This window comes from Staurois parvus, unplaced genomic scaffold (assembly GCF_062004578.1).
Source record: "Staurois parvus isolate SC_StPar_1 unplaced genomic scaffold, SC_StPar_1.0 ptg000445l, whole genome shotgun sequence".
In the NCBI taxonomy this organism is placed as follows: domain Eukaryota; kingdom Metazoa; phylum Chordata; class Amphibia; order Anura; family Ranidae; genus Staurois; species Staurois parvus.
The window spans coordinates 3,680,197-4,256,912 of record NW_028318241.1 but is presented as its reverse complement, the minus strand read 5'-3'; the positions used below and the strand labels follow the sequence as shown (position 1 = coordinate 4,256,912).

General features: G+C 43.7%; 3 protein-coding genes across 5 annotated transcripts; 1 reads left to right on the top strand and 2 right to left on the bottom strand.

The window, feature by feature from the left end:
* Positions 1-20,696: 20,696 nt before the first annotated feature.
* PLK2 (polo like kinase 2) lies at positions 20,697-28,501 on the bottom strand. The gene is made up of 14 exons (XM_089688064.1): positions 28,206-28,501; positions 26,441-26,548; positions 26,068-26,184; positions 25,809-25,938; positions 25,561-25,648; positions 25,173-25,268; positions 24,367-24,565; positions 24,127-24,274; positions 23,940-24,037; positions 23,694-23,811; positions 23,154-23,394; positions 22,933-23,062; positions 21,572-21,682; positions 20,697-21,474 (listed from the first exon to the last, which is right to left on the bottom strand). Exons 1-14 carry the CDS (start codon positions 28,431-28,433, stop codon positions 21,283-21,285), a joined length of 2,004 nt encoding a protein of 667 aa, XP_089544190.1. The 5' UTR covers positions 28,434-28,501; the 3' UTR covers positions 20,697-21,282.
* Positions 28,502-61,716: 33,215 nt separating this feature from the next.
* Positions 61,717-111,676, bottom strand: LOC149453634 (adenine nucleotide translocase lysine N-methyltransferase-like). Of its 2 annotated transcripts, XM_089688062.1 has the most exons (6): positions 111,551-111,676; positions 104,364-104,544; positions 84,675-84,779; positions 79,950-80,090; positions 68,685-68,735; positions 61,717-65,283 (listed from the first exon to the last, which is right to left on the bottom strand). In XM_089688062.1, exons 2-6 carry the CDS (start codon positions 104,532-104,534, stop codon positions 65,116-65,118), a joined length of 636 nt encoding a protein of 211 aa, XP_089544188.1. In that variant the 5' UTR covers positions 104,535-104,544; positions 111,551-111,676; the 3' UTR covers positions 61,717-65,115. The 2 variants fall into 2 exon arrangements, with proteins under 2 accessions (XP_089544188.1, XP_089544189.1); XM_089688063.1 differs by lacking the exon at positions 79,950-80,090.
* Positions 111,677-258,658: 146,982 nt separating this feature from the next.
* Positions 258,659-529,278, top strand: RAB3C (RAB3C, member RAS oncogene family). Of its 2 annotated transcripts, none has more exons than XM_089688061.1 (5): positions 258,659-258,822; positions 307,678-307,905; positions 460,058-460,176; positions 512,829-512,953; positions 513,539-529,278. In XM_089688061.1, the coding sequence occupies exons 1-5, from the start codon at positions 258,805-258,807 to the stop codon at positions 513,724-513,726; spliced, it is 678 nt and encodes a 225-aa protein (XP_089544187.1). In that variant the 5' UTR covers positions 258,659-258,804; the 3' UTR covers positions 513,727-529,278. The 2 variants fall into 2 exon arrangements, with proteins under 2 accessions (XP_089544187.1, XP_089544186.1); XM_089688060.1 differs by lacking the exon at positions 258,659-258,822 and adding an exon at positions 259,405-259,567.
* The last annotated feature ends 47,438 nt before the right edge of the window (positions 529,279-576,716 follow it).

Here is a 576,716-nt window from a genome sequence, read left to right as displayed (position 1 = left end):
CCACAAGAGAAATGGCACTATTTCATTTTTGATGCATGTGATCTTTTATGAGAGGGTAATGGTATTTAGTACATTTGGATGGTGACACTGGTTGTGGAGTGTTGCACTAAATCACATTTTTGGAGTGTTGATGTGTCACGGGTGGGAGTTTAGGAGGAATCACTTTTAGTTTCACGAGTGTTTTTTTTTGTTGTAATGATAATGCACTATATTGAGTTTATATTTTTTTGAGGTATCCTGATTTGAGGGTCCGGGATTGAAAATCAGCAAAGTGGATTAGTCCCCAACGTTTTAAAAAGCACTTTATATTGAAAAGCACTGTATTTGGACTCTTATGTGGACATTTGCTGATATATGTTGTTGCACTGTTGGGGATGTGGTAGAGGGAGCATCGAAAAGATATTATTTATATCCCATATGAAAGAAACCTTAGAGCTCATTCACACTATCTCTGTTGAGCTACATTGAACTGTATTGATCAACACAGGTTCTATGCAAGGGCACATAGAAAATAATTGTAGTGTTAACTTAGCCTGAGAAAGTGCTTCTTCCTACTTGCAGCAGACTTATGACATTTATCTTGGGCAGCAGAGTGGGTATATGGTTAGCACTTCCATCTGGCAGTACTCGGGTCGTTAGTTCAAATCCCAACCACAGCACCACCTGCCTGGAGTTTGCATGTTCTCCCTGTGCCTGTGTGGATTTCCTCTGGTTTCCTCCCACACTCCAAAGACATGCTGGTAGGTAATTGGCTCCTGTCTAAATTGACCCTCGTATGTATGAATCTAAGTTAGGGACTTTAAATTGTATGCCCCTTGAGGGTTAGGGACTGATCTGAATATACAATATATATATATGTAAATTCATGACACTATATAAGTACATGAAATAAATAAATCTTATCCTAAGTAAAGTTACAGGTCTGGAGATCAAGGACTGCTTTTTGAGCCAGCTGTCGATGGATTGAATCTCGGCTGGTTCAGCAGGGACCGGCTGAGATTTGATGCATCTATGGGCAGGCTGGCTGTACTGAAGTCGATCCATCAATTGACTTCAATACAACCAGCCTGTCGGATTTTTTCAGATGCGATTACTGGCGGCGGCTACAGCCACTAGCAGTAATCATTGTGTTTTTCTAGTCGAGAAGGCTCCCTGCCGGCATAACATAATAGCTCTGCAAGAGGGATTACGCCATCAACACTGACTGTGTTCCTGGAGGAATCAAGCAATTTTCTTTCCTGCAACCCGTGGTTGCAGGAAAGACAGTTGAATAATCTATGGCCTGCCTTAGGCTAGGTTTACACTATTGTGACTTTATTTATTTGAATGGGCTGCTGTAGCTGTGGGAAATACGTGGAAAATGTCCTCAAAGCTATTTCCAAAATGCACTTGTAGGGTAGCCGCAGGGTACCGGATGGTGCTGTGGCACCATGTGCAGGGCCAGATCTAGCCTGTCTGATGTGGGGGTGCAGTAAAAAATGTTGGGGGGGGGGCAGAGGATCAGAGGTTAGCAGGGCAGAGGACAGGGGTCACTGCTGGCAGGGCAGAGGACAGGGGTCACTGCTGGTGGGACAAAGGACAGGGGCACAGCTCCTTGTCCCATCCTCCCCACACAAAGCATAACTAAGATCAGTATAGTGTCAGTCAAGGACAGTATAGTGTCAGGCTTGGGCATTATTGTATAGTGTCAAACTAAGGCTGGAAAGTATCAGATTAGGGAGGTATAGTGTCAGAATAGGGCAGCATAGTGTCAGAATAGGGCAGTATAGTGTCAGAATAGGGCAGCATAGTGGCAGAATAGGGAAGCATAGTGGCAGAATAGGACAGTATAGTGGCAGAATAGGGCAGCATAGTGGCAGAATAGGGCAGCATAGTGGCAGAATAGGGCAGCATAGTGGCAGGTAAGGGCAGTAGAGTGGCAGTATAGTGGCAGGTTAGGGTTGGCTTTGGGGGGCAAAACTAAAATCTGGGGAGGCTTAGTCCACCTCAGTATCCCCCTAGATTTGGCCATGACCATGTGGTTTCCTGCACCGAAAATTCTCTGTGGTTTCAGATGCATAGGGGTGCCATTAAGAATTAATGGAACCCCTGTGTGTCTGCTTATGAGCAGCACATTCTGGCTACGTGTGCCTGTGTGTGGGGAAAGGCAAGCTATTTACACGCATTCCCGTACCCGCAATAGTGTAAACCTAGGTTTTAAAGGGTGGCTTATTTTTAGAAATAATACAATTGCTGTATATTGTGACGTACCATGAAGATAATCATTCAATCATTTAACAATAATGAACGGTTCACTTTAAAGTATTTAGCAACTAGGACATCTAGAGAGAGAACCTGGTGCACTAACTTGCAGAGAATGAGGGTAGCCTATGGGCGGCCATAGTAAGCCAGTACATGTACGGTGTTAAATCCATGACTCTATAATTTCACACATCAATGAGTGCCATATTTTCAGCCAGCACATCTCATCAACTCAATGCATGCACATGAATGGGCTCTGAAGTATCTTTAAATGGAGAAATTCTACCGTCCTTTCATGAGAAGAGCCGGAATATTCCCCTTCTTCTCCGGCCGTCTATTTTAGGAGAGTCATCATTTATGGATCGCCTAATGCATTCCTGTGAAGGTTACTCGATTAACAGAGGCACATTTCCTTTCTGGTTATGGGTATTGATTGGAGGACACAGGAGTTGAATTTCCAGCTCTGCATTGTTCAGAAAACTCTTTCAACAAAGTATCAACAAGGAGAAGGACTTTGGGACCTATTTATTGAGGTCAGAAGTGTTCTTTTGCCTTTGTTCACAGGGCAGTTTGGTCTATTTATAAAGCTGCCATGGCCATTTCTAGGCTTTCAGCCATTGTGCTAGTACTTTTGGCAACTGTAATGTCATTCTGTTTTTTTTCTTCTATGTCCCTTTTGTTGGAAAATCTCAATTAAAATAAAATATTTAAAAAATAGCTGCCATGGCCATTTCCATCTCCACTCTGTCCAAAACTAAAAAAGTCATGCATTTAGTTATACTGAATCAAAGACTCTCACGCTACCACTCAGTATTTATGTGAATCACACCAAACTCAGGAGAAATCAAAGAAAAATAAATCAAAACACAAATAAATAGACAAATATATATATATAAATGTATTGCAGCAGCTGTTGTCATGTGTTCCCACACCAAAAACGTGTCTAAATATTTTTACAACTGTGAACTCGTAATTATATAAAAATCTCATATATATACAACTCCTATGCATAAATTAAATTTAATACACATAACTAAAAAAAATTCCCAGTAAATACCCAGCATTGTATAAACTATTCACATCATATGGAAAAATATATAATAACAAAAACAGTGATAATATCCACACACAATTTATATATTCAAGTGCATAAAGTCCACTACAATCTTCTTCCACCTTGAGTGTAGTCCATATAGTTATTGAAATTCCACCAGTGCAAATACAGTGAGGAACAGAAGTATTTGAACACCCTGCGATTTTGTTCTCCCTCTTAGAAATCATGGAGGGGTCTGAAATGCACATTGTAGGTGCTTTCCCACTCTGAGTGACAGAATTTAAAAAGAAAATTCAGGAAATCACATTGTATGGTTTTTAAAGAATGTATTTGTCTTGCACTGCTGAACATAAGTATTTGAACACCCGAGAAAATCAGTGTTATTATTTGGTACAGAAGCCTTTGTTTGCAATTACAGAGGTCAAACGTTTCCTGTAGTTCTTGACCAGGTTTGCACACACTGCAACAGGGATTTTGGCCGACTCCTCCACACAGATCTCCTCTAGATCTGTCAGGTTTCGGGGCTGTCGCTGAGCAACACAGAGTTTCAGCTCCCTCCAAAGATGTTCTATTGGATTTAGGTCTGGAGACTGGCTAGGCTACTCCAGAACCTTGATATGCTTCTTACGGAGTCACTCCTTGGTTATCCTGGCTGTGTGCTTCGGGTTGTTGTCATGTTGGAATACCCAGCCACGACCCATCTTCAATGCTCTGACTGAGGGAAGGAGGTTGTTGCTCAAAATCTCACAATAAATGGCCCCATTCATCCTCTCCTTAATACAGTGCAGTTGTCCTGTCCCCTTCGCAGAAAAGCACCCCCAAAGCATGATGTTACCTCCCCCATGCTTCACAGTAGGGATGGTGTTCTTGGGATGCAACTCATCCTTCTTTTTCCTCCAAACACGACAAGTGAAGTTTAGACCAAAAAGTTCTACTTTGGTCTCATCTGACCACATGACTTTCTCCCATGCCTCCTCTGGATCATCCAGATGGTCATTGGCAAACTTCAGACGGGCCTGGACATGTGATGATTTGAGCAGGGGAACCTTCTGTGCAGTGCATGATTTGAAACCATGACAGCGTAGTGTTCTACCGACAGTGACCTTTGAAACTGTGGTCCCAGCTCTCTTCATGTCATTGACCAGCTCCTCCCTTGTAGTTCTGGGCTGATTCCTCACCTTTCTTATCATCAGTGAAACCCCACAAGGTGAGATCTTGCATGGAGCCCCAGTACGAAGGAGACTGACAGTCGTCTTTAGCCTCTTCCATTTTCTAACAATTGCTCCAACAGTTGATCTATTTTTACCAAACTGCTTGGCAATTTCCCTGTAGCCCTTTCCAGCCTTGTGGAGGTCCACAATTTTGTCTCTGGTGTCTTTTGACAGCTCTCTGGTCTTGCCCATGGTAGTAGTTGGCGTCTGACTGATTGTGGGGTGGGCAGGTGTCTTTAAAGAGCTCAGACAGGTGCTACTAAGTTAGATTAATGAATGGAGTAGAGGTGGACTTTTTAAAGGCACAGTAACAGGTCTTTGAGAGCCAGAATTCTTGCTGTTTCTTAGGTGTTCAAATACTTATGTTCAGCAGTGCAAGACAAATAAATTCTTTAAAAATCATACAATGTGATTTCCTGAATTTTCTTTTTAAATTCTGTCACTCAGAGTGGGAAAGCACCTACAATGTGCATTTCAGACCCCTCCATGATTTCTAAGAGGGAGAACAAAATCGCAGGGTGTTCAAATACTTCTGTTCCTCACTGTATTTGCACTGGTGGAATTTCAATAACTATATGGACTACACTCAAGGTGGAAGAAGATTGTAGTGGACTTTATGCACTTGAATATATAAATTGTGTGTGGATATTATCACTGTTTTTGTTATTATATATTTTTCCATATGATGTGAATAGTTTATACAATGCTGGGTATTTACTGGGAATTTTTTTTAGTTATGTGTATTAAATTTAATTTATGCATAGGAGTTGTATATATATGAGATTTTTATATAATTACGAGTTCACAGTTGTAAAAATATTTAGACACGTTTTTGGTGTGGGAACACATGACAACAGCTGCTGCAATACATTTATATATATATATTTGTCTATTTATTTGTGTTTTGATTTATTTTTCTTTGATTTCTCCTGAGTTTGGTGTGATTCACATAAATACTGAGTGGTAGCGTGAGAGTCTTTGATTCAGTATAACTAAATGCATGACTTTTTTAGTTTTGGACAGAGTGGAGATGGAAATGGCCATGGCAGCTATTTTTTAAATATTTTATTTTAATTGAGATTTTCCAACAAAAGGGACTCAGAGTGGGAATGCACCTACAATGTGAATTTCAGACTCCTCCATGATTTCAAAGTGGGAGAACTTGCAAAATCGCAGGGTTACAGTTACCAGTCAGATATAAACAATTGGGCGGAGCTAGTGGTGACACCACCGCTAGCCATGCCTATAAATTCTGACCACTGTAAGCGTCCCTGTCAGTGCTAAATGGTTTGTCTTATCCCTCTGCAACTGCAACTTTGTCTGGACAGCTTGGTCTGTTAAAGGAGAATAACTGGTTGGATCACCAGGAGAAACTAAAGGCAAAAATATACCAAAAATACGAATGTAGCCACCACATCTAAGCATTGGTAAGATGCAATATGTTACATTTTTGTTTTTGTGCTTAGATAAGCTTTACATTAGCCTATAAAGGTTATCACTTACATTCCAAATTTTCTTAAATGATTACAAATCAATGTCATTATTCTATAATTATTATGATCTTGCCTGAGCTCATGCTGATCACAGACACTTCCTAACAGCTCCAAAGTAACCATAACAGTATAAGAGACCTGTAGATTTATCTCTAAATTACAAAGCTCTGTAATGTGATGCTCATGGGACATTTTCTGGAATTCATAAAGCATTTCATATAATTGTATTGTGGTATTACTACAAATGGTAGAACATGTGACAGCTTCACGTACAGTATGTGTTGGTAGGGTGAGTAGGAATCTGTCACAGAACTGTCACAAGCATACTTCCTATGGAGTTTTACAAGCAGAAAGGTTATTTAGTAGAGTTGGGAAAGTAATGAAAATATATCAAAAATTAGTTCCAGAGAAGCCTACAGACAAATTTTGTTGCACAATTGTCTCAAAGCTGTAGCACAATCTACAATTTACTCCAGCATGGAAGGGATCTTCTTTACCTCCACTTTCCTAATGGCGGTATTTTTTTAATAAAACAGTAACACCATAAAATAAAATTGTTGCATACAACTACTTGAATTTGTTGTACGTGTCGGTACTAACAATGAAAAAGTTTTCATGAATTTGGGGCAAGGCTTCCCACTACATCCGCACCACCAGAAATGTGTCATGAATGTGTCATCAAATCGCTCCTTTTGTGTGTTCTGTACATCAGGTCAAGCAGATGACCTGTCTTCTCTAAAGCTGGCCAGACATGGATTGTTTTTTGTTTTTGTTGATCAACCAGTAGACTGATCAAACAAAAACCCCAAAAGGATTCCCCCATCCACACAAACACGGTGGATGTCGCATTCCTCCCTGCCACGCTAAAGTATTATGACAACGGGGCCCCTCCAGTGTCAGAGTACACAGATTACTGCACCAGCCGAAAATAAAAATTTACCAACAGTTTTGTTCATTAGATCAGCTGCTCTTGGAAAAGAACAACTATAGATGGATCAAATTATGGCCAGTCCCTGCTGAACCAGCTGAATTTCAATCCATCTATGACCAGCTTAAATTCCAACTGCTACAGCTATCTTCAAAGTACTAACTCTAAATAAGGGGACAAGCATACACCTATTAAAGGAAATTTTGCACACTCATAATTTAAAGCAACCCTGACAAGATTTTCTTTTCCCTGTAGAAGGCAATAAAAACTCCCCTTGCCATGGCTCATGCCACCAAAGTCCACTCCAATCACTATCACTGGTATCAAAGTCAACAGGGAAACCAATCCTTCATGGAGTGCTGCTCTTGATGGTCCCCTGCAGCTCCCACTGGTTTCTCCTGCTGACCTTACATCACCACCATCTTCTGCAATAACATGAGGTCAGAGGGAGGAAGTAGACTGTTGTGTCCTTCAAAACATTGTTTTCTATGGCAATGTCCACATGCTACTTTATTTGAAGTGCTGGCATTATTTATTTATTAGTAATACCCTTTTGTTGTACAACCTGCCTCCTTTTTTTGCACCCAAAAAGCGACATGTAGCATGGTATTGTGACTACTTGCACCTTTCCACACAAGGCACATGAAACTGAGTTATAAAAAGTACACTGTGTCTGTATGCCAACATATGGCTGGAGTGAGCCAGCCCTTATTGCAAGCATAGCAAACTTAAAGTGGTTGTACAGGCTTAAGGTTTTTTTTTACCTCAATGCATTCTCTGCATTAAGGTAAAAAGCCTTCCATGGTCAACTCCCCCCTACATACTTCCCTGAGCCCAATCTCGATCTAGTGTTGTGCCCCAGAGCAAAAGTGCTGCTCTCTCTGCTTGGACACGGAGGGAGCAGTGGGAGCCATTTGTTCCTGCTGTTGTCAATCAAATCTTAAGGGGGGGGGGGGTCAAGCCGTGCTGTGTGTCAATAGATGCACATAGCTGGGATCGAGCCTGCACGAATGACCCCATTGCAAATGGATTTCTATGGGGGCACTCAGAAGGAAGCTGCTGAGATGTTGACTTGAGTGCTTCCGCTATTAACTTTGAGAATGGATTGTTCCACAGTACCTACAACTACCAATATCAGTAAGGGCTTTATAGTTATATAGTTAGTCTGGCTGAAAAAGTCCATCCAGTTCAACCATTAAAAAAAAAATAGTTATAATCCTATACCCACAGTTGATCCAGAGGAAGGCAAAAAAAAACAAGCAAAGCATGATTGAATTTGCTCCTGCAGGGAAAAAAATGTCTTCCTGATCCCTTGAGAAGCAACTGGATATTCACTGGATCAACTTTACCTATAAATGTTAGTAACCAGTTATATTCTGTGTATCTAAGAGAATCCAGGACTTTTTTAAAGCAATCCACTAAGCTGGCCAGAACCAACTCATGAGGGAGTCTATTCCACATTTTCACAGCTCTCACTTTGAAGAAACCTTTCCGTGTTTGGAGAATAAATTTATTTTCCTCCAGATGTAAAGAGTGCCCCCTTGTCCTCTGTGATGACCTCAGGGTGAATAGTAGAGATGAGCGAATTGAACATGACGAAGTGGAATTCGTTCCGAAGATTTGGAAAAATTCTATTCGCGACGAATCCGAAGATTAGCAAACTTCGGATGCACGAATCGAATTTTCCCAAAAATGGCAGCGACATGTGTGGCGACGGAGAAAATGGACAGAGAAGATGGGGCGGGGATCTCTGGGAAGGCGCGCAGACAAGGCGCGCTGACCCATAATGCATTCATGACATGTGATCGCATTAGCCAATCAGCAGCCAGCCAGCACTGTGTAATGGTGGAGCTATAAACCGCGGCCATCTTAGAATTCTCCATTAGCCTCCGGTCATTCAAGAGAGACAGACCTGTGTGTATTAAGGGACAGAGTTAGGGCCACAGAGACTTTAGGGCCACAGAATCGTTACTCAGGGACACAGAATCGTTACTCAGGGACACAGAATCGTTACTCAGGGACACAGAATCGTTACTTAGGGCCACAGCTATCAAAGAATCGAAAATTTAAAGTGACATACACCCTTTTTTTTTTTGGTGGCTGTCGTGCACAGTTGGTGCTGCAGTTTGCCGATTGTGCAAAATAAACTGACTTTCTGCTTCACAACCACTATTGTACGTTCAAAGAGTTAAATCCATTTACACGCCGGCTGGCGGTAATATTTTTTGGGTGATTAGTGCATTCCAGTGACACAAACGTACAGTTTCCAGCCAACGGCAAGCTGCAATTGACCGATTGTGTACAATAAACTGACTTTCTGCTTCACAACCACTATTGTACGTTCAAAGAGTTAGATCCATTTACACGCCGGGTGGCGGTAATATTTTTTGGGTGATTAGTGCATTCCAGTGACATAAACGTACAGTTTCCAGCCAACGGCAAGCTGCAATTGACCGATTGTGCTAAATAAACTGACTTTCTGCTTCACAACCACTATTGTACGTTCAAAGAGTTAAATCCATTTACACGCCGGCTGGCGGTAATATTTTTTGGGTGATTAGTGCATTCCAGTGACACAAACGTACAGTTTCCAGCCAACGGCAAGCTGCAATTGACCGATTGTGTACAATAAACTGTCTTTCTGCTTCACAACCACTATTGTACGTTCAAAGAGTTAGATCCATTTACACGCCGGGTGGCGGTAATATTTTTTGGGTGATTAGTGCATTCCAGTGACATAAACGTACAGTTTCCAGCCAACGGCAAGCTGCAATTGACCGATTGTGCTAAATAAACTGACTTTCTGCTTCACAACCACTATTGTACGTTCAAAGAGTTAAATCCATATACACGCCGGGTGGCGGTAATATTTTTTGGGTGATTAGTGCATTCCAGTGACCTAAACGTACAGTTTCCAGCCAACGGCAAGCTGCAATTGACCGATTGTGCTAAATAAACTGACTTTCTGCTTCACAACCACTATTGTACGTTCAAAGAGTTAGATCCATTTACACGCCGGGTGGCGGTAATATTTTTTGGGTGATTAGTGCATTCCAGTGACATAAACATACAGTTTCCAGCCAACGGCAAGCTGCAATTGACCGATTGTGCTAAATAAACTGACTTTCTGCTTCACAACCACTATTGTACGTTCAAAGAGTTAAATCCATTTACACGCCGGCTGGCGGTAATATTTTTTGGGTGATTAGTGCATTCCAGTGACAGAAACGTACAGTTTCAGGCCAACGGCAAGCTGCAATTGACCGATTGTGTACAATAAACTGACTTTCTGCTTCACAACCACTATTGTACGTTCAAAGAGTTAAATCCATTTACACGCCGGCTGGCGGTAATATTTTTTGGGTGATTAGTGCATTCCAGTGACATAAACGTACAGTTTCCAGCCAACGGCAAGCTGCAATTGACCGATTGTGCTAAATAAACTGACTTTCTGCTTCACAACCACTATTGTACGTTCAAAGAGTTAAATCCATTTACACGCCGGCTGGCGGTAATATTTTTTGGGTGATTAGTGCATTCCAGTGACACAAACGTACAGTTTCCAGCCAACGGCAAGCTGCAATTGACCGATTGTGTACAATAAACTGACTTTCTGCTTCACAACCACTATTGTACGTTCAAAGAGTTAAATCCATTTACACGCCGGCTGGCGGTAATATTTTTTGGGTGATTAGTGCATTCCAGTGACATAAACGTACAGTTTACAGCCAACGGCAAGCTGCAATTGACCGATTGTGTACAATAAACTGACTTTCTGCTTCACAACCACTATTGTACGTTCAAAGAGTTAAATCCATATACACGCCGGGTGGCGGTAATATTTTTTGGGTGATTAGTGCATTCCAGTGACCTAAACGTACAGTTTCCAGCCAACGGCAAGCTGCAATTGACCGATTGTGCTAAATAAACTGACTTTCTGCTTCACAACCACTATTGTACGTTCAAAGAGTTAGATCCATTTACACGCCGGGTGGCGGTAATATTTTTTGGGTGATTAGTGCATTCCAGTGACATAAACATACAGTTTCCAGCCAACGGCAAGCTGCAATTGACCGATTGTGCTAAATAAACTGACTTTCTGCTTCACAACCACTATTGTACGTTCAAAGAGTTAAATCCATTTACACGCCGGCTGGCGGTAATATTTTTTGGGTGATTAGTGCATTCCAGTGACATAAACGTACAGTTTCCAGCCAACGGCAAGCTGCAATTGACCGATTGTGCTAAATAAACTGACTTTCTGCTTCACAACCACTATTGTACGTTCAAAGAGTTAAATCCATTTACACGCCGGCTGGCGGTAATATTTTTTGGGTGATTAGTGCATTCCAGTGACACAAACGTACAGTTTCCAGCCAACGGCAAGCTGCAATTGACCGATTGTGTACAATAAACTGACTTTCTGCTTCACAACCACTATTGTACGTTCAAAGAGTTAAATCCATTTACACGCCGGCTGGCGGTAATATTTTTTGGGTGATTAGTGCATTCCAGTGACATAAACGTACAGTTTACAGCCAACGGCAAGCTGCAATTGACCGATTGTGTACAATAAACTGACTTTCTGCTTCACAACCACTATTGTACGTTCAAAGAGTTAAATCCATTTACACGCCGGCTGGCGGTAATATTTTTTGGGTGATTAGTGCATTCCAGTGACCTAAACGTACAGTTTCCAGCCAACGGCAAGCTGCAATTGACCGATTGTGTACAATAAACTGACTTTCTGCTTCACAACCACTATTGTACGTTCAAAGAGTTAAATCCGGTTTTATTTTTGGGGTGCTTATTGAATTAAAGAGTATGTCAGACAACACGCAGAGGAGTGGCAGAGGAGGCAATGTTTCAGAAGCGAGCAGACGTGGCAGCAGAGGAAGGGGTCGAGGCAGCACTAGTCGCAGCCAGAGGCCAGTGCTCCCGGTGTCATCCAGCGGTCGTGTCTCCACCGACAACCCTGCCGTCATCGATTGGTTGACTCGGTCGTCTTCCTCTTCCCAGGTCACCTCTGACACCTACAGCCAACGGTCGGTGGGTACGTCAGACACAACCGTTAGTTGGCATGGCCCGGGAGCAAGCCCACTGAAATCACGTGTCCTCGACCTGCCCCTGTCCTTTGGTGTTCCCTCACCAAGCGAAGTATCGCATGCTGTGGGCTCAACCCCACTGTACAGTGAGGAAGAGCTAACAGAGGGCGGTCAGGAACGGGGGGAGACATCCGCCTCTTCAGCAGCCAGGCGAAGAAGTACTGGCGAGGAGAGTGGCTCGGTAGCCGGTCTAGAGACAGGTCTGTCTCCTGACCCACACGCAGCCGAGGGGGCTAGTAGTGACGCGGAGACCCTAATTGATGATGATGAGGCTGATCGCACTTGGCAGCCTCGTCGTCATCAGGCTATTGCTTCCGCATCATCAGGAGAAGAGGGTGCCAGCTTGGCAGCGAGCAAAACAGTCGGTGGGTTGCCCAGGAGGCAGCAGGGTCGCAGCAGTGTCAGTGGAGCCAAACGGCCACGGAGTAGAGCACCAGCTCCACTGCAACCTACCACCACGGTCAGTAGTGGGGGCGGTGTGCACGGAGGAAGTAGCAGTCAGCCAGTGAGGAGTAGCGGGGGCAAAGTTTCCTACTCGGCGGTGTGGCAATTTTTCGTCAAGCCGCCCGAGGAAGTAAACGTAGCCGTATGTCGACTATGTGGCCAGAAAGTCAAGCGTGGCCAGGGGGCCAATGTTGGGACTACAGCATTGCGTCAGCATATGCAGCGTCGCCATTCGGTGGCCTGGGAAAACCGTGATAAAGATACGGCGGTTCCGCCTGCCCCAGCCCCCGCTCCATCACCCGCTCCGTTACTTGCTCCGTCACCCGATGTCAATCGCCCTCTATCAGCCAGTCAAGGCTCCAACACCTCTGCTGAGGGGAGTTGTCGCTCGTTGGCATCTTCCGCTCGTTCAGATGCTCCTTCTGCTACTCCTCTTCACGGATTCCGTCAGCAGTCTTTCTTGGAATCCGTTTCCAAGAGACAACAGTTTGCGAGCACGCACCCGACAGTGCAGAAGCTGAACGTCCTCCTGTCCAAGTTGCTGGTGCTGCAGTCCCTCCCTTTCCAAGTGGTGGACTCAGCACCTTTCCGAGAAATGATGGCTTGTGCCGAGCCGCGGTGGAGAGTGCCAAGCCGGCATTTCTTCGCCAAAAAGGCAGTGCCAGCCCTGCATTCACATGTAGAAGAGATGGTGGGCCAGTCTTTGAGCATGTCGGTCTCTGCCAAAGTGCACGGCAGCGCCGACGTGTGGAGCTGTAACTACGGTTAGGGACAGTACATGTCATTTACGGCCCACTGGGTGAACGTGGTGCCGGCACAGCCGCACCAGCAACTTGGACAGGTCACGCCGCTTTTGCCTCCACGTTTGCACGTCCTTGGTCCAGCAAAGATGTCCGCCTCTACCACCTCTTCTTCCGCCGTGTCCTCAGCCGCCACCCCCGTGCCAAGTCCCATTACCCGACCGGCATATCACATGTGCAGGGCGCAACGGTGTCACGCTGTGCTGCACCTGGTATGCCTTGGCGAACGTAGTCACACAGGGGAGGAACTTCTGAGTGTAATGAACAGAGAAATCGACAGATGGCTGTCTCCGCGCAAACTGAAAATCGGAACCATGTTGACCGCCAATGGAAAGGTTGTGCCATGCGCCATTCGCAGGTTGTTCCATCTTATGGATGGAAGTACGACGGTATATGATCTTCTTCGCACCCACGGCATTACCTCATAAAATTTCTGCATTGCATCTGCAATCACAACGCTGACTTCCCGGATCGCCACTCAGCCATTGGACTCTTGATAGTCGTCTCCCCACGCTGCTGCTGGGGGGACTTTTTAACATAGGCCTCTGTATGGCCTTTAATTGAAGCTGCTTACGCTCCGCCACTCTGCCATGGGCCTCTTGGGTATCCCAGAAGCTGCTCAGCGAGCCAGGGCAATAAAGCTCCCGGTTCGCAGGTTGTTCCGTCTTATGGATGGAAGTACGACGGTATATGATCTTCTTCGCACCCACGGCATCACCTCATAGAATCTCTGCATTGCATCTGCAATCACAACGCTGACTTCCCGGATCGCCACTCAGCCATTGGACTCTTGATAGTCGTCTCCCCACACTGCTGCTGGGGGGACTTTTTAACCTAGGCCTGTGTATGGCCTTCAATTGAAGCTGCTTCCGCTCCGCCACTCTGCCATTGGACTCTTGATAGTCGTCTCCCCACACTGCTGCTGGGGGGACTTTTTAACATAGGCCTCTGTATGGCCTTTAATTGAAGCTGCTTACGCTCCGCCACTCTGCCATGGGCCTCTTGGGTATCCCAGAAGCTGCTCAGCGGGTCAGGGCAATAAAGCTCCCGGTTCGCAGGTTGTTCCGTCTTATGGATGGAAGTACGACGGTATATGATCTTCTTCGCACCCACGGCGTCACCTCATAGAATCTCTGCATTGCATCTGCAATCACAACGCTGACTTCCCGGATCGCCACTCAGCCATTGGACTCTTGATAGTCGTCTCCCCACACTGCTGCTGGGGGGACTTTTTAACCTAGGCCTGTGTATGGCCTTCAATTGAAGCTGCTTCTGCTCCGCCACTCTGCCATTGGACTCTTGATAGTCGTCTCCCCACACTGCTGCTGGGGGGACTTTTTAACATAGGCCTCTGTATGGCCTTCAATTTAAGCTGCTTACGCTTCGCCACTCTGCCATGGGCCCCTGTACCGCCTCCTCTTGCTGCTGCCAGGTCCAGAGTGTGTCATGGGTCCCTGTACGGCCTCCCATTGCTGCTGACTGCATCGCCAGACTCTGCCATGTACCACTTTCAGGTCTCCTTACACTGTTGGTGGGTTCCATTTTGTGATAGGGTGCTGTATGCCTTCCATTGCTGCTGCCTCCACCGCCACCCTGCGCCATGTGCCTCTGTCGTCTGCTCACGCTGCTGACGGCTTCCGCTTTTTAACCGAGGCCTGTGTTTGGCTTCCGAATACTGCTGCATCCACCGCCACCCTGCGCCATGTGTCTCTGTCGTCTGCTCACGCTGCTGACGGCTTCCGCTTTTTAACCTAGGCCTGTGTATGGCTTCAGAATAATGCTGCCTACACCGCCACCCTGCGCCATGTGCCTCTGTCGTCTGCTCACGCTGCTGCCAGGTCCATACTGATTCATGCCCCCTTTACCGGCTCCTCATGAACGTGGTTCAGCGGGATTGCATCACTTAACGGCAAATCGTTGACAAACGCTGGGACGTTCAGTGTTGTGCGCATTAAGCCAGACACCAAAGGGCAGCACAGACCTGTTATTACTCGCTCAAGCATGGCTGAACAAAACCAGTCTCTACCACAAATTGGACCCAGACCTGCCCAGGGTCTCGTAACTAGATTGCACGGAGGAGTAGAGTTCGTTATTGGAATTAACTGTGAGGGACTTTTAAACCTAGGCCTGTGTATGGCCTTCAATTGAAGCTGCTTCTGCTCCGCCACTCTGCCATTGGACTCTTGATAGTCGTCTCCCCACGCTGCTGCTGGGGGGACTTTTTAACATAGGCCTCTGTATGGCCTTCAATTTTAGCTGCTTACGCTCCGCCACTCTGCCATGGGCCCCTGTACCGCCTCCTCATGCTGCTGCCAGGCCCGTAATCTGCCATGGGCCCCCGTACCGACTCCTCATGCTGCTGCCAGGCCCGTAATCTGTCATGGGCCCCTGTACCGCCTCCTCATGCTGCTGCCAGGTCCAGAGTGTGTCATGGGTCCCTGTACGGCCTCCCATTGCTGCTGTCTCCATCGCCACACTCTGCCATGTGCCACTTTCAGGTCTCCTCACACTGCTGGTGGGTTCCATTTTGTCATAGGGTGCTGTATGGCCTCCCATTGCTGCTGCCTCCACCGCCACACTGTGGCTCCACACTCTGGTTTTGGCCCCCGTGACTGCCCAAATGAGTGAAGTGTGCGGTGATTCTAAGATTGACGGCACTCATCTGCATGTCATACTGACTGACAGTATTAGTTCTCTTCCCCAGCAGACTCCAAGGGCATTTAAATTAAAGGTACAGTGTTCTGCACTAATATAAAGGCTCTCTGAAGCCTAGAAACACCCTTTTTATAAGTTAAATTCGCAGCGAATATATTCGGCTCGAAGCGAATTTATTCGGCGAATTCGGCGAATCAGCCGAACCGAATTTTTGAATAATTCGCTCATCTCTAGTGAATAGCTCTACACCGAGTTCACTATATGAACCACTGATGTATTTATACATGTTGATCATATCCCCCCTTAATCTCCTCTTCTCAAGAGAGAATAAATTCAGTTCCTCTAATCTTTCCTCATAGCTGAGCTCATCCATGCCTCTTATCAGTTTGGTTGCCCTTCTCTGTACTTTCTCCAGTTCCCCAATGTTCTTTTTGTGAATTGGTGCCCAAAACTGAACTGCATATTCCAGATGAGGTGTTACTATTGATTTGTACCGGGGTAATATGATATCTCTCTCTCTGGAGTCTATACCTCTTTTATTACAAGAGAGGATTTTGCTCGCTTTAGAAACCACAGTTTGGCATTGCATGCCATTATTAAGCTTGTGATCTACCAGAACCCCCAGATCCTTCTCTACCATTGTTTCCCCTAGTTGTACCCCCCCCCCCCAGTATGTATGATGCATGCATATTCTTAGCGCCCAAGTGCAGAACCTTACATGTATCATTTATAATTTGTTAAGAATATATAAATACTTAAATGTTCATAGGTTGGCTGCAGGTTCACTTTAGAACAACAAAGAATATTTAAAGAAAAAATATATTTTCGAACATATCCTTCTATGCACAATGTCAGCTTGGATTCTGTCCACAGAATGCTTTTCCAAACAATATTTTAATCTGTTTTATATATTCTTTATATATAAGTACAGTTTATGATTGGTTCATTGAGGGATCAGACATGGGTGATGTATGAAGAAGGGACTAACTAGGACCCTTAATCCAATGTGTTGCCATAAGCAAACTTGACTTCCATGGTAACAAAATAAGAGATAGAGAGTAGAGACACTGATGGATGTATGATCATTTTCAACGAATCCCTCAAATTTTGACATCTTTCATTGTCATGATAAAACTGCTCACAAAGATGAACGTTTTCCTAAAAGAGTAATAATGCTGGAAGGCAGATCATCTAGACTCCAGCTGTCAATGTTCAAGTACAGCTAGGACAAAGCATACATCAAAGTGGGTGACACTGTGTCCTTGCACTGGGGGCCATAATTCAGTCCCACTCTGGCTCTCATCTACGTATCTGCAGGTTTTGTGTTTGTCTCACCCAAATGCTCTGTTTACCTGCGACTGCCCTTAAAGATTGTTTAGTATTAAAATAAAAAACAGCAAAAGGGAAGTTACCTGTCAGTGTGATGTGTCCCTTGTGCTTCTGTATCCTGTTTAGTAGAAATGTTCCTGACTATGGCTGCCTCCTCCATTCATAGAAGATGCGTTATTGCTTCTGTGAATTAAAAATCATCTATGAATGGAAGCAGCCAACCTTTCAATCCCCTCTCAATGATCTACCCGTCTTCATTCATAGAATCGATAGTGTGGTTTCTATGAATGGCACAAGGGGGCGGAAATGGTGGACACGGTTAGGCATTCTTGATGAATAGTGGGGGAGCAGAGGAAGATTTCTACCAAACTAGAAGACAGCAGCACATGGGACACACTTATAATAACGACCCTTGTGCGGTTTTATTTCTTTTTTACTAAGCCTATGATCTAAAGGTTGTACTGTATTATGGAAGAATGTTCATGGAAAGCCTCACCTCCTCAACTATTTAGTAGAGGTGAAATATCAGTTTGGATGGAGAGATCCTTTGCTGCATTCCAAGCCACAACTAAAGAATGGCTTCTTTGATATACAGAAGAGCTGTTTAAACAGAGGCCATTTAGTTATACTTTCTAGCTACATCTGTATATACAGATCACAAAAATATAATTCAATACAACCAGCACCAGTTGTTCCTGAATATAGAAACATAGAAAAGTGACAGCAGAAAAAGACCGAGTGGTCCATCGAGTCTGCTCATTTTTTTTTTTTTAAAGAAATAAAAAAAAAAAAGCCTGTACACATACCTGTATTTAGAATCTTACAAAATCCCTTAATGACAAAAAGTTTTATTTGTGAGCATTTATAAGTATTCCACCCCTTGGTATAGACACCAACTTCTCCATTTTAAAGTGCATTTCTAGCTTTGCAATCAGTATGAGATAGCACCTACTTTATATTGGTTACGTGTTCCCATCCACATAATGCACCTCTTACAAAAAAAAAGAAAAAAAAAAAAAAAAAAAAGTACTGCTCACCTTATTTGATGAAAAATCATAAATGTTTAGTTTTCCTTCACCTATGTAATGTTAAGGGGAGGTATGTTTACTATAATTTCCCAGAGTCTTGGAACCTGCATTGCTGGTCCGAGTGGCTAGTCCACTATGCTAGACTCGTATATATACCCTTTAATAATGCTCATTTAAGGACAGAAGGTAGTATTAAGTTACATTCAGAGTATGTGTGGCCCCAGGCCATTTAAAGTGATAATGTTATCCATTTTATTGATGTGAATGGACGATCCTTTGACCTAATAAGTCTATTACCAATTTTTGTGAAATATAATAAAGCTATTGGTTTTATTTACACCGCTGTCGGTTTTCTTTCAAACTACTGTTCTTTGGGGGAAATTCTATGCCCTTTGTTAGTTGTTTACTAGAATTAACCCTGTCCATACTGTGGTGGTAGATCTCACTGTCAATTGTAAACCTGATACGAAACCTCTGTCCTAACAAAGGGTTAAAGCTGTCAAAGCTTTGGTGTACATTGTAAATTGTTTTTTTGCTTAAAGTGTCCTTAGAGTTATTCTGAAGAATTTAAGCTCTTAAATCCTGTGTATAATCTTGCTCCAAAGAAACTACAAAGATAAGTATTATTAATTTTTAGGAACACAAGACATTGGTGTTTCTCAAATTTGACTGCAAAAGGGGATACTTTAGGGGCAAGCTCAAGGTCAGCTCCATCCTATAAAAATTATTACACAGGATTTATATAGTGCCAACACTTTATGCAGTGATTTACAATATAAAAAAGGTGGACAGTACAATTCCAGTATGATTCAATACAGAAGGAATAGGAGGCCCAACTCATGGAGCTTACAATCAAAAGGGGGGGGGGGGGGGGGGCGGGGGGCAGAAGTATAAAAAGGTAATCGCTGCAGGGGATGATCTGGTGGAGGTGACTCATGTACAGTTCTTAGGTGGAGGTGGGGTAGGCTTCCCTGAAAAAAATGTTTAAAAAGGATCGCCTAAAGGTAGACAGGGTAGGAGCTGACCAGACATGCTGGGGCAGGGAGTTCCAGAGGATGGTTGGAAGATTTGTGGTCTTCCACAATATATCCTAATTTTGTGTGGTGTCATATTCAGTGGGCAGTACCATCTGCCAAATGTAAACTAAACTGAATAGAGACACCCCCCACAACTGCATGCAATGCCATATGGTTGCAATGTAGAGCATAAAGGGTTAAAAAGGCAGTGAGAAAGCAGTATAACACCTTCAACACCTGCCAAGTGCCCTCTGAAGATTATTCTAATTGTGGCTCACTCTTTGAAGGGCACCACATGTATAAACTAAGCTCAACTCTTTGAATTACTAGTCTAGATCAGATCAGGTATACATCAAAGTGAAGTTGGGACGCCTTATCCCATACTTGTTCCAGATCAGTGACTCAACCCAGAGCTAGCATTTTTCAAAATGAAGCCAGAAATGTACCCAAGTTAAAATAGGGAAACCTAAATCAGAGTAATCCCAGCCTTAAGTCTGATTTTGCAGCAGGCTACTGAAAAAACTTACAGGTTATATTGCATTCCAACAGCACTGAATACAGGATGTAAACTCTTCAACTCCCAAGATAAGAAAGATACTTCTGACTTTTGCAGTCATCCAGTGTATGGATGTATGTAGTTCATTTCCCATGGCAAGAATTGTTTTCAAATTTAAAAAACACATAACCTTTTCATCCCTATACAACCAGTTTATACCAACTCTTGTGCAGCCAGAAGCAGCAAATATCGAACATTCCTGAACATGTCTTGCCACTGTAGTCCTAAAACGGTTGGAATGTGGTCTATTTCTCTTAATATTAACTTTCTTCTATGTCAGCTATTTGGACCTTCACTTCTCCCATCCCAGGCAGCTTCTGCCTGCCTCCCCCCCCCCCGCATCCCAGACAGCTTCTGTCTGCCTCCCCCCCCGCATCCCAGACAGCTTCTGTCTGCCTCCCCCCCCCCGCATCCCAGACAGCTTCTGCCTCCCCCCCCCCATCCCAGACAGCTTCTGCCTCCCCCCCCCCATCCCAGACAGCTTCTGCCTCCCCCCCCCCCATCCCAGACAGCTTCTGCCTCCCCCCCCCCCCCCCATCCCAGACAGCTTCTGCCTCCCCCCCCCCCCATCCCAGACAGCTTCTGCCTCCCCCCCCCCCCATCCCAGACAGCTTCTGCCTCCCCCCCCCCCCCCCATCCCAGACAGCTTCTGCCTCCCCCCCCCATCCCAGACAGCTTCTGCCTCCCTCCCCCCCCCCCCCCCCCCCCCCCATCCCAGACAGCTTCTGCCTCCCTCCCCCCCCCCCCCATCCAAGACAGCTTCTGCCTCCCTCCCCCCTCTTCCTGTACCACACTGCCCAAGAGCAGCTTTGTGACAAAAGCAAACAGAACAAGGGTTGTTTCATATTTCTTTATTGCCAACAACGTATACAATGTATACTTAAAATAGTTAAGTCCAAAAAAAAAAAAAAAAAGTCAAATACTTCACTTTTGGGCTGTAATAAATTATGTTAGTAACTAGGAATGCACTTGTCCAGCCACAAAATGTGGGTATTAAAATATATATGGCCATAGTTCACAGTTTGGCAGCAGTAAGCTGCATTGATCACAGCGATTCCACAACTTAACATTCCACTTGTCCATTCAAGCCAACATATCAGTCCCGGAATCATAAGTGTTCACAGTTCAATTCCGTGTCCACCAAGTGCTCTCTACGGAGCAAAACTTTCTCACCCCACTTTGTCGGATGCTTTCTCCTCGAGCCATTGTAGTTCCTTTCCACAGAGTATCCAATCAGACAAAACAATGGATCCAACAAAGCAGGATGAATTTATGTACAGTCTGGTTCCAGCCCAGCGTGCTACGTAGGAAGTTTGTTTTTCGTACCACCTCCTCTTTCCAAACGTGCTAGGGTTCCAGCGCTTGTCAGTTCTCACAGTGAAGGACTTTATCCTCAACATTTCCAACAGCCCTCTGACACCTTTAATTACACCTCTGCAACAACATGTTCAATGCATATTCCATTCTGTTTCTCAAGTCATTCGAGCCACCTGACATTAATAATGTGCTCAGACGGAAAGTCGTAGACATCCGGTCTTCATTGATATAAGTCAACAGGTATTCATCGTTTTGGTTGGCGATTATGATCTTCGTGTGATCATGATAGAAATTTACCTGTTTATAAAAATTGGACATATTGTAACCAAACCTTTCAACATTGTGTTAGCGATAAGACTTAAGAGACATGGCAAATAGTGAGAAAAATACACACCTGAAAAGTGCCATCATTGAAGAGCATCATTAGGGCCTTGTCAGACTTCAGCCACTGCAGCAGGTACAATCTCGGTCTACATATGTCTGTTACACTGGGCAAGTCACCTCCCTTTAGAAGGAATATAAAAGAACCGATTAGTTGCACTGTATCTACTGTACAATTAAACATATGCTCCTTTATTATTAGATACCTTATCCTCACAAAATACAAAAAAAAATAAAAAATATGAAGATGTCATTGTGAACCTTCTGAAAAAGCTACACAAGTGGCCATCTCCAACTTCAATAGTGCAAGGCAGACTCAAAAATCATGCAGTGTGGTAAGACCACCGTATCGGAGTACCATCTATGCCAGTGATCTCCAAACTGTGGCCCAATGGACAGATGATGCCCTTTGCTTGCATTTATCTGGCCCTTGGGGCACTTTTTTATCCATCGATACCACCAATGGGGCATAATTCCCTCCACTGACACCAATGGAGGAGCACAAGTCCTCCCAATGACATCAATTATGGGGCACAATTCCACAGAATGACACCAACAATCAGGCCCAATGACACAAATGGAGCACAATTCCTCCCAATGACACCAAAGATGGGGTGCCATTGCTCCCACTAAAACCAAAGGGGCATGGTTTATTCCTACTGACATCAGGACCTTTCTTCTCCCAATGGCCACAGTCCTGCCAACCTAAAGTCTGAAGAATAGCAAACTGGCACTTTGTTCATCCCCCCCTAAATACCTACGGTACCCGAGCCGAATCTCAACACAGTGATGTACACAAGAGCAGCTTTCCTCACTGGACAGAGGTCACGGGGGGGGGGTGGACCACTGGCTTGTGCCTAACAGCGGGGGTGGGGCCAAGCCACACTGTCATTGGACACAGAGCTGGCTTGGGAGTATGCTTGAGTCCTCCCATAACAAGTGGCTTGCTATGGGGGTACTCTGCAGGGGGAAGGACCCACGAGTACCTGTAGGAGACCCACAAATGGGATGATTGGGGCTGCCCTGTGTAAAACCATTGCACAGAGCACCAAGTATGAATGTTTTTTTTATTTGCATTTAGAATCAGTTTAAACACTGAAACCACAGAACCAGCATAGGAGCCAGGCAATTTGTATTTTCATAAGGAGAAACTATGTATTTGGCAGCACAAAATTTTCTTGAACTTGCTATACATTTCAAACTGAGATCTAACTTGCCCTTAGGTGTATTATCAAATAAGATTCCAAGTATCATGCAGGCCAGATTTGGCAATGAGCAAGTTGTTGGGCAGCCTGATGTTTGCATGTATGTCCACCATAAGAATAGCATTACAGATATCAAATCACTACTTTTAAACAATCACAAGACACTTACATCCATAAGATTCTCTTCCATGTAATGAGAGAAGTATTTTAACACAGTGACTTGGCTGATGAACTGCTCTGGGGCTTCTGCAGCTGCGAAGATGGAACACTGCCCAAGCTCAGCATAGTAGTGCACAGTCCTGAAAAGTAAATACCACAACTGTAAGTCACTGACAGACACAATGACAAGGTACAGAAACATTACTAGAGCAGGCAATGTTTAATTCTTACTTTTTGTCAGGCAGTAGGCTCATGTGTGCTCCATTATTGAACAACACTCCAACCGTGTGGTCTGATAGCTGGTAACCAAAGCCGTACTTATTGGAGTAGTCCACCCACTTTGTCACCCAGTGGAATGAGGTGCTTATGTGTTCTTTTGGGATACAGTCTGAATCTGGCATGTTTTCTAAGCAGCCCCTGAGGACTCTTGCAACAGTGTCTGCCACACTGCCCATTGTGCTGTCTTCCAGGCCTGAAAAAGGTAAGGAACAGACAAATTACTACCAAGTACATGCAAGTCTATCAAGCCTAAACCTTTTGGCGTGCGTTCAGAAATCTAGACTAGCAGTGCTCACATTCTGAGGCATTTGCAATTATCGCTGTTTTCTGGTTTACTCCGGGCACTCAGCACAACGCTGTAATTGTACTGTCAATGTTCTGACTAGTGACAGTGCCAAAGCAGCTGGGAGCTTAATTGTGCACACTGATCTTTCCCCCCACAGTAATCACTGAGGCCTAGGATTGCCAATCCACCGATATTTCTATACTTACACTCACTGCTGCTGCTGCAGCTACCCAGGGTCCCTCGAACAATGAGTCGTATCGTGTCCCCCATCTGCTGCTTGTCAGGCTTGTCATGGATGTTGGACTTGGATACTGTTTTACTCTCCTACAAGAACAAAGAACGCAAGAGCAACACTCATTAGAAAGCCAAAAAAATGCCTCTAAAAATAAAAAAAAAAAAAAAATCTATTTCTGTACACTATAGGCTGTCAGCCAAACGCAAATTCAACCAACCTCATCCGTTCTGGGATTCTGAGCCTGATGAGATATGGCTGTTTTCTTTAAGTCCTGCCTTAGCTTGTAGATCTCTTCATCTTCCTTTGCAGGTTTATCTGCAGGGAAATCAGGCATGATCAGTAAAACAAGGACAGGAAGGAGAAAAGCAAACATCCAAAAGATGCCACTCTTGAAGTCTACTTACTGTGGTTATCTAGGTATTTGGCCTTTTCTTTCTTCCCACCAAACAAGGCTGCAGCAGCCTTCTTGAAGAAGCTTTTTGCTGGACTTGATAAGTGGAAGTCTGGTGCAGTGTGACAGCAGCTTGATGGAAGTCTGTCTGGTGTGAAGCCCTAATGTACAGAAAAGGAATTGGAATTGTAAGTCTGAACTGAAGATCAGACAGAAGTGACAAAGACAACTCCAGAGATAGAACGTGTCTAACCTGTGTGATGAAGTCATGTTGAATAATTTCCTCTAGGCTGGGTCTGTCTTCTGGGTTTCTGGATAGCATGCTGGCGATAAGATGCTTGGCAGAAGACATTAGAGAGGATGGCAAAGAGTATTTAGCCTCCCTGATACACCTATAGGTTTCTTTAAGATTTGTGGTTTCAAATGGAGGTCTTCCAAGCAGCATTGTATACCTAGAAAAGAAAATGGATTTGTAAATAATGTATCTGCACAGTAATAAAGACAAAAAAAATGCCAACAGCACTGTCATAATAGCCATTACCAATTAACCATTCTAAACCATCTATTCCCAACCATGGTTCCAGGGAGCCCTAGGATTCCTCCAGAGGTTGCGGAGGGTTCCTTGAACTGTGGCTGATGACCTCCAATCTAATAGTGCTTGCATAGTTCCAGGGCCAATGCCAATTAACTTGAAACCATGGATTTTATTTCTAAGGGTGGCATTCTGACCACCAATGTAACAGATATTCTTAAAGAGCCCCAATAAAATGCATTTAAGCAGGGATTCTTTGATACTTATATCAAAAAGTCTCCCTGGGGTAAAATAGTTGAGAAATGCTGTTCTAAACTTAAGGCATACAAACCCATTATGTTAAAATATAGGTTAAAAAAAAAAAAATGAAATTAAACAGGTCAAAGCAATAAAGTTAAGCTGCATACTTCTGCACTGAGGTCTTCTCTGTACTATCAAACATTTAACAAGCTCAAACATTCGAGCAATTGACAGCCTATAGCTATGATTGGCAATTCATCACTAGGAAAACCAAAAGGCATACTTACATGACACATCCTAAAGCCCAGATGTCAGATTCACAGCCATGTCCTTGTTTGTTAAGCACTTCAGGCGAGAGGTAATTTGGTGTACCACAAATTGTTCTAAGTAGAGAAAAAAAAAATAGGAAGAAAATTAGATTACATTTAACAATTGACTTTAAATAGAAAAGACCAATGTAGAGTAAACCATAGCAAGAAACAACATCTGCTTTCACCAAGATCAGCATAATCAAGACTAATTAAAGCTTGCCACTGACTACAAGGCATTCATTTCCCTTCACTGCTGTCACTAAATTCTGAAGGGGTTTCACACCAAAACAGTATGTGGATGTGTGTATCTAACTACAAGGCGTAGGTGGAATTCATTACAACAGTGAGCTCCTCTGAGACCTACCTTCTTCTTTGTTCCATTGGCTCCAATCTTGCTGCGAGGCCAAAGTCGCCCACTTTCAACTCCATATTTTCATTTATGAAAAAATTTCCTACAATGGAACAGTAAACACACAAGCCATGTTATTCATGTAAATTAGATCATCAAGCGGCTATATCATCTAAAGCACCAATGCTACATTCATCTCCTGCATGAATCAACAGTAAACATCAGCTAAGGCAGAGCTACCCAAGAAAAAAAATGAAACCTACCTAATTTTAGGTCCCTGTGCAGGATTTCTTGCTCATGTAGATATTTCAAGCCAGACACAATTTGTTTGAGGTAGTATCTCACTTCTGGATCTGTCAGTACTTTCCTGGTCTTTAATATGTGTGCCATAGACTGTGGAGACAATAGGAGCTGTCAGCTTGTGTCAGGGAGCGATCGGGCATAGAACACAGACCCACATTGAAAGGATTAGGAGGAGAGGGACAAGAGGGTCGGTAGAGCGTTGCAGGAATGAATGCTCACCCTTCGACTGCAGTACTCCAGTAATATGTAGATGTTCTCCTTATCCTCAAAATAGTGATAAAACTGCACAACGTGCCTGTGGTTTAGGGTCCTGTGCAACTCGATTTCTTTGTCAATCTGCATAAAAAAAAAAATCCACAGGCTTTAGCATCGTAATCCAAGAACGAGATGTAATGTTATAAACACACAAGGTAATAATATTAATCTATGGATATTGCATTAATACTGAATAATAAATATACTAACATTAATAATCTATTGATATAACATAATATAATAATAATAATACTAAATAATAAATAATTGATGTAACATTTAATAGAAACATAATAAATACAAAACAAAAATAAAAGGAAAAGGGGAAAGGTACTACCTTCTCTCTCTGATGAGGTTTGGACACCCTGCTGTGCGGGATAATTTTTGCAGCATAGATTTTGTTCGTGGTCAAGTCTGTCATTTCATAGCACTTTGCAAAACCACCCTACAAGAGAACAGGAAAGGAGAATTTTAGCTGCTGTGCAACACTGGACCTGCCATGCATGGTAGTAAAGGCATGCAAGTGTTAAAATATTAATCTGCATGGATTAAATCCAACATAGGAACCATCATTAACCAGAAGTCAAGGGCACTGACGGCATGAGCTCTCATTAATGATCAATGCAGGGAATTCAGCGCTGTGTTTGTAAATAAAAGGCTCTGTATACACATGATGTGCATCAAAACTGCAACACAACCAGATACAAACATTGCTCTGGTCACAGACATTGACATCCACAAAGATACACATTTACAAGAGATAGTGTTCTATATACAGAGACATGGACACACACACAAAGCAAAGAAAGGAGAGAGGAAAGGGGAAAGCAAAGAAAGGAGAGAGGAAAGGGGAAAGCAAAGAAAGGAGAGAGGAAAGGGGAAAGCAAAGAAAGGAGAGAGGAAAGGGGAAAGCAAAGAAAGGAGAGAGGAAAGGGGAAAGCAAAGAAAGGAGAGAGGAAAGGGGAAAGCAAAGAAAGGAGAGAGGAAAGGGGAAAGCAAAGAAAGGAGAGAGGAAAGGGGAAAGCAAAGAAAGGAGAGAGGAAAGGGGAAAGCAAAGAAAGGAGAGAGGAAAGGGGAAAGCAAAGAAAGGAGAGAGGAAAGGGGAAAGCAAAGAAAGGAGAGAGGAAAGGGGAAAGCAAAGAAAGGAGAGAGGAAAGGGGAAAGCAAAGAAAGGAGAGAGGAAAGGGGAAAGCAAAGAAAGGAGAGAGGAAAGGGGAAAGCAAAGAAAGGAGAGAGGAAAGGGGAAAGCAAAGAAAGGAGAGAGGAAAGGGGAAAGCAAAGAAAGGAGAGAGGAAAGGGGAAAGCAAAGAAAGGAGAGAGGAAAGGGGAAAGCAAAGAAAGGAGAGAGGAAAGGGGAAAGCAAAGAAAGGAGAGAGGAAAGGGGAAAGCAAAGAAAGGAGAGATTATCTATCTACACACACCTAAATGAATAATAAACACACACACACACACACACACACACACACACACACACACACACACACACATAGAACATGAAAAATATATTATATATAAATATATCCATAGATTATAGACACACACATAACCAATCCATAGATTATATTATAGAGACAGACACACACCTAAACCGACCTAGAGATTATAGGCACACACACAATCGACCTACAGATTATAGGCACACACACAATCGATCTACAGATTATAGGCACACACACAATCGATCTACAGATTATAGGCACACACACAATCGATCTATAGATTATAGGCACACACACAATCGATCTATAGATTATAGGCACACACACAATCGACCTAGAGATTATAGGCACACACACAATCGATCTATAGATTATAGGCACACACACAATCGATCTACAGATTATAGGCACACACACAATCGATCTATAGATTATAGGCACACACTCTCCCGGTGTTTGTATGAGGTTCTCCTGCAGACTTGTTGCTTTGTCACATACAGTAGACAGTAACATTGGGTTATTGATGGTAGGACTGCTGGTGAATGGATCCATGATCCGATATCAGTTGAGAATGATGAGCCAGTAGATCCAGTGTGGGGGGCGGTAATATTGCGGCGATCAAACAGACAATACAATCCAGAGCTGCCCTCTACGTGCGATTACCTTGCCCAGCACTTTCCCCCGGCAGTATCGTCTCCCGGTGCCGGGGTCGGTGATGATCCTGGACAGCTCTCCGGAGGGGTTGGGACAGGTATGGTGGAGGGCTTGTGTGTCTCCTTCTCCTCCCGGGACCTTCCACCTCCGCCCGGGGTCACACACCCTGCCCACGGCCGGATCGCACATCTTGTTCCCGCTGTTCGGCTGGTAGGTGATTGTTCTCAGTATTTCCATCACTTCTGTCCGCTCCTCCTGTCACCTCCAACAACCACCAACGATCAGCGCTCACTGCTGCCAGAATTCGCCGAGCCTCCCTTATATCATCTGCCGCGGCCCGCCCCCTCTGATGTCACCCCGGTGTGCCCCGCCCTCGTGGTCATTGCCTGGGCTTATCCCTGCAGAGCTGTCATCGGAGAATGGAGGAGGATGACGGGACAGGCATGAATGGAGCGACACCATGAATGAGCGCTCTGCATACTACTCCACGAGGAGACCATTTCTATGTACTGGCTGCATCCATCTGGTGTTCTGTATACTGCGAGGGGGGTGCATAGTGCGGGCACTGATCTGTTATACACAGTGTACATCTATACAGACACACACATATATATATATATGTATGTATACAGCGACAGATCAGCGCACTCACCGCGCAATACGCCGTATAAGAGCAACAGATTGGCGCACTCACCGCGCAATACGCCCAATACAGCGACAGATCGTCACACTCACCGCGCAATACGCCCAATACAGCGACAGATCGTCACACTCACCGCGCAATATGCCCAATACAGCGACAGATCGTCGCACTCACCGCGCAAAGTGCCGTATAGAGCGACAGATTGGCGCACTCACTGTACAATACGCCCAATACAGTGAGAGATCGGCACACTCACCGCGCAATACGCCGTATAGAGCAACAGATCGGCGCACTCACCACGCAAAATGCCGTATAGAGCGACAGATCGGCACACTCACTGTGCAATACTCCCAATACAGCGACAGATCGGCACACTCACCGCGCAATACGCCATATAGAGTGACAGGTCGGCGCACTCACCCCGCAATACGCCGCATAGAGCGACAGATCCGAGCACTCCGCGCAATACGCCGCATAGAGCGACAGATCGGCGCACTCACCGCGCAATACGCCGCAAAGAGCGACAGATCCGAGCACTCACCGCGCAATACGCCGCATAGAGCGACAGATCCGAGCACTCACCGCGCAATACGCCGCATAGAGCGACAGATCGGCGCACTCACCGCGCAATACGCCGCATAGAGCGACAGATCCGAGCACTCACCGCGCAATACGCCGCATAGAGCGACAGATCCGAGCACTCACCGCGCAATACGCCGCATAGAGCGACAGATCCGAGCACTCACCGCGCAATACGCCGCATAGAGCGACAGATCGGCGCACTCACCGCGCAATACGCCGCATAGAGCGACAGGCGCACTCACCGCGCAATACGCCGCATAGAGCGACAGGCGCACTCACCGCGCAATACGCCGCATAGAGCAACAGGCGCACTCACCGCGCAATACGCCGCATAGAGCGACAGATCGGTGCACTCGCCGCATAGAGCAACAGGCGCACTCACCACACAATACGCCGTATAGAGCGACAGGTCGGCGCACTCACCGCGCAATACGCCGTATAGAGCGACAGGTCGGCGCACTCACCGCGCAATACGCCGTATAGAGCGACAGGTCGGCGCACTCACCGCGCAATACGCCGTATAGAGCGACAGATCGACGCTCCCACCGAGCAATACACCGTATAGAGCGACAGATCAGCGCTCCCACCGCGCAATACGCTGTATAGAGCGACAGATCGGCGCTCCCACCGTGCAATACGCCGTATAGAGCGACAGATCAGTGCACCGCCCACGCAATATACTGTATATAACAGACCAGAGCACCGCCCATGCAATGTACTGTATATAACAGACCAGAGCACCGCCCACGCAATATACTGTATATAACAGACCAGTGCACCGCCCACGCAATATACTGTATATAACAGACCAGTGCACCGCCCACGCAATATACTGTATATAACAGATCAGTACACTCAACCGGCATATACATATAACAACAAATCAGGGCACCCACCATGCAATCCTCCTGCAAAATATGTAAGGACAGATCGGTATTGGTGTGTGTATGTGATTTCTATATTGCCAACAGTTTGTGCAGTGCTGTACACAATACAAAAGGGAGAGAGTACAGTTGCAATACAAGAGGGTTCAGATGGCTCTGGTTGTGAGAGCTTACACTCTAAAAATGCCAAACAAACTCCTCTACCAAGTGTTCCATGTTTTGTAGGGGTACAGTCTGTGTTCAAAGTGGCCTCAACAAAGGTGGACTTTGCCCCCCAAAACACTGGACACACAGTAAAGAATATTGTTTCACATTTTGCGGCTTCTCTTTAAAGCTGCCCATACACTGAGCACATTTTGGCCAGATACTGATAAACCAGACAGAATTCTCTTCATGGAATGCCATGTTGGTCCCCTCCGACCTGACATCCTTTGACTGTAAAATGAAAGAAGCCAGAAGCAAAACAATGCCTTCATCCAATCAGATGCAGCCACTGGTTGAGTATTCTGACAGCCACTTGCATCAGCTGTCAGCGTACAATAGACAGGACTGCAGATTCATCCATCCATGCTGTATAGTGTAGGTCAGGCATGTCCAAAGTCCGGCCCGGGGGTCGGTTTAATACGGCCCTCCAACAGCCCTCCCTGCTCTGTGTAATGTGGCCCTCCCACGGCCCTCCCTTCTATAGCAGACAGTCTTCTGCTTGAGAGCAGAGGGCAGTGCGCATGCCTGACTGCGGCGCGTTCTCCCTGGTCTGTGTAAATGCGGCTGTCGCACGGCCCTCCCTTCTGTGGCAGACAGTCTTCTGCTTGAGAGCAGTGCGCATGCGTGACTGCGCCGCGCTGGGAGCGACAGAGGGCGGTGACGTCAGGGCCGGGCTTCCAGCTGAAGTGTGTTTCTCTTCCCCTCCCGGCTGCTGAGCAGAGACTTCAGCTCCAGCTACCTTTTTCACCCTTCACATTAGTGCAGGTAAGTTTTTTTAAAATTTATTTTCAATACATTGTGAAAACTCAGCTGTCAGTTGATCTTAATGTTATGAAATGAAAAGTATGTCGTTTGCAATTAACTTGGCATAAAATAATTTATTTGCATTTAATTGTAATGGTTCAAAGAATGTTCGGAAAAATGTTCGGCCCTCCACCATGTTCACTTCATTCAATCTGGCCCTCTTTGAAAAAGTTTGGACACCCCTGGTGTAGGTAGATGGACGGATCTGTCAGATTTTATTTCTGTGTATGTCCAGTTTAAGTCCTACATTCTCTTCTCTCCTCCGATGTGTATTTCATTCTGTATTTTGCTTCATATTTACATACAGACCAAGTTGTCCATCAAAAGCAACTGTCCAGAGAAACTAGAACATTCACTTTTTATTCACTTTATATTCCTATACAGTTATCAAAGGATTGTTTCTTTTGTGATAGTCTCTCTGAGGCCTTGTTTGGATGGTCATGTTATGGTAACTAATGCACAGCAATGTGTGCCGTGGTGCAGTGTGTTTGGGTGTCATTCACAATGACTGCACAGTACAAGGCAAGGTACAAGGCATCACCACACACATTACAAAATTCTGCCTGTCCCATTTTAGGGGCATTAACATGCTCTGCCAGACAAGTGACAAAGAATGGACTACTGTGTTAAAGCAGGTGCATTGACGCAACACACAGTCACACCACTCTGTTCAGCTGAAGGAATGTCCTGTGCAAAGTATAGGTTGTCGGAGTTGTAGCTTACATAGACTCTTCATATGACAGCGATAACTGGCCCAGTGCTGTCATATAGAATGAGCTATGTGCACCTCTGTACCTGAAAATAGAGGGTAGCTCCTTAATTTCAGACATGAAATATGAACAAAACATATCCCTCTATAGTGTCTACTTGTCACAATTCAGGGCACTGAGAGTCATTTCTGTCTGCTGCTTCATTCCTCTGCTATCAGCATTAGTCACTTATGACAAGTTTTCCTGACACCAAGAGAAAAATGGTGACAGGAGAGGGATTTCCAGCAGATGGACAACCTGAGCTCTGTTCCTGTGTGCTGTGTGGAGGGAGTGTGTCTTTTCCCTCCAATCAGCTCTCAGAGCTCTCCTCACTGAGCTCTGCAGAGTATAACTTCAACTCTCCGCCCCTTTTCCTCTACAGATCTATAAACTTTAAAAATTCAGCATATTTAATGGATGTAGAGAAGAGAAGACTGCAGGTAAACAGGTACAACTTATGTAGGAGGATTTGTTTCATCTCTCTGTATTACCTGATGCCAGTCACTTCAGTGGGTATATGTAAGGGTTTACAATTATTTTAACGGTGAACAGAGCAGAAAAAGTGAGTTTATGCTGCTGAGGATTGGGGGGGGGGGGTAGATTAAGGGTCCATTTACATCTTTGCACATTGGTAATACAGCAACCTGCTTCAATGCTCACTGTATGTGCTGTGATGCCATTCATTGTGAATAGCACCCCAACACACCCCACAATGCATGATAATGTGTGATAGAGTGTGGTGGTGCATTCGAAACAAATCCATCATTATTGACGTGTTTTAGGGACATTGCCCACCCATTATGTTCAATTGCCTGCCTTAACGCACTGCACAATAACACACAACGTAACGCACTGCAGAATAACACGCAACGTAAAGAACTGCACAATAATGCAACGTAACGCACAATAACACGCAACGTAACGCACTGCACAATAACACACAACGTAAAGAACTGCACAATAACGCAACATAACGCACAATAACACGCAACGTAACGCACTGCACAATAACACACAACGTAACGCACTGCAGAATAACACACAACGTAACGCACTGCACAATAACACACAACGTAACGCACTGCAGAATAACACGCAACGTAAAGAACTGCACAATAACGCAACGTAACGCACAATAACACGCAACATAACGCACTGCACAATAACACACAACGTAACGCACTGCAGAATAACACACAACGTAACGCACTGCAGAATAACACGCAACGTAAAGAACTGCACAATAACGCAACGTAACGCACAATAACACGCAACGTAACGCACTGCACAATAACACGCAACGTAAAGAACTGCACAATAACATGCAACGTAACGCACTGCACAATAACACGCAACGTAAAGAACTGCACAACATGCAACGTAACGCACTGCACAATAACACGCAACGTAAAGAACTGCACAACATGCAACGTAACGCACTGCACAATAACGCAACATAAACGCACAATAACACGCAACGTAATGCACAATAACAAGCAACATAACGCACTGCACAATAACACGCAACGTAACGCACTGCACAATAACACACAACGTAACGCACTGCACAATAACACGCAACGTAACACACAATAACACGCAACGTAACGCACCGCACAATAACACGCAACGTAACGCACTGCACAATAACACGCAACGTAACGCACTGCACAATAACACGCAACGTAACGCACTGCACAATAACATGTAACGCACTGCACAACATAACACACTGCACAACACACAACATAACGCACTGCACAACACACAACGTAATGCACTGCACAATAACACGCAACGTAATGCACTGCACAACACACAACATAACGCACTGCACAATAACACGCAACGTAACGCACTGCACAATAACATGCAACGTAACGCACTGCACAATAACACGCAACGTAACGCACTGCACAACACACAACGTAACACACTGCACAATAACACGCAACATAACACACTGCACAATAACACGCAACGTAACGCACTGCACAATAACACACAACGTAACGCACTGCACAACACACAATGTAACGCACTGCACAATACCACGCAACATAACACACTGCACAATAACACGTAACGCACTGCACAATACACAATGTAACGCACTGCACAATACCACGCAACATAACACACTGCACAATAACACGTAACGCACTGCACAATACCACACAACGTAACGCACTGCACAATAACGCGAAACATAACGCACTGCACAATAACGCGAAACATAACGCACTGCACAATAACACGTAACGCACTGCACAATAACACGCAACGTAACGCCCTGCAAAAATGTAAATAGGCCCTCAACCAAACCTATCGCTTTTCTCTGAATGGATAGTATTTTACTAAATACGGTTGTTCATGTCAACATTGGCCATATGTCCATATACAATTATGATCACAAACATGATCTCTCCCTCTCTACATGCTGCATCATGTTAAAAATGAATTCTTTGCCATCACAATGTTGGATTATGTGCATTGCTGGCCCTCTATTAATAACAGAGGTATCACTTTCAAACCACTCTATCATTCCAATGTGAGCTAAACTCCCCCACCCTGGCCAAGCTGTCCGGACATATGACCTGGAGGGGGCTCTATTACTACCAGTATGCAGGTATGGGGGACAGGAGGGGGCTTGTGGATGGCATGAATTGTCACTGATGTCAGATCTCCCACAGAGCAGGCCAGACGGATTGTATAGTCGCAGTGACAAGCTCAGGCATGTCCACACCTCTTGGCTGTCAAACCAGAAGCATGTGAAGCAAAGGTGATCTCTTTGATCTGCTGATCAGAGCCGGGCTCAGTGTGAGAATGCAGCCAAGGAACCATTATCTGCCCTGATTGTAAAACACTTCTCAGGGTTCACCAAATTGTTATTTGTTACCTGTCAGGTAGGGCAGAAAACAGGAAATGTGACATATCCCAGTGTCAGCAAGCAGAAAGCTCCCTGGGACCAGCTGTCAAACCTATACAATCCCCGTCATAACAGCTGCCATCCATCCGGCCATGTGGAAGACAACAACATTCACCACATTGTATAACCACGTTAAATGGTTTCTCAAACATTCCAGCAGCCTACGCTGCTATAAACATTACGCTGGACTTTTGAATTTCCTGAAATCGTTTCCGAAAGAGCATGCGAACATTTGTGTGTGCTCCCGGCCGTTTGTTCTATGCCTTAGTAACTCATCAAAGTTCCTTTGTCATTGTCTTACATTACAGAAATGTCATGGTTTACTATAGGCAGATGTCCTTTGTCATCATTGCCCTTTATAGTGTCTATAGTGTTGAATACATCTGATCGTCCTGTTTCCTCGGTTCCCATGATTCGGAAGTGCATTTGTGTAAGGTATGCAAACCTGCTAAACCCAAAGATGGCTTCCTCACGTAGGGCAGGCATTGTGTCATAAGTCTGTGCTTCATAGATGGCAAGGGAGAATGTCACCAGCACACCGAGGATCACCAATATGGGTCCGAAGGTTTTAATGAACGATCACGTAGTTACAGCAAGGCAGCGTTTCGGAGTCTCGCAGGACCCCTTCATCAGGCATGTGACCATATAGATGGCAAAGACTTTTTTTTGTGTGTCTGCATGCCTAGAGCAGTGAGTCAAACAAATTAATTAAAGCAAAGTATGATCTGCTCAATACAGTAAGTCACATCAACCAATCAGAACATACCTTCACATATCATAGGTTAAAGTGGTTGTAAACCCTTACATATACCCAGTGAAGTGACTAGCCTCAGGTGATACACATCGATGAAACAAATCCTTATATATAGATTGTACCTGTAGCCCTCTCTCCTCTACATCTATTCAAAGTGCTGAATTTATAAAGTTTGTCTTAGAGTTCAGAAAACAGAGGGCGTAGAGCTGAAAATACACTCTGCAGATCTTAGTGAGAAGAGCTCTGATTGGAGGGAAGAGACACACCCCCTTCACAGAACACACAGGAACAGAGCTAAGTCTGTTGATCACAGGCTGTGGCCTCCCCTGTCATCTTTTTCTCTTGGTGACAGGAAAAGTTGTCAGAAGTAAAACATGCCAATAGCACAGGAATGAGGCAGAAGATAGAAATCACACTTAGTACTCTGGATTGAGACAAGTACACACTATATGGGGATATGCTTTGTTCATATTTCATGTCTGAGGTTTACAAGTACTTTAACTCTGATAACCACAGACCAGGGCTGCTAAACCTTTGAAAGAGCAAGGACCACTTAAGTGATTTGGTAACTGCTCAGGGGCCACAATGAAATGAAATTTAAATTTTTTTTCTTTGAATAGCATAATGAACATTTTCCTCCTTCAGCCGAAGAATGGCAGCGGGAGAAAGAGGAGGAGAAGCCAGTTTTCAGCAGTTCCCGGAGGAAAATGGAGAGTATCAGCTCTGGTATATGCTGCCCCTCCTGTCCAAGTATGAAACAGAATGTGACAAGGAGGCCGCACGGGCCCGTTGGAGAAAGGGGCGAGGTCACTTTTGTTATTCAACTCTGGAATTGTACTGCCCTCCCAAACCCCTAATGTAAAGTAGCCTTTGTTGTCCTGAGCCCGTATAAGGCTGCGTTTACACTGATGCGCTGCCGTTTACCTGCACGGTGCGTACAGTGCAGAGCACCTGTGGCTTTCCTGCGGGTTAGCTACACTTTGCCGAAGACTTCTATTATTTCTTGCAGGTGTGGTGCACCAAAACTAGCAGTGTGCTTCCCTTTTTTGAGGTCAACGACTATATCAGAGGGTGAATCTGTGAGCCATAGGTTGAACCCCCCTGCCATAGACCATCAACAATTGTTGATACTCTTTGAATTACTGTACTAAATAAGTCCAAAACACTGATAACCATAGATCACTGACAATAGTGAACCTATAAAGCCTAACATATGAAGGCTTGTTGATAGTCTTTGCACTACTGCAGGGGTGTCTAAACAATGGCCCTTCAGGTGTTGAGGAACTGCACGTTCTGAGGCCTTGCAAGACTCTGACATCCACAGGCAAGACACCCAGAGGCATGATGGGACTTGTAGTACTTCAACAGGTGGATAGCCATAGTTTGGACACCCCTGCACTACTGTATAAAACAAGTCCAATGGAGTGATAACCATCAACTACTGGCAATAGTGAACATTCAAAGCCTAGCATATGAAAGTCGGTTGATGTTCAGCTAAACATGTCCAATACCCTAAGTGTAGACCATTGACAGTAGTGAAGATGTCAGGCCTAGCATATGACAGCTGGTTGATACTTTTTGCACTGGTGTACTAAACAGGTCCAATAGACTGATAACTGAAGACCACTGAGCATGTGAAGCCTAGCATGAGAAAGGATGGGTCTTTCATGTCTCATAACTGGAAATGACTACCAACTACTTATGCCCATGGGTAGTAGTCATATTTTCCAGGAAAGATCAGGGTGAGGTACTTTCAGGACAGAAAACTAAGAGACAGCAGCACTGATACACAATTAGACCCATGTCACACAATGATCGTTCAACTGATGACAACACATTGCTAGACAGGGGAAAATACCCATTGATAGCAGAACTCCATAGCTCAAATATGCATTCATCTTCTTTGTCTGCAGCCTCTTGATTGGTGGACTGCTCAGTCCAATGGTAGCTATGCCCAATAGCATGCTTTCTAATGCACACTATGGTTTGGTTTATGACTGGGGAGTGGATCCTTAAGAACACATCTGTCATACACAAGGTCTGTGGATCAAATCCAGCCCCCCAGGCCAGTTCATATTGCCCTCGGACCTCTCCTGCAGCTGCGGCACCCCCCTCTTCTCCACCCCCACCTTGTTTCAGCAGTCATCAGCTTAGAGGAGGACAGAACTCCGACAGCTGACTCCAGCCCTCTTCTGGTCCTCCTTCAGATCCTGCACTTTCTGATTCCCAGCTCCACACCTAACTTTTTCCCAGCAGCAGCACAAGGTAAGGGGGTGCACTGTGATATAAGGGAGGGTGGGGGGCTCTTAACCTCTGATAGTGGGGGGGAGCTCTTGACATCTGATGTAAGGGGGTTCACTGGACATCTAGTCTTACAGATACACCTGGCTCTTTGAGGACAACCATATTGCTGATGCAGCCCGTAGTGAAATTGAGTTTGACACCCCTGCTTTAGAAGTATGAAGCCTCGTTCCTAAATATAGCCGTATCTAATTTTCCTTTTGGTGCAACAAAATTGAAGCTGTGATATACGGTATATCCTATTCACCTTTCATCCTGTGGTTTCCTTTGTATCCGTGTGGCCCCTTAGGGTCACCATACACCAGGGGTGGACTGACAACTCATGGGGCCCCCGGGCCCTAGGAAATCATGGGGCCCCTGTGTCCTTGCCCACACTCAAACCACACCCACAAAAGCCTATAAAAAGGTTCCAGGGGCATCTCATGGGGCCCCCTACTGACCCTGGACCCTCGGACAGTGCCCGAGTGGCTAAATTGTCAGTCCGTCCCTGCCATAAACATTATAATTTGACGGTAATATGAGCACCTCCCTAAACTATTCATTCAGTTTGTAATTAATCAGCTGCTACACCCTTATACTACACAGCTGTAGAGCTAAATGAGGTTGTACTGTGTGTGGTGTATTTTATGTCATGAAGTGACAAAGTACACATCATACCATAAAATATGATGCATCTGGGGTATGGAGTCCCTAGTATGGACTGCTCCAGCCCCAGGCTTGTGTGGCAATAGAAGAGCAAATCCACATAAGGGACTACTCCACGATTCATTTATTTTAGTTTATGGTATAAAAAAGGTGCTTGCATTCATTTCCTAAATGACAATCTCATTGGACACCGAACAGCTTTTTTGTTTTCAATAAACGAGCCATCAAGCCTCTCTCTGTTATTAAATATCTTGTATTCAAAGGCAGACCTGATCACCTTTCATTACTTATAAAGAGTCCGATTGCCTGAACCTTTCCAAATAATAACATTTGTGTGCAATTTGAGATGTAATCAGTAAATAATAATAAGTGCAACATTATGATTACTTTAAGGTCAAGTAAACAACAATTGCGAATGGAGAAGTCTGGGCCAAGATTTTCTGCACATTTTGTAAACAGTCAAAAATCAATGACAGTTATGTTCTTATTAGAAGGAATAAAACACAATAGCAGTAGTACAGCCAGCCTTTGCCCTCGACCTACCCTTGTTAGGCTAGACATCTAATGATATACATAAAACATTCTTCAATTCTCAATCTATACAATTGCTCCCCCTAATGGTAAAACAGTGTATAACAGCTTTTAAAGCATGCTTTTATTTTATAGTGGGATTCCTTTGTCATGTATAAAGAACTGCAGTACCTGCACATCACTTACTGTCAAATCAATCCTCCTGACCCCTCCAAGTTAAATATAACTAATTCAACCCAGCTACGTACTTCCAGAGCCACAGCTTTCTCTGGTATTCACAGTTTGTCCAAAACAAAATCTCATCAGCCATTGCTCCACTGAGTTGAATGGAGTGGTTGACCAAAAATCTCCATAATATAGCTTTATTCAAGTCCATAGGGGCACAGTGTGCAGGCGTGGTCAACTCCAATGATATTTTTGTGTATATATATATATATAATATTTTACACCTGCTCTTAACACACAGATCAGACAATAATGCCAAAGTGGAGACCTCCCTTTTCTCTAATATTAAAGGAATTATATGGTCATTTAAATGTTTTTATTTTTATAAAAAGATGTGCTCATTCTGCTTTTTGTTTAATCGGTACAACATGGTCACTGACCCTATAAAAAAATGAGTGTGCTGTACACAAAATAATCATAATCAATCATCAATCAAATAAATGCTGCTACATAAAGCATGTGCATACATTAATTTCAATAAGGCCACATTCATATATTAAATAATTAAAAGTCTCAAAACCCAGTAACAGTGCTGTGTGCTAAAGAAATCCTCCAACGGAAAGTGCATAGGTGTCCACAAATGCTTGACACAAAAGATAAAATCAGCCTCTTACCAGACACTTTGATCTCCAATCAAGAGATCAAATGAGCAGATGGTGTTCAGATCCCACACTGACACCCTAGTTAGCCGTATCATGGAGATGAATAGGAGATGAATGGACAACTGCAGGTTCACTTGAACGAATCCACCACATCAGACAGCTCTCCACATCATGCAAGGAAAGGTTTAAAACAGAAGAAGAAAACTTCATAGTGCAACCCGATAAACCAGCAAAGAATTTATTAAAGTGTCGCACTTACATAGATAAGGTGCATAAAGGCAGTGTAAACATTAAAAATTCCTGCGGTGTCAGACCACCGGCCGGAACGAGGTGACGTCACAGAAAGCTCCACCCGACGTGCATTTCTCCAAAAATGGCGTCCTCTGGGAGAACTGAGCCACTTCAAACCTACTGACTGGCCAGTGAGAGAGTAGAAGCACACAAGGTCAACTCTCTGCTCATTTTAATCTCCCCTTCAGTAAACAAACTCCCTTTTTTTAGATTGTTACAGAAAATCCTGACTGGTTCCAGTGTGACCCCTCCTTCTCCCAGTCTGAGCTAAGCTATGTAGGGGAAAACAGGAAAATCACAAAAACACAGAATCGCATATCTAAAATGTTTGTATTTAAAATGGTTGTAAACCCTTACACATACCCAATGAAGTGACTGGCTTCAGGTGATACGCAGAGATGAAACAAGAACAGAGATGAAACCTGATTATCTGCAATCTTCCCTTCAGAGTGCAAAATTTATTCAGCTTGTCTGAGCTGTTAGAAAACGGGGCGGGGAGCTGAAATTACACTCTGCAGAGCTCAGTGAGGAGAGTTCTGACAGATGATTGGAGGGAAGGGAGACACTGCCCTCTACACACTGCATACAGAACATAGCTGAGGCTGTCAATTACAGGCTGTGTGCTGGAGATCCCTCCCCTGTCACCTTTTTGATCTTGGTGTCAGGAAAACTTGTCAGAAGTGATTCATGCTGATAGCAGAGAAATCAGACAAGTACACACTAGGCATATGCTTTGTTCAAAGTTGCACATCTGAGGTTTACAACCACTTTCAAAATATACAATATGATTTTATTTATTGATACATGAATAAAAAGTTGTCTTTTTTATAACTGCCTGGAGTTCAGCTTTAACACTTTGCATGCGTTATATCTTGTTATCTCTGATTCTGGTATCGTAAAGGTTGGATTTAAAGGAAACCTGTTCTAAGAGAAATACCAAGGCTGCCATTGCTGCCCTCTCCTTCTAAAAATAAGATCCTGATCCTCAAGTATGTTTCCTTGATCTGGAGCAAGTATGCAGATATGGAGTTCTGCCCATGCTTTCACTGCCTGCATGCTTGGTGTTGGTCTCACCAAGACAACCAGGCAACTAACATGTCAGAAATGGCAGTAGTCCTTTAATATAAAAAGAGATCTTCTAAAGCTTCTGTGAGCTGCACTGTGCAGAGGCTTCCATTATGCTGCTGTTTGCACTGTTATGTTCATTGTGTGTTGAAGTAAAGATGACAGAACAACTCCAGTTGATTTTAGGAAGACTTGCTTTTATAATCGAATAGGATGGGGTAGTCACAAGCGTGCAGCCATGACAGGGATGTGACAACAGTATTTGATGTGCAGGAAAAACACAGAAAGTAAACCTCCAGAATTTCATGTCACTTTATCTTCTGCTGATATAGTGACATCTAGTGGCTACACTAGGCAAAACAACATTCTTATGAGGATTTACTTGGGAATTGAATTATTCATTACAGGTAGTGTATTTACACTTAGCAGCCACTTTATTAGGTACACCTGTCCAATAGCTTGGTAACACAAACTGCTGATCAGCCAATCACATGGCAGAAACTCGACGCATTTAGACATGGTGAAGACAACTTGCTGAAGCTCAAACTGAGCATCAGAATGGGGAAGAAAGGGGATTTAAGTGACTTTCAACGTGGCATGGTTGTTGGTGCCAGACGGGCTGGTCTGAGTATTAAAAAAATTAGGATATATAAATAAAAAATAGGATTTTCACGCACAACCATCTCTAGAGTTTACAGTGAATAGTCAAAAAAAGAGAAAATATTATTATTATTATTATTATACAGTATTTATAAAGTGCCAATAGTTCGCTCAGCGCTGTACATTACAAAGGGGGACAGAACATGTGACAGAACAATACCAATACAATGCAAAACATGAGGGGATCGAGGGCCCTGCTCTTTCGAGCTTACAATCTAGGAGGGAGGGGGTGGTGGCACAGGAGGAGATAGCTGTGGGGGATGGAGTGGTAGGAAGAGTGGAGGAGGTCAGCAAGTTAGCAGAGGGTGGGGTAGGCTTCCCTGAAGAGGTGGGTTTTCAGGGTGCGCCTAAAGGAGAGGAGAGTAGGTGATAATCTGATGGGTTGGGGCAAGGAGTTCCAGAGGATGGGTGACACCCTGGAGAAGTCCTGGAGGCGGGCATGGGAGGAGGAGACCAGGGAACTAGAGAGAAGGAGGTCTTGTGAGGAGCGGAGTGTGCGTGCTGGGCGGTACTTGGATATTAGGTCAGTGATGTAGTTCGGGGCAGTATGGTGGACAGCTTTGTACGTCAGCGTTAGGATTTTGAATTTGATCCGTTGCGCAATCGGAAGCCAGTGGAGGGATTGGCAGAGGGGGGTGGCGGAGACAGAGCGGTTGGAAAGGTGAATGAGTCTGGCAGCCGTATTCAGGATCGACTGAAGCGGGGATAGCCAGCGGCGAGGCAGGCCAGTGAGGAGGGAGTTGCAGTAGTCGAGTCGTGATATGATGAGGGAGTGGATGAGCTGTTTAGTGGTTTCTGGGGTTAGGAACGTGCGGATTTTGGCGATGTTGCGGAGGTGGAGTCTGCAATATAAAGAAAGTAAGTTGGCCGCCGGGACCCCAGTGGTGCCGGCGGCAATAGAACGTCACTGTGCCGCAGTTCCTCGCTGACATGTTTCGTGCAACCGCACTTACCTTGCTTCAGATGAGTCCTGGAGTCATACCTTAAGAGGGGTTATCTCTTAAATGCGCATATTGATTGTGCATCTGGTGAGTGCACAATCTTATACTAATTTTGGATATCGCCACATATCGTTTTTCTTGGTCATCACCGTGTGTCAACAGGGATCCATTTGATCCCCCACCTCACCCCACCTACTGGGAGATTGTGAACTGAGCACTTATACCATATCAATTCACCCTATAAGGGACAGCATAAGAACTATATCTTGCCTCCGTTTTGCAGTTATACACCCTTGCACTTTGATATATAATTTTGTGTGTCAGATTTTAAATGTTTCATTTGTTTTCATAAGCACTGCACTCTTATCTGTATGTGAGTTTTTGTAGCTGTTGACTTTTTTTTTTCAGAGGAGACTGGACAACCACTTTAAATACCCTGGACATATCAAAGCCTGAATGAAGCCTAAAAAAGAATCAAGAGACACTTTTCACAGTGTGCAAAAAGTTACAATGTAGTTTTTTTGTAATAGGGCTCTCTTCAGCAGGCCAAAACAACCTTGGCGCAGTCAAAGCTACAGCTCCTCAGCCAGCAAAGCTCCGTTCTGATCAGATCCCTCTTGCTGTGATTGGACTGCTTCAGAGAGACTACTGCTCTCACACAGAGCACAGTGGTTCCACTTTACAGCCTGCTGCTCGGGCCTTATATTCTGAACTGTAGTTGGGGAACAGTTTGACTACTAAATACGGAACCCTCCCCCCAAAAAAAACAGAACCCTAAGATTTAACCCTTTATTACACTGTGGAATGTATCGGATTGTGGTTAAGCTTTACATTGAGTTTAAAAGAGCTAATTTCCTTTAAATGCACAATTATCTATTAAATACAGTTTAATAAGGTAATGTATAGCCCTCTTAAAAAATAAAAAGCCTTCCATTAACATTCTCATACATTTATAATGGGGAGTTACAGCTATACCAGTGAAGAAGTATATAACATTGCTATACGTTATTGTTATGTACTGTATTATTTTAGTTTTCAGTAAGATATATAGTTCCCTTTTTCCTGATGGCACAAGTATTGCTCTGTGAAATGCATGGAATAAAAGTGAGCAGGATACTATATGCATACATACTTGGATTTGTAAATTTCAGCTTCCTTGAATTCATAATTGTCATATTTTCAGGGACTTTATGAAGATTCACTAAATAAATGTGAATAGTTTTATTGGATTTTCATCATCAGGCTTGCCTCACTGCTATTTCTAAAAAAACAAAAAACAAATAGCTATAGCAAAACGCATTCTTTTCTTTTTTTACAAAACCAGAACTATCCAAAAGTATAAGATAATATTGTATTTTGTTCCCTTTAGCTGACAGTGACATTCCATTGAAGAAATGTCATAGACTAAACTGCTTTAGCACGAACCTGTTCTCATTTTTTTTTACAAGCATTTAAATGATTTTAATCTTTTGTATTTTCCAATAAAACAAAACCACTTTGTCACTGCTGAAGCTTTTTGATCAGTGTGCTGGGTGGTAAATCACATTTAAAGGTAGATCTAAACCCAGTCAATAAAATTTAAAGTATTTCTAAACCCAAAAAACTTTTTTGCACATCTTTTTTGCACATTTTCTTCTGTTGAACTTTATATATTTATATATATTTTTTAAAATTTTATTTTTTATTTCAATTCATTGTTTTATATATAATTATTTTTTGTTTTGCACAATTTGCACATTGGACTTTATGAATTTATTTATTTTTAATGAGATATTTATATTGTAAAATTATCACAATTGGATTTATTCACACATTTTTTTATTTATATTTACTTTTTGGTAAAACACTGTGGGAATATAATTTGATTAATTTTGGTAATGCAGTTTATAAATTGATATTTTCACAGTATATATTAATAATCAGTTATATTTTTAAGCATATAGTATTGGCACGGTAGTATTAGAGCGCGGTAATTATTAATTGTTATTATATATAGTACACATTACTAAACCCATGCCCTTGCATTCACTATATCTGATCTCCCACAGTTCACAAAACATGGAAATGCAATTATTTTAGTAAATATAATCTGCTAAATACCTTTTTTCTTTAGCAGTATATAGACTTCTAACAGTGTCCAGCAGAGCCCCGGTTAAAGCTTGTAGGAGTTTTGGTTCTCCCCTGATTATCCTATGAGGCTGAATAACCCTTGACCCTCTGTCTGGACAGCTGATTGGCCCTGTGATGATCATATGCACTTTCCCAAGGAAAAAAAAACCTCTCTAGCGATACACACCAAACTAAGCATGTGCAGCTTGCCCCCAAGGCTCTGTTCTATCAGCAGATGGATTGGGGACAGTAGAAGAAGGGGAGGATCAGAGTAGACAGGATCAAACATCCTTTTTACACAATGTGGAGGATTAACCCCTTAGGTTTCACACTGAGTATAACAAGCATGCTTTACTGCATAGAATGATTTTACTGTTGTGAGTTTAGTAACACTTTAATATAATCCTTAACATGCTACTATGATATCAAAATTAATTTTCAATTATTTTAAAACTGTAGTTTTCAATGAATACCTGGAGATCCTGCCGCAAAGGTCCTTTGTCTTTGTGTTACAATTGCTTTCCCGTGTTGTTTTCATACAGTGTAGGTAGCTGTGCCAACACTCAATATGCAGACATGGTCCACCAATGTAACCATAGTTTATGTCTGTGCAATGTGCCCTGCAGTGTATTGGCGTGCTATTCAAAATGAATTGCACCACAATGCACCACACTTCAGTACATCTATTACCATATATTTGCAGTAACATCATAAAACCGCAGCACTCCATACAACTTAGGGTTTAGATCTGCTTTAAATCAAAACCCCAGAAAAAAAAATCATAATCTCAGTAATCTGGCCCACATCTGTGTCCTACCTTCATCTTACTGTTCAAAAATCTTTTTCCCATGAAATAATGGTAATAGTATCCATGTGATAATGACCGATTCCTAAAGGAACCATTTGAAATTCGATCAGTGGTGACTCTGTTGGCCATCTCATTCTTCAATTTAAAAATCAAAGGAGCCGGAGAAGAAATAGTTGGCTGAACAGCAGCTGCATCCAATCAGATGTCACTACTTTGAGAAATGGCGGGAATGGATGAATCTACCGCTATTGCTGTTATATTTCAAAATGGATGCGGGCAACAATTCTCCATCAACTCCTTTGATTTTTCATTGGAAGGGTGGGCAAGAGGCGGCCAACAGGGTCACCCACTGAGCAAATCTCGGCCAGATCCTTAGGAACTGTTTTTTCATACATATGACCTTTAGACACTGATCCTCCCCCAGTCTGCTGATTGGACAATGGAAATGACACAGCAGCACAGTCAGGGGTGTATTCACCACAAGGCAAACAAGGCATTTGCCTAGGGCAACATTTTTCAAGGGGGTGGCAGAAAAAGGGACACACATGGCATGGGGACCAGGTGGGATCCGTGAGAGACTGTGGGCTGCTTGACTGTGTATGCAGAGCCCGACTCTCATTCCCGAGGATGTCCTGAACTGTGAAGGTGAGTGCTTGTCTCTCTCTCTCACTGGGAAGGGTGTGGGGGATGGTTGGTGTATGGGGGGAGTGTTGGAAGGCTCTCTCAGTCTGTGGGGGTTGGTTGGTGTTGGTTGTTGTCAGGCTGTCTCCTTGGGGGGTGCGGGATGATGTGGTGTTGGTCATGCCAGGCTCCCTCTTTGGGGGGGCTGCTGATTTTTTTTGTTGCCTGGAGCAGCACAAAATCTAAATACGCCACTGAGCACAGTGATGACACCATTTCTGCCCTTTCTGCTCTTATAATCATGTCCAGAATGCTTTTATATGTTTTAGTGAATATATAACTTGAATAAACAATGCTTTTTAGAAGATATACCTGCATGTGGCTTAGGAATGATATCATTCAGTGTTATATTTAATGTGTGGCCATGTAACTTTCATGTTATCAAGTCTAAGTAGATTAAAAAAATCAGCATGTCTGCATTTTTCCATACCACATATCATACCAGCATTGTGGTATGAACGGGGCACATAGAAAACATTTGAAAAGCGAATTGCTGTACATAGTATGAAGGGCTCTAAGGCCCCATTCACACTTGCATGTTCCCACTTGCTTTTTTTGTACATTTTTCATGTGTTTCACTTGAACGGGCTGCTCTACATGCAACAAAGAAGCTCTAGAACCTTTTCAGGTGTGGCAAAATGTGCATCTACTAACTGCATTTGATGTGCCATTAACAATCAGTGCGCTTCTGAAACATATGGCAAATGCATGTTTTCTTCAGATGATTGCAAAATGAGCAAACAGTGTTGCCAGGTAGTGGGGAAAGCAAATATAATTCTAGGATGCATAACTAGAGGGGTCACCAACAGGAGGAAGGAGGTCCTGATACCCCTATATAGATCTTTAGTTATCATTAGAGGGGTCACCAGCAGGAGGAAGGAGGTCCTGATTCCTCTATATAGATCTTTAGTTATCACTAGAGGGGACACCAGCAGGAGGAAGGAGGTCCCAAATCCCCTATATAGATCTTTAGTTATCACTAGTGGGGTCACCAGCAGGAAGAAGGAGGTCCGATTCCCCTATATAGATCTTTACTTATCACTAGTTGGGTCACCAGCAGGAGGGAGGTCCAGATTCCCCTATATAGATCTTTAGTTATCACTAGAGGGGTCACCAGCAGGAGGAGGGAGGTCCAGATTCTCCTATATAGATCTTTAGTTATCACTAGAGGGGTCACCAGCAGGAGGAAGGAGGTCCTGATTCCCCTATATAGATCTTTAGTTATCACTAGAGGGGTCACCAGCAGGAGGAAGGAGGTCCCGATTCTCCTATATAGATCTTTAGTTATCACTAGAGGGGTCACCAGCAGGAGGAAGGAGGTCCTGAATCCCCTATATAGATCTTTAGTTATCACTAGATGGGTCACCAGCAGCAGGAAAGAGGTATTGATTTCCCTATATAGATCTTTAGTTAGACCTCATTCAGAATATTGTGTCCAGTTCTGGAGACTTCATTTACAAAAATATATTGATAAGATAGAACAAGGCCAGAGACGGGTAACAAAAATGGTGAAAGGTCTGGGGGGGATAAATCATATCAAAAACAACTTCAGGAACTGAACATATACAGTCTGGAGGAAAGAAGGGAAAGGGGAGACATGATTGAAACCTTTAAATACATCAAGGGGGTGAATAAGGTTCAGGAGAGTAGTACTTTCATCACGAAACCAAAATCAAGAACACTGAGACATGACCTTAAACTAACTGGGGGAAAGTGCAAAACTAATCTCTGAAAGTACTATTTTACTGAAAGAGTAGTTGATGCTTGGAATAAACTTCCAGCAGAGGTAGTGAGCCAGTGAACAGTAAATAACTTCAAGCATGGTGGGACAAGCATAGATCTATACTCAAGACAAAAAAGCAAAAAAAAAAAACAAAACAAAAAAAAACAACAACCCCCCCCCCCCCCCCAAAAAAAAAAAAACACGGGCAGACTCGAACTACTTGGTCTTTTTCTGCCATCACTTTTCCATGTTTCTAAAATACAGTCAGAGGCAGAAAAGTTGCACATTTAGAGGGTTATGACAGACAGTGCTCCCCTGAACCCCCAGGTATGGCTAGAGCTGGGACCTGAAGATGGAGGGAGCCTGGCACAGACATACGGTATTTAGGTACGGCATGGGTTTGTAAAAAGCACATGGTTATGGCACATGGTTATGGCTCCTTTTTTATAAGTCTGTCCACTAGTTCTTCAGTAACTTATGCCCCTAAATTTTATTCTACTATTTACGTTTTTTTAATTTTCCATCTACTTTATGTACCTTACCCATGAATCTATCTACTATACCTTATGCTTCTATCTAATATTATCTGTTTCTTTTTTTTTTCTAATCTCTGTACCTTATCAAAAAAATCTATCCTGTATGTCCAAAGATGGCCATAGATGGATCAAATCTGACCTGTTCAGCAGGGATTTGTCGGATTTTGATCAGTGTGTGGCTGTTTCTGATTGACAGAAGTCAATCGTTTGAGTGTCAGAGCTCAGATGCATTTTGGGTAATTTACTAAAGCTGGAGAGTGCAAAATTTGGTGAAGCTCTGCACAAAAACCAATCAGCTTCCAGGTTTTGTCAAAGCTTAATTGAACAAGCTGAAGTTAGAAGCTGATTGGCTACCATGCACAGCTGCACCAGATTCTGAGTGTTAGTAAATCTCCCCCATTGTTTGGTTTGCCCTTTCATGACTTTCCGAGAGCCCATACTTTTTAAAGTAAAATCCTGGCAATTGGCTGAACATCCCAGAGTCAACTCAAAGTTGAATGATCCGGTTCTGGGACACATAATTTTACATTTCAATTACTTTTTTTCCCAGATTTAATCAGCTAAATACGATGAATGTTGCACTATAGTAAAAGGTGTACAAGAGTTCATTGTCTTTACAAAGCAGTCACAGCCTGAGTAGAAAGCCTGTCTGTTGCCAGCTCTGTGTCTCTGTGTATTATTATTATATTATACAGTATTTATAAAGCGCTGATAGTTCACTCAGTGCTGTACAGAGGCAGTGGTTTCTCTGTAGAGATTGGACACGCCTCCTAATGAGTCAGAGTTAGTGCTCCCCAATCAGTGAGGAGCATGAGCTTTGTTGGTTGCTGAGCTATAGATGTAGCGCTAAACAAAAACTCATATAATGATACTACCAAAAATCAAATAAATTGCAAAAAACACAAAATATATATATATAAGTGATAAGCATAAGTAAAAGTGCACAACACGCAATCCCCCCTACAATCCACACTTGAGGGATCCAATCCCAAATGAATAATATGTGCAACACGTGAATTCCCTCTATGGGAACATAAATAGTGCAAACAGTGCTACGTGTCATCCATCACACAACAGAAATGTGAATAGCACTAAACAATAATCAAATCCGTCAGCAAACAAATCATGTATTCAAGTCCCAGAACAGCCACAACATATATGATGGTACTCCAACTTCACTCGCATGCAAGTGATGATGTGTAGGTGATCAATACGTGGCAATCCTTCAGTGGCCAAAATGCCCCCTCACCTCCTCACATAGACCCCAAAGGGCCAGCTCGCTTAAGGGATCACACCGATCCTAATAAGGACAGACTCCTCACAGGCTTCCCCTCAGTGGTGGTATGCGCTCCTCAATCCAAGCCTCCTCCACACACCTACCAGCAAACCTCTCCCAGGATCATAGTAAAACAAAAAGATCCTCCATAGTGCAATCTGTTTATTCCAGGATATGCATATATGTACATAAAATGCCCACTCACATTTTTCTCATTCACATGTCCGCTTGTCTACCTTATGCTAAGGATGTACTGCATGGGTATCTGAAAAAGGTGTTCCAATATGGCCCCCACACCGGAAATGACATCACGGTGTAACTGGAAGTTCCTCCCCGCGTACCTCAGGCCCGAGGAAGTCACGTGCTAAGCATGACGCAACGCGTCGGTACACGGGGAGGAACTTCCGGTAACGCAGTGACGTCATTTCCGGTGTGGGGGTGTCAGGGCTCCCAGGTATGACCAGAGGTGTGTGACTGATGCAGGGAAACGCAGACTTCAGATATGTGATAAACAATACAATTTATTAACACTAACCATACAAACATAAACGCAGTGCAATACTAAACATAATACAGTGCAAACAAACCAAACCAAACCACCCACAGATAACAGTACATACAAGCAAGCGTCGTCAGGCAGGCCGGGTCAATATCAATTGGGCAGGTAGGTACAGGGGGAGCAAGCAGAGAATGGTCGGGGTCACAGGCCAGGTTCAGCAGGTAGCAAGCAGCGTAGTACAGAGGGTCAGGCAGAGGGATGGTCAGGGTCACAAGCCAGAGATCAAAACAGGTAACAAGCAGCGTAGTACAGAGGGTCAGGCAGAGGGACAGAAACAGGATGCAGGACAGATACAGGGCCCAGGACAAACACAACACCAAGGCAGAGTCTGCAAGTCTGGCCATCCCTTAAATACACCAGTATCATCAGTTCCAGGTGTTAGCTGGCTGAAAGGTTGAGTCTCTGATTGCTGGGAGCACCCGCTGGCCAGCCCTGGTACTGCAGATCAAAAGGCAGGTGAGTCCCACCATTGCTGGCCAGTCCATTCCTAACAGTACCCCCCCCTCAAGGAGCGGCCTCAGGACGCTCCAAACAGTCCTAGCTGGGCAAAATGTCCCACCGCCCGGGTCTGGCAACTGGCGGGATATCAAAGACTGGCACACCGGGCAGGACTCCGGGCAGCGGCACACCGGGCTGGACTCCGGGCAGCGGCACATCGAGCAGAGGCACACCGGGCAGAGGCACACCGGGCAGAGGCACATCGGGCAGGACTCCGGGCAGAGGCACATCGGGCAGAGGCACATCGGGCAGGACTCCGGGCAGAGGCACATCGGGCAGGACTCCGGGCAGAGGCACACCGGGCAGAGGCACATCAGGCAGGACTCCAGGCAGAGGCACATCGGGCAGGACTCCGGGCAGAGGCACATTGGGCAGGACTCCGGGCAGAGGCACATCGGATTACCAGGCGAAGCAGCAGGCAGCGGGCCACCAGGCGGAGCGGCAGGCACCGGGCGGATCGGCAGGCACCGGGCCCCCGGGCGGGGCGGCAGGCACCGGGCCCCCGGGCGGGGCGACAGGCACCGGGCCCCCGGGCGGAGCAGCAGGCACCGGGCCCCCGGGCGGAGCAGCAGGCACCGGGCCCCCGGGCGGAGCAGCAGGCACCGGGCCCCCGGGCGGAGCAGCAGGCACCGGGCCCCCAGGCGGGGCGACAGGCATCGTGCCCCCAGGCGGGGCGACAGGCATCGTGCCCGCAGGCGGGGCGACAGGCATCGTGCCCAGGGGCGGAGCGGCGGGCGCCGGACCCCCAGGCGGAGCGACAGGTCTCGGGCCCTCAGGCGGAGCGGCGGGCGCCGGACCCCCAGATGGAGCGACAGGTCTCGGGCCCTCAGGCGGAGCGGCGGGCGCCGGACCCCCAGATGGAGCGACAGGTCTCGGCCCCTCAGGCGGAGCGGCGGGCGCCGGACCCCCAGGCGGAGCGACAGGTCTCGGGCCCTCAGGCGGAGCGGCGGGCGCCGGACCCCCAGGAGGAGCGACAGGTCTCGGGCCCTCAGGCGGAGCGGCGGGCGCCGGACCCCCAGATGGAGCGGCAGGTCTCGGGCCCTCAGGCGGAGCGGCGGGCGCCGGACCCCCAGGCGGAGCGACAGGTCTCGGGCCCTCAGGCGGAGCGGCGGGCGCCGGACCCCCAGGCGGAGCGACAGGTCTCGGGCCCTCAGGCGGAGCGGCGGGCGCCGGACCCCCAGGCGGAGCGACAGGTCTCGGGCCCTCAGGCGGAGCGGCGGGCGCCGGACCCCCAGGAGGAGCGACAGGTCTCGGGCCCTCAGGCGGAGCGGCGGGCGCCGGACCCCCAGATGGAGCGACAGGTCTCGGGCCCTCAGGCGGAGCGGCGGGCGCCGGACCCCTAGGTGGAGCGACAGGTCTCGGGCCCTCAGGCGGAGCGGCGGGCGCCGGACCCCCAGGCGGAGCGACAGGTCTCGGGCCCTCAAGCGGAGCGGCGGGCGCCGGACCACCAGGCGCAACCGTGGGCTCCGAGTCAACTGGGATGACTGCTGGCACTGGGTCAGACATTGGATCGTCTGGCTGGACAGCGGGCATCGGGTCACCAGGCATCAGGTCATTTGGCTCGACAGCGGGCACCGCGTCATCTGGCAAGGCAGTGGGCTCCGAGTCAACAGGCACGACAGTGAGCACCGGGTCATCAGGTACCGGATTGTCTGGCTCGACAGCGGGCATCGGGTCACCAGGTATGACAGCGGGCACTGGGTCATTTGGCATCAGGTCATTTGGCTCGACAGCGGGCACCGGATCAGGTACCGGATCATCTGGATCAACAGCGGGCATCGAGTCAACTGGCCTAATAGGATCGTCAGGCTGGATCAGTTCATCATGCTGGGTAGAGGCATCAGGCTGAATGCCGGCGTCCGGCTGAGTAGAGGCTTCAGGCCGAGTAGAGGCATCAGGCCGAGTAGAGGCTTCAGGCCGAGTAGAGGCTTCAGGCCGAGTAGAGGCATCAGGCCGAGTAGAGGCTTCAGGCCGAGTAGAGGCATCAGGCCGAGTAGAGGCATCAGGCCGAGTAGAGGCATCAGGCCGAGTAGAGGCTTCAGGCTGAACCACGGAAGGCAGGCTCACCGGTTTGGATACTGGCAGGATGGTATTGGTTGGAAAGAATTTTCGCTTTTTTCTGGTTTTAACTACTGGAGCACTGCAAGTAAACGCAGGTCTGCAAACGAATGGAGCAGCTGGAGACAGAGAAGAACTGGAGGATGGAACAGGGGAGGGAGCAGTTGCTACAGAGGGCTCTTTTACAGGGTTAAAGGCAGGATAGGTGCAGCGAGTGGGAACAGGGTACTGACATGCGGTAGATAGCAGGGCAGGAGGAGCTGTTGGGAATGCAGGAATAGAGTTTTGAGGAAATAGATTAGAAGCAGGACTGGGTCTTTGTAAGCTGACTGAGGCTGGGTGCAACAAATCTGTCCATGTCTGCAGTATGGGTTGAACAAAGCTGAGCTTACACAAAGCCTGTCTGGTCAATGACTGCACTGCGTTTATACAATCTCTTAGTGTCTGTGGTGAACATGTGGAATAACGCTCCAGAAAGTAACCCACATCATCCTCTAATAACCACACCAGGGACTCTACCTGGTCTGCACTAAATGGTGGCAAAAATTCATCCCTGCATTCGGGGGAACCAGATGAAACCAACTCAGCACAAACCTCAATCAAAGGCTGCACCTCAGAGAACTCTGTGCCCTGATCTACTAGAACATGAGCGAGCCGTATACATTCTAGCAGTTCATCCCGGGTATACTCCTTCAGAGTTTGATAAGCATACTCCCTGTCATCAAACACTAGCAGATATAAATATTCAACCTCATCAAGATCCATCCTTCCCATCAACAAGCCAAGATGACTTCCCTGTGCAGCCACTTCTGGTCAGGATTGGCCTTGGTGTAATGTCAGGGCTCCCAGGTATGACCAGAGGTGTGTGACTGATGCAGGGAAACGCAGACTTCAGATATGTGATAAACAATACAATTTATTAACACTAACCATACAAACATAAACGCAGTGCAATACTAAACATAATACAGTGCAAACAAACCAAACCAACCACCCACAGATAACAGTACATACAAGCAAGCGTCGTCAGGCAGGCCGGGTCAATATCAATTGGGCAGGTAGGTACAGGGGGAGCAAGCAGAGAATGGTCGGGGTCACAGGCCAGGTTCAGCAGGTAGCAAGCAGCGTAGTACAGAGGGTCAGGCAGAGGGATGGTCAGGGTCACAAGCCAGAGATCAAAACAGGTAACAAGCAGCGTAGTACAGAGGGTCAGGCAGAGGGACAGAAACAGGATGCAGGACAGATACAGGGCCCAGGACAAACACAACACCAAGGCAGAGTCTGCAAGTCTGGCCATCCCTTAAATACACCAGTATCATCAGTTCCAGGTGTTAGCTGGCTGAAAGGTTGAGTCTCTGATTGCTGGGAGCACCCGCTGGCCAGCCCTGGTACTGCAGATCAAAAGGCAGGTGAGTCCCACCATTGCTGGCCAGTCCATTCCTAACAGGGGGCCACCACGTCATGAATGATCCTTCAGCTGAGGGAAGGAGCAGCAGAGGGGAGGAAGAAAGAACAGAGAAAGATGCTGAGTATCTGGGGCCAGTCTAGCTGCTGAGCTGCTGCTCCTCCTTCCAGTGTTCCTCTCAGACCCAGTCCCTTACTACAAGCTGGCTGGTGGCTGCTGTTCACTGTGAAGTTCCAGCCCTTCTCTTCCCATTCATCAGCAGAGGTGAAGCTGCGCCTGCGAAGGAAGGTAATGTCTGACTCTCGTAAATGAGAACCTCCTGCGCTCCTAACTAGACCAATAAATAAATGAACTAATAAAGCTGCCAACATCCAATCATATACCTAATGATGTATGGACAAATTGCACAGTAAATGATGTAGCGCTATCTATATTACATAATAAATGCATACATGAATATCATAACCAGATTAGCCAAAGATAAATATAAGTGAAAAAAATATTAGTGAAAAAATAAATAAATAAAAAAAACAAAATACACAAACAATGTGTTAACTATGTGACTTATTCTCATAAACTAACAATACTACTGTGATGTCCGAACGTGACTTGATCCTCCAGGGATCTTTGTGGTGAGAAAAGTGAATATCAATCCACAGAGTGACAAAAAAAGTGTCTATATTGATAATCACACAATAATGTGCGTGTGAATTGATCCTAATTAGGATCTGAAAGTGATGGTGAACAAATAGTCCAAAAGGGACTAGTGCATAAACTGTGTCCGAAATGGGACTGAAGATGAACGAACAACGCACGTAAATCAAAATGAAGCAGAAAACCTCCCAAATAACAATAATCCCCAAAAACATTCCCCAATACAAATATTAACTCCAACACAAAATGTTAGTAAACAAAACACACACGTGACCACAAGCGTGATAGTATAAATAACTGTCACAGAAAAATAAACATAAAAATTATGATAAACGCATGACAAAAAATGTGTATAAAATGAAAATACGTCAACAAATTTCCAAATTGGTGTTGAAACACCACGTAGTCCAATGTATCAAACACCTGTAAATGTGGGTGGTGGATGTGCGTGACCACAAAAAAGGTATCCACAAATAGCTGTAATACCCGCTCACATCCTTGCTTCGACCCACAAAGGGTCAAAACACATGTAGGCAGGGGTGGACTGACCATTTGGAAACTCGGGCACTGCCCGAGGGCCCAGGGTCAGTAGGGGGCCCCATGAAATGCCCCTGGTACCTTTTTCATAGGCTTTTTTGAGTTTGGGCAAGGACACAGGGGCCCCATGATCCCCTATTGCACGGGGGCCCCATGAGTTGTCAGTCCGCCCCTGCATGTAGGATCACCAAACTGGATCCTCCATGAATAAGACTCCTCTTTAACTGCGTCCCTTTCCCTGTAGCGATTTAACGTATGAAAAATAAAGACAAAAACTCTCCAAAATTTGCACTCACATTTCATTACATCTCTGTTTAGGCATTTGCATTGGTAACCTCATGTTCTGGTGTAGTTGACGTACAAAGCTGTTCATAACACTGCCCCAAACTACATACCGACCTGATATTCATCTACCACCCAAAACGCACTCTCCGCTCCTCACAAGACCTCCTACTCTCCAGTTCCCTGGTCTCCTCCTCCCATGCCCGTCTCCAGGACTTCTCCAGGGCTTCCCCCATCCTCTGGAACTCACTACCCCATACCATCAGACTGTCACCTTCCCTCCTCACCTTTAGGTGCACCCTGGAAACCCATCTCTTCAGAGAAGCCTACCCCGCCCTCAGCTAATTGCTGATCTCCTCCTCTCTTCCCACCACTCCATCCCCCACTGCTATTTCCTCCTTTACCACTCTCCCCTCCCTCCTAGATTGTAAGCTCCGAGGAGCAGGGCCCTCGAACCCCTCGTGTATTGTATTGTTACTGTACTGTCTTGTGTACGGTCTCCCATTATAATGTACAGCGCTGAGCAAACCGTTTGCGCTATATAAATACTGTATAATAATAATAGTTGCATGAGTGTAGTAAGATGGTGTCCGGACTGGAAGTGCGTCACAGTGTGCCTACGCGTTGTGTCACGTTAGTCGCATGACTTCCTCAGGGCCCTGAAAGACCACTGCTTTAATATTGAGAGTAAGGGTCCTTCTCTACAGCATGCTGAAAGAGGACAGGCTTTTCTACTTAGGATATTGCTGATTTACAGTATATTGACTCCAGATGGGTTTGGCATTGTCAAACAAGTCTATGGGAATGCAAATCCTAGTTGAAGAAGGTCAACCGCAGGACAAATGTACCTGTAAATGAATCGTGAATGATCTCAGAAGCATTTAAGACTGTCAAATGATGCCATCAACACATGTCCAAAGCCGGTGGACACAGATCCTTTTTTGTGCATCAACATTTTATTCTGTGTGGTTACATAGTTAGTTGGGTTGAAAAAAAGACAGAAGTCCATCTAATTCAATCAATAGAAAAAAATAAATACATAGCATAAATAAATGGAAAACATGCATATGCAGACTCCTATACAAACAGTTGATCCAGAAGTAGGCAAAAAATTCCCTGTAAAGCATGGTGCAATGTGCTCAATTAGGGGAAACATAAATTCCCTCCTGATTTCCCAAAAGGCAATTGGATGTTGCCGGATCAACAATATCTGGTCTATGCAGTCTGGCAATCTCATGGACTGGAATGCCAGCTGCCCTCACCTCTGCTTGTTAATGGATAACACTTTTCATTTTGGTACTTTGCTTTGGTTGCCTAATGTGAAGGCTATTAAATTCAACTATTGCACTCTAAATGCTAGCTACTGATAATTATTAACTGTAAATGCTCTTATTGTACAGCTAGCCAGGGCTGAATGTTAGATATATATTCAGGGCAAACCTTAAAACCCAGGGATCAGCATTGTCCATGGACATTGGGGACGGTTTTCTGCTACAAGTTTGATGCTGAAGTATGTGGCAGCTTCCCAGATTCAATACCATAAAAATGATATTCATGTGCCTTTTTTTATAATAGGCATTGGGATCATAATTATGGCTCACAACTATACATAAATCGCATATATATTTTTTTATATATATACACACACACATATACACAAACACACATAGTATATATTAATATATATTATAAAATGACTTTTTTCTCTTGACAACCCTAAAACTAATATCAGCCACCAGAGAGTAAGGCTGACTATTCTTCCTCTGGAATAGCAATTTGTAGTCTGCATGACTATGCCATCTAGTGGTTATCTTACAATACTGCATATTTTAACAAAACTGCCGCAGATTATGAGACACATAAGGGTCTGTATAAAAATATTCAAAATAACTTGTTACAGCAGGTTTAGGGTACATTAAATGCTGTGTGGAATTTTCTGTATAAATCTGTCTCCAGTGCAGTCATATCCACCTGTTATTTGCAGTATTGTACATGACAGAGCTGTCCCAATATCTGGCTCTTTTTTCCCTTGTCCCAGGCCACTGGCAATAATACCAGATTCAGAAAATGAAACAAACTTGCAATGCTTGAACATAATTAAATACATTAGTGTTTGGGCTGCTTCTGGTTTAATATAAGACTGTGAGGTTGATTTACTTAAAAAAAAAAAAAAAACGAACAGGAAGCGGATTGGTTTCTATGCAGAGCTGCACCAGATTTTGCACTCTCCAGTTATAGTAAATCATTGTCCTCAACTCAGCAGCAGGACTGGTATCTGCTCCTTTGTGCAAGGAGGGACAGGATGAGCACTGCCAGAGCCCGAGAAAATGACCTCCAGCAGACCACTGGTGTGAATGTCTCTGACCAAACAATAAGAAACAGACTTCATGAGGGTGGCCTGAGGCCCCAACGTCCTCTAGTAGGCCCTGTGCTCACTGCCTGGCACCATAGAGTTCGATTGGCATTTGCCATTAAACACCAGAATTGGCAGGTCTGCTACTGAGCACATGTGACAGACATGAAAGGGTCTGGAGAAGCCGTGGAGAACATTATACTGCCTGTAACATTGTTCACCATGACCATTTTGGTGGTGGGTCAGTGATGGTCTGGGGAGGCATATCCATGGAGGGACACACAGACCTCTATAGGCTAGACAATGGTACTCTGACTGCCATTAGGTATCGGGATGAAATCCTTGGACCCATTGTCAGACCCTACGCTGGTGCAGTGGGTCCTGGGTTCCTCCTGGTGCAGGACAATGCCCGGCCTCATGTGGCGAGAGTATACAGGCAGTTCCTGGAGGATGAAGAAATTGATACCATTGAATGGCCCTCACGCTCGCTTGGCCTAAATCCAATAGCACACCTCTGGGATATCATGTTTCGGTCCATCCGACGCCACCAGGTTGCACCTCAGACTGTCCAGGAGCTCAGTGATGCCCTGGTCCACATCTGGGAGGAAATACCCCAGGACACCATTCATTGTCTCTTTAGGAGCATGTCCCGACGTTGTCAGGCATGCATACAAGCACGTGGGGGCCATACAAACTACCGAGTACCATTCTGAGTTTCTGCAATGAAATTTCTGCAATATGGACTCGCCTGCGGCATCATTTTTTCACTTTGATTTTCGGGGTGTCTTTGAACTCAGTCCTCTGTAGGTTGATAATTTACATTTCCATCAAACGATGGGGCATCCTTACATTCCCAACACATTACCCAGTCCATATCAGTATAGATATCCAGCATGAGATTCTTCCCCATTGAGATCTGATGTGTTTTCAAAGTGTTCCTTTCATTTGTATGAGCAGTGTACATTCTCAACATTCCTCCTGTTGTCTTTATAGCGAACGTCCGACCATAAAAAAAGGATTGGGGTTGTTTTGCTAAAAGACCAGAAGCTGTTCACTCTATAAAGTGAATGTTAACAAGCTTTGTTATTAAAGAATACGTAAACCCAACACTTCATATTCCTGATATGTGCCTGATGTACCAAGTACTTGTATGAAAAAGTATCCTGTTCTCTTTGTATTGCTTCCTCCGTGTGAAATCTCTGGTGTTCCTGCCAGTCCCTCTGCTTTCCTATTAAAAACTGACCATACTAGGCACAAGAGCACAGCATGGTCAGTTTTCTGGCTGTGCAAGGAACTCAGTCTGCTCTCTCCAATGATTAGTCTTCTGCTGACATGCCCCTTCCCCTGCACAACCTTTCACTGGGAAGATCAGTGTCTGCTGTTTTTCTTCCCCCAGCTCTCTGAGTTTCTTATGCAGCTGAGAACAGAGGGAATATGATCACTTATAAAAAGGGGAAAAAAGATATTTTAATGTTTTTTGTTTCTATACATAAATGTTTTCCTTTCATTTCTTTTTTTAAACTGAATGTGTTGTTGTACAAGGTGAGGGTTTGCATATACTATAAGGTCAAGTGGTGTTCACTGTGAATAATCAATCTTCTGCAAAGGGAAAACTGAATTTTTTTCTTGCATGTGATTTCATAGATTGAAGTGAATGGCCTCTGCTCTTTTATTCAATGTCGTTCCTAAATTTTGAATATCTTTGGCATTCTCATAATTATCACTGGAAGTAGCTGACTGTTGCTATTGCCGGAAATCTAATGAGCTGATCACTTCCTCGGTACCAAGATCTTAAGGAGTGTTATCAGTACTGCCCAGTTCACTTCTGTTATGTTATGGGGGCAAGGAAAGAGGGAGGTGTTCTGTAGCTCAAATTAAGAGCAAGAATTCTAGAGAGACAATGCTGCCTTTCATAGACAGAATAACTTAAGTGATCAATCTCATTTTAGAGCTTGACATTTTTTCACTCATGAGCTTACCAGGTTAAAAAAAAAAGGAATCCAAAAAAAGAAAACTAATGCAACCACCACATCTAAGGACTGATAAGCTGCAATATATTACATGCTGGTTTTAAAGCTGAACACCAGGAATTTTATTTTTCATATAGTTACATTGGGCCAACTTGTAAGTATCCATATCTGATAGCCGGAGGGCTGCTGAGGATGCGGTCACTGTAACAGTCCTTGTTACATACAGCGAGAGCCACTATCTTCCGGGTTCTGTATGAGAGGCTTCCTTTCTGCACATCAGGCATTACAACAGTGCAAAGGAAAATATTCTTGTTTTTTGTGAACAATGTAATCATTGTGAACAGACCTTACTCTTCATGTACACCAGGGGTCTTCAGATTTTCTAAACAAAGGGCCAGTTTACTGTCCTTCAAATGTTAGGAGGGCTGGACTGTAGAAATGTCTTGGTGTCATTGAGAGTAACCAGTGTCACATCATTGGTGTCAGTGGGAGGAATAGTGCCCCATCATTGGTGTCAGTGGGAAGAATAGTGCCCCATCATTGGTGTCAGTGAGAAGAATAGTGCCCCATCATTGGTGTCAATGGAAGTAATAGTGCCCCATCCTTGGTGTCAATGGGAGTAATAGTGCCCCATCATTGGTGTCAATGGGAGTAATAGTGCCCCATCATTGGTGTCAATGGGAGTAATAGTGCCCCATCATTGGTGTCAATGGGAGTAATAGTGCCCCATCATTGGTGTCAATGGGAGTAATAGTGCCCCATCATTGGTGTCAATGGGAGTAATAGTGCCCCATCATTGGTGTCAATGGGAGTAATAGTGCCCCATCATTGGTGTCAATGGGAGTAATAGAGACCCATCCTTGGTGTCAATGGGAGTAATAGTGCCCCATCCTTGGTGTCAATGGGAGTAATAGAGACCCATCATTGGTGTCAATGGGAGTAATAGAGACCCATCATTGGTGTCAATGGGAGTAATAGTGCCCCATCATTGATGTAAGTGGGAGAAATAGTGCCCCATCATTGGTGCCAGTAGAAGGGATAGTGCTTCACCACTGGTGTCAGTGGGAGGAATAGTGTCTTGTTGGTGTCAGTGGCAGGAACTATGCATCACTGTTGCTGACAATGGGAGGAATAATGGCCCAAGGGCTTGATAAAAGCAAGCAGAGGGCCGCATCTGGCCCCAGGGCCACAGTTTGGAGACCACTGATTTACACAAAGGCTTCCATGCTCACTGGATGCTGAAGGAATTGTACAAGACAAATTAGGTATACTAATCCTGTTTATTCAGAAATTTTAATTTGTGCAAACAGTATTTAATCTCCAAACACAAAGTACATAGTAAATTACATCTCATAGGGGTTGACATACTAAAGCTGGAGCGTGAAAAATCCGGTGCAACTCTGCATAGTAACCAATCGGCTTCCAGGTTTTTTTGGCAAAGCTTAATTGAACAAGCTGAAGTTAGAAGCTGATTGGCTACCATGCACAACTGCACCAGATTTTGCACTCTCCAGTTTTAGTACATCACCCCCTCAAGTATAGGGTTTGACATTGGAGACAGATGAGGTATTTCAGGATTATTTCACAGTACAAATATGTAGAGTAATTGAATGCATTTAAGGCAAAATTTTATCAATATAAATGAAAGAGATTCCTTTAAAATTAAATCCCTTCCCTAGAAGCCTCAGACGGAAGCTGCCATTCTATAACTCCCAGGCTGATCACTAGTTTCAGGACAATAATGGAGCTTATAAAAAGCCGCATAGTTTCAGTGTGACTGCCTAAACGTCAGAGAATAGTGATTTCTATGTACACATGTAGTTGGCTGTAAATGGATGGAGATCCATGTCTAATCAACAATCACATTCCAAATGATACCAAAATAAAGATTTTGACTTTAATACTGCACATCTCTAGCTTTTCACATTATTTGTTCAGCATGAAATTAATTACAAAGTAATCTAAAATCTCTTGTATAATGGCCACAGTTAGAACAATTCTGCTCTTGCTGAGACCTTTTCCTTCAATAGTCCTCTGAACTATAGGACTATGGGCTTTATGGCTTTAGGGGAGAGCAGAAGAGGTCTGATGCAGCAGCCACAACTCCCATTATGTATATTGTACCATAACCTTTAATTACACATTTTTAAAGATTGCAAGGGCTTAAAAAAAAAAAAAAAAAACATGATTTAACCAAGAATTCTACACAATAAAATCCCAATTTATTTCAAAGAAACATGTCCTGTTCCAAGGCAGCCCATATTACATGTTTAAATGACAACTGTCCAAGTTGCTGAAGTTAAAGCGGAACTCAACTTCCAAAAGAAAATTAAAACATAAAATAAAATTTAAAAAAAAAAACCCCACAGAAGACGACCTTTTATTCCCACCTGTCTGGCCAGAAATCTCTCAGATCTTCGCTCTGTTTGAGAACAAATTTCCACATCGGACATATCCAGGAGTGTTGAATGCCTGTGTTATTGTTGGGTGCTCTAGCGATGTAGGGGCTAGCAGTCCCAACTGTAGCAGAGATGAAAGACATCTGACACACCAGGAACAGTGAGAAATGTGAACTCAACTCCCCAAAGAGAGTACGTTTTGTTTTACCACTCCTCCCCTCTTGTTGTTTTCTCTTTTCTTTCTATTTTTTTAATTTTTTTTTTTTATTTCAGCCCCATCCCTCACAGAAATTTGAGGCTAGACCAGAATGACATGTACCTTGTCCTTCAGCCTCCTGGGATACTTACATCACGTCTCCCAGGAAGCTACAGGATCTCAAACAAATGGTGGGACCTGATGTTTGGCACCCAAGTAGCTGATCACACCGAAACAACTCTGGATTCACTGTGTGGGCATGTATGTACTTTGAGGAGCACTACAGGTAAGTGGAGAAAAAAACATGGTGGGGGAGTTGAGTACCACTCTAACCTTAACGTGATCCTGGTACTAATTTAAATTTTAAAGAATTAAAAAAAAAAGACAAAAAAAAAAACACAGAAGAGCTTTACACGCACATGTCTGCCCACCAATTTCTCAGATTTTTGCTCTGAACAACAACATTTCCACATCTGACACGTCCAGGAGTGTTGAATGCCTGCATCACCTGCCATGCGCGTTCTTTCTTAATGTCCCCTGGCCCTTTTGTCACTGTTGTGTTCTAGAGGCTAGCACTGCGAACCATAACACAGACAAGGCATCTGACACACCTGGAACAGTGTCAGATGTGACATTTTTGCCACAAGCCTTTCCTCCTGAACAGAGTTAAGATCTGAGGAATGGCCTATGGGGTAGATTAATACATTAATGGCCAGAATGAGGTTCAGGGAGGAATCATTTTGCATATGAAGGTATGATCAAGAACATGGGGACATTTGCACAAACTAGAAGGAAGAAAGCTCATAATCATAGCAAGTATTATTTTTCTGAAAAAGGTAGTTGATATTCGGAACAGAACTCCCAGCAGAGGTAGCGAGTCAATGAATAGTAAGTGAATTCAAATATGTGTGGAACAAAAACAGATCTATAAAAAACTAAAAATCAAAAAGAAGCAGACTCTATGGACCAATTTTTCTGCCATCACTCTTCTAGGTTTCTAAAAAAGTTGTGTGTTTTTTTTTTGCAGGCTTTTTTTTTTTAATTTTTAAAATGGCAGCAAGATTAATTTAAATTGAGCAAGACAGTAAAAGAAAACACACAAGCTGCCAGTGCAAACCTATCCTTCTGTAAATCTTCAGTTCCGGTCTATTATTCTAAGCCATTGGTTTAGTAACGTCTAAGTTACTGACCAAGAACATAAAGGTCAGGAGTCAAGGCTTCACTGGCTGCTTGCTTGTTCCAGCTAGAGCAAAGCAACTAATATTTTCAGGAGAAGGTAAAGCTATATTTCTCTCTTTAAAGATTTTCAACAACCACAGAAAGTAGGCAAGATCTGAAATAGTTTTGTCTGTAAATGACTAGAACAATTGTTCTATAAACATGGTAGTATACAGTCATTTCCAGAAAAAACAAATATAATTTTTTATTATTGTCTAATATTGTCATATTAGAGGGCAGATTGTTCTGTGTGGGTATAGTGCAAGTCATGCCCACCACATGTTACAATCTAATTGTACATCTCCTCTAAATCAACCAACAGCTGTGTAGTGCAGGGGGTGCCTAATTGGATACAGACTGATTTAGGAAGGTCACAGACTTTTGATACATCTAAAGTTGATTGTATAATTAGATTGTAACGTGTATTGTGATCCTTAGCCTAGGTTTACACTACAGCGGTGCAGTAAATCCCATGTGATTCACACAGGAACCGCACCGCATTCCTGTACAAATCACATGCAATTTGTGTGCGGTGCGATTGGAGCCATACATTTTGTATGTCTCTATTCGCGCCGCACCCAAAATGTGCAAGACCCTTTTCTGGTCCGCACTAGAATTGGATCACATAGGTATTCACACCTATGTGATCCGATTCTGCACATCGCACCATGTTTTGCAGATCAATGTCAGGGTGTTGTTAACTTAACATACACACCCGCATCGGTTCGTATGAACGGGGTGAGATTGTGATGCGGTGCAGAACTCACACTGAAAAAGCTGTAAATTCCACACCGCATCAGTGTGAACCAGGGCTTAAAGAAGAAGACAATCACTGCACCTTCCGACTTCATTTGTGATCTGGATTCTTCCTAACATTGACCATATCATATGCCCAAACTTGATCTAACCCAGCACCTTCTGTGCATGTTGGCTGCCAATCCAATGGGAATCTGCAGACAATCACTCGGGCATCTTCAGGAAGTTCAGCAGATAACTTCTTCTCCAGCTCTTGCACCTTCAGAGACCAGGAACAGATCGCACAATGTCACAGGAACAAGATCATGTCAGAGAAAAGAATCATTGATACATTATAGTAAGAGGAAATGTATAAGGTACATGTATAAGGTGAAAAATGTGACATCAGAGACAACATTCTTAACTTATGTCACACCATGTAATACATAGAGGGTGGGCTTTAATGGCCACACACTGCAGATATGTGTCCATGGGTGTCTGAAGTTTCTGTGCTGAGAGAACCCACCGTTCATGCTCCAAGCACAGCAACCAAGCTGTCATAGACAGTTCCTGATCTCAGCTAACAATTGGTAGCTTGCGGGACTGACTTACAATCATGTGACCATTGTGACAGCCAGTCACAGTGGTCACATGATTGGGCAGTCTTTCCCACTCCTTAGATGTAAAGACCCTGTTAAACAGTTGGGCGGGAAGGGGTTAAAGGAAAACCAAAAACTTGCACAGCTAAGTTTACTTTTCAGCATGGCGTCTGTCAACGAAGACTGTCCCAGCCCAACACACAAATGAAGCCGGAGAGAACATGCTGGTGCCAGCAAGGGACCTTAGACTTTTGAAGGAGAGGTAAGTATTGCAGATTTTATTTCTGCATTAATGGGAATTTGCTAAACTACAATTATTTTTCAATTAAATTCTTCATTTCTGACTGGCAGAGTGCATGACATTTCTCTGCTGATATGCATAAGGCCACTTTTCTGTTTCATAGTGTGTTACGAAGTATAATTTCAGCAACGGTCTGTTGTCAATAAAATACCCTAAAAAAGTTTTCATTTAGCTTTTGTTTAGTTTTCGTCACTGAAAACATGCCTCTAATGAAACTTATGAAAAAATATCTTTTTGTCAATGAAATTAACACTGGTGTACAGGGAGTGAGCAGAGGGCGCCTGGAGAGACTGTTGCAGTTTGACTTTTTTTGGAAGAAACTGTTCTAGATTTGCTGGCTCAGGGCTGTTTTTAGTTGTATGTCCACATCCCTTTTCTTCTAAAGTCCTACCTGGAAGAGTGTAGATTCTATGAGAGAGTGTCATCAGTTAAAGTTGCACAGCTTCTGGAGTATCCCAAGACTCCCTCCAATCTCCATCCAAGTTTTTCAAATAAACCCCAAAAAAAAAGAACCTTCAAACTGTCCCCACAAAGTTGGGAGCATGAAATTGTCCAAAATGTCTTGGTATGCTGATGCCTTAAGAGTTCCCTTCACTGGAATTAAGGAGCCAACCCAACCCCTGGAAAACAACCTCACACTATAATCCCCCCTCCACCAAACTTTACACTTAGCACAATGCAGTCAGGCAAGTACTGTTCTCCTGCCAACCGCCAAACCCAGACATGTCCATCGGATTGCCAGACAGTGAAGTGTGATTCATCACTCCAGAGAACATGTCTCCACTGCTCTAGAGTCCAGTGGCGGTTTGCTTTACACCCCTGCATCTGACGCTTTGCATTGCACTTGGTGATGTAAGGCTTCCATGCAGCTGCTCGGCCATGGAAACCCAATCCATGAAACTCTCTACACACTTTTGTGCTAATCTGAAGGCCACATGAAGTTTGGACGTCTTTAGCTATTGACTCTGCAGACATTGTGCACTGTGCACTTCAGCATGCACTGACCCCGGCCTACCACTTGCTGTTTGCAGTTGCGTCCACTTTGTTATAATTCCACTAACAGTTGACCGTGGAATATTTAGTAGCAAGGAAATGTCACAGATGGACTTATTGCACAGGTGGCAACCTATCACAGTACCACGCTTGAATTCACTGAGCTCCTGAGAGCGACCCATTCTCTCACAAATGTTTGTAGAAGCAGTCTGCATACCTAGGTGATTGATTTTATACACCTGTGGCCATAGAGGTGATTGGAACACCTGAATCCAATGATTTGGAGGGGCGACCCAATACTTTTGGCAATATAGTGTGCGTGTATGTATATTTTATATATATATATATATATATATATATATATATATATATATATATATTACATACACACACGTTATACATAATGTGGTGCGCTTCTGCTGAGTTATCCTTTACAAATTGTTAGGAAAACAAACACGCATATTACCGCTACAAAAGCAATGGATTGTGGGTAACTGTTCCAAGCATTCTCTATTGCTTTGCAGGTACATTAATCTGTGCAGAGTAATATATTTCGAGAATGAACAACATGCTGGATACGACACAACAATGTAATTGCATTTCCAAAGTTAAGTGGAGGGTTCATTTTGTGCTTGTAAATGACCTGTTATACACATTAAAACACAATTAGACTATTCGGTGCAGGACATAAAGTTAACGAACAACAGAAATGAACTTTTCATGCACATACCAATGTTGATGGAATAGACTGAAGGTAATATTGAAAAATAAAGTAAATCTAGCTCGGACCACAGCTGACTCTGTAATCAGAACACGGGTTTGTATAGGCCAGTGGTCGGCAAGCCGCGGCTCGCGAGCCACATGCGGCTCTTTACACATTTTAATGCGGCTCTTCTGTGTGCCGGGCGCTCGCTCCCCTCCTCTCGGGCGGCCGCTCCCCTCCCCTCCCTCCTCTCGGGTGGCCGAGGACTCTGCAGCTAGCCCAGCAATGATTGGCCAGTCTCGCTGCCACTCACATCCTGATAGCTAGTGATTGGCTGTCAGGATGTGTGTAGGCGGGGCAGCGTGACGAACATGAGGGGAGCTAGGCTCCTCTCACAGTCCGCCCTGAAGACCGGAACGGCGCGGGAAGCACGGCGAGAGGAACGCGCGGAGCAAAGGTAAGTGAATTGACACAGGGGGGACTTGACTTACTACTTGCTACTTACTTACTACTACTATATGAGGGATGAATTAATATGGGGGATGAATTACTATGGGGGATGAATTACTATATGGGGGATGCATTACTATATGGGGGATGAATTACTATATGGGGGATGAATTACTATATGGGGGAGGAATTACTATATGGGGGAGGAATTACTATGGGGGATGAATTACTATGGGGGATGAATTACTATATGGGGGATGAATTACTATATGGGGGATGAATTACTATAGGGGGGATGAATTACTATAGGGGGGATGAATTACTATATGGGGGATGAATTACTATAGGGGGGATGAATTACTATATGGGGATGAATTACTATGGGGGATGAATTACTATAAAAACTTATTGAAACTAAAAACAGTGTACCATCCTATGTATTTTCAGTTTTAAAAATGTGGCTCTCAAAATAAATTTCAATCGTGGTTTTGGCGAGATTTGGCTCAGTTGAAAAAAAAGGTTGCCCACCACTGGTATAGGCTGTGCTTACAGTTTGTTATTTTCCTTCTGGAAGGGTTAATTGAGGACACGCTTTCTTTCTTTTTTTTTTTTCAAAACAAAAAGGTGGTACTTACCACTTTTGGGGCCAGGAACACCATCACATTATTGTACTTTGAAAGGTCAGCCTACAAAAGAAATGTTTCACATATATTAACTTATGAAGAGGACCAGTAACCTCTTTTTGTAGTCCTAAATCTTCAAAGAAGGATCAGGAAGGGTAGACTAGACAATGATATTTATTGTAAAGGTTTTAAGTTTGTAAACAGTATAGTTAGGACTGCCCAAACCTATGGACTCACTTCCTGTATGTAAATGACTACGAGAGCGCTACAAAGTTGTGGGACAAAAAGCAATAAGCATAATTAACTGGTGATCTGCTGAAAACACAAAAGTCATATTTATTGAGGTTTTGATTTTCTTTGGCACGGGTTTATTTTATTTCTCAGATATAAAAAGATACATATTAATAGGGAACTGTATTTATCAAGACATGAAAATGGACACAAAATGGAAGCGGTGTAAGTACCCGTGTTCGATTTAGTTACAACAGGGCTTAGAGTGGAAAAGGGAGAAGCAACACAAGGATCCAAACAGTTAAAATGCAATACTTAAGTGCCAACAAGGAACATGCTGATAGGAGGAAGGAGCAGAGATAAGCTCATCAGTGTTATGCTTCTCCTTTTAATGTCCAATTACAGGCTGGGGGAGGGGCAAGACCTATAAGTGTTACTTATCTGCAGCAGAGAAAAAAAAATGGTCTTCTTCCTTTCCAGAGAGCTGTGCTGTGTGGCAGGGCTATATAGATCTCGAATGGATGGACAGAAATACAAATCTTTATCATATGTATATTTCATGTATTTACACACATACAGTATGTACAGTATTTTGTCAATGTATTTAGCAGTTTCTTTAAGATCAGCTTTAAAGTGATTCTAAAGGAAATATTGTTTTTTGAAATGACAAACCTGTAATACTTAGCTGCTGTGTGTAATGATTTTCTTTTTGGCTCCTCCCCCCTGCCAAGTGCTCCCAACAACAAGCCTTTTGCGATGGGGGCACTCAATCAGGCTGGGTCTTGAGCCGCGCTTTGTGTGTCCATTTACACAGAGAGCACGGCTCAGTCCCTGGCCCCACTCTCTCCTCATTGGCTCACTGGCTGTGATTGCTGTCACAGCAGGAGCCAATGGCTACTCTGTGAGCCAGTGAGAGGAGAGAGACCCAGGAGAGCTGCCGCTCTCATGCACATTGCTGTATCTAGATCAGGCTCAGGTAAATGGGGGGGGGGGGGGGGGGGGAGTCTGAGAGGGAAGCTGCACGCAGAAGGTTTCTTAATTTAATACATAGAATGCATTAAGGTAAAAAAAAAAACCCTTGAGCCTTAAGATCCACTTTAAGCTAACACAGCCACCTTTTTTAATGATAATAAAATATAACATATGAACTCAGACTCTACTGTATATCTTCCCCTTACCGGCATCTCTGAATGTGATATACGGGTTTCATCATCAGGGAGGGGCACACCTTGTGCATGAGTGCTAATGTAATATTTGTATAGGAGGCATTCCTGGGTTTGGGCTCCTGGGCTGAGTAAGAGAACGTTTCTCAGGAACCAAAGTTATATTCAGAAATCTTGTAATGTCAACTATTACAGGCAATGATGTCAGGGTAATAGGAATGGCAAAGTGGCAGGTTAAAGTGGATTTAAAGGGTGAAGGTTTTTTTATCATGATGAATTGTGTGCAAAAGGGTAAAAAAAACCTCCAGTGTGCAGTCCCCCCAGAGCCCCCCCCTCTAATACTTACCCAAGCTTGATCTTCATCCAGCACTGTGCACAGGAGCCTCGGTTCTCCCAGGTCTCTCTCCCCTCACTGGCTGAGACATAGCAACTGCTGTGAATTACAGCCAGTGAGGAAGGAGCAGGGGGGCGGGACTGAGCCATGCTCTGTGTGTCCCATAGACACACAGGCAGCTCCAGAGTGAGCATGCAAAGGAGAGGGGCCACAAGCGCAAGTGGGGGTCCTGAGAAGAGGAGGATTGGGGTTGGTCTGTGCAAAACCATTGCACCCTTTATTATATTGGACATCCCTTGAGGTATTTAAGTTACAGCTCTAGCCTGTTGAGTTCCTTTATATAAAAGTCAATTATTCCTATGGGCACCATAAGCGTGGGAGGGAGTAAACACTGGCACAACTATAGAAAGACAAGGTCATCAGTACAAAAGAGAACTGCAGGCAACACACACAATATGGCAGAAAAGTGAGTAGCTAATTACCTGTGGCTGGGTTTCATTTTTGAATAGAATGGTTTGGAAAAGAAATGAAATGATCCATAGCACCCTAGTATCCTCCGCAGTAAGAGGGACATGAATGCACATATTCCCTATGTCATTACTAGCCCAATTGTTTTTCATCAGGCAATTGCATTATTTTGACCATATTTCTAGGGCATAGTACCATTTAACCACTTCAGCTCCAGAAGATTTTACCCCATTTTTTGCTATTTAGCACTGCTCTACTTTAACTGGTAACTGTGAAGTCATGCAACACTGCACTCAAACAAAATTGATAGAATTTTCTTCACACAAATAGAGCTTTTTTTGGTAGTATTTTACCACCACTAGATTTATTAGTTTCGTGATATAAACACAAAAAAAGCCAAAACACATTTTTTACTTTCTTCTATAAAAACCTATCCAATAAAAAAAAAAAAATTTCAGGTAAATCTGACCCTTTATCAGCTGACCATGCTAGCTTCAGAAACCCTGTCACAAAGCATTTTAATCTAGGATAAACTAAAGACAACCTATGAACTTCAGTCCATGCATAATCCACTTCTATTGTTTCTCAGAAACCCAGCCTTCTACCCAGCCTGGGAGTCTCCCGTGTCATTCTGGGTGTGGACCACATCAGGCCTCAGCCGCTTACACAACCTGACCACCGCTATGTCCTTTCAATCCTTCCCAGCCCTATGCGAGACATATGGTCTTCCACGGTCGGAATGTACCGCTACCTACAAAATTAAAAATTTTACTTGCCATTCACACATGCTGGAAATTTACTAAACCAACTTACTAGGTTCAAACATAGCTGCAAAAGCGACCCACACACAAGAGGTCTCATCAACCCTCTACAATCAATTAATAACTAAACCAGACGCTGCCTCCCATACCTTCGTAGCTAAGTGGTAAAGAGACCTCGGCCACACTTTGGACACTAGTCCGAAATATGGTCAACAACCCAGTCTTCCTCGCCTAACATGGTGGCAGTCAAGGCCAAACTACAGAGTGCTAACAGATGGTATCTGGTCCCAACTAGAATGTGCATACATACACATCTGGTGGGATTGTCCCATGGTCGAAGACTTATGGAAAGCTGTCTTTACACTTGCCTCCACGGTGCTTGATCTACCCCTCTAGCTGGACCCTACAATTGCCGTCCTCAACCTGCGTCCAGCATTTGTAATGTTTATGCAATTAAAGCTCTCGATCCTTCTTCTAACAGCAGCAAAACAGACGATAGTTAGAGTCTGGAAGTCCTCCTTGGTTGTGGCTGAAACCAAACACAGAATGAACCGCACTCTGATCCATGAAAAAATGGAAGCCCTGGAAGAAGACCAGGTGGTCAAATTTGATAAAACCTGGCAGCAATGGATTAAGATATGTCTACCGCCCAATTTTGAAGCAATAGTGCTTATGCCTTGGTAATCTGACCTAATTCATGGGCCATATGTACCTATTACCAGCGCCAACAGTTTGCTCAGCGCTTTACAATATAAAAGGGAGACAATACAGTAATGATACAGTTCAATACAAGAGGGTTAAGGAGGGCCTTGCTCCTTGGAGTTTACAATCTAAGAGGGAGGGGCTGGTGGTACAAAAAGGTAATAACTGTGGGGGATGGACTGGTAGGAGGAATAGAAGATTCTGTTATTAGCTGAAGGTGGGATAGGTTTCCCTGAAGAGATAAGTTTTCAGAGATAGCCTAAAAGTGGGCAGAGTAGGCGATGGATAGATTGGGGTAGAGAGATCCAGAGGATGGGGGAGGCTCTGGAGAAGTTCTGGAGACGAGCATGGGAGGAGGAGACAAGGGAGCTAGAGAGCAGGAGGTCATGCGAGGAGTGGAGAGGACAGTTTGGGTGATATTTGGAGACAAGATTGGTGATGTAGTTTGGGGCAGAGTTATAAATGGCTTTATGTGTTATTGTTAATGTTTTTAATTTTATTTGTTGGGCAATGGGAAGCCAGTGGAGGGATTGGCAGAGAGGGGTGGCAGATACAGAATGGTTAGTAAGGTGGATGAGTCTGGCACCAGCATTCATAATAGACTGAAGAGGGGATAGCCTGCGATGAGGTAAGCCAATGAGGAGGGAGTTACAATAGTCAAGGTGAGAGATAACAAGGGAGTGAATAAGTTGCTTAGTGGTTTCAGAGGTTAAGAAAGGGCGTATCTTGGAGATGTTGCGGCGGTGAAGTCTACAAGATTTGGACAGCAATTGGATTTGGGGCTGAAAGGACAGATGGAAGTCTAGGATTACACCTAGCACCCTGGCATGAGGGGAGGGACTGATGGTTGTATTATTGATCTTGATGGAGAAGTCAGGGGAGGTAGCACGGGCTGGGGAAAATAGTATAAGCTTTGTTTCGGCAAGAGTTAGTTTGAGGAAGTGGAGTCAATGCTGAGATGATACGTAAAGCCATGGGAGTTTAGCAAGTAACCAAAGGAAGAACTGTAGATGGAGAAGAGAAGGGGTCCAAGGACAGAACCTTGAGGAACCCCTATAGAATGAGGAAGTGGAGAGAGGTTTTTTTGAGGAGGGGATGGTCAACAGTATCAAAAGCCTCAGAGAGGTCAAGTAGTAAGAGTATAGAGTAGTGGCCATTGGTTTTAGTAGTTAGTAGAACATTAGTGAGTTTTAGTAGGGCGGTTTCAGTGGAGTGATCGAAAGCCAGACTGTAAAGGGTTGTTGTCAAGAAGGTTGTTGTCAGTGAAATAGGAGCTCAGGCAATTGTAGACTAAGAGTTCTAAGAGTTTAGAGGTAAACAGAAGCAGGGAGATGGGTCTTAAGTTGTTCAGGTTGGTGGGGTCCAGCATGGTTTTTTTAAGTATGGGAGTGATCTGTGCATGCTTTAGAGGGGTGGGGAAGGTACCATTAGAGAGGGAGAGATTGAAGATGTTAGTGAGGGAGCATAAGACAGAAGAAGAGGGTGACCGTAGTTGTTGTGAGGGGACAGGATCCAGGGGGCACATGGTGAGACGGGCTTCTGAGAAAACTTTAGTGACCTTTTCAGTAGTAGCAAGGTCAAAAGAGGAAAGTGTTGATGGAGGTTTAGTATAAGGTATGCTAAGTGGGATGGATGTCTGTGTAGCAGAGATGCCCCTAGGAATTGCATCAATCTTGTTTTTGAAATTATTTGCAATCTCGTAAGCAGCGAGCGAGTTACTGGGTGGAGGTGGAGAAAGTAGAGAGTTAAAAGTAGAGAAGAGACGACGAGGACTGGATGACAAGGTATTAATAAGAGTGACAAAGTAGGCTTGTTTGGCAGCATGAAGGAAGGAATTGTATGTTAAGAAAGCAGATTTATATAGGGTGAATGCTTGCTAAGATTTGGTTTTATGCCACAATTGCTCCAGTCCACGACTATGTCGCTTAAGATTTAAGGTCTTGAGAGACAACAAGGAGACAGTTTTAGGTGGAGATCACATAACAGCATTTACCCTAAGTTTAGTTCTACTTTCCAGTATGTGTATATTTTGTTGCTCCTGACATCCTCTCATAGAATAAGCCCAAAAACTTAATAGCAGGCTGCCCTTGGACCTAGCATCCATAAGGAAACTCTCGCTATGACCCTCCAACAGCATGGCCTAGCAATTTCTTATGTACACTGCAATTTGGGCCCAACCTCTAGTGCGACTATCATGCAGCAACACTAACCAGTGGAGAGTGCCAGGAGAAATCTTCCTTGGTTTACTTGGCAGGCCCTTGAGGCCACTATTAAAATATTCTTCATTGTACCATTGGTATCCTATCAATGCAAGGATGTACAATATCCCTGTTGTAACCTAGGATTATGCCCATCTATGCAAACATTGTACAACTGATTTACTATGATGGTCTGCATTGCTTCTGATACATACTTTGTTACCTGTTAAACTAATAAAAAATTTCAACAAGAAAAAAAAAATTAAAAATCAAATTTCTTCGTAAATTTTGGCCAAAATCTATTCTGTTACATGTCTTTGGTGAAACCAAAATTGTAACAAGTGTATATTGATTGGTTTGCATGAAAGTTTTAGCATCTACAAACTATGGCATATATTGGAATTTTTTTTTTAAACAACTAAAGGTGGTAATCAGTGAATTATAATGAGACTGCAATAATGTGGCACGCAATCTGACACTAACTGGCACTGGGGGCAATGGAATAACTTCCACTGACATCACCAGTGACACGAATACAGTGATCAGTGATAATACTTAAGTGGTTAAAATAAAGCTTTGTTTGGTATTTTTTTTTAGAGTATGTAAACCCAACTTTTGTGCCTGCTGTACCATGTACTTGTATGAAAAAGTGTCCTGTTTCCTTTGAGTGAAATCCCTGCTGTTCCTGCCAGTCCCTCTGCTTTCCTATTAAAAACTAGCCACACTAAGCAGGAGAATGCAGTGTAGTCAGTTCTCTAGCTGTGCTGGGAATGCTGTGTTCTCTCCTCCAATGATCAGACCTCTGCTGACACACCCCCCCTCCCTCTGCACAGCCATTCACTGGAAAGATCAGTGTACTGCTGTTTCTCATCCCTGTGCTCCTTTTGCAGCTGAGAACAGAAGGTATGCGATCACTTATATAAAAGGGGGGAAAAAAAGGTACCGTATTTTCCGGCGTATAAGACGACTGGGCGTATAAGACGACCCCCTACTTTTCCTGTTAAAATATAGGGTTTGAGCTATACTCGCCGTATAAGACTACCCCTCTTCCAACGCACACCAAATAAAAATGAAAAAACATCAGATTTGATTTCAATATGGTATGCTATTTCAGTATGGTATTCCAATGATGGGGTGCTATTCCTCCCACTGACACCAATGATGGGGCACTATTTCATCCACTGATACCAATGATGGGACACTATTCCTCCCACTGACACCAATGATGGTGCCCCATCATTAGTGTCAGTGTGTGAGGAATAGTGCCCCATCATTAGTCAGTGGGAGGAATAGTGCCCCATCATTAGTCAGTGGGAGGAATAGTGCCCCATCATTAGTCAGTGGATGAAATAGTGCCCCATCATTAGTCAGTGGATGAAATAGTGCCCCATCATTAGTCAGTGGATGAAATAGTGCCCCATCATTAGTCAGTGGATGAAATAGTGCCCCATCATTAGTCAGTGGATGAAATAGTGCCCCATCATTAGTCAGTGGATGAAATAGTGCCCCATCATTGGTGTCAGTGGGAGGAGTAGTGCCTCATCATTGGTGTCAGTGGGAGGAATAGTGCCCCATCATTGGTGTCAGTGGGAGGAATAGTGCCCCATCATTGGTATCAGTGGGAGGAATGGTGCCCCATCATTAGTGTCAGTGAGAGGAATAGTGCCCCATCATTGGTATCAGTGGGAGGAATAGTGCCCCATCATTGGTGTCAGTGGGAGGAGTAGTGCCTCATCATTGGTGTCAGTGGGAGGAATAGTGCCCCATCATTAGTCAGAGGGAGGAATAGTGCCCCATCATTGGTGTCAGTGGGAAGAATCGTGCCCCATCATTAGTGTCAGTGGGAGGAATTGCGGCCCATCATTGGTATCAGTGGGAGGAATAGCACCCCATCATTCGTGTCAGTGGGAGGAATAGCACCCCATCATTGGTGTCAGTGGCAGGAATTGCGCCCCATCATTGGTGTCAGTGGCAGGAAGTGCGCCCCATCATTGGTATCAGTGGGGAGAATAGTGCCCCATCATTGGTGTCAGTGGGGAGAATAGTGCCCCATCATTGGTGTCAGTGGGGAGGAGGAATAGTGCCCCACCATTGGTATCAGTGGGAGGAATAGTACCCCATCATTGGTATCAGTGGGGAGAACAGTGCCCCATCATTGGTATCAGTGGGGAGAACAGTGCCACAGTGGTCGCTTAGTCCTGTGTCTCAACCTTTTCTCCTCACTTGCACATAGGGTACACAAAAAGACACCTCCTGCATTCCCACACTGGCGATGGTCTTGGGTACCAATGTTGTAAAGCATCTGTGTAATGCTAAAGGCGACATTGGGCTAGCATGGCATAGCTGAGGGCCCACATGTTTGTGCATCCTAGTACACTTGGCTGTTTTTTTTTTTTACAGGAGGTTGACATGATTTTAGCAAAAAAAGAAATAAAAAGCTAAGAAAAAGATGCAAACTTTGTGAAGATTCACTTATCCATGTCTTGGTAAATCTAATAGTAGTTATTGTTCTGTAATGCTGACAAAGTTTCATAGCTTATTCAAGCCTATTCAAGTTAGAACTGAAGAAGTGGCTTGGATGAGCTATGAAATGTCTTTATAGAAAAAGTCCAGTGGAATGCGACTAACTACTACTAGGTAAAAACACCAAATGCAAATGGAGGGACAAGGATCACTAAATGTTGATTATTTACTCACCTATATTAATTTACTGTTCATTGCAGGTAATGCTGCAGTTCATGACCAGATAGAAGAAGCAGTAAATACATACAGCATGATATGATACATATATTATGATTTGTATCCTGGCAGTAGTGTTCCATGAACACATCAAAACCGAACTGTAATGACCTAACTATGTGCCATTCTAATGATTAATGGGATCATTTTTAGTCTACATAGACATCTGCATTTGTGGGATGCTAGAGTGGAGGAGTGCCGAGATGGTGTAGACCAGCCTTTCTCAACCCTTTCAACATGGAGGAATCCTTGAAATAACTTTCAGGTCTCATGGAACTTACTATTTCTAGGGCTCATGGTTACAGATCCTGTAGCTAAAAAGATCGTTGCTGTCAGTGCTGGAGAGACAGTAATTGCTCAAGGAACCCCTAGCAACCTCTGGAAGAAACCAAGGGTTCCACTGAATCCTCATTGAGAAAGATTGGTGTAGACAATCACTTCAACAGCACATCAGTGATGCCACAATACATCCTTGGTGAATGGATACACAAATGCCTAAAGTCCATAGTGTCACCATTAGATGATATTGCCAATGATTAACTGGATCATGGTGAAGGACAGGCAGTGTGAACTATATATATAGCCACTGGTTAGTGCATCTATTCACAGTAAGGGCTGATTTACATATTCTTCAAAATGTGGCATTGGACACACTTTTTTGAGGTACTCTTAATGCCAGCCAAAGCCCGTCACTAAATCATATGATTACCTTACAGTCCTGTTTACACGTTGTGCTTGCTTTGCCTCTGTTCAAAAATTATATCTATTATATATATTACAGCGCTGAGCGAACTATTGGCGCTTTATAAATGCTGTATAATAATAATAATAATAATATCCCATGTTGCTTTCTTGGTGCTTCAAAGCATCTTAAAAGCCTCCATAGACGTCTATGACAAAGCTTGCTTACAGCACCTGTAGCTTTTGAGAGGCTTTTTTTGAGCTTTAGCTTCGCTTTGTTTTGTAGGCATTGCAGGTATGAGATATCCCAGGATGTACTGGGAAACCAACAAGTGAACCAGAAAGATGTTGCCAGCAGTCACCTCCTTTTCATGTGTATACATTGTGGAAGTGCCTGGTGCAGACATCACATCTGGTGGGCAGGGTGGACCAGCAGGAAGGTGAGCGGGGTTTGGACTGGAGTGGAGCAAGTAGCAGACGGCACATGTGATGTGCAACATGGGAACACTATAGCAGAAGGTGAGCAGGGACCGGAGAGAGGACTGAGTGTTAGAAAATCAGCAGAGCTGGGGGCCAGAGCAGGAGAAACTAGTAGTTGTCACACATGGTGCGCAGCATGGGAGCATTATAGTGTGAGGTGTGCGGGGACTGGAGAGAGAGCATGATCAGCAAACCAAAAGGACCAGCAAAGCCGGGGGTTACTACGGAGTAGGAGAGCAGCAGAGCTGGGGGTACTACTGAGCAGGGGATCTGCTGAACGAGGGTACTCATAAGCTGGTGATCTGCTGAAAAAGGGTATAACATGAGCTAGGGATCTGCTGGACAGGGATACTAATGAGCTGGGGATCAGCTGAGTGCAGGTACTACCAAGCTGTGGTTCTACTGAGCCCCTTTAAAAAAACAAAAATCAACACACACACACACACACACACACACACACACACACACACACACACCATTTGCCAAGCTTTATTAAAGCTTGAAAAAAAGCACCACCAATGCATCATCAAAGCACCACCAATGCATCATTGAAGCATCACAGAAGCATCAAAAACATATAAAGCATATTGAAGCGGTAGACACTTTAATGTGTGTTAAAGTTGAAGCAAGTACAGTGTAAGCCCTCATGCACACAGGACGTTTAGATAACACTGGTAATGTTAGCTGTGTAAACTCACGTTAAAAACGTGAGATTTTCAGCTTTTTTTAGCCAGTTTGCGGCATTTTACCGCATTTTGCCGCATTTTTTAGCATTAAGAGCGTTTTTACAACTAGAAAACTCCTCCAGAAACCCACTAGTCCTGGGTTTTTTCCAGCCAAAAAACGTCCCAGCCATGCACACATAGATTACAGTCTATGTGCGCATGGACGCATAGGATAACATGCTGGGGGGTTTACTAGCTGTAGAAAAATACATCAAATTCCCAAAACAGCCGCTGTAAAAATGTCCAGTGTGCAGGACTAAATGAGCCCTAAGGCCTGCTTCACTTCAGCTGTATAAGAGCAGTGTGAACAGTAAGCTTTGACAAAGCATCCACAGAGCTTTCAGCAAATTTTGTTGACGCTTTTAAAAAGTACCATTCAGCTCAAGTTTGTAAATGATCACAGATCCTAATGGGAGTTTTAATTGCCACTTTAAGCAAGCTTCTAGCAGGCTTTCATCAATCTTCAAGACATGCTGAAGCTTGCTAGCAGCATTGTTTTTTATTTAGTGGCAATCAGCACCCCTATTAGGATCAGTGTTTAACATTTACAAACTGGAGCTAAATGGTATTTTAAAAGTCTCAACAAAGCTTGCTAATCGCTCTGCAAATGCTTTGTCAGAGCTTTCTGTTCACACTGCTTTTACACAAGCTAAAGCATGTTTGAGAGAGACTTAACATTTTTAAACCATTGCTTTCATGGGTGCAATGCAGTCCTGCTTTGACAAGTATGAACAGTTATTCGTCTGTATACAGTCCCCCAAAAGCACTGCATACAGGACAAAGAGCTTTTCTTACCAACCAAAAATCCTCCCTGAGGAAACTGGCCTGGTCTTTAGAGATGCCTTTCCACCAAGCCTTAGCTGTGGCCCAATTTGTCAAGAAGGGATTTAACTCATAGCCTGTACCTTGAAATCCCAGAGATGCAGCTGCAAGAACCTGTAATAATAAATACTACTTAAGAAGTGGCCCCCTGCATTGGGCTACTTAGTAATAGTATAGTTTTACTGTAACAACATAAGTTGACAATCTCATCTAATACACTGATGGTGTGCAAAGAGTGGTATTATACTTACAATACATAAAGGGCCCAACAACCCACAGAGCTGTACAAAGAGGACGGCAGAGGTATTGCTGACTGCAGATGAACCAGTGGGAACTCCAGACCAGGCTGCACATTTCCTTAGAGGGACCTCCAGCTGACTATTGAGAGTTTATATCTCTAAATGTGTGATTTGATTGCACATCTGGTGAGTGCGCAATTCTTACATTACCTGGCACATCACCATATCATTGGATAGATGATATCGATCTCCAGCGTTTGAGATCATAATTGGATTCCATTTATCACTTGTTGGACATTTATCTGTCATTATTGCCACTTTATTCAGCACCAGCGGTCACTTTATAGTGACAATATGTATTGTAGTGTCATCACTTGATCATTTTATGGACTTATAAGTATAATACCACTATTTGCACACCATCAGTCACTTTGAATTTAATTTGACACTGTGATTTATTTATTTTATTCATTGCATTTGCACTTTTCATATTTATTTACAATCATCATATGTGTGATATTCATATGTTAAGCGCTGCACCCTTATTTATATTGTTACTTTGGAAGGTTTTTTGGTACCTTTTTGGTGTTTCAGCGGCTAGCCATTTTAGCGCTCACTTACCTCCCTGTGTTATATTTATTTATATATATATATATATATATATATATATATATACACACACACACACACACACACACACACACACACACACACACACAGTGGGGATCGAAAGTTTGGGCACCCCAGCTACAAATTTGTATTAATGTGCATAAAGAAGCCAAGGAAAGATGGAAAAATCTCCAAAAGGCATCAAATTACAGATTAGACATTCTTATAATATGTCAACAAAAGTTAGATTTTATTTCCATCATTTACACTTTCAAAAAAACAGAAAACAAAAAAATGGCATCTGCAAAAGTTTGGGCACCCTGCAGAGTTAATATCTTGTACTGCCCCCTTTGGCAAGTATCACAGCTTGTAAACGCTTTTTGTAGCCAGCCAAGAGTCTTTCAATTCTTGTTTGAGGTATCTTTGCCCATTCTTCCTTACAAAAGTCTTCCAGTTCTTTGAGATTTCTGGGCTGTCTGTCACGCACTGCTCTTTTAAGGTCTATCCATAGATTTTCAATTATGTTGATGTCAGGAGATTGTGAAGGCCATGGCAAAACCTTCAGTTTACGCCTCTTGATGTAATCCCCCGTGGATTTCGAGGTGTGTTTAGGATCATTATCCATTTGTAGAAGCCATCCTCTCTTTAACTTCAGCTTTTTCACAGATGGCATCAAGTTACCATCCAAAACTTGCTGAAATTTTATTGAATCCATTTTTCCTTCTACTCATGAGATGTTCCCTGTGCCACTGGCTGCAACACAACCCCAAAGCATGATTGATCCAACCCCATGCTTAACAGTTGGACAGAGGTTCTTTTCATTAAATTCTGTGCCCCTTCTTCTCCAAACGTACCTTTGCTCATTCCGGCCAAAAAGTTCAATTTTAACCTCATCGGTCCACAGAACTTGTTTCCAAAATGCATCAGGCTTGTCTATATGTTCATTTGCAAAGTTCAAACGATGATTTTTGTGGTGAGGACATAGAAGAGGTTTTCTTCTGATGACTCTTCCATGAAGACCATATTTGTACAAGTATCTCTTTATAGTGGAATAGTGTACCACAACTCCAGTGTCTGCCAGATCTTTCTGGAGGGATCGTGCAGTCAAACGTGGGTTTTGAATTGTTTTTCTCACAATCCTGCGAGCTGTTCTGTCTGATATTTTTCTTGGTCTTCCAGATCTTGCTTTAACTTCCACTGTTCCTGATGACTGCCATTTCTTAATTACATTCTGAATAGAGGATATTGACATCTGAAAACGCTTTGCTATCTTCTTATAGCCTTCTCCAGCTTTGTGAGCGTCAACTATTTTCAGTTTCAGTTTTCTAGACAACTGCTTAGAAGAACCCATGGTGCTGATTGTTGGGGCAAGGTCAGATGAGTCTGGGCATTTAAAACCTTTGAGATTGACATCACCTGGACTTCCCAGACGATGATTGAGAACAATCCATGACACGCAGGTCTCAGCTTGGCAAAGGGGGCAGTGCATGCTATAAATTCTGCAGGGTGCCCAAACTTTTGCAGACGCCATTTTTTTGTTTTCTGTTATTTTGAAAGTGTAAATGATGGAAATAAAATCTAACTTTTGTTGACATATTATAAGAATGTCTAATCTGTAATTTGATGCCTTTTGGAGATTTTTCCATCTTTCCTTGGCTTCTTTATGCACATTAATACAAATTTGTAGCTGGGGTGCCCAAACTTTCGATCCCCACTGTATATATATATATATATATATATATATATATATATATATATATATATATATATATATATATATATATATATATATATATATCTTCTGCCTTACAAAATGAAGGATGGTTCTTCTTACTTCACATTTGGTAGGCAGTACCATCCGCCAAACACAATCAATTCAAGCACATGGGACTGTGCTGCAACTGCGTGCAATGCACACAGTTGCATTGCAGTCTTTTAGGGGTTAAAACAGGCAGGGAGGAGGCAACATATGGCTTCATCATCACCTGGCAAATGCCTTCTGAAAAGTGATCCACTGGGGATTGCTCTTCAGAACACATGAAAATGAGCTCTATTTACTCTTGGTATAAAACCATATAAAACAACTTTTTTCATGAATCTTCAGTGCAAGGCCCATACAGATGTAGTGAGTAAACCCTAATGGACAAAATGTTCGTGTTCCTTTCAGTAAGATCTGCACAGCTTCTGATTAAGTACTACACATTATTTTACAATGGAACGATTAACTTTAAAAATATGCACCATTGTCTAGCTCGGCGGTTGGCGTGCATTAACAATTTTGGGTTGACTCACTCTTAAAAATAATTTTTCTTCTAAACCATTTTACCGTCTTCAAATTCTAAACCATACAATACAGTTTAGCTAAAATGGGGAAGGAGGCAAGCGGGGCTAGCAAAGTCATATGTTTTCATACGAAAAAAGCTTGTTTTTTGCTGAAAAGGTTATCAATCATTCCAAAATCAGTGCAAACTGCAAAGAGCTACTGAAGGCTTTGGGATCCCACAAAGATAAAACTACATAATGTCATTGTAAGTTCACAGAAAGGACCAACTATGGTTTCTTTTATTATATTTATGGTATGTATTGTATCTAATTTCAGCTATATAGTTTCTGTTCTAATAAATATTAACCACTTGCCGTCCTGAGGATTCCCCCCCCCCCCCTTCCTGACCAGGCCATTTTTTGCATTATGGCACTGAGTTACTTTAACTGACAATTGCGCGGTCATGCAACGCTGCACCCAAATGAAATTTGTGTCCTTTTTCCCCCACAAATTGAGCTTTCTTTCAGTGGTATTTGATCGCCTGTACGTTTATTTTTTGCGCTTTAAAGAAAAAAAAAGAAAAGGACCAACAATTTTGAAAAAAAAAAAAATATTTTTGACTTTTTTCCATTAAACATGTTCTGTAAAAAATTTTAAAAAAATCAAAACTTCAGCATAAATTTAGGCCAAAATGTATTCTGGTACATATCTTTGCTATTAAAAATAAAATCACAATACGTGTAAATGAATTGGTTTATGTGAAAGTTACAGCGTTTACAAATGGTGGTATATATACTGGAAATTTTACTAGTAATGGCAGCAATCAGTGGGCAGTCTGACACTGGGGGGGAGCTGACTTGGTGTCACTGACATCCCCAGTGACACCAATACAGTGATCAGTGCTAAAAAAAAAAAAAAAAAAGCACTGACACTGTAGTAATGGCACTGGGCTGGAAGGGGATAACATGAGGCTGCTCAAAGGGTTAACTGTGTGTAGGGAGTGTTTTTATTACTGGGGGGCGGTGTGTTGGGGCTTCACTGTAAGCACACAGCTCTGGATGGCTGTGCACAGCCGAGCCGACAGGGAGGACAACTGTTAGTAAACAAAGCAGCCTTCCTCCCCGTCGAAGATCCTCAGTAATCACCGGCCAGGACCCGGTGATTGACAGCCGTGGCCAGAAATACTGGAAATACCCTACCTGGAAATGCAAATCATGTATATATGTGATTTTGCACACCCCTGCCGCCCTGTAGTAGTATTTCTGCTATAGGGCTGCTGGGAAGCCGTTGAAGTAGAACTAAAGGCATAACTTTTTTTATTCATTCTGGACAGCATATGGGAGGGTTATAACCTGGTATTTTTTTTTTTTTTTTTTTTAAATTGTGCCATTTGTGTCCCCTTTGGGGAGATTTCTTTTCACTTCCTGTCCCATAGCAAAAACAGGAAATGAGGGGAAACCCCTCAGCCCATTTTCAAGAAGACTGTATAATCTCACAGCCCCATCTTGCATCTCAGGCGGTTTGTCCCTATTCCACCAATGTGAAACAAGATTAACTAGTTCTATAAAATAAATAAGCATACTTTACCAATCTTCCATCTCCTGATCCCAGATCAACCAATAGGCCTTTCCGACCTTGCAAAAGTTTCAGCACGTTAGCTGTCTGAGCTTTTCCAGAAGGTAGATAAGGAACCTGTGCAAGAAAACATGCAAATTACAAACCGGGATTAATGTCTATCCCTAAATGCAAAAATGATATTCTGTAAAACGTAAAAAAAAAAAAAACAGAATTTGCAATAAGCTCTGTAGTGCTAAGCAGCTCCAATGTTCCCATGATTTTGGGAACTGTGCATGGTATAGACCAGTGGTCTCCAAACTGCGGCCCTTTGCATGAATTTATATGGCCCTTGGGGCACTGTTCCTCCCACTCATACAAGCCACTATGCCACCTACTGACACCAACTATGGGGCACTATTCATCCCATAGACATAGGAGGATTGGGCACTGTTCCTCCCACTGACACCAAGGATGGTGCACAATTAATTCCATTGATACCAATGATGGGGCACTATTTGTCCGACTGACACCATCAATAGGGCAATAATCCTCCCACTGATACCAACAATGAGGCACGATTCCTCCTGCTGATACCAATGATGGGCCACTATTCCTTCCATTATGATTATTATTATACAGGATGTACCGGTATATAGCGCCAACGGTTTGCTCAGCGCTTTACACTATAATGGGAGACAATACAGCAACAATACAGTTCAATACAAGAGGGATAGGAGGGCCCTGCTCCTTGGAGCTTACAATCTAGGAGGGAGGGTTAAATAGTACAGTAATTTGCATCATTACAATTTTTTTCGATTTATTTAAATTTGTTACTATTGCGATTTGGAAATTCTGATATATCCAAATAATGAAAATTTTTACAGAATTTAGATTTGTAACTAAACTAATTACACATCTCCAACTTCAACCCCTAGCTTTATACTCCCAGTTGATTAGCCAAATGCTGGATTCTGACTGGTAATGATAAGATGCTCAAATATGCTTAATCTCTTAATATCTTGTATGACGCTCAATATATTATATATATATATATATATATATATATATATATATATATATATATATATATATATATATACACACACACACACAGTTAGGCCACAGGTGTCAAACACAAGGACTGTGGGCCCAATCCGGCCCTCCAGGTCATCTCATGTGGCCCTTGCACCCTCTTGTCTCAGCAGTCGGCAGCAGAGAGGAGAATAGAACTCCTCTGCCAAATCCTGCACCTATCAGTGCAGCTGCAGCACCCCCTCATCTGCGCCTCCCCTGGTCTTAGCATTCAGCAGACTCTGGTAACTGACTCCACTCCTCCTCTAGACCCTACACTTTCTGCTTTCCAGCTCTGCAAATGCCCTGGGATTCTATGTGATAACTACTTCAGTTCTGTAGTAATTTCTGTACGTGTTAACACCAATTCTAATTTATTGAATTTATTAGATGTACAACACAGTGACGGAAATAGATATCTTATCAAATTAGATGTAGCGCCTCTGCCCTGGGCTGGCAAAATTTAGTATATTGCTCTGCTATACTCAACTGAACTGCAATTTACTATTTAGGTCTGACCAGGTTTACCCCTAAACTTGGCAGGCGATTGCTTCTGCCTGCCTCTGGAAGAATATTCCACAAATGGTGTGGGAGGATCAGTCACAGGATTGTAAATAGTTATCTGATTTTAGCCAATCCCTGCGTGGCTGACCCAGAAGGTGTGGATGGGGAGACACTATATTTCCAATAGTACTGGGACACCCTTCCAAATCACTGGATTCAGGTGTTCCAATTACCTCCATGGCCACAGGTGTATAAAATCAAGCACCTAGGCATGCAGACTGCTTCTACAAACATTTGTGAGAGAATGGGTCGCTCTCAGCTCAGTGAATTCAAGCGTGGTACCGTGATTGTTTGCCACTTTAGCAATATGTCCATCTGTGAAATTTCCTTGCTACTAAATATTCCACGCTCAACTGTTAGTCGTGTTATAACAAAGTGGAAGCAACTGGGAACAACAGCAAGTGGTAGGCCATGTAAAATGACAGAGCAGGGTCAGTGCATGCTGAAGCGCACAATGTCTGCAGAGTCAATAGCTAAAGACCTCCAAACTTCATGTGACCTTCAGATTAGCACAACAACAGTGTGTAGAGAGCTTCATGGAATGGGTTTCCATGGCCAAGCAGCTGCATCCAAGCCTTACATCACCAAAGTGGCGGATGCAGTGGTGTAAAGCATGCCACCACTAGACTCTAGAGCAGTAGAGATGTGTTCTCTGGAGTGACCAATCACGCTTCTCTGTCTGGCAATCTGATGGAAGTGTCTGGGTTTGGTGGTTGCCAGAGGACAGTACTTGCCTGACTGCATTGTGCCCAGTGTAAAGTTTGGTGGAGGGGGGATTATGGTGTGGGGGTGTTTTTCAGGAATGGGCTTGGTCCCTTCGTTCCAGTGAAGGGAACTCTTAGGGTGTCAGCATACCAAGACATGTTTGACAATTTCATGCTCCCAACTTTGTGGGAACAGTTTGGGGATGGCCCCTTCCTGTTCCAACATGACTGTGCACCAGTGCACAAAGCAAAGTGCATAAAGACATGGATAAGTGAGTTTGGGGTGGAGGAACTTGACTGGATTGCACAGAGTTCTGACCTCAACACCTTTGGGATGATTTAGAGCAAAGACTGTGGGCCAGACCTTCTCATCTGAGATAAGTGCCTGACCTCACAAATTTGCTTCTGGAAGAATGGTCAGACATTCCCATAGACACTCCTGAACCTTGTGGACAGCCTTCCCAGAAGAGTTGAAGCTGTTATAGCTACAAAGGGTGAGCCAACTCAATACTGAACCCTACAGACTAACATTGGGATGCCATTTATATGTGTGTAAAGCAGGCATCCCAATACTTTTGGCAATATAGTGCATATTTGGGAGCATCTGATCAGAGCTCTTCTTCCCTGGTGCTCTCTCTCAGAGATTTTCAGAGATGTTTCAGAGATGTTGCTACTGCTGGGCATCAGCAGGAGTTATGGCTGAGGGCCTGAAGGCAGCTGGACTTAAAGTGTTACTAAACCCATAACAGTAAAATCAGTCTGTATATGCAGTAAAGCATGCTTGTTATACTCACTGTGGAAACTAAGCGGTTAAACCTCCGCATTGAGTAAAAAGGCTGTCTTCTCTGATCCTCCCCAGCTTCTACTGCCCCCAATCCATCTGCTGATAGTACAGAGCTCTAAGAATCACTCTGTACATGCTCGGCCTGGCATGTATTGCTAGACAGGTTTTATTTTTTTCTTGGGAGGGTGCATGGGCCAATCAGCACTGTCCAGACAGAGGGTCAGGGGTTATGCAGCCTCATAGGATAATCAGGGGAGAATGAAAACTCCTCCTACAAGCTTTAACAGTGCTCACCTGGATGCTGATAGAAGTCACACAACTGCTATATATTGCCTATGAGAAAAGGTGTTTAGCAGTTTATATTTACTAAAATAATTGCATTTCCATGTTGTGTGTACTGTGGGAGACCAGATATAGTGAATGCAGGGTCCGGGGAGACCAGATATAGTGAATGCAGGGTCCTGGGTTAAGTACCACTTTAAGGAAACATGCCTATGGAAGAGGTGGGTGCCTTTCATATGAAGGCCCAACAGAACTATGCTAAAAGTGAAAAACCAGCACTAAGTGCCCATACAGCAAAAAGAAAGTCAAAGTACAGCCAAACAGCAGCACTTACTGACATCCGGATACAAAATATATATATAAAAAAACAAACAAATGTGTTGCGCTGTTAATTTAACCACTTGCCCTCCAGAGGATTTACCCCCCTTCCTGGCCAGGCCATTTTTTGCGTTACGGCGCTGCAGTACTTTAACTGGCAATTGCGCGGTCATGCAACGCTGCACCGAAATTTAATTTAAGTCCTTTTTTTCCACAAATTGAGCTTTTTTTTGGTGGTATTTGATTGTATGTGCAGTTTTTATTTTTGCACTATAAAAAACAAAACAAAATTTTTGACTTTTTGCTATTAAACATGTCCAGTAAAAAAATCAAATTTCATCATAAATTTAGGCCAAAATGTATTCTGCTACATGTCTTTACTTAAAAAAAAAAAACAATACGTGTAAATAACTTGGTTTACGTGAAAGTTATAGTGTTTACAATTGGAGGTGTATTTATACTGGGATTTTTTTATTTTAATTTTTACTAGTAATGGCGGAGATCAGCGACTTATAGTGGGACTGCGGCGGGCATTCTGACATTGAGGGGAACTGACTTGGTGTCACTGACATCCCCAGTGACACCAATACAGTGATCACTGCTAATAAAAAGCACTGACCCTGTACTAATGGCACTGGGCAGGAAGGGGCGATCAAAAGGTTAACTGTGTGCTGGGTGTGTTTTACTATGGGGCTGTGTCTGTGTGCTTCACTGTAAGCACACTGCTTTGCATGGCTGTTTTGTTTACTAACAATTCTCCCCCTCATCGAAGATCCTCAGCAATCACAGGGCGCCGGCGAGTAATCAGCTGCGGCTGTGAATAGTGGTGCTGGTAGGTCGCGTGCAGCCCCTACTTGGAAATGCAAAATCACGTATATATACACGTGATTTTGCGCACCCGTGCCACCCTGTAGCAGTATTTCTGCTATAGGGCGGACGGGAAGCAGTTAAAGCTAGGTTCACACCCGTGCAGCCATGCGGACCGCAGTTTGTGCAGGCACAAGAGCCCAGGACACGCAGGAAACAAGTCCCTGCACTATTTGTAAATTGCAGCCCTCATGCGAACAGAGGATCCCACTACGGTTGCGATGTCTAGTGTGGGCGGCATGCCATTAGAACTACTGGCACCCACCTGCAGGTCCCACATTGTTCTGTGTGGGTGGTTGTGGTTGACAGTATTTATGCAGGCCCCACAGTGGCACCGTCTGCACAGATGTGAACCGAGCTTAAATCTCAAATATTAAAAAATAATAATCCAATTGAAAACCACATCATATAAATATTCACAAATTTGCTAAATAATAAACAAATTATTCACTTCTAGGGATTAAAATAAGTACAAACCAAAAAGGTGATACAGGTGAATAAATAAAAAAACAGATAATGTGAAAAAATAAAAAAATCATAAAACAACAAAGTGCTACCAATTTGCTTCAGTGCTCCACCACCTTCACACACAACTGCTTACCAGAAGCGTAGTCCCATAACATAAAAGATCTAACAAACCCACAGGGATCCCTGATGGATGGATCTCTTCCTCCTGAGGTCTCACAGTAATAATGCCCAGCATAAGGAACTCCACAGTATAGTACATTGGCAAGAAAGACAGGTATTTACAAAAGTACAAGTAAGATTGTAGCACATCGCAGTCGCACCGCTCATCCGAGTGGCTGCAATGAGATCACACCTGTGCCCCTGCATGTGTCCAATGTGACAAAACAAGTTGGGTTAGCAGGACTCCTGTGCCCCTGTACAGCGTCTATTGTGACTGAATGCATCGTGTGGAGCTTAGAATGCTCTTGTGCTCCTAGATGGTCATTGTGACGAAATGCGTCAGTAGGAGCTTAGATGAGTGGTGCAATGTGCTACAATCTTAGATTTTGTAAGAACCCCTCTTGCTTTTAGTAAAGGGTGTGCTGATTTACTACACTATGGGGCTCCTCTTGTATTTCCTCAATGCAGGACACTAATTAATGCTGGGCATTATTCATGTGATCAGGGATCCACATGATTTCATAGAAGCGCTGTTAGACCTCTCATGTTAATGGGTCTAAGCTCCAGGTACAGAATTTCTCACTGAGGAAGAGACAGCAGAGGTTGCTGCTTAACACGTTCCCACTATAGCAGATTGATGGACTGGTGGCCCTCTCATCCCTCTGACTGGGTGTCATATGACGTCCTTCACATTGCACCGCCCATGTGCGCCACCCTCAGTGCAGCCCATCAGTGGACCTGTCAGTGCAGCCCATCAGTGCATCCATCAATGTACCGGTCATTGCCTTCAACAGTGCAGCCCATCAGTGTACCTGTCACCACAGCCATCAGTGCAGGCTAATCAGTGTACCCATCACAGAGTCAACATCACTGCCGAGCATCAGCAGTGTACCCATCACAGCCACCCATCAGCAGTTTACCCGTCATACAGCTGCAATCATCAGAGCCGCAATGTCCAAAAAATATTTTACTAGTGAGGAGGCTTAAAATACTCTCAGTATGATGGATGAGAGCGGCGGGGAGCTCTCACCAACCGATTCCAATTTGAAATACCAACCAGTAGAAAGCATTGTAGTGGATCAGTGACCAAATCAGAGGAGGAAACAGTCCTCCTAAAAGGATACGGAGGAATAAAATTCACAGAAGACTAGATCCCATCCAAAAACCTGAATGTAGCCACGATTATAAACAATCAGATGCTACAGCCCTATTTATCAACAAGAAATTCCCTCTACTGGTATAAAAAAAAAAAAAAAGTTTCAATTAATTTTTTCCATTTGGCCATTTACAATGGGTTTGCCGTCTATCAAAAGTCAGTGGAAAGACCCACCCACCTTCCTCAGCTCTAAAAAAAGAAATCATCACTGTCCTGATCTACCAGCAAGGATCCCCCCCAGAAAACATTTGCATTGATTGTATGAGCAGACTTCATGAACAACATTTTTCAGAAAACATTCCACCCATAGAAGCAGGAAGAAGACGCCAAAAAATAAACGCCGAGTGTGCAGCAGAGGAGGCGTTAGGAGTGACACCAGTTTTCACTGTCCTCAATGTCCCTCCCAAGCGGGCCTATGCATCAGAGACTGCTTAGGACATTATCACACGTCACTAAAATATTGGTTCCTCTTATTTTTAACAGCCTGCCATTTCTCGGTTTCTAAAATCTGTACTGATCATTTGCCTGCTGCCTTGATTGACCATGCCTCTGCCTTCCACATTAACTGACCCTGGCCTGCTTACTGACCATGCCTCTGCCTGCCGTCTGGATTATTTCTAAGCCACGTTTCTGTCTTCTACCTGCGCTGACCTTGGCCTGTTAATCGACCATATTTTTTGCCTGCTGCTTGAACTAAACTTTTGCCCTGCTACTATAGTAGTGGAATGCAAGATAACACAGGGGTCTCACATACGTGAGGGGCTTCAGAGCAGAGAAAAACTGTTTTTTGCTTTCACTGGGTTTTGTAATTCCCAGATCAGGGTCTGTTAGTCTGGAGGCTTTGAAGAGGTTGGGTGGGACAAAGCCTCTACTCCTGTGGCCAGGTCTTACCTGACCAAGGCCCTAAGCCTGATGTTTCTTCCTGCTGCCTGGACCACCAGTTTGACTGTGCTGACCATATCTCTGCCTGCTGCCTGTAATGATCCAGGACTTTTTTGGACTATGTTCCTACATGCTGCCTGAACTATTCATCTGGCTGTTGCTGACCCCATCTCTGCCTGCTTCCTGGACCAGTGCTCTCCTCTGTGGACAACTGCTCCATTATAACCACAGGTATTCTTTTGTTTACCCTTTGTTTAGCTAGGCTGTGAAAAATTCTCACGTATGTGGAATCGCCATACTTAGGAGAAGTAGCAGAATGTATTTTGGGGTGTAATTCTTGCTATGTCCATGCTGTGTTTTAGCAATATCTTATAAATTGACACCTTTGTGTAAAAAAATATGTTTTCATTTTCTTTCCACATTTTTTCAAAAATGTGTGGAAAAAAAAAATGACACATTCAAAAGACTCATTATGCCTCATAGTATATACACTGGGGTGTTTGCATAACAAAATGGGGCCATTTTGTGGGTAATTCCATTGTCCTGGTGCTCCAAAAATGTGATAGTCAGGAAATGAAATGTGTGCCTCTAGAACGCCTGAAGGTGCTACTTGGATTTTGGGCCTCTGTATGTCTCCAGGCTGTGAAAGTCTCACACATGTGGTATTGCCATACTCAGGATGAGTAGCAGAATGTATTTTGGCATGTAATTATTGATATGTAAATGCTATGTGTTATCTTATAAATAGACAACTTTGTGTAAAAAGTTCTTCTCTGGGTAACTGCATCTATCTCCTACCTCCACTCTTAACCAGAAAAACGCATTGACTCCTGTTAAATTCTGAACAAATGGTGTATTTATATTTGTGTATATGTTGACCAGTCCTCACCTCTAGGTGCACTCAGGTTTATGACTGTAGCCTGGTTCCTAAGAAACATCCCCCACTATTCATGTGAGCCTTATCAGCTTCTAATTGGGGCGGAGTTGAATGCTCATTTGAGCATCTCCCTATAAATTTAGATCAGCTCATGGGGGGAGATCTCTGATGGGGGGGCACAGTCTCTGATGGGGGTGCTGCTTCTGATTGAGTGTGGCTTTGAACGAGTGCGATGCAATTAAACACAGCAGTTGAACTAAAGCAGGAGAACTTAAGCAGCAGGAAGACACAACAACAGCAAGAAACTCTACTGCACACTGGACAGACTGCAAGCAAACACCCTCAGAAACATCTCTTACATGCCTGAGTCCCACTCTGTGTACCTTTATATAATACGTCCCCTCTTCTCCTTTCCATATTACTATCCTCTGTTCCCAAATCTCATTTCTTTACCCCTCTGCTCCACCCCAAAACTTGTACATCTCCCCCTCATTGCTATCATCTCCCTACTATTGCTCTCATCACCTCCCCAAAATGCCTCTTCCACTCCTCCTCATTTTCCTCTCCTCCATTCCCAAAATCCATTCACTATATCCCTCTGCTCCTCCCAAACAATTGTATATTGTGTCCTCACTGCTTCCTTCACCCCTCTACGGCACCCACCACCTCCTCCTATTACTCCACTCTCCCACTGACCCCAACACCTCCACTAATAGTTTCTCACGCTCCTGCACATCCCGCTCCCATGCCACCTTTCTCACCCTTCTCCTCCTCATAACCGCGGGGGACATCTCCCCGAATCCTGGCCCTCCACCACCTCCCTCACCCGCACAACACCCTCCCGCCTCCACGTCCTGTCGCAACCCCCGCAACTTAGTATCTGTCCCCCTGCTCCCTAAAATCTCCCCCCGTTTTCATGTGCACTCCTGAACGCCCGATCGGTGTGCAACAAGCTTACCCCCATCCACGACCTCTTTGTTTCCCGCTCCCTCAACCTCCTAGCAATCACAGAAACCTGGATCCAGCCCACTGACTCTACCTCCCCTGCTGCACTCTCCTACGGAGGTCTCACCTGGACCCACTCACCCAGGCCCAACGGTCGTAAAGGTGGTGGGGTTGGTCTGCTCCTGTCACCGCAGAGCACCTTCCGAGTCCTCCCAAACCCCCCCTCCCTATCCTTCTCCTCCTTCGAGGCCCACTGCGTCAGACTATTCTCCCCAACCCCCCTGAAGATTGCTGTGATATACTGGCCTCCTGGATCCATACCCCGCTTCCTAGAGGACTTCTCCTCCTGGCTACCCTTCTTCCTCTCCTCTGAGCTACCCACCATCATCCTTGGGGATTTCAACATCCCTGTCAACCTCGACAAGCCGGACACAGCCCGTCTCCTCCACTTAACCTCCTCCTTTGCACTTGCACAGTGCATACAATCCACCACCCACTCTGACGGTAATATCCTTGATCTTGTCTTCTCCAACCGCTGCATTCCCCACAACCTCACTAACACCCCCTTCCCTCTCTCTGACCACAACCTGATCACCTTCTCTATCTCCTCGTCCTCCAACGCCTACCCCTCCAAATGTCACACTACTACCAGCCGTAACCTCCGCAACCTTAACCCTGCCCCCCTTCACTCTGCAGCTGATCAACTCCACGACAGCATCCTCCCCCTGTCCTGCCCCGACTTGGCTATGACCGCCTACAACAACGCGCTCCCAACAGCCCTTGACTCACTAGCGCCTTTAACCACACGCAACATCAGACCCCGACCGCTCCAGCCCTGGCAGACTGATCACACCAAAACCCTCAAACGACACAGTCGTGCCCTGGAGCGACAATGGCGCAAAACAAAATCCCAACAAGCCTTCACCCGCTACAAATCTGCCTTCCACACCTACACCTCCTCCCTCCATGCTGCCAAACAAGCCTACTTCCTGACCCTCATCAAGGCCCTCTCCTCCAATCCTCGCCGACTCTTCTCCACCTTCAACTCTCTACTCTCGCCACCCCCACCTCCACCCAGCACCTCACTCACTGCCCTTGAGATTGCCAATCACTTCAAAAACAAGATTGACACAATTCGCAAGGACATTGCCGCAACTCACACGCCCTCTCAACCCGTCCCCTCTCACACAGCTACCCCCTCATCCCCCCTCCCCCTCAACATAACCCGCAGGTACTTCGCCGCTGCTCAAACTCCCTCCAACCCCCTTCCACTTCACTCAGCTACCCCCTCATCACCCCTCCCCAATGGCCCCACCACTGCTCTGACCTCCTCTTCCACCCCACCCTACATTCCTCATACTGAAGCTCCCCTAACACTCCGCACCTTTAACCTTACTACCATCGAGGAAGTCTCCAAGATCCTCTCTGATGCCCACCTCACCACCTGCCCCCTCGACCCTATCCCCTCACAACTCCTACGACCTCCCTCCCCCTCCATCCTACGCTCCCTCACCCATATCTTCAATCTCTCCCTCTCCTCAGGCACTTTCCCCTCCCCTCTGAAACATGCACACATCACCCCCATACTTAAAAAGCCCTCCCTGGACCCCAATGACCCGAACGACCTCAGACCCATCTCCCTGCTCCCATTTACATCTAAACTCCTCGAGCACCTAGTCTACACCCGCCTATGCTCTCACCTCAATGACAACAACCTCCTCGATCCCCTACACTCCACCGAAACTGCCTTACTCAAACTCTCCAACGACCTGCTAACCGCCAAAGCTAATGGCCACTATTCAGTGCTCCTACTCCTTGACCTCTCTGCGGCCTTTGACACAGTCGACCACCCCCTCCTCCTCAAAAAACTACACTCCCTCGGCCTCAGATATTCTGCTCTCTCCTGGCTCTCATCCTACCTGTCACAACGCTCTTTCAGCGTTACCTATAATGCTACCACCTCCCCCTCACTCCCCCTCTCTGTTGGGGTTCCTCAAGGCTCTGTCCTCGGGCCCCTTCTCTTCTCCATCTACACCTCCTCCCTTGGCCAACTCTTACACTCTCACGGCTTCAACTACCACCTCTATGCCGACGACACACAAATCTATCTCTCAACCCCCCACCTCACCCCCTCAGTCTCCGCCCGAATCACACACCTGCTGAGCGACATATCAGACTGGATGTCGCTCCACTTCCTTAAACTGAACCTCTCCAAAACCGAGTTTCCTGTCTTCCCCCCAGCCCGGACACCACCCCCCATTGACTTCTCTATCACATCGAATAACGCTACCATCAAACCCGCCCCACAGGCCAGAGTACTTGGTGTCATTTTGGACTCCAACCTATCCTTCCAGCCCCAAGTCCAATCTTAAACTCGTGCAGACTCCACCTCCGCAACATTGCCAAAATCCGCACGTTCCTAACTCCAGAAACCACTAAACAGCTCATCCACTCCCTCATCATATCACGACTCGACTACTGCAACTCCCTCCTTACTGGCCTGCCTCACCGCTGGCTATCCCCGCTTCAGTGGATCCTGAATACAGCTGCCAGACTCATTCACCTTTCCAACCGCTCTGTCTCTGCCACCCCCCTCTGCCAATCCCTCCCTCCACTGGCTTCCGATTGCGCAACTGATCAAATTCAAAATCCTAACGCTGACGTACAAAGCTGTCCACCATACTGCCCCGAACTACATCACTGACCTAATATCCAAGTACCGCCCAGCACGCACACTCCGCTCCTCGCAAGACCTCCTTCTCTCTAGTTCCCTGGTCTCCTCCTCCCATGCCCGCCTCCAGGACTTCTCCAGGGTGTCACCCATCCTCGAACTCCCTGCCCCAACCCATCATATTATCACCTACTCTCCCTGAAAACCCATCTCTTCAGGGAAGCCTACCCCACCCCCCTGCTAACTTGCCGACCTCCTCCACTCTTCCTACCACTCCATCCCCCACAGCTATCTCCTCCTGTGCCACCATCCCCTCCCTCCTAGATTGTAAGCTCGAAAGAGCAGGGCCCTCAATCCCCTCATGTTTTGCATTGTATTGGTATTGTTCTGTCACATGTTCTGTCCCCCTCTGTAATGTACAGCGCTGAGCGAACTATTGGCGCTTTATAAATACTGTATAATAATAATAATAATAATAATAATAATAATAATAATAATAAAAAAAAAAAGTTTTAATTTTCTTTTCAAATTTTTAAAAAACTTGTGGAAAAAAATGACATGTTCAAAAAGACTCATTATGCCTCATATAATATGTTAGGTTGTTTGCTTTCCAAAATGGGGTCATTTGTGGGTAAATTGCCCTGGTGCTCCAGGGCCTTCAAATTGTGATAGGTAGTCAAAAAATTAAATGTGTAATTTATGCCCCTAGGACGTCTGAAGGTGCTACTTGGATTTTGGGTCCCTGTATGTGGCCAGGCTGTGAAAAAGTCTCACACATGTGATATTGCTATACTGAGGACGAGTAGCAAGATGTGTTTTGGGGTGTAATAGCAAGTATGCATATGCCATGTGTGAGAAATAACTTGTTCATATGACAATTAAAAAACAAAAATCATTTCTTCATATTCCCAAGAATTGTGGGAAAAAAATGACAACCTCAAAAAACTCACCATGCCTCTTATTAAATACCTTGCACTATCTACTTTCCAAAAAGGGATTATTTTGGGGGGTCTTTTTACTTTCCTGGCATGTTAGGGTCTCAAGAAATGCTGTCAGTACATCAGGTGTGATCAATTTTCAGTGATTGATACCATAGTTTACAAGCTCTATAACTTGCACACAGACTAAATAATATACCCTGATCTGGGTTATTAAATAAATGTAGCAGTATAAATTTTGGCCTATATTTATGAAGCAAAATTACTTATTTGCAAAATGTCATTAATAGAAACTAGAACAATTTGCTTTTTGTAAAAAACGTCGCTTTTTTTTGCTTATATCGCAAAAAATAAAAAGCCCAGTAGTGATTAAATACCATCAAAAGAAAGCTCTGTGTGAAAAAATGCTAAATGTTTTGTTGGGGTACAGTGTAGCATGACGTGTCAACTGAGTAATTGTTGTTCAAAGTGTGAGAACACTGAAAGCTGAAAATTGGTCTGTGCAGGAAGGGGGTAAAAGTGCCTTGTATTGAAGTGGTCAAGGACTGTGATTGCTCACATAGGGTCTCAGATTGACTGGCTGTCCCCTTCACCATTAGCTTTATGTTGAGTCTGATACTATAGGGCCCAATACTGCTGAAATGGGCTTTTAGTTACTTCCACTCTATTTTCACCCCACCCCACTGACACCGGCATTGCAGGTAAGATGATGGACACCAGGGCTTGTACTGTGCCTACACTTGTCAGGAACATGCAGCCTGTGATAAAGCTGTGGCAATCCATTTTTTGACTAGGCAAGGGTAGATAGGGACAGAGGCAAGACGATGGTAACAATCTCAAACCCTCATTTCTTGAATAGATGTCAGAGGGAAAGAATGTGAAAAAAAAAATTCCCCCAATGAGAAAAATGACAAAAAAAAAATGACAGAATATGTCTCCTGACTCCTCCTTTCCTAGTGCCCCCATAAATAAGAGGTTTGTCTGTATAACCGGTTGGTGTACTCTAATTAGCCCCAATTACCTGCTCGGTTCTCACTGCCGCGACTTGGGAACCGACTTGTGAGACCAAGTCGCATGACATGTGAAATCCCATGTTAGTCAATGACAGCTGTCTTATTTAGCACTACTGAAGTCGCTCCAACTTTAGAAAAGGTTCCTGTACTACTTCAGGGCGACTTCTATCTGAGTTGTGTCCATAGACTTTAATGGAAGTCACCTCCAAGTTGGATCCTCATCTATATTGATGTGATTTGGATCTGACACACACCTTTTTTACCAATCAGAAATAGCATTATTTTTTTCATTAAATTACATTTATTTTATTAAATTTCTAACGCAATCCTAATGTTCTGAACAAATGGAATTCGAATCGGTCGAAAACTGATCATCTGAACCGAATTCTGTGTAAAGAATAGCTGGTTGCTAAGTAGCAGGTTTCCCACTGACAGCTGAATGTAAATAAAAAAAATGCCAGCAATTAAAAATGAAAAAAAGAAAAAAAAAAAAAAGAAACTGCATGGGGGGGTTGTCTCCCTATCCATAACAGGCCCTTCAGGTCTGGTATAGATTTTAAGGGAAATCCCATGCTAAAATAAAAAAAAAAAAAAACAAACCGGTGTGGGCTCCCCCCAAAATCCATACCAGACACTTATCTGAACATGCAGCCCCACAGGTCAGGAAAAAGGGGGGGGGGGGGGGGAGACAAGCGAGCACCCCCCTGCCTCCTGAACTGTACCAGGCCACATGCCCTCAACATGGGAGGTGCTTTTGGGTGGGGGGGCTCCCCCCCAAAGCACCTTGTCCTCATATCGATGGGGACAAGGGCCATTTCCCAACAAAACTGGGCTGTGGTTGTGGGGGTCTGCGAGGGGTGACTTATCAAAATCTGACCCCCAGCATGCCCGGTCGGTGATGTTACAAGGGGGTGGGGTCACCTCGTGAAGTATTTGGGTGGCCCCACCCTTTAGCTATTTAAGAACTGTCAGATGGCAGGTGGTCTCAGACAGTGGGAGCAGTCTTTGTGATTGGCGTTGGATCTACTTCGGGGGCCAATTTTTCTTTAACCACTTGCCCTCCTGAGGATTTACCTCCTTCATGACCAGGCCATTTTTTTCATTACGGCGCTGCGTTACTGTAACGGAATATACCCAAGTGCGGTCGGGTACCGGTTCCGTTACATTGGTGGCAAGCGGTGGGATTGTGCTTCCAGCTGTAAACACATCCAAACCACCACCGGGATTCAAGATTAGGAAAGGAGACGTCAGTCACCCCAGTGGAGATATGGACCTGGCATCAGAGTTCCCAGGGCTGCTGCAGATCATCCTTGCAACATACCCCAGGACTGTGTCTACAGATCAGTACCTGGAGCTCAGGCAGCGGATTTGGGAGGTGCTTTGGAGAGGAGCAGTCCAGGCTGCTGGTATGGACAAATGCAAGTGCTACCCAACCGCAGGGGAATGGGCCAGGGACCATCGGAAGTCACGGATGCCATTCCTGGGAGAATAACCCCAGGAGCAATGGGTGGCTGAGTTGGACAGACTGGTCCAGCAGGAGATAGAACTGGACAATAGATATCGGGCTCTGCGGTGGCACGCAGAGCAGGAATATTTAGGGGTGTCCACAGAGTGCTCTCCTGAGGGACTTGACTTTGGTGGGCCTGGATTGCTGTGGGAGAGCCATACAGACCTTTTTGTGTTTGGCGATAAAGGAGAACCTACTCTGAAGGAGTTGCGAGAAGGCAGAGAGGCTATGTTCGGTCTCAGAGGGGTCTCAGAGCTTGAGCCAGATTTGCAATACCTGCTGATGAAAGAACTGCATCTGGAAAGGGCATACAGGCAGCTGCTAGGACATGTTCGGCAGCATGCCCAAGAGTCATCAGTGGAAATTCCAGAGACTGGGGATCTGATAGACCTCTCAGCTGAGGAGGAACCAGCAGTAGACCTGGCAACAGGGCCAAACAGTACTGAACTCTGCCCAGCACTGGTAATGTCTCCTGAGTTCCACGGACAGGAGATGGTGAGCCCCGATCCCCAAACACCAGTTCCAGAGGTTGGGAATTTGATTAACTTTTTTACTGATGAGGAACCAGCCGGGGAGCCGCCAGCTGAAGCGCTGACAACCGGACAGAGGGTCCAGGACCTCTGCCCCATGCCTGTGGTAGTTTCAGAGGCCCAGGGTGAGAAGGGAGAGGAGATTGTTGTCCTCCCTCCCCCAGAGTCAGCCAGAGTGGAGGAAACTGTTCTCCCTCCCAAGCCAGGATCTGTGCACCAGGGCACCCAGCAGCAGATCCACAGTCTGGGAGGGGAGGAAGTCGGCCTCCCTCCCCACGGTTAGCCGGAGCAGATGTGGGGTCCCCAGCAGAAGCGCTGGCACCAGGGCAGAGTGCCGCTGGCCTCTGCCTAGCAACTACAGTCACCACTTGGATACCCCAGGGATGCTGGGTAGTCGGCCCAGATCCCCTACAGAAGGATGGAGTCGGCCCAGCCACCCTGTCTTCTCTCCAGCGGCTGAGAGGATTTCCAGGAGAAGGACCAGTCCGTACTTCTCCCCAGCGGCAGGTATGTTCTACGGGAGAGGCAGAGGTTGGCTGGGTGAGTAGCGCTTGGTGTGGGACAATTTGCTTGGGGTACTGTTTGGGTGCTGGCATTGAGAGACTGGAGGTGCAGAGTAACTTCAGAGTACATCCGTCTGGGATCTACTCCTGCGTTACTCTCCTGCCGAAAGGGGAGATATGTGACAGGAGTGACTTTTGGGGGTGGGGGGACCGCTTGGTCAGCTCATGTCCCCCTCATTATGTTTAACCCACCCTGTGCCTGTTAAGGGGTACAGGGTGTGTATGTGAATGTCTGAGTCTTGTGTATAGTGTGTGTTCCTTTGTCTAGGCCACATGGCTGTCCATTGTCTGTTTGCCATGTGCTACCCCCCATTGTGCTGTGTCTTCCTGTCCAGCCAACTATTATGGGATGTACTGTTTGTGTATTGGTGTGGGGGTTGGTCATTGTCCTTTACCATGTGTTTCATCCCATTGTTCTGTGTCTGGTTGGATGGGGAGGGGTGATGAGGTGTTTCCTGCCTATACTGTAGCCCTTCCCACTGATAGGGTGGGCTGATGATGTGTTTCCTGTCCCTGGTTGTCTTTCCCCATCCTCTGTATAAAACATGTTGTTTTGTGTACAATAAAAGTAGTTGGCTTCCTGTTTTAAGAGCTGGGTGCTGTCTTTTTCTGAGGGATTTCAGGGTGTGGTCCGTGGATGGCGTTCGGACTGGGGAAGCTGCAGGATAACGGAATATACCCAAGTGCGGTCGGGTACCGGTTCCGTTACAGTTACTTTGATTGACAATTGCAACGCTGCACCCAAATTAAATTTACATCCTTTTTCTACCACAAATTGAGCTTTCTTTTGGTGGTATTTTATCGCCTGTGCATTTTTTTAAATTTTTAGGTCATAACCAACAATTTTGAGAAAAAAAAACAATATTTGACTTTTTGCTATTAAACATGTCCAGTAAAAAAAATAAAAAAAAAATAAAATTTTATCGTAAATTTAGGCCAAAATGTATTCTGCGACCTGTCTTTGCTAAAAAAAAAAAAAAATGCAATACGTGTAAATGAATTGGTATACATGAAAATTATAGCGTTTACAAATGGCGGTATAGATAATGGGATTTTTTTTATTTCCTACAAATAAAAGTGACTTTTAGCGGGACTGCGGCAGATATTCTGATACTGGGGGGAACTAACTTGGTGTCACTGACATCTCCAGTGACACCAATACAGTGATCAATGATAAATAAAAAGCACTGACACTGTACTAATGGCACTACCCGAAAATGCGAAATCACGTATATATATGTATAATTTTGCGCACAGGTGCCGCCCTGTAGCAGTATATTTACTATAGGGCGGTCCTTAAGCATTTAAAGAACTTGTCAAAAACTGTCCTTCTGTTTTTAGTCACGTTTTACACTTTTTTGGTGAATGAGTAGGAGTACCATGTACCCCATACTCCTTCACAAAGTCAAATGGCAAAGTTGTGTATCATGTCATATTTAAGAAATTCTGAAGGACCCTCTGCACACTGGTATATACCCTTTCAAGCAAACTATGCAACAAATAGGGATATTTGGTTCACACATATTGCAATACATGTTTAAGCTGGCCAACTGCGTCAAAGTAATCCCTCTATGGCCAGTCCTACTCTGCCCTGCCTACGCAAATGCTACTGCGGACACAATGCTAGCATAGGGGAAAAGACACAATGGGGAGAGCTACAAGGTTCAGGTCTGGCTACTGACCCAACAATACAACAAACGAGATCCCTGTGCTCAAATCCATACAGCTTCTGCATGCACTAGCTGTATGGATTTGAGCACAGGGATCTCTTGTTTCATGTCATACTTAAGTCGCATCGAGTCGCCAGGAAGTCGCCTGGCAAGGTCACACTGTAAGTCATGAGACATTTAGGTCACAGTAGTGGGAACCGAGCCTTAGTCTCCTTCACTCCTCAACTGTTATTTTCCTCCTGATATTTGTTGTTATTGTTGTTTGTTTCTAATTATTAACTATTAATACTTAAACTTTTTTTTTTGTTTTTGTTTAGTTCATTAAATATGTTTACACATTTAACATATATTTACACATTTCCCATTTAGGGCCAGTTCACACCAGCAATGTGCTGTTAATTTCTGTGTGATTCACATGTAGTTCTGTTTGGTGTGATATCACATTGGAACCAGATCACATGGTACTTCTGTTTGATCCAGTACGGACAAACACACTGCATTTGTGACCTGTGTTTATGGCATCATTAACCTTTTTTTTTACGCCTGCTGCTGATCGCAATTGCAGTGTGTTTTGAATATGGTGTGGGAAATGCGCACAGAACAAGAGTTTACAGCACTGCATTCTTGTGTGAAAGAGAAAAACTGAACAAATATAGATATATTTCATTTGTGAATACTGTAACTTTGTAATGCTTTGTACCAGAATCCATATTTTAGTGTCATTTTAAACAGGCATTTTATGTGCAGTAACACTATTTATTTTTAAATGAACACTTCTCAAAAAAGCAAAGTACAATTTGTTTATTCTTCTTGCGAACAAAAAAAAAATTGCATGACAATATTGTGAAAAGAAAGCCTTGTTTGTCCTTACATTGTTATCTTTTGTGATGACAATGTAATTTCTGAATAAACAGGTCCATAGTAGAAATGTAATAGGTGCTCTGGTCCATAAGGGGTGAACAAGTGTGAAAGGCACAGTGGTTAAAGTGTACCCCTGTAAAAAAGGATTTAAAGGATAAGTTCACCTTTTGGTAAAAAATAATAAATGCAGGCAAAATAAAATGTGCATTTATTATTTTTTTGCTGCAGGAGTCTGTAAAGCAATGCACCAGCCATCAGTAGATTGCTGGTGTCATGCAGGTCTCCTGCAGACCCATCAGTATATCTTCTTGCCTGTATGGGATGTACGAGCAAGCAGATACACTGCCAGGAAGATTCAATGAACTACCACGGTGCTCCACAGTGCCGTGGCAGTACTTTGAGAACTACAAGCCGACAGCTGCTAAGACTGAATTCACACTTGAGTGTTTTGTAGCTTGAAGCTCCAAAAACGCTCAAAACTTAAAAAATCAATTGTTCTTTATGGTGATTGTTCGTGCGATCAGATGTGAACAAGCACCATACAGAACAATTGATTTTTTTAGGTTTGAGCTTTTTTAGAGCTTCAAGCTACAAAACTCTCAAGTGTGAATGCAGCCTGGGGCTGTCGGGACTTGTCATTTCTTATTCACAGAGGAGTGATGCGGTCAGGCATGCAGAACCTCGCACAACCACATTTAAAAACAATTTGACAGCTAGCAGGGAGGGGAGAAGATCCCCTGCTAGCTGTCAAAGTGGGGCGGATTGGTGGGTAGCAGGGGCCGGTGCTTTCATAACATGTTACACCCTGCATATGGATATAACATGTAACATGTTATGAAAAGTGAACTATCCTTTAAGCAAAGAGAATCTCCAAGTAAATAGCACATACCTTTAGTTTCCAGGGAACTTTTCGGAAGCCTGGTAAGACAAACAAAGTCCATACTGCATACACTGCAGCCGTCATACCCGCTGCACACCACGGCAAGTTGGAGTTATACTTGTCACTGAACACAAACTTTGTTGACTTGTGGAATAAAATGGTGTCAATGTTATCTTCCATTTTAAAAATGCTGTCAGGGGGAAAAAAAGAAAATATACTTAAACTGTGTCTAAAGCTAATTTTTTTTGGAGAAAGTAGGCAAGGACTAGAACCTCTGTCAGGTTTTTATTGCTTTGTGTCTCCTCAATGGAGAAATTGAAAATGGTGAGTTGTCTCTGGAACAAGAACAGAGGGGAAATCACCTAATCAGAATAAATCAAAGTGTATCTTCCATGCTGTTTCCCCACTCACAAAAATATGTATTAAAAAAAAAAAAAAAGAATGAAATAACCACACAATGTAAAAACAACTAAAACGAGGGCCATTCAAGTGAAACTGGGACTTTTGAGTTTATATCATAAAAGAACAAATTGCAAGGAGTAGAAACTGCATTTAATTTTCAACATACTCCTCTGCTACATTTATACACTTCTCCAAGCATTTAACTAATGTCTGGAAAGCTTTGGCATAGGAAGGTTTGTCAGTATGCCTGAACCATCCTTGGACAGCCTAGTACAGTGCTGAAATGCTGACCACAGAAAGATTTGTCTCTTGTGCAATTTCACGACATGTATGTGTCAATTATCCAGGTGTGGCCATCTTTGAAATGTGTACACCATTCAAATGTCTTACTGCAGCTGAGCATCTCATCACTGTACTGTGCTTGACGTCTTCTGTAGATATCTGTGGGTTTTACACCTTTGTTCACAAGAAACTTCATCACCACACTCTACTCCTTGCACGCACTGACACTATTGGCTGCCATTTTAATTAATGGTCTCTGGACTGGTCCTTGATAAGTGCGCCGCCCATCGGTAATAGGTCACGCGTGCCACCTTCTATTGCGTGCAGTACCACCACAGATAGCATCCCTTTTAGACCTGTAAAATTAAAAGTCCCAGTTTGACTTGAACACCCCATTTTATATATATATATATATATATATATATACACATATACATACATATATACATATACACACACACACACACACACACACATATACATACATACATACACACACACACATTGCTCAAAAAAATTAAAGGAATACTTTTTGATAAGGGTATAACACCAAGTCAATTAAGCTCCTGGGACACTGCCTTGTCAGTTAAGTAGCAGAGGGGGTTGTTAATCAGTTTCAGCTGTTTTGGTGTTAATGAACAACAATGAGACGACCCCCAAAACAGGAATAATTTTACAGATGGAGGCCAGTGAAATTTTTTTCCTTACTTATCTTTTCTGACTGTTTTTCACTAGTTTTGCATTTGGCTAGGGTCAGGGTCACTACTGGTAGCATGAGGCAATACCTGGACCCTACAAAGGTTGCACAGGAGTCCAACTCCTCCAGGATGGCACATCAACACAGACCATTGCTAAAGGTTTGCTGTGTCTCCCAGCACAGTCTCAAGAGCATGGAGGAGATTCCCGGAGACAGGCAGTTAATCTATGATAGCTGGACAGGGCTGTAGAAGGTATTTAATCCATCAGCAGGATCGGTATCTGCTCCTCTGTGCAAGGAGGAACAGGATGAGCACTGCCAGAGCTCTACAGAATGACCTCCAACGTCCACTGGTGTGAATGTCTCTGACCAAACAATCAGAAACAGACTTCATGAGGGTGGCTTGAGGGCCTGACATCCTCTAATGGGCCCTGTGATCACTGCCTGGCACCATAGAGCTCGATTGGCATTTGCCATTAAACACCAGAATTGTCAGGTCCACCACCGGCGCCCTGTGCTTTTTACAGCTGAGGGCAGGTTCACCCTGAGCGCATGTGACAGACACGAAAGGGTCTGGAGAAGCCGTGGAGAACATTATGCTTCCTGTAACATCGTTCAGCATGACAGTTTTGGAGTGGGTCAGTGATGGTCTGCAGAGGCATATCCATGGAGAAACGCACAGACCTCTACAGGCTAGACAGTCGCAACGACTGTCATTAGGTATCGGGATGAAATTCGTGGACCCATTGTTAGACCCTATTCTGGTGCAGTGGGTCCTGGATTCCTCCTGGCCCACATGGCATATATATATATATATATATATATATATATATATATATATATATATATGCAGTCAGGTCCATAAATATTGGGACAGCGACACAATTCTAACATTTATGGCTTTATACACCACCACAATGGATTTGAAATGAAACGAACAAGATGTGCTTTAACTGCATACTGTCAGCTTTAATTTGAGGGTATTTACATCCAAATCAGGTGAACGGTGTAGGAATTACAATAGTTTGCGTATGTGCCTCCCACTTGATAAGGGACCAAAAGTAATGGGACAATTGGCTTCTCAGCTGTTCCATGGCCAGGTGTGTGTTATTCCCTCATTATCCCAATTACAATGAGCAGATAAAAGGTCCAGAGTTCATTTCAAGTGTGCTATTTGCATTTGGAATCTGTTGCTGTCAACTCTCAAGATGAGATCCAAAGAGCTGTCACTATCAATGAAGCAAGCCATCTTTAGCTGAAAAAAACAAAACAAATCCATCAGAGAGAAAGCAAAAACATTAGGCGTGGCCAAAACAACTCTTTGGAACATTCTTAAAAAGAAGGAATGCACCGGTGAGCTCAGCAACACCAAAAGACCCGGAAGACCACAGAAAACAGCTGTGGTGGATGACCGAAGAATTCTTTCCCTGGTGAAGAAAACACCCTTCAGAACAGTTGGCCAGATCAAGAACACTCTCCAGAAGGTAGGTGTATGTGTGTCAAAGTCAACAATCAAGAGAAGACTTCACCAGAGTGAATACAGAGGGTTCACCACAAGATGTAAACCACTGGTGAGCCTCAAAAACAGGAAGGCCAGATTAGAGTTTGCCAAACGACATCTAAAAAAGCCTTCACAGCTCTGGAACAACATCCTATGGACAGATGAGACCAAGATCAACTTGTACCAGAGTGATGGGAAGAGGAGAGTATGGAGAAGGAAGGAACTGCTCATGAACCTAAGCATACCACCTCATCAGTGAAGCATGGTGGTGGTAGTGTCATGGCGTGGGCATGTATGGCTGCCAATGGAACTGGTTCTCTTGTATTTATTGATGATGTGACTGCTGACAAAAGCAGCAGGATGAATTCTGAAGTGTTTTGGGCAATATTATCTGCTCATATTCAGCCAAATGCTTCAGAACTCATTAGACGCCGTTTCACAGTGCAGATGGACAATGACCCAAAGCATACTGCAAAAGCAACCAAAGAGTTTTTTAAGGGAAAGAAGTGGAATGTTATGCAATGGCCAAGTCAATCACCTGACCTGAATCCGATTGAGCATGCTTTTCACTTGCTGAAAACAAAACTGAAGGGAAAATGGCCCAAGAACAAGCAGGAACTGAAGACAGTTGCAGTAGAGGCCTGGCAGAGCATCACCAGGGATGAAACCCAGCGTCTGGTGATGTCTATGCGTTCCAGACTTCAGGCTGTAATTGACTGCAAAGGATTTGCAACCAAGTATTAAAAAGTGAAAGTTTGATTTATGATTATTATTCTGTCCCATTACTTTTGGTCCCTTAACAAGTGAGAGGCACATATGCAAACTGTTGTAATTCCTACACCGTTCACCTGATTTGGATGTAAATACCTTCAAATTAAAGCTGGCAGTCTGCAGTTAAAGCACATCTTGTTCGTTTCATTTCAAATCCTTTGTGGTGGTGTATAGAGCCAAAAATGTTAGAATTGTGTCAATGTCCCAATATTTATGGACCTGACTGTATATACATTTTTGGAATGCATTTACAAATATATGTAAAAATATATGTTAAAAAAAAATCTGAAGAATATATTTTAAAAAAATATATTTTTAAAAATATAAAAATATATTCCACTGCCAACTGATAGTGGTATTACTACAAAGTGGAAGCAACTGGGAACAACAGCCACTCAGCCAGTGGTAGGCCACGTAAATGACAGAGCGGGGTCAGCACATGCTGAAGCGCACAGTGTGCAGAAGTCACCAACTGTCTGCAGAGTTAATAGCGAAGGACATACAAACTTCATGTGGCCTTTATATTAGCACAACAGTGTGTAGGGAGTTTCATGGAATAGGTTTCCATGGCCTAGCAGCTGCATCAAAGCCTTACATCACCAAGTGCAATGCAAAGCATCAGATGCAGTGGTGTAAAGCACGACGCCACTGGACTCTAGAGCAGTGTTCTCTGGAGTGATGAATCATGCTTCCCTGTCAATATGATGGATGTGTCTGGGTTGGCGGTTGCCAGGAGAACTGTACTTGCCTGACTGCATTGTGCCAAGTGTAAAGTTTGGTGGAGGGGGGATTATGGTGTGGGGTTATTTTTCAGGGGTTGGGCTTGGCCCCTTAGTTCCAGTGAAGGGAACTCTTAATGCATCAGCATATCAAGACATTTTGGACAATTTCACGCTCCCAACTTTGTGGGATCATTTTGGGATGGCCCCTTCCTCTTCCAACATGACTACACCAGTCCTGACCTCAACCCAACAGAACACCTTTGGAATGAATTAGAGCAGAGACTGCAAGTCAGGCAACTTTTGAGCACTTTTATATTTTATTTTTTGGAAGGGGGGCAGGAACAAGTACCTACTTTTGACAGTTACCCGCTCTCAATTCCACCCAGATCAGCTAGGAGATCTGAGCGGAAGTTCATCCCCACCCCTTTGGCCGTAGGTTTCTGGGACATGTCACAGGTTCCAGGAGGCTGAGGGGCTATTCACAAAGAGCGATGCAGCTCGCACATGCACAGTGTGAAGCCACAAGGAGTCACAGCTGGCTTCCCATAGTAAATGTTAGAACCAGGGTCTAGAAGACCAGTGACGTGGCCCAGGTGAGGACAGTGCTGGATCACTGCACAGGCGAGTGTCCTTTTATTAAAAGCTAGCAACTACAGTATTTAAGTTGCATAGTTGTAAGTCGTGTAACTCCTAATGGCAGCTTTCTGCCCTCCACTGGCCTGTTTTTAGGATGTTACAGCCGCTGGGCATTCGTACCTCAGCATCACAGCAGGGAGCACTGTTCCTATTCAGGCCATCCATGTGCAGTGCATGTTCTCTCTCTTCCTGTAGCAGAAACACGGAGCTCAGCCGCCGCTGCTACACAGGGATAGGGCACACACTGCACATGCGTGGCCTTGGACTAGGAATGGCGCTCGCTACTGTGATGCCGAGGGGTGAGTATCCAATGGCTGCTGAGTCCTGGAAACAGAACAGGGGAGAAGCTGCCATTAGGAGATTTTTAACACATTTAAAAGGGGGACCAACAGGACTTGCAGCTGTACAACGTAAATAAATCAAGCAATTTACACCTCTTGTGGACAGTTCATTTACATCTATTGGGATCCCTTGACTGCACAGCTAAAAAGCGAACTAACCCTTTAAGCCATTCGTTCACACCTTAAATTGTAGCCAATTTTTATAAAATTCAGTCCATCAGTGGCCCTGCTGACACCACATATCTTCAAAAACCTCCACTGAGGAATTGAAGATTAATGCAAGCCATACATGGGTCGAATTCTGAAAGATTGTTTATTCGAAAATCGAAAACATTGTTCGCTTGGTAATCCAATGGTGCCATCAATGATTTCGAAAATCGGCCGACCAAGTCATAAAGTTCCCCCCTCATATAACAGGTGAAACTTCTGTTCCTTCCAGGTCACAGCTCATGTGCATATTCTTTTCAGAAAAAGGATCGTACGATTTGACCATCATTAAGTCAAAAATCGGCCGCTTTTTCACAAATTTTCCAACACGCCCGATCACCAAAAAGGTGAGGAACTAAAAAAAAAGTCGGCTGGTGTCATTGACCCACTAACAGAGTGAAAATCGGCCGATTATTCTTAGGTCCAATTTTCAGACAAAAAGAAAAAAAAAAAATTTCAACCCATGTAAGTTGATTAAACAATGACTGCAGCCAATCAGCTGCAGTACTGTTCAAGTATTCTGACAGCCGCAGGTGTTAGCTGTAAGAATACAATAGCCAGCTGCAAGAGATCTGTCCATCCATGCGGTTTTGCACTGATCAGGGAAATTGTAGATCAGATAACTCTTTACATGTATGGCTAGCCTAAAGGGCTAGTTCACCTTTACCAAAAAAAAAAAAAGCTTATGGTAAGAGGTGTCTGTAGATAAAAACAAGCCATGCGGTTCTGACCAAAGTTGAATATTGGCCTTGCTATATACATAGCTCATGAAGCTCGACTGAAACCCCCCCAGATATATCATCATCCTATCCTGGCTGGTAGAACATTGCTAAGAGACTCCCAACTCTTACTGTCCTCCACCATCACAGGAGTGAGCTCTTCCTCTGATTCATTGCAAAAACTACTATTATTATTATTACAAATACTTATATAGGACTGTCAATTTACGCAGTGCTTTACATATATATTGTACATTCACATAAGTCCCTAACCCTCAAGGGGCGTACAATCTAAGGGCCCAAACTCACATTCATACATACACATACTAGGGACAATTTAGACAGGAGCCAATTAACCTACCAGCATGTCTTTGGACTATATAATGCACTTTCAAAATTTGCGCGACCCCGATGGAGTTGGAATTGCATCGCTATGCCCGCTTTCATTGCGGACAATAGGGTGCGCATTGTCATGCGATTTGAAACTATCAAATCGCATTACAAGTTACACCGGTGTGAGTGGGGACAAATGTATTCCAATGTGCCTGGTTTACACCACTACAGTGCTTTTGTGTACATTTAAAAAAAATAAAAAAAAATAAAAATAATACAGCTTGCTGGCTTTTTCCACACTGGAACACATTGCAAATGTGTGCATGCATACCACAAAAAGTGCATAATTACACTCTTAACACACTGCAACCCTCTAACTGCTATGTCTGCAGAACAGCTTATTCTTTAAAAAAAAAAATAACCAATTTACAATTCACCAGCCTAACAAGAAAGATGGTAATAAAAGAAAACAAATGCAGCTACCACATGTAATTAATAGTAAGCCGCAATATAATAAATGTTTGCTTTTGGGTTTAATACTGATTTAGAGAAGATAAAATCGCAGTGCCATAGAAATAAAAGTACCTCTGAAAATATTACTCCTTAGTTCACACTGCCATTCACAGCAGCCCCCCTGTGCTCCACGGAATCTCGCCTATCCCTATCCAAGCCTCACTCCCAGTTCAGTCCATTCCCAGGCCTCGATCTGACGCCTGTCCTCCACTCCCTCCCTGCAGATCCACACGCACTCATGGATTGTTCTATTAACCGTCTCCTCTCTGAAGCAATGTTTCCTTTTTGTTTTTACACGCGTTAAAATCTGCCTCCTTGGCCATAAAATGACCTGACCTCCCCCAGAAAATAATATATTTCTGAATGTAGAAGCATTGACGAATACAAAGATGGTAGTTGCAGTTTTTTTGGGTTGCACAATATTTGCACAATTTTTATCAGCTGTAGATTCCCGTGGAAAAAAAATGCACTAAAAAAATTAGAGTGCACACAAACACAATTCATCGCCAATGTTCCTGTACAAAAATAAAAAATGAAGATTTGTTAAGTAAGTATGTCAAGTCTCAAAGCTGCATGCACCCACGAAATGGCAAAAAATGACAGTACCCAAAATATTGAATCAGGAAATATTATTAGGTATTGCACACAAACACATTTTAATCTCCAATTCTGGTACAAAATAAAAGATAAAGTAGAGACCAAAAAAGTCAAGATTCACCCATGAAATTATTATTATTATACAAGATTTATACACTCACCAACCACTTTATTAGGTACACCTGTTCAATTGCTTGGTAACACAAATTGCTAATTAGACAATCACATGGCAGCAACTCAATGCATTTAGGCATCTAGACCTGGTGAAGACGACTTGCTGAAGTTCAGACCGAACATCAGAATGGGGAAGAAAGGGGATTTAAGTGGATTTGAATGTGGCGTGGTTGTTGGTGCCAGACGGGCTGGTCTGAGTATTTAAAAAACTGCTGATCTACTGGGATTTTCACACACAGCCATCTCTAGGGTTTACAGAGAATGACATCTTCCCAGACCACGCTCCCCCGGGGGTGCGCACCTGGCGATCTCCCGGACACAGCTGATCACGTGATGTGGTAAAAGGCCAATCACAGCGTCCTTTTACCACGTGATCAGCTGTATCCAATGAAACAGCAGATCACCGGTAAATGCAGTTGCTGGTTATTGGCTGCACTTTCCTCACGCTGTCACAGCATGAGGAAAGTACTGCCAATAACCGGCAATTGTGAGAGGACGGATCAGCACTGATCATCAGGGCACTGATGTTCAGTGCCCTGATGATCAGCGCCCAGCAGTGCCACCCTCCAGTGCCACCCACCTGTGCCCAGCAGTGCCTAGTAGTGCCACCCACCAGTGCCCATCAGTGCCACCCATCAGTGCTGCCCAGCAGTGCCACCCAGCAGTGCCATCAGTCAGTGCCACCCAGCAGTGCTGCCCATCAGTGCCACCTATCAATGCCCATCATTGTTGCATATCAGTGCCAGCTCATAAGTGCTGCCTATCAGTGCCCATCAGTGCTGCCTATCTGTGCCACCTCATCAGTGCCGCCTATCAATGCCCAACAGTGCTCATCAGTGCTGCCTATCAGTGCTGGGAGCCTGACTAAGGACAGGAGAGAAACAGATAATGTCTATGATGAACTACCAAAGTTCACTCTGCCACATGAGGTCCTGGGTGGGGAACTTGGAAAAGCGTCAAGATGGGATAATTGAGACTACTGCCGCTGCTACTGGGGACGCTTTGGTTGCTAAAGGAGCAGGGGCGGACTGACAACTCATGGAGCCCCCGAGCAATAGGGGATCATGGGGCCCCTGTGTCCTTGTCGACACTCAAACCACACCCAAAAAGCCTATAAAAAAGGTGCCAGGGGCATTTCATGGGGCCCCCTTCTGACCCCGGGCCCTCGGGCAGTGCCCGAGTGCTCGAATGGTCAGTCCGCCCCTGTTAATGAGACAGCTGCTATTAAGAAAGTACAGATTGCTGGAATCAGCTTGTGTCATTCAGTGTGTTTTCAGTTTTCAGAAACGCACTGCAGTCCATTTAAAGTGTTACTAAACCCACAGCAGTAAAATCAGTCTGTATATGTAGTAAAGCATGCTTGTTATACTCACTGTGGAACCTAAGGGGTTGATCCTCCACATTGTGTAAAAAGGCTGTTTGATCCTGTCTTCTCTGATCCTCCCCTTCTTCTACTGTCCCTAATCCATCTGCTGATAGAACAGAGCAATGGGGGCACGCTGCACTTGCTCAGTTTGGTGTGTATTCCTAGAGAGGTTTTTTTTTTTTCTTGGGGGAGTGCATGTGATCAGCACAGGGCCAGTTAGCGCTGTCCATACAGAGGGTCAGGGGTTATGCAGCCTCATAGGACAATCAGGGGAGGATGAAAACTTCTCATACAAGCTTTAACCAGTGCTCTGCTGGACACTGATAGAAGTCACAAGACTGCTCTAACTGCTGATGAGAAAAGGTATTTAGCATTTTATATTTATTAAAATAATTGCACTTCCATGTTCTGTGTACTGTGAGAGACCAGATATAGTGAATGCAGGGCCCTGGGTTTAGTAACATGGTTTGCTATGGGTTTACGTACACTTTTCTGTGTTTTCCACGGTGTGTTTTTTGGAAAGGGTCAGGGACTTTTTTTTTTTATTCCACAATGGAAATGCACCAAAAACGCAAGCACTTGACGTGTTTGCTCTGCATTTTTCATTTTTACCTGCATGACAATAATCACCTCCCCCTAACAACAAACTTCAAAACCGCATTTAAAAAAATGCAATGCAAAATGTGCTGGAAAAATGCATCAATCGCAACGTGCATAAGTTGAACCTGGCATAAAGGCTCTTCTCTGTAATGGTGTCTCTTCTTTTTATGCTATTGAGTCTGCAGGCCTGTAATGAGTTTTCTGAACTCCCTCTTTCCTCTATTCCAGGGGTTTTGAGGCAAAGTCAATAAGCTCCTTCTTTTTGCTTCTTAAAGTGACTGGCACCCATCTGTTCACATCTCACTATTGCTTAGGTAATCTACGCCCAGAAGTGAAATGTTAGCCCATCCTGTCTCTTGAGGTTACCTCCATGCTTCAAGGGTCGGGAGATGCTACAAGTCTATAGGCACCTGCCACACCGCCCAAACATAAAAAAAGGAGTATGTCTTGCCACCCTTTGGACCGTGTTGTTAAAGTCCCATATTGTGACCAAAGATTACTGTGCCTTTGTTCCACAGTGTTCAGCTGGGTTTGGTTGCAGTGCTCACATGCACCATTCCATTGTGGATGGTATGGAGCAGTGTGTGAAATCCCACTCAGCCGACATAACTCTATAAAGACTTGTGACTCAAAATTAGGGCCTTAATCAGATAGAATCCACTTTGGGCACCCATATGGTTGAACAACATGCAGCCAGAAAAGTTTGGCTGTAGTTTGATTGCGGGTGGGGTCCACAATAGCAAACTTTGAAAAGTGGTTCATGAATACCAGAGCGTATTGACACCCTAAGGTTGACTCCTCCACTGTCAAAAAATGGTCAGCCATGGTCAGCAACTATAATTGCTCTGCTGTAGAAATTTCCAAATTTAAATTACTTCAGTGGTGGGTTGCCTTAGGTCTCATTGATTCTTTGTTTCTGGGATATTCCACTCTTCCAGTGCCTGAGATGCCTGATCCATCCATGTTTCAAATCCTCTTCTCCAGATGGAGCAGGCACTCTACCTGAAAAGAACTGAAATTTCCTGTACCCATGGTTGATGGGGACGGATGCATTCCTCACAAAGTTCTCCACCAGCCTTCCCACATCTGTAAAAGAGGAGGCCGAGGGAAACCCAGAATTTGAGGTGGGGGCTGTAGCAACTGCTTCTAGTCCTGATGCATTCTGACTGGAACTTTCTGGACTGCTGTCTGGTACTTGCAGCAGGATTAGGTTTGCCTCAACTTCATTAGTCATGTGAAGGCTAGACCCTTGGAAACATGCTGGAATGTCTCTCCTCCACTCCAACAGTACATATGTGTGGGGGGTAGCTTAATTTACTTTCAAGTCCAATACAACCACTCACTGATCAAGGGTCAATGTCATCACTGTTCGCTGGACCTCTTCCTCAGTCCAATTGTCACCAGGGATCTTGGCCACCACAATTAACCCCAGTCGTCCATTTTGCTCTCAGCACCACTCAACTGGCTGTTCTAAATCTCTTGCTCGTTGTTTAGGTTACTTACAGTCAGAAGAGATATATCTTGGACAAATCCCACATGTAGCCTTAACCCCTATGGAGCCTCTTGGTAACTTGAATTCTCTGTTCAACTCCAACAACACCCTCAGCCTCACTGGCACAGCTGGTTGAATGGAAATCTCTGCAGACTCTCAAAGAGTCACAAGCACAGATACCTTTGGTTTGGTGGTGAGCTAACACTGGAAAGTGAACATGAGACTGTTTAGTGATGAAAGAACTCAATGTATTAGTATGAGTTGAAGTAAATGGTAGTCTGAGCATAAATAAATGTACAGGAGATGAGTATAGATACAGACTGCTAGGCAGTGGAATTACTATGGCCAAAGTAGCTTAGATTAGAGTTCTGTAACACTAGACTGGAATTACCGCATAAATCAGCAAAATCAGCATCAAACAGTACTTTACTGTGTTGTTAATAAGGATATTGCAACTGCTTAGGGTGCACCCAAAGAGAAAGTCCTGTGTGGTATCCCTTGAAAGGTACCCCTCAATTTAGCACTAGCAAAGATCTCTGTGTTGCAACAGTAACTGGGCAGTCTTTAGTCCTGAATCTTCAGCTGGCTAATGTTGGAGCCTAATTATACCATAGGTGCACATGAGAACAGTCACAGTAAGGCCTGCTGGCAGTAAAGGGCTATAGAGCAGCTATGTAGTCAGTTCCTAAAAGCTCAGACTCTCTCTAGTGGCAATAGACCATGGCCGCAAGGCTCTCTCACCAGAACCAGTGGCTGGAAGTCTCACTGCATGTAGGGAATCATCTGTTTTGGTTCTGTGTGGCTTTGCACCATGGTTCACCCAGCAGTACTGCTGTAATATGGAAGCAGCGCAAGGCTTCCAGTGATATTGACCCAATTCCAGTTCCCACGCTCTCTGGCTCCCTCTCTTTTTCTCTTGCCAGTCTTCCAATTGTTCGCCTGAAACATTGGCTCTAGCTATAAGCAGATTTGACGGGAAAATATGCTCACTTCAGCCTCCCGCTGCAAAAAAAACTCCCATCTGCCACTGTGATCAGTTTCAGTCCATTGGGTGTTGCTGGAACTCCCACTCCCCCTTCTGATGGAAGTCAATAGGGTATTGAAGTATAGCTTGTCTGTTCACTCTCAATACACAGAAAACTGCAGATAATGTCACTGCTTTTTTTTTTTACCTCCTTCAAGAAGCAGGAGGCTGATCCCCCGTTACCCTAGCTGAAACAGCATTGAAGACCCAAAGATAAAGGTGGCACCTCCCCTGGGACCTGATTAAAGAGGAACTTCACTCTCTTAATCAACACTATTTTAAATCCTTATCCTCTTTCTACATTTCTTCTGGTTTCCATGCCTAGGCAGATGATGTCATACACCCCAGGAGTCTTTAGGAGGGAAGGAGGGGCTTTATCAGCTGCCTGAGTTGAAGGCAGGTGGTTTCAAAATTCCAAGAAGTAAATTCAACTGTCCTTACTTAAGGTAGTGGCCAGAAATGCTAGAAGGGTGTTTTTCAAAGTGATTTCTCAGCAAAATAAAACATGGAGATATGGATGGATGGGGGAGTTTGGTTTGAATATTAAAAATGAATTAAATGGTGTTTTTGGTTTGTGCTGCTCAGATGCAGTGTAGTTCCATTTTAACAACTGTGGCTCAGCAGAGAAATCTCCAAAGTCGTGTTGAGGCCTGCAAGATATCTCCTTCACACACTGGATACACATTTCCAACTGCAGCCCAGAGAACATCTACCTCCTTGCTGGACAGATTTCCCAAGTTCCACCTGGTTTGTCTCAGCTCTCTGTCACTTTGGCTGCTTGGCCAGGTCTTGTGAATGAAGCTGAAAAATACCAGACTTACTGGCAGGATCACAAGACAATAAAACTTTATAAGGCCCCTTGTACATGGAGCCATATAGAAGCATTGAGTTCGTCCCAGCATTTTCATGCACTCAGGATGGACAGGTGTAGAGCCCGGTCCCACAGCTTGTCCAGGTCTATGGCAGGTTGTGACTGGACAGGGCCAAACATTGTACTCAGTTGTACTCACATTTAGTGCCCTGTATGTTCAGGGATGCTATGACCTGTCCCTCCTGACAGGTCGCAGCATCCTTTAAAAACAACTGGGAGGGATGCACTGCATCTAGATGGCCCGGAGTGAAAAGGGGAATTATAGGGGGGATTCTGTGTTCTTGTTACTGATAGGATGCATCATATATTTATTTATTACAAGTACAATTTACACAGAGCTTTACACATTGTACATTCACAGCAGCCCTGCCCTGGAGGAACTCACACTCTAAGGTCCCCATCTTTTTTTTTTTTATTAATCCAAACTTTTTTTTATTGAAAAGAAGTACATGAGCAAATAATAGGACATGGAGCAATCTTGTAGATGAGTACAGGTAGTGGTATACATTGCATATATAGATCACACACAGTCAAAGTGCACATATAAGAGCCCATTGCTATGGATAACCAATGTCGTAATAATCAACATCTTACAAAATAGAAGGAAAATAGGAAAAGAAAAGCGAAAAGAAGAATTGTCTTTTTTTATAAGAAAAAGAGAAGAGAAAAAGAGAAAAAAAATAGGAAGGAAAAAAAAGGGGGAAAAACAACATACAAAAAGGAAGGAAAAAGACAACAACAACTGCAAGTGAGTACCCAGGCCTTATCTTAGCAATAAAGTAGCCATTATGTCTCATATTTGCAAACGTCTATTCATTATCAACCTTGAAGGGGCCAGTCCTCACGTATCTAACCAACTTTACCAAATAAGCTCATATTTACACAAAGCATTACGATGACGGTAAGTAGGTTGTTCCCGTAAAGGGAGAGATTTAACATATTCCACCCAACGTTTCTTAGTAGGTATCGTACTAGACAGTCAATATCTAGCTATTCGTTTTCTCACCAAATACAAGATACGAATAACCATGATATAGATACCGGGGGGGTATAACTCCGGATCCAGCGCACCCAGTAAACACACCAATGGATCCGATGGGATGGGAGTCTGGGCGAGGGAAAACTCATGGGGACTGCTTCCTCTAGGTAGAGCCTGCCTCCTCCCTGCTTTCTCCTGCTTTCTCCCCCATCCGACCAGTTTGAGTTGGTGGGATGGGGGGGAAATCGTGCCGGGCATGGAAGGATGACATTGTCCCAAAGAAAGGGATGTGGGCTGAGTGGATGTTTGGAAACTTGTTTGAGGAGGAAAGCTGCTGGTGGCGGTTCATGTCAGGAGGGTTTACTTTGCAGGGAGTTGAGGAAAGATATAAAGGTGTCAAGGCATGTCAGGAGAGGGGAGAGTGTGCAGGGGAGCTGTCTAAGACTGCAGGCAGTAGGCACTGTGCGCCCTGTGTGCTGCTGCTAGCATCATCTGTTACCTTTGTGCATTCCTCTGCTTAGTGGCTGAGGCAGTGCTGGAGCTAAGAGCAGGGGTCATTGTATAAGGCTACATTCCCACAGGTGCATAGTGACTGTGTGAATGACAGCACCTCGGAGCGGCTATCCATGGCCATCTGCTCAGCCAGCGCTTACTTACAGAGCATGACCATCTCTTGTATCATGTCTGCAATCTCTGACCATCTCCTGTATCATGCCTGAAGTCTCTGACCATCTCCTGTATCATGCCTGAAGTCTCTGACCATCTCCTCTAGTATGCCTGCAGTCTCTGACCATCTCCTGTACCTTGCCCGCAGAGTCTGAACATCTCCTGCATCATCTCTGCAGTCTCTGACCATCTCCTGTAGTATGCCTGTAGTCTTTGACCATCTCCTGTATCATATCTGCAGTCTCTGACCATCTCTTGTATCATGTCTGCAGTCTCTGACCATCTCCTGTAGTATGCCTGCAGTCTCTGACCATCTCCTGTATCATGTCTGCAGTCTCTGACCATCATCATGCCTGCAGTCTCTGACCATCTCCTGTAGTATGTCTGCAGTCTCCTGTGGCATGTCTGAAGTCTCTGAAATTCTACTGTAGCATGTCTGAAGTCTCTGACCATCTACTGTAGTATGTCGGAAGTTTCTGACCATCTCCTGTAGTATGTTGCAGTTTATGATCATCTCCTGTTGTATGTATGCAGTCTCTGACCATCTACTGTTGTATGTCTACAGTCTCTGACCATCTCCTGTTGTATGTCAGCAGTCTCTGGTCATTTCCTGTTGTATGTCTGCAGTCACTGATCATCTCCTCTATCATGTCTGTAGTCTCTGACTATCTCCTGTAGTATGTCTGCAGTCTCTGAACATCTCGTGTATTATGTCTGCAGTCTCTGAACATCTCCTGTATCATGTCCGCAGTCTGTGACCATCTCCTTTAGTATACCCACAGTCTCTGACCATCTCTGTAGTATGTCTGCAGTCCCTCAAAATCTCAGCAGTTAATCATCACTGGTGGAAATGTTAGGTTAGTACAATAAAAAGGTAACATTGCACACCGCATTACTCTTGTATTTTGTAATCTTATTTATATATACTTATTTCATTTTTTTTGTGGTATGATCTAGTGGCAAAATCAATAGTGCCCCCCTAGTTTTCACTGTGGTATCCTATGTGCCCCCCCATATACAGTATCGTTCCTAGAGTCACCATTGGTTGTCATACGGTTACCATAGGATGTGTTGTACAATTCTAAGTCTCATTTAAATCATTTTTTTTCTGAAAAGAAGCTATTCTACACACTGATTATACTAATTATGGAGGATAAAATCGGTTGTATTAGAGGGAATTGTTTTACCTCCGAGGTCACTAATCCCTGCATCTGACCTTCAGCTACATGTGGACCAAAGGACTTTGGACTTTCAGAATTTGTAAACTTTCTTACTTAACTGATTTTCCTGATGCCAACATGGCAGCATGCATGTGATTCACATGTATGCTGCCATGGATTGGCATCAGGAAAGAAAAATTGCAGTGAGTATTTGATACAATTTTGCATTTTCCTGACCCCAACATGGCAGCATATATGTGAATCACATGTATTCTGCCATGGATTGGCACCAGGAAAGGAAAATTATGGTAAGTATTTGATACAATTTTCCATTTTTCCTGGTCAGTTGGGTCACAAACTACTAAAACTACAAGGCCAGCATATCTAGGCAACTAGCTTTTTCAGAAAAAAGTTAAAGCGATACTAAAGCTTGTTTGTTTGTTTTTTAAATAACAAACATGTTATAGTTACCTGCTCTGTGCAGCCCCGATTCTCTTCTTTTCGGGTCTCCTCCTGCACTCCTGGCTCCTTCTCCTCGAGCAGTGCCCCCATAGAAAGCCACCTGCCCTGTGGGCACCACTGTGTGCTCGCCCCTGAGACATTGCTCTATGCATCCATAAGACACATAGAGCCGTGGCATGCCCCCCCCCGCTCTCTCCTCATTGGCTCACTGGCTGTGATTGACAGCAGCGGGAGCTAATGGGCTCCCGCTTCTGTCTCAGCCAATGAGGAGGGAGAGTCCCCTTACAGCAGAGGCTCTTGTAAACATCGCTGGATTGGAGGGGGCTCAGGTAAGGATTCGTGGGGGGGGGGGCTGGGGGGTAGCTGCACACAGAAGGTTTTTTTACCTTCATGCATAGAATGCATGAAGGTACAGAACCTTGAGCCTTTACAACCGCTTTAACAATAGAAACACCCAATGAGAGGTTATGTTTAAAACAATATGTTTTCACCTTAAGATGATTTTTAATATGAATTCTATCATTTTCTTCAACACTAGTGGGAGCTTTTAAAGTGTTACTAAACCCAGGACCCTGCATTCACTATATCTGGTCTCCCACATTACACAGAACATGGAAATGCAATTACTTTAGTAAATATAAACTGCTAAATACCTTCATCAGCAGTTAGAGCAGTCTTGTGACTTCTATCAATGTCCAGCAGAGCACTGGTCATCCGATTTTCTCATCGTGTGTACTAGGCATTACATTGTGAGAAGAAGCAGTAAAGTACAACTATAGTGTAGACAGCACAATATGTAATGGGCATTTATGGCTGCCCACTTTTTATTCTGAATAAAAATGATACAGTGAGGCTGATTTATTAAAGGAGTATAGAATCTTCACTCAAAAATGCTGTGAATATTAATTTCAATTATCCAGCCATGTGCCAAGCAAATTCCTGTCTGCTATGAATGCCACAATTTATGGAGTGAATTGTCTTAACTCCCTTATGCCTCATTATTATTATTATTATTATTATACAGTATTTATATAGTGCCAAAAAGTTTACTCAGCGCTGTACATTATAGTGGGGGACAGAACATGAGACAATACAGTAACAATACAATACAATACTAGAGGGGTTCGAGGGCCCTGCTCCTTGAAGCTTACAATCTAGGAGGGAGGGGATAGTGGTACAGGAGGAAATGGCTGTGGGTGATGGAGTGGTACGAGGAGATCGGCTGTTAGGTGAGGGCGGGGTAGGCTTCCCTGAAGAGATGAGTTTTCAGGGTGCTCCTAAAGTTGAGGAGGGTAGATGACAGTCTGATGGATTGGGGTAGTGAGTTCCAGAGGATGGGGGGAGACCTGGAGAAGTCCTGGAGTCGGGCATGGGAGGAGGAGACCAAGGAACTGGAGAGTAGGAGGTCTTGTGAGGAGCAAAGAGTACGTGTTGGGTGGTTTTTGGATATCAGGTCGGTGAGGTAGTTTGGGGAAATGTTATGAATAGATTTGTACGTCAGTGTTAGTAGTTTGAATTTAATGCATTGGGCAATCGTAAGCCAGTGGAGGGAATGACAGAGGGGGGTGGCGGATACGGAGCGGTTGGTAAGGTGGATGAGTCTGGCCGCTGAGTTCAGGATAGACTGAAGTGGGGATAGTCTGTGTTAAGGTAGGCCGGTGAGGAGGGAGTTGCAGTAGTCGAATCGTGAGATAATAAGGGAGTGAATGAGTTGTTTAGTAGTGTCTGGGGTTAGGAACGAGCATATTTTGGAGATGTTGCGGAGGTGGAGCCTGCATGAATTTGCCAGCGATTGGACATGGGGTTGGAAGGATAGGTTGGAGTCTAGAGTGACACCTAGAACTTTGGCTTGCGGGGTGGGACTGATGGTGGCGTTATTGGTCGTGATGGCGAGGTGGGAGGGGGGGGCATGGGCTGGGGGGAAAACTAGGAGCTCGGTTTTGGAAAGGTTCAATTTGAGGAAGCGGAGTGACATCCAGTCTGATATGGCGTTTAGTAGGCAGGTGATTCGGGCAGAGACTGAAGGGGTGAGGTGAGCGGTAGAGAGGTAGATTTACGTGTCATCGGCATAGTGGTGGTAGTTGAAGCAGTGGGAGTGTATCAGTTGGCCAAGGGAGGAGGTGTAGATGGAGAAGAGAAAGGGCCCGAGAACAGAGCCTTGGGGGACCCCAACAGAGAGGGGGAGGGAGAGAGGGGGAGGTGGTAGCGTTATAGGTAACGCTGAAGGAGTGCTGGGATAGATAGGAGGAGAGCCAGGAGAGAGCGGTGTCTCTGATGCTGAGGGAATGTAGTTTTTATTTGTTTACAAACGGTTTTATTTTGCAAAAGTAGACTGTAAACCAACAGTACAGTTTCAAGTGATACTTACAACAAAAACAAGGCACTTTTGAAAAGTACAATACAGAAAAGTATATTAATATAAGAAAGAGAGGAAATAGAAAAGAGTAGATTGCAAGTACATGAAAAATGTAGACGGTAAAGTAAGGTGAATGATACATCTGTCAACAGTATATGTCAGTCAACCTTCACATGGAATGTCGTTAAGGAAGTGTAGTTTTTTTAAGGAGGAGGGGGTGGTCAACTGTGTTGAAGGCCGTGGAAAGGCCGAGGAGTAGGAGCACTGAGTAGTGGCCATTAGTTTTGGCGGTTAGCAGGTCGTTGGTGAGTTTGAGTAAGGAGGTTTTGGTGGAGTGTAGGGGATGGAAGCCAGACTGTAGTGGATCAAGGAGGTTGTTGTCGTTGAGGTGGGAGCTTAGGCGATTATAGACCAAGCGCTCGAGGAGTTTGGATGTAAATGGCAGCAGGGAGATGGGTCTAAGGTTGTTCAGGTCAGTGGGGTCCATGGAGGGTTTTTTGAGTATGAGGGTGATGTGCGCGTGCTTTAGGGGGGAGGGGAATGCGCCAGTAAAGAGGGAGAGATTGAAGATGTGGGTGAGGGAGCGTAGGATGGAGGAGGAGGGTGACCTCAGTTCAGCTTTGTGGCTCTGGAGTTGTGTGGGGACAGGGTCAAGGGGGCAGGTGGTGAGGTGGGCTTCGGAGAAGACCTTAGTGACCTCTTCAGTGGTAGCAAGATCGAAGGAGTGGAATGTTGGGGGGGTTTTAGTGTGCGGGATGTTGGGTGGGGTGGAGTCTGGGCAGTTGCGAGGTCAGAGGAGGGGAGTGTTGAGGGGGTTATCATGGGAGGGAGGCTAGGTGGGGTGGACGTTTGAGCATTGGCGATGTCCCTACAGATTGCGTCGATCTTGTTTTGGAAGTGGTTAGCAATCTCGTGGGCGGTGAGTGAGGTACTGGGTGGAGGAGGGGGGGAGAGAGTAGGGAGTTAAAAGTAGAGGAGAGCCGGCGAGGACTGGAGGAGAGGGTATTGATGAGGGTTACGAAGTAGGCTTGTTTGGCAGCATGGAGGGAGGAGGTGTAGGTGAGGAAGGCAGTTTTGTATAGGGTGAATGCTTCATTTACACTTGTGTTGCTCTTTAAAGAGTGATTCACATTTGGATCACTGGACATTTGGTCTGGACAGGTAGTAAGGAGGTGATTCAACCCCTAATATCAGACTAGCGCAGTGCAACCTTGTGAATTGTACGTAACTGCGGGGCGGTTGGTATGGCCCTATTTAAATTCAATGGGCTGTAGTGTCCACTGAACGCAACAGGGGGTGCAATTCCTGCGGTGGCTGAAAAGTGAAATGTCACGGCTGTTGCATGTGTATATCGCCGGCCACTGAGTCCTCATGCACACTGGACATTTTTACAGGGGCTGTTTTTGGCTTTTGATTTTTTTTTTCTACAGCCAGTAAACCCCCCCCCCCCCCCCCAGTATGTTATCCTATGTTTCCATGCACACATAGACTGTAATCAACATTTTTTGGCAGGGACGTTTTTTGGCTGGGAAGAAAACCCCAGGACTAGTGGGTTTCTAGAGGAGTTTTGTAGCTGTAAAACCGCTCTAACGCTGAAAAACTTGGTAAAATGCTGCAAAACTGCATTTTTGGACTTTTTTGACCAAAAATACATTTTTTTTGGTAACAAAAACACTAATAAATGTAAATGCAGAAAAACGCGGGAAAACGCTGCTAAACATTAATGCAAAAACGCTAAAATAAGCTGAAAAACTTGTTTTTAACATGACTTTACACAGCTAACGTTACCAGTGTGCATGAGGCCAAAGGGGAGCAGTTAAAGGGCAGTGAAAACATGGCTCTGTCATGTAGTTTTACCGCCTCCTAACTGCTAATGTAAATGAACTCTTAGACCTCATTCACACAGGCATTAGGAATAGGTGGTTGGGTCATGATTTTACCACTTCCCAACTGTCTATCAAGACAACTCACAAATGCTAAGACAAGGAGTGGCTGGAGGTGTGCACATGGCAGCATTAGCATTGCTTTGCAACAAGACTAGCCACATTTAATGCTGCCTTAATGTTGCCTGCAGAGATTGGCAGGCGTTGACACTTTGCAATACGTCCATTCACTTCCATAGAAAAGCACCACAAATGTGCTGTAAACGCACTCACTTTTTGACATAACTTGAAAGCCTGTGCAACATGTTCAAAATGTATATTTCTATTGCATATGTAATCATATATTTACTACTTCTGTTTATAGTATATTTATTTATACAAAAAATCACCAGCGCCAAAAATTATATTGTGAAATAATTCCCAAATAAATGCTACTGCTCCTTAGTCAACACTAATAAAATAACAAAAAACATCAAAACAGCACAAATAAATAAACACTCAAAAGAATATATAATAAAAAATACAAATAGATATCATACAAAAAAATATTAATTAAATAGTCCCACTCCAAAAAATAGAATATGGTGAGTAGAATAAAATTGAAAGTCCTTATTCCAAGACCCTTGGCTAGTGTTCACACCTGTTTGTGCTAAGATCACATACCGCACTCACCAGATATTGGTGAAAAAACCACCTTAATTATGGGCTCAGTAATCCTATAGTATATTTATAGCTAATTCTTTTTTTTAAGTTTGAATAGAACATTAAGGAGTTAATCCTCTTTTTTTTTTTTTTTTTTTGCAGCCTGTGTCCTGTTGGGAAAATTTTCCTTCAGTTCCTGTAGCAGAGATGCAACAGGAAGTGGGGGGGAAATCACTACAAAGGGCGAGAAATTCCCCTCTTAGAGTGTACCCATTGCTTTCTGGATCAGTAACAATGGTCACCAGGACAAATAGAGAGGGCAAAAAAACTTGTGGGGATACAAACAGCAATATTGATTTTAAAGTGGTTCTAATTCTTCTTTAACTTATTCAAAATTAAAAAAAAAATAAGTTTTGACTACACAGTAAATTGTCTGCTGTTTAAGTACTCACCAGCAGAGGGCTCCTTATCCTCAATTTTCCAGTTTCAGCACAAAGGACAGCTCTGCAATGATTAGATCAGCTGATATGTAGTTGAGTTTGTATTGTAACTTGCACAGCTGGAGGAATACCAACATTGCCTACATTGTTAGTTATATCACCAGTGCTGTCCAACTTTTTGGAATGTTGAATCCCAATTAAATATTACATGCAGTGCTAGTCCAGTTTGCAGTAAACCCTCCCTTTCCCTGAATTGGCATTTTGTCACAATTCAAAGAGGACTGACCTGTAATCTTTACCTACTGCTCAATCCAACAAATACACAGCGGAAATACTTTATTCTTTAGGTTTTCCAATCATTTATGTCCTTTAAAAGAAAGCTCTGGGCAGATGGTCAATTCAAAAATGAAAGGCCCTGCATTTGGAGGTATTTTTTATTGCATTTAAAAAAAATATAATTACATTTTTGGCCAGTAAAAAATGCTTAGGACACTGGTAGTGGGGGCTTAGGACCCTGCTACTAGGGTTGCCACTTCATTCCTTTAAACCGAACACATATTAATTACACAGGTTCTGTGGCTGCTTAAGGTGGTAATTAAACTCACTTAGTACCTTATTTAGAATAACTTAGCCTCAGAACCTGTGTAATTAATATGTGTTTGAGTTTAAAGGGATGAGGTGGCAACCGTACCCTCTACTAAGGCTTCTGTGAGTATACATAGGACACTGCTAATGGGGAGTCAAGACCCTCAAGACCCTTCTGCTGAGGCTTCTCTGAGTATGCACAGGACTCTGCATCTTCCAACTCTTGTGAGACTAGTAGACACAGGCAGCAGTGCTTTAGATTGGGGTTTCTCAACCAGCGTGCCATTTGGGTTTCCGTGTGGTACCACAAACACAGAACATAGTTTGCCTGGCCATCAGCACCATAACAACCAATGAAGCACTTGGGCCAGGACGCTCAGTGTCATTCATTCCTATAGTGCTGGCCCATCCGAACCATGGCAACTCCTGGTACTGATCCAGTCATCAGGCATGCAGGGTCACGCCCAGCATTCAGGAGAGGATGGAAGTACACCTCTGTGCAGACCTCCTCTTCTCCCCTGTCCTCTGTCATGCTGCTGAGAGCTATAAAGTTAAGCTCTGATGGGAAGTGGGGACTCTGAAATGTGGGAGCTCTGTGACAGGGGACTGTAATGTATAGGGGGGTGCTCTGATGAATGGAGGGGGGGGTCTTACATAATAGGAGAATTCTGTGATGAGGGGATCATGATGTGATGAGAGGATTCTGTATTGAGGGGACTTGAAAGTAATGAAGAGACACTGTGAAAGGAGGTATCTGATGTGATGGCGAGCTCTCATGTATTGAAGGGAACTGTGATTTGATGAGCGGACTTTGATGTGATGGGGGTTTCTGATATGCACTTCATTTTATCAAGGCCGTTGTGTGCATTGTCATCGCAATGGTGAGAAGTAACATTTCTTTACATTTTAGATTGGTTGCCTCGAGATTTTGCATACTATTAAAAGGTGCTGTGACTGAAGAAAGGTTGAGAAACACTGCCTTAGATGATATCACAGCGGATGCACAGCTATGAGGCTTAAGGCAAAGGAATGCCTGGGTATCATCACATATCAGAAAAAGAAAAAAAGTGCCTCTAAGTGCAGCAGAACCACTTTTAAATAGTACCAAATGTAGAACAACTCACATATATTCATTGTAAAACAAGCTTATAAGGTGCAGTCTCATGGAAGTAGAGGAACGTCTGTGTCCCGGCTTTGAGAGCCGTGTCTGTGCCCAGGAAATTGTGGTGGCAGGAGGAAGAAGCCAGCCGGCATATGTAAACCCCTGAAGATGGCGTCTTGAACGCACGTTGAGGCTCGACGTCGGCGTGATGGCGTCAAAGACCAGCTTGCATAGCGACGCGTTTCGGATCATCACAGCTTGACAAAGGAGCACGCTTCCGCCCTTAGAGGTTAGCGCATGCTCTGAAATGCGTCACTATGCATGCCTCAACAGCCGTTCCTCTACTTCCAAGAGACTGCACCTTATAAGCTTGTTTTACTATGAATATATGTGAGTTGTTCTACATTTGGTACTAATTAAAAGTGGTTCTGCTGCACTTAGAGGCGCTTCTTTTCTTTTATATTTACACAAGAGTTCTCCTACAATACTATAGAAAGCTTGCCCAAAGTGTCCCATCGACCTTTATGCAGCTCTAATTATTGGACTTCATGGACTTTTATTATGAATTTTCAATTGGTGGTAGTTTTTGCGCTGACAGTGTTTCTCTTTTTTCTTGCTTGTTTTTATCATCACATATCAGGAAGTGCACTGCTAATTTTCTGGAGGAATTCAAGGCAAAAAATACATTTCTCAGATGTCTGCTTAAGTCTTCAGGTCCAGTTTAAAGTTAAATTCTAGAAATTCTGTTCCTTTGTAAAAAGTGAAGGCACACTTTTAGTTAAATCCAAAGAGGTGCATCACATCTCCTGGACTTATCTCTATTATTTTTTTATCTGACAGGTTTGCAATACTCCTGGAAGACAGCTATTGCTGTATTTCTGAGAGCCCGATGCTGATCACTCTGATCTCAGCATCGTCAACAGTAGATTCACTGCAGCTGCTATGCCTGCCCCTCCCCTTTCCACCCCTCCTCTTGCCAAGTCACAGAAACCTTGGTATTATGTGAACACAATCACAAAATACAAAGGCTTCTGTGAATGGGCAGCAGAGGGGAGGGGCAGGCATAGCTGCTCTGTGTGAATCTATCATCTCAGATATAAATAATAGAGAGAAGTCCCAGAGATGTCATGCACCTCCTTGTACTTAACTCATAGTGTGCCTTCACATTTTACAAAGTGGCTGAATTCCTGGAATTTAGCTTTAATGCCTACAGGCAAAAAATGGTCTTATGTAGTAAGTCACTGTATTGAGCAGTCTTCATTAGTCTGACAACCAGATGATATTGAGTTGTACTCATTTGTTATTTAACTATGTCACTAAAAGAAATGTGATATTGCATTCATCATGTTTGATTTTGACCACATGGGATTGTTTTCCATGACTGCACATGTACAGTGTGTTGTTACATGATTTATAAGCTATATGGGATACATATTTTGCATCGTGTATATATCAGATTGTATGAATATATTTCAGTTGACAGCTGCACTGGGAATGTCTGAAGCCTGGGGCCCAGAGCAATTGTCTTGACCTTTTCTTGCTGACTTTTCCTCTGTCCTCCTCATAGCTGTCCAGACATTGACAGCAAATGGATGGATTGTGATTACTATGCTAAGGTGGAAGTGAACTTTGGCTTTTGGCTGTCTTGTTAGAAGATGCAACAACGCTGCAAAGTCTACATGATGTACTATGTACTTTAATATACATGCTAATTTAGATTTTGCAACATAAGAAAAAAAACTTGTTATATTCAAAAAGGATAAAAAAATAAAGGGTCATGCTATAGAATAGCGTTTATACTCACCTCTCAAGCAGCCCTCATCTCCAACCTTCTCTCAAGGACACAGCACTGATGTAGGGGTCAAAGGATGGAACCACGGTGCTCAGTGGGGAACACAGGCATCCAAAATTTCTGGAAGAGTTGAATGGTGACAATTTTTTTTGGAGGCTGAAGCAACAGAATGTACCAATACATTGTTAATGTACCTCTGTTATTCTAGGACAGACCCTACCTCAGCCTCCAGTGTCACCTATAGAAAACTACTTCATCACTTCCTGGTATTCGTCCATGAAAACCATTAGAAGGTAGTACTTCAGCAGCTGACCTCAGAAAAACACACCCTGATATGGAATAAGAGCTCCCACCTGAACAATCTATTTAATTTGTATCAAATCAGACAGGTCCTTCACTGCAAAGCTGATGGTAGATCTAAAGGAGATTGTACAATCAGACCGTATAGTGCACAGCTACCTTAAAGTAAGAAGTAGGAAAGTGGTGGTATAGTAATGAGGGAGGTGTGGTCCAGAGAGGTAACACACACCCTATTCTGCAATGCAGTAAGGCAGTGCATGATGGGATATGAAGTTTTTTGTATGGACACATGATACGACAGGAAGTGATGGAATAAGAAAGCATTTTTTTTTAATTTTGAACAGAGAGGTGCAGATTCAAAGCTGCCATGGACTAGGTAAATGAGAGATATGCACATTGGGATGGCTTGGGTAGAACAGACATTACAAAATTTATGAAAAATTTAATTCTGCCTAAAAAGGTGAACTTAGCCTTTAAAACCATGAGGGCCACTTTGAAGAAAGACTCCACTAAGCAGTAATTTCATCCAAACTGTCCAAATAACATTACTTAGAAATGACAGCAACCCCACCTTGAAAAATACTAAATATAGCCATGGACAGTATATTGTGGTCAGACATGTGGGCCTAGCAAGACAGTATTAGAGCATTATTTTTAATAATCATTCTGTTAAAAAGTACATTCAGTTTCCTCAAACACGCATTGCAATTTCTGCGAAGAGGGAAAAGCAACCAAACAAACTCAGCGTGTTCCAATCTAATGGCAAACACCAGAAGCTACCTTAAAGCTCCATTCACACTCGTGCAACTTGAAAATCGTGCAATTTTCATTGTGACTTGACAGTGCAACTTTATGCATCTTTGCGAGTTTGATGCGACTTTGGATGAGTGTGACTTTGGTGAGACTTTGGCCAAGGATGATTGTTTGTGCTGTACAAAGTTGTACTCAAGTCTCATGTATATCATTCAGGTGGAACTTTCATGCAACTTTGGAGGGTTTACATTGAAGTCTATGGGCCTCATATTGCATGAAAGTCGGACAAACGTAGTGCAGGAACTACTTTTAAGTCGCTGTGACTTGAAGTCGCACAGATATGAATGGTACTAATTGGGAAACATGGGATACGACTTTGGACCCCAAAGTCGCATGGCAAGTTGCACAAGTGTGAATGGGCTCTAAAAATCCGAACTAGACATTAGTTCCACCAGGAACCATCAGCTGGAGAGAGTTGCCAAAATAAACCGCATGATTACCTTTACATGTTATGAGGACCCTAGACCTCTAACAGGAGGGCAGTTCATTCTGCACTTCTGTGACCTGTTTTTAGCTGACAGTGGGCTGAAGCTGACGTCCCTCAGTCGGCCCAAGCTGGTAGAAGATCCTGACGTTAAAGTCTGGATCCACCCCAGAGTCTGGAGCGGCACCTGGCTCAGCCTCTCAGTGAGCCGCTGAGAACCTGAGCCAGCCACTCCCCCCTCCACAGCCCAGCACTCCAGAGAGCGGGGGGGTCAAAGCAGACAGTGGTGACTGACAGTCACCGCTCTCTGCTCAGAGCGGCTGTGAGAACTCAGCGATCAGCAGTCATGTAATCACTGAATTCTCAAACTTAAGGTGGGAATACACAATTAGAAAATCGACCGATCACTCATCCGACGACCGAGAGGCGTTCGTCGGTCGAACTCGTGGCCCACATTAACCAATCTAAAAAAATTGTTTGTCGGGCAATACATAGTGTTGACATCTTCCGTACAAGTGGAAGTGATGGGGCAGCACAGTGGCTAAATGGTTAGCACTTCCGCCTGGCAGTACTCGGGTCGTCAGTTTGAATCCCAGCCACGGCACCACCTGCCTGGAGTTTGCATGTTCTCCCTGTGACTGCGTGGGTTTCCTCCGGGTACTCCGGTTTCCTCCCACATTCCAAAGACATGCTGGTAGGTGAATTGACTCCTGTCTAAATTGACCCTTGTATGTGTATGTATGAATGTAAGTTAGGGACCTTAGATTGTACACCCCTTGAGGGTTAGGGACTGATGTGAATGTACAATATATATGTAAAGCGCTGCGTACATTGACGGTGCTATATAAGTACCTGAAATAAATAAAATAAGTGATGCAGTGTGCATGTGACCTTGTAGCCACGCCCTTCCAGCCAGAATGAGTGATATACACATCAATGACCAGCAATGAGTATAATATAGTTTATTACATTACCTATATACATAAATAGTGATACATAAATATAATATGCAGAATTCTGGTTTCATTATCTCATTAGGCCAATCTACTTTTAACATTTGGATTTTTCGTTCATGTTTATGAAGATTCCTTGGACATAAACATCCGAGTCATCTTCTGTTTCCCCTCATGCGTGATAGCGCTTGATAGATTTAGTTTCGTACGACCGTCATACCACCGCATAGAAAAACGTCCGTTTGTATGCGAAACGACATTTTTCACTGTTGTTGAACCATATTTTTTCGTTCAGAATATCGTTATCGGCTAAAACATCCTGCTCATCAATGAAGAGAAAACCATTCGATCAGTGGTTCCGCAAAATTTTTCGTATGATTTTCTTATCGCGTGAACGGGGCATTAGAGCCGGTGGGGAACGGATGCAGCATCCACCTAGGTAAGTATGATTTTTAATTTCAATATCTTTTTATTGTTATTTTCACATAAACAAAGAACAGGGTCACATATGGTTATACAATAACCAACTAAGACATCAGTGCGTGATTATAAGACATTTTCAGAAATAATTTGCCATACCGTAAGCAGCCTGTATCATTTCGATGGCAGTTATACCACATACAATTGTGAGTCACAGTTATTTGTAGAAAAAAAAATAAAAAAATAAGAGCAAACAAATTAAATTAAGCAAAATAATTGAGCAGTTTATGGGCCAAGACTCTAGGCATGCTCCAGTTTACAGATATTACAGGCAGTATGTTTACCCTTGTGAATTCCTTTGAGATGTGCACCACTGATTCCGGTCATATGATTTTTAAATAAAAAATATTCCCATACTTCTCTTTTAAAACCTCTCTGATTTTTACACAGCTGAGATAAGTATGGAAGTTCAGTTAAGAAAGAAAAGGGGAAACTATTAGAGCTCTCTGTATTTATTCAAATCCAAGTAAAATGATAAAAACACTTACAAAAGGAAAGCACCACATGTGCTTAAAACAGCAATTTCACATTAAGTAGTGGCAATGGTAATGTACCGGTCTCACCACTCGGCAATCCCAATATGGCTGCATGATGATGTCATCAGCTCATAAGCTAGGCTCCGCCCCTGTACGCATTATGTCTGGAGCTCCTGACTTCATCAATAGGATTTTCTTTTTTCTGCTCTGAAGAAAAGGGCATTACCCTCAAAACGTGTCGGAAGTAGTCTGATTCATGCAAGGACCCTGCGAGTGCCATCCTCTGGATCACTATTGTGGCTTCATACTATACTTTCATTCATTGGTTTTTGTGAGTATGCACTCACTTGTTTTTACATTCAATAAATTATAATGGTCATTCACTAGGCCTTTGCACCCTTTGTTTTTTTATGTTTTTAAGATTCCTCAATGTCAGGAGGGCAACATTGGTGGACCATTCCTGTTGTGACATCAATATGATGGGCTTGAATTCACCACCTGGTCAGCTTCCCAAGTATCCCGGAGCGTTATGATATAATGATGTTGGTCCTGTCATGCATCTAATCACACTTGCCTGTCAGCTTTTCAGGTACAGTAGATCTGAACAGGAGATCAATGTCTCATCGTTAAGATTTAGCGGGGGAACTGTTGATGGATCCCCTACTGATTAGAACAGATGTTTCCCATGGGAAAGGGCCCTAAAGAAAGTTCTGCTTCTATGCAATCAGAGTTTCCTCGGTTTGATCTATGTAAACTGAGCTCAACGTAACACAGTAGTGGGTGTAAGCACAGACACAACATTTCCAATGTGTCAGATGGTGGGCTGCGTATCAACTGCAATCCTTCTGGGAAGACAGAAAAATGTAAATCGGTCATATTTAATGATTTCAACAACTCATTTTAAAAACAATATTCTTCTTATTCATTACCCTGGAGTTCTAATATGTATAATGCCTTCAACATTGCTGGATGTCTCGCAGCTGTGGTGTATGTGCATTCATCATCTGGTCCTGGATGTGATGACCTCTAAATGTTGGCATATTCTGTTTCCATATCTTCCTGATGGCTGGTGGGAAAACACATTCTAGGCTGCTTTTAATGACAAGTAATTCAGTAGTAGCTGTTTTTATGCTTTGTCAATCAAACACAGAAGCAGGCTTTTAATGATCCAAGATTTAATGATTAAAGTTGATCCAGGGAATGTCCGATTGCCTCTCGGGGGATCAGGAAGGATTTTTTTTTCCTGCAGGAGCAAATTGAATCATACTTTGCTGGGGTTTTTTTGCCTTTCTCTGGATCAACTGTGGGTATAGGATTATAACTTTTTTTTTTAATGGTTTAACTGGATGGACTTTTGTCTTTTTTCATCCAGACTAACTATGTAACTATGTAATGAGTAATATAGAAATCACCTGTAATTTAGTCAGCTCAGTTTATATTCAGGCAAAACTTCTGGCAGAAACTCCTAATCTGCCTGCATTGTTTTTTTCTTGTGTTGGATAGTGCAGTATCTGACTTCCAACCTGCGATAATATGGTCTGCTCATTGACTGGTGAGTGTGCTGAGCTGCCTGTACCAATCACTGACTTGTATACTCACCTTAAGCAGAACTTCTCTCTGTCAATCAACATTGAATATTTGTAATCCTTATGATGGTAGCTTTAGTAAGTAGATAGGAAAGTATATCATATTTATTTGTTTTAGACTTTTTCTTTACATTTTGGCAGTCACTTCCTGCCTTCTGGCCTAGGCAAATGATGTCATACATCCCAGAAGTCTTTAGGAGGGGTTTTCTCAGCTATCCACACCCTCCTGTCTGCATGCCCTTGCTAAGGGCAGATGGATTCCAGAAAATAAATGCTACATGAATACTCAAGTGGCCATAAATGCTAGGAGGGTGTTTTTCAAAGTGATTTCTCAGCAAAATAAAGAATGGAAACATGGATGGGTGGATGAGTTTGCTTTGAATATTAAAAATAAATTAAATAGTGTTTTTGGTTTGTGCTGCTCAGATGCCGTGTAGTTCCATTTTAATACTTTGAGGAGCCTGCTCTGCTTGAATGGTAACAAAACCTTTGGAGTCTCTGAACCAGCACCTGTAGTCAAACCTACACCCCCACTTTCCCCATGTCTTATCATTGATCTGTAGCAGGGGTTCTTAAGCTTTTTTAATCTCAGGACCCAAATATCAAAATGATTACCATACTTGGACTCAAGAAGAGAATTATTACCAAAATGTCAGAATATCCATACTTGGAAAATAGCTGTATATACATGTACAAAAACAAAGCAGAACTCCAGGCAGGAATTAAAGAATTAATATAATGCAGCTTTTTATTCATAATACATGAGAGAATGCATAAGCAATGCAAGTACCTGCACTTGACTTGGTATCAAGCCTCTTGTTGTCCACTATATAACAGAGTTCAGAATTTGTCTGTAATTCCCTCTAACCCCCCTCTTTGTACACTCCAGTTCTGCATATGTGTCAGTCATAGTTGGTGTGCTATGTCACTCATCACTGATCCACCAATTTCCCACTTGGACAAACTACATTACACAGTCCAGTGGTGTGTTGGGTAGGTGCAGTGAGGCGCGGTGGCAGAAAACACACACAGGCCGGAATGTAGTAACCAATGTATTGAAGAACTTGCAAACAGTACAACAGCCCGGCAGAGGAGCTCACCTGACTGGGAACTTAAAGTCATTGTAGCGGAGAGTCAGCACTAGTAGGCCCGAACTGAATAAAGCACTTGCCAAGGAGGGTGAAATGTGGTCTGGCCTGTCCGACCCAATGGGGAGCTTGCTGAAGTGCAGATGTAGGCCCTTAGCTTTCCCTATCCCCCGAAGCCTATCCCTACTGCTAGTGCTGTCCCTGACAGATGGGTATGCTCTCCATACACTAGTCACTTTGTGAGTGCACATGGGGGCAGGGACCTAAAAAGACTCTGCGTGACCAAAGATGGCCACCAAGGTTACCTAGATGCAGTGTAACAAAACTGGAATGCTGCTCCATAAAACTAGGGGAACCATAGAGAAACCAAGTTTTCCCTAACTTCCCATGGAGCTGCAGTACTGCTTCAGACAAGCACCACCTAGTGTGGAGAAAATAGACCACCTGCCTACAGGTGACCCACCACAAACACATCCCCGAACTAATTTGGGTCCTGACCCATATTTTAAAGAGAAACTTCACTTTCCCTTCCAATTCCCGTTGTGTGTCTCATACAGCGAAGGTATCCTGATATGTAGGCTATATTCCCAGGGCCATGGGGTGCAGATAAGTTTTCCAAATACTACCTCTGGATGCAGCTGTATTCAGCTATGCTATGGCCAAATACATACAGGCCAAATAAAAGCTTCACTCAGTTTGTATGCGGCCAGAAATGCAGCAGAGTTGCTATCCATGGATGCACACAGTCTGTGTCCACAGTCCTTCAGAGGCTCTATTCACATGTAACCTGTAAGATGAGTTTTTAAATGCAAACAGGGGTGGCACTGGCCATTGATTTGTACATAGTAGAAATCTGACAGCCACCGTTGACAGCTGCTGCTGTTGCTCGCACATGGCGTGTGGTTACAGTATTCAGAATCACTGACAAGGATCTGCTAGTTCTCGACAAGAGCCATCTCTAGTGATCCATGGGCATGCAGCATTACTCTCTCCACAAGGTGTGAGGAGGGGTGGGATCTCCTCTTGTCCATTCACAGAACTCCTTGTACCTTGTATTCTGTAAACAGAGTACAAAGTGTGTTGTGAGTGTGCAAGGAGAGAGGAAAGGGAGGGTGAACAACAGGAACCCTTCAATGTATGAGAGCCGTAGCATTAGAAGTTAAGCACTGACAGTAGTATCAGGACTCTATGTTTTTTAACCTACGTAGCAATGATCCAGACCTACGGTTATCATCAATAGAGGTAACTTATATCTATAGAGTACAAAACAAAAAATGCAGTAGTATGCTGCCATGGATTGGCTCCAGGAAAGGAAAATGACAGTAAGTATTTCATACAATATTCTGCTTTCCTGGCACCAACATGGCAGAATACTACCACATGTATGCTGCCATGAATTGGCACCAGGAAAGGAAAATTACAGTAAGTATTTGATACAATTTTCCATTTACCTGCAGTCCTGCTTTAAATGTTTCATTAGCTATAGGTTGCTGAACAGATGGAACAAATGACTCCACAAGGAATAATGCAGTAGCACCTTTTAGCACTTGAATAGAGATTTGTGTGACCATGCAAGCCATTGCTACTACATACAACTAATGTAACTTACTCCACAGGGAGCCTTTTTTTTCCATCTGCTTAGTTTTTTCCATCCACTTAGTGATTTATTTGCCATTAGGCTAGACATTAATTAGTAGTGATTTTTGAACTACTAAAAATCGTCTGTGTAGCTCTCACCTAATTAGGCCAGCAAATGTGTCAGTCTCTCAGTAACAAGACGACGTTAAAGCCACCTATGTAACTTGAGGTGGGAATACACGATTTGAAAATCGTCCGATCGGTCATTTGACGACCGAGAGATGTTTGTTCGTTGATCGAAATCGTGGCCCACATTAACCAATCTAAAAAATCGTTCGTCGGGCAATACGTAGTGTTAACATCTTCCGTACAGTGGAAGTGATGCAGTGTGCGTGTGACCTTGTAGCCACGCCCTTCCGGCCAGAACAAGTGATATACACAACAATTACCAGCAATGAGTATAATATAGTTTATTACATTACCTATATACATAAATAGTGATACATAAAATACAATATGCAGAATTCTGGTTTCATTATCTCATTAGGCCATTATGCTTATCAAAGAAGAGAAAATCATTCGATCAGTGGTTCCGTGAACTTTTTCGGATGATTTTCTTATCATGTGTACGGGGCATTAGTCCTCAAAGGTAGCCAAAAGGGTTATGTCCTTCTTGTGTAAAGAACAGACTGCTGCTGTGTTAATGCTTTCTCTCCGATGTAAGTGTCTTCGTAACATTAAACCCTTCTATCCTTTTCAGCCAAGGAAGCTTCCATCTTAGCCTCTGTTTGATCCACAATTGCCATGGTGCTGCTCGTGTGATCAGCCATGGCTCTAGCCATTTGATGGCTTGACAGTTCCATTGAGATTGATTACCCTAGAATGTTACTGCTTTGGAAAATGGTTACATTGATGATTCAGTTCCATTTTAAATAAACCTCCCTGTACAGTTCTTTTGTTCTTGTGCCAACTATCCAATAGATATTTGAATGCTGGCCAAAGGGGCCACAGAATAATTTATGAAAGGAACCCATTTGTTAAACAACTATAACGCCCTCTAGCTTAGTTGGATAACAGTTTATTGTTTTATTTTTCTAGGCAGAGGCTGAGTAGCAGCCTGGGATGAGTCAGTTTGTGAGTGAGGCAGGAGTTCACCTCACAACAGGCTAGGGAGGTTCTGAAGGTCAGAGCTTCTGGAGCCCTCCCACCTCTGCAGAAACCTTTCTGGAGGAGGAATGGAGGGAAGGAAGCTCGGATTTGCATGCTTAAGGGGTCTTTGCCAATCCCCTGGCAGGAGGTTGGGCATGGGAACCAAGGCAACACTTAAGAATCACAGAGCCTAAGAGAGTCAAAGCAGTGTCTGGTGGAAGATGGAGTGAGAGGCTGGAAGGTGGAGCCTGGGAGGGGGCCCAGGTAAGGGGCCTACCTACAGGCAAGTGTTGGAGAAGAGGATCTCCACTGTACACAATCTTCCGGGGAGGATATCCTGAGCAGCAGGGAAGGTACCAGCCCAGCAAAAGGCCTGAAGGCAGCCACCAACCCATTAAGATATCAGAATGGACAGTGTGTGTACTCTTACACACCCTGGGCCGCATAGGGGGAGAGGGCAGTCAGGTGGAAAACCCAACTAGCTTCTCATCCCGCGCTGCTGTGCTACATTTGCAGTTTCTGGGCCCCCTTGCCCAGGGAATACCCTCAGTGTAGCTGGGTGAAGAGGAAGATTCATCTGAGGCCTAAGGAGGTACACAAGAGAGCTGGAAGGCTCCTAAAGGAGAGACTAGTTTTGTCCACATCTGTACATAGTTGCTAAGGAGTTTGTCCTCAAGTTCGCAGTTTCCTTGGGCATCCCATACACCCCTCAACCCCATCCAAGTTTTAAACCCCTTAATAAAACAACAAAACCAAGCTCAAGGAGTGTTTGCTGTCTCCAGTGTACAGAGTGTGGAAGAAAATGCGTGTTGCCTGGCTGTGTAGAGTGTAGGGGGACCCAAAACTCAGCGACTCCTAAAGGGGTAGTGCTACACAACCAATCAGTTTCCTTGTTTCATTTAATAACACCAGGTTGTCTGCAAAGGCAATGGCTCTCCTTTTATTCTATGCTTCCTATAGGTCAGTCCTCATATATTTCAGACCTAACATAATACAATGTTCATTGACTCTCATTTTTCTTCACAATCTTGTTCCTTGGGTAATTGTATGCTAACCGCCTACTAAAGTTCAATCTATTTTATGCTTAGTTTCCCATTTAGTGCAGTGTACAATACTGCCATGGCCAAGTGATCAACAATTAGAATACATAAGAGTGTTTCCTGCTTTGCTCTGAATAGGAGAAGTGCACTTTGTAATGCAATGTATCAAAGAAAATGCATTGCATTGAAAGCAGAGTAAGAAAAATCCATTCTCTTGCATTTTTATCCCTACCATTTCAGATAAGGTATCATCGCCTGTCAAATAAATCCTTTTTATGTCTTTTTCCTGTAGAGGGTTTCCCTCATATCGCTCACACTGCTGATGCAGGTATCCAATTGTCTGCTTCTCAGAAATTATTTAATATGCATTCCTGTAATGTCCTTTTCAGGTAGATTTGTAAGAGCCAATTCTCTTGCTTTAAATAACTTGGTATATGCATTAGGAATGAGGTGTCTGCATGCAAGACAAGATAAACCACTTCAAGTGCAGACACTTTCACCCCCTTCCAGTCCAGGCCAATTTTCAGCTTTCAGCGCTATCACACTTTGAATGACAATTGTGCGGTCATGCAACACTGTACCCATATTAATTTTTTAGCATTTTTTGAGACAGATAAAACTTTATTTTGGTGGTATTTATTCACTACTGGGATTTTTTTATATATATATATATAAATGAAAAAGTAAAAACATTTTGAAAAAAAAAGTGTTTTTTTTTTTTTTTATAAAATTTTGCACATAAATAATCTTTCTTCATAAATCTTGGCCAAAATGTATTCATCTATCTTTTTAGTAAAAAAAAAACCCAAATTAGTTTATAACCAAAAACTATAATTTTTCTAAATTTATTTTTACATTTTTATTTTATTTTTTATATTATTATTTATGGGGTTTTTTTAAACATACTGTCACCCTAGAAGTACAGTGTCACCATAGTGACACTGTACTACTTGTGGGAGGTGATGAAGATTTTTTTTTCTTTTTTTACACTGATTGCTTTTACATCCATAAAGGCTGTAAAAGCAATAATTTCTCCTTCTCTCTGGCTGCATTCCTGCAGCCATTGAGAAATACTGTGCAAGCCGGGATTGGTCACAGCTTGTCACATGGTTAAAGGCTGTTATGAATAGCCTTGTACCATGTGACCTCTGTGACCATTCACAGATTTCACAAGTAGTAAGCAATGATGTCAGGAAGTGACAACTTGTTTACTACTATTCATGTGATCACTGATTGGCCAATCAGTGATCACATGAATCGGGACCTCACACAGAGGTCCCGTACAGCGATCGCTGTTCCGCAGGACACAGCAGGCACCGATCGCTGTGCCACACGCTCCCAGGGAACGCCCACAGGCAATGGATGTGGGGGGACGTTAAGAAATGTCCACCCGCATCAGCAGCACTCCCATCCGGCCGTTTATTGGAAAGGAAGAGGTTAAATGGAGACCTAAAGGCAACATTTTTTATTTTAATTTTTTAACTAGTAAGGGAGGGTTATAAGGGTTTTTTTTGCATTTGTGACCCATTGGGGATATTTCCCTTTCACTTCCTGTCCCATAATAAAAACAGGAAGTGGGAGGAAATCCCTCCAAACTGAGGGTATCCTTGGTGGACCAGAACTAGTGTGCCCATTGGAAAATTTCCTCTCTATTCCTGTTCTGGTGACATCTCAGAATTTTGGATTTTCTTTCACTTTCACTCTTAAGTGGAAGCAGTAAACTGTAAAGGGCCTAAGTGGAGAAGTCAACGGTCAGGTAGCATTTGGTAACCATATATCCAAGCCAAGTTCTTAATAAACTGTGATGCATAGATTCTGTTCCTGAGGTGCAGGAGATTGATTCTCCTTGTCCTCATTTTCACTGTTTAAACTATGTATGATTATTTATGCACTTATAGTGCTGTACTGTTGACCGTTTGCTCTGTGTGGGCTACCGTGACAAGTGTAGGTCTTCTGCTACTATACCATGTAAGTGTATAGATAAAGACTGGATGAAAAAAAAAGCTTTCTTATGGTGTTTCTCAGATGTTGACTCAGGAACAATTTTTTTCTTCCAGTGACACCACCAACTGAGGGACTTCTTTTCTTTTCAGTGACACCACCGACTCAAGGCCATTTGTTCCTTTCAGTGACACCACTGAGTAAGGGACATTTTTTCATTCCAGTGATATCACCATCTTAGGGGCATTTTTTCCTTCCAGTAATACCAGTAACTCAGGGCCATTTTTTAATTTCTATGATACCACTGACACAGGACCTTTTACTCTTTCAGTGACACCACCAACCCAGGGACATTTTTCCTTCGCCCAGCACTTGGGCACCAATCTTAAACTTTTAATTTTCCTGTAGTGTACCACAATTATTGGTACTCTTTCATTGCATGACACAAACATTACAAACATATTGGTGCTATTAGCTCCTTCCCCTTCTCCACCCAACGGGGGGAGTTTAGGGTGTCGTGGGGAGCTGGTGGGGGGTGGGCACAGTTTCCCATTTTTGCCTGGGCACTGCATGACCTTGTCCCAGGACTGCTTGTACCACTCTCTGAAAAGCGATCCGTCAGACTTCCACAAGTGTTTTGTGGGTACTAGGACAGCAACAAATCTGTACAGTGTTTATTGTAAGTAGGCTCATTACAGACTCTATTTAACCGCAGCTCTTTAAGGTATAGCCAATATTTAGAGCAATGTGGCCACACCAATTTTCCCCATGCTGCCCCTTATATCTCCATGGGAAAATTGTATGCTGGGCAAGGTGTACCTCGTTTCCTCCTTGAAATGTTGAAAGGTATGTATGCCACACTAGTCACACTAGTACGTTGGGAGTGTCATGCGAAAAAAATTGCCTATCATACATTAACATGCTGTTTTCCATGCATTACATTTTGCCCTTAAAAAGGTTAACATACACGTGTCTAAGATACATATATACTCCCTCCTCACTGGCCTGCCTCACTACAGGCTATCCCTGCTTTAGTCGATCCCGAATACGGCAGCCAGACTCATCCACCTTACCCAATGCTCCATTTCCGCCACCCCCCTCTGCCAATCCCTCCACTGGCTTCCGATTGCCCAACAGATCAAATTCAAAATGCTAACACTGACGTACAAAGCTGTCCATAACTCTGCCCCAAACTACATCACCGACCTGATATCCAAATACCACCCAAAACGCACTCTCCACTCCTCACAAGATCTCCTTCTCTCTAGTTCCCTGGTCTCCTCCTCCCATGCCGGCCTCCAGGACTTCTCCAGGGCATCACCCATCCTCTGGAACTCCCTACCCCAATCCATCAGACTATCACCTACTCTCCTCTCCTTTAGGCGTACCCTGAAAACCCACCTCTTCAGGGAAGCCTACCCCACCCTCTGCTAATTGCCGGTCTTCTCCACTCTTCCTACCACTCCATCCCCCACAGCTTTTCCTCCTGTACCACTATCCCCTCCCTCCTAGATTGTAAGCTCCAAGGAGCAGGGCCCTCGAACCACTCGTGTATCGCATTGTATTGTTATTGTACTGTCTCATGTATTGTCACCCATTGTAATGTACAGCGCAGAGCGAACTGTTGGCACTATATAAATACTGTATAATAATAATATCTGATTTATGATGAGAGGCCCATTATTTTTGTTGTTGCCCCCTACCCCCTTTTGTCTTAATGTGGCTTTGCTGAATCCCCCCTCCTTTTTAAAACTTCCTCTATGCCAATAGCTGTGCAAAGCTACTGCTTGGGGTTCCAACAATCAGTAAAATTAATTCAAAATTATATATGCATGTTCTGCTGTCTCAGTAATATACGTGATCATTTGCAATAAGTGTTCCAATGCTATGCAGTAGATTAAAATAAAAAAGGAACTGCATGACCAAGAACCTCCATCTCCCCAGTGATAAATAGACCTGCAGGTCTGAACTCCTTTAACCAGCTTCACTCATATATATTAAGCCTTACTCAAGTGTTGTTAGCTGATTAGATTGAAGTCTGCGTAATTTGAAATCACTTGGCAAAGCACAATTTAATATTAGCAATGTCAATACTGCAGATAATTCATAGTTAGTACCCAGAAGAACATCATTAGGCCAGTGTGCAAACCACTGAAATATAACTTCAGTCTATACAGCAGAATTTAATGATACTCTGTATTAACAGAACATGTGAGAACTGTTCAGGATTAACCCTTAATCCTGGTGTGACACCCAAACCTTTACTGAGACAATAATGGATCGTTCCAAATGGGGGGGTTTACAAATAGGTGGTTGAGCCTACCCCCTTGAACTGCAATGGTGGCCAGACAGGGTTGTACATAGGCCAAAGCAAAAATCATGCCTTATGATGCAGCCTCCCTGCAACTATGTGTAATGCTCACAGTTCCCACATGGTAGTTTGGGGTTTTCAGGGTGAAAACAGCTGGTGAAGACCACCATTGATTGATTTCTGGGGTGTGAACAATCACTTACAGAGAACATTTGTGCAGCAGACTCAATGCAGAAAAGGAACAGTAGTTTGCACTGTCATGGAATGCAAAAGCCTCGGGCTCAGCTTCAGGCAAGGCACCATCTTCATGGAGTATGTATACATCAGATAGGAGACAGAAGGGCCTTCTGTCTCCAGTAGAGTCAACCAGCAACTACATAGGAGGTTCCAGCGTAAAGGCACTGCAGACATCTCCAGTAGGTCCCTCCTCAGGGATTCTGTTCCCAATCTTCTGCAGGAGAATCAAACAATCATACAGCCAACAGCATCAGGCATAAGCTCCAGGCCTAAACACATTCAGGTCTCCTCAGGCAGGCAGGCCTAAGGAAGCAGCTCCATCACATTCACCCTCCCCAGGCCATAGTTTGCATCAGTGAGTCCCAAATAGTTTTTCATTCCAGTAACACCACCAACTTGGGGACATTTTTTTCATTTTAGTGACATAACCAACCCAGAGACATTTTTTTCTTCCCCCAATATTTGTGCATGCTACAGTGTATCACAAGTATTGGTATTATTTTATTGCATGCCACAAACATTACAATCATTTTGAGTGCGCTGCTATTAGACCCGTCTCCTTCTCCACCTAACGGGGGAGTTTGGGGTGTCTGATAGGAAGGAGACTGTGGAATGCCGATAGGGGGGTGGTTACATTTTCCCATTTTTCCTGCCTGAGGAGACTTGGATGTGTTTAGGCCAGGAGCTTAGGCCTGTTTATACCATTTCTTATAATGCACCACTGGCAAAGAAACTCCTAGTGCAGGCATCACTAAATGGCGGATCGCGGTCCAAATACAGACCGGGTGACAGTCCTGTCCAGACCATGGCCACACCACTTAGCAGCCTGAGTGGACTCCTCTCCTCCCGCCACTGCAGCTGTTTGAAATCGGGAGGAATGGCAGGGTGAACTCCTATTCTGTGTGCACTTGCCTGCCACTGCTGTAGTCACCGCTGCTGTTGAAGTCATAGCAGGGAAGAGGGAGGGAGGAATGGAAGGAAGGACTCCTCTGCTGAATGTACTGGCTTGCTGCCATCACCGCTGAACTCAGAGCAGGGAGGAGAGCAGGAGGCACTGCAGTTCTACAGGGGGGAGCGGGGGAGGGGAGCCAACCTTTCATATTAACAAGCGGTTCACTCCCCTTTTAACAAGAAGAGTTGGGCAGCTCACGTGCTCAGTAGAGACCTTCTGTGCCTCCTGCCCTCTTCCCTGCTCTGAGTTCAGCAGCGGCAAGTTGGTACATTCAGAAGAGGAGTCCTTCTTTCCATTCCTCCCCCCATCTTCCCTGCTGTGACTTCAACAGCAGTGGCGATGATGGTGGAGCCTGTGAGTACATACAGAACAGGAGTCCACTCTGCCATTCCTCCCGCCCTCCACAATGCTGAGTTAATGTAGGGGGAAGAATATGGGGGGAGGGGGTTGTGATGTCAGAGGGGGGATCTGTGATATGGGAGGGGGCTGTGAGAGGAGGAACTATGATATGGGGGGCTGTGATGTAGGCGAGCTGTGATATGGGAGGCTGTTAGAAGGGAGGAGCTGTGATATGGGGGGCTGTGAAGTGAAAGGGGGGAGCTGTGATATGGGGGGCTGTTAGAAGGGAGGAGCTGTGATATGGGGGGCTGTTAGAAGGGAGGAGCTGTGATATGGGGGGCTGTGAAGTGAAAGGGGGGAGCTGTGATATGGGTGGCTGTGAAATGGGGGGGGTTGAGAGTGGAGCTATGATATGCGGGCCTGTGAAGTGAGAGGGAGGAGCTGTAATATGGGGGGCTGTGGAGCGAGGGTGGGGGGAGCTGTGAAATGGGGGGCTGTGATACGGGGGAGTTGTGATGTCAAAGGAGGGAGCTGTAATACTGGGGGGGGGGGCTGTGATGTGAGAAGGAGAGCTGTAATATGAGGGAACTGTGATGTTAGAGGGGGAGCTGTAATATGGGGGGCTGTGATGTGAGAGGGGGGAGCTGTGATATGAAGGGTCTGTGATGTCAGCAGGCGGGAAACTGTGATGTGGGGGGTTATGATTGCAAGGGGGACTGTGATATCAAGGAGGGACTGTGATGTGAAGGGGGGCTGTGATGTAAGCAGGGCTATAATGTTGGGGGGCTATGACGTGAAAGGGAGTTGTGATGTATGAGGGTTTGTGATGAGAAAGGGGCAACTGAGGACATTAATTAGAGGCTGTGATGTGAAAGAGTAATAAAAGAAAAATGAGATTCGGACCTCTGCTGGAAGAAAATGTTACCAACCGGACCTCCATGAATTTTAATTCAGTACCCCTTGTATACAGACTAAATGTAAAAGACATTCCTGCTTATGGCAGGGTGGCTACATGTATGCATTTTTTGCCATCCTGACCTTGTTTTGCATGAATTGCTTATAACTTTTTTGTAAACTGCAAGTTCCAGATACTCTTTGTCTGATCATTACCTATTCTGTTAAATACATACCTGGCAATAATCTTGTTTTATTACTGGCAGAGGGCTATTCCTAAAATTTGTAGCCAAATATTCTTTTTTCCAAAATGATACATTTACTTGAAGAACATTAAAATAACATTAGCCCAGTCCACTCTATTAAACAAGACTTTTCCTGTGTATTTACTGTACTGGAAAGTGAAAGTATGAGTTTAAATTGCTTTTAAAGCACGTTAAAATTAAAAACACCGCCTTGCATGAACATTAATGGGCTATAGTGTAGTGCACTTTGAATTAGAGGAAATAATTACTTTTTGCTGGGAGAAGTGTAATGGGATTTCTAATAAACAAGACCATTACAGTATGTGGTATCACTCTTCATGAAAAACATCTGTCCTCATTATCACATGTATTCAGTTGGAAGCTTTTTAAACAATGCTCTAGTGTGTGTGTGTAGTGCGTTTATTGAGTGGGTGAATTGGATAAAGAAAAAAAAAACCCCAGCAGAATGAGCAGTTGAAATTTATGATACTGAAATCTGAGATCTTACAGAGCGGTCAGGTATAATTAGTTCTCGCTCTTTGCAGTGAGACTACAAGGCGATAGTACACCTGTAGAATAATGATTTCATTGCATAGCATATTGCCCGATCTCCTCGGTGAACTGGGAATTGGCACTGGAAAAGTACAAGGTTTTGAAAAAAAATGTCCTCCTTGCGGCTTCTTCCAGCTTCCTGGGATAATAATAGAGACTGAAATAGCTGATTGCAGCTTCATTTTCTTTCTTTAGACGACTTGTGAAAATAAACTTCTTACTGTTGAGCAAGCTGCTTCTTGGCCAGGATTATGAATTGCAAAGGTTTAAACCAAAACAGTCAGGGTTCTTCCAAAGTGCACCTGTCATTTTGTAGCAGATTTTATTCTATAAAAGGGGAATGGAATATGTTGTTATGTATTTTGGACCACTCTTCTTTTGTCAACTGCTCCAGGTCTCTCAGATTGGAAGGGTTCCTTTTCCCAAATGCTGTTTTGAGATCTCTACACAGGTGCTCTATGGGATTGAGATCTGGACTCATTGCTGACCAGTTCAGTACTCTCCAGTGCTTTGCCTGAAACCATTTCTGGGTGCTTTTTTGATGTGTGTTTTGAGTCATTGTCCTGCTGTAAGACTCATGACCTCTGACAGAGACCCAACTTTCTGACACTGGGCCTTACATTGCACCCCAGAATTCTTTGGTAGTCTTCAGATTTCATAATGACATGCACATGGTTAAGACATCCAGTGCCTGAAGCAGCAAAGCAACCAGCAAACATCAGTGAACCTCCATCATGTTTGACTATAGGAACTGCATTCTTTTCTTTAACCACTTGCCTACTGGGCACTTCTACCCCCTTCCTGCCCAGGCCAATTTTTCAGCTTTCAGCACTTGCGCATTGAATAGCACGGTTATGCTACATTGAACCCTTATGAAATTTTTATCATTTTTTTCACACAAATAGAGATTTCTTTTGGTGGTATTTAATCACCACTGCGTGTTTTATTTTTTGCAATATAAATGGAAAAAGTGCAAAACATTTGAAAAAAAACAGGTTTTCTTTGTTTCTATTATAACATTTTTCTCCTTCACTGATGTGCGTTGATGAGGCTGCACTGATAGGCAGCACTGCTGGGTGCCACTGCTGGGCGGCACTGACAGGTGGTACTGCTGGGCAGCACTAATGGGTGGCTGTCACGTACCTGGTTGGGGAGCCTGACGAGGAGAGGAAACATCCTCTTACTACTCCCGCTCAGAGCCCCTGATAGTGGGGACAGAGGGCGCCGAGCCAGGAGTGGCACGAGTGCCTGGGGGGTCTTGAGATGACTGTAGGCAGGTGATGACCTGGAAGATCCGGATGCAGTCCAGGTGCGGATACAGGAGCGTAGGTGCAGCAGCAGGTATGTATGGCGGTAACCAGGATACAGGCTAGGTGCGGATCCAGGAACGTAGGTGCAGCAGGTAGGTATCGCGGTAACCAGGATACAGGCCAGGTGCGGATGCAGAAACGTAGGTGCAGCAGCAGATAGGTATGGCGGTAACCAGGATACAGGCCAGGTACGGATGCAGGAACGTAAGTGCAGCAGCAGGTAGGTATGGAGGCAACGAGGATACAGGCCAGGTGTAGATACAGGAACATAGGTGCAGCAGTGTCAGACAAGCCGGGTGAGGATCAATCGGGCAGATCAGGTACAAGGGAGCAGGCAAGCGGACAGTCAGGGATAAGCCGGGTCGGTGCAGGCGAAGTTCTTTCTTAGTTAGGGTCAGATCAGATACAGGCAACAGAATCAGGTTATGAAGTACAGGACATTGTAGACCAGAAGGCATAGGCTAAACTGTATTGGTAATTTAAATAGCCCGCCTTGCGATATTGTGCACGCCAGTGCACATGCGCGTAACCGCATGCTCCCACGCATGCGCACTCACACCGCCACAGCTGACAGGAATCCGGCGCATAGATGTGCGTCAGCGAGGGAACGATCCCTGACTGTGACACTGCTGGGCACTGATGGGTGGCACTGCTGGGCGGCACTGATTATTAATGCAGATCTCCCCTGTCACATCTGCCAGTATCGGCAGTACTTTCTTCACGCTTTGACAGTGTGAAGAAATTGCAGCCAATAACTGGCAACTCTATTTACATTGTGATCAGCTGTGTCATTGGACACAGCTGATCACATGGTAAAAGGCCGCTGTGATTGGCCTTTTATCTTATCACGTGATCATCTGTGTCCGTAGGACACAGCGATCACCAACAGAGCCGGAGGCGCGCAGGGGGCGTGTTCTGGGAGGACGTCCATGGACACCCTCCCAGAACTAGACAACTGCGCTGTAGCCATCTTTCATCTATAGCACAGTTGGCAAGCAGTTAAAGGCCTTATTTCTTTTTCTGAAAACAGCAAAATGATGGGCTTTACCAAAATGCTGTAATAGTGTTTCATCTGTCCACAGCACATTCTCCCAAAAGGATTTTGGTTTCCTCATGTAAGTTTTTTTAAACTCCAATCTGGCTTTTTTATGTTTGTGTGTCAGTAGTGGGGTCCTCCGGGGTCTCCTACCATAGCGTTCCTTTTCATTCAGATGGTGACGTATGACGCAAGATGACACAGTTGTACCCTGTGCCTAAAGGTCAGTTTGAATTTCTCTGGAAGTTGATCGAGGTTCTTTATTCACCAAACAATCCTTTGTTGCAGTCAATGATTGATCAATTTTTCTCTTTCTTCCACATCCAGGGTGATTAGCTACAGTGCCATGGGCTGTAAACTTGATAATGTTGCGCACAGTGGACACAGGAACATTAAGATCTCTGGAAATGTACTTGTAACCTTGAGATTGTCCATGCTTTTTACAATTTTTGTTCTCAAATCCTCAGACAATTCTTTGCTGCTCCTTCTCTTCTCCATGCTCCCTGTGGCACACAGAAACAAACAAAACAAAGGTTGAGTCGATTTTTCACCATTTTAACTGATTGCCAGTGTGATTAGTATATTGTCAGCACCTGTTAATTGATACAGGTGAGTTTAATTACAAAGGCATCACAAACTTGGAATGCAAGTTTTTCTTACATTTTTAAACCGGCACCAATAATTTTGTCCAGTCCATTTTTGGAATGTGTCAGATTTTGCTTGCTGTTTCTCCACTTTTTTGTGTCATACCAATACAAACAAACAAAATAAATATGAGAATGCCTAAACATTTGTAATTACAACAATTTCCTTGGGCGAAGTGGTGCATTATCTGACAGAAATGCAGGGGTGCCAGCGGGGGCGGACTGACCATTTGGAAACTCGAGCACTGCCTGAGGGCCCGGGGTCAATAGGGGGCCCCATGAGATGCCCCTGGTACCTTTTTCATAGGGTTTTTTGAGTTTGGGCAAGGACACGGGCCCCATGATCCCCTATTGCCCGGTGGCCCCATGAGTTGTCAGTCCGCCCCTGGGTGCCAGTATTTTTGGCCATGATTGTATATAAAGGTCTGTGAACATCTGAGATTAATAATGAGGTCTGCTAAGATCTGGACCGAGGAATGGAGGCCTTATAGCAACCAGATCAGAACAGAACTTATTAAGATTTTGAGAACCCAAAAAAGTTTGTTTTCTCCACATTAGCTATAATTGCTAAAGCCCCTTACCATGTATATATAGGAAACCTTAGTGAAATACATCTCATCCACAACCAGTCAGTACATCCCAATACAGTACATCTCTGCAACATTTCCCCATGGATGAGTACACTACAGACTTAAGTTACAGTGTCTTTAAAGTGTCACCCACATCATAAAAAACTATCATTAAATGCTGTGTTACATGCTGGTCATCTCAGTCACTATGGGATTTGTTTTCTGTATTCTACAAAAAATCTGTTTGATCCTCCTGCTCTCTATCTCCATTTTGCATCCATGTCCCCAATTCAGCTGGGGATTTGGCAGCTGTAGTGGCATCTCTGCACATGCTCATTTTTCAGTGAGTTTCTATGCTGAGCATTTCCTTCCTATCACATCTGAGCAGGCCATGTTACTATAGAGTCGCACATGTGGGTGTATACACAGTGGTAAATGAAAGCCCACTCCCTCCCTCCTCCTCCATGCCCAATAACTAGCTAAACACAATAGGGGGTGGGATATTACATGTAGATAAATGGTGGCTTCACCTCCCTCTTATTCTAAGAAACAGGCTGGAGGGGTGTGACACAGCCTGTGACCAGCAGAAATTCACCACACCATGTTATTTCCACAAAATAACAAAGATTTGATTTGAAATATATACAGTATATTTTAAATACTAATTTAAAGAAGTTTATTGATAGTGGAAGATTGCTGAGGAGATCTCAGGAGATTGACACTCCTGGAAGTGTCAGTTTCTCTGCAGACTTGGAAGGACAAGTTCTGGTGATCAGAGTGGTGTTCAGCAATGCAAGCAGTGGGGAGGGGGTGGTTTAAGGAAAGCAGCAGCTCTGAGATGGAATAAAAAAGATGAAAAAGATCAAAATTATATTTCATGGGCAAAAACACTGCAGTTTTTTGCAATTGGTACAAAATTATTTAGCAAACAAAATATCATCCAATTTACAACATTAATAGCAAGGTTTTCCTTAAATACTTTTTTTCCAAAACCGGTTTTAGTAATTTTTTCCTTTTTTCCGTTATCAGAGCAAATCATTTGGTTCCAAAATACTTCAAACACTTCTTGGCTCTGCTGTTTCTTTTGATTTAATTATGATGTGATAGATCTGTTATAGGGCACTCGTATACTCTGCAGCCTAGCTAAATCTGTACAATTATTTCCAAAATTTTGTCTTCTTCATTGTCACCAGCTCCCTTCAAGAAGCTGATGGTGTCAGTGCCACTAAATAACTGAAAAGTAGAACAATAGAACTCACCCCAACATTCTTAGCACAACCTTTCTCTCCAATTGCAGGCAAAGTTGTGTGTGTGTAGATAATAGCATTTTTTTGCTAATCCAGAAGAAAAAAAAATAAAAGAATCTGTCAAATTCTATACTGAGATTTAAAAAAGGTGAAAAAATCTTGGCACAACTGGATCACAGCAAAATGGGCAAATCATTGGAATCTGAAAAATGTTCTTATTTCTACGTAGCTATTACCACTGGAAGGGCTGCTGAGAATGTACCCAGGTCTCCCATAATAGTACAGAGGCTGTCAGTCACACAAGCACAGTCCCACATACGCAGAAAATTCAGGCTCTGTCTATGGGATGTCGTTTTAGTATTTATTGCTGAACAACTTTTACAGGAGAGGGGTTGAGGATCATAGTATACTCCAAACCGATCAACAGCAATAAGAGGGGTAAAAATCTTTTCACTAATCTAATAGCAGCTTTCCCTGGAGACAGCAAATGGCCAGTATATATAGGACCCTACAGCAGTTGTCCATATAGCCACTTCTGGTACTTCTGGCATTTGCTCAACAAAACATTCCCAGCAAGGTCTTTATTCACAGTGCCGCAGGAGCTGTCTCCCACCCAGCATCCACAGGTAGGTCCTCAGACCAGGACTTCAATATGTAGCATTACCTCCTTAGGAGTTGCTGTAGATTTTGGTCCCCCCTATAGTCCTGTACAGCCAGGCAACATGCATTTCCTTTACTCAGACTTGCATCAGGAGAAAGTCCGTGAGCTTTGTTTTGAAGTTTTATTAGGGGGATTTAGAACTTGGATGGGGTAAGGGGTGTATGGGATGCCCATGGGTATGGCAACAGAGGATAATCTTACTGAACTATATGTCTCTTTTGGAGAGCTAGCCAGCATCTACCATCCCAAACTCTAGATGACTCCTCTCCTCATCCAGCTGTACTGGGTGAATCCATGGGCAGGGATCCAGTGTCTGCTACTACAGTGTGAACAGTCCAAGTAAAAGGCTAATCCAATTTCCCACCAGAGTGCTCCTTTCCCCTTACTGGCCCAGGGGGTGTAGGTTTACTCACTTGGTCCCTCTCCTGTGCTGCCAGTGAGTCGGACGCTGCTACCAGGCCTTCTAGTTGAGCAGCTGCTTCCCTGCCAGTGAAGTCCCAAGTTTTCAGCCTTCCAAGGTCCTCAGCCTGCAGGTGAGCCCCTCTCCATCTGGCCTCCCCTCACAGGCTTTTGTTCTCCAGCCTCTCACTTCCTCTCCATCTTCCACCCAAACTTTCTTCCACCTCTCCTGCTGCTGAGCAGGCTCAATCACTTTTGAGGGTTGCCCTGGCCCCTTGCCAAGCCTCCTGTTGGGGATTGTCCATGCTCTCTCAAAAGTGTAGATCAGCCACTCCTCAGATCCACCAACTGCTTCTAGACCTTTATTCAAAGCTCTAGAGCAGGGGGAAATTCCAGAGAGCTGGTCTGCAGAGCCTCTCAGCTCTGGCCAAAGTTTGACCCCTGCTAGCTATTACTCCTAGACTGCTACTCAGCCCTAGCTAACAATTGGAGTCTAGCTCCCCCTGGCTGCCTAGAAAGCTGTTGCAAGTACAATGCCCTCCAGCAAAAATCCATCAGCAATCTTCTGCAGGCCCTCAGCCCAACAGCTGCTGAGGCTCAGACTGCAATTTCTTGTCTCAGTTACCTCCAAGGGAACTGGAACCATTCCTGGAGGAAAAGAACACTCTGACAAGGCATCTTAAACATTTTTCACTTCCCCAACCAACTTCTAGGTGCCTTTTTTCAGGGATTGGCTGGGGCATGATAAATATTCACACTGTTCATTTTCACCTCCCCATCCACCTTCTGAATGCCTCCTTCCAGGGATTGGCTGGGGCATGGTAAATATTCACACTAATTATTTGAATCTAATGCAGTTGAATCTAAACTTCTTTCAAAGGCAGGTGGCAGGAATCAAATTCTCAGCTCAGGAGACCCTGAGCAGATCATCACAATCAATTTTGCTCCACTCACTACAGTGTGGCAAAAAAATAAATTTTACCTAGCAGCCTAACTAGAGGAGGTGATATATCTACTTTCAAATTTAATGTTTATTTGCGGGGGCATGGCTTGGCCAGCCATGTGAGCAGACACACTGTTCCACAGCTCCAACAGAATCCTGCCTATGATCCTGTAGTGCGATTTAGAAATTGGCGGTACCATTACGGAATACTACTACAGCTATGTGGTGATCCATCCTGCCTCCCTTTCCACTGCTCCGGAGCTCTGTGACTATGACCAGGAGGAAGGTTCTTCTTCTGTGCGGCCTACACAACATGGCGGGACGCTGCTCCCACAGCGTGCTGCAAAAGACTGTCAAGTGGATGCAGCTGTAAAGCTGCGAAAATATGCACACACACCACATAAGGTACATTCACCTCCAGAACATCCTCTTCTCCCCCACATCTCTCTGGTGCAGACCAGCTGGCTCTGGTGCCTCTGATGCCTTCCTTCTCTCGGGAAGTGGTGAGTGCATTGCGGCCTTCCTCACCAAGACTGATGACCCTTATCGATACATTTGGATCTTTTTATGGTTTTAGGATTAATTGGGATAAATCCACCTTGCTACCCTTGGACCTGATGCCAACTCCCCTACCGCAGGTTGCATTCCAAATTCAGGTGGTAGATTCCTTCCATTATTTGGGCATACATGTACATCCTACCCTGTCTAAATATGTCCAGCTAAACCTCCACCCTCTATTTCTTAGGTTCAGACAGAAAACAGTTAGTTGGTACAAATTACTGCTCTCGGTGGTTGGAAGGTGTAACCTAATAATAATGATCTGGGCCCCTCAGCTGCTATATGCCCTGCATAATGCACCAATTTGGATTCCCATGTATGTTTTCAAGCAATTTGATACTGTGTTTCGCTCTTTGATTTGGAAAAAGCGATCCCCTCGTATAAATTAGAAACTCTACAGGAATCTAGGGAGGTTGGGGGGTTGGCGGTTCCTAATCCATTTTATTATTATATGGCTGCGTAGTTTCAACAACTTACTGCCTGGCAAGACGGAAGCATTGCTGACACCATTAGGCCACTCCTGGTGAGTGTTCTCTCCAATGATAATTTGATAGAATGTCTGGAGGCGGGTGACTTTGGAGCTTTGTCTCAATACCCTACCCTAGCACTGATTGATAAAATTTGGTCTAAAGCTAAACCTCATTTTAATTATTCTGGCTATACCTCATTCACTCACATCTTCTATAATACTAACTACTATGAGTTGCAGAAGTTGCAGGGTTTTTCTGGCTGGATAGTGTTGGGAATCAGATATATACCACAACTGTATCATGGTCAACTACTGAAGGACTTTCGAACCTTGCAGCTCGAATATGACTTACCTAATCACTTTTTTTTTCAGTACCTGCAGCTTAGACATGCTATGTCTGCATCTAAAATCTCTATATGGTTATTGGTCGAGCCAGTGGTACTTAATCTAACTGTGTCCTCAACCTCTAGAAAGGGTCAAATATCCTTGTTGTACCAATCCCTTGTGCACAGGGTCTCTAAGGCGATGTCCCTTAATTGTAGGGCACAATGGTCAGTTGATTTAGACACTATCGCAGATGAGGAACATTCCACGGTACTAGAAAATATAATTAAAGTCTCTTTATCTCCAACCCAGAAGCTTTTTATCATTCACCATACTTACCACACTCCTCAAAGATTGTACGACTGGAATAGGAGGGATTCCCCCTGTGTCCAAGGTGTGAAATTAATAATGGTACGCTTATTCATATGCTATGGAGATGCCCTAAATTGGTAAGATACTGGACCTACATTATAATGATGATCAATAGTATTTGGATTCTTAATCTTCCCCTGGATCCTAAGATTAGTCTGCTGGGAGCTATAGAAGAGTAGCTATATACTCCCCATACCTATACTGCGATCCTTCGAGTGCTGTTTATTGCTCGGAAACTCATAGCCCAGAAATGGTTATATCCTACCTCCCCTTCTCATGCCCAATGGATTAAAGCTGTTAACGATACCCTAATCAGAGAGAAATTAATCTATCAACATAGAGGATGTGCCCAGAAATTCACAACTATGTGGGATGCTTGGTTGGGTACACCGGGATTAGTGCCAATCCAACTAGTCAGGGACAGAGTATTGAGTGGAGGAATCTCTTCAGGTTTGCTGTGATATAGCTGGTGTCTCATCAGCTCTGAGACAGGTATTGGAGCTATATGTGTACCAAATGTTTATTTCTTGCGGACATTGGACTTTTATCTATTGTATTAATCATGGATAGGTTGAGGAAGCTTGGTTCAGAATGGTTTGTTTTGACTGTTCTGGTTTTGTATTTTTATTTTTTTTGGTATTTTGTATTCCTACGTAAATTTTTCTTTTTCTAAAAAACATGGAAAACATTGTGGTTTGGGATTTGTACTTATGTCTTCTGTATGCTTTGATATTTACTCCATATGTACTGCATTGTTGAAAATTGTTATTACTAAAGCTATCCCCTGATGGAGGTTGGGATTGTATAACTTTGTATGTACATGAATCCAAACTTCAATAAAAAAAGACCTGATTTAAAAAAAAATTGTTTTTAGGTTAGCTTTCTCAGCTGCAGTGTTCCTGATACTCCTTAGAACTGAAAAAGCTGCTTGGATGGATGAGTGGCAAAGTGTTTCCAAAGTTATGGAACAAGCCCAGCTGAATGTGACACCTATGAGTTACATCATGACCTGTATGAGTGGGAACCTTCCCAGGCACAAGGCCATTATTTGGATACATTTAAGGAGGATTCAGTCTCCGGTTGACTTCTTAAAAGTATCAAGAACATCAATACATCTTCTCTTACAAAAATACCACCAACGTATGTGACTTATGAGTGGAAGCAGGGCTGTAAGGACTTTTGTCTAAAGAGATCACTTGCAAGCCTTGCTTTGTAAGATGCTTTGAAGGATTCACTGTACAGGAGAAGAAAATATCCATTTTTGTTCACGAAAACAAAGTTTCCATCACATTTGCTGTAAAAGTAGTTTAGATAAAAATATGTGTAATTGGAGCATAAGATCAGTGGCTAATTAATTTATATCCAATAAGGTACATCCCTAAAATGCATAGTTTTTTGCAAATATAAAGGGCATTTGAGCAATCAGATTGTAACTTGTAAGCAGCTTTAAGAAAGCTACCAGCATTGTCCCACATCAACTGGTTAAACTCCAAATTTATCTCCAGTCACTATTTTCAAGGTTGGTTTGATTATGACCATTAGAGATGAGCGAAGAAATGAAAAATTCGATTCGACTGATTCGGCGAATTCGTGGACAATATTCGATTCGAGTCGAATAAATTCGCTGTGAATTTAACTTAAAAAAGGGTGTTTCTAGGCTTCAGAGAGACTTAATATTAGTGCAGAACACTGTACCTTTAATTTAAATGCCCTTGGAGTCTGCTGGGGAAGAGAAATAATACTGTCTGTCAGTATGACATGCAGATGAGTGCCGTCGATCTTAGAATCACTGCACACTTCACTCCTTTGGCCAGTCACGGGGCCAAAACCAGTGTTTGGAGCCACAGTGTGGCGGTGGAGGCAGCAGCAATGGGAGGCCATACAGCAACCTATGACAAAATGGAAACCAGCAGGAGCGTGAGGAGACCTGAAAGTGGCACATGGCAGAGTGGGAGCAATGGGAGGCGGTACAGGGACCCAGGTCACACTGTGGGCCCAGCAGCAGCGTGACCAGGCGGTACGGGGGCCCATGGCCGATATGGGGCTTGGTGGCACCTATGGAAGGCCTGTAATCTGCCAGCAACCTATGACAAAATGGACAACCGCAGGAGTGTGAGGAGATTTCAAAGTGGCACATGGCAGAGTGGAAGCAATGGGAGGCCGTACAGGGACCCAGGTCACACTGTGGGACCAGCATCAGCGTGAACAGGCGGTACGGGGGCCCATGGCCGATTTGACCTCATTCATCCCATAGTCCTGCCGACTCACGAATAGCGTGGCCTCCTCAAAGGGCCTGAGCAAGCGCAGGTGTCACACATGAGCTGACAATGGCTGACATCTAAGTTACACAGGGAGTACCTTTATCCGCTTTTAACATCAGGAAATCTGTGATGGCCTTTAGCTGTTCGTAAAGGCGGTCTAACATATGTAGGGTTGAATTACACCTTGTTGCAACGTCACAGCATGAGGAGTCGGTACGGGGGCCCATGGCAGATTACATGTCTGGCAGCAGCAATGGGAGGCCCGTAATCTGCCAGCACCCTATGTCAAAAAATTTAACACACCAGCAGTGTGAAGAGACCTGAAAGTGGCACATGGCAGCAGAGTGTGGCGATGGAGACAGCAGCAATGGGAGGCCGTACAGGGACCCATGAGAGACTCTGGACTTGGCAGCAGCATGAGGAGGCGGTATATAGGGGCCCATGGCAGATTAGGGGCCTGGCAGCAGCTATGTGAGGCCCGTAATCTGCCTGCACCCTATGTCAAAAAATTTAACACACCAGCAGTGTGAAGAGACCTGAAAGTGGCACATGGCAGCAGAGTGTGGCGATGGAGACAGCAGCAATGGGAGGCCGTACAGGGACCCATGACAGACTCTAGACTTGGCAGCAGCATGAGGAGGCGGTATATAGGGGCCCATGGCAGATTAGGGGCCTGGCAGCAGCTATGTGAGGCCCGTAATCTGCCTGCACCCTATGTCAAAAAATTTAACACACCAGCAGTGTGAAGAGACCTGAAAGTGGCACATGGCAGCAGAGTGTGGCGATGGAGACAGCAGCAATGGGAGGCCGTACAGGGACCCATGAGAGACTCTGGACTTGGCAGCAGCATGAGGAGGCGGTATATAGGGGCCTATGGCAGATTAGGGGCCTGGCAGCAGCTATGTGAGGCCCGTAATCTGCCTGCACCCTATGTCAAAAAATTTAACACACCAGCAGTGTGAAGAGACCTGAAAGTGGCACATGGCAGAGTGTGGCGATGGAGACAGCAGCAATGGGAGGCCGTACAGGGACCCATGACAGACTCTAGACTTGGCAGCAGCATGAGGAGGCGGTATATAGGGGCCCATGGCAGATTAGGGGCCTGGCAGCAGCTATGTGAGGCCCGTAATCTGCCTGCACCCTATGTCAAAAAATTTAACACACCAGCAGTGTGAAGAGACCTGAAAGTGGCACATGGCAGCAGAGTGTGGCGATGGAGACAGCAGCAATGGGAGGCCGTACAGGGACCCATGAGAGACTCTGGACTTGGCAGCAGCATGAGGAGGCGGTATATAGGGGCCCATGGCAGATTAGGGGCCTGGCAGCAGCTATGTGAGGCCCGTAATCTGCCTGCACCCTATGTCAAAAAATTTAACACACCAGCAGTGTGAAGAGACCTGAAAGTGGCACATGGCAGCAGAGTGTGGCGATGGAGACAGCAGCAATGGGAGGCCGTACAGGGACCCATGACAGACTCTAGACTTGGCAGCAGCATGAGGAGGCGGTATATAGGGGCCCATGGCAGATTAGGGGCCTGGCAGCAGCTATGTGAGGCCCGTAATCTGCCTGCACCCTATGTCAAAAAATTTAACACACCAGCAGTGTGAAGAGACCTGAAAGTGGCACATGGCAGCAGAGTGTGGCGATGGAGACAGCAGCAATGGGAGGCCGTACAGGGACCCATGACAGACTCTAGACTTGGCAGCAGCATGAGGAGGCGGTATATAGGGGCCCATGGCAGATTAGGGGCCTGGCAGCAGCTATGTGAGGCCCGTAATCTGCCTGCACCCTATGTCAAAAAATTAAACACACCAGCAGTGTGAAGAGACCTGAAAGTGGCACATGGCAGCAGAGTGTGGCGATGGAGACAGCAGCAATGGGAGGCCGTACAGGGACCCATGAGAGACTCTAGACTTGGCAGCAGCATGAGGAGGCGGTATATAGGGGCCCATGGCAGATTAGGGGCCTGGCAGCAGCTATGTGAGGCCCGTAATCTGCCTGCACCCTATGTCAAAAAATTTAACACACCAGCAGTGTGAAGAGACCTGAAAGTGGCACATGGCAGCAGAGTGTGGCGATGGAGACAGCAGCAATGGGAGGCCGTACAGGGACCCATGACAGACTCTAGACTTGGCAGCAGCATGAGGAGGCGGTATATAGGGGCCCATGGCAGATTAGGGGCCTGGCAGCAGCTATGTGAGGCCCGTAATCTGCCTGCACCCTATGTCAAAAAATTTAACACACCAGCAGTGTGAAGAGACCTGAAAGTGGCACATGGCAGCAGAGTGTGGCGATGGAGACAGCAGCAATGGGAGGCCGTACAGGGACCCATGACAGACTCTAGACTTGGCAGCAGCATGAGGAGGCGGTATATAGGGGCCCATGGCAGATTAGGGGCCTGGCAGCAGCTATGTGAGGCCCGTAATCTGCCTGCACCCTATGTCAAAAAATTTAACACACCAGCAGTGTGAAGAGACCTGAAAGTGGCACATGGCAGCAGAGTGTGGCGATGGAGACAGCAGCAATGGGAGGCCGTACAGGGACCCATGAGAGACTCTAGACTTGGCAGCAGCATGAGGAGGCGGTATATAGGGGCCCATGGCAGATTAGGGGCCTGGCAGCAGCTATGTGAGGCCCGTAATCTGCCTGCACCCTATGTCAAAAAATTTAACACACCAGCAGTGTGAAGAGACCTGAAAGTGGCACATGGCAGCAGAGTGTGGCGATGGAGACAGCAGCAATGGGAGGCCGTACAGGGACCCATGAGAGACTCTGGACTTGGCAGCAGCATGAGGAGGCGGTATATAGGGGCCTATGGCAGATTAGGGGCCTGGCAGCAGCTATGTGAGGCCCGTAATCTGCCTGCACCCTATGTCAAAAAATTTAACACACCAGCAGTGTGAAGAGACCTGAAAGTGGCACATGGCAGAGTGTGGCGATGGAGACAGCAGCAATGGGAGGCCGTACAGGGACCCATGACAGACTCTAGACTTGGCAGCAGCATGAGGAGGCGGTATATAGGGGCCCATGGCAGATTAGGGGCCTGGCAGCAGCTATGTGAGGCCCGTAATCTGCCTGCACCCTATGTCAAAAAATTTAACACACCAGCAGTGTGAAGAGACCTGAAAGTGGCACATGGCAGCAGAGTGTGGCGATGGAGACAGCAGCAATGGGAGGCCGTACAGGGACCCATGAGAGACTCTAGACTTGGCAGCAGCATGAGGAGGCGGTATATAGGGGCCCATGGCAGATTAGGGGCCTGGCAGCAGCTATGTGAGGCCCGTAATCTGCCTGCACCCTATGTCAAAAAATTTAACACACCAGCAGTGTGAAGAGACCTGAAAGTGGCACATGGCAGCAGAGTGTGGCGATGGAGACAGCAGCAATGGGAGGCCGTACAGGGACCCATGAGAGACTCTGGACTTGGCAGCAGCATGAGGAGGCGGTATATAGGGGCCCATGGCAGATTAGGGGCCTGGCAGCAGCTATGTGAGGCCCGTAATCTGCCTGCACCCTATGTCAAAAAATTAAACACACCAGCAGTGTGAAGAGACCTGAAAGTGGCACATGGCAGCAGAGTGTGGCGATGGAGACAGCAGCAATGGGAGGCCGTACAGGGACCCATGAGAGACTCTGGACTTGGCAGCAGCATGAGGAGGCGGTATATAGGGGCCCATGGCAGATTAGGGGCCTGGCAGCAGCTATGTGAGGCCCGTAATCTGCCTGCACCCTATGTCAAAAAATTTAACACACCAGCAGTGTGAAGAGACCTGAAAGTGGCACATGGCAGCAGAGTGTGGCGATGGAGACAGCAGCAATGGGAGGCCGTACAGGGACCCATGAGAGACTCTGGACTTGGCAGCAGCATGAGGAGGCGGTATATAGGGGCCTATGGCAGATTAGGGGCCTGGCAGCAGCTATGTGAGGCCCGTAATCTGCCTGCACCCTATGTCAAAAAATTTAACACACCAGCAGTGTGAAGAGACCTGAAAGTGGCACATGGCAGAGTGTGGCGATGGAGACAGCAGCAATGGGAGGCCGTACAGGGACCCATGACAGACTCTAGACTTGGCAGCAGCATGAGGAGGCGGTATATAGGGGCCCATGGCAGATTAGGGGCCTGGCAGCAGCTATGTGAGGCCCGTAATCTGCCTGCACCCTATGTCAAAAAATTTAACACACCAGCAGTGTGAAGAGACCTGAAAGTGGCACATGGCAGCAGAGTGTGGCGATGGAGACAGCAGCAATGGGAGGCCGTACAGGGACCCATGAGAGACTCTGGACTTGGCAGCAGCATGAGGAGGCGGTATATAGGGGCCTATGGCAGATTAGGGGCCTGGCAGCAGCTATGTGAGGCCCGTAATCTGCCTGCACCCTATGTCAAAAAATTTAACACACCAGCAGTGTGAAGAGACCTGAAAGTGGCACATGGCAGAGTGTGGCGATGGAGACAGCAGCAATGGGAGGCCGTACAGGGACCCATGACAGACTCTAGACTTGGCAGCAGCATGAGGAGGCGGTATATAGGGGCCCATGGCAGATTAGGGGCCTGGCAGCAGCTATGTGAGGCCCGTAATCTGCCTGCACCCTATGTCAAAAAATTTAACACACCAGCAGTGTGAAGAGACCTGAAAGTGGCACATGGCAGCAGAGTGTGGCGATGGAGACAGCAGCAATGGGAGGCCGTACAGGGACCCATGAGAGACTCTGGACTTGGCAGCAGCATGAGGAGGCGGTATATAGGGGCCCATGGCAGATTAGGGGCCTGGCAGCAGCTATGTGAGGCCCGTAATCTGCCTGCACCCTATGTCAAAAAATTTAACACACCAGCAGTGTGAAGAGACCTGAAAGTGGCACATGGCAGCAGAGTGTGGCGATGGAGACAGCAGCAATGGGAGGCCGTACAGGGACCCATGACAGACTCTAGACTTGGCAGCAGCATGAGGAGGCGGTATATAGGGGCCCATGGCAGATTAGGGGCCTGGCAGCAGCTATGTGAGGCCCGTAATCTGCCTGCACCCTATGTCAAAAAATTTAACACACCAGCAGTGTGAAGAGACCTGAAAGTGGCACATGGCAGAGTGTGGCGATGGAGACAGCAGCAATGGGAGGCCGTACAGGGACCCATGACAGACTCTAGACTTGGCAGCAGCATGAGGAGGCGGTATATAGGGGCCCATGGCAGATTAGGGGCCTGGCAGCAGCTATGTGAGGCCCGTAATCTGCCTGCACCCTATGTCAAAAAATTTAACACACCAGCAGTGTGAAGAGACCTGAAAGTGGCACATGGCAGAGTGTGGCGATGGAGACAGCAGCAATGGGAGGCCGTACAGGGACCCATGACAGACTCTAGACTTGGCAGCAGCATGAGGAGGCGGTATATAGGGGCCCATGGCAGATTAGGGGCCTGGCAGCAGCTATGTGAGGCCCGTAATCTGCCTGCACCCTATGTCAAAAAATTTAACACACCAGCAGTGTGAAGAGACCTGAAAGTGGCACATGGCAGCAGAGTGTGGCGATGGAGACAGCAGCAATGGGAGGCCGTACAGGGACCCATGAGAGACTCTGGACTTGGCAGCAGCATGAGGAGGCGGTATATAGGGGCCCATGGCAGATTAGGGGCCTGGCAGCAGCTATGTGAGGCCCGTAATCTGCCTGCACCCTATGTCAAAAAATTAAACACACCAGCAGTGTGAAGAGACCTGAAAGTGGCACATGGCAGCAGAGTGTGGCGATGGAGACAGCAGCAATGGGAGGCCGTACAGGGACCCATGAGAGACTCTGGACTTGGCAGCAGCATGAGGAGGCGGTATATAGGGGCCCATGGCAGATTAGGGGCCTGGCAGCAGCTATGTGAGGCCCGTAATCTGCCTGCACCCTATGTCAAAAAATTTAACACACCAGCAGTGTGAAGAGACCTGAAAGTGGCACATGGCAGCAGAGTGTGGCGATGGAGACAGCAGCAATGGGAGGCCGTACAGGGACCCATGAGAGACTCTGGACTTGGCAGCAGCATGAGGAGGCGGTATATAGGGGCCTATGGCAGATTAGGGGCCTGGCAGCAGCTATGTGAGGCCCGTAATCTGCCTGCACCCTATGTCAAAAAATTTAACACACCAGCAGTGTGAAGAGACCTGAAAGTGGCACATGGCAGAGTGTGGCGATGGAGACAGCAGCAATGGGAGGCCGTACAGGGACCCATGACAGACTCTAGACTTGGCAGCAGCATGAGGAGGCGGTATATAGGGGCCCATGGCAGATTAGGGGCCTGGCAGCAGCTATGTGAGGCCCGTAATCTGCCTGCACCCTATGTCAAAAAATTTAACACACCAGCAGTGTGAAGAGACCTGAAAGTGGCACATGGCAGCAGAGTGTGGCGATGGAGACAGCAGCAATGGGAGGCCGTACAGGGACCCATGAGAGACTCTGGACTTGGCAGCAGCATGAGGAGGCGGTATATAGGGGCCTATGGCAGATTAGGGGCCTGGCAGCAGCTATGTGAGGCCCGTAATCTGCCTGCACCCTATGTCAAAAAATTTAACACACCAGCAGTGTGAAGAGACCTGAAAGTGGCACATGGCAGAGTGTGGCGATGGAGACAGCAGCAATGGGAGGCCGTACAGGGACCCATGACAGACTCTAGACTTGGCAGCAGCATGAGGAGGCGGTATATAGGGGCCCATGGCAGATTAGGGGCCTGGCAGCAGCTATGTGAGGCCCGTAATCTGCCTGCACCCTATGTCAAAAAATTTAACACACCAGCAGTGTGAAGAGACCTGAAAGTGGCACATGGCAGCAGAGTGTGGCGATGGAGACAGCAGCAATGGGAGGCCGTACAGGGACCCATGAGAGACTCTGGACTTGGCAGCAGCATGAGGAGGCGGTATATAGGGGCCCATGGCAGATTAGGGGCCTGGCAGCAGCTATGTGAGGCCCGTAATCTGCCTGCACCCTATGTCAAAAAATTTAACACACCAGCAGTGTGAAGAGACCTGAAAGTGGCACATGGCAGCAGAGTGTGGCGATGGAGACAGCAGCAATGGGAGGCCGTACAGGGACCCATGACAGACTCTAGACTTGGCAGCAGCATGAGGAGGCGGTATATAGGGGCCCATGGCAGATTAGGGGCCTGGCAGCAGCTATGTGAGGCCCGTAATCTGCCTGCACCCTATGTCAAAAAATTTAACACACCAGCAGTGTGAAGAGACCTGAAAGTGGCACATGGCAGAGTGTGGCGATGGAGACAGCAGCAATGGGAGGCCGTACAGGGACCCATGACAGACTCTAGACTTGGCAGCAGCATGAGGAGGCGGTATATAGGGGCCCATGGCAGATTAGGGGCCTGGCAGCAGCTATGTGAGGCCCGTAATCTGCCTGCACCCTATGTCAAAAAATTTAACACACCAGCAGTGTGAAGAGACCTGAAAGTGGCACATGGCAGAGTGTGGCGATGGAGACAGCAGCAATGGGAGGCCGTACAGGGACCCATGACAGACTCTAGACTTGGCAGAAGCATGAGGAGGCGGTATATAGGGGCCCATGGCAGATTAGGGGCCTGGCAGCAGCTATGTGAGGCCCGTAATCTGCCTGCACCCTATGTCAAAAAATTTAACACACCAGCAGTGTGAAGAGACCTGAAAGTGGCACATGGCAGCAGAGTGTGGCGATGGAGACAGCAGCAATGGGAGGCCGTACAGGGACCCATGAGAGACTCTGGACTTGGCAGCAGCATGAGGAGGCGGTATATAGGGGCCCATGGCAGATTAGGGGCCTGGCAGCAGCTATGTGAGGCCCGTAATCTGCCTGCACCCTATGTCAAAAAATTTAACACACCAGCAGTGTGAAGAGACCTGAAAGTGGCACATGGCAGCAGAGTGTGGCGATGGAGACAGCAGCAATGGGAGGCCGTACAGGGACCCATGACAGACTCTAGACTTGGCAGCAGCATGAGGAGGCGGTATATAGGGGCCCATGGCAGATTAGGGGCCTGGCAGCAGCTATGTGAGGCCCGTAATCTGCCTGCACCCTATGTCAAAAAATTTAACACACCAGCAGTGTGAAGAGACCTGAAAGTGGCACATGGCAGCAGAGTGTGGCGATGGAGACAGCAGCAATGGGAGGCCGTACAGGGACCCATGAGAGACTCTGGACTTGGCAGCAGCATGAGGAGGCGGTATATAGGGGCCTATGGCAGATTAGGGGCCTGGCAGCAGCTATGTGAGGCCCGTAATCTGCCTGCACCCTATGTCAAAAAATTTAACACACCAGCAGTGTGAAGAGACCTGAAAGTGGCACATGGCAGAGTGTGGCGATGGAGACAGCAGCAATGGGAGGCCGTACAGGGACCCATGACAGACTCTAGACTTGGCAGCAGCATGAGGAGGCGGTATATAGGGGCCCATGGCAGATTAGGGGCCTGGCAGCAGCTATGTGAGGCCCGTAATCTGCCTGCACCCTATGTCAAAAAATTTAACACACCAGCAGTGTGAAGAGACCTGAAAGTGGCACATGGCAGCAGAGTGTGGCGATGGAGACAGCAGCAATGGGAGGCCGTACAGGGACCCATGAGAGACTCTGGACTTGGCAGCAGCATGAGGAGGCGGTATATAGGGGCCCATGGCAGATTAGGGGCCTGGCAGCAGCTATGTGAGGCCCGTAATCTGCCTGCACCCTATGTCAAAAAATTAAACACACCAGCAGTGTGAAGAGACCTGAAAGTGGCACATGGCAGAGTGTGGCGATGGAGACAGCAGCAATGGGAGGCCGTACAGGGACCCATGACAGACTCTAGACTTGGCAGCAGCATGAGGAGGCGGTATATAGGGGCCCATGGCAGATTAGGGGCCTGGCAGCAGCTATGTGAGGCCCGTAATCTGCCTGCACCCTATGTCAAAAAATTTAACACACCAGCAGTGTGAAGAGACCTGAAAGTGGCACATGGCAGCAGAGTGTGGCGATGGAGACAGCAGCAATGGGAGGCCGTACAGGGACCCATGAGAGACTCTGGACTTGGCAGCAGCATGAGGAGGCGGTATATAGGGGCCCATGGCAGATTAGGGGCCTGGCAGCAGCTATGTGAGGCCCGTAATCTGCCTGCACCCTATGTCAAAAAATTTAACACACCAGCAGTGTGAAGAGACCTGAAAGTGGCACATGGCAGCAGAGTGTGGCGATGGAGACAGCAGCAATGGGAGGCCGTACAGGGACCCATGACAGACTCTAGACTTGGCAGCAGCATGAGGAGGCAGTATATAGGGGCCCATGGCAGATTAGGGGCCTGGCAGCAGCTATGTGAGGCCCGTAATCTGCCTGCACCCTATGTCAAAAAATTTAACACACCAGCAGTGTGAAGAGACCTGAAAGTGGCACATGGCAGCAGAGTGTGGCGATGGAGACAGCAGCAATGGGAGGCCGTACAGGGACCCATGAGAGACTCTGGACTTGGCAGCAGCATGAGGAGGCGGTATATAGGGGCCTATGGCAGATTAGGGGCCTGGCAGCAGCTATGTGAGGCCCGTAATCTGCCTGCACCCTATGTCAAAAAATTTAACACACCAGCAGTGTGAAGAGACCTGAAAGTGGCACATGGCAGAGTGTGGCGATGGAGACAGCAGCAATGGGAGGCCGTACAGGGACCCATGACAGACTCTAGACTTGGCAGCAGCATGAGGAGGCGGTATATAGGGGCCCATGGCAGATTAGGGGCCTGGCAGCAGCTATGTGAGGCCCGTAATCTGCCTGCACCCTATGTCAAAAAATTTAACACACCAGCAGTGTGAAGAGACCTGAAAGTGGCACATGGCAGCAGAGTGTGGCGATGGAGACAGCAGCAATGGGAGGCCGTACAGGGACCCATGACAGACTCTAGACTTGGCAGCAGCATGAGGAGGCGGTATATAGGGGCCCATGGCAGATTAGGGGCCTGGCAGCAGCTATGTGAGGCCCGTAATCTGCCTGCACCCTATGTCAAAAAATTAAACACACCAGCAGTGTGAAGAGACCTGAAAGTGGCACATGGCAGCAGAGTGTGGCGATGGAGACAGCAGCAATGGGAGGCCGTACAGGGACCCATGAGAGACTCTAGACTTGGCAGCAGCATGAGGAGGCGGTATATAGGGGCCCATGGCAGATTAGGGGCCTGGCAGCAGCTATGTGAGGCCCGTAATCTGCCTGCACCCTATGTCAAAAAATTTAACACACCAGCAGTGTGAAGAGACCTGAAAGTGGCACATGGCAGCAGAGTGTGGCGATGGAGACAGCAGCAATGGGAGGCCGTACAGGGACCCATGACAGACTCTAGACTTGGCAGCAGCATGAGGAGGCGGTATATAGGGGCCCATGGCAGATTAGGGGCCTGGCAGCAGCTATGTGAGGCCCGTAATCTGCCTGCACCCTATGTCAAAAAATTTAACACACCAGCAGTGTGAAGAGACCTGAAAGTGGCACATGGCAGCAGAGTGTGGCGATGGAGACAGCAGCAATGGGAGGCCGTACAGGGACCCATGAGAGACTCTGGACTTGGCAGCAGCATGAGGAGGCGGTATATAGGGGCCTATGGCAGATTAGGGGCCTGGCAGCAGCTATGTGAGGCCCGTAATCTGCCTGCACCCTATGTCAAAAAATTTAACACACCAGCAGTGTGAAGAGACCTGAAAGTGGCACATGGCAGAGTGTGGCGATGGAGACAGCAGCAATGGGAGGCCGTACAGGGACCCATGACAGACTCTAGACTTGGCAGCAGCATGAGGAGGCGGTATATAGGGGCCCATGGCAGATTAGGGGCCTGGCAGCAGCTATGTGAGGCCCGTAATCTGCCTGCACCCTATGTCAAAAAATTTAACACACCAGCAGTGTGAAGAGACCTGAAAGTGGCACATGGCAGCAGAGTGTGGCGATGGAGACAGCAGCAATGGGAGGCCGTACAGGGACCCATGAGAGACTCTGGACTTGGCAGCAGCATGAGGAGGCGGTATATAGGGGCCCATGGCAGATTAGGGGCCTGGCAGCAGCTATGTGAGGCCCGTAATCTGCCTGCACCCTATGTCAAAAAATTTAACACACCAGCAGTGTGAAGAGACCTGAAAGTGGCACATGGCAGCAGAGTGTGGCGATGGAGACAGCAGCAATGGGAGGCCGTACAGGGACCCATGACAGACTCTAGACTTGGCAGCAGCATGAGGAGGCGGTATATAGGGGCCCATGGCAGATTAGGGGCCTGGCAGCAGCTATGTGAGGCCCGTAATCTGCCTGCACCCTATGTCAAAAAATTTAACACACCAGCAGTGTGAAGAGACCTGAAAGTGGCACATGGCAGCAGAGTGTGGCGATGGAGACAGCAGCAATGGGAGGCCGTACAGGGACCCATGAGAGACTCTAGACTTGGCAGCAGCATGAGGAGGCGGTATATAGGGGCCCATGGCAGATTAGGGGCCTGGCAGCAGCTATGTGAGGCCCGTAATCTGCCTGCACCCTATGTCAAAAAATTTAACACACCAGCAGTGTGAAGAGACCTGAAAGTGGCACATGGCAGCAGAGTGTGGCGATGGAGACAGCAGCAATGGGAGGCCGTACAGGGACCCATGACAGACTCTAGACTTGGCAGCAGCATGAGGAGGCGGTATATAGGGGCCCATGGCAGATTAGGGGCCTGGCAGCAGCTATGTGAGGCCCGTAATCTGCCTGCACCCTATGTCAAAAAATTTAACACACCAGCAGTGTGAAGAGACCTGAAAGTGGCACATGGCAGCAGAGTGTGGCGATGGAGACAGCAGCAATGGGAGGCCGTACAGGGACCCATGACAGACTCTAGACTTGGCAGCAGCATGAGGAGGCGGTATATAGGGGCCCATGGCAGATTAGGGGCCTGGCAGCAGCTATGTGAGGCCCGTAATCTGCCTGCACCCTATGTCAAAAAATTAAACACACCAGCAGTGTGAAGAGACCTGAAAGTGGCACATGGCAGCAGAGTGTGGCGATGGAGACAGCAGCAATGGGAGGCCGTACAGGGACCCATGAGAGACTCTAGACTTGGCAGCAGCATGAGGAGGCGGTATATAGGGGCCCATGGCAGATTAGGGGCCTGGCAGCAGCTATGTGAGGCCCGTAATCTGCCTGCACCCTATGTCAAAAAATTTAACACACCAGCAGTGTGAAGAGACCTGAAAGTGGCACATGGCAGCAGAGTGTGGCGATGGAGACAGCAGCAATGGGAGGCCGTACAGGGACCCATGAGAGACTCTGGACTTGGCAGCAGCATGAGGAGGCGGTATATAGGGGCCTATGGCAGATTAGGGGCCTGGCAGCAGCTATGTGAGGCCCGTAATCTGCCTGCACCCTATGTCAAAAAATTTAACACACCAGCAGTGTGAAGAGACCTGAAAGTGGCACATGGCAGAGTGTGGCGATGGAGACAGCAGCAATGGGAGGCCGTACAGGGACCCATGACAGACTCTAGACTTGGCAGCAGCATGAGGAGGCGGTATATAGGGGCCCATGGCAGATTAGGGGCCTGGCAGCAGCTATGTGAGGCCCGTAATCTGCCTGCACCCTATGTCAAAAAATTTAACACACCAGCAGTGTGAAGAGACCTGAAAGTGGCACATGGCAGCAGAGTGTGGCGATGGAGACAGCAGCAATGGGAGGCCGTACAGGGACCCATGACAGACTCTAGACTTGGCAGCAGCATGAGGAGGCGGTATATAGGGGCCCCATGGCAGATTAGGGGCCTGGCAGCAGCTATGTGAGGCCCGTAATCTGCCTGCACCCTATGTCAAAAAATTTAACACACCAGCAGTGTGAAGAGACCTGAAAGTGGCACATGGCAGCAGAGTGTGGCGATGGAGACAGCAGCAATGGGAGGCCGTACAGGGACCCATGAGAGACTCTGGACTTGGCAGCAGCATGAGGAGGCGGTATATAGGGGCCCATGGCAGATTAGGGGCCTGGCAGCAGCTATGTGAGGCCCGTAATCTGCCTGCACCCTATGTCAAAAAATTAAACACACCAGCAGTGTGAAGAGACCTGAAAGTGGCACATGGCAGCAGAGTGTGGCGATGGAGACAGCAGCAATGGGAGGCCGTACAGGGACCCATGAGAGACTCTGGACTTGGCAGCAGCATGAGGAGGCGGTATATAGGGGCCCATGGCAGATTAGGGGCCTGGCAGCAGCTATGTGAGGCCCGTAATCTGCCTGCACCCTATGTCAAAAAATTTAACACACCAGCAGTGTGAAGAGACCTGAAAGTGGCACATGGCAGCAGAGTGTGGCGATGGAGACAGCAGCAATGGGAGGCCGTACAGGGACCCATGAGAGACTCTGGACTTGGCAGCAGCATGAGGAGGCGGTATATAGGGGCCTATGGCAGATTAGGGGCCTGGCAGCAGCTATGTGAGGCCCGTAATCTGCCTGCACCCTATGTCAAAAAATTTAACACACCAGCAGTGTGAGGAGACCTGAAAGTGGCACATGTTTGAGGCATGATTCATGGCGGATTTAGTCAGTTGTGTCAGGAACTGGTGGTTTGAAATCCAGACTAATCCACGCCTGATTCATTTTCACAAACGTGAGTCTCTCCACACTTTGGGTGAACAGTCGTGTCCTCCGCGGAGTTACAATACCTCCTGCCGCACTAAACACGCGCTCCGATGCCACGCTACTGGCCGGGCATGACAGCCTTTCAAGGGCAAATTCAGCTAGTTGGGGCCAAAGGTCAAGTTTCGTTGCCCAGTAGTCAAGGGGATTGTCTACCTCGGTTGGCAGGGTGCTGTCCAAGTAGGCCCAAGCCTGTTGTTTGAGCTCCTGCTCCAGGTCCACCTGATGCTGCTGCTGCTGCTGCGGCTGGTTAGTAGTTTCCTCACTGCGCTGGTGAAGAAAGCTACTCATCATCGACTGCAGACTGAGGCAGCCACTGCTGGTGGAGCTGCCACTGCTCCTACCACCCCACCCCTCCCCTGCTGCCATGCCAGCGGAACGCGAGCGCACAGGGCCCACAGTGTCTGAGGATGGACGTTGGCGCACAAAGGCAGAGACCAACTGACTACATAGGTGGTTTTTATAGTACGTAATTTTGGCCTCCCTCTCAGCAGGTGTGAAAAAGGCCACCATTTTGGACCGGTAGCGAGGGTCCAACAAGGTGGACAGCCAAAAGTCATCCCTCTGTCTGATGGTTATTATTCGGCTGTCGCTACGCAAGCAACCGAGCATGCTATGGGCCATTTGTGCCAAGGAATGCGAGGGACTCCCTGCCTCCATCTCCACAGCATACTGCCACGGTGCGTCTGGGTCCTCTGTCTCCTCCTCCTCTACCAGATGCTCCTGCTCCTCCACTCCTGTCCGCTGAGTGGAAAAACCACCCATTTCACTCAATAATTCCTGAGCACAAATGTCCTCCTCTACCTCCTCCTCTTCTTCCTGTCCTGCCCCCACAGGGGTCATGTGGCGTTGAGATCTGTGCGCCACGTCTACCGCACCCTGACCAGCCATTGTTAACAGCATTTGTTCCAGGACGTGCAACAGAGGAATGACGTCGTTCATCCCATAGTCCTGCCGACTCACGAATAGCGTGGCCTCCTCAAAGGGCCTGAGCAAGCGGCAGGTGTCACGCATGAGCTGCCAATGGCTGACATCTAAGTTACACAGGGGAGTACCTTTATCCGCTTGTAACATCAGGAAATCGGTGATGGCCTTTCGCTGCTCGTAAAGGCGGTCTAACATGTGTAGGGTTGAATTCCACCTTGTTGCAACGTCGCAGATCAGGCGATGCTGTGGAATTCCGTTCTGCCGCTGCAGCTCAATGAGGGTGTTCTTTGCGGTGTAGGAATGGCTGAAATGCATGCACAGTTTACGTGACATTTTAAGGATGTCTTGCAGTGGGATGGTGGATTTTAGGAACCGCTTGACAACCAGATTGAACACGTGAGCCATGCATGGCGCATGGCACAACCTTCCTTGACGCAGAGCAGACACCATGTTCTTTCCGTTGTCAGTCAACATGGTTCCGATTTTTAGTTTGCGCGGAGACAGCCATCTGTCGATTTCTCTGTTCATTACACTCAGCAGTTCCTCCCCTGTGTGACTACGTTCGCCAAGGCATACCAGGTGCAGCACAGCGTGACACCGTTGCGCCCTGCACATGTGATATGCCGGTCGGGTAATGGGACTTGGCACGGGGGTGGCGGCTGAGGACACGGCGGAAAAAGAGGTGGTAGAGGCGGACATGCTTGCTGGACCAAGGACGTGCAAACGTGGAGGCAAAAGCGTCGTGACCTGTCCAAGTTGCTGGTGCGGCTGTGCCGGCACCACGTTCACCCAGTGGGCCGTAAATGACATGTACTGTCCCTGACCGTAGTTACAGCTCCACACGTCGGCGCTGCCGTGCACTTTGGCAGAGACCGACATGCTCAAAGACTGGCCCACCATCTCTTCTACATGTGAATGCAGGGCTGGCACTGCCTTTTGGGCAAAGAAATGACGGCTTGGCACTCTCCACCGCGGCGCGGCACAAGCCATCATTTCTCGGAAAGGTGCTGAGTCCACCAGTTGGAAAGGGAGGGACTGCAGCACCAGCAACTTGGACAGGAGGACGTTCAGCTTTTGCACCGTCGGGTGCGTGCTCGCAAACTGTTGTCTCTTGGATACGGATTCCAAGAAAGACTGTTGACGGAATCCGAGAAGAGGAGTAGCAGGAGAAGGAGCATCTGAACGAGCGGAAGATGCCAATGAGCGACAACTCCCCTCAGCAGAGGTGTTGGAGCCTTGACTGGCTGATAGAGGGCGATTGACGACGTCGGGTGACGGAGCAAGTAACGGAGCGGGTGATGGAGCGGGGGCTGGGGCAGGCAGAACCGCCGTATGTTTATCACGGTTTTCCCAGGCCACCGAATGGTGACGCTGCATATGCTGACGCAACGCTGTAGTCCCAACATGGGCCCCCTGGCCACGCTTGCATTTCTGGCCACATAGTCGACATACGGCTACGTTTACTTCCTCGGGCGGCTTGAGGAAAAATTGCCACACCACCGAGTAGGAAACTTTGCCCCCGCTACTCTTCACTGGCTGACTGCTACTTCCTCCGTGCGCACCGGCACCACTACTGGCCGTGGTGGTAGGCTGCAGTGGAGCTGGTGCTCTACTCCGTGGACGTTTGGCTCCACTGACACTGATGCGACCCTGCTGCTGTCTCCTGGGCAACCCACCGACTGTTTTGCTCGCTGCCAAGCTGCCACCCTCTTCTCCTGATGATGCGGAAGAAATTGCCTGATGACGACGAGGCTGCCAAGTGCGATCAACCTCCTCATCATCAAGTAGGGTCTCCGCCTCACTACTAGCCCCCTCGGCTGCGTCTGGGTCAGGAGACAGACCTGTCTCTAGACCGGCTACCGAGCCACTCTCCTCGCCAGTACTTGTTCGCTTGGCTGCTGAAAAGGCCGATGTCTCCCCCCGTTCCTGACCGCCCTCTGTTAGCTCTTCCTCACTGTACAGTGGGGCTGAGCCCACAGCATGCGATACTTCGCTTGGTGAGGGAACAGCAAAGGACAGGGGCAGGTAGAGGACACGTGATTTCAGTGGGCTTGGTCCCGGGCCATGCCAACTAACGGTTGTGTCTGACGTACCCACCGACCGTTGGCTGTAGGTGTCAGAGGTGACCTGGGAAGAGGAAGACGACCGAGCCAACCAATCAATGACGGCAGGGTTGTCGGTGGAGACACGACCGCTGGATGACACCGGGAGCACTGGCCTCTGGCTGCGAATACTGCTGCCTCGACCCCTTCCTCTGCTGCCACGTCTGCTCGCTCCTAAAACATTGCCTCCTCTGCCACTCCTCTGCATGTTGTCTGACATACTATTTAATTCAACGATTAGGTATCCCTGAGTAACAATTCTCTGGCACTCAGTAACAATTCTGTCTGTCCCTGAGTATGAATTCTGTGGCCCTGAGTAACAATTCTGTGTCTGTGCGAGTAACAATTCTGTGTCTGTGCGAGTAACAATTCTGTGTCTGTGCAAGTAACAATTTTGTGTCTGTGCGAGTAACAATTCTCTGGCACTCAGTAACAATTCTGTCTGTCCCTGAGTAACAATTCTCTGGCACTCAGTAACAATTCTGTCTGTCCCTGAGTAACAATTCTCTGGCACTCAGTAACAATTCTGTCTGTCCCTGAGTATGAATTCTGTGGCCCTGAGTAACAATTCTGTGTCTGTGCGAGTAACAATTCTGTGTCTGTGCAAGTAACAATTTTGTGTCTGTGCGAGTAACAATTCTCTGGCACTCAGTAACAATTCTGTCTGTCCCTGAGTAACAATTCTCTGGCACTCAGTAACAATTCTGTCTGTCCCTGAGTATGAATTCTGTGGCCCTGAGTAACAATTCTGTGTCTGTGCGAGTAACAATTCTGTGTCTGTGCAAGTAACAATTTTGTGTCTGTGCGAGTAACAATTCTCTGGCACTCAGTAACAATTCTGTCTGTCCCTGAGTAACAATTCTCTGGCACTCAGTAACAATTCTGTCTGTCCCTGAGTAACAATTCTCTGGCACTCAGTAACAATTCTGTCTGTCCCTGAGTAACAATTCTCTGGCACTCAGTAACAATTCTGTGTCTGTGCGAGTAACAATTCTGTGTCTGTGCAAGTAACAATTTTGTGTCTGTGCGAGTAACAATTCTCTGGCACTCAGTAACAATTCTGTCTGTCCCTGAGTAACAATTCTCTGGCACTCAGTAACAATTCTGTCTGTCCCTGAGTAACAATTCTCTGGCACTCAGTAACAATTCTGTCTGTCCCTGAGTAACAATTCTCTGGCACTCAGTAACAATTCTGTCTGTCCCTGAGTAACAATTCTCTGGCACTCAGTAACAATTCTGTCTGTCCCTAAGTAACAATTCTCTGGCACTCAGTAACAATTCTGTCTGTCCCTGAGTATGAATTCTGTGGCCCTGAGTAACAATTCTGTGTCTGTGCGAGTAACAATTCTGTGTCTGTGCAAGTAACAATTTTGTGTCTGTGCGAGTAACAATTCTCTGGCACTCAGTAACAATTCTGTCTGTCCCTGAGTAACAATTCTCTGGCACTCAGTAACAATTCTGTCTGTCCCTAAGTAACAATTCTCTGGCACTCAGTAACAATTCTGTCTGTCCCTGAGTATGAATTCTGTGGCCCTGAGTAACAATTCTGTGTCTGTGCGAGTAACAATTCTGTGTCTGTGCAAGTAACAATTTTGTGTCTGTGCAAGTAACAATTCTCTGGCACTCAGTAACAATTCTGTCTGTCCCTGAGTAACAATTCTCTGGCACTCAGTAACAATTCTGTCTGTCCCTGAGTAACAATTCTCTGGCACTCAGTAACAATTCTGTCTGTCCCTGAGTATGAATTCTGTGGCCCTGAGTAACAATTCTGTGTCTGTGCGAGTAACAATTCTGTGTCTGTGCAAGTAACAATTTTGTGTCTGTGCGAGTAACAATTCTCTGGCACTCAGTAACAATTCTGTCTGTCCCTGAGTAACAATTCTCTGGCACTCAGTAACAATTCTGTCTGTCCCTGAGTAACAATTCTCTGGCACTCAGTAACAATTCTGTCTGTCCCTGAGTATGAATTCTGTGGCCCTGAGTAACAATTCTGTGTCTGTGCGAGTAACAATTCTGTGTCTGTGCAAGTAACAATTTTGTGTCTGTGCGAGTAACAATTCTCTGGCACTCAGTAACAATTCTGTCTGTCCCTGAGTAACAATTCTCTGGCACTCAGTAACAATTCTGTCTGTCCCTGAGTAACAATTCTCTGGCACTCAGTAACAATTCTGTCTGTCCCTGAGTATGAATTCTGTGGCCCTGAGTAACAATTCTGTGTCTGTGCGAGTAACAATTCTGTGTCTGTGCAAGTAACAATTTTGTGTCTGTGCGAGTAACAATTCTCTGGCACTCAGTAACAATTCTGTCTGTCCCTGAGTAACAATTCTCTGGCACTCAGTAACAATTCTGTCTGTCCCTGAGTAACAATTCTCTGGCACTCAGTAACAATTCTGTCTGTCCCTGAGTAACAATTCTCTGGCACTCAGTAACAATTCTGTCTGTCCCTGAGTATGAATTCTGTGGCCCTGAGTAACAATTCTGTCTGTGCGAGTAACAATTCTGTGTCTGTGCAAGTAACAATTTTGTGTCTGTGCGAGTAACAATTCTCTGGCACTCAGTAACAATTCTGTCTGTCCCTGAGTAACAATTCTCTGGCACTCAGTAACAATTCTGTCTGTCCCTGAGTAACAATTCTCTGGCACTCAGTAACAATTCTGTCTGTCCCTGAGTAACAATTCTCTGGCACTCAGTAACAATTCTGTCTGTCCCTGAGTATGAATTCTGTGGCCCTGAGTAACAATTCTGTGTCTGTGCGAGTAACAATTCTGTGTCTGTGCAAGTAACAATTTTGTGTCTGTGCGAGTAACAATTCTCTGGCACTCAGTAACAATTCTGTCTGTCCCTGAGTAACAATTCTCTGGCACTCAGTAACAATTCTGTCTGTCCCTGAGTAACAATTCTCTGGCACTCAGTAACAATTCTGTCTGTCCCTGAGTATGAATTCTGTGGCCCTGAGTAACAATTCTGTGTCTGTGCGAGTAACAATTCTGTGTCTGTGCAAGTAACAATTTTGTGTCTGTGCGAGTAACAATTCTCTGGCACTCAGTAACAATTCTGTCTGTCCCTGAGTAACAATTCTCTGGCACTCAGTAACAATTCTGTCTGTCCCTGAGTAACAATTCTCTGGCACTCAGTAACAATTCTGTCTGTCCCTGAGTAACAATTCTCTGGCACTCAGTAACAATTCTGTCTGTCCCTGAGTATGAATTCTGTGGCCCTGAGTAACAATTCTGTCTGTGCGAGTAACAATTCTGTGTCTGTGCAAGTAACAATTTTGTGTCTGTGCGAGTAACAATTCTCTGGCACTCAGTAACAATTCTGTCTGTCCCTGAGTAACAATTCTCTGGCACTCAGTAACAATTCTGTCTGTCCCTGAGTAACAATTCTCTGGCACTCAGTAACAATTCTGTCTGTCCCTGAGTAACAATTCTCTGGCACTCAGTAACAATTCTGTCTGTCCCTGAGTAACAATTCTGTCTGTCCCTGAGTATGAATTCTGTGGCCCTGAGTAAGAATTCTCTGGCACTCAGTAACAATTCTGTCTGTCCCTGAGTAACAATTCTCTGGCACTCAGTAACAATTCTGTCTGTCCCTGAGTAAAAATTCTGTGGCCCTAATAACGTTTCTGTGGCCCTAAGTAACAATTCTCTGGCACTGAGTGAAAATTCTGTCTGTCCCTGAGTATGAATTCTGTGGCCCTAACTAGCGTTTCTTTGTCCCTAAATAACGATTCTGTGGCCCTCATTAACAAGTCTGTGTCCCTGAGTAATGGTTCTCTGTCCCTAAGTAACTTCTCTCTGTCCCCAATTCTCGTTTCTGTGGCCCTAACTCTGTCCCTGTCCCTAGTACAGAGCGGTCTGCCTCTGTTCAATGACTGCAGGCAAATGAAGATTTCCAAAATGGCCGCTATATATACCTCGACCATTACACAGTGCTGGCTGGCTGGCTGCTGATTGGCTGATGCGATCACATGTCGTTGAGGAATGCATTATGGGGCAGCGCGCCTTGTCTGCGCGCCTTCCCCGACATCCCCGCTCCGTCGCCGCACATGTCAGCCGCCATTTTCGGAAAAATTTTGATTCGCGCGTCCGAATTAGGCTGTTTTTCGGATTCGGCACGAATCGAAATTTTTCCGATATTCGACTCGAATTCCACTTCGGATACTTCGATTCGCTCATCTCTAATGACCATAAATACCATATTGAAGATCTGCACTCAGCAGGTATTTTTATTTTAAGTGTAAATTAATCTTTTTAGTAGCACAAGTCATAGTAGTCATGTTGTATAAAAAAAAAAACGTGAAATTTTACAAAAATGTCAACATGTATTGCAATTTTTTGGCTCACCTATTTCATAACTGTCTATAGAAAGAAAATAAAAAATAATTGGATTTAATCTAATAGAGACTTGCCATTCCATCTGCTCCTTCATGTAAAATGTGTTCTGATTATGGCTGGGTCACACGATAATTAGGATCACCAAGCCCAGATTTTCATTTACTTGCAAAAAAACTGGCAAAAAAACCCTGCAGGGAACTAATTAGATCACGACTAGCCAATGCTGCCTTCATGGCATTATGATTTCACTGTCAGGAGCCGGGAGCTGGTTTGCCAACCTAAATGGCATTCTTCTGAATAATATTGCTGGGTTTTAATTACAAAGGAGGGGCTTAATTTTATTGAGATATTAAAAATATTAACAAACATTTGTACACATTTGTAAAGCTAATTTATCTTATGTTTTAGGCATATATGAAATTCAGTAGTAAACATAATGCAGTGAAGTTGGAAGTTACATAAGTAAACTCTGCACTTGCTATTTTAAATGAGGACTTTTTATTAATTTCAACATGTAAAAATACAACTGGCTCAGCCAGCAAAAACACAATACAAAAATAACCCATCCCCCTCCCACTCCCCTTCCCAACAATAGTACAATGCCTTAATATAAAAAGAGACAAAGTGCAAGTGCCACAATCATACACAATGTAAACTGTACATATGATGTACCCACCAGACCACAAACAGGGTAATAGTATACATGTATATGAGCTAATTTCCAACCAAATTAAAGAACCTATATAATAGCAGGTGCATCTGTAAACCCTCGCAAAAATCAGGCTAATGTAGATACCAGAACTATGCCAGACCTTATCAAACTTTCTGTGTGAACCTCTGTTCAAGTAGGTCACCTTCTATAATGGTAGCATCTTATTAATCAAGGATTTCCAAAAATAAGGTAGTGGGAGCTACAGGCTTCTTCCAATGGAGCACAATAGCCTTACGAGCATAGAACAGGGTCACAGAGAGGAGGGCTTGCTGTGCAAGTAAAGGCACCAACCCCTCCACCAGACCAAGAAGACACACCAATCCAGTCTATGGAATTTGCAATGTTGTAATAACGACCAGAGACGGAACCACCCCACTCCAAAAATCTTGAATCTGCAGACTGGACCAAAAAATATGATCAAAGTCCGCCAAGAAAGATGTGCAGCGCCAGCATTCGGCCGAAGCTGGAGCATACATACGTGCCAGCCTAGCAGGCATGTAATATAATCTATGCACCAATTTAAATTGTATGAGACGATCCCTGGCTGATGCAAAAGCATGATGGAGTTGAAGATATCTAAAAAAAATACCAATTGGAGAGTTGAAACCTGAGTTTAAGTCCATCAAAGGGAAGAAGCCTATCTGTCTCCAGTATATCTCCCAGCCGCCTAATCCCCCTAGTAGCCCAAACTGCAGGATCAGGAATAGTATTGAAGTGAAGCAGGCAGAGATTAAACCAGAGCGGGGAGGCAGGGGAGCATCCTGTCCCCTCTGGTTGAACAATATGATTAACCTTATCCCACTCACGTAAGGTAACTTTCATAGTGCCTGTTATGGGGGCCGAAACCTGGGAACCCCTCAAGAGCAGATTATATAGCCTCTCGTATGAACCCATTAATGCTGCCTCCAGGACAGTAGCTGCATCCTCCTTATCCCTCAAAAGCCAACGACGGGCAAACACTATCTCACCAGCCAGAAAATATTTATATAAGTCAGGTAATGCAAGGCCACCCTGTCCCAGAGACACCGTATAAATGTACTGAAAATACCCTCAATCTTCCTAAAGTAGGAGCGAGGGACCCATACTGGAGCATTACGTAAAAGATAAAGGAAAACCGGCAAAATGTTAATTTTAAGCAGATCGATCCTGCCAATCAACGACAGGGGCAGATGTTTCCAAGCCTCTAGCCTCCTCCTCACTGTTGCAAGTAAGGGCAGCAGATTAAGTTAAAAAAAAATCACTCACCTTTGGGGAAATAAGTATTCCAAGATAAGTATTCCAAGATAAGTTATCTTAGACACCTAGGGAATAGGAATCCGGGGGTCCATCCCAGCATGGGCAGCATCGTCTAAGGGCAGCACACTAGACTTTACCCAATTAAATTTAAGACCGGAATACATGCTAAAGGTATTCAGAATTCTGAAGACAGCTTGCAAGGAGGGCCCAGTGTCATTTAAAAAGAGTAAGAGATCATCTGCATACACACATCTGCCGTAAAATCCTGAATACCCCCCCACTTCCAGTGCATTCACTTCCGCTGATGTTCGCAAGGCAATAACTATTGGTTCCATCATCAGTGCAAAAAGGGATGGGGACAGCGGACATCGCTGCCTAGTGCCCCATTCACCGGGAAAAAAGGGGAAATCCCATTACCAATCTTACACGCAGCCATGGGACTCCTATATAACGGTGAAATCCACGTTTTTAGGAATTTAGGCCCAAAACCCATATGGCGTAGGACAGAAAGCATGTCATTCCAATCAACAGAATTAAAGGCCTTCTCCATATCCAATGACACCACCACCCTGGCACCCCGATTAGCATGGTCAATCTGCAAATGTGTAAACAACCATCTCAGATTGGTATCCGTGGATTTAATAGGAATAAATCCAGTTTGATCTATATCCACCAAATCAATTATGACCCGAGAAAGCCTCGTGGCTAATATTTTGGTCAATATTTTAAGATCCATATTAAGTACAGCAATCAGTCTGTAAGAGGAGCATTCCATAGGACCTTTACCCGGCTTAGGCAAGAGAACCACATGAGCCTCAGACATGGAGGCAGGCAAAACAGAGTGATCCAGACAATAAACATACAAAGAGTGCAGCCGAGGTCCCATCCGCTCAATATGATGTCTTTACCATTCATAGTTGGGAAGGAGTGGATAGCCATTTCAATCTCCTCCAATGTAATGTCCCCATCCAGGAGTTTGGCTGTAGCAGCCTCCAACACATCCAACACCGCCTACACATCCAACCACCATGGACTCAACCTCCATGCATCTCCCGGTGTCCACGAGGGAAAGCCCACGACTACCAAAAATGGAGTATGGTCAGACAAGCCCCAAGAAAGATAATCAGTGGATCTTACCATCTGAAGTAAAAATGCATTTGCAAAAGCCAGGTCAATTCTGGAAGAGAACTTATGTGTTTTAGAAAGATATGAAAAACTAATCAAGTCAGGGTGTTTCCATCGCCACAGTTCCATAAGGAATAAAGTGGCAGGCCATGCTGACAGGTCCTGTGAGGGTGTTCACAGGGGGTTGGACGTGTCCTGCAGGGCATCCAAAATACCATTAAAATCACCAGCTAGGAGCAATGGCAGGTGCTTGAACGGAGTCAATCTACCCATGAGGTCGTATAGGATCTGGACATTGAACGGAGGAGGTACATACTGTATACATTTACCAAAACAATTTTAAAGGTGAAAAGGTCAGCAACTACCACTAAATATCTACCTCCCAGATCAGAAATCACTTGATGGATGGTGCAGGGCACAGATTTGCTAATCAGAATGGACAGCCCTCTGAAGTAAGTAGAGTAAGTGGCATGGAACGTCCTCTGCACCCATGGACGTTGCAAGGCGAGTATCCTGCTACCATCTAAGTGTGTTTCCTGAAAAAACACTACATGTGGTCTATGAGGTTTCCAATATGGGAACACCATGGCTCTCCGGAACTTATCGTTCAGGCCTCGGACATTCTAAGAGACTAAATTTCAGAGATGTTATCGACATGTATTAAATATAATGAAACATACATTACGGATAAGGTAGATGTGTGAGGCAACATATAACAAACAAAGAAGAGCAGAACCATATATGGAAAAAATATACAGATGGCAGTGCACAAAGAAAATAAAACAACAAAACCAGTCCCTGTACCAAAAAAGAGGAAAAAAGGTACAACTCCCTGCCCCTGTGGAACAAACAACTGGCCCATAGACAATGAGTCCACGCAGCTTATACCCAAAAACCTGAAAAATAATTAGAGGTGTGGCTCCACCCAATTAAGTTAATGTAGTTTCACTTCATGTGACAGTCAACCTGAGCTCCGGCGTCAGGATATAGTGCATGAACTGGTAACCAGGGGCGGCTAAAAGAACGTAACATCCCCCGACGCTGCCAGCATTTGTCCCCCAGAGCAGGAGCAAAATCTGACAAAGTATAAGCAACACAGGTACACTCCAAGGGCATGGAACAGAACAGGTGAGGGCCATACCGCAGCAAAAACCAGTTGCCCATGTCAGGAACAAAAGGCCAGTTCCCACTCAGATGGTATCAGATGGTATCCAGTCACTCGCTGGCCTCCAGGACAGTATCAAAGAATTTCCCTCCTCCACAGTGTGAGACTTGGAGCCTGCTGGGATAGAACATACTGTAGTAAATCCTTTTTTCTCTTAAGCGTCTACAGACATCAATAAAGGATCTGCGCCTCTTTTGAGTTTCAACGGAGAAATCTGGAAACAGCATCACTCTGGTATTCTCAAAGGGCAGTTCTGGTCTCTTCCTGGCTTCTGCAAAAGTCATATCCCAATCCCTGAAGTTTAGAAATCTTACCAAAAATGGTCGAAGAGGTGTTCCAGCTGGCCGGTTACCCGTAGGTACCCTGTGAGCTTGCTTGACCACATATGTAGGAGGCATATCAGGGATATTGAATAGCTGTTTGAAGAATGATTCTGCAAAGGTAGCTGAATTAGAACCCTCCACTCCTTCAGGTAGGCCCACCACCCTGACATTGTTGCGCCTCTGCCTGTTTTCAGCATCTTCTACCTTGTTAGTCAGGGTAGTAACCTGAGCTTGCAGAGAAATAATCTGTGCAGCGTGTGCATGCTGTGTGTCCTTCACCGAGCCAAGTCTATCCTCTGCCTCAGTGAGCCTCCCCCTAATTTTGTCAAGATCATGGCGGATCAACGTGCATTCAGTAGCTAGGTGTTCTATTCTGAGCACCAGTGTCGGATTCGGATTAATTCATTTTTATTCAGATGAGATCAGCATAGCCAATCTTCCGAAATTACAAAAGTAGAACAGAACTTCTGAAAATATGATTCGATTCAGAACAATGAATATACACTGTCCCAAAATAACGAATCATTACGAAACGAATCATTCTAACATAAAAAATTATTTACTTAACTAATGAAACTGAAAGAAAACAAATTTTCCCTTCGTGCACATCTCTAATTCCCATAATTTTGTATAGCAATGCAAAACCCATCAAACACAAACAAAGGCTCTTTAATACAAGCCATACAGCAAGTCATCTAGAACCAATTCTAGATTTTCACAGAGATTACAGTAAATGGCCCTGTCAAGTACATGCCTGAGTGTAGCCTCCAATAGTGGTCAAGTCCAAACACCTCTGGGTAGGAGGACAGGGAATGTAAGGAAGAAGGAATGGCATGAGTGGTTGTGTGATGTTGGCATCACTGGAATTTGAGGTTGCTGTCATCAAGTGAATCGGAGTGATGGGGAAATGTCAATCAGTACCTTGTGGACAGCAAGGTATCAGAGCATAAAGCAGACAGTGTAGTTGGTGAAACAAACTGGAGTCAATACAGAAACAGATGAGCAAACAGGTGTATGCCCATGCCTGATCCTATGCACAATAACATACACAGGTGCTCATGATGAAATCCGACTATGAAGGCAGGCACAATATTCTTGCAAACCGTTTATGCAGGTGGAAATTAAACCTCCAATCAGGTGCCCTTGTTTCTTTTTCACTGCTGCTAGTACTTCACATACAGGTTTGCAAACGTTGGTAACTCTTTCATATGGTACATGTTATGAATTTATGTTTGAGTGGAGGTGTATAGTAGTCTTTTTGTAGACTTTAACTTCTACATTAATAGTCTTTATAGAATAAATATGAAAAAAGAGAATGGACAAATTCACATTTCCTGGAGAAAATGGTGTTCTTGGCTTCTGCTAACTGCTAACATAATTAAAAGCCTAAGCATGTGGTTGTGTGATCTCGGTTAAAAGGGATGCACATACCCTACAGCAGCTTTCAATCCTCATTGCCTAGCCCAGATGTTAGGCCATTCTGAGAGATATAACCCTTACACTACACGTGTAATGTCAGAGATTCCCTGCCCTTCTCCAACACACATTTTCCTATTAACTCATCACTATGATCAGCTGCCATACTAGCCTATAGGAATGTCTGGGACGCAGGTAGGGGTGCAAAAACTTCAGCACAATCAGGAAGTGCGAAAGTGTTGTATATTTGAATAGCTCAAGATTTCAGCAAGGGAGTTCTGAAAGCTGCTGCTGGTATGTGTACCCCAGGGTGCCTGAAATTCATAAATGTCAGCAATTTTTTTGTTTTCATTTTGAGTATAGGGAACTTGACAGAGTTGGAGTAAGGGAGCTGATATTGCAAATTGGTTATTGGAAGTTCATGCTATGGGAGCCCCTGATGAAGCCAAGTGAAACAAACATGTTAGTTTTCCCAGGAGACGCTAGGATTTTGAGTCTCAATATGTATGATTTTAATTTGAGCTGGGCACTTGACCCTTGATCCTTGGTCATATCTGTTTTATTGCTCTGCTGTCCCGTATCAGCCTTACAGGGAAAGTATTCTCCCTCAATTTTTGAATGCCGTTAAAACCAACACAGCACAGCATTGGAAACTAATAAAACTATTGGGCAGCACAGTAGATAAATGGTTAGCACTTCTGCCTGGCAGTACTAGGGTCGTTGGTTTGAATCCCAGCCACGGCACCACGTGCCTGGAGTTTCTGCCTGTCCCTGCATGGGTTTCCTCCAGGGTACTCCGGTTTCCTCTCACCTCCAAAGACATGCTGGTAGGTGAATTGGTTCCTGTCTAAATTGGCCCTAGTATATGAATGTAAGTTAGGGACCTTAGATTGTACGCCCCTTGAGGGTCAGGGACTGATGTGAATGTACAATATATATGTAAGGTGCTGCATAAATTGACAGCGTTATATAAGTAATAAATAATAAAGCTGCTTCCATTAGAATCTGATGTAACTATGTAGACCACACTCTTGGAAGAACTTTTCCACAACCTGTGTAACTCTTCTACCCTTCACGCTACCATATGGTCTTGCTGGACAAAGTTTAACACATCTGAGGACTATCTTCTACTTATATTGGCTCCCCGACTGAATTATTATGTCTAGCCTATACAGTATTACATTATTGTACACGGTCATGTTTATTGTGCCATGAGACATAAGTGCATGGCTTCATCCCCAACCTAACTGTTAGGCAGGGACAAATTGGTTGTTTTGCAGACTGGTTGGTAAGTGCTGCTGGGAAATCCTTTGTTTGTGATGTGCATTACTCTTCAATATTAACCTTACTGCTAAGGCTGGTTATAGGTTGGGACAATTGTCATTTTGTTGTGCAGATGGCTGAATTGAACGCATAGATGCCTTTGCTGTCATTTTTCTATAGCTGGGCGTCACGTGCATCCCTGTACCTTTAATGAGGGATGGGCTCCTACAGGCACACCTGCCCTTAACCTATCCATTGATATATGTGCTTCTACTATGGAGGCTCTGGAAATTTTAGAGTTAGGTCCAAAGTAGCCAGAGGACCCTTGACGCGGGACTGCGGATTACACATGTATTTGCAAATATGTCAAAACAAAACCCTGTTTTTAATGCAAACTGTTAGGGCCGAATTGGTTGTTTTGCAGGCCCCTTTTTTTTGAGCAGTTCACCCCCAACCTACCCACCACCCATCTCCATCATCCCCTCCTTGTTTCTTCTTCACTCCTCTCTTTTCTCCTTCCATCTCCTTACCCCCTTCCCCTTTCACCTTATATGTCTAGCTGTGTCTCATGCACTCTTCTTGATTTTACCCTTTGTCTTTTCATCCTTTTCGACATACATTTGTTCAAATGCATGTTCTGTATTTGTTTGCTACAACAAACCTGGCTGTACACATGTATATCTATTAATACACATTTTAATGAACAAACAAAATGAATCATTCTATCTGGTATTTTTACCTCATCCTTACTCATACTGCAGATATTGAGAGCGGGTGTAGTCCATTGGAGAGTTCCGCTGTGCTGAACCCTAATACTGGAAAGAGAACACTTAGACAAGCAATGACCAGAGGGTCAAAGCAGAAATACAATCAGATACATAAATGCACAATGACCTATTGTACATACTGAACAGGACACCAGGAATGTGTCCTGGATGGCAGGTACATTTCCCTGATATTTGGGTTACCTCCCAGGCAGGAGAGGCTTGAAAGGCAGCAGGGGGAATATAGGCATCTGTGTCAAGGAAGTAGAGTGGAGAGAGAGGCTCACAAGCTGTGAGTAGAGCGTGAGCTCCCATATAAGCTGAGACCCTGGTTGCTGTCCCCCTTTTGGTCTGTCTGTCACCCTTGCCAAGGAGGAACCCTACCCTGGAATCCAAGTATTGGCGGTGAGACTCCTGTTGAGTTTCTTATACCAGGACTTTGGACGATTAACCTGTTTTTGCTGAAGAAAGCTGTTTTTGTTTTTCCAAAAGTAATTGAATTGGTTGCTTTTACCAAACTTGGCTGGCTCTCATTCCCAAGCTACCTCAGATCACATTTGGTGGAGAATGCAGGCAAAGAACTGTAGTCATTAAAGCCATTTGGAAGCAGAGTTGACATTTAAAGGGCCAGCACCCGCTCTTGCATGTCCTGGGTTAAGGCAGCACAAGCACTGCAAACCTCAGAAGGCAGTATTGAGGAGGTCATAAAAGCCCTGGTTCAGAGCATAGCTGCAGAAGCCAACTGTTAACCGGATTGTGAGGTTTGCAGTGCTTGTACTGCCTTAAAACAGGACATGCAAGCGTGGGTGCTGGCTCTTTAAATGTCAATTCTGCTTCTAAACAGCTTTAGAGGCTTCAGTTTTTTGCCTGCATCCTTCACCAAATGTAATCTAAGGTAAATTGGGAATGACAGCCAGTTGGTTTGGTAAAAGCAACCAGTTCATTTACAGTTGCAAGCCCCCTGGGATTACGTGGAGTTTTGCATGAATTGGGCATAAAATGTGCTCTGAACGTCATCTAAGTCACAACAATAGAAGAACACAGTCTGCTGAACATAATACTACACAAACATTAGATGTTGCCATTGTTTAATTGCACATAACATGTAAACATTCACAGTGCAGGGAGGAAAAAGTATGTGAGGCCCTAGCTTAATGACTTATCCGAGAGCTAATTGGAGCCAGGAGTGAGCCAACCTTGACTCCAATCTGTGTGATGATATTGGATGTGTTGCTGACAGCTGTCCTGCCCTTAAAAAACACACACCTGTTTTGGGTTTACTGTTTTCAAGAAGCACTGTCTGATGTGAACCATGCCTTGCAGAAAAGAGCTCTCAGAAGACCTACGATCAAGAATTGTTGACTTGTATGAAGCTGGAAAGGGTTACAAAAGTATCTCCAAAAGCCTTGATGTTCATGTGTCCACGGTAAGACAGACTGTCTACAAATGGAGAAAGTTTAGCACTGTTGCTACTCTCCCTAGGCGTGGTTGTCCTGTAAAAATGACTGCAAGAGCACAGCGCAGAATGCTGCATGAGGTAAAGAAGAATCACAGAGTGTCAGCTAAAGACCTACAGAAATCTCTGGCACATGCTAACATTTTTGTTGACACATCTACAATAAGGAAAACATTAAACAAGAATGGAGTACATGAGAGGACACCACGGAGTTGAAGTTTGCAAAAGAGCACCTGGATGTTCCACAGCACTACTGGCAAAATATACTGTGGACAGATGAAACCAAGATTGAGTTGTTTGGGAAGAACACACAACACTATGTGTGGAGAAAAAAGGCACAGCACACCAACATCAAAACCTCATCCCCACTGTAGAACATGGCGGAGGAAGCATCATGGTTTGGGGCTGCTTTGCTACCTCAGGGCCTGGACGGATTGTTGTCATTGATGGGAAAATGAATTCAAGAGTTTATCAAGACATTTTGCAGGAAAACGTACGACCATCTGTCCGCCAACTGAAGCTCCGCAGAGGATGGGTGATGCAACATGACAATGACCCAAAGTGTTATGGACCACCTGGTGTACTCTAGCAGTCCACAGGACAGGATTCCCCAGGGTGCGGAGTCTAAGCCCCAGTCCGTTTGTTCACCAGAGCCCCTGATGGTGGGGATGGGCTTGGAACGGACAGTGACCAGGTCGCGGCCCCTGAGTACACCCACCTGAGGTAGAGGAATCACCAGAGGTAGTGACAGGTAGAGAGCCTGACGTGAAGAGGCAGACAGGTCTGGAGAGTAGCAGCTAATCCGTGCGGGTCAGATGGATGGCTGAGCAATAGCGTGGTCAAACGGGCCAGTTCGGTAACAGAGGGGTCAGCATAGTACAAGGCAGCAGGCAGAAGAATAGTCAGGTCACTCGCCGGGGTCGGTACCAGTAGTTCAGATCAGGTAGGGATATCCAAAAGAGAGGTCGAACTTAGCCAGGGGTCAGAGCAGGAGAAGTCAGCAGGGGTCAGGTCCAGGCAGGTCGGCAACGAATCTCAAACAACGGCAATACAGGAACAAGATCAGACCATATGGCAACTTGTGTCTGTGCAGGGCTGGCTTAAGTAGCCCGCCCTGCACCTGACAGGTGCAGCCTAGGTCCTAGTGCCTGCCCAGCACCGTCACAGGTGACGGGTGCACCTGGGTCCTAGTGCCCTGCTGCCTGCATATCTTGACAGACACCTATGCATGTGCAGACCCATGCGTCGCGATGGTCCCTGACACAAAGCATACAAGTAATTCAACAAAACAATGGATGCAACAGCACAGAATACGCCTTCTGGAGTGGCCCAGTCAGAGTCCTGACCTCAACCCGATTGAAATGCTGTGGCATGACCTTAAGAGAGCGATTCACACCAGACATCCCAAGAATACTGCTACACTGAAACAGTTTTGTGAAGAGGAGTGGTCCAAAATTACTCCAGATCATTGTGCAAGTCTGATCTGCAACTACAGGAAACATTTGGTTGAGGTTATTGCTGCCAAAGGAGGGTCAACCAGTTATTAAGTCCAAAGGTTCACATATTTTTTCCTCCCTGCACTGTGAATGTTTACATGTTATGTGCAATTAAACCATGGCAACATCTAATGTTTGTGTAGTATTATGTTCAGCAGACTGTGTTTTTCTATTGTTGTGACTTAGATGATGTTCAGAGCACATTTTATGCCCAATTCATGCAAAACTCCACGTAATCCCAAGGGGTTCACATACTTTTTCTTACAACTGTATTTTGGAAAAATAGATAAAGAAAACAGCTTTTTTCAGCCAGAATAATTAAATAGACCAAAATCCTGGTATAACAAACTCAACAGAAGTCTCACCGCCAATCCTTTGATCCCGCACTGATGTAGGGTTCTTCCATGGCAAGGGTGACAGACAGGCTACATGGGGGTCAGCAACCAGGGTCTCAGCTTATATGAGAGTTCATGCTTTACTCACAGCTTGTGAGCCTCTCTCTCCACTCTACTTCCCTGACACAGATGCTGATTTCTCTCTGCTGCCTTTCAAGCCTCTCCTGCCTGGGACTTAACCCAAATAAAATGTACCTGCCATCCAGGACACATTCCCGGTGTCCTGTACAAAGTGTCCTTAGTATCAGGTATATAGATGGAAGAAATTGAAGGTGGCTTAGTATATGAATCTATACAAATATACATTTGTTGATACTAAACCTTTGGTAACTAGCTAAAAGACTTTGAGAGACAGAAAGGAGGAGCACATTGTTACTAGCAATTATTGGAACGCAGTTGTCAAGCATTTTCACAGGCTTTCATTTAGGGGCCATTCAAAGAGAATAACAGTGACAGCATGGGTCTAAATAGTGAAGCAGCCAGGTGCAGAAAGACACTCAGAAAGTAGACTGCATCCCCTAAATCAGTCTGAAGCCAAATTGCACCATCTGTATATAATACTGTAATTCAGTTACACTGCATATACAGTAAAAACAGAAATAAAAAAAGCTGCTCTTTTAGGGTTTTTTTTAGCTCCAAATTTCTGCATCAAGGGATAAAATACCCTTTGCTGGCAGCATCTTGGAGAGTCTGACCGCTGTTCTTATACACAAACAGTAGTCCTGGTCTCCAGTTGTCTGCCATGCCCTTCTGAACATTGTTATAAGCAATAGCACTGCTTAGGGAGCTAGTACAGTGTTTGTGAACCAGGGTGCCATTTTGGTTCACCCAGGGTGCTGTGGGCAAGAGAAGGATGAGAGGACTGAGATGTGATAGGCAGACTCTGTGACTCTTTGATACTGGTTTCAGTGTGGAGATAGGAGGCATTTGATGTATTGGGGAGACTTTGATGTTATCGTGGGATGTGAAGGTGGGAACCTCTGATTTGATGGGGGCCTCTGAAATGAAGGGGGGACTCTGATGTAAAGAGGTGGACTCTAACATGATAGAGGGACCTCCAATGGGAAGAGGGGCTTCTGATGTGAATTTCATCAGGATGGTTGTGTGTATCGCCCCAAGTGTTTAGGTGATCCATTGATAAGTAACATTCACATTTTTTACATTTTAGATTGGGGTGCCCCAAAACTGTGTATACTTTTAAAGGGTGAAATGCAGAGCTAGAATTGAAGGTGGCTTAGTATATGAATCTATAAAATATATATTTGTTGATACTAAAACTTTGCTAGCTTAACTAGCTAAAAAGACTTTGAGAGACAGAAGGAGCAGCACATTGTTACTAGAAATTATTGGAACACATTTTTTACATTTTAGATAGAGGTGCCCCAAGATTGCGCATACTTTTAAAGGGTGAAATGCAGAGCTAGAACACTTGTTTTGAGCAATGTGCAGGCGTGGCGTCCGATGCCTGGAGACCTGGGCCAACCCTTATTGCAGCCCTTAGGAACTATAGAAAACTAAAAGAGCAGTGTATTAATTACTGCGTGTGCAACAGAGTGATAAATAGAGAGGTTTCAGTTGGGCTGTAAATGCAAAATGTCTGTGCTTGACTGGAGTGAATCTTTAATTTTTCATTGAGTTCCCTTGTGACTGGTTGCACCAGACAAATTCAGCTTTGCTTAAAGGTCTGCAAATGGTACGTGTTCCATATGTATAATTAAATATGTGAGACACAAGAAACCAGGCAAGACACCCTGCCAATTATATCGCTTTTGTGTTCTGAACAAACAAACTAATGGATATTTGGATGAAATGTCCCAGTTTGCAGGTGGATTGGGCATCAGGGACACAATTTCCAGTAAAAGCCAGTGTTGACGTCACATACTAGTTGTTGTGTTTCCATGACGCACTCCCTGTAACCTCACAGCTGCATATGAAATTGCTCACCATGTGCGATATGGTGCTAAATCCAGAGCCCCGCTATTTGAGTCACTCGTTCCCTGGTGTCTTGTTTGCTGGGCTGCAGCTTCATAACAACATTTTATTTATTATCATTTATGGAGTCTTGTAGGCTTCTTCTCACTGGCTCACTTATTTTTCTGCATTTGGTGACTTTATGCAGGCGCTGACCTTATTGACCTGTTCATCTGCTCATTTTCTGATTACCGCTACGGATCCCACTGTGCTGCTTCTGTATCATTGTCAGCTATGTATTAACTCACTCATATCATATCATATCATTCTTCGTGACAATTGATTGGAAGTTGGATATCCGCAGAAAGAGCTTTACAGTACAAGCAGTTGTTTACTTTATCTTCCTTGCCACCATGGAGCCATCACTGCTACAGGCACATACGGCACCGCTGTGTGCACCCGCTATCACATCCATGTGACAAGATATTTCTGAGGATTCATTAAGAGTTCTTCCTGCAAACTGATATATGTTTTTAAATGTATTCCCATAATTTACAAATATCTTTTAGACAGTCATAAATCAAACTTTCACTTTTTAATACTTGGTTGCAACTCCTTTTCAGTCTATTACAGCCTGAAGTCTGGAATGCATAGACATCACCAGACGCTGGGTTTCATCCCTGGTGATGCTCTGCCAGGCCTCTACTGCAACTGTCTTCAGTTCCTGCTTGCTCTTGGGGCATTTTCCCTTCAGTTTGTCTTCAGCAAGTGAAATGCATGCTCAATCGGAATCAGGTCAGGTGATTGACTTGGCCATTGCATAACATTCCACTTCTTTCCCTTAAAAAACTCTTTGGTTGCTTTTGCAGTATGCTTTGGGTCATTGTCCATCTGCACTGTGAAGCGTCCAATGAGTTCTGAAGCGTTTGGCTGAATATGAGCAAATAATATTGCCCGAAACACTTCAGAATTCATCCTGCTGCTTTTGTTAGTAGTCACATCATCAATAAATACAAGAGAACCAGTTCCATTGGCATCTATACATGCCCACGCCATGACACTACCACCACCATGCTTCACTGATGAGGTGGTATTCTTAGGATCATGAGCAGTTCCTTTCCTTCTCCATACTCTTCTCCTCCCATCACTCTGGTACAAGTTGATCTTGGTCTCATCTGTCCATAGGATGTTGTTCCAGAACTGTGAAGGCTTTTTTAGATGTCGTTTGGCAAACTCTAATCTGGCCTTCCTGTTTTTGAGGCTCACCAATGGTTTACATCTTGTGGTGAACCCTCTGTATTCACTCTGGTGAAGTCTTCTCTTGATTGTTGACTTTGACACACATACACCTACCTCCTGGAGGGTGTTCTTGATCTGGCCAACTGTTGTGAAGGGTGTTTTCTTCACCAGGGAAATAATTCTTTGGTCATCCACCACAGTTGTTTTCCGTGGTCTTCTGGGTCTTTTGGTGTTGCTGATTCTTTTTAAGAATGTTCCAAACAGTTGTTTTGGCCACGCCTAATGTTTTTGCTATCTCTCTGATGGGTTTGTTTTTTTTTTCAGCCTAATGATGGCTTGCTTCACTGATAGTGACAGCTCTTTGGATCTCATCTTGAGAGTTGACAACAACAGATTCCAAATGCAAATAGCACACTTGAAATGAACTCTGGACCTTTTATCTGCTAATTGTAATTGGGATAATGAGGGAATAACACACACCTGGCCATGGAACAGCTGAGAAGCCAATTGTTCCATTACTTTTGGTCCCTTAACAAGTGGGAGGCACATATGCAAACTGTTGTAATTCCTACACCATTCACCTGATTTGGATGTAAATACCCACAAATTAAAGCTGACAGTCTGCAGTTAAAGCACATCTTGTTTGTTTCATTTCAAATCCATTGTGGTGGTGTATAAAGCCAAAAATGTTAGAATTGTGTCGATGTCCCAATATTTATGGACCTGACTGTATGTCCTTAACTCTATTCTTTGATAGTAAATATATTCCACAGACATAAAGACAAACACAGCATAAGTCCCCATACAAACCCTGTACAGTCCTCAGTGACTGCCAACTTAGCTTCGAGCCAAGCTGCAGTTTATATATCCAACTAGCTTTAAAGGGAAGCTGCAGAGGTAATTACTGGTGCCTCTACAATAAACATTTCAATAATTCATGCTTCACTGTGAACAATCCATTGTAATATTAGTTAAGGATAAATAATGTATCTAGTCTGTCACTGTCATGCTCAACTCCCTTGTAGACGATCACCAGCATGCTAAAGTTATGGCCTATTCCTTTACAAACCATTGTTTTGTAGTCATCGTTAAAAATAAACTCCATACAGACATAAGACTCAAATTATTACAACTTTGAAATCATTCTATTTTTTCAAATGCAAGCAACGTAAGTGCCTGATTTATCAGCTTCTTGCAGCCAATGTACAGCAGAATGTGAGAAGGGAGAGGGGGAGCAGCACAATAGGCCAATCAGGTGTGTTGCATCACAAGCAGCATACTGGTAGGAGCAGATAGCAGGGTGACAGAAAAATCAGCTCATCAGTGTGCTGTTTTCTATTTACCTGTCCATGCACAGGGTGGGAGTGCAGAGGATACTTGTAAGTGAAAGGGAAACTGCAGCAGACAAGATTAGGTCTTCATTCCTGCCAGACAAGACTGGGCTGTGTGATAGAGGTGGTGTGTAAATCCGGGAACTGGAGGGACATGAAATACAAATCTTTTTGGCGTTCAAAACAGCTTTCATATATGTATTTGATCTGGGTATTTAGCCATTTGTGAAGAGTTCAGTCTTAACCTGTGACTCTAGAAGTTTGCTTTTTGGGCCTTCAAGGAAATATTTACAGCATTTCTTATGTCTCAGCATTATTCATAAGGTTACCAAATTTTTTTAAATTAGTATGAATACTCTGCTGCCCTACTAAGGACTACAGATTCCAACACCCACTGCACGCCACTATTTCTAAGACATCTTGAGATTTGTAGTTCCCCATTTTCTGGAAGGCTACAGATTGTCAAGTTCTATGTCAGGCTATGCCTTTGATATATGAAGCCAAATAAATACCCAGAAATGTCAAATGATACAACATTTTGGACCTAATGCACATTATTATTATTATTATTATTATTACTACGAGTTTATATAGCGCCAAAGGGTTTGCTCAGCGCTGTACAATAGGGGGGGACAATACATGGCACAGTACAACAAAGACAGACAGCGTACGAGGGGTAAGAGGGCCCTACTCTTACGAGCTTACAATCTAGGAGGGAGGGGGTAAAGGTACAGTAGGAAGTGGCTGGGGGGGATGAAGTGGTAGGAGGAATGAGGGAGGATGGCCGTTAGGTGAGGGTGGGGTAGGCTTCCCTGAAGAGATGGGTTTTGAGGGAGCGCCTGAATGTGAATAGAGAAGGCGACAGTCTGATGGATTGGGGCAGTGAGTTCCAGAGGATGGGGGAGGACCTGGAGAAGTCCTGCAGTCGTGCATGGGAGGAGGAGACCAGGGAGCAGGATAGAAGGAGGTCCTGTGAGGAGCGAAGGGTACGGGTAGGGTGGTACCTGGTGATCAGATTGGTGAGGTAGTCAGGGGCAGTGTTGTGAACGGCTTTGTAGGTCAGGGTAAGGAGTTTAAATTTGATGCGTTGGGCAATCGGGAGCCAGTGGAGGGAGAGGCAGAGGGGGGTGGCAGAGGTGGAGCGGGTGGTAAGGTGGATGAGTCTGGCAGCTGAGTTCAGGATGGTCTGGAGCGGGGAGAGCCTGCACTTGGGTAGGCCAGTGAGGAGGGAGTTGCAGTAGTCAAGGCGTGAGATGATGAGGGAGTGTACTAGAAGTTTGGTGGTGTCTGGGGTGAGGAAGGAGCGGATCTTGACAATGTTGCGAAGATGGAGCCTGCATGTGTTTGTGAGTGATTTGACATGCGGTTGGAGGGAGAGGTTCGCGTCAAGAATGACGCCAAGGACTTTGGCTTGCGGGGCGGAAGTGATAGTGGAGTTGTTGGTGATGATGGATAGGATGGGGGGGGGGTGTGGGCAGGGGGAAAGACGAGAAGCTCGGTTTTGGAGAGGTTAATCTTGAGGAAATGTAGCGACATCCAGTCTGAGATGTCATTTAGGAGGTGAGTGATGCGGGCGGAGATAGTGGGGGTGAGGTGAGGGGTGGAGAGGTAGATTTGGGTGTCGTCAGCATAGAGGTGATAGTTGAAGCCGTGAGATTGTATGAGTTTGCCCAGGGAGGAGGTGTAGATGGAGAAGAGAAGGGGTCCAAGGACAGAGCCTTGGGGGACCCCAACAGAGAGGGGGAGGGAGGGGGAGGTGGCACCATTGTAGGTGACACTGAAGGAGCGTCGGGATAGGTAGGATGAGAACCAAGAGAGAGCAGCATCTCCGATGCCAAGGGAGAGTAGTTTATTAAGAAGGAGGGGGTGGTCAACTGTGTCGAAGGCCGCAGAGAGGTCCAGGAGAAGGAGGACAGAGTAGTCGCCCTTGGCTTTGGCGTTGAGTAGGTCGTTAGTGATTTTGAGGAGGGCGGTTTCAGTGGAGTGTAGGGGACGGAAGCCGGACTGTAGAGGGTCAAGGAGGTTATTGTCAGTAAGGTGGGAGCTTAGGCGATCGTAGACTAAGTGTTCAAGGAGCTTGGAGGTGAGTGGCAGCAGGGAGATGGGTCTGAGGTTGTTGGGGTCCGCGGGATCCAGGGAGGGCTTTTTGAGGATGGGGGTGATATGCGCGTGCTTTAGGGGGGAGGGGAATACGCCAGTAGAGAGGGAGAGATTGAAGATGTGGGTGAGGGAGCGGATGAGGGAAGAGGGGGGTGACCGGAGGAGTTGAGAGGGGATAGGGTCCAGGGGGCAGGTAGTGAGGCGGGCTTTTGAGAGGACTTTGGCGACTTCCTCAGTAGTGACAGGGCTGAGGGAGTGCAGTGCGGGGGGGGTTATGGTGGGCGGGGCATTGGGAGAGGAGGGGGGCAGTGCGGTTGTGAGGGCAGAGGAGGGGGGAGATGAAGGGGTGACGGGGGCGAGGAGGCTAGGTGGGGAGGTAGATTGCAAGTTGACGATGTCCTTACGGATAGCGTCAATCTTGTTGTGGAAATGGGTGGCAATTTCGTGGGCGGTGAGAGAGGTACTGAGTGGAGGAGGGGGGGGGGAGAGCAGGGAGTTGAAGGTGGAGAAGAGTCGGCGGGGGCAGGAGGAGAGGGTGTTTATTAGGTTAACAAAGTAGGCCTGCTTGGCGGCGTGGAGGGAGGAGGTGTAGATAAGAAATGCAGATTTGTAGAGGGAGAAAGTATGAGGGGACCTGGTTTTGCGCCACAGTCTCTCCAGTGCGCGACTGCGACGTTTGAGGCGTTTAGTGCTGTCGGTCTGCCAGGGTTGAAGCGGTCTGGGTTTGATGATGCGTGTGGTAAGGGGTGCCAGAGAGTCTAGGGCAGCTGACAGTGAGTCATTGTACAAGGTGGTGGCTATGTCAGGACATGACAGTGAGAGGATGCTGTCGTGTAGGCAGTCGGCGGCAGAGTGGAGGGGGGCCGGGTTCAGGTTGCGGAGGTTGCGGCTGGTGATGGTTTGGCGTTTTTGAGGGGGGGAGTTGGGGGAAGGGGAGATGGAGAAGGTGATGAGGTGGTGGTCGGAGAGAGGGAAGGGGGTGTTCGCGAACTGGTTGAGGGTACAGAGGTGGGAAAAGACGAGGTCCAGGGTGTTCCCTCCGAGGTGGGTGGAGGATTGAGTGTGCTGTGTGAGCGCGAAAGAGGAGGTTAGGTGGAGGAATTGGGAAGTAGCCGGGGTGTTGTCGTTGATGGGGATGTTGAAGTCCCCGAGGATGATGGTGGGGAGCTCAGAGGAGAGGAAGAAGGGAAGCCAGGCGGCGAAGTCATCCAGGAAGCGGGCTATGGGTCCGGGAGGCCTGTAGATCACTGCGATCCTTAGGGGGGTGGGTGAGAAGAGTCGGATGCAGTGCGCCTCAAAGGAGGGGAAGGAAAAAGATGCATGTATAAAGGGCTGAAAAGGGGATTTCAAGCGACTGTGTCCTGTAGTGTTGTAAGGGTCTACAGAAGGTACCACTGAGTGCAGCAGAAGATCGACATTCTCAGAACTATCAGTTTCTGAAAAACTTCACCCAAGGATTTCTCATCAGCATTCAGCAGTGTGGCCATTAGGAGAGGTAAGTAGTTACATTTTCTTCCACAGGCAGAGCTTTAACTAGGCCTTCCACTTTGGTGACATAGTCACTTTAAAGTGGAGTTCCAGCCGTTTTTGTGTTTATTAAAAGTCAGCAGCTGCTGACTTTTAATAAACACACACTTACCTGTCCCGGAGTCCAGCGATATTCTCACTCACGCCATCCTTTCTCTCCTTCTCTCCTCCACGGCATCTCAACTGTGGACACCAGGCTGTGACAGCTTGCGGCTTCACAGCCGGATGCCCACTGCGTATGCTCGAGTCGTGCTGCACCTCCTGGTTGGTTTGGCAGTCTTCTGGGACCTGTGAAAGGTCCCAGGAGACTCCGAGAGGAAGGAGGGGGCCAAACTTCCGGTTCACTTCGCCACAGCGAACTGGGCTAGAAGTGGGACCGGGTACCTGTCAAAACCACGTACTCGCTCCCCTCCCCCAAAAAAGGTGCCAAATATGGCAGTTGAGGGGGGAAGGAGGCAAACAAGTGGAGCTTCCACTTTTGGGTGGAACTCCACTTAAAAGTGTTTGTAAACCTCAGACATGAAATCTGAACACAGCACATGTTTCTATAGAGCTTACTTACCTCTCTCCAAAGCACTGGGTATCATTTCTCTCTGCTGTCTAGTTCACCTGCTATTATTATATTATTTATATAGCGCCAACAGTTTGCTTAGCACTTTACAATATAACGGGAGACAATACAGCAACAATACAGTTCAATATAAGAGAGTTAGGAGGGCCCTGCTCCTTGGAGCTTACAATCTAGCAGGGAGGAGTTAGTGGTACAAAAGGTAGTAACTGTGGGGGATGGACCGGTTGGAAGAGTAGAAGATTCCATTATTAGCTGGGGGCAGGATAGGCTTCCCTGAAGAGATAGGTTTTCAGAGATTGTCTAAAAGTGAGCAGAGTAGGCGATAGTTTGATAAATTGGGGTAAAGCGTTCCAGAGGATGGGGGACGCTCTGGAGAAATCCTGGAGAGGAGCATGGGAGGAGGAGACAAGGGAGCTAGAGAACAGGAGGTTGTGCGAGGAGTGGAGAGTACGGTTTGGGTGACAAGAATTGGTGACAAGATCGGTGATGTAATTTGGGGCAGAGTTATAAATGGCTTTATATGTTATTGTTAATGTTTTGAATTTTATCTGTTGGGCAATGAGAAGCCAGTGGAGGGATTGGCAGAGAGGAGTGGCAGATACGGAAAAGTTAGTAAGGTGGATGAGTCTGGCAGCAGCATTTATGATAGACTGAAGAGGGGATAGCCTGCGATGAGGTAGGCCAATGAGGAGGGAGTTACAATAGTCAAGGCGAGAGATAACAAGGGAGTGAATAAGTTGCTTAGTGGTTTCCGAGGTTAGGAACGGGCCTATCTTGGAGATGTTGCGGAGGTGAAGTCTACAAGATTTGGACAGTGATTGGATTTGGGACTGGGAGGACAGATGGGAGTCTAGGATTACACCTAGTACCCTGGCATGAGGGGAGGAACTGATGGTTGTATTATTGGTCTTGATGGAGAAGTCAGGGGAGGGGGCACGGGCTGGAGGGAATACTAAGAGCTCAGTTTTGGAAAGATTGAGTTTGAGGAAGTGGAGTGACATCCATGCCGATATGTCACTTAGTAGGTTAGTAATGTGAGAGGAGACTGAAGGGGTGAGTTGAGGGGTAGAAAGATAGATTTGTGTGTCATCAGCATAGAGATGGTACTTAAAGCCATGGGAGTTTATCAAGTGACCAAAGGAGGAGGTGTAGATGGAGAAGAGTAGGGGTCCAAAGACAGAACCTTGAGGGACCCCTACAGAAAGAGGAAGTGGAGAGGAGGAGACAGAGTTATAGGTAACGCTGAAGGAGCGCTGCGATACGTAGGAGGAGAACCAGGAGAGAGCAGAGTCTCGGAGGCCAAGAGACTGGAGTTTTTTGAGGAGGGGATGGTCAACAGTATCAAAAGCTGCAGAGAGGTCAAGTAGTAAGAGTATGGAGTAGAGGCCATTGGTTTTAGCAGTTAGTAGATCATTAGTGATCAGCATGAGTCATTTCTGACAAGTTTTCCTGACATCAAGAGCTAAAAGGTGATGGGGGAGGGATCGTCAGCTGATTGACAGCCTGAGCTCTGCTCCTGTGTGCAGTGTGAAGGGGGTGTGTCCCTTCCCTCCAATCAGAGCAGTTCCCCACCCCCTGCTTTGTGAGTCTGTGAAAAATCCTTTTCATCTCTGAGTTTTACAAGGATCTACAGGACAAATGGCAGTAAATAAACAGGTACAACTTATGTAGGAGGATTTGTTTCATCTCTGTGTATCACCGGAAGCTAGTCACCCCACTGGGTATATGTAAGGGTTTTCAACCACTTTAAGGCTAGGGCTTAAGTTCATTTAGGTATATTTGCTACTTATAAATGTATCTATTCATGTAGTGGTATCTCATTATCAGCACATTGATTTCTGTGTGTTTCAGATGAAGTGAATGCCAACAAGTGTTTAATATCTCCGTAGCAAAACAATTTAATCAGCAGTACAGCCTTGGGCTTCCTCTTGCAGTAGAAGATTTCCAAGGTAGGAATAATGAGAGAATTATAATCCAGATGTGTCTTTACTCTGCAGTGTACATTACAAGAATAAGAGGAGGACTCAGGACGCTGCCACATCTAGTTGTTGATTGATCATGGTAGAAAAATGGGTGCATCATGGTGGGCTACAGGAGGGCAGTTTGTAGGAAGGGGGAGCCAGTGTTGACAGAAGCTCATAGTATTAGAACTGACTAGATGACATTGCAAAGTTTCTAGGTCTGAAAGAAGAGTTAACCGAGGGCAACTGCCAAAGGTTCAAAGGTACTACTGTAATGACCTGATAGGCCTTTGCCATCATTCTGAAAAGCGATCTGTAGCTGATCACATTTCAGAGGGCTGTTAACAAATGACCAGGAGGCAATATGTCACCTCCTTCTATCCTATTTTAACTCTGAAAAGGCTAAACCACCACACCACAACCACCTTGATTGCACGCAGTTGTAGGGTATTTGCATCGCAGCCCCATTTCCTTGAATGGGTCACGTTCATCAGTGGTACTGCACAGTGATGCAACAATGGGTTTAATTTTTGCCACGCAAAGTATCATGACCACAAGATGTTCCCTGAGATGCTGCATATCCTTGTATAAGTGAGCAGTGGGGGGTGGTAAATCTGTGGTTCACTTGCTTGCTTTGACTGCCCCCTGGCCATTCGTTTGAACAAGTTCATAAACAGTAATTAGGAGAGGAGATTGTGTGGTTTTGGATGTATGGTGAGCTGTGTGAAGTCCCCATCCATAAAACAAGAAAACAGACAAAAACTTCACTATGCCATTTTTATTACATGGATGAAGAACCAAATGCAAGATTATAACTAGAGATGAGCGAATTATTCAAAAATTCGATTCGGCTGATTCGCCGAATTCGCGGAATAAATTTGATTCGAGGCGAATATATTCGCTGCGAATTTAACTTATAAAAAGGGTGTTTCTAGGCTTCAGAGAGCCTTTATATTAGTGCAGAACACTGTACCTTTAATTTAAATGCCCTTGGAGTCTGCTGGGGAAGAGAACTAATACTGTCAGTCAGTATGACATGCAGATGAGTGCCGTCGATCTTAGAATCACCGCACACTTCACTCATTTGGGCAGTCACGGGGCCAAAACCAGAGTGTGGAGCCACAGTGTGGCGGTGGAGGCAGCAGCAATGGGAGGCCATACAGCACCCTATGACAAAATGGAACCCACCAGCAGTGTGAGGAGACCTGAAAGTGGCACATGGCAGAGTGTGGCGATGGAGACAGCAGCAATGGGAGGCCGTACAGGGACCCATGACACACTCTGGACCTGGCAGCAGCATGAGGAGGCGGTACAGGGGCCCATGACAGATTACGGGCCTGGCAGCAGCAGTGGGCGGGTGGTGGATGCAGCAGTATTCGGAAGCCAAACACAGGCCTCGGTTAAAAAGCGGAAGCCGTCAGCAGCGTGAGCAGACGACAGAGGCACATGGCGCAGGGTGGCGGTGGAGGCAGCAGTATTCGGAAGCCATACACAGGCCTAGGTTAAAAAGCGGAAGCCGTCAGCAGCGTGAGCAGACGACAGAGACACATGGCGCAGGGTGGCGGTGGATGCAGCAGTATTCGGAAGCCAAACACAGGCCTCGGTTAAAAAGCGGAAGCCGTCAGCAGCGTGAGCAGACGACAGAGGCACATGGCGCAGGGTGGCGGTGGAGGCAGCAGCAATGGAAGGCCATACAGCACCCTATCACAAAATGGAACCCACCAACAGTGTAAGGAGACCTGAAAGTGGCACATGGCGCAGGGTGGCGGTGGAGGCAGCAGTATTCGGAAGACATACACAGGACTAGGTTAAAAAGCGGAAGCCGTCAGCAGCGTGAGCAGATGACAGAGGCACATGGCGCAGGGTGGCGGTGGATGCAGCAGTATTCGGAAGCCAAACACAGGCCTCGGTTAAAAAGCGGAAGCCGTCAGCAGCGTGAGCAGACGACAGGCACATGGCGCAGGGTGGCGGTGGAGGCAGCAGCAATGGGAGGCCATACAGCACCCTATGACAAAATGGAACCCACCAGCAGTGTGAGGAGACCTGAAAGTGGCACATGGCAGAGTGTGGCGATGGAGACAGCAGCAATGGGAGGCCGTACAGGGACCCATGACACACTCTGGACCTGGCAGCAGCATGAGGAGGCGGTACAGGGGCCCATGACAGATTACGGGCCTGGCAGCAGCATGAGGAGTCGGTACGGGGGCCCATGGCAGATTACGGGCCTGGCAGCAGCATGAGGAGGCGGTACAGGGGCCCATGGCAGAGTGGCGGAGCGTAAGCAGCTAAAATTGAAGGCCATACAGAGGCCTATGTTAAAAAGTCCCCCCAGCAGCAGCGTGGGGAGACGACTAATAGTTGTCTCCCCACGCTGCTGCTGGGGGGACTTTTTAACATAGGCCTCTGTATGGCCTTCAATTTAAGATGCTTACGCTTCGCCACTCTGCCATGGGCCCCTGTACCGCCTCCTCTTGCTGCTGCCAGGTCCAGAGTGTGTCATGGGTCCCTGTACGGCCTCCCATTGCTGCTGATAGTCGTCGACTATCAAGAGTCCAATGGCAGAGTGGCGGAGCAGAAGCAGCTTCAATTGAAGGCCATACACAGGCCTAGGTTTAAAAGTCCCTCACAGTTAATTCCAATAACGAACTCTACTCCTCCGTGCAATCTACTTACGAGACCCTGGGCAGGTCTGGGTCCAATTTGTGGTAGAGACTGGTTTTGTTCAGCCATGCTTGAGTGAGTAATAACAGGTCTGTGCTGCCCTTTGGTGTCTGGCTTAATGCGCACAACACTGAACGTCCCAGTGTTTGTCAACGATTTGCCGTTAAGTGATGCAAACCCGCTGAACCACGTTCATGAGGAGCCGGTACAGGGGGCCATGAATCAGTATGGACCTGGTAGCAGCGTGAGCAGACGACAGAGGCACATGGCGCAGGGTGGCGGTGTAGGCAGCATTATTCTGAAGCCATACACAGGCCTCGGTTAAAAAGCGGAAGCCGTCAGCAGCGTGAGCAGACGACAGAGGCACATGGCGCAGGGTGGTGGTGGAGGCAGCAGCAATGGAAGGCCATACAGCACCCTATCACAAAATGGAACCCACCAACAGTGTAAGGAGACCTGAAAGTGGCACATGGCAGAGTCTGGCGATGAAGTCAGCAGCAATGGGAGGCCGTACAGGGACCCATGACACACTCTGGACCTGGCAGCAGCATGAGGAGGTGGTACAGGGGCCCATGGCAGAGTGGCGAAGCGTAAGCAGCTTAAATTGAAGGCCATACAGAGGCCTATGTTAAAAATAATAACATGTTTGGGGCATGATTCATGGCGGATTTAGTCAGTTGTGTCAGGAACTGGTGGTTTGAAATCCAGACTAATCCACGCCTGATTCATTTTCACAAACGTGAGTCTCTCCACACTTTGGGTGGACAGTCGTGTCCTCCGCGGAGTTACAATACCTCCTGCCGCACTAAACACGCGCTCCGATGCCGCGCTACTGGCCGGGCATGACAGCCTTTCAAGGGCAAATTCAGCTAGTTGGGGCCAAAGGTCAAGTTTCGTTGCCCAGTAGTCAAGGGGATTGTCTACCTCGGTTGGCAGGGTGCTGTCCAAGTAGGCCCGAGCCTGTTGTTTGAGGTCCTGCTCCAGGTCCACCTGATGCTGCTGCTGCTGTGGCTGGTTAGTAGTTTCCTCACTGCGCTGGTGAAGAAAGCTACTCATCATCGACTGCAGACTGAGGCAGCCGCTGCTGGTGGAGCTGCCACTGCTCCTACCACCCCACCCCTCCCCTGCTGCCATGGCAGCGGAACGCGAGCGCACAGGGCCCACAGTGTCTGAGGATGGACGTTGGCGCAGAAAGGCAGAGACCAACTGACTACATAGGTGGTTTTTATAGTACTTTATTTTGGCCTCCCTCTCAGCAGGTGTGAAAAAGGCCACCATTTTTGAACGGTAGCGAGGGTCCAACAAGGTGGACAGCCAAAAGTCATCCCTCTGTCTGATGGTTATTATTCGGCTGTCGCTACGCAAGCAACCGAGCATGCTATGGGCCATTTGTGCCAAGGAATGCGAGGGACTCCCTGCCTCCATCTCCACAGCATACTGCCACGGTGCGTCTGGGTCCTCTGTCTCCTCCTCCTCTACAAGATGCTCCTGCTCCTCCACTCCTGTCCGCTGAGTGGAAAAACCACCCATTTCACCCAATAAATCCTGAGCACCAATGTCCTCCTCTACCTCCTCCTCTTCTTCCTGTCCTGCCCCCACAGGGGTCATGTGGCGTTGAGATCTGTGCGCCACGTCTACCGCACCCTGACCAGCCATTGTTAACAGCATTTGTTCCAGGACGTGCAACAGAGGAATGACGTCGTTCATCCCATAGTCCTGCCGACTCACGAATAGCGTGGCCTTCTCAAAGGGCCTGAGCAAGCGGCAGGTGTCACGCATGAGCTGCCAATGGCTGACATCTAAGTTACACAGGGGAGTACCTTTATCCGCTTGTAACATCAGGAAATCGGTGATGGCCTTTCGCTGTTCGTAAAGGCGGTCTAACATATGTAGGGTTGAATTCCACCTTGTTGCAACGTCGCAGATCAGGCGATGCTGTGGAATTCCGTTCTGCCGCTGCAGCTCAAGGAGGGTGTGCTTTGCGGTGTAGGAATGGCTGAAATGCATGCAAAGTTTACGTGACATTTTAAGGATGTCTTGCAGTGGGATGGTGGATTTTAGGAACCGCTTGACAACCAGATTGAACACGTGAGCCATGCATGGCGCATGGCACAACCTTCCTTGACGCAGAGCAGACACCATGTTCTTTCCGTTGTCGGTCAACATGGTTCCGATTTTCAGTTTGCGCGGAGACAGCCATCTGTCGATTTCTCTGTTCATTACACTCAGAAGTTCCTCCCCTGTGTGACTACGTTCGCCAAGGCATACCAGGTGCAGCACAACGTGACACCGTTGCGCCCTGCACATGTGATATGCCGGTCGGGTAATGGGACTTGGCACGGGGGTGGCGGCTGAGGACACGGCGGAAGAAGAGGTGGTAGAGGCGGACATCTTTGCTGGACCAAGGACGTGCAAACGTGGAGGCAAAAGCGGCGTGACCTGTCCAAGTTGCTGGTGCAGCTGTGCCGGCACCACGTTCACCCAGTGGGCCGTAAATGACATGTACTGTCCCTGACCGTAGTTACAGCTCCACACGTCGGCGCTGCCGTGCACTTTGGCAGAGACTGACATGCTCAAAGACTGGCCCACCATCTCTTCTACATGTGAATGCAGGGCTGGCACTGCCTTTTTGGCGAAGAAATGCCGGCTTGGCACTCTCCACCGCGGCTCGGCACAAGCCATCATTTCTCAGAAAGGTGCTGAGTCCACCACTTGGAAAGGGAGGGACTGCAGCACCAGCAACTTGGACAGGAGGACGTTCAGCTTCTGCACCGTCGGGTGCGTGCTCGCAAACTGTTGTCTCTTGGAAACGGATTCCAAGAAAGACTGCTGACGGAATCCGTGAAGAGGAGTAGCAGGAGAAGGAGCATCTGAACGAGCGGAAGATGCCAACGAGCGACAACTCCCCTCAGCAGAGGTGTTGGAGCCTTGACTGGCTGATAGAGGGCGATTGACGTCGGGTGACGGAGCAAGTAACGGAGAGGGTGATGGAGCGGGGGCTGGGGCAGGCAGAACCGCCGTATCTTTATCACGGTTTTCCCAGGCCACCGAATGGCGACGCTGCATATGCTGACGCAACGCTGTAGTCCCAACATGGGCCCCCTGGCCACGCTTGACTTTCTGGCCACATAGTCGACATACAGCTACGTTTACTTCCTCGGGCAGCTTGACGAAAAATTGCCACACCGCCGAGTAGGAAACTTTGCCCCCGCTACTCCTCACTGGCTGACTGCTACTTCCTCCGTGCACACCGGCACCACTACTGGCCGTGGTGGTAGGCTGCAGTGGAGCTGGTGCTCTACTCCGTGGCCCTTTGCCTCCACTGACACTGCTGTGACCCTGCTGCCTCCTGGGCAACCCACCGACTGTTTTGCTCGCTGGCAAGCTGGCACCCTCTTCTCCTGATGATGCGGAAGCAATAGCCTGATGACGACGAGGCTGCCAAGTGCGATCAGCCTCATCATCATCAATTAGGGTCTCCGCGTCACTACTAGCCCCCTCGGCTGCGTGTGGGTCAGGAGACAGACCTGTCTCTAGACCGGCTACCGAGCCACTCTCCTCGCCAGTACTTCTTCGCCTGGCTGCTGAAGAGGCGGATGTCTCCCCCCGTTCCTGACCGCCCTCTGTTAGCTCTTCCTCACTGTACAGTGGGGCTGAGCCCACAGCATGCGATACTTCGCTTGGTGAGGGAACACCAAAGGACAGGGGCAGGTAGAGGACACGTGATTTCAGTGGGCTTGCTCCCGGGCCATGCCAACTAACAGTTGTGTCTGACGTACCCACCGACCGTTGGCTGTAGGTGTCAGAGGTGACCTGGGAAGAGGAAGACGACCGAGTCAACCAATCGATGACGGCAGGGTTGTCGGTGGAGACACGACCGCTGGATGACACCGGGAGCACTGGCCTCTGGCTGCGACTAGTGCTGCCTCGACCCCTTCCTCTGCTGCCACGTCTGCTCGCTCCTGAAAATTGCCTCCTCTGCCATTCCTCTGCGTGTTGTCTGACATACTCTTTAATTCAATAAGCACCCCAAACATAAAACAGGATTTAACTCTTTGAACGTACAATAGTGGTTGTGAAGCAGAAAGTAACGATTCTGTGTCCCTGAGTAACAATTCTGTGTCCCTGAGTAACGATTCTGTGTCCCTGAGTAACGATTCTGTGTCCCTCAGTAACGATTCTGTGTCCCTCAGTAACAATTCTGTGTCCCTGAGTAACGATTCTGTGTCCCTGAGTAACGATTCTGTGTCCCTGAGTAACAATTCTGTGTCTGTCCCTGAGTAACGATTCTGTGTCCCTGAGTAACAATTCTGTGTCCCTGAGTAACGATTCTGTGTCCCTGAGTAACGATTCTGTGTCCCTGAGTAACGATTCTGTGTCCCTGAGTAACGATTCTGTGTCCCTGAGTAACAATTCTGTGTCCCTGAGTAACAATTCTGTGTCCCTCAGTAACGATTCTGTGTCCCTCAGTAACAATTCTGTGTCCCTGAGTAACAATTCTGTGTCCCTAAGTAACAATTCTGTGTCCCTGAGTAATGATTCTGTGTCCCTGAGTAATGATTCTGTGTCCCTGAGTAACGATTCTGTGTCCCTGAGTAACGATTCTGTGTCCCTCAGTAACGATTCTGTGTCCCTGAGTAACAATTCTGTGTCCCTGAGTAACAATTCTGTGTCCCTGAGTAACGATTCTGTGTCCCTGAGTAACGATTCTGTGTCCCTGAGTAACAATTCTGTGTCTGTCCCTGAGTAACGATTCTGTGTCCCTGAGTAACAATTCTGTGTCCCTGAGTAACGATTCTGTGTCCCTGAGTAACGATTCTGTGTCCCTGAGTAACGATTCTGTGGCCCTAAAGTCTCTGTGGCCCTAACTCTGTCCCTAATACAGACAGGTCTGTCTCTCTTGAATGACCGGAGGCTAATGGAGAATTCTAAGATGGCCGCGATTTATAGCTCCACCATTACACAGTGCTGGCTGGCTGGCTGGCTGCTGATTGGCTAATGCGATCACATGTTATGAATGAATGCATTATGGGTCAGCGCGCCTTGTCTGCGCGCCTTCCCAGAGATCCCCGCTCCGTCGCCACACATGTCGCCGCCATTTTTGGGAAAATTCGATTCGTACATCCGAAGTTTGCTAATTTTCGGATTCGGCGCGAATCGAATTTTTCCTAATCTTCGAAACGAATTCCACTTCGTCATGTTCGATTCGCTCATCTCTAATTATAACCAAGTGAATGCAGTAGTGTGATCCAATGAGTGTCAGCTCTAATGCCAAGCAGTGCCAAGCTTGTTTCTTTCCTGTCCCAAACTGTTTCTGAACCTGCTCCTATAAGAGATACTCAGATCTATTTGTCTGTAGCATCTGAAAAATTTAAATCTGCCGTTTCACGTGGTATCCTGCAGCTTTATATAAGAAACTGCACTTCGCACTTGTGTACTCAACTCTAAGCCCCGGTTCACATATCTGCATTCCTGCGGGCCGTGTTTTGCATGTGAATGAGAGCCCATTCATTTGAATGGACTCCCGTGCCCCGGGACACGCAGGGAAACTGCAGCCCACGTGGGAACCTCGGTTTCCAGTGCGGTTGCGATTTCCAGTGCAGGAGGCATGCCATTAGAATTAATGGCACCCACCCGCGGGTCCGCATTCTTTTGTGTGGGTGGTGCGGCTGCACGGATTTTTGTGCGGATCCGTAGTGGCACCACCTGCACAGATGTGAACCTAGCCTAAGTGTTTGTGCTTGGATTGTGCTGTGCCTACAATGATGTTAATTTGTATAGAAACTAGTGGGATGAATTCTTCCTAAAGCTGGCCATAGAAAATTGTTTTTTTTTTCATTATCCAGCAGGCTGAAAAATTAACAATTTGCATCCTCCACACAAATAAGGTTTTCCAACTTGTTCATTTGTCCGAAGTCAATCTAACAAACAACTTCTGTTGAACAGAGATGGCCACAGATTGATCAAACTTCAGTTAGTCCCTGCTGAACTGGTTGAATTTTGATACATCTATGGTCACCTTTAGGGCCAGTTCACACTACGTGTGTTTCAGTTGCTTTTTTTCTGCATCCAAAACACACAGGAAGTTGGTTATATAGTTGTCAATGTCATAGTTCACATCAGTGCTTGCAGTTCCAGTTGCAGAAAAAAAATGTAGAACATGCTGCATTTTTTCTGCACAGAACTGTACTGGAACATGGTAAAATGCATCGAACACGCACCAGAAATGCACATGTCCCTATTTAAATTGGAGAAAAAGAGAAGGGAAAAAATGTTCTGGAATGCATAAAAAACGCATGGGAACACATCAAAACGCGCATGCGGAAATGCGTCAGTGACGCATCTGGACTGCGTTTCTATAGTGTGAACCAGCCCTTAGACTTTGTGATTTCTGCAATCACATTGCAAAACACAGGAGTTCCACTTCGGGCTCATTTACACTTGCTTCAGTTTTTTAAAGCACTCCTAATGCCAGTCAAAGCCTGTCACTAAATAAAATGACTAGCTTACAGTCTTGTTCACAAGTTGTGTTTGCTTTGCTTTGTTTCAAAAATCATACCCCATCTTGCATTCATGGTGCTTCAAAGCGTCTTCAAAGCCTCCATAGAAGACGATGACAAAGCTGGTTTACAGCACCTGCAGCTTTTGAGAGGCTTTTGTTCAGCTTCAGCTTTGCTTTGTTTTGGAGGTATTGCAGGTTAAAGATATCCCAGGATGCAATGGGAAACCAACAAGTGAACCAGAAAGACATCATCAGCAGTCACTTCCAGTTCCTGTGTATATATTCTGGAAGTGTCTGGTGTAGACGTCACATCTGGTGTGCAGGGAGGAGCAGCAGGAAGGTGAGCGGGTTCTGGGCTGAAGCGGAGCAACTGGCAGATGGCACACATGGTATGCAACATGGGAATGCTTTAAGGTGAGCAGGGACTGGGGAGAGAGAACTAAGCGGTGAAGCATCAATAGAGCTGGCAGACCACAACAGGACGAGACTTCAAAAGGCTCTGTGTGACCCAAGATGGCTGCCAGGGTCACCGTGATCCAATGCTGCTCCAAGGGACTGCAGAAACCATGGAGAAACCCAGTTTCTACCGACTTCCTCCTCCAGTTGCAATGCGGTTTGGACAAGTGCCACATGCAGTAGAGAATATAGACTGCACCTGCCTACACACCTAAACTATTTAGTTCATATGAGATCAAAGCTGAACTCTAGACAGGTATAACAGGCACACAATACTGCAGCTCTGCATATCATTAAATATATACTTTGAAATGCAAGACCTGTAAATGTCTGGATTTTATTTGCTATCAACCTCTTACAATCCACTGTACAGCAGAGCTCAGAAAGTACAGGAAAAACCCCAATTTTGGGTTGACACCAGAACAGGAATAGCGGGAAAATCTGATGGGGACACAGATTCTGGTGAGAACCAGGGATTCCCTTCACTTTAGCAGGGATTTCCTCTTAATTCCTGTTATGGCTATGGGACAGGTTGTGAAGGGAAATTTCCCTAATGGGACACAGATGACACACAAAAAAAACACACAACAGAGGTTATAACCCTACTCTATCCAAAATGAAAAAAAAAACAAGTTCTACTTGGAAGCTGTCTACTACAGACTTCTCGTGTTCTCCAAGTGATTAAGGCTTCCTATGCCATGTAAATTGCTTTACATATTGCTAACCATGAAAAACTTTCCTTTAAAACACTTTTTTTTTTAAATATACCCAACAAGTATAAAGTAGTAAAGTATGTGTTTAAGTCCTTCAAAGATCCTGTTATATTGCTTACAGTAGAGCATTAGTGTGGTCATTTGACTTCCCGTTCTAGCAATGAGAGAAGAAGATGCTAAGTGTAGTAAAGTTTACCTTCAAGCTAAAAGACACGGCCAATGCTGTCACTTCAATTTAACACGCCACATTACAGTCCACGCATGTGCCATGTCAGGAGAGTCCACAGGCTAATGCTGTGACCTACATTTTTCCTTTTTTTTTTTAAATATTCATATTTTACTGACAAAGAGGCTGTGGAGTTTTTAATTTGATGATCAGAAAAAGAACAAACATTATTTACGCTTGCCATCCGGAATATAAGCGAAGCACAGCTTTGCTCAATTCATTGTATACATGATACTGTTTTGGTAATTATATCACACACTGAGAGCATTTTTCAGTTTATGCCATTGCATGCAATAAAAATAATAGAAACAAAGAAAGAAAACAGTATATACCAAGCTCAAAGCTAGCTTTCTTTTCACATAAGCCATATCAGATTGTACGCCCCTTGAGTGTTAGGGACTGATGTGAATGTACAATATATATGTGTAAAGCACTGTGTAAATTGGTGGCGCTATATAAGTACCTGAAATAAATACATATAAGTAATTTCCTCAGAGGAGGGGGTATCTGGGGCTCTTAATAACCACAATACACAATGGAAAGAAATGTTTATAGATATGTGAAGATTGCAAAGTTTTATGTCTCTAAAACATTGCTGTTGTCCACCCATATAAGTCCTCGTGTACATTGGACGTTTTTACAGCTACTGTTTTTAGCTTTTCACGTTTTATCTACAGCCAGTAAACTCCCCATCATGTTATCCTATGTGTCCATGCATACAGTGCATCCAGAAAGTATTCACAGCACTTAACTTTTGCCACATTTTGTTCTGTTAAAGCCTTATTCCAAAATGGATTAAATTAATTGTTTTCCTCAACATTCTACAAACCTCACGTGAAAGGACTTCGTTTTGAAATCTTTGCACTTTATTAAAAATAAAAAACAAAAAAAAAACACATGTACATAAGTATTCACAGCCTTTGCCATGACACTCAAAATTGAGCTCTGGTGCATGCTGTTCCCACTGATCATCCTTGAGATGTTTCCACAACTTGGAGTCCACCTGTGGGAAATTCAGTTGACTGGACATGATTAGGAAGGCATAAACCTGTCTATATAAGGTCCCATAGTTAACAGTGCATGTCAGAGCACAAACCAAGCCATGAAGTCCAAGTAATTGTCCGTAGACCTCCGAGACAGGATTGTTTCAAAGCACAGATCTGGGGAAGGGTACAGAAACATTTCTGCAGCATTGAAGGTCCCAATGAGCACAGTGGCCTCCATCACCCGTAAATGGAAGAAGTTTGGAACCACCAGGATTCTTCCTAGAGTGGGCCGCCTGGCCAAAATGAGCAATCGAGGGAGAAGGGCCTTAGCCAGGGAAGTAACCAAGCACCTGATGGTCACTCTGAAAGAGTTTCATCATTTCTCTGTGGAGAGAGGAGAACCTTCCAGAAGAACAGCCATCTCTGCAACACTCCACCAATCAGGCCTGTATGGTAGAGTGGCCAGACGGAAGCCGCTCCTCAATTAAAGGCAAATGGCAGCCCACCTGGAGTTTGCCAAAAAGCATCAGAGGGACTCTCAGGCCATGAGAAACAAAACTCTCTGTCTGATGAAACAATGAATGAACTCTTTAGCCTGAATGTCAAGCGCCACGTCTGGCGGAAACCAGGCACCAATCACCACCCGGCCAATACCATCCCTACAGTGAAGCATGGTGGTGGCAGTATCATGCTGTGGGGATGTTTTTCAGTGGCAGGAATTGGGAGACTAGTCAGGATTGAAGGAAAGATGAATGCAGCAATGTACAGAGACATCCTTGATGAAAACCTGTTCCAGAGCGATCTGGACCTTAACCTGGGTCAACAGTTCATCTTTTAACAGGACAAGGACCCTAAGCACACAGCCCACATAACAAAGGAGTGGCTATGGGCCAACTCAGTGAATGTCCTGGAGTTGCCCAGCCAGAGCCCAGACTTGAACCCGATTGAACATCTCTGCAGAGATCTGAAAATGGCTGGCTATGCAACTATGCTCCCCATCCACCCTGATGGAGCTTAAGAGTTACTGCAAAGAAGAATGGAAGAAATTGCCCAAAAATAGGTGTGCCAAGTTTGTAGCATCATACTCAAACGACTTGAGGCTGTAATTGGTACTAAAGGTGCTTCAACAAAGTATTGAGCAAAGGCTGTGAATACTTAAGTGCATGTGTTTTTTTTTTTTTATAAATTTCAAAGATTTAAAAATAAACTTCTTTCACAATGTCATTATGGGGTATTGTTTGTAGAATGTTGAGGAAAAAAATTAAATTTAATCCATTTTGGAATAAGGCTATAACAAAACAAAATTTGTCAAAAGCGCTGTGAATACTTTGTGGATGCACTGTACATAGGCTGCAATCAGCGTGTTTTGGCAGGGGCATTTTCTGGCTGGGAAAAAAACCCCAGAACTGGTGGGTTTCCAGAGGAGTTTTTTAGCTGTAAAAATGCTCTAACGCTGAAAAACGCGGCAAACCGGCGTTTTTGGACTATTTTTAAGCAAAAATGTTTTTTTTTTTAAAAAGCGTAAGCGCAGAAAAACATGACTAAATGCTAATGCAAAACGCTAAAAAACGCAGAAAAACTCATGTTTTTAACATGACTTTACAGCGCTAACGCTACCAGCATTATTAAAACACCCCGTGTGCATGGAGCCTGAAAGGTAAGCTATAGCTTTTCCATGAATGCAGATTTTAAGTTCTTATTGTAGGGTTTAATTAAGAGGTTGTAAATCCTTATATATACCCAATGAAGTGACTGGTCTCAGGTGATACACAGAGATGAAACACATCCTCTATATAAGTTGTACTTGTCTATCTGCAGTCTTCTCTTCTCTACATAAGTTCAAAATGCTGAATTTATAAAGCTTGTCTGAAAGTTCATAAAAAAGGGGGAAGAAAGCTGAAATGACACACTTCAGAACTCAGTGAGGAGAGATGATTGAAGGGAAGGGACACACCCCCTCCACACAGCTCACAGGGACAGAGCTGAGGCTGTCAATCTGCTGGAGATCCCTCCCCTGTCACCATTTTTCTTTTGGTGTCAGGAAAACGTGTCTGAAGTGATTCATGCTGATAGCAGAGAAACAAAGCACCAGACAGAAATGACACTTAGTGCTCTTAATTGAGACAAATACACACTGTAGAGGCTTTGTTCATATTTCATGTCTGAGGTTTACAACCACTTTAAAGTGAATCTGTGGCTAGGCTATAGACATTCTTGTATTTTCATATTCTGTACAAGCATGAGCTTTAAAAGAAGCCTTCACTGACTGCTGTAGCTGCAGCCACTGAAGAGCAATTCATCCTCAAATTCACAGCAGAAACACTGATGTAGTTCAAGTCATTCTCTTGGCAGTTCGGCTCCCCATGTTCCCCCTCCCAGAGCTCCTGCTCTGTTTACATTAGAAATAAGAAGGATGGAAGCTGCTGAGTCTGCTAGGAGAGATGCTATGTGAGTTGAGCTACTTTGAACAACTTTAGCTCTTCTGCAGAACTATGAGTATAAATTGCACCACAGTGCCTGCAGCTATAGAGGTCAGTAAGGGCTTGTTTTAAAGCTTATTTACAGCTTGGATGATCATGGCCTGGCCATGGGTTCTTTTTAAAGTAAATTGTTATGTGACTTTAATGTTGTAAAATGATTTCTCTTTCATATTTTTCTTGGAGACACTCCAACTGTAGCGATTTACCTGGTTCAGTACCAGATTTCAAACATGCACACTATTTCTGTCCTATACCAGGTATCCTTTCTTGTACCTGTTCTGTAATGTCCTGGCTTTTTAATCGCTTTTGTGCCACTCTATAGCAGAAATACTGCTAAAGGGTGGCACATGTGCGCAAAATCACGTATATATATATATATATATCCGTGATTTTGCAGTTCCAGGTAGGGGGTGCACCTGTGCCGCCATTCGCGGCCTCGGCTGTCAATCGCCGGGTCCTGGCACCCGGTCCCAGCACCCCGGTGGGTGCTGAGTATCTCTGATGGGGGAGAGACTTATGTATAAACAACACAGATCTCTCCCGTCAGCTCCTGCACACTGCATAGCAGAGCCATACAAAGCAGTGTGCTTATGGTGTAAAGCACTCACACAGCACACAGTAAAACAGCACACAGTTAACCCTTTGATCGCCCCAGATGTTAACCCCTTCCTGCCCAGTGCCATTAGTACAGTGCCAGTGCTTTTTATTACCACCGATCACTGTATTGGTGTCACTGGGGATGTCAGTGACACCAAGTCAGTTCCCCTAGTGTCAGAATGCCCGCTGAAGTTCCGCTATAAGTCGCTGATTGCTTCCATTACTAGTAAAAAAAAAAAGGAAATTCCAGTATATACAGTATACTGCCATTTGTAAGCACTATAACTTTCATGTACACCAATTAATTTACACATATAGAATATGAACAGACAAGCGAGCGCTAAAACACAAACTGCTAAAGCACCAGAAAGGTAACCAAAAAACATCCAAAGCAGTAAAAAAGAATAACAAAAAGGAGCTAACAAACCCGCAGAGCCCATCACGGAGGATGGCTGAGGTACTGCAGATGACCCAGAGGAAGGGGATTCTTCTGACCAGACCAGGCAGTGTGCATCCTTAAAGGGACCTCCGGCTGACCACATTACATATATATGCGTATTATTATTACGCATCTGGTGAGTGTGTAATCTTACCACATTCCTGGCACATCACCGAATATTCATTTTAGCACGTGAAGTACCGATTTGAGATCATACTCATCTGGATCTCCACATTATCACTTTTATGGACATTGAATTGTTATTTTGATATTATTTATTGTCACTAATTCACAACTGTCACTTTATCATTATAAGCATTTAATTCCGATATTTATTTATGAATGATTCATTATCAGCACTTTATTTTTTGCACTTTGTCACTTTTATTGGACATTGAATGGTTATTTTTGTGAAATTTTACAGTCATTTATTATTGTCACTTTATCACAACAGCTATAATAGTATTATAATAGCATTTCATTTGATTATTTTGTTTATGAATGATCCATCAATAACACTTGTCTTGCACTTTAGATTGCACATTTTTTGATGGTTACTAGTTGTTTAGTACTGCACCTTTCATATATCTTACTAATTAATTTACACGTACTGGGATTTTCTTTTAACAAAGACATGGAGCAGAATACATTTTGGCCTAAATTTATGACAAAATTTGTTTTTTGTAAATTTGTGGACAAAAACAGGGCGTAAATTTCATTTGGGTCCAGTGCTGCATGACCGCGCAATTGTCAGTTAAAGTAACGCAGTGCCGTATCACAAAAAATGGCCTGGTCAGGAAGGGGGGTAAATCCTCTGGAGGGTAAATGGGTAAAGTGGTACTCCTCCTGCCTGTTTTTCCCACTTTTAAAAATTACATGACTGGTCTTCAACTTTTGAAATCCATTTATTTATTTGAATTTGGCTGTACTTACTTTGCAGCCCTGAAGCAAATATATTACTAGCTGCCTACATAAAACATATCTCTGTACTACTACTTTATAAATGGGCCTCCTATAATGTGGTTTCTTCACCCAGTGCAGAATGCATTGAGAGGAGTGGGAACATCTCAAGATGGAGCAGAACACATAGGACTGGGTGAGGACTGTGCAGGAACTTTGGCAACAAGATCTTGCTGCTGGAGTTCCCAAGAAATACTGTACAAGAAGCCAGTGAATTTAAGAAGTCTGCAAGACTCTATTTCTAACTGAAATATCACATCTCGGTGCGCCAACCTTTTCAAGCCCTCTAAACCTTCCTAACCACATCATTAATAGATGCACCATGAAAATGGGCAAATACGTAGTGTGAGCCAAAATAGAAGATGACTGTGTTGTGGATGATGAATATTTAGTTCTGCTGCATTTACAGCTGAGGTTGCTGCTTCAGCAGTGAATGGCCAGAAATTGAAGAGGAGATACTGCGTGCATGATGGAAATGGTGAATAATCATTCTGTGCTGATTCCCTGCTGTCTGCGCGAGATTAGCGAGCTGGCGGCAGCTTTCCTTCTTAAGCTGTTAGGCTGCTTTGTTTGAACGACACACTATAAACTACAGATGGTGCATGTTTTCTAATAATGTGACTAATGAATAATGTGGCAGAGCATAACACGCACAATGGTTCCATGACTGTACATGAGTACATGTCAGATACACCCTAAGAAATGTGCAAAAAATGTAAAAAGAAACAAGACACCTGTGACTACCTGTATTCTAAAGTGCCATTTACTCCAAACGTTAAAGCTGAACTCCAGGCAGATATGAAATTCACAAATTAATGTAACTCTGTATTCATTTATACATTGTTAGATGTACTTTTCATATTTAACAACTTCAATACCGGGCACTTTCACCCCTTCCTGCCCAGGCCAATTTTCAGCCTTCAGCACTGTCACACTTTGAATGACATTTGCACAGTCATGCAACACTGTACCCATATGTAATTTTTTTTTTCTTTTTTTTTTGAGACAGATAGAGCTTTCTTTTGGTGGTATTTAATCACCACTGGGTTTTATAATTTTTGCTAAACAAACGAAAAAAAAAAAAAATTAGTTTTTCTCAGTTACTGTCATACACAGCAGTCACAGAGTGCACCTGATGCACAACATGGGGTTCTGAGAGGATGTCTATAGATGCCCTCCTTGAACTAGATGACTGTGCTGTAGCTGTTTTTTGGCTATAGTGTGGTCGGCAAATGGTTAATGCAGGTAATGTAAGTATCTGAATTTGACTTACTATTTGCCTGTACAGCAGCATTTAGACAGGGAAAAGCAGTACAAAGATGCAATCTGTTGCAGTGCAAAGAGTATAAGTGTGGATGGCTACAGGGTGGTGTGGCGGGGCAATCACACAGTCTGGTTGCAGGAACAAGAACTTATATTAAAGGAAAGGCTCAACTTAACAGACAGCCCAGCAAGAAAGTGCCACTCCAGGAAACACTCACAGCTCCATGTGATTTGAAAACACAGTTCAGATGCACCAACAGTGTCTGTCTCAGAGAGCAGAATGTGGCCTGGCCATTCCGGACCCAAAGGAGAGACTTCTGAAATAGGATGATGTGTTCTTAGCCTGTTCCTCCATGTCAGGAACCTCTTGCTGCCGCTATCACTTTCCCTGACAAACGGATGATCTTTCCCTCTCCTATCCACATCACAAAACGTGCACCACAACCGGGGGGGGGGGGGGCAGGCACTTTAAAAAGGCTCTGCTGATCAAAGATGGCCACCAAGGGTTATCTAAATGCAGCACAGTCAACTGGGATGCTGCCACAGAGGACCAGGAAACCATAGAGAAATCGGGCTTCTCTTGACTTCCTCGCCAGCTGCAGTACCTCTATGTTGAACGCCACCTACAGTGGAGGAAGCAGACTGTACCTTCCTCCATGACCATAGAAGGAGGTTTATTGTTGCTGGTGGGCTTATATTGTTGGGGGGGTCAGTTGATGCTCAAAGCGATCTGCTGTTGAGGGAGGGGTCTATTGTTGCTGGCTGCTGGGAAATATGTTGTTGTTGCCAGGGGTCTATTGTTGCTGGGGAGGGCCTTTTGTTGCTGGCTGCGGGGATCTATTTTACTGCTTTTCTTGTTGTTAACTAACAAATTCCATACAAATTACTTAGCACCACAAAATGATACTTGGCTCTATATTTTTTAACAGAATTACCACCGCCCTGTATTGCCGAGTAGGGGGCTGCCCGCACCACCATTGGCCGCCTCATCTGTCAATCACCAGGTCCTGGCCAGTGATTCCCTGCCGGCACACGGCGATCGCCGAGTATCACTGACGGGGGTGAGGTCTGTCTGTAAACAATACATGTCTCTCCCTGTCAGCTCCTGCACGCTACTTTGTATTGCTCTGCATAGCAAAGCAATACAAAGCAATATGCTGACAGTAAAACAGCACACAGTTAACCCTTTGATAGCCCCAAATGTTAACCCCTTCCTGCCCATTGTATTAGTATCACTGGGGATGTCAGTGACAGTCAGTTCCCACCCAGTGTCAGAAAGCCCTCCGCAGTCCTGCAATAAGTTGCTGATTGCCGCCATTACTAGTATAAAAATAAAATCCAGTATATATACCTCCATTTGTAGACACTATAACTTTCACGTAAACTGAAAGGAATGATTTTCTTTTCCCCTCAGAGACCCCCGGTCTGTGGAGAGATTCCTGGTTTATCAGCAGAATTCTGGGAACACCCCTTCAACACGGAAATAACGGCAGCTTATGTTCAGAGATGTTCAAAGTTTATTAGACATTAGTAAGATTATATAGACTACAGATAATAATAAGGGAGGGGGGAGCGAGTTTCAAAACTGTAACTTGTAAATTTCCATCATGAGCTAACTACATGAAACATAACATATACATTTCTTGGTACAAATTGTTTTGGCTAACTTTCTGAGAAACAACCAGACAAAGACATTGTCAGGGTCATGTTAGCTTCTGTTGATACATCCTTGAACAACTAAAACAGTTTCATTAAACTTCTAATATATCTGCAAAAAGCTAACTTAATACTTAAAATGGCGTACATAAAACAAAATAGAGGTTATCTAGATCCTTTCAATCCCCTCTGAGATCATGAACATGATCTCAATTCTTTACCTCATTCATCTTTTTGTACATAGCCAGATAACCTTCATTTGTATTTTGTGGCTTGGTAGCTCTAGCAATGCAATATAATAAACATTTAAAACATAGATATAAATTAAAACAAAAAACAATATCATGACTATGCTTACAGTCTGGTTGCAATACCTTTCATCCATGAAAAGACAGAACCAAATCCTGATCCTAACCAATCAAAAGGAGTCCATCCATCTTTTCCTATAGCTCTAGCTTCTTCCATCAAACCATCTACCCGTTCCCTGTGTTGCTTTATTATTTCATAATAATCTGGAACAGTCATTGTGGTATTATATATCCAAGTACAACATTCATAATCCTCTGTCATCTCACACAAACCTGTCAGAGCAGCACTCATGCTTTCAATAGCTAATTCTTGCATCTCCAGCTGTTTTTTAATAGCTCTGGTCTCAGTATTTAGCAACCCTATGTCCTTAGAGTTCCTCTCCAGTATATCATCAATAATGTTTGTGTAATTATTTATTTTGTTCATGAGTGTTTTTCCCCATCCCGTGTACGTAGGGAACCATGACCAAACCTTATCACCTGTAGAAAATAGATCTACCTTTTCTTGTTTGGTTTCCCTTCTCTGTCTCAGAGTTAGTTGGTATTTTGGGTATGTACTGGCTTTTACCTGGTGTTCCTTTTGGTCTATAGCTGCCATGATTGGCACTAATTGGGCTACATAGCACCAGCCCTGGACATTACTCTGTATCCAAGGGTAACAGATCTTACCACAACAGATATAGGTATTGTTTCCCAAGGAAATTGGCCATTTTTGTGTTGCAGAATGAAATTCAGGGGTGACAACAAGTGTAAAATAAAAAAGAAGTTTTCCAAACATAGTTTTCCCCACATTATCTTGTATCCCTTCTAAACTTTCATTCAGAGTTTTACCATTTACTTGTCAGAGTTTCACAGAAGAAGTTCCATCCCTCCTTCCAGGATCAGATATATTTAATATGGACTGAGAGCACATTCCCTTTCCCTTGTGGGAAGTATTCCCCAGTCTAAAACACCAATCGGGGAGTTGAGTGACTCCCAAAGTTGGAAAAGATATGGTGGCATTAGCAGTAATATTGGTCAAACCAATACTTACATTCCCTTTTATTAACACAAATATTTTGACTGGAGCGGCCAGAAGAGGAATTTCATATGTGCTAGGATGTAACTTACTACATATCCAACATTTATCATAACCTGACTTTTGAGCATAAGCATATTTAAACTGCATCATCAACATTTTTCCTGAAAAAGGATTGTTCTCTTCAAAACTTCTTTTTGACTTTCTTTCACTTTTGGTTATCTGGGTCTCATTTAAAACTAGTCCTTGACCACAGATACCTTTTATTAGACCCAAGTCCTCAGGGTGATAAATACAGTTAGTTAGGATCCATACTGGCAGGAAAAAGAGCACAGTCAGTGTGCCCAATAGGACCCAGAGCTTCAAAGCACCATGAGGGGCAGTAAGGAATGTCATCTTCAGGGTCTTTCTCACCGACTTCACCCGCTCTTCGAGGATTTTCTACTTGTCCTTCACCTCCTTTTTCCGTTTTTCGTATTTCTCAGGTGTTTGGTTCACCTTCTTCACTCGACTAGCATGGATCCAGGACTGGGAATTCTCCACCAGAACAGCCATTCTGGTAACTGCTATCACCGTAGTAGGTGGTCCAAAGGGGTAGCCTTGCTTCTTGTCTTTAGCGAGTAGGCGGACCACTACGACATCTCCCACTTGGAAAAGGTGTGTTGGTTCCTGAAAAAATAAAAGAAAAGTGCGAGCAACATTTCTTTCAACCTTATCTAAAATCTGAATCAATTTTCTCACATATTCTTGTTGTACCAGGTCAAGGTCCCCTCTTTCTAACATAAGTGGCTGTCTAGCCCAAGGAGTGGGGAACGGTCTTCCCATTAATATTTCAAAAGGGGATAACCCTGTAGTCTTATTAGGTGTCATTCTTACCTCTGCTAGAATTGCAGGTAACATCTTCTTCCAGTGGGTATAGGTTCCTCCAGTGGCCTTCCTCAACTTATCCTTAATTGTCCTGTTCATCCTTTCTACTATACCCGAACTTTGAGGATGATAGGGAATATGAAATTTCCAATCTATCTTAAGTACTTTTACCAAGTCTTGACATACCTTGGCCACAAAAGCTGGTCCGTTATCAGAATTTATCTGCAGCGGACATCCCCATCTGGGTATTATCTCCTGTGTAAGAATTCTAACTACAGTCTGCGCGTCTTCTTTATTAGTGACAAATGCTTCCACCCATCTGCTAAACATATCCACCATTACCAACAAAAACTCTTGCCTCTGTCCTGTTTTTGGCATGTGGGTAAAATCTATTTGTAAATGGGTGAAAGGTGTAGTTGGGTACACTAGATGCTGGTGTTGTGATTTCTTTGGGTTCTGTGGATTGTTCCTTATACATGTAATGAACCTAGAAACATATTCTTTCATCAACCTAGATAAGCCTGTAATGTAAAAATACTGCAATAATGTTTCACATGTCGTTTTCCATCCTCTATGTCCTAGACCATGGTACTGTGCAATGAACAATGGGGCACTTGACATGGGAATGCATGGTTTCCCCTCTAAGCACACTAGACCAGAAGCTGGATCTAGTTGTGCTCCAGAACCATTCCAGTCTGCTAAATCGACTTTTGTAGCAAATTTTTGTAAATCTGCATACATCTGGTCATGTGGGGTAGTTGTGACGCCTGAAGTGAGCAAAGGCATCTGCTCACTGGCCACCTGTTGTAATGCAGCTTCCTTTGCTACCTTATCTGCTAATGCATTTCCTTTGGCAATATGATCTCTGCGATTTGTATGTGCCCTGCAATGAAGAATGGCTGATGTTTTTGGTAACTGTATGGCTTTGAGTAGATCAGATATCAAGGAAGAGTGAGATATGGTTTTGCCATCAGCAGCAATGAATCCTCTTCTCTCCCAAATGACCCCAAAATCATGTACAGCACCATGGGTGTACTTGGAGTCTGTGTAAATGTTGACATCCTGTCCTGCAAATAATTGACATGCTCTTGTAAGGGCAATCAGTTCGGCTGCTTGGGCTGACTGATATGGGATTGGCTTTGCCTCGAGTATTTTGTCAGGAAGTTGCACAATGGCATCTCCTGCATGGTAAATGCTGAGGGGGTGGTAAGTATTATCATTTGGCCTAGAGTATGAGCCATCTACAAACACATCTGGGGCCCCATCAAGAACCACAGCTGACATGTCGGACCTAGGGGAAGTGTCTTGCTGTATGTGGGTTATACAATTGTGTTCTGGTGCCACTTCATCCTGTTCCCCCTTTAGCCCCAGTAGGGCATTCAATATATTTAATAATCAAGTTGGGATCAGATGGAAGAATTACTTCATATCCGCTCAACCTTTGTGCTGACATGTGTTGAGTGTGTATGTTTTTCAGTAGTAAGGACACTTGATGTGTGGTGTGTAGGGTAGTTTCATGTCCCAATGTGAAAGAAATTGCCATCTCCACCACCATCACACAGGATGCAACAGCTCTCAGACAAGCAGGCATGCCCTGAACCTGAGTTGGCACTACTTTGGAAAAAAAAAACTACAGGGCGGAGCTTGCCTCCATGTTCCTGAGCCAGGACCCCCGCCATGGTTGTACAATTTTCCCTAGCATACAGATGAAACATTTTCTTATAATCAGGTAGTCCAAGACCAGGGGCCGTTACCATAGCATTCTTCAGGTACACAAGGCATCAACCATTTCATTTGACCATATGAGAATGTCAGGTGATTCTGAAAGTGTGGCAGACCTCAGAGTGTGATCATAGAATGAACAATCAGGTATCCATTGGCGGCAGTAACCAATCATACCAAGAAAAGTTAGCATGTCCTTTTTTGTGGGCAGGGCAGACCCACCAGAGTCGCAGCTCTTTGGTGAATGACATTCCTCTCACCATGACTTAGAATAAAACCAAGGTACTCAACCTGTTTTTGGCACCATTGCACCATTTCTTTTTAGATGCTTTGTGACCATTCCCTGACAACCATTCTAACAGAGACCAACTATCCTCCTGACTGGCCGCCTGACTTGAACTACAAATCAATAGGTCATCTACATATATAATGAGGACCCAACCATTGGGAGGGGTCCAGGACCTCAGTGTGGTCTGGAGGGCAAATGAGTAGACTGCAGGCAAATCTACATAGCCCTGGGGCATTCTACACCAGCTCATCTGGCAATTTTCATAATATAAATACAAATAGCGCCCTCGTCTGGTGGTCCACAGGAACCGAAAAAAAATACATTTGTTAAATCAATCACTGTAAAATATTCTGCATCGGACGGAATGGAGGTGAGGAGTGATGGCACATCAGGCACTATTGGGGCTAATGGAACCACCAAATTATTTATGGCCCTCAGATCTTGTACAAACCTGTAAGAGCCATCGGGCTTCTTAACAGGATTGATAGGTGTGTTGTAAGGAGAAACAGTTTCTTCTAAAATACCTGTTTCTAAAAATCTTTCCACTAAAGGAGCAATCCCTTCCTCCTTCTCTGGTGACAATTTGTATTGCCTCTGTTTGTAGGGCAATGCCCCTTCCTTGAGTGTGACTGTGTACGGTGTACATGAAATTAATCCTACATCCATAGAATTTGTGGCCCAAACTGGATGTGTATCAGGAGGGGGTGTAATGTGTGAGGGATGACTCTCATCATTGAAATAGGTGGGTATAATGGGTACTTTGGAGGTATCTGGCAAAAATACCTCCTTCTGATGTTACTCTCAGAGAAATCCCTAAAATTCCCATAAAATCTCTCCCTCTCTCTCTGGAATGGGTCTGTACTTCCCATGGCTTCTGTCCAACCTGCCATACAATGCACCCAGGGATTTATTAAATAATAGTCTGTCCCACATACTCTGACCACATAATCCTTACAATTTTCTCTCTTTTCTGGGGGACCTGGTGGGTAACTACCTCCTTGACCCATATTTAAACAGTGGATAAGACAATTTTACCTTAAAATCTTTTTTTGTTCCACACAACAAATTATCTTATACTTCTACGCAACAGAAAGAAAAAGCAAAAGACAGATAAACCAGAATCTGCTCCACAGACTTATTAACCTTTTGATAACTTCCCAAAAGTTATCTCTTCACTGTTTTACCAAAAAACAGTGTGTTCTACCAGAGAACAATCTGTGTTTACCAAAAACACCTTTTTTTTTATAGTGCACTATTTTGTAACTCTGCCAAAGAGTTAAGTCTGCTTACCAAAAGCAGCTACAGGTTATCACGGGTCTATATAGACAATACAGAATGATTCAAGACCTTCCCTCAACACAGGGCAAGAAAGAGCTTTTAGTCATAAAAAGACAAAAGGTTTACTTACCAAGTGAGGTGGGTGGTCATCCCGGGCTGAGCCCCCAGCTGAAAGGAATGATTTTCTTTTCCCCTCAGAGACCCCCGGTCTGTGGAGAGATTCCTGGTTTATCAGCAGAATTCTGGGAACACCCCTTCAACACGGAAATAACGGCAGCTTATGTTCAGAGATGTTCAAAGTTTATTAGACATTAGTAAGATTATATAGACTACAGATAATAATAAGGGAGGGGGGAGCAAGTTTCAAAACTGTGACTTGTAAATTTCCATCATGAGCTAACTACATGAAACATAACATATACATTTCTTGGTACAAATTGTTTTGGCTAACTTTCTGAGAAACAACCAGACAAAGACATTGTCAGGGTCATGTTAGCTTCTGTTGATACATCCTTGAACAACTAAAACAGTTTAATTAAACTTCTAATATATCTGCAAAAAGCTAACTTAATACTTAAAATGGCGTACATAAAACAAAATGGAGGTTATCTAGATACTTTCACATAATTTACACATATTGGGATTTTTTTTTTACGAAAGACACATAGCAGAATATATTTTGGCCTAAATTTATGACGAAATTTGATTTTTTAATTTTTTTACTGGACATGTTTAATAGCGCAAAAAAAATAAAAAAAAAATGGCCTGGTCAGGAAAAAGGGGAAATCCTCTGGAGGGCAAGTGCTTAAAAGGCGTGGTTCTGGGAGGAGGCTAGGGGGCAGAGACAAGAAGTGACTCAGAAGGGGAGTTCCTGCATCTATTCTCTGAGGAAAAAAATCCCTGCTTGGTCCAAGATTGAGCATTGTATGCAATAAAGCCCATACATAGAGTTCAGCTTTAATCAGTGGTTAACCAACGTTGCAGAGTTTGTAATGTCTATGATGTGAAAACATAAAATGTGCCATCCACCTACACTGCAATGACACTCTCAGCTGTACAGAAACTACACATCACACCAGGCTTTGCCGCAATCTAGATGGGGCGTAAACTGTGAAATTCCTTCGCGAGAATAATTGCTACTTATTCTAGGATATAAAACGGGTTTGAAAGCCATCTTCTAAGGGCTCATGTACACTGCAGCTGCTATACTGACGATCAGGAGCAGTTCAGCGGGTTTTTTTAGCAGCCCCTGAACTCTCCCTAATGTTTTCCTATGTGTCCATGTACACATAGTCGTTTACAGTCATTTATAGGTAGTTGAGTTTACGGTTGTTTTTTTTTTATTGCACCAAACTTGCGTTCAGGAGTCGATTTTACCGGCGTTTAAAACCGCGTTACCAGTTAACCGCGTTTAGAAGCGTTTTTTTAACTGTACCATGTCCAGATGCTGTTCAGAGCCTTTTTTCATCATCAGAAATGCATGCAAAGCGTTTTCCATGTATTCAAATGGACCTGGTACACCAGCGCAGTCAGTTCCAGGTTTCGCGTGAAGGAAAAAATGGTAGAACGTGCTGCATTATGCTCATGATGGGATCCATAGTGAATACAACCAGAAAAGTCAGGTAATCTCAACACATACTGCCCTCTCTGCTTCTGCTCTCTCTATTCCTCTCAACATTTCTGAAATAGTTAATTCTTTACTATTTTTCAGTGCATTCTGGGCATTTGGGAAGGTCTCCTGAGGTTATTTTTTAAAAACGCTTCTAAATGCAAACGCACATAAACGTGGTATGCAAATGCAGCTAAACAGATGTTTTTTAACCTATGTTTTCCAGCAGTCAGTTTCCATTATTCAGAAGAGTTTTCCAAATGCCCCGTGTACATGCGCCCTAAAATTGTTGCATTTTCTCAAATGCTTCTTTTGTTGAACATTTAACAACATTATCTGATCTGACTCGCACCAGCAAAGTCTGCTTCGCGTTTGGCTCATGAATGATTTGGGAGAGTTGAAAATCTTAGCAAAACATCTGATTAGCAATAATTTGTGTAAAAAAAATGAAACTGGCACTTATGGATTCACTTAGTGAAATGAGAACTTCTTCTCTTAACTAATGCACTGTCCTCTTTACTGTGGAACCAGCAAAATGATGGAGCCGTATAATAGCAGCAGAAAGTAACATTAGGAGCCACCAAAACAGATTTTTCTATTTTTATGTTAGGCTGCTTTCACACTGATCAGTTTTTGTTCAGCTGTTCAGTTAAAAAAGGCAGAAGAAAAATGCACCCCTTTAAATTCTATAGAATTCTTCACCATAGTCCATTGTATTTCAGTTGCCTTTTTAAAAATCATTCTTGCTGCATTTTTGGTGCATACTTGGTCAGGTAAAAAAATGCACCAAAAATGCACCTCTCCATTGAAATGAATGGAAAATGTGGCAAAAACGCATCAAAAACACAATGCACCTGTGTGAAGTGCCTTGTCCAGTCCAGAGACAATGGGGGAAAAAAACGCAATGCACTGCCGCAGAAACGCATATGCATTTTTGATACAGAGTAGTGTGAAAGTAGAGTTAGCTGCACTTGGAAGCACAGTTTACCATGCTTCAGTTATGAATGGACAGTGTCAGTGATCAGTACCATTCACTGACTCTGTTCATTCAGACACAGAAGGGGTCAGTAAATGACACATTCCCCGCAGCATCTAGCGGGAGAGGGGATGGGGGAATGTGGAGCTGCGGGGGATGAGGTTAGCCAGGAGAGAGCACAGGGGAGATGGTAGAGAGCAAAAGGGGGACCGGGAAACAGCACAGGGGCCCAGGAACAGCAGAAAGAAGCTGAATAGGAGGGGAGGTGGGGGCAGCATATAGAGGAACCAATTCTCTTCATTTTCCTCCTGCAGCAGCTGAATGCCTGCAGGAGGGAGGATAGGAGAAGTGGACATTCAGCAGACGCAGGAGGAAAATGGAGAGCATTGATTCCTCTATATGCCGCCCACACCGCCACTCCTATCCAGGTGTACAGGGGAGCCACATAGGCCCTCTGCAACATGGTCAAAATTGCAACCCCTTTATTTACTCCTCTGTCCTGTCAAAAAAGACACAGATCCTCTGTGTTTTTTTTTTTCTAGACCTAGATCAGGGGTGTCAAACTGGCGGCCCTCCTGCTGTTGTGAAACTACAAGTCCTGTCATGCCTCTGTCTTTGGGAGTCATGCTTGTAACTGTCAATCTTGCAATGCCACGTGGGACGTAGTTTGGCAACAGCTGGAGGGCCGCCAGTTTGACACCCGTGACCTAGATGGATGGGCTCGGAGGCATTCAGATATAATGGAAGCACATTTGTTTAAATCTACCTGCCCATGGACTTATAGGTGCTTCCATTCAGATCTGCCTGAAAAACTGAAAGGAGGATCTGGACAGAAATGTGCAAGAACCCCAACTGCACTTCCAGCAGGTTTGAAGCTAAGTTACAGATATCCCCTGCAACCATTATTCAATTTTTATTTGCAGAGCAATGGCCCGTACACACGATAAGAAAATCTTATGGAAATTTCCAGATGAGGAACTAATCGGTCGATTATCTGATCATTAGTATAGTTCTTCTGATAGCTGATTCCAACTTTTCTGATGACAAACACCAAGGGTGCAAGCTAGAAATGTTTTTGATCATATGTGAATACAATGTCACATTTTTGGTTAATGTTTACAGTAATCGTACGCAAATAATTGAAAAAGAACGACCCTACACTTCCTCTTCTACTATGTAGCTACATTTGCTTTGTCACAGGAGAATTTTCTTACAAGTCAATACCATTCCAACTACACCATGATATGCACATTTGCAGTAAATTGGACGTCCAGTTTTCTCATAGTTTGTACTAGGCTTGAGGATCAGGTTCATTGGGCCAGTCCAGAAAAAACTTTTCAGGGCTTTCTGCAAATGTTTATTCATCAACACAGCAGCAAACACAAAGGTCTACCCTTGTAGGAGTTGTTTCCATGATACAAAGTTTTTTGTCACAGCACATACTATTCTCAGCCATTATGTCCTACATGTCAGACTTTGGTTGGATCATGGTGCCTGTCTATAAAGTCAGACAGGCCTGTACACATGTCCCATTACATCCTCACACATGCTGCCACTGGTCTCACAGGAGCCCTGTCTGCCTGCAGGCTCTTCCCTTGGACCCCCGGTTCACATATATGCGGCCGTGCGGGCCACGAGAGCCCATTCATATGAACACGCAGGGAAGAAGTCCCTGCACTTCTTTTGAAAATGCAGCACGCACGGGAACCTCGGTTCCCAGTACGGTTGCGTTTTCCAGTGAGGGTGGCGTGCCATTAGAACTAATGGCACCCACGGGTCCGAATTCTCTGTGCGGGTGGTGCGGCTGCACAGATTTTCATGCAGATCCGCAGCAGCACCACCAGCACAATGTGAACCTAGGGTTAAACCCACCTGTTTCTAATTAAGATCCTCTTGATTCCCACAACTGCCTCTCTGTTATTTACCATATAGTACAGAGACAGATGCAGAAGTGACTGCTCTAATCTGAACATGGATCACGTGTCTATAATGAAGCTAAAGCTCTCCGACTTAGAAGTTAAGCAGACCATACATGGGTCGAATTCCGAACCATTTTTCAATCGAAACTCAAAAATATCGTTCATTCTGTAATCCGGTGGTGCCACCAATGATTTTGAAAATTGGTTGTTTTTCACAGATTTTCCAGCATTCCCAATAAACGAAATGGGGTGGAACCACGAAAATCGTCCAGTGCCGTTGCCCCACTAACAGAGCGAAAATCAGCCGATTATTCTTAAGTCCGATTTTCGAATGAAAAATTGTTAAAAAAACGACCCATGTATGGCCAGCCTAAGTTTAATAAATGCGCTGAAAAGATTTACAACAAAATTCCCCCCCCCCCCCAAAAAAAATGGGTAAGAATTTGCAATAGAACTTGCTAAAGCCTTGTAGTTTTTGGCAGACACTAAAACTTGGTTGCAAAGTTGGTAGGAGCATAGACGTTAAAGAGCATGTGTTCCATTTGTCAAAATGACTATATGTTGCTTGAAGTACTCCTTATCACTCCTTATCACTTACTGTCAGCTGAACTAGAAGGCATTGTCATCTTTCATCTGTTAACAACTAATCTAACCACCCCCATGTAAAGGAGCTGAACAAAGACAGAGATGTGTGAAGTCCAATCTGGATGGTCATCATGGCTCCCTCTATAGCAGGGGTGCTTAACCTCTTAAAGAGTGAGGGCCACATGAGTGATTTGGTAACTGTTCGCGGGCCACAATGAAATGATTTCTAATTTTTCAGAATTTCTCATTTTTAATTTTGAATAGTATATTGAACATTTTTCTTCCTGCAGCTGCAGAATGCTGGTGGGGGAGAGAGGAGAAGCCGGTTGCAGAAGGAAAATGGAGAGGATCAGTTCCTGTATATGCCACCCCCACCACCCCTCCTGTCCAAGCATAAACAAGAATGTGGCAGCGAGGCTGCACGGGCACCCTGAAGCATGGGACAGGGTTACTGTTGCGACCTCTGACGCTACACCAGTGGTTGAGGTGTGTTTTAAAAACACGTCACAACTATGAGGTTTTACCGTCCCCCAAATTACAAATGTAAATGAGCCCATACTGTCCTGAGTTCCCTAGTTGTGCTTTGCCATATGCTTTTGTTATATCCTGTGGGTTTTTGAAAGCACACCAAAACTCCTGCATTCAAGAGTTTTGGTGCGCTTTCAGAAAGTGCACCAAACCCGCAGGATATAATAGAAGTGCACTTCCCTGGTGTGAGATTGATGGCCATATCAGAGGTCTCCAAGGGCTACATGTGGTCAATGGGCCACAGGTTTAGGGCCTGCTCTATAGATTCAGTGGAGGAGTGATTGTAATCAAGAAGGTAATGGAAGGAAACAAGAAAAATAAAGGAAAAAAATGCTAAAAATGAATACACTATATATACATACTATACTACTAAATACACTACTCAAAAAATTTAAAGGAACACTTTGAAAACACATCAGATCTCAATGGGGAAAAATATTATGCTGGATATCTATACTGATATGGACTGGGTAATGTGTTAGGAATGTAAGGATGCCCCATTGTTTGATGGAAATTAAAATTATCAACCTGCAGAGGACTGAATTCAAAGACACCCCGAAAATCAAAGTGAAAAAATAATGCATCAGGGATTTTGCTGAAATGTCATTGCAGCAACTGAAAATGGTACTCAGTAGTTTGTATGGCCTCCCATATGCTTGTATGCATGCCTGTCAATGTTGGGGCATGCTCCTAATGAGATGATGGATGGTGTCCTGGGGTATTTCCTCCCAGATCTGGACCAAGGCATCACTGAGCTCCTGGACAGTCTGAGGTGCAACCTGGTGTCTTTGGATGGATCAAAACATGATATCCCAGAGGTGTTCTACTGGATTTAGGTCAGGCGAGCATGGGGGCCATACAATGGTATCAATTCCTTCATCCTCCAGGAACTGCATGCATACTCTCTCCACATAAGGCCAGGCATTGTCGTGCACCAGGAGGAATCCAGGGCCCAGTTTGACAATGGGTCCAAGGATTTCATCCCGATACCTGGCAGTCAGTGTACCATTGTCTAGCCTGTAGAGGTCTGTGCATTCCTCTATGGATATGCCTCTGCAGACCATCACTGACCCACCACCAAAATGGTCATGCTGAATGATGTTACAGGCAGCATAATGTTCTCCACGGCTTCTCCAGACCCTTTCACGTCTGTCACATGTGCTCAGGGTGAACTTGCTCTCATCTGTGAAAAGCACAGGGTGCCAGTGGTGGTCCTGACAATTCTGGTGTTCAATGGCAAATGCCAATCGAGCTCTATGGTGGCAGGCACTGAGCACAGAGCCCACTAGAGGACATTGGGCCCTCACACCACCCTCATGAAGTCTGTTTTTGGTCAGAAACGTTCACACTAATGGCCTGCTGGAGGTCTTTGTGTAGGGCTGTGGCAGTGATCATTCTGTTCCTCCTTGCACAAAGGAGCAGATACCGGTCCTGCAGACGGGTTAAGGACCTTCTACGGCCCTGTCCAGCTCTCCTAGAATAACTACCTGTCTCCTGGAATCTCCTCCATGCTCTTGAGACTGTGCTGGGAGACACAGCAAACCTTCTGGCAATGGCATGTAATTTCATTAACACTAAAGCAGCTAAAACTGATTAAAACCTTCCTCAGCTACATATATATATATATATATATATATATATATATATATATCAGGCACCTCATCTGGAAACTGGTAGACTGCCACATATTACATTTTTGGTTTGCGGTTTAGATACCACACACCAAATCACTAGCATAGGGAAAAAAACACCTACATTTCCCTGTTCTCACCTAACTCCAGATTCACATGACCTTCCAGGACCAAGTTATTTCTCTTCTGTTACAGGAAGCAATGTCCTGCTTTCATTGCATGTTTGTTACGGATACTTCCTATTGGCTGTCCAGCCATGGAGTCCTTCCAGGATCCAGAGGAGGAGAACCATTGAGGACTGCCCAGTGCGGGCATATGTACAGTGCTGGATTACATCTCCTGCTCCCAGAAACAGTGACTGTGAGGGACACTGACAGCAAATTTAGGTGAGACTTGGTAAAAAAGATAAAAAAGGTGCTGGATGGGTAAGTAGGGGGTGGTAGGATGTGGTGAGAGAGAAGGGTTCATTTTTGCCCAAAGATGGGCTAAACAGAATATACTGTATTGTGTTTTGTATGTATTTTCATTGTTATTTTTAGGACCAAAAAATGTTTTCTTGTTGTTTTTATTTTTTGTTTTTTTTTAAGCAGAAGTAAAGTCCATTTGTTGGGAGCCATTTTCACATGGAGCTCACATGCATCCAGTGTCAGCCCCCTAAGTGCAGGATGAAGGGTTTCAGGTTGTTCAGCCCAAACCAATACTGTCCCATGCACGGGTAGTAGCTTAAGGCCTAGTCTTCCCACCCTTCCCAGGCTCTTCCCCAGAAATACACAAACATCTGATCCACAGGTTAACTTGCAGGACCCAGACGTCTAGATTTGCCCCAGTAAACACACCTCTTGCTCCACACCCTAGGTATTGGCGTATAACACTTCCTTCCAATAAATACTACACAGGCTTCTAGATGAAGTCAAACTTCTTTTATTTGGATAACTTTGTAACAGTCCAGATACTGGCATTAAGATATCCCAAATATTGACCTAATATCAGAAGTACTTGGGGGATGCATAGCCGCTTGTGTATTATCCTGGATTTAGTTCTCTCTTGGTCTCCTTACACAGTACTGACTACTATACCCAGATGGGTGGACAATGGAAATACCAACCTCTATCTTTCTGCAGGACACATTCCCAGTCCCACCCATTGCAGACCTTTCTTCCATTCTCCCTCTTTTAAAAGATGTTAAAGATGGTGGAAATAATAGAGAAAATCTTCCATCAGCCCCTCCCCAGAAGGGGAGCCACCCTTAAAGTATCTAGCCAAGCAATGGTTAATCTTGTAGGAGGAGTTTTCATTCTGCTCTGACTGTCCTATGAGGCTTCATAGCCCATGACCCTCTGTCTGGACAGTGCTGATTGGCCTTGTGCCGATCACATGCACCCCCACAAAGAAAGAGAAAAACTCTCTAGTAATACACACAAAACTGGATATGTGCAGAGTTTAGAGCTGTGTACTATCAGCAGATGGATTGGGGACATGTAGAAAAAGGGGAGGATCAGAGAAGACAGGATCAAACAGCATTTTTATACAATGCGGAGGATTAACCCCTTAGGTTCCACAGTAAGTATAACAAGCATGCTTTACTGCATATACAGACTGATTTTACTGTTGTGGGTTTAGTAATACTTTAAAGTAGTTGTAAACCTCAGACATGAAATATGAACAAAGCATATCCCTCTATGGTGTGTAGTTATCTCAATTAAGAGCATCAAGTGTAATTTCTGTCAGCTGTCTCCTTCCTCTGTTATCAGTATGAGTCACGTCTGACAAGTTTTATTGACACCAAGAGAAAAATGGTGACAGGGAGGGACTTCAGCAAAATGACAGCCTCAGCTGTGTAAAGGGGGTGTGTCTCTTTCCTCCAATCAGCTCTCAGAGCTCTTCTCACCGATCTCTATAGAGTTTAATTTCAGCTTTCCGTCCCCTCTTTTCTGGACTTTGACAAGCTTTATAAATTCAGCACTTTGAACGGATGCAGAGAAGAGTAGACTGCAGATAGACGGGTACAGCTATAGGAGGGTTTCTGTCATCTATGTGCATTACATGAGGTCATTCACGTCACTGGGTATATGTAATTGTTTAGAATCACTTTAAGATGGGCCTTTATCTGCCAACACGCTGTGGAGAGTGGGCACTTGCTATAATGTTAAAAATGTACTTTTAACCACCCACCTAATATTGAGTAGGTCCCAGTTTTGCCGCCTAAACAGCCCTGACCCCTCAAGGCATGGACACCAGTTGACCTCTGAAGGTATGCTGTGGTGTCAGGCACCAAGCTGTCAGTAGCAGATCCTTTAAGTCCTATAAGCTGTGAGGTGGGGTCTCCATGGATCAGACTTGTTTTTTCAGCACATTCCATAGATGCTCAATGGATTGAGAGTTGGAGAATTTTGAGGCCAAGTTAACATCTTGAACTTATTGTTGTATTGCTTAAACCATTCTTGAACCATTTTTGCAGTGTGGCAGGGAGCATTAACCTGAAAGAGGTCACTTCCATCAGGGAATATGGATTTCCATCAAGGGGTGTACTTGGGCAGCAACAATATTTAGGTAGGTGGTATTTGTCAAAATAACATCCACATGAATGGCAGGACCCATAAAAACATTGCCCAAAGCATCACAATGCCTCAGCTGGCTTGCCTTTTTCCAATACTGCATCCTGGTACCATCTCTTCCCCAGGTAAGTGGCGCACACACACCCAGCCATGTACATGGTGTAAAAGAAAATGTGATTCATCAGACCAGGCCACCTTCTTCCGTTGTGTCATGGTCCAGTTCTGATGCTGTCATGTTCATTGTAGGCAGTTTTGGCTGTGGACATGGTTCAGCATGGGCACCTTGATTGGTCTTTAAGCTACACAGCCCTTACACAACCCACTGCGATGCACTGTGTGTTCTGACACCTATCTACTGCAACCAGCATTAACTTTTTCAGCAATTTGAGCTACAGTAGGTGTTCTCTTGGATCGGACTAGATGGGCCTGCATTCGCTCTCGACGTTCATTAATGAGCCTTGGCCGCCCATGACCCGGTGGCCATTTCACTGGTTTTCCCTCTTTGGACCATTTGTGGTAGGTCCTGGCAACTGCAGACCAGGAACATCCCACAAGAGCTGCAGTTGTGGAGTTGCTCCGACTCTATCGTCTAGCCATTACAATTTAGTTCTTGTCAAAGTCACTCAAATCCTTACTCTTTCCCATTTTTTTCTGCTTTCAACAAATCAACTTCTGGGAAAACATGTTTACTTGCTGCTTAATTTATCCTACCCACTAAATGCCATTATAACAAGATAATCATTGTTATTCACTTTACCTTTCAATGGTCATAAAGTTATGGCTAATTTGTGTGCATTTACAGCATAATTGTGCCATTTGTTTTGCACAACCTATCTAGGTTCTCTTTTGCTATCATTTCAGGTCCTCTGTCATCCTCTTTGGCAACTCCTGCACATGTGCACAGGAGTTTCATCTTCCCTTACACCTGGCTCAATTTGCCAGGAATGAGCCACAGGGTTTTTTTTACATTTATATATTTAATATACAGTATATTTATTCAGCCAACAGGTGGCAAATATACGAAAATATTTTAGTATTTTTTTTGCATATTTAAAATGAGTGTTTCCTTAACAAGAGGTGCCTGTTATAGATTAGGGGTTGATTTACTAAAGGCAAATATTCTGTTCACTTTTCAAGCAAATTTTCCTTTAGCTTAGTAAAGGGGAAGCTCTGCTGACATCTATCATCCAATCATGTGCAAGCAAAAATACAGGTTTTTTTCATTTTCCTTGCTCCTAATTGGGTATACTTTGCAACGTGAATTGCTGCCACATTCACTAGCCAATTATTCTCCCTGCCCGCATCTGATTCACCCAGCTGCCTGGGCCCCCCCTGCTGGCCTGGGCCCCATGCAGGAGGACTGGTGGTACCCCCTTATCCACGGCCTTGTATATCAATATATCTAGCTCTGACTACCACAGTGATTGTCATCTTCCACAACAGTCCCAAAGGTTCAAGCTGGACCAATGTAAGTATACAATAAAGATCATACCTGAGCTTTAAGGGGAACATAATCACCTTGAATAAATATGTATATGATCCACATTGTAAACTCAGTAGAAAGCTGGAGAACACCTCAAAAGACATGAAGGCTCTCTTTGCACCTGTAAAGAAAAAAAGTTTAACCTTCATACACTGGAAGGGTTCTTTACTGTAAGAGTTGTAGAAATTTGAAATAATCTTAAATAGAAACTAGTTTTGGCCAGCTCTTTAAAGTTTTAAAAAGGGCAGGATATGCATTTAATCACACAGAATTTTAACAGCTACTAATATTTATAAAAGATAACATTGTAAAATGTTGATCGTGGAAGTATTCACATTCAATTGCCTTTGGGATCAGGAAATGATTTTTTCCCCCTTACTACATATTAAGGCTTTTTTTTTTTTACCTTCCTGTAGATCAATTGATCTTTTTGGGTTTTGAAAAAGTAATGTTTTTGACTTGATGGATATATATGTCTTTTTTCAGGCTGAGTAACATACCAATGTATTTATGTGAGTCCGCTGCCAGATGGATTCTGATTGGTTGCTATGGCTACTGCAATTCATACTTATTCAACGTATCCTCTAAGTGATTCAGTAGCGCAAAATATCACAAACATAAATTTCAAAGTGAAAACTCATATAAGTGAAAAGAGTCCAAAGGAAAGTCCTTTTTTATATACGTTGATCGTCTTTTGGATAACAACTCTAAAGCGATTAAGCCAACCATGAGAATGGGAGGCATATCCATGTAGTGAGTGCACACCCGAGAGGGGGACACTATATATTTTACTCACGTGGTGATTGTATTTGAAGAATCTAAATCGTCTTGGGATAAAAAAGGACTTTCCTTTGGACTCTTTTCACTTGTATGAGTTCTCACATTGAAATTTATGTTTATGATATTTTGTGCTACTGAATCACTTAGAGGATTTGTTGTTTACTTAATATTTTAGAGGTGGCAGCAATAGATTTTTTTATTTCATTCATTTAAATATTCTATCACGCATTTTAGCACAGTTATTTTTTTTGTTATTGCTTATAACTTATACTTATTGCTTTGTTCTTTGCACTATTTCATTGAAAAATGGACTATATAGAATGTGTAATGTCAAGTTTTATTATGACTCTTGTTGCTTACCTTCTTGTTTACCATTACGTTAGTAATGGAGATCATTTTTGTTTTTTTAATAATAAAACCTAAGCCAATACAGTATGTGCATTAGGACATTTGCTTTTGGGTTATTGCCATTATTATATTTTACTTACTGTTTTAGGCTGAAGTTCTACTTTTAGGCCTCATGGACACAGGGCTTTAAAAAACGCCTCTTTGAAAGGTGTTTGGCGGGTTTTTTTTTTCCAGCCTGTACAAGCACCTCTTTATTAACCTACTGTATGTGTCCATGCATACACAGGTGTTCACAAACGTATTAGAGGAGCGTTTTCAAGCTGAAAAAACCCACATCACCACCGTGTTCAGGACAGGAGCTTTTCAGTTTGACATGCCAAAACATGTCTCAATGAGCGCTAATTCTAGATACGTTTAGCGCTTGAGCATTCATTCATTCCAATGGCCAGAATAAATTTATATTCTAGCCAATGGAGTCCAATAACACACTGAAATGCATGTGCAGTTGTATCCCCGTCCCCATATAGCTGTTGGCTGGGAGATTCCACGGCTGAAAGCTAAATGTAAATGGGGATACAGGTGATGTCATTACGCAAATATGGCAACGGCCATAATGGAAAAATGACTTGTAATGGATGGGCTGGATAGGGAACTGAGAACCTAGTTCCCAATCAGGTCTGCTTCACTTTGGAATGACAGTGTACAATAGTGAGTAGATTTGAAATAGATCCGCCCACTTCAATGCGCTGTCAATCAAAAGTAAAGTGAACTTGATTTCTGTGAATCGGCCCAAATTCAAGCTGCAGATTGCCTTGTCTGCTCATCAAACATCATCTGACAATTCGATGGAGTCAGATTGAAAAAAGTCCTCAAACAATGACTCCATTAAATCAGCTGCAATCACTGTTCAAGATATTTGTCCACCCGTGCTGTTTAGCATGGATGGGGCAATCTATGGATTTTCATCATTCCGAAATCGTTACATGTATGGCCAACTTTTCTCAACAACTGTTACACAGTCTTTCCCACTTTCGCTCGCTCAGCACAAGGATCATTATGGGAACACTTTGCATTTTCTCAGAGAATGTATAGAATTCTCTGACTGGACCAGGTGGAAAAGTAGGGTGGTAACATTACAATCTCCTTCTCATCCAATCAGGGAATGCTTTGTATGCATTGAGAAAATGCAGTGTTCTCTGAATGGTGCCCGTGCCGAGCAAGCAATCTCATATGTTCACTAAGCAACAGGACAGCCACTTGACATAGGACCCAGAAGCTAGCAGCCATCACTGTAGTAGCAGTGATTTCCAACTTTCACATTGGTCCAATAGGTATGGCACATGCATACTTATTTTTGTTCAAGCTGTACCAATGTAACTATTCAAAAAAATTATAGAGAAGGGGAAACATCTGCACCAGTTGTAACTAGACTACAATGTAGCAGCTAGCACAATATCTTGACAGATATTCTCAAACCTATTCACAAATAGTGCAGTGCATGAAAAAAAAACACTTATATGCAACATTTATAGTATATCCTGTGCTAATATAAATATCAGAATATTAAAAAAAACAAACTAAAAACTTTTTGCATGCAAGTGCAAAGCCAGATATTAGTTCTTCCAAATAAACATGTCACATCAAAAAACATAAATTTCATTTACAATGTTACTAAACCCACAGCAGTAAAATCAGTCTGTATATGCATTAAAGCATGCTTGTTATACTCACTGTGGAACCTAAGGGGTTAATCCTCATGGGCAGCACAGTGGCTTATTGGTTAGCACTTCCGCCTGGCAGTAGTAGGGTCGCTGATCGAATCCCAACCACGGCACCACCTGCCTGGAGTTTGCATATTCTCCCTGTGATTGTGTGGGTTTCTTCCAGGTACTCCGCTTTCCTCCCACGCTTCAAAGACATGCTGTTAGGTTATTTGGCTCCTGTCTAAATTGGCCCTAGTATGTGTATGTATGAATGTGAGTTAGGGACCTTAGATTGTACGCCCCTTGAGGGTTAGAGACTGATGTGAATGTACAATATATATGTAAAGCGCTGCGTAAATTGACGGCGCTATATAAGTACCTGAAATAAATAATTGTGTAAAAAGGCTGTTTGATCCTTTCTTCTCTGATCCTCCCCTTCTTCCAGTGTCCCCCTCTTATCTCCTGATAAGACATATCATGTGGAGTTACTCTGAATATGCTCAGATTGGTGTGTATTGCTAGAGAGTTATTTTTTTTTGGGGGGGGGGGTGTATGTGATCAGCACAGGGCCAATCAGCTCTGTCCAGACAGAGGTTGGGGGTTCTGCATCCTCCGAGAGCAGAATTAAAACTATTCCTACAAGTTTTAACCAGTGCTCTACTGGACACTGATATAAGTCACAAGACTGCTCTAACTGCTGATGAGAAAAGGTATTTAGCGGTTTATATTTACTAAAATAATTGCATTTCCATGTTCTGTGTACTGTGGGAGACCAGATATAGTGAATGCAGGGACATGGGTTTAGTAACACTTTAAAGAGTGAAAATAAACATATGTAAAGAAGTTCATACAAAAGAAGTCCAAGATCCAAGTGAATAAAAAAGAAATCCAGCTTCAATATTCTTCTTAAATGTCAGCAATAAGTGATATTAACTCTTATTCATGCAGGTGCTTCACCACACACTGTGCTCACTGAGTGCTTAAAAGATTAGCTTGACCCTCAAATTATAAAGCATAATGTTGAATATCCCTCTGATTGCTGCAACCATCCAGGCTTGCCATGATAAGTCACCCCCCCGGTCTCCAACTCTAACCATCCAGGTTTATCACAATGGGTAATCCTCTCACTCTCCAGTATCAATCTCAGACTCAAAATAGGTTCCAACCAGACACACTCTCCACGTAAATAACGAAGATTAAAAATCGAATTTATTAAAATTGCACCTACAGGATCTAGAAGTTAAAAACAGCATTGTATACAGAGATCTCTGCACATGCCCACCTCCAAAATGGCCACAGTCAGGCATGCATGAGTGGCGATGTACATACCTAAACTTCAGCTGGAAAGCCCAACTCAGAGAAACTTGCTCATTTAGCATTGCTTTTAAAAAGGCTTGGATTGTTTCCTAGATACACAGAATATAACTGGATATAACATTTATAGGTAAAGTTGATCCAGGGAATATCCGGTTGCCTCTCGGGGGATCAGAAAGGAATTTTTTCCCTGCAGGAGCAAATTGGATTTTCTGGGTTTTTTTGCCTTCTTCTGGGTCACTATGTAACTATGAATCGGCATCTTTGTGACAAAGATGGAGGCCATGATTGATAATGGGTTACAACGATGGACACATTTTTTTTACTTTTTTTTAATAAAGGACTTGTCAAAAACTGTTGTGTTTTTATTCCATTTTGGTGAATGGGTGGGGGTTATATGTACCCCATACTCATTCACAAGCGGGGGGTGGGATTTGGGGGCCCCTTGTTAAAGGGGGATTCCAGATTCTGATTAGTCACCCCCCCACAGACCCCCACAACCTCAGCCCAGGGTTGTTGGGAAGAGGCCTTTGTCCCCATCAACATGGGGACAAGGTTCTTTGGGGGGGAGCCCCCCTACCCCCCCATGTTGAGGGCATGTGGCCTGGTACAGTTTAGGAGGGGGAGGGCACTCGTTTATCCCCCTCCTGGCCTGCCAGGCCTGTGCTCAGATCAAGGGTCTGGTAGGAATTTAGGGGGGACCCCACGCTTTTTTCCCCATTGTTTGGAGTGGGGTTCCCCTTAAAAGTCCTACCAGGCTTAAAGGGCCTGGTAGAGCTTTTAGGGGAAACCCCACGCACTTTTCCCCCCATTTTTGGGAGGTGGTGGGAAAAGTCCTACCAGGCCTATGCATGAAAGTGAAAAACCTTCTGTGTGCAGCAACCCCCCCCCCGGCCCCCCTGATACTTACCTGACCCCCTCTCAGTCCAGCAATGTGCATGTCATTGGCTGAAACAGCAGCGGGAGCAATAAGCAGAGAATGAGGGGCGGGGGCCCAGCCGCCCTCTGTGTGAATGGAAACACAGAGCAGCAGCTCAGGAGCTATGCTGCTTGGGTACCCCCATAGCAAGCTGCTTACTATGGAGGATCACTCAGGAGGAGGGAGGGGCCAGGAGTGTATTCTGTAACCTTTTCTGGGCATTGCACGTCCCACGATTTTGTTTGCGCAATCATGGCACATTGGTCGAGCAGAAAAACGTGCTGCAATCGCAGCAAAGACGCATTGTGTTTTCAGGCGCCATTGAAATGAATGGCACCTGAACACGTGATTGCGTGTTTCCACATTTTCACAGCGCGATTTCAAATCACTGGCAAAACCACAATGATCATGCCCATGTTTTGAAATGCCCAAGTGAGAATGGAACCTAAAAAGTTTGTCCTTTATCTTATTTTCGCCAGAGAAGTATTCTTGTGCCAGCCCCTGGCTGCAGAAGTTTGCAAAAGTTTCAGGAACTTGATCATTAATATTTTTTGATTTAACTCAACCTAGAAAAAAAAGTATTGTTTGGATCATTGACATATCACTGTTTTTATATGTAGAATTTCCTTCTTCAAAGCTCAGCTACAGCCAAAACATTATATTACATTGATGACAGAGCAACGAAGGGTTAGAGCTTCTCTTTTTATTGCCAGCTGTGTTCCTGTTAAGCTGGCCATACACGTATAGATTTCCATATGGGAATTTTTGTTTCAAGAATATTTATTTGATTTTCTAACCGTTAGAGGAGTCAAATCGATGTTTGTTTTTCGACCGCAGTGACGGGAAAATTCGAAGGGGCAGGAAGGAAAACTTTTCTCGATCAAACAAATTTTCGGCCAGTGTATGTACAGTAGCTATCATTCAGAAATTACATTCATTTTAAACTCGAATGTTAAAAGCAAAAGACATTTTTCAAACGACATTCATCCCTTCACAGAATGTTCAAAGAATTTTCATACGACTTTTCTAATGAATATTCTCGGCTGAAAATCTACATTTGCATGGCCAGCTTTAGCTAGTTGCAGACACTGGACGTGTTAGACATGTCCAAAAAAATGTCATTGTGTGTGTGTGTAGAACTTCCAGTCTTTTTGCCCTGCTTGCTCAAAAAAAAAAACAGTTTAATTTTGTATCCGTTTATTCATCTACAAATCAAAGAGACAAACTTTGATCTGCATACCAAGTCCGTTAAAGCAACCTGACAAATTAAAAAAAAGTTTGTTGTTTTTTTTTTTAATTAACTGTTCCCTTGTTTAACCCCTTATTAACCATTAGTTTACTCTAATCAGCCTTAATTAAAGCAGAGTTCCACTCACTCTGTAAAAAAATAAAAGTCAGCAGCTACAAAAACTGTAGCTGCTGACTTTTAAAAAACAGCCACTCAGCTGTCCCACGATCCCGCGTTGCCCCCACTTCCGTTTCCTGTCAACTAGCAATCGCAGTGGAAGTGGGAGTGGGTACCTGTCAAATTCGGGTACCCTTTCCCCCCCACACTCCCCAAAAGTGCCAATCCTTAATGGGGAGTGGGGGACAAATCTTTAAAGCGGAATTTCCCCTTTTGGGTGGAACTCCGCTTTAACTCCTTATTCTGTTCTATTTTATTAACTAATAATATTTAAACATTTTTTGTTTTTGTTAATGTTTTTACACCTTTAACATATATTTACAAATTTCACATTTAAAAAAGCGCAAAATTGAAAAAAAAACAACTTTATTTCATTTGCAAATAACTTTGCAATGCTTTGCACCAGAATCATAATTTTAGTGTCATTTTAAAAGAGGACAAATTACAGAATAAAATCTGCACTTTTTATGTGCAGTAACACTCATTTTTAAACTAACACTGCTCAAAAATAGAAAGTGTGTTTTGTTACATTTAATTGTTTAAGGATTGCAAAAAAAATCATTGTTGCAAGACAATATTCACAAAAAGAAAATCTTATTTGTCCTTAAAAAACCTATTAATGTTTTACGTGTTTATCTTAAATTGGAAGTAAACTTTTTTTTTATATTTTACCTACAGTTAAGCCTATAATAAGGCTTACCTGTAGGTACTGTAAATATCTCCTAAACATGCACTGTTTAGGAGATATTTACCTGTGTAGAGCACCAGCACATGCACTCTGAAGGAACGGAATGCCTGTGCCATTCTTTTAGAGCTGTGTGCCATAAAACGTGACTCCCATGAGCATGCGCAGGAGTGACGTCATCGTGGCTCAGCCATTCAAGCCGCCGGAGCCCGTGAACCCAGAAGAAGGGCCGAGTGAAGATGAAAGCACTGTCAGCGGTGACAGCGTGCCGCTTGAGGACTTTGTTTTAAGGTAAGTTTCACATAATGTGCTAGTATGTGATGCATATTAACACCTAGCACAGTATGCCTTTGTCTCACAGGGGAAAACTTTTTTTTTTTTTTTCAGTAGAGTTTACTACCGCTTTAAGTAATGACAAAGTAAAACTTGCTCTGGTCCATAGGGGTGAATAGGTGTGAGAGGCGAAGTGGTTAGAATAATTTCCCTTCATTTGCTGCCACAACAGGAAGATATTGAAAATTTCTACCCACAGGGACATACAGTAGATACAACAAAAATGCATTTTGTTTGTAAACTGAGAAAAAGTTGGAACTTCCAAGAATGTTTTCATTGCTCTCTGTGCCTTCCAAATCAAGTATGATAGTTACCTTTTATTGATAGTGAGTATCACAGGCACAGGTTCTAAGGTAACATCTAGAGAGGAGAAAAAAAAAATGATAGAAATATTGACTTTTCTGCAGTTTATCCAAAAAAAAAATATATTTTTTTGGTTTGACTCAAGTCAGCCATACATGGATCAAAATTAAGCTAGTTCAGCATGGAGCGGCCTCATTTCAATCCATGGATGGGCACATTGGTTGTACAGAAGTTGATCTACTGATCTTCTGGACAATCAGCCTGTCGGGTTTTTCATGATCTTTTCATGAGCTATAGCCAGCAGTGGCAATAATTGTGTTCTGATGCCTGGTTAAACGAAAAAAATTAGGTATGTATGGGCTGGCTTAGCCTTTAAAATGTTCCTATCATCATCGGTATTCTGTACGGTATACTACTTTTTATTGTGGCACCTAATTCAGTCAGTACTGTATGATAAGCAAAAGAAAAGAGCAGGGCGCCAGATGAATGTGTGATAAAAACAGCAATACTTTAATGTAGCACACCATTTGCAGTATTTCCCAGAAGTGAGTACACCCCTCACCAGGGGCGGACTGACCATTTGGAAACTCGGGCACTGCCCCAAGGGCCAGGGGTCATTAGGGGGCCCCATGAGATGCCCCCGGTACCTTTTTCATAGGCTTTTTTGAGTTTGGGCAAGGACACAGGGGCCCCATGATCCCCTATTGCCCGGGGCCCCATGAGTTGTCCGCCCCTGCCCCTCACATTTTTGTAAATAGTTTATTCTATCTTTTCATGTGACAAAAGAAATGATGAAACTTTTGCTACAATGTGACGTAGTGAGTGTACAGCTTGTATAACAGTGTAAATTTGCTGTCCCCTCAAAATAACACAGCCATTAATGTCTAAACCGCTGGTAAAAAAAAGTGAGTACACCCCTAAGTGAAAATGTCCAAATTGGGCCCAATTAGCCATTTTCCCTCCCAGGTGTCATGTGACTCATTCATTCACTCTCTCATACTGGTCACTGGAAGTCCAACATGGCACCTCATGGCAAAGAACTTTGAGGATCTGAAAAAAAGAATTGTTGCTCTACATAAAGAAGGCCTAGGCTATAAGAAGATTGCCAAGACCCTAAAACTGAGCTGCGGCACGGTGGCCAAGACCATACAGTGGTGTAACAGAACAGGTTCCACTCAGAACAGGCCTTGCCATGGTCAACCAAAAAAGTTGAGTGCACGTGCTCAGCGTCATATTCAGAGGCCTCTCATAGTGTATACTTTCCCTGATGATCCCGTTCTATCATTGCATGGCTCAGCCTTCTCAGCTGTTCACTTTATTTGGCTAGCCCCGCCCACTGTTCCATTTTTGATTGGTTCCTTTGGCCGAGTACATGGCCTATAAATTCTCCTTCTTCCCCCTGGGAGGATCAGCTTGATAAAGGAGGCAGGGCCTTGGATACACGTCGCAATAAGTTGCAATCTTAAATGTGTTCAAATATAAAAGAAAAGAAAAATAAACTAGAAACAAAATATCCATGTGTACCTATTCAAATATCCACGTGTAGCTCTTTAAGGGTGAAAGTGTACAACTACAATGACAGTAGCAATATAAATTGTGCTCATATATACAAAATGGGGAATGACACAAAAAATCTTTAAAACATATCCATGTATCCAAATGGTATTTATCTGTGTGTACCACTTTAGGTGACCAATACCCCTCTAAAAGTGTACCAATGATCCGTATCTTCACAGTGTGTAGGTAAATACTCTATACTTTAAATAGATATATATATATAGAATACATTCTAAACATATGATCAATACTATCAGGTAAATGTCCGTGTGTACTAATATGTAACTTGCAAACTATTGCCCATGTGCAAGTTGAAAACGAACAGAACTGTTTCTGGGCTAGATTCTTATCTTGCTTGACTTTTTCTTGCAGAATAATCATACAAATATGCTGTCCACCTATATTAAACTCGTCCACATGTACCACAACGTGTATAAGTATCCAATCTTTTCCACTTATCACCGGTGCTTTAAATTATATATCTCAGTCAAAGTGCTTGTCACCTCAGAAGGTAATGCTTTCACCTTGCTCATAGACCTAACATATAGTAGGTCATATGCGCTTGCCCCTTTCAGTGGGGTTCCTATAAGCCACAGCACCGATCTCCATTCCAGCTTCCAGGTCCTTTACAATCCAGCACAATCCAGCACTGTCCTCCATAATTCTCCAGACCAGGACAAAGATAAACTCAGAAAAGAGAAGAGAATATACTGCTCCCTGCTTGTCAATTGCTATTGTTATTAAAAACGTACTTAACTTAAAAAGTGCGCTCCAAATCAGTGCACTGAAGAAACCTCCAAGAAAATGGCTGCTCACACACTTCCTGGTAGAGGCGTGATGTCACCGACACCACCCTAAAAGTGTCAACAATCATGTGACTTCCTCAGGGCATAGCCCACTGAGAGGAAGTCTGACAACATGCGTAGGGTGGAGTCGGTGATAGTGTGACAAAACAAGGACTGTCATAGCAAGTTAGAACTGTCTTTGTATACTGTTGCCAGCGGTCCTGGCTCTTTCCTCCCTGTCGACTGCCCCCAATAGCAAGCCTTTTGCTATAGAGGCACTCGAGCAGGCTCGATCCTGAGCCACGCTCCTGTGAACACAGACTGTGGCTCACTCTCACCTCCCGCTCTCTCCTCATTGGCTCACTGGCTGTGATTGATAGCAATGAGAGCCAATGACACCCACTGCTGCGTGAGCCAATAGGGAAAGAGAAACCCGGGAGAGCCGCTGCTCTCATGCACATCAGTGGATCGAGATGGGATTCAGGCAGGTATAAGGGAGGGCTGAGGAGGACCCATAGAATGCATTGATGTAAAAAACCTTCTGCCTTTAGAACCACTTTCAGTTAGTGAATCAGAATACTGCATGTGTTTAACCATATCTCTCAGAGTAACCCTATTGTCTTATTGATTGTTTGTAGAAGTACATTTGCTAATACTTTTTTCTTTTGGGTTACGTTTGGCCTAATAAATTCTCTGAAATACCTCACTGAGTAGGTAAGTGCTGGGCAAGCGAGGTGTGCCATCTTCAGGTATTCAGAGAAATTCAAGACAATTCTGCGGATCCTCCAAGAAGTAGAAATACATTAGGATTTCTGTATGTAAGATACAGTAAGATACCTACAGTGGGTTGTTTGCATTACATACAGGAAAGAAGAAGGGGTTCCCAATGGCAGCAATGTTTACTGGCAGCAATGTCTGATGAAAAGAAGAGCTACTGAGCAGGTAGGTGCAGCTCAAAACTTTCATTAACTTCAATGTTAATGGAATTATACCTTTAAAGTATAAGTAAACCCAATCACTACATTTTCATGTAGGCTTTAACATGTTGTCACTCAAAAACTAATTTTCAATATTTAGATTTGTAGCTTTCATTCAAATAATACCTGGTGCTCCTTGTTCAGGCACTTCTTGTTATAGGATGACAACAATCCTAATTATGCTCCTGTATTTCCCCACTTGTCGTCTTCCAATGGATTTTACAAATGGCCATTTCAACGCACATTATACATACATGGTCCACGATCAAGAAACCTGCCTGATAATTGCAATGCTTGTACACAGGAAAGTGTGTGCAAAGAGGCTACAGGAGACCAGCAGTACTGGGATGCAAAAAAGACTGAAAAATGGTGAAAACAGTCATGTATCTGAAAAAATGGCAATAGTTTATGCTACACCATGCTTGAGAAAGTGAAATGTCATTCAATTCAGGTTTACATCTACCTGAAGGGTTTAAGAGGCTTTTGCAATGACCGTTTCCTTCTAACAGGCTGTCTCATAAAATGCTGAGAAATGATATCAGACATTTTGTAAAATGAGTAAGAACACATTTATTCTGATCTTTTACATAAAGTAATTAAAATAAATTAGCTTACAGTTAGAACTGATACAGAAGGCATTCAAAAGAATTACAGTAGAACTGTTATTTATTGAAATGGGCAATCACAATGTCTTTTCCTTGATTAATGCTCATGGTGAAGACTGAAGCCTTGATTTAAGTACCTTATTGATGGGTAATAAATTTTACATGAATTGTATCAGGAACACCAAGCCTCTGCTGCTGACATTTGCTCTTTTAGTCTCTGAATGAGACTTGGTGAAGCAGTACACATGGCCATGTATGTGCATGTGTGTCTTGTTATATAGCTGCCTAGGCTGAGATAAAGACACATGTCCATCATGTTCTGCCTTTCACAGAACCCCAGTATTGAATTCATTTAAAATACATCAGAGAACTGGGCAATATGGAGTTATAAGAACTCCCTCCCCCAATGCTGATCAATCTCAAAGGAAAGCATAGACCAGCTGGACTGCATTTTGTTAGCCAGTCTTCATTGTCTTCCCAATCTAATGCCAACAATGGAAGTGTCTGCACAGTACATAAATGTTAGAGGGGACCTAACCACTTCATCTCTCGCACCTGACTACTCTGTATGGATCAGAGCAAATTGTGCATTTCTTCTATTCTGCAAATATTGTCTTGCAAAATTTATTTTACTATTTGTTTTACTATGCAGATCACAAATAAAATAAAGAATGTTTTCAATTTTGCACTTTCTTTTAATGTGACACTAAAAAGAATTAATGAAAAAGGAATAAATGTGAAGAAAAATATAAATAATCATGAAACAAAAAAGCCAAGGGGAGAAGAGGGGAGCTAATTAGAGTTTATTTGGGTTGAATGGGGGTTATTAATGGGTTAAATAGGAACACATTTAGGGCAGCTTCACACTGCCCCAATGCAGTCTCACTACTAAGGCTGGCCATAGACGGGTCGTTTATTGGCTGAATTGTCAGCTGATTAACGAAAAATCGGTTGTTGCTGCCATGGATGCTGCCACTAATGCTTACGAAAAACGACCGTTTTTTGTGGATTTTCGAGCATGACTGATAAAAAGAAACGAGAAGATCTGCAAAAAACGGCCGACGGCATTGCCCCACTAACGGTGTGAATATCGGCCGATTTTTCATTCGGACGAACATTCGGCCAATAAACGACCCGTTTATGGCCTGCATTAGGCTGGCTATACATTATACAATTTTCTTGATAATTTTGCTTTAGATTTACCAAAACCATATAATATGAGGTCAAACCTATACAAGACTTTCGATTGTATCCAATTAGGCAGGCCCTTGCACTACATAGTTGAAGGTAAATCTAAAGGAAATTGGGCAGAAATTGGACAGAAAATTGTATAATGTATGGCCAGCCTAAGCTGCGGGTTACTTGTGGGTTAGCTGAACTTTCCTATAGATGTCTATGAGGTCCCACAGTTTTGGTGTAGTTTCAGAAAGATGCTGCCTTGCAGGAGCTTTGGCGTGCTGTCTGAAACCACACCAAATCGCAGAACCTCATAGGAGTCTATGGGAAAGTGCAGCTAATCTGCAGGAAAACCACTGAGTAGCTGCATGAAAGGGCGTGGGGAGTGTGAGGCTGCCTAAATATAAACATTTTTTTTATGGTTTTTTTTCTAATGTTGTTTTTAACTAACATCATAGGCTGATCAAAAGTCCCCCCCCCCCCCCCCCCGATCTTCATGTGAAAGGAACAGAGTGAATACAAGTAAACAATAATGCTACATCGCATTTGCAACATGGTATTCCTATTGGTAAGTCTGTTTGGATGTCAGACATTCAGGAGGTGGCAATATTGCCTCCACAATGCTTGTCAGCTGTGCCTACACCACTGCACCTTATCTCCACTGACTGTGTTGATGGGGGAAACAAGCAAATTTCTTTTCTGCAAGTAAGCAAATCACTCCATCTATGGCTAGCTTAAGAGCAGAGGAGGGAGTGGAAATATCAGGAGAGAGATAGGGCTTGCTCTGTATGCCCTTTGTATTTCAATTAACGTTTTAGGGTGTACATAGCATGCCTAAAGTTCAAAACTTGAAGATGAAATATGAGAGTAGTGGTGACATAAAGAGCGAGAAGTTGTCTCCCCTAGGAAATACAAGTTATTCCTATGTAGACAGTGTTCATGTTTCCTCATCCAAGTGGACTATGTGATATAGATATATATATACTGCGTGTATGTGTGTATATATGTATATATATATACACATACACACAGTATCTTACAGAAGTGAGTCCACCCATCACATCTTTGTATATATTTTATTCTATCTTTTCATGTGACAACACTGAAGAAATGACACTTTGCTACAATATAAAGTAGTCAGTGTACAGCTTGTATAACAGTGTAAATTTTCTGTCCCCTCAAAATAACTCAACACACAGCCATTAATGTCTAAACCACTGGCAACAAAAATGAGTACATGAAAAGATATAATAAAATATTTACAAAAATGTGAGGGGTGTACTCACTTTTGTGAGATACTGTGTGTATATATATATATATATATATATATATATATATATACCCTCAGCATAAAATTAGTACACCCTTTTGAAAAGTAAGATTTTAATCAATATCTCAAAGAACACAAGAACAGTTTCCAACATTTTTACAAACTGAGTTTTATAGAACATTTGTTTAGCTCATTACATGGAAGTAAGGTTAATAATATAACTTAGATTACAAAATCTTCAGTTTTACTCAAATTAGTTGATGCAAAAATGAATACACCCCACAACAAAAACTACTACATCCAGTATTTTGTATGACCTCCATGATTTGTAAGGACAGCACCAAGTCTTCTAAGCATGGAATGAACAAGTTGGTGACATATTGCAACATCTATATTTTCCATTCTTCAAGAACGACCTCTTTTAGAGCCTGGATCCTGGATGGAGAGTGATGCTCAACTTGTCTGTTCAGAATTCCCCATAAGTGTTGAATTGGGTTCAGATCAGGAGACATAATTGGCCACTGAATTACTTTCACCCTGTTCTTCTTCAGAAATGCAACAGTGACCTTAGATGTATGTGTCGGATCATTGTCATGCTGGAAAAGCGCACGGCAACCAAGGGCACAGAATGATGGCAGAATCTTTTCTTTCAATATAGAGCAGTACATCTGTGAATTCATGATACCATCAATGAAATGCAGCTCCCTGACACCAGCAGCACTCATGCAGCCCCAGAGAAGGACACTGCGACCACCATGTTTTCACCTTTGCAATGCCATAAGTTTTGAAGCCATCAGTTTCAAAAACATTTATCTTGGTCTTATAACTCCGGAGTACAGAGTTCCAGTAGTCTTCTTCTTTTTCAGCATGGGCCCTGGCAAATTCTTGGTGGGCTTTTTTGTGCATGGGCTTTAGGAGAGGCTTCCTTCGTGAATGACACACTTGCATGCCATACCTCTGCAGTGTACTCCATATTGTGCCCCGGGAAACAATAACCCCAGTTTGGCTTTCTACCTCTTTAGCTAACTGCAGGGAACTTGCATAGCAATTTTCTTCAACACTTCTCATCAGAAGACACTCCTGTCGAGGTGTTAACTTCCATGGATGGCCTGGACATCTCTGTGTGATGGTCGCAGTTCCATTTTGTTAAATGTTTGTATCCCTTTTGCTACAGTATTCTAACTGATAAGTAAAGCTTTGCTGATCTTCTTGTAGCCTTCACCTTTTTTGTGTAAAGAAATTATTTTCTTTCTCAGGCCTTGTGACATTTCTCTTCCACATGGAGCCATTGTTGACAGCATAAAATGGGAATGGGTTTTCTTTGTTAAGTAACGCCCTTTTATAATCAATTGTCTGCTGGACACCTGTTTAATGAATAATTAGACTCACCTGTAGTTGAATTCTTCGCTTTGCTCCTAAGGCTGGCCATACATTATACAATTATCTGCCAATTTTCTGCCCAATTTCCTTTAGATTTACCTTCAACTGTGTAGTGCAAGGGCCTGCCTAATTGGATACAACTGAAAGTGTTCTTTAGGTTTGTCCTCCTATTATATGGTTTTTGGTAAATCTAAACCAAAAATCTCCAGATAATTGTATAATGTATGGCCAGTGTTAGACTTTCATTGGGGTATATTCATTCATGAAAGTTCAAGAGTCAAGGGATTCAAGGTTCATGACAAACAAGATTAAGGCTGGATCATTCAAATAATTGTCAAGGGAGCTGCCCAGCATTCCAGGTGGCTCAGCAAGAAGAAACATTGCCACTCTCCGCAGAAGGCCCAAGCTCTGACAGTACTCCTCTCCTCACAGGACGTCCCCTGAACATCTTAAGACCAGGCTTGTGGCGAAACCTCTTGTGGAATTCTCATGTTAAACTAGGAGCATGAACATTTTCCTCAGGCTCCCAAGAATTCTCTTCTTGCCCATATCCTTCCCATTGAACAAAAAATTGCAATTTATATCTAAACATCCTAGAGTCAAGAATTTTCTCCACCACATTATTATTATTATACAGTATTTATAAAGCGCCAATAGTTCGCTCAGCACTGTACATTACAAAGGGGGACAGAACATGTGACAGAACAATACCAATACAATGCAAAAAATGAGGGGAATGAGGGCCCTGCTCTTTTGAGCTTACAATCTAGGAGGGAACCACATGGAAGAATTCTTCCAGAGAAAGGATTTTCATGAAATGGTTTGAATAGTGAAATGTGGAAAACAGGGAGACTCTTCATACTGTCACGAAGTTTTAAGGAAAGGTGACTGGGTTGATCTGAGCAGAAATCTAGAAAGGTCCCACAAACTTTTTGCCCAACTTTGCAGATGGAGCCTGAACCTTCAGATTTTTGGTTGATAGCCAAACCTTGTAGCCCACATGAAAGGTAGGAAGTGATTGTGCAATGTCTGTCAGCAGCGTTTTGAAAACATTCCTGAGCCTCCCCCAAAGTCTCGATCAACTTTGCCTGAATCTCCTGCAATGTAGTTAATCTGTTGGCAACAGCAGAAATTTGAGTTGCGATAGGGAGATCAGGAATAAAAACTGGATGATACCCAGTATTGAGTAAAAAAGTGTTTTGGGAGGTAGAGCTATTTTTAGAATTGTTATAGGAAAACTCTGCCATAGGAAGATAGTCCACCCAGTCCTCCTGAAGATAACTGACAAAACACCGAAGGTACTGCTCCAAAGTTTGATTGGTTCTTTCAGTCTGACCATTAGACTGAGGATGAAAAGCAGAGGACAGGGTAATTGTTACACCTAAAGCTGAACAAAAGCTTTTCCAAAATTTTGAAGTAAACTGTACTCCTCTGTCAGATACCACATCATCAGGAATTCCATGTAGTTAAAAAACATATCGAACCATTAGCTCCACAGTTTGTTCAGCAGAAGGTACCCCCTTAAACGGTATAAAATGAGCCATCTTAGTACAACGGTCGACGACTACCAAGATAGTGGTAATTTCTTTTGAGGGAGGTAAATCGACCACAAAGTCCATAGAAATTGACCCCTGAGGTCTTGATGGAACAGGAAGTGGCTGGAGCAAGCCCAAAGGAGAGGCTCGGGGTGTCTTATGGCGTGCGCATGTCAGACAGGAGGCCACATAGCATTAGACATCTTTCTTAAAACTAGGCCACCAGAAGGATCATAACAAAAGTTCATCTGTCTTAGAAATCCCAAAATGTCCCACAAGTTTAGAGTCACGCACTGATTTGAGGGCTTCAATCCGAGCAGATTTAGATACATAGAGATGATGTGCTTGAGTCCAAAAGCCATTCTTGTATTCAAGGTTAATGTCCTTAGGAGGATGATTGAGAAGTGGGTCATTCTCATACCCCTCTTTCAGAAGACTCAAGAATGTCTTGGTACTTGTGGCCCCTAAGAAGTTATTTTGAGTGAGGACTGAACATTCAGAGTTGTCTTCCTAGGAAGGCTCAGACAACATCCTTGATAAGGCATTGGTCTTACCATCCCTCGATCCAGGTAGATACAAGATAATAAAATTGAATCTGGAAAAAGAATAAAGACCAACGTGCTTGTCTAGAAGACAATCTCTTGGCAGAGCAAATTAATTCCAGATTTTTATAATCAGTAATAACGGTTACAGGATGATTAGCCCCTTCCAGCAGATGCCTCCATTCAGAAAAGGCTTCCTTAATTTCCAGTAACTCTTTATTCCCAATGTCATAATTCCTTTCGGCTGAAGACATAAAAAAAGAGAAGTAAGCACAAGGATGAAGCTGCATCTTTTTCATCACTTCGCTGAGACAGGATAGCTCCCACGGCAGAGTCAGAAGCATCCACTTCCACTATAAAGGGTAGTTCAGGATCAGGATGTACCAAAATTGGTGCAGAAGTGAAGCGTTTTTAGCTTTCCAAAAGCAGCCTGTGCCTCAGGGGTCCACACGAAGAGTACCCCTTTCTTTGTCAGCTGTTTAATTGGAGCTATCACCTTTTAGAGAAGATTCTTATGAAATTTCTGTAGAAGCTGGCAAACCCAATGAAGTGTTGAGTTTCCTTAACATTTCCAGGGGCTGGCCAATCTACTACTGACAATCATATGAGCAATAAGGGGGGAATTGATCTGCATTTTTCCTATTACAGACATCCTGGAATTCATAGCATTGTGGAGGCAAGTTGTCATATGACTGGATAGCTACCACATCAACTTGCGATTCCTTGGCTGGTGAAGAACGTGCTTGACAAAGTTCCCTACAGTATTTCTCACAGTGGGGGGAAGTAAAATCTAGTCCGTGCTCCCCAGTTGATGGAGGAATTGTGAGTGGAGAACCAAGGAATGCCCAGGATGATAGTAAACTTGGGTGACATAATCAGCTGAAAGCTGATGGTCTCACAATGGTCAGCCTCAAACTGGAGTACCAGAGGAACTGTTTTATGGGTAACAGGTCCTGAAGATAAGGGTGAACCATCAACTGTCTCCATATCAATAGGGGCAAATGCATTTCTTGCTTGAATATTATTGCTGTGGGCAAATTCTATATCAATAAAATTCCCCCCAGCCCCAGAGTCCAGCATAGCTGAGCAGGAGATTTCACGGCCCTCAGACACAAGTTTAATGGGGATGACAAAATGAGAGAGTAGAGAGTTCACTTTATTTTCTTTAGGAATCAGTGGGGAGATAGACTGGCTAATAGAGTTTATTTGTTCAGGCACAATCACATCAGCCATAGCAATTGTTCTTCTAACTTTGTCTGGGCGATTAACTGCATAATGACCAGAGTCCCCACAATATAGACATAAGGATTCTGAACATCTCTCTCTCTCCTGAATGGATCGCTTGATAGCATCAACCTGCATAGGCTCGGGAGTGTTAGAACCTGGAGAGACTTTTGAATCCTGCTGAACAAATGGACTAGCAGAGAGATGCATGACACCACTATTTTCAAACATTCCCAGCCTCTCCTTCCTCCTTTCTGTAAGTCTTTAATCAATTCAGATACATAATTGGATGAAGGCCTCAAGATAATTAGGAGTATCTAATCTGGAAAGCTAATCCTTTACCTGTTCAGAAAGACCTTGGCGGAACTGGCCTTTTTGTGCTGCAGGGTTCCAAGTGGTATCTGCAATCCAACATCTGAATTCAGCTGTGTATTCAGCGACAGAGCGTTTACCCTGCTGTAGACTATGCAACTTTGCTACGGCAGTAGCACAGCGGTTGGGATCATCAAAAATCTGATTCATTGCGGTCAAAAAGGTCTCAAAATTATTCAGAGTGCCATTGTCTTTTTCTATATAAGGGGAAACCCAAGCTAGAGCTTCCCCAGTCAGAAGTCCAATAATAAACATTACCTTCTTTTTCTCTGAAGGAAATGCAGCAGGGTGCATTTGGAAATATATACAACACTGATTAAGGAAACCCCTGTAATGGCAGCAGTCTCCATTAAACTTAGATGGTTGGGGCTGGGGCATATGTGTGTTAGTATCATCTCAGTCCACCAGTTGTCTTTGCAGAGTATGAATCTCTCCCTGTTGTCTATCCACTATACTTTCTAGTTTGGCAACGTTTTCTTGATAGGTAACCCCAAATTCTGGGGTTATCTATCAAGAGGAGCCACAACATTTGCTATAGCGACCTCCATATTTGGGCCAGATTATTCTATCACGATCAGGGGTCAGACTCGAAGACCAGTTGCTATAGCAGTGGAAAGGCTCACACCGAAACCAGCAGGATAGGTACACAGGCAGGTCACTGTGGCGGAGGAGTGGGTTCACCTGAGGTGCAGAGTCTAAGTACTAACAACTGTTCACCAGAGCTTCTTATGGTGGAGATGGGAAGACAAAACATTACACCATTTTACCCATATTTGTCTCTATTCTATGGGCCAACTTTCTGAGTACCTTGAGCGTCTTTTCCATTGAATTTTGCTGTAAATCTTTTACAAGGATGGTCATCAGGTCTTTCATTTGCATTGGGCCATGCAGAATGTAAAACTGCATATGCAAAGCCAATTTATATAAACATACAGTACTAGGACCAATCTAGATATGAGCCAATTAACCTACTATCATGTCTTTGGAGTGTGGGAGGAGCACCCAGAGGAAATCCACCCAAGCACAGGAAGAACATGCAAACTCCAGTGCTGCAAGGCAACAGTGCTAACTACTATGGCAATGTGCTGCTCTTTTTTGGAATAGTCACCTTCATTTTTTTGCATTTTTTGTTACTCCTAAAACATGTTGCTAAATTCATAATATAGTTGTTGCAAAAAATGAACAATTGTGTGTGTGTGTTTTTATATCCTATGTCTAGAGCAGCCTTTTCAATCAGGGTTCCGTGGAATGTCAGGGTTCCTCCAGAGATTGCTAGAGTTTCTTGAGCAGTGAGTAGTAAGGAACAATCTTATGCTTGGTTATATTTGTTTAGTTCTGACACCAATGTCAGTATGAAGAGACATTGACATGGGACTAATATAAGGGGCACAACACTAACTAGCAGTCTAACAGGGCATGAGGGTATCCTTTCCACTGCCAATTAATGTAACAGAGCATACTTTCCACCTGTCACTAATGTAAGTGGGTCATTCTCCTACTGACCACTGACATAAAGGGGGTCATTCATCCATTAACCCCCAGTGTAAGGGGCACTTTTCCTCTGAACACTAATATACAAGGGTCCTTCACCCTTTTATTGGCAGTGTAAGGCTCTGTTCACACCTTGTTTTAATATGTGCATTGTATAGCAAAACAATGCATACTTCTTAGGAAGCAATGTTATTCAACAAGGCTGTTCACATCTCTGTTGCACATGGCACTGCAGTTTAAAAAATTAAGCATTTCCATTTTTCTGTGCATTTTCATGTGCTGTGTGGCCAATAAAATAATGAAAACTGCTGCAAATGTAGTACAACGCGTGAGAAAAATGTACTTACCCTCAATCCACTGCAGGACTCAGCTTCTAGTGGTCAAGCCAGTGCTCTGGCTGAAGTGTCCCCACACTCGGTCCACAAGGAATATAATTAAAGCACTATAAAATACAAATCTCCTGCAAGGCAATGTCATAATGTGCTAGTATGCAATGCATGCTAGCACATTATAATATACTCACCTTAGAACGAAGCCCTCCAGTGGCATGCTGTCATCCCTGTCTTCAACCAATCTTCTTTCTGGGTTTGTGGGCTACTGCTGTTTGAATGGTCGAGCAGCCATGGTGTCACTCCTGCGAATGCGTACGGGAGTCACAGTCACAGCACAGAGCTCTGAAAGCATGGCATGAGTATGTCGATCCTTCAGAGCGCATGCGCTGGTGATGTCACTGCCTGCAGAAACAGAGAATATCTCCTAAATGGTGCACCCTATAATTTTCATTGACTGAACGTTTTTTCTGGCCATTATTATTAATTTCTTGATTATTACCAAAAAGTGTACACTACATTCTTTTATTTGTTCCTATATTTATTAATTAATAATTATGCTAACGCACCATGAGTCGTAGATATAAACATTTTTAGTAGGGGTTCCTGGAGACCTGAACATTATTTCAAGGGTTCCTAGATGCCAAAAAGGCCCATACACATGATGAGAATATCAGACAAATAATCAAATGTTTTTTTTTTTGCACGCTAGTCTCATATCAAAAATGAAGAGGTTACTAAAGTTATAGAAATTCTTGTATGACAGAATAAAAATTACAAAGTGATGTAATGTATCGTATTATATTTATATTGTATTTTCGGCCGAAAACTGTACTGATGAAATGAAAATCGTACTATCTGGTATCGTACGAGAAAAATGTTTGCGCTTTTTTCCTTCGACTAATTTTGGACGAAAGCTGTGTACGAACGATCAGATCATACGACTGTTTTGAAAGCGGTATTTTTTGTCCGATTTTCTGATCCTGTGCTACTAGGCTTAAGGCTGGTCTAGAGGGAACTCATTTCCATCTCTTTATGATAAGCCTAGAGCTAATTTTCTAGTCCTGTATTTACTCTGTAACTAGACACTTCCTGTGGCTTGCTGCTGTGAGCTGTGCTGCTTTGTCCTCCCAGCCCTGGTGTGTGATGTACCGTGCACGCTGACTACTCTCCTGCAGCTGCTGGATGAGCTGATATTCAACAGACGCCACCTTGCATCACCAGCCCAACAAACCACAACAACAGGACATCAAATCCAACCCAACTTGGACACATAGATCAGCAGGGAGCCATTGTATGGACTTATACGGGAAGGTAAGTCATCTGCCCTTATTATTGTATCTGAACATGCATACAGGAAAAAAAACCGCGACTAATGAGTTATTTTTAGCTGAGATGTAAAACAATTACCATCAGATGGCTAAAATAAAGATCCTTATCCTTGTGTTAAAGCATTGTGAATTGTATAATGGGTATGTCAACAACAGCTGTAGCATTTGTCCTTCTTAGTAGCATCTTGGGGATCCCTTTCTCGGGACTAATGATTTATTTTTATCTCAGATTTAAAATAAATTACCGTCAGATGGCTAAAATAAAGATCCTTATCCTTGTGTTAAAGCTTTGTGATTCGAGCCTAATGTATAATAAAGGGTTAATAAGCAACAGATGTGGCATTTGCCCATCTCAGTAGCATCTTGGGGATCCCTTTCACTTTTCTACTTTAGGTTATACTATTGTAGAAAAAAAAGCTGGCAGATGGAAGCTATGGGCTGCTGCATTGTGGGAGTTGTAGTTTGTACACGCCATATGCTATAGCTATAGGTATGGATGGATCAGCTCCTACAGGACTACAAGATCCAAGGAGGCGAGCCAGACAGGCAGTACATGAAAGGAGTGGACAGCTCCAGTGCTGATCTAAGAGCCGGCCAGGAAGCAGAGAGAGTGCTGCTGTGAGATCCATCAGCTGGCAGACACAGCCAGAGCCTTCAGCTGTCATCCAGCCTTAGAGCAAGGCAGAGGGAGAGCCACAGGCAGCATGAGACACGAGGCTCCCATGCAGGTCAGTAAAACAATGCAATTGAACCAAGCGAAGCCCATCGCCTTTCCATGTGTGCAGCACACTGGACCGTATTATGTGTCGGGCAGATGAACAGGCTAGCCATAGACAAGCCTCATTGAGAGTAACAGGCAGTAGAAAATCAGGATGGCCATGCATTGGCAGGATATGCTTTGACTTTATTCTCTAATTTAAATTGCAGTACAAAAGGGTTCATTGTTTCTCTAAGGTGGAAAAAAAAAATTGCAATTATTCAAGGGTATACGATATTCTCCAATGTGTCAGAAAATCTGTACATGCAATTTCCAGGCCATCAGAAGATTGTACATTAATCCACACATTGGAGTTCATCTAAATATTCTCCCCAGAGAGATTCAAGGATTTTACCCCCTAAATCATCTGATGATCGTAGGCTTCAATCATTTGCATTTCTGGCTAAATTCATGACAAGTACGACTGCTCTTAGAAGGGCCATACATTACATCTAACTTTACACCAGGGAGCACTTTTAGCGTCACTACTGATAATTATACACTATAAGGAACATGGAATAGCAGACTATGAGTATTGGATAATATAAGTCGACCATTTCATCATTCCCATCCCCATAAGTGTTATATACAATGTGCATGATTCAAGAGGGCACGACTGGTAGGCATTGAATATCCCATCTTATAAAATCTCAGGATATCTTTATTTTTGCTAACATTGCAATCTTTGCATTCCACAGTTACGTGGTGTGAGAATACATTACAGGATATAGCACTATTTATATACTTTATATACACCCATATATAGAGATCGCAAATATTACTGAAAGTGGAGCCTAGAATCTAGCATTGGCTTGAAGACAATGTATGCAGTAGGACATAACAATGGTTGTATGTGCATTGCACTGTGTACAGTGCAAGGCTTTCCTTGTAAACTATTTGAATGTATATAATGGTATTGATTAACCCCTTCATTGAATAGCATTTAATTGCAACCAAGAATTGCAAGGGCCAATCCTCTAATGATGATTGGATGCCCATTCTCTGCAGCCTGTCTGCTTATAGTACATGCACAAGCCAAGGTTCACATTGCACCTCACATCTTTGTACTGCTTGAATGGATTTTGCTCTCTAACACTTATATTTTGCACTTAGGATGTTATATGAATGCTTGAATGGATTTTGCTATAACATGTAAGCCATGTATCACAATTTACACTCATCTCACTAAAACAGGTTCTGCTTTGAAGTATATCAAGATGTATGTCAAATGATGTGTATATATACAGTATGTGTGAGTATATTAAAAATAAATAAATAAATAAATAAAACATTATATATATATATATATATATATATAAATAAAGTATATATACCTGTGAGTATATATACACACATACACATTATTTTATTTTATTTTTTTTAGACTTAATTTTCCATTTATGTAGTTCCATATGATTCCTGAACAACTGTTCTAGTTATATACTATATAAAGCTAAAATGATCTGTACAGTAAAACCAACACACGTATAGCGATTATCTATGTTTACAGGCATGCTATAAATAGTATGTGGTTTGTGGTAGATACACTTACTTCCACAACAGATGCTAATTACCAGTGTCATAGGAATCAGCAATCCTTTTTTTTTTTAGTCTTCTCACGTCAGCAAACTGAAATTTGATTGGTTGCTATGAGATCCTATATTTTGTGTATTAGCATTGCTCTTTGACCCACCTTTTGTAAGAAACTCATGCTGAGTAATCAGACCATCAAAAATGATATTTTAGTTTTGAGTGGATTCTGGTCATTTAATTTACACGTTGACTTCTCAGGGACCTTGAGAGTAAGATTTCCTCTTCAGAGTACTTAAATCTATTTCACTTATAACTGTTAAAATGCGAAGTAAGGGTATCTCACTGCAGCAAAAACTCTGCTATAATGACCACAGCAGGTGGGTGGAGTTGGGGACTTTCAACTCATGGCTGGGGATATAAGGAGCTTTTGAGTAATTCAGCCTGTCATTATTTCTCAAAATCCACAATATTGGTTTTGGGTGGATAAACCAACCTATTATAGGCCTAACTGATGGAGATTATTATTACGTTTCTACCTTTTATACATATCAACTAACATACGTATGTAAAAGAAACTTTAACCATTTTCCAGTATATTGTATTAAATTTAGATTGTAATTTGTAATTCACTGCAGGATTCTGCCTTCAGTTCTGAATTTAGTTGAACAGAACATGCTTTACCAGATAGATTCCCAACTCCCACACACACATTGTATTTCCCTATTTCCTGCCGCTAAAACACACACAATGGATTTCTCCTTTAACTTACTGGCAGCACACACATTGGTCTTTCCCTGTATCCTGCCCCCAGTGCACACACATTGGTCTTTCCCAGAATCCTGCCCCCAGCGCACACACTGTTTTTTCCCCTGGATCCTGCCCGAAGCACACACATTGATCTTTCCCTGTATCCTGCCCCAAGCACACACATTGATCTTTCCCTAGATCTTGCCCCCAACACACACACTGGTCTTTCCCTAGATCCTGCACCCAGCACACACTAGTCTTTCCCTGTATCCTGCCCCTAACACACTGGTCTTTCCCTAGATCCTGCCCCCAGCACACACACTGGTCTTTCCCTGTATTCTACCCCCAGCACACACACTGACCTTTTCCTGGATCCTGCTCCCCAGCACACACATTGGTCTTTCCCTTATATCCTGCCCCCAGCACACACGTTGGTCTTTCTCTTATATCCTGCCTCCAGCACACACGTTGGTCTTTCCCTTATATCCTGCCCCCAGCACACACATTGGTCTATTCCTATATCCTGCCCCCCAGCACACACATTGGTCTTTCCCTGGATCCTGCCCCCAGCACACACACTGGTCTTTTCCTGTGTATCCTGCCCCCAACACACACATTGGTTTTTCCCTTACAGCCTTCCCCCAGCACACATATTATTCTTTCTTTGGATCCTGCCCCCAGCACAAACATTGGTCTTTCCCTTGTATTTTGCCCCCAGCACAAACATTGGTCTTCCCCCTATATTCTGCCCCCAGCACACATTCATCTTTTCCAGGTATCCTGCCCCAAGGACAAACATTGGTCTTCTTTTGTATCCTGCCCTCAGCACACATATTGGTCTTTCTCTTATATCCTGCCCCCCAGCACACACATTGGTCTATTCCTATATCCTGCCCCCCAGCACACACATTAGTCTATTCCTATATCCTGCCCCCCAGCACACACATTGGTCTTTCCCTGGTTCCTGCCCCCAGCACACACATTGGTTTTCTCCTGTGTATCCTGCCCCCAAAACACACATTGGTCTTTTCCTGTGTATCCTGCCCCCAGCACACACATTGGTTTTCTCCTGTGTATCCTGCCCCCAACACACACATTGGTCTTTCCCTTACAGCCTTCCCCCAGCACACATATTATTCTTTCTTTGGATCCTGCCCCCAGCACAAAGATTGGTCTTCCCCCTGTATTCTGCCCCCAGCACACACATTCATCTTTTCCAGGTATCCTGCCCCCAAGACAAACATTGGTCTTTTGTATCCTGCCCTCAGCACACACATTGACCTTTCCCATGTATTCTGCCCCCAGCACACACATTGGTCTTTTCTTTGTATCCTGCCCCCAGCACACACCTTGGTATTTTCTGTGTATCCTGACCACAGCACACACATTGGTATTTTCCTTGTATCCTGCACCCAGCACACACATTGGTATTTTCCTTATATCCTGCCCCCAGCACACACCTTGGTCTTTCCTGTGTATCCTGCCCCCAGCACACACATTGGTATTTCCCTTGTATCCTGCCCCCAACACACACATTGGTATTTCCCTTGTATCCTGCCCCCAGCACACACATTGGTCTTTCTCTTGTATCCTGCCCCCACATACACATTGGTCTTTCCTCTGTATCCTGCCTCCACATACACCTTGGTATTTCCCTTGTATTGTGCCTCCAGCACACAACTCGGTCTTTCTCTTGTATCCCCCCCCCCAGCACACACATTTGTCTTTCCCCAGTATCCTGCCCCCAAGCACACACATTTGTCTTTCCCCAGTATCCTGCCCCCAAGCATACACATTTGTCTTTCCCCAGTATCCTGCCCCCAGCACACATATTGGTCTTTCCTATGTATCCTGCCCCCACATACACCTTCGTTTTACCCTTGTATCATGCCTCCAGCACACAACTCGGTCTTTCTCTTGTATCCTCCCCCTAGCACACACATTTGTCTTTCCCCAGTATCCTGCCCCCAGCACAAACATTTTTTTTATCCCATTATCTTACCCCTGTAGTTCATTAGTCCCAATATCCACGCCAGTGGTGGGATGTCCTTTCAGTAGACAATTTTCACACCAGCAGTGTATATTCATTTAGCCATTACTGACAAGTCTCCTGTGTATGTGCATTTCACTGTTAGTGACGTTTCTTCACATTACAGTATGGCCAGTACATCTCTGTGACCAGTCTCCAGTTTATGATCATTTACCCTTCAGTGACCACTTCCCGGTGTGCAAACATTAAGCGTTCAGTGATTAGTCCCAAGAGTATCTGCATTAACTCCTCATTGACCAGTGAGCAGACTTTGTTCATTAATGTGGCCTCTAAGCCAGCATCTAGATAAACAGTTTTTATGTAAATGTTTTCACGGTTTTCACCTGCCGATGGCTTTATAATTTCTTTTAGCTATTATTACAATCCTTACACCCCTGCCACACAGCTCAGCCAAGTAGACCACTCTATTATTTTCTGGATCACCTTATTGCTTATTGGACAGAGATGACAAGACAATAAATTGTATTGCCCAGTGAGCAGGATGCAGTGGAAATGTGATGTGAAAAGCTGTATTGCTGAAACGGGAACTAAGTACCATCTTCCTGACTGCGGAGTTTGGCAGATACTGTATGTGTAAATCTCAAGACTGGCAGTATAGCTGTATAAATTCTTTGGACTTCCAGTGTGTGCATTTAGCTGTTTTTGGTTAGAGTTCCACTTTAACCCTGTGATGATATGTACTTATAAGTACAATTCACACCCTATGGACTAATAATGATCTCTTTTAACCCACTCTCCAGATTAATAGTCCTGTTCATGGATCACGCAGCATTCATTAATGGCTACAATATACAGTAAACATACTTATTATAGCCCTCCTCTTTGGGGGAGGGGCGTTATAGTAAAGGCCTTTCCTAAACAGGATATTGCACTAAACCTGTAGATAGAGTAAATAAAAGGAACAGAAAACCCTCGCTGAGTGGATGAGTAGAAGACTAGCACACCAGTATAGAAATAGTATAAACTTTATTTATATATATATATATATATACATATATCAGAAGGTACAAAGAGGTATTATTACCAAGGGGCCCAATAGGAATCCTGGTGGAATTCCTGGTGCACATAATATACCTGGGTATATATATTTATTATTAGAGATACTTCCAGATGAATGTTGCTGAAAAGTCCAGTTGCAGGGTCATAGTGTTGTAGATCTGAAGACAAAATCACCAGTCATGGCGATATCCTCTAACTATTGTCCTACCAGCCTCGAATGGTACTTCTCACATGCAGAAACTGTGGTGTGGCAATGGAACTCAGTCAGCTACTTCCTTAGTAGTTTATAACAGTCTCTTCTAGTCCAGGATTTAGCAGCACGGACAGGACATGTGGCTGAGACTCTTTTTCTCTCCACTGTCTACTTCTGGAGTTTCAAAGTCAACAAACAGGGACAGGAAGTGCATACATCATATATTTACAGACATTTACAAATTCAGACAGTAGAGAGCAGCATATCCATACACATTTAAACAGTTTACTCTCTTTTCCACTTACAGTGATGTCTATCTTCTTTTTTTACAAGTCCAACCTAAACTGTCTATGCACCAACAGGGCCACTAATTCTAGCTACATTAGACTCAGCATGAAATATTCTACTACAGAGAATGTTCCATGCATTCTTTCAATGTGACCAGACCTGTCTGTGTATCTAATCATCTAATTATAGCCCATAGCAACCAAACAGAAGTGAAAATCAGTAAGTTGAAATCAAGTTTGTATAGGTTATTATACGATGCATATCATCATTGTACTGTAGTAGTCAAACTCCAAGCAGCAGTCAAGCAAAAATGAGCTTCCATTATACTAAAAGCTTACATTTCAGATGATTGGGTTAGGTGCCCCTGTTGTTGACTGAATAATCAACTTTTGTTGATGGAGTTGGAAGGACAATTGTCAACCAACCAGACCAACCAGATGCAGGCATTGTTCAGATATCCCAAAGCAGGCAGCAGTAGGTTTGTCCATTTATGCTTTTCAGCCTGGATGAAGGATCTATTTATGAAGGATCTATTTAATTTCCTTCATTCAGCCCTCAGACTGAACAAAAAATATCATAAACCTCTATACGTTTATGGTCAGCTTTATTGTGCTAAACTGGTTTACACTGACACATGATTGTGCTTTTGGATTAGCTCAGATCATTTCCTATTATACTGTGGATAAACAGAGCTTTCTGGTATTATAATGGGCCTCATATATGAAAACATCACAAGTGAAGGATGCCTCTGTTGTCTCAAGGCAAGTAATCCAATTCAAACAAAGACTAGATAATATTAAACAGAATTTAAATGTTTGAATTTATTTGGTTTGTGTTCATGAAAATTCTAATTTCAGACACCCAGATGAATGTTGGCCATTTAGTTTATTCTGAGAAAACTGAGGCTAATTTATGAAAAGTGAAGCAAATGTAGACCTGATATGTGGAGGTTCATTATTTGTTTTACGGTGAAATGTCATGGACTGCTATGGACAGGGGATCCTCTATGTCTCAAATGCCTCATTTTTCACTTGGTCTGAAATGCAGATTGACTGCATTGCCTCCTAGCAATCAATGAGGTTGCTCCCTTCACTGGAAAATAATCCATGGGAAAAGAAAGGAGGGGAACTGCTGTTGTAGGACAATAGAGATGTTGCCAGTTAGGGTCTACTTAGAGACTCCTTCTTGAATGTAGCTATATATTCACCAGGCTCAGACATTCTGGCCAATCTGGCAAATATCAGAGGTCCTTCTGTGTCTAAGTATAAATGTAGGCTATTGTCAATCTGTGGGAGATGCTTAGCATGCAGTAGATATATTTATTTAGAAACTATAAATTCCTAGCAGCCCATACAAATTCTAAACTCTATGTTTCTATGAATTATTGCAAAAATGCAGCAGAGGCATTGGTGCATTGAAAGTTTAAATTAAAATTTCCCACTCTTGACCTAGATTTATTTTTAACTCCAGTCCAGGACTGGCACAGCCATTTCTATACATATAAATATGCTATATATGCACAGTATAGACACAGGAGCCATTATTTGATTGGAAACCAATTGGAGGACACATCTATGAACTCAAGAGGAACATATACACTCTGGTCAATTTGTGGGTGGGTGGAGTGTGATGCGGCTGTAATAATACGCACAGTCTGGGTGCAATCTGTATAACTTGTATTACAGAAAACAGTTCAGAACAAACAGGACCTAACTGGGAGCAGTCAAGAGTACGAACAGCATGTAGCGGAGCAGGTATCAGCCAACTGACAGCATCAGGAAGCTCTAAGCTTTCCCTTCTTATCAGGAACCTCTACCTGCCGCTAATACTGTCCCTGACAGACAAGGAATCTGTCCTTACATTACCCACACGCAAATGCGTGCTAAAACCTGGGGAGCGGGGACTTAAAAAGAGTCTGCTGACCCAAGATAGCCATCAAGGATCTCCTGGATGCGGTGTAGCCAACCTGAATGCTGCTCCCCAGAACCCAAAAAACTATGGAGAAATCAAGTTTCCCTTCACTTCCTATGCTGGCTGTGGTGCTACTTATGTGCGCCACCTATAGTGGAAGAAGCGGACTGCACCTGACTACACATTTGTATCCCAATATATCCTTTCTCAACCTTTTTAACATGGAGGAACCATTAAAATAACTTTGATTACACAAGGAACCCCTTTTAATAATTACTTAAACCACAGATTTCAGTACATTAGTGTGATGGTCAGTGGGAAGAATGCTCTTTCAATGTGTTTAGTTGGAAGAATCCCACTCTTACAAATAGCTAAAAAGATTGTTGCTGTCAGTGGGAACTTATTTGAGAGACAAAAATTGCTCATTACTCAAGGAACCTCTAGAAACCTCTGAAGGAACACAACGTTTCCACAGAACCCTGATTGAGAAAGGCTGTGTGAGTAAGACCTGAACACAGGGCACCAGCACTGCAAAGCTACAGTGCTAATGACAAAAGCACAGATTTGTACAGTACATTTAGATGGTTTTAATTTGAAACATTTCTGTGCTTATTATTATTATTATACAGTATTTATAAAGCGCCAATAGTTCGCTCAGCGCTGTACATTACAAAGGGGGACAGAACATGTGACAGAACAATACCAATACAATGCAAAACATGAGCTTATAAAACATATTCAACATCTTGTTTTGCTCAGGCATTGATTGAGAGAAACAAATCTGCTGCCATTGATTCCGACCACAATGCCTGCAGATACCCACTGGAAGTCCACATTTGCCCGAGGTTTGAAGCCTGCACCCAACACTGCAGTGTTGTTACGCCTGAAAATATTGCAAACGAATGCCATCAAATCCAGTCAAATCTAGTTACGAGATTGAGAGCCAGTTCACACATAGAAATGCAGTCCGGATGCATTCCAGATGCGTTTCTGCATGCGTTTTTATATGTTCTGGGGGGGTTTTATGCGTTCTGCTGCATTTTTTACCCTCTTTTTTTTCTTCACCTTAAATAAGGACATTGTTATATTATATTATTATACAGGATTTATATAGCGCCAACAGTTTTTGCAGCGCTTTACAGTATAAGGGAGACAGTACAATTACAACAAATTTTAAGTACAGAAGGAATATGAGGGCCCTGCTTGTGAAGCTTCCAATCTAAAGGGTGTGTTTTTGGTGCGTTTAGGAGCGTTCCGGTGCATTATTGATATGTTTTACCGCGTTCCAGTACAGTTCATTGCAGAAAAAATGCAGCATGTTCTGCTTTTTTTCTCTGGATCTGGAATGCACTGGAACCTACTGCACTGGAGTGAACTATGCCACTGCAAACCATATAACCTACTAACCATGCGTTTTTGATGAAGAAAAAAAAACACACTGGACAGCATGTGGTGTAAACCGGCCCCTAAGCATTTGCTAAAAAAAAAAAAAAAGCAATGCCTTGTGGCAAGGCACTATACTAATGTGCGGGTTTCTTTTCCCAATTACAGTGGAAGAATTCTGTAGAATTGTATTATGTTATATTATGACAATGTGCTATAAATGTATTAGACTGTCTGTCTATCTTTCTATGACGCAGTTGCAGTTCTATTCCTAGTTGTAGTTTCTTTATCTTTTGTGTCAAGCTGTCGGAGGAATCAAATCAGTGGTTGCCTGTAATGGAAGCACAGTAATCTCTTCTACAGCTTCCGTCTTTTTGCTGCTCTTGCGCTCTCCACTGCCAAAGTCACTGAGCCCTATGGGAGGCTGTGTTATTAAAGCAAGATGTGTTCTGTTATCATTGGGAACAATGTGGCTAGATACAGCTGTGCGCTGCAGAGCATATTTGATTTCAGGCTTACCATTAACCTTCCTTATTGTGTTTGGCACACCAACTGGTACATGCTGGACAGGAGAATAAAAGAAGACAGCACAGTGAATAAATTAATTCACTACCTAAGCATGTGTTCTCTATTAATAGAAGTGATCTGTTCTCATTGTTATAGATGTATTCATTCACACACACATACACACATCTGAGTTTAAAGATTTAAAGTCCTCCGAAACCATCATAGCTGACACCTTCTATATACACAGGCAGGCAAGTTTTAGCATGTACTATGTTTACCAAGGGTCCTACTTTTTTAAACTTCCTTCTTATTTTTTTCTGAAGTCATCTGCCAGCACAGGGTTTATGTGGCATTGTATCAAAGGAAATATTTCCAGCATCCCTATAGCTGTGCCTATTCCCTAGGCTGGTCCACTATTGGCTGGAAAAGCAGACTGAGAAGTGTGCATAGTTAACTACTTGAGCTCTGGAAGATGTTACCCCCGTCATGACTAGAACATTTTTTTTCTATTCAGCACGGTGCTATCTTAACTTGCAATTGCACAGTCATGCAATACTGTAAAGACATGTGCAAAGCAAAAAAAAATCATTTTGTTTCTAATTGGATTTGGTAAATTTGTTCAATTCATTTTCGGGATTCGTTTCGCTAATTCATATTCAAATTCAATTCGAAAACATTTCAACCAAATTTGAAAAGTCGTTCGTATTTGAAATTGGTTCAACCAAATTCAAAATTGATTAAACAAAGTTCGAAAAGTCATTCAAAATCGAAAAGATTTCAACCGAATTTGAATAAAATTTCAAATACAACAAGGAGCGGGGGACTAGTCCTTAAAGTGGAACTTTCCCTTTTGGGAGGAGCTTCGCATTAAATTTGTTTTCGAATGTTTATTTGATTTAGTTCTTGCATTTGTTTTCGATTTTGTTTTCGAATTTGAATTTGTTTTTGATTTTATTTTGTTTTCAAATTGGTTTTCGAATCAAATTTTGGCTGAATTTCGCTTTGTTATTTTCGGATTCATTTAACAGGTTCCCGCTCGGCCTATATCCAGATGGCGGCCTGCAAAACCCCTCGTCCTTCCGGGTGGACGCCATATGGCGTCCTTTCAGGCACGCGCAGTTTGCATGCCCGCAGAGCCGTGCAGTGGCGTGATCTGTCATCGGCCGTGTACCTCGAACACGGCCAATGATAGATCTGAGTACCGGCCCCATTGCTGGTACCATGTGACCTGCTGTGACCAATCACAGCATGTCACATGACAGTTGTATACAATGGATGGCTTCCTTTCATGCCATCCATTGTATACTAGTGTGTCTAGCTGTGAATGGTCACAGCGATCACATGCACAAGCTGGGCCAATCACAGCCCAGCTGTGTCATGTGATTAGCCATGGCCAAATCACAGCTAAGCACAAAAAAAACCCCTGAATGAATCAATATCATTCAGGTAAATGCTTGCTTATAGCGAAGTAATTCTTTGCTATAAGCAAATTGTGTAAAAAAAAAAAAATACTGATCACTTCCCCAAAGTAGTACAATGTTACTATGGTAACATTGTACTACTTTGGTCATAGTGAAATATGAAAAAAAAATCTTAAAAAAAAAAACAATTTAATAAAAAATTAAAACTAATAAAAAAATAAAAAACAATTAAAAAATTATTTTTTTTTCATACTGTCACCAGTCAGTGTCCCTGATCACCAATCATATAGTGCAGCGCTGCTATAGTATTACCCCAACCTCAAATTATAAAAAATTCAACTAAATATCACATGTGACTAATTACATTTTAACACACTAAATATAATTAATAAATGAATACACAAAGTGCCACAATGTGCTCCAACATACAAGTGTTCAATTAATAAGTGATCAGCGGTCCTGATATATACAGTTGCAAGAAAAAGTATGTGAACCCCTTGGGATTACGTGGAGTTTTGCATGAATTGAGCATAAAATGTGCTCTGAACGTCATCTAAGTCACAACAATAAAGAACACAGTCTGCTGAACATAATACTACACAAACATTAGATGTTGCCATGGTTTAATTGCACGTAACATGTAAACATTCACAGTGCAGGGAGGAAAAAGTATGTGAGGCCCTAGCTTAATGACTTCTCCCAGAGCTAAATGGAGCCAGGTGTCAGGGATCTCCTCGATCCCCGCCGCGATGGTCCCGGCGCAGGCGCAGTGCACCACCCTGTGCAGGGACACGGGCACTAGGTCCGGGCCGGCCGCGGCGTTCGAGTTCGCGCATGCGCAGTAGAAGCCGCGGCCGCCCGCTGGGCACCAATGGCAGCGCAGGGCGGGATATTTAAATGGCCCTGAGCTGTCATTCAGTGCCTTCTGGTCTTCCCTGCATCCTGTGAACCTGTGAACCTGTACCTTGTAAGTTTTGACCCGGATTGTACCTGACCTTGCTGCTTTCTCCTATTCTGACCCTTGCTTTGCCTGACCTCTCTCCTGAATGCCCACTATTGGATTTGACCTGCTGTTGCTGACCTGGCGTGTGACCCGACCATTCTATGCCCGCTGCCTTGTACCTTGCCGTCCTCTCTGTTACCGACCTGGCCCGTCTGACCTTGCTCATCCATCCATCCCTTGCAGTGGGGTCTTCTGACCTCCTCACATCAGACTCTTCCCCGTGGGAGCCCTTGGCGCATACCACTACCACTGACGGACGCACCCAGTAGCCACGACCTGGTCTCGGGGGGCTCCAAGTCCATCCCCACCATCAGGGGCCCTGGTGAACAAGCACCCTGGGACTTAGATTCCGTGCGCTGGGGACGCCTATTCAGTGGAGTGCTAGTGGTACCGCCAGGCGGTCCCTTACAGTACCAGAAGGCCATGACTGAGTCTAGAGGAGGGCCCTCGCCGCTTGAGGAGATCTGCAGGCACCTGTCTAATTTGACACAGGCCGTATCGGCCCTGCAGGATAGATGTCAGCAGATTGAAACCCAATTCCAGACCTGCACTATATCCGTTCCTGCCCCACAGGCCGCGGTCCCCGCACCCCCAGCCATAGCAGCCCCTGTGCCGGTTTCTGGGGCATCCGCACCACTCCCGGCGGCCGAACCCCGAGTACCCTTACCGGAACGTTTTCACGGGGACCGCACACGCTTCAGGTCATTCCGTGAGTCCTGTCTTCTCTATTTTGAGTTACAACCCCGGACCTTCGTGACTGAATCCCTGAAGGTGGGGTTTGTCATCTCCCTCCCGCTGGGTGAACCCCAAGACTGGGCCCACCAATTACGGGGAAAAAATGACCCTCACCTTAGTTCGGTTGACAATTTTTTTGACGCAATGGCCATCCTTTATGATGACCCACAGCAGGCAGCTTCTGCTGAAGCTACTTTGTACACGCTCCGGCAAGGCCGCCAAGCGGCGGAGGAGTACGCATCTGAGTTTAGGCGCTGGATGGGGGACACACGCTGGAACGAGTTCGCACTCCTGCATCAGTTCCGTATAGGCCTATCAGAAGGCCTGAAAGATGAGCTCGCCCAGGTGGAGGTGCCTGAGACTTTAGAGGACTTAATAGCACTGACCATTAAAATTGACCGTAGACTGCGGGAACGCAGGTTTGAGAGGTCCGGCCAGGGTCATGGAAATCCCTGGGGGTCATTTCAAGGTCCCAGTCAAGCACCTAGGCCAAACATCCAGAACTGGCCACCTGGAGATATCCCTGAACCCATGCAACTCGGCCTGGCACGGCCTAAACTATCTCCAGAGGAACATCAGCGCAGACGATCCCAGAACCTGTGCCTCTACTGTGGTGAAGCTGGTCATATGGTACGATCCTGCCCGCAGAAACTGAGTAAGTGCACCTCTTCTTCCTTATCCATTGGCAATGTTGGTCCATCCCAATACTTAGTGGTGCCCCTTTCCTTTCAGCTTCCAGAAAGGACCGTGGAAGTATCGGCCATAGTTGATTCGGGGGCATGCAGCTGCTTCTTGGACATTAATTTTGCTCACCAGCAGGGTATTCCTCTCCAATTTAAACAGAAGGGGTTCAATATTTATTTGGCCGACGGTTCCCGAATAAAATCGGGGGTAGTGAACCAGGAAACCCCCTCCATCACCACTGTCATTTCCGGCCAGCACCAGGAACTCCTCCGCCTGCATGCTATAGCTTCACCCCTCTTCCCAGTCATTCTGGGGCTCCCATGGTTACGGGCCCATAACCCCCAGATTGACTGGGAGACCGGAGTAATCTTGTTCCCTTCCCCATACTGTCGAGTATACTGCCGCACTTCGGGCCCGGGGGTCCCCCAAATCCTCCTGTGCTCTGAGGGGGAAGCTGAATTAAAATAAGTAATCCCTGCAGCCTACCATGAGTTTCTAGATGTGTTCAGCAAACGGGGAGCCGATACTCTACCCCCCCACCGCCCTTATGACTGTCCCGTTGACCTGTTACCCGGTTCAGAAATTCCTTTTGGGCGAATCTTCTCCCTTTCAGAGCTCGAATTGGGGGCCCTAAAGGAATATATCGAGGACAGCCTCCAGAAGGGGTTCATCCGCCCCTCCACTTCACCGGCGGGGGCGGGAATTTTCTTTGTTGAAAAGAAAGACAAAACCTTAAGGCCGTGTATCGATTACAGGGAATTGAACAGGGTCACGATAAAGAACCGTTACCCACTGCCGTTAGTACCGGAGTTGTTCCAAAGTTTAAAAACAGCAGTGGTTTTTACAAAGCTGGATTTGAGGGGGGCGTACAACTTGATTCGCATAAGGGAGGGGGACGAGTGGAAGACGGCCTTCCGCACCCGCTTCGGCCATTTTGAATATTTGGTCATGCCGTTCGGGTTGTGTAATACTCCGGCCACGTTTCAACACTTTGTGAATGATATTTTTAGGGACTTTCTGGATGTCTTTGTTATCGTTTATTTAGACGACATTCTGATTTTCTCCCCTTCTTTGGGGGAACACAGAATACATGTAGCAAAGGTATTGGGGCGATTGCGGCAGCATGGGTTGTACGCCAAGGCAGAGAAATGTTGTTTTGAACAATCCAGCATTGCCTTCTTGGGCCTGATTATCTCCACCGCGGGGGTCGCGATGGATCCCCAGAAAGTCGCTGCAATACTGGATTGGCCTGAACCCACGGACAGGAAAGGCGTCCAACGATTTATCGGTTTTGCAAATTTTTACCGGAAGTTCATCAAGAACTTCTCGGGTCTGGTCTCCCCCATTACTCAGCTAACCAAGCTGGGAACCCGGTTCAGATGGACACCAGAGGCGCAGGAAGCTTTTGCAGCCTTGAAGAAGCTGTTCACCTCGGCACCCATTTTGGGTCACCCAGACGCCGCCCTGCCCTATATCTTGGAAGTAGATGCATCGGAGAATGCGGTAGGTTCCATCCTCTCCCAGCGGAAAGGCAGCAAGGAACTGCTCCATCCTGTAGCATTCTTCTCACGGAAGCTTACCCCAGCGGAGAAGAATTATGATATCGGTGATCGAGAGCTACTGGCGATCAAAACGGCGTTAGAGGAATGGAGGTACCTGCTGGAAGGTGCGGTGCACCCCATGTTAATATTTACTGACCACAAAAACTTGGAATATCTGAGAACCGCCAAGCGTCTACGCCCGCGACAGGCAAGATGGGCACTATTCTTTTCAAGATTCAACTTCCACATTACGTACCGGCCTGGATCAAAGAACACTAAGCCAGATGCGTTATCACGTATGTACGAGGACGCCAAGGAGATCCCAGTACCCGACACCATTCTGTCCTCGGGTAACTTCTTGGCCCTTCAGTCGGACCTTCGTTCCAAGCTAATGGAGGCATCCACAACCATCTCTACCCCAGGCAGAGGGCCGCTCCAGAACAAGGGGGGACTCCTATGGAGGGAAGATCGAATTGTGGTGCCGGAGGAAGCCCGAACCCTGGTCTTGGGGCATTGCCATGACCACCCGATGGCGGGGCACTTTGGCCCAGAAAAGACCCTGGAACTTCTCCGACGCTCATTCTGGTGGCCAGACATGGCTAAAGATTGTAAGGGCTATGTAAGGTCCTGTATCACCTGCCAAAAGAACAAGCCAGCAAGAAACAAAGTTTGGGGTCTGCTGCGACCCTTACCGATTCCTGAACGGCCTTGGCAAAAGATCTCGTTAGATTTTATAGTCGAGCTTCCGCCATCACTAGACCACACGGCAATCCTGGTGGTCGTGGACCGCTTGTCCAAGATGGCCCACTTCATCCCGTTGAAGAAAACCCCCGAGACTGCGCGAGTCTTCATTCGTGAGGTAGTAAGGCTGCATGGGGTCCCCGAAGACATTGTCTCGGACCGGGGGGTCCAGTTCACGTCAAGATTTTGGAGAGCACTGTGCAAAGCCCTGGACATCAAATTGTCTCTCTCCTCTGCGTTCCACCCTCAAACTAACGGTCAAACCGAAAGGACCAATCAGACCCTAGAGCAATACTTAAGATGCTACACTTCGTTTACTCAAGATGACTGGATGACACTTCTACCCCTAGCGGAATTTGCGTACAACAACGCCCGCCACTCAGCGACGGGACAGTCCCCGTTCTTTGCCAACTATGGCTTTCACCCAGTCTTCCTCCCGGATTTGGTCTTGGAATGCCCATTACCAGCAACGCAAGATGTGGTAACGTTTTTCTCCGCGAACAATAAGAAGCTTCAAGAGGCCATCAGTCGGGCCCAGGAAGACTACAGGAAGGCATTCAACAGGAAACGGAGGGGAGATCTGGTGTTGCGGCCTGGGGAGAAGGTTTGGCTAGCGACGTCCAATTTAAAGATGCTTTGCACGTCAAAGAAATTGGGACCCAAATTTATAGGCCCCTTCTGCATTAAACGGATGGTTAACGAAGTGGCCTACGAACTCGTCCTTCCTGACACGCTCAAGATCCACCCAGTCTTCCATGTGTCCCTGCTGAAGCCAGTAGTCCCAGATGCCTTCCCTGACCGGGAATCTAGACCCCCGGAAGCCATAACGGTCGAGGGAGAAGAATAATTTGAGGTAGAAACAATCCTGAAGTGTCGAAGGAGGGGAGGCCAGACCCAATTCCTTATCAAATGGAAGGGCTATGGCCCTGAGGACAATTCTTGGGAGCCAGCCCATAATGTCCATGCACCCAGACTTGTCCGGAGGTTTTTTCGCGATCACCCGTGGTGGAGAGATCGGGTGGGCATCCGGAGGTTGCCCGTAGGGGGGGGGGCAATGTCAGGGATCTCCTCGATCCCCGCCGCGATGGTCCCGGCGCAGGCGCAGTGCACCACCCTGTGCAGGGACACGGGCACTAGGTCCGGGCCGGCCGCGGCGTTCGAGTTCGCGCATGCGCAGTAGAAGCCGCGGCCGCCCGCTGGGCACCAATGGCAGCGCAGGGCGGGATATTTAAATGGCCCAGAGCTGTCATTCAGTGCCTTCTGGTCTTCCCTGCATCCTGTGAACCTGTGAACCTGTACCTTGTAAGTTTTGACCCGGATTGTACCTGACCTTGCTGCTTTCTCCTATTCTGACCCTTGCTTTGCCTGACCTCTCTCCTGAATGCCCACTATTGGATTTGACCTGCTGTTGCTGACCTGGCGTGTGACCCGACCATTCTATGCCCGCTGCCTTGTACCTTGCCGTCCTCTCTGTTACCGACCCGGCCCGTCTGACCTTGCTCATCCATCCATCCCTTGCAGTGGGGTCTTCTGACCTCCTCACATCAGACTCTTCCCCGTGGGAGCCCTTGGCGCATACCACTACCACTGACGGACGCACCCAGTAGCCACGACCTGGTCTCGGGGGGCTCCAAGTCCATCCCCACCATCAGGGGCCCTGGTGAACAAGCACCCTGGGACTTAGATTCCGTGCGCTGGGGACGCCTATTCAGTGGAGTGCTAGTGGTACCGCCAGGCGGTCCCTTACACCAGGAGTGAGCCAACCTTGACTCCAATCAGTGTGATGATATTGGATGTGTTGCTGACAGCTGTCCTGCCCTTAAAAAACACACACCTGTTTTGGGTTTACTGGTTTCAAGAAGCACTGTCTGATGTGAACCATGCCTCGCAGAAAAGAGCTCTCAGAAGACCTACGATCAAGAATTGTTGACTTGCATGAAGCTGGAAAGGGTTACAAAAGTATCTCCAAAAGCCTTGATGTTCATGTGTCCATGGTAAGACAGACTGTCTACAAATGGAGAAAGTTTAGCACTGTTGCTACTCTCCCTAGGCATGGTCGTCTTGTAAAAATGACTGCAAGAGCACAGCGCAGAATGCTGCATGAGGTAAAGAAGAATCCCAGAGTGTCAGCTAAAGACCTACAGAAATCTCTGGCACATGCTAACATTTTTGTTGACACATCTACAATAAGGAAAACATTAAACAAGAATGAAGTACATGGGAGGACACTACGGAGGAAGCCATTGCTGTCCAAAAAGAATATTGCAGCACATTTGAAGTTTGCAAAAGAGCACCTGAATGTTCCACAGCACTACTGGCAAAATATACTGTGGACAGATGAAACCAAGATTGAGTTGTTTGGGAAGAACACACAACACTATGTGTGGAGAAAAAAAGGCACAGCACACCAACATCAAAACCTCATCCCCACTGTAAAACATGGCGGAGGGAGCATCATGGTTTGGGGCTGCTTTGCTGCCTCAGGGCCTGGACGGATTGTTGTCATTGATGGAAAAATGAATTCCAGAGTTTATCAAGACATTTTGCAGGAAAACGTACGACCATCTGTCCACCAACTGAAGCTCCGCAGAGGATGGGTGATGCAACAGGACAATGACCCAAAGCATACAAGTAATTCAACAAAACAATGGCTGCAACAGCACAGAATACGCCTTCTGGAGTGGCCCAGTCAGAGTCCTGACCTCAACCCGATTGAAATGCTGTGGCATGACCTTAAGAGAGCAATTCACACCAGACATCTCAAGAATATTGCTACACTGAAACAGTTTTGTGAAGAAGAGTGGTCCAAAATTACTCCAGATCGTTGTGCAGGTCTGATCTGCAACTACAGGAAACGTTTGGTTGAGGTTATTGCTGCCAAAGGAGGGTCAACCAGTTATTAAGTCTAAAGGTTCACATACTTTTTCCTCCCTGTACTGTGAATGATTACATGTTATGTGCAATTAAACCATGGCAACATCTAATGTTTGTGTAGTATTATGTTCAGCAGACTGTGTTCTTCTATTGTGACTTAGATGACGTTCAGAGCACATTTTATGCCCAATTCATGCAAACCTCCACGTAATCCCAAGAGGTTCACATACGTTTTCTTGCAACTGTACTTCAGGACCTGTGCCTTAATAATTAGAGATGAGCGAATCGAAGTATCCGAAGTGGAATTCGAGTCGAATATCGGAAAAATTTCGATTCGTGCCGAATCCGAAAAACAGCCTAATTCGGACGCGCGAATCGAAATTTTTCCGAAAATGGCGGCTGACATGTGCGGCGACGGAGCGGGGATGTCGGGGAAGGCGCGCAGACAAGGCGCGCTGCCCCATAATGCATTCCTCAACGACATGTGATCGCATCAGCCAATCAGCAGCCAGCCAGCCAGCACTGTGTAATGGTCGAGGTATATATAGCGGCCATTTTGGAAATCTTCATTTGCCTGCAGTCATTGAACAGAGGCAGACCGCTCTGTACTAGGGACAGGGACAGAGTTAGGGCCACAGAAACGAGAATTGGGGACAGAGAGAAGTTACTTAGGGACAGAGAACCATTACTCAGGGACACAGACTTGTTAATGAGGGCCACAGAATCGTTATTTAGGGACAAAGAAACGCTAGTTAGGGCCACAGAATTCATACTCAGGGACAGACAGAATTTTCACTCAGTGCCAGAGAATTGTTACTTAGGGCCACAGAAACGTTATTAGGGCCACAGAATTTTTACTCAGGGACAGACAGAATTGTTACTGAGTGCCAGAGAATTGTTACTCAGGGACAGACAGAATTGTTACTGAGTGCCAGAGAATTCTTACTCAGGGCCACAGAATTCATACTCAGGGACAGACAGAATTGTTACTCAGGGACAGACAGAATTGTTACTGAGTGCCAGAGAATTGTTACTCAGGGACAGACAGAATTGTTACTGAGTGCCAGAGAATTGTTACTCAGGGACAGACAGAATTGTTACTGAGTGCCAGAGAATTGTTACTCAGGGACAGACAGAATTGTTACTGAGTGCCAGAGAATTGTTACTCGCACAGACACAAAATTGTTACTTGCACAGACACAGAATTGTTACTCGCACAGACAGAATTGTTACTCAGGGCCACAGAATTCATACTCAGGGACAGACAGAATTGTTACTGAGTGCCAGAGAATTGTTACTCAGGGACAGACAGAATTGTTACTGAGTGCCAGAGAATTGTTACTCAGGGACAGACAGAATTGTTACTGAGTGCCAGAGAATTGTTACTCAGGGACAGACAGAATTGTTACTGAGTGCCAGAGAATTGTTACTCGCACAGACACAAAATTGTTACTTGCACAGACACAGAATTGTTACTCGCACAGACACAGAATTGTTACTCAGGGCCACAGAATTCATACTCAGGGACAGACAGAATTGTTACTGAGTGCCAGAGAATTGTTACTCAGGGACAGACAGAATTGTTACTGAGTGCCAGAGAATTGTTACTCAGGGACAGACAGAATTGTTACTGAGTGCCAGAGAATTGTTACTCGCACAGACACAAAATTGTTACTTGCACAGACACAGAATTGTTACTCGCACAGACACAGAATTGTTACTCAGGGCCACAGAATTCATACTCAGGGACAGACAGAATTGTTACTGAGTGCCAGAGAATTGTTACTCAGGGACAGACAGAATTGTTACTGAGTGCCAGAGAATTGTTACTCAGGGACAGACAGAATTGTTACTGAGTGCCAGAGAATTGTTACTCGCACAGACACAAAATTGTTACTTGCACAGACACAGAATTGTTACTCGCACAGACACAGAATTGTTACTCAGGGCCACAGAATTCATACTCAGGGACAGACAGAATTGTTACTGTGTGCCAGAGAATTGTTACTCAGGGACAGACAGAATTGTTACTGAGTGCCAGAGAATTCTTACTCAGGGACAGACAGAATTGTTACTGAGTGCCAGAGAATTGTTACTCGCACAGACACAAAATTGTTACTTGCACAGACACAGAATTGTTACTCGCACAGACACAGAATTGTTACTCAGGGCCACAGAATTCATACTCAGGGACAGACAGAATTGTTACTGAGTGCCAGAGAATTGTTACTCAGGGACAGACAGAATTGTTACTGAGTGCCAGAGAATTGTTACTCAGGGACAGACAGAATTGTTACTGAGTGCCAGAGAATTGTTACTTGCACAGACACAAAATTGTTACTTGCACAGACACAGAATTGTTACTCGCACAGACACAGAATTGTTACTCAGGGCCACAGAATTCATACTCAGGGACAGACAGAATTGTTACTGAGTGCCAGAGAATTGTTACTCAGGGACAGACAGAATTGTTACTGAGTGCCAGAGAATTGTTACTCGCACAGACACAAAATTGTTACTTGCACAGACACAGAATTGTTACTCGCACAGACACAGAATTGTTACTCAGGGCCACAGAATTCATACTCAGGGACAGACAGAATTGTTACTGAGTGCCAGAGAATTGTTACTTAGGGACAGACAGAATTGTTACTGAGTGCCAGAGAATTGTTACTCAGGGACAGACAGAATTGTTACTGAGTGCCAGAGAATTGTTACTCGCACAGACACAAAATTGTTACTTGCACAGACACAGAATTGTTACTCGCACAGACACAGAATTGTTACTCAGGGCCACAGAATTCATACTCAGGGACAGACAGAATTGTTACTGAGTGCCAGAGAATTGTTACTCAGGGACAGACAGAATTGTTACTGAGTGCCAGAGAATTGTTACTCAGGGACAGACAGAATTGTTACTGAGTGCCAGAGAATTGTTACTCAGGGACAGACAGAATTGTTACTGAGTGCCAGAGAATTGTTACTCAGGGACAGACAGAATTGTTACTGAGTGCCAGAGAATTGTTACTCGCACAGACACAAAATTGTTACTTGCACAGACACAGAATTGTTACTCGCACAGACACAGAATTGTTACTGAGTGCCAGAGAATTGTTACTCAGGGACAGACAGAATTGTTACTGAGTGCCAGAGAATTGTTACTCAGGGACAGACAGAATTGTTACTGAGTGCCAGAGAATTGTTACTCAGGGACAGACAGAATTGTTACTGAGTGCCAGAGAATTGTTACTCGCACAGACACAAAATTGTTACTTGCACAGACACAGAATTGTTACTCGCACAGACACAGAATTGTTACTCAGGGCCACAGAATTCATACTCAGGGACAGACAGAATTGTTACTGAGTGCCAGAGAATTGTTACTCAGGGACAGACAGAATTGTTACTGAGTGCCAGAGAATTGTTACTCGCACAGACACAAAATTGTTACTTGCACAGACACAGAATTGTTACTCGCACAGACACAGAATTGTTACTCAGGGCCACAGAATTCATACTCAGGGACAGACAGAATTGTTACTGAGTGCCAGAGAATTGTTACTCAGGGACAGACAGAATTGTTACTGAGTGCCAGAGAATTGTTACTCAGGGACAGACAGAATTGTTACTGAGTGCCAGAGAATTGTTACTCGCACAGACACAAAATTGTTACTTGCACAGACACAGAATTGTTACTCGCACAGACACAGAATTGTTACTCGCACAGACACAGAATTGTTACTCAGGGCCACAGAATTCATACTCAGGGACAGACAGAATTGTTACTGAGTGCCAGAGAATTGTTACTCAGGGACACCTAATCGTTGAATTAAATAGTATGTCAGACAACATGCAGAGGAGTGGCAGAGGAGGCAATGTTTTAGGAGCGAGCAGACGTGGCAGCAGAGGAAGGGGTCGAGGCAGCAGTATTCGCAGCCAGAGGCCAGTGCTCCCGGTGTCATCCAGCGGTCGTGTCTCCACCGACAACCCTGCCGTCATTGATTGGTTGGCTCGGTCGTCTTCCTCTTCCCAGGTCACCTCTGACACCTACAGCCAACGGTCGGTGGGTACGTCAGACACAACCGTTAGTTGGCATGGCCCGGGACCAAGCCCACTGAAATCACGTGTCCTCTACCTGCCCCTGTCCTTTGCTGTTCCCTCACCAAGCGAAGTATCGCATGCTGTGGGCTCAGCCCCACTGTACAGTGAGGAAGAGCTAACAGAGGGCGGTCAGGAACGGGGGGAGACATCGGCCTTTTCAGCAGCCAAGCGAACAAGTACTGGCGAGGAGAGTGGCTCGGTAGCCGGTCTAGAGACAGGTCTGTCTCCTGACCCAGACGCAGCCGAGGGGGCTAGTAGTGAGGCGGAGACCCTACTTGATGATGAGGAGGTTGATCGCACTTGGCAGCCTCGTCGTCATCAGGCAATTTCTTCCGCATCATCAGGAGAAGAGGGTGGCAGCTTGGCAGCGAGCAAAACAGTCGGTGGGTTGCCCAGGAGACAGCAGCAGGGTCGCATCAGTGTCAGTGGAGCCAAACGTCCACGGAGTAGAGCACCAGCTCCACTGCAGCCTACCACCACGGCCAGTAGTGGTGCCGGTGCGCACGGAGGAAGTAGCAGTCAGCCAGTGAAGAGTAGCGGGGGCAAAGTTTCCTACTCGGTGGTGTGGCAATTTTTCCTCAAGCCGCCCGAGGAAGTAAACGTAGCCGTATGTCGACTATGTGGCCAGAAATGCAAGCGTGGCCAGGGGGCCCATGTTGGGACTACAGCGTTGCGTCAGCATATGCAGCGTCACCATTCGGTGGCCTGGGAAAACCGTGATAAACATACGGCGGTTCTGCCTGCCCCAGCCCCCGCTCCATCACCCGCTCCGTTACTTGCTCCGTCACCCGACGTCGTCAATCGCCCTCTATCAGCCAGTCAAGGCTCCAACACCTCTGCTGAGGGGAGTTGTCGCTCATTGGCATCTTCCGCTCGTTCAGATGCTCCTTCTCCTGCTACTCCTCTTCTCGGATTCCGTCAACAGTCTTTCTTGGAATCCGTATCCAAGAGACAACAGTTTGCGAGCACGCACCCGACGGTGCAAAAGCTGAACGTCCTCCTGTCCAAGTTGCTGGTGCTGCAGTCCCTCCCTTTCCAACTGGTGGACTCAGCACCTTTCCGAGAAATGATGGCTTGTGCCGCGCCGCGGTGGAGAGTGCCAAGCCGTCATTTCTTTGCCCAAAAGGCAGTGCCAGCCCTGCATTCACATGTAGAAGAGATGGTGGGCCAGTCTTTGAGCATGTCGGTCTCTGCCAAAGTGCACGGCAGCGCCGACGTGTGGAGCTGTAACTACGGTCAGGGACAGTACATGTCATTTACGGCCCACTGGGTGAACGTGGTGCCGGCACAGCCGCACCAGCAACTTGGACAGGTCACGACGCTTTTGCCTCCACGTTTGCACGTCCTTGGTCCAGCAAGCATGTCCGCCTCTACCACCTCTTTTTCCGCCGTGTCCTCAGCCGCCACCCCCGTGCCAAGTCCCATTACCCGACCGGCATATCACATGTGCAGGGCGCAACGGTGTCACGCTGTGCTGCACCTGGTATGCCTTGGCGAACGTAGTCACACAGGGGAGGAACTGCTGAGTGTAATGAACAGAGAAATCGACAGATGGCTGTCTCCGCGCAAACTAAAAATCGGAACCATGTTGACTGACAACGGAAAGAACATGGTGTCTGCTCTGCGTCAAGGAAGGTTGTGCCATGCGCCATGCATGGCTCACGTGTTCAATCTGGTTGTCAAGCGGTTCCTAAAATCCACCATCCCACTGCAAGACATCCTTAAAATGTCACGTAAACTGTGCATGCATTTCAGCCATTCCTACACCGCAAAGAACACCCTCATTGAGCTGCAGCGGCAGAACGGAATTCCACAGCATCGCCTGATCTGCGACGTTGCAACAAGGTGGAATTCAACCCTACACATGTTAGACCGCCTTTACGAGCAGCGAAAGGCCATCACCGATTTCCTGATGTTACAAGCGGATAAAGGTACTCCCCTGTGTAACTTAGATGTCAGCCATTGGCAGCTCATGCGTGACACCTGCCGCTTGCTCAGGCCCTTTGAGGAGGCCACGCTATTCGTGAGTCGGCAGGACTATGGGATGAACGACGTCATTCCTCTGTTGCACGTCCTGGAACAAATGCTGTTAACAATGGCTGGTCAGGGTGCGGTAGACGTGGCGCACAGATCTCAACGCCACATGACCCCTGTGGGGGCAGGACAGGAAGAAGAGGAGGAGGTAGAGGAGGACATTTGTGCTCAGGAATTATTGAGTGAAATGGGTGGTTTTTCCACTCAGCGGACAGGAGTGGAGGAGCAGGAGCATCTGGTAGAGGAGGAGGAGGAGGAGACAGAGGACCCAGACGCACCGTGGCAGTATGCTGTGGAGATGGAGGCAGGGAGTCCCTCGCATTCCTTGGCACAAATGGCCCATAGCATGCTCGGTTGCTTGCGTAGCGACAGCCGAATAATAACCATCAGACAGAGGGATGACTTTTGGCTGTCCACCTTGTTGGACCCTCGCTACCGGTCCAAAATGGTGGCCTTTTTCACACCTGCTGAGAGGGAGGCCAAAATTACGTACTATAAAAACCACCTATGTAGTCAGTTGGTCTCTGCCTTTGTGCGCCAACGTCCATCCTCAGACACTGTGGGCCCTGTGCGCTCGCGTTCCGCTGGCATGGCAGCAGGGGAGGGGTGGGGTGGTAGGAGCAGTGGCAGCTCCACCAGCAGCGGCTGCCTCAGTCTGCAGTCGATGATGAGTAGCTTTCTTCACCAGCGCAGTGAGGAAACTACTAACCAGCCGCAGCAGCAGCAGCAGCATCAGGTGGACCTGGAGCAGGAGCTCAAACAACAGGCTTGGGCCTACTTGGACAGCACCCTGCCAACCGAGGTAGACAATCCCCTTGACTACTGGGCAACGAAACTTGACCTTTGGCCCCAACTAGCTGAATTTGCCCTTGAAAGGCTGTCATGCCCGGCCAGTAGCGTGGCATCGGAGCGCGTGTTTAGTGCGGCAGGAGGTATTGTAACTCCGCGGAGGACACGACTGTCCACCCAAAGTGTGGAGAGACTCACGTTTGTGAAAATGAATCAGGCGTGGATTAGTCTGGATTTCAAACCACCAGTTCCTGACACAACTGACTAAATCCGCCATGAATCATGCCTCAAACATGTGCCACTTTCAGGTCTCCTCACACTGCTGGTGTGTTAAATTTTTTGACATAGGGTGCAGGCAGATTACGGGCCTCACATAGCTGCTGCCAGGCCCCTAATCTGCCATGGGCCCCTATATACTGCCTCCTCATGCTGCTGCCAAGTCCAGAGTCTCTCATGGGTCCCTGTACGGCCTCCCATTGCTGCTGTCTCCATCGCCACACTCTGCCATGTGCCACTTTCAGGTCTCTTCACACTGCTGGTGTGTTAAATTTTTTGACATAGGGTGCAGGCAGATTACGGGCCTCACATAGCTGCTGCCAGGCCCCTAATCTGCCATAGGCCCCTATATACCGCCTCCTCATGCTGCTGCCAAGTCCAGAGTCTCTCATGGGTCCCTGTACGGCCTCCCATTGCTGCTGTCTCCATCGCCACACTCTGCTGCCATGTGCCACTTTCAGGTCTCTTCACACTGCTGGTGTGTTTAATTTTTTGACATAGGGTGCAGGCAGATTACGGGCCTCACATAGCTGCTGCCAGGCCCCTAATCTGCCATGGGCCCCTATATACCGCCTCCTCATGCTGCTGCCAAGTCCAGAGTCTCTCATGGGTCCCTGTACGGCCTCCCATTGCTGCTGTCTCCATCGCCACACTCTGCTGCCATGTGCCACTTTCAGGTCTCTTCACACTGCTGGTGTGTTTAATTTTTTGACATAGGGTGCAGGCAGATTACGGGCCTCACATAGCTGCTGCCAGGCCCCTAATCTGCCATGGGCCCCTATATACCGCCTCCTCATGCTGCTGCCAAGTCCAGAGTCTCTCATGGGTCCCTGTACGGCCTCCCATTGCTGCTGTCTCCATCGCCACACTCTGCTGCCATGTGCCACTTTCAGGTCTCCTCACACTGCTGGTGTGTTAAATTTTTTGACATAGGGTGCAGGCAGATTACGGGCCTCACATAGCTGCTGCCAGGCCCCTAATCTGCCATGGGCCCCTATATACCGCCTCCTCATGCTGCTGCCAAGTCTAGAGTCTCTCATGGGTCCCTGTACGGCCTCCCATTGCTGCTGTCTCCATCGCCACACTCTGCTGCCATGTGCCACTTTCAGGTCTCTTCACACTGCTGGTGTGTTAAATTTTTTGACATAGGGTGCAGGCAGATTACGGGCCTCACATAGCTGCTGCCAGGCCCCTAATCTGCCATGGGCCCCTATATACCGCCTCCTCATGCTGCTGCCAAGTCTAGAGTCTGTCATGGGTCCCTGTACGGCCTCCCATTGCTGCTGTCTCCATCGCCACACTCTGCCATGTGCCACTTTCAGGTCTCTTCACACTGCTGGTGTGTTAAATTTTTTGACATAGGGTGCAGGCAGATTACGGGCCTCACATAGCTGCTGCCAGGCCCCTAATCTGCCATGGGCCCCTATATACCGCCTCCTCATGCTGCTGCCAAGTCTAGAGTCTGTCATGGGTCCCTGTACGGCCTCCCATTGCTGCTGTCTCCATCGCCACACTCTGCTGCCATGTGCCACTTTCAGGTCTCTTCACACTGCTGGTGTGTTAAATTTTTTGACATAGGGTGCAGGCAGATTACGGGCCTCACATAGCTGCTGCCAGGCCCCTAATCTGCCATGGGCCCCTATATACCGCCTCCTCATGCTGCTGCCAAGTCCAGAGTCTCTCATGGGTCCCTGTACGGCCTCCCATTGCTGCTATCTCCATCGCCACACTCTGCTGCCATGTGCCACTTTCAGGTCTCTTCACACTGCTGGTGTGTTAAATTTTTTGACATAGGGTGCAGGCAGATTACGGGCCTCACATAGCTGCTGCCAGGCCCCTAATCTGCCATGGGCCCCTATATACCGCCTCCTCATGCTGCTGCCAAGTCTAGAGTCTGTCATGGGTCCCTGTACGGCCTCCCATTGCTGCTGTCTCCATCGCCACACTCTGCCATGTGCCACTTTCAGGTCTCTTCACACTGCTGGTGTGTTAAATTTTTTGACATAGGGTGCAGGCAGATTACGGGCCTCACATAGCTGCTGCCAGGCCCCTAATCTGCCATAGGCCCCTATATACCGCCTCCTCATGCTGCTGCCAAGTCCAGAGTCTCTCATGGGTCCCTGTACGGCCTCCCATTGCTGCTGTCTCCATCGCCACACTCTGCTGCCATGTGCCACTTTCAGGTCTCTTCACACTGCTGGTGTGTTAAATTTTTTGACATAGGGTGCAGGCAGATTACGGGCCTCACATAGCTGCTGCCAGGCCCCTAATCTGCCATGGGCCCCTATATACCGCCTCCTCATGCTGCTGCCAAGTCTAGAGTCTGTCATGGGTCCCTGTACGGCCTCCCATTGCTGCTGTCTCCATCGCCACACTCTGCTGCCATGTGCCACTTTCAGGTCTCTTCACACTGCTGGTGTGTTAAATTTTTTGACATAGGGTGCAGGCAGATTACGGGCCTCACATAGCTGCTGCCAGGCCCCTAATCTGCCATGGGCCCCTATATACCGCCTCCTCATGCTGCTGCCAAGTCCAGAGTCTCTCATGGGTCCCTGTACGGCCTCCCATTGCTGCTATCTCCATCGCCACACTCTGCTGCCATGTGCCACTTTCAGGTCTCTTCACACTGCTGGTGTGTTAAATTTTTTGACATAGGGTGCAGGCAGATTACGGGCCTCACATAGCTGCTGCCAGGCCCCTAATCTGCCATAGGCCCCTATATACCGCCTCCTCATGCTGCTGCCAAGTCCAGAGTCTCTCATGGGTCCCTGTACGGCCTCCCATTGCTGCTGTCTCCATCGCCACACTCTGCTGCCATGTGCCACTTTCAGGTCTCTTCACACTGCTGGTGTGTTTAATTTTTTGACATAGGGTGCAGGCAGATTACGGGCCTCACATAGCTGCTGCCAGGCCCCTAATCTGCCATGGGCCCCTATATACCGCCTCCTCATGCTGCTGCCAAGTCTAGAGTCTGTCATGGGTCCCTGTACGGCCTCCCATTGCTGCTGTCTCCATCGCCACACTCTGCTGCCATGTGCCACTTTCAGGTCTCTTCACACTGCTGGTGTGTTAAATTTTTTGACATAGGGTGCAGGCAGATTACGGGCCTCACATAGCTGCTGCCAGGCCCCTAATCTGCCATGGGCCCCTATATACCGCCTCCTCATGCTGCTGCCAAGTCCAGAGTCTCTCATGGGTCCCTGTACGGCCTCCCATTGCTGCTATCTCCATCGCCACACTCTGCTGCCATGTGCCACTTTCAGGTCTCTTCACACTGCTGGTGTGTTAAATTTTTTGACATAGGGTGCAGGCAGATTACGGGCCTCACATAGCTGCTGCCAGGCCCCTAATCTGCCATGGGCCCCTATATACCGCCTCCTCATGCTGCTGCCAAGTCTAGAGTCTGTCATGGGTCCCTGTACGGCCTCCCATTGCTGCTGTCTCCATCGCCACACTCTGCCATGTGCCACTTTCAGGTCTCTTCACACTGCTGGTGTGTTAAATTTTTTGACATAGGGTGCAGGCAGATTACGGGCCTCACATAGCTGCTGCCAGGCCCCTAATCTGCCATAGGCCCCTATATACCGCCTCCTCATGCTGCTGCCAAGTCCAGAGTCTCTCATGGGTCCCTGTACGGCCTCCCATTGCTGCTGTCTCCATCGCCACACTCTGCTGCCATGTGCCACTTTCAGGTCTCTTCACACTGCTGGTGTGTTAAATTTTTTGACATAGGGTGCAGGCAGATTACGGGCCTCACATAGCTGCTGCCAGGTCCCTAATCTGCCATGGGCCCCTATATACCGCCTCCTCATGCTGCTGCCAAGTCTAGAGTCTGTCATGGGTCCCTGTACGGCCTCCCATTGCTGCTGTCTCCATCGCCACACTCTGCTGCCATGTGCCACTTTCAGGTCTCTTCACACTGCTGGTGTGTTAAATTTTTTGACATAGGGTGCAGGCAGATTACGGGCCTCACATAGCTGCTGCCAGGCCCCTAATCTGCCATGGGCCCCTATATACCGCCTCCTCATGCTGCTGCCAAGTCCAGAGTCTCTCATGGGTCCCTGTACGGCCTCCCATTGCTGCTGTCTCCATCGCCACACTCTGCTGCCATGTGCCACTTTCAGGTCTCTTCACACTGCTGGTGTGTTTAATTTTTTGACATAGGGTGCAGGCAGATTACGGGCCTCACATAGCTGCTGCCAGGCCCCTAATCTGCCATGGGCCCCTATATACCGCCTCCTCATGCTGCTGCCAAGTCTAGAGTCTGTCATGGGTCCCTGTACGGCCTCCCATTGCTGCTGTCTCCATCGCCACACTCTGCTGCCATGTGCCACTTTCAGGTCTCTTCACACTGCTGGTGTGTTAAATTTTTTGACATAGGGTGCAGGCAGATTACGGGCCTCACATAGCTGCTGCCAGGCCCCTAATCTGCCATAGGCCCCTATATACCGCCTCCTCATGCTGCTGCCAAGTCCAGAGTCTCTCATGGGTCCCTGTACGGCCTCCCATTGCTGCTGTCTCCATCGCCACACTCTGCTGCCATGTGCCACTTTCAGGTCTCTTCACACTGCTGGTGTGTTTAATTTTTTGACATAGGGTGCAGGCAGATTACGGGCCTCACATAGCTGCTGCCAGGCCCCTAATCTGCCATGGGCCCCTATATACCGCCTCCTCATGCTGCTGCCAAGTCTAGAGTCTGTCATGGGTCCCTGTACGGCCTCCCATTGCTGCTGTCTCCATCGCCACACTCTGCTGCCATGTGCCACTTTCAGGTCTCTTCACACTGCTGGTGTGTTAAATTTTTTGACATAGGGTGCAGGCAGATTACGGGCCTCACATAGCTGCTGCCAGGCCCCTAATCTGCCATGGGCCCCTATATACCGCCTCCTCATGCTGCTGCCAAGTCCAGAGTCTCTCATGGGTCCCTGTACGGCCTCCCATTGCTGCTATCTCCATCGCCACACTCTGCTGCCATGTGCCACTTTCAGGTCTCTTCACACTGCTGGTGTGTTAAATTTTTTGACATAGGGTGCAGGCAGATTACGGGCCTCACATAGCTGCTGCCAGGCCCCTAATCTGCCATGGGCCCCTATATACCGCCTCCTCATGCTGCTGCCAAGTCTAGAGTCTGTCATGGGTCCCTGTACGGCCTCCCATTGCTGCTGTCTCCATCGCCACACTCTGCCATGTGCCACTTTCAGGTCTCTTCACACTGCTGGTGTGTTAAATTTTTTGACATAGGGTGCAGGCAGATTACGGGCCTCACATAGCTGCTGCCAGGCCCCTAATCTGCCATAGGCCCCTATATACCGCCTCCTCATGCTGCTGCCAAGTCCAGAGTCTCTCATGGGTCCCTGTACGGCCTCCCATTGCTGCTGTCTCCATCGCCACACTCTGCTGCCATGTGCCACTTTCAGGTCTCTTCACACTGCTGGTGTGTTAAATTTTTTGACATAGGGTGCAGGCAGATTACGGGCCTCACATAGCTGCTGCCAGGCCCCTAATCTGCCATGGGCCCCTATATACCGCCTCCTCATGCTGCTGCCAAGTCTAGAGTCTGTCATGGGTCCCTGTACGGCCTCCCATTGCTGCTGTCTCCATCGCCACACTCTGCTGCCATGTGCCACTTTCAGGTCTCTTCACACTGCTGGTGTGTTAAATTTTTTGACATAGGGTGCAGGCAGATTACGGGCCTCACATAGCTGCTGCCAGGCCCCTAATCTGCCATGGGCCCCTATATACCGCCTCCTCATGCTGCTGCCAAGTCCAGAGTCTCTCATGGGTCCCTGTACGGCCTCCCATTGCTGCTGTCTCCATCGCCACACTCTGCTGCCATGTGCCACTTTCAGGTCTCTTCACACTGCTGGTGTGTTAAATTTTTTGACATAGGGTGCAGGCAGATTACGGGCCTCACATAGCTGCTGCCAGGCCCCTAATCTGCCATGGGCCCCTATATACCGCCTCCTCATGCTGCTGCCAAGTCTAGAGTCTGTCATGGGTCCCTGTACGGCCTCCCATTGCTGCTGTCTCCATCGCCACACTCTGCTGCCATGTGCCACTTTCAGGTCTCTTCACACTGCTGGTGTGTTAAATTTTTTGACATAGGGTGCAGGCAGATTACGGGCCTCACATAGCTGCTGCCAGGCCCCTAATCTGCCATAGGCCCCTATATACCGCCTCCTCATGCTGCTGCCAAGTCCAGAGTCTCTCATGGGTCCCTGTACGGCCTCCCATTGCTGCTGTCTCCATCGCCACACTCTGCTGCCATGTGCCACTTTCAGGTCTCTTCACACTGCTGGTGTGTTTAATTTTTTGACATAGGGTGCAGGCAGATTACGGGCCTCACATAGCTGCTGCCAGGCCCCTAATCTGCCATGGGCCCCTATATACCGCCTCCTCATGCTGCTGCCAAGTCCAGAGTCTCTCATGGGTCCCTGTACGGCCTCCCATTGCTGCTGTCTCCATCGCCACACTCTGCTGCCATGTGCCACTTTCAGGTCTCTTCACACTGCTGGTGTGTTTAATTTTTTGACATAGGGTGCAGGCAGATTACGGGCCTCACATAGCTGCTGCCAGGCCCCTAATCTGCCATGGGCCCCTATATACCGCCTCCTCATGCTGCTGCCAAGTCCAGAGTCTCTCATGGGTCCCTGTACGGCCTCCCATTGCTGCTGTCTCCATCGCCACACTCTGCTGCCATGTGCCACTTTCAGGTCTCCTCACACTGCTGGTGTGTTAAATTTTTTGACATAGGGTGCAGGCAGATTACGGGCCTCACATAGCTGCTGCCAGGCCCCTAATCTGCCATGGGCCCCTATATACCGCCTCCTCATGCTGCTGCCAAGTCTAGAGTCTCTCATGGGTCCCTGTACGGCCTCCCATTGCTGCTGTCTCCATCGCCACACTCTGCTGCCATGTGCCACTTTCAGGTCTCTTCACACTGCTGGTGTGTTAAATTTTTTGACATAGGGTGCAGGCAGATTACGGGCCTCACATAGCTGCTGCCAGGCCCCTAATCTGCCATGGGCCCCTATATACCGCCTCCTCATGCTGCTGCCAAGTCTAGAGTCTGTCATGGGTCCCTGTACGGCCTCCCATTGCTGCTGTCTCCATCGCCACACTCTGCCATGTGCCACTTTCAGGTCTCTTCACACTGCTGGTGTGTTAAATTTTTTGACATAGGGTGCAGGCAGATTACGGGCCTCACATAGCTGCTGCCAGGCCCCTAATCTGCCATGGGCCCCTATATACCGCCTCCTCATGCTGCTGCCAAGTCTAGAGTCTGTCATGGGTCCCTGTACGGCCTCCCATTGCTGCTGTCTCCATCGCCACACTCTGCTGCCATGTGCCACTTTCAGGTCTCTTCACACTGCTGGTGTGTTAAATTTTTTGACATAGGGTGCAGGCAGATTACGGGCCTCACATAGCTGCTGCCAGGCCCCTAATCTGCCATAGGCCCCTATATACCGCCTCCTCATGCTGCTGCCAAGTCCAGAGTCTCTCATGGGTCCCTGTACGGCCTCCCATTGCTGCTGTCTCCATCGCCACACTCTGCTGCCATGTGCCACTTTCAGGTCTCTTCACACTGCTGGTGTGTTAAATTTTTTGACATAGGGTGCAGGCAGCTTACGGGCCTCACATAGCTGCTGCCAGGCCCCTAATCTGCCATGGGCCCCTATATACCGCCTCCTCATGCTGCTGCCAAGTCTAGAGTCTGTCATGGGTCCCTGTACGGCCTCCCATTGCTGCTGTCTCCATCGCCACACTCTGCTGCCATGTGCCACTTTCAGGTCTCTTCACACTGCTGGTGTGTTAAATTTTTTGACATAGGGTGCAGGCAGATTACGGGCCTCACATAGCTGCTGCCAGGCCCCTAATCTGCCATGGGCCCCTATATACCGCCTCCTCATGCTGCTGCCAAGTCCAGAGTCTCTCATGGGTCCCTGTACGGCCTCCCATTGCTGCTGTCTCCATCGCCACACTCTGCTGCCATGTGCCACTTTCAGGTCTCTTCACACTGCTGGTGTGTTAAATTTTTTGACATAGGGTGCAGGCAGATTACGGGCCTCACATAGCTGCTGCCAGGCCCCTAATCTGCCATGGGCCCCTATATACCGCCTCCTCATGCTGCTGCCAAGTCTAGAGTCTGTCATGGGTCCCTGTACGGCCTCCCATTGCTGCTGTCTCCATCGCCACACTCTGCCATGTGCCACTTTCAGGTCTCTTCACACTGCTGGTGTGTTTAATTTTTTGACATAGGGTGCAGGCAGATTACGGGCCTCACATAGCTGCTGCCAGGCCCCTAATCTGCCATGGGCCCCTATATACCGCCTCCTCATGCTGCTGCCAAGTCCAGAGTCTCTCATGGGTCCCTGTACGGCCTCCCATTGCTGCTGTCTCCATCGCCACACTCTGCTGCCATGTGCCACTTTCAGGTCTCTTCACACTGCTGGTGTGTTAAATTTTTTGACATAGGGTGCTGGCAGATTACGGGCCTCCCATTGCTGCTGCCAGACATGTAATCTGCCATGGGCCCCCGTACCGACTCCTCATGCTGTGACGTTGCAACAAGGTGTAATTCAACCCTACATATGTTAGACCGCCTTTACGAACAGCTAAAGGCCATCACAGATTTCCTGATGTTAAAAGCGGATAAAGGTACTCCCTGTGTAACTTAGATGTCAGCCATTGTCAGCTCATGTGTGACACCTGCGCTTGCTCAGGCCCTTTGAGGAGGCCACGCTATTCGTGAGTCGGCAGGACTATGGGATGAATGAGGTCAAATCGGCCATGGGCCCCCGTACCGCCTGTTCACGCTGATGCTGGTCCCACAGTGTGACCTGGGTCCCTGTACGGCCTCCCATTGCTTCCACTCTGCCATGTGCCACTTTGAAATCTCCTCACACTCCTGCGGTTGTCCATTTTGTCATAGGTTGCTGGCAGATTACAGGCCTTCCATAGGTGCCACCAAGCCCCATATCGGCCATGGGCCCCCGTACCGCCTGGTCACGCTGCTGCTGGGCCCACAGTGTGACCTGGGTCCCTGTACCGCCTCCCATTGCTCCCACTCTGCCATGTGCCACTTTCAGGTCTCCTCACGCTCCTGCTGGTTTCCATTTTGTCATAGGTTGCTGTATGGCCTCCCATTGCTGCTGCCTCCACCGCCACACTGTGGCTCCAAACACTGGTTTTGGCCCCGTGACTGGCCAAAGGAGTGAAGTGTGCAGTGATTCTAAGATCGACGGCACTCATCTGCATGTCATACTGACAGACAGTATTATTTCTCTTCCCCAGCAGACTCCAAGGGCATTTAAATTAAAGGTACAGTGTTCTGCACTAATATTAAGTCTCTCTGAAGCCTAGAAACACCCTTTTTTAAGTTAAATTCACAGCGAATTTATTCGACTCGAATCAAATATTGTCCACGAATTCGCCGAATCAGTCGAATCGAATTTTTCATTTCTTCGCTCATCTCTATTAATAATCTTTCAACATGTGCATAAATATAAACTAATCACCCCCATAAATAGCATGTACTAAACGTGATCAGTGAACACAATATAGTGACCAACTTAAATTCAAATGTATGATTTCATATAGCTTTCCAAAATAAAAGTTCCTAAATCCTCCGCACTCATGCGCCACTCCAAAATAGCTCATACAAAGTGATACAAAGTGACGATTTTCTGTGATGGTGTCAACACACTCCTCTTGTTGCTAAAATGCCCCCTCACCTTCAATCTGTGACCCAAAGGGCCACTAAGCCTCCAAGATCACTCCTAGGTCTTTCTTCAATAATGGTAAGTATCCTCAGTACTCCTTCCGTGGGTCTCAGGTTAGTAATCAATACTCAAGACCTCTCAGGACAGTTTCTCAAGCTAAATATATCACTCACCATGACCCATGATGAGTGAAAAAAAGATCCTTCATAGTGCAGTATATTAGATCAATCAGCCTCTTTAATATATAAAAAATGCCCACTCACTTGTAACAAGCTCAATTATTAGCAATGTACAGCAATCAAAACCACATGCATGGGTGTACTGCATGGGTTAGGACTCATCTGGGTGTGCCAAGATGGTGCCCGTGTCGGATGTGCGTCACCGTGGACCGGAAGCTGCGTCACGGCGTATCTATGCATTGCGTCACTAATAATGGCTGATATCAAGCACCAAGTGACAATTATATTATTACCCATAAACCTAACCTAGGCAATGTGGGTGAAAAATAGTAAATACATTTATAAGGATGCGGATACGTCTACATTAACCAGATGAGGTATTACAATAATTATGATTTAAGGCAAGAGTGGGTGGTGAAATATAAAATTGTAGTAGATATGTCCATATTGTATGGATAAAAAGTCAGTAATAAAGGATCACCGTGGATTTCCTCAATACAATGGAGGTAGCAGGGCCCTGCTCCAAGGGGTTTCTTCACCGCAGCATGCGGGCTGTTAACCACCTTAGTATTGATGTGATTGTATAAATAAACTCTGAAGTAGTATCACCTATGGCTTGGGTGGTGAGTGAATTGTTGTACAGCAAAAAGGAATAAGGCGTATGTCCGCCATTTAATACGTTTACTACAAGGAATATACATTGATTGACTGTCCATATGTTACCTACTTGTTACAGGATGGGGACAGTATGTTTCACTATACAGGTGCAAGGCACCCTACATTTATTACAAGATACGGAGGACCCAGCAATTTATACAATCACATCAATACTAAGGTGGTTAACAGCCCGCATGCTGCGGTGAAGAAACCCCTTGGAGCAGGGCCCTGCTACCTCCATTGTATTGAGGAAATCCACGGTGATCCTTTATTACTGACTCTTTATCCATACAATATGGACATATCTACTACAATTTTATATTTCACCACCCACTCTTGCCTTAAATCATAATTATTGCAATACCTCATCTGGTTAATATAGACGTATCCGCATCCCTATAAATGTATTTACTATTTTTCACCCACATTACCTAGGTTAGGTTTATGGGTAATAATATCATTGTCACTTGGTGCTTGATATCAGCCATTATTGCTAAGCATGTCATGCCTATATGGTATAAGTTTTTGATACACTCCCTACATGGTGGTGTAACCAGTGTGCTGGTGCTGCAAATGTATTAGACAGTATTCTGTCACTATATCTGCAGCATATTATTACAAAGACCAGTCTTGCCACTGTTTTTATGTGATTTTAGGTCTGTTTTTGTACTATCTCATACTGAGGTGATGGTGAATCAGGGTATTTACCCTCATTGTCTACATGTGTATTGTGTAATAAAGCATAATTTTTGGAACTACTTTTTGTATCACATTCTGTCCATAATGTAACCACTTTTTTGGGAATCTCTTTTCACGCCCCCCCCTTTTTTGTATGCTTGTTTTTTGGTTACTGGGCAGAAAATATACGTCTGGCGATATATTATATTATATTATATTATATTAATGAGCCTCTGATCCTTTTCTTTACCAGATTAAAAAAGCAGACTTTTTTCATTTACCTTTTCACTGCACCCTTCCGCCATGCCTCCATTCAGGCCTATACATCAGCCGTGCTCCTGGAGCCTCCTGGAACATGTACATCACATATCCCAGGAGGCATCAGCTGAGGCTTCACACACTACAGGAGGACCTGGTGCCACATCATCAGTAGGCTGGCTGCAGGAACCGGAAACAGAAACCCGGCTCCTGATGACATAGAAAATCCAGATGGTGCATTGTAGCAGAGTTGAAGCCCAGAAGCACTATGATGAATACATTGCGTGTTTAAATATGTTAATTGCAGCTCCTACTACATACAGTCAGTGAGGAGGGAGCAGGGGGCAGGGCTGATCCATGCTCTCTGTATCTATGGACACACAAAGTGGAGCTCGGGAGCAAGCATGCAAGAGTGGCCCCATAGCAAGCTGCTTGCTAGGAGTGGCATTCAGCAGGAGGGAGGAGCAAGGAGTGCCAGCGCGAGAGCCAAAAGGAGGAAGATCCAGGCTGCTCTGTGCAAAACCATTGCACAGATCAGGTAAGTATGTTTGTTATTTTAAAAAAAATGTACCTTTAGTATCACTTTAAATTTCTCTTTAACTGAATTTAACATATTAAAAATCAACATAAAGTAGGTGAAATTTTATCCAAATATCCCCTCTTCCTGTTAAAGTTTGCTCTGATGCCACTGGGATAGGAAGTGAATGAATACTTCCCACAAGGAACACACAATAATAAAAACCTATAAACAATCAAGCAAAAAATTCAAGCAAAACATGCTAGTTAGGAAGTTTTTGTCCACTTCTACATTGAAGCTCAGATTCATCCTCTGGGCCCCAACAAGCAAGGACATAAACAATATAAAAAGATTATAACATTGTCACATCTAAGGTCCAGAAATAGTCTTTTGTTGGTGTAAAACCATACTCAAATACGTACATACTGAATATGCTGCAATGCTCTCATGGCCCATCTTAATATTAATTTGTGAAGGTGGAAGTAAACTCTGGAAGCCATGGCCACAAAAAAGGCTGGCAGATGGCAAGGAACTAGTCACCAGTATTTCCTGTGGTTTTCCAGCAGCTGATTTTTCCCTATTACTGCCTTACCATACTCTGTTCTTCACTGTGTCTCTGTATGGAGGCGGCCAACTTGGCAGATGGAGTGGTTTGCTTCCTTGTGTCAGCTCTTCCAGCAAGAACAGTGAGTAGTGACATCACAAAATCTCAACCCAAATCTCCTAGCAGTTTGGGGCAGCAGTGCCTTACATCTCACACTGCAGATATACAGCTATGAGACTGTAGGCACAGAAGAGCCTAGGCACACTCATATACCAGAAAGTGTACTGTTACTGTTCAGGAGGAATTCAAGAGAAAAGGTTTTCAGGGTACAGCTTAGACACAAGCAACTCTTCTAGATGTTCCCTGTAACTAGCAAATTTCAGTTATTTTAGTTCAGTTTCATTGCAAGCCCCAGTTCACACTGGTGCGACTTGTCAAGCGATTCAACAGTTCCAAATCGCATGACAAGTCACACTCCATTGCAGGAAATGGAACCGTTCATATCACCGTGACTCATGTTGCAGCAATTATTAAAAAGGTTCCTGCACTAGTTTTTGACAATTTTATTACAATTTGCATAGACTCCTGTTATATGAAGTTGCAAACGCAATGAAATCGGCAGTGCAAATTGCACTGATATGGTGTTTTAAAATCTCACAGAAGTAGCATAAATTCACAGCCTCACCAGTGTGAACTGGAGCTAAGGCAAATTTTCCTTTCATTTTAGCAAAAACAAACACAATGGGCCCTAATCACAATGCATTCCCACACTGTGTCTCCTCACTCAATTCCAAGTTTCAATGTCAGTGGTCATTACCTTGTCTAAACCAATCAAGGCTCACGCCTGCCAGTCTAGTCCTCTGTGTGATGTACTGTTTTCCATTTTTGTACTGATATTAATCACGGACTTCCTGTATTAATATGACAACTAACCAATGCGGCATATGGTCAATCCTGTGCCATTTGCAGGCTGGAAGAAGACCTGTTTTACCATATTCTATTTTTAAAACCCAATTCTAATGAAACTATCCCCTTCTGGTTTGGAACATTTTCTGTGCCTTGGCCCACATATATTTCAGCACTGGCATGGGGGATAACTTCAGAATGATAACCCTTCAAAACTACAGCTGCCCAATAGGGGATAAGAAGGTTGCTACCCTCCCCTGGTGAGCCACTAAAGGGGAATTTCAGACCCCTTGAAAGTTCACAAACCCTCTTGCTGATAGGTGAGGTTAATTCTGGCACTAATACAATTAATAGGGACAGCTATTTTCCATCAAGTCCAATGAGGTCTGAAAAGTAGAGTCAGTCACTTGGCTAAAATAAAGATTCTTATCCTGGTTTTAAAACTTTGTGAATTGAAATATTAGTGAATATGGAGGACACTGTAAGGCCCCTTTCACACAGGGTGGACTCCATCCTGATCAGCAGTGGATCTGCTCACAGATTCCCTGCTGATCAGAGCAGAGTGGGTGCATGACACATGGACAGAATGGACATGGGCAAAAGTGGATCCCCGTTTTTTTAGCGGACCAGATCGAACCTAGAGGTAGGTGGGTGTAAATGGTCGCAAGTCTGTTTACATGTGCATATCCATAGGGGTGCATGGACCATCTGATCAGGTCTGACAGGAGGACCTGATCGGGTCTGCCACGTGAAAGGGGCCTAATAATTACATCAGTTACAATATTTGATATTATATCAAATGTGGCATTAGTGTGGTGAACACACAGGGCTTTCCAGAATCCTCTCTAATGTTCCCTGTGATCCTAAAGTGAACAGGATACCTACCCAGCATTTTCCTCGACCTTAAAGTAAACCTGTGTATTGCCAATGCAGGACACCTTGGTAGACTCTCAGAGACCTCAACCTAAATTTTCTCGTGCAGGACACCTCCACCTTGTAGTCTTAAAGTCAACCTGTGCATTGTCCATGCAGGATAGTTCCCTAGAGTTCCCTGACACCTCAAAGTCAACCTGTACTTTTCCTACACAAGACATCTCCCCAGAGTTCTCTGTGCCCTAAATGTCAGCCTCTAGAGCTGCTTAAGCCAGCCATACGTGGATTGAAATTTGGCCGGTTCAGCAGGGATATTGCACAGAAGTAAGTCTACTGATCGGCTTCTGTACAACTGCCTTGTTGGATTTTTCCCTCTTGATCAGTGCTGCAGGCTATAGTCAACAGTGCTGAGCAGTGTATTTTGACAGCAGGGAAATCTCCCTGCTGTCAGAATACATTCACTCGGCAGGGAGGATTCCCCCATCCACGTCAAGTGTGTGGATTGGCCAATTGGGTTCGTTTTTTTTGTTCATTCTGCTGGTTGAACAAAAAACCCTGACTAATCTATGGGATGCTCTATACTTACCTATTTGTTTGTTCCTCTTTCACTTCCCAATACCTGTCACAGAGCTTTCCTGGACAAATAGAACAATGGAGTGCAAAGGAAAAACTAATATAGGCTGATGTGCGAGCCAGCATTAAAGTGTACCTGTTGCTTTACTATACTTTATATCTATTATTCCCCTGATATCCAACACAGCTGAGAATTGTGGAAGAACTTTTTCTGAAGGCGGACTGCAGACAACATTGGCAACTTGGCTTGGCTGACTTGGCTGCAATAGCTGATGAAAATAATCTCACAATAAATGTAAAAATACTGGACAGCACTGCAGAACATACTCTTTGAGAGAGAACGAGAACTTTATATGGTTATATGAGATAAGCAGCCTACGATAATGAAAATGGAATCAAATGACTTTTAAAAATATGAAAGAATAAACATTAATAAGAGGAATAAATCTTTTTGGCATAAGACAGTATTGATCTTCTGGCTGGTAGTTAAGCCTCAGCAGACTATACAATACGCTAATTGTTTGAGGGCCTGTGTTGATGGGCTTTTGTTGGCTTCAAACAGGTTTTGTATTCCCATACAAGTCTATGGCAATGCAAAACCCACCTAAAATAGATCAAATGCAGGTTAGGAGGAGGTCAGCTGAAGGCCAGATGCACCTGTTAGTTAATTCTTAGACCTCATGTACACAAGGCATTTTTGCAGCCACTTTTAGGGGTGCCGGGCTTTTTTTTTTACTACTTCCAAATGCCCCTCTATATGTCCATGCACACATAGACATTTAAAAGCTTTTAGTGGCAGAGGCTTTTAGGAGCTGTACAAAAACCCACTGCCAGTGCATCCAGGAGCAGCAGCGTTTTGGCAGGAAAAACGCTGGACACGTCTAGACGTGTCTAAACACACCTAAACGCATGTAAATGCCTAAACGTGTTTAGCACTTGAGCATCAATTCATTTCAATGGCTAGAATAACGCTCAAGCGCTTGATGCCTGTAAACATGCCTAAATGCTTGTAAAAGATTACCCCCAAAAAATTACCAATTTTGTTTTTAAAACAAAATCTCCACTGTACTGTTTGTATCACATTTGAAAACTTTGGGGGAAATTTCTCAAACTATCAAAACTGGAGCAGACAAAATCTGTAGCAGTTGTGCACGGCAACCAATTAGCTTCTATCTTCAGCTTGTGCAGTTAAGATTTGAAAACAAAAGATAGAAGCTGATTGGTTGCCATGCACAGCTGCTCCAAATTATGTTTGCTCCATTTCCGCTTATTATGTTACAACAAAGTAGTTTAAAGAAAAACTTCAACCCTCTTTATTAAATCTTACATTTTGGGGGGCCATGTCTCTGTAGCACTACCCCCTTAGGGGGCACTAGAGATTTGTCCTATAGTCCTGCACAACTAGGCAACACGCATTTACTTCCAGACTTGCACTCCAGAGACATTCCAAAACAGTCCTTGAACTTGGTTTTTTGGATTAAATTAGGGGATTTAAACTTTGAGGGAGATGAGGGATAAATGGGATGTCACAGAAACTGTAAAACTCAGGACAGTGTCCTGGAACTATGTATAAGTCATCAAGAGTTTTCTCTTCTTGGAGAGCTATCCAACCTCTCCTTGTGTACAACCTCAGGCCCCAGATGAAATCTCCTCTTCACCCAGCTGCCTGAGGGAATCCCTGGCCAAGAGGCCCAGAAGCTGCCACTTTAGATGAAAGCAGTACCAGATGGGAGCTAGTCAGGTTTCCCACCTAAATGACCTTTCCCCTTATCCAGCCAAGGGGGTGTGGGGTTACTCACTCAGTCTCTCCTGCAAGCTTGTGGGTTGTTGGATGCCTTCAGGCCTTACACTGGGCTGGCTCCTTCCCTGCTTCCCAGGCTGTCCTCTTAGGGGATGGTGAAGCTGAGAGTCCATCTTCCACCCATCTCCACCTTCATCTTCCACCCGAACTCTCCTGCCACCGAACAGGCTCAGTCAATCTTAAGGGCTGTCCTGACCCATGCCAAGCCTCCTGCTTGGGGATTGGCCAGGATCCCTTGAGAGTGCAGACCAGCTCCTCCTCACCCCCACCCACTGAATTCTAGAGAGTTCTCCAAGTCTCTAGATCAGGGGAAAGTTCAAGTGAGCTGATCTGCAGAGCCTCTAAGCCCTCACCAATATCTGACCCTCTTACTATTTTTCCCAGCTGCTATTCAGCCTCCTACTAAAAAAGAATTACCTTAGCACCCCCTAGTGACCTAGGAGAGTGCTACATTTCTATCAGTAAAAATCACATAGGACATTGCTTGGCAGTCCTTTAATGCTCTATGCAATGTTGTTCAAAGCTCCAGAGAACTGGTGTTTTTTGAAGAACTGTATGCCTAGCAGGACTCTAAATGTGTCTTGAGCTGTAAGGGGTGTAATCGTTATGTCTCCTCAGGTACACCTATACTGTATATATCCAATGCACATGCAGACTGCCATTTTTACATCTTTGACAGCTCATATAGCATCTGATATATACAGAGGTGTTAAAACTGAGCTCCAGGCAAGCAGCTAAGTATAAGACTGAAATAGATAAATAGGAGCTGTCTTACCTGCAAAATGATTTGGATTTATGCCCATTCAGTCCTGAGAATTGACCTACTTTGTATGTAAATTGTTTTTGTACATGGGCATCATCACTTCAAGCGGTATTAAACCCTAAATCAAAAATGTAATATTTTGCAGCTTTCGAATGTTTAGACATGGTGGCTAGATTAGTCTTCTTTTCTTAGACATTTTCCCTCTGTTTTCACCTGGTGATCTGGCCAGTAACACACCTCCTGTATTAGAGTGTCCCTACTCTGTATGAAGCACAAGGGATGCCTTTGGACAACAGCATTGTCTGTCTGGGGGGAGGTGAGTGTTTGATTTATTAGCAGATTTAAACACACTAACACATTGAAGCCAAACTACAGCTAATACTTTGTAAGCAGTTACAGTAACAGTTTTTTCCTTTTGGAATAAAGATTTTATATAGAATATAAATAGCCACTATCTCAAGTCCAAATCTATGTGCCAGTAAAGTCTGTCATGATAATACCTTTTGGTTTTAAGTCGTTTGCTACTGGGATAAAGATTTTATATAAATAAAATGAAAGCTGACCATTGTAAGCACCCCTGCTAGTGTTTAATGGATTGTCTCATCCCTGTAAGTGATACATTCTGCTGGAGAGCTTGTGCTTTTGAAAAAAAAACATACAGTGCCTAAAATAAGTATTCACGCCCCTTGAAATTTTCCACATTTTGTCATGTTACAACCAAAAACCTAAATGTATTTTATTGGGATTTTATGTGATAGACCAACACAAAGTGGCACATAATAGTGAAGTGGAAAATGATAAATGGTTTTCAAAATTTTTTTACAAATAAATATCTGAAAAGTGTGGTGTGCATTTGTATTCAGCCCTCATGAGTCAATACTTTGCAGAACCACCTTTCACTGCAATTACAGCTGAAAGACTTTTTGGGGACGTCTCTACCAGTTTTACACATCTAGAGAGGGACATTTTTGACCATTCTTTGCAAAATTCTGTCAGATTGGATGAAGAGCGTCTATGAACAGCAATTTTCAAGTCTTGCCACAGATTCACACAGTAAATCCACAATCACAGTTGGATTTAGGTCTGGACTTTGACTAAGCCATCCTAACACATAAACAAGCTTTGATGGAAACCATTCCATTGTAGCTCTGGCTGTATGTTTAGGGTCATTGTCCTGCTGGAAGGTGAACCTTTGCCCCAGTCTCAAGTCTTTTGCAGACTCTAACAGGCTTTCTGCTATAACTGCCCTGTATTTGGCTCCATCCATCTTCCCATCAACTCTGACCAGCTTCCCTGTCCCTGCTAAAGAAAAGCATCCCCACATCATGATGCTGCCACCACCATGTTTCATAGTGGGGATGGAGTGTTCAGGGTGATGTACAGTGTTAGTTTTCCACCACACATTTTGCTTTTTAGGCCAAAAAGTTCAATTTTGGTCTCATCTGACCAGATCACCTTCTTTACCGTTTTCTGTTTCCCCCACTTGGCTTCTCGCAAACAGCAAACGGAACTTCTTATGACTTTCTTTCAAGAATGTCTTTCTTCTTTCCACTCTTCCATAAAGGCCAGATTTGTGGAGTGCATGACTAATAGTTGTCCTGTGGACAGATTCTCCCACCTGAGCTGTGGATCTCTGTACCTCCTCCAGAGTTACCATGGGCTTCCTGGCTGCTTCTCTGATTAATGCTCTCCTTGCCCGGCCTGTCAGTTTAAGTGGACGGCCATGTCTTGGTAGGTTTGCAGTTGCGCTATACTCTTTCCATTTTAAGATCATGGATTGTCACTTTCCTTCCACTTCACATATATGTGCCACTTAGTGTTGGTCTATCACAGGGGTCCTCAAACTACAGCCCACGGGCCACATGCGGCCCGCCGAGGACATTTATCGAGGCCTCGTTGCCGTGAGGACGGGGACACCAAGTACAGGGGTGGGCAGGGGGCTGCTGTATCTTACCCGGCTCCGGTCCCAGTCCCACGATGATCCAGTCCAGGAAGCTCTGCTCCTTCATTCACTCCGGCCACTCCCTCACCCGATGTTCGCGCTGCCGCTCGGCTCCGCGTCTTCACCAGTGATTGGGCACCAGAACTGTAGCCCAGGAAAGGTACACAGGCGGCCAATCACCTGCGAGGAGGCGGAGCCGAGCGGCCCCGCGAACATCGAGTGAGGGAGAGGCCAGAGAGAAGAAGGACAGCTGCCAGGTAAGTGTGCCGTGCAGATGGTGCTGCTGCAATCAGGTATGCTGGCTGCAGCAGCACCATGCTGGAACAGGGGTCAGCAAGTTAAGTGTCATTGGTGTCAGTGGGAGGAATAGTGCCCCATCATTGGTGTCACTGATACTAATGATGGGGCACTATTCCTCCCCCCACTGACACCAACGATGGGGCACTATTCCTCCCCCCCACTGACATCGATGGGGCACTATTCCAGCCCCCACTGACAATAAACGATGGAACACTATTCCTTCCCCCACTGACACTAATGATGGGGTACTATTCCTCCCACTGACACCAATGTTGGGACACTATCCCCCCCCCCCCACTGACACCAATGACAGGTTACTATTCCCCCCCACTGACACCAATGATGTACTATTCATTCCACTGACACCAAAGATGGGGCACTATTCTTCCCACTGACACCAATGATGGGACACTATTCCTCCCACTGACACCAATCTTGGGACACTATCCCCTTCCCCCACTCACACCAATGACGGGGCACTATTCCCCCCCCCCCCCACACTGACACTAACGATGGGGCACTATTCCTCCCCCCACTGACACCAACAATGGGGCACTATTCCTCCCCCCACTGACACTAATGATGGGGCACTATTCCTCCCACTGACACCAATGATGGGACACGATTCTTCCCACTGACAATAATGATGGGGCACTATTCCTCCCACTGACACCAATGATGGGGCACATTTCTTCCCACTGACACCAATGATGGGGCATGTTTCTTCCCACTGACACCAATGATGGGCCATTATTCCTCCCACTGACACTGATGGGGCACGATTCTTCCCACTGACACCAATGATGGGGCACTATTCCTCCCACTGACACCAATGATGGGGCACTATTTCGCTCCATAAGACATACTTGGGGTGAAATGTCTGTGCGTCTTATGGAGCGGCCAGCCCAGTATTCCCGCCACCGTTGTATGTCCGCAGTTTTTGCTCATCTACTGTAATGTGTCCACATTTGTTCATAGTTTTTTTTTTTTTTTAACTATAGTCCGGCCCTCCAATGGTCTGAGGGACAGTGAACTGGCCCCCTGTTTAAAAAGTTTGAGGACCCCTGGTCTATCACATAAAATCCCAATAAAACACATTTACATTTTTGGTTGTAACATGACAAAATGTGGAAAACTTCAAGAAGTATGAATACTTTTTCAAGGCATTGTACTTAGTGGCTGGATCATCAAATGAAAATAAAAGAAAGAAAGCCTAAAGAAAAACTAATGCAGCCATCACATGTAAAAAATAGTAAGCTGCAATTTAATAAATGCTTTTTTTATTAGTTTAATACTACTTTCACTTGTGGAGTGATTTTGATTAAAGACGATCTTCATCCTGTAAAGAAAAATGTAAAAGTCAGCAGCTACAAACACTGTTGCTGCTGACTTTTAAAAAACACACACTTACAGGATCCAGCGATGTCCTCACCCAACCTGGCTCTTTGCCCTGTCTTCGGGTCCAGGCACTGGCATTTTAACTGTGGGCAGCTGACTGAATCCTTGTGGCTTCACAGCCATCTACCCACTGCGCATGTGCAGACTGCACTGCGCCCCCTGAATACTCTGACATGTCCCAAGAGGCTGCTGGGGAAGGAACCTACGCAGTCAGAGTGGGAATGGGTACCTATCAATAGCAGGTATCCACTCCTCCCTCTCCCAAAAAACATTCCAAATATAGGAGAGGAGTGGGGGAGGAGGGAGAAAAGCGGAACTTCCCTTTTTGGATGGATTTCCAGTTTAAATCTATTTCACCAAAATGTCACCAAAAAACTCTGTGTGTGTGTGTAATTAAGGTAATTTAGTTTTTTTCATTTAGTGTTCATTATATTTGTGTTGTCTCCTTTTGTGCATCTTTTTGTTATTTGTGCAATTTTTCTTTATTTTTTTTCAATTTCCCAAAAAAAGTAATTTTTGCGTAAAATCTGAATTTTACCAAAATCTCTGGCTTATGGAAATTCTAATTTCACTCATCCCTCTTCATCACACACATGCCATTGTGTGCTGTAGTTTGTCCATGGGAATTGCTGCAATCCAACCCCAAAAGAGTGAATAGGGTTTATTTGGGTGGCAATGTTTTTAACCCTTTGAGGAAGTGCAGGGGTTTTTACTGGTGGAGGTGTTGGATGCAAATGGGGTATGGAAGAGAGAAATGCAGAGAGACATCAGAGGTGGGTTTGCTAGATGGTGCGGTAATGTCAGCTCATGTAGGAAGCCCAGCATCCTCAGGCTACACCTTTCATCATTATATTATTGACAAAGTTCTAATCATATATAAGATGCAGGGATTTATAGGTGGGAAGGGGATGGATTCAGATGAGGTTATGGAAAGGAGATTGTTGGGGGGGTTAGATGGTGGGGTAATGCAGTGTCATTAACTGGGTCCAGGATCAACCAACACCTGGGTTCTCAATCAATACCGATTTTAATGATATCTGTGACAAAGTTCTAAACACATGTATGCAGACATTGGTAATGTTTGTGTCCATATGTCCAATGATCACTGCAAAATAGGAAACTACAAATAATTTATGTGTCTATATCTTTGGTTCTTCCAGATGGCCTCTGTACAGGATTCCAGATATGGACAGAAAGAGACTTCCGATCAGAACTTTGATTACATGTTCAAGCTGCTCATTATCGGAAACAGCAGCGTCGGCAAAACATCATTCTTGTTTCGCTATGCTGATGACTCGTTCACATCTGCATTCGTGAGCACGGTTGGAATTGATTTCAAGGTTAAGACAGTCTTCAAAAATGAAAAAAGAATTAAACTGCAAATCTGGGTGAGTTATTGGATTTATCTTCTATAAAATGTTGGTTGGTTTATCCACCAGTTGTTATGAGGACACAAAAACTCATCACAAAGAGCACATGAACATGAATGTTTAGTGTTAAACAAAGCAGCGACATCCATAAATCATCTTCTCAGATTAGACTCAATAGTGTCTTTCAATAAGAATAAATAATGCATGTGGCTATTGCTCATATTTCATCAGGTAATGCAGGTCTCATAAAGTGTAGGGATGATAAGAATCACAATTACTACTGAGGACACTCAGACAGATAGATTTTGTTAAACAACAAATAGCCATAAAGACGTTCAGCTATTTCAGTGTCTGAATTATAAATTGCATGGCTAGTTATGATGTCTGGATTTATGGAAAGTCGCTCTACATTATAGTGGCTTGGAGAGAGGATTTCAATGTCATAGCACTCTGACTCATGTCCTAAATGTCTTACTAAAATAATTGTTGCATATTAATGGCAAATGAAGGTGGACCTGTCACCCGTGGTGAGGTAGCCATAGATGTAGGATGGCAGTCACTGCATCCAACCATTTTTTATTGGAAGGGCTGATGATTCCATATCTATCTCACTTGTAGACGCCCACCATCTATCTTTTTCCCAGAGCTGATGACCTTTCAGGGAGAAAACCTACATGGAGTCAGTAACATCCTTCTTTCTTTTGCCCCCTTCCTTGTCTATAAATGTGTATTCTCTGCCAAGACAGGCATACATGTTTAGGAAGAACTGTGCAACACCCAGGGGCGGACTGACCATTTGGAAACTCGGGCACTGCCCAAGGGCCCGGGGTCAGTAGGGGGCCCCATGAGATGCCCCTGGTACCTTTTTCATAGTTTGGGCAAGGACACAGGGGCCCCATGATCCCCTATTGCCCAGGGGCCCCAGGAGTTGTCAGTCCGCCCCTGGCAACACCCTACAGAGAGTTCAAGCTTAGAGAGGTCAGATCATGCCTACATGTCCAAATAACCTCTAAAGTCTGTGTACTCTACGGACTAATTTACACTTGCTTCGACTTCAACACACATTAAAGTGCCTACCTCTTCAACATGGTTTTTTTAACGTGTTTTTGATGCTTTGGTGATGCTTCATTGATGCTTTTTTGAAGCTTTAATGAAGCTTGGCAAATGCCCTGTGTGTGTGTTGATTTTCTATTTGTATTAAAGGGGACCAGTAGACCCCCAGCTCAGTAGTGCCCCCACTCAGCGGATCCCCAGCTCATTAGTACTGCTGTTCAGAAGATCCTCAGCTCATTGGTACCCTCATTCAGCAGATATCTAGCTTATTAGTATCCTTGTTCAGTAGATTCCTTGCTCAGTAGTAACCCCCAGCTCTGCTGATCCTCCACTCAGTAGTAACCCCCAGAAATGCTGATCCACCACTCAGTAGTAAACCCCAACTCTGCTTGTCTCCCACCCAGTAGTAACCCCCAGCTCTGCTCATCCCCTGCTCAATAGTAATCCTCTGGTTTGCTGATCCTCCTATCTCCCTGGTCTCCATTCACCTCTTGCTATATTGTTCCCACGCTGCGCACCACATATGACATTGCTAGTCTGCTAGCTCTGCTGATCCTCCACCGTTCAATCCTCTCTCTCCGGTCCCGCTAAAGCATTCCCATGTTGCACATAATGTTTGCTGTCTGCTAGTTGCACCGCTCCAGTCCAGAACCTGCTCACCTTTCTGCTGCTCCTCCCTGCACACCAGATGTGACATCTACATCAGGCACTTTCAGAATATATACACATAAACCGGAAGAGACTGCTGATGACATCTTTCAGGTTCGCTCGTTGGTTTCCCATTGCATCCTGGGACATCTCATACCTGCAATACCTCCAAAACAAAGCAAAGCTAACTCTGAATAAAAGCTCCTCAAAAGCTGCAGGTGCTGTTAGCTAGCTTTGTTATAGACTTCAATGGAGGCTTTGGAGATGCTTTGAAGCACCAAGCGAACGACAATTTTTAAAGTGAAGCAAAGCAAAGCAAACAACATGTGAACAGGGCTGTAAACTTACCATTTTATTTGGTGAGAAGTGCTTTGATTGGCATTAGCAGTGCTTTAAAAAAAAGTGTATCAAATGCCACATTTTGAAGCATGTGTAAACTAGCCCTCATTATCTAAAGTAGTGGAGAGTGCACACGATGATGGTATCCAATCAGTTACTATCAATCCAATTTACTGTTATAGAGGTAAATTTGAGGCATCAAGTAAAATTAATCAGAGCACTGAGAATGCTATGTAGAAAACACTGCAACTGTACCACAGTCAGAAAGTCCAACGATGGAAGGTACCTCCAGTAAGGAACAAATGTAATATTCACTTCTGCTGCCTTTACTGCCTGTCGCTGAAAAGGTCCCTTGAAAATTCTTTGGAATCCATTACTTCCTTCTGGGAATTCCCTTACACATGTTGTTGTCCCTTTCTGGCGGCTGCCAGGTATTCCGGAGATGATACTGTAGCTCCTAAATGCCTGTTTTTGTTTGTTTTTTTTGCTGCCTACAAGGGAATATGAATGGTAATACCATGCCACAGCTGTGAGCCAACATTTGGCTCACATTTGCACCATTGTCCATTCGCTTCAATGGGTCATGTTTGTATCTGCTGTACTTGATATATACTGTAAGCTTTATATTGTATCACTGTGAAACGAAATACTTGTCTGGTGCATTGTTCAATATGCTTAATAAACATTTATTGAAACAGGCTGGGGGAGGTTTGGCAGTGGTACTGCCTGCTAAATGCAACCTGTTGTATATAATTTTCCATGCCGCACTGCAACCGCTGTAGTGTGTACTAATGTGTCCACTGACCATATTAACTTGGAGGTCAGAGAGGTAGTAAAACCCCAGCTTAACCACCTATTTTTACTGCCTACACCGCCTGTGTAAACAAGGGCTTAATCTGAGTTTTTTTGATAATTCCATACAGCCACATTACCCTTTTCACAGTGATTTCTGCTACAACTGCAGTCCCATAATGTATGATCTAGTGCTGTGCATGGATGGTCACGTTTGTAGTGGGATCAGTCACAAAATGGAGTATAACCTAATGCAGTATTTGTGTTATTGAGCATAATTCTCTATTCTTTTTCATGATTGAAAAGTATTTTTCCAATTCACTAAAGGTTTTAACATATGATTCAGCTCAATTTACAGCATGCACATTATAGTATTGATTTTTGTGTTATTTTTTATGTAAAAGTCAATTTTAAAAAATGATCCCTGGGGTTTTTGCTTATTAATTATCACTAGCTGCATTTGCTGTGAAGCTAAACATAAGGTTCTGTGGAGTGTCTATAATGGAAAAACACTAAACGTGCACAGAATAATTTAAAGGAGTCATGTGGGATTACAAAAAAACAAACACACGTACTCACCTCCCTGCTGCAGCATCAGTCTGGTGTTGCAGCTGTCACTCTCCAGCTCTGAGACCAAGAACTGAGCAATCACATGACCCCTGATCACTCAGAGGAGCATACTCTTGTAACTGCCAATGCTTCTTTGCATTCTGTGTCTACCCATGCATGCGCATCCATAATTTGTAAGTTTCATTTTCGGAAAAGGCGCGTGTAGGTAAACGCCAAGTTGAATGAAGTGACTCGGAGCCTATCCAAGGCTTCTTTCTTTGTTCCTGATGGCTGAAAGGGGAGGTATGGCAGGAAAGGAATTTTGAGTGTGTGCTGCCAGGGAGGGCAGAAATAAATTGAACCAGTTTCTTTACTCTGCTTGAGTAACAAATACAGATTCAGTTTTATAATTAAGTCATTTTTTTTAATTTTGGGAAGAGAAGAGTTAAAACCCCTCTGCTCTCTGTGTCCCATTGGGGAAAATAATGTTCCCTTTTTTTCCTATAAACACAAAAGGAAATCTCTACAATTTAAGAGGATTCTCTTCTTTCCGCCCTAGTGACAATTGTCCTGGGCAGTGGTGTATTTAGGTTTTGTGCTGCCCTAGGCAACACATAAATCATCTGCCCCCACAGACACCAAACAAAACAACCCCCCCTTTCCCCCCCTGCCCCCACAGAGGAGAGCCTTCCACTACCCCCTCCCCCCCCAACAATAGAGAGACACTCATCTTCACAACTCTGGACATCCCCAGGAATGAGAGTCAGGCTCTACATACACCATCAAGAAGCCCACAGCCTCTCTTGGATCCCACCTGGTTCCCATGGTGTGCATATCCCTTCTTTCATCCCTTCTTCTGGGGGGAGGTGCTGCCCCCCCTGAAAAACGCCACCCTAGGCAAGTGCCTTGTTTGCCTTGTGGTAAATACGCCCCTGGTCCTGGGGACATATAAAGAGAGCAGCTCTCTCCAGTGATGACATAGCTAGCAATAAAAACCTAACAGAGGTTCCTCCTCTCTGCCGTTCAGAAGTTCAAATGTCAATCAAACAGATCAAATGTGCTCCTCTAATTAAGTTTCTAAGAACAATAGTGAAATAAGGCATTGCGGGTGCTGGGTCAGTAAGTTAACATAAAGTAACCAAGTATCAAAACATGTCCTGACATGCAAATAAAATGGGCAGTAATTCTGGTGGGGAGAACTTTCTAGACTAAATTTGAACTGAATCCAAAATCTTTAACTAGCTATGAATAGAGTGGGTAAGAGTTTGATACAGGCACACAGACATCAAGAAGTAGTTGAAGGGGAGGAATGGATCCAGATTAGAAGTTCTGTCGGGTGTTTATAACTCTGTCTTTGTTTGAGAGATTGTCTCTGTCTATCCTGGTGACCATTGTCACTGGGTTGGAAAGTGAATAGAGGCATACAATGTTACAATTTTACAGTTGACTCCACAGCAGAATGTACGGGGGGGAGGATATCTGTCTACAGGTAAGAACACTCTACCCGAAAGTAGGAAAATATTAAAGGCCACCAAAAGGTGCATTCCATGTGTGTTTTCTGCACCACAGGTGAATGTGCTGCCCTTGTGAGTTGCATGTGGTTGCCAATTAACACCCCAAACGCATCTTGCAAGTGCAGAACATTCTGGTGTTCTGAAAAAATAGTGCTTTCTGTGCTTTTTCCACTTTACAGTGCATTTTACAGGGCATTCATATGAATGGACTATCAAAACCAGAACACATGGCAACACATTTATTCCAATGCACGAAAACATATGTGCTGTGGGTTTACAATAGGAAAGACAGTGGGGGTTATTACCGAAAACTGGAGAGTGCAGCATCTGGAGCAACTCTTCATAGAAACCAATCAACTTCTGGGTTTTATTGCCAAAGCTTAATTAAACAAGTCAGAAGCTGATTGGCTACCATGCACAGCGGCACCAGATTCTGAGTGCTCTAGTCTTATTAAATTTACCCCACTGTCTGTTCAGTGCATTTTTTAAAACACGACATATGTGATGGTGGTGGTGGGTCTGCTTTATTATTGCATTGAGAGGCTCATGGTAGTTAATGCAGTACATCAAAATATATGTATTGACAGCACAGCACAGTGGCTAAATGGTTAGCACTTCCACCTGGCAGTACTAGGGTCGTTGGTTCAAATCCCAGCCACGGCACCAACTGCATGGAGTTTGCATGTTCTCCTTGTGCCTGCGTGGGTTTCCTCCGGTTTCCTTCCACACTCCAAAGACATGCTGGTAGGTTAATTAGATCCTGTCTAAATTGGCCCTAATATGTGTATGTATGAATGTAAGTTAGGGACCTTAGATTGTACACCCCTTGAGGATTATGGATACAATATATATGTGTGTAAAAAGTGCTGCGTAAATTGACAGCGCTATATAAGTGCCTGAAAATAAAAAAAATAAATAACATGCCTTAGGCAATGGCTGAAAATGGCTGTTAGCCCTGTACATTCCAAATTCTACATTCAAAAATACATTGACAATGTGAGTTAATGCGTGTTAAAACAATTCTCAAAGCACAAGGAAAACACACATTGGCACATGACAACACAACTACTTAATGCCACAAAAAACACACCTCTACACACATATAAATCTAAATGGGCTCTAACATTAAGCCAGGCATGGACAACTTGGGAACATGCTTTCCATTGTATAAAATGCATAGCCTTATGTTTTTAATTTATTAGCAAGTGACATTTCAAAGGCAAAATTAATTCAGGAATAAATCTAAACATTTTATTATGCTATTAATGTAAATTCACTAATTAGTTTCACCGTATCTTAAATATTAAATGGCATATTGCTGCCCTTTGTTATGATGTCATTACCTCTGTGTTTGTAACCCCTGGTCTCTGGTGACAGAGAGATCACAGCTTCATAGTATTTCACAGCTAATATTCTGTGCACCGCTGACAGTTGTAGCTTCCAACCTCGGTGCAGAATAACTGATCATCGGCTTTCAAGGCCTTTATAATTTTATTTTCCACCTGCAATCATAGCATTCTTGATTATTCAAATTATGGGCACAGAAGAAAAAAAATATAATCATGTTTTTATGAGATGTTCCTTTTTGAGTTCCAGTAAGCAGGTAGTAATCTAAAAAAAATTACAGCTGGAACCTAACTTGAGCCTTTCCTGTTTTTAGTGGTAGCAAATGTTTCCCAACTCCTTTGCTAATATTAATTTCTTTAGGATACTTCTTTCAACAAGTAAACTGATATTTTGCAAAACATATCAACCAATAGTAAATCAGTTTTAATTGTTCTTACTTATCTAGGTCAGTGGTCTCCAAACTATGGCTCAAGGGCCAGATGTGGCCCTTTGCTTGCCTTTATTCAGCCCTTGGAGTGCTAATCCTCCAACTGACACCAATGATGGGACACTATTCCTCCCACTGGTACCAATGACGGGGCACTATTCCTCCAAATGACACCAATGATGGGGCACTATTCCTCTCACTGACACCAACAATGGGGCACTATTTCTCCCAGTAACACCAAAGATGGAGCATTGATTACTCCAGCCAATGGTTATAGTCTGAAGTTAAAGTTTGAAGAACAATAAACTGGCCCTTTGTTTAAAAATTATGGGTACTCCTGAGCTAGGTTGATTAAAAACTATACATTCTCATTCTTCATCAATTGTCTGATGCTGCCATAGACAATATATTACGATACTTTTATGTTAAAGTATATACATAAAAATATATGGTCTGCTTATCTGGTTGACCCCTATATGATAGATAATAGATAGTCAGCTTATACCCTGACTTCTGCCTACTGCAAGGATGACATTACTCAGCTTTCTGGCTAGATCCTAGGAGAGCTGATGATCCTAGATCAGTGCAAATGTGCTCCAGCATAATGTAAGGGTGTCTTCTCTTTATATTTGGGATTTTCAGGTTCTCAGGGTCCAACCAACAAGTCAAGTAATGTTTCACCCAGATCCAGTAGCCAGTAGCTGGGGGGGTGAATTAAGGTTATTTTCTTTTTTTTTTCAACATTTGCATTTTTACATTTTTACAGAGTAGGCGGGGTTTTAAAAGATAAACAGACCTTGCATTTTTATGCATGTCACATCATGTTTATAAATGCAAGAGCGTTTTGTTGGTCTTGGCCGCAAGCTGCTACATTGCAGAAACCGCGGTTCAGAAATAATTTATAATTTCTTACAGAAATATTGTGGAATTTGGAAACATTCCTATAATTTGTGAAATTGCCAAATGCTCTGTTAACTTCTATAATTGCCATAGGGGAAACAATGGAACAAATTGGCGGGATATATGTCCTGTGTTGATGAGCTGTTGGCCATGTCAGAACTATTTCTCCCCCTGTACAGGTCATTGGAATTGCAAAAGCAGCTTGAAGAAGATTAGAATCAGGACAAATTCTGGTCAGAAGGATCTCGAATGTGCTTCAAACTGATATCAAATTCTCCTGAAATCAAGCTGCATTTGCCCATCAACACAAGCCCCTATAGAGTATCTGTTGGGACTTTTTTAAGCCATTCATACAAACCGCTCCCTAATCTCCCCATACCTGAGGGCCACCACTCACACTCATACTAAGCCACTTGGATCAATATGGGAATAGGGAAGGGTTAATCCTTTGAGAGGGAATGTTTGTCCCAGATGGTCAATGACTGCTCAGAAGTGAGTCTTCTGCATAAGCTAATGATTATGTTTTAAAAACCAGTGTGGCTTTTATTCACAGGCCTTCCACATAAATATATTTATACAAATATTACTTGTCTTGGAGAGCTTCATTTGCAGACATTATGAGACAAATGTTCCTTTCTTACTATCAAAAATAAAACCTAGTATCACACTGTATACAAAGTACTGTATACAAGGAATATTTATTTTTATAGCTTTAGGCCGCACGCACACAGAACGTTTTTAAAAAGCTACTCCTCTTGGCAGCAGCGTTTTGGCAGAAAAAATGCCTGACGCTTGTCAAAGTGTCTAACGCTTTCACAGGCCTTAAGGCACATTTACAAGAGTCAAGGCGATTGGGCATTAATTAATTTAATTGGCCAGAATAATAATTTATTCTGAAAAAGATAGGAAAGCGCCTCTAAGTGCAGTATAGACAATCTATTAGTGAACAATAGATAAATTGCACTTACAAGATAAATATTTAAAAAGACTCATCGTGTGGTGTATTAAGATCCAGGTGAGACATCCAGCCGTCCAGCAGCAGCTCTGTCTGTAGGAGGTGAATGGGGTGGTAATGCGTTTCGGAGCATGCTCAGTAGGCTTCTTCTTCAGACCTGGACCTTCCCCTCTTTTTTCATGTTTACTGCATTAGAACCTTGCTTCCACTCTAAGAAGAGCTGCCTCAGTGTAACTGCTCCCATCCATCCATCCCTGATATCCATCTGGCACCTTTATCCTACAGCTACAGAGGTTGGGCTCTAACAAGCGCACCCTATATAATATACTTTTTCTAATAATTTATTCTGGACATTGAAATTAATTAACACTCAAGCTAAATGCTCCTAGTGTTAACACATGTTTAGCCTGTGTTTACACGGGTCAAGAGTTTTTTTTCTGCGAAAACGCTGGTGCTCCTGGATGCACTGGCCCTGGGTTTTTTTCCTGCTGGTAAACGCTACTGCTGCAAAAAGTCTCTAAAAGTCTATGTGTGCATGGAGACATACGATAACACGGAGGGCCGTTTGGAAGCAGTAAAAAAAAACCCCACCTGATGCTTTTAAAAGGCTGCAAAAATGCCCTGTGTGCATCAGTCTTAAAAGTGACTCTAAACTCAGGTTAAAAAAAATTCTATTCAAATATGGTATCATTATTCAAAAAAACATTTTCCATTGTTCTCCTCCAAATCTCCAAATTCGTTTCTTTATTTCTGCAATCCAACTCCCTTTTACAGTTTGGCTATGTTTGTTCTTCATGGTTCTACTGTATCTAGGAACATAGCCATCCTAATGTACGCACCTGAGAAGGACTAGGGATTATGGACTATGTAGCATTCATATCAGTACACATCACCAACTAACATGAGCTACTTGTTAAAAAAAAAAAGAAGAAAAAAAGGAGAAAAGGAGAGGTTTGGAAAATGATTTAATGAAATCACATGAGTTAGTGACGTAACGCGTAGGGTGGAGCCAAGTGGCATGACTTCTGGTCTGGAGCTGAAACCAGTCTATATATTCTTATGTTGATAATGAGCGTGTGACTCATATATAATATTTGACTGTGTTTTTTTTGCGGTTTACTAATTTAAATAATAATAAAAGGTACTACACTATTGGGGGCCTCCTCCTTTTTCTTCTTTGAGCTATTTGTAGACGATTGAAATGATGCGTAACATTTAAAGGGAACCATTCTCAATATCTCCTATTGGAGCCTTTCCTTTCAACCTCATGTCAAATCACTTACAAACACATGCAGGCTCCACCTCCGGAACATCGCCAAGATACGCTCCTTCCTTACCCCAGACACCACTAAACTACTCGTACACTCCCTGATTATCTCACGCCTTGACTACTGCAACTCCCTCCTCTCCGGCCTACCTCAGTGCAAACTCTCCCCGCTTCAGACCATCCTGAACTCAGCGGCCAGACTCATCCACCTCACCAGCCGCTCCACCTCTGCCACCCCCCTCTGCCTCTCCCTCCACTGGCTCCCCATTGCCCAACGCATTAAATTCAAACTGCTCACTCTGACCTATAAGGCCATTCACAACACTGCCCCTAACTACCTCACCGACCTGATTCCCAGGTACCACCCTACCCGTACCCTTCGCTCTTTACAGGACCTCCTTCTATCTTGCTCCCTGGTCTCCTCCTCCCACGCACGACTGCAAGACTTCTCCAGGTCCTCCCCCATCCTCTGGAACTCACTACCCCAATCCATCAGACTGTCACCTTCCCTCCTCACCTTCAGGCGCTCCCTGAAAACCCACCTCTTCAGGGAAGCCTACCCCACCCTCACCTAACAGCCGCTGCCCTTCCCTCCTCCTACCACTCCATCCCCCACAGCCATTTCCTCCTGTACCTCTACCCCCTCCCTCCTAGATTGTAAGCTCGACAGAGTAGGGCCCTCTTACCCTTTGTGTGCTGTTTGTTGTTACTGTACTGTTTCATGTATTGTCCCCCCCTCTATTGTACAGCGCTGAGCAAACCCTTTGGCGCTATATAAACTCGATAAAATAAATAAATAAATAAATTGGAGCCTGCGATGAATGGAGATGTCACTATATGATTTGAAAAACCCTTTTGTGACCTGTATATCCGTACAGGTCTACGAGCCAGATGAGCAGGCATTTCTATTGATGGTGGAGCACTTCAGTTTCGTGGTGGAGCATGGATCTGAGTATTATTTACGCAAGGATTATTAATGAACTTTCACATGTATTTGATAATATTGAGGTTTTTTTCATTTTAATTGAATTTATTGGTATGATTTCATGTGTTTATGAGAAGGTAATTTGTTTATGTGCTTTATGAGTAGTGCCACCCTTTTTTAGATATTCTATGGTTTTCGGTGTGAGAACATATTTGTTGTTTGCTGCAGCTGTAGTTAATTTTTATTTTATTTATTGATTTAAGTCTTGGTAGCATACAGATTTTCTTACTGAGTATGCAGGAACATAGCCACCCTCTAATGTTAGCTCCTGAGAAGGCTTAGGGACTATGGGATGTATAGCATTCATAGCAGTGCAAATCATCATAACCAATGTGAGCTGCTTGTTCCAAACAAACAGAAGTGAAGGGGAAAGGAGAAGTTTAGGAAAATATTTCATGAAAAATAGATTACAGGACCTTTAAGTAGTGGATGTGTATGAATGATGTTTGGGGAAGCTGGAGAGTGCAAAATCAGACTCACTTCTGCATAGAAACCAATCAGCTTCCAGGTTTCATTGCCAAAGCTTCATTGAACAAGCTGAGGTTAGAAGCTGATTGGTTTCTATGCAGAAGGGAGTCTGATTTTGGACTCTCCGGCTTTAGTAAATAAACCCCTTAGTGTCACTTTAAGTGTTGCTTACAATCTATTTGAATTATGATTATTCAGGTGACAGGTCCTCTTTCACATTCTTTCCTCACCAAGAATCCTAGTTGTCATTATTCATTTTTGATTAAGAGGTGGGATGGGTGACAGTGTATAAGGATTATGAAAGGTTATAAAGCAAGACTAGGGAAATCATGTTGCTCCAGCCTGTGCTGGGTCAAGGCAGGCTCGAATAGTACAATCAGAATAAAGTGTTTGGGACAGATTCCAGGCTTGTTGTAAGAGGGAGATTCAATTACACAGTGACAAACAATCTGCTTAATAAATCTCTATACAACAGAATGTAAAGAGATTGATGGTGCTTCTGTACAAAGGTCAGACTGATGGAGCCTATTTCATAGAGTGACTCATTGCAGCACTTGATTGGGAATTAAAGTTTTATGATGGGCATAGTATGATGAAAGCGGGGCTGGAGTATGTTTGTATCTAGTACACTGGGCTATGTTCTCAGATCAGGAGGTATATCTATCACAAAGGTGACATTGTTGTAGGTAGAATAATGCCTTAAAAAATTGCTTTCAGTTAATATTTTTGTTTATTATTAGTTTATTTCTCTGTTTGTAAAAAAGAGATGCCTGGCTATTTTTATTCCACCAATGAGCAGAGAAGGGGTTGTTAATCAGGGGCTTGTCACAATGGCCGCTCTAACTCCCTCTGTAAATCAGACTGGTAATAATCACCATCTGCCAACATAGTATAAATGCACCAGCCAGGAAATAAAAAATATATGTATGTGTATGTATGTGTGTGTATATATATATATATATATATATATATATATATATATATCGGGTAAAATAAGTATTGAATACGTCACCATTTTTCTCAATAAGTATATTTCTAAAGGTGCTATGGACATGAGATTTTCACCATATGTCGGTAACAACCTATGTAATCCATACATACAAAGAAACCAAAGCAAGTTCAGAAATTAAGTTATGTGTAATAAAATGGAGTAACACAGGGAAAAAGTATTGAACAAGCTAACTGAAATGTATTTTATACTTCATATAAAATCCTTTGTTGGTAATGACAGCTTCAAGACGCCTCCTGTGTGGAGAAACTAGTCGCATGCAATGCTCAGGTGTGATTTTGGCCTGTTCTTTCACACAGTCTTCAAATCTTAAAGGTTCAGTGGGCCTCTTCTATGAGCTCTGATCTTTAGTTCTTTCCATATATTTTTAAGTCAGGTGATTGGCTAGGCCACTCTTGCAACTTTATTTTCTTTTTTTGAAGCCATTTGAGAGTTTCCATGGCTTTGTGTTTGGGATCATTGTCTTGCTGAAATGTCCACCTTCATTTCATCTTCATCATCCTGGTAGATGGCAGCAGATTTTTATCAAGAATGTCTTGGTACATTTTTCCATTCATCCTTCCTTCAATGATATGAAGTTTGCCAGTACCATATACTGAAAAACAGCCCTACACCATGATGTTCTCACCTCCCAACTTCACTGTTGGTGTGGGTGTTTTTGGGGTGATGTGCAGTGCCATTTGACCTCCAAATATAGTGTGTATTATGGCATCCAAAGAGTTCAATTTCATCTTATCAGACTATATTCTCCGAGTATTCCACAGGCTTGTCTAAATGTTGTGCAGCAAACTTTAAACGAGCTTCAATTAGCTTTTTCTTCAGCAATGGAGTCTTGCATGGTGAGCGTGCATGCAAGCCATGGTGGTTGCATGCATTATTTATTGTTTTCTTTAAAACGATTGTACCTGCTAATTCCAGGTTTTTCTGAAGCTCTTCACAAGTGGTCCTTGGCTCTTTGACAATTCTGATAATTCTTTTCACTCCTGTGTCAGAAATCTGTCAGAAATCTCGAGGAGCACCTGGTCGTGGCTGGCTTATGGTGAAATGATGTTTTTTCTACTTCCGGATTATAGCCCCAACAGTGCTCACTGGAACATTCAGAAGCTTTGAAATCCTTCTGTAACCAATGCCATCAATATGTTTTGCAAAAATAAGGTTGTGAAGGTCTTGAAAGAGCTCTTTACTTCTACCCATCATGAGATATTTCTTGTGTGACACCTTGGTAATGAGACACCTTTTTTTTAGGCCATCAGTTAAGACTGAACAAGCTGACATCAATTTGCACTAATTACTAATAGATTTTGGCTGGTGTTTTGGTTATCCATGCCTTTTTGTACCTCCCTTTCTTCATGTGTTCAATACTTTTTCCCTATGTCATTCCATTTTATTACACATAACTTAATTTCTGAACTTATTTGATTTGGTTTCCTTGTGTGTATGGATTGCATGGGCTGTTACTGACATGTGGTGAAAATTTCATGTCAATAGCACCTTTACAAATATATTTACCTAGAAAAATGGTGACATATTCAATACTTATATTACCCACTGTGTGTATGTGTGTATATATATATATATATATATATATATAAAAAGCTGAATACCTGGGAAAACAAGAATACTTCCCTGCTTGTTCATTTAGGTATAAGGGACTAGATAAAGTAGTTTTTCTTACCCAGTCATCTGCTCCGCATGAGCTAGACATGTTCCCACAGCCTGTTCTCACCTACACTTTGGCAGTCACAGGTCATCAAGTACAATGCAATGCCCACAGTCCTGCATTAGACAGAACAACACTGAGGAGAAGTTCACTGCCAAAGTGTAGGGAAATGGCGGCTGCCGGGTGGAGGAAGATCAGGTAAGTGTAGCACCCTCCTACATAGCTAGGGGGAGCTAGATTCTGATTGATAGAGAGGGGGGCTGAATAGCAGCCTGGGTGTGATAGCCAGAAAGTCATTGCAGTCAGGAGCTGAGAGGCTCTGCAGGCCAGCCCCTCTTGAATTTCCCCCTGCTCTAGAGCTTTGGAGGAAGGCCTATAAGCAGTGGGAGGATCTGGGGAGTGTCTGGCTTGTACTCTTGAGGGAACCTGGCCAATCCCCAACAGGAAGTTGAAAGGGGCCAGGACAACTTTTAAAAGTAAGAGAGCCAGCTCAGCAGGAGGAGAGTTTGGGTGGAAGATGGAGAAGTGAGGTTGAGGTGCTGGAGCCTGGGAGAGAGCCTAATCTGGAAGGGGCTCACCTCCAGGCACAGGAACCTTGACAGGGGGAAATCTGTGGACTTCACTGGCCCCCTGAGAGAGGATCACCTGGCGGCAGGGAAGCATCGACCCAGCTAATAGGCCTGGTAGCAGCCATCGATCCAACAGCAGTCCAGGAGAAGGAGTGAGTACATCTACACCCCCTGGGCCAGAAAAGGTAGAGAGCATTTTGGTAGGAAACCTAACTCGTTCTGCAGCTGGGACTATTTCCCTTCTAGTAGTTACTACTAGATCCCCTGTCCAGGGATTTCTTCATACAGTCGGATTGAGGAACATCTGAGTTGGAGAAGCACATTGGGTGATATTGCCTGGCTCTCCAGAAGAGGATTTCTGTGTAAAGACCTGTAATATAGATCAGGAAGTTTGCCTCTGTTGCCATTTGCCTTGGGCATCCCATATACCCCTTACTCTATCTAAGTTCTAAACCCTTTAATAAAAGTTCAAAACAAAGCTTAAGGACTGATTTCTCCTGGTGCAAGTCTAAGTGAATGAAAAATCCGCATTACCTGGATGTGCAGGACCCAAATCTCTAGCGACTCCTAAGTAAAATTGCTTTTCCAATCACCTAGACATAAACAAGCATTTAACCTTTGGAGTGTAGGGGCAACCCCACAGCAACGGAGAATTTATGTTTTCCTTGGAGATTGGGCTTTAAGAAACTGGTTAGAAATTCAGCATCAATCCAGTAATGAAATATCATAAAATAAAGGTGTCACCTCTTAATGAACCAAGATCTTTGTATTAAAGGGGAGACATGCTTCAATTCAATCTGCTGCTACATGTTTCTCCTCCTGCTGTCCTGAACATGTGCTAACATCCCTTATAGAGCATACTATAGAGCTAGCTGATTATTCATACTGGCACATGCAGATGGCAGTGGGAAAAAAATGAGGAGTACATAAACATTGAGTATGTAACCATGCTAGTGCAGGTTTCAAGGAGTTAAAGCAGGCCGTAAGGACATAATACAATGTTCCTCATCGCTAGTCAAAAGCTCTCTGAAGAGTGATCTGAAAAACACTGGCCTCTGCAATGCACATAAGTGACACAGTTGACAGAAGAAAAAAAAGCAGATAAAATGCACGTTAGTGTAAAAGTATTCAAAGTGGAAACTGTCTGCCTATAAAGCATTTTGATAAATGTTAAAATAAGATGAAAAATCAACTGCACATACAGGTTGCACATAGCTAAGGCAGACTGTGTTGGGAACTTACAACTATGAGAATTTGTGGTCATAGTAAGGGCAATTTTAACATAGCCTGGGGGAGCATAATTAAAATGCAGCTCTCTTTATAGGCGATGTACAGCTGCATTATATTGTTCCCAATTGAATAATACATTTTAGAGTAATAAAACTTTCCAGGAGCTTGCAAATCAAGAAGGATAATTCAGCAAAAATGTAAAGAAGGTCTTCTAGTCATATATCACTGATAACCTAATGATCTCTGTCACCCAGACTGTCTTTACAGGGGCAAAAATCCTTATCTGTCTCTGTGCTAGTCCCAGACCATCAGCAGTCCTTCAGACCCTCTTGACTTAGGACCTCATTGTGCTGTCCTTGTACTAAAAGCATTGAATTTTTCCAAGGGACAACCTCAGATTTTTCAGGCATGAAACAATGAACAAGAAAAATCTAAATCATAACAATATTTGGTGTGACTACCCTTTGGTTTTAAACCAGCGCCAATTCTTACACTTGCACACTTTGTACACTTCCACAAAGTCAAGGATTTTGTAGGATTTTACTCAGGTTTATGATTAATCAGTTATACCAAGCAGATGATAATGATCATCAATTTTATATGTAGGTTGAAACACAATCATTAACTGAAACAGAAACAGATGTGTAGGAGGCTTAAAACCGAGTGAGGAACAGCCAAACTCTGCTACTAAGATGAGGTTGTGGAAGACAGTATCATGTCACAGGTCATACACCATACAAGACTGAGCACAGCAACAAGACGCAAGGTAGATATATTAATAATGGTGTGACCCTCCTGCGCTCCAAAATGTGTGTTAAAACAAATTAAAATAATAAATGAACCCCAAACAGCTGCTAACATTAAATCATATACCAATGATCAAGTGAATATAAACCATAAAAATGCTGCGCTACATTCAAACTAATTAAAGTGAATGTGGAATTCAATATCTCAAATAAATAGCAATAATGATAAATATAATAAGAAATGTGCTTAGTGATAACACAAAAATGATGGCAAAACACAAACTTAAATCAATACGCATGTGCAAGAAAAATGCACATACATATATTACATCACACGTGCAAAAATGTGAAGTGAAGTTACATCTAAATAATACACACAAAAACAAAGTCCAATAATGGAATATTAAAGGTGAAAAAAAGTCCAATAATGGAATATTAAAGGTGAAAAAAAAAAAATTTTTTGTTTTGGTAAACTGTGTTTCCAATAGGCTGTAAAGTGACCACAGGTGAAACAAAAACGTGCAGGTATCTGGGTGTAGATAGCTTGTGAATCCAACCACCTTCTGGATTAGCCTCTCACCTCATCTCTTCGACCCTTGCGGGTCAAAGAGCAGTATGGATCCCTCTCACAGATCCTCCAGGCACCAAAGCACTCCAAAACCACTTCTCAGGATATAATATTCCCACTCAGCTCTTCTCCAGGTATAGATGAAATATCACTTTCCCAGAACAAAACAAAGGGATCCTCCCATAGTGTAGTATGTTTATTATACCATAGGAACATCAAATCTTTAATGAAAATACACTTACGTAGCAGCCAGTCCACATTAAACCCTCATGCTCTCAAATGAGGATATGTGTATGTAAGTTGGGTGTACAGCTGAGTCCACAGGTGTACCAAGATGGCCGCCACGCCGGAAATACGTCACCGCGCTACGCCGACGCGTTACGTCACAATATCACGTGACCTCATGAGCCCTGATGAAGTCACGTGATATTGTGACGTAACGCGTCGGCGTAGCGCGGTGACGTATTTCCGGCGTGGTGGCCATCTTGGTACACCTGTGGACTCAGCTGTACACCCAACTTACATACACATATCCTCATTTGAGAGCATGAGGGTTTTATGTGGACTGGCTGCTACGTAAGTGTATTTTCATTAAAGATTTGATGTTCCTATGGTATAATAAACATACTACACTATGGGAGGATCCCTTTGTTTTGTTCTGGGAAAGTGATATTTCATCTATACCTGGAGAAGAGCTGAGTGGGAATATTATATCCTGAGAAGTGGTTTTGGAGTGCTTTGGTGCCTGGAGGATCTGTGAGAGGGATCCATACTGCTCTTTGACCCGCAAGGGTCGAAGAGATGAGGTGAGAGGCTAATCCAGAAGGTGGTTGGATTCACAAGCTATCTACACCCAGATACCTGCACGTTTTTGTTTCACCTGTGGTCACTTTACAGCCTATTGGAAACACAGTTTACCAAAACAAAAAATTTTTTTTTTCACCTTTAATATTCCATTATTGGACTTTTTTTCACCTTTAATATTCCATTATTGGACTTTGTTTTTGTGTGTATTATTTAGATGTAACTTCACTTCACATTTTTGCACGTGTGATGTAATATATGTATGTGCATTTTTCTTGCACATGCGTATTGATTTAAGTTTGTGTTTTGCCATCATTTTTGTGTTATCACTAAGCACATTTCTTATTATATTTATCATTATTGCTATTTATTTGAGATATTGAATTCCACATTCACTTTAATTAGTTTGAATGTAGCGCAGCATTTTTATGGTTTATAAGGTAGATATATTGTTTCAGCACGGTCTCTCCCAAGCAAAGGTTTCAAAGCAGACTAGGGTTTCAAGATGTGCTGTTCAAGCTCTTTTGAAGAAGCACAAAGAAACGGCAACATTGAGGACCGACTGTAGACGCAGTGGTCATCCAAGAGAACTTAATGGAGCAGATGAAAGACACATCATGCTTACTTCCCCTCAACATCAGAAGATATCCAGCAGTGTCATCAGCACAGAACTAAACCAGTGGGACACAGGTATACCCATCTACTGTCCAGAGAAGTCTGGCCAGAAGTGGACTTCATGGAAGAATTGCAGGCAAAATGCCACACCTCCGATGAGGAAACAAGGCTAAGCGACTCATCTATGTAAAAAACATAGGAACTGCAGAAAAGGTGCAGAAAAATGGCAGCAGATGCTCTGGACTGATGAGTCAAAGCAGGAGGCAGTTTTTTTGTGAAGGGCTGGAGAGCAGTACAATAATGAGTGTCTGCTGGCAACAGTGAAGCATGGTGGAGGCTCCTTGCAAGTTTGGGGCTACATTTCTGCAAAAAAGAGTTGAAGATTTGGTCAGGATCAATGGTATCCTCAAAACTGATAAATACAGGCAGACACTTATCCATCATTCCATACCATCAGAGGTTGCAGAAGGATAATGACCCCAAACATGCAGACAATGTCATTAAGAACTGGGCAGGGCAGACATTAAAGGAGAGGGGCAGGAGGTGGAGGAACACGTAGAGCTCTCGGTCTCCTCTTCAGTCCTGTGAAAGGGGGAGAGGGAGGGGGGGGGACTGTCAATGCTGGCTCTGGGCTGTGCGAGAGCTTTAGGGTTGCCATCTTATCCCTTTAAAACCAAACACATATTAATTACACAGGTTCTGAGGCTAATTTAATGAAGATATGGCAAGTGAGTTTAATTACCACCTTAATCAGCCACATGTAACCTGTGTAATTAATATGTTTCAGTTTTAAAGGAACAGTATATGTTATGTGAATGTATAAATCGGACACAGCTTCATAAAATAACACTTCATAGACATTGATGTCCAAAACATACAAATACTAAGGCCTACTGTACACTATTGCAGGTCCGCAAACGTGCAAACTACAGCGAAAAACCCGTAAGTGATCACAAAAAATGTGCAAGTGCGAACACCACACGAAAAAGTGCACTTAGGGGTGTGTTTGTCCTACCCCCGGAAGGGTTGGACCGTTCACCTGATCCCCCGGGGCACGAAGCTCCTGACAGGGACAAGGTTCCCATTTGGTCCTCCTGGCCAAAAGGCCTGGTGGACCACCGTTCCTTATGTCCAGCCGAAGCCGGACATCCAGTACTAGGCAAGGGGGTTCTCCCGAAGAGAAAACCCCCTAGGGATCAGGGGAGGAAGGAACCAAAAGGCCACACATCCTCCCCCTAGACTTCAGGTTAGGCCCGAGGACCCACACCCTCCATCCGTGAAAAACAGATACTACACTTGATCTTAGCCAAAAGCAACTATTGCAGGTGCAGGAATCGCAACCACCCACAGCCAAAATGAATGGGGCTGCCATTCATTCCAAATGGCACCGCCATGCATTGAAAAATGCAGCATGCTTACAGATGGCAGGAACCACAGGGAAATCAGTGGGGCAAAAGTACCAAAGCAATTTACCAGCCCCTGCATTTCAAGAATGGTGCAGGAACCTTTTTCTTGCATGAAACGCAGGCACTGTGCCCCCACAAATGCAGCTCGTAGAATTGCAATAGTGCAAACCAGACCAAAATCAATCTCGTTTTGGCTGATCTATGATTTCACAAGGCAAACATTGCTTGTTTCTACCAAAACCACAAAAAATTTTTATGCCTAAAGCCAATACTGCCCCCAACCACTTATTCTGGTTTGAAAGCTTACCATGGCTTCAGCTTTTCCAAAAACTTGCAATATACTGTATGTTAAAACATAACACAAGAACATTAAACAATATATATTTTCTGAAAGCAGTGACCCTGGAAAAGAATATAGTGGTAGTTACAATTTTTTTTTTATGTCATACAATATTAATGAAAATGATTATTAACCCCATATTTTCAATAAAAAATAAACTAAAATTAATATTGGTGAAACACAATATATCACTCAATTGAGGTTGAACATGAGGTTGTGTCGAGCAAATAGATACCAAACATGTCAAGCCTAAACATTGTGCATACCCGTGAAACTGCAACAAACCATGGAATAATATTGTCCATAGGTGACCCTTTAAAGGGATTTACAGGTCATCATTTTAGAGTTAACCAGGAATGATGGCCATATAATTATTGTTCTCCCTCCAGCATGCATGACCATGTCAAATATGTGTAGGTGCAATTGTTGTTTTCATACATGTGTACGTGGTGGTGGGGGGGTTAACATTATTCTCTTCTTTGCTGATTTAGTGTAGCTTTAACTTTTTTTACTTTATTTTTAATTTTTTTACTGTGTCACTGTCAGAAAGGGGTTTGACAAGCCCCATATGTGATAGCACAATTGAAGTGATAGGTTCTCTTTAATGAGACTTCAGCAGTCTATTAGTTTTAACAATACAACTTGTATTGTTAATTGGAGATCAGTGAAGAATTAAAGTGTATCTTTTAGGTAAGACTTTTTTAGTTTTGGAAGGAGTGGGGGGAAGGTCAAAGTATAACTATAGGCAAAACTTGTTTTAGCTTGAGACAGATTGCAGAGGGATTAGAACATCTATTAGGTTTTTATTGTTGTCTGTGTCCCCATTAGGGAAATTCACCCTCTAAATTTGTTCTGTTTACCTTTATCACTGAAAGTGAAAGTAAAATAAAATCCTAAATTATGAGTTGTCAGGGGAAATCTTCCAATGGGGACACTGGTTCTGGTGACCCTGTTGACGACCAGAGGTTCCCTACATTGGAGAGATTTACTGTTATTTCTTGATTTGACTATAGGACAGGAAATGAAGCAAAATCTCCCCAATGGGACACAGATGGCAAACAAATTTCGAGGAGTTATAATCCTCCCATACTCTTCCCACAATGAAAACAAAAATTGCCTATAGTTCTACTTTAATTCCTCTGTCAAGTTTTTATTGCTGTCTGTGTTCCCATCAGGGAGATTCATCAGTCTATTTCAACTAATGATCAATTTCACTGAGAAAGAGAGTGAAGGGAATTCCATATAAAGAGACACACTAAACAATATCCTTAACCCCTTCACGCCTAAGGGTAAAACAAATCTAAATGCCTAAGCACAATTCTGCACCGTTGACATGTGATAGCAAAACCGTACATATCATCACAACTACTTTGCACATCCAGGTGGATTATACCTTGATTTTTTCAGGACAAATTGGGCTTTCATTTGGTGGTAAATGGTAATGGATATCTCCTGATTTTTTTTTATTATCAAAGGAAAACTGGCCAAAAATAGTAAAAAAAATCCTTTTTTTTTATTTAGCTATGTGTTTCTTGTTATGACCATAACCTACCACCAAAGAGCAACCCAAAATAAATTCTCCAGCTCTTGACGATCGCAGCGATACCATATATGTGTATGTTATTTGTTGTTTGTACCCATAGTACAGCCCAGAAACCATAGTGCGCATTTTGTTTTTGTCTTTTTTTTTTTTTTTTTACCTAAAACACACTAACACTAACTGACACTGACATTAACACTAACTGACACTGATACCAATTTTTTTTTTAAATCCTGACCTTGACCTTTGACCCTGACCTTTGACCTTGACCCTGACCTTTGACCTTGACCCTGACCTAAACACTAACCCTGGCACTGAACTAGATCCAACCTTGATCTAGGTATTTTTTTTTATTTTTTATTTTATTTTTTTAATATTTATTTATTTATCTTTTTTTTTTTTTTACAAACTTTTTTTTTTCTTCTCTCTGACAGGAGTTCGAGAGATACAATGTATCTCTCTTCTCCATTCATAGAGAGAGAGAGAAAGAAAAACAAGGGGGCCGGGCTGCACAGTGACTGATCACTGTGATAGCCAATCAGAGGCTATCACAGCGATCATGTGACCCGGGAGCGGGAGTCCCGGGTCCCGATCGTTAGAACGGGACTCGGTGCTCTCAGTGACACCGCGGTCTCGGTGCTGGGAGCGCGCTGAGGGGCGCGCTCCCAACACAAAGACAGGTACGCAAATATGCGGCCCCACGGAAAAAAGCCCAGGTCCGTGAAGCCGCATATTTGTGTTACGTCGGCGTCAAGGGGTTAATCTTCAAAAATGATCCATACACATCCACTGCTTAATGGCCCTGTGATCTTTTTTTTTTTTTTTGTACTGTGTTCTTTTGCCTCCTTGTAACATCATCTACGAGCTCCTGGAACTCTTCTTTTTCCACTCACATCCGTTTGTTTGGAATGAGCAGTGAACATTAGTTATGGTCATATGCACTGCTCTGTGCACACTACATATTCTGTAGTCCATCTTGGACAAGCAAGCAAAGCAAGGGTGGACACGTTCCTACATACAGTGTGATCATGGAGAATGAACGTAGCCACCCACTAACAGGAAGTTGGATCACAGCACAAAAAAAAAAGGAATTTGGACATTTATGGGAGGCTGTGATCAATAGAAGGAACTTTATTGGACTTAAAGCAGAGCTATACTTACCTTCACCACAGCTTTGTGCTGTCTTGGCTTCCGGTTACCGATTTCCGGCCATGGCTTCTGGCCATTTAATTGACCGGCAGAGGTGACGTCATGTCCATACATTCAGTTAGCTTGGCATTTCTGAAACTGGGCACTGAGCTTCTCATTTTGATCCAAGTATGTCTACCTTAAAGGATAAGTTCATCTTTTGTAACATTATTATTATTCAGGTTTTATACAGTGCCAACAGTTTGCGCAGCGCTTTACAAAATGAAGGTAGACATTACAGTTACAGTACAATTTGGTACAAGAGGAAACAGATTGCCCTGCTTGTTAGAGCTTACAATCTAGGAACATGTTATATGTTACACTCATATTCAAGGTGTAACATGTTACAAATGCACCGGCTCCCGCACCCCTCCCCCTCCCCATTGTGACAGCTAACAGGGGATTTTCTCCCTGCAGTCTGTCACAATCTGAAAAAAACGTTCAGTTAATGGAAAACCTACACGTCCTGACAGCCTTTGCGGCTGTCAGCTTGTAGTTCTTACTGAACTACCAGAGTGCTGTTGAGCTCTCTAGGTAGTTCATTGAGCTTCCCATCATATGGGAGGTACGGACAGACAGATACACAGACAGTCTGCCGGACCATGGCATTACACCCACAAATTGCTGATTGTGGCTGCAATGCTTTACAGGCTCCTAACAAAGAAAATATTGAATGCATATTTTTACCTGCTAAAAAAAATGTGCATTTATTTATTTTTTAGTAAAAGTGAACTTACCCTTTAACCACTTCAAGTCCGGACACATTTACCCCCTTCCTGTCCAGGCCAATTTTCAGCTTTCAGCGCCATCACACTTTGAATGACAATTGCACAGTGTCATGTTTCACATGACTGTCATATTGACTGTCATATGCCTTTAAGTGTTTCTATATTTTGTTTATGCTCCTCCCTTTCCTTTGGTTTAGTTAATGCTGTATAGATAGCCCTCCCCCTTTCCCCAAGATGCATTGCAGCTTTAGCCTCATGTCATGAAGCAGGAAACATTATGATCTTTTGACCTATCGAATGTTCATTGTTGTAAGATTCTCTCAGTTTATGGAATAAACTTCACAAGATCTACAAGATCTTATTGATTGAGTCACTGACTGTGGTATCCAACTGAGGTTGAAGTTATCACTATCTCATCACAACTGTAAGTTACAGAGATCACACTATCAGTGCTTAGATTGGAGAGACAGAACATGTGGTCATGCAACACTACCCATATGAATTTTTTAGCATTTTTTTGAGACAGATAAAACTTTATTTTGGTGGTATTTATTCACCACTGGGATTTTTTTTTTTTTTTTTTGCTATATAAATGAAAAAGTCCAAAAATTTTGAAAAAAAAGTTTTTCTTATAAAAGTTTGCAAATAAATAATCTTTCTTCATAAATCTTGGCCAAAATGTATTCAGCTATCTCTTTAGTTAAAAAAATAATAACCCAAATGAGTTTGTAACCAAAAATTATAATTTTTCAACATTTTTGTTTACATTTTTATTGTATTTTTTTATATTATTTATGGGGGGGGGGGGGGTTACATACTGTTACCCTAGCAGTACAGTGGCACTGTACTACTTGTGGGGGGTGATGAAGATTTTTTTTTTTTTACACTGATTGCTTTTACACCCATAAAAGTTGTAAAAGCAATCATTTCTCATTCTCTCCATTGAGAAATACTGTGAGAGCTGTGATTGGTCACAGCTTGTCACATGGTACAAGGCTGTTGTGAATAGCCTTGTACCATGTGACCTCTGTGACCATTCACAGATTTCACAATTAGTAAGCAATGATGCCAGGAAGTGACATCTTGCTTATTACTATTCATATGATCACTGATTGGCCAATCAGTGATCACAAGATTGGGACCTTACAGAGAAGTCCCGTACAGCAATCGGTGTTCCACTGTGTCCGGAGGATACAGCGGGCACCAGATCACCATGCCACGCACTCCCAGGGAGTGCACACAGGCTGAAAATGCGGGTGCCATTTATGTACGGCAACACACTCGTGCACTGCTCCCGTCCAGCCGTTTATGTACATGGGCCGGACAGGAAGTGGTTAAGAGGGGAATCCCCACCAACGTCTAAGAAAGTGAAAGAATGGTACACAAACAGAAAAAACAAAACTGGCAGGGGTTTTACCCTTCCTTACTCTATCCAAAACCAGCAAAACAGGTTATACATAGGCATTCATTTCAGGGGGTTCAGTTAAGATCAAGGGTGTCAAATTTGCTACACCTCCTTTTTATAGACTGTACAGCCTTCTCCTAATATCCCTTTTCCACCTTCTGTCTGGTGCTGGAGCTTATAGAAGGCTTATTCTGCTAATAAAAAAAACACAGTTACCAGTTAAAAAAGCAAAACAAAAAACAAAAAACAGCAGCCTGCGTCAATGGGAAAGTTCAGCACATGGCCCTGTAACTTTTATTTATGCTTCTAAACAAAACTGTTTACTACTGCTTATGGTAGAAGAAAGTATGCGCTTTGATCCTGTCCATTGATGCAGAAGGGTAGTGGATGATAATTTGTGCGCAATTGACAAAGCCGACATTTAATTAGTATGGTAAACGCCAATTATTTTGAGACAATATTACAGAAAGAACTTTTCTTGGTTAGTTGATGACATGTCCACACTGGTTGCTAAGCTGTTGCCTAGCAACCTGTAATCTCTAAGGGAACAATGATAATAGGAAGTAATTGTTTACTTACTGTACTGGCTTTTTCTCTAAGATTTTCAGCTTATGTAGTGGAATGGAATTAGATTGCTGGGCTCATCATACTAAACCTTTGGAAGAATCTTAAAGTAATATTAAAGGCAATTTGTTTAAAATAACACACATGTCTATACTTACCTGCTGTATGCAGTGATTTTGCATAGAACAGCCCCGATCCTTGTCTTCTTGGGTCCCCTGCTGGTGCTCCTGGCCCCTCCCTCCTGCCAAGTGCCCCTATAGCAAGCAGCTTGCTATGGAGGCACCCAAGCAGGCTCGCTACCGAGCCTCTGTTCTGTGTGTCCATTCACACACAGAGCAGCAGCTGGGCCCTGCCCCCTCTCTCTCCTTATTGGCTCCCTAGCTGTGATTAACAGCAGTGGTCTCCTGCTGCTGTCTCGGCCAATGAGGAGGGAGAGTCCCTGGAGAGCCGAGCCTCTTGTGCACATTGCTGGATCACGAAGGGTCTCAGGCAGGGGCGGACTGACCATTTGAAAACTCGGGCACTGCCCGAGGGCCCGGGGTCAGTAGGGGGCCCCATGAGATGCTCCTTGTACCTTTTTCATAGGCTTTTTTGAGCTTGGGTAAGGACACAGGGGCCCCATGATCCCCTATTGCCCGAGGGCCCCACGAGTTGTCAGTCTGCCCTGGTCTCAGGTAAGTATTAGGGGGGCTCTGCTGCACACAGAATATTTTTTTTACCTTCACACATAGAATGTATGAAGGTAAAAAACCTTGAGTCTTTACAACCACTTTAGGCCAGCTATACATGGATCGAAATTCGGCCGGTTCAGCATGGAACAACTGAATTTCCATCCATGTATGGGCAGAGAGGTTATACAGAAGTTGATCTACTGATCAACCTCTGTATAACCACTCTATCGGGTTTTCCCCCTCAATCAGTGCCACAGGCCATGTGTGACAATGCTGATTAGTGCATTCTGATGGCGGGGAAATTTCCCCACTGTCACAATTTAGCACTTTCAGGAGAGCTGGACTCTCGGTCCCCGGCTGCACTTGTTGATTCCTTCCAATGACCCTTGGTTACCCAGCCAGCTGTAGGAACCACTGAGCTCTGTGGCAGACAAGGAAATCGATACTCCCAGAAATGTCAGCTTCAGGCATCAGTTTGTCTGCATTACATCAGTGCTCCATGGTGTGGCCGGACATCAAGGGAGGGGAGTATTTACTTTCTTCTTTGCAGGAGGACATTTATTGGCCATTTTATTTAAGTGACAGATTTGGTTTAAATCGTGTAGTTTTTCAGGAAAAAAATGAGGTCTGTAAGAATAAATCTCCACTTTAGATTTTGTGGTGATAGGTGAAGGTGGATACATTGTACTGAGATTTGGGCTTGGCCTGAAAAGGCATACTTAACCACTTCCCGACTGCGCTATAGCCAAAAGATGGCTGCAGCACAGAGGTCCTCCCAGAACCACACCCCAAGGGGGGAGGGGGGGCACATCAGGGGCACTCTGTGACTGCTGTGTCCTTTGGACACACCTGTTCACAGAATGAGGTGAAGGGCCAATCACAGTGGCCCTTTGCCATGATCACATGTACAAAAACTTGCAAGTTATTGGCTTTTCCTTTCCGCAACGCTGTCACTGTGTGAAAAAAGGAAATCCGATAACCGGCAATCCTGACAGCACACATTTTCCACTGATAATCAGGGCACTGATCATTTGTGCCCATCAGTGCAGCATATAAGTGCCCATCAGTGCCACCTATCAATGAACATCAGTGCAGTCTTATCAGTGCAGCCTCTTCACTGCCCATCAGTGCAGCTTATCAGTGCCCATTAGTGCCACCTCATCAGTACCCATCAGTGCAGCCTCGTCAGTACCAATCAGTGCAGCCTCGTCAGTACTCATCAGTGCAGCCTCGTCAGTACTAATCAGTGAAGCCTCATCAGTGCCTATCAGTGCAGCCTCATCATTGCCCATCAATGCAGCCTCATCAGCATCCGTGAAGAAGAAAAATTACTTATTTACAAAACGTTATAACAGAAACTAAGAAAAACATTTTTTTAAACATTTTTCGTTTATTTAGCTAAAAAAAACCCAGTGGTGATTACATACCACTAAAATAAAGTTATACCTGTCTCTATAAATGTCATATGGGTACAGTGTTCCATGACCACGCAATTGTTATTCAAAGTGCGACAGTGGTGAAAGCTGAACATTGGCCTGGGCAGGAAGGGGGTGAAAGTGTCCAGTATTGAAGTGGTTAAATAAAGACCCACAGTATACTCCGTACACATGCCTCAGTCCGAGGAGGGAAAAATGCCCTGGCTGGTGCTCAGTGGGAGGAAAGGCCCCAATGTCTGTGGTCAATGGACTTTATAATAACCCAGCCTTAGTGGTCAGTAGGTTAAGAATGAGCCAGAGTCAGTGGTCAGTGAGAGAAAAAAATGCGTTGCTGGTCGGAGGAAGGCTCTGCAAGAACTGCCAACGACGTGGTCCAGCAGACATCCATGTTTTTTCTTTGATGAGACATGTTGTGTAATACACAGTGGCTGTACTTGTGTTTAAGTCCATATGCATTCAGGGACATATGCAAAACATGGAATTTGTGCATTTGGGGTATAAATCACTAAACACACATGGCCCTAATCATCTGCTTGAAACAGTACAGCCGCCATGTATTCCAGCCTGTCATTAATTTTGACAAGGCTGCTGGCACTGGGCTGTATGCTGCAACTGTGCCTTCCTTTCACCCAAAAAAAGTGCTGTGCACTGTACAGGCAAAATAGCCAGGTGGATGAGCCTGTACCTGATGCAAGCATTTAAAGGTTTATAAAGTAATGTCTCATACACACATGCACTGCCCTCTTTTGAACAATCTGCGTTTGGACCACTTTTCAGAGGGCATTTGACAGGTGGTGAGGAAGGGTTATATCACCTCTAAGCACAGAAAGTCCATGGACACCTATGTGTGGTGTGTGGTCAGCAAAGCCCACCCTCTTTGATGTCACACATATGCAATACATGGGCGGAAAGAGGTTTATAAAGCATTTTACTCAAACTTAAGTTTATAGTAAGGCAACCCATAGATTAATATTTTATCCAGAGGGTTGAACGTAAAAACATGACTGGATTTTCATCCGAGTTATTGTATTCTGAAGATTTTTTAGGTTGGGATTTCTCTTTATTGCAGCTGCATATGTGTGTGTGTTATGAGAAGCGTTTTCACATAAAGTGACTGTTTTACACTAGAGTTACTGGTCCATGAGACAACAAAGATGGAAAAAAATGCACTTACAGCAAGTACAATTTAGGGAAATTCGCTTAACCGCCTCTGAATTATTAAGATCCTTATTGCAAAATCTCATTAAGCTGTGATGGTGCATTGAGGATTTCCCTGACTTTACCCGGCCATGTGTCAGAAGTCTCCATTAAAGTGACGTGTGAGTCAGACTTCTTGGGAGCCTCATTCATTTTTAACAGCATTGACTGCAGTGGGGGAGAGTACAGAAGATCCTTGTGGATTATAGTCGTGTATCTGCCATACTGTACGCGGGAGATTGATGCTACATTTCACTACACATGTGACAGATACGTTGACACTTTGAAAATGGAAGCCTGGATAACATTGATTCTTACATGAGTCCTTCAATGCCAGAGACAAGTAGTACTACATCAAAGATGGTGATTTATATACTTCTGGATTATCACCATCCCCAAAACTCAGCTATATCTTCAGCTTGTATCATGTTAGGACTGCCTTAGTCTTGGTCTGGAAGGCCATTTGTCAGCATAACAAATAATAAAAGCCTTTTATCTAAAAGGATCTGATAATTGGAGAAAACACAATGATTAATTAAATGAGTTTTTGCCTATTGCCACTAGGCTGTGTTCAGCTATTTTGGATAATAGTCCCATCATTGCTTCAGTTTTTTCCAGTTTTCATAGCTCAGATATAAGGTGAAATCTATAGCTAACTCTGGGTGTACACTAGTTCCCAGCAACTATACATAGGTGTACACTAGTTCCCAGCAACTATACATAGGTGTACACTAGTTCCCAGCAACTATACATAGGTGTACACTTATTACTAGGAACTGAACATAGGTGTAAACGTATTGCAGGAACTGAACATAGGTGTACACTTATTGCCAGGAACTGAACATAGGTGTACACTTATTGCCAGGAACTGAACATAGGTGTACACTTATTGCTAGGAACTGAACATAGGTGTATACATGTTCCCAGGAACTGAATAATATAATTTACAGTACATTACATTGCCAAAAGTATTGGGACACCCCTCCAAATCATGGATTTATGTGTTCCAATCACCTCCATGGCCACATGAGTATAAAATCAAGCACCTAGGCATGCAGACTGCTTCTACAGACATTTGTGAACGAATGGGTTGCTCTCAGGAGCTCGGTGAATTCAAGCATGGTACCATGATAGGTTGCTATCTATGCAATAAGTCCATCCATGACATTTCCTTGATAACAAAGTGGAAGCAACTGGGTATAACAGCAACTCAGCTATGAAGAGGTAGGCCATGTAAAATGACAGAGCGGGGTCAACCCCCAAACATCATGTGACATTCATATTAGCACAAGAACCGTGCGTAGAGAGCTTCATAGAATGGGTTTCCATGGTCGAGCGGCTGCATCCAAGCCTTATATCACAAATGTGCTTCTGGAAGAATGGTCAAACATTCCCATAGACACACTCCTAAACCTTGTGGACAGCCTTCCCAGAAGAGTTGAAGCTGTTATAGCTGCAAAGGGTGGGCCAACTCAATAATGAACCCTACGTACTAAGACTGGGATGCCATTAAAGTTCACGTGCTTGTAAAGGCAGGTGTCCCAATACTTTTGGCAATATAATGTATGTAGATGAAATAAAATATGTATAAAGAAATTAGGGTTTTTTATGTAGTGAAATGTTCTTCCTAAAACCTAAACAAAAGCTTAACCCTCTAGCAATCTGAGGATAACTGGCTGTACTGTTAACACTAAGCACTCTAGACACCACTGCAGTTAGAGAATACCAACTCCTAGGTATGCAGCACTTACAAACTAGTGACATGTCCAGCTGTTGCTACTGCATACAGAAAACAAACTTCACTGCAACTACATCCCCTTCCATCCCTGGAGGACGTTGAGTGACGAAATGCATAGAGTGGGGTTTGGAACGACGTCACCATGCATGGCTACGGTCCCCCTCGCAGCGTGGGGATAGCGGCCGAAGACAACCGAGTGTTTTGCATGTGCCTTTTTAACTAGTGTTGGTGGCAACACTTGTAAATGTGTTTTAACATTCTTATGCAATAAAAGGAATATAAATGGTTGTATGCTATGGAAGCTTCCCTTTGTCTTCTTCTTCGTCTATGTGACTGATTGAGTAAAGTGAATGATCTTTTCTGAGAGACCCTGTGTGATAAGGATCGTGAGGCTGCAGACCATTATTCTCAGAGCATCATACATTTTTTGCTGGTTTATGATTTTACCAGCATGGGGCTCTGGTGAGTTTATTTAGTTTATTTGGTGATTGCGCACAACATCGGTGCATCACTTAAAAGCTTTGATCTGCCCATGGATTAATATATGTTTTTGGTGGACGTTTTAGTTTCTATGGTTTTGGTGGGCTATATAGACATGCAGGGGATATAGAGACATACTGTTTATGCCATTAGATATCACATATTATTGGCTTATTACTATATGATAGTTATATATTGCACATTGCATATGGCACTTTATTGTTGTATTTGTGTTGCATGATGTATCTTTTGATAATTTTTTTAATATATTGTTTTTGCCTACACTATTTGCACATAGCACCATGATATTTGCATGGTTATATGAATTGTTACCATAGGGATTTTTAATGTTATTTTTAGTGGTATTTTTTGGGTAGCACTGTTCTTTTTATACACAACTACATACCTGTTTTTCCCAGGGACCCCCTCTCTACATTACTCTCTCTCCTGACTCCCAGACTAAATCCTTAGGTACACTGCACTGTCTGGTTCCAGTTTGTGGGGAATTGGCTGCAAGTAACGGGGGGGGGGGGGGGGGGGGTCAGGCAAAAAAACTCTTCACTACCAGAGTAACTGTGACCCTATGCCAAGTCGACCATATCCTGGCTGGTTGGCTGCCTTAAGCAATGATCCATGTATGGTTGTCTCTAGCCTACACTAGACAGCAAACTACATGCTAGACTAAAATATACTGTGTCTCCTCTAATCTACAGTTCCCTTGTTACATGCCCTGTTCTTTAGATACGCCATGCAATGCACCCCTTTGTGAAACTTCAGACCAGACATTTATAGGAACAACAGTCTTTACTGAAGTAATACAAAACATATAGGAACTGTTCTTCTTGAAACAGCTTCACATACATTCCAGTACAAAGATTCTCTAGTTCCCATACTGTAATAACGGCAAGCACATACTCCTTTAGAGGCAAGAGTCCATTAAGGTAAATAATCCACAGAGGTAGCAAGTATCCTTAATGGGACAGTTCACTTTCTCCAAAGAACTGCCTATGCGGATAAGGGGCATCTGTAGATAAAAACAAACTGTGTGTCTCTGACTAAAGTTGAATAATTTCCTTGCTATAGGTGTAGGCCATTTACGTACCTCATGAAACCTGACTGGAATACTCCCAGGACCTTGTTAGGATGTTGCTAAATGAGGCCTAGTCATTACTGCTCATTCCTCCATCACAGGAGTGAGCTCTTTCTCTGATTCAGATCCCCTCACATGCTCTTTCTTTCCCGATACAGTAGCTCTGAGCTCAGCATCTGAGAAGTCACTCCTGCGATGGAAGAGGTGAGCAGTGATGACTAGGCTGCATTTAGCAATGTCCTGGGATTATTCCAGTCAGGCTTTATGAAGTACATTAATGTCCTACACCTATAGCAAGGATGTTATTCAACTTTACTGAGAGCTGCACAGTTTGTTTTTATCTACAGTCACCCTCTATCTTCATAGGCAGTTTTTTTGTAAAAGTGAACTAACCCTTTCAGTCCACGATTGGCAATAATCTATAAAGGCAATTAGTCGATAGCTGGCAGCTTAGAGTCCATAAAATCTTCAGGTTCCTAGCCCCACAGGGAACCCTGACTTCCCCACTCCTTCCCCCAAAGGGGACACCATCAGCCTACATCATGGCAGTGTTTTCAGCAGCTCCCTGGCCACAGAAGAGCCCCTTCTTGTGTAGATCTCTAGAACGTTGGTGGGAAAATCTAGCCAATAAATTCCACAGATCCACCACACATCAACATTGTAACATTTTCAGTGGAGAGACAGCAGACTTGACCCAGATAACTGCAGGACATGAGTCAACATAGAAAAAGACATTAACCCTTGTTGGCACAAGCCTACAACATGGTCCCAAAGGTTGACTTAGCCTTTAAAAATGATACTGTTGCTGTATTTTGTGACATTCTGGGAATTATTATGCAGCCTTGAAAGGTTTAAAAGCATTTTTTAATAGGATAAAGATATAAAAAAACAGCATTCAACAGTACTATGTCCAAAGCCTCAGTAACTTATCATCAGACCCAAACACTGGCATATACTGGGCAGGAGCAGATCCCTGCCTATGCAAATAGTAACTGCAGGAAAGTTGTTATTTGCATAGTTTGCATATCTTTGAGAGGGTCCCTGGCAGCTCTGCGTTGACATACCATACAAAAATTATGTGCTGACAACTATGTGCCACCACATGCTTGTATATTATGGATGTGTGCCATGGGTTTACATTATGTTGCATAGTATAGGGCCAGATGTAGGGCACCGAAAATCTAGAAGGAAATCACAGTCTTGTAAAAGGGGTCTCACTTTATTCCGAATTACTGAAAAAAATGTACAGCTCAGCATTCGCTATCATAATTGCTTGAAAAGTGTTTTTCCTTTTAGGCCCAGGGTCCCTCTTTAACTTTTCCACTTGCAGATCTGTGTGATGTTGAATAGTCATGTTATGATAAAATAGAAAACAAACTGCAGGCAAAAGCACCCACTCACTAATTCACATACCGTGCCGAGTATTCTCTAATGCTGTTTACTCTTTGGTGTCTAACCATGATGAATCTGAAATTGCAGAATCTAAGCTGCTTATCCCTAATTCACTTCAAAAACAAAATGTTGGAAAATCCCCTGGTAAGCACATTGTCAATTCCTTGCTGCAGAATTCAGTAGCTTTGCACTCAGATACACTGTGTAATGTCAAAATTGACATTAATCTGTTCAAGTGCTGGCCTGAGCCATAAAAATATTCCCTTAAAGCTGAATTTCATGCAAACAACTAAATACAAAGATGAAACACATATAAAGGAGCCATTTTACCTGGCAAAGGATTTGTATTCTGTTCATCCATTCCCTAGATTTACACAGCCCGATCACGCAGAACAACCTGGTGGATGACACCACTTGCAGTAAAGAAATATAGTGGTGTCATCTCTCCACCCCCAGCCTGCTGAGTGGACATGGAGATGCAGCAAGACACAGATGAGCTTATCCCTCTACTCACTCTGCTTTATCCTCCTATCAGCCTGTTCATTGTCAGTACATTTGCATAAAGCACCTGATTGGCTCCCATCTTGTCCCACCCTTTCTCAGTCTAAGCTTCACTTATTGGAAGATGCTGTGACCATGTTAAAATGTCGAAGTGTGTTTTACCATAATACATTCCCTTCATTAAGGCGAAAAAACACCCCACTAACTACCCAACCCCCCCCCCCCCCCAAAAAAAAAAACTCTCCTTTTTTCCCACTCTCACAGGCTACATTGAGAGCATCAGGAGCCATTGACTCCTACTGCTGTCACTCAAATTCTGTGAAGAGGGAGAAGGAGGCATGTCCAAGCCATGCTGCATCTATCTATGAATGCGCACAGCCTAGCTATGGGGACACTCATAAGAAGAAGGAGGAGAAAGTACCAGTGGGGATCCAGAAAGGATTTAAGGGACTGCTCTGTGCAATATCATTATTAATACTATTATTATACAGGATTTATATAGCGCCAACAGTTTTCTCAGCTCTTTACAATATAAAGGGAGACAATACAGCAACGATACAGTTCAATACAAGAGGGTTAGGAGGGCCATTCTCCTTGGAGCTTACAATCTAAGAGGGAGGGGCTGGTAGAACAAAAGGTAATAGCTGCTGGGGATGAACTGATAGGAGGAATAGAAGATTCAGTTATTAGCTGAAGGCAGGATAGGCTTCCCTGAAGAGATAGGTTTTCAGAGATCGCCTAAAAGTGGGCAGAGTAGGCGATAATCTGATAAATTGGGGTAGATAGTTCCAGAGGATGGGGGAGGTTCTGGAGAAGTCCTCGAGATGAGCATGGGAGGAGGAGACAAGGGAGATAGAGAGCAGGAGGTCGTGGGAGGAGCGGACAGGACTGTTTGGGTGATATTTAGGGACAAGATTGGTGATGTAATTTGGGGCAGAGTTATAAATGGTTTTATGTCATTGTTAATGTCTTTAATTTTATTTGTTGGGCAATGGGAAGCCAGTGGAGGGATTGGCAGAGAGGGGTGGCAGATATGGAATGGTTATATATATCATAGCACAGAGCAGGTAAATATAATTAATTTGAAAAATTGCCATTAGAACCACTTTAAATTCTGATACTTACACTAGTTACAATAAAAAAATAAATGATAAAAGAATATAGAGCTGCATTAATGTGTACCTTGTATATTTGCCTGGAGTTCAGGACTGCATGGAGTTGGTGCTATTACGTTTAGTACTCATGAGGTTAGTACTTTTTTTTTTTTGCTTTACAACTGAAGGTATGCATATTTTATACTTCAGAGGCTGCTGTAGAAGGTGACATTCATTGTAGTAGTCAGTGATGCCACAGTGATTGCCACAGTTTAAACACCTTTTATTTTTTTTAATAAATACTGGTGTAGCACTGCCCCCTTAGGAGTCGCTGATGTTTTGGGTCCTCCTTTAGCCCTGCACAGCCAGGCAACATGCATTTTCCACAGACTTGCATTCCAGAGACAGTAAACATCAAGCTTGTTTTTTTTAGTTTTACTAGGGGTGTTAAACTTGGATGGGGTGGAGACGTGTATGGGATGCACAAGGAGCAGTAAACTGAGGACAAATTCCTGGCAACTACATACAAGTCTCTTATTATTATTATTATTATTATACAGGATTTATATAGCGCCAACAGTTTGCTCAGCGCTTTACAATATAAAGGGAGACAATACAGCAACAATACAGTTCCATACAAGAAGGATAGGAGGGCCCTGCTCCTTGGAGCTTACAATCTAGTCTCTTCTTGGAGAACTCTCCGGCCTCTTCTGGTGTACCACCCCAGACCCCAAGATAAATCATCTTCTTTACCCAGCTGTCTGGAGGAATCCCTGGGCAGGGACCAAGTGCCTGCCACTTTAAGATGAACAGTCTCAGGTAAGGAGCTAGTCAGGTTTCCCACCAGAGTGCTATTTTCCTCTTAGCTGGCCCAGAGGTGTAGGATGACTCCTTCAGTCTCTTTCCTGTGAGCTGGTTCATGTAGGTGGCTGCCTTCAGGCCTTCTGCTGGGTTGGCTCCTGTCCTGGTTCCACACGTAGTCCTCCCTCCAGGGACTGGTGAGACTGAGTGATCCTCCTGCCCAGGTCCCAGCCTGTAGGTCGCATCCCACTAACCCCCTCACAGGCTGCTGCATCTCTTCCTCTCTCACATCATCCACCCAAACTCTCCTGCTGCTGAGCAGGCTCAGCCATACTTAAGGGCTGTCCTGAGCCCATGCCAAGCCTCCAGCCTGGGGATTTGTCAGGATTCCCTAAGTATGCAGATCAGCCCCTCATCACCCCTGTCCACTGCTTCTAGAAACTTCTCAAGTCTCTAGAGCAGGGGTAGGTATCATGGAACTGATCTGCAGAGCCTCTCGACCCTGACACAAATTTGACCCTGCTGACTATTCCCAGGCTGCTGCTTAGCCTTTCTAACTAACAATCAGCAACTAGCTCCCCTGGCTATCTAGAGGGGCGTTACACTAGGGATTCTCTGATTGGGCAAGGTGGAGAGGAGGGGCGGAGATGTCAAGATCTCCACCTTGCCTGATCAGAGAATGTGTTGTATTCATTGAAAAAAGTACAAAGCATTCTGTGAATGGTGACAATGCAGATCGAGCAACCCTATTGTGGTCAGTATGCAGAAGGGAAGCCAGTGGCAAAAGACCTGAAAGATTGCAGTGATCGCTGTAGTAGTGACAAGTACTACAGTTATTGTCTCCTTTACCAGCGGTGCCTCGGGTATGAGAGATGAATACTTACATTGTACCAAGCTGAAGCAATCTAAGTATGCACAAATCATACCTGGTGTTCAGTTCTAATGTAGTGTTTGGTTAAAATTAGGGTTACACTAAAGCTGGGTACACACGGCCCGAAATTCGTCAGGGTTCAGCAGGAATCAGCTGAATTTTGATCAGTATGTAGTTCTGTTTGTTCAACATTAAAAAATTAAACGTGTACGGAATGTGTGGAACAAGCTTTACACTTTTCATCCAAACCCTTAAACTGTTACACTTGTTATTTAAAGTGCTTTAACTTTAGCTAAAAAAATTAAAATTGGCAGATAGACCATAATTTTAATGCAGAAGAGACCTGCTTTCTCTCTTCTATACTAAGGTTATTTACCTGCCTGTCCGCTCCTATACAATGAGTCTCGCATGTGCAGCTCACTGTGCAAATTCGGCAATGCTGAATCTGACGGAACTCTCGTTCATGTTCAGGAGTGACGATTTCCCCGCCCCGGCCAATGACTAGGGTTGCCACCTCATCCCTTTAAACCCAAACACATATTAATTACACAGGTTCTGATTAAGGTAGTAATTAAACTCATTTAGTGCCTTCCAATGACAGTGGCTGGTGATCAAGACCCGAAAGCCGGATGCTCGAAGATGTCAGCGGCCGGGCAGATAGCAGAGGGACGCTGCATCACTGGAACTGAGGTGAGTATAGTTCTGCTTTAAAAAAGTAAAACATTAAGTTAAAGAAAAATGAAAAAGAAAAAGCTCTTGTTGGCATATCCATTCGTTCTTTGCATATTGATTCTACGAAATCTGTATAAACACGGACTGACGCTAAAACACACACACAGAAAAGTGCACTAGGGTGTGTCAAATGACCCCTCCAAAAGAGGAAGGACCCCTCCCTGACCTCCCAGGGTGCAAGACTCCAGACAGGCACACTCAGGTCCACGTAACCACAGCTCCTCATGGTCAGCCGAAGCTCACCAATTATTGGATGGACTGGATGGGCTTTTGTCTTTTTTCAGCCAGACTAACTATGTAACTATGTATTGGGTGGGAGGTTGTACCAAAGATAGACCCCTCCCAAGTTAGAAGGAACCTGAGGACCCCGCATCCTCCCCCTAGCCATCAGGGTAGGTCCACACACCCTAAAATTCACCCTGAGTGAACTGTGACACATAAAAAACTAACTTGACAGACACGTGGAGAACAGTAAATTAAAAGTGGCAAAATGCAAAACAACGGCTAGGCCTTACGGCGATTTGTACTAAACGGTGTCCCTCATTCTCATCTCAGAAAGCTGGGAAGTATGAAGGTACAATGGTGACATGGGCAGACCCGAGAGCTCTAATATGGTGACCTCATTAGCGGAATCCCTATATAAAATAAAGAACCAGTGAGAAAAAAAACATAAACCACAATTAATACACATGCTAAAACAACCGGCAGATTTCTTTTCCAATATTGTGCTCAACCATTGCAGTTACGTTTCGTTTTTTTCACCCCGTGTACTCCATCTGTGCCAGAGCCCCAAGCGGGTTATTCACTTTGCTCATCGTAATCAAGTCACTCTTCTCCTTCCAGCTTTGAGGGGGTATTTTTCATTAAGTCACCCCTCACAGGCAGAACAAGAAATCGTGACTGCGCGCTCATTTTCTCCTCCTACATTGTAACAGAGTTTGCCTAAGGACATCTAATAAAATATTAAATCATAAACACTTTATTTTTTGGAAAACAACAGGTCTGGTGAAAGAGCTTAAAAAAGTAGTGACAAAGCTGCAGTTTGGTTGTCACTGTTCTGGTTGAATTTTTCATGTACCATTAGATGATGGCTGACATTTTATTCTAGAGCGTGACAACCAGAGAGGCTGCATTATGTCTCCTGAGCTGCCATTTAATGTACTAAGTGGTAACAGTTTGCTGCTATGCTTTTAACTGTTTTTTCAGTTCTGTGTAATTAATTATTTATTATAAATATGATCATTATTAAGTTCAATGGTTTATAAAAAACAATTAAAGAACAGCTGTACTTTCTAAAAAAACAAAAAAAAACTGCTGAATACAGGTGAAGAAGGTGTCAGATACCTTTGGCGCTTAAAGCGGTAGTAAATTGCAGGAAAAAAAACCAAAAAAAAGTCCCCTGCAAGGAAATGTCATAATGTGCTAGTATGCATCATTATGTAAAACGTTCCTTAAAATGAAGCCCTCCAACGACGAGGTGTCACCGCTGTGGAGGCTTCCATCTGCACCCAGTCTTCCTTCTGGGTCCACAAGCTCCGGCCGTCTAACAGGCCAGACCGCTATGACATGCATATGGAAGTCCCGGGCCATGGCACAGTACTCTGAAGAAATGGCATGTGTATGCCGTTCCTTCAGAGAGCATGCGGCGGCTCTAAAAAAGAGCTAATATCCCAAAAACGGTGCATGTTTAGATATTCATTTTACCTACAGGTAAGCTTTATTATAAAATGAGTTTACTACCACTTTAAAGTGACACTAAATTATATCCTTATACCCTAAAAAAAAGTATCTATACACATCTATTACCTAATGGCCTTGTAATCCATGTTTCATGAAATCATTGTTTACTATGGTTTTCTGCCTCCTTGTTATGTCCTCCCAAAACCTCTCCTTTTCCCGCTCACTTCTGTTTGTTTGAAAAAAACAGTGCATGTTAGTTGTGGTCATGTGCACTGCTCTATGCATATTACACCTCCCATATTCCCTTGTGCATCTCAGGAGTGAGCAAAAGAGCGTAGCTATGTTCCTACATACAGCGGAACAATAGTGTTTCTCACAGTGTGCATTAGAAGCTGCAGAATTACAGATTGATCCCACTGCATTTCCTAGCTGAAGGGCGTCCAGCATCACCTAATCCTTTCCTTCCCAAACTGACTGTCCTTGGCCTGCCCCTTTTATTCTTTGGATATCAGTTATTTCAATCATGGAAGATTCAAGCATCATATGCGGATGTTATCTAGGGTGGTCTGCATGTAAATGTAGCCTGCCTAGGTGTAGCACCCTCCTAGATAGGTAGGGGAGCTTGATTCTAAATCGTTAGACTGAGATTGAGTATCAGTCTGTGGTAATAGTCAGAGAGTGATCAAATTCTTGTCAGAGCTGAGAGGCTTTGTAGACCAGATCTCTGGGACTTCCCCCTGCTCTAGAGTTTTGGAGAAAATTCTAGAAGCAGTGGGAGGGCATGAGGAGTGTCTGGTCTGCACTCTTGAGGGATCCTGAGCAATCCCCAACAGGAGGCTTGGCATGGGGCCAGGATAACCCTTAAGAGTGACTGTGCCTGCTCAGTAGCAGGAGAGTTCAGGTGGAAGATGGAGAAGTGAGAGGCTCCCCTACAGGCAGAGGAACTGGAGAGGAGGAAAGCTCAGAACCTCATCAGCCCCCAGAGCGAGGACCACCTATGCAGCAGGGAAGGTGGGGCCCAGCAGATGGTATTGCACAGAGCAGCTCTGATTTTCCTCTTCTCGGGTCCCCTAATGGAACTCCTGGCTCCTCCTCTTCATCCAGTGTCCCCATAAGAAGATGCTTCCAATGGGGGCACTCATGCAGGCTTACTCTCGAGCCCTGCTGCGGCCATAGACACAGACAGCGGGGCATGGCCCCGCCCTTTGCTCCCTCGTCACAGAGTTTGATTGACAGAAGAGGGAGCCAATGGCTCCTGCTGCTATTGGTCTACCCAGTGGGGAGGGACAAAGCCAAGAGAGCCGATGCTCTCATACACAGTGCTGGATCACAATTGATCATATAGGGGGCTGGGGGGAATCACACACGGAAGGTTTTTTACCTTAATGTATAGAATGCATTAAGGTAGAACAAAAAAACGTAAGGCTTTACAATCACTTTCAGTGACGGGACTGATTGCCAGTAGATGGGTGAGACACCAGTTCTGGGTGGACTGACTCTTCAGTCATGGCTATTTCAATGCATCATAGAAGCAAGGTTGCGGGCAAGATATCAAACTTCTAGATCTTTACGTTCCACCTTCTGTGTAATTTTTAGGTTCAGAACTATAAACTAAGCTGCCATCAGTAGTCATTGATGTTCTTGCTTTTATCCCAGTGGATTTATTGGATTAGGAAACTTCAAATGATGATGTTAAACCTTTATATAACCTCTGCAAAGCTTGGCAGCCCTTGTTCTTTCCTGCTATAGAACTCTATTGCTCATGTAAGTTAAAAGCTTATTTAATTAATGCATTAGGTTCAATATCTCAGGTCCTCATAGTACGCATGAGTAACAACTTATCCTATATATATATTAGAAAAACAGGCTGAAGCTATTGGTAATGGATAGTTATAATATTGTGCTGTTAGCATTTCATTAAAAATAGCCAATCATTTCTCTCAGGGAATCATCTATAGGTGACATTAATTCTGTTTTAGTATCGCAATGCAGTCACCAAATAGTGCTTATTTATAACTTTTAATTAACTTTTTTGTAGCCAGGTTGCTGCTTTTGTAGCCAGGTTTCTAGTAGTGTTAACAGTGCAAAGGCTACAGTGGTGTCCTCCCTTCACACATCCAGAAAGCAAACTGGGCAGTAAAGGAAAAGCAGCAGACTGATGAGGTTATGCCGCTGCTCTATCTTCCTATCAGCATTTTCCTTGTCAATGCATTTTCATGCAAGTGCACCTGATTGGCTGCTAGTCCTGCCCCTGCCTCTGCCTACAGTGCTGCTGTACATGGAGGTTGATGTCATGTCAAATTCAGGAAATTCTACCAGCTGAATAAATGTATTGACTTAATACTGAATACATTTGTATCTTTTATATCTGCCTGAAATTCAGCTTTAAAGTGTATCTAAAGCCCCAAACAAAGATATAATATATTGCAGCTTAGCAGTTCTTAGATGTGTAGAATAATTTCCTTTGTTTAGGCTTTTTTCCATTATTTCTCTTGGTGATCCAACCAGTAAAACACTTCCTGTCTTAAGCTGGATATGCTTGTACGATCATTCAGGAAAATTCTCCGAAAGTTCAAAAGATTTTCCTAGCTTTTAAAGTGTTACTAAACCCCGGACCCTGCATTCACTATATCTGGTCTCCCACATTACACAGAACATGGAAATGCAATTATGTCAGTTAATATAAACTGCTTAATACCTTTTCTCATCAGCAGTTAGAGCAGTCATGTGCATTCAATCAGTGTCCAGCAGAGCACTGGTTAAAGCCTGAAGAGTTTTAATTCTCCCCTGATTGTCCTATGAGGTTGTATAACCCCTGACCCTCTGTCTGGACAGTGCTGATTGGCCCTATGTTGATCATGAACACTCTCCCAAGATAAAAAAAAACTCTGTAGCAATAAGCACCAAACTGAGCCTGTACAGCTTGCCCCCAATGCTCTGTTCTATCAGCAGATGGGTTGGGGACAGTAGAAGAAGGGGAGTATTACTCAATGCAAAGGATTAACCCCTTAGGTTCCACAGTAAGTATAACAAGCATGCTTTACTGCATATACAGGCTGATTTTACTGTTGTGGGTCTAGTAACACTTTAACATTTGATTTTGGAATGAATGGACTATACCAAATGAAAACCACATTCACTGTTAGAAATTTGTACATTTGAGAAAATATTTCATGCCTGCTCCCTGGAATTTTCTCGTCACTGCAGTCGAAGAACGAACATTAATTTGACCCCCGCTAATGATTAGAAAAAAAGAACAAACATTCTTACAAGGTTCCCACAATAAAAAATATCGAACAAAATTCTACTAGTGTATACCCAGCTTTAGTCCTCATGCACACTGGATGCACACATTTTTTCACAGCCAGTAAACTCCCCAGCATGTTATCCTATGTGCCCATGCACACATAGGCTTTAATCAGCATTTTTTGGCAGGGGCCTTTTGGATGGGAAAAAAACAGAACTAGTAGGCTTCTAGAGGAGTTTTTAGCTGTAAAAATGCTCTAACGCTGGTAAACGTGGCAAAACGCGGCAAACTGGCGTTTTTGGGCTTTTTTTGAGCCAAAATGGTTTGTGTGGAAAACCATGGAAAAACGCAGCTAAATGCTAATGTAAAAACTCTAAAAAGTGCGGAAAAGACTAAAATTTTTAATGTGACTTTATACAGCTAATGCTACTGGCATTTTTAAAACACCTAGTGTGCATGAGAACTTAGGATGTCTGCATTCTGGATGGAGTGGTAGAGTAGACATCTTTGGGCAGCAGCATTGTCAGTCTGGGGAAGGGGTAGTGTTAGACTAGCAGATTTAGATGGACTTAAAGCGGAGTTCCACTCAAAAGTGGAAGCTCCACTTATTTGCCTCCTCCCCCCTTCCACTGTCATATTTGGCACCTTTTGGGAGAAGAGGGGAGTGGGTATCTGGTTTTGACAAGTACCCGCTCCCACTTCCGGCTCAGTTCGTCACGGCAAAGTGAGCTGGAAGTTCGGCCCCCTCCGCCCTCCCGTAGTCTCCTGGGAACTTTCACAGGTCCTAGGAGACTGTCGGACCAATTAGGAAGCACAACGCGTCTTGCGCATGTGCAGTTGGCACCAGGCTGTGAAGCTGCAATCTGTTGTAGCCTGGTGCCCACAGTTGAGATGCCAGCACCGAGGAGGAAAGAAGGGGAGAAGGGCCCACACGGGTGAGAACATCGCTGGACTCCAGGACACGTAAGTGTGTGTTTAATAAAAGTCATCAGCTACAGTTTTTGTTTTTTTAATAAACACAAAAACGGCTGGAACTCTGCTTTAACTAACAAATTTGACTAACAACTTCAGCAAACACTTACAGTAGTTACAGCAACATTTGTATCCCTAGTTTTACATACCTAAATAAAATCTGACCACAATCAGTGGTAAATGGTTTGTCTCAGTCCTCTAACTCTACATATTCTGGACAGCTTGTTCTGCTAAAGGAACTTGAAAAATACCAGACTTAGTAGCAGGATCGCCTGGTGGAAATTTAGGGAAAAAAGACTAAAAAAAATAAACTAACACAGCCAACATATCTAAAAATTGGTAAGCTGCTATATGTTATATTTTTGTTTTGGGGTTTAATTACACTTTAAGGTGTTTTTAACACAGGCAGCCGGGAAGGGGGGGTAAAGACTGGCATTTGTTTTGACACCTCCCAACTGCCAACCTAAAACAGCCAGAGGGGGCTGTGCACATGCCATGGCTTGCTGAGATGACAGTCTGCATTGTTTGTCAAACTTACCCATAAGATGACAGGGCCACACCATATTAGTTCTATTTAAAATCTCCATTTGGCAAAGAAAAACAGGCACTTGGAATCTACTGCTTTGCTGCCCCTCCACCACGGGTCACTTTTCAGAGACTGCTGCTCTGTGAACTTAGCCCCAACAGTCCCACTTGTTGCGAGTCTCAGATCATTATTTGTCCGTGGTTGGCTATACTTCAGATAATTAGTCGGCCCAACAGTATAACTAGATCTGTATCTATTTCTCTGTTTTAAGTGCTGTTTAAATCTAATTAAATGCATCTGTGAAATCTCAGCGTTTTTAATTAAATTTCGTCTGTTGCCTTCCCAGCTAATCTTTGTTAAACATGACTTGTTAATGCAGAGAGCACACCTGTTCCCTGACACGTTTAAGAGGAGAACGTTAAAAAACAAAACAGCAGATAAGGATGGTGGGTGCTGTTGCTGTCACTTTTATGATGTTGAGGACGTGCGGTCAAACGACTGAAGACAAATTTAAATAAAAGTACCAGTCATACGCTGGCCATACATGGATCAAAGCTATTGTTCTCTGAGCCAATCGTTTCAATATTTTAATTAGACCAAGAAAATATGGATTACTTTCATCAATATTTCAGTCCTTTAAAAAGCACACTTATGGTGCTGAATCAAAGATGGAAAAAATTGTTTTTCCTAGTATCATGATACTTAAATTCATTTCAGAGGAAGCATCATTTTGGCAATTCTTGGTTGAACAAATCAAACAAAGAAAGCAAAATGACGGTACACTGCCTTAGCATATAGTGAGCTCCTCTTAGTAAAAAATGGCTTCAGCTTGGTCTTCTACCCATGGGAGAACCTCCTCAAACATGTTTCACTTATTAGGGGCCTAATTGTAGAAGCCTCTACTGGGAAAAGCATACTGCGCAAGCAGTGTGAAGACAGGTGCCATATTGTTGTAGTCCTTGATGTGTCTGACGAGCCAGTATTCAACCTGACCAGCATCTGCAAACACTGTGGCCATTCTGCTGGGATAATAGATTGGGACATTCAAGCTTTATCAATTTTATTTGGTTTTTGGTCTACTAACTCAGGAGTCTCCAAACTTGAGGTCACTTTACTGTCCTACGAGGGGAGGGGGGGCAGACAATGGTCAGTGGAAACAGAACATTCCCTGAAAACAATTACTCATCTTGGTTTTAGTGGAAGGAATAGTGCCCCATTGTTGGTGTCTGTAGGAGAAATAGTGCCCCATCCTTGGTGTCTGGAGGAGGAATAGTGCCCCATCCTTGGTGTCTGTAGGAGGAATAGTGCCCCATCCTTGGTGTCTGTAGGAGGAATAGTGCCCCATCCTTGGTGTCTGTAAGAGGAATAGTGCCCCATCCTTGGTGTCTGTAGGAGGAACAGTGCCCTATCATTGGTGTCTGTAGGAGGAATAGTGCCCCATCCTTGGTGTCTGTAAGAGGAATAGTGCTCTATAGTTGGTGTCTGTAGGAGGAATAGTGCCCCATCCTTGGTGTCTGTAGGAGGAATAGTGCCCCATCTTTGGTGTCTGTAGGAGGAATAGTGCATATCCTTGGTGTCTGTAGGAGGAATAGTGCCCCATCCTTGGTGTCTGTAGGAGTAATAGTGCCTTATCCTTGGTGTCTGTAGGAGGAATAGTGCCTTATCGTTGGTGTCTGTAGGAGGAATAGTGCCCCATCCTTGGCGTCTGTAGGAGGAACAGTGCCCTATCGTTGCTGTGTATTGGAGGAATAATGCTCCATCGTTGGTGGCTGTAGGAGGAATAGTGCCCCAAGATTGGTGTCAATGGATAAAATGGTACCTCTGGGTTCAGATATAAGCGAGCAAAGGACCACAGTTTGAAGGCCACTTTGCTAACTAATTAAAACAGTTTTGTCATTGAACATAATTGGTCAATATGCAGATCTTTATCATGGGTGCTGTATTGAATGATTGAATAATTCTATGGTTCGAACTGCCAATTAGATTGTTGCATGTATGGTAGCAATAAAGAGACTGCAGGATTGCATTTACTTTTATGGTCCTGGTAGATCTTAAAATGTGATCCTTGTTTTCTTATTCTGTTTGCTGTGTTTGCACACTTAGAACGTATTTAAGTTAGTAATAGACTTGTTCACGCTGGAAAGTTTTGTTTTGTTTCATTTTGGATGCATTCGTTCGTTGAAGAATTTATTTTCGTAATATGCATTATGTTAAACCGATTCATTTTCAAAATTTTTTTCGTATCTTCAGCATTCCTTTCGTATATTCATTGTGGAAGCCTTCCTATGGTAAAAAAAAGCTCCTGTTGCCCTGAAGAGGTGCTGACTGTAGCTGCAGTCATCCTGATACACCCGGAAGCTGCAGCTGCCTATGTTCCAGCTTGAAGCCTGACAGCTGTGCTTCCACTATCAGCTTCCCCACCAAACTCTGCTTCAGCCAGCCGCTTGCCTGCTGAGCTCTGCAGACTCACGGTTTTCCTATGGAGTTTAGACAAGCCTTGATCTTCTTTTAATTAGAGAGTGCATTTTTATGACTTTTTATTAAATTTCTACACCTCGATGAAGACTCCCTCTTGTGTTTGTTTTATTATTCTTTTGCTTAACCTGCTGGTTGTATGAAAAAAAAATTACTCATGTATAGTCAGTATAACTGGATGAAATTTACACTAGCCATACACGGCTCAATTTTCTGTTGTTGGTTGAAAAATAAAAAATCCCACATTCGTGCTGAAACTGCGGGACTATCCACTGGTGGATATTGTATGTAGCAGCTGCAACACCCATGGCTACATGATTACAAAGGCATTGCCAAACAGTGGTGGCATTAGATAGGATGCAGTCACTGTTTGTCCAATAATTTTTCCACCTGGTATTTCATAAACAATTGCTGGGTTGAGTATTTTTTTTCATCTCTTGTTTCTACTAGGTTTAGCTCATTTCCTCCATGGGAAGAAGATAAGCCATCTTCATGCTCTCATTCCAGCACAACATTGCTCTGGTCCTGATAGTAGTCAATGGAGGACCATGTCTGTACAATGTGTACTGTAGTCCACTTTATATTCTCCATCATGCGACATGGTGACAAAGAAGAAGCAAAACTGGAAGACAGATGTCATCCCATAACAGAAAATATCTGAACAAGGACCTTCCCCAGAACCCATTGAAACTTTCCTCTCTGATGCAGATACGTTGACTTCCAATTATCTGAAAGAGAGGTAGACACAAACAACCAGTTATTTTTATTGGTATCTGGTCTACATAGGTATCTGGTCAAGTAGAGTAGCTAATTGACGTATTTGTGGCCCTCCCATCTTCAAAAACTGTATTTGTTATTAGGTTGTATTTAAACCAGGTTGCTAACCACGAACATGGGATGCAGTTTGCCCTGAATCAGCGTCATGTTTTTCCACAGAGAGGGCAGGCCAGCTGCCAGCACTGTACCAATCAATGAAGCTCTAGGGTCAGGACACTCAATGTCATTCATTGCTATGGTGCTGGTGGCTCCCCTGCCCGCACCATGGCATTTCATGATGCTGATACAGGGCATGTAGCATGCAGGGCTTCCCCCACTCATTCAGAAGAGGTTGGGAGTGTTCCTCCTTTCAGATCTGCTATGCCCCCCCCCCCCTCTGCCATGCAGCTGGAGACTTAAATTAAGGCCCTTACGGGAAGGGGGGACTCTCTAATGAGGGGACTTTGTGAATGGGGGGGAGGTAAAATCTTCTGGAGCTCAAGTGGCTAACCCCTTCTTGCTTGCAAACCCTATATTAACATTTATCAGCATAATGCTCCCTAATGAGGGCATGGTATTAAACATTCATCCAGCTGCCAGGTTTGTGACAGTATTGTGTCTGTCAGTGGCGGCACTGTCCTGGTCACATAATCACTATCATTCATAGGAACCTGAAGCAAGCTTCTGTGTGGATCTATGGTAAATGTTTGTGTCACATACCATGCAAAACATATAATACTACTTTAACTGACAAATACACTCATCAGCCACTTTATTGGGTGCACCTGTTCAATTGCTCGGTAACACAAATTGCTAATCAGTCAATCACATGGCAGCAACTTAATGCATTTAGGCATCTAGATGTGGTGGAGATGACTCACCAGCCACTTTTTAGGTACACCTTGCTAGTGCCAAGAAAATATCCCCCACACCAATATACCACCAGCCTGAATACAAGGCAGGATGGATCCATGCTTTCATGTTGTTTACGCCAAATTCAAACCCCACCATCTGAATGTCGCAGCTGAAATTAAGACTCATCAGACTAGGCAACGTTTTTCCAGTCTTCTGTTGTTTCATTTTGGTGAGCCTGTGCAAATTATAGCCTCCAATTCCTGTTCTTAGCTGACAGGAGTGGCACTTGGTGTGGTATTCTGCTGCTGTAGCCCATCTGCTTCAAGGTTCAACGTGTTCAGAGATGGTATTCTGCATACCTTGGTGGTTATTTGAGTTACTGTTGCCTTTCCATCATCTCGAACCAGTCTGTCCATTCTCTTCTGATATCAACAAGGCATTTTCGGCCACAAAACTGTCACTCATTGGATATTTTCTCTTTTTTGGACCATTCTCTATAAACCCTAGAGATGGTTGTGGGTGAAAATGCCAGTAGATCAGCAGCTTTTGAAATACTGAGACCAGCCCGTCTGACACAAACAACCATGCCACCTTCAAAGTCACTTAAATCACCTTTCTTCCCTATTATGATGCGTGGTTTGAACTTCAGCAAGTCATCTTCACCAAGTCTAGATGCCTAAATACTTTGAGTTACTGCCGTGTGATTGGCTGATTAGCAATTTGTGTTACCAAGCAATTGAACAGGTGTACTTAATAAAGTTGTCAGTGAATGTATGTATGCTGCTGATTATGGCCTGGGCATCTAGGCATCGATGAAGCCTGGTCACAAAAGGGTTAAACACTACTCTAAAAAGCCACTAAAACTTTCATAATTGAAGAATTCCAGTACAGTAAGTACACCATTACCTTATCAACAGGACAGGTCCATTTTGGCATTTTTCCCTGAACAGTGAGGGGAGTGTAATGATAAGGCTGACGCTTCCAATACCAAACCATCTGACCAAGAAATATCCGTTTATCTTGTCTAAACCCACAACTTTCAGAGGTTTCCCCGACACTTGTGCATGGCAGCCCAGATGTGCACAGTTAATCCGAGAGAATGTGCTGGAGCAAAAGTAGGTCAAGAAATAAATAGATAACAAATTTGTCTTCTCTCCTAATTAACACCTTTTGTCTTGACACCAGCAATCTGCCTCATGCCTTCTAGATTGGCTTCTCATTCACAGGTTTTAAGTGAATAATTTGCCAAACTTGTGCAAAATGTACCCAAAGAATTGAAGATTCCTCTAACACATTTTTTTACTTTGTCACATTTTTCCCATGATATTTTCATCCAGATTGCTGTAAATACAGTGCAAACTCTTCAAAACAATGTGAAATACTTGATGGGTCTAGTGAAGTATATATTGTACAATACTTGTATTGTTGCCTTTAATGTGCACCTACCATTTTCATACATGACAATATTTCATTCTTTAGTTATTTATGTGCACATATGTTTAGGCATCCTGTTTAGTAGTATAGCACATTAACTTTACTTTACTGCTTATATCTCAGTGCAGGTCTTTGGATGAGCTATGCTAATACTTTATCTATAATAAATACAATACACAGGTGCAGGGGCGGACTGACAACTCATGGGGCCCCCGGGCAATAGGGGATCATGGGGCCCCTGTGTCCTTGCCCAAACTCAAAAAAGCCTATGAAAAAGGTACCAGGGGCATCTCATGGGGCCCCCTAATGACCCCGGGCCCTCGACCAGTGCCTGGGTTTCCAACTGGTCAGTCCGCCCCTGCACAGGTGTAGCGGCAAATGCTGGGTGCAATAACTAAAAGCAAGTCATATACACGCACACAATCAACATGGAATTTTACAGGTACTTTTAATTAGCATTTACACCATCACATATTCTACGCATGTGAAAGACCCTCTACCCAATGAATACCTGCCCTGGCACATCATAGCATTCATTCGGCACTCCAAGAAATAACAGAATCCAACTGCAATATTCTTGCACTGTCAAAACCTCCACTTTTATTATCACACGACACACACAGGAGGATATATCTTATAGTCATCACAATCTGCATAATAACTCACACAAATAATAATGTGAGCATTACAGCATGAAATAGACACATCATTTGACAGCGTCACAGCATAGAATTAATACATTACCAAAGCTATGTGGAAGCTGGGAGGAACAAATCCCATCGGAACCAAACTGCCCAGGGGACACGGGGAAGCCATAAGCGCGACCAATTGATGAGCCCATATAGCCTTGGCAAGAATCCCAGTGTCAGAGCATCCTCTGGCCACTAGGGGGCTTCCTATTGGTCTCGCTTGGACTCCCGGCTTTTAAACCATTTTTCTGGAAGCTTTCCAATAGTGGGTGGGTGCCACACCCAGCATAGGAGGAGCTAGCAGAAAGGTTTCGTGAGGATAACAGAGTCATGCTCAGCAGCCATATTGATTCCACATCGTTATCTGAAAAGTCACACTTTTGCTTCAGTTCAGCTTCTTATCTACCCCAAACTTCTTCTCATCTACCCTAAACTTAAAGATTTCTAACTTCTCAAGCAAGTAGACATCTTTAAACAGGTTCTTATCTTCTAATGTGACATTATTAGATGTCATAAACATGTTCAATTCCATAAACATGTTTTTATCTTACTCTAAGCAAAATATCTTGTGACTGTTCCTTTGGCTTAGAGAAATGACACCAGTCACCTCTCATGCTCCTGGCATTTGGGCAACAGTGCTTTATTGTAAAAATGACCCAAGAAACAAAGGGTCCAAGGCCAACACATTTCATAGGCATTACAGCAGGTATAGGGGAATAGTGAAGAAACTGAAAATTAACCACTTGATTTTCAGAAGATTTTCCCCTCTGCATGGCCAGGCCATTTTTTGCTATTTAGCTCTGTGCTACTTTAAGGCTTGGTTCACACTACTGCGACCAGAAAGCTGTGCAACTTTGCCAAGCAACTTCGTGGCGATTTGCTGGCGACTTGATGCAACTTGAGTACAACTTTGATGCAACTTGATGCACAACTTTCATACCATGCAACTTTGCCTGGCTAATCTTCCTGTAATGTCGGATCCAAATCACATCAATATAGATGAGCATCTGACTTGGAGGCGACTTCCATTAAAGTCTATGGGCACAAGTTGGATAGAAGTCGCCCTGAAGTAATACAGAAACCTTTTCTAAAGTCGGAGTGACTTCAGTAGTGCTAATTAAGATAGCTTTCCTTGACTCAATGGGATTTCACATGTCATGCAACTTGGGGTTTCACAAGTCGGATCCCAAGTCACGGCAGTGTAAACTAAGCCTAACTGGTAATTGCGTGGTTATGCAACACTGCATCCAAATGAAATTTATATAATTTGTTTTACACAAATAAATCTTTCTCTTTATGGTATTTAATCACCACTGGGTTTTTTTTAATTTTTCTTTATATAAACTAAAAAAAACACTGAAAATTTTGAAAAGAAAATAATAATTTTTACTTTTTAGCTATAAAACATATCCAACAATTCTGCAATTATCAGCACAAGGGACACACTGCCTGACTGCATGTAATGTCCCATGTGCTGATTTGTTAAAAAAACTTTTTTTTTTAAATTCAAATGCATGAGTTATGTACTTTTTATTGACATTAGTAATCACATTAGGGTCAATTTACTAAAACTGGAGATTTTTTGGTCAAAGCCTATTTAAACAAGCTGAAGTTAAAAGCTAATTGGCTACCATGCAGAGTTGCACACGATTTTGCATTCTCCAGTTTTAGTAAATCAACCCCCCTATCCTCTATGGTGCCTGCTCGCAGCAATGCAAAACAGCAAGGTGCAATTTTGAAAAAAGGTCCTGACTCCTGTGCTACTTAAACCACTTTCACCCTGGAAGGCTTTACCCCTGTCCTGCCCAGGGTATTTTTTGCTATTTGGCACTGTGCTATTTCAACTGGTAACTGTGTGGTCATGCAACGCTGTACCCAAACAAAATATATATCTTTTTTTCACACAAATAGAGCTTTCTTATGGTGGTATTTGATCACCACTGAGTTTTTTATTTTTTGCGATATAAATGAAAAAATACAGAACATTTTGAAGAAAAAAATATTTTCTACTTTCTGTTATACAAAATATCCAATAAACTCCAATTTCTTTTTAAATACAGGCCGAAAAGTAATCTGCTACATGTCTTTGGTAAAAAAAATCCCAATAAGTGTATTTTGATTGGTTTGCGTGAAAATTATAGCGACTACAAATGATGGTATATATACTGGAATTTACACAGCTTTTACTTTCTGACTCACATTTCTTAAGGTGCTGCCAGGGCAGTACAAAAACCCCACAAATTACCCCTTTTTGGAAAGTAAACACCCAAAGGAATTTGCTGAGAGGCATGTTGAGCCCATGAAAGATTTTATTTTTTGTCAAAAGTTTTTAAAAAATGAAAAAAAAAAAAAGTTTTCTTTTTTTTTGCACGTTTTCTCTTAAATGATATATTGCTCACGCTTGCCATGGGTATATGGAATTACACCCCAAAACACATTCTGCTGTGTCTCCTGAGCATGGGGATACCACATGTATGAGACTTTTTGGGAGCCTCTGCATACAGGGCTCGAAAAGCAATAATCACCTTCAGGCTTTCACCATGGTCCATTCAGCATTCATCTGGTCATTATTAATCTCCCAGGAATTGATATAATAAAAGGAAGCAAAAAAACATCCAATAGTACAGACCACTAGTTTATTTCCATAAGAAAGTTAAAATTCTACTCACATGTTAAAAAGTTCATAGAGGCATGAAACAAGCTATTAGTATACTCAACTTTCCAAATATGATATGCTTTAAAGTACGCCCATGCAATGGCGACAAACTACTTACATTTTTAATATCCATAGGCAATGATTTAAAAGCCTTTACAGGTTACCACTTTAGGTTTACACAGGAGGTATAGTGCTAGAATTACTGCCCTTGATCTGATGTTCACAGTGATACCTCACATCCATGGTACAATCACTGTATATATACCAATAATAAACGTGATTCTTGTGAGCTACTATGGTGTGTACTATGGGTGAGAAATTATTAAGTAAATGTGTGTATAAAGAAACCAAGAGGTTATTGAAATATCACCATGTGTTTGGTAATTATTGCAGTAAAATAAATCAATTAAGCTGGTGTGCAAGATATTAAATAAATAAATAGTTAAATAAATGAGTGGGTTGCCTACACTATACACATACTCATATCAGTGTGTCAAAACAAATCAAAAATCCAATGGTGTCACGCTCCACTATCAGTAATATAATCTAAACATATATATATATATATATGTATATATATATATGTAAATTAATTCATTAAATTAGGACAAATTAAAACAAGTGAATAAGTCCAGTATTGGTCTATATTGCATTTATTTTTTTATTATTATTATTTATTTTGCTTTTTTAAATATTTTTACACTGCCCCTTTTTTTTTAATCACTTTTATTGTTATCACTGTTAAATGTAATTATTAGAGATGAGCGAATCGAACCAGGCGAACCGGAATTCGATACGAATTTCAGGAAAAATTTGATTCGCGGCGAATCCGAATATTTGCCTACTTCGGGTGCGCGAATCGGATTTTTCCCGATCAGCCGGCAAAAGTGTCCCTGCAGAGAGCTCCGCTATTTCTGACAGTTCTCTGACAGAAGGAACACATGTACAGCGGTTGAAACATTGTATCTATTAGTTTCCATTTAGGATACAGATGTTTCAACCGCTGTACATGTGAAGAAGCTGTGAGAGAACTGTCAGAAATAGAGGAACTCTGCACATACACTTTTTGCCGATTTGGAATTCTTATTTTCATCCTACTTCTTCTTCTTCTTCTTCTTCTTCTTCTTCATCCTCATCCTCATCCTCAGAAGAAGAAGAGGATGAGGATGAGGATGAAGAAGAAGAAGAAGTAGGATGAAAATAAGAATAATTCCAAGCCGGCAAAAAGTGTATGTGCAGAGTTCCTCTATTCTGCAGATACACTTAGAGGAGCTCTGCAGATACACTTAGAGGAGCTCTGCAGATACACTTTTTGCCGGCTTGGAATTAATCTTATTTTCATCCTACTTCTTCTTCTTCTTCATCCTCATCCTCATCCTCAGAAGAAGAAGAAGAGGATGAGGATGAAGAAGAAGAAGTAGGATGAAAATAAGAATAATTCCAAGCCGGCAAAAAGTGTATGTGCAGAGTTCCTCTATTCTGCAGATACACTTAGAGGAGCTCTGCAGATACACTTAGAGGAGCTCTGCAGATACACTTTTTGCCGGCTTGGAATTAATCTTATTTTCATCCTACTTCTTCTTCTTCCTCTTCATCCTCATCTTCATCCTCTTCTTCTTCTTCTGAGGATGAGGATGAAGAAGAAGAAGAAGAAGTAGGATGAAAATAAGATTAATTCCAAGCCGGCAAAAAGTGTATCTGCAGAGCTCCTCTAAGTGTATCTGCAGAGCTCCTCTAAGTGTATCTGCAGAATAGAGGAACTCTGCACATACACTTTTTGCCGGCTTGGAATTATTCTTATTTTCATCCTACTTCTTCTTCTTCTTCTTCTTCTTCATCCTCATCCTCTTCTTCTTCTTCTGAGGATGAGGATGAGGATGAAGAAGAAGAAGAAGTAGGATGAAAATAAGATTAATTCCAAGCCGGCAAAAAGTGTATCTGCAGAGCTCCTCTAAGTGTATCTGCAGAGCTCCTCTAAGTGTATCTGCAGAATAGAGGAACTCTGCACATACACTTTTTGCCGGCTTGGAATTATTCTTATTTTCATCCTACTTCTTCTTCTTCTTCTTCTTCTTCATCCTCATCCTCTTCTTCTTCTTCTGAGGATGAGGATGAGGATGAAGAAGAAGAAGAAGTAGGATGAAAATAAGATTAATTCCAAGCCGGCAAAAAGTGTATCTGCAGAGCTCCTCTAAGTGTATCTGCAGAGCTCCTCTAAGTGTATCTGCAGAATAGAGGAACTCTGCACATACACTTTTTGCCGGCTTGGAATTATTCTTATTTTCATCCTACTTCTTCTTCTTCTTCTTCATCCTCATCCTCTTCTTCTTCTTCTGAGGATGAGGATGAGGATGAAGAAGAAGAAGAAGAAGTAGGATGAAAATAAGATTAATTCCAAGCCGGCAAAAAGTGTATCTGCAGAGCTCCTCTAAGTGTATCTGCAGAAAGTCATTTATGGAAACAAATAGATACAATGTTTCAACCGCTGTATGGAGGGAATGTCCCAGAACTGTCAGAAATAGACTATTTCTGACAGTTCTGGGACATTCCCTCCATACAGCGGTTGAAACCGCTGTATGGAGTGAATGTCACAGAACTGTCAGAAATAGACAGAAACTGTCACAGAACTGTCCTTCTTCTCATCCTTCTCCTTCTTCTCATCCTTCTTCTCATCCTTCTCCTTCTTCTCATCCTTCTCCTTCTTCTCATCCTTCTCCTTCTCCTTCTTCTCATCCTTCTCCTTCTTCTCATCCTTCTTCTCATCCGTCTCCTTCTTCTCATCCTATTTCTCATCCTTCTACTTCTTCTCATCCTTCTTCTCATCCTTCTTCTCATCCTTCTCCTTCTTCTCATCCTTCTCCTTCTCCTTCTTCTCATCCTTCTCCTTCTTCTCATCCTTCTCCTTCTCCTTCTTCTCATCCTTCTCCTTCTCCTTCTTCTCATCCTTCTCCTTCTATTTCTTCTCATCCTTCTCCTTCTCCTCCTTCTCCTTCTCCTTCTCCTTCTTCTCATCCTTCTCCTTCTTCTCATCCTTCTCCTTCTCCTTCTTCTCATCCTTCTCCTTCTTCTCATCCTTCTCCTTCTCCTTCTTCTCATCCTTCTCCTTCTCCTTCTCCTTCCTCATCTCCAAGGGCATTTAAATTAAAGGTACAGTGTTCTGCACTAATTTAAAGGCTCTCTGAAGCCTAGAAACCCTTTTTATAAGTTAACTTCGTAGCGAATTAATTCGCATCGAATCGAATTTCTTCCTGGAATTCGCCGAATCAGCCGAATCGAATTTTTGAAAAATTCGCTCATCTCTAGTAATTATCTCCTGTGGTAGCAATAGGCAGTGACAGGTATCTGAGGTCTATTGGACTCTAGATCTCTCTTCTGCCCTTAAAGCATCTGATTACACCAAGATTGTGTGATAAGATGCTTTCCCAATTTAAAAAAGGCGTTTATCTCTGGCAAAACCGAAGTGATGAAATGCTTGTAGCTTCTGATTTCTTTGACTATGACACTGCGGTTGCGGGGGGGGGGGGGGGTGCGTGCTGTGTCCAATTGGTGCTGGCCAATTAAAAGCCGTCTAACCCGTACTGTCATCCCTGCACGGAGAGGAGAGAAAGCCGCAGGGATTTCAAATCCCCAGACCTGTGAAGTGGCTTTTCCTTCAGTGCATGGTCCTTCCACTCTCACATAGAGTACCGTTCATTCTTTCTGCAACACCATTTTGTTCTGGGTTGTATGGTACAGTAATTTGAAATATTGTGCCGTGCTTTCTGATAATCACCTGTGTATTATCACCTGAATATTCAGTCCCATCTTCTGTGTGCAATACACTCGGCATTTTGTGCTTACAGCCAAATACTGTTCAAGTTTCTCTGCTACTTCACTTTTGTCGTGTAAGAGATATAGAGTAGTATGCCTGGAGTAATCATCCATAAAAGTGAGAAAATACCTCTTCTTTCCTGCAGTCAATTTTTCCGTTGGACCACAAAGATTTGAATGATTTAAGTCCAGAGGTTTTTTAGCTGTGTGTTACTCTGCTTTGGAAAAGCTTTTCTTGTATATTTTTCCTTTTATATAGCTGGTACATCTCATTGTTTGATCACATGGACTAATTTTTATTCCACTTGCATGTGTGGACGCAGTATGAATATTTTTTCTACTTGGCAGTATTAAGCACCTCATTGCAGTTCAGCTGACTCAGTTCATCTGTAATTTTTGCCTTTGCAAGTAAGATATCCCCTTTTGTGATGGCACAACTGTCACTTTTGGACAGTCACTTTATTGCATTGTTTTGTGAGCTTCTTCACTGAGAAGGTTAGTTTCAAGAGCATGGACATACAGGGCATTTTTCACAGGTATCGTTTGGTGACACTTTAGGAAATAGAACAGTATTCCTTCTGATTTCATTATTTTTCTATTAGCTCTGGTGATTTTTTTGTTTTAACCTGGTCAAGATGAATAAAGAAATTTTCGTAATTTGGCATGTGACTCGAAGCTCCTGAATCAACACACCATGCTTTCAAAGATGAGGTGCAATTCTGGGCTTGAAAAACATATTCATTATCTGAAGAAAAATCAGTTTCTTTCTTTCCACTTTTGGCCTTTTTTAGTTTAGTTTGTGTTTTGAATTCTAGCTTTCCAGATTCTGCAATCTGTTTTAAATGGCCTTGTTTCTTGTACACAAAGCATTCAAGTGTCTCTTGTTGTATATGCCTTTTTTTATTTCCATTTTTTGTTTTTAAAGCAGATTCTTTGACAGAAGCATCTATTCATGCTTTCTGTTTTACACTTATATTTATCCATATGCTTGCCTTATGGACATATTTCAATGTCAGTTCACCTTCTGGAAATGCATCAAGTGCTGGGACAAGCATTTCATAACTTTCTGGTAAACCACTAAGTAATAATGCTGCCACATGAAAATCTTTTATTTCTTCTCCTATACCTCTCAGTCGTTCAACCATTTCAAAGGTGTGCCTAATGTAATCCTGCATATCATGGCCTTTCATCAGCTTGGTTTGGTATAACTTTCTAATCAAATGTAGTTTATTGATGATTAGCTATTTCATGCACCCTTTGTAATCGTTCTCACATTTCTTTAGCAGTTTTGACACTTACATATATGTATGATTTGAACATCCTCTATTCTCAGACAGATTGTTCTCTGAGATTTCTGATCTTCCTCTATCCACTCATCTGAAGGGTGTTCTGGTATGACTTTAGATATACATTTTCATGTACCTTCTCTAGCTGGCTCTTGTGAAAAGAATTCAAACCAGTATGGAGAAAAGTATTGAGAAAAGAAAAGAATATTTGCAAATATGAGTACATATCAATTAACAAAGAGAGATTTTACAAGGAAAAGGAAAGATCAGTTAAGGTATAGAAATCACTATTGAGATATTATTTTAATAAAATAATTTATTTTTTTAAATGTTTAAAAACATTAACAGGGACAGCCGTACAAAGTATTGGGACACCAGTCCAAATCATTGGATTCAGGTGTTCCAATCACCTCCATGGTAACAGGGTTATATAATATCAAGCACCTAGGCATGCAGACTGCTTCTACAAACATTTGTGAAAGAATGGGTTGCTCTACAAAGCTCAGTGAATTCAAGTGTGGTACCGTGATATGTTGCCACCTATGTAATAAGTTCATCCGTGAAATTTCTTTGCTACTAAATATTCCACGGTAAACTGTTAGTGGTATTATAACAAAGTGGAAGCAACTGGGAACAACAGCAACTCAACCACCAAGTGGAAGCCAAAGCGGGCTGAGAGCATGCTGAAGCACATAGTTGCCGACTGTCTGCAGAGTCAATAGCTAAAGACCTCCAAACTTCATGTGGCCTTCAGATTAGCACAACAACAGTGCATAGAGAGCTTCATGAAATGGGTTTCCTTGACCGAGCAGCTGCATCCAAGCCTTACATCACCAAGTGCAATGCAAAGCGTCGGATGCATAGTGCCAAGTGCAAAGTTTGGTGAATGGGGGATTATGGTGTGGGGTTGCTTTTCATGGGTTGAACTTGGCTCCTTAGTTCCAGTGAAGGGAACTCTTAAGGCATCAGCAAACCAAGACATTTTGGACAATTTTATGCTCCCAACTTTGTGGGAACAGTTTGGGGATGGCCCCTTTCTGTTCCAACATGACTGCGCACCAGTGTACAAAGCAAAGTCCATAAGGACATGGATGAGCAAGTTTGGGGTGGAGGAACAGAGTGCTGACCTCAACCCAACAGAGCACCTTTGGGGTGAATTAGAGTGGAGACTGTGAGCCAGGCCTTCTCATTCGACATGAGTGCCTGACCTCGCAAATGCGCTTCTGGAGGAATGGTCAAACATTCCCATAGACACACTCCTAAACCTTGTGGACAGCCTTCCCAGAAGAGTTGAATCTGTTATAGCTCAATATAGAACCGTATGGACTAACACTGGGATGCCAATAAAGTTCATGTGCGTGTAGAGGCAGGCGTCCCAATACTTTTGGCAATATAGTGTATGTCATATCCATTAGAAAATAACATTTATTTAAATCCCTGGAAACAATGGCAGAATGGTATTAGAAAACAAAGACCTGTTTTAGATGGAAATCCTTGTTAACACATGCTGGAATTTGCCCCTACACCCAGTGCAGTAAAATTAGGGATAACAATTGATGGAAAATGTATCCCTAACTGGGATACAAACACAGTGAGAAAGAATTACAATGTAGAATGTTTTAATGTTGCTTGTACCTTCCTGTCATGCTGACAACAGCTGATCATATTTTTTGTCCTGGAGTCACAGGGACAGGAAGTGAGGGATAATCTCCCCAATGGGATCACAGATCAAACTGAATACTTGACAGAAATTTTAGCTCTCCCCCATTCTGTTCAAAGGTAAAAAAAAATTAGCTGGACTTGAACTATCCATATTGTAAATGGCTTGAATGTTGTCCAATTCTTGCTGAAGCAGCCATAATTGGAGCCATGGGTGGCAAAAGCACCTCCTGGCTTGGCAAAAGCCAGAAAAAAAAGTCAGCTGAGTTAGGTGGAAAATTATCAGCTAACCAGTGATTGCATCCTGTCAAAAAGAGTTGCTAAACTTCTGAAATCCTAAAATAAATTTATTGGTGTTATACAATACAGGGAAAATCCACCTGCTCCCTTAGGGCTCGTTCACACTTGACTGTTTTTCCAACTCTTGTCAAACGCCCCTATAGCGTTTGACAAGCGTTGGTCCGGCGTTTGCAGAGCGTTTTTTAACGCATGCGTGGTTGCTAGGCATTTGCAAAGCGTTAAAAACGCCCCACAAATGCCTATAATAAAGTTTGAATGGTGTTACCGCTCCGCAAACGCCCTGCAACCGCACCGCAAACGCTGGCCGGGTGTTTGCGGAGTGGCACCATAGACTTGAATAGGAGGCTTCAACTCCTCCTGACTCGACCAGAGGTGTCCGTTTTGCCGCGATGCGATGCTAATGCTCCCGTGTGAACAGCACCATGTGCTGCAATGTGCAGAATTTTCCCAAGCATTTGGGAAGCGGTAAAAACGCTTCCCAAACGCCTGTCTGCCGCTTGCAAACAAGGCTAGTGTGAACGTAGCCTTACATGTTTCACTCTATTAGGCGCTTAATCATAGAGGAGCAGATGAATTTTCCCTCTATTGGATAACATCAATTTATTTTTTAGAACTTGAGCAGCTCCACTTTTGCTTTGTGCTACAATTATTAGCGGCTCATGGACCGCCCAGAGCCAGCGTCATTTGATTGGTGGAGCAAAGGTGGAAAGCTTGAAGCGGAGTAGATGGGATTGTTGGCATCACTGTTCAAGTAGTCACTGTTTAGCCGGCAGAATGAATGAGAACAATGCTAGCTGTATGTGATTAGCAGGAAGTTTTTTTTTTCCTTTCATGTTGGGGACGCCATGCCAAATGGGTTTGGATAGGCTGAATACAAAATTAAAATTGAGACTTTATGTGGCAGTGAGTGCCAGCACTAGCAGAGCCAGGCCTTTCTACACATTGCTAACATACTGTGAACATGTGCTATGCTCCAATACTAAGCTCACTGTGCCTCTCTGTTTAAGGTGCTGGTAGGGCCACCCTCCATGAGCTGTAATGTTTCTGCAGCCTCCACTTTCTGTCTTGTTGATTGTGATGCCTTGAGTCTGATTTACTAAAGTGTGAAGCTTCAATGACACCTCATTTCACACCATAGTAAATCAGGCCATTATTTTATTGCCAGTAGCAGGATTGGCAGAAAAACACATTGGTGATTGATAGGTGTGTAAACAATGAGAAAAAGGGAAATTTTACTTCTGTTAAAGCAGATCTTCATGCTCCCCCCTTTTTAACCCCTACTTACCTGGTTGCAAATTTGAAAGAAAATTTTCGTAAAATATTCAGAGTGTAACATGTTACAAAGGGACCAGCCCCTGCTCTCCCCCCAATCCCCCATTTTGACAGCTAGCAGGGGATCTCACCCCAGGCTGGCACAATTTAAAAATAACATGACCACGCAGGGCTCCGCCCACCTGGTGGCATCACTGATCGACAATATTTGTTGCTTGAGAACACTACAAGTCTTTGTGGCTGTCAGCTTGTAGTTCTCAATGAACTAGTACAGTGCTGTGGAGCGCTGTGGTAGTTCATTGAGCCTTCCTGTCAGTAAGTATCTTCTTGCGAGAACAAAGGACATCCAATCAATCCACTTTATTGAACCAAGATAAAACCAATACAGACAGTGGAAATACCTTATTCATTATCCCATTCAATGAGGTAATGAATAAGCGATGTCTTTAGTGTGAAACGCATTTACCTGCCAGTCCCCCACTGTATTTCCACTGTCTGTGTTGGTTATATCTTGGTCCAATAAAGTGGATTGTGTGGAGTGCTGCCGATCGGACAGCCTTTGTTCTCATCTATGCAGCACACGAGCTGGGCTAGCACCTATAGGAGGAGTTGTGCTTGGAGATTAGGAGTCTCTCTACCTTGAGCAGCAGTAAACATATAAGTATCTCCTTGCAGGTACAGGATATATGGGAAAGCAGATACACTGACAGGTCTGTAGAAGACCTGCATGGCACCAGCGATCTGCTGGTCACTGGTGCAATGCTTTAGAGGCTCCAGCAACAAAAAATAATAAATGTAATTTTTACCTGCAAAAAAATGTGCATTTATTATTGTTTGTTAAAAGGTGAATATATCCTTTAAGGTACTCACCTGCCCAGCAGATCCATTGTTGTCCTGCTGAGATTTACTTCTTTTCTGCACCCCCCCCTTCATCTTCTGTGACATCATCGGTAAGCTGCCAGGTCCTCGAGGTTAGGCTGGTGACTTCCCGATGATGCACTGCCGGGCCCCACCTCCTCCTCCTTTCCCAATGAAGGACTATGCCTCCTAGGATATCCCAGGAGGCAGAGCGGGCAAAGTACACGTCATTTACCTAGGCAAATGGCATTCCTGGCAAGGAAGGGAGATATGGTGAGGGGGCTTTAGTAAAAAAGTAAATAAAGGGAAAAATGCCCAATTCGTGCAGCAGAGAGGAGGAGGGGTGGATGGGAGGCAACATATCATGAAGGGTGGAGATCATTTTTTAAAAGATACTAATCCTCTCTGGGTCAGTTTTATGCCTTATAAAAATTTGAAGCAGTACCCCCCCCCCCCCCAATATTTTTTCAAGTTCCTTTTTTCAGGATCCCTCCCAGCACTTTTGGGATTCTTACCTAGGCAAGTCGTCCTAGTCAATCATTCCCCCTTCTGGGATGCTGACATCACATATCCCAGGAGGCCTCGGGTAGTCTACAGCATGCATGCTATCAAGGGGCGGCTGTCTGTTCCTGGTTCTTGCAGTCGGCCCCCTGATGGAGCACAGCAGCATAGAAGTATCATCAGGGGGCCAGCTACAGGAACCCAGTAGAGACACCCACCCCCTAATGATGTAAGATGGCAATTTGGGACATGGTGTGAGGAGGAGGATCTGCGGGTTTCAACAGGACAATGCTGAATATGCTGGACGTGTGAACATATATTTTGATGATAACTCAGCGAACAAGGTCAGAGGGAATTTAAAAAAAAAAAAACATGGGGGTAAAGTTCCTCTTTACGCAAACTCTATGGAAGACTCTCACCTTTTCCTGTTCTGTTCAAACTGGTGCATACAATCTGGTCAGTTCCTTCTTCCTATGCGTTGACAGCTCCTTTCTGCTGTAGTCACATTATGTATACCAGTGTTTAAAGGCTAAGCTCACTTTTAGGAACATGCTACACGTTCAACCTTATTTAGGGTGTAACATGTAACATGTTCCTAAGCACGCTCCAAGTCCATTCACTCTTCCTCCAGCTTCCTGAAAGCTTCTACAGAGATACTGGCAGAAAGCTGGGTGGAGAGTGTTCAGGAGCCTGACACTGCACCTGCAATCAATTGGTGACTCCTGTAAAAATAAATAAATAAATGTACATTTTTTTTTTTTTGTGCAAAACCATGTGCTTTTATTTTTTTTAAGGTGAACTCACCCTTTAAATAGGACAACAAATGCAGTGAGCTAACCTTATGAGCAAATGACCATTCTGTAGATGTTCTGTACACAAAATGCCCCACTTGCCATAGAAGAGACTTATTAAATCTAGTCAGTATTAGAAAATCTTATAGTATCTGGTTGTAGACTGAAATGGAAAGCCATTCCTGTCATTGCTATTAACATTAAAACTAAGCTCCAAACACAAAGCTTTTATGTAAATCCATGATCAGTAGCCACAAATTATATATTGCAAACCCAGTTAGAAGCTTGTAAAAGTAGTGGTGACATCATCACTGTGCTGTACATAGCCTGTGCAGAGAGCAGAACTGTGGGAGGGACCCAGCTGGCTTCAGCCACCACAGGCTGCCTGCAGAAAACGACAGGAGGGGGTGGAGGCAAGACCAGTCAGCCTGCACAAGTACCAAGAGCAGCACTGGATTACTGAACAGATCTGGAAGAAATACACAAAGCACACCAAGAATCAAGTAATGCACATAAGTCTTCTTTTTTTTTGTCAGTAGAGTTTTCCTTGTAAGGATGAAACCTACACTATATTGCCACAAGTATTGGGCCACATGTCTTTACACACACGTGAACTTTAATGGCATCCCAGTCCTACTCTGTAGGGTTCAATATTGAGTTGGCCCACCCTGTGCAGCTATAACAGCTTCAACTCTTCTGGGAAGGCTGTCCACAAGATTTAGGAGTGTCTATGGGAATGTTTGACCATTCTTCCAGAAGCACATTTGTGAGGTCAGGCACTGATGTCGGACGAGAAGGCCTGGCTCACAGTCTCCACTCTAATTCATTACAAAGGTGTTCTGTTAGGTTGAGGTCAGGACTCTGTGCAGGCCAGTCAAGTTCCTCCCACCAAACTCACTCATCCATGTCCCTGCTTTGTGCACTGGTGCACAGTCATGTTGGAACTGGAAGGGTCCATCCTCAAACTGTTCCCACAAAGTTGGGAGCATGAAATTGTCCAAAATGTCTTGGTATGCTGACGCCTTAAGAATTCCCTTCACTGGAACTAAGGGAGCCAAGTCCAACCCCTGAAAAACAACCCCACACCATAATCCCCCTCCCCTTCACTAAACTTTACTCTTGGTACAATGCAGTCAGGCAAGTACCGTTCTCCTGGCAAACACCACACCCAGAAACGTCCATCGGATTGCCAGAGAGAGAAGCATAATTGGTCACTCCAGAGAACACGTCTCCACTGCTCTAGAATCCAGTGGCGGCATGCTTTACATTACTGCATCTGACGCTTTGCATTGCACTTGGTGATGTAAGGCTTGGATGCAACTGCTCGGTCATGGAAACCCATTCCATGAAGCTCCCTATGCACTGTTGTGCTAATCTGAAGGCCACATGAAGTTTGGAGGTCTTTAGCTATTGACTCCGCAGACAGTTGGCGACTTCTGCGCACTGTGAGCTTCAGCATGTGCTGACCCCGCTCTGTCATTTTACGTGGCCTACCTTTAGTGGCTGAGTTGCTGTTGTTCCCAGTTGCTTCCATTTTCTTATAATACCACTAACAGTTGATCGTGGAATATTTAGTAGCAAGGAAATTTCATGGATGAACTTATTGCACAGGTGGCAACCTATCAAAGTACCACGCTTGGATTCACTGAGTTTTTGAGAGCGACCCACACTTTTACAAATGTTTGTAGAAGCAGTCTGCATGCCTAGGTGCTTGATTTTATACATCTGTGGCCATGGAGGTGATTGGAGCACCTGAATCCAATGATTTGGAGGGGTGTCCCATTACTTTTGGCAATGTAGTGTATATAGCAGGCCATATTGTTAACCCTTAGCAATTCTATGGTGATATTTTATATTAGGCATTCACAACCCATTCAATTTTCCACAGAGGCAGAATAGCATTTACATGATATGACTTTATATCTACCGGTTTATCACTCTCCATCAAGAGCTCACATTTATTATTCCAGTTACAGCTAAAGATTCAAATTACTGCTTTGTGTGGCATCAATATTTCATGATTGTCTTTGAGCCATTTTTCTATGTTAAATTACAAACCACTATATGATTACATTTCCATGAGATAATGTCATAGTCTCATGATATATTGCATTTCTCCAGCACTGGGGTTTGTGTCACACAGCCTTCACTACACATACATATACTGTAGATGGTATATTGCTTTCCTTTACTGTCTATAAAAAGTGATTTTTTTCATGTGTGCAGCTTGTAAACCATCCCTGACAGTACTCCAACACTTAACCCTTCCTAGTCTGAGCTCCAGGCAGATGTAAAAAACACACCAACGAATGCAGTAATCTATTTATTACCAAACATAAAATAAATTTTATATGCTACTAGTGTAAATACATGTAATATCCTGTACAGCACTCAGAGTACAGGGGCACAATGGAAGATGGTGGGCAGAGAGATGGCCTCATAAATCTGTTACTGCTCTTTCACTATCCATTCACAGGCTGGGGAGGCTATGACCTAGCCGTATGACTTATCTGCAGCAGGCAAAATCAGCTCACCATCCTGGCTTTGCTCTGTAGCAGAGTGTAAATCTCTGGACTTTATTGACAGAAAAACTATTGCTTAAGCCAGCCATAGATGGATCGCAATTTAGCTGGTACAGCAGGGACCGGGTAAAGATTTGATCCATCTATGGGTAGGCTGGTTGTACAGAAGTCAAATCTCTTGATCATCTTGTGTACAATCAGCCTGTTGGAAAATATTTGATTAAGCAGTGCTGATGAGTGTATTCTGGCAGTGGGGAAGCCTCCCTGCTGTCAGAATACAATAGTTCCGTGGGACGGATTCCCCCGTCCACCTCAAATATGTGATGGGAAAATCAATTAATTTTCTTTCATTCAACCCGTTGGTTCAACTAAAGAAAATTAATGATGTATGACCTGCCTTAGAAAGGCAAAAGAAAAGAAAAAAAAATATTGGTATACCATATGTGTATGTAGCTGTTTGACTTCAAAAGTCGAAATACACTTTAAAGTTGAATTCCAGGCAAAGAAAAAAACTGACCACACTGGGATGGATGTGCTTCCATGCCAGGTGTAATTGGTTTGAAATAGGAAAAAATCAGGATTGGAAGGATCACCAGGTATTTCACACAAATGCAAAGAGAGCAGAATACTTTTACATACAACTACATGGTTTGACAGACATATATCAGAAATATTAAATTTTGGGGTAACATACACTTTAATACACAAAGTATCACCCGAGCCTTGAGATCTTTAACCTTTTGTTAGGACAGACAGCGTGCACACCTAGTTTAGAAATGATAATAAGATCTGCGATCAGAATGCAAACAGGTTAATTGTTATTAACATAACACCTTAGCCCCCTCTTTATTTTTTATGAGAAAGTAGGTGTTATCCAAATTTGGCTGCAAAAGTAGAAATACACTTTAACCTAAGCTTTGAAAATAATCCTTTAATTTATACCTCCCATACCCAACCACCCTCATCCACTGCAAGGTTGTCTGAGATTCCTGCAGACGTTTTAGCTTTCCGAGCACAGGACTATACATGGTTCCCCCTGTATGACAGCACATATTCCCTACAAACTTACGTATAGCTGTTCCCAGTTAGAAAAAGGACACAGCCTAAAGACGGCCATAGATGGTGCAATTTTATTTCCTGCAATTGCTTGATTCCATCATCAACACAGTCAGCGTTGGTGGGGGAATCCTTCCTGCGTAGGCTCTGTATCCCTCTCATAAATGGCTACTCGCAAGATTATAGATCAACACCAGAAAACACACATAAATCTTAGTGGACACAGGGGACCCAGATACCTGAGGTTAGAGAGCAAAGCAGTATGAGGAGGAAGCTCAGAGGAGAAAAATTACAAAAACAACACAAAAGCAACTAAAAAATGCACTAAAGAATGCACAGGTGTGAACCAGGCCTAAATGAACTATCTAACAGACAGAATACTTACCTGCCTATTATTGATAGTATCAGCTAACCTATACTCCATTAACCTACATGAAGGAGTTTATGTCCCATTTTTTTTTCTTTACAATACTTTCTAGGCATGTGAATGTCCTTTATTCCTTTTTGTATTTCTTTTTCCAAAATCAGTAAAAATTTAAAAAGAGAAATAATCAGCTAACATTGCCATATCAAGATCTTTATGCTGATAATTCTAGTTGCATAGATCTCACTGTGTCTCCCTGTTGTATCCCAGAGTGCACAGTATGCGCTAATGATATTTCTCACATTGGCTCTAGATCATTAGCTGATGAAGGTTCTGATGCTAAAAATAATGAAAAGCACTGATGTATAAGGAAGAGGTAATTAATGCAAAGCTTAATTTCAGCGTTAAAAAGGTTGCAAGTGTCCAGATAAAAGCACAAAACTGACCCAAAAACATTTTTGTAAAAAAGAAAAATGCTTTTTTCTTACACACAGCACTCAACTAATAAATAAATAGTAAAAAACACTATAACTTTTGGAAGCCTTTTGGGAATAATAAACAAAAAGATATTTTGTTCCTAATGCTTGAAAAAAGAACCTAATCCCCCCCCCCCCCATCCCATATCCCATATACACATTTTCACTATCCCATCTTGCCTGGTTTGGTGGGCTATGCTCAGTAAGTATACCCACTTACCCAGCAAATCCCACGGCATCCTGTAGTAATCCACCATTCCACTTCTGTCATCCTGGTTATTGCAGAAAATGTACTCTCTGGCATCATTAGGAGCCGACTTTCTCTTCCTGGTTCTTGCAAGCGGTCTCCTGTTGAGGCACATGCTTCATTTTTGATTGCTGATCGGAAGCCTCCTGGGATACCTGACATGAGTATTTTAAAAAGCTGCCGAGAAGCTTGAGAGCTACATCATTCTTTCTTAGAAATCAATCTCTAAGTGGTGGACCGCGTGCAGAAAAGTGTATTCATAGTTACATATCTGGTAAGGGTGAATAAAGACACCAGTCTATCCAGCTCAACCTGTGAGAGTGTGGGTGTGTGTATGTATTATACCCTGATACCCTGAGGAAGTCACGTGCTAGCGTGACGCAATGCGTCGGTATGCGAGGAGGTATTTCCGGGTGTGCGTTGACGTCACTTCCGGCGTGGGGGCCATATTGGAACACCTTTGGATACCCATGGAGTACACCTCTAGCATGAGGTGATACAGAGCAGTGTACAAGAAGTAATTACATGTGAGTGGGCAATTTATATTTATATATAGTTATAATAAAAACAGATTACACTATGGAAGCTCCGGGGAGAGTGTTGCTATACTGTATGGAGGCTTGGAATGAGGAGCGTTCATTACCTTGAGGGGAGCCTGTGAGATACCTGTCCTTATCAGGATTGGTGTCATCCTTTGAGTGAGCTGACCCTGTGGGGTCGAGGCAAGGAGGTGAGGGGGCACTCAGGTCACTGAAGGATTGATCACAAATTATACACAGTCACTTGCATGACAGTTGGATTGGAGCACCTTCATTGGATTATATATAGTGTATATATTTATATGTACTGTGTGCAGACTGTTTTGAGGTTTATATTAATTTTTGTGAGAGTCACTATTGTAGTATTTATCACTTACACTTGCTATATTCCCTTAGTGGGAAGCCACGTGTTGCACAATTTGTGTGTTATCCCTGTTTTGTGTGTTTTTAAGGGGATTGAGTGCGTCACATTATTTAGTATTTGTTTAGTATTTATTTAGCGCTACACTTTTTTGTATGTATGTATTATGTCTCTACCACTTCCCATATCCCTGTATATTGTGGCCGCTAAGATGCCTACCTGAAAGTTAAATCATTGACACTTCCTGCTGACACCACCCATTGTTGAAGGTAGTTCCACATCCTTCACTTTAACCATAAAGAACCCCTTACACAGTCTAAGGTTAAACTGCTTCTCATCCAGCTTCATTGATTGGCCATGTGTCTTCTCAAACAGTATGAGACTGAATAGTTTTCTCCTATAATAGAATCACCATTTACATATTTGCACATTGGATCATGTCTCCTCTCAAGCATCTCTTCTCCACCTGAGATCTTAACTGAGATCCTTCAGCCCACTTATTAGATTTGTTGCCCTTCTCTGGACTTTCCAGTTCCAGCACATCCTTCCTGAGGACTGGTGACTAGAACTGGGTGGAATACTCAAGATGCGGCTGAACCTGAGTTTTATAAAATGATAGAATTATAGTTTTATCTTTTGAGTAAATACTATAATGCATGCTAATACTCTACTGGCCTTGCATGCTGCAGCTTGGCATTGCATGCTATTCCTGAGTCTGTCACCTACTAGGACCTCCAAAACTCCAGAAGTTCTCCCCCTTTCGTGTAACTTGCATTCGTATTTTTAGCCACCAAGTGCATTACGTTACATTTTCTTACATTGAACCTTAATTGCCTTGTAGTTGCCCACCCCTCTGTTTTATCAAGGTCCTCTTGTAAAGTTTAAATATCCTGTTGTGAGGTTATTACCCTGATGATGAGATTGAACTATTTATACCAACCTCTATGTCACTTATGAACAAATTAAACAGAATTGGTCCTAGGACAGAACCTTGGGGTACCCCACTTACAACTCCAGACCATTGAGAAGATACGCTATTTATCACCACACTTTTTTACACGCTCCTGTAACCACTTTTCTATCCAGCTTGTGACAGTGTGGTGATCTATCATGATGTAAAAAGGATATTTCACCCCGGATTCTCAACAGGGCAATTCGAGGGGCTCCATGGTGGTTATTTATGTTGGAGGAAACTGTGCTTTCAGTTTCCTTGCTTTTTTGCAAAACTCTGTTTGGGACCTGGAGCCCGGAGATTTCACAGTGATCTGGGTGGGAGGACATCTCCAATCCTGGGACCAGGTATTGGGAATGGCCAAGAGACTGATTGTGCAGGTGTGTGTGGGTCTCTTCTAGAGTCAGAACCAGGGTTCTGGGTTCCACCCTCCCGAGGAGTCCATGTGGGTGCAAGGGAGCAGCCACAAGTGTGCATGGTGGCACAGTGTAGTTTGACAGAGCAGACAGGGCCCAAGCCTGTGGGCTGGAGAAGGAGGAATGCTGTGACAGAACGCTAACCAAGGTACAGTGTTTATATATGAATGGTCAAGAGGACTGAGGCATAAAGCCTGAGCAGTGGTGCTGCTAAAGAGTGCCAGGAGGCTGAATCTATTTCTTTTGCATTAATGGTGGATACCCCTGCTTGGGAAACCTATGTTGTATGGACTTTTCTTGTTTTCTTTAATAAAAGTGGGCCAGAAAGCCTTTAAACAGTCATTTCTGGCGTGGACTCTACTCAGTGGTAAGTGCTACCCTGAGCTAAATAACCCCCAAATATTACAAGCTATATACACAATAGTCAATGCCAACAGACCTCAATTTGTAAATTAGGCATTTATGGGGTACCATATCAAATGCTTTGGTGAATTCTAGCAACACTACCACAGGCTTTCCTCTTTCCATATTACTGATCACTTCCTCATAAAATGTTATCAGGTTGATCTGACAAGAATGATCCATCATAAATTTGTACTGGTTACTGAAACATGTACTAATGATACTATTTTCATCAGCAAATTTATGGATATGGTCCCCTATCATCCCCTCTAATAGTTTACATACTATTGATGTTAGGCTGACTGGCCTGTAGTTTCCAGATATGTATCTCGGCCCTTTTTTGAATATTGGTACCACGTTAGCTTTTCACATCAACTTTTACCATTCCAGTCATTAAGCTATCCTAAAAGAATTATGGTCTAGTAATGACCTGGTTAAGTTCCTTGAGAACTCCCAGGTGTATACCATCTGGTCCTGGCCATTTGTTCATATTGAGTTTTTCAAGTCCTTTTAGAACGCTGGCTTTTGTTAGCCACAAGGGTACAATCTGTGCTGTTTTGCTAACAATACCATCTTGTCCATTATAAATGTCAGGGTCCGCCGCGGCTCCGTCCCCGGCGCATGCGCGATAGCGGCGGCTCACGCCGGGACACAGGCACCAGATCCCGGCGGGCCGCGGCTGACAGGAGGCCGCGCATGCGCAGTAGGAGCCGCGGGCGCGCCTCGGGCAACCAATGACAGCCCGGGGGCGCGTCCTGGGCGGCCAATGGCAGTGCAGGGCGCGATATTTAAAGATGCCCTGCACTGTCATAAATCGCCGCAAGGTCTGATCTGATACCTGTGTTTCCTGTGATTGTGACCCGGATTGTTTGACGTTCTGCCTGCTCCTGCCCTGACCCGGATTATCTGACTACGCTGCCTTCCCCTGTGATTGACCCGGATTGTCCCTGACTACGCTGCCTTCTCCTGTCCCGACCCCCGGCTTGTTTGACCATTCTGCGGACTGACCCCGGAACTGACCCAGCGTGCGACCTGACCACTCTCTGCCTACTGTCTCGGTACCACGCCATTTCCCACGGTGACAACCGCCGGTTTATCCTGCCAGGTCCTGCCGGCCTCCTCACATCTGACTCTACTCTGTCCTACTTCTACCCACGGAGGCTCCCTCTGCCACGGGTGGTATTGCTCGGAGGTCGTGACCTGGTCCCGGTTCTGCTCCAAGTCCATCCCCACCATCAGGGGCCCTGGTGAAAACGCAGACCGGGACTTAGACCCCACGCTCCGGGTGATTCCGCCTAGTGGGCTGCCAGAGGTGCCACCTGGCGGATCCGTAACAATACCCCTCATTTTCCATAGTAAAAACTGAGGAGAAGAATGTATTTAACACGGTTGCCTTCTCCTTGTCACTTGTAACCAACTTCCCCTGATTATCCTTTATGGGGCCAGTATGTTCTGACTTTGCCTTTTTTACTATGAATATACAGTTGTGTTCAAAATAATAGCAGTGTGTTGAAAAAAGTGAATAAAGCTCAAACTCCTTCTAATAGCTTTTATTTCCATACACACAAATGCATTGGGAACACTACACATTCTATTCCAAGTCAAAACATGAAGAAAAATATATCAAATTTGTGTTGCTCCTCTAAAAAAATTGAAGAAAAGTGAAAAGTGTTCAAAAAAATAGCAGTGTTTGTATTCTTCTTTGCAAACTCAAACATTCACTAAATAAACTGAAAAATGTTTGAAGATTTTGCTTTCCTTTGAATCACTTAATGAATATTTAGTTGTATAAGCACTGTTTCTGGGAACTGCTGTACATCTGTGTTGCATGGAGTCAACCAACTTCTGGCACCTGTGAACAGGTATTCCAGCCCAGGATGATCGGACTACATTCCACGGTTCTTCTCTATTTCTTGGTTTTGCCCCAGAAACTGCATTTTTGATGTCACCCCACAAGTTTTCTATTGGATTAAGATCCAGGGATTGGGCTGGCCACTCCATAACGTCAATCTTGTTGGTCTGGAACCAAGATGTTGTACGTTTACTGGTGTGTTTGGGGTCGTTGTCTTGTTGGAACACCCATTTCAAGGGCATTTCCTCTTCAGCATAAGGCAGCATGACCTCTTCAGCATGGGCAGCATGACCTCTTCAAGTATTCTGATGTATTCAAACTGAGCCATGATCCCTGGTATGCGATAAATAGGCCCAACACCGTAGTATGAAAAACATCCCCATATCATGATGCTTGCGCCACCATGCTTCACTGTCTTCACAGTGTACTGTGGCTTGAATTCAGTGTTTGGGGGTCGTCTGACAAACTTAACAAAAAGAACAATCTTACGTTCATCAGTCCACAAAACTGTTGCGCCATTTCTCTTTAGGCCAGTCAATGTGCTCTTTGGCAAATTGTAACCTCTTCAGCATGTCTTTTTTTTCAACAGTGGGACTTTGCGGGGGCTTCTTGCAGATAGCTTGGCTTCACACAGGTGTCTTCTAATTGTAACAGTACTCACAGGTAACTTTAGACCTTCTTTGATCTTCCTGGAGCTGATTGTTGGCTGAGTCCTTGCCATTTTGGCTATTCTTCTATCCATTCGAATGGTAGTTTTTCGCTTTCTTCCACGTCTTTCAGGTTTTGGTTGCCATTTTAAAGCATTTGCAATCATTTTAGCTGAGCAGCCTATCATTTTCTGCACTTCTTTATATGTTTTCCCCTCTCCAATCAACTTTTTAATCAAAGGTACGCTGTTCTTCTGAACAATGTCTGGAACAACCCATTTTCCTCAGGATATCAGAGAGAAATGCACTGTAACCAGCATGTACAACATTTGCTGCTTTCCTTCCCTAAATAAGGGCAATAATTGCCACCTGTTTTTCAAAGAATGAATGACCTCACTAATAGAACTCCACACTGCTATTATTTTGAACATGCCCCTTTCAATTAGTGATTCAATTACACAGAATCAGCAGCATGCATGTCATGACTGTTGGGTCTGTTGGATTTCTATTACTCTACTACACCTGCTAGTAAATTATTTGCCATGTAGAAATATAATTTCTACCAAAAACAGTGATTGATCAGGTTAGTGATGTCTGACTGCTATTATTTTGAACACAACTGTATTTAAAAATATTTTTGGGGATTCTTTTTACTCTCTTCTGCTTTGTGTCTCTCGCTATTTATTTACACTGTCCTGATCGCACTTACATTTCCTATTGCATTCTTTGTAGTGTTGGAATACTGACAACATCCCCTTGTCCTCGTTTTTTTAAAGCACAGCTTTTTTTTCTTTATTATGCTTCTTTATGCTTGAATTTAGCCACCCAGGTTCTTTTATATTTGTTGCTTATTTATAATATACTGGCTGATGCCATTAATTAAGATGTTCTTAAGGCACTCCCACTTTTCCTCTGCTTTTTTTGTGGGTAGTACAGTGGCTAAGTGGTTAGTACTTCTGGAGTCTGCAGTTTCCCTCTGTGCCTGCATGGGTTTTCTCCAGGTACTCTGGTTTCCTCCAATGCTGCAAAGACACGTTGGTAGAATAATTGGATCCTGTCTAAATTGGCCCTAGTATGTGCATATATAAATGTGAGTAAGGAGCATTAGATTGTAGGCTCCTTGAGGGTTAGGTGCTGATTTGAATGTACAATATATGTAAAGTGCTGCGTAAACTGACAAAGTTATATAAGTACCTGTAATGAATAAATAAATGAAGTAGCAATGACTGTTTTTGAGCTTTTTAGGTTAAATGAATATAGTGGAGTCCATATGCTATATATAGCCAGGGGCCCTGAAGTGTTTCCAGTCCCTATTCTTCCTTGGAGGGACTTTTTGTATGCATGAATCTGATTGATTGCTCTTCCTGTCAACAGATCTCTCACACACAAATGTGATTTTGACTAGCAAAAGCAGATGCTAGCTTTTATCAGTGTGCTGTAAATGTATGTACCTAGTGGTGTTAGTGAAAGCAGATGGGTGATAAGGCTAAGCATGTTTATTTTATGTGTGCAGTACATTTGCCTGTGGTGCTTTTATTGCTGTCTAGGGATTGAGTTAATGATTAATAGGGCAGTACAGACAGCACAGCAACAATAAAACAATCTAATTTAGGGATACAGATTACATTGAGTGATTGTATCTTATGGCTAAAGGTGGCCTTTGACATTAGAGAATGGTCAGATGTGTAAGCACAATGCAACCACCTTTGTTTTTTGCATAAGCATGCACATTCTGATCACAGAATGGTCCCCAGGGGTGTCTCTAAGGTGATGATTCCCATAGACATGAGGATTGTCTCCCAAACCCACCATGGTAGAATCAGGAAAAGATTGTCTAGGATACCCCCCAGTAACTGACAGTTTTCCTTTTGACAGATATACCTTGGAGAAGGGAAAAATATTAAAGATTAATTTGTCATGTTATACATAGTTACAGCTTGAATCAATGTAACTACAGTATGTTTATAGTATACCTGACCAATGTCCCTGGAAGATGAAAATCACTGAAGTGGAAATGCTGCTCCGGAGCTCTCCACTTGCTTCCGGGTCTTGTGCTGAGAAGCCGGCCTGATGCATTCTGAGTACACAAAGTTGATCATCATGGGTGCCATTTAGAGAATGCTTTGTATTTCTCTTATCCACCTCATGCAGTCAGAGAATGCTTTGCATTAATTCAGAAAATGCTAAATATTCTCTGAATGGTGACCATGCTGAGCGGACAGCCTCCTGGGTTTACAATATAGGAGAGCTGGAAGGAAGGGGAGATCCCTGGAGTAGGGATGTCTACTTTTGTGATTTCCAGCTTCCAGGGACATTGGCCAGGTATGTCATATACATAGTTACATTGGTCTAAGCTGAAACAATGTAACTATGCATAACATGCTGATGCCTGGACTTATTCTTTAGGACAAAAATATAAGTGACATCTTGTCTTGACTGTTTCCTATAGCTGAATTATGAAGACCTTCTGGCATTTTATATTAAAGTGTTAATACACCCAGGACCCTGCATTCACTATATCTGATCTCCCACAGTACACAGAACATGGAAGTACAATTATTTTTGTAAATATAAACTGCTAAATACCTTCTCTCATCGGCAGTTAGAGCAGTCTTGTGACTTATATCAGTGTTCAACAGAGCACTGGTTAAAGCTTGTAGGAGGAGTTTTCTTTTTGCTCTAGGAGGATGCAGAACCCCTGACCTCTGTCTGGACAGTGCTGATTGGCCCTGTGCTGATCACATGCAGTCTCCCAAGAACAAAATAAAAACTTCTCTAGCAATACACGCTAAACTTAGCAGGTTATAAGGTTATCAGGAGATAAGACATGGACATTTGAACAAGCAGAGAAGTCAGGATCAAATGGCCTTTTTACACAATGCAGAGGATTAACCCCTTAGATTCCACAGTGAGTATAGCATGCATGCTATACTGCATATACAGACTGATTTAACTGTTGTGGGTTTAGTAACACTTTAACTTTCCTAACCTGCATTGCCAGATATACTGTATATGCTGTCCAGGGTTTATTTAGAGTGCCTCTTTAACCTTCAGGTGTGAGGGGATAATCACTAATGTCATGGGGTTAATGTGTTGTTAACTGACTGGTCTGCTTTGTCCTTGAGTGGGGCTACAGCTGGTTGTAGATGCAGTCTGGTCAGACGGTACTGCACAGACAGTTAAAAATACATTGAGCCTGGGTTCACACTGATGCCGTACGGTATATCGCACGTGATTAGCACAGGAACCCCAACGCAACTGTGTGGTGCAATTTAAGCCATACATTTTGTATGGCTCAAATCTCACCGCATCCACACCAAAAGGGTGCAGGGCCCTTATTTTGGTCACACCTATGCGATCCGATTCTGTGCATCACACCGCGTTTTGCGAACCGATTTCGGGGTGTTGTTAACTTAACATACACACCCGCAGCGGTTCGCATGAACAGGGTGCAATTGTGATTCGGTGCGGAATTCTCACAGAAACCGCTGCAAATTCCACACCACATCGGTGTAAGCCCAGGCTAAATTTTGTTTTTATTAGTGCATAACTTGATATGTTGTTTCATTAAACAGCTGCTCAGAGTTTAGATTTAAAGGCTCCATACACACATGCGTTTTTTTCAGCTCCTAGAAGCTATTATCAGCATATTTTTTTCTGTTCTTAGAAGCTAAATAGTGTTATCCTATGTGTCCATCACACTACTTTAGGCTATTAGCATTTTTTTAGCTTCAGTGTCTAGGAGCAAAAAAAACATTATTTTTGTAGAGTCTTTTTGAGTGTTTTTCCAGCAGAAAAAATGGTAAATGCTCCTAAACACTACTAAATGCTACTAAAATGATCCTAACAGCTTTTTTTCCCCTCCACATGTACTGTAAAAATGCTGATAAAACACTAATACTCCTAAACGCTTCTGAATACTACTAAAGCACTGCTAAAAACACTATTACCAACGTTTTTTATTCAGCATTTTTCCCAGCATTTTCTTTTAGCTTAAAAAAATCACTAGTGTGCATGGAGCCAAAGTGTAAATTCTAACCAAAAAAATTATCTTTGGTCTGTTAAATATACCATTGAAAGTATTTTTTTTATATCTGGCAACAAGCCAGAAATGTCATGAGCTGATAACTTCCTATACTCCTCTTCTGGACTGTTATCAGTTATCATTATTCCAAGCTATCTCTGTGGACTATAAATCACCTCCCCCAACCCCTAACACAGTGTTATGTAGTCCCAACACATTCCTTGTCCTAGGGTGACAGCACTGCTCAGTTTGCTTGTCACCCTAGAATAAGAAGTGATGGCAGGATTATAAGCATAAAAAAGGAACAAAAAATAAAGTTAAAAACTTAAAAAAGTGTAAAAAAAAACTAATCCATCTACCACTTCTAAGGACCAGTAAACTGCAATGCCATCAGTTTTTGTTCTTTGGTTTAGGTATACTTTGAGTCTGTATCAGTAATAATTGACAGCTTTACTATTGATTATTATTTTTATTATGCAGGATTTATATAGCGCCAACAGTTTGCTCAGCGCTTTACAATATAACGGGAGACAATACAGCAACAATACAGTTCAATACAAGAGGGTTAGGAGGGCCCTGCTCCTTGGAGCTTACAAACTAAGAGGGAGTGGGCTGGTCATACAAAAGGTAATAACTGTGGGGGATGGACTGGTAGGAGGAGTAAAAGATTCCATTATTACCTGAGGGCAGGATAGGCTTCCCTGAAGAGATAGGTTTTCAGAGATTGCCTAAAAGTGAGCAGAGTAGGCGATAGTCAGATAGATTCCGGAAGAGAGTTCCAGAGGATAGGGGAAGGCTCTGGAGAAGTCCTGGAGACAAGCATGCGAGGAGGAGACAAGGGAGCTAGAGAGCAGGAGGTCGTGGGAGGAGCAGAGAGGATGGTTTGGGTTATATTTGAGACAAGATCGGTGATGTAATTTGGGGCAGAGTTATAAATGGCTTTATATGTTATTGTTAATGTTTTGAATGTTATTAGTTGGGCAATGGGAAGCCAGCGGAGGGATTGGCAGAGAGAGGTGGCAGATACGGAACGATTGTAAGGTGGATTAGTCTGGCAGCAGAATTCATGATGGACTGAAGAGGGGATAGCCTGCGATGAGGTAGGCCATTGAGGAGGGAGTTACAATAATCAAGATGAGAGATAACAAGGGAGTGAATAAGTTGCTTAGTGGATTCCGAGGTTAAGAACGGGTGTATCTTGGAGATGTTGTGGAGGTGAAGTCTACAAGATTTGGACAGTGATTGGATTTGAGGCTGAAAGGACAGATGGGAGTCTAGGATTACACCTAGTACCCTGGCATGAGGGGAGGGACTAATGGTTGTATTATTGATCTTGAATTCAATGGAGGGGGCACAGGCTGGAGGGAATAGTATGAGCTCAGTTTTGGAAAGATTTCGTTTGAGGAAGAGGAGTGACATCCATGCTGATATGTCACATAGTAGGTTAGTAGTGTGAGAGGAGAATGAAGGGGTGCGGTGTGGCGTAGAAAGATAGATTTGTGTGTCAGCAGCATAGATATGTTACTGAAAGTCATGGGAGTTTATCAAGTGACCAAGGGAGGAGGTGTAAATGGAGAAGAGAAGGGGTCCAAGGACAGAACCTTGAGGGACCCCTACAGAAAGAGGAAGTGGAGAGGAGGAGACAGAGTTATAGGTAACGCTGAAGGAGCGCTGCGATAGGTAGGAGGAGAACCAGGAATAGAGCAGAGTCTCGGAGGCCAAGACAGTGGAGTTTTTTTGAGGAGGAGGGGATGGTCAACAGTATCAAAAGATGCAGCGAGGTCAAGTAGTAAGAGTATGGAGTAGTGGCCATTGGTTTTAGCAGTTAGTAAATCATTAGTGAGTTTTAGTAAGGCAGTTTCAGTGGAGTGGAGTGAGTGAAAGCCAGACTTGTAAAGGGTCAAGAAGGTTGTTGTCAGTGAGGTAGGAGCTCACGCGATTGTAGTCTACGAGTTTAGAGGTAAACAGGAGCAGGGAGATGGGTCTTAAGTTGTTCAAGTTGGTGGGGTCTAGCAAGGGCTTTTTAAGTATGTTAGTGATCTGTGCATGCTTTAGAGGGGTGGGGAAGGCACCGTTAGAGAGGGAGGAATTGAAGATGTGAGTGAGGGAACATAGGACAGAAGAAGAGGGTGACCATAGTAGTTGAGAGGGGACAGGATCCAGGGGGCAGGTAGTGAGACAGGCTTTTGAGAAAACTTTAGTGACCTCTTCGGTAGTATCAAGGTCAAAAGAGGAAAGTGTTGATGGAGGTTTAGTACAAGGTATGCTAAGTGGGATAGATGTCTGTGTAGTGGAGATGCCCCTACGAATTGCATCAATCTTATTTTTGAAATTATTTGCAATCTCGTAAGCAGTGAGTGAGTTACTGGGTGGAAGTGGAGGTGAAGAATGTAGAAAGTTAAAAGTAGAGAAGAGACGACGAGGATTGGATGACAAGGTATTAATAAGAGTGACAAAGTAGGCTTGTTTGACAACATGAAGGGAGGAATTGTATGTTAAGAAAGCAGATTTATATAGGGTGAATGCTTGCTGAGATTTGGTTTTACACCACAATCGCTCCAGTGCACGACGCTTAAGATTTCTGGTGTCGTCAGTCTGCCACAGTTGTAATGGTCAGGGCCTGATACTTTTTGTAGTTAGGAGCAAGTGAGTCTAGTGTGGATGAAAGCGAACTGTTGTAGACAGCAGTGGCCAGGTCAGGGCAGGACAGGGGAGATATTCTGTCATAGAGGTGGTCAGTTGCAGAGTGGAAAAGAGAAGGGTTTAAGTTGTGAAAGTTTCTGCGGGTAATTGTTTGCTGCTTGAAGGGATAGGTGTTTGAAGATGAGAAGACTGTGAAGGTGATGAGAATGTGATCAGAGAGAGGAAAGGGGGTGTTTGTGAGGTTGTAGGGGTGAAAAGATGGGAGAAAGCAAGGTCTAATGTATTCCCATCAGAATGAGTGGAGGACTGTATACATTGTGCTAATGCAAAAGATGAGGTTAGGTTGAAGAGTTGGTAGATAGCTGGGTTGTTCACATTAATGGGGATTTTAAAATCTCCAAGAATGATAGTGGGTATTTCAGGGGAGAGAAAGTAGTGTAGCCAGGCAGAGAAGTAATCAAGAAAGCGTGACACTGGTCCAGGAGGCCGATAGATCACTGCAATCCTCAGCGAAATGGGAGAAAATAGCCGAATGCAGTGAGTCTCAAAAAAGGAGAAGGATAGAGATGGAGGGTTAGGGAGGACTTGAAAGGTGCTCAGTGGGGATAGAAGCAAACCAACTCCACCTCCTTTTCGACCACTGGGTCTTGGTGAGTGAGTCGAGAGGAGGCCTCCATAGGAAAGTGCTGCGGGAGAAGCAGAATCTGCTGCTTGAAGCCAGGTTTCTGTAATTGCTAGTAGGTTAAGGGAGTGGAAGACAAAAAGGTCATGGACAGAGGTGAGCTTATTGCAGACAGAGCGGGAATTCCAGAGTGCACATGAAAAAGGGAGGGTGGTTTTTAGGAGCATAGGTATTGAGATTAAATTGAGTGGATTGTGGCTATTCCTGGAGGAAGGAGGGTGCCTGGTGTGGGGGTGAGATACTGGAGGACCAGGGTTTGGGGAGATATCCCCAGAGGTTAGCAGAAGGAGGAGGAGGAGGATGAGGAAAGTAAGATGGGAGCAGGATGTGAATGAGTGCCTTCCTGTCCTGGTGTTTGGGTCAACAGGTGTGTTAAGTATTAGCAGCAGGTGATAAAAGCAGTAGTAGGGAGATGGCAGACGTGAGGGTGAGATATATAAGCTTTGGTGTGGAGCAGAGGGGTAAAGAAAGGAGATTTTGAGAACAGAGGATAGTAATATGAAAAGGAGGCATATTAAAAGATGCATGGAGTGGGAATCAAACTTGTAAGAGATGTTTCCCAGGGTGTTTGCTTGCAGTCCATCCAGCATGCAGTAGAGTTCTTTGTTGTATCTTCCTGCTACTTGAGTTATCCTGCTTTAGTTAAACTGCTATGTTCAACTGCTGTTTTGCACTCCAGCAGAAAATGCACTCAACTGCTGTGTTCAACTGCTGTTTTGCACTCCAGCAGAAAATGCACTCACGCAGAACAATGCCCCCTGTCTGCGACTGTACCCTCTGTCCGTGACCTCCCCCATAAGCTGGTCTAAATTTATAGGGAAAAGATCAAATGAGCAACTATTCTCCACCCCAATTTGGAACTGATAAGGATCACATGAATTTGGGGGGAGATTGGTCAAAACCAGATCAGTCGAGCACAAACAGGCCAGGGTCATAAAAGATGAGTGACTCTCTGATTACAGAAAGGCAGAGGTGAGAATCAATCACCACAAACAGACAAAAAGATATAGGACTAATTATCCTGAGTTTTGCAGAGGAGACAGTTTAAGGTGGAGATCACAGAACAGCATTTACCATAAGTTTGCAGAAAGTCAGTGCTTCGCAAGGAGACAGTTTAAGGTGGAGATCACAGAACAGCATTTACCTGTGAAAAAGCAGAGAGGACGCGATCAGTGGGCTGTTTTCAACTGCTGTTTTGCACTCCAGCAGAAAATGCACTCACGCAGGACAATGCCCCCCGTCTGTGACTGTATCCCCTGTCTGTAGATCACTGAAACAGGAAATAGTATGGCAGCTCTGCAATGGGTGAAGCTGCCAGCACTTCACATAAGTAATCTCGAATATACTGCAGCATTGAAAACTGTAAGCAAGCAAGTTTGTCGCAGCTAATTGCCAATCTTTCTTTCTGGTGATAACAGCCTTCAGTTTTGTTTTAGTTACAGAACAATCCAACACTGTTCCTCTGATGGGGGTAACTGGTAGGTGGCCACGCAGGAAAATCTCATGATCCTCTTAATCATATGATCCCCCTCTAGCACCAATTGTACTCTGTCCCGTCAAAGAGGCGGGCACAGAGAACTGGATCATCCACAAGACAACATAGGGAGCAGCCTAAGGCCCAGCCACAACCTCCATGCTCCAAACTGGTGTCTGATGGAGTCATTCCAGTACAGTTAATGGGTGGCTTCTCTGGTCTTATGGCATTTCTTATCAATGTCAATTAAAGGGATGGAGCCAAAGCTGCTACCCTACCCAGGACCCCTCTCTGCCTTAATTTCTAGAACGCATCCTTCTGTTCTCGCCTTTGGGTTCTTGACCCTTTTCGAAGGATACTTTCTTCTCTGTGTACTCCTCCCTTAGATTTTGCACTTTATAGAGAAATAGTCATCCCTTAAATTCTGCAAAAACTAGAATATTCAAGATCAAATTATTATAATTTTGCAGGCTTTGGTATATAAGACCCCCTAGCCAGACCATTAGTTTCAACAATTGTCCCATAGGAATATGTGTATGTAATGTATTGTATTATTATTTTACAGAATTTATATAGTGCCAACAGTTTACGCAGCACTTTACAACTTAAGGTCAGACAGTACAATTACAATACAAATACAGGAGGATTCATAGGACTCTGCTTGTTAGAGCTTACAATCTAAGAGACTGTATGCATGTTATTTACCTATAAAAGCATCTATTATGCGAACATCCAAAAAGAAGCTTGAGATTCTACTGGGCGCTGCCATCTTGAACGTGATGTCAGCAGCCCCAGCAAATTCAGAATTTTCACTCTAGTGGCACATTATAATATTCTCCCTTGCTCCTTCTCTGGCAGCTACATTAAGCTGAGGGAGGGTGGTGAGGAGAAGGGAGGAGGAACAGGGCCAGTATAGACAGTAATTATACACTCCTTGAAGAACATCAAAGGGATATGATGTAGCACTAGGAAGGAGGAACTGTGGCAATGCTAGGGAATTGACTTTTGCTGGACTGGTCAAATGCGCTAGCAAGATCAAAGTTTACATTGTTTATGGAAATGGAAAACGCTGAAAATAAGCATATAATAACTTGATTTGTTTGTGGTTTTGCCTGCATGTTTTACGTTTTTGACAGGGTCTTTTTAAGCTTTAGTTAGAGTCTGAGCTGAGAGCCCCCATAACGTATAATAGCTGCTGGCATATCAACCGCTTGATCTCATGCTGATAAATCATGCTGTGTCCCAGCTCTTGAGTGCTTGTAACATTATTAATCAGCCACATAGTTGTTTACATACCTTTTACAGTAGCAATGATGAAATATTAACCATTTTGTTAAGGACAGCATATGACCAGAACACCAGATTCAAAACAGAAAAAGTCATGCTGGCAAGATGAAGGTTTCTTCTACTTTCCATGTGGCTTCTTCCGTCACCAACAGGTAGAGATCTAAATTACATTTCAGCCAGCTTAGTCACACAGTGTTGGGATTCTGATGCGCTGAGGCCAGCTGTGACAGATTGAAAATGACAGAGATAAAAAGGATGGTAAAGGGTTTAGTAAAATGATTTGAAGAGTGCTCATTCTACCATTGAAGGTTATGCGGATCCCAATATATTTTTCCTGATGTGTGATGGGATTCGTATAGTATTATTGACACAATACCAGGAATTAAAAAACATAGGTAGCACTACCCCCATAGCAGCCACTAGAAATATGCCCGGGGTTCTTTTCCCAGTAGTTGCCCCTCGGCCAGGTATATAGGCTCAGTCACTTTTGGCTCAATTAACAGTCCAGGGGTATTCTCTTTTTAGTGTTTTTATTTTTGGGTAACTTGGCTGGGGATATGGAATTGAGTAGGATACTCCAAAATTATGTACAAATAGGAGGACACTTTCTCTTCTGTAGAACTATGAGCCAAGTCCTTGCACAAGAAAAGGGATGGTCTAAGTCTTGTAGCAGCAACTTAAGTAGATTAATCTTCCTCTCTTGAAAGTCCTTTCGCTAATTAAATAAACTGAGCTCTTCAGGACAATGGACACTTTGTCCCCTGATTCTTTAATACACTTTAGGGGTGGCAACAATACACAGTCTCTAGGATCTCTCAAATTTGTCTGTACTCATAATTTCTTCAGATGATTGACTGCCTCCTTCCAAAGCCTTCCATACACTCTCCCTGTGATACCAGACCAAATCCACAAACGACAGGCCCTTCAGTCAGTTCCAGTAACTTCCAGCAAACAAACCAGCCCCCCAGCTGGCACCACGATGAACCACAAGAACATGGCAGAATCACCTAGGGGGCAATTGGCCCTCCTAGGCTGTGATATCCTCTTTAGGGACAAGACACTTCTATTACAGGTCTCAAACTATTTATACAATTTCCCAGCAACCACCTGTGCAGTCTCCCACAAGGATTGGCTGAGACAGTATAAATATTCATGCTGCCCATTTGCCTTACTCCACACCTATGTTCCAGAATCACCCAGAGAATTCTGGATTGCAGGAGGAGTAATCAATCCTGCAGTCTGTGAAACACTGAACAGATCTAAACGATCACAAGCAGCCACACTGATTACAGTGAGCCAGAACTAAATTTGCCTAATCCTAGCACCTATCTAGGCGGGTGCTGCACATAATTCTTTGCACAAACAAAAAGTTTACAAATTACTTTTGCTACTCTTCCACGCACTTAGATATGCGACCATTCAATCTAAATTATGATTTGATTTCCTATAGAGTTTAAATTAAGTTAAAGAAACTCTGATCAAACCCTAATCAGATTCTTTTCAATCAGCCACTATTCAATCACAGTTATTCTTTTTGTGTATTATATCTATTTCAGTCCATAAAATTGGTTGAAGTTTCCTGTTTAATAAAATGAATGTATGGAAGGTTGCCTTAAACTTTCAATCTTTTCCAACTGTATTCAGGAATAAAAGCAGGTTGAAGGTGGTTTTAATTACCTGAAAAACACTACATTTTAGGCCAACATGCTGTGCTACTAAAGTGGACTTTTAGTGCATTGTTAGTAACTATATATTTTATGTCATTGAGTATACTGTAATTATCTTTATGTGAGATAATTTTTTTTGTAACTTTCACCTTTTTATGTTTGCAGACTCATATCTGGATTACTGCATTTCATTGACTCAAATTTGTAATGGTTCTCTATAAAGGTTATGGTATATCAGGGTATAAAATTATGAATCTCTGCTTTAAGCGTATCTAAATCCACAAACAAAAATGTACTCGCTTTTGTTCCCTTAAATATTTTATTGAAAGTGTTTTTTATAGCTAGGACTTAGAGGGTGTTACTAGCAGAATTGCCAGGTGAAAATAAAGAAAGAATAAAGCTTTAAAATGGTAAACCAAGTGAGCACCTCATGTAAAGACTGGTAAGCTGCAATATATTACATTTTGATTGTGGGTTTAAATATACCTAAAAGTGCTTCTGCAGGCAGTTTGGGGTGTACGGGCAGATTTGTTGTGTGATTTTGCTCAGGTTTCTAACCTGTGTGACGGAAGGAGCTGTTTTTAAAATGTCTCGGAGGGTTCAGGGAGAGGATCCCCTCCTGCTGTCACAGAGGGGATGCAGGGGTGCGGGCAGGTGCTCTTGAGTAGCCTGTTACATCCTAAATACAGATGTAATGTGACATGTTACTAAAGGTGGACTTATCATTTAACCACTTGGCCTCCACAGCCTTTACCCCCTTCATGACCAGGGCATTTTTTTGTTATTTAGCACTGCGCTGCTTTAACTGGCAATTGCTCAGTCATGCAGCACTCTACCCAAATAAAATTGTTATTATTTTCACACATTCCTCACACAAATAGAGCTTTCTTTTGGTGGTATTTGATTATCACTGGGTTTTTTATTATATATACTAAAAAAAATTAGAAAAAAAAACAATATTTTCTGCTGTTATAAAACATATCCAATAAAAATCAAAATCAAATATCTTCATAAATGTAGGCCAAAATGTATTCCGCTACATGTCTTTGGTAAGAAAAATCCCAATAAGTGTATATTGGTTTGTGCAAGAGTTATACCATGATTGTGTGGTGGGCAATCTGTTGCTAGCTGATGCTGGCTGGGATTTACACTAACTGACATTGACATCAAGACACTGACATCAATTATTATTATTATTATACAGGACTTATATAGCACCGACAGTTTGCTCAGCGCTTTACATTATGGAGGGAGACAGTACAGTAACAATACAGTTCAATACAAGAGGGATTAGAGGGCCCTGCTCCTTGGAGCTTACAATCTAGGAGGGAGGGGATAGTGGTACAAGAGGTAATTAGCTGTGGGGGATGGAGTGGTTGGAGGAGTAGGGGATTCCAGTAGTTAGCCAGGGTTGGGGTAGGCTTCCCTGAAGAGATGAGTTTTCAGAGTGCGCCTAAAAGTGAGCAGAGTAGGCGATAGCCTGATAGCTTGGGGTAGGGAGTTCCAGAGGATGGGTGAAGCCCGTGAGAAATCCTGGAGACGAGCATGGGAGGAGGAGACAAGGGAGCTAGAGAGTAGGAAGTCTTGCGAGAAGCGAGGAAAACGGTTTGGGTGGTATTTAGAGACAAGGTCGGTGATGTAATTAGGGGCAGTGTTATGAACGGCTTTATACGTCAGTGTTAGTGTTTTGAATTTTATCCGTTGGGCAATTGGAAGCCAGTGGAGGGATTGGCAGAGAGGGGTGGATGATACAGAACGGTTAGTAAGGTGGATGAGTCTGGCAGCAGCATTCATGATGGACTGGAGTGGGGATAGCCTGCGATGAGGTAGGCCAGTGAGGAGGGAGTTACAGTAGTCAAGGCGAGATATAATAAGGGAGTGAATGAGTTGCTTAGTGGTTTCCGAGGTTAGGAACGGTCGTATCTTTAAGATGTTGCAGAGGTGAAGTCTACATGAGTTTGGACCTGGGGCTGAAAGGATCATTCAATAATAATCAATAATCATCAATAATGACATTAAGTGCTGGTTCACATATATGCAGATTGGATGCAGTTTGAACATGTGAAATAACATTGCTTCCTATGGTGCCTGTTCACATATGTCCGGTGCACTATCACTGTACTAATGACACTGGGTGGGAAGGGGTTAACATTAAGGGGCAATCAAGGGGTTAACTGTGTGCCTAACAATGTGTGTAATCAGTAGGCCTCAAATCATTGGCCAGGACCTGCTGACAAAGTCCCACTGTGTCTACTGTGATGTACTGATTTGTACATATTTTATATTTGTGGTATACTTTAAGGTCTTCTGTCTGGCTGCATTGGGTTAAAATGTACATTGATCGCATAGGTGGAAAGACACCAATTTATGTGATTCTTTAAGTGTTCGCAATGCCATTACATTGACAGAATTTCATTTTTTGTCAGTGTCAGTCTTTTGTTAATTGCTGACTCATAGAGCATTTGTAAAGTTGCCATTAAACTATTTAGGAACAAATCTTCATTGTGCAAAAACCCAAATTGCTGAACATACAGTACCTGTTTACATTTATTTTAATTACTTAATTGGCTTTTGCCTGTCCTAAATTGATAACTGTTTCAATACATCAGAGTGACTGAGTATAATTCTTACACTGTATTAATTGCTGATACTGTGTTAACCCTTTCTAACAAGGAAAGCCTAGACAGTGTTGGGTGTACAGTAAAGGTGAACTATGCATTTAAGCCTACATTTTATTTACTTTATGCAGTTTTTTTTATCATATCATTGTAAAGTGAATTGACATATTCATTGATGTTAAAAAGAAAGCTGCAGTATAATAAAATTGCAAGATATTTTAAAATTAGGAGGTAAAAAAATGACTAAATCTAAGAAATTGACAGTTTCATTTCATTCCTTAATATGACACTTCATTCATGTCACTGCACAGCAGCAGCGTGGTGACATGCAAGACCTTGCAGAGCGGAGCCATATTTTGCAAGTATATTGCTTAATTTGCACTGCTCTGGAATGCAGTGTAACATTACATTCTGGTCTGAACATGACATAGAACCAGGGGTGGACTGACCATTTGGAAACTCGGGCACTGCCCGAGGGCCCGAGGTCAGTAGGGGGCCCCATGAGATGCCCCTGGTACCTTTTTCATCCGCTTTTTTGAGTTTGGGCAAGGACACAGGGGCCCCTTGATCCTCTATTGCCCGGGGGCCCCATGAGTTGTCAGTCCGCCCCTGCATAGAACAAACTGTTGTTTTCTTTGTTTCATTGCCACAAGGAAAAACGCAGGTAACTGCACATAGTGTGAACTGGCCCTAAGGCCTCATCAACCCTTAATATAGCAAACTTCAACTTTATTGTGATTTTGAGAGACATACAAACAGATTTATGACTGTTGAAATCTGAGGAAGAGGGCTTGTCCCTCAAAACGCATCAGCCACACCTTACCTGATGGTGATGCATCTGGTGGCGATTGGTCTATGATACACTTACTTGTGTTTTTTCTCCCTTTGTGAGTATTTTGATTACATTTTTTTATTCATTAAACAGTTTTATAGTAATGCACTCGGTTGGCGCACCTTCTTCTTATGTTTGCTTTTAGATTTATGACTGTGTTAATGTGAATGAAGTATTTAGATTACATTTAAAAAAATAATATATACAGAATGTTTTAAGAGAAAATTTCATTATTGGTTCTAACAATACATAATAATAAATACCTAAAGCGGAGCTCCACCCAAAAGCGGAAGTTCTGCTTTAAGGGCTGCTCCCCCGCTCCCCATTAAGGATTGGTACCTTTGGGGGACGGGGGGAGGGAGCGGGTACCCAAATTTGACAGGTACCCGCTCCCACTTCCGGTCCAATTGCCTAGGCAAATGGGAAGGTGTCCTCCCTCCCTCCCTCCCTGTAGTCTTTTGGGACACATGACAGGTCCCAGAAGACTACAGGACCATTCATAAAGCACAGTGCTACTCGCGCATGCACAGTGGGTACCCGGCTGTGACACCGCAAGCTGTCACAGCCGGATGCCCACACTGAAGATGCCGGCCTCCTGGAATACAGGACGGCCGGTGAAACAGGCTGAGGGGGACACACCACGGGACCGAAGGACAGTTGAGTGGCTGTTTTTTAAAAGTCAGCAGCAAAAGTTTTTGTAGCTGCTGCCTTTTATTTTTTGACAGCGTGAGTGGAACTCCACTTTAATAGTACTAAATCCAGTAACAATAATGTAATATATTGCAACTTACCTGACCTTAGATATGGTGGCTGCATCACTTTTCTTTTATTAGGCTAAGAATATTTTCAGCAAAGGCAGAACATTTGTGTCGGTCTTGTCAGAAATCCAGTGTCCTTGTCACTTCCTGTGAGATGAAGAAATAGTTTTATAGTGTAAACTACTAACCTCCTCACTCCAGCATGAAACACAAGTTGTAAGTCCAGCCTGGATGGCCAGCAAGGCTTCTTCCATTGATACAGTGGAGGAGTGAGCGTAACCAACCAGGAACGTGAAGTGTGTTATTCACAGGAGCACCAGGTGAACATAAACTGAAAAACTAATACAATCACTACATCTGGACTGGTAAACTGCAATTGATTACATTTTTGTTTTTTGTGTCTGGATACTCTTCAACTGATTCTGTAGTACAATCTAAGGGCTCATGTACACTGCAGCTGATAAACTCACGTTTAGGAGCTGTTCAGCATTTTTTTTCAGCAGCCCCTGAACTCGTTTACAGGCAGTTGAGTCTACAGTTGTTGTTTTTTTAACGCAGAAAACTTGCGTTCAGCAGTAGATTTTATCAGCATTTTAAACGCAAAACGCTTGTAAACGTGTGTAAATGCGACTAACCGCATTTATAGGCTTTTGCTAATTTTTTTTAACTCTTACATTTCCAGATGATGTCCAGAGCCTTTTTTCATCATGAAAAATGCATGCAAAGCGTTTTCCCGATGCTCAAATGGACCTGGTACACCATACTGAGGTTTTGCATGAAAAAAATATGTTACACTGCTGCAATAATTTCCGCACAGAAATGAGCTGGAACACATCTAACACCACAAAAAAAAAAATACAGCTAATCTCAACAAATACTGCTCTCTCTCTGCTTCTGCTCTTTCTATTTCTCTCAAAATGTCTAAAATAGTTTATGTTTACTGTTTTTCAGTGCTTTGCATTTTGGAAGGTCTCCTGAGGTAATCTTAAAAAAACGCTTCTAGACCCAAACGCTCATAAACGCGGTATGCAAACGCAGCTAAAAAGACGTTTTTTAATCTACGTTTTCCAGCAGTCAGTTTCCATCATTCAGAAGTGTCCTGAGTACATGGAGCCTTAAGTTGTTTAGTAACTGCTTGTAAAATAGAATCTATTAGAACATCACTAATGACCGCTATCAGCAAGGACTGAACAGTATTCCACTTGTCCTGGAGTTAGAGATGGAGTCTAACTACTCCATAGAATTAAATATCAGACGTCCATTGCCCAAAGATTATTTATCAGCATTAGAGGCCAGTCTTAAAGCCCAATTGTAGTTCTAGAAAATCTGCTAAGAACCAGGGTGCTTTAAAACATTTAGCTTTTAATATCTTACTGTTTTTTTGTATCAAAGTTCTCTTATCCCCCAAAAAATTTGTGTCCACGGGATTGCTGCAGCAAATGATTGCTGAGCTCTATGTGAGAGCAGTTTTTTTCTATACAGTGATCTAACACCCTCCTCCTCCTCCCTGCTGACTACACACTATGGCAGGGGTGGGCAAACATTTTGACTTGAGGGCCGCAATGGGTTCATATACTGGACCCAGGGGCCGGACCAAGAGATGAATGATGTGTATGTGTCATCCATAGTAAGTATAGTAATATTCCCCCATAGTAAGCATAGTAATTCATCCCCCATAGTAATTCATCCCCCATAGTAATTCATCCCCCATATAGTAATTCATCCCCCATAGTAATTCATCCCTCCCATAGTAATTCATCCCCCATAGTAATTCATCCCCCATATAGTAATTCATCCCCCATATAGTAATTCATCCCCCATAGTACTATTCCCCCCCAAGTAGTAAGCCAAGTCCCCCCTGTGTCAATTCACTTACCTTTGCCCCGCGCGTTCCTCTCGCCGTGTTCCCGCGCCGTTCCGTTCTTCAGGGCGGACTGTGAGAGGAGCCTAGCTCCCCTCACGTTCGTCACGCTGCCTCGCCTACACACATCCTGACAGCCATCCTGACAGTATCACGCTCCGCGGGCCGGATTAAAAGGTCCGCCGGGCCGTAGTTTGCCCATTGCTGCACTATGGCATTGCAAGGGGGGTGTCAGCAGGGTGTGTACAGGGAAAGCTGCTCTCACATACAGCGCGACAGTCATTAGCTGCAACCTCCAGAGCATGCAGATTTTTTTCACTTGGACAATTCAAAGAGCAGTAAGATATTTAAAACTAAATGTTTTAAAGACCTATAACTACATTTGCACTTTAGCTGTACTTATTTTTATGATTCCAGTGCAACTATCTCCCCCCCTTTATTTATTTCAGGTACTTATATAGCGCCGTCAATTTACGCAGCGCTTTACATATATATTGTACATTCCCATCAGTCCCTAACCGTCAAGGGGTGTACAATCTAAGGTCCCTAACTCACATTCATACATACACATACTAGGGCCAATTTAGACAGGAGCCAATTAACCTACCAGCATGTCTTTAGAGTGTGGGAGGAAACTGGACTACCCGGAGGAAACCCACGCAGGCACAGGGAGAACATGCAAACTCCAGGCAGGAGGTGCCGTGGTTGGGATTTGAACCAACAACCGTAGTACTGGCAGGCGGAAGTGATAACCATTTAGCCACTGTGCTGCCTAGACTGTGCTTCCTACCCCATATACTTACTTAAGCCCGATCTGGCTTGAACCTTCTCCTCTTTACAAATGCTTTTATATTTGAATACATATTATTAACACTATATTAAAAGTTTACCCTTTTAGGCCAGTGTATCTACTTGAAACTCAATATATAATGTCAGCATATAAATGAGCAAAACGGAAAAAGTAACGATTATACTGCTGTATAAATCATGGCGCCAAAATGCGATTATTTTAAAGATGCTATGTAATACATTGATTGCTGGTTTTGTTTCTTCTGGTTGGAGAGTTTGGTGTATTTGTGGTGCTTGCAGGCCAGCATCAAGCAGAAAAAAAAACTTTTGTAGGGAGAGAGTCTGAAAGAAAACAGCACCTGCTGTAATGGTCTGTGTGGTTGGTAAACCCTGTATTCAGTGTGTATTTGTAAATTAAAGATTTTATTGAAAAAAAATTATAAGGGATCAGTTTAAAAATGTATAAATCAATTTAAAAAAGTGAAACTGACCGCAAACTATTATAATATCCTGATATTTAAAGACCTGCTGAAGCTTTACTCTGTCCCTGGGGCTATTTATTATCAGGCTAAAATAAGCTGACCTGCAGATACCACCTTAAGGTGGAAATTCATCCCATGTGCTATTTTGTTTTCTCTCCTCTTTTACATGGTTTCTTGGGTTACCCTTGAAACACATACTCACACATCCAGTGAATCCAGTGTTGTTTTGCCACTCTACCATTGGACAATGGGTTCAGCACCACCAACTTCTTTGCTTACATCATATGAAGCTGGCTGCCTCTTCCTAGTTCATGTAGCAAGTCCAAGACAATACACTGTGGCATATGAGCAGTGTTGTAGATGGCCACAAAGACTTCTAAGCTTTGGGCAGCTGGAATCATCATTCTTGTCTATGCCAGTAAGGCAAGTACAGACTGGACTCCATAAAAAATGTATATAAATAAATAAAAATGCATCTGCAATCTCAGGAAAGGCGGAGGGGAAGGAGCAACAAATTTAGAAGAAAAAGGGAGTGAGAGTTCATTTTATTGAACTCTAGAAACAGTGCCCAAAAAGGCAAGCAGAGGACAAAGGACTAGTTACCTATGCCATTGGTCTCTCTGTCAGAGCTGACCCACTGATGACTATTGATTTGATGACTGGTGGAATAATGATCAGTAGAATAGGGCTCGGGATGCTCAGATTCACAGTGAACAGGGGCGGACTGACAACTCATGGGGCACTCGGGCAATAGGGGATCATGGGGCCCCTGTGTCCTTGCCCAAACTCAAAAAAGCCTATGAAAAAGGTACCAGGGGCATCTCATGGGGCCCCCTACTGACCCCAGGCCCTTGGGCACTGCCCGAGTTTCCAAATGGTCAGTCTGCCCCTGACAGTGAATGAATGAAGGTGGAAGAAAGGAAATCCATGCACTGCAGGTCGTCAAGTACAGTTTTTTTTAAAGTAAGGAGAAGAAAAAAGTTGGCTCTACAGTGTTCGAATTTTGACTGTTTTCTGAGGGGCCAGTCAAAATTCCCTCTATGGCTGGCCCTGTAAGCTGGCTCGCACCTGACATTGCTTGAAAAAGTTGAAGGAGACAGACAGAAAATTGTCTGGAAGGGCAGGCTGTCAGAATACACAAGGCACAGTGGGAGGTTCGTCGATCCATGCTGTAAACCAAGGGTTCCCAAACTTTCTAAACAAAGAGCCAGTTTACTGTCCTTCAGATATCAGTGGGGTGGACTGTGGCCATTGGGGTAGATATTGTACTGGTGTCTGTGAGAGTAAATAGTCCATCTTTGGCATTAGGGGGAGGAATAGTGCACCATCGTTGGTGTCAGGGAAAGGAATAGTACCCTATTGTTGGTGTCAGTGGGAGGAATAGTGCCTCCTCTTTGGTGTCAGTGGGAGAAATACTGTCCCGTTGTTGATGTTAGTAACAGGAACTATACCCCTGTGTTGGTGTCAGTGGGAGGAATAGTGTATTGCGTTAGTGGCAGGAAAAGTGCCCTAAGGGAAGGGTAAAAGCAAGCAAAGAGCCGCATCTGGCCCTTGGGCCACAGTTTGGAGACCATTGCTGTTACCATGGATGGAGAAATCTGTTAGACTGAATGAAAAAAATCAGTGCATGGCCAGCTTAAGCAGCATATTTATGACATCATCATATCTCACACCAAATCTCATGTTTTAGACCATCTCATACTACAGATATACAAAGGACTCAAGGAAACAGAGTGACTCCACACTAGAATTGCACAGCTGTATTTCAAGGAGAATCCAAGATGAAAATTAGTTTTTTAGGGTACTGTTTAGGCACATTTTAGCCAGCAGTATATATGGACCATAATCTCCTACTGGATGAAAAGTACATTATAAGTGTTTGCCGTAGTTGCCATTTTAAGCTGATTCCAAATTTTACCAAGTGAAATATTAACTAAAATCTGACAGTAAGTGGTGGGGGAATTGGTTCAATTCATTGCTAATCTAATAAAGCATTTTTTTTGCTTTGGACAACACATCACATCTGACATTAGCTCATATCAGCTACTTACACTTTTATCACTAGCAATTAATTAGAATTCTTTAAGACTCCATCAGACATGAGATAACCATCTGTCTCCAGCTGGCCACTGCTGTGGGGTGGAATTGATCAGACTGGCTAAACACATGTTTTAATTAGTGTTATTCACCCCTGACATAATCTGGAGTGGCAGCACTCATCTCCCTTAAATTTAAAACTAAAGAATAACTCTGGATGAAGTTAAACACTTGATTTTTGTGACCCTCCGGGAGGCTGGAAGACCTGAGAGTGGTCTTATCATGCCTGCAGGACCAACTGCCCTATGATATTCTATGAGAGGGCAAATAATTGTGGCTGTGGCATGCGTGTATAATCCCTTCCAGCTACCTTGTTAGGCTTTTGGGCGTGGGAAAAACACAGCCCAGCCGTCTGTTTTAACTACCCATGTGAATGAGGACTTTTTTTGTAACAGGCAGCCATAACTTCATCTTGTATCTTAGGTATATATAGTAATTTTTTACTTTATTGTGTAGCATCCCCCAACACCCCACATGGTGGCACCTCCAGAAGCAGGGGACAGGCCAGCATTTCACGGTTATAATAGGGGATCGAGAATGAACATTGGGCGCCAGTCACTTTTTAAAAACTTATTGAAGACCGGTCAAGGAGGTGAGGGTTAGGTGTCCCAGATACCATAGCAGATCACTTTCAGACTCTCTAGATTCAGCTGCAAAGTGCCAGAAGCCTTAACCAGACCCACTAACAGTATAGGCACTAGCTTGTTCACAGACTTTGCTCCCTCTGTTTCTTAGGCTCAGTGCATCCCCTTCCAAGAAGCCAGCCTTCTTACTTGCTCTCTCCAGCAGGTGTCCTCCTTGGGTCTGCTCATTGGCACAACTTTCTCCATCACCAGGCAGGACAGCTTCAGGACCACTTGAAGCCCAAGTCCATATTCAGCACATGTGGCCTAACAACAGGCTCCATCCAGAAGCACTTCCCCAGGCTAAGGCAAGCACATGGCCTGTTCCAAATATTTATATCCCCCCCTCCCCCAGCATGCACTAGTGGACTGAGCCTCCTTCTGGGTTGGCTGATGGAAATATAAAGAATTCATAACTCAGTCTGTTTGTGAAATCTAATTTTTATTGCCAGTAATGCTAGTGACAGCTTCTGGCAGCAGTAAGAAATCACAACTGAGCTTAGGGATGGGCTACCACCGAGCCAAAAACTAAATCTAACTAGTAGCCCTATTTAGGCCAAGGGGGCTAAAATTATGATCATGATAATAATACAGTATATTATTAAAGTGGCTGTAAAGGCTCAATGTTTATTCTATGCATGAATGTAAAAAAACCTTCTGTGTGCAGCAGCCCCTCCTAAAACTTATCTGAGTCCCATCGCGATCCAGCAGTGTGCACAAGAGCCTCAGTTCTCCGTGGACTCTCCCTCCTCATTGGTTGAGTCATTGGCTCCTGTTTCTGTCAATCACAGTTAGTGAGTCAATGAGGAAAGAGAGGGGGTGGGACCGAGTCGCAGCTCTGTGTCTGAATGGACACACAGAGCAGCAGCTCAAGAGAAAACTTGCCTCGGTGCCCCCATAGTAAGCTGCTTGCTGTGGGTGCACTTGGCAGGAGGAAGGGGCCAGGAGTACTGGTAGGGGACCGTGCACAGAGTAGGTAAGTATAACACATTAGGTTTTTTTTTTTTTTTATTCTCTTTCAATTCCCTTTAATATCACTTTAAGCATTGCCTTTTTCAGCCAGTAGGTGGAATTTCAGGATCCTTTCTACATGTAATTTTCTATGTTGAAAAAAAGTCTACTATTCATAGCCTCTGTAGCTCACCCTGCGATTCACACAAAGACTTATCAGCAGTAACTCAAAACAAAACAGCATTTATCCTTTGAGTCCTACTGAGCTTTTTTTTTCACTGCCAATTAGGGTGTTTTACATTTTGTAATTAAACAGGCACACACAGGTACACAGGATTAAACTAGTAAAAAATTTTACAAGTTAAATCGGAAAGAAGCAGTAACATTCTTGCCCACTACAGGAGGAAGTACAACAGCATTGCATCTGGCATGACAAGTCAGCACCAGGGGCGGACTGACCATTTGAGCACTCGGGCACTGCCCGAGGGCCCCGGGGTCAGTAGGGGCCCCCATGAAATGCCCCTGGTACCTTTTTTATAGGCTTTTTTGGGTGTGCTTTGAGTGTGGGCAAGGACACAGGGGCCCCATGATCCCCTATTGCCCGGGGGCCCCGTGAGTTGTCAGTCCACCCCTGGTCAGCACATTATGGGAACATCGAATGTTTAAAGGAAACCTTTCCTAACTGAAAATGGATGTTTCCTTTGCCAACTTCTCATTTTGGAATTCTAGTTGGCTGGCTGCCATGCTCACCTTTTGGGTTGAATACTTACACAGTTGTCAATCCAGAATAAGCATACAGACTTCTGACTTTACTCAGAAATTTATGATATGCATACTTATTCAGGATCAGGGATTCAAAGCACGAGAAACGAGAAAGAGAGAGAGACAGACAGGCAGGCAACTAGCATTTTTAGGAGATCAGCAATAGCAGCTGTTACCTTAAAAAGCCTTTGAACGCCACACACAATCACAAAGGAACAGAATTAACTGGGGTATGTAGCCAGACTGCGATGTACTTGGATGGTGTAGAAACTGTGTTTTTTTTTTTGCTTGTTTTGGAAGAATTTAGGGGTAAGAATCCCTCTCTATATGGTCAGCAGGACAGGAGACTATTGTCTCTGGAGGAAAAAAGTAATGAGAAATCCAGCATCCTTGAGCTGTCACAGGAACAGGTGAGGGAAAATCCTGCAATGGAGAAACTGTCTGAGGAAGGCCATAGATGATGCAATTTTCTTTCCTACAACCATGGCTCAATTCAGTCAGTGTTGATGGGGGAATCCCTCCTGTGGAGCTATTCTCCTGGTAGTTTGCGTGGAGATCCATCTCTACTGGGAGTTATTATTGCTAGCAGCTATAGACGCTGGCAATAATCACATCCTAAAAATCCAACATGCTGGTTGTACCTAAGTCAATCAATGGATAGACTTGCCCACACATGGATCGAATCTCGGCCAATTCCTTCTGAACTGGTCAACATTCAAACCTATGGCCAGCTAAAGAAGATATCTCCTCACTTAGGATGCTCCTTCTTCCAATTCCGTCACTGGGACAGGGAGTGAGGGGAAATTTCCTCAAAGAAACATAGACGACAGAAAAAAACCCACAATCCATACTCTATTCAAAACGAATAAACACAGTTTTGGCATTATATATACTGTAGGTGAAGCTTTGAAACCTGGTAATGATTTTTCACTGAACCTGTCAAAAGACCGCGAACATAGTGCTGAACCCTATTGAAGTCTATGTGAGAAAAATCTTGTAAACTCTTTTTAAGGCCTTTGTAGCACCACCCCCGAAGGAGCCGCTTGGTAATTTTGGGTCCTCTGTTCTGCGCCTCGACTTCAAGAGCCTCAGCCCCTCTGACATACCTGGTTGAATGACAATCAATGCAAGCACGAATAAAGACATGAGTGGAAAATACCCTGGCTGTGGGTTATTACCAGTAAATAGACATGCATCCGTTTAGTGGTAAATACAATTAAAGTGTTCCTAAACCCAGGACTCTGCATTCACTATATCTGGTCTTCCACAGTACACACAACATGGAAATGCAATTATTTTAGTAAATATAAACATTTAATACCTTTTCTCATAAGCAGTTAGAGAAGTCTTGTGACTTCTGTCAGTGTCCAGCAGAGCACTGGTTAAAGCTTGTGGGAGGAGTTTTCTTTCTGCTCTAGGAGGATTCAGAATCCCTGACCTCTGTCTGGACAGTGCTGATTGGCCCTGTGCTGATCACATGCACTCTCCCAAGAAAAAAAACTCTAGCAATACACACCAAACTGAGTATGTGCAGAGTGATTCCACATATGTCCTAGCAGGAGATAAGAGGAGGACACTGGAAGAAGGGGAGGACACTGGAAGATAGGATCAAACAGCATTTTTACACATTACAGACTGCCTTTACCGTAGCTGGCTTAGTAACACTTTAATCTATTGATATGGATTAGAATACTGTAAATGGCAGTTTGAAAATGAATAAACACACAGCAAGCAAATTAGAACAGAGTCTGCTAAACAGAGTAATAACTAAGCCCAAGTAGAAAAAAAAATAAGGTCCTATACCACTAACCAGGATCAATATATACATTTGCAAATCAGTAATAAACAATATAAATGAACTGTAAATGCAGTAAGAGTGATAATAACTTTATTCTGGTTTTGAGTACAGTCTAAGGTAGGGGTGGGCAACTGTGGCCCTCCGGCTGTTGGCGAACTACAAGTCCCATCATGCCTCTGCCTTTGGGAGTCATGCTTGTAACTGTCAGTTTTGCAAGGCCTCATGGGACTTGTGGTTCTACAACAGCTGGAGGGCCACAGTTGCCCACCCCTGGTCTAAGGGTATGGGCCAGGGTGTAGCGCAGCGTCTCCTAAGAGGTACCTTTTTAACTAGCAAAAGGGCAAAGACTTTGGGGCAACAAAGGTTAGGGGCATTCTTTAGTCCTCGTTCTTCAACCAGCTAAAATGTTGGAGCTCTTTGACCATTAGTGCGCTTGGAGGCAGTCAATAGGGCCTGCATGCAGGAAAACTATACTAGAACAATGGAGTAGCTGATTAGGTGATTCCTAATGTCTCAGTTTCAAGGTATGGTAGTAGATAATGGCCAACAGGCCTTCTAACCAGACCCCATGATACCACAGCAATGATCCCTCCGGTTGGACGTTTGCTCACTTTGAGCATACTCAATACATTACATGTGTATTCAGGCAGTGGCTCAGTCTCTCTCTCTCTGGGATAGTGCTGGGCAGTGTGGATTCCTTTCCTTCTTATGGTGTCCTCCAGCACAGTCCTCTCCCGCTTCTCATTCTGGGTAGCACGCTGCCTTGAGAGAGCTTTTTCCCGGGCTTGTGGCTCTCTCCTTCCTCAGCAGAGCATGCTGGGGGCTGTAGTTTGCTGCCTTTCAGTGTAAAATGGGTCCGTCTGTCTTCTGGGACTACATGTCCCATGATGTGCCTCTTCTGATTGGTCCTCCATAATGGCCAATGTGGAGGGAGTAGGAGAAATAGAGTGGACAGCAAGCAGCAGCGGCCTGGGCAGGAGGAGGAGGGAGGGGAGCGGTACAATGGTTCCTCCCTGAGTCCGCTCCCGCCACCTTCAAATGCAGTCAAAGCAGCCATTCCAATCCCCAGTATGGCAGCCACAAGGGGGATGAGGGGGGCGAGTGGGAGGAGTCGGGGTCCAGAGAGAGCACCCAGGTACACCTTTTTTCAAGGCTAATTTGCAATCTGTTGTTTAAAAAGGGCATGGGTAGCTTAGCACTGCCATGGGAAAATGTACCAATCCAAAAAAAAGTTTTTAAAGCGGAGTTCCAGTAGATTAAAAAAAATAAATAAAAGTCAGCAGCTACAAAAACTGTAGCTGCTGACTTTTAAAATACAGACACTTACCTGTCCCTCGGTCCCGTGGTGTCCTCACCATGGCTGGTTTCACCAGCCGTCTTCTTTCCCCGGCATCTTTGCAGCCAGGTGCCCACTGTGCATGTGCGAGCAGCGTTGGGCTTTGTGAATGGTCCCGTAGTCTTCTAGGACCTGTCACGTGTCCCTGACGACTACGGGGAGGAAGGGGGGGAGGACAACATCCCCTTCCGATCGCCTTATGCGCTCGCAGCAGAAGTGGGAGCTGGTACCTCTCAAATTCGGGTATCCGCTCCCCTCCCCTGCGGTGCACTTTGTGAATGGCCCTGTAGTCTTGTGGGACCTGTCCCACAAGACTACGGGGAGGGGGGGGGACAACTCCGCGGAAGTGGGAGCGGGTACCTGTCAAATTCGGGTACCCGTTCCCCTCTCCCCGCTCCCCAGAGGTGCCAATCCTTAACAAGGAGCGGGGGACAATGCATTAAAGCAGAACTTCCCCCGTTTGGATGGAGCTCCGCTCTAAAGGCAGTAGAAAATAATGAGGTCAGCAACCTGGCTGAGCTGTCTGGTAGGACTGAGTAAATCTCACTACTGGGTGAGCAGAAATAAATGCTCTGCCAGGCAAAACAGCTCTGACATGTATTTGAAATGTGCAAGTAGCACATTATTTTCATGCACCCAACAGTCTCACAAAGAGCATCTGTCAGCTAGGAAAATCCAATCAAACCAACTGACAATCACCCTGCAAGTTTAGTTGTCAAAAGTGATCTGCCCAAATGGTAGTGTCCTCCAGGCAAAATTCTGATGCTCATAGAATCTCTATGGGTATATTTCTTTTCTAAGAAGTGCAGCGCTCGATAATAGAAACAAATATATATATATATATTGGATTGAAGGTTAATCCCAAACAAATGTATACAAAGCAAAAGAACAGTCCTGGAAATTAGTATGAATAATTAAAGTGCTCAGGTGACATGAGAGTCCGGTATCCGTGTGATAGTGATAAAGTAATGTGCACTCACCGGACGCGCACATTTAATGCGCTTTTGTATATAAAAGACTCAGATGTCATCTGATGGTGGATGGTCCTCCTCCTATTTGGTATGGGGCTGGTAGTCCACTTCTACTAGGGGTCCCCCTGTGTGTTCCTGGTAGGTGGTATCCCTCTGGGTGAGCTGCGTTCCACTGTGAAGTAAAAATCCGTCCCGGGAACGTATCTGTGAACTAAAGCACTCCCCCAGGGGATGACAAGGACACTTCCATAGTGTAGTAATGGAAAAAGGCTTTATTGTGATGCATCCAGGTAAAACAATAACATAGTAGGTAGTTGCAGACAGTGATCTGTGAAACTGACCGTCTGGTGTAGTAAGATGGCCGCCGGAGCTCCACATTGCTCCGGCGGCGTGACGTCACGGCGTGGTGTGGCTCCTCCTGATGCGTATCGTGCTCAAGCACGTCCTCAGAGGGGGGATCGCCAATGATGTGGAACGTGGAGCTCCGGCAGCCATCTTACTACACCAGGCGGTCAGTTTCACAGATCAGGCGTCAGTTTTGCCGCAACACGTCACAACGCTAATGCTTCCGTGTGAACAGCACTATGTGCTGTCATGTGCAGAATTTGATGTTTGAGAAACATTAAAAACGCTTCCCAAAGGCCTGTCTGATGCCTGCTGACAAAGCTAGTGTGAATGTAGCCTTAAGCAGCTGCCACATCTAATGATTGGTATGATGCAATTTATTACATTTTGGTTTTGAGTTTATTACCGCTTTAATATCAAATAAACGGATATCTCCTATGCCTGGTGTTTAAAATCAGCAATATAGTGACTGCAGTATTCTGTTGTTCCCTCATTAACATACATTATATTTCACATAACCCTGCTTGATTAAACTAGCCAGGTGTACAGTACGATCAGCATCCCTCTGTATAATTACTATGTTCCCTGGCCTGCTCCCTGAAGTTTGATGCTGTTGTATGTGCTCTTATCTCTCTAATTGGTTCAGAAGTTTTTAAGGCCATTCACTTCCAGCAGAGTACTCCACTACCTGCTGCCCATGTCTGATAACAAACTAGCACATCCTTAACATTTATCTCTCACACTGCATGCTGTGGCCAGTGAATACATGACTCTGTACATGATGTTTGAGGTATTTTATAGTATTAACAAGGGGAATATTAAGCAATATAAAAATCATTGGATTTCCAATACATTTGCTAAAGCTGCAAGAAAGGTGGGGGAATCAGCAAAATAATAGCTTCCCTTAAAGAGACCTGGTCACCTCAATACAAAAAAAGAAACCACGGTTCTTTGGAAATAATTTTCTTATGACTTACTTGTCCCACTACCAGCTTCACCCTTCTTCTGAAGATTCCTGAGATATCTCTGACGGAAGTGTTTTTTTGCATCCAACATTTCCAGAAGTATTAGGCTGCTGGTACCTTTGTGGTTCCTCCCATCAACCCCCTTCATCATTCTAGGATACAGTAGTGATGTAGATCTGACAGGAGGAACCACAGAGTACAACAGGGGAAAAGTCATCTGGCACCATTGGAAGTATGCTGGCTCCTGAAGAGTTTTAAGAAAGACGGGGTAACTTGGGAATACAGAAGAGAAGGATGGCATTAAAAGCGGAGCCCATATTCATCTTTCTTTTAATCTCTTACTTCTACTTCAGCTATAAGACTGGAGTGACGAAAGAGGCCTCAGAGTTAAAGTCAGAGTTTGCACAGGGCTGTGAGCTCTCTCTCCACCATTTAACAGCCCTATGTCAATCTCTAAGCACCAGTACTCACATATCAGAGGACGGGAAGACTCCTCCATACCTAGAATTGACATTTTGTTTTCATTTTTTATAGAGTTTAGGGAGGCTTATAAGCCCTGTTGGGTTTTTTCTTATTTGCCATGAGTGTCCCATTGGGGAAATTTCCCAGTGTGCTTAGAGCAGTGCAGACATCATTATGTTGATGCCACTTCATGCATCAATAAGGACCACTTAGCCCAGAAGAGTTGAGAAAGAAAACCATGATCTTCCTGAAGACTGTGGAAATTGTAAAATAAAACACTACCAATGGGGGCAGCAAGGGAGGGAGCATGGAGCCTGAATTTGGACTTTAAGATAAAAGCAGGGTAACAAAGAAAATATGAGTATAGATAGGGGAGATGTAACCAAACCTGTAGAATAGGAAACCATAGCAAGTATTTCAAGTTATTGGTGATATACCATTGTCTTTGAATTGTTATATTAAGGCAACAAGAGCACTGTTTCATGATCTTTTGGTCCCATTACATCTCAAAGGGCACAATTGATCGCACTAAAGTCCATACACTACAAAGTTCCACCCCTACTGAACGTTGTGGCAGATCCAAAACCCTGCCCATAAGACCACGGCAGATGTACATTTAGGAAATGTAAACATTTCTGCAATTATGTTCAGCTTGTTTATGGCTGCATTGTATAATCAAGTGGACATATGTTCCACATAGCTGTTTTCTAAAATGTTGTTACAGCCAGGAGCCATAAAGGTTGATTTTTTGTGCAGTGGTGCACTTATGTAGTCACTGGAGATCACGAAATGCTATAAAAAGACATGCCCAGCATTAGAAAATAAATCATCATTTATTGTATCTGGCAATGAAGACACTAAATCAAACACGTATATAAAAAAGATGGCTTTCTTGTTCTTCTTGTTGGCCATAGCAAGACAGACACCGACAAGATGAATGTAAGCAAAATTGTGTAGATTGATTTTGGCCCTGTAGCAACAGCTCTCAAGAAATGCCCGTAGCGAAAGAAAGAAGAAATAGCGCAGGGCATACATGACTAGGCCCAGAGTGGGGGAAGGAAGAGCAGAAAGGGTTGAGGTAGCTCCAGGAGGATTTTGTTATTGTTAGTGGGGGGTAGCTGATTGGTAGAGGTTGGTGTAGGTGGGGTTTTGCTGCACCTTAGGATGGGAGGTTCTGTGAGGGGGAGTCAGTTAGCTGGACGGCAAGAGTGTGAGCTTGGTGTCTGTTTAGCACACCTTGCTTCAGGCCACCTTTAGCCCTGCCATGGACAGCCTTTTGGCTCAGCTGCAGGAGGCAGCAGAGGACAGGGGGATGGACTGGCTGCAGAGCCGTGTCTCGGATCTCTTGCAGGATCCGGGCTCATCTCCTGCAGCAGGGGGGCGGGAGGGCCCACGTGCTCGGAGGTCTAGGCCTCCGGAACGCTTTAGCCCGGGCTCCCCCCCCCCCCTCCCAGAGCTCAGCACCACCATGGGAGCCCCGCTCGGGCCCCTCCGGCTCCGCTTGCAGGGCGCTCCCTTGCCTCTGCTAGCGGGGAAGCCGGGAGGAATCCCCGCCATCGGCGGAGCTCAGTGGGCGGGGCCTCGTGCGGGGGAAGCCCCTCCCCCCCCGCCCACACGGCATGGAGGCAGAAGCAGAATCTGCGGCTCCTCCACTGACAAGGTGCCGGTCAGGGAGGGAGCCCTGCGTGGGAGGCGCACAGCTGCGGCTGCCGGGCTGTCTCCTGTTGCGGCCGGCGGGCCCCCTGAGAAGTCTGGGGCTCCGGCTCCAGTGAGGCAGCAGCGTGGGATCGGCACTGGACGGAGTGCAGCAGGGAGTTCTGCGGCTGCTGGGCTGTCTACTGCTGCGGCCGGCGGGCCCCCTGGACGGTCTGGTGCTCTTGCTCCACAGCAGCATCAGCGGAAGACTGGAGCTGGGCGGAGGGCAGCTGGCAGTGCTGCAGGTCGGAGCCCAGGGACGGCGGTGAGCGTGTCTGGTGCCGGGAGGCGGAGTCGTGAGCGGCACAGACCAGCAGGACCCGTGGCTCCTGGGACCGGGAGGCCATCTGAACAGCGTGCGGAGGACGAGAGGTCGGAGGGCGAGCTGTCGGAACCCGATGCGGGGGCGACGGCTGGCCGCTCTACAACGGTGGATCGTGAGCACGCGGCTGAAGGGGCATCTCCTGGGCAGCCTGGTGAGTTACCTGTTCTGGGGTCTATCTCTTTTTCTTCTGCGTTACGGGACCTGCTGGGGGGTGGTAGGGCCGCTACGGTGGGCGCGGCCTCTGCGGCGTGCACTGTCGGCGTTCCCCCGTCGGGTATGGGTGGGGGTCTCGGTGATGTGATTTCCGGTTTGCGGGACCTGTTGCGGCGTCTTGAGTGGGGCGCCTGGGCCTGCTTCTGCGTGGCTCCCGCCGGATGGTGGGGAAGGTTTCGGGGTTCTTGTACAGGACAGCGGGGACGTGCGGCATCCGGGGGTCTCTTCTCCTCCGGGGTCTGGGCTAGGGGTTGTTCCGGCCACGACAGGTGATCGGGGTTCTGCGGCCCCCTCCGCGGTGTTGGGTGCAGATTCGAGGGTGTCCGGGCCTGTCGGCTTGGCGGACTCGGCCAGGGGCGAAGTGTACGTGTGTTTTGAGGGCCCTTTGGGTGCGCATTTACAGTCGGAGGTACGGGAGTAGCTTTGGAGTGGGGAGTACGTTGATATATTCTCACTCTTGCCTTTGGAGCGTTTTCCTTTTGAAGGGTCCCGGGTTGACGAGAGTAGGCAGGTGGAAGCGGAGCAGCGGCGTTTTCGTTTTATCCCGCGTACCTTTGCAAATTGGTTGCAGGCGTTCGCGATCATGGCTAGTGATTAGGGAGGAGGCTCCTGAACATTGCTCGGCACTGTTCTGTTACCTTGATGCCATTGGTGAGGCTCACGGGGTTTCTGGGGGTACTGCGTGGCTTCGGTACGTTGAGCAGTTTAGGCAGCGGAGGGCGGTTCGCCAGTCGTTGCGTTGGGATCATAAGGACGTTGGCCTCTGGATGCGACTCATGACACCGGCGAGGGCCCCTGGTTTGTTTTTTCAGAGCGGGGCCGGCGGTTCGTTCTTCCCGGGACAATCGGCCTCCAGGCGTCAGGGGTTCTTCTGGCAGTTCCAAGAGGGGACGTGTTGATTTGGTGGGTCTTGCCGTTTTAGGCACAAATGTTCCGGGTGCGGGGGCTCCCATCCCTTGTCGCGCTGTTTCCAGCGGGGTCGAGGCCTTTCCGGAGAGCATGCTGGTAAGAGGGACGACTCCGGTGCGAGTGGAAAGGATGGGGCTTTTCTTAAAGAGGTATCCTGATCGCGCAGCTGCAGTGTTGCTGACGGCGGGTTTTTCGGAGGGTTTTCGCATCCCGTGTACTTTGACTTTGATTCCTCCCTTAGCTCGGAATTTGCGGTCGGCCTTGCGGCATGAGGAGGGGGTTTCGGCTAAGTTGCGTAAGGAAGTGGGGTTGGGACGCATGGGGGGGTCCGTTTGCTTGCGCTCCGTTTTCGGATTTGGTTGTTTCTCCCTTGGGGGTTGTGCCCAAGAAGGAGCCGAATGCGTTTAGGTTAATTCACCACCTGTCCTTCCCTAAGGGGGGGTCGGTGAATGATGCTATTGATTCGGAGTCGTGTTCGGTGTCTTACACGTCTTTTGATGTTGAGTCGGCTTTTCGGCTGTTGCCAGTCCATCCGGACAGTTTTCGTTTTTTGGGTTGTCATTGGCAGGGCTATTTTTACGTTGATAAGTGCCTTCCTATGGGGTGTTCTATATCTTGCGCTTTGTTCGAGAGGTTCAGTTCATTCGTGGAGTGGGTGGTGCGGGATGTCTCAGGGGTGAATTCGATCATCCAATATTTGGATGATTTTCTTTGCGTGGGTCCGCCAGATTCCGGAGTATGTGCAGTTTTGCTGGCCACTTTGCAACACTTTGCTGAACGTTTCGGGGTTCCTCTGGCGGTGGATAAGACTGTGGGCCCGGCTATGGAGATGACTTTCTTGGGCATTGTTTTGGATTCCGGCACGATGGAGTGCCGCTTGCCTGAGGTTAAGCTGGTGGCTCTACCAGGGGAACTACGTGGGGTGCTGGGGCAAGCGAAAAATTCAGCTGCGGGCCTTACAGTCGTTGTTGGGCAAAACTTCACTTCGCTTGTCGGATTCTGCCCATGGGTCGGGTGTTCTGCCGCCGGTTGGCGGCGGCGACGGCAGGGATTACCTCCCCTTTACATTTTATTCGGTTGACTCGGGATCATCGGGAGGACTTGCATTTGTGGCACACCTTTTTGGATTCGTTTAATGGGCGGGCTCTCTGGATGTCTGGCCCTGTTAGCAATTTTGACTTGGAATGGTTCAGGGACGCGGCGGCGTCGGCGGGCTATGGGGCTTTTTCCAGGGTTGATGGAGTACGGCCTCGTGGCCAGCTTCCTGGCGGGAGGCGGGTTTTCTTCGCAACTTGGTGTTGTTGGAACTTTTTCCGGTGTTGGCGGTTGAGGTTTGGGGAGAGGATTTTCGAAATCTAAACGTGCGTTGTCACTGTGACAATTTGGGGGTGGTTCAGGTCATCAATCGGGTCTCAGCTTCTTCACGACCGGTGGTGGCCTTGCTTCGCCATTTAGTGTTGCGTTGTCTGCGTCTGAATGTTTTTCTCCATGCGGTGCGTCTCCCTGGGGTTGATAACACCGTGGCTGACGCTTTGTCTCGCTTTCAGTGGGACAAATTCCGAGAGGTGGCGCCGGCGGCGGAGCAACACGGGGTTCCTTGTCCCGACGGGCTGTGGGAGATTGCCTTGGAGTCCTTGCGGGCTGGATCCGGCGTTCGGTGAGTGAGGCGACTTGGTCTGCATACTCTAGGGTCTGGTGGGAGTGGCTGGATCTGCTACAGCGGGTTGAGATTGATCCCTGGGGGCCGGAGGTGTTTTTGGCGGTATTGTACTTTGTGGCGCGGAATTTTGAGCGGGGGGTGTCGGCTGCTGCGGTGGATCGCCGACTGGCGGGTTTGGCATTCTTCTTTAAGTTGCAAGGGTGTCAGGATTTCACTGAAGATTTTTTGGGTTCGGCAGGCTCTCCGGGGTTACCGGAGCGCTCATCGATGTAAGGATTCTCGTCGTCCGGTGTCTTTTGAGTTGTTGGGGTCTTTGTTTGTGCATTGGTGGTCTGTGTGTTCTTCGGACTTTGAGGTGTGCTTATTTCGGGCGGCTTTTGCGGTAGCCTTTTTTGGGGCGTTGCGTATTGGGGAGCTCGTTAGCCCGTCCAAATCGGTTCTTGGGGGGTTATTGGTGGATGAAGTCAGGTGCTTCGGTGAATGGGTGGAGGTGCTGGTACGTCGGTCTAAGACGGACCAATTGGGACGTGGTGGTCGGGTGCGTTTTTTCGTTCTTCCGGCTTCGCTGGTGTGCCCAGTGCGGGCGGTTCGGGAATTTTTGTCCCGTCGTCCAGTGGGGCATGGGTGTTTTTTTTTTTCAGGCACGCTGAGCGGGAGCTGGTGTGAGATGTCAAGCTGGACTTTCTTCAGTTGCGGCGGGCTTATCCGGGGATGGTGGTGGTGTGGTCCGACATTGTCGCCCGTGCCTCTTGGCGTTGGGCGCGGTCGGTAGAGAGGCTCAACAAGGCTCGGATTAAGGCTAACAGAGAGGTGGGGCGTTTCTTTAGTCACCATGGGGGGTTGGTGGTCTGGCGCTTGGAGTTGGAGGTGGATACTTGGCGGTATCTCAGGTGCGATGGGGTACATTTGAATGCGGTTGGGACGGATTTATGGTCCCTGGATCTGCAGGATGGCATGCAGCGGGCTGTTCGTTTGTGGCGTGGCACGCATGGGTAAGGGCTTACCCAGCGTGCTGTGGCGGTTGTTGGTCTTTGGAGGCGGTTCTTATTTGGAAGGTAAACAACAATGGTGTGGGACCCATCCGTGGTATGGGATGCCCGGGGACATTCCCAGTTAACCAAGGTTTAACTGGAAGGTGGTGGTGCTGCACTGCGGACGGTATGGTTGTCTCTGAGCTGGTTGGTTGCGGCTGGAGGCCTAGTGTATATGGTTGTCCGCAGGTGCATTTCGGATCGTTTTGGGGTGCCTTCGAAGACCAACAACAATTCTGTGGGTTTCTGTTATAAGGAATGGTTGGTGGCGGTTGTTGGTCTTTGGAGGCGGTTCTTATTTGGAAGGCAAACAACAATGGTGTGGGACCCATCCGTGGTATGGGATGCCCGGGGACATTCCCAGTTAACCAAGGTTTAACTGGAAGGTGGTGGTGCTGCACTGCGGACGGTATGGTTGTCTCCGAGCTGGTTGGTTGCGGCTGGAGGCCTAGTGTATATGGTTGTCCGCAGGTGCATTTCGGATCGTTTTGGGGTGCCTTCGAAGACCAACAACAATTATGTGGGTTTCTGTTATAAGGAATGGTTGGTGTATTGTAACTTGAGTTGTTAATAAAAGGCCATGTTGGCCATTTACTCCAAAATTGGTGTTATGTCTTTTGTTAGTATAATTGGTTAAGGGGAAGGGGGTTGGTGCGGAACGGTAATGGTGGTAATGGGGAAGTGGACGAGCCTATCTCTGGTGCAATAGTCAAGGAAAAAGAGAAAAAAGGCAGAAGTAAGAGGTTTTCACTTACAAATTTGCCTGCTATCCCTGTATGTGAAGATCTAATGTGTTTTAAAATTGGTTATCCTTTAACAAGATGAGCTGCACGAAGATACAAGTGGGTTACTCATGGAATATGCTTGTTTTTCTTTTCTGCATCCTTGTTTAATCCACTCCATCCTTTGACACAGTGGTGAGAAGTGTTCTTCATGTATGTATGTACTGCTCTTTTACAGTGCAGCTATACTGCTTCCATTCAGATGGTAATTGTATTACAAGCTCATACCCTCTAACCACTGTAAGTTTAGGACTGTGTATAAGCTTTATTAAAGACATTAAAGGTTATTACGCCATCAGTGACTCACAAATGACTACATTGAAATCATTAATAAAAGTTTCAGCCAAAGTAATACAGTACCTTTCAGAAAAGGAACAGAATAGTTGAATAATACAGTATATCTATTTCTAGTAAAACACCTTTAGTGGCAATTTTACACCTTTTATGACAAAATTAGATTTGCTATATAACTTGGTCTGCTGAATAGTGTAGCTTGTGTATAAAATTGTTTTGAGTTATAAAGAAAACATATAATAAGAAATGTATGAAAGTTTCCAGTCCTGGTCTCCTTTTGAAAATACTAGCTGCCTGGCAGTCTCTTAGGCACTGACCTGAAACAAGTACAGAGGAGAAAAGTTAAATCGTCTCTATCACGTTTTGTGTACTCTTTCATCCGAAGTACCTGGTTGATCCTGCCAGTCACCATTCTTCATTGTTCTAAAATGACCACACAACACACAGAAGCTAATCTGTGTTAGCGTGCTCGGTTTTCTTCCTTTGGCTGGTCTTTCAGAGGCACAGGACACTGTGTGGTGCAGCCACCACATCCCCTGACCAATCGCAGCCTGCCTCTGGCACACACCTCCTTCCAATCACAGCCTGACTCTTGAACATGCCCCCTGCACAAGCACAGCTTTCATCTTGCCTCAGGCTAAAAAGACTATGGAAACAGGCACACCATGTGTCCTCAGTAAAGTGGACACTGGCCTGTAACAGGATGAACTAGCCTGTAACAGGATGAACCGTGGTAGTGTCAAATTGAGTTATAACTAAAATAACTAATAAAGAGCAAGATCAGATCCAGTCAATGCAAAGTAATGTTCCTAAGTGCGCTCTAAATTGATACCCTAGTTGCGTGTATGCTTAAGTGTTCCAAAGAGGGGTACCGATGCAGATAGATGGTGGTAGCACAAGTACATGGCGTCTTAGTGTTAGGGTTGGCTGGTTTGTGGTGGGGCCCTTCTGCTCGTGGTGCACAAGAGTCTACACACAGACACTCAGCCCGTAGCCATCCACTTTGTATAGTATACAGCATTGGGGGAGAAGACCGCAGAAATGAAGCAAGCCGACTCATGCAACACATGTACTTGGGGTTGGGGGGGGGCAGCTACAACAGTTTACAGTGTACATCAGTTTAAGTTACAGAATACTGTATACGCTTTAATTCTAGGAACATATAAAAGTCCAACTCTAGCCAAAAGTGGGGAAAATACAGAACCCCTGTCTGGTTTTAACTTCAGTCTGTTACCCCATGAAAGAGATTTCCCTTCATTTCCTATCAGATCAAGAACCAATGGGATATCTGTCTACTGCAGTTGTTGTCAACTTATAAGCTAAAGTGGGTCTCATATGCGGCCTCTGACATCACCCAAGGGCTGCAAATAATGTTCAATATATGTAATGCTTGAGAGCAGTTTCAGAAACTGCAGACCTAATAAAGGAAATGAGGGTTGAAGAGTTGGACATGCCACATTTTTGGTTGTGGATATGCTGCAAAAAACAATATGACACTGGGAACATGTTACATGAGGCTAGTAGAGATCAAAGCTGTTACCCTAAATAATGTTCGCACTACAGACTGCACATCATATACCAAATGGCCGCATGCAGCCCTCAGGCTGAAGGTTGGGCTCCAGGGGTCTAGTGAATGAACATAAAGCAACAAAACACTTTGAGATTGATTTACTAAAAGTAAATAGACTGTTGCATAGATTAGTTGCACAGGAATTATCCCCAGAGATTGTTGGTGGAAGAAAGCAGCCCAAAGTGCGGTTAGAAGGCTTATAGCCACTAAATCACTAGCCAGATAAGAACTACCAGTAGTGAGGTGGAAGACTGCCAAATTTAAACATTCTACAATAATGTTACCTATAAGGCCAAATAAAATGAAACAATAAAAGCTAGCAAACAAGAAAAAACTCAAAGTGCAGATTACCCTATAACCAATACTTTCAAATCCACTTGTGTGCTTAGCAATGCGATGTGGTTTGTAGGGTAAAAGGATACTGAACATGCTAATGTAAGAGTGATCCCGTGTCATCTGCTTTATAGAGGATGGCTCCACTGATAGGAGAGGAGAGTACAGCCCGCACCTTCTGGCTCTCTACTGTCATTTCTCCTTTTGTGGGCTTCACTGCTCCCAGCTGCTCTCCCCTTTTTCCAGCTGTGGGTGCAGGGATGGGGGAAGGCACTTTGAGGTCAGGCACAGTGTCCATGGAAAGAATGACCTGGAGAAGAGGGGGGCACAACTTAAATCTGGGGGGGGGGCAGAGCCCTCCCCAGCACCCCCCTAATTCCGGCCATGGTGAAGAGTAAGGAAACCAGCAGCCATGACTGTGCCTCGTTTGCCTAGTGGTAGCGCTGGCCCTGCCAACACACTCCACTGCCCTGTGCTCCAGTCAACAGAAATTTCACTAATTGAGTAGCGGGATTGGTTGGATCAGTAGGGAGGTGGGGAGTGACAGACCAGTGGAGACCCAGGCCACTGTATTATGTGGGAGAGCAGCGGAACAACTCTCCAAGATGCTTCAATAACCTTTTATTGCAATCCTTGAAAGTGATAAGAAGCTATAAGAGCAGAGTATTTGCTACTGTATATGCAGCCTGATTGCAGTATAATAATAAATAGACAGAGTTCACTGTGCTTTCAAAAATTTGTACAAAAATTGGGCAGGATTTGTGCTTTAAAGTTATAGCTTGAGTTATTATGATAATGTTTACCTTCTAAATGTTATTGTAGGCTTTGCATTTGTAGCACCTTCTTCAGGAGCAAGGATTTGGGATTTGTTTAGTTAGGTTAACCTCTTGGCGCCGGCCAAACGCAAATGTGCGGCCTCCCGGCGCCTAGGCCTAGACGCTGAGCGGCCGCACATTTGCGTTCTATTTAAAAAAATATGTGCTGAGAGCACACGCCCTGCGCGCTCCCAGCACACATGTCAGGTACTCACGGAAAGGTCCCAATCTCCTCTTTCTATCGGGACCTTTCCTGATCATGTGACCGCCGTGACGGCGTGTCACGACAGTCACATGACCCTAGACCCGCCCCGCCTCCCGGCTTCTGAAACCCTTAAAGGGCCGGGAGGCATAGCTGTGTTTCTCTGCTCACCAGAGAGGCTGTCAGGTAAATTCAGTGTGGTATTCTGCTTAACAGAGTGCTGTGATTGATTAGTCAGGTCTTCTCATGATGCTCTGGTGCTGTATGAGTTTGAGTTCTGCCTGCCTTCAGGAAGCTATGAGAGCCTTCCAGAACATGGGTAGGGGCTAGGCAAATGAACAGCATGAATATAGATACAGCCTTGGCCATGTGAAGGTGAGGGTGACCCCATTGCATGCTGGGAGTGGTATTTATGTTCTGTGAGCACATGGGTTCAGCGTCTTTCCCTAGAGTGGATTGCACCAAGCCAGGCTGGAGGCAGGCTGCCTTGCCTGGCATTTGCTGGCATGAGGCCTCAGGTGGGTCGACCTGAGGTCTTAAAGTTAGAGAGAGTGACCCTGGTCCTACAGTAAGTTGACTGAGGGGAGCTGTCTGTCAAAGACCTGTCTGGTATCACTGGAGAGAGAGTCGCTTAGAAGATTGGAAGGAGGCAACCATTCTGTCCTTGGACTTGTGAGTACAGACACTTGGGGATTCTGTGTGCTTACTTCCCCTCTGGTGCTTGATAGTCCACATGGGTCTGAGAAAGGGAACACTGGCTAGTGTTCTGAAGAGCTTGTCCAATTCATGCTACTGCAAAGGACTTTGCTCATTTGCTATGATTTGTAGACTGTCACAATCGGCCGTAATGGGCCTTTACCTGAGGAGCTCAGCCCTGTAAGTACTGCTACTGTAAAAATGGACTTTGCTCACTCCTAAACTACCTACCTATTGCTACACCTCCCACCCGCCATATAAGGTAATGACGGGCGCAAGGCGGTTCTCTTGTACTGGGAGGACATCATATGACGTCCTCCTATTCTAACCGCACATGCGCGGCTCTGGGGGAGCGCAGCAATCGGTTGTGTGCTGTGTTCCTCGGACACAGCGGATCACTGATCAACAGAAAGAGCCGAAGATGTCGGCTCGTTCATGTGATCAGCTGTGTCCAATCACAGCTGATCTCATGTAAATAGGGAAATGCCGGTCATCGACATTTCTCTCCTCACAAGCTGTCACGTTGACAGCTCGAGAGGAGAGGAAAGCCGGTAATCAGCATTCCACAGAGAGGACATGTACACTGATCATCCGGGCACTGATGATCAGTGTGCCCTGATGATCAGTGTAGCCCCAGCAGTGCCACCTGTCAGTGTCCATCAGTGCCAGCTGTCAGTGCTCATCAATGCCAGCTGTCAGTGCCCATCAGTGCCACATATCAGTGCCTACCAGTGCACATCAGTGCCACATATCAGTGCCCATCTGCGCTGCCTTTCAGTGTCACCTATCGGTGCCAGTCAGTGCCACCTATCAATGCCAGTCAGTGCCACCTATCAGTGCTGCCAATCAGTGCTGCCCATCAGTGCCAATCAGTGCCAGTCAATGCCGCCTATCAATGCCCATCAGTGCTGCCTATCAGTGCTGCCTAACAGTGCCAGTCAGTGCCACCTAACAGTGCCAGTCAGTGCCTCCTATCAGTGCCAGTCAGTGCCGCCTATTAGTGCCATATATGAGTGCTGCCTTTCAGTGCCCATCAATGCCACCTACCAGTGCCTCCTCATCAGTGCCCATCAGTGCCACCTATCAGTGTCCATCAGTGCAGCCTATCAGTGCTCATCACTGCAGCCTCATTAGCGCACATCAGTGAAGGAGAAAAAATGTTATATGGGGGAGACATTCCCCATATCCAGTAAAGAGGCAGCCCCATCCAGCAAAGAGACAGCCTGTACCAGAAAAGAGACATCACTCATATCCAGCAAAGAGACAGCCCCATCTAGCAAAGAGACAGTCACAGCAGGTACAGCACAGCCCCAATCAGCAGCATTGTCAATTAACTTGCAATAAAACTAAAAACTTGTCTCTACAACACAGTCAGATCACATTGAACACTACCCTACAACAAGCACAGTTAACAGTCAGGAGGCTGAGGAGGAGGACAGGCTAGCTACCCACATTATCGATCATCTGCCTGCTGGCCTGCACCTCTTACACAGGGAGTTGACTGGCAGCAAAATGAGATTCCGGTAGTCTGCAGGGAGATGCAGAGCAGAGTGCAGATCCCTCCTCCTTGCACTCTCTCAAGCTGCAGCTGCATGATCACTCCACGCCCGCCCTGAGAGTACACAGTGACCCAGAGTGCCTGGCTCCCAATTGGCTCCCACACTGTCTCTGGCGGAGGTGTCAGAAAAAAAGCCCTGCATATACATTTCCTAAACCTTGTTGGTGCTGCATTTAAGAATTTTAAATCTAAAATCCTCTTTTGAATTTATTGGCATTTGCCCCATTTTCCGCAGACTAATGTTATCTGCACTAGGCCCAGAATGGCCATAGGGCACACCATACATTTGCCCAGTGGGCCGGGGCCACTGGGCTTTAGAAGAGTGGCCAGTTGATGACCGGCCACACAGCAGGAGGTAAGCGGCAACCATGGCCTGGACAGAACTAACACAGACCGCGGCCACCGCTCATCTCCTGCTTTGTGACTATGCCTAAAGCAGGGCCAACAGGAGGAGCAGCAGTGATGGCTCCAGTGAAAAGCAGGAAGCAGCCGTCAAGGACATACAGACACTTCCTCAGCCGGCCGCTTCACACAGCTGCACTGAAGGGGCAAAGGTAGCCTCTGTCCTTCACTGGTGGGCACACTGTGACAGGTCTGTAGCAGCGGTAAAGGGCACATCTAAGCGGGGTGGACTGACAACTCATGAGGCCCCTGGGCAATAGGGGATCATGGGGCCCCTGTGTCCTTGCCCAAACTCAAAAAAGCCTATGAAAAAAGTACCAGGGGCATCTCATGGGGCCCCCTACTGACCCCGGGCCCTCGGGCAGCGCCCGAGTTTCCAAATGGTCAGTCCGCCCCTGCATCTAAGCAACGTGCTCTCACTTGCTGGTTCAAAGAAGTACAAGGAGCCTCTTTAGGGCAGGCCTTTGCAGTATTGGCACCATAGACTTTAGTAGGAGCACCTGAAAAATGTGCAGTTTTTATGCCTAACAGCTAGTTTATTTCTCCTAGTAACCTGCTTGCCTGAAAACACACATAAGAAATGCTTCAAAAATGCATGAAGCTAACGTTCATATGTGAACCTATTCTTAAGCAAATCAATCCCTAACTAGGGGACTGAGTGTAGCTGGAAATATAATTAGATTCCTTCTCTGGCTACCACATAGACCACAACTGTTTCATAGATGAAAAAAACAAATATAAAACATTATCAACATTTTAAGTACTTGTATTTCCAGATAACTATATCCGTTGTGGAAAGTGAGAAAAAGCTTTCTGTGGATTGCATGACATAGGTATCTGTTTCACAGTCACAATGTCAATATTTTTACATTTTTAATCAAGGGCATTGACATATAATATTGTAACCAGATGACTGGTCTTGTGTTGTCATTGTGTCATGAAATACAACAGTAGAAGAGACTCCATATCATTCCCATATGTTTGAATGTGAACATACAAGGGAAAAATGGTTACACAATAAAAATGATCGTGGAACATTCTGACTGTGTTCAGATGCCGTCTTCTGTGCTTCAGTAAATGGGATGGAATGTTTTACACAATTTGCATCCTTATTGAAAGAACATCTCCAGCCAAAATGTTTGATTTTTGTTTGGATGGAGCATGGAATGGTTAGAGCAGGTTTTCTTAACCAGGGCTCCGTGGAGCTGTAGGATTCCTTCAGAGGTTACTATGGGTGAGCAATTGTAGACTTATCTCCTCACCGTCTGCTGTATTGTGCAGATGGTTTCAGCTCAGGTGGGTGGTGGAGCTCCTCACGAGCCTGGGGCAGCCTGGAGCAGGTGAGATTCCTGCACAATGTACCCAGAGTCCGCTCTTACCAGTAATGGAGCGTGGACTGTTGTATATCATGTGTTGCCATGGCTGTAGTTACAAAGTAGAATTGGGCACCTCAGCCACTGCACCCCCTCTCACCCTCCATCTGTTATCCCTGACATAAACAGGGGCAATACACCAATCAGTCATAAAATTATGACCTACCACCATTACCTGTGAGGCATGGACTCCACTAGACCTCTGAAGGTATGCTGTGGTATCTGGCTCCAAGGAGTTAGTAGCAGATTCTTGAACTACTGAAATTTGCGAGGTGGAGCCTCCATGGATCTGACTTGTTTTTTAAGGACAATCCAGAGAAGCTTGACTGGATTGAGATCTGGAGACTTGGAGGCCAAATAAACACCTCAAACTCATTGTTGTGCTTCTTAAACTGTTCTTGAATTCATCAACCATGCCCCTTCTTTCATTGCTCCATGGTCCAAATCTGATGCTCACATCCCCATCGTAGGCACTTTTGGCTGTAAACCTGGGTCAGTATGTACACCCTGACCAGTCTGAGCCTATGCCACCCCATACACAATAAACTGGGATGTGTGTTCTGACATGTTTCTGTCAGAACCATTATTAACTTTTTCTGTAATCTGAGCTACAGTAGCTCTTCTATTGGATCAGATCCCATGGGCCTTTGCTCCCCATATGCATGAGTGATCCTTGGCTGCCCATGAAAATAAGTGGGTCACTGGCTGTACAGCGTGCAAGAACTGCATAAATCCCAATAATGCCTGACCACAATTATAAATTCCATGGCAGATAAAACATTAAATACTGTATACTGTGTATTTAGTATTTTGCCTGGACATCTACTTTAAAAGACTATAATAATTCCTACAGTAGCAATCAGAAACCCTTCTGTACGGGAACCATTAGAGACATGCTCTTGGTTCCTAAACTGACTCTGTGTCATATCATGTGTTGAAATTGATACTTAGTTCTTTGTATGGTAATTCTGATAGCACTGGTAAGATTTAAAAAAAAATACAGTATTTTACAATTTACTGGAAATAGAAAACTGGGAAGGGAATCATTCACTATTTTCTTACTTTTTTTCCGTGGTTACTTCAGAGATATTATTAGGGCTAATCAATCAGCATAATGGGCACTTTCATGTAAAGCTGAATGAATAATCTGTATTGCATACTTACATTGGTCCAACTTGGTACAATGTTACTATGTATATGTCATATCTGACGGGAAGCTGGAGAAGCTGTAAATCACTGATAGCTGTGATCCTCTGGGTCCTGCTAGAGTTCTATACAAGTAGCTTTGCCTATGCACACTTGAGCACAGGGGGTCGCTAGCTCTATGCCACCACCATTCATAGAGCAGGTTGTAATTTTCTCAGTGAATACAAGGCCTTCTCTGATTGGACAAGGTGGATATAGTGACATCACCATCTCTCCTCACCACCTTGTCCAGTCAGGGAACACCTTGTATTTATAGAAATTAATTGTGGCAGTGCCAAGCAAGCAACCTCTCGTGGCTAGTGTAGGGGAAACTCCTCACACATAACCCAAGCAGGACCCAAAAAAAAATCAGATTTATCACTGTAATAGTGTTGACTACTGCAGTGATTTACAGATTCCTCAGCAGTTTATCAGGTATAAGATTTGCATACTTATATTGTGGCGAGCTGGACCAATGTACTGTAAGTATGCACTAAAGATCATACCTTGAACCCAGCTCTAATCTCTCCAAGAAAAATGGATGGGTTACATTCTGCTTTAAAAGATGTAAAGCTAGATTTTGCATTCTAATCTTTAAAGTGTTACTAAACTCACAACAGTAAAATCAGTCTGTAGTAAAGCATGCTTATTGTACTCTCTGTGGAACCTAAGGGGTTAAACCTCAGCATTGTGTAAAAAGGCTGTTTGATCCTGTCTTCTCTGCTCCTCTTGTTGAAATGACCACCTGATACAGACTGAACCTGTGGTCACATGCACGTGCTCAGTTTGGAGTGTATTGATAGAGAGGGTTTTTTTCTTGGGAGAGTGCATGTGATCAGCACAGGGCCAATCAGCACTGCCCAGACAGAGGGTCAGGAGATTTCCATCCTCCTAGAGCAGAAAGAAAACTCCTAGAAGCTTTAGCTAGTGGTGGGCTGGACACTGATAGAAGTCACAAGACTGATCTAACTTCTGATGAGTAAAAGTATTTAGCAGTTTATATTTACTAAAATAATTGCACTTCCATGTTCTGTGTACTGTGGGAGAGCAGATATAGTCAATGCAGGCTCCTGGGTTTAGTAACACTTTAAAACAGAGCTCCACTCAAAAGACTGGTCCCCGCTCCCCATTAAGGATTGGCACCTTTGGGGAGCGGGGGAGGGAGCGGGTAGGTGAAATTGACAGGTACACGCTCCTACTTCCGCTGCAATCACCTAGGTGAAGTTGTCCTCCCTCCCCATAGTCTTCTGGGACACGACAGGTCCCAGAAGACTACGGGGCCATTCAGAAAGCGCAGTATTACTCGCGCATGCGCAGTGGGCACCCAACTTTGAAGACGCCGGCGCCTGGAACACCAGACGGCTGCGGGGTGGACACCGTGGGATCGTGGGACAGGTAAGTGGCTGTTTTTTTAAATGTCAGCAGCTACAGTTTTTGTAGCTGCTGACTTTTATTTTTTTACAGTGTGAGTGGAACTCCGCTTTAATGTAAACACAGAGCAGGGAGAGCTAAACTGCTGAGAAAAAAATGTGAACCACTTCAGTCCATCTGCTGTGAACTTCAAGGATGAATTTCTCCACAGTAGCTGCAGCTAGAAATGTAATTGAGGGCTCATTTATTAAGGTATTGTATGGGTTGGAACCTTTGTCAGGTTTTATTGCCATCAATGTACTACTAAAACAGGAAGTAAAAGTAAATTTCCCCAGTGGGGAATTTGACTGGTTTTAACCCTTTCCAACTTTACCCAAAACTAAGGAAAACAGTTTTGACTGCCGTTTAATTTATAATTAAATTAAAAGGTGAATATTTTCTACACAGGTCTTCCATTACCGCTTTTAATCCGTCTAATAGAAGCGAGGCACATTACATTTATAGTATCATTACTACCGTGGAGCTTAGCGGTTGGGGGAACTTTCCAGATCAGTTGCCATAGAAACATTCCTATTCCTCCTGGTAAAGGTCAGACTCAAAGTTTATCCTTTTGTTGCTGATGTCTCTTCAAAACACTTGGCTGAAAATTACAGCCTATGTTCCTAGAATAGAATGAAGCAACTAAACAATTACAATGACCTTTCTCTAGCTGAACACATCTGCTATAAAACCATTATAGTTTTCATCACCATACACTATACGTTAAACAACCTTTCTGGAAAAAAATGAGGCTAACTGTATCAAATGGAGCATTAACATACCATGTTCACACAAAAACGTGCACTTCAACATTGGTGCGCTTTTTTAATAAAGCAGCCCAAAGTTCAGGACCCATGGCAACCAATCAGAATGTTCTCCTATAAACTTTTGTATTTTGATCCTGTTATAGGCAAGGTACATATTTTACAGTAGATCCACTTTACTTTAAAAGTTTAGTGTTATGTTTAGGAATACAAGGAGGGCTGTGTTAGGGTTAAAGGTAAGGTCAGTCTCCAGGTTTGTGTTAGGATTGCACAGAGGTTCAGTGTCAAGCTTAAAGGATAAGTTCACCTTTCATAACATGTTACACCAATATTCAGGGTGTAACATCCCATGTGGAAGAAAAATATATTTTAAAGAATATATTTTAAAGAATATATTTAAAAAAAAAAAAAAAATTAATTTTTTTTTTAATATATTCTTCAGATTTTTTTTAACATATAAAAAAGTCATTTTAATATATATTTTTACATATATTTGTAAATGCACTCCAAAAATTTAGATTTGTATTTTTAAAGACATACAGTATATTTGAAATGTATTTTTAAAAATATTTTTCAGCTATTTTGTAATAAAAACGCATTTCAACATGCATTGTAATTATATATATTTATTGAAATATATTTTGAAATATATTGAATATGGCAACATTGTAGTATTTCAAATATATGTCAATATATTTGGGAAGTATATTTTTAAAATATATTTCAAATATATTTTTCTTCCATGTGGGATGTAACATGTTATTCAGACTGGGCCCTGCTCCCCCGCACTGACATCAGGCTGTCAAATTTTTAAAAAACGTGGCTTTGCGTGGCTCCGACTGCCTGGCTGCATCACTCATTCACTGTGTTCTGTGAATGAGAACCTACAAGTCCCGACATCTTTAGCAGCTGTCGGCTTGTATTTCTCAATGAACTACCATGGCGCTTGGAGCACTGTGGTAGTTCATTGAGTCTTCCCGTCAGTATATCAGCTTGTCCGTACATCCCGTACAGCAAGCAGATATATGGACAGATCTGCAGGAGACCTGCATGGCACCAGCAATCTGGTGATCGCTGGTGCAATGGTTTACAGGCTCCCAAAACAAAAGTTCCTCCCTCTTAACACCTCCCCCCCAATCTTCTGAGTCCCAGCCCAGTTGTCTAGCTTACTATGCAGGCGGGTCGGGATGGCATGTATTTTAATACCAAAGAAGACAGTGGCAACCCATACATCCTTCCTGCCGGCACCCCCCGCACACGTTATGGGACCCGAGTTCAGGCAGGAAGGGGGGACTGATGGCTTTGGAGGGCACAACTAAAATCTGGGGGGGCGCAGCCCATCCCAGCACCCCCCTAGATCTGGCCATGGTTACAGGGAAGTTGGTGTCAAGTGTAGTGTTAGGGAAGGTTGGTGTTAGAGTTGCAGGAAACATTAGTGTTAGAGCAGGAGTGCATTTAGAATTTGTTCTGCCCAAAAAATCTTCTGCCGTCCCCGGTGCCCCGCCCTTGATACCCAGCACCCACAACCCCCCCTCCACCATTTTGTATTTTACAGCCCACCCCAACCCCCACCCCAGCCTGGCCCTGCATACCAGTATAGAAGAAATCTAGGGTGGGGTATGAGTAATCCCAGTCCTTGCATAAATCAGTATAGAAGCTTGGGGCTGCCCCAGTGTGTTGTAGACCATTGAAGGTCCCCATTCTTTAATATCTCTATAGTAGAGTATGAGTAATTCAAGTCCTCCTGGTACATACCAGTATAGATTGCAGCAGCAGCCAGTTGCTCAGAACTAGCTCTGGTGTATTGCAACCAGTTGCTGAAGGTCCCCATCCTATACTCTCTATGGTGGGCTATAGTAATCCCAGTTCCCCCAGTACATTACCAGTAAAGAGGAAGCCAGCAGCAGCCAGTTGCTCAGGGCTGGCCCCATGTGTCGCAGCCAGTTGGATACAATATTACAATCCTCTAATTGCTCTATGGTGGAGTATGAGTAATCCCAGTTCTCTCAGTACATACCAGTATAGAAGAATCCCCCTATGGTGAGGTATATGTGATCCCATTACTCCCAGTACATACTAGTATAGAAGATTTCCCCTATTGTGGAGTATATGTGATCCCAGTTCCTCCCAGTTCCCCCAGTACATACCAGTATAGAAGAAGCCAGCAGTGGCCAGTTGCTCAGGGCAGAGCCCAGTGTGTTGCAGCAACTTGTGGAAGGTCCCCAGAAGTTCAGGGTAAACTGCATCGTCATCCTGCTGCTCCCCGTTCAGTCAGTGGATCTGGATGATGATGTGGTTGTCTATTGTGTCGGGTATCCCAGTGAGGGGGACATTGCTGGGCTCGGTGCCCCAGAGGAAGGGAGAGGTCAGGAAGTATTTTCGGTGTCTGGTCGGTCCCCAGGCTCCCAGCTCCAGAGGATCCCCTTGCAGGAGAAGCTCTGCACCTGGTGCCTAGGTAGAAGAAGCCAGGCCAAGCCAGGTGATGGGGGGACATCGAGCCCAACCAGTCCCGAAATGTCAGCAGGTGGCCTGTTTTTCTCACCATTACGGACTTCACCCCACTGGGGGGGGCCCCAGGAGCCTAACACCTCCTGAGTCCTTGGCGGAGCCCTGACTGCTAACACTACCCAGAGCCACCCGGGGGGAGAAGGTTCTGCAAGAGACCGGGACACAGTCAGCATTACACTGGGGGAGAGGAGAGAGCAAAATAGTAGAACCGGGAATGGTGGGGGTGAATTGAGTCCGGTACATGGAGCCCTGGGGTGCATTTGACCCCCCCCAGCCTGGCACCCTAAGGCAGTTCTGCAAATCGAAACAAAAACGAGAAGCCCACCAACCTTGCGCATTACCTCAGTAACCAAAGTTTATTAATCGTAAAATAATACTCAGAAACAGCTAATAAAATCAGGCATATAGGTCCTCAAAGGGACCTGAAAAGTAGAAAGCCAGCGCGGATCCCATCGTGGGGGTAGATACTCAGTACGGCTGACGCGTTTCGAAGGGCATCCCTTCTTCATCAGCACTGATGAAGAAGGGATGCCCTTCGAAACGCGTCAGTGGTACTGAGTATCTACCCCCAAGATTGGATCAGCGCTGGCTTTCTACTTTTCAGGTCCCTTTGAGGACCTATATGCCTGATTTTATTTGCTGTTTGTGAGTATTATTTTACAATTAATAAACTTTGGTTACTGAGGTAATGCGCAAGGTTGGTGCGCTTCTCGTTTTTGTTTCGATTTGCAGTATTGGTCGGGCTTCCCCAGCCTTATTTGGAGCTGCACAACTCTACATGCAGTGGTGGTCGATCTTTCCAGGTCTGGTTCCATCTATTCGCCACCCGCCTGAGTCCTTGAGCGCAGGAGATTTTGCTTATGACCCTAAGGCAGTTGCCTATGCTGCCTTATGGTGTTGCCGGCCCTGCACATCTCCCATCATCTGCCACTTAGCCCGGTGCTCAGGAGAATCCGTGTCCTTTCTTCCAGGGGGCGGCAACACCCCCCTCAAAAATGCCGCCTAAGGCAAACGCTTTGTTTGCCTCTCGGCAAATACACCCCTGTGTTAGAGTTGCAGGAAAGGTTAGGGTTACATGGAAGTTAGTGAAAAGCTTAGAGTTAGGGTTATGCAGAAGGTTACTGTTGGGATTACTCAGAAGTTTAATGTTAGAGTTTTAATGAATGTTAATGTTAGGGTTACAAGGAATGTTAGCATTAAGTTGCATAGAAGCCTAGTTGATATAGTTGCAAAGAAGGTTAGTGTTAGAGTTACAATGAAGGATAGTGCTAGGGTTGCAAGTAAAGTAATGTTAAGGTTACACAAAAGCTTAGTTGCTAGGGTTACAAAGAAGGTTAGTGTTAGGGTTGCAGGAAACAATAGTGTTAGAGTTTCAGGAAAGGTTAGGGTTACAGGGAAGTTAGTGACAAGCCTATTGTTAGTGTTTCAGCAAAGGTTAGTGTTGGGGTTACACAGAAGGTTACATTGGAATTATGTGGAAGGTTAGTGTTGGAGCTGGAAGAAATGTTAGGATTTTATAGAAGGATTGTGTTAGAGTTACAAGGACGATTAGTGTTAGGGTTACAAGGAAGATTAGTGTTAGGGTTACAAGGAATGCTAGCGTTAGATTACACAGAAGCTTAGTTGTTAGGGTTGCAAAGAGGGTTAGTGTTAGGGTTACAAGGAATGCTAGCGTTAGATTACACAGAAGCTTAGTTGTTAGGGTTGCAAAGAGGGTTAGTGTTAGGGTTACAAGGAAGGTTAGTGTTAGAGTTGCAAGGTATGTTAATGTTAAGGTTACACAGAAGCTTACTGTTAGGGTTACAATGAAGGTTAGTGTAAGGATTATAGGAAAGCTTAGTAAAAGGATAGGGCAGTGGCGTCCATAGGCAGGTGCGGGGGGTGCGCGCCGCACCGGGTGACACCTTTTGCACGGGGTGACACCGGACCTGCTCCACCAGGTGCGGACTGACCGAGGGCCCAGGGTCACTACAGGGCCCCATGAGAGGCTCAGTTCATCCCTGTATGTGCCACTGCTGAAATAAGCAAGCATTGAGGGGACGGACAGTGAGGCAGGCATTTCGGACACCTCCCCTCCTCTGAGTTTCAGCAGAGGGGTGGGTCCACATTCCTGCCACGGGTGCTGAAGTCAGAGAGCTGGAGGGGCAGGCAGAGTATGCAGCAGGTCAGTGTGTAATCCCCGGACCCTGATGACAGCACTGCAGCTTCATGTAGTAGGTAGGGGGGAGAGAGAGAGGGGGGGAAAGAGGGCAGAGAGAGAAGGGGGGAGAAAGAGGGCAGAGAGAGGGGGGGGAGAGGGCAGAGAGAGGGGGGGTGATAAAGAGGGCAGAGAGAGAGAGAGGGGGTGTCGCCAAGTGTTCCGGCACTGGGTGACACCATCCCTAGGTACGCCCCTGGGATAGGGCATCACACTCTGTGCCGAAAGCAGCACTGAATGCTAATGTACTGATCTTGTCTCCATCATTAAAGCAAACTCTAATCTGATCTGGTTGCTGTGGATAACTATTGTCTTTTGCTATGGCCAATTTGCACTTAGCTCCTATTGTTGAATAAATCTGTATTAGTTTATTGCTCTTCGGAGGTGATAAAGAAATTTTGTAAAATTGTAAGTTTTAAACTTTTCACCCTTTAAATTGTAAGTTTTAAACTTTTCACCCTTTAAAAAACCATAGTGCGAAGAATATATGAAAAAAGTTCAGTATTTTACAAAGCCTAACTTTTATCAAAAAGAGGGTTTAGGGAAAATGTGCATTCAATTACAACTTCCTATAAAGTGAGAGAATTCTCATGTTAACATCACACTGAAAACTGATTGATTTTAGCTCTTATCCACCTAAACTAGCACTCTTCTTATACATGTTGGCTCTTAAACCCCTAAAAATTGCATCCATGGACTTTTTTAGACTTTTATTTAGTTCCATAAAATATTTCAAGTACTGTACGGATGTTGTTTTTTGGTTTGAATGAAGCCTCAAAGCTTCATTGAGCAACCAAACTGTGGTTAATTCAAGCGAAGAGGAGTGCCATCCACTTACCTACACTTGCCTTTAGCAGTGCCTGTGTACACTGGAGGTTTATACAAAATGTGTAATTGCTGAAATAATTTTGAATGCTGATGGCTCACAGAAATCTATAGAGATGCTCTCCATTTCTCAACAGAATGGAGGCTTAGACCTTTTGTATGCTAGCTTAGGTCAGTTTGAGACCCTGTCACTGATAGTGGGTTGGTAGCCTCACATGATTGTAAACGTTGTCAATGAAAATCAGCCAAAGATTTCCCAGGCACTTTATCAACATTAGGGCCATGGAATGGGAGCAGTTGGGTCTCTCTCAAACACAGAGCCTCCAAGATTCCCTGAAATGTCAGAGATGATTAACAATATAAGGTCTTTTTCTAGCATTATGGAAGAGTTAAACTGGCAAAAAAGTCAGTCTGACTTATGAATGTCAACTTATGTAAGTGCATTTACCTAGTGTGTTTATCTGAGTAGGCATGGTGTGGTGACAGGGTCCCTTTGTAATTGTCCTTCCTTTAACAATGCCATACTCATTGCTAGAATTTGTATACATCTATTTATATCAAGAAAAAAGATTCCTAAAAACTAGAATATCAGCCAGCAGGTGGTTGGAAGACAAACAGGTCAATTGCCTAAGGCCATACATTCTCCAAGGGCTCCTGTAGAGCAGTGGTCTAAGTGTCTGCTACTATTTTTTTTCTGCAGCTAACAGATCCTTTTCTGCTCCCTGTTTGTCTCTGATGTGCCTGCCTAAATCTCTGATTTGCATTTTGCTAAAGACATAAGAGAAGGTATGATACAAATTTCATGGTGTGTTTACAGCTCTAATATGCTAAGTGTGGGAGGGAGTTTCAGTTACCTGTAATGTGAAAATGAAGAAGGCGCTCCTGTGGCTTTTGGCAGATGGAGGTGAGTGAACAGGCATGGGACACTGCTGACTGAAGGTTTCCTAGGCTTGCATATATGACATGGAGACATTTACAGAGATCTTCAGTGGTCCCTGTTATCCTAAAAAGGTAAGAAACACAACTCGGTGATGCTGTCTTTAGCAACAAACTTTCACTGTATTTCTGAATTAAAGCTGAAGTTTAGTACATTTGTTATTTTGGGATACAGCATCAAACATATTAGGTATGTGCAATATTGTGTATTTTATTACCTGCATTACTTTATGGCTGCTTCTGCTTCTGCTTCTCTTTCAAAGCTGCTGGATACTGCCCTCAGTAACTGTCTTTTGACGCTATGAAGGTTAATAGCAGCCACTACTACTGAGAAAAGTTGCACCGCCCCACCTGCCCCTTTCTGCCCTCTCTGCCAGTCACTAAACTGATATTACTACACTTCCACAATGTATCACGTTTTTTGAATGGATTAACAGTTGAATGAACCCAATGCATTGTGGGAGTGTAGTAATAAATGGATGATTGTACTTGAATGTGATGTTTCAGTCACAGAAGGGTAAACTACAGGCCTCAGGACTGTAAACTAGTTACAAAGAAAACTAATGACAGAAAATACTGGGCATTCTATAAAAATAACTAGAAAACTGGAAATAAATCAAAGTTTCAAGGAGGATCTGCATCTCATCACTGTGTGATTTCCATTGAGGAGCTGTGCAGGGATGTCTAAAACTGGTTTTAGGACTTTGCCACCAGTAGAACTAGCAATGTTATCCGCGTGGCATTTTGTTCTTGTGGTCATTTCAATTTGGGAACACAATTTGAATAATGAACAGGACAAAGTGCAAGAATATGAAACAGTTGCACTGACAACCAAATCCCATTTGAATTCCTCATATCCAGTAATTCCTTGGAGGTAGCTGTAATGTAATTCCCTGATAGAAGCAGTCTTGGAGCTTGTACTAGTTTTGAACCAAGGGGACAAATAAGTACTTTCCTGAAAAGAGAACCCCAGTCAGTCTGTTAATGGCAGCCTATGCACCTTTTTAACCCACAGGGTTTCTGCACATAGTGGCCTTAATGGTGTGCATTGGCTGCCAACAGAGGACACTGCAAGTGATTTCCTATACAAAGCCTTGGAATGCAAATACATTTCACAACATAACTGGCCAACACAAATATACCTATACTTTACTGGGGTGGCTACATATCCACAACATTACTGAAAATGATCATCGTAAGTAAACAATTTCTAATATTTATCTAAAATTAAAGCTGAATTTGAGAATTTTTTTCATATTTCCATAGTTCAGCTTTAAACACATTGACTGATTATTTTGTTGTAGTTTCCACATTTTATTTTACTGATGCTTAAATACATCACATTCATAAAATGGAGGGTTTATTCCTCTACGTATTATTTTTGGAACTAAGAAAAAAATACAGTTATCTATGCCTAAGGTTATCAAGACAATCTGGTCATAGACCTATTTTTCTTTGCTCATAATAATGTTTTTAATTAATTGGCCCCACATGCCAAAAATAATTAATGTCCATTCCATGCTATTATTATCATTTTCTTCAAGACCTTGGATCACACAGTTCATTTTACATTCATGTCTAATTTGATAAGATCAGAGTATCTTGATACTTGGTAATTTTCCATTGTATGAAAACCCATTTTGTGGTTGAAAAAAATACAATTTTGCCATATAAACCAAAGAACAATTCTAAAATAGTTACATCTGCTATACCATATATAACAGTACTTCTCAACCTTTTCACTTTTTCAGAAGAACCATTAAAATAATTTTCAGGTGTTCAGGAGCCCTTGCTAAAATTAATCCATCAGGGGTCATAAGAAAAATGCCTCTTACATTGGTCATCAGTGGAAGAAATGGCCCTTTACAGTGCTGGTTAGAATGCCACCTTTACAGTTAGCTGGAAAGATCAATGGAGTTATACTACTGGCTCTGCTAAGTGGCCACTGACCTGCAACTATAAAGGCACCATTAAATGGAAGGTCAACTAGCCATAGATCAAGGAATCCCTTGCAACCTTTGGAGGAACTGTAGAGTTCCATAGAACCCTGGTTAAAAATGCCTGATATAGACAAAATCAAATATGTTACATTTTTCTCTAGAATAGACCTCTAAGCTGATATTGTTATCAGAAATTCATGCCGTTTTACTGAGCAGCACATTAGATGCTGGCATTAGTTACTGGAAGAACAGATTAGTATCAGTCATGTGACTTGGAAGTTTGACAATAATTTGCACCTTCAGTAATGTAACATGAACAATTAACACCTGTCCAAGATGTCATGGCACCATGCTGATTGCATTAAGTAATCAGAACAGGGTAGATTTACAAACTTTAATCGCTTTAACACTTCCCATCATGATCTTAATAAACATTTTCCTTGACAACATTCCATGGCAATACGTTTAAGGTGACCGAGTCACCCATGTGGCTATAAATGTTGGGGTATGTTGCTGGCACTCATTAGAGCTCAAGAAGCTACTGGATGAGTAGCCAAATGTCCTCAACATTATTGAACAAGTTAAATTTATTGTGATGAACTAATGCTATATATGTGACTATGGTTACTAACAAATATCAGAAGTGTGGTTAATTGTGTAAGTCTTACTTGAAGCCAAGCATGAGTAACACACAAGTGAAAAAGGAAAGCTTTATTGCACGCAGTATTTTTATTTTTCTGTATTTTTGTTTTATTTTCATGTTCAGGTCCTAGGATTCGGTTTTAAGTTTGTCTGGTAGTCTCTTTTTCTCCCATCTCACTTCCAAACAATTCAATACCAGACACCCAAAAATCTGTTATCCCACATGTTATAATTGCCATCCAGGGTCAGTTTTACATCTCAGGAGCCTATAAGCAGAGGATTCTGAAGCGTCCCCCCCCCAAAAAAAAAAACATAAGACAGGACCATCTTTTTTTCTTGATAAAATGTTTTTTATATCAATTTTTCTATATGTGTAAAGGGGAATGCTGTGAACTTAGATGTAAAGGGAAACACTGTGGACTGTGATGTAAAGGGGAATTTTGATGTAAAGGGGTCTCTGGTCACCAGATCCCCCCTTGCACAAGAATCCCCAGAGTTCCCCTTACATCAGAGTCCTCAGAATTCTGTTTTACATCAGAATCTGCAGGGTTCCCCCTTACAGTGCATGGGGGACCTCTGAGTACCCTGATGTAAAAAGGAACTCTGATGTAAGGGGGACACTGCAGACCATGATGAAGAGGGGAACTCTGATGTAAGGTGGTCACTGGTCACCAAAGCTCCCTTCTTACATGACAGTCAGTAGCATTTTCCTTTACATGAGGCTCTGCATTGTTCCCTCTTACATCAGATTTCCCCTTTACATCAGGTCTGCAGAAGTCCCCTTGCACTGTGGGGCGAAAGGGGCCTAATTCATTATGGGCAACAACCAGGACTTTGCATTTGGGCAAGGCATACGCAGTTTGCCGTGTATCTCTCTTACTGACTGTACCTTTTCTGAGAATTCTCTACAGAATTGATAGATGGAGGATCCCTCAGTCGGTACACTCCTGGCCCTGTGTGTTCACATCACACTGACAGCTGCCTCTGCCCGCTGTGCTGATGATGTGATGCCTGCCATATGCCAGCTTCCAGCCTGGCACTGATTCCCTCTCAGCCCAAGCCCACCTTTCCCCCAGCACTTCACTGAAAGAGGCAGAAAGTGAAGAAGCAGCTGTGAGTAATATCACTCCACCAGCAGGGAATGTGAGCCGCAACTATAATTTTATCAGCAAATGTGGCACTGGTATTGTGAATCTGCCTGCAAGACGATTTAGAGAAAAAAGTCCTTCCATGCTACAGGTCCTGGGTCCTTGTTTATGAACTGAAGGGGCCATTCTGACCACCTGGGAGCCACCGGAAACAGGGGCAGTAGCATAGGAAGGGTGCCTGTAGGCAAATGCCTACACTGCCTATTGGGAAATTCGACCCTATTGCCATCAGAGAATAATAGTCATTGTTAACAAGTAGGAAACTAAAGACTGCTGCAAACTGAGTGATCAGTGCTGTTTACAGCTGAACTTAATGCTGAACTAAACCCCCCAAAAATGCTCACCTCCACCTTCCAGCGATGTAGCGGTTACATCCCTCTGCTGTCATCTGCTCCCTGGCTTCTTCTGAGTGCTGGGTGTTTGAACTCTTGATTGACCAGTAGGGAAATTACATCATCATATGCATGTGTACAGAAGTCAGTTATTCCAGCACAGCCAGAGTGTGCCGGGACTGCATGCTGAGCTGCGCATGTGTATCTCAGTATACCTTCAATAGAAGACAGCGAGCAGGCAGGTATTTAATACTGTAGAAGAGACATAGCACGTCTCTTCTGCAATAAACATCTGCCTGCTTTCATTTTTTTTAACCAGATAAATTTAGTTTTAATTTAAAGGCGTACAGATAAAAACATTGTAGAAATTCATATATTAAAAAGAGCTGTTTACTCCTCAAAGGATAGGCAATAAAGCTACAGTTCAGGGACAGATATAGGGGGGTGCTGGGGAGGGCTGTGCCCCCCACATTTTAGCTGTGGACTCCCAGGTCTCTGAGAGTGTATCCACTGATCCATGAGCCAGTCTGATGAAGACAGTTGATGTAAGGATGCATACTGATGGGAAAAACTGATCATATTTAGGGGACACTCAAATTAAGATAGGTGATGTAATGGGGAACTCTGTTAGGGACACTGATGAAAGGGAGTGCTCTAAAGGGGGATCTTGATGCAAGAGGGCACTCTGATGACGACAACTGATGTAAGGGGGGACTTTAGTAGGAACACTGATGTAAAGGGGCTCTGATGGGGACAACTAATGTAAGGGGGAACTCTGATGAGGACAATGGTGTAAGGGGGCACTTTGGTAGGGACACCCTGATGTAAGGGGACACTCTAAGGGGAACCTGATATAAGGGGCACTCAGATTAGGAACACTGATGTAAGGGGAACTCTGACGGGACATCTGATGTAAGGGGGCATGCTGATGGTGACACCCTATGTAAGGGGGCACTCTGGTGGAGACAATGATGTAAGGGGGGCACTCTAGTGGGGACACCTGATGACTACTCTGATGAGTAGTCATTATGTAAAGAGGGACTCTGAGGAGGATTCCTGATGTAAAGGGAGACTTTGATAGGGACATCTGATGTGGGGGGGACAGGTTTTGTTTTATCATCCTAATCTAATAAAAATCTAGTACGTAATAGTGCTTCCCAGGTTGTAAGGCTTTGTGACAGACTGTCAGTGACTCACACACAGTGTTGACATTATGCCCCCTGACCTTTTTTTACTGCACCCCCAGATCAGATAGGCTAGATCTGGCCCTGCTACAGTTGAGTACCTGCTGACCCGTCAGTGATTGGACAATAATGTAGAAGCAGCAGACTGATAAGATAATCACTCACTTTGCTCCCCCCTCCTGTCAGCATATTCCTTGTCGGCACACCTGATTCCTAGTACAGGCTATCCGATCACAGCTCAGATTGATCTCTACTGTACAGGGGATTGCAAGAAGCAGATACTGAGTTGCAGGTAAATACTGAAGTGGTTGATTTGAAAAATTGGTGCCGATACTAACCATTTGCACAAGTACTTGTACTTGACAAATGCTCTGATACTAAAACCAACACCTTCAAGTCCGCAGACTGTAACTGCTGCCTTTATGGATAGAGACACAGGAGGACATCATACAAGGGCAGCTTTCGGATGTCTAACATCACACACGTCAATCAGGGTGCAGCAATGTGAGACGTGATATCCGGATTGCAGAGGCTCTGGCAAATGCTCCGCTGCTACAGCATCAGGGCAGAGGCAAGCGAGCTGGGCGTTATGTGTGCGATAAAAAATAAAAGCATCCAAGGGCTATGATTGATTTTATGTTTGCTGGCCTACCGCTATATCACCAGGGCAGAGGCACAGCAAATAAGTGTAGTGAAATAAATAAGTTAAAAATTTAAAAATAATTAAATTGAATATTTAATTTGTAAATAAATATATAAATTCATACACTGCTGAGATACTACTAAATCACCAGGGCAATGTCTTTTGAGTTACAGTTCTTCATGATTATAAAGAAACTGTAATCATTTTTAATTCGTACAAAAAACTGTCACATGACACTAAAACTAGGTATCAGCAACTGGTATTGGCGACTACTTGAGAGAAAGTATCGGTACTCATACTTTGTCTCAAAAATTGGTATCTGTACATCCCTGCACATAATGATTTTCAGTTAATACTTAGTGTTAATTAATACATAGTGTATCAAATGGTGTTTTTTTATATCTGTGTGGAATTCAACTTTAATCGTATACCGATTTTGTACTGACCTCTTAATGGGATTTTAAAGGCAACCAAAAACACATAGTTAAAAAATATAACTCATTCTTTATTTTTTTTTTTCCAAAAAAGAAAATTACATAAAATCAGTATATAGACATATATGAAATATATGACTTTTCAAGATCACTAAGAGACTAACAGTGTTTTGGCATGTGAAAATATGTACATAGTGGTATCCCCAACTGCTTACACTGAAATCCCACGACCAGAACGTCTTGATTGTTGGTTTGTCATCCTGGGGTGTCTAACGTGTTTTGATGTTTTTTTCAGTATAACTCCATCAGGGATATAATATACACTGTGTAACATAAAGATCCATTGGTAATCTCATAACTACAACAGTTTTAAATACATACAGTATATACAGCAATTTCAAAGCAGAGACAAAAAAAGAAAAAACAGACAAACATATTTTAGACAATATATCCTAAAGCAGTGATGGTGAACCTTTTGGAGACCGAGTGCCCAAACTGCAACCAAAAACCCATTTATATATCACAAAGTGCCAACACTGCAATTAAACCTGAATACCGAGGTGTTAGTTTAGAAACAACAACCCATACATTAACATCTTTTGTCTTAAAAGAAAAACACAATAACAGAGCTTCCACTGAGCGCCAGCATAAGGAGGCAAAGTTCCACTGACCACCAGCACAAGGGGGTAAAGTCCCACTGGCCACCAGCACAACGGGGCAAAGTCCCACTGATCACCAGCACAACGGAGCAAAGTCCCACTGAGCGGCAGCACAACGGGGCAAAGTTCAACTGAGCACCAGCACAAGGGGGCAAAGTTCCACTGACCACCAGCACAATGGGGCAAAGTTCCACTGACCACCAGCACAAGGGGGCAAAGTCCCACTGAGCGGCAGCACAACGGCGCAAAGTTGCACTGACCACCAGCACAAGGGGGAAAAGTTCCACTGACCACCAGCACAAGGGGGCAAAGTTCTAGTGACCACCAGCACAATGGGGCAAAGTTCCACTGACCACCAGCACCAGGAGGTAGGGTTCCAATGATAACCAGCACAAGGGGGCAAAGTCCCACTGAGCAGCATCACAACGCGCAAACTTCCACTGACCACCAGCACAAGGGGGAAAAGTTCCACTGACCACCAGCACAAGGGGGCAAAGTTCTACTGACCACCAGCACAACGGGGCAAAGTTCCACTGACCACCAGCACCAGGAGGCAGGGTTCCAATGACCACCAGCACAACGGGGCAAAGTTCCACTGACCACCAGCACAGGGGGGCAAAGTTCCAATGACCACCAGCACAAGCTAAAATCTTGTGTTAATAAAAATGAATGTATAAAACTCACAGCCAGTCCAATATATATATCCTTGGCAGTGAACTGACTAGCCATGCGAAAGCTCTGACGAGTCGTAACAAATGAGTCGCAGCTTGTGACATCATCGCCTGGCGCCACTATTACTTTCCGAGCATGTGCCTATGTGCACCGCTATCTAATGCTTGGCTGCTGGGGTGATGCTGGGGCAACTTGGCTCGCATGCTGACAGAGGGCTCTGTGTGTCCACTGTGGTACACGGGCCATAGGTTCACCACCACTGTCCTAAAGTAACTTAAATGACATATTAGCATGTTAAGCATGGGTGTCATCTCACATCGCTGGATCACAGAACATTTCCACCAAGGCCACCTTAGTGGAACACAAGAACAACATTGGTCTATTGAGTTAGGGATGGTGGCAACCACATCCTCTGTCACGTGAATCTTTTTTTCTTACTTTAATCATATATAATCTTCATAAAATGACATATTTTTGGCTAGGTACGACATAAAGAAGTATAAACAATAAAACATCATACATACAAAATGAGTAACTCAAACACAAAATAATAAATTAAATCCCCAAAGCAGCAAAGTTATTATGTTTATTATTTTTATTATTATACAGGATTTATATAGCGCCAACAGTTTGCACAGCGCTTTCAAACATAAGGGCAGACAGTACAGTTACAATACAAATCAATACAGGGGGCGTCAAAGGGCCTTGCTCATTAGAGCTTACAATCTAAAAAGGCTTGTCTCTCAAAAACTAAAAAACTAAAATAGGAAAGTAAAAAAAAGGAACTATCACTGTAGACTTTTGTAATATCACCAGAAGAATCACACATTATGCAGGTAGAGTTATATCTTAGTCAATTATATTTCAGTTACTATCAACAAATCCATCTAACATCGTTTGTCCTCTGTTAGAGGTCTAACCTGGAAGGGGAGGAGGGAATTTTGAACAGGGGCACCTGTGCTATGCCATCTTATTTTTGGATTGTGATGTCATGGAAAATGGTTTCTGGTAGCGTTTTGCAAGGTTGTGTATAGGTCATTGCATCTTGTAAATTCCCCCATCACTCCAGCTTCCTCCGGCTCCTGGGAGATCACTAGATTAATGTTACCATGACATGTTTTTTTTCCTCTCCATACCTTTTAATACTGCTCATCCTAGTTCCTTATCATTTTGCTTGTCTTACTAATGCCTAGCCAGTCCAACATCTAAATTACTTTTTAATAGATAAAAAAAAATTACTTAATTACAGCTATAGAGTCCAGAGATCCCAATCAGAACCACTAAGTGCAGAGTCTACTTATCTTTAATGGACTATAACTAAATATGATTGTGGCTTTGTAATGACTTCCTTCCTTGTTTCCTACTTTTCTTCCTTTCTTCTTTATCTCCTTCCTTTACTGTAAGTTTTGAGCTCTGCTAGTATGAAGGCCTCTTGCACACTGCAGCTTGAAACAGCTCAGTGCAGCATTTATTCAAGTGATCAGGATCGATTTACTAAAGGCAAATTTACTGTACACTTTGCAAGTGCATTTTCACTCAATTTCCTTAGGGCTTAGTAAATGTGGTAAAGCTTCACTTTGTAAAGACTCAGGTGCAAGGAAAATTTTAAAAAATGGATTTTTGCTTGCACAGGAATAGATGGGCAACAAAATGGCTAAATGGTTAGCACATCTGCCTGGCAGCACTGGGGTCATTGGTTCAACTGTGCACCACCTGCCTGGAGTTTGCATGTTCTCCCTGTGCCTGCGTGGGTTTCCTCCGGGTACTCTGGTTTCCTTCCACAGTCCAAAGACATGCTGGCAGGTTAATTGGATCCTGTCTAAATTGGCCCTAGTATGTGTATGTATGAATGTAAATTAGGAACCTTAGATTGTATACCCCTTGAGGGTTAGGGACTGATGTGAATGTACTGTTACCTTTCTATCATCTTGAACCAGTCTGCCCATTTTCCTCTGACATCAACAAGGCGTTTTCGTAAAAACAACTGCTGCTCACTGGATATTTTCTCTTTTTCGGACCATTCTCTGTAAACCCTAGAGATGGTTGTGTGTGAAAATCCCTGCAGATCAGCAGCTTTTTAAGTGCTCAGACCAGCCCGTTTGGCGCCAACAACCATGCCAGGTTCAAAGTCATTTAAATCCCCTTTCTTCCCTATTCTGATGCTCGGTTTGAACTTCAGCAAGTTTTCTTCACCACGCCTAGATGCCTCAATGCATTGAGTTGCTGCCATGTGATTGGATGATTAGCAATTTCTGTTACCAAGCAATTGAACAGGTGTACCTAATAAAGTGGCCGATGAGTGTATATATGTAAAGCGCTGCGTAAATTGACGGCACTATATAAGTACCTGAAATAAAGAAATAAATAATGATAGAAATCGCCAGTGCTTTACCACATTTACTAAGCTATGGGGAAAATAAGTGCAATTGCACTTGCAAAGTGCACAGTCAATTTGCCTTTAGTAAATCCACCCCAGCGTATCTCTGCCATTTTTGCATTCTGATATACTTTTCACTGTGGAGGCATAGCAAGACATAGAGAACCTGAACAACAATAAACAATCAATACAATCAAGCACTTACAAGAGGATCAGATAAAATATCTCCTTATTTTATAAAGCTATAAATTATGTTAAAGCATCTGGTACATTTTTCCTAGAAGTGCTTAAAAGAAAAGTATGGGTTTGTAAAAAAAAATAATAAATTATTCTCACCTAGGTTGATCGATCCATGCTTCCTATGTCCTCCACTGGCTCTAAGACTGAGATATGAGCAATCAAACACCACTGATCGCTCACTTCTCAGCCTTCACTGAGCATAGAGCCGTGAATATTAATCACTGAATCTTTGCTTTGCCCCTCAATGAAGCGCTGGGCTGTGAAGGGGGATGGAACGGCTGGCTCAGGCTCTTGGCGGATCATTGAGAGGCTGAGCCAGCTGCCAGTCCAGACATCTGGGTGGATCCCAACCATTCCTGTGATCCTGTGAGAAGACATACAGCCAAATTAGCTTTGCCTATACTTCTCCTTTAAGGTGAATATTAAAGTAGAGTTCCATTCACTCTGTCAAAAAATAAAAGTCAGCAGCTACAAAAACTGTAGCTGCTGACTTTTCAAAAACAGCCACTTACCTGTCCCTCAGTCCCACGGTGTGTCCCCCGCAGCCTGTTTCACTGGCCGTCCTGTATTCCAGGAGGCCGACTGTGACAGTTTGCGGCTTCACAGCCGGGTATCCACTGCGCATGCGTGAGTAGAGCTGTGCTTCATAAATGGTCCTGTAGTCTTCTGGGACCTGTCACATGTCCCAAAAGACTACAGGGAGGGAGGGAGGACACCTTCCACTTCCGATCGGCTAGGCAATCGGACCAGCAGTGGGAGCGGGTAACTGTCAAATTCGGGTACCCGCCCCACAAAGATGCCAATCCTTAATGGGGGGAGCAGTCCTTAAAGCGCAACTTCCCCTTTTGGGTGGAGCTCCGCTTTAAAGACATTTCAATCCAGATAAGAACCCTAAACTGTTGCCTAATTACCAACCAATTTCACATTTAATTATAGATGAGAACATTTTTGCTAACTACCTTGGGGCCAGGTTAGCTTTGTGCAGGCTAGCATCATTATCAGAAGAGTTCTCTGACTCATTGAGGCGTGCTCCCAGGAATAGTTGCTCCTGTCTGTAGACATTCAAACGGCTTTGACAATGCTATTGTCCTGTATGTTCTTTTGCCACTGGGGTTGCAGAAATAATTTTTTGCCTTGGGTCACAGACCTTTATACATAGCAGCGGGCTACTGTAAAGTACTGTGACTTCAAATCCCCCCCTCCTTTTGACACTGGGAGAGGAATGCGTCAGTGAGGCCCACTGTCCCAGTGCTTTTTATCTTTGCCGTGGATCTCCTGGCTATATATATATGTCAGCACATGGTTATAAAAGGAATTGAAATAGCAGAGCTAGAGAATAAAAAGGCTCTTTTTGTTGATAACATCCTTTTGATTGCCGTAACACATGAAGCCACGGCTAAATCTATCGATGTCTTTATAACCGGGACAGTCTCTTTGCTATACATGAAACTCTTTATAAAGTCAGTTCTCCTCCACTACACACACACACAATAAAATGTTGAATGTTGTGGATAGGAAGGCTCCCCGCCACCGAAATGATTTACATTCCACATTTTTTATATTTTATTGTTCTTCGGGTTGCTGGCCCAGGTCTATTCTCATGAAAGTACAGAGTAAAATCCTTGAGGAATTACATATGATTGCTCTGCGTCTAGGGTCAATAAGGGAAGATTATTATTATACAGGATTTATATAGCGCCAACAGTTTGCTCAGCGCTTTACAATATAACAGGAAACAATACAGTTCAATACAAGAGGGATTTGAGGGCCCTGCTCCTTGGAGCTTACAATCTAGGAGGGAGGGGCTAGTGGTACAAAAGTTAGTAACTGTGGGGGATGGACTGGTTGGAAGAGTAGAGGATTCCAGTATTAGCTGAGGGCAGGACAGGCTTCCCTGAAGAGATAGGTTTTCAGAGATCACCTAAAAGTGAGCAGAGTATGCGATAGTCTGATAAATTGGTTTAGAGTTCCAGAGGATGGGGGAAGCTCTGGAGAAGTCCTGGAGACGAGCATGGGAGGAGGATACAAGGGAGCTAGAGAGTAGGAGGTCTTGCGAGGAGCGGAGAGTACGGTTTGGGTGATATTTAGAGACAAGATCAGTGAAGTAATTTGGGGAAGATACATTTGACACAAAGGGATTGATTTACAAAACTTGGAGAGTGCAAAATCTAGTGCAGCTCTGCATAGAAACCAATCAGCTTCCAGGTTTTATTGTCAAAGATTAATTGAACAAGCTGAAGTTACAAGCCGATTGGCTACCATGCACAGCTGCACCAGATTAGCACCCTCCAGTTTTACCCTAGGTTCACATCTGTGTGGGTGGTGCTGCTGCTGAACTACACAAAAATCCATGCAGCCAGCCGCACCACCCGCACAGAGAAATGCGGACACACTGGAAAACGCAACCGTACTGGGAACCGAGGTTCCTGTGTGGGCTGCGTTTTACAAAGAAGTGCAGGGACTTCTTTCCCTGTGTGTCACGGGCACGGGAGTCCATTCAAATGAATGAGCACTCGTGCCCGTGCAAAACGTGGCCTGCACAGCCGCATAGATGTGAACCGGGGGGTCAGTAAATCAACCCCAATCGATCTAGAGCAGAAGAGTAAGCAGTGTCACGATCACGGCGTCAGACCCCAGACCTTCTCACCAAACCCGTGACCGAAGGACCAGTCGATCTAAAACCGCAATGTCACGTGCGTAACAATGCCACACCCAGCTGCACCCTGCACAACAATTTTCCAGCTAATTGGACCACAGTCAATGTACCAGCAGCCTGAGCGATTGTTACTGGGTCAGGTTAATTACGCAATTAACCCTTCACACTGCCACCACCTCCTTTTTGTACAGAGAAAGAGGAAACTCGGCAATATCAGCTAAAACACTATAATGGTTGAGATAATCGTCTGCATAATACGGTCACCGCAGGCCGATTATGCAGAGAGTTAAACAAACACAGTAGCGTTCTCTTTAGAGGCAGGAATTCGTAAATTGCAATAAAGCACTATAGAAACAGTTCAACACTTTCAGAAAGAAAGATTTATTACTAAAAGGTCAAACGGGGGCAATAAAAATATTTACAGAAAAGATGTAACTAAGATATATATATAAACCTACAGAGACTAACAGCACAGCAAAGAGATATCAGAGAGAGGTGAAAGGATTAAGGTACTTGTCAAAGTCCTGGGTTAGCAGATCCAAGTTTCAGAGCAAAAGGGCACGGGTCTCCCCAGGTGGTATTGATGTTAAAATGGGAGACGTCTTCAACTCTGACTCTTAGGCCTGACAGCCTATTTTGTAGTCCACAGCAGGGGGTGTCTCTGAAGTCAAGGACCAATACCCCGCTTAGGGCGTGGAGGTATGGGTGGATACCTCAACTAGAGCCAAAATCTCCCATAACTCATTATTTGGCCCATAACTTTCCAGCTTCACAAGTGGCATTCCCCCCGTGGGTAGATTATTATGCAGACACGTCTAAGGATTGATTAGATATGAATTATGAAATTATACACTGTACGTTTCACGAGATCTACTTTTCTGTTTTCCTTTGTATCCGAGACAATGCGAGTGACCTATCCAACTGTTCGCCTTCTCGTGGCCAATCTGGCAATAGGTCCGGTTTTTATGTAAGTCTCTCATATTCCAAGATATGAGACATAGGGGAGAAATGGATTTTGAAAAGTGTTTATCTGATTCTGTCACCTACGCTGAGTTAGGTTTATTAGTTGGGATCTCTTTCAACTCCTGGGAAAGCTTGCCTTATCTCTTACAAGGTGTTACAATTTGCAGGTTCTTTGGACAGGGAGGCCCTGGCTCCCTTGGGGGGCTTTATAGCTTTATGGCCAAATGTCACTGGGCCTCTCTAAGGAGGGAGGGGGGAAGAATGAGAGAGAAATATATTTGTCAGCATGGTTAATCCTTTTGCCAAGATGGAGGTTGAAGCCAAAATGGTTGAACCGCGTCCATCTCTGGGTATACGCTGTTACAAGCCATGGTATAGAAAAAGTGCAGACATCATTACTTTATTTCATCTCTGTGCCTGAAGTGAAGGCCTTATTAGAGTGTCTTCACTCTCAGCAGTGGTAAACACTGACCTACAGATGGGTTTATAGATAAATACCTTCTTTTCAATGCAGATCGTATCAAATCTTTCCATCACCAAAATCCTGGCCCATCACTCCCCATTACTTTTCTTTTTTAGGCTTTCTTTCATTTTCACCTGGTGATAGTAAGGCTGTTTTTAAAAAGAACAAGTTGGCCTGCAAATGTAGCAGTTAGAGGGTTGAAACAAACCATATAAGACTGGCATGGGTGCTCTTACAGTGATCAGATTTTGCTTATTAATGTAAAACCTCTATATTCTGTAAATTTAATATTCTAGCTATATTTAAAGAATATGTTTCCCCAATATTTCATATTCCTGGTATGTGCCTGCTGTACCATGTATTTGTATGAAAAAGTATCCTGTTCTCTTTGTATTGCTTCTTTTGTGTGAAATCCCTAGTGTCCCTGCCAGTCCCTTTGCTTTCCAGTTAAAAACTGACTACACCCCCCCCTTTCCCAAACAGTCATTCAATGGGAAGACCAATATTCTGCTGTTGCTCCTTACCCACCTCTCTATGCAGCTGAGAACAGAGGGTACATGATCACTTGTTTTCCAGCCAGAAAACGCCCCTTCTGATTAAAGCCTATGTGTGCATGGGCACATAGGATAACATGCTGGGGAGTTTACTGGCTTCAATTTGTTAGTGTATCTAAATCTGCCAGTACATCTACCACTCCTCAACCTCCAGATAGACAATGCTGCTGTCCAAATGTGCCCCTGTGCTCATTCATCCAGAGTGGAAGCATTCTAATACAGAAGGTATGTTACTGGCCAGATCACCAGGTGAAAACAGAGGAAAAAAGCCTAAAAAAAACCCAAATGCAGCCACCACATTTTACTGGTGCGTTTTACAGTACATTTTGCTTTTTTTACGTGTTTTAATGCCTTTGTGTTTTTTCGCCAATAGTATTGACTTTGATGTGACTTGGATGCAGGGGCGGACTGACCATTTGGAAACTCGAGCACTGCTCGAGGGCCTGGGGTCAGTAGAGGGCCCCATGTGATGCCCCTGGTACCTTTTTCATAGGCTTTTTTGAGTTTGGGCAAGGACACAGGGGCCCCATGATCCCCTATTGCCCGAGGGCCCTATGAGTTGTTAGTCCACCCCTGCTTGGATGTGATTTTGGATGGGTGCGACTTTGATGCTGCTTTGCATTAGAGTGCCAGAGAGTGTAAAGTCACACTACATGAACAGAACTGCCATACTTTCTTCATAGCAAAAAATGTTGCATTAAAGTTGCACCCATCCAAAGTCTCAATAAAGTGGCATCAAAGTCAATACTTTCCTATTGGCAAAAAAAAAGAAAGAAGCAAAACACATAAAGATGCACTATATGCGTTTCTGCTGCATGCCCATCAAAGTCTATTGAACCAAAAATGCACCGTGTTGCATTTAAAAAAGGCCCCTACCCTTTCCAAAAGCACAGCAGCTGAAAAACGCCTAGAGGTGAATGTGTCCCATAGGAAACCATGTAAAAAGGACTGTAGTGCATTTCTGCAAAATATAAACTGCACTAAAAAGTGCATAGATGTGAACCAGGCCTTAATGGAAGCCCCACCAGTAGCATGTGCCTTCTTTTCAGGAGATAAATGGTAAGTATAAACAGCTGGTGGGGCCTCAATGAAAAAGATAGCCCGTCAGCTGCTTATAAAACTTTTATCCAAATTTCATGCAATCTTCTCCTAAGACTGGCCATACATTATACAATTTTCCTGAGATTTTTGCTTTAGATTTACCAAAACCCATATAATATGAGGTCAAACCCAAACAACACTTTCAATTGTATTTAATTAGACAGGCCCTTGCACTACATCTCTATCTATCCAATCAGTTGTATCTGACTCTTGGTGATTGCATGGATTGTCACTTGTAAGTGACTTTTTCCATGAATTCTCTTAGCAATTATTTTTACAGGGTAAGTTGCCAGGTCTTCCCCAACCCCTACCATACAGGAGATCCTGCATGGCCAGGGATGAAACAAGGACAATTTAGACAGGAGCCAATTAACCTACCAGCATGTCTTTGGAGTTTGGGAGGAAACCAGGGCACCTGGAGGAAACCCACACAAGCACAGGGAGAACATGCAAACTCCATGCAGGAGGTGCCATGGTCAGGAATTGAACCCATAACCCATTTACTGCAAGGTAGATGTGCTAACCACTAAGCCACTGTGCCATCCTTGCACTACATAGTGGAAGGTATATCTAAAGGAAATTGGGCAGAAATCTGTAAGAAAATTATATAGTGTATGGCCAGCCTAAGATTCAATTAGAAAAATGTGTGAATCTTGGATGAAAGTTATGTGAATATTGCATGAAAACAATGATAAATAGACCCCCAAACATTGTAGTATATCAACATGGTTTGATCTAACGTGAGAGTGTAATAATATGACAGCAGATTTAAAGAGCAAGCATAGGCACACAGCAAATAAATGCTGACTAGTTTGGGTTCTCTGACAAGGATCACATCAGGATATCAGAACATTTTGCTACATTTCAGAATACAGTTCAAGTATCCTACTTTCATATAAATAGATACTGCAGAGCAAGCTTGTGAGAACTTGTGCAAATTTCATAGGCATTGGAAATGCTTATTGTCGTCACCTGTGTGTTATCTAACTGCACACAATTCAAATGATAAGTGCGTAATTCACACAATCAACAGAAATGGCTCTCATCAGTGAGCTTCCAATCAAAGTTCTCTTCCTTCCTGTGCTCCCTGATTATACACCGCTGATTGCAGCAATGAGAGGACAGGTGTATTTCCCATGTTCATTGCATTCATATCTGCTCTTCTCATTTATCTCAGCTCACTGCTGTCTGTGGTTGTCCTTCGACACAGAGAAATGTGATCATTACACACTTGATTTTTGGGTCATAAACTGGATGAGCTTACCAGGAGTAAATTGTCTGAATGCACTCTAATTATGGAGGAAGTTTGGTTAAATGAATGGTGGTGATTATTAGGCATTATTTAAGTGCCTGGCACATAAGCAAAGTTGTCCAGCTGGCACCATTAAAGTGTTACTAAACCCAGGACCCTGCATTCACTATATCTGGTCTCCCACAGTACACACAACATGGAAATGCAATTATTGTAGTAAATATAAACTGCTAAATACCTTTTCTCATCAGCAGTTAGAGCAGTCTTGTGACTTCAGCAGAGCACTGGTTAAAGCTTGTAGGAGGAGTTTTCTTTCTGCTCTAGGAGGATGTGAAACCCCTGACCCTCTGTCTGGACAGTGCTGATTGGCCCTGTGCTGATCACATGCACTCTCCCAAGAAGAAGAAAAAAATAAAACCTCTCTAGCAATACACACCAAACTGAGCATGTGCATGTGACCACGGGTTCAGTTTGTATCAGATGGTCATTTCAACAACAGGAGGGGCAGAGAAGAAAGGCTCAAGCAGCCTTATTACACAATGCAGGGGATTAACTCCTTAGGTTCCACAATGAGTATAACAAGCCTGCTTTATTGCATATACAGAGGTCATCACAGAGGACAAGGGGGCACTCTTTACATCTGGAGGAAAAGAAATTTAATCTCCAAACACAGAAAGGTTTCTTCACAGTGAGAGCTGTGAAAATGTAGAATAGACTTCCTCAAGAGTTGGTTCTGGCCAGCTCAGTGGATTGCTTTAAAAAAGTCCTGGATTGTTTCTTAGATACACAGAATATAACTGGATACTAACATTTATAGGTAAAGTTGATCCAGGGAATATCCGATTGCCTTTCCGGGGATCAAGAAGGAATTTTTTTTCCCAGCAGGAGCAAATTGGATCATGCTTTGCTGGGTTTTTTGCCTTCCTCTGGATCAACTGTGGGTGTAGGATTATAACTTTTTTCTTTTTTTTAACCTCCCTGGCGATATTCCCGAGTGTAGCTCGGGGTAAAGTTTCAGTACCAAAAGCGGTAACCCCGAGCTACACTCAGGTTTACCATGCGGCGTTGCTCCGGTATCTCTTGTCCTTCGCTCCCGTGATGCGTCCCCGGCCATCTCCTCCGGCCGATGCCGGCATCCGGGTTCTGTGTTCTGGTCCCTGCGAGCGTCAGCACATACAGGGCCGGAACAGTGGCAAATTTAAACATTTTTGGAAACTGTCATTTTCTTAGAAATGAATTTGACATAGTAAAACATTACTGTATCAAACCATTTCACATACATTTTGTCCCGAGTGCTTTGTCCTGTGCCCTGCCTGCATTTTTACTGTTCTTTCTGCCTGGAAACCGAGAAATGTCCATGGCGTCCAAAAAGCGTCCCTTTAGGTCAAAAGCGGTTTTAGACCAGCTAGAGAACAGCAATAGTAAATCAGAACCACTTGCAGAATAGAGTGATAATGATTTGTGGGGAAATTCGTCATCAGACACAGAAAACAATTCTGTGACTTTGCTCAGCGATGTGCAAACTTGGCGCTATATTTCAAATTTCAGTGTTTTTGGTTTGATTATATTATTAAATTAAATTTATTATTATATTATTTTTATGATTATTTATTAAATTATAATTTATGATTTTGTGTTTCAAGTTTTATCCTACCCAGGATGTTTAATAGACTCTTGTTCGGACAGATTTCAGTGAGTTATTCCTAAAAATTACAGGCCTACAATAAAAAAATACATATTTCCATGCAAAAAAATGTACCGCTTTGAGCACAGAAATATGGACATAATCATACCGCTAGGGAGGTTAATGTTTGAACTGGATAGACTTTTGTCTTTTTTCAGCCAGACTAACTATTTAACTATGTAACTGATTTTACTGTTGTGGGTTTAGTAACACTTTAAGATTCCAACCTGCATTGTAATCTGACATTAGAAAAGAAAATGTTAAATTTGTTTGTTGTAGATCTTACCTACTGCTCGACATTTCATGAAGGTCTTTGCTGCAGGATGTGTGCCTACTATTCTCTATATCTTGCCTCCTTCTTTAGCTTTGAGTTATTAATATTACTATATAGCCCCATCATCTCCCATGGCACTGTGCAAATTATTAGATGGGTATAACAGAAAGCATAGTACAGGTAATCTTAGAAAAAAAATGCTTAGTAGAGGTAATACAGTATCTAAAATGATCCAAAGACTGAAGCCTGGAACACAGGGGCTGAACGAAATAAAACTGGGGAGATCACGAGGAGGTCTCTGGACTGACCATGTGATGTTAGTACAGCCATCTCCTCACTGAGGTATTGTGTTCTGACAGCAGGATCGCCAATGTCCTCGCCAGAACACACCAGTCAGCGCTTGTAGCCATTGGCTGAGAGAGCTGATCGAATGCCAATCAACTGCTGGTTTTACAGAAGGCTCATTTGACAGAAGCCAGCTGTGAGATCAGCTTCTGTCAAACACGGACCTGTACACACGGCTGAATGTCAGCTGGCGTCTACTGTACTGGCTGATTTCGGCTGATATTCGGCCAGAGTATATGGGGCTTTAGGAAGCCCATAGATGAGTCAGTCTTTGTTTTCATTGAACCAGTGGGCTGAACAAAAAACTGACCTGATTCCCCCATCCACACATTCAAGGTGGATGGGGGAATCGTCCCCACTGTATCTTTGTATTCTCAAAGCAAGAAGACTTCCTTGCTGTCAGAATACACTGACCAGCACTGTAGGCTGTAGCTGTGCTTCATATTGCAAAACAAATTCGTAAACCGAGGCATTATTTTCAATGGATTTTTAGTCGTAAACCGAAAATTACATTAATCAAGGCTTTTCAAAACCGAGGCATGCCTGCAATTTCTTTAAGTGAGAAAAATTGTGATCATAACAGGTGTCCCCGCTGGAAGATTTAACCTCAACTCTTGTTCCGGTGACAAATCTAAAAGTTTGGATTTCCCCTCACCAGCACAAATAAAGGAGGGCGTCTCCCCAGTGAAGACACAGACAACAATGAAACCTGAAAGAGGGTCTAAGGCTGTTTCATTCTAGCTAAATTTTTTTAAAAAAGTGCCTTTACAAACTAGTTTGAACTCTCACCACTTCTGTTGCTCTTGGTGGTTATCTGCAGAATCTGACACTTCTGGTAGTGTCGGGTTCCTGGTTCCCCAATATATTCAGAGGTTCCCTCTGCCAGTCTTTGACATATAAGGATGTAGGGGCTGGAAAGGGTTACCACAGTGTGCAGCGGGGGGGGGACCAGAGGGTTGGATTTTGGATTTACTAATACTACCAGAAGGGTTGGACACTACTACTTTTTTCGCAGGTGGTATTGCTTAGCTATGGTGAATATTGGTGGTGCTGGAAAAGGGAGTACTAAATGTCTCACTTGCAGTGATCCCTTTATTTGACATGTTTATTTTAGTGACAGTCACTCCAAGCTGTGTATGATGTGACAGTGTGTACCTTGTCAGGCAGGGAAGCAATAATGGATCCACTGAACCAAGGCTCACATTGTCACTTCATATACATCTTCAAGGAACATCGACTGAAGATACTAACTGACTGTATGCTTGTCTAAAGAGGTTGGCTTTCAAGGTGTCAAGGTTTGGAGAGTGCCAAAGTACATGCAGAGGAATTCCAGAGATGAGGAGATGTTTGGGGGAAGTCCTAGATGCAGAATCTGAGTTGCTTTGATCTAGGTATCTGGATGCAACAGATGGAGAAGCCAGACTGCAGAGAGTATTGTTATTTAGGAGTTTAAATTGAATTATCTGAGTAATTCTCTGATTCCCATGTTTACATATTCAAGTCTTCCTCAACATCTTCTTTGTATCTTTTCCCTGTCCTAAACATACCTCCCTTCTGCTCTCTCTACATGTCTATCTCAAGGGTGTATAGCAGGGTGCAGAGTTTATCCATGATTTTTTGGGCTGACATGTGGTCATACTCCTTTAACACCAGATGGATTATATACATGTAGAAGCTATTAGAATTCAAGCACAGGTATATCTTTCACACAGGTGTTGGATAATGCAGCAGCCCTAATGGGCATTAACGCACCCATAGCATTAATGAGCGTTTTGGTTGGTTTGCACAGCCCTTCATGTAGTGTCAGCAACTGGATTACCAGGTGAAAATGTATGAAAAAAAGAAAACTAATGCACCCACCACATATAAGGACTGGTAAGCTGCAATATATTACATTTCTATTTGTGGGTTTAATTCTGCTTTAAGTGCTTAGGCTGTGATCATCAGTCTACTGCAGGCAAAAGGAAGCATTTGCTCAGTCACTTCTCCCCTAGTAATCATACTGCAGCATTTGTAGCTCTGTAGAAAGTCTGCTGAAGCAGGGGCTGATCTGTGTCAGACATTTGGAATCACAGTCAAAAACTGCACAGACACAAGGGATTACATTAACCACTTGCCAAAGGGCGGCATGTACCTGTACATCATTGTGCCTCCGTGGACTTAAGAGGGAGCAGCACAGCGCCCCCCTTCCTTACTACTGTGTCTACCGGACACAGCAGATTGCAGCTCACAGTACACTTTGAGTGGCCCAGGGATCATGTGATCGCTATGCAATGAATGACTCTCATTCATAACAGTGCTACTTGCTATAATAGTGAGCTATAATTGGCGCACAGCTATCACATGGTACCTGGGCCAATCACAGCACCCCCTCTACCACGGGATTAGCTGTAGCCAATTGCAGATCACTAATAATCACAGCTGTCATGAATGAAACTCATTTATGATAGTTCAAATCATTGCTAGTACAATGATCTTCATTGTAACAGCAATCAAGGTGTAGGAAAACAAAATCTCTGATCACTCCCCCCAGAGTAGTACAGTTGTTCTATGGTGACACTGAACTACTCTGATGAAAGTATGTAAAAAAAAAAATTGTGACAAAAAAATGTATTCAATTTCTTTATTATCCAAAAACATTGTGACAAAAAATTACAACTTTAATGCCTCGTACTACTTACCTCAGACTGTCTACTTTCCAAAAAGGAGTCATTTGGGGGGCATTTTCACTGTCCTGGCAAATTAGGGCCTCAAGAAATGTGAAAGGCTGTCAGTACATCAGATCAATTAATTTTAAAATATGTACAGTATATATACCATAGTTTGTAGAAGCTGTAACTTTCACACAAATCAATTAAAGTACCGGTATACATTTATTGGGATTTTCTTTTTTACCAAAGACATTTGGCAGAATACATTTTGGCCTAAAAGTATGAAGAAATATGAAGAAATTAGCTTTTTTGATTTTTTTTTTGTTGGATATGTTTTATAATTGAAAATATTGGGGTGGGGTGGGGGGTTAGAAATGTTCAGTCTTTTTTTTGTTTATATAATAAAAAATAAAAAAAACCTAGTGGTGATCAAATACCACAAAAAAAACGCACTTTTTGTGAAAAAAATGCTATAAATTTAATTTTGCATGCACTTTTGCATGATCGTGCAATTGCCAGTTAAAGTAGCCCCATGCTGAATAACAAAAAATGCCTTGGTCATGCAGCAGGGAGTAAAATCTTCTGGAGCTTAAGTGGTTAAAGTGTCATCTTTGAGCAAGCAGCTTATTTCAGGAATTTGATGATGGATAATGGCTCAACAAAGATGGCTAAGGGAAGATAAAGGGAGTACTGTGTAATAATTATCTTCACACGTCTTTTAGCATGCATGCACAAAACATATCAAATAATATCTGATGCTAGCTCCACTACAGGGAGGTTCTGTCACTGTTACATTCAGCATCTGGATCATCAATCTGTTTGATAAAAGGTCTGACATTTGTAGAGCTCTCTTTAATAACGTCCCAATCCATGGTGTCGGTTGTAATTCTTTGTTCCTCCGTCTGGCAATAACTTTCTATCTAACCTTCTTCATTCCTCCTAAGGGAGCCAACTCCTCTGCCTGTCCACTGCGCCTCTGCACAGCATTCATTTATTTAATGACAGAGCTGATGGACAGAGAAGTATCAGAGTGACGAGAGATGTTGTAAAAATGCCTCTTCCTTCACGGATTATTCAAAAATGATGTCTATAATTCTGAGTTTGGACTGTGACAGGTCCTCTTTAATATTGCATGGTTCAATACAGATGAAATATATGAACAGACCAGATGACAGCTCAGTATACGACTATACCCTCCAGCTCTGTGTTTGCTCATGTTCTCATGGACTGCACTGTTTAAATGTTATATCAATGCCTTTAATCTTCGGGAGCCATTTGGTTTGACTGACAACTAGCAAACAAAAGATGAACATGCTTACTGACTCTATTGTGTTACACGGATATGCCTGCTTAAGTGTATGTTATGTTGTAAAGACAGGTAAATGTAGACATAGGTGGGTGTGTAATAGATACATACATTGGATTAAAGAAGTATTAAAACCAAAAGCAAACATTTATTACATTGCAGGTTACCAATTTTTTAGTTGTGATGGCTTTATTAGTTTTCTTTTTTAGGCTTTCTTTCAACTATTTAATCTGGTGATCCAGCCAGTACGTCTGTTGTTTTTCAAAAGAAAAAGCTCTCTTCCAGATGTATCAGTTTACAGGGATGACGCAAACCATTTACCACTGACAGGGTTACTTACAATGATCAGCTTTTATTTATGTAAAACCTTTATCCCAAAAGGAAAAAAAACTTGTCTGCTGTAAATGATTTTAAAGTAATAGCTACAGTTTGGCTTCAATTTGTTAGTGTATTTAAATCTGCTAGTACATCTACCACTCCCCAACCCCCAGATAGACAATGCTGCTGTCCAAATGTGCCCCTGTGCTCATTCATCCAGAGTGGAGGCATTCTGATACAGGAGGTATGTTACTGGCCAGATCACCAGGTGAAAACAGAGGCAAAAACGCCTAAATAAACCCCAAAGGCAGCCACCACACCTAATGATTGGTAAGCTGCAATATATTACATTTGTGGGTCTAACACTCTCCTCCCTCCTGACTGACAATGCTGTGGCCCAATGGTGTCCCCTGTGCTCCTCCATTTAGAGTGGGCGCAAAAGTGTGTTACTGGCCAGATCACCAGGTGAAAAGAGGGAAAGAAAAGAAAACTAATGCAGCCACCATATCTAATGAATGGTAAGCTGCACTATGTAACATTTTTGGTTTTGGGGTTAATACCACTTTAATTGTATTATGGCTAGGATACCCTGAAATATGAAATATGTCAGACAAAATGTTGGTCCTGGTGGATTAAGAAAAACTGAAAGCAGTTTATAGAAGTCTTAAAAATGTAGGTTTTCATGTCTGATCATTTGCAGAGTTTCAACAGTCATATATTTTCCTCGTTTAAAGTACTACAAGTAAATCCAGTGAAATAAAAGCTCATTGTAACATTTAAGAGAATGACCAAAGTAAAATGAAGTTATTTGCTTAATATAATCCATTAAAGCTGAACTCCAAGAAACATGAATATCCACCTATGGCGTACGGCTGCCCCCACACCGAGAGGCTATTTGCTCGTTTACGTCTAGGGCAGGGCTTTTCAACCTTTTTGCCTTGGAGAAACCCTTTTGAGATCTTGAGGAACCCCTGAAATAATTTTCTAATCTACAGCTCATGGAACATTGGTGTGTTTGGCAGAACCCTGGTTGAGAATACATGGCCTAGAGGCATAGAAATATAGATTGACTTCCCTGATCTTCCACATCTGTGCACTGTTATCCCAGTCCCCACAGCAACTTCTCTCTCATGCTCCAGCGCTCTAAATTCCTGATGTCATCAAGACTGATACAGGGTCCATAGTCATACACTGGACATGAGGATGTCAAGGGACAGTACACCACCAGAGCACGGGGAGCACCATCTGCTGAAGAGCCAAGGATCAGTTAAAGTGGTTGTACAGGCTGAAGGTTTTTTACTTTCATGCATTCTAGTCATGAAGGTAAAAAACCTTCAGTGTGCAGCTCCCTCCACAGCCCTCCTGATCCAGTGATGTGCATTGGCTGAGACACAGCAATTGGCTCTCGCTGATGTCAATCACAACCAGTGAGATTGTTGTGAGGGTCGGGGCTGAGCCACGCTGTCTGTGTCCCATAGACACACAGAGGAGGCTCAGGAGCAAGCACACATATGAGTGCCCCCAGAGCAAGCAGGGGGGAGAGGCCAGAAGCATCGATGGGGAACCTGAGAAGAGGAAGATTGGGGCTGCTGAGCGTAAGTTATGTTGTGTTTATTACTTTAAAGGAAAAATGTAACCTTTATAACCACTTTAAGTAAAAATGCTTTTTGCGGCACCCTAAACAAGCAGCCAAACCTTGTGGTGCAGCTCCACGGAAAGGGAGGAATTTTATGGTTCCTGAGTTGGGCCTTAAATTTAGTTGATGTAATCCAGGTTAAACAGCTACAGAAAAGTGTTAAAAATCCTTCTTCTGTTTAATTGAGTAATAATAAAAACAGGATGGCACCCCTTCCACCAGGAGATACACGCTGTAATCCCCAAGGATGGAGGGCCACCCCCCCCATTTTCTTCAATTTTCTTTATAAACATCCATTTACAGAATAATTTATGGGGTTCGTAAAAGATGAAGAAAATAATGTAAATCTAACTCTTCTTATTTCAGGATACAGCGGGACAGGAGAGATATCGCACTATTACGACAGCATATTACCGAGGAGCAATGGGGTTTATTTTAATGTATGACATCACCAATGAAGAATCATTCAACGCAGTACAGGACTGGTAGGTTTACTAAATCCATCTATAAATGTATTTTTGTTTTCTCTTTTCGCATCACGCCTGGAATATATTTCTCAAATGGCGCAACGGCTCAATTTATAAAGCTTTACACAAATACAAGGATCTGTATTCCAGTCATGTGACTGCAATGTTCAAATCTCATTGGACCCAGCTGAAAATAACTGTCATCTTTTTGAAAGTAAGGATCCTTATCCTGTTGTTTTACCTTAATGAAATGAGCCTAAGGAGCGTTTTCCTCTGACACTCTGAGGATTATTTATAAAGAAATTTTCTTTGGCTATCATTTCTAGTATTACTTATAAAATGTAGTACCCTCTTAGGTAGCTAGGTGGCGCTAGAGTCCTAATTTTTAGTTAAAAGGGCTGAGTATCAGCCTGGGTGTAACAGTCAAAGGGGTCAAATTTTGGTCAGAAGCTGAGAGGCTCTGCAGATCAGCTTTCTGGGATTTCCTCTGCACCAGAGCTTTGGAGAAAGATCTAGAAGCAGAGGGAGGGAGTGAGGAGTGGCTGGTTAGCACTGTCAAGGGATCCTGGCCAGTCCCCAACAGGAGGCTTGGCTTGGGGCCATAACAACCCTTAAAAGTGACTGAGCATGCTCAACACAAGGAGAGGAGGAAGGAGGAGAAGAAGGAGAAGTTCGGGTGGAAGATGGAGAAGTGAGGCTGGAGAGTAGTAGCCTGGGAGGGAGCCCGGACAGAGAGGGGCTCACCTCCAGGCAGGAAAGCTGGATAGGAGGAAAGCTCAGCTCTTCATTGGCCCCCAGAGGGAGGACCACCTGTGCAGTAGGGAAGGAGCACCCCAGCTAGAAGGCCTGGTAATAGCCACCATCTTATCCCATCCCCTCTCAGACAGAGGACCATGTGAGTAAACCTACACCCTCTGGGCCAAAAAGGGGAAGGAGCACTCTAGTGGGAAACTGGATTAGCTGCCTACCCAGGACTGTCTTACATTTACGATGACAGGCACTGGATCCCCTGTCCGGGGATTCTTTCAGGCAGCCAGATTAGGAGAATCTGGGGTCTGTGGTGGTACTACAGGAGATGCTGGCTAGCTCTCCTGAAATTTTGAGAGAGAAAAGAGAAATTTAGCTGTAAATACTTGTACATAGTTCCAGGACGTTGTCCTCAATTCCTATACCCTTGGGCAGCCCATACACCCCTCCTATATCCACGTTCAAATTCCCCTAATAAAAACCAAAAAAACCAAGCTCAAGGACTTGTTACTTTTTCCTGGATGCAAGTCTGTGTGGAAAATGTGTGTTTACTGGCTGTGCAGAGCTATAGGGGAACCCAAATCTTCAGCAACTCCCAAGGGGGTTGTGTTACAAAAGCATCATGCAGCCTAACAGGTGATTTGTAAAAGCAGTTAAAGCGGATCTTCGACCTAAAGGTCATGTCATGTTGCCCTGTTTCCTCCCCCCTCCCTCCCATATAACTGGACATTTTTTATTTGTGCAGTTCAACTTTGTAGTGTTATAGTGTCCACCAGCTTGGGAGCGCAATGTCTCAAAGCAAAAAATATGTCACCAGGAAACTCCATTAAAAAGGGTCAGTTTTATTGAACAATCACATCACAGCAGAAGATAGAGATGTTTTGGAACCACGCAGGACCTGCATGGGTCCGAAACGTTATCTTCTGCTGTGATGTGATTATTCAATAAGACATTAGACCCTTTTTATTGGAATTCTCTGGTATGCTGGTGACATTTCTTGCAAAGGCCAAGCAGAGCCCTTCATCACAGCTGCGGAGCTGTCAATATGACAGTGCTTGGGGGGGGGGGTGAGCCACCGGAGAGTGAAACTGAAGGTCTACTATAGCTTTGGAGGTTGTGTTGAATAGTAATTTATAATAAAATAGCATAAAACCACTGACAAAACAAGCCAGAACTAACAGTCCTGTGTAAGGGTAGGTTCACAACTAAGCGTTTTCTGCAGCATTTTGCAAAAATGCAGTACAGTACAGTCCATTCAACATTTGCTCATTTTCACCTGGTGCATTTTTTAGAAAGGGTCAGGAACTTTTTGAATGCAAAAAGTTGCATTTTTAGTTCTATAGACTTCAATGGAAACGCTGCAGAAAAGCATGTAGCGCATTTTTGATGCATTTTTGCCGCATTTTGCGTTTAAATCTGCCTAGCAACAAGAAAAATAAAGAAATAAAAAATATGCACAACGCATCACAATGCCCCAAAAACGCAGGTGCAAAACGCAACGCAAAATACAGTGCAGAAATGGCTCAAACGCAACCTGCATAGGTGTGAACCTAGCCTTTAGGAAGAGGGATAATAAGTAAAAAACTTCTACCACTGTTCCTAAGGCAAACTAATCACATTTTTTTCTTCTCTAATGCTAATTTCTCAGGCGGTAAATATTGTCTTGTACCAATGACTTCAAAAAGTACCTTGTGTAAAAATAGCTGTTTTATTTCCTCCCTTAAAAGCAGCAGCTCAGCAAATAATAAGAAAAAATGTTAACTTTTCTAGCCTGAACACACTCTTTTTCAAACCAAACGAGTACAAATAAAAGAGCAAGTGTGGACTCGAAAAGTCGGCGTTTCTTCAGATTTTATGCTATGCCGCTGCTTTTTTTGATGAGGAAATAAAACAGCTATTTTTCCACAAAGTGCTTTTTGAAGTCCTTGTCGCGGGACACCTTTTGCTGCAATGTGTCCCAGTTAACCCTGTGAATGCTGGTGGGTTGGTGACAATAGTACAAGGCACTTTATTGAGACCGCTATGTACTCTGCAATTCAGTAAGGGGAGATTTAGGGCTCGTTCACACTTGGCTGTTTTACCAACGCTTGCCAAACGCCCCTATAGCGTTTGGCAAGCGTTGGTCCGGCGTTTGCGTAGCGTTTTTTAACGCTCGGCAAACGCTCCACAAACGCCACATGCGCGGTTTAGTGGAGGTTGCTAGGCGTTTGCCGAGTGTTAATAACGCCCCACAAACACCTATAATGCAGTTTGAGTGGTGTTACCGCTCCGCAAACGCCCCGCAACCGCGTCGCAACCGCCGGCCGGGCGTTTGCGGAGTGGCACCATAGACGAGAATAGGAGGCTTCAACGCCTCCTGACTCAACCAGAGGCGTCTGTTTTGCCGCAACGCAACGCAAACGCTCCCGTTAGAACAGCACCATGTGCTGTAATGTGCAGAATTGGCAGAGGAGGCATTTGGGAAACGAAGAGGCGTTTGGGAAGCGGTAAAAATGCTTCCCAAACGCCTATCTGCCGCCTGCACACAACGCTAGTGTGAACGTAGCCTTACTAAAACTGGAGCACACAGAATCTGGTGCAGCTGTGCCTAGTTACCCATCAGCTTCCAGATTTAAGTCCTCATACACATGGGACGTTTTTATAGCGGCTGTTTTTGGCTTTTGGTGTTTTTTTCTACAGCCAATAAACTCCCCAGCATGTAATCCTATGTGTCCATGCACACATAGACTGTAATCAGCGTTTTTTGACTGGAAAAATTCCCTCGGAACTAGTGGGTTTATAGAGGTGTTTTTCAGCTGTAAAACTGCTCTAACTCTGAAAAATGAGGCAAAACGCAGCAAACCAGCATTTTTGGACTTTTTTTTAGCAAAAAAAAAAAAACGCTAAAAAACGCAACAAAATGCCGCTAAATGCTAATGCAAAAATGCTGACAAAACTCACATTTTTAACGTGACTTTACACAGCTAACGTTGCCAACGTTATTAAAACACCCCGTGTGCATGGAGCCTTATTGTCGAAGAAATTGAACAAGGTGAAGTTAGAAGCTGATGGGTTACTAGGATTCAGCGTGCTCCAGTTTTGGTAAATCCCCCCCATTGACTTTCTCGGGTTTATAAATATGTGAATCAGTGGTAATATCACAAACCGGTAGAAGAGAATTCCTTCTTTCTTCTGCTGAGTAAAACCAGCACACTTACTAAACCAAGTCCCACCTCCAAATTAAACCTAAAAAAAAACACTGAGAAGTAGGATTTTTATGACAGGAGTGACCCTATTGGTCTCTTCTGTCATAAACCCTTCTCCTTGCCTTTCAGTATTTATGTACACTGAAGCACTCATGCGTAACTCACTGTACATTTAAGATACTGATCTGTGATATGATCTTGTGACTCTCATGCTCATTCATGGGAGTGACATCTTTACAGTCCAGCCAACCAAGCAGCCATAGAATTGAGACCCAGAAGGAAGACCGGGAGAAAGTGGCAGCACCTATGACTGAGTGCTGACAGCGCAGCGCTGGAGGGGATTGCTTTTCAGGTAAGTGTGTCATAATGTAATAATATGCTCTGCATACTAGCACATTATACTGTAGCTAAAAGCTCCTAAGGCCCAATTTAAAAAAAATTGGAGGAGGTTTAATTCTGCTTTAACAGTGGCTATAACAGGGGTGGGCAAACTTTTTGACTTGAGGGCCACAATGGGTTCATATATTGGACCCGGGGGCCGGACCAAGAGTAGATGAATGATGTGTATGTGTCATCCATAGTAAGTATAGTAATATTCCCCCATAGTAAGCATAGTAATTAATCCCCCATATAGTAATTCATCCCCCATATAGTAATTCATCCCCCATAGTAATTCATCCCCCATAGTAATTCATCCCCCATATAGTAATTCATCCCCCATAGTAATTCATCCCCCCTATAGTAATTCACCCCCCATATAGTAATTCATCCCCCATATAGTAATTCATCCCCCCTATAGTAATTCATCCCCCATAGTAATTCATCCCCCATATAGTAATTCATCCCCCATAGTAATTCATCCCCCATATAGTAATTCATCCCCCATAGTAATTCATCCCCCATATAGTAATTCATCCCCCATATAGTAATTCATCCCCCATAGTAATTCATCCCCCATATAGTAATTCATCCCCCATAGTAATTCATCCCCCATAGTAATTCATCCCCCATATAGTAATTCATCCCCCATAGTAATTCATCCCCCATAGTAATTAATCCCCCATATAGTAATTCATCCCCCATAGTAATTCATCCCCCATAGTAATTCATCCCCCATATAGTAATTCATCCCCCATATAGTAATTCATCCCCCCTATAGTAATTCATCCCCCATAGTAATTCATCCCCCATATAATAATTCATCCCCCATAGTAATTCATCCCCCATATAGTAATTCATCCCCCATAGTAATTCATCCCCCATATAGTAATTCATCCCCCATATAGTAATTCATCCCCCATAGTAATTCATCCCCCATATAGTAATTCATCCCCCATAGTAATTCTTCCCCCATATAGTAATTCATTCCCCATATTAATTCATCCCCCCTATAGTAATTAATTCCCCATATTAAGTCCCCAAGTCCCCGCTGTGTCAATTCACTTACCTTTGCTCCGCGCGTTCCTCTCGCCGTCTTCCCGCGCCGTTCCGGTGTAGCATGAAAATCTGTCTCCTATGAGGATCTGTCCCCCTCGACGTATCTGCGCATGTGCCAGTTTCAGGCATTAGCAGCCGATCGGCGATCTCCAGCACATGCGCAGATACGTCGAGGGGGACAGATCCTCATAGGAGACAGATTTTCATGCTACATCGGTCTTCAGGGCGGACTGTGAGAGGAGCCTAGCGGGAGCCTAGCTCCGCGGGCCGGATTAAAAGGTCCGCCGGGCCGTATACGGCCCGCGGGCCGTAGTTTGCCCATTGCTGGGCTATAATCATAAATACATCAGTCAGCTCTACTGTTCTATACTAAGAGTATGCTCACTGTGTACACTAAGCATAACTGAGCTTTCACTGACAGCTCCCAGTCACTGTTAACAATTGGCAGTTGATGGCCATGGCTCCCAATCATGTGACTGTTTCAACAGCCAATCACAGTGGTCACGTGATTAGGAAATCCAGCTCCACCTCCTATCAGTCAGAACCCCATAAAGCGGTGGTAAACCGCAGCTTAGAAAAATGTTTTAAAAATTCCCTTCTTGGTAATGTCATAATGTGCTAATATGCATCACATGCTAGCACATTATGAAGGACTTACCTTAAAACGAAGTTCTCCAGCGGCGCGCTGTCCCCACTGAAGAGCCTTCCATCTTCACCTGGTCTTCGATCTTCACCTGGTCTTCCTTCCGGCTTCACGAGCTCCAGTGCAGGAGTCTCGGACCACAGCTCAGCGTTCCTTCAGACTGTATGAGCCAGCTGTCAAAAAGAGAGAATATCTCCTAATCGGTGCACATTTAAGAGATATTCATTTTATCTACATGTAAGCATTATTAAAGGGTTACCTGCAGGGTAAAATATACAAAAGTGGGTTTACTTCCACTTTAAATGACTGGAGAAAACCGTCACCAAGTGCTTATCTAAACAGGAGGAAAAAAGGAAAAAAAAATAATGCAGAAAAAGTAAATATCAGTGTCCATAGTCCTTTGTGGCCTTTGTGAACAGAACTTCTAAACAGTTAAAGTGGTTGTAAAGGCTCAAGGTTTTTTATCTTCATGCATTTTATGCATAAAGGTAAAAAAATCTTCTGTGTGCAGCATTCCCCCCAGAACCCCTAATACTCACCTAAGCCCCCTCTCTATCCAGCGATGTGCACTGGAGTCTCGGCTATCCTGGGATTTCTTCTTCTCATTGGCTGAGGTGGGAGCCATTGGCTCTCACTTCTGTGAAAAATAAAATCTTTAGAATCACTTTAAGGCAAACAATTTGTAACCAAAATGGTAGTGAAACTTTCTCTTTCCTGAGATAAGCTAGCTATTTGTACAATCCTAGATTCCTATGTATAATGGAGAGTGGTTTCCCATTCCTGGAGGTCATCACTGTAAACACTGCCCCCTGCATAAGCATTTTATGGAGCTTGCAGTGTCCTGTGGCATGCTCTCTGCATAGCGCTGCAAAAAAAATCCATGTGACAGGTTTTCCTCCTCTGGGCATTGTTTTTCAACACTCATTAGAATGAATGGGGCTTCTCTTGCCTAAAGCTGGTCATACACTACATTGGTGAGCAACCTTTTTTTTCAATTGAGCCAAATCTCGCCAAAACCACGATGGAAATTTATTTTGAGAGCCACATTTTTAAAACTGAAAATACATCCCCCATATAGTAATTCATCCCCCATATAGTAATTCATCCCCCATAGTAATTCATCCCCCATATAGTAATTCATCCCCCATAGTAATTCATCCCCCATATAGTAATTCATCCCCCATATAGTAATTCATCCCCCATAGTAATTCATCCCCCATATAGTAATTCATCCCCCATAGTAATTCATCCCCCATAGTAATTCATCCCCCATATAGTAATTCATCCCCCATAGTAATTCATCCCCCATATAGTAATTCATCCCCCATAGTAATTCATCCCCCATATAGTAATTCATCCCCCCTATAGTAATTCATCCCCCCTATAGTAATTCATTCCCCATATTGTGTCAATTCACTTACCTTTGCTCCGCGCGTTCCTCTCGCCGTGTTCCCGCGCCGTTCCGGTCTTCAGGGCGGACTGTGAGAGGAGAGGAGTTCGTCACGCTGCCCCGCCTACATCCTGACAGCCAATGTTTGCCACGCTCCGCGGGCCGAATTAAAAGGTCCGCCGGGCCGTAGTTTGCCCATTGCTGGGCTAGCTGCAGAGTCCTGACTTTTGGGGCGGCCGCCCGAGAGGAGGGAGGGGAGCGGGCGCCCGGCACACAGAAGAGCCGCATTAAAATATCCCTATTGCCTGTCACCTGGTGGGCAGTGTGCTCCGGAGCCGCAGCAAAGGTGAAAAAGAGCCGCATGCGGCTCTGGAGCCGCGGGTTGCCGACACCCGCACTAGTAGAATTTTCTATTAAAAAATGTCATTAGTGGGGTCAAATTTCTGTTCTTTTTGACCACAGTGACATGGAAATTTGAAGAAGCAGGATGAACATTGTTTTCCCAAAAGAATGCATTGCTAACAGTGAGGGTGCTTTTCATTCAGGAAACTTCATTCAGTCAAAAATCGACTGCTAAAAGCAAGCTTTATTAAGTATTTTTGAACGACACTTGTCAAGCCACTGAAAGTACCGATGAGAATTTTTATATGAATGTTCATTCAAAAATCTACTAGTGTATGGCCAACTTTAGGGCCAGTTCACACCATGAATCGCACAGGAACAAGCTATGGGTTCCTGTGCCATTCACCTGTAATCTGGGTACAGTGTGATTTCAGCCCATTCACTTGAATGGGCTGAAATCATGCTGGACCACACCAAAAGTAGTGCATGCACTTTAAAAAAGAGCACAGCAACCGTATTGCATGGTAATACTGTACCATGCAATCCCATTCAGGCAAATGCCCTGCATTTCATTTGCATCCTGCTTTTTGGGTTTTGTTAACACTGACACCTGTTACAGAACGCAAGAGCGGTGCGGTTTGAGCGCAGTATGGGAAACACGAACGGAACATGCGCTTCCCACACCGAGTTCTGGTATGAACTGGCCCTTAGAGTCCTAAAGCAAGCAAAGCTAAGGGCTGGTTCGAACCATAGAAACACAGTCTTGCTGCGTTCTGAATACATTTCTGCATGCATGTTTGTGATGGGTTCTGGTACATTTTTGATGCGTTCCGGTGCTTTTTTCCTTTTTTTTCTTCACCTTAAATAAGGACGTGCATTTCAGTGCATTTTTGGTGCTTTTAGGTGTGTTTTTGATGCATTTTACCACATTCCAATGCAGTTCAGGGCAGAAAAAATGCAGCATGTTCTTTTTTTTCTAGAACGCACTGGAATTGATCCCACTGGTGTGAGCTATGCCTTTGAAAACCATATATCCTACTATCCATGCGTTTTTGATGCAGGAAAAATGTACTGCACTGCACGTGGTGTGAACCAGCCCTGAAAGTATATTTGCAGAGCACACAGCTGTACTTCATAAATGTGCCTGGTAATTGTAGGCCATACCGTAGCTTTATAAATGGGCCTTGAAGTGTCCTACTGGATCTATCTTGGCTCTCAGGTCTTATTATTATTATGATACAGGATTTATATAGCGCCAATAGTTTGCTCAGCGCTTTACAATATAACGGGAGACAATACAGCAACAATATAGTTCAATACAAGAGGGAAAGGAGGGCCCTGCTCCTTCAGGAGTAATTTGAAGCTAAAGGGAGTGGGAAGTAGTTAATTTTCCTGCTTTGCTCTATAGACCATTATTGAAACTCACAGTTGTCACTAGCCTGAAGCTAATGCTATTTTGAGACGCAATAGTCCATGCGCTGATCTTATCATAAAGGCCTTGACAATAACACGGCGGTATTATGATAGCACTGGTAATGACAGAACACCACTACATACAGAGCAGGCTAAATAAAGTGCATGCACCTTTGTGAACTGAGCTATCAGCAGTTTAAAGTGCGATATCCAGAAAATAAGAGCTGAAAGAGAGAAAAGCATCTGTGTGAATTGAGCCTAGTGACTCATAACCCAGTGTAAGCAGCCCAAAGTCAGGCGCAATGGAAAATGAATAATATGGGGCAAGCAAACATCATTTACTCTTCTTCTAAATATATTTGCTGGTTACCTTTGGTAAAATCCAAAGAATGCTTTAACACATTAGTCGATTCACAAAGCTGCCTGAGTTGGCATTGTTGTCTCATGTTAGCTTTTGCATTAACCAGTTCTGGACCTTGGGTGTACCAGGCATGTCTGAGGTGCTTTGTTGATGTTTTGTAGGGTGAAGTTGGCCCTGGTCTAGATTTCCATGAGACTGCTGGGGTCCAGGTCTGACTTACAGGACTGCTGAATATACTTTTGTGATCAAATAAAACCTGCAAATGCTGTGTGCAGACTTTATACACATATATAGGCCGTACCAGTGGTGTATTTAGGTTTCCTGCTGCCCTAGGCAACACAAAAATTGGCTCCCTCAGCCCGCCCCCATGGAGAGACCTGACACTGACCAACACCTTCCTCCCCCACGAAGAGAGCCTGACACAATAACACCCCAGCCCCCCACCCACCCAAGAGAGCTTTGCACAACCACCGCCGCTCATACACTAGCATCCCCCCACACAGGGAAGAGATAAGACACTCACTTTCACAGCTCCAGACATCCCCAGGAACAAGAGTCAGGCTCTGCATACACCATCAAACAGCCCGCAACCTCTCTCAGATCCCACCTGGTCCCCGTGCTCCATGTGTCCCTTATTCCATACCTTTTTTTGGGGGGCGGTGCTGCTCACCTGAAAAATGCTGCTGCCTTCTTGAAAAATGCCGCCCTGGGCAAATGCCTTGTTTGCTTTGAAGTAAATACCATTACTATTGTTACAGGGTATTTAAACTTTTTCTTTTATCTGCAGGTCAAAGGATTTTTATCAGCAGATAATGTCAGGCAAAGCAACCTTGCAAATTAAAATAATATGTTTTTATTTAATAAAAAAATCACACATTTACCCACTCATTTATTATTAGTTATCAATAACCAGGTCTAATTAAATCCTAACGCCAGGAAACTGAAAAATATCCACCCTTGCAGTGGGCTCCCACCCTCCTGCACTACAAGGGTTAAATGCACATTATGCCTAGGGGTTACTGTACAAGTACAAGAAGCTTTACTTACCTTACCTTACACCTCTGTGAAAAATATTATTCTGGATATCTATACTGATTACTGATATAGACTGGGTAATGTGTTAGGAACGTAAGGATGCCCCATCGTTTGAAATGAAAATTATCAACCTACAGAGGACTGAATTCAAAGACACCCCAAAAATCAAAGTGAAAAAATGATGCAGCAGGCCAGTCCATTTTGCTGAAATTTCATTGCAGCAACTCAATATGGTGCTCATTAGTTTGTATGGCCCACTTGCTTTTATGCATGCCTGACAATATCGGGGCATGCTCCTAATGAGACGATGGCTGGTGTTATGGGATATTTCCTCCCAGATGTGGACCAGGGCATCACTGAGCTCCTGGACAGTCTGAGGTGCAACCAGGCAGTGTCAGATGGACCAAAACATGATATCCCAGAGGTGTTCTATTGGATTTAGGTCAGGCGAGCATGGGGGCCATTCAATGGTATCAATTCCTTCATCTTCCAGGAACTACCTGCATACTCTCACCACATGAGACCGGGCATTTTCGTGCACCAGGGGGAAACCAGGACACGCTGCACCAGCGCAGGGTCTGATAATGGGTCCAAGAATTTCATCCCGATACCTAATGGTAGTGAGGGTGCCTTTGTCTAGCCTGTAGAGGTCTGTGCGTCCCTCCATGGATATGCCTCCCCAGACCATCACTGACGCACCACCAAAACGGTCATGCTGAATGATGTTACAGGCAGCATAACGTTCTCCACGGCTTCTCCAGACCCTTTCACGTCTGTCACATGTGCTCAGGGTGAACTTGCTCTCATCTGTGAAAAGCACAGGGCACCAGTGGCGGACCTGCCAATTCTGATGTTCAATGGCAAATGCCAATCCAGCTCTATGGTGCCGGGCAGTGAGAAAAGGGCCCAGTAGAGGACGTCGGGCCCTCAGACCACCCTCATGAAGTCTGTTTCTGATTGTTTGGTCAGAGACATTCACACCAGTAGACTGCTGGAGGTCATTTTGTAGGGCTCTGGCAGTGCTCATTTTGTTCCACCTTGCAGATACTGGTCCTGCTGATGGGTTAAGGACCTTCTACAGCCCTGTCCAGCTCCCCTAGAGTAACTGCCTGTCTCCTGGAATCTCCTATATGCTCTTGAGACTGTACTGGGAGACAAAGCAAACCTTCTGGCAATGGCACACATTGATGTGCCATCCTGGAGGAGTTGGACTGCCTGTGCAAACTCTTTAGGGTCCAGGTATCACCTCATGCTACCAGTAGTGACTCTGACCCTAGGCAAACGCAAAACTAGTGAAAAACAGTCACAAAAGATGAGTAGGGAAAAAAATGTCAGTGGCCTCCACCTGTAAAACCATTCCTGTTTTTGGGGTCATCTTACCGTTGCCCATCTAGTGCACTTGTTAATTTCATTAACACCAAAGCAGCTGAAACTGATTAACAATCCCCTCTGCTACTTAACTGACCAGATCAATATCCCAGGAGTTCAATTGACTTGATGCTATACTCTGATTAAAGCGTGTTCTTTTAATTTTTTTGAGCAGTGTAGATAGCAAATTTGTGCCTATTCATGAACAGTTGGATTAAGGAGGAAAAGTCAGAATTTTTTTAACCTGTGAGTGTTTCATATTATATTGGTAGGAAGGTAGAATGACAACTGATTTTGAACTAATGGGGACATAAAGAAAGCAGAGTGAAAGCCGATCATGGTAACGGGTATAGAGAGGAGGGACAGCTGATCATGGAACATTGAAGGTAAATAGGATCTGTCCAGGAAAGCGAGAGGGGACAGAGCGTAAGCTAATCAAGAAAACTGGGGAGTGAAAGAGAGCTGAAAGAGGTGAAGTGATGGAGGTCTGAGTCAGGCCAGAATAAGATGATTGTGGTTGGTGGTTGGAGGTTGTCCATTGATAGTTGACACTGTGGAAGGAAAGATAAGTGGCAGCTGATTGTATTCCACCATGAAAGTGGGCAAGAAAAGAATTACGGAGGAAGAAAATACAGGAGGCAAGGAGAGACATGCAAAGAACGACAATTCATTCCTACTGATAGTGCGAGCCTGGGTCCTCTCCTTACAAGCCTAGCAGCCTCCATAGCCCCTGTTAATACATTCAGACAGAGCCCATTTAATTCTCTACTACAGAACTCAGTTCATTATTCTGCATAAACAACTACTGTGTCTCTCGAAGAGCAGAATTAGCGGCTTAGGTGCCACTCTGTGCTCCCCCATCACTTCTCCTCCCACTTCCTAATTTAATTGTTGAGTCATGCAAGGTAACATATCTGCATCTTGTTGTAAAATATCTAACATACTTTATTTTCTTTTGCATTGTTTTGCAACTTCAAATCTCCCATTACTGATAGATTGCCACAAAAGGGTAAGATGGATTTAAATGTGCCAATTATAAAGACAAGTCAAAAGAGAGGGGATTTTCCAAGCCTTTTGAATGAAAGCTGAGCTGATCTAACATTTGTAACAGAAAGTAAATACATAGGTCAATGTTCTGCATCTTTGTCCATGATGATATTGAGAGAGACAGTTTCCATGGAAACCAGGGCTTGTCTTTCTCAGAATCTACGAAACATCTGATGTATTCTTTGTGCGGCGCTGTCTGTTTCTCATCCTAACCCAGTCATCACATCCATAACACCCTCAGTGCTGGTAAACGTGTTTCTGTACATCATTTAGAATTATGCTAATAAATCAGCTACATATTCAACTTTTCAAAAGTCTTCAACGCTTACTATAGCTGTTTCATTCATATTTCTCCACTGAGGATAATGAATAGAAATGATTTAGTACATAATGTAAATTTTAACACCTTTAAAGAGCGCATGTACCTAAACTCTGTACATTAAAGCTAAACTCCAGCTTTGGAAAAAAAATAAAACATTTGGAGTACAGTTATTAGTTATTAATATAAAAAAGTGTATGCTGCAATACTCGGCTTCAATCTGAAGCTGTCCCTGCAGTCCTTCTTTTTCACCACAAGAGAGTCTTCTGGATTAAATGACACTCAGCCTAGGCTGTCTTGGAACCACCCCCTGAGGTGACATCCCCACACAAGCTGAGCTCAGTTCGGTGCAGCTCACAATGTGGATCATATGTCAAATGAGTAGGATGGACCTGTGACATTACCAAAACAGCAAGAAGTCCCTTGAAAAAATGGAATGTATACTGGGATATTTTTTAAGTGCAGGGTGCTTCAGAAAGGTGTGTGTGTGTGTTTGTGTGTGTGTGCTGCAGGACACAGGAGGTTCCAAAGCCCAGACTTCATCAATAAAGTGCTTTAAATCAAGCCCATGCCTGAGCTCTGTAGCTGCAGGTACTTTGGAGTAATTCTGTCACAATCTTAAGTCAGGATTGGAGGCCAGTAGCTATAGCAATAGTGAGGCACCCACCGACTAGCTAGATATATACAAAAGCAGGTCACCCTGGCGGATGATATGAGGACACCTTAGGTGCGGAGTCTAAGTGCTAACTGGTGTTCACCAGAGCTCCTGATGGTGGAGGTTTTGCAGCATGTTAATACCAGGTTGCAGTTCTCAGGATCACCCCACCAGGAGGTGAGCAAGCTGAGGTCCAGCAGCAGATATAGCAGGTAGGGATAAGCAGAAGCATAGTCAGTAAACAAACCAAAGGTCGGTAATGAGTGGTTGCAGATTGGGATCAAGCAGAAGTGTAGCCAAGGAACAAGCCAAGGGTCAGTAATGAGTGGTAGTGAAGATATGGAGGCAGCAGGAGTGACAAGAACGAGATATTGGCTGAAGAGAGCACAATAATCTGGCAAACAGGAAATGCAAAGGCATGGCTTAAACAGGAAGTTCATGGGAGGAGCAAGGAGTTCAAAGTTTAGCAGAAACAAGGCAGAATTGTCCAGTGGATCAGACAGGGTACTGTCAAACATCCCATGAGGCTGAGCAAGAACAGTTACTGCCAGGCACAGCAGAGGTCCTGGGTTCAGATCCAGGTCCTAATAAATTCATCCTCAAATATCATAGCAGAAACTGGGATTCAAATAACTAGGATTCATTTTTTTCCTAAGAGCTTCCAGAACTTGATGTTTGCTTACATTAGAAGGTTGACAGGCTGCCAAGTCCCTATTTCTAGAGAGACTAAGGGAAGGGGCACTCTGATCTCAGTTTTTAAGTTTGAGGATGAATTTCTTCACAGTACATGCAGCTACAGAGGTCATGGGAGTTTTTTAAGCTATTTTACTGCTTTTTAAAAATGGGGGAAAAGCTGTAAACCAATAGTCTAGGCACAGGTGCACTGAAGACTTACCAACAACTACGAATACTGTGTATACATATAAAGGTACGGAGAATAGGTACCAGCTGTTGTAGTTCTTGCTTTATAATACAAAGCTGTAGATGGTACAAACACAAGGATGCGTCAGTCAGACATTGGTTACATGTTTGTGTATATATACACACAACATAGATTAATTGTACTTTAAAAGAATTATAAATCACTAAACCCACACCCCAAACACCAATAAACTAAATATTGTATCCCAAGCTGCAGCTATCATCACTCTATTCGTGTGTAGATATACTGTAAAAAAACTGAGTGCCACCACTATTAACATTGGGAAGCCACTGTCAGCAGAGAGGGTGAACTATTGGTCTGGGACCACCTCCCTTAAAGGACAAAAGTGCTGTATGGCTAATATTATTATTATACAGTATTTATATAGCGCCAAAAGTTTGCTCAGCGCTGTACATTATAATGGGAGACAGTACAGTAACTATACAATGCAAGCAGGGCCCTGCTCCTTGAAGCTTACAATCTAGGAGGGAGGGGAGAGTGGTACAGGAGGAAATAGCTGTAGGGGATGGAGTGGTGGGAAGAGCGAAGGAGATCAGCAATTAGGTGAGGGCTGGGTAGGCTTCTCTGAAGAAATGGGTTTTCAGGGTGCGTCTAAAGGTGAGGAGGGAAGGTGACAGTCTGACGGATTGGGGTAGTGAGTTCCAGAGGATGGGGGAGGCCCTGAAGAAGTCCTGGAGACGGGCATGGGAGGAGGAGACCAGGGAACTGGAGAGTAGGAGGTCTTGTGAGGAGCGGAGAGTGCGTTTTGGGTGGTAGATGGATATCAGGTCGATGATGGGGCAATGTTATGGATAGCTTTGTACGTCAATGTTAATGTTTTGAATTTTATGCGTTGGGCAATCGGAAGCCAGTGGAGGGATTGGCAGAGGGGGGAGGCGGATACGGAGTGGTTGGTGAGGTGGTTAACAACAGGATAGCCTGTGTTGGGGTAGGCCGGCGAGGAGGGATTTGCAGTAGTCAAGTCGTGATATGATAAGGGAGTGAATGAGTTGCTTTGTGGTTTCAGGAGTTAGGAACGTGCGTATTTTGGAGATGTTGCGGAGGTGGAGTATGCATGAATTAATACTGCAGCAAAAGGGTCATGGTGACCCGCTGAGTGTTTTGTGTCAAAGGTGGTGGCACTTGGGTGTTTTGTCTGCATAGAAGAATTTATTGGGGCTTAACACTATTTAATTTGATGGACACTATGGGGTTTATTTACTAAAACTGGTTCACTCAGAACCTTGTGCACTTCTGCATAGAAACCAATTAGCTTACAGGTTTTATTGTTAAAGCTTAGTTGAACAAGCTAAGGTTAGAAGCTGATTGGCTACCATGCACAGCTGCACCAGATTCTGAGTGAACTAGCTTCGGTAAATAAACCCCTTTATGTACACCTTATGATTATTATTAGGTGTATACTATATTGGAAGTATATTTTTATGTATTTTAGTTTATAGTCTTATGTTTATTTACATTTTTCTTGTTTATGGTTTATTATACATTTTACTTTACCTAGCACAGCTATAATTGTGATATATATATATATGATGACAAGCTATGGCGATTCTGCTGTGACGTTGCGATCTGCGTTTGTAGTCTGTAGTTGAAGTTGTTGCAGATACTTAAATGGGCTCTATGTCCTACATGATGAAGCACTGGATTATGTAAATTGGGTTAAAGCTGGATCATTAAGAAATTTCAAGAATACCGCTTGAGCTGCTTTAGAATAAAGGGGAAAAAGCATCATTTATGTGTTGCTGTGTTGATCTTCAACCAGTTGGATGTACCTATATGAAACATTGAGATTATCTGATTTTCCCTTTGAAAATGGAAACAAAGTAGTAGTGCCACTTCAAGCTAATAGACGGTATGACTGCCTTGGCTTCATATAAAGCTAAGCAGTGATTTTAGCCCTTCATGTGACTTAGAGTGTAATTGTATGTCTCATTACAAGGACTATACATTCTGTGCATACAAGCACTGAATGGTAGCTTGACAAATCTTGGGAAAGCCTTCCGCTTACCTCTGTGGAATCGTTACTTTTCTGCATTCAAACTCTATCAATTCTCCCTCACTAGTGACAGGAAGCTGGCCCCACTAAAGAAGGAGCGATTCAATAAAAACGGTCAAGCAATTGTCTAGAGATCCTCATGCTGGTGAGTTGTCACTTGACGTCTAGGCTGGCCATAGACGTCTAAAATCTGGTCAATTCAGGCAGACTTTGAGCCATAGGTGGTCCTACAAGCCCCACCTAGCTCACTTTAAACATTGACTGAGTCAGGCGGAAAATTATCAGGCGAACAGCGGACGCATACTATCAGATGTGATCACTGTTCGACGGCTACACTGTATTTAGGCTGTCGTGAGTGCCACAGCTACTAAATATAATTGCAGACAATGGAGATTTCTCCTTCTCTGCAGATTATTGTAGATGGGGAATCGATTGATTTTCTCTCATTGAGCTATGTGAGGCTAACTTTACACAAATATATGACACACAAACAGGAGTAGCTTTTATCCTGGAAATAGACACAGTCTGTGTGTTATCTGGCACAGATTTGGATTGTCGAGAAACTGCTAGATAAATAGAGGTGCAGCTGTATGAGAAAAATATCTAATTTGGAAGACCATCAAGCCAGTTGCAAATTAGCATCCATTAAAGTGGATTTATAGTCCTGGCTATCTGTAGGAAGTTTTGCTGCATTCTGTACCACAGGAATTGAATTAAGAATTATGCCCAATATGGAGTTGTGTAATAATAAATACAAACAAAGGGTTATTGCATTTGATATAGTATTTTCATATAACTGTATGTGTAATAATATATAATCTGGTACACTTTATGACCATAACTTTATGACCACTGAAAGGTAAAGTAAATAACATTGATTATCTCCTGACAATGGCACCTGAATGTCAGTGATATATTAGGCAGCAAGTAAACATGTCTCTGAAGTTGATGTGTTTAAAGCAGAAACAATGGGTATCGCAGTTTGATCTGTTTGGGGCTGTTTAGCTGCAGGCCATTTAGGGTGCCCATGCTAACCTGTTTTAACAGCCAAAAGCACCTACACGGGACACGTGAACACATCAGAGCTGGACCACGTATGCAATGGAAGAAGGTGGCCTGGTCTGATGAATCACATTTTACATCATGTGCATGGTCAGGTGCATGTACATAGCTTACCTGGGGATGAGATGGTACCAGGATGCACTATGGGAAGCAGGCAAGCCGGTGGAGACAGTGGATGATTCCCAACAGAATATTGCTTTGGGTAATGTTCTGCTGGGAAATCATGGACCCTTACATTGATGTGGATGATACTTAACACATAGTACTTGGTTTACTAAAACTAGAGAGTGCAAAATCTGGTGCAGTTCTGTATAGAAACCAATCAGATTCCTGTTTTTTTTTCAAACCTTAGTTGAACAAGCTGAAGTAAGAAGCTGACTGACTTCCATGCACAGCTGCACCAGATTTTTTTTCCTGTTTTAGTAAATTACCCCATAGTTACATAGTCAGGTTGAAAAAAAAGGCACTAGTCCAACTAGTTCAACAAAAAAAAAAAAAAAGTAGCGGTGCTCTCTCAGGGGGCCAGGGAAGTCCCAAGCTTTCCTCTTTCCAAGGTCCTCTGCCTATGGGTGAGCCCCTCTCCATCTGGGCCCCCTCACAGGCTCCTGCCTCCAGCGTCATATCCTCTCTGTCTTTCACCCAAACTCATCCATTGTTGAGCAGGCTCAGTTACTCTTAAAGGCTGTCCTGGTCCTTTGCCAAGCCTCCTGTTGGGGATTGGCCAGAATCCTCTAAGAGTACGTATGAGCCACTCCTCAAATTTGCCCACTGCTTCTAGACCTTTCTCCAAAGTTCTAAAACAAGGGGAAATTTCAGAGAGCTGGTCTGCAGAGCCCCTCAGCTCTGACCAAAATTTGACCCTCTGACTATTGCACCCAGGCTTCTACTCTGCCCTTCTCTCTAACAATTAGGACTCTAGCTTCCCCTGATTAGGAGGGTGCTACACACACACACACACACAAATAGAACCACCCATATATATACTATCCTATACCCACAGTTGATCCGGAGGAAGGCAAATAAAAAAAACAATAAAACATGATCCAATACACTCCAGTGGGGGACAAAATTACTTCCTGATCCCCCCGGCCCGGAAGGTAATTGGATATTCCCTGGATCAACTACTCCTGTCATTATTACCCTTAAATATTAATACCAAGTTATATTATGTACATTTAGGAATGCATCCAGTCCTTTTTTAAAACAAGCTACTGAGCTAGCCAGAACCAGCTCTTGAGGGAGCCTATCCCACATTCACAGTTCTTACTGTAAAAATATTTTTTTTTTCCAAATTTGAAGGTTAATTCTTTTTTGCCAAACATAAAGAGTGTCTCCTTGTCCTCTGTAATAACCTGAAAGTGAATAACTGTACGCCAAGTTCACTATATGGACCACTTATTTATTTATACATGTTGATCATATCCCCCCTAATTGCCTCTTCTCGAGAGAGAATAAATTCAGTTTCTCTAATCTTTCCTCATAGCTGAACTCCTCCATGCCTTGCCTTCTTATCAGTTTGGTTGCCCTTCTCTGCACTTTTTCCAGTTCCCCAATATCATTTTTGTGAACTGATGCCCATGACTGAACTGCATATTCCAGATGAGGTCTTACTAATAATTTGTACAGAGGTAATATGATATCTCTCTCTCTGGAGTCTATACCTCTTTTAATACAAGAAAGTATTTCGCTTGCTTTAGAAACCACAGCTTGGCATTGCATGCCATTATTAATCCTATAATCTACCAGAACTCCCAGATGCTTCTCCACCATTGACTGCCCCAGCTGTTCCCCTCCTAGTATGTATGATGCATGCATATTCTTAGCCCCCACGTGCATAACCTTACATTTATCAACATTAAACCTCATTTGCCACATACTGTAGGTACCCAATTAAATAGTACATTGAGGTTGACTAGTAAGTTGGAGACATCATGTCAGGATGTGATTCCCCTGCACAGCTTGGTGTCTTCTGAAAACACTGAAATGGTACTGTTAATCCCAGAACCTATATCTTTTATAAATATGTTAAAAGTTAAAAATATGCTAAATACACCACTAATAACCTTAGAACATTCAAGTTATGAATCATTAATCACTACTCTCTGAACATTATTATTATTATACAGGATTTATATAGTGCCAACAGTTTGCTCAGCACTTTACAATATAAAGGGAGACAATACAGCAACAACTCAGTTCAATACAAGAGCTTATAATCTAAGAATCTAAGATTTGGCTATTAGTTGAAGGCAGGATAGGCTTCCTTGAAGAGATAGGTTTTCAGAGATCTCCTAAAAGTAAGCAGAGTAGGCAATAGCCAAATAGATTGGGGAAGAGAGTTCCAGAGGATGGGGGAGGCACTGGAGAAGTCCTGGAGACAAGCATGGGAGGAGGAGATGAGGGAGCTAGAGAGCAGGAGGTTGTGGGAGGAGCAGAGAGGACAGTTTGGGTAATATTTGGAGACAAGATTGGTGATGTAATTTGGGGCAGAGTTATAAATGGCTTTATATGTTATTGTTAATGTTTTGAATTTTATTTGTTGGGCAATGGGAAGCCAGTGGAAGGATTGGCATAGAGGGATGGCAAACATGGAACGATTGTAAGGTGGATGAGTCTGGCAGCAGCATTCATGATAGACTAAAGAGGGGATAGCCTGTGATTAGGTAGGCCAATGAGGAGGGAGTTACAAGAGTCAAGGCGAGAGATAACAAGGGAGTGAATGCGTTTCTTAGTGGCTTCGGTGGTTAAAAATGGCGTATCTTGGAGATGTTGCGGAGGTGAAGTCTATAAGATTTGGACAGTGATTGAATTTGGGGCTGAAAGGACAGATGGGAGTCCAGGATTACACCTAGTACCCTGGCATGAGGGGAGGGACTGATGGTTGTATTATTGATCTTGATGGAGAAGTCAGGGGAGGGGTCATGGGCTGGAGAGAATATTATGAGCTCAGTTTTAGAAAGAATGAGTTTGAGGAAGTGGAGTGACATTCATGCTGATATGGTCTTTTAGCCAGTTTTCTATCCCTTTACAAATTGAATTTTCTAAGCCCGTAGACTTTAATTTACACATTAGCCTTGTGTGGGGAACTGTGTCAAATACTTTTGCAAAATCCAAGTATACTACACCACTCTTTTTTAAGTTTTTGCTTACCTCCTCATAAAAAGAAATCCAATATGTTTGACAATTTTAGTTTTTCATAAATCCATGCTGACTATTACCTAAAATATTCTTTTCTAGCAAAAACTCTTCTGTATGATCCTTTATTAAACTCTCAAGTACCTTCTGACTATAGAGCTTTAAACTAACCAATCTGTAGCAATGTTACTTGGCAAAGATGTTGCTTCCTATTTAAGTGTAGGCACCACATTGGCCTTCCGCCAATCAAGTGGTACCATGCCAGTCATTAATGATTCTCTATACATTAGAAACAATGGCTTAAATATAACAGAGTTCAGCTCTTTGAGGACTCTTGGGTGTCAGCCATCTGGTCCAGGTGCTTTATTCACTTTTATTTTGCCTAAATGTTTCTGGACCATGTACATTTTGAGCCATTGTGGAGGATTTGGGGCTATGTCAATACCATCCCTATTAAGGATTTAAGCTTCTCCATTTTCCTTTGTATACAGAGCTAAAGAAGGTATTTATTAAATTTTCCTTCAAAATGATCTAGTAAAGGGCCTACATGCTCAGATTTGACCTTTTTACTGTTAATATACTGTATTTGAAGATTTTTGGAGGTTTGTTCTACTCTCTTTTTAAACCTGTTGTACCACCTACCTAAACATTGTTGCTGAACAAGCATACCCCTTCATGGAAACAGTAATACCTGATGGCAATGGCCCTTTTCAACAACATAATAAAAAACTGCCACACTGCAAAAAAACAGATTGAGGGACACAACAATGAGTTCAAGGTGTTGGCCTCCAAATTCTCCAGATCTCAATCCAATTGAGCATCTGCGGGATGTGCTGGAAAAACATTTTTGATACATTCAGGCTCCACCTTGCAACATATAGAGCTACTACTGTTGGCTTGGTGCCAAATACCACAGCATACCCTCAGAGGTGTAAAGTGGCATCCATGCCTCCATCAGGACTGTTGTGGCTGCAAAAGGTGGACCTACTCAATATCAGGTGGGTGGTAATAAAGTTATGGTTGATCAATGTATATCTGCCTGGGTCGGGATGTTATATGCAGAGCTGCATTTTAGGAGATAACATTGTAGTTTTTATTTTATTGGGATTATTGTGTAGGGAGCTTTATTTTTTTTTCTTTTGTAATATCTTTTTTATTAATAAAGTTATTTGATAGTCTAAATGGTGTCTTAGACTCACTTGGACTGTTTTTGACTTTTCGAAATTGTCATGTCTACAAGTTGGCACCCACCCCATTGACTTCATTGAGGGGTGTGCACACAAGTTATCTGTAAAGAAAATTTTCACTTTTTGTATTTTTTGCCATTTGTGTCCTTTTGGAGAGATTTTCTTTCACTTTCTATCCAAGAGACCCAGCAGCAAGTGAGCAGGAAATCCCTACAAAGAGAGGAAAATTCCATTTTTAGACAGTTGTCTCCAACACAGAGGTCCCCATTGTATGATTTACCCTCACATTTTGTTCTGGTGACAACTGTAAAAATTTGGATTTCTCATCACTTTCTGTTTCAGTTAAATGCTCACCAGGTTATAAAGACACAGTGAATCAACCCACACGGATATAAGTAACAGACTGCATAAGACAAAACAAAAAAAAACATTTCATTTTGCTTAAACATACACTTTAAAGATAGCTATACAAGTTAAGCTTTCTCTCATTCAGATCTGTCAGTGTGGGGACAGCCAACTAATGTATTCTGACAGTTGGCACTCGTAGGTTACTGGTTGCAGGCACTCTAAGGTTGAGAATCTTCAACCCAGCTTCTTCGAGAAAAGTCCATTGAAAGATCAAGTTTTGTCGAGCAGGTCACAACCACCCACGGATTGAAATATGATTTGTCTTTGGCCAGCTTAACTCATTGTCCACCAAAAGGCCCTTTCAACTCGTGGGCAAAAAAAGAAATTGGAAAAATAGACCTAAGCCCACAGCTCCACCTGGTTTTGCTGGAGTGAAACTCCTTGTGCATGAATAAAAACAATACCATAAGAATGAATTGAATACGCATTTCATTTCAGGTCATTTAGTGAGAACCAGGGGTGGACTGACAACTCATGGGGCCCCCGGGCAATAGGGAATCATGGGGCCCCTGTGTCCTTGCCCAAACTCAAAAAAGCCTATGAAAAAGGTACCAGGGGCATCTCATGGGGCCCTCTACTGACCCCGGGCCCCCGGCAGTGCCCGAGTTTCCAAATGGTCAGTCCGCCCCTGGCGAGAACCAACTAAAGCTGCAATATGAGGTCTGCACTTTAATTTAATTTTTCCTCATGAGACAAGGAGGGTCTTTTGGGGAGTATTCATTTAATTGGTGCAGTAAATCTAACACAAAAGAAGCAATTGCAAGCCATCCCTGCCTGATTAAAAGTTCAAACCTGTTGCTTTTTTTATATGATTTACTGAGCCAATAAAGGATCTCTGATATGGTGCAAGTCATTGTTTTTGTTCATTATATGCTGTGCCGGGAGAGCTTGAGGATTCCTCTTGTTGGAGGCATTACAGATATATATATATATATATATATATATATATATATATGGTTGATTTATCTATCTATCTATCCATCTATCTAACGATCTAAACATACTGTATATATATAATAGTATGTTTACTGACATATACAGTATGTGTATTTTATTTTTCTTTTAAAACTTAAAATCAGCAAAAATATATAAAGATCCAGACAGAGGCAAGAGAGGGAAAATAAATTGCAGACAAAGTACTTTTGATAAATGAATCCTGCCAGGCAATTCAGAAGACAGATATAAGCTGCAGCTTTGTACAAGGAGAATTTCTCATAAGTTCCTGACAAGCTATTGGGATTGGACAAAGAGAGAAATAAGATAGCAATGGAAAAGTGCTTCTATTAAAGAACAAAACCTGTCTGAGAAGGGCCTGCTTTGCCTGATATTCCCCCGAAGCAAGATCAAGCTATTTGCATTACAGAATTTACCAAATAATTTGTCATTTTAAACTTGGGGGTTTACATAAAAAGCTTTCATTTCTAGACACTCTTCCAGGCAAATGATGTGATTCTTTTGCAGCCCGAAAGGCCCTAATGTCTGATTTCTTATATATAATTAGTGAACACTGAAGAGCAGCCGTTGTGTAGTTTTTAGTCTGTGGAAAGAGCTTGTCCTGCTATGAAGCTCTGTTCTGAAATTGTGCTGCCTCATTATCTATTACTGTCTAATGGATAGACAGTTTTATGTGAGCAAAGGAGGACATTCATTTTAATAAATGTTACAGGGTCAGAAATGCTTGAAGAAATAATTGGACTCTGGCACTTGGTGGGGTATCTTAAAAGAGGGCGCCCACACAAAAACAGATGATTAGCAGACACTGTACCTGTAGGGGGCATCTGGATAGGTCAAGAATGCTTCTATTTTTATATTGTATTTATCTTCATTACTGTGAAACCCAAAATTATATTTGGTGTTAAAGGTCTTAATACTTAACTCAAATGTGATATTTCATTTCTGAGTGGGCACTAGCTGGTAGACATGCAGTACCTTCCAACATCTTATATGCCTCAGATAGTTCAGTTGTGGTTTCTCTCAGATGGACAGGATCATAGTAAAGTGTATGTCAGAGTGTGTGTGTGTGTGTGTATATATATATATATATATATATATATATATATATATACAGTATATATTTGTAACACCCTGCTATAAATGTCTAATACAGGATTTTGAAGCCAACACAAGATGGCAGTGTCCTGCAGAACAGTGGCATTCACAGGTTGAAGACCAGCCATATGGAACTTGTATGCAGAATTGCAGGACTTTACTAATAAGCAGTGCACCTGGAAACTACACTTCCCAGGGGAGCTTGCATGTGGGCGGGGGCATATATATCGCAAAGACTGGGAGATTGAGCAGGAAGTGAGAGGGGAGAGATGGAGAGAGGAGGAAATGTGCTGACTGCTGAAGTATTGGACCAGGCCGTTTAGCCAGAGACAGAGTGGGAGGAGGAGTGGAAAGAGCCTGCTGATTGTCAGTCTTGCCATGCTGCCCAGTGAGCCAATCTGTAAGCAGGAGACCAAATGGGACTCTGAATCAGGACTGGAGAGTCTGTGGGGTCCACCATCTGCAGAGAAAGACAGACTGCTAAGACCTGCCACCATTGATCGGGTGAGGGAGTCCCATACACCCACTAAGTGAACACTGACAATTTCATCACAGCTGTTATCTACCTGATCATAGATGTGCATATTACACAGTTACCCAAGTTTGTGGCCTAGCTCTCCCAGCCGCCATTCTTGGAACACATTTGCATTACAGTCTCATCATCCAAGCTGACTGCAGGACACACAGCTGCAGGCCAGATTACAGCAGTGCCAACTGAAACAACAGTTTACCCTTCCCAACTGAACGGGATTTCAACTACTGTTGCCTTTGAACCTTGTCTCCCAGAGAGTGAGTTGTTCTTGCTCAAAGACACTTATGCCAACTGTTACACTTCATTACTTCAACTTTGTCCTTGTTTAGTGCCTTAAAGGGGACTTTACATCAGTTCACTGCCATTGAGAAGCGAAGTGCTTATCAACTATCATCTACATCTTAGATCATCTTCACACCAATTGGGCCCCAACTAGTGTACAGACGACTCCAAATTCAGTTCTTAAAGAGACATTGGTTGATTATATATGAGAGCTGTATTTCAAATCTAATCCATCTAATTACCATCAGGTTCTGAGGACCCCCAGTGAGCTTACCTGTTTCTTTATAGTTGTTCTCGCTTGATGGGGATTCAACAGTCACCTCGGATTGGAGGCATTGGTTTATTTCTGAAAGCAAGCCTGCTAACAGTTATTGGTAATTTACTGTGGATGCTGTTACTTTTACTTAAAGTTGACAAGAGTGATTATATCTGCTGCATATTCCATTGTTATTCTGTGCTTTTTGATCAAGTTACATTCAAATTCAATATAATCTTCACATTGGTTTACACTAACTTGTGTGTGAGTCCATTTTACAGTGGTGACTTATTCTGGTCACAAGAGTACAGTGGTGTCAGCAGAGGTTGGGCTTTCAGAAAGAGGTCCAGTTTGACAGGGAACCTGAAAATTACTAAGCAACCCTTAAAGTGGTTGTAAAGGCTGAATGTGTTTTACCTTCATGCATTATATGCATGAAGATAAAAAAAATCTTCTGTGTGCAGCATCCCCCCCAGTCCCCTCAATACTTACCTGAGCTTCATCGCAATCCAGAAATGTGAATGACAGCCTCAACTGTCCCGGGTCTCTGACTCCTCATAGGCTGAGACAGCAAGTGGGAGCCATTGGCTCCCGCTGTTGTCAATCACAGCCAGTCAGCCAATGAGGAGAGCTGCAGCTCCGTATGCGAATGAACACATGGAGCAGCGGGTGCCCCTATAGCAAGCTGACAGGAGAAGCCAGGAGAGCCTGCAGGGGACCCGAGAAGAGGAGGATCCAGGCTGCTCTGTGCAAAACCACTGCACACAGCAGGTAAGTATATACAGGTTTGTTATTTTTGCAAAAGAAAAGAACCTTTAGAATGACTTTAATATATACATTTACACACACAGTATACAGTATATACTGTTTATGTGCAAACCTTTTAGGCAGGTTTGGAGAAATGCTGTAAAGTAAAAATAATATAAAAATTTTTTTTTTTTTGTTTATTTTTCACAATTTCCAAATTTCAAAGTGAGCGAACAGAAGGAACATTTAAATCAAATCAATATTTGGTGTGACTACCCTTTGGCGTGAAACCAGCATCAATTCTTACACTTGCACACTTTGTACACTTGCACAATGTCAGGGATTTTGTAGGATTAAAATCAGGTGTATGTTTAACCAATTACACCAAGCAGGTGCTAATGATCATCAATTTTATAGGTAGGTTGAAACAAAGTCATTAACTGAAACAGAAACAGTCAGGAACAGCCAAATTCTGCTACTATGGTGAGATTGTGGATTTATGTCACAGGTCATATACCATGGCAAGACTGAGCACACCAACAAGACACAAGGTAGTTCTACTGCATCAGCAAGGTCTACCACAGGCAAATATTTCAAAGCAGACTAGGGTTTCAAGATGTGCTGTTTAAGCTCTTTTTAAGAAGCACAAAGAAATGATGACTGTAGATGCAGTGGTCGGCCATGGAAACTTAATGCAGCAGATGAAAGACACATCATGCTTACTTCCCTTTGACATTGGGAGATGTCAAGCAGTTCCATCAACACAGAACAGGCAGAAACCAATGGAATCCAGGCACACCCATCTAGTTTCCAGAGAAGTCTGGCCAGAATGGTCTTCATTGAAGAATTGTGGCCAAAAACTATGCACACAAATATTGGAACTGGGCTGCATAAATATGACAGCAGGTGCTGTGGACTTATGAGTCAAAATTTTAAATATATAGCTGTAGCAGGAGAAAGTTTTTTCGGTGAATGGCTGGAGAGCAGTACAATAATAAGTTCTGCAGGTGACAGCAAAGCATGGTGGCAGTTCCTTGCAAGTTTGAGGCTGCATTTCTGCAAATGGAGTTTGAGATTTGGTCACTATCAGTGTTGTCCTCAGTGCTGATACATACAGGCAGATACTTATCCTTTATGCCATGCCATCATGGCGGTGTGTGATTGGCCCCAAATTAATTCTGCTGCAAGACAATGACCCCAATAATACAGACAATGTCATTAAGAACTATCGTAAGCATAATGAATAACAAGGAGACCTTAAAGTGATGGTTTTGCCACCACAGAATCCTGATCTCAACATCGTCGGGTCTGTCTGGGATTACATGAAGAGACAGAAGGATTTGAGGCAACCTTCATCCACAGAAGATCTGTGGTTAGTTCTCCAAGATGTTTGGAAAAACCTACCTGTTGAATTCCTTCAAAAACTTTCTGCAAGTGTACCTAGAAGAATTCATGTTGGTTTGAAGGCAAAGGGTGGTCACATGAAATATTGATTTGAATTTCTCTTCTGTTCATTTACTTTCCATTTTGCTAACTGATAATAATAAACTGCTAACACTTCTATTTCTAAAAACATTCTTAACCATTTGTCGCCCGCCCTATGGCCAAATGGCGGGCGGCAAATGTCATGAACGTTCCGGGTGGACGCCATATGGCGTCCTCCCGCACATGCGCAGATTGCGCTCCTGCAGAGCGGCGTGATCTGTCACCGGCCGTGTACCTCGGACACGGCCGATGACAGATCTGAGTATCAGCCCCGTTGCCGGTACCATGTGACTTGCTGTGACCAATCACAGCAGGTCACATGACAGTTGTATACAACGGATGGCTTCATTCATGCCATCCATTGTATACTAGTGTCTAGCTGTGAATGGTCACAGCTAATCACATGCACATGTCATGTGATTAGCTGTGGCCAAATCACAGCTAAGCACAAAAAAAAAAAAAACCCTGAATAATTCGATGTCATTCAGGTAAATGCTTGCTTATAGCAAAGTAATTCTTTGCTATAAGCAAATTGTGTAAAAAAAAAAAAAATACTGATCACTTCCCCAAAGTAGTACAATGTTACTATGGTAACATTGTACTACTTTGGTCATAGTGAAATATGAAAAAAAAATCTTAAAAAAAAGAAAAAAAATGTAATAAAAAATAATACAAATAATAAAAGAAAATAAAAAAATATATATAATTTTTTTTCATACTGTCACCAGTCAGTGTCCCTGATCACCGCCATGCCTGTTATATGATAACGCTGTACTTCACTGGTGACAATATGTAAAAAAAAAATAGTGAAACTAATTTTTTTAATTTTTTCATTTTCCGAAAAATTATGACAAAAAAAATACAACTTCAAAAACTTGCCATGCCTCTTATGAAGTACATCGGACTGTCTACTTTGCAAAAAGGGGTCATTTGGGGGATATCTGTACTGTTCTGACATTCTCGGACCTCAAGAAATTAGATTGGCTGTCAGTACTTTAGGATTGATCAATATTCAGATCTATACCATAGTTTGTGAACTCTATAACTTTCCTACAAACTAAAAAATGCATCCTAATTTGGGTTATTTTCACCAAAGACATGTAGCAGAATACATCTCGGCCTAAATTTATGAAGAACAATTATTTATTTGCAAACTTTTATAACAGAAACAAAGAAAAGCTTTATTTTTAAAAAAATTTTTTTTTTTTGTTAATTTAGCAAAAAAAAAAAACCCCAGTAGTGATTAAATACCACCAAAAGAAAGCTCTAGTTGTGTGAAGAAAATGATAAAATTTTAGTTTGGGTACAATGTTGTATGACCGCGCAATTGTCATTCAAAGTGTGAGAGCGCTGAGACCTGAAAACTGGCCTGGACAGGAAGGTGTAAAATTGCCTGGTATTGAAATGGTTAATTTAAATTTTTTCACACCTGCCTAAAACCTTGGCACATTAATATATATATATTTATATATATGACATTTCTGCAGTACGTGCAGTACACTTCCCTATGTGTTGTCTCTTCACTAATGCTGAAAGTACAGAAAAGTACCCATTGATCTGCCTGGAGTCCAGTGAAAGCCTAATGCCTAACTGTCTAACTTCGTGTAGTGAGCTGATAATGCTACTTCTGCTGCACTGAAGTCCCAGGCACTGTTGTCAGTCCTGCCCAAGTTTCCCCCTACTGGACAATGAAACACCACCTAATGTTATGCAGAAGAGGAAAGGGGGTGGTGTTCTGCAGTCCAGCAAGGGAGAATTTAGATAGGGCTTGAAGTTTGGTGCTATCTTTACTGCTGATTCAGTGGCTTCCAATGAGCTGTCACAGCTCAAGGAGGGCTATTATGAAGTCTCTCACCAGCCATGATCTAAGGAATACTGTATATCTATGATTAAGCCCTTCTTGTCAGCTGCCTTGAATAAACATAATGCAGACTACAAATGTAGAGTGCAAATTGCTACAAAGAAGCATCAGGAGAATAGTAGCACAGAGAAAAAAACATGAAAACAAGTTTTTTTTTTCCAAAAATGTAATTTGTTTACAAAGTATGATACACAGGTGGTTTTTTTCCTTTAAATTATACATTTTTATTTAGTCCTTCAGCATAGTGTACAAGAAAAGATGACATTCCAAAACAGGTTACAGATCGGCGTACATGAGGAAGAACATATACAAAAGTTAAATGGCATCTTGTACTGAAGCCCCAAACAATTTCATGTCATCCTTTTAACAATATAATAACAGGTACAGCTATTGTAAAGGAAGAAGTACAAATCCAATGAACAATTAAAGTGTTTGTAAACCCTTACATATACCAAGTGAAGTGACTAGCCTCGGGTGATACACAGAGATTAAACAAATCCTCCTACATACATTGTACCTGTTTCTCTGCAGTCTTCTCATCCCTACATCCATTCAAAGTCCAGAATTTAAAAAGCTTGTCTGAGCAGTCAGGAAAAAGGGGGCAGAGAGCTGAAGTCACACTCTGCAGAGTTCAATGAGGAGATCTCTGAGAGCTGATTGGAGGGAAGAGACACACCTCCTCCAACGAGGTCACAGGAACAGAGGCTGTCAATCTGCTAGAGCACCTCCCTCTGTCACCATTTTTTTGCTTGATGTCAGGAAAACTTGTCAGAAGTGATTCATGCTGCAAGCAAAGGAACGAAGCAGCAGACAGAAGTGACACTTAATGCTCCTAATTGGGACAAAAACACACTAATTTTTAATATTATTACTACAGGTACTTATATAGCGCCGTCAATTTACACAGTGCTTTAGAGGGATATGCTTTGTTTATATTTCATGTCTGAGGTTTGCAACCACCTTAAGAATGATAAAAGTAAAATATACAGAAATACTGTATATATCGCACAAAATCACCAATCATCTGAGGATGTATGTCAGCGGACGGACTAGGATTAAATTGGTGTCGTGGAATACAAGAAACATACATGGCAGAAATATAGAAGAACCAGTAAGAAAGAAGGGAATGAAATAAAGGGTGAGGAAAGCATGGAGGTAGGGTAAGGGAGAAAAAGAAAAGGGGGGGGGGTAATGGTCACTAATTGCAAATTTCATTTGTGTACTTTTAGAGGTCTAGGTCAACTGGGAAGAAGTGTAAGAATAATATTCCTGTGTAAGTTTTGCCAGTAATACCATGTTTTATAAAATTGTCCCTCTTTGCATTTCAAGGCAGGAGTAAGCTCTTCCATGCAATTCAGCTTGTTTACCACAAATATCCATTGTCCAATTGTCGGAGGGTCAGTACTTCTCCATTTTGGGGGAATACATACTCTGGCAGCACTTATCAAGTGGATTAAGAGCAATTTCTTGTATAGGATTTTTGGAAGTGGGGTAAAGTGTAACAGTAAAAACACCTCAGGACAATCACTTAAAGTGGAATTGCACTGCATCTGAGCATCACAAACCAAAACTGCAATTTAATTCATTTGTAAAATTCAAAGCAAACTCCCTCCTCCATCCATGACTCCATGCTTTGTTTTGCTGAGAAATAATTTGGTAAATTTTGAAAAACACCTCATGGCATTTCTGGCAGTGGCCATCTTGAGTAAGGGCAGATGATTCATGTATCATTTACTTCCTGGAATCCTGCCTTTAGCTCAGTCATAGGCTGAGCTGACAACCCTCCCTCCCCTTCTGTAGAATGCCGGGATGTATGACATCATTTGCCTAGGCATGGAAACCAGGAAGTAACTGAAGAAATGTAAAAAAAAGTTTTAAACAAATAACTATGATATCCTTTCATATCTATTTGCTAATTCTAGCAGCATAAGGATTAAAAATAGTCAATGATGATTCAGAGAGTGACGTTCCACTTTAAGGAGATATCTTTATAAACATGGTTTAACCACTTGATCTCCAGAGGATTTGCCCCCCTTCCTGACCAGTCCATTTTTTGCAATACAGCTCTGCATTACTTTAACTGACAATTGCGTGGTTATGTGACGCTGCACTCCTTTTGTTCCCAAAAATGGAGCAAAAATGGTGGTATTTGATCACCTCTGCGTTTTATTTAATTTTTTGTGCTATAAAGAAAAAAAATACTGACAAGTTTGAAAAAAAAAACAATATTTTTTACTTTTTGCTATAAAACATATTCAGTAAAAAAATGTTAAAAATCTAATTTCATCATAAATTTAGGCTAAGATGTATTCTGTGACATGTCTTTAAAAAAAAAAAATCCCAATACTTGTAAATTAATTGGTTTACGTGAAAGTTATAGTGTCTACAAATGGCGGTATACATACTGGATTTTTTTTAATACTAGTAATGGTGGCGATTAGCGACTCATAGCAGGACTGCAGCGGGCATTCTGACACTGAGGGGAACTGACTAACTGCCATTGACATCCCCAGTGGCACTAATACAGTGATCAGTACTAATAAAAAGCATTGATACTGTACTAATGACACTGGGCAGGAGGGGGTTACCATCTGGAGCAATCAAAGGGTTAACTGTGTGCTGTATGTGCTTTACTATGTAAGCACGCTGCTTTGTATTGCTCTGCTAAGCCTGGTGTCATTGGGGATTCTCCGGCCGGGACCCGGTGATCGACAGCTATAGCCGGCAATGGTGGCGCATGTAGGGCAGCACGCGCATGCGCCCCCTACCTGGAAATACAAAATCACGTATATATAAGTGATTTTGTGCAGCCCTCCCACCCTGTAGCAGTAGTTCTGCTATAGGGCGGTCGGGAAGTGGTTAAACAAACTAAATTTTATTCAGTAAGGGTTTCCGTTTACTCTAAGGAAGATTGGAAGCTATAGACAAGGGGACTTTCAGTGATCCCTTATTAGTGGGATTGACTTTTAGACCTAACAGTAGCTGCACATCCAGTTCCCATGCTAGTTACGCCAGAGTAAGCCATTCTGTTGAAACTTTTCATTTTTCTTTTTTTCCGCAGCCATTGAACACTTCAGTGAAGCACATAATAAAAATCGTTTGAGTCACAACATGTTGCTCTGTAATCATTTTGAGAACAGACAAATAGAGGTTTTGTCAGAGTGGCCACCATAAGTACTAATGGAAGCTGAAACACAAAAGTCTTTGTCATTCTTTTTATACATGGAGGCAGTGTGACTGTACTCAAGGGAAAAGTCTCAAAGATTTATGCTCATTAAAGCCTGTAAAACATTTTACATGGTTTTAGTAGCTATTAGACACCACCAGTAAAACACCAGACTGTCCCCTCAGTCATTTACAACCCTGCAACAACACAGAATTGTTCTGATGTGAATACAACACTAGAGGGGCCAAGTAGCAGCACCTTTATTCTTGCTGCTTGTCACTGTTCATGGATGAAATAATAGTGGGACCATTAAAGACTATCATTTAATTACATTTTTCTCAGTGGGGAAATCATTAGCATTTATAGAGTTTTTTCTTGTAGTGAATTTGTAATAACAGTTTCACACTGTGCAATGCAATTATTACTAGTATGGTTTACAAACATGGTGATGGCTACACAGGAGTTTACAACAACCCCCTGTGTAAGCCTACCTTGTTCCTGACTTATACATTATTCTGTTTGTTGCACTTGCCATCTTGTCTTTCTAATTGTGTTTTTAGTTTATGAGATTCTGAAAGTTCTAAAAACAAAGAAGTGCCCCACATAATTGCTGCACAGCTTCAATATCAAAAAGTATACAATTTTATTAATAACTTTGTAGTGCGCCAGTGTCCAGACTATGGACAGTAAACTATTTACATATCCTTAACAAGATGTAAAAGGCTTTAAAGCATAATGCTAGGTTTACTGTGACTTTACAGTGAATGACTGAGGAGGTGATCGTCATCCACCTACCTCTCCACTGCGGCCAATCTGTGGAAGCTCTATATTAATTTATAAAATATAAGACTTCTTGTGAATGGCTGAGCAATGCTCAGCCCAACTTTATTTTGTTCCAGGAACAGAACGGGAAGTCCCCATACCATTGCCGGAATGCAGAGCTGTATATTGTATGTAGCCAATGCTACATACAGTTCATATAACAGTCCCAGTGGGTGCATCTGTTAGTAATATAAATAGTTTCTTTGGGCCAGCTTGACCAAAATAAACTGTTTAAAGTCACAGTAATCCTAGAGATATGCTTTAAAATAAGCTATTACTTACCTCTCTAGCTGCTTTTAATGAGAACCTATTCATTTTCAAAGATCCTTAAATATCACAACAAAGACTCTAAAGTTTAGAAGTTCAGTTGTCCATTTCTAACAGCAGAAACATTAGCTGTTTGTTTATATTAGAGGGATGGCAGGCTGCCATGATTCTGCTCTTATATATAAAACCTAAGAAAAGGTGTGGCCAGCTTACTTGATAAAAGGAACCTCAAGTGCAGCCCCTGACACCCCCAAAGGGCTGCATATATTATTCAATGCATGTCATGCTACAGAAAGCTGCCAGGGACTGTAGACACTCAACTGGAGGTGATCCGAGATTGCAGACATACTACAGGAGATGATCAGAGATTGCAGGCATGCTACAGGAGATGCTCAGAGACCGGAGGCATGCTACAGGAAGTGGTCAGAGATTGCAGGCATACTACAGGAGATGGTCCAAGATTGCAGGCATACTACGAGAGATGGTCAGATTGCAGGCATACTATAGAAGTAGGTCAGAGACTGGAGGCATGCTACAAGAGATGGTCTGAAACTGGAGGCATGGTACAGAAAGTGGTCAGAGACTAGAAGCATGCTGTAGAAGTTGTTAGAGACTGGGGACATGTTTGTGGAGACAGTCATAGACTAGGAGATCAGTTATATGAGACTGCCAGTGATCACTACTATTACAGCCTTATATTGTTGCTCCCTGCTTCCCATTAAAAAAATGACCTGTGCCATGTTTGGAATGTTCCTCTCAGCAAAATCCATTATAAAGGAAATTATTAAGAAATACATAGCAAGGAAAAAAGGAAGGGCAGCACAGAAAAAGGAAGATCATGTTAAAGGAATAAACCAAAACAATTTAAATACTAAAAGCCAAGTCTGGAGAGAAAAATCCATTCACTGCCTTGAGTAACCACCAAAATACACAATATAGTGTGCAGGGGGAGTGATAGCTGCATAATAAGTGCCAGAGGGCCACATGTAGGCAGGTGTCATCTGCATTATCCACTGCACGTGGCACTCGTCTGCAGCGGCAATGCAGATGGAGAGGAAGTTAAGAGAGCAACTAGGTTCCTCTATGATTTCCTTGTGGACTTAGGCCAGGAATCCTGTTGGATGCTTGTGCTCATGTGACCCCGGGGGCCATCTTGGGTCAGGCAGAGTCTATTTAAGACTCTGACTCCTAGGTTTGGTGCACTTAATGTGAGTAGCTAGTGCAGGAACAGGTTTCCCGTTTGCCAGGGAAAGTGCTACCGATAGGGAGAGGTTCCAGAGGAGTGGGGAGAAAGCATGGACTACATCCACCTCTTCAGCAAGCTTCCCTTTTGGGTTGGCCTGGCCTGGCCAGACCACATTCTGCCCCTCATGACAGATGCTGACCGTATCCTGGGGTCTCCGGGCTGTTGTCTAACCAAACAGTTGTAAGGGACACTGTGTATTTACTGTCTTTCACACCATGCTGCACCTACCCAACACACATGTGGCTGCTGACCAGCATGTTACGTACCTTAGAAATACCTGATGGCTGTTTGCATTAGAAGGATGGTAGGCTGCCAAGATTCTTGTGTAATTATACACAGACAAAAGTAAAAATGCTTTAAGGTAAGTAGGGGAATGGCAGAACCTCTGTCAGATTTTTATTGTCATTTCCGTGTTGCAGATTTTCCCTCATTACCCACCTGGTAATAGGATGTCTCCAAAACTGAAAATGAGGGAAAAACTCTCTAACCTGGCTCTGGATAGCAGTAAAACCTGACAGGGGTTTTAACCTTTCCCCATTTTACTCAAAACTAAAAAACACTTTTGGGTATAAATACACTTTAATTTCTTCATGCTTCCTTAAGATACAGAGTTAAATGAGGACTTGTTTCAAAGTGCTTTTAGTGCTGTTTCAGAATATGTAAATACTTTACTATGCTTGATCTGGGCATGGGTTCACTTTAATACACACATTTCGTAGTACAAAATAACCCCAGTGCTTTTAAACACTTACTACATATCTATACAATATATCTACTGTAAAATGTCATCTCACTATTCCAATGATAGTGATAAGTAATAATAATAAAGTGCAATTATAAACCTCCCCGGAGTCAATGTTGAAAATAAATCAATACCATCTGGTAAATCCAACATTTCATATTCCTATGTGCCTGCTGTAACATGTACTTCTATGAAAAAAGTATCCTGTTCGCTCTGTATTGCTTCCTTTGTGTGAAATCCCTGGTGTTCCTGGCAGTCAATCTGCTTAAAAAAAAAACTGACCACATAAGGCAGGAAAGCACAGCGTGGTCAGGTCTCTAGCTGTGCTGGGAGCTAATTCAATGATCGGGCTTGTGCTGACATGATCGCCCTGCACAGCCATTCACTGGAAAGATTGGTGTGTTGCTGTTTCTCCTCCCTGAGTACCTTCTGCAGCTGAGAATAGAGTGTATGTGATCATAAAGAGCGGTCAAAAAAGGTATTTATAATGTTTTGAAAAAGTGAGGGTTTACATATACTTTTAATATACATCACAGCCCGAAGGTTGCATTCACACCCGAGTGTCACATTTCTGAGCGTTTTTTCGGGTGCATTTTTATGCGCGTTTTTGTGTGTTTCTGTACAGCATTTTTGAGCTTTGGTGTTTTTTTTTATAACAAATGTTTCATTATTTGTTGCTATGGTTTCAGCTTTTTTAGCTTTTTCATCAGATTTCCTTTATTATTTTTTATTTATTTATTACATTTTTTGTTATTTTTTTCTTAGGAAGAGGGGTTGGGTTAGAGTTAGGGTTTGGCTTCAGACGACTTGGAGTGAACCATTTCCATGGAGAATAATTCATTTTTCCTCCCTGAGCATTTTGTGGATTCAAGCATTGACCTACAAAACGCTCAGGTGTGAACAGGGCCTTAATGAATATGTATATATACAGTTGTGTTCAAAATAATAGCAGTGTGTTGAAAAAAGTGAATAAAGCTCAAAATCCTTCTAATAGCTTTTATTTCCATACACACAAATGCATTGGGAACACTACACATTCTATTCCAAATCAAAACAGGAAGAAAAATATATCAAATTTGTGTTGTTCCTCTAAAAACATTGAAGAAAAGTGAATATTAGACTGTTAAAAAAAATAGCAGTGTTTGTATTCTTCTTTACAAACTCAAACATTCATTATATAAACTGAAAAATGTTTGAAGATTTTGCTTTCCTTTGAATCACTTAATGAATATTTAGTTGTATAAGCACTGTTTTGTGAGAACTGCTGTACATCTGTGTTGCATGGAGTCAACCAACTTCTGGCACCTGTGAACAGGTATTCCAGCCCAGGATGACTGGACTACATTCCACAGTTCTTCTCTATTTCTTGGTTTTGCCTCAGAAACTGTATTTTTGATGTCACCCCACAAGTTCTCTATTGGATTAAGATCCGGGGATTGGGCTGGCCACTCCATAACGTCAATCTTGTTGGTCTGGAACCAAGATGTTGCATGTTTACTGGTGTGTTTGGGGTCGTTGTCTTGTTGGAACACCCATTTCAAGGGCATTTCCTCTTCAGCATAAGGCAGCATGACCTCTTCAAGTATTCTGATGTTTTCAAACGGATCCATGATCCCTGGTATGCGATAAATAAGCCCAACACCGTAGTATGAGAAACATCCCCATATCATGATGTTTGCGCCACCATGCTTCACTGTCTTCACAGTGTACTGTGGCTTGAATTCAGTGTTTGGGGGTCATCTGACAAACTGTCTCTGGCCACTAGACCCAAAAAGAACAATCTTACTTTCATCAGTCCACAAAATGTTGCGCCATTTCTCTGTAGGCCAGTCAATGTGCTCTATGGCAAATTGTAACCTCTTCAGCACATGTAATTTTTTCAACAGTGGGACTTTGCAGGGGCTTCTTGCAGATAGCTTGGCTTCACATAGGCATCTTCTAATTGTAACAGTACTCACAGGTAACTTTAGACCTTCTTTGATCTTCTTGGAGCTGATTGTTGGCTGAGTCCTTGCCATTTTGGCTATTCTTCTATCCATTCGAATGGTAGTTTTTCGCTTTCTTCCACGTCTTTCAGGTTTTGGTTGCCATTTTAAAGCATTTGCGATCATTTTAGCTGAGCAGCCTATCATTTTCTGCACTTCTTTATATGTTTTCCCCTCTCCAATCAACTTTTTAATCAAGGTACGCTGTTCTTCTGAACAGTGTCTGGAATGACCCATTGTCCTCAGAATGTCAGAGAGAAATGCACTGTAACCAGCATATACAACATTTGCTGCCTTCCTTCCTTAAATAAGGGCAATAATTGCCACCTGTTTTTCAAAGAATGAATGACCTCACTAATAGAACTCCACACTGCTATTATTTTGAACATGCCCCTTTCAATTAGTGATTCAATTACATAGAATCAGCAGCATGCATGTCATGACTGTTGGGTCTGTTGGATTTCTATTACTCTACTACACCTGCTAGTAAATTATTTGCCATGTAGAAATATCATTTCTACCAAAAACAGTGATTGATCAGGTTAGTGATGTCTGACTACTATTATTTTGAACACAACTGTAAGTGTAAACATGCCAAGTGATACATCCGGCATCACTAAATGGTGGACCGGTTTCTGGATGCGACCGAATCACTTTCTTCTCTGGATCCATGCAGTCCCGCCATTTAGGAGCCTTTCTTCCCCCAGCCGTCTCGCGGTCATCCTCACAGAGCTGACAGCCGGAGGCAGGACAGTTCTGGATGGAGAGTGGAAGCTGCCCGAGGTTAACAAGCAGGTGACTGATTGCTTGGATGAAGGGCAGTCTTAGCAATCAATCACTAACTATCAATCACTGTCTGTGTAAGGTAGGACATTGGAGGGGAGGGGCGAAGTTAAAGGGGCTAAGGCCATTAGTGTGAAGGAGGGATGATGTGAAAAGGAGCCAAGGACTGAATGTGGGTGGACTGAGGACTGAATGTGGGGGGGGGCTTAGAACAGTAATGTTGGGGGGGGGCTGAGGACATTAAGGGGGGGGTTGAGGACATTCAAATTAAAGTGGAGGAGCTGAGAATTGAAATGTGACTGGCTAGAGGCTGTGATGTGGGGAGGGGGGGGGGGGCTGAGAGCATTAAAGTGGGGGGACTTAGGACAGTAATGTCGGGGGCAATGGACTGTGGTGTGTGGGGGCTGAGGACATTAAAGTGGGGGGGCTAGGAACTGTAATGTGGGGTGGCTGAGGACAGTAATGTGGGGGGCTGAGGACAGTAACATGGGGAGGCTGAGGACAGTAACATGGAGGGGCTGAGGACAGTAATGGGGGGCTAAGGACAATAGCATGGGGGGATGAGTACAGTAATGTGCGGGGGGGGGGGGGGCTGAGGACAGTAATGTGGGGGGATGATGTAAAAAGGGGCAGAGCACTCTTCAGTGAAGGGGCAGAGGACAGTATTGTTGGGAGGTGAAAGTGTGAGAACACTACTGTGAAAGGGGTGAAGGGGGTGATGTAAAGGGGGAGCAGAGGACACTCAAGAGGGGATCTTGCTGTGAAAGAGGAGGGGACTGTGATGTGCAGTGGGGATGGAGGGCTCTGATGTAAGAACCGGTTCAGATCTGTACATGTGCATTTGGCACACACATCATGGGTAGGTCAGCCCATTCTATGTAATGGGCTGCACTACCCGTGAGAAACACAAAGAAGTCCCTGACTCCTTTTTGTTCAAAATCAAACAGCAGCAACACATGGTTTGGCGAACATAAAAATGCACCACAGGGGCCTACATGAGATTCAGTCCTCTAATGCATGAAAATTTTACTGCCCAGACCACTGTGAATTTTAATTCAATACCCCTGTGATACATTATAAAATAATAACATGAAAGATTAGGATCAGTAAGATATTTTAAACCATTGTATCACAGTATCTAAAGCAGCCTTTCCCAATCTTTTTACCCTGGAGGAAGCCTTGAAATAATTTTAAGGTTAGGTAACCCCTGCTAAAATTATTCTAGCTACTTCATATTCTAAAATAGCATGATCAGTAAGCTGGTGAAAGTTTTATATAAATGAATAAAGAATTGAGCATACCTAACATATTTGCCACCTAGAGATGATTCTTTTATAACACTCTCTTGCTCTATATGTTATTAAAGCAGAAATCTGAGCAAAAACTTCTTTATATATCCTTGTTGCTGATTTCCTACCTTAAGTGAATATGTCATCCATTATCTGGTTCACTTAGTAGTTATTCTGAAATAGCCTATTTATTTTCAGAACAAAACATTAATTTTCTTTGGTTTCCTCTTTGTAAGACCGGTGGCTGCTATGTCTCCTATTCCCCCAGCCACTGGTCTTGTCACATCCCTTCTGTAGTTCTTTCTCCAGTAAGTATTGATGTAATTCAGCCCCACTTGCAGTGGTAGGTGGACCAAGACACATTCAACATGTGCAGGCCTAGTGTACCCGCCCACATTCAGTACAATTCCCTGTGCTTGATTGGAACTGTAGTTTCCTTTTACAGCAAAGAGAGAGGAGAGGATATCATCCCTGCTGTTACACCTCCTCCTTGGCAGAGCAGATGCTGTTATCTTATCTATTACAGAGATGAGGTCATGAAAATTCAATTAGACTTTTCCCCTAAATGGTAAAGATACTCAAAATGTTATTAACTATTTAGTGTTTCGTGTAGGGGGGTGTACTGATGGGTGATTTTTTTGCATATCCTGGAATTATTTTTAATAAACATTAAGATAATAATGACTGTCACGGTCGCCCGATCGCCACCTTCAACATGCGACAATCGCACGACCGCGACCAACAATAATACGTCACACCCGCGGCGTCAGATCCCAGACCTTCTCACCAAACTCGTGACCAAAGGACCGGCTGATCTAAAACTGCGATGCCACACTCAGCTGCGCCCTGCACAACGATTGTCCAGCTAATGGAATGCTAATTGACGCACCGACAGCCTGAATGCGCTTGTTACTGGGTCGGGTTAATCACGCAACTAACCCTTCACTGCCACCACCCCTTTTTGTACAGAGAAAGGGGAAACTCTCTTTATCCAATCACGCAACTAACCCTTCACTGCCACCACCCCTTTTTGTACAGAGAAAGGGGAAACTCTCTTTATCCAATCACGCAACTAACCCTTCACTGCCACCACCCCTTTTTGTACAGAGAAAGGGGAAACTCTCTTTATCCAATATACACTGTAATGGTTGAAAAGTCTCCTGTCCAATACTGTCACCGCAGGCCGCTTGGGCAGAGGATTAAACAAACACAGTAGCGTCTCTTCAAAAGGCAGGAATTCGTGAATTGCAAGTAAGCGCTTAGAAACAGTTTAACACTTTCAGAAAGAAAGATTTATTACTAAAAGAGTCAAACAGGTGCAATAAAATATTTACAAAGAAAATGTAACTAAGGTATATATTTATATATACATAGAAAACAGCCAGCACATCAAAGAGATAACAGGGAGAAGTTAAAAGGTTAAGTTACTTGCCATGTTCAGCCTTAAGGTAAGCAGATCCAAGTTGCAGAGCAAAAAGGGTCTTTGATCTCCTGCTGTTATGATGTTAAATTTAGGAGATGTCTTTTGCTTAACTCTTTAGGCCTGTTACCTTAGTTTTTAAAAGTCCCCCAGCAGGGGGAATGGCTCTGAGTAACTGACCAATATGCTGTTTAGGGAGGGGTCAGTCGGGCGTACTCTGAATTAGAACCAACATCTGTCATAATCCATGACATGAAACATAGGGGAAAACCTGACTTGAGGAATGTTCATTTCATTCTGTCACCTTTAACTGTTAGGTTTTATGAGGTTACAATCTCTTTCAATTCCTGGGAGAAGCTGCCTTATCTGTTTTATGATGTGTGAGCCTACACAGGTTCTTGGGTCAGTGCTTCCCAATTCTCTGAGGAACACTGGCCTTATCATGACTTAGATGAGGAAGGCTACACTTTCGCAGACTGCTCGGCACCGAACTAAGGGTGCCTTAACCTGCGGTTGACCCATAACCAGCACACACCACATCTGTCACTGTGCCTCTCAGGAAGGGAGGGGGAAGGAGAATAAAGGATTGAGGAATACTTCTAATAGAAAAAAGGGGAACTCCGCGTCCATCTCTGATGAGCCAGTTTGCTACAATGACCATGAAAAGTCTGTATACATGCTTCTTTCACATTTTCTTGTCAGTGAAAAAGGGCCCCCTTATATCAGTGGTCAATAGAGAAACGCCTTCTTACCAGGGGCGGACTGAACATTTGGAAACTCGGGCACTGCCCGAGGGCCCGGGGTCAGTAGGGGGCCCCATGAGATGCCCCTGGTACCTTTTTCATAGGCTTTTTTGAGTTTGGGCAAGGACACAGGGGCCCCATGATCCCCTATTGCCCAGGGGCCCCATGAGTTGGCAGTCTGCCCCTGCTTCTTACATTAGTGGACAGCAGAGAAATGCCCCAATACATCAATCATCATTAGGAAAGAGCCCCCTTACACCGGTAGTCATTCTAACTGGGAGATCAGTTTGTCATTGCTCACCAATAACGGAACTCATAGCAATCTCTGGAGGAACCCTAGTTGGGAAAGGCTGGCCTGCAGCTTCTCTACTGATGGATGAGTAAGTGGAGGATGGATATGACCCCAAGGAGTAAAAAGAAAAATGTTACCAGATAATGTAGGCCAAACCAATGTACACATATTTTGTCTAATGTTTATTGTAGCCATATGGAAAGGGGGAAATGGTATAGCGAGCGCTACAAACAGAAATATATAAGCAGCTAGAACACCAAATAAGGCAACCAACCAACCTTACAATGATCAAATAAAAGGGAAAATAGGCGCAGCGCTAAAATCAGAATACAATAAAATTCTCTATAAAATATGCATCTAAATGCCAATGGTCAAAAAGATGTGATACAATGGTAAACAGTGCGCTATTCGTGAGAAATGTTAAAGCACACGTAAAGTCCTCATCCCAGATCGGTGGTGATAAGAGAGGTGAAAAATCCTAGGAACAGATAGAGTGCGCACTCACCAGAGGTGCGTTTAAATAATGCATGTAGAGAAGTATAATCTGCATAAACGCTCCAGCATCAAGGCTCTGGTCAGACCGCACTCCGTACTATCCTCTGTTTCACCGCAAAGAACAGTAACCGGGATTCATCAAACCGTGTAGGCGTCAAAGATACTCCTTAGTCCAGATAGGCACTGTGGGAGGTGGTGCTCTCAAAGAGAGCCCAATAAAGGACGCCACATAGTGTGATGCTGTATGACTAGGGTTTATTAGCCAAAAAGGGTGAAACAACAAAAAGTACTGACCATACAATGTTGGCCACATATAGTGGCTAGATGTCCATAAGCTGTAGCCCCCACTGACGCGTTTCGTGCGATGCACGTCCTCAGAGGATCAGGGCTTACAGCAGGACATCCTTCCCCATCTATTTATACACAGAAATGGCAATCGCGCTAGTCGCGGCGGCCATTTTGCCGGCGTCTCGCGCATGCGCAGTAGATCGGTGCCATTTTGCCATAGGACGCTGAGGAGAATGCAGTTATTCCTCCAGTGTCCAGTCAAATTTTGAGCTGAGCACAGGAGTGAGTTTGAATGTTAATTGTTTTGCAACCAGTAGCACCAGTTCTTTTGCAGTGCATGCATTTGGGGTTAATTTATTAAAGCCAAACAGGCTGTGCACATTTGAAGTGCAGTTGCTCCAGAGCTTAGCAAATGATGCTTCACTTTGCAAAGAATACCCAATCATATGCAAGGAAAATATAAAAACAGCATTTTGCTTACACATAATTGGATGATGGAAGTCAGCAGAGCTTGCCTTCATTTACTTGAGCAACTGCACTTGCAGAGTGCACAGTCTGTTTGCCCCAAATGATTTATTTTCCAGTGAAAAAGTCTGTTGCCTTGACATCCAAGATCTTGCCCAAACACCACGTGTAGAAAAAGAGTTTGTGAAAGACATAGTTCTGGGGGCATGCCCAGGGGCGGACTGACAACTCATGGGGCCCCAAGGCAATAGGGGATCATGGGGCCCCTGTGTCCTTGCCCACACCCAAAATAGCCTATGAAAAAACCAAAGAAAGGTGCCAGGAGCATCTCATGGGGCCCCCTACTGACCCCGGGCCCACGGGCAGTGCCCGAGTGCTCGAATGGTCAGTCCGCCCCTGGGCACTCCTATGCCAGTAGAACTGACATAGAGCACCCTGCTTTTCCTCCCTGCAGCTCTCCTTGCATGAATTTTACAAGCCTGGTTATGATAACTTTTAGCTTTCAGCTCTTTTTTAAAAATGTTCAGTTTTATTGTTTTTTTATAAATATTTCTTTACACTTCCTGCAAAAAAATTACCAGTATTGTTCTTTAGGGGTGTCAAAGACATAGTTGACAAAAGTAAAAATACACAATTATGCGGTCTGAAATTGGTAAATTAAGGACATCCCTGTTTTCTTGTCCTCTACTAATACTAGACACACAGGATATTCAACAAAATAGTAATACAGGTAATATTGAAGCAATTGAAACAAATACTTTTCATGCAATCTGTAGTGTTGTATATTCTCTGTATTTTTTTTTATTTGTGTGCAGTGTGTTTATTATAATAGATGAAGAGCAGTGATTGTAAAGGTTGCACATAGCACGTGTAAAGGTTGTTCCCTTAATTGGCCCTTTCCACCACCAGGCTTCATGACAACTGCTTGGACTGCTATGGGTATTGTTATGTCACTGGAACCACCTTAACTGCTTCCCGACGCTCTATAGCAGAAATACTGCTACAGGGCAGCACAGGTGCGCAAAGTCACATATATACAGTATGTATATATACACGTGATTTTTCTGTTCCGAGTAGGGGGCGCGTGCGCCCTACCCGCGCCGCCATTCGCGGCCTTGGCTGTCAATCATCGGGTCCCGGCCGGTGATTACTCACCAGCACCCAGTGATCACCGAGCAGAGCCATACAAACCAGTGTGCTGACAGTTGAAAGCACATACAGCACATAATGTGAAACAGCACACAGTTATCCCTTTGATTGCCTCACATGTTTTTTTTATTATTTAAATATTTATTAATTTTCAAGTGAATACATTATACAAACTTACTCTTTTAAAAACATTAACACAATCACAATACAATAATCATTTCACCTATTTCTACTTCCCCTACCCCCCCCCCCCCACACACACACACACACCTCCTATCTACCACCCCCCCTCCTCAACCAACCCCCCTTCCCCTCCACTCTGCATTTTTCTAATCCTTTCTGGAGATCCACATCCTCTAAAGAGAAGAAAAAGGTATACTCATATTATTTTGAATTATTCCCCCATACATTCTATATTTAACTTTAACTTTTTGAAAAATTCCTCCCATTTATTCCATCTTATATGATATCTCTCCATCTTATCTTTATTCATATGGTAAAGTTCCTCCATCTTACATATTTGATCCACCCTATCAACCCAGTCCTCTATTTTCGGCACCGCCTGTCTCCGCCAGAACTTGGGTATCAAGCCCTTTGCTGCATTCAAATAATACAATACACCAGATTTTTTATACTTTATGACTGAGAGCCCAGTGCTATTAAAAAGGCAAGTCTCTGGATCTAATATGATGTCAATCTCTGTAATTTCCCGAATCAGGTACACTATTTTCTCCCAGTACTCCTGTATTTTAGGACACTCCCACCATATGTGATACATAGAGCCTCTACCACCGCATCCCCGCCAAAACAAAGGTGAATTATCTCCACTCAATCTGTGTGCCACACTCGATGTAATATACCATCTTGCGAAACATTTAAAGTTCATTTCTACCTCCCGCATGTTTATATTTTCATAAATTAATCTATACATTTTTTTCTGTTTTTCCTCATCTATTATTACACCTATGTCCCTTTCCCATTTTTCTATACATGGTGGCCTTATATCTGTGCTTATTTCAGTGAGAATCTTATATATTTTAGAAATTCTGTGTTTCCCATCTCCCCGTGTATCCAATAGCCGTTCAAAAGGGTTCTAATCCTTTCTAGTTCTTAAGGGTTTTGGAAGCTTCTCTACAAAGTGTTTCAATTGATAGTAACGCCACTCGTCTATTCTCGTAAAAACCTCTCCCTTTTTCTTTTCCAGTTCCTTGAGTGAACCCATTTCCTCCCCCACCATTATATTACTTAATTGTGCAACTTCTTTTTTAATCCACTTCCCTGTGATACCCTCTTTACCCGGGGGAAAGAACTCTGTGGATCCTAATGGCATTAACAGTGAATTAAATTCCCATCCCTTCTGTCTGTGCAGTACATCCCAAAACTCTTAAAACATTTAAAGTGAACCAACTTGTGCTATCTGCTAATCCTCGGTGTTGTGTGGGCACCCATATGATCCTTCTTAAATTAGTTTTACTAGTACATTTTCCATTTTAACCCAGCGTTTCCCTTTTGCATTATGCATCCAATCAAAATTCTCGTCATTATTACCGTGTTATATTATGTTTTAAAATCTGGTACTCCCAGTCCGTCTTTCTCTTTATTTCTACATAAAATTTCATAACCTATTCTTGGTTTTTTATTCCTCCATATACTGTATATCTTGCTATAATTTTTTTAATTATTTTAAAATATACTTCTGGAAGTTTAATTGGTATCATTTGAAATTTATATAAAATTTTTGGAACAATTACCATTTTTATCCGATTTATACGAGCTATCCATGACGGGATTCCCCCTCCTAATTTCCTTAGTTCATCCTTAATCTCATTTAATAATGGAATATAGTTTAAGTTATATAAGTTCTTGTGGGAGGCAGTTAATTTTATTCCTAAATATTTTAATTCTTTTTCTCTCGAAGGGACGAAGGGAAATTCCTCTTGTATCTTATTTTTCTCTCTATTTGGAAGGTTTATATTTAAGATCTCAGTTTTTGTTGGATTGATTTTTAAGTTTGATATCTCCCCATACTCTTTCAATTACTTCATTAAATTTGGTAATGTTATCCTAGGGTTCCCCACATAAAACAACATATCATCCGCATAAGCTGCCACCTTATGCTCTGTGTCTCCTATCTGTATTTCCTTTTTATTTGTATTATTCCTTATTGTATACAATAGGGATTCTAATGACAAAACATATAACAGTGGAGACAAAGGGCATCCCTGTCTTGTTCCATTTAGCATCCCGAAATACGCTGATAGATCCCCATTTACCATGATTGCTTTTGAGGGTATACTGTAAAACTTCCTTATCCATTCTCTCATTCTAACTCCCAACCCCAATACTTCCAGTGTGTCCATCATGTATCCCCAATCTACTCTATCAAATGCCTTTTCGGAATCCATCGAGAGCAGCACCTCAGGGGTTTGCTCTTTTCTACTTTTATGGATGAGGAACAAAGATCTCAAACCGTTGTCTCTACCCTTTCTCCCTGGAACAAAACCCACTTGATCTATATGTATCCATTCAGGCATTAGGTCTTTCAACCTGTTTGCTAGGACTTTTGCGTATAATTTAGTATCTGTGTTCAATAAAGAAATCGGTCTATAGCTTGACTATTGAGTGACATCCTTTCCTTCTTTATGAATGAGAACTACATGTGTTTGTAGGGATTCCCGCCTCATTTCCATCTCTCCCCCCCCCCAATGTGTTCATGTATATCTTTAATTTAGGTACTAATAGTTCTTTATATTTTGTATAATACCTCACCGTATATCCATCTAGCCCTGGGTTTTTCCCAACCATGGTGCTTTTTAATGCTACTTGTATTTCTGCCTGCGTTATTTCTGATTCTAGGGAATTCAATTGTACCTCACTTAATTTTGATAATCCTGCATTTTTTAAATATGTGCGTCTTTCTTCAATTTTTCCTATTTCGTCATTATTTGTAGAATTGTGGGGGGTATTATTATATAAATTACTATAATATTCTTTAAACACCCTAGCGATGTCTTTGGTTGAGTACTCAATATAAATGGGATCTCTTATTTTTGCTATATAGTTCCTACATTTTTTTTCCTCTGAGCCCTCAATAAATACTTTCCTGGCCTATCTCCCCATCTATACCTCTCACTTATCATTTTATTAAATACTCTTCTCTTTTCTTCTTCCAGAAAATTATTTAGTTCTTCTTTCTTATTATTACCCTCTGCATTATCTCTTTTGTAACTCTACTTTTATGCATCTGTTCAAATTCAGAGAGTTCTTTTAGGAGCCCATTCATTTTTTCCCTTCTTTCCCTTTTCTTCTTTGCTCCTATCACAATAAGAATTCCTCTAATACAGGCCTTTTGAGCCTCCCATATTGTTGCAACAGACACATCTCCTGCATCATTTTCCTCAAAAAATTGCTCTATCTTTTTTAATTCTTTGATCGGTCTCTTGATCCAGGAGAAGTTTCTCATTTAATCTCCATACTGTTCCCCCTTTCATCTCCTTTCCCCATATTAATTTCATTGTAACAGGAGCATGAACCGATATTGACATTACTTCTATTTTTACTTCATCCAAAGACTCTATAAGTCGATGTTCCAACAATATATAATCCAATCTCGAATACATCTCGTCTGCATGTGAGAAAAATGTATAGTCTCAATCCTTCATATGCTTAATTCTCCATATAACCACCAATTGACACTGAAATATCATCCTCTTCAAGGATCTCAGAGACCTACTCTCCTCCCTCTGCACAGGAGAGGCCGTATCTATCTGCGGATCCATGCAAAGATTAAAATCTCCCGCCACAATCAAACCACCTTTTTTGAAATCCATTAGTTTTTTCAAGACATTTTTTAGGAATATCTCTGGTTTCTTATGTGGACAATAAATATTTGCTAATGTAGAATCTATTTCCTGTAGTTTACCCTTTAAAAACAGAAATCTCCCTTCAGGATCTACCATCCTGTCCTCCAATTCAAACCTTATATTTTTCGCTAATCCTATTGCCACCCCCTTTGCTCTTCTAATTGGGGAATCTGCATAGAACTACACTGGGTATATCTAGAGTTTAATTTCACATTTGTTTCTGTCCCCAAATGTGTCTCCTGTAAGAAAACCACTGACGATGATCTGTGCTGAAGCTCCTTAATTAACCTGAATCTCTTCCCGGGGCTATTTAATCCATTCACATTGTAAGTTACAAACTGTATCTCTTCCATTCTTTCCTTCTTCTCCTCTCCTCCTTCCCCTCTCTTCACCTCTCTTACTAATGTGTCTCCCACCATATCACAGAGTCTTAACCTAACTACCCTCTCTCCATACTCTTCACCCCCCCCCCTTCTCTCACCTCTCCTTCTTATCAATGTCTCAGCTGCTAAATCGGCAAAAATTTGGATACTTAATTCTCCATATTTAATAGCTGTTCTTCCTTTAATCTTCTTCCATATCTCTTCCTTATCCTCATAATTATGAAATTGCACTATTACATCTCTCGATTTTTCTTTACCCCTGTCTTGTTAGAATTTTCCTAGTCTATATACTCCGTCCAATTTAAGAGTCTCTGATGGAGGTCTGTCCATTATAATATTCAACATTTTGCATATTATGCCCATTAGGTCTTCTCCTTGTGAGATTTCTGGAACTCCTCGTATCCTTAGGTTACATCTCCTATTTCTATTTTCCTGATCTACTATTTTATATAGCAGCTTTCTTTGTTCTTTTCTCATTTCCACCATCTGCTTTTCTAATTTATGAAAACTTTGGGCATGTTTATCCACTTTTCCCTCCGTCTCTTCCACTCTTGATAGTATTTGCCCCAGGTCTTTCCGTATTATCACCATCTCTTGTTTTATTGATTTTTCAAGACTTTTAAACATTTCTGCCATTTCCTTTTTAGTTGGCATTTGTAGGTTCTTTTCTTGTTCTTCCATTTCCATTCCTTCTCTCAATTGTTGATTGTTATTAACTGTTCCTAGGGATAATCTGGGGCTTTCGCCAACACTTATTTCCAGCTCACTTCTTTCGTTTATTCCCTGTTGTCTTTCTGGGGTCATATTCCCCTGTGGGGGTATGTACTTTTTAATCATCCCTGTTAGTGAACCCTTGGGCCCACCTCCTTTGCCCACTTTGTTTTTCATGCCGTCAGAGACTTACTCAATTTATCCGTGCTCTGGGGGGGAGACTCTTTGTTTTACTGTCCCTTTTAACACTTTTAAATTTTCCAACAGCTTTTTTACTTCTTCTGTTTCTATCTCCCCTCTGCCAGGCTCTGTTTCTTCTGGGATTTACTTAGCTTTTCCTTTGTGACCCCTGGATGATCTCCCCCTTTTATAATACAACTCAGTTCATTTTATTTTAAAAAAAAATATTCACTTTTACAGCTCTCACTCACCCTCCTGTTGTCTTCCTTTCCTGTGTGGGACAGCTGCAAGTTCTTCCATTATGGGCTGTTTTCTTGTCTTGTCTTGTGGGGGGAGATTCACCTCACTGGGTCCTGGGATTCCTTGCTTGTGTGGGTCCCGTGCACTTGTAGGGGGATCCAGCATCTCCATTTGCCTGGGAATGCCAGTCATCTTCCTTTCCTGTGTGGGACAGCTGCAAGTTCTTCCTTTATGGGCTGTTTTCTTCTCTTGTCTTGTGGGCGGAGATTCACCTCACTGGGTCCTGGGATTCCTTGATTGTGTGGGTCCCGTGCACTTGTAGGGGAATCCAGCGTCTCCCTTTGCCTGGGAATGCCAGCCGACTTCCCCCACTTCCCAGTCCTCCCTTTCAGCGGGTCACGTGGGCTTCCCAGCGTCCTCCAGTCTCCGATCCACCTGATCAATCACCGCTCTGGCTCGGGATCTCAGCCATCCCGCAGCGGTGAGCTTCAGCCACTCCACTTCACCTCCACTGCCGGCTCATCCCACGTCCCTGTCTCCGCACTCTTTGACTCTCTTCAGGCCTCCACTCCTCCGGCAAGACCCCCTCTCCCAAGGTAGGTCTCCCTCAGTATTTTACGGACATTTAGGCAGGATTTTCTGTAATGTAGGGGGCTGGCTAACTGAGAGTTCTCACTCCGAGCTCTCCCTTGCCGCCATGGTCAGGCTCCTCCCTCCACACCTTCGACTTCTCCAAGACAGGCCGATCGCCTCACATGTTAACTCCTTCCTGCCCAGTGCCATTAGTACAGTGTCAGTGCTTTTTATTAGCACTGATCACTGTATTGGTGTTACTGGGGATGTCAGTGACACCAAGTCAGTTCCCCTCAGTGTCAGAATGCCCGCCGCAGTCCCGCTATAAGTCGCTGATTGCTGCCATTACTAGTAAAAAAAAAAAAATTCCAGTATACTGTATACAGTTGTGCTGAAATGTTTACATACCCTGGCAGAAATTGTGAAATTTTGGCATTGATATTGAAAATATGACTGATCATGCTCTTTTATTGAAAAATGATGATCATATGAAGCCATTTATTATCAAATAGTTGTTTGGCTCCTGTTTAAATCATAATGATACCAGAAATCACCAAAATGGCCATGATCAAAAGTTTACATACCCTGGAATGTTTGATCTTGGTACAGACACACAAGGTGACACACACAGGTTAAAATGCTGATTAGAGGTTAATGTCCCACATCTGTGCCTTTTTAAATTCCAATTAGTGTCAATGTATAAATAGTCAATGAGTTTGTTAGCTCTTACATGGAAGCACTGACTAGGCTAGATACTGAGCCATGAGGATCAGAAAAAAACTGTCATAAGTCCTGCATAACAAGGTAATGGAACTTTATAAAGATGGAAGAGGACATATAAAGATGTCCAAAGCCTTGAATATGCCAATCCGTACTGTTAAATCACCTATTAAGAAGTGAAATGTTCGGGGATCCCTTGATACCAAGCCAAGGTCAGGTAGACCAAGAAAGATGCCTTTCTTGGTCACATGACTGATGATCGCTTAGTTTTCAGTCCACTCTTAGCAGAGAGTGGTGACTTTCAGTCATCGCTCTCTGCTCTGCCCCTCTAGCACACAATGGAGTGCTGTGCTGGAGAGGGGATGTGAGCGGCAGGCTAAAGCTCTCAGCCGCATGCTCAGAGGCTGAGCCAACTGCCAATCAGGCATCTGGTGGATCCCGACACTGTTGTTGAGATCCTTCCAGAGCCTGGAGTTGCCCTGTGACATCAGTACGGTCAAAAAGCTTCTTCTTTAAATGTTTTTTTGTCAAATGTTCATTGTATATGCAAAACGTATCATGTAATCCGATATAAAGCTACAATTTAGAAATGAACACATTTAAAAAAATAACTAAAATAAAGCTGACTCAAATACAATTTAATACACATATGTAGTTCTGAATTTTATTTAATTTTTATTTATTGAATGAACTAGAAGTAGAAAATGAAGGTCAGAGCAAAAATATAATTTTCTGCACTCTGGATCACATAAAGCATATTGGTTAACATTGATTTTTTTGTACAAAGTGCATTTTCCAGAGCTGAGAAACATGAAAATGAGACTAGTGGGATCATAGCAATTCTGATATTTGTCTGCACAAATATCTGACTACCACATTGTGTATCCAAGTTCTCTATGCAAAACAGCATCTCAGAGGACCATGAATGCTTTTCAACAATCACTAACATTCTACTCCTTATTTCAGGTCAACGCAAATCAAAACATATTCATGGGACAATGCTCAAGTAATATTGGTTGGTAACAAATGTGACATGGAGGATGAACGAGTGATTTCTGCAGAAAGAGGGAAACATCTGGCAGAACAATTGGGTGAGTTTGGGAATGCTTGTTATTACATACCCTCCAAATGTTCCCATTTTGAAGAGAAAAATAGCCTTGGTCTTGCCCTACTATTGTCTGCTTGATAGGGGTATGTGTCCAGGAGCTTTAAACCACAGCAAGTAAACTGGGGCACTCAGAGTAAACACCTACTTGGCCACTAAGGAGTGATCTTACATGACCTGGGGGGTAGTCAGGAACTGTCCGAGATTTGAACCACATATGGGCAGACTGAATGTACCCAAGTTGATGCCCTAATAGCAAGCACCATGTATTGGGGGCACTGGTCAAAAGGGAGGAGCCAGAAGCACCAGCAGGGGACCTGAGAAGAAGAGGATCAGGGCTGCTCTGCAGAACTATTGCACAGAGCTGGTAAGTATGACATGTTTGTTTTTTGATTTTTTTTTAAATGCTGAACCATTTATTGTCTAAACTAAACTATATAAAAAATGTTAGACATACGTTAATTACCTTAATTTCTTTCTTTTGATTTCTTTCATAATTATTTTCCTCTCCTTCCTTTTTCTTTCTTCCCTCTTTGACATTTTTCTTCAATGCACATTTTTCTCCTTTCAGGTTTTGAGTTTTTTGAAACCAGCGCCAAAGATAACATCAATGTCAAGCAGACGTTTGAGCGGCTGGTGGACATCATCTGTGACAAAATGTCAGAGAACTTAGAAACGGATCCCGCCATCACAGCCAACAAGCAGAGCACAAGACTGACAGACAAACCACCTCCACAACAGCCCAACTGTGGCTGTTAGTAGTACCATGCAGGTGTCTTCAATGTGTCTATTGCCAACAAGTATTTAAAAAAACAAAGGTCTATACCAGGCATGGGCAACCTGCTGGCCTCCAGATGTTGCCAAGCTACAAATCCCAGCATGCCCTACCATCTAGAGGCCTACAGGGCATGCTGGGAATTGTAGCTCCTCAATGGCTGGAGGAGGCAGGCAGCCTGACCCTAGTCTATATGCTTTTCATTTCTTCTGTCTATATATCTGTCTGGAAAGAAAAGAATTTGCTCTTTTTTTGTATGGCCAGCTGATGAATGGTGGCCTGGAGGCTGAGACCTTACAATAAATGTTTCCTGCTGTTTGCAAGTTAAAATGGCTTTGTATGCTCTGATAATGCGTATGTTCCTGACTCCTCCTCCTACAACGTGAAATCTGCTCTTTTCTGAGAATGTTCTGTTCAGTGAATGACTGATTAGCTTTTGTGTGTAGTCATAGATTGATTTAAAAAGTTGGTGTGGGGAAAGTATGGTAACATTCTCCATTGATTGCTAAGGGTTAACTTTATTATAGAGATATGTGTTTTACTGTCTGGAATGTGTTTATTATGTTTACACAGCTCTCTATACTTGTAAGTCACTGGACTGACATCCCATGGAATGGGATCAAATTAAACCCACTTTGTTCATTTGGTCACAGCATCCTTTAGATTTCACTTCACCTGTATTGCACTATTTTACTGTGTTTGAAAAGACAGTAAAAACTATTTTCTGATCATTTTTTTTCCAACACTGAAATATACTCAATATTCATTAACAGAGTCATACTGACACTGAAGGTAGTGGCAGGTAAATCTTGCATGTTAAGCCTTTCACAATCCCTTTATTCAGCATAATAAACAAGCATAATAAATTAATAACCAATTCTCCTTTGATAAATCATACCAAAAAAACAATTACATCTAAATATTCCATTATCTATGCCAAGGGCTTTAATTTGACATTAAGTAGTACTAGTGGTTTTGAACTATTGCAGGGTTCACTGTACCTTTCAAGGAGCACTTGTTTACTCTCGTGATTCCTGAAAAGAGTTTGTAGACAGGGTTAGAAAAAGTTGTATTTAAACTAGGCAGCACTAGATGTTGGGTGATCATTTTGAGGAGCAGTCAGTTACTTGTTTTGGGGCAAAGAATCATAAAATAAAATGGGGCCCCTTTGTCTGATTGTAAAAATAAAAGCTTTTCTCTTTGGCAGTAGTGTTTAATATGAACAGTTGGGCAATTATTTGACTCTGTATGTGTGGGACAAGATCTAATCAGAATAGGAATTAATTCAACAAAAGTCAACTAGTCTCATTGGAAATCTTTGCTGATTTTTGAGATGCGTGTACCTAGAGACTGATGAGAGAGAACATTCTTTCACATTTTGCTGTTTATTGGTTCTCTACGCTCCATTTCATGGGTATATGGGTATATCGGGGTAAATCAAGTGAAAAGGAGAACATATGACCTGTCTAATCATTCATCATCTGCCACAGGGCATTGGTGCCTAGAGATATTAATCAAGAGCTTAGAGATCACAAAACTAAGACTTTATAGAACGTTATAATCATAGCTGCTAAAACAGCTCTTGATGATGCGAAAAGGTAAAACATTGATTAGAAAGATTACGCTTTGGTAATTATGTTCAAATATACAATACAGTATATTTCTTGGTATCGTTAAATGCAGCCTGTATGTTTGTTTGTTTGTTTTTTTTGTTTAGTTTAGTTTTTTTATTTTGTGCTGGTGGCTCTTAGTCAATCAAATCATTAAAACCTAGTAGCATCTGGATGACATAATCTATTACCCTCTTTAGCAATAATAGGCTGATTTCTGTGAATTATTGGTCCAGAACACAGCTTTCCTCCTGCTCAAGTGAGGTCAACTGAAGCTTTCAGACCATAAAATACTAGATCATCCTACAAATGGCTGCATCAATGTGGATATGGCATGCACTGTAAAAATAAATAACATAATTGGTGTAATTAGTTAAATGCATGTTGAAGAACTATTCTAGAGCAAGGTGCCTCAAACAGTAGGTCAAACATAGACTGCCTTCCATTACATAGGCTAGAATTATTGTGAACAGTTATTGTGCAAATAAAACATACTTGCTATGCTGTCATAAAGTCAAGGGATAATTTTAGTAAAGGGGATTTTTAGCTTACCGATAAATTAATTGAAAACCTTCTTGAACCCGTGTATAGTTAATAAATAGATGTTTTGCATAATGCTAGTAATAGCTTTTTTAGACTTTTCACTCACCCTTACTGAATTTGACTTGAATGTTTGCAAGCTGAAAAGTGTGTCTTCCACCTTAGTTTATTTATGTGATAGTAAAAAATCACTGATCAAGATGATATCGCTAATATATACAGAAAATAAATCACTGATCAAGATGATATCGCTGATATATACAGTAAGTGATCAATTTATACTTATGGTCAGTATCCATGACTTTAAAACTAATTACAGACTTCGGGGGTTGACCAGCCATGCATACATGATCCAGCCACCACACATTAAATATTAATATTCAAAATTACACATCTATATTGGGGTAATTTATTTGTCTGTGCTATGGAGGAGAGAGGGAGAAACAGTTGGTTGTTTTCTTATTTTGGGAGAGGAGGAAGGTAAGAACAGATGTAAGATGGGCAATATCCAACCTGGCCCATGGTCTGAAAAAAAGAATATCAATCAGTTCTTCCATCCTTGCTAACAAAGTGGATGAAGAAATGTCCACTGCTGGCTATTGTTTTCAGGCTGCCATGGCACCCATTGTATAATGGCAGTGCCAAACAGTGAAACATCTGATAGACTGCAGTTACTATTTAGCAGGAAATTTTCCACCTGACCCAGCAAAACTTTGCAGGGCCACCCATGTCAAAATTTTAGCCAATTCAGCAGAAATTTACCAAAATTTGGGACATCTATGTCCAGCTTAAGGTTATTTTTGCAGCAGAAGCATCCCTTGAAATGTCAGCTTTGCTTTCAGTGATTAACATAGCTCTGTTTGAGAAAAGCTTCAAGATTGCTGATCATCCAGTCCATTACTACCCTAATTAATGGTCATTTGACCAGGGCAGCCTTCTGATATAACAAAGCCTCTTACTGCCATTTGTGATTATACTGGCCAATAACATCAATAGCTTATTTTGTTTGTATATTTAAAAAAAAACTCTAAAATTATAAGCTCTGTAAATTCAACAATTTTGTTTTACATTCACGTTGATCTGAAGTTCTTAATAACTGCACTTAGGTACAAGATTACTGACAATGAGGTGTTACTACTTCATGGTTTTAGGAGTCTTTAGAGTATCTTTCTGCTAAAATAAAAGTAAGACTGCATGATATATCATCATCCTAAATTAATTTTTACTGCCTTAGAACTTCCTGCTGTCTTAAGGTGATATTAAAGGTTTGTTGTTTCTTTAAAAAGCAGCCCTGATCCTCCTCTTCTCGTGTCCCCTGCCAAAACTCCTGGCTCCTCCTCCTTGTCAAGTGTCCCCAGTAGCAAGCCACCTGCTCTGGTGCTTGCTTCCGATCCCAGCCAAATGAATCCATAAGACACATAGAGCCACGGCTTGGCCCCATCCCTGCTCTCTCCTCAATTGCTGTGATTGACAGCAGTGGGAGCCAAAAGCCGAGGCTCCCGTGCGCATTGCTGGATTGAGAAGGGGCTCAGGTAAATAGGGGGAGCAGCACACAGGAGGTTTTTTACCTTCATGCATAGAATGCATGAAGGTAAAAAAAAACCTTGAGCCTTTACAGCCACTTTAAACTGGCCATACAGAGACTGTGGCATGAACAGAATAAAATCTTACAGATTCCTCCATCCATGCTAAACAGCATAAAAGGACTAATCTCCTGCTATGATTATTGTAATACCTGAACATTGCATGCCTATATCTGATTGGATGCAGGCAATGTTCAGCTGACAACTCTCTGCTCGGCTCTTTCAATTTGGTATGGTGTGGTGCTGACAGGGCCACCACCAATGGAGCAAAATTTTAGCAGGTTAATCAGGAACTGCTCCGTATATGGCCAGCTTTAGCAGAGGCACTTTCTTTGCTTGACAAGTGCAGAAAACTCAGATAGCAGGCCCCAACTTGAAAGATTTATGACTCCCCCCCACAGGATTAACTCCTTTACTATCCTAATGGCAGTCCTGTATGTGTCTGCTATTTTTATCATCATGAATTACATATTGGAAGTTCTCATGTCATGGCTGTACAAATAAAATATTTTTCAGTGGTCTTGTCTGTGTTAGGATTTCCTGAGAAATTAGAGAAAGAAAACATTCAATAATCGCCAAGCGTTACCTGTTAGGCCCATGAAAGTAAACAGAGATGGGATGCTTCTGTAATACGGCCAAACTGCATTCTTCACAACCATAAGCAAATGACCAGAGGCTTCCATTATTGAATTTCCCATGTGTAAGGTCGCTTCCCAATCCTTTATATTTAAAGTTCCCATTATGCATACAGCCAGGAATGCACAACTTCAATAAGACCACCACACAACGGAACTACTGTCCGAAAATATATTGACAGTTGGTATTTGCGATTAGTCAGATACAGTATATATATTTATATATACACATGTGTTATCTTGTACATTATTCTATAAAGGGCATTGTCCATATATGTGTTTGTAAGTGTTAAATGTTGCCCTAATACAGGAAAATGGTTTGTGCTGCTTGAGATGTTAGTTATAGACTTAAAGTGTATCTACATCCAAAGTTTTTTTTCAAATTTTAGATAGCATGGGGAAAGGTTAAAATCCATGTCGGGTTTTACTACTGCCTGCAGCTCTGTTAGAGAGATTTCAGCTCACTTCCTGTTCTGAGGACAATTTTATACTCTTCAGGAAGTGCCGGAAAACCTGCAACAGGGAAGCGGGCAACAATGCTGGCAGAGGTTCTGGCATTCCTGTACTTAAAGCGGAGTTCCACCCAAAGGGGAAGTTCTGCTTTAAAGATTGGACCCCCGCTCCCCATTTATGATTGGCACTTTTGGGGAGTGGGTACCCAAAATTGACAGGTACCTGCTCCCACTTCTGCTGCAATCATCTAGGCGATCGGAAGCAGAAGTTGTCCTCCTACCCTCCCTTCCCGTAGTCTTGTGAGACACGTGACAGGTCCCAGAAGACGACAGGGCCATTCAGGAAGCGCAGCGCTACTCACGCATGCACAGTAGGCACCCGGCTGTGAAGCCGCAATCTGTCACAGCCAGGTGCCCACAGTGAAGATGCCGGCGCCTGGAATACAGGACGGCCGGTGAAACGGGCTGTGGGGAGGACACCGCAGGATCGTGGGACACGTGAGTGGCTGTTTTTTAGAAGTCAACAGCTACAGTTTTTGTAGCTGCTGACGTTTATTTTTTTTTACAGAGTGAGTGGAACTCCATTTTAACTAATAAAAAATTATTTAGATATATAAAAGCAAACACATTTTAATGTCTGTCTGTGTTGCAGTTAGAGAGATTTCCCCACATTTCCTGCCCCCTAAGCATACCCTTTGCACCAGACAGAAAGTGAAGGAATCTCTCCAACAGAGCCACCATCAGTAAAACCTGACAAGATTTCTAATTCTTCCCCACTCAAAACTAAAAGAAAAAGTTTTGGCTATAGAGAGTTTAATATTTAGATACCTGATATAAATAAGAGAATAATATGAAAGTATTCTATTGTAGGATTTGTGACTTTTTTTCAAACGATCTATGACAGAATATTATTATTATGGACCGGAAAATGTCCCAGTGTCATTGTAAGAGACCTACTGTATCAGAACATAAAAATGACTTATATTTAAAGAATCCTATTCACATTCTGAAGTGTAAAGAGTTGTATCTTTAATAATAGAGGTCTTATGGTCTAAAGCAGTTTATTGAGGCAATGGGATCGTCCAGTGCATAAAAGTTAGTCTGCAAATAAGATGTTAAATTCACATGGTGGGGGGGTTAGTGTTAGAAATATAAGGAAGGTTAGTGTGAGGGTTACAGGTAGGGTTAGTGTCAAGGTCAATGTGACGGTTAGTGTTCGGGTTCCATGATGTGTTAGGGCTACTGGAAGGGTGAGGATTGAGAGCTTGGCTCTCTGTAGACACATCTGTATTCAGAGCATTTGACAGGCATCGAGAAGACGTTTCACCTCCTTGCCACATTCTTTAACTCCTTGAACCCCCACTAGTGCAATGCAACTGCAATTGTAAGGTGCTTGCAGAGTGACCCCATTCACTTGAATGGAGCGTGTTTAGTTTTTTCTATGCCCTCTGAAAGCAAAAAGGGGTATAATCTCTGCTGCAACTGTGAAGCAAAACATGTCAGCCAAGGCAAGTGTACACCTCTGGCCACTGCTTCTGCAGCTAAAGGAGGTAGCGGTTGTAGAGATGTAAAAGCGTGGCTCAACCTCAGGGTTTTATCACCCCCAACTGCTAGACTGAACAAGCCCTTCGTGTGAAGGATGGTGTTAGGTTAGGGTTAGTACTTGGGTTACAGTAAAGGTTAGTGGGAGGAGAGATGCTGTTTGGGTTACTGGAAGGGTTACTGTAAATGTGTTAGAGATACAGAGAAGGTGAGTGAACGTTAGCAGGTAGGGGTACAGGGAGGTTAGTATCAGGTTTACTGGTAGGGTTAAGCTGGCCATAGATGGTTTGAATCTCAGCTGGTTCAGAAGGGACCAGATGAGATTCAAACCATCTATGACCAGGCTGATTGTACCCAATTCGATTGCTTTTTCACTTGGGTACAACCAGCATGTCAAAACTTCCATGTGATTATTGCCAGCGGCTATAGCCACTGGCAATAATCACTGTGTTCTCCCAGTAGGGATATCTCCCCTCCACGGCCCCGTGGAGAACACAATAGCTCTTTGGGAGGGATTCCTCCATCAACACAGTCAGTGTTCATGGGAGAATTGAGCCATTTGCTTTCCTGCAACCACAGGAATTAGCATATGGCCTGTCTAAGTGGGAGGGTTAAAGTCAACATTTCAGGGAGGATGAGTGTGAAGGTTAGTATTAGGGTTAAAGACAGGCTTGGTGTTAGGGTTATAGGGAGGGTTAGAATGAGGGGGGCTTACGTGGAGGGCATCACTATATGCAGCAAGAGCTCAGCGCCAATAGCCCAGCTCTGGAAACTAATGTGTATTTCTGCATTGATGGTGGGGGAGAGAAGGGGGGAAGGTATGAGCTCTGTTTTAGGCCCAAGTTTGTTACTGGGTCTCCTGTACTGAGTGGCCAAAATAAATGCTATATATATTACCCTGGTTACATGGTGGAAGGATACAACAGGAAGCAGTCGTGTTTTCAGTAAATACCATGGCTTACCTATGGAATGAAAACTCTGTTGCCCCTCCTTCGATTTATATTAAAAGCTGGCTACATGTTACAATCACGCTATTTTTGCCATCTTGTGCCTGGTGGGTAGGTTCCTAAATCCCTAAACCTGAAACAAATAAAGATCTAATAACCATTCTTCATTCCAGTCCAGATGTTGGGATGGTTGCACCATTTCTGCTGAGCACCAGCTGAGAACCATAATATTGTTCTCTAGTAATGGCCTAATTTCTTCAGAATCAGAATGGAGAACAGATGGGGGTGAAGACAAAGACAAAAAAAAAAACCTTAGCTATCTGCCACTCATAGACCTGAGACTTCATTGTGCTGTATAAATCTGTGCCACTGTGACCCTTCTGTGCGTTGTTGTGCATTGTGTACTGTAAGTGCAAAACGTCAGTGTGCTCAGTGTTGCATGAGTTAATGTTTTCAATATACAAATATACATATCTATATTTTTCTATTATGAATAAAACAACTCTCACCTGAGAGTCCTTGGGCCATGAAGTGCAATATTTGATGACCTCTGTGGTGTATATAATATTGGCGTGAACGTGTATTTGATGGCTGTGTGCAATGTTGAGTCTTTGTGGTGAATTATGTGCATAGTAATTAATGAATTTATTATAAATAATAGAGCTTTATTTCGTAAATGAGCAATGGCATGGGTTGACCTACAGCAGCCAATCAGGATTCAGCATTCAGCAGTGTAGTTTTGTCATGCTAATATAACAACATTCCTGATTGGTTACTTTGGGTTAATGCAAATCACACATCCATCTTTGCCTTATTAACTAAAGGCCATTGTGTCTCACACTGGACATGTAATTGCAAGTTAACACACAAGTTATTTTAATAGGCAAGCTGTTGTAATATTGCTGTAAATTAATGCGACTAACAGTACACTTCTATGTATTTGTGTTATACACATTTAAAAATGGTGTATGATCTGTATGAAGGTATAGTGTTTGTGTTTGCAAAATGTTCCAGTATATTAATCCTTTTATTACAATCTTTTTCTCTGATTAAAACATACTCTCATCTGCATTCATCTTTATCTCCATCTTTGGCTGTTTTAGCAAAATAATATATTTTTATGAATTCAGCATTTGGAAGCTGCCATCTTTAACCCGTTTATCTAATCTAATGCTATGTGTATGTGACACTGTGTATGTGGGTATGTATGTATGTGAGTATGTTTTATTTATACCAAGTAAGCCTTTGTGCTTGTAAAATATTTACTGTCTATGTCATGTGAAGTATGCGCCAAAGTTTTTTTTCTCTTATTAGGTGTCAGTTTCTACTGTACCTCTCTTATTATGCAACCCTTCTAAAACCTCTTCATAGTTAAAAGAAAAAAGTGACCGAGTCTTACCGGATTCTGGTTTTCATGCTATCACTTGCACCAAATGTATCATTCTGCTTTTGTATTTTTCCTGCATCCTGGTGGGGGAGCAGATGCCTGCCTCACCCCAAATCTAAAGATCCAGATAGGTACTTAATACACATTTGTTGTGCTGCAGTTGTAATATCTTGCAGATTATCTGAATGTGCTGGCTAGCATCATTTTATGTTTAGGCTAACTCACGTGGGACTGTGCTCACCAGCTTGGATACGAGGGATATCCTGCCCATTACATGCAGGACCTCTACCCACTAACAGTAATTAGTTTTGGTATAATGTTGGCCATGGACAGATCGAAATGTCTGCAATACCAGATGAATTTTGATCTATCTGTGGATACTGAAGTCAATTTATTGATCAGTCTTAGTAAAGCCAACCTGTCGGGCGATTAACGTTGATTAACGTATGGCCAGCCTAAGACTGGCACGCTCAAGACACTAAAGAAATCAATGTCTGCACTTAAAGAGGAGTTCCAGTCTCCCCCCCAAAAAAAATTTAAGTCAGCAGCTACAAATCCTGTAACTGCTGACTTTTAACATAAGGACACTCACATGTCTAGGGGTCCAGTGCTGTTGTCACCTGGGCTAGTTCTTCACTAGCATCTGGGTTTCCCGCGCTGGCAGTGCAAGTAAGGGAAACCAGAAGTGAAACCTTGCGACATCACAGGTGGCTTCCTACTGCGCATGTACTAGTTGCGCTGCGCCTTGTGATTGGTCCTGTAGTCCCAGAATAATGTGGGGGGAAGGAGGGGGGCTGAACTTCCGGATCAGTTTGCTGCAGTGAACTGAGCTGGAAATGGGAGCAGGTACCTGTCAAAGCTAGGTTTGTAGCTCTGTAAATCCAAAGCATAGTTACAACCTAAAATGAGTGCATTGATCCATCCTGACTCCTTGCACAGCAAAGAAAGTAAGATTGTAAATTTAGGCCTGCACTATTATATTTTCATTCAAAAATTCTCATTAGTACAGTTGATGATGCCATGATTGTCACTCTAAAGTACTTCAAAAAACATTTGTTTCTACCATTGGATTGTGGAGTGAATGGACTTGACTAGTGCACCAGAGATCGGTTCATCCAGATCCCCTTACCTATAACTCTTATTTAAATAAAAACATGACACCGTTTTGGAGTAAATGGCCAACATGGCCTTTTATTATTAACCACACAATTTTAAACACCAAACCAATTCCTTATACAGAAACATACCAATTTGTTGTTGGTCTTCGAAGGCCCCATCCACAAAATTATCCGAAATGCACCTGCGGACCCCATATACCAACAGGCCTCCAGCCGCAACCACCCAGCTCGGAGACAACCTTACCGTCCGCAGTGCAGCACCACCACATTCCAGTTAAACCTTGGTTAACTGGAATGTTCCCCGGGCACACCATACCACCGATGGGTCCCACACCATTCTCTGTACCTTCCAGATAATACCCGCCTCCAAAGACCAACAAACCGCCACAACACGCTGGGTAAGCCAACGTCCAGCTTCCGAATGACCGCCCCCCACCCAGACCACCCCACCCAAAGGTGCCAAGGAGACCACCCACGTTCTCCCTCTACCAACCAGCTCCCACCTATACATTTTCAAACCCCTTGCACTGACTTAACCCTTTCTAGCCTTCCTTACCCACTCTAGGCCTAGTCATGCCTGCCCTGCGCTACTTTTCTCCTGTCATTTACGCTACGGGCATTACTTTCCTGAACAAAAAACACATTCTGCTCCATCCTGCTCCATTGAATTTTCCAGCCTCTGCAGCAGAAAACAAATGTTGACTTGACCCCACTAAAGATTAAAAAATTGTATGAATGTTCTTAAAACTAACATTTTCAAAGACAATTCTACTAGTGCAAGGCCAGTTTAAGATGTCATATTCTGCTGAACCACCTGCGATGGATTAATTGTACCTTGGAACCCTGGCTTTGTGTTCATCGGCCCCAGCTCCCAGCTTAACAGGATCAGTGCACATAGGCATTTGTGAGTTGTTTCTGACCTGTTTGTGAAAAAATTTTCAAAACAGTGTTTAAATTTCAATTGGATTTTATGCAGAGGTATAATCTTTTCAATATTGATGTCAGTTATTGAAACCACATCTCCAGGTAATGAGAGTGCATGTTCATATTAAGTATGATCGACGATAAAGCAAAGTTTAATAAGAAGACAGAGGACAAAGGCTGCCACGTAAAGCTGAAATCAACTTAGTATACCCATGAGCCCCCTAAAGTGCGGGCCCCAGACTGCCACCCATTCTGCCGTATTATAATGCACCACTGCACTTGAGTAGATGCTATAAATAGGAATTAGATTTACAATATTGTTTGAGATTTGGCATTTGACATGAATGAGATATTGGCTTTATGGGTTCCAAGGACACATCTAATGAACAATACAAAGAGACTGTGGGTGTCTATTTCATCTCTCTTTATTGTTCACATTTTTTAAAATGTATATCAAGGCAAAATAAAACAATTGCAGTACATCTCTACAATTCATGCATGTCTGCTGATCTGCCAGAAACATACTCAGCTTGTAAGTGCTGTAGAGGGCTGACAACCTACAGCACATGTATCAAACACAAGGCCCGCAGGCGGAATCTGACCATCCCGGCCATTACATGTGGCCCTCACACCTCTCTTGCAGCTGTTGCGCCCCCCCCGTCTCAGCCCATCCTTGTCTCAGCAGTTGGTAGCAGAGAGGACAACAGAACTCCTACAGATCCTGCAGCTCTCGGTGCAGCCAAAGCATTTCCTGTTCTCTGCCTCCCCTGGTCTCAGCATTTGGCAGACTCCATCAGCTGACCCCAACCCTTCTCAGGTCCTCCTCCAGACCCTGCATTTTCTGCTTTACAACTTCTTCCCTACAGCAGCATAGGTTAAGGAAAGTGCACTGTGATGTAAGGGAGGGTGAGGGACTCTTGACATCTGATGTGGGGGGGGGGGGGAGGGGTGGAGGGTGGACATCTAGTCTTACAGATACAACCAGCCCTTTGAGGGCAAGCATAGTGCTGATGCGGCACGTGATGAAATTGAGTTTGACACCCCTGACCTACATCATTTTTGTGAACAGTGGTGTCAGACTTGCCCATTTTCTTTTGCAAAGCTACTCAAACCCACCCCCTATTCTATTCTGTTCAGCATTTAGTACTCCCAAGATAGCAACTAAGAGGCCTAATTAGATTCCTAATATAATAGGATGTGTGCAAAGATCACCAGACAATGCTCTATAACAAAACACTTTCAGTGGCATATCTAATAGACCAAAAAGGAGCAAAGAGGCTCACTGTTAGGGTTTATCATGACTTTAAGTTAACAACAGATATATTATAAGATGGTTGTTTTGGCATGTTTATAATGTAAACGTTAAAGTGTTCCTATGTAAATATGCAGTAAATGGTCTTCTTATGTCCTTAATCAAAAAGGACATGCTAATACAGTTCTCACATGTAGTCTCCTGCGGTTGTACTGCTCCATTCAGTTTTGATCAGTAACCAAGCCAGTCACAGCCTCTGGCGCACTGCAATCAGTGGAAAGATCATGCAGCCCAGTAAAAGGTCCTTCCTTTCATTTCACTGATCCTGGGGCCCCAATGTGCATTATTATAGAAACATCAAGCTTTTCTGCTGCTCTACAGGAGAGAAGGCTCTAGGTTAGAGCTGTATGGCTCTAAGTGCTTGGAGCAGGTGTCGTAGTGGATTCCATGCTGCCATTTTTAGCAAATACACATAATACAAATGTCCAGATTTTGCTGACCAAGTGAAATTTATAGTCAGGCTGTGAAAGGAGTGGCTGCTCTGGCTGGGAAACCAGACTGTTTTAGAGGGCAGTTTCTAGAGATTATATAAAGATCTATAAGGCTGGTCTTTGTTTAATAATTACATTCCAGTTTTAGGATGGCCTTTTGCATCATAAAATATAAAAATCATAAATATACTTTTATATACATATATATATTGTATATACACTCTATGTATATATATACAAATATGTATATATCAGGAGCATATTCCGTGTAGCTTTACAGAATCTACTAATTCATTTATCAGCCTTTGCCTCGATGGAGCTTGGAGTTTGATGGCCTTCTGCAAGCCACAATCATGGGCAGAAACCCTTTATTTCCGGTTCACACTGATGCAGTGAAGGGAACCACATGTGATTTGAACAGGAATCACTCCGCATTCCTGTTCAAATCACATGCGATTCTTTGCAGTGCGATTTGAGCCCTTTCATTTTGTATTGCTCAAATCGCACCGTACCCGCACGAAAAAAAGGTGCATGCAACTTTTTTTTTTTTGCAGCAGCACTGAAATCAGATCACATGAGTGTTCACACCCATGCTATCCTATTCAGCCAATCGCACTGCATTTTGTGAACACTTTTGGGGCGTCCTTAACATTGAAACCACAGCGGTTTGAATGAATAGAATGAGATTGTGATATGGTGCCAGAAACGCCCAGAAATTGATGTGAATCCCGCACCGCATCAGTGTGAACCCAGACTTAACCTACAAATATGATTTAGGCCTCATTCACACGTGCATATGTGTATTTTCTGCATGGAACACAGGATTTTGCTGACAGAGCTGATCTGTCTGGCTCTGGATGCAGAGGTATCCTACTTTTTTCTGTGCAGCTAAACACAACACACATTTTCGATGCACATGCAGTTTGTGTATATGGGCTAATTTATTACTATTGTGCTGCTTTTCAATGCATACTAAATTATTTGCCTTACGCATCTAAATACAGTATTTTTTCATCTTGTGTGAATGAGTCCTTATGGATAAGACAGGAAAAAGTGCACAAAAATGCAATAATGATCCATGTTTCTTAAGGTTTTAATTGAACCCATAGCCCCAGTTTTGCAAGGTCTAACCTCTAAGCTACCATAATGCATTTTTATGGAAAGGTAGCCAGTAACACCTTCAATTACATTCAGAAATGGCAATGTTATTTATGTCAGGCCAGCAGTTTAGGTCTGGTATCCATACAGGCCAACAGGTAAGCATATACTCCCATAGAAACCTGTGCTATCACCTCTGCAATATTTATCTGTAAACAAAGAATAGCCCAAATAGTATAATGTCTATGTAACACTGAAGGAGGTTGTGTGCTTATTTAGACACAATTTCAATAATTATGAATGTTTTGGGGCTGTGTAATTCAGCATGTATTGATAAACAGCAAGGTAAAAATCGAAACTACAATTGAATAAATGTTATAACTGGGCGTATAATTTAATGTCCAATGCTCCTTCAAGAGAGTACTGTGAAGTATGAATTTAATTACACTAACTCAGCAGGACACATTGCCTCGGGAATTATTTTAAACACTGGTATCTTTGCTGGTTGCTTTAAAGGTGGACCCATGGCCAAAGATATTTCACAGAACAAGATATGGATGGATATATGATAAGATAGTCTTTCTCAGCCTTTCTAACCCCAGAGAAAACCTTGAAATAATTTTCAGGTCTCAGGAAGCCCTTGAAAAAATCAATTCAACTAGAGCTATTGGGAAAGAGGCCTTTTATATATGTGGTCAGTGGGATGAATGCCCTCTCTCTAATAGTGGCAGTCAGAATTCCTACTTTACAGACACATAAAAAGAGAATTAGTGTCATTCCACTGGTTCTGCCAAGTTGAATTAGCCTTGGGACATTGCCGAATGGGAAGTCAATCAGCCATGGCTCAAGGAACCCCCAGCAACCTCTTCTGGAACCTTAGGGTTTCACAAAACCTTGGTTGAGATGTTGTTTGTTGGTAACCACACATGACTACAAATCCCCAATCCATATATGAAAAAAGGAGCCAATCCCTGTAAGTTGGGGTGGGCAACTGCCACTCTCCAGCTGTTGTGGAAGTAAAAGTCCCATCATGCCTTTGCTTCTGTCAGTTTTGCAATGCCTCATGGGACATGTAATTCCACAACAGCTGGAGTATTGCCGTTGCCCACCCCTGCTGTGGTGACACCACATCACAGAAGCAAAAATAATGTGGCCAGTGGTACCACTGTATCGAGTAAGTGGCCATATTTGTGAACCTTTACTGCAATGACATGCATTGGAGGCTGCAGTGATGTCAACACCGATGAACCCATCCCGCCAGATTGCTTTCTGTCTGTTTGCTGTTGGATGGGCAGTGATATTGACATACTTCCTACACACCATATATGTGCCCCACTTGTAAATATATGTATAGGAATGTCAAGAATTGTAGTTTTTGCACAAGCATGAAAGCCACATGCTAAAGAGATTTAATTGCTTATAGATACCTCCTTCAGGGCAACATTTAAATTTGAGAACCAATGACAAACATCATGAGTTGCTAACGTCACATGACTTTTTAGGTATTTAAAGGAACCCTAGAATCAATTAAAACCTGGCAATGATAACTTCCATATTTGCACCCTCAAAAGTTCCCTTTTAGAGTTCAGCTACAAAGCAAATGCGGGGGGGTGGGATGCTTCGGTGGTACATGGTATTATTTTGTAGCTGGTATTCTGCTTCAAGCTAAAGTTCACACACCTCTGTCTCTATGGTACAGAATATCGTATTTCTTTGAACCTGCTAAAAAAAGACTGCTTATGTTGACAGCTATCTTCGCGTCTGTATTACTTTTACAACTACACCTGTCTTTGATTGGGAAATGCTAACTCTGTACCAGCTTTTGTCGAAGACTTGATTTCTGTAAATGCTGTGTACTAGACTGTATATTACTGATTGTGAATCATGTAAAGGAAAAACAAAGTTAAAAAGTTAGATTGTTTTTGAGCAGATAATACACAATAAAATATTATATTGATGAGTTTGTACTTTCTGTGCTTTTTTTAGGCAGTAAACTTTACCTCATGCAGATGTAAGCAGTTGGGGGTAGGTGTGTGACACTCTCTCCATGTTCCCCTCCTTGTTGGGCCCCAAGTGTGGGTCATATGAGAGGCTTACTCCAGGATGGGTTCTTCTGGGCTATGCTATGCCATGTCAATTGCCTTGCACATGGGGCACCTTTACTTGTGTTGTGTTCACCAATGCCCCGGAACAAGGCAGGGGTCACTTTCAGGAATAACCCAACTTATCTCAGCTACCTCACTAACAGTAATGGAATCCTATCCAGATTCCAGACCCTATGTGCGCTATGCATTAACTCTTCCTCAACGTAGTGCACAGGCTGAGGACCTCTGCGGGACTGATCTGCTCCTGCTGCTATGGGATATGGACCTGTCACGGAAGGAATACGGACAAAATCTCCATCACTTCAAGAGACCACCCCACCTGTCACAGGCACACGCTTCACAACAGGCTGCTTGGTAACCTCCGTTACCCTTGGTAGCCACTCTGAGGGGGGTGATCAGAGTTTTTTTTTTTACACTTTGATTGCTGTTACAATGATGATCACTGTAACAGCAATGTTTTGCACTGTCATGAATGGGTTATATTCATAACAGCTGTGATTATTATTGTGTGCTGTGATTGGCCCACAGCTGTCACATGGTACAGGGTACTGTGACAGTCCTAGGTACCATGTGATAGCTGTGGGCCAATCACATCATCACTCTGTAGGGATCAGAGCTGTAATGAATCACATTTATTTATACCAACTTTGTTGAGATTGTGATCACATGATCCCCGAGCCGCTAAAAGTGGCTGGGTACTGAGAATCTGTGCACCCCAGACTGGATCATGTACTTGTATGTGATCCAGCCTGCCCGTACCACCCACAGTAAATGTACTGTAGGCAGATGGCAACAGGTAAAAATAAGAACCGTGAATGGACTCAAAATAGAGCTTTCCTGTGTGAATCTGTGTAGGGAACAGAGTTACTGGCGAGCAAAGCCTGATAGCTCATGCAGATACTGCTGGGCAGTAATTCTCCTGATCCTGTAATTAGCTTCCCTACATAGATTGACACAGGAAAGCTCTAATTTAAGTCCATTCAGGTTCTTATTTTCACTGAAGCCATGAAGCGGAAGTTTATTCTGACCCTCAAGAAGTGTTGGCTGTTTTTTAGTTTAAACTAATTAATGAATTTAGAGACAAAACCTGGTAAAATGTGTATGTATTGCAAAGATGTACACATACAAAGAATCCTCTGACACAAAACAAAGACCTGTATAAAAATTCTAGCTTAGACTTTAAACTCCAATAACACCATCCATCTATGCACATGCTGCAGTAAATCTTCCTTGTTGTGCACAGTTACGGCCTGTCTGTGGCTTAGTGGTGGCCTAATACAAACCTGCCACTGCTTCATATGTTGCAGCAGAGTCACTGCTTCTTCCTGCACTATATGCATTGGACTTAAGATGCAAACGTCTCTTGTGAAAGGATTGATTCCTATACCAGCAGACTTTGGATTCACAGTGGTCCACTGATATGCACATATGGCATGAGATATGCTGAAGAAAGATGAAAAGTCCACTACATCAGAGTGCATGACTCTTGGCCTTGTACTGGGATATCATACATATACAAATGTAGCACTACCCCCTCAGGGGCCACTGAACAATTTTCTGGTTCCCTGTCTTTCTTGACCCCGCTCTGGAAGCCCAACACCTGCTGACACCACCTTAAACCTCTGGCCAGAAGAACCCTTTGGCTGTCACCATAAAATAAACTTGCACACAGTTTAGAGTGAACTAATATCTTGGTTGTATTAAGGTCAAATGTAAGCACAATGAAGCAACAGAGAAACATGTCCATGAAATAACAGCTATCACTCTTAGTAACTACAAGTAGGGGGCATAACACAGCACAATCTCATTCAGTTCTAGATGTCCTCCAATTCAGAAATTAAACGGTAGCCCCAGTCATGAGATGTTTCTTCCCCAGTGAGCTAAAAAAAAAAAACCTACCAAACAGAGAGGCTAACTCACTCTGCGCTCTCAGGGGCTGATGACTGGGTTTAATTCTGAGGAAAGAAGAGCTCTTCAATTAGATAAGTCAATGTCCCTTTAACCACTAGCCTACAGGGCACTTATACCCCCTTTCTGCCCAGGCCAATTTCCAGCTTTCAGCGCTGTCACACTTTGAATGACAATTGCGCGGTCATGCAACACTGTACCCATATGACATTTTTATCATTTTTGAGACAGATAGAGCTTTCTTTTGGTGGTATTTAATCACCTCTGGGATTTTTATTTTTTCTTAAACAAACCAAAAACCACTGAAAATTTTGAAAAAAAAAGTTTTTTCTTAGTTTTTGGTATACAATTTTGTAAATAAGTGATTTTGCTCCTTCACTGATGTGCGTTAATGAGGCTGCAGTGATGGGCACCGATAGGCTGCACTGATGGACACTGATAGGTGGCACTGATGGGCACTGATGAGGAGGCACTGGTAGGTTGCACTGATGGGCATTGACAGGCATCACTGATGGGCACTAAAAGGCAGCACTGATACATGACACTGATACATGACACTGATATATTACTGACTGGCACTGATAGGCGGCACTGACTGGCACTGATAGGCGGCACTGACTGGCACTGATGCGCACTGATAGGCGACACTGGCTGGCACTGATAGGTGGCACTGATTGGCATTGATAGGTGGCACTGACTGGCACTGATGAGTGACATTGAAAGGCAGCTCAGATGGGCACTGATATGTGGCATTGATATGCACTGGTATGCACTGATATGTGGCATTGACGTGGCACTGATGGGCACTGGCACTTGGCACTGATGGGCACTGGCACGTGGCACTGATAGGTGACACACTGATCATCAGTGCCCTGATGATCAGTGTACATGTCCCCTCCGCGGAAAGCCAATTACCAGCTCTCCTCTCGAGCTGTCAACACAGCTCACCGGCGATCGCCTCGCTGCACGCTCCCTGAGCGATGTAGAATTAGGCAGAGATTAAAGAATGGGCAAAACATGCTTCTGTAGGGATTAGTTCCTCTTTGGACCATAGTCCTTGGTGAATGGGGACAACTTTTATGGAAGCAATAATACAGCTTGACCTGTGAAGGCCAGACACTGCAGTAGGCTCCTGGATATGCTGAAAGTGTAACAACTAGTAGGCCGGACGAACTGGGTTTTTACAGATGTAACTTGAGAAACTACTCAGTCAAACTGAGTAGAAAGTAGCTGAATTTATTGTCATTTGCATCTTCAATGGCTTGAGATTGGAACTCTCACCTGATCCGTGGCCTTGGTCAGGTAGCAGATAGTCTCTCTGTAGATGTGGGTTCCTCTTTTAGAGATCACTCCAGACAATAGCACTCTGGTCTGCCTACTTGCAGGGCAGATCGCCAGACTCGTCAGTAGCAATTCTCCTTTCTCTTCCACTCTCTCCGCAGCCTGACCCAGCCTGGACCTCCAGCATCCCTCACAGCCTTCTCCTCACACCTGCTCTCCAGCTCACCTTTGTTCACTTCCTTTCCTCGGGTTCTGTATTTATCTGCCTTCACCCATTAGCTAGCTCTTCTGGGTAGTGTAGTTTGCTAGCTCGTACCTCAAACAGTGAAGTCCTGCAATCAGCCTACGAATCCCACAAGGCTTTCCAAAGGAGTCTGTGTAACTGGGCTGCAGGACGCTGTCATCTTGTGTCCATCTAACATCCTGCAACCAGTATAACAGCAGGGTGTAACACTAAAATAAAAGTACTATTTAATACAAGTTTTGCTGGCAGCTATATCTACAGTCTTGGCCAAAAATATTGGCACCTCTACATTTCTCTCAGATAATGCACCACTTGTTGCAGTTACAAATGGTTGCAATTACAAATGTTTAGGCATTCTCATATTTATTCCTTTTGTTTGTATTGGTATGACACAAAAAAAAGTGGAGAAACAAAAAGCCAAATCTGCTACATTCCACGCAAAACTCCAAAAATGGACTGGACAAAATTATTGGCACCCACAATTTAATATATGGTAGCACACACCTTGGAAAAAATAACTGAAACCAATCGCTTCCTGTAACCATCAATGATTTTCTTACATCTCTCTACTGGAATTATGGACCACTCTTCTTTCACCAACTGCTCCAGGTCTCTCAGATTGGAAGGGTTCCTTTTCCCAACTGCTCTTTTGAGATCTCTCCACAGGTGTTCTATTGGATTGAGATCAGGACTGATTGCTGGCCAGGTCAGTACTCTCCAGAGCTTTGTCTGAAACCAATTCTGGGTGCTTATTGACATATATTTTGTGTCATTGTCCTGCTGTAAGACCCATGACCTCTGATGGAGACCCAACTTTCTGACACTGGGCCCTACATTGTACTCCAGAGTTCTTGGTAGTCTTCAGACTTCATAATGCCACGCACAAGATTAAGACATCCAGTGCCTGAAGCAGCAAATTAACCCCAAGCCATCAGTGACCCTCCACCATGTGTACCAGTAGGGACTGTATTCTTTTCTTTAAAGGTCTCATTTCTTTTTCTCAAAACAGCAGAATGATGGGCTTTACCAAAAAGCTGTAATTTTGTTCTGTCTGTCCACAGCACATTTTCCCAAAAGGAGTTTTGCTTCCTCAGGTAAGTTTTGGCAAACTCCAATCTGGCTTTTTATGTTTCTGCGTCAGCAGTGGGGTCCTCCTACCATAGCGTCCCTTTTCATTCAGATGGTGATGTATAGTGCGGGCTGACACAGCTGAATGTCAGCTTCAATTTGTCTGAAAGCTGATCGAGGTTCTTTAGCCACCATTCAAACAATCCTTCATTGCAATCTTTTATCAATTTTTCTCTTTCGTCCACATCCAGGGAGATTAGCTACAGTGCCATGGGCTGTAAACTTCTTGACAATATTGCACACAGTGGACACAGGAACATTAAAGTGCTACTAAACCCAAAAAAGTAAAATCAGTCTGTATATGCAGTAAAGCATGCTTGTTATACTCACTGTGGAACCTAAGGGGTTAATCCTCTGCATTGTGTAAAAATGCTGTTTGATCCTGACTTCTCTGATCCTGCCCTTCTTACGGTGTCCCCATCTTATCTTCTGATTAGACATATTGTGTGGAGTCACTCTGCATATGCTCAGTTTGGTGTGTATTGCTAGATAGGTTTTTCTTTTCTTGGGAGAGTGCATGTGATCAGCACAAAGCCAATCAGCACTGTCCAGACAGATGGTCGGGGGTTCTGCATCCTCCTAGAGCAGAATGAAAACTCCACCTACAAGCTTTAACATGTGCTCTGCTGGACACTGATAAAAGTCACAAGACTGCTCTAACTGCTGAAGAGAAAAGGTATTTACAGTTTATATTTACTAAAGAAAATTGCACTTCCATGTTCTGTGTACTGTAGGAGATCGGATATAGTGAATGCAGGGTCCTGGGTGTAGTAACACTTTAACATGTCTGGAGATGGACTTGTAACCTTGAGATTGTCCATGCTTTTCCACAATTTTTGTTCTCAAATCCTCAAACAATTCTTTGGTGCTCTTTCTCTTCTCCATGCTCCATGTGGCACACAGCGACACACAAGAGAAAGGTTGAGTCCATTTTTCACCACTTTAACTGGTTGAATTCTATATTGCCGGCACCTGTTAATTAATACAAGTGAGCTTAATTACAAATTGCAGGAGCATCTCAAGCTTGGAAAGCAAATAATTCTTACAATTTTAAGAAGGTGTCAATAATTTTGTCCAGTCCATTTTTGGAGTTTTGCATGGAATGTGTCAGATTTGGCTTTTTGTTTCTCCACTTTTTTTGTGTCAATACAAAAAAAAGAAAACCAGAAACATGAGATTGCCTAAACATTTGTAGTTTTCTGGGCAAAGTGGTGCATTATCTGACAGAAATGCAGGGGGCCAATATTTTTGGCCATGGCTGTATATCGTTTGACACACAGGTTCGATTTGATATAGCAACGGGGTACCTATAATGCATCATTTTTATTGTTGTCATCATATATGTACTACTAACTGTGACATTACACAAAATTATCATTGCTATCTATTCAATGGGTTCCACCACATATTGTTTAAAGTTTAAAGGTTCCTTTACTTTTTTAACCCTGTTTATGTGCTGTGGATCTCTTTAATTACTTACAAAGTCTTGATAGTATTATTCTCGCATGTACGGATTACCATTTGGCAGGTGTTAATTGCTTTTCCCTTTTAACCGTTTGGTGACCTCGCTGCGTCGGATCACCTACATGTAAGTAGGGTAGGAGGCTGTGCTGTCATTTACTACAGCACAAACCGATCAGTGGGTCCCAGCCAATGATTTATCACCAAAACCCACGGATTGGCTGAGGGAATTACAGAAGAGAGCCCTGTGTTGCTAAACAACACAGGGTTCTCTACAGAGAGCAACAATGTGCTGTTTTGTTTTTTCCCTGCAAAGGGAGTAAAAACTGACACATTGCTTAGTAAGAACAGCACACTGTGCACACCAAAAAAATTGCTAGGCACACAGTTAACCCTTTGATTTACCCTATATGTTAACCCTTTCCCAACCAGTATCATTAGTACAGTGACAGTATATAATATTAGCACTGATCACTGTATTGATGTCACTGGAGATATCAGTGCCATTTAGTCAGTTCCCACCTAGCTTCAGTTAGTACCAGATTGCCCATTACAGCCCCACTATAAGTTGCTGATCTCCATCATTACTAGTATAATAAATACATAAAAAAATAAATATTCCAGTACATATACACCATCAGTTGTAGATGCTATAACTTTCACACAAACCAATCAACAAACACTTATTGGAGTTTTTTTTAGCAAAGACATGTAGCAGAATACATTTTGGCCTACATTTGTGAAGAAATGTATTCCTTTTTTATTTTCTTTAATTGGATATATTTTATAGCAGAAAGTAAAAGAAGAAAAAAAAAATATATTTTTTTTTTTTCTGTCTTTATTTGTTTATATAATAAAAAAAATTAAAAACCCAGTGGTGATCAAAGACCACCAAAAGAATGCTCTATTTGTGTGAACAATTTATATAAATATCATGTGGCCACAGTGTTGCATGACCGTGCAACTGCCAGTTAAAGTAGTGCTGTGCGGAATAGCAAAAAATGCCTTTTTATACACGTCCTCTATATTGATTCACACATGATGCAATGCATATTCGGGATTTTGAAGTTTTACTTCAAGTGGAATTCCAGTCAAAACCTAGCTAATGCCAAACCTACTCCTATCCTAATTTTTAAACCTATGCTATCTAATCTAACAACGGATGCCCCGTAGTAAGTCTATGGGTGATGTCATCTCCTAGGCATTTCTCAGCCATTGTCAACTTTCTCCAGAGTGGTTTCAGAATAGATAAGTATAGCAATCTTTTCTTTACAGGGTTAGATAGAAGAGGCTTAGAATGGGGGTGGGAGTAGGTTTAACATTAGTGAGGTTTTGATTGGAATTCCATTTTAAGTTTGGTTGCACACAAAGAATCCTGCGCTGAGAGGAATGCAAAGAGTGCCATTACTGGTACTGGAAATGATAGCTGGTCAGATGTCATCCCCAGCTTCAATATTTTCTATTATTGACCCAATGCTAGTTACAGTTTGCAGGGTGAAAGCAATAAACCTCAATGAGTGAAAAACCCATTATAATTTCTTTTATGATTGGGTTGTATGTACATAAGCCCAATGTTATAAAGGCAGGGTCATTACAGTTCACTGTGATGCCGACTCACAGTAAGAATTTCTGATCAGCTTGGCCTAGTGGAATGAATTTATACATGAACTGTAACAAACCTTGGTCACCTAGTGTTGGGGACAGACAAAGCATGTCTTGTCTTAGAGCAGATATCTATATGACTTGCGAGCCAAGCTGTATCCACCAAACAACCACCCCAAAACGCAAATCTGGACACAATATGTCCCAAATATCTCTGGATCGTTTTGACCATCAAAACCCCCTGATGAAGCCACGTGACCAGTGGCGTAACGCGTAGGGGTGGGGCTGCAACGTCACTCGGAGAAAGCCGGATTGTTTGACAGACGGCGGGTGCATGACTCAACGGTCGGCGGAGGATTCGTTACACACAAATTGCCTTATATTGAAAGCAGTAAATGTGAGTGTACTACTTGGAAGCAATAAAGCAGTATTTTAAAAGGATAAAACACTATGTCTAGTAATTCTTCCCTACATGTGGAGAAACGCATGGAGAGGAGAGCATAAGGGGATTGGATCATCGTGAGGAGTGATTAATCCCAGAGGGGATAATCAGTGATAAAGGATATCCTTATTCCACAATCTAAAAAGGAGAAATCTTAACCAAGCAGGTTCCATAGCAGGTGAACCAAAAGCGCATATAGCCTAATTGTAGGCAGATAAGGAGGTGAGCTTACATCTGCACTAATTAGAGGATTCACAAAGAGTCACGGATTCACAAACAGTCACGGATTCACAAACAGTCACGGATTGAAGATTAAATAAAGCACAGAGTCACAATTTTTAGGATTAATGGGACATTGTTTTTGCACCATATTAAAGAATTAGATATGTGTATTTATATATATTTTTTTGATATTTTTTTTCTTTTTTCACTAATTATGGTGTATTATTGGTTCAATTATTAATTTTATAATCACGTATATGCATTATTATTATGAATTATTGAGGATTCTATTAGGAATTTTTTTATTAAGAATTCTTTCCATTAAGTGATTATTATATATGGATTTTTGATTAATGGTATGCACATGTGCCTTTATATATTTTTGTGAATTAGATTATTTGATTGTACATGATTATTAATTTTAGGTGTAAATAAGGGATAAGAAGTATTGAAGAGATATTAATTAACAGGAGCGCAACACAATATGGTGAAATAATGTCTTGTCTTAGAACAACGATGAGTATATTGTTTTATTTGTTAGCAACTTATCTTAGACAGCATCATGATGTGCAGGGCATTATGGGTCATCACAAAACTGGACTACCACAAATTTGATTGAAAATCAAAATTTTAATCAGATTCTGCTCTGCTCAAACCTGAATATCACTTGAAATAATTTAGTTCACATCTAAAATTAATTTATTTAATTCTTGTTTTACTCAAAATAAAATTTCAAGTCTTACAAAGATGATACAAGAGTTATTATCACAGTTATATTTTGTAGAAGGAAAACAAAAGACAAATCAATGTTGAGAAGAATCTCTGGGCAAACACAGTAACGCATAGTGATGTAAGGTAAGTCCTTGTACATATTGTGTTCTCTTTCACTATTACTCATTTTTGGCTGGGCATCCCCATGTTCGCAGTGGTGAACCACATTTACCATTCCTGATTAGCAGCAGAAACCTTCATTATATACTAGTCTCTATGGTAATCAGACAGTGAAATACTTCCCACAGTTCGTTATATGCTGAAAGCAAAACATTTACAGGACAAGGAAGGTAGACTGTTACAATACAAGTCTGATCTGTGATCTCAAAGTCAACAGCAACAGATTGTCCTAGTCCCAATTTTCAGGATGGTGCTAATCATGAGTTATGCAGGCTGATGGTGGGTGTACACTTACCTAGTGTTTACCTGAGGTTAAAAATGTGCACATAAAAATAAGGGATAGGGTTGGGATTTGGTGGGTTGTCAACTCAAACCATCAACTCCACCAAAAAGAAAATATTTAATATTTGCTTGGTTATCGCCATGCAGACTATTTATGTTTTATAGAGATTCCACTGGTGAAATATCTGCACCAGAAGTCCAAGTTATATGCAACTGCCATGAGTATTGCAAGACAAAAAGATGGTGTCATGCTCCTCTGATAAATTTAAATAAATCAGGCAAAGAGTAAGATCTTTGTTATAACCCTGTAAGAAGGGACGGAGACACAGACTCAACAACAATGAAGTCTAAGAAAAATATTATCATATAGCAGGTAGTTCAACCATTGGTGAGCCCCTTTTAAACCATCATTACTACATGCAGATACTAAAGAAAAAGATATCAGTAATCTCCAACTGAATTCCTGTACAGTTTCCACATATGATGATTTAGATTATTTGGGGATTAGAGACTGAGAAAATAGGACAGTGTGATTTTAATTAAAATAAAAGATGTCCCTGCTGACAAGGACCATTTGACAGTTATGTACATAAGCCTATTCCTCATTGTTCTAAATAGAACAACCATTTTATATATTATGTCCAGCGTACTTGATAACGTATTTCAAGCCTCAAAAATACATTTTATGAGATGCACACTATTACATTTGTAAGCCAGAAAACCCTCTTCTGTTTGCCCCTGTCATTCTGTCTTTAGTATATTACCAAGTGATTAATTATCCTCACTTCTAAACAAAGCCCCACCTCCCAGGAGCTTAGTACTGATCACATTCCATCCTGCTGCCCAATGAGAATGTCCTTTCTGTCCACTGAGGTACTCTCACTAGACAGAGTGGGGTTGATAGCTGTTATATCTACAGCGGCACAACTGAGGTCTGAAGTCGAGAATTCAAACCCTTAAAGAGGAACCAGAATTACAGAGTTGCTTTACAGGGATAAATAACTGCAAAAGGGGAAAAAAAGAGAAAGTGCAAGATTTTACCTCACTGCTAAGCTGTGTGTAGGCAGGTGTTAGGCTCCATTTAATTCTAACTCCTCCTGGCAGGTGGGATTATAGTTATTTTACCTATGTAAAGCATAGGTTGAGTCACAGGAGAGCAGACAGCCCAGAGCCAGAGAATAGAGAGCAACAGAGATGGAGTTGTGTGCTCTTACCTTCAAGGGAGAGGCTGGCAGGAACTCCAGATCTAAGGCCTAGGACTGGAATATTGATAGAATTGCCTAAAAAGTGTTGTGTGATTATAATGCTCCTTCCTTTCCATCAAATACCAAATATTAAATTGATTTATTGAAGAAGTTATACCATGGTTTAAAAGTTTACTATTACTACTGGAATGGAATGTTCTGTAAAAGTTGTGACCAATAACCATGTCACCTAACTTCTGGAGCCTCTATCTGGACCATAGAAAATATAGGTCTGTGTAAGAGTACTTGGAGTATTATGGGGTTACTGTGAACTGTGACCAAGGAGATGTGGTGAAAAAGTCAAGGACCTGCATCCGTGCATGTCAACAAGGAGTGGGTTTGGGAGGAGAGTGAATTATGTTGTCCTGAAGACCCTGTAGGTAGGTGGGGCCCAACTGCATGTGGTGGCCGTGCGAATTAGAGTTGCGTACTCCCTTGAAGAGGCCAACCTATTATGGAGGTACAATAAAGGAGCTTGTTGGTGGTCTTAGACTGCTACCTCTTTGATCACAGTGAGTGCACCATTCATAAGTTAATGAATTTTCTTGTGGGTTTAGGAATGTCTAGTAAAATTGTTAACATATGCTCAAAAGTTTGCATACTCTTGGAGAATTGGTACAGTATGTACCATTTTTAAAGAAAACACGAGTGAGCAGGCAGCACACATTTCTTTTATTTCTTATGGGATTCATATTCAACTGTAGGTCATAACAGAATAGCACAATCATAAAACAAAACATGGCAACAAGTAAACAAATGAAACGATCCCTGTTCAAAAGTCTGCATACCCTTGGTTCTTAAAGTATAACTAAAGGCAAAGCTTTTTTTTAGTTTTGGATAGAGTGGAGAGAGGTTAAAACTCCTCTTAGTTTTTATTGCTAACTCTGTTCCTGTTAGGGATATTCACCCTCTCTATTTGTCCTGTTTACCATTATCATTGAAAGTGAAAGTAAAAGAAAATCCAAAATTTCGGGTTGTTCCCTGAAAAGTAATGGAGGGGAAATCTTCCAATGGGAACACTAGTTCTGGTGACCTGGGGGTCCCCAAGAGATTCCCTTTGGTTTTGGCTATGGGACAGAAAGTGAAGGTAAATCTCCCCAACAAAGAGCGCAAAAATAAACCATACAGGGATTATAACCCTCCATTACTATATCTAAAATGAAAAAAAAAAAGTTTTGCTTTAGTCCTACTTTAATACAGTATATTGTCCCCTTTAGCATCTATGACAGTATGCAGTCTTTTGTAATAGTTGTCTATGAGGCCCCAAATTCTTGCAGGTGGCAGGTGGTATATCTCCCCATTTATCTTGGCAAAATACCTTCAGGTCATGCAAAGTCTTTGATCCTCGTGCATGAACTGCACGCTTGAGATCTCCCCAGAGTGGCTCAGTGATATTAAGGCCAGGAGACTGTGATGGCAACTCCATAGCCTTCACCTTTTTTGCTGTACCTTCTGGAGGTTCAGCTTGGCCTTGTGGTTAGGTCATTGTCGTGCTGGAAAGTCCAAGAGCGTTCCATGCGCAGCTTTCATGCAGAAGAATGCAAATAGCCTGCCAGTATTTTCTGATAACATGCTGCATTCATCCTGACATCAATTTCACAGTGGGGATGGTACTCTTGTCACTATAGACCTTGTTGACGCCTCTCCAAACATAGTGTTTATGGTTATGACCATAAAGCTCTATTCTGTTCTTGGCACTCCAGATTATAGTGTGTTAGAAGCTGTGAGGCATGTCAAAGTGTTGCTGGCCATATTGTAACCAGGCTTTTTTGTGGCATTGGCACAGCAAAGGCTTCTTTCTGGCAACTCAACCATGCAGCTAATTTTTGTTCAAGTATTGTCATATTGTGCTCCTTGAAACAACCACACCGTCTTGAGGTTACCTGTGGAATTTTCTTTGTATCCTGAACAATTCTCCTGGCAGTTGTGACTGCAACCTTTCTTGGTCTATGTAACCTTGGCTTGATATCAAGAGATCACCAAATTTTACATGTCTTAGTAAGTGATTGAACAGCACTGACTGCCATATACAAGGCTTTGGATATCTTTTATATCCTTTTTTCATCTTTAAAAAGTTCCATTACCTTGTTATGCAGGTCTTTTGACAGTTATTTTCTGCTCCCTATGGCTCAATATCTAGCCTGGTTAGTGCATCCACATAAGAGCTAACAAACTCATTGACTATTTATACACTGACACAAATTGCAATTTAAAAAGTCACAGATGTGGAAAATTAACCTTTAATTGCCATTTTAACACGTGTGTCACCTTGTGTGTCTGTACCAAGGCCAAATATTCCAGGGTATATAAACACTTGATCAGGACCATTTGGGTGATTTCTGTTATCCTTATGGTTTAAAACGGAGCCAAACAACTACTGTATCTGATAATAAATGGCTTAATATGATCACTATCCTTAACCACTTCAAGTCCGGACACTTTCACCCCCTTCCTGTCCAGGCCAATTTTCAGCTTTCAGCGCTGTCACACTTTGAATGACAATTGGGCGGTCATGCAACACTGTACCCATATAAACTTTTTAGCATTTTTTGGGGACAGATAAAACTTTATTTTGGTGGTATTTATTCACCACTGTAATTTTTATTTTTTTTCTATATAAATGAAAAAGACCAAAAATTTTGAAAAAAGTGTTTTTCTTATAAAATTTAGCAAAAAATAATCTTTCTTCATACATCTTGCCCAAAATGTATTCGGCTATCTTTTTGGCAAAAAAAGAAATCACCCAAATTAGTTTACAAACAAAAATAATAATTTTTCAAAAAATTTATTTTACATTTTTATGTTATATTTTTATCATTATTTATGTATTTTTTTTTTAACATACTGTCACCCTAGCAGTACAGTGTACACTGTAAAACTTGTGGGGGGCGATGAAGATTTTTTTTTTACACTGATTGCTTTTACACCCTTAAAGGCTGAAAATGCAGTTATTTGTTTTGCTCTCTGGCTGCATTCCTGCAGCCATTGAAAAATACTGTACGAGCTGTAATTGGTTACAGCTTGTAACATGGTACAAGGCGTTGTGAATAGCCTTGTACCATGTGACCTCTGTGATCATTCACAGAATTCACACGTAGTAAACACGGATGTCAGGAAGTGACATCTTGTTTACTACTATTCATGAAATCACTGATTGGCCAATCAGCCAATCAGTGATCACATGAATCGGGACCTCACACAGAGGTCCCGTACGGTGGGCACAGATCGCGGTGCCACGTTCTCCCAGCAAGGTAATGGATGCTGGAGGGCGTTTCTAAAAGCATCAACAGGGCTCCCGTCCAGCCGCTTATCAGCAATGGGCCGGATGGGAAGAAGTTAAATAAAAGACAGTTTTTTGGCATGATCAGTCATATTTTCAATATCAATGCCAGAATTTCACAATTTCTGCCAGGGTATGCAAACATTTGAGCACAACTGTAGCATGATGATTTTTATAAATGTTTATCAATTAGGAATAGCCAGTGTGGAGGAAACTGTCTCTCCCTTCTTCAGGCCCTAAAGTGTCTGACTTGTATTATATCTGGCCAGTAGTGGTCTGTTTTGGGGCGAAACAATACTGAGAAGTCTGCATCTCTTGTGGACTTAGTTGTTTCAAGGAGATATGAATGTCTCCATTTTGTTTACCACCAAAGCATGCTACCTAATACATACCATTCAGATAAAATACAATTCAGACGTTTTAAGTCCTGAAGATACCGGAGGCTGTTTCACCCCAAAATGCATTGTTATAAACATTGTGTATCAGTCATTGAGCCATGTTACCATCAGTACTTCTAACCCAACATTTGGGCCCCATACCAGGGGTGTATTTACCACAAGGCACACAAGGCATTTGCCTAGGGCGGCATTTCTCAGGGGGGGCAGCACTTCATCTCGGAAGAAGTGACAAAAGAAGGGACACATGCGACATGGGGACCTGGTGTATTCCGAGAGGCTGCGGGTTTCATGACGGTGTATACACTGCCTAACTTTCATTCCCGGGGATGTCCGGAGCTGCTAAGGTGAGTGTCACTCTCTTGCCATGTGGGATGGTGGCTGGTGTATTTGGGCAGTGGTAGTGGAAGGCTCTCTCGTGTGGGAGGCAGGGGTGTTTTTGGTCAATGTCAGGCTCTTTCTGCGGGGGGCACCGATATTTTTGTTGCCCATGGCAGCACAAAACCTAAATACACCACTGCCCCATACACACTGAGCATTTAGCCATGGTGCATTAGGCTCCAGCGTTTAGGCACAGGTGCACCTCTTGTGTTCTGGACATTCGTCCTCGAGTGAATACGTCCCTAAACAGAAGTACTGCTAGATGCAGTGTTCAACCTGCCCAGCCATGGCAGCTGCTGGCCTCTCATAGAGGCAGTCAGTCACTTGTGCCCTCCACCCACACCTAAAAGCAGGAGCGTCATGCACCAGGGATAAACACCCAATATGCATGGAACCTACAAGGCTGTGCCAAATACATGTTTGGAACTAGTATGATGATTACAGATACAAAACATTCTACATACTGTGTGATTTGTAACGAAAACACATTTGCAGGGAACAAATCAGACTATTTCCTTTATGATGCACATGATCTTTTTAGATTTAGCTGTTATATTTGCCTCCAAGCATTGGCTTAGAACTCCCTCTATTGTTTTTTAATGGCAACTACACTATTGGTAGACGCCTCACAGAGGATAGGGCATATTTTCTGATGCTGAGATTCTCTACACGGATTGCATTAATGAATTTCTAGGTAAATGAATGATGGAATCTGTCATTTTTTGTTTTGTTGAAAACACAAATGGTGGATTTGATGAATATGGAAATACATGGAGGAGACTGTGGTCTTGCTGAGGATCCGGTATTTAGTTAGACGCTTACAGCATATGACCGTGATTGTTATATGTCTGTTAATTGGCTGCTTAGAGCCCCAGGAGCTGGCACTTTGTGTGGAAGATTTGTCGTACTATTCACCCTCAGAAGTGTGAATTTATTTTTAGCTTTGTAGACGAAGAGGAGAGCTGAATGTATTATTCATCACAATCGTCAGTGCTGTACGGTGTAATCAGTGCATACAAGACCCCGAATAATGTGTGAGGTCCTGAGTTTGTAAAACATAATTCTAGGTCATAGATTCAGTGTAGGCCTAGGCCTGGATGTAAACAATTAGCCAGCCCAGCCTAGTGTGTGGAACCAAACTTAATACAAATTAAAGTGATATGAAATCTCAGTTTTTCAAGCACTTTCAGCAACTAGTTTAACCATTTGCTGCCCGCCCTATGGCCGAATGGCGGCCGGCAAATGTCATCAGCGTTCCGGGTGGACACCATATGGCGTCTTCCCGCACATGCGCAGATTGCGCTCCTGCAGAGCGGAGCAGCGGCGCGATCTGTCACCGGCCATGTACCTTGGACACGGCCGATGACAGATCTGAGTATCGGCCCCCGTTGCCGGAACCATGTGACCTGCTGTGACCAATCACAGCAGGTCCCATGACAGTTGTATACAATGGATGGCTTCATTCATCCCATCCATTGTATACTAGTGCCTAGCTGTGAATGGTCACAGCAGGTCACATGCACATGTCATGTGATTAGCTGTGGCCAAATCACAGCTAAGCACAAAAAAAAAAAAAAACCCTGTATGAATCGATGTCATTCAGGTGAATGCTTGCTTATAGAAAAGTATAAGCAAATTGTGTAAAAAAAAAAAAAAAAAAACTGATCACTTCCCCAAAGTAGTACAATGTTACTATGGTAACGTTGTACTACTTTGGTCATAGTGAAATATGAAAAAAAAATCTTAAAAAAAATAAAAAATTTTTAATTAAAAAATAATTTAAAAAAATATATATATTTTTTTTTTTTTCATACTGTCACCAGTCAGTGTCCCTGATTACCGCCATGCCAGTTATATGATGACGTTGTACTGCACTGGTTACAATATGTAAAAAAAAAATTGTGAAACTTTTTTTAATTTTTTCATTTTCCGAAAAATTATGACAAAAAAATACAACTTCAAAAAACTCGCCATGCCTCTTATGAAGTACGTCGGACTGTCTACTTTGCAAAAAGGGGTCATTTGGGGGATATCTGTACTGTTCTGACATTCTTGGACCTCAAGAAATTAGATTGGCTGTCAGTACTTCAGGATTGATCAATATTCCGATATATCCCATAGTTTGTGAACTCTATCACTTTCCTACAAACTAAAAAATACATCCTAATTTGGGTTATTTTCACCAAAAACATGTAGCAGAATACATCTTGGCCTAAATTTATGAAGAACAATTATTTATTTGCAAACTTTTATAACAGAAACAAAGAAAAACGTGTGTTTTTTCAAACTTTTTTTGTTAGTTTAGCAAAAAATAAAAACCCCAGTGGTGATTAAATACCACCAAAAGAAAGCTCTAGTTGTGTGAAGAAAAAAATAAAATTTTAGTTTGGGTACAATGTTGTATGACTGCGCAATTGTCATTCAAAGTGTGAGAGCGCTGAAACCTAAAAACTGGCCTGGGCAGGAAGGTGTAAAATTGCCCAGTATTGAATTGGTTAAATACTTGGTTGTGAGCAGGGCCACCTTGGACATGGGGGTCCTCTTCTCATGTAAAGGCTCGCTAATGCCTGGGACCAGGTGGGGCTATGATCATGTGGATTCAACATTAAGGCGAAGCCTCGGCTTATGCAGGCAATACATGGGTTGAATACCAAAATATTTTTTGTCCGAAAATCGAAAACGTTGTTCGGTCGCTAATCCGATGGTGCCATCAATGATTTTGAAAATCGGCCGACCAAGTTCACCCCATATAACAGGCGAAACTTCTGTTCCTTCCAGGTCACAGCTCAAGTGCATCTTCTTTTTGGAAAAACGATCATACGATTTGACCATCATTGAGTCGGAAATCAGTATTTTTTCACGAATTTTCCAGCATGCCCCATCACTGAAAAGGGGAGGAACCACGAAAATTGGCCGGTGCCATTGACCCACTAACAGAGAGAAAATCGGCAGAGTATTCTTAGGTTCGATTTTCGGACGAAAAATTTATCAAATTTTGATCCATGTATGGCCGGCATTAGAAGTGAACCATAAACCTTGTGCAGCTGTGTATCAACATGCAACTTCCTCCTGTGAAACACTCCATCCCATATCATATCCCATATCATATCATCATATATGCATACCATCTTTTAGACCAGTGTTTCTCAACCTTTTTTCAGTCAAGGCACCCTTTATAATTTTGAACAGTCCCGAGGCACCCTTTAAAATTATGGACAGTCTTTAGGCACCCCATTCTAAAATGAGGTGCCTCAAGACTGTCCATAATTTTAAAAGGGCAGCCCATTCTAAAGTGTAAAAAACTATTCTAACAGCAACACCCACACATGTAGGGCACCCAACATTGGAGGTGGTTTATTCTTCTAAAGCAAACATACTTTTGCACACTGGTACTGACTAGTATGCCAGTGTTTCTCTTCCCCCTCGGTTTTTCTCCATTACTGAGCTAATGTGACCCCAGCACTGACGGAGAGGGGCAGGGGAGGGTCAAACAAGGATGCTGTGCAGGCAGCTGACATGCTCCTTTATCAACTGATGATGTCATTGGTTGTCAGGATGCCGATGGCTAGAAGGTCGTAATGGTTCACAATGAAAACCTGTGGCTTTGTGTAACTAAAAGGCAGGCTTGTTCCACCCGCTGGCTTGTATACAAGTTTTAGGCAATTTTTAGACATTTTGCCAAGGCACCGCTGAAGAAACCTCAAGGCACCCCAGGGTGCCTGAGCACCCTGGTTGAGAAAGGCTGTTCTAGAATGTAGCATTTAGGAGGGACACCACTAAGCCTGTGCTCCACTCCACCAGTCCAGCCTTCCTCTGCCACCTCACTTCCAATGACAGAAATAATGTGTACACTTAATTAACTGCTTAGTCTCCTGTGCCTGTGGCTAGGTCCATGGGGTCTCTGTACTGCAGGTTCAGTCCTGATGATTGCTCTGGAGTACTAACCGCTAGGGAGGGAGCCAGAGCACCGATCCCTTCGCTAACAGAGGACCTGTACTGCTAGAATCAACATTTTCTATGGGACACTATACTACAAAGAACTCCCACAAAAGCAGGCCATTGACTGCAAACAAGATTTGTTAATTTGCACACACAAAAAAGTATTTTCCCTAACAAATTCATTCAAGATCATGTTGCAAAAATGAATACACCCCAATGAAAGTCTTGAGAGCAAAGCTAAATTTTAGACAACAAAATCCTAATTAGTAAGAATTCAACTACAAAAGAGTCTAATTATTCATTAAACAGTTGTCCAGCCAACATTTGATTATAAAAGGATGTTACTTAACAAAGAAAACCCCTTCCCATTTCATGCTGTCAGCAATGGCCCCACATGGGAGAGAAATGTCACAAGACTGAGAAAGAAAGTAATTTCTTTACACCAGAAAGGTGCAGGATACAAGATCAGCAAAGCTTTACTTACCAGTCAGAATACTGTAGCAAAAGTGATACAAAAATGTATGGAACTACAACCATCTCACAGAGACGTCCAGGCCGTCCACAGAAGTTAACACTCCTACAGGAGCGTCTTCTGATGAGAAGGGTTGAAAAAAATCACCAAGCAAGTTCACTGCAGTTAGCTAAACAGGTAGGAAGCCAAACCTGAGCGATTGTTTCCTGTGACACAATACGGTGTACACTGCAGAGGAATGGCATGCATGGGTGTCATCCACAAAGGGAAGCACAGTGGCTAAATGGTTAGCATTTCTGCCTGGCAGTGCTAGGGTCACTGGTTCAAATCCCAACCATGGCACCACCTGCCTGGAGTTTGCATGTTCTCCCTGTGTTTGCATGGGTTTCCTCTGGGTACTTCTATTTCCTCCCACACTCCAAAGACATGCTGATAGGTTAATTGGCTAATATGTGTATGTATAAATGTAAGTTAGGGACCCTAGATTGTACACCCCTTGAGGGTTAGGGACTGATGTGAATGTACAATATATATGTAAAGTGTTGCATAAATTGACGGCGCTAAATAAGTACCTGAAATAAAATAAAATAAAGCCCATGACAAAAAAAAGCCCACCTACAATTTTCCAGGGCCCATGCTGAAAAAGAAGTAAACTATTGGGACTCTGTACTCTGGAGTGATGAGACCAAGATAAATGTTTTTGGTACTGATGGATTCAAAACTGTATGGCGTTGCAAAGATGAGGAGTACAAAGAAAAATGCATGGTGTCTACAGTGAAACATGGTGGTGGCAGTGTCCTTCTGTGGGGCTGCATGAGTGCTGCTGGTGTTGGGGAGCTGCATTTCATTGATGGTATCACGAATTCACAGATGTACTGCTCTATATTGAAAAAGAAGATGCTACGATCACTCTGTGCCCTTGGTCATCGTGCACTTTTCCAACATGACAATGATCCAAAACATCTAAGGCCACTGTTGCATTTCTGAAGAAGAACAGGGTGAAAGTGATTTAGTGGCCAAGTATGTCTCCTGATCTGAACCCAATCGAACATCTATGGGGAATTCTGAAGAGACAAGTAGAGCATCACTCTTCATCCAGCATCCAGGCTCTAAAAGAGGTCGTTCTTGAAGAATGGAAAAAGATAGATGTTGCAATATGTCGCCAACTTGTTCATTCCACGCCTAGAAGACTTGGTGCTGTCCTTACAAATCATGGAGGTCATACAAAATACTAGATGTAGTAGTTTTTGTTGTGGAGTGTATTCATTTTTACATCAACTAATTTGAGTAAAACTTAAGAATTTGTATTATAAGTTATATTATTACCCTTACTTTCATGTAATGAGCTAAACAAATGTTCTATAAAACTCTTGGAAATTGTTCTTGTGTTCATTTAGATATTTATTAAACTTACTTTTCAAAAGGGGTGTACTAATTTATGCTGAGCACTGTATATGGATCACGGCTGTCTTTTACGGGGCGGAAAAAAGGCAGCTGCTCCAGGTTCAGTCATTTTTGTGGGGCAAAAAGCAGCTACCTCTTTCCTGTATTATGCCTACAGTCTCTGACTATCTCCTGTACTACACCAGCAGTCTCTGACCATGTCCTGTACTACTCCTGCAGTTTCTGACTATCTCCTGTACTATGCCTGCAGTCTCTGACCCTCTCCTATACTACGCCTGCAGTCTCCGACCCTCTCCTGTACTACTCCTGCAGTCTCCGACCCTCTCCTGTACTACTCCTGCAGTCTCCGACCCTCTCCTGTACTACTCCTGCAGTCTCTGACCCTCTCCTGTACTACTCCTGCAGTCTCTGACCCTCTCCTGTACTACTCCTGCAGTCTCTGACCATCTCCTGTACTACTGCAGTCTCTGACCTTCTCCTGTACTACGCCTGCAGTCTTTGACCATCCCCTATACTACGCCTGCAGTCTCTGGCAAACTCCTGTACTACGCTTGCAGTTTCTGACCCACTCCTGTACTACTCCTGCATTCTCTGACAAACTCCTGTACTACGCCTGCAGTTCATGACCATCTCCTGTACTATGCCTGCAGTCTCTGACCAACTTCTGTACTATGCCTGCAGTCTCTGACCCAGGGGCCGACTGACAACTCATGGGGCCCCCGGGCAATAGGGGATCATGGGACCCCTGTGTCATTGCCAACACCCAAAAAAGCCTGTGAAAAAGGCAATGAAATGTACTCGGGAAGTGCCCGAGTGCTCGAATGGTCAGTCCACCCCTGCTCTGACCCTCTCCTGTATTACTCCTGCAGTCTTTGAACATCTCCTGTACTATGCATACAGTCTCTGACAAACTCCTGTACTACCCCTGCGGTCTCTGATTAACTCCTGTTTTATGCCTGCAGTCTCTGACCAACTCCTGTTTTATGCCTGCAGTCTCTGGCCAACTCCTGTACTATGTCTGTAGTCTCTGACCAACTCCTGCATGACACCTGAAGTCTTTGATCAACTCCTGTCCTACACCTGCAGTCTCTGACCAACTCCTGTACTATGCCTGCAGTCTCTGACCAACTCTGCAGTCTCTGACCAACTCCTGTAATACTCCTGCAATCTCTGACCAACTCCTGTACTATGCCTGCAGTCTCTGACCAACTCTGCAGTCTCTGACCAACTCCTGTAATACTCCTGCAATCTCTGACCAACTCCTGTACTATGCCTGCAGTCTCTGACCAACTCTGCAGTCTCTGACCAACTCCTGTAATACTCCTGCAATCTCTGACCAACTCCTGTACTACTCCTGCAGTCTCTGACCAGCTTCTGTACTACGCCTACAGTCTCTGACCCTCCTCTGTACTAACTGCTGTAACCTCTATCAACCTATCAGTGAGTGTGGACCAGTTCTTAATGTTTATATTATTTAAATTTTTTCTAGTCAAGTCTATGTGTGTTTTTATCTATTTTTTGGGATGTTGGGGTGGATAGCAAAATTGCATTGGGGGAGCCTATTGAGCTAAACCCCCTTTACGCCAAGCCCAACATTTAGCATAATTTAAACCACACCCATTTTTTGGCATGCACCACCATCTTTTTCAAACTCACAAATGAATGCCCCTCCCCTAATTAGCATACCGCTCCACCTACACTGGCTGTCTGGACATGATGAAAAAAAAAAGTGTCCCTAAAAATGTTTTTTTCAAATGTTGGCCACTATGGAAGAGCCAGGTATCACTGTAACTGATGAATGGGACCTGAAAAGTTCTGCTCCACTTCTGGTTCAACTTCATTAAAGCGAAGCTCCACCCAAAAGGTGAAGTTCAGATTTAATGCATTGTCCCGCACTCCCCGTTAAGGATTGGCACCTTTGGGGAGCGAGGGGGGGGGGAGTGGGTACCCAAATTTGACAGGTACCCACTCCCACTTCGATCGCCTAAGTTGTCCTCCCCCCCTCCCTCCCTGTAGTCTTCTGGGACACGTGACAGGTCCCAGAAGACTATGGGACCATTCACAAAGCACAGCGCTACTTGCACATGCGCAGTGGGCACCCGGCTGTGCAGCCACAAGCTGTCACAGCCGGGTATCCACACTGAGGATACCGGCACCAGGGAGATGGCTGGTGAAACTAGCGGTGGTGAGGACACGGCTGGATCGTGGGACAGGTAAGTGTCTGTATTTCAAAAGTCAGCAACTATAGTTTTTGTAGCTGCTGACTTTTATTTTTTTTTTTAAATCAACTGGAACTCCACCTTAAGTTTTAGGCACACAGCAGTGTTGGGATGCGGCAACCTGCTTTGCTGAAAAAAGTGCTCCATGCATACATTTTTTCAGTGTGCATCACTGCAATGTTTTAAGAATAAACTTGTGTAACTTTTTTAAACTGTAATTTGGTTTGAAATGTTCTTAGAGTCAAGTGTGAAAAAATCTCTACTACTCGTTCCCAATTCTTTGCTTTACATTCCCTATTCCACACCAACCCTGTGACGGAAGCGTAGGCAGGACAGAACACACAAAGAAGATGGTAAACACACAAAGCTTTATTGAACTATGGAAGGCACTCAATCAGGGCAGTAATGTAGCGTCCAGGTACCCAAAAAGGGGAAGAGAGGGGAGGAGCCCAACATAATTGCAACCCGGCCCATGACAGGACACTCTAGGTAGCGATGGCCCGAGCACTCAAGGGGGCAGTCCAGGTAGCAGTAATCTGGGCACACAATAGGGGCAGTCCAGGACACTCTGCAACATGCGGCTTGTAGGGACACTCACGGGAGGTGGCTTGCAGACACTCAGCAGCAGGCGGCTTGTAGGGGCACTCAGCAACGGACAGCTTCCAGGGACACTCCCAGTGGTCAGCTTCCAGGGACACTCAGCAACGGACAGCGGCCCTCACAGCGGTCAGCTTTCCAGGGACAGCAGCGGTCAGTGGACCGAGATCCTCACAGGGCTCAGCTTTCCAGGGACAAAGCGATCAGCAGCCAGGGGCCCTCACAGTGGTCAGCTTTCCAGGGACAGCAGCGATTAGCAGGAAAGGGCCCTCACAGCGGCCAGCTTTCCAGGGACAGCAGCAATCAGTAGATAGGGGCCCTCACAGTGGCCAGCTTTCCAGGAACGCCGAGCGCAGGAAGCCAGTGGCCCCCCCTCCTTGTCCCGGGGTGCCGAGCGCAGGAAGCCTCGGGGCCGCGCTGCGCCCACTGGGACAAGGAGGGGGGGCTCACAGAGACAACCCGGTGGCCTGCACGTGAAGAATCCACGTGCAGGCCCAGCGGGATGCCAGACTCTTCCATGGCTTTGCCAGAGGAGAGGTGCTAACCGCACCACAGGGGCGTTTCCTTCCATCCTGCACAGCCTTTGATGTAGGCTTGTGCAAGACACTAGGAATCTGCAAGGGGGGAGAGAGGGATGGATCAAAGGGAGAGGGAGCAGAGGGACAGCAGGCAAGGGGGAGAGGGGGGTAGTCCGTGACAAACCCATTCTCTACACTGCACTGTATGTTCCCTATTCTACACCAACCCATTCTATACACTGCATTGTACATTCTCTATTCCACACCAATCAATTTTATACACTGCACTGTACATTCCCTATTCCATACCAACCCATTCTACACACCATGCTGTACATTCCCTATTCCATACCAACCCATTTTATACACTGTGCTGTACATTACCTATTCCACACCAACCCATTCTATACACCGTGCTGTACATTCCCTATTCCACACCAACCCATTTTATACACTGTGCTCTACATTTCCTATTTCACATCAACCCATTTTATACACTGTGCTGTACATTCCCTATTCCACACCAACCCATTTTATACACTGTGCTGTACATTCCCTATTCAACACCAACACATTCTATACACTGTGCTGTACATTCCCTATACCACACCAACCCAGTCTATACATAGTGCTGTACATTCCGTATTCCACACCAACCCATTCTATGCACCGTGCCGTACATTCCCTATTCTGTACCAACCCATTCTATGCACCATGCCGTACATTCCCTATTCCACACCAACCCATTCTATACACCGTGCCGTACATTCCCTATTCCACACCAACTCATTCTACACTCTGTGCTGTACATTTCCTATTCCATATCAGAAACATATAACATTGCAGCTTACCAGTACTTAGATGTGGCAGCTGCATTAGTTTTTAGGCTTCAGGCTCCCTTATTTTCACCTGGTAATTCTATCAGTAACATACCTCCAGTAATAGGGACATGTTCACTCATTATACTGCATCTTTGGAGGAGTAGTGCTGTCATCCTAGGTTGCTCCCTCTTCTGATTTGGACTGCAAATACCTTCCCCTCTTTTCATCTTCTAAACTAGAAAGAAAGCTAAACATGCCCATTTTATGAAATCATTGCTTATATACGCACTGCATACTGTTTGTAAAACAAAACTCACTTTAAATACTTTTTTTTACTGCTGTTGGAGCATACATGAGATCACACAGCTCCGGTTCCCCTGTGGCATTGAGTAGCTGCTACGGCTGGCAGGGGGGAGCTCTCTTTCGCTAAAAACAGGAAAACAGGTGAAGCAATAGAAGCCAGTGCTTGACTTCACTGCTCTGTGCAATTCAACCCCCTTGTCAAGTCACTCATTGACACAGGGAGCCAGAGCTGGGCAGTCATGTGATCGCTCCAAAGAGTAAAAAATAGGTTATTACATTGTGATTTCTTAAAACATTGTTTGAGATTTCAAGTAAGGGCACAGGAAGTTACAGGGACAATAGATTTCTGGCAGGATCAACATGTATCTTCTGTATTTGTGAAAATGTACTTGAAAAAAGAAACTAAAGCAGCCACCTTATCTAAGTTCTGGTAAGCTGCAATAGGTTATGTTTATATTCTTGGATTTAGATATACCGTACTTTAAACATATCTCATGTGATCCAAACTTGGATTAAGCACTGCAAACTAGGACTGCCAGGACATGGAAGGTAACAATGAGGAGTTACTATTCTGAAATCTATTGCCATCTTGTTGAAGGCAGCTTTTTTTGATTGGCTTGTTCTTCTAAATGTCCCTTGGAACTATGCTGGCGGGAGTTTTAGCTGCTGGCACAGAGACTAAGACCCAACAGACTAGGGCTAACTGTACATATTGAGATTGGATATTTAGTGTGGATGGGAAAATCTTCCATGCCAGCTATTGCATTCTCACTGCCACTGCTCCTGCAGCTGTCAGAATACACGACTAAATCTGATTAGCTGCAGCCAATGTTCAGCCAACAATTTTCCGTCTTGCTCATTTGATTGTCAAATCAAAGTTATTTGAGCCAGTTGGTGCAACAGGGCCACCCAGGGCTGGGATTTCACCTGATTAGCATGAATTTGATCAATCTGATGCCATGTAGGTCCAACGTAATATGCTGGTCCTCCTGGTTGGGGGCTGGGAATGGGGTTAAATTTATTATTATACAAGTGCCTATAGTTTTCTCAACACTTTACAATAAAAGGAGGGATAAAACAGTTACAATATAATTCAATACAGGTGGGTAAGGAGGGCCCTGCTTGCGGGAGCTTACAACCTAAAGGATTTCCACATCTATCCTGTGAAAAAATTAAAAATTGTTTTCAAATAAAGACAATGCTGCTGTGGAGTCACTTGGATACCAGAACATGTCTAAACACTGCTGCCTGATAGAGCTCTTAGGCCCCGTTCACATCTGGGCACAGCAGAAACGCAGGCAGAAAAGTGCGTTTCTGCAAACACGTGAAAAAGGTGCTAAAATATGCAACACACTTGTGGTGCCATTACTTCTTAATGGCACCCAAGCATGGGTAGCAGTCATGCGTCTTGTAAGTATTTTCTGTATGAAAAAACAAGCGTCGCAAAACATGCTTGACTCAGTGCCAACTTTTGCAACATGAGCTTCTTTGGCATGTTTTCAGAGCAGAGGGAGACCCATTCAAATAAATGGCACAGCTCCAAAAACATGCTATAAAACCACACAAAAAACATCACTCAGACGTGAACAGGGCCTAAGCTTGCAAAGTGTATATACAGTATGCAATTTTTCTTTTATAGTGTGTTTATGATATATAACCACTAGAGGGAGCTTTAGAATTATGAAAAGTGTATGTTAGTGCAAATCTTGTCATTGGTTGTTGGTAGTGGGAAATCATCAGACAATCACAAGAACGTTGGAAAAAAGAATACGTTCCTTTTCAATGCTTGCCAAGTAAGTAAGTAGGCCTAATAAAAAAAAGTTTCAACTTATAAACAATAGTCTTAAGATAAATGTATACAGCAAGCACTAATTAAGCATTACGAAGCTTTTGGCCAGCGTTGCTCAGCTTTAAAAGTGAAGTATGACAAAGTTCTTTTGACCAGATTTCTCTTCTGGATCACAGAAGAGCCTCATTTCTGCACTCCTGTGACCCAGGTTCAGTCAACTCCCTCGAGTTGGTTCTGGCCAGCTCCATTGATTTAAAAAAGGCCTGGATTATTTCTTGGATACACAGAATATAACTGGATACTAACATTTATAGGTGAAGTTGATCCAGGGAATATCTGATTGCTTCTCGGGGGATCAGGAAGGAATTTTTTCCCCTGCTGAAGCAAATTGGATCATGCTTTGCTGGGTTTTTTTGCCTTCCTCTGGATCAACTGTGGGTGTGGGATTGTGACTTTTTTTTTTTTTTGGTGGTTGAACTGGATGGACTTTTGTCTTTTTTCAGCCAGACTAACTATGTAACTATGTGTAAATCAGTGGCTCCTACACTTCTGTCAGTGTGTGATGGGTGTAGTGGAAAGGGAGGGAGCAAGTAGAGGAATTCGTGTCCAGTATGAACACTCCAACCTCAGTGCCAGCAGGATCATGACCCGGGCCCAGACAGGATCATGAATACATAGGCCTAATGGAATTCTAAAGGGTGTCTAGGACACCTTTAATGAACTTCTTTCCTAATACTGGTCTTTTAATCTGCTCAAAGTGTACTGTATGCATTGCTTTGCAGAATTGTGTTTACAAACTGAAGCCCGTGTGATCTAGGGTCCATAGTTCAGTAAAATGACTGAGGACAGTTGTCATGTAATTATATTCTAGAGCAGGGGTCCTTAAACTATGGCCAAAGACATTTACCCGGCCCGCTGGGTCAGCTACAAAAAAAAAAGAAATTGGAAAAAAAACGCACAGGCTGGAAAATAGTTAGGCTGCTCGCTGGGTCCTCGGCCGCGAGGACCCAGCAAGTGGCAGCCTGGAAGCCCCATGATTTCAGCCACTGCAGCCAGAGGAGCAACAGGAGAGGAGGCGAGCACACTAGGTACAGTGCATTGCAGTGTCCAGTGTATAGTATATTGCAGTGTCCAGTGCGTTACATTGTACAGTACATTGCGGTGTCCAGTGCGTTACAGTGTACAGTGTATTTTGGTGTCCAGTGCGTTACAGTGTACAGTGCATTTTGGTGTCCAGTGTATCAGTATACTGTGCATTGTGTTGTCCAGTACATTACAGTGTACAGTGCATTGCGGTGTCCATTGCGTTACAGTTTACAGTGCATTGTGGTGTCCAGTGCGTTACAGAGTACAGTGCATTGTAGTGTCCAGCGCATTACAGTGTACAGTACTTTGTGGTGTCCAGCACGTTACAGAGTACAGTGCATTGTGGTGTCCAGTATATTACAGTGTACAGTGCATTTTGGTATCCAGTGCATTACAGTGTACAGCGCATTTTGGTATCCAGTGCGTTACAGTGTACAGTGCATTTTGGTATCCAGTGCATTACAGTGTACAGTGCATTGTGGTATCCAGTGCATTACAGAGTACAGTGTATTTTGGTATCCAGTGCGTTACAGTGTACAGTGCATTTTGGTATCCAGTGTGTTACAGTGTACAGTGCATTTTGGTATCCAGTGCATTACAGAGTACAGTGCAGTTTGGTATCCAGTGCATTATAGTGTACAGTGCATTTTGGTATCCAGTGCATTACAGAGTACAGTGCATTTTGGTATCCAGTGCGTTACAGTGTACAGTGCATTTTGGTATCCAGTGCATTACAGAGTACAGTGTATTTTGGTATCCAGTGCATTAAAGAGTACAGTGCATTTTAAATATTGTATTATTTTTTCCTGTTTACAAATAAGATATGTGCGGTGTGCACAGGAATTTGTTCATATTTTTTCAAACTATAGTCCAGCCCCCCAACAGTGTGAAGGTCCGTGAACTGGCCCCCTGCTTAAAAAGTCTGAGGACCCCTGTACTAAAGGTACAGTATAACTAAACGCCAGAGGGACAGGTTATAAAATCCCCCCCACTCCACGCCAGGTACTTCCTATTCTCACTTTTGTTTTTCTATATTATACAGAGGAGATTCACGTTTCGCACTGTCCATAGCATGCCCAGATATTGTAAACATATATTTCCAGGATGTTTTGTACCATTACCTACAGAGTAGCGTTTACACTCGCTATATACGGCTTCTGTACGCATGAACAAACTATTGAGATAATGCAGCCTGGAGGAAAACAAATCATACGAAGTGCTGTTTTGATGTCAGCTGTGAATGATCTTTTCCATGAGTTGAGAAAATTTACCTAAGTGAGAAGTAAGTCACAGTGCCTCAGCCACATTGAATGGAATAGGAATTATTCAGTATACAACCCGCTGTCTGTTTTATCCCCTCTTGTGCGTCAGCGTTACTCTTATGGTTTCAATTAAAATGCTGCTGTTCTGCCTTTGTACATTCACTGCTGTCATAATCACATAGAAGTGAGAATGGAAAACAAAACATCTTTGGAAGGCAAGGTGAGAAGACAGAGTGGCTGCGTACTGAGGCCTGTGGTAGGATGCTTCCTGCACTGAGATACACTGGGCTTTCTGTCTCATGTTTCTGAAACAACACCTGTCTGTGTTGCCTATCACCAATCAGATTACAGATTTCTTTTTTATGAGTACTTTTTAGAAAAATGACAGACTGTAATTCATGAACATGAGCTTCTCATTACCACCAAACGATGGCCATACACAGTCTACATTCACGTTTTAGTGCTGATCCTAATATTGGATGACCATGTTTTTGGCAAAAGTATGTATGGAGGGTTTAATTAGTGTCACAAACAAACAAAAGATTTACCAGCACACTTACCAGCTAGCCTGCAAAACAGGCCCTCTATGTATACAGTGAAGGAAATAAGTATTTGATCCTCTGCTGATTTTTAATGTTTTCCCACTCACAAAGAAATGATCAGTCTAAAAATCGAATGGTAGGTGTATTGTAACACTGAGAGACAGAATAGCAACAAAAAGTTCAAAAGGAATGCATGTCTAACAAATTATGCACTGATTTGCATGTTCATGAGGGAAATAAGTATTTGATCCCCTTCACAAACATGACTTAGTACTTGGTGGCAAATCCCTTGTTGGCAATCACAGAGGTCAGGCGTTTCCTGTAGTTGGCCACCAGGTTTGCACACATCTCAGGAGGGATTTTGGCCCACTCCTCTTGGCAGATCTTCTCCAAGTCATTAAGGTTTGGTGGCTGACATTTGGCAACTCGAACTTTAAGCTTCAGACCCATGGAGACTGACAGTGGTCTGTGCTTCTTCTATTTGTGAATGATTGCGCCAACTGTTGTCACCTTCTCACCAAACTACTTGGCGATAGTTTGGTAGCCCAGTCCAGCCTTGTGTAGGTCTACAATCTTGTCCCTGACATCCTTGGACAGCTCTTTGGCATGGTGGAGAGGTTGGAATCTGATTGTTTGATTGCTCCTGTGGACAGGTGTCGTTTATACAGGTAACAAAATGAGATTAGCAGCACTCCCTTTAAGAGACTGCTTCTAATCTCAGCTTGTTACCTGTATGAAAGACACCTGGTAGCCAGAAATCCTGCTGAATGATAGGGGACCAAATACTTATTTCCCTCATGAACATGCAAATCAGTGCATCATTTGTTAGACATGCATTTCTTTTGAATTTTTTGTTGCTATTCTGTCTCTCAGTGTTACAATACACCTACTATTCGATTTTTAGACTGATAATTTATTTGTGAGTGGGCAAACATTCAAAATCAGCAGGGGATCAAACACATATTTCCTTCACTGTATGTGATTTTGCACTTCTGCCTTAGGGGAGCGTGCGCACCACCGGCAGGTCGCTTCTGCTGTGAACATTCACAGCAGAAGCCGATACGTAAGTTCAGGTGAACCGATGTAATTCTTCCAGAGGTCAAGTGGTTAATTAGTGCTATCATGCTCAAACAAATATATCATAATCATCACCTAATCCATGCAACTAAACTGATCAAATAAAACTCAATCTCGTGAATGATCATGATTATGCAGTGTTGACTGGCTATGGCAAAATTTTGTTGACCATTTCATAGCGCTGTAACATATCTCTGCTTGTGTGCCAAAGAACTAAGCAAATTTTCAATCGTATTTTCAAATGATTGCAAGCCTGCATGTTGCATCATTTGGTATTTTAGTCAATTGGGTGAAGTGAAGTTCCTATTGATAGCAAAGCTGTGTCATAGCCAACAGTAGGTAGCAATTACAACAATGAGCAAATATACACAACAAAAAGCACATACAACAGACTTCTGCTCTGGTACTGACAGATCTCCTGTTCCCCATCACTGCTCCTTCCCGCACAGCTGACATTTGTTCCTATGCTTCTTCCAGGTGTGGAATTTTCCTCTTCAGCAATTGGGTGATTGATAATCTAAAGCCTGTGCCTATATAGGGCGGTAGTGAACTTATTCACAGGGGGTGCTATGCACTGGTTGTATATACTTCTGACTCTTGCACTATACACATTACATACCCCTGACCCCTACACCCTTGCACTATGTATGTTACCCAACAAGACTCCTGCACTCTGTATCTAGGCTCAAGTTTTAAACCCCTCCCACTGTTATTGAAATTTTGCCACACCTAAAATTCGCCTTTAGCCATGCACTGCAATTAGCCTACCCCCCACCTCCTACTTCACCCCTATTTTCAAGGATTATGATCTTTGAGAGTCCCCAGGTATACTTATGTATCTGATTAGGAGATATAATGCCAAGGGAGCACCACCAGACAGTGCACTCTAGACTACAGGTGTTAAACTGGTGGCCCTCCAGTTGTTGCCAAACTACAAGTCTCATGAGGCATTGCATTATTGACAGTTACAAGCATGACTCCCAAAGGCAGAGGCATGATGGGACTTGTAGTTTTGCAACAGCTGGAGGTCTGCCAGTTTGACACCCCTGCTCCAGACTCTAAGACATGCATCCATGGACAGGTAATTTGCTGTATGCTAACAGGTGGGGATAGGTTGGACCAGAGAGGGATGCTAAATCAGGTTTCAGGAAAAAAGTTTTGTGCACATACTGTATAAGAAACCTTTTTTTAAGCCATCAGCATGGAACTACCCAGTCTAGTTGGTATAGCTTGTCTATAAACTATTTTGTGCAGTGACTGAAAGGAGAAGACAATTGCCACCTTCATTGCAATACAGGCATTACTGCAGTTTGGGAACAGTTTCCAATTGCTACCAATATGTTTAAATAGGGCTTTTCCAAGATAATTAAATAACTTTTTCACCTGTAGCCTGGAAGAGGAAAGAGTGAAAATAATCCCGATCTTTAACAAACAATACAGACTTTTCCTAGTTAACCTTAAAACCAGAGAAAGCCTCAAATTCATGGGTGAAGTATCTAGCTGCTCATCCCCAATATTAAATTCAAGAAAAAATTACCCCCATTGGGACTTTAATGCAGCTGACAAAACATCACACAAGTATCTATAAAAAATTAATATATGCTTTATTGTACAAAGATACATTAAAAGATTCATTACATACTAAAATCATATTGATAACTCTGATAAGTTCTAATGATATAATCCCTTAAAGGGTTCAAGTAACACAACATTCCCCAAAAGCCCAAACGCATTTCAATCATTAGATCTAAGATCTTCCTCAGGGCGCATGAAGCGAAGGGGATCTCTAAACAAACACATTGAAAATCATTATAGTACCATCAACAGCAGTTGAATTATCTCCATTTTCAAACTTGCAAAACATCAATTAAACAGCTAATACTGTAAAAACCAAAACAGTCCTAAAACAATGGCGTTCAATACAGAATTGCATATTCCGGCAGACATCACAAGTTATTGGCAGCAAAGGAAGAGACCAGCAATATATATATATATATATATATACACTATATTGTGAAAAGTATTGGGTCACCCCTCCAAATTATTGGATTCAGGCGTTCTAATCACCTCCATGGACACAGGTGTATAAAATCAAGCAGCCTGCTTCTACAAACATTTGTGAAAGAATGGGTCCTTCTCAGGAGCTCAGTCAAGCGTGGTATCGTGATAGGTTGCCACCTGGGCAATAAGTCCATCCATGAAATTTCCTTGCTACTAAATATTCCACGGTCAACTGTTATTGGGATTATAACAAAGTTGAAGCAACTGAAAAAAAACAGAAATTTAGCCATGAAGTGGTAGGCCACATAAAATGACAGAGCGGGGTCAGAGCATGCTGAAGCACACAGTGCGCAGAAATTGCCAACTGTCTGCAGAGACAATAGCTGAAGATATCCAAACTTCATGTGGCCTTCAGATTAGCACAACAACAATGCATAGAGAGCTTCATGGAATGAGTTTCCATGGCCGAGCAGCTGCATCCAAGCCTTACATCACCAAGTGCAATGAAAGGTGTCGGATGCAGTAGATTCCAGTGTCAGAACACACAATGTATTGCAGTTTTTTGTGTATGGGGATTTTGGCTATGGTCACCCTAACTGGTGTGCAGCTAAGCAGCCCCATACACAACAAACTGCGATGAATTGTATGTTCTGACACCTTTATATTGGAACTTGAATTAACTTAATAACAGCAATTTGAGCTACAGTACCTCTTTTATTGGATCAGACTATATGGGCCAGCCTTCGCTCCCAGCATGTCAGTGAGCCTTTTCCTCTCATGACCATGTCACTGATTCACCAGTTTTCCATACTTGGACCATTTTTTATAAGTCCTGACCACTGCAGTCCAGGAACATTCCACAAGAGCTGCAGCTTTGGAGATGCTCTGACCCAGCCATCTAGCCTTTACAATTTGGTCATTGTTAAAGTCACTCAAATCCTTACGCTTGCTCTTTTTTGCTTTTATTACATCAACATCAGGGACAACATGCTTACTTGCTATCTCATATATCCTACTCACTTTCAGATGCCATTGTAACAAGATGCTCAGTGTTATTCATGTTACTTATCAGTTGTCAGAATGTTATGTGTGTGTAGCACCCTCCTGGTTAGCTAGGGGGAGCTAGAATCCTAATTGTTAGACAGGAGGGCTGAGGAGCAGCATGGGAGTAATAGTCAGGAGTTCAAATTTGGGTGAGGAGTCGGGAGGTTCTGCATGCTAGCCCCTATGGAATTTCCCTCTGCTCTAGAGCTTTGCAGGAAGGCCTAGAGGCAGTGGGTGGATCTGAGGTTCTGTTCAACGAACACATGAACGGCCCATGTTCGAGTTAAACTTACGTTCAACTCGAACATGCAGCCCATCACTACTCGCTACCTATTTGGGACAATCCACTTTTAAAGTAACAGGTACCAGATCCCCTGTTCAGGGATGCCTCCAGATTGCTGGGTGAAGAAGAGGAGTTCATCTAGAGTCTGGGGAGGTACATTAGGAGACACTGGCTAGCTCTCCAACAAAGACTGTGTTGCAGTGAAGGCTTGTAAATAGTTCTAGGAAGTTGTCCTCAGTTCATCAGTTCCCTTGGGCATCCTGCACACCCCTAATCCTATCCCAGTTCAAATACCCAAATAAAAACAACAAAACCAAAGCTCTTTGGCTGATCTCTGACTCTGGATGCAGGCCTGTGTGAAGATGTGTGTTGCCTGGCTGTGCAAGACGATAGGGGAACCCAAATATTCAGCAACTCCTAAGTGGGTAGTGCTACACACATACAGGATATCCTTTTGTAGAGCTTGATAGCACTGTTTAGAGAAACCTGCAGAGTTTCACATAGAGAACTTCCCGATCCTTACCAGATGCTCAGCGAGGAGAACAGTGAGAGGGAAGAGTGAGTCTGCACAGTTCTGTCCTGTCTCTATGCCAACCTATGGTTTCTGTTCTGAGAACTGGCAAAAATTCTTTTTGAACTTGCTGCAGAAGTTGCGACACATTCTGCAATTCTGCAAATGACCTAAGGAAGAGTTACTTGAATCTGTCACACGTGTCGATAATGTGTCAGAAACTGTCGTAAGGCTTTCATGAAAACAAAAAATCAGCACAAGGGATGTCACTTATCTTCAGTGAGATGAACGTCCCTTGTGCTGCTGTGTCCTCCTTTTGCTAAATTCTTTCTCCTTCGATGCCCCCCCCCCCCCCTTGCCACTGCTGTAATGTTTCGGTGTGGCAGGGATTAATAGAACTAAAGGGCTGTGATAGGCACTCCTCAATAGTGCCCAACTATGCCTGGTCTTTCCACCCAGCCGCTCTATTCATAAATGCTTTTATGACACCTTTTATGAATGAAACAAGATCTAGGAATGGAGAATGGAAGGAATGATTGATAAGTCCGTCCCGTTCACTCATAGATCATGTTTCATTCAAAGAAGCTATAGTTCATCCTCTATGAATGCAGCAACTGGATGAGAAGAGCGGGCATAATTGGGCACTCTTGAGAAGGGCAAAGTACAGCTCCCTCAGTTCTATTAACCCCCGCTACACCAGAATATTGCGGGGGTGGGGAGCCAGTGTCAGAAGATCTCAGCAAAAGGAAGAAACAGCAGCACAAGGGACACATCTCACTACAGGTGAAATATTTGGGCAGCACAGTGGCTAAATGGTTAGCACTTGTGCCTGGCAGGACTAGGGTCGTTGGTTCGAATCCCAGCCACGGCACCTCCTGCCTGGAGTTTGCATGTTCTCCCTGTGCCTGCGTGGGTTTCCTCCGGGTACTCCGGTTTCCTCCCACACTCCAAAGACATGTTGGTAGGTTAATTGGCTCCTGTCTAAATTGGCCCTAGTATGTGTGTGTATGAATGTGAGTTAGAGACCTTAGATTGTACACCCCTTGAGGGTTAGGGACTGATGTGAATGTATAATATATATGTAAAGCGCTGCGTAAATTGACAGCGCTATATAAGTACCTGAAATAAATAAATAAATAGGTAAGTCCCTTGTGCTGAATTTTTATTTTTGTATTGTTTCAATTCATATGTGCCAATAATAAAAGCAGATGTAGACTCGGGGAACTGTATCCTTCAAACAATGTAAGACCAATTGAGAATGATACAACATTTGCAGTGTGTACTTTGTATCTGCATACTGTACCTCCTACATACATAAAGTATGTAGAGAAAGGATACACCTTTGACAGAGCCGATGTTTTGCAGGCCAAAGAGAATTAATTTACAGAACAACATGGGTAAACTCACAAGTGCTTTCTTACACCATTACTATGTGGCAAATGAGGTTTAATGTTGATAAATGTAAGGTTCTGCACTTGGGGGCTAAGATTATGCATGTATCATACATACTAGGGGGAGTACAACTGGGGGAATCAATGGTGGAGAAGGATCTGGGGGTTCTAGTAGATCACAAGCTTAATAATGGCATGCAATGCCAACCTGCGGTTTCTAAAGCGAACAAAATCCTCTCTTGTATTAAAAGAGGTATAGACTCCAGAGAGAGAGATATCATATTACCCCGGTACAAATCATTAGTAAGACCTCATCTGGAATATGCAGTTCAGTTTTGGGCACCAATTCACAAAAAGAACATTGGGGAACTGGAGAAAGTACAGAGAAGGGCAACCAAACTGATAAGAGGCATGGAGGAGATCAGCTATGAGGAAAGATTAGAGGAACTGAATTTATTCTCTCTTGAGAAGAGGAGATTAAGGGGGGATATGATCAACATGTGGAAATACATCAGTGGTTCATATACTAGATTGTAAGCTCGAAAAAGCAGGGCCCTTGAACCCCTCGTGTTTTGTTTTGTTACTGTATTGTCTCATGTTCTGTCCCCCACTATAATGTACAGTGCTGAGCAAACCTTTTAGCGCTATATAAATACTGTATAATAATAATAATAATATAGTGAACTCGGTGTAGAGCTATTCACCCTGAGGTCATCACAGAGGACAAGGGGGCACTCTTTACGTCTGGAGGAAAAGAAATTTAATCTCCAAACACGGAAAGGTTTCTTCACAGTGAGAGCTGTGAAAATCTGGAATAGACTCCCTCAAGAGTTGGTTCTGGCCAGCCTGGCCTGGATTCTCTCATAGATACACAGAATATAACTGGATACTAACATTTCTAGGTAAAGACGATCCAGGGAATATCCGATTGCCTCTCGGGATCAGGAAGGAATTTTTTTCCCCTGCAGGAACAAATTGCATCATGCTTTGCTGGGTTTTTTTTTTGCCTTCCTCTGGATCAACTGTGGGTATAGGATTATAACTTTTTTTTTTTTTTTTAATGGTTAAACTGGATGAACTTTTGTCTTTTTTTCAGCCAGACTAACTATGTTATTTTTCTTATTACTAGCATGTCAGGCACATGGTCACAGTCACTCTTTGTCTCAATAAACACTCCACTCTTTTTTGCGTTTTTTTTTTTTTGGGTAGCTTGGATGGGCATAGGGAGTTGAATGGGATACTCCAAAATTATTTACAAATAGGAGGACACTTTATCTTCTGTAGAACTAGGAGCCATTTCTTTGCACAAGTAAAGGGATGGACTAAGTTTTGTAGCAGCAACTTGAGGAGATTAATCTTCCTTTCTGGACAGTCCAAGCAAAGTCCTTTCACTAAGAATTAAATAGACTGAGCTCTTCGGGACACTAGACACTTTGTGATTTTCTAACACAAGGTGGGATGGTAACAGCACACAGTCTCTAGGATCTCTCACAACTGTCTGTACTCATAATGTCTTCAGATGATTGGCTGTCTCCTTCCAATGCCTTCTAGACACTTTCTCCCTGTGATACCAGACCAGATCCACAGACAGCAGAACCCCTCACTCAGCTCCAGCAATTTCCAGCAAAATCCAGCCTCCCAGCTTGAGCAGCTGGGACCACAATGAACAGCAAACACATGGCAGGTGGGCATAGGAGGCATAACAGTCTCTCTAGGCTGTGATCTCTGCAGGGACAAGACACTTTTATTACAGGTCTCCAACTATTTATACACTTTTCCAGCAAACATCTGTTCAGTCTCCCACAGGAATTGTTTGAGACAGCATACATATTCATGCTTTTAATTTGCCTTACTCTACACCTATGTTCCAGAACCTCCCAGAGAGTTTTTGATTGCAGGAGGAGTAATTAAATATGCAGTCTGCAGAACACAGAACAGACCTAAACAATTACAGCCTGTTGGAATACATTGTTCATGTTTTTTGTTCAACAACTACATCAACCAGTAGATGGCAGTGTTTATATGTTTTTAGCTGCATCTATGACTATATTCTTTGTGCTTTATTCTGAATTAAAGTTCCTGTTTCCTGTTTGCAGAGAAGCAGTAGATACACACATGTGGACTATGCACTGTCTGCTCTGTAGGGTATATACAGGATCTCTAACACAGCCAACTGATTACAGTGAGCCAAACTAAATTTACCTAATCGTAGCACCCATCTAGGAGGATGATACAGTTAGGTGAAAGGTTTCATGTAGTATAACACTTTCGGTGGTTAAATTACATATTTTTTAATAGAAGTATATAAAAACAACATTAGACAAGTGAGGAAGAAAGAGAGAAATGCATAACCGGTTTTGAACAAGGGACAGCTCTTTCAAATGAAAAACAGTTTGGAGCTATACAACTGCTCCTTTACCCGAACCACAATATCATCCAGTCTGCAGAACTGAGGAGCTGCAGGGAAGCTGCCACTAATGCTAGGTTAACTAGCCCCCTTTTACTATAAGTCCCACAATATGTTTGCTTGTGAGTTAGGGACCTTTAGATTGTAAGCTCCTTGAGGGCAGGGACTGATGTATATGTAAATTGCTGGCGCTATATAAACACCTTTAAATAATGATAATATCAGGAGAGTGTAAGATAATCCTGTGATTATGTCAAAGTCCTGACAAGCTCCTGTGGGGTTACAAATATAGAATTACCTAGAAACTCTCCTCTTCTAATTAGGAATTATATGCTAAAGCTACAATTATTCACTAATCAATTTATCACTTTAAATTGCACAAATCAATCCCTGTTAGACAGACAAATTTTAGATTCTGTGTATAGTCTCACTTTAAAGCAACAATCTGTCATTCCTCTTCAAGTTGCAGAAGTCCATAGCAGTGATAGTTGCAGTATGTACAGTATAACTGCCCTATGCACCGTTGCTCTATCCCCCCTATGATCTGCCCTTGTACTAGGTAGATACTAGGCCCTGTGTGTTCTACATTCTGTTATATATCCTGATCTAGAGCTGGTTTAATCTATGTCTGTATAAACAGAGCTGCACCATAAGGGCTTATTTACACTTGCGGTTGGGGGAACAGTAGAACCCTGCGGTTAACCACTTCAATATCAGGAACTTTTGCCCCCTTCCTGCCCAGGCCAATTTTCAGCCTTCAGCGTTGTTGCACTTTGAATAACAATTGCACAGTCATGGAAAACTTTACCCATTAAAAAATTTTATATTTTTTTCTTCACACAAATAGAGCTTTCTTTCTTATTTTTTGCTAAATAAACAAAAAAGACTGAAACTTTTGAAAAAAATGCATTTTTCTTTGTTTCTGTTATAAAATTTTGCAAAAAAAATAACCTTTCTTCATAAATTTAGGTCAAAATGTATTACTCTACATTGCTTTGGTGAAAAAAACAAATTAGTGTATATTATTTAGTCTGTAGGAAAGTTATAGAGTCCACAAACTATAATATATATATATATATATATATATGACAACTGATCAATTGTGATGTACTGATGGCCAATCTCATTGCTTGAGGCCCTGAAATTCCAGGATAGTACAAATACCCCCCAAATGACCCATTTTTGATAAATAGACAGTCCAAGGTAATTAGTAAGAGGCATGGCGAGTTTTTTGTTGTAATTTTTTGTCACAATTATTTGAAAAATGAAGAAATTAAAAAAAAAATGTGCCTTTTTTTACATATTGTCACCAGTCCAGTACAGCACAGCGTTATCATTTAACGGGTATGGCAGTGATCAGGGACATGGACTGGTGAAAGTATGTAGAGAAAAAAACATTAATTTATTTGTTTCAATTTTTTCTATTACTTTTCTCTTTTTTATTACTTTTTTTTTTACTATTTTTTTTCCACACAGTGACCAGAGCAATACAGTGTTACCCCAGTAATATTGTAGTACTCTGGGCGAATGATCAGGATTTTTTTTTTTTTTTGATTGCTTATGCCAATGTATTTCATTGATATTAGCAACCACTTTTACTGAATGAAACTGATTCATTCACTGTCTTTTGTTGTAATTAGCTGTGATTGGCCAAAGCACACCACATGGTACAGGTGGGCTGTGATTGGCCCTGTCTGTACCATGTGACCGCTGTGACCAATCACAGCTAACAATACTATTGTATACAATGGATGGCATGAAAGGAAGCCATCCATTGTATACAATTGTCACGTGATCTACTGTGGTAGGTCATAGCGACCACATGGCACTGGCAGCAGGCCAGTGTAGTGATCAGTCATTGACTGTGTCTGGTGGACACAGCTAGTGACAGATCGCTCCGTCGCATGGCCCCGCAGCCACCTGAGTGGCACCGTTTGAGAGAACATCATATGACATCCACTCAGAAGGAGGAGCGTCCCGCCCAGCTGTCAATCCGCTATAGGCCAGGCGGGAAGGTGCTAAGCCACATTTTTACTGCCCCTCAAACGTCCCTCTTTAGCTGTCAAAGCTTAGCTTCATGGCTGTGGTAGGAATTATACCCCCTGTCAAGCTTGGCAAGCACCACTATTCCTGCAAGTGAATGGGTCCACAATACAACTGCCCTGCAAAGTCACACAACGTGCGCAGTTGTAGCCCAGTAGTCCAACTTTTAGGGATTAGGAGGTGATACAATATCTTCTCACAGCCTGTCAGAAGCTCTTTAAAGAGCGATCTCAGTGCGGTCAAAGCAGGTGTAAACGAGCCTAAGGCCATCACCGACCCTAGAGCACCAGAACTCAAAATGACCTAGAAAACAAAACAAAGGACCCACAGGCTCAGTATTGTAACCATTTAAATTTTGCGTTTACTAATCTGAATCATTAATTGATATCTCATTGGTTTTTACAGGTTTCTGCACTTTGCGCACCATCATAATGCTTGGTAAACCTTGTTGACCTAGCTCATTAATACACAGGTATTCTGAACATACCCCTGTTTTTGGCGATATCTTACTAGTTTTCTAAATTTGCAATATCAATGATTGCCTTTAGACTCATTCGCAAAGTTGACCTTTACCCCAAAAAACAAGTTATTTGCACCTGGCTCCATCTCCATTACCCCGCACCTGGCTCCATCTCCATTACCCCACAATTAGATACATTTTTAAGGCCCTGTTTTACTTTTTTGTCCTGTAGCCTGCACTGGATTCCACACATGCGCAGATGGGACCCAGCAAAGACTCAACACGTGCAGGGAAACATGGTGCCAGCATAGATGTGCCGCAGGTCACAAAGACTGGGCAGAACCTTTCAGCACATCTGCACACACACCTGGTGGTGCTAGTAAAAGAAGGGGCGGGGCCAGCATTTCGGGGACTGAAGTTCCTCTTTAAATTGAGAACTTTTGCTTTAAAAGTCATCGAGTATTCCAAATGTAGGGCAGAGTATTCATTAACAACAAATAGGGACGCTGGTGTAAAAATGTTACATATTCATAGCAAAACTTGATAAAAAATTGCAGAAGGTGAAAATCACAGGAAAAGCTGTTTTCTGCTGATTAATGGCATTTTACACAGTGTTATTGTTTTTCAAAGCAGAATTTCAAAAAAACATTTATTTAGCCCAGTTATGCAGTCATTAAAACTGTTGAATTGAAACTGAACTGAAAAAAAAAATAAAAAACATACGTAATCTGCCACTACCACTGCATAGCAAGCACCTTATTGTCCCATTTACATCAACTTAATTTTCCTTCTCAGCTCTTGCATCACTCTAGATCACTATCACTTTAAAACTGGCTCTACATTATACAAAGTCCTTTAGATATAACAAAACTATTGAATATGGGCAGCACAGTGGATAGCACTTCTGCACAACAGCACTAGGGCTGTCTATTTAAATCCCAATCATGGCACTACCTGCACAGAGTTTCAATGTTCTCCCTGTGCCTACATTGGTTTCTTCACCCCAAACAGTGGTGTATTTAGGTTTTGTGCTGCCCTAGGCAACACAAAAGTCAGCGCCCTCCCCTCCCACAGAGAGAGCCTGACATTGACCAACAACACCCCTGCCCAGCACCTGAGAGAGCCTTCCACTACCACTGCCCCCCATGCACCAGCCACCATCGCCCATGGCAAGAGAGAGAAAGTCACTCACCTTCACAGCTGCGGACATCCCCAGGAACGAGAGTCGAGCTGTGCATACACCATCATGAATCCCGCAGCCTCTCTCGGAACCCACCAGGTCCCCATGCCACTTGTGTTCCTTCTTCCGTCCCTTCTTCCAAGGGGCAGTGCTGCCCTCCTGAAAAAATGCTGCCCTAGGCAAATGCCTTGTTTGCCTTGTGGTAAACACACCTCTGACCCCAAAGACATGCTGGTAGGTTAATTGGATCTGTCTAAATTGGCCCTAGTATATGTATGTATGAATGTGAGTTAGGGACCTTACATTGTAAGCTCCTTGAGGGCAGGGACTGATGTGAATGTACAATATATATGTAAAGTGCCTAAAATAAAAAAAAAAGTATGAAGACAAACCTAACCAGTACATTCCATTTGTATTCAGCAAGGCTACCCCTTACATTACATAGATGGTAGATCTAAAGGAGATTGTATGGGCCAGCGTAATTTGTAAATATCAACCTTTCCTGGTCAACATCCAGGTACATAGACCTTTTATCCAGCCAGAAAATATTTATAAAAATCAGGGATTGCCAGTTCCCTTTCAGTTAAGGTTACTATGACATTCCACAGTAATATAGGAATCAGTTTATCTATTTATGTTAAAGATATATTTCGGAATCTATGGAGAGTTTCTGAAGTTGTATAAAAATAGAAGACCTATTTTCGTTTTTATGAGTTTTATCTTCCCAGTAAACAAGAATGGTAAGTTTTTCCTGGCAGTCTTGTTTTAAGCATTATGAGCAATGGAGATAGAGGGATTAAATCAAGCAAAGATTTAGCAATTTCAGGGCCAAGGTACCTAATCTTAGAGGTCTATTTTAATGGAACAGTAGACTGCAGGCTGGTGCGGCCTGGGGTATCCACTGGTAATTTTTTTTACTTTCACCAATTCACTTCAAGTCCTGAAATAGGAACAGAAATTATTTAGGATGCAAAGTGTTTTCTGTAGGGATGTTCCAGTATCCTTTAAAAATAGAAAAAGGTCATAGTGCTATTTTCTCTACTAGATTTGTATGCAAAAAGGTTTGGCAATAGAGGACATCCTTGACTCATGCCAAGGTGATAGCCTCGTGTGACTGGTGATAGCCTTTTCTGAGTTAAATAGGCTCACAGGTGTACATTGTTTAGGCATTCTCATGTTTATATTGGTATGACACCAAAAAAGTAGAGAAACAAAAAGCAAAATGTAGCACATTCCGGAAAACCCCCAAAAATTGACTGGACAAAATTATTGGCACCCTCAATTTGGTAACAGATCCCTTGGAAAAAATAAATGAAATCAATCACTTCCTGTAACCATCAATTAATTTATTACACCTCTCTACTGTAATTATGGACCACTCTTCTTTCGCCAACTGCTCCAGGTCTCTCACATTGGAAGGGTTCCTTTTGAGATCTCTCCACAGGTGCTCTATGGGATTGAGATTGGGACTCATTGCTGGTCAGTTTAGTACTGTCAGGGCTCCGGGTATGACCAGAGGTGTGTGGACCGATACAGGGAAACACAGACTTCAGGTATAGCGTGTAAAACAATATAATTTATTAAGGCAACACAGACATAAACGCAGTGCAACAAACCAAACCCACAACTAACACAAATACGTACAACAAGGTGAAACAAACCCAAACCTTAACTGATTATATATATATATATATATATATATATATATATATATATATATACACCGTATTTTCCGGCGTATAAGACGACTGGGCGTATAAGACGACCCCCTACTTTTTCTGTTAAAATATAGTGTTTGGGCTATACTCGCCATATAAGACTACCCCTCTTCCAACGCACACCAGTGGGAAGAATCGTGCCCCATCATTGGTGTCAGTGGGAGCAATAGTGTCCCATCATTGGTATTAGTGGGAGGAATAGTGCCCCATTGTTGGTATTAGTGGGAGGAATAGTGCCCCATCATTGGTGTCAGAGCGACGAATCGTGCCCCATCATTGGTGTCAGTGGGAGGAATAGCACCCCATCATTGGTGTCAGTGGGAGGAATAGCGCCCCATCATTGGTGTCAGTGGGAGGAATCGTGCCCCATCATTGGTATCAGTGTGAGGAATCGTGCCCCATCATTGGTATCAGTGGGAGGAATCGTGCCCTATCATTAGTATCAGTGGGGGGAATAGTGCCCCATCTTTGGTGTCAGTGGGAGGAATCGTGTCCCGTAATTGGTGTCAGTGGGAGGAATAGTGTCCCAACATTGGTGTAAGTGGGAGGAATAGTGTCCCAACATTGGTGTCAGTGGGAGGAATAGTGTCCCAACATTGGTGTCAGTGGGAGGAATAGTATCCCATCATTGGTGTCAGTGGGGGGTGGAATAGTGCCCCATCGTTGTTGTCAGTGGGGGGGGGGGAATAGTGCTCCATCGTTGGTGTCAGTGGGGGGGAGGAAAAGTGCCCCATCGTTGGTGTCAGTGGGAGGAATAATGCCCCATTATTGGTATCAGTGACACCAATGATGGGGCACTATTCCCACTGACACCAATTACACTTGCTAACACCTGTTCCAGTATGGTGCTGCTGCAGCCAGCATATGTGGTTGCAGCAGCACCTCTGCACGGCACACTTACCGGCCGCTCCTTCACTTGATTTTCGCAGGGCCGCTCGGCTCCGGCTCCTCGCCGGTGATTGGCCGCCTGTGTGCCTTTCCTGAGCTATAGTTCTGGCGGCCAATCACCGGTGAGGAGGCGGAGCTGAGCAGCCGCGCGAACATCCAGTGGCCAAACTGAATGAAGGAGCAGCCGTGCTTTCTGGACTGGATCGTCGTGGGACCGGAGCCAGGTAAGAAACAGCAGCCCCTGCCCACCCCTTTACTTAGTGTCCCTTGGAAGGGGGGGGGTGGCGGCGGCACTGCGCCGCCCCCCAAAAAAGTGCCGCCCTGACACCAAGTGTCAGCATGCCGTATACCAGCGTATAAGACGACCCCCGACTTTTCAGAAGATTTTCAAGGGGTAAAACGTCATCTTATACGCTGGAAAATACGGTATATATATATATATATATAGAGCACAACGTAGTCAGGCAGGCCGGGTCGGTAGCTAACGGGCAGACAAGGTACAAGGAGTAGGCAGAAGATTGGTCAGGAGTAGCCGAGGTCGGTGCAGGCAGAGTTCAAGCAGAGTCAGGATCAAGCAGAGTCAGGATCAGGCAGAGTCAGGATCAGGCAGGAAGCAGACAGGATGCAGGTACAGGGGCTCATGGGAACAATACACCAAGGCCCTGACTGCAGGCCTGGCCATTCCTTAAATACACCTCCTGCAATCAGCCTCGGGTGATGGCTTGATTGCAGGAGTGAGCTTCTGGCTGCTGAGAGCACCCGCTGGCCAGCCCACAAGGCAGGTGAGTCCCACCACCATTGGCAAGTCCATTCCTGACAAGTACTCTCCAGTGCTTTATCTTAAACCATTTCTGGGTGCTTTTTGACATGTGCTTTGAGTCAAAGTCTTACATTAAGACTCATGACATCTGACGGAGACCCAACTTACTGACACTGGGCCCTACATTGCACCCAAGAAATGTTTGGTAGTCTTCAGATTTAATAATGCTATGCACATGGTCAACACATCCAGTGCCTGAAGCAGAAAGGCAACCAGCAAACATCAGTGAACCTCCACCATGTTTGACTGTAGGGACTATTCTTTTTTTTTTCTTTTTCTGAAAACAGTAGAATGATGGGCTTTACCAAAAAGCTATAATTTTTTTTCATCTGCCAACAGCACATTCTCCCAAAAGGATTTTGGCTTCCTCAGGTAAGTTTTGGAAAACTCCAATTTGGCTTTTTTATGTTTCTCTGTTAGCAGTGGGGTCCTCTTGTGTCTCCTACCATAGCATCCCATTTCATTCAGATGGCGACGTATAGTGCGAGTTGACACAGTTGTACCCTGTGCCTGAAGGTCTGCTTGAATTTGTCTGGAAGTTGATTGAGGTTCTTTATCCACCATTGAACAATCTTTCATTGCAATCTTTGATCGATTTTTCTCTTTTGTACACGTGCAGGGAGATTAGCTACAGTGCTATGGGCTGTAAATGTCTTGACAATGTTGTGCACAGTGGACACTGGAACATTAGGATTTCTGGAGATAGACTAACCTTGAGACTATCCATGCTTTTCCACAAATCCTCAGACAATTTTTTGCTGCTCCTTCTCTTCTCCATAATCCATGAGGCACACAGAGACACACAACAGAAAGACTGAGTAAATGTTTCACCATTTTAGCTGGTTGCCAATATGATTTCTATATTGTCAGCACCTGTTAATTGATACAGGTGAGTTTAATTACAAATAACAGGAGCATCACAAACTTGGAATGCAATTATTTCTTACAATTTTAAGAAGGTGCCAATAATTTTGTCCAGTTAATTTTTGGGGTTATGTGTGTTGGATTTGGGATTTTTGTTTCTCCAGTTTTTTTGTGTCATACCAATACAAACAAAACAAATAAACATCAGATAGCCTAAACATTTGTAATTGCAACAATATTCTGGGGAGAGTGTTGCCTTATGTGACAGAACTGCAGGGGTGTCAATATTTATGGCCATGACTGTGTGTGTGTGTATGTGTATATATATATATATATATATATATAAAGTGTGTATGTATATATATGTATATATATAGTGCGTATATATATATATATATATATATATAGTGTGTATGTATATATATATATATATATATATATATACAGTGGGGATCGAAAGTTTGGGCACCCCAGCTAAAAATTTGTATTAATGTCCATAAAGAAGCCAAGGAAAGATGGAAAAATCTCCAAAAGGCATCACATTACAGATTAGACATTCTTATAATATGTCAACAAAAGCTTGATTTTATTTCCATCATTTACACTTTCAAAATAACAGAAAACAAAAAAATGGCGTCTGCAAAAGTTTGGGCACCCTGCAGAGTTAATATCTTGTACTGCCCCCTTTGGCGAGTATCACAGCTTGTAAACGCTTTTTGTAGCCAGCCAAGAGTCTTTCAATTCTTGTTTGAGGTATCTTTGCCCATTCTTCCTTACAAAAGTCTTCCAGTTCTTTGAGATTTCTGGGCTGTCTGTCACGCACTGCTCTTTTAAGGTCTATCCATAGATTTTCAATTATGTTGAGGTCAGGAGATTGTGAAGGCCATGGC

What these genes read in the sequence shown, in the direction of transcription:
- PLK2 (XM_089688064.1), bottom strand. Translation starts at nt 28,433, where the DNA reads ATGGAAATACTGAGAACAATCACCTACCAGCCGAACAGCGGGAACAAG. An exon ending in TGGGCTTTAGGATGTGTCAT is followed by an intron (nt 24,566 to 25,172) that starts GTAAGTATGCCT and finishes TTTCTTTTCTAG; the next exon opens with GTATACAATGCTGCTTGGAA. An exon ending in AACATGACTTCATCACACAG is followed by an intron (nt 24,275 to 24,366) that starts GTTAGACACGTT and finishes TCTGTACATTAG; the next exon opens with GGCTTCACACCAGACAGACT.
- LOC149453634 (XM_089688062.1), bottom strand. Translation starts at nt 104,534, where the DNA reads ATGGAAGATAACATTGACACCATTTTATTCCACAAGTCAACAAAGTTT. An exon ending in GATCAGGAGATGGAAGATTG is followed by an intron (nt 80,091 to 84,674) that starts GTAAAGTATGCT and finishes TTATTATTACAG; the next exon opens with GTTCTTGCAGCTGCATCTCT. An exon ending in TCAGGGAGGATTTTTGGTTG is followed by an intron (nt 68,736 to 79,949) that starts GTAAGAAAAGCT and finishes TTTCTTTTGTAG; the next exon opens with GCTGACCTTTCAAAGTACAA.
- RAB3C (XM_089688060.1), top strand. Translation starts at nt 259,544, where the DNA reads ATGAGACACGAGGCTCCCATGCAG. An exon ending in GAATTAAACTGCAAATCTGG is followed by an intron (nt 307,906 to 460,057) that starts GTGAGTTATTGG and finishes TTCTTATTTCAG; the next exon opens with GATACAGCGGGACAGGAGAG. An exon ending in TTCAACGCAGTACAGGACTG is followed by an intron (nt 460,177 to 512,828) that starts GTAGGTTTACTA and finishes TCCTTATTTCAG; the next exon opens with GTCAACGCAAATCAAAACAT.